The 557,716-nt window shown below is 47.8% G+C and overlaps 22 protein-coding genes, 1 long non-coding RNA gene, 11 other non-coding genes and 4 pseudogenes across 68 annotated transcripts; 13 read left to right on the plus strand and 25 right to left on the minus strand.

Annotated features, from left to right (window-relative positions):
* Nucleotides 1-12,829: 12,829 nt before the first annotated feature.
* Nucleotides 12,830-12,939, minus strand: LOC135271773 (U6 spliceosomal RNA). The gene has a single exon (XR_010339901.1). It is a non-coding gene; the product is annotated as a U6 spliceosomal RNA (small nuclear RNA).
* A 13,084-nt stretch (nt 12,940-26,023) lies between these two features.
* Nucleotides 26,024-27,949, minus strand: ARL4D (ADP ribosylation factor like GTPase 4D). Its single transcript, XM_064369745.1, has 2 exons — nt 27,862-27,949; nt 26,024-27,299 (listed from the first exon to the last, which is right to left on the minus strand). The coding sequence occupies exon 2, from the start codon at nt 27,226-27,228 to the stop codon at nt 26,623-26,625; it is 606 nt and encodes a 201-aa protein (XP_064225815.1). The 5' UTR covers nt 27,229-27,299; nt 27,862-27,949; the 3' UTR covers nt 26,024-26,622.
* A 2,752-nt stretch (nt 27,950-30,701) lies between these two features.
* On the plus strand, nt 30,702-30,801 carry LOC135271774 (U6 spliceosomal RNA; annotated as a pseudogene).
* A 6,126-nt stretch (nt 30,802-36,927) lies between these two features.
* Nucleotides 36,928-38,364, minus strand: LOC135271713 (uncharacterized). Its single transcript, XR_010339851.1, has 2 exons — nt 37,777-38,364; nt 36,928-37,643 (listed from the first exon to the last, which is right to left on the minus strand). It is a non-coding gene; the product is annotated as an uncharacterized LOC135271713 (long non-coding RNA).
* On the plus strand, nt 38,232-38,422 carry LOC135271747 (U2 spliceosomal RNA). The gene has a single exon (XR_010339881.1). It is a non-coding gene; the product is annotated as a U2 spliceosomal RNA (small nuclear RNA).
* Nucleotides 38,423-51,245: 12,823 nt separating this feature from the next.
* On the plus strand, nt 51,246-51,436 carry LOC135271748 (U2 spliceosomal RNA). The gene has a single exon (XR_010339882.1). It is a non-coding gene; the product is annotated as a U2 spliceosomal RNA (small nuclear RNA).
* Nucleotides 51,437-64,221: 12,785 nt separating this feature from the next.
* Nucleotides 64,222-64,412, plus strand: LOC135271749 (U2 spliceosomal RNA). Its single transcript, XR_010339883.1, has one exon. It is a non-coding gene; the product is annotated as a U2 spliceosomal RNA (small nuclear RNA).
* A 12,767-nt stretch (nt 64,413-77,179) lies between these two features.
* Nucleotides 77,180-77,370, plus strand: LOC135271750 (U2 spliceosomal RNA). The gene has a single exon (XR_010339884.1). It is a non-coding gene; the product is annotated as a U2 spliceosomal RNA (small nuclear RNA).
* A 13,465-nt stretch (nt 77,371-90,835) lies between these two features.
* On the minus strand, nt 90,836-91,026 carry LOC135271751 (U2 spliceosomal RNA). The gene has a single exon (XR_010339885.1). It is a non-coding gene; the product is annotated as a U2 spliceosomal RNA (small nuclear RNA).
* A 12,782-nt stretch (nt 91,027-103,808) lies between these two features.
* On the minus strand, nt 103,809-103,999 carry LOC135271753 (U2 spliceosomal RNA). Its single transcript, XR_010339886.1, has one exon. It is a non-coding gene; the product is annotated as a U2 spliceosomal RNA (small nuclear RNA).
* A 12,807-nt stretch (nt 104,000-116,806) lies between these two features.
* LOC135271754 (U2 spliceosomal RNA) lies at nt 116,807-116,997 on the minus strand. The gene has a single exon (XR_010339887.1). It is a non-coding gene; the product is annotated as a U2 spliceosomal RNA (small nuclear RNA).
* A 12,806-nt stretch (nt 116,998-129,803) lies between these two features.
* On the minus strand, nt 129,804-129,994 carry LOC135271755 (U2 spliceosomal RNA). Its single transcript, XR_010339888.1, has one exon. It is a non-coding gene; the product is annotated as a U2 spliceosomal RNA (small nuclear RNA).
* A 12,395-nt stretch (nt 129,995-142,389) lies between these two features.
* On the minus strand, nt 142,390-143,431 carry LOC105711235 (high mobility group protein B3-like; annotated as a pseudogene).
* Nucleotides 143,432-147,752: 4,321 nt separating this feature from the next.
* On the plus strand, nt 147,753-156,175 carry CCDC200 (coiled-coil domain containing 200). The gene is made up of 4 exons (XM_064369442.1): nt 147,753-147,942; nt 152,233-152,554; nt 153,169-153,227; nt 154,668-156,175. Exons 1-4 carry the CDS (start codon nt 147,838-147,840, stop codon nt 154,692-154,694), a joined length of 513 nt encoding a protein of 170 aa, XP_064225512.1. The 5' UTR covers nt 147,753-147,837; the 3' UTR covers nt 154,695-156,175.
* On the minus strand, nt 149,050-166,745 carry TMEM106A (transmembrane protein 106A). 8 transcript variants are annotated; one of them, XM_064369436.1, is made up of 10 exons: nt 166,663-166,745; nt 166,218-166,366; nt 163,173-163,407; nt 162,533-162,596; nt 160,621-160,774; nt 159,992-160,132; nt 159,840-159,883; nt 159,286-159,339; nt 152,152-152,247; nt 149,050-151,118 (listed from the first exon to the last, which is right to left on the minus strand). In XM_064369436.1, exons 3-10 carry the CDS (start codon nt 163,381-163,383, stop codon nt 150,986-150,988), a joined length of 897 nt encoding a protein of 298 aa, XP_064225506.1. In that variant the 5' UTR covers nt 163,384-163,407; nt 166,218-166,366; nt 166,663-166,745; the 3' UTR covers nt 149,050-150,985. The 8 variants fall into 8 exon arrangements, with proteins under 8 accessions (XP_064225506.1, XP_064225504.1, XP_064225508.1 ...); XM_064369434.1 differs by having other exon boundaries at nt 163,173-163,985; XM_064369440.1 differs by lacking the exon at nt 149,050-151,118 and adding an exon at nt 158,760-158,919 and having other exon boundaries at nt 152,158-152,247; nt 163,173-163,985.
* A 469-nt stretch (nt 166,746-167,214) lies between these two features.
* Nucleotides 167,215-203,134, minus strand: NBR1 (NBR1 autophagy cargo receptor). Of its 2 annotated transcripts, XM_064369467.1 has the most exons (22): nt 203,001-203,134; nt 202,175-202,447; nt 198,746-198,856; nt 196,365-196,427; nt 194,839-194,857; nt 193,546-193,568; nt 188,814-189,008; nt 186,599-186,676; nt 185,996-186,210; nt 184,986-185,153; nt 184,207-184,416; nt 183,151-183,310; nt 182,766-183,056; nt 181,910-182,059; nt 181,368-181,443; nt 180,154-180,264; nt 179,730-179,894; nt 177,669-178,101; nt 176,027-176,121; nt 175,414-175,471; nt 174,333-174,438; nt 167,215-168,750 (listed from the first exon to the last, which is right to left on the minus strand). In XM_064369467.1, the coding sequence occupies exons 3-22, from the start codon at nt 198,845-198,847 to the stop codon at nt 168,577-168,579; spliced, it is 2,892 nt and encodes a 963-aa protein (XP_064225537.1). In that variant the 5' UTR covers nt 198,848-198,856; nt 202,175-202,447; nt 203,001-203,134; the 3' UTR covers nt 167,215-168,576. The 2 variants fall into 2 exon arrangements, with proteins under 2 accessions (XP_064225537.1, XP_064225538.1); XM_064369468.1 differs by lacking the exon at nt 202,175-202,447.
* On the minus strand, nt 176,505-176,620 carry LOC135271767 (U5 spliceosomal RNA). The gene has a single exon (XR_010339895.1). It is a non-coding gene; the product is annotated as a U5 spliceosomal RNA (small nuclear RNA).
* Nucleotides 203,135-204,123: 989 nt separating the features above from the next.
* BRCA1 (BRCA1 DNA repair associated) lies at nt 204,124-282,762 on the plus strand. 9 transcript variants are annotated; one of them, XM_021673673.2, is made up of 24 exons: nt 204,124-204,208; nt 205,427-205,525; nt 211,633-211,686; nt 216,371-216,448; nt 217,928-218,016; nt 218,884-219,011; nt 219,699-219,804; nt 221,952-221,997; nt 224,252-224,328; nt 225,275-228,712; nt 229,124-229,212; nt 239,228-239,399; nt 245,742-245,874; nt 248,776-248,963; nt 251,351-251,658; nt 254,309-254,396; nt 256,497-256,574; nt 257,065-257,105; nt 263,004-263,087; nt 268,902-268,956; nt 269,641-269,714; nt 271,134-271,194; nt 272,491-272,631; nt 282,701-282,762. In XM_021673673.2, the coding sequence occupies exons 2-23, from the start codon at nt 205,446-205,448 to the stop codon at nt 272,613-272,615; spliced, it is 5,592 nt and encodes a 1,863-aa protein (XP_021529348.2). In that variant the 5' UTR covers nt 204,124-204,208; nt 205,427-205,445; the 3' UTR covers nt 272,616-272,631; nt 282,701-282,762. The 9 variants fall into 9 exon arrangements, with proteins under 9 accessions (XP_021529348.2, XP_021529347.2, XP_012299289.2 ...); XM_021673672.2 differs by lacking the exon at nt 282,701-282,762 and having other exon boundaries at nt 272,491-273,012; XM_012443866.3 differs by lacking the exon at nt 282,701-282,762 and having other exon boundaries at nt 219,702-219,804; nt 272,491-273,012.
* Nucleotides 282,763-288,362: 5,600 nt separating this feature from the next.
* On the minus strand, nt 288,363-293,485 carry RND2 (Rho family GTPase 2). Its single transcript, XM_012443865.3, has 5 exons — nt 293,362-293,485; nt 292,776-292,863; nt 291,579-291,688; nt 290,675-290,809; nt 288,363-290,443 (listed from the first exon to the last, which is right to left on the minus strand). The coding sequence occupies exons 1-5, from the start codon at nt 293,461-293,463 to the stop codon at nt 290,195-290,197; spliced, it is 684 nt and encodes a 227-aa protein (XP_012299288.1). The 5' UTR covers nt 293,464-293,485; the 3' UTR covers nt 288,363-290,194.
* Nucleotides 293,486-296,329: 2,844 nt separating this feature from the next.
* On the plus strand, nt 296,330-305,882 carry VAT1 (vesicle amine transport 1). The gene is made up of 6 exons (XM_012443860.2): nt 296,330-296,740; nt 300,917-301,124; nt 301,480-301,650; nt 301,743-301,832; nt 303,958-304,199; nt 304,360-305,882. The coding sequence occupies exons 1-6, from the start codon at nt 296,330-296,332 to the stop codon at nt 304,441-304,443; spliced, it is 1,206 nt and encodes a 401-aa protein (XP_012299283.1). The 3' UTR covers nt 304,444-305,882.
* Nucleotides 305,883-306,036: 154 nt separating this feature from the next.
* IFI35 (interferon induced protein 35) lies at nt 306,037-315,903 on the minus strand. Of its 2 annotated transcripts, none has more exons than XM_012443862.2 (7): nt 315,704-315,903; nt 308,405-308,503; nt 307,300-307,447; nt 307,120-307,226; nt 306,831-307,017; nt 306,608-306,714; nt 306,037-306,380 (listed from the first exon to the last, which is right to left on the minus strand). In XM_012443862.2, exons 1-7 carry the CDS (start codon nt 315,722-315,724, stop codon nt 306,189-306,191), a joined length of 861 nt encoding a protein of 286 aa, XP_012299285.2. In that variant the 5' UTR covers nt 315,725-315,903; the 3' UTR covers nt 306,037-306,188. The 2 variants fall into 2 exon arrangements, with proteins under 2 accessions (XP_012299285.2, XP_012299284.2); XM_012443861.3 differs by having other exon boundaries at nt 308,405-308,506.
* Nucleotides 315,904-320,081: 4,178 nt separating this feature from the next.
* RPL27 (ribosomal protein L27) lies at nt 320,082-323,444 on the minus strand. Of its 2 annotated transcripts, none has more exons than XM_012443863.3 (5): nt 323,342-323,444; nt 322,982-323,064; nt 321,405-321,574; nt 320,258-320,368; nt 320,082-320,174 (listed from the first exon to the last, which is right to left on the minus strand). In XM_012443863.3, exons 2-5 carry the CDS (start codon nt 323,060-323,062, stop codon nt 320,126-320,128), a joined length of 411 nt encoding a protein of 136 aa, XP_012299286.1. In that variant the 5' UTR covers nt 323,063-323,064; nt 323,342-323,444; the 3' UTR covers nt 320,082-320,125. The 2 variants fall into 2 exon arrangements, with proteins under 2 accessions (XP_012299286.1, XP_012299287.1); XM_012443864.2 differs by lacking the exon at nt 323,342-323,444 and adding an exon at nt 323,265-323,283.
* Nucleotides 323,445-328,573: 5,129 nt separating this feature from the next.
* On the minus strand, nt 328,574-342,387 carry RUNDC1 (RUN domain containing 1). Its single transcript, XM_012443859.3, has 5 exons — nt 341,857-342,387; nt 335,953-336,111; nt 333,862-334,060; nt 332,375-332,494; nt 328,574-331,953 (listed from the first exon to the last, which is right to left on the minus strand). Exons 1-5 carry the CDS (start codon nt 342,352-342,354, stop codon nt 331,088-331,090), a joined length of 1,842 nt encoding a protein of 613 aa, XP_012299282.3. The 5' UTR covers nt 342,355-342,387; the 3' UTR covers nt 328,574-331,087.
* An 86-nt stretch (nt 342,388-342,473) lies between these two features.
* Nucleotides 342,474-370,536, plus strand: LOC105711178 (alanyl-tRNA editing protein Aarsd1). Of its 7 annotated transcripts, XR_010339784.1 has the most exons (20): nt 342,485-342,885; nt 343,608-343,721; nt 343,828-343,894; nt 344,004-344,102; nt 347,569-347,658; nt 349,740-349,793; nt 350,908-350,935; nt 355,131-355,207; nt 355,361-355,492; nt 357,689-357,848; nt 360,273-360,330; nt 360,597-360,753; nt 360,847-360,963; nt 361,155-361,285; nt 361,578-361,644; nt 361,834-361,925; nt 362,713-362,767; nt 364,584-364,678; nt 368,234-368,343; nt 369,494-370,536. XR_010339784.1 is itself a non-coding variant. In XM_064369294.1 (19 exons), exons 1-19 carry the CDS (start codon nt 342,878-342,880, stop codon nt 368,238-368,240), a joined length of 1,608 nt encoding a protein of 535 aa, XP_064225364.1. In that variant the 5' UTR covers nt 342,485-342,877; the 3' UTR covers nt 368,241-368,878. The 7 variants fall into 7 exon arrangements, 4 of the variants coding, with proteins under 4 accessions (XP_064225365.1, XP_064225364.1, XP_064225363.1 ...); XM_064369294.1 differs by lacking the exon at nt 369,494-370,536 and having other exon boundaries at nt 368,234-368,878; XM_064369293.1 differs by lacking the exons at nt 368,234-368,343; nt 369,494-370,536 and adding an exon at nt 365,894-366,096 and having other exon boundaries at nt 342,486-342,885; nt 360,597-360,744.
* A 4,348-nt stretch (nt 370,537-374,884) lies between these two features.
* LOC105711177 (hsc70-interacting protein-like) lies at nt 374,885-376,616 on the plus strand (annotated as a pseudogene).
* Nucleotides 376,617-397,246: 20,630 nt separating this feature from the next.
* On the minus strand, nt 397,247-411,552 carry G6PC1 (glucose-6-phosphatase catalytic subunit 1). 2 transcript variants are annotated; one of them, XM_064369191.1, is made up of 5 exons: nt 411,231-411,551; nt 406,707-406,816; nt 403,174-403,279; nt 401,771-401,886; nt 397,247-399,605 (listed from the first exon to the last, which is right to left on the minus strand). In XM_064369191.1, the coding sequence occupies exons 1-5, from the start codon at nt 411,464-411,466 to the stop codon at nt 399,094-399,096; spliced, it is 1,080 nt and encodes a 359-aa protein (XP_064225261.1). In that variant the 5' UTR covers nt 411,467-411,551; the 3' UTR covers nt 397,247-399,093. The 2 variants fall into 2 exon arrangements, with proteins under 2 accessions (XP_064225261.1, XP_064225262.1); XM_064369192.1 differs by having other exon boundaries at nt 399,464-399,605; nt 403,174-403,196; nt 406,701-406,816; nt 411,231-411,552.
* An 11,153-nt stretch (nt 411,553-422,705) lies between these two features.
* LOC135271782 (U6 spliceosomal RNA) lies at nt 422,706-422,813 on the plus strand. The gene has a single exon (XR_010339908.1). It is a non-coding gene; the product is annotated as a U6 spliceosomal RNA (small nuclear RNA).
* Nucleotides 422,814-429,689: 6,876 nt separating this feature from the next.
* LOC135271662 (thioredoxin-like) lies at nt 429,690-430,276 on the minus strand (annotated as a pseudogene).
* A 7,971-nt stretch (nt 430,277-438,247) lies between these two features.
* Nucleotides 438,248-446,413, minus strand: LOC110568892 (amine oxidase [copper-containing] 3-like). The gene is made up of 4 exons (XM_021673671.2): nt 444,673-446,413; nt 440,871-441,156; nt 439,728-439,857; nt 438,248-438,785 (listed from the first exon to the last, which is right to left on the minus strand). The coding sequence occupies exons 1-4, from the start codon at nt 446,267-446,269 to the stop codon at nt 438,510-438,512; spliced, it is 2,289 nt and encodes a 762-aa protein (XP_021529346.2). The 5' UTR covers nt 446,270-446,413; the 3' UTR covers nt 438,248-438,509.
* Nucleotides 446,414-450,972: 4,559 nt separating this feature from the next.
* On the minus strand, nt 450,973-463,111 carry LOC105711271 (amine oxidase copper containing 3). Of its 3 annotated transcripts, XM_012443929.3 has the most exons (5): nt 461,364-461,482; nt 460,938-461,235; nt 459,162-459,447; nt 458,303-458,432; nt 450,973-457,548 (listed from the first exon to the last, which is right to left on the minus strand). In XM_012443929.3, the coding sequence occupies exons 1-5, from the start codon at nt 461,385-461,387 to the stop codon at nt 457,273-457,275; spliced, it is 1,014 nt and encodes a 337-aa protein (XP_012299352.1). In that variant the 5' UTR covers nt 461,388-461,482; the 3' UTR covers nt 450,973-457,272. The 3 variants fall into 3 exon arrangements, with proteins under 3 accessions (XP_012299352.1, XP_064225432.1, XP_012299355.1); XM_064369362.1 differs by having other exon boundaries at nt 460,938-463,111; XM_012443932.3 differs by lacking the exons at nt 460,938-461,235; nt 461,364-461,482 and adding an exon at nt 460,518-460,917.
* An 89-nt stretch (nt 463,112-463,200) lies between these two features.
* AOC2 (amine oxidase copper containing 2) lies at nt 463,201-470,034 on the minus strand. Its single transcript, XM_012443933.3, has 4 exons — nt 467,668-470,034; nt 464,538-464,823; nt 464,173-464,302; nt 463,201-463,825 (listed from the first exon to the last, which is right to left on the minus strand). The coding sequence occupies exons 1-4, from the start codon at nt 469,253-469,255 to the stop codon at nt 463,559-463,561; spliced, it is 2,271 nt and encodes a 756-aa protein (XP_012299356.1). The 5' UTR covers nt 469,256-470,034; the 3' UTR covers nt 463,201-463,558.
* A 104-nt stretch (nt 470,035-470,138) lies between these two features.
* PSME3 (proteasome activator subunit 3) lies at nt 470,139-478,871 on the minus strand. Of its 2 annotated transcripts, none has more exons than XM_012443935.2 (11): nt 478,591-478,871; nt 477,899-477,931; nt 477,714-477,776; nt 477,413-477,517; nt 475,246-475,294; nt 474,736-474,848; nt 474,116-474,184; nt 473,916-473,983; nt 473,762-473,816; nt 473,548-473,634; nt 470,139-472,351 (listed from the first exon to the last, which is right to left on the minus strand). In XM_012443935.2, the coding sequence occupies exons 1-11, from the start codon at nt 478,630-478,632 to the stop codon at nt 472,271-472,273; spliced, it is 765 nt and encodes a 254-aa protein (XP_012299358.1). In that variant the 5' UTR covers nt 478,633-478,871; the 3' UTR covers nt 470,139-472,270. The 2 variants fall into 2 exon arrangements, with proteins under 2 accessions (XP_012299358.1, XP_012299357.1); XM_012443934.2 differs by lacking the exon at nt 478,591-478,871 and adding an exon at nt 478,020-478,173 and having other exon boundaries at nt 470,636-472,351.
* A 9,559-nt stretch (nt 478,872-488,430) lies between these two features.
* On the plus strand, nt 488,431-500,765 carry BECN1 (beclin 1). 3 transcript variants are annotated; one of them, XM_012443924.3, is made up of 12 exons: nt 488,431-488,560; nt 488,838-488,969; nt 491,300-491,367; nt 492,861-492,922; nt 493,618-493,708; nt 493,815-493,951; nt 494,072-494,266; nt 495,766-495,912; nt 497,148-497,297; nt 497,809-497,869; nt 499,102-499,244; nt 499,974-500,765. In XM_012443924.3, exons 2-12 carry the CDS (start codon nt 488,840-488,842, stop codon nt 500,140-500,142), a joined length of 1,353 nt encoding a protein of 450 aa, XP_012299347.1. In that variant the 5' UTR covers nt 488,431-488,560; nt 488,838-488,839; the 3' UTR covers nt 500,143-500,765. The 3 variants fall into 3 exon arrangements, with proteins under 3 accessions (XP_012299347.1, XP_064225709.1, XP_064225710.1); XM_064369639.1 differs by lacking the exons at nt 499,102-499,244; nt 499,974-500,765 and adding an exon at nt 499,245-499,949; XM_064369640.1 differs by lacking the exons at nt 488,431-488,560; nt 488,838-488,969 and adding an exon at nt 488,994-489,012.
* CNTD1 (cyclin N-terminal domain containing 1) lies at nt 500,350-511,845 on the minus strand. Its single transcript, XM_012443926.2, has 7 exons — nt 511,677-511,845; nt 507,251-507,326; nt 506,538-506,709; nt 504,994-505,156; nt 503,773-503,917; nt 503,031-503,127; nt 500,350-501,512 (listed from the first exon to the last, which is right to left on the minus strand). Exons 1-7 carry the CDS (start codon nt 511,843-511,845, stop codon nt 501,342-501,344), a joined length of 993 nt encoding a protein of 330 aa, XP_012299349.1. The 3' UTR covers nt 500,350-501,341.
* A 362-nt stretch (nt 511,846-512,207) lies between these two features.
* On the plus strand, nt 512,208-513,242 carry LOC105711270 (cytochrome c oxidase assembly factor 3 homolog, mitochondrial). The gene is made up of 2 exons (XM_012443927.2): nt 512,208-512,444; nt 512,754-513,242. The coding sequence occupies exons 1-2, from the start codon at nt 512,231-512,233 to the stop codon at nt 512,858-512,860; spliced, it is 321 nt and encodes a 106-aa protein (XP_012299350.1). The 5' UTR covers nt 512,208-512,230; the 3' UTR covers nt 512,861-513,242.
* Nucleotides 513,243-513,810: 568 nt separating this feature from the next.
* On the minus strand, nt 513,811-529,251 carry WNK4 (WNK lysine deficient protein kinase 4). Of its 5 annotated transcripts, none has more exons than XM_021673666.2 (20): nt 528,555-528,785; nt 527,349-527,600; nt 526,976-527,148; nt 525,728-525,948; nt 525,316-525,473; nt 524,745-524,833; nt 524,448-524,664; nt 521,925-522,189; nt 521,571-521,692; nt 521,280-521,338; nt 521,061-521,178; nt 520,670-520,786; nt 516,789-516,926; nt 516,171-516,225; nt 515,492-516,066; nt 515,356-515,416; nt 514,840-515,248; nt 514,551-514,750; nt 514,294-514,391; nt 513,811-514,186 (listed from the first exon to the last, which is right to left on the minus strand). In XM_021673666.2, the coding sequence occupies exons 1-20, from the start codon at nt 528,693-528,695 to the stop codon at nt 514,184-514,186; spliced, it is 3,471 nt and encodes a 1,156-aa protein (XP_021529341.1). In that variant the 5' UTR covers nt 528,696-528,785; the 3' UTR covers nt 513,811-514,183. The 5 variants fall into 5 exon arrangements, with proteins under 5 accessions (XP_021529341.1, XP_021529342.1, XP_012299345.1 ...); XM_021673667.2 differs by having other exon boundaries at nt 514,336-514,391; nt 515,492-516,069; XM_012443922.3 differs by having other exon boundaries at nt 515,492-516,069.
* A 1,061-nt stretch (nt 529,252-530,312) lies between these two features.
* Nucleotides 530,313-537,171, minus strand: VPS25 (vacuolar protein sorting 25 homolog). Its single transcript, XM_012444130.2, has 6 exons — nt 537,092-537,171; nt 536,742-536,887; nt 535,908-535,961; nt 535,082-535,170; nt 534,227-534,302; nt 530,313-530,948 (listed from the first exon to the last, which is right to left on the minus strand). The coding sequence occupies exons 1-6, from the start codon at nt 537,142-537,144 to the stop codon at nt 530,836-530,838; spliced, it is 531 nt and encodes a 176-aa protein (XP_012299553.1). The 5' UTR covers nt 537,145-537,171; the 3' UTR covers nt 530,313-530,835.
* A 10,689-nt stretch (nt 537,172-547,860) lies between these two features.
* On the minus strand, nt 547,861-549,634 carry RAMP2 (receptor activity modifying protein 2). Its single transcript, XM_021673665.1, has 4 exons — nt 549,538-549,634; nt 549,005-549,070; nt 548,440-548,548; nt 547,861-548,306 (listed from the first exon to the last, which is right to left on the minus strand). Exons 1-4 carry the CDS (start codon nt 549,632-549,634, stop codon nt 548,051-548,053), a joined length of 528 nt encoding a protein of 175 aa, XP_021529340.1. The 3' UTR covers nt 547,861-548,050.
* Nucleotides 549,635-557,716: the final 8,082 nt, after the last annotated feature.

The following is a 557,716-nucleotide window of genomic DNA, read 5'->3' on the forward strand; positions in this document are numbered from 1 at the left end:
CAGCACTTTGGGAGGCTCAGGTGAGAGGATCACTTGAGGCCAGGAGTCGAGACCAGCTTAGGCAACATAATGAGATGCTGTCTCTACAAAAAAAAAAACGTAAATAAAAAGTTATCTGTGCATGGTGCCATGCGCCTGTGGTCCCAGCTACTCCGTAGGCTGAGATGGGAGGACTGCTTGAGCCCGGGAGGTAGAGGCTGCAGTGAGCCATGATGGCACCACTGCACTGTAGACTGAGCACCAGAGTCAGAATCTGTCTCAAAAAGAAAAAAAAAGAAATGCCAGATATAGGTGATGGGGAGGAAGGCAGCAAATCACACTGCCATGTGTGTACCTATGCAACAATCTTGCATGTTCTTCACATGTACCCCAAAACCTAAAATGCAATAAAAAAAATACAAAGTTTTTAACACCTTAAAAAAAAAAAAAGAAGAAAGAGAAGGGAAAGGAAAGGAAGAAAGAATAAACCTCTTTTTAAAAAATGACATTTAATAGAGTTGAAGGATGAAAAGGAGCCAGCAAAGTACAACAGCGGGAAGCATTCAGGTAGACAGAAGATCATGCACAAAGTCACAGAGCACGAATACACTGAGGATATTCAGCGAACAGAAATGAGTCCTATTTAGCTAGGCGACTTCAATTCAGAAGGAGGGAGTTTTTTCATTTTTTGGGTTTTTTTTAAGCAACAAAGTGCCACTCTGTTGTCTAGGCTAGAGTGCGGTGACGCCATCACGGCTCGCTGCCTTGACCTCCTGAGCTCAAGTAATGACAGCCTCCCAAGTAGCTGGGACTACAGGTGCATGCCACCATTCCTGGCATAATTTTTTTTGGTATTTTTTGTAGAGACGCATGGTCACCATGTTGCCCAGGCTGGTCTGGAATTCCTAGGCTCAAGCGCTCTGTCTGCCTTGGCATCCCAAAGTGCTGGGATTACAGGCATGATCTGGGATTACAGAACCCGGCAAACAGGGCAATTCTAAATGAGGCTGGCAAAATAGGCAGGAGCCAGGAGCACCCCTAGGCCAGAATAAGGAGGTTGAAGTTCATACTGAAAGTGATCGGAAGCCAATAGAGAGGTTTCAGCAGGGGGAATACCAGGATCTGGTTTATTTATAGTTAGTCACTGTTGCTACGTGAAGAAATAAATTATAGGGTGGTAAGAGTGAAAGCTATAAAAAATAGCAGCTCAGATCAGGGAAAGAGGCAGATACAGCAGAAAGTTAAGACATGGAATTGTTGGGATTTCATCTTGAATCAGAGGTTTCTGGTTTGGACAACTAAATGGATGACAGTGTCAGAATTGTAGAACCCCAGCTCCCTGCTTTCCTGGGATTGAGGAGCGTACAGAGAAGACTGAAGCCTAGGTAACAAAATGTCAATGTATTTATTTATTTATTTTTGAGACAGAGTCTCACTCTGTTGCCCAGGCTGGAGTGCAGTGGTCCAATCTTGGCTCACTGCAACCTCTGTCTCCAGGTTCAAGCGATCCTCCTACCTTAGCCTCCCAAGTAGCTAGGACTACATATGTGTGCCACCACACCCAGCCAATTTTTGTATTTTTAGTAGAGACGGGGTTTCACTGTGTTGGCCAGGCTGGTCTCCAACTCCTGGCCTCAAGTGGTCCGCCTGCCTTAGCCTCCCAAAGTGCTCAGATTACAGATGTGAGCCACTGTGCCTGGCCATAATGTCGCTTTAATAGCTAATGATAACTACTAAGAATGCCTCAAAGTTCAGCTTAGATCTCAATATATGACCAGATTTGCTATTCTGCTGCAGCCTCATCCTTGGCCTTTGAATGATTAAACTGCAAAATATCTATTTCAGTGGCATTTCAGAACTTGTACAAAATGAGTAATTGTGTGGCTGTATATTTGGCCGCCATGTTTTGCAGCTGTTAAGAATGTAGTTAATCCAAACAGGGCATGTAATTTCTATTTATTGGTATATGTGAATATTCCATTTCAATTCAATGTAGGTAAGCATTCCCAATGTAAATAAAAGTGAAAAATCTCCTTGTGTTCTGTATATATAGAAATGATTGTCTCAAGATTTAAAATGTTCTAATATTTAATGATGATCTATGTACAAAAACAATTTGGAACTTTCAAATGATGATATAAAAAATAGGTAGACAAGCCAAGAGCGTTGGCTCACACCTGTAATTCTAGGACTTTGGGAGACCAAGGCGGGAGGATCACAAGGTCAGGAGATCAAGACCATCCTGGCCAACATGGTGAAACTCCGTCTCTACTAAAAATACAAAAATTAGCTGGGCGTGGTGGCACACGCCTGTAGTCCCAGCTACTCAGGAGGCTGAGGCAGGAGAATCACTTGAACCCAGGAGGTGGAGATTGCAGTGAGCTGAGATCGTGCCACTGCATTCCAGCCTGGCAACAGAGCGAGACTCTCTCTCAAAAAAAAAAAAAAAAAAAAAAAATAGATGGACAACTATGTGATTATCTTGAGTGTGTCTTGGCTAGATCAGTGCTTCTCGAACTTAGGGACAATCAGAATCATTGGAGAGCTGATTAAAATACAGATTCCAAGAACTTGTCTTCCAAATGTTCTCATTCAGTGGGTCTCTGGACTGGCCCAAGAATTTGCCTTTCTAACAAACATCAATGTTTTGGTGATGCTGCAAGTCCGAGGACCTACACAGAATGACTCTGAGCTAGAAACCTTAGGGAAAATATGACAGCCTTTTTAGGCTGTGAAACATTTATGAAAATTTAAATGATAATATAAGGCAAACTAATAGTTACCATATCATAATTCTAGTCTTAGTCAAACGGTTTGGTGAACTAACATTTATAACCTTAAGCAAAATAAACTTTGAGTGTTATAATCCTTACTTATTTAGTCCATGAGTCTTTTAAAAAAGACTACTTGAGAATTTCCATATCTTGTGAAGTTTTGCACCAAAAGCAAATGTCAACTTTGTCTCTTCAATATTTCAGGAAGAGACAATATACACCACATCCATAACGTGTTTCATTCAATCCAATCACAATAAAGGAAATAAAGAAGAAAATGTCAGAGATAAATGAGGTATCCAAAAAATGTTTTGACCCTCCATTAACCCCAGATGAAAGTGAACTTCTACTTATCAGCCAGGCACGGTGGCCAATGCCTGTAATCCCAGCACAATGGGAGGTCAAGGTGGGCAGATCACTTGAGGTCAGAAGTTCAAGACCAGCCTGGCCAACATGGCAAAACCCTGTCTCTACAAAAAAAATACAAAAATTAGCCAGGCGTGGAGGCTGAGTCAGGAGAATCTCTTGAACCCAGAAGGTGAAGGTTGCAGTGAGCTGAGATTGTGCCACTATACTCTGGTCTGGGTGACAAAGCAAGACTCCATCTCAAAAACTAATAAAAGAATAATAATAATAGAAAGAATAGAAAGTGAAGTCCGGGCGCGGTGGCTCACGCCTGTAATCCCAGCACTTTGGGAGGCTGAGGCAGGTGGATCACGAGGTCAAGAGATTGAGACTATCCTGGCCAACATGGTGAAACCCAGTCTTTACTAAAAATACAAAAATTAGCTGGGCGTGGTGGCATGCGCCTGTAGTCCCAGCTATTTGGGAGGCTGAGGCAGGAGAATTGCTTGAACCTGGGAGGTAGAGGTTGCTGTAAGCCGAGATCACGCCACTGCACTCCAGCCTGGTGACAGAGCGAGACTCTGTCTCAAAAATAAATAAATAAATAAATAATAATAATAATAATAGAAAGTGAGCTTCTACTTGTAACCTAAATGTGCCAAGTAGTGACCAAAGAAACAGTTCAGGTGCTCAGTGTGCTGAGAAAGTATTATTTCTGCATTGAGACAAACTTTAGAAATATGGCTAATAAATTTTTTAAATAATAAACTTGCAGCAGTAACTAAATCTTTTTTTTTTTTTTTAAATAGAGACGGGGTTTCACCATGTTGGTCAGTATGGTCTCGATCTGTTTTTGTTTTTTTGTTTTTTTTTGAGACGGAGTTTCGCTCTTGTTACGCAGGCTGGAGTGCAATGGCGCGATCTCAGCTCACTGCAGCCTCCGCCTCCTGGGTTCAAGCAATTCTCCTGCCTCAGCCTCCCGAGTAGCTGGGACTACAGGCACGTACCACCATGTCCAGCTAATTTTTGTATTTTTAGTAGAGACGAGGTTTCACCATGTTGACCAGGATGGTCTCGATCTCTTGACCTCGTGATCTGCCTGCCTCGGCCTCCCAAAGTGCTGGGATTACAGGCATGAGCCACCATGCCTGGTCAGTTCTACAGTTTTCTATACTGCAGACAAGGAAGTGGATTAACTCTGTCGCTCAATTTTAATGAGTATCTGGGGAAGGTAAGGAAAGAGATTAAAGAAAGAAGAGGAGGAACTGGGATAGTCACAGTGTGGGAGGAGGGGCCCTTATTTTAGAGTAGCAGCTTTATTTAAAGCTCCAAATCTGCCGCGTCTTAGCTTTGTGACTTCAGGCAATTCACTTAAATTCTCTAAACTTCAGTATCTACATTGCCCAAATGGCAAAACTCCTATAATAATAGCTAGCATACATAGTGTATACTATGTGCCTGGCATTGTTCTAGCCTCTTATTCATTCATTGCACAAATATTTATTGCGAACCTCCCTGTGTCAGGCAGTGTCCTAAAAAACAAAGATCCCTCTTTACTATGGCTTTTGCTCTAATACAGGGAGACAGACAATAAACAGATTTAAAAACTATTAACTTTATAAAAACTGTACTATCAGTATCTCCATTTTATTTATTTCCTTCTTCTTATTTTTTTGAGATGGAGTCTCACTCTGTCACCCAGGCTGGAGTATAGTGGCACGATCTCAGCTCACTGCAACCTCTGCCTCCCAGGTTCAATCAATTCTGCCTTAGCCTCCCCGAGTAGCTGGGATTACAGGCACACATCACCACGCCCAGCTAATTTTTTGTATTTTTAGTAGAGACAAGGTTTCACCATGTTGGCCAGGCTGGTCTTGAACTCCTAACTTCAGGTGATCCAGCTGCCTTGGCCTCCCAAATTGTTGGGATTACAGGCATGCGCCACCGTGCTCAGCCAGTACCTCCATTTTGAAAATGAGAAAATTGGGCTGGACGAGGTGGCTCATGCCTGTAACCCCAGCACTTTGGGAGGCCGAGGCACTGAGTCATCTGAAGTCAGGAACAGCCTGGCCAAGATGGTGAAACCCCATCTCTACTAAAAACACAAAAATTAGCCAGGTGCGGCGGTGGGTGCCTGTAATCCCAGCTACTAGGGAAGCTGAGGCAGGAGAATTGCTTGAATCCAGGAGGTGGAGGTTGCAGTGAGCCGAGATCGCACCACTGCACTGTAGCCTGGGTAACAGAGTGAGACTCTGTCTCAAAAAAAAAAAAGAAGAAGAAAAAACTGAGGCATAAAGAGGCTAAGGGAGCTGGGCGTGGTGGGTCACACCTGTAATCCCCGCATTTTGGGAGGCTGAGGCAGCAGGATGGCTTGAGGCCAAAAGTTTAAGACCAGCCTGGGCAATGTAGTGAGACCCCATCTCTACAAAAATTACTAATGCATTTTTTTTTTAGATGGAGTCTTGTTCTGTTGCCCAGGCTGGAGTGCAATGATGTGATCTCTGGTCACCACAACCTCTGCCTCCTGGGTTCAAGTGATTCTCCTGCCTCAGTGTCCAGAGTAGCTGGGATTACAGGTGTGCACCACCATGCCCGGCTAATCTTTTGTATTTTTAGTAAAGACTGGGTTTCACCATGTTGGCCAGGCTGGTCTTGAACCCTTGACCTCGCAATCCACCCACCTCAGCCCCCAAAGTGCTGGGATTACAGGTGTGAGCCACCGCTCCCAGCCTGTTGATGAATTTTTTAAAAAGAAGCTAAGGGATTTGCTCAGACTCCCACAGCCAGTAGGCAACAAAAACAGATTCAAAAGCAGGCAGGTTTGGCTCCAGAAGCCATGCACTGGACCCCCAGGTTATTCTGCCTCCCAGTTTTCATGAGCATCAAATAAGAGAAAGTGTATGAAAGTACTTTGTAAGTTACAAAGCACTGTGCACAAGTTGGAGCTGGTAATGTGGCTGGACAGGACCTGCTGAGATAGTGACTTCGAGGAAAGCCACCTTCAGTCTCCCACCCTCACCACCAAGCCAGGTGTCCCTCTCTCTGCTGCCCCCCAGCTCTGAGGTTACCCAAGCTCCTAATGTGAGTGTTGGGGGCTGGGAGAAGTACAAAATAGTGCATTCAGCTCCCTTCCTGGTGGCTCAGACACCTTTCAGAGGCAGCCTGGAATGCTAACTCACTCTTCAGCCGTATTTTTATTTTGGGTCCGTCATCTGGTAGGGAAGAGAAGCCCCTTAGGCAGAGTGGTGACTCAAGCTGGTGATTCACAGGCCCTGCCAGCCTCCTCTGTGCAGCAGCATCCCTCAGCAGGGAGACTGCAGAACGTGTCCCTGCCCGCCTGCACTGGGGACGAGGGCTGGGGGCTGGGGAAGCTAGGACTTCCCTTCAGACAGAGCAGATGGTTGCCGCTTAAGGAAGGCGTGCTACGGTCACACACAGCAACCCCCCCCACACACACACATACACACACTCACATGCATGAAACAGGCTCCTGTCTCGAAAAGGGTTTTGTCAGGCTCTTAGAAGAGGGCACTTGATAGTTACTTGTTGACTGAATCATTGGATAAATGGAAGGGTAATTAGCAGCTGGTATTTGCACAGCACTTTCCAGTTTACAAAGCATTGTCACATATATCAGCTCATGTAATCCTCCCAACAGAATGGTGAGGTGAGTGTCACCACTATCCCAGTTATACAGATGACAAAACAGGCTCAGAGAACTGATGTCAGTTGTTCACAGTGGATCCAGGCATTTACTGAATGAATGAATGAAAGAATGAATGAATGAAGTGGTAAGCCAGGATCTGAAATCACATTATCTTCTCCAAATTCCATACTCTCTACCATGGCTGCTGCTGCTGTCTTCACAAAGAGTTAAACAGAGGCCAGGCATGGTGGCTTATGCCTGTAATCCCAGCACTTTGGGAGGCCGAGGCAGGCGGATCACCTGAGGTCAAGAGTTCAAGACCAGCCTGGCCGACATGATGAAACCTCATCTCTACTAAAAAAAATACAAAAATTAGCTGAGCTCGGTGGCAGGCACCTGTAATCCCAGCTACTTGGGAGGCTGAGGCAGGAGAATCACTTGAAACTGGGAAAAGGAGGTTGCAGTGAGCCGAGATTGCACCATTGCACTTCAGCCCAGGAGACAGAGCAAGACTCTGTCTCAAAAAAAAAAAAAAAGAGTTAAACAGAGTCTCCTCTGAGGAACTGATGTTGGAGGCTGATGTTGGAGTACAAGGCTGTACAGAAATCACTCCCAGAGGCCCATCATCCCCTTCGTAGCTGGTGCCTTTCCATGGACGGAGTGTCCTCTTCTCCTCTAAGCCTGCCAAGCCCTTCCTCTCACAACCATCCCAGCCCACTTGTAACTTGTATCCTTATAAGCCCATACCCCTTACACTGTGAGCCCCAGGAGGAGCACTGGGCCTTATTCATCTATGTCTCCAGTGTCTGCCATCACCCAGATACTGAATGAATGAATGAATGAATGAGGTACGTGGCAAATTCTCTTTTCCTATGTTCTCCAAAACAAGGAAACAGCAATAGCCTGACCCACAAGACTCTGCCCAGTGGCTTGGTATCAAGGGAATGTAGTGGGCCAGTTTTGAAAATCCATAATCGCTTCCTCTGTCATTCCCTATCCCTCTCAGAAGGCTTGCCAATGCTCAAGAGGAAGCTAAATATCGATAGGGTGATCCCAGCCCCCAAAGTGCAAAAGGGGTCAAGTACATCCCAGCTGCTCTGCCCCAAGCAGCCCCAAAGAGCTAAATTTTCTTTCTCCCTCTAAAGGGCCACAGAGCAATGCTTCCACACCCATCTTGGCTCTCCCGCACTCTGCTTTTCTGCCTCCCTGCAGACAGCCTGCTCTGCCACACTCCCACCCAGCCCTCTGCTATCAGAGCTCTGAACACCCAAAAAGGAAAAACGATTTGTGCTGAGCGCGAAGACAGAGCCAGGGAGGAAGGGAAGGGCTGCTCGCTGCCAGCTGACGTTCTGCAGACTGAGCTGCCTATGTCTGTGCCAAGGGTGTGGCCACCGGCGAATTCTGAGAGAGATGGGGGAAGGAGAGAGAAAATGTACTGATTTCCACATCACATCCTGAGTCCTATCTTAAATTGTACTGAATTGGCTTCCCCATGAGAGAAAATGAGATCAAAGGCCCATAGATGATAGAGAACTACCAGTCATACATTCACTCAACAAACATTTATGGGGCACACTACGTGCCAGGCAACACAGGCAACACCAAGAATGCAGGCGTTAGAGACAGCCTACCTGTCCTGGAGTATCTCACATTTGAGTGGGAGAGACAGATGAGGAAACAGGTAACTGTAGTATGTGTAATCAGCACTAAAGAAGAGAAAAGCACTGGACACAGTAAGAGGCCACAGGATGGGGAGCTCACTCAGAATCAGGAGCAAGGAGCAGTCAGAGAGTCTGCCTGGAGGAGGTGACACCCAACACACTGAATGGTGAAGAACGAGGAGAAATTATATTGGTATAAATGGGAAGAAAGGCATTCCTAGGCAGCAGGAATAGCTTGTGCAAAGGCATGGGAATGAAAGAGCATAGGCCAGCAAGTACTGGGATCTGGTGCAGCACAGTGAGGGGTTAAGAGGAGGAGTGGTTAGAGTATGAAGGCTCTTGTCGCAGAAGCTAAGGATTTTGGATGTTATTTTAAAAACAGCTAGAGAATCATCAAAAGGCTTGGAGGGTGTGTGACTGATCAGATTTGCATTTTGGAAAGATGAGTCTGGCAACCAAGTGAAGAATGGATTCCCAGAACACGGGATGGGGGAGAAGAGGAGCACAGGCAAGCTAGGGAAGTAGCCCAGTGAGAATGGCAAGAACCTGAATTTAGGGCAGCTCCCAAGGGAAGGAAAAGGAAAACAGAGGCATTTAGGAAGTAGAATTACTAGACATGGTGACCCGCATGGGGGGCCTAGGCAGGGAGAAGGAGCTGATGCCCATGTTCTGGCTTGGGTATTGAGTGGGTCAAGTGAGAGACCCCCAAATTAATCTAGAATGAATTCATACTCTGATTGTTGACTCTGTTAGGTTTTTTTTGGAACTTTTTTTTTTTTGAGACATGGTCTTGCTCTGTCGCCCAGGCTGCAGTGGCGTGACCATGGTCACTGGAGACCCGACCTCCCAGTCTCAAGGATTCAGAGACTAGAGGACTTCCCAAGCTCCTAGGACTACAGGAGTGCGCCACCACACCCAGCTTATTTTTTAATTTTTTTGTAGAGATAGGGTCTCGCTATATTGTCAGGGCTGGTCTCAAACTACTGGGCTCAAGCAATCCCCTTGCCTTGTGCCATGAGTAGAGATGGGAAATCTGGGCAGAGGAGAAGGTTTGGTGGGGAAACAGATGAAACCTGTGTGGAGTTTCTTGAGTTGGAGGCACCTGCAGACATCTAGGGGGAGAGAGTCAGCAGCGGGGTAGAGTAAGCTGTGGGACTAGAGGAGATTTGGACCAGAGATGGAACACTTGACAATCAAAGTAGCTACTGTGGTTAAAAGCATGGGTGTGGAGGAGATCGCCCAAGAAAAATGTGCACATCAAGAGTGTGTGAACTCCATCTTCCTGTCCCTAGGCATGATGGGCTGAGATAATATAAGTGAAAGTACTTAGCCCGATGTATGGGTCAGAATGGTTGCTCAATAAATGTTAGTTGAGTGAGTAGTAGGTCAAGAATCATAAATAGGCCAGGCACAGTGGCTCACACCTGTAATCTTAGCACTTTGGGAGGCCGAGGTGGGTGGATCACCTCCTGAGGTCAGGAGTTCAAGACCAGCCTGGCCATTATGGTGAAATCCCATCTTTAAAAAAAAAAAAAAAGATTCATGAATAGGCTGGGTGCATTGGCTCATGCCTGTAATACCAGCACCTTAGGAGACCAAGGCAGTAGGATCACTTGAGCTCAGGAGCTCAAGACCAGCCTGAGCAATATAGCAAGAACTCATGTCTACTAAAAAATTCTTTTAAATAGCTGGGCATGGTGGCGTGTGCCTGTAGTCCCAGCTACTCAGGAGGCTGAGGTGAGAGGATCACTTGAGCCTAGGCGATCAAGGCTGCTATAATCACAGCCCTGGACTCCAGCATAGGCAACGTAGTGAGACTCTGTCTCAAAAAAAATTTTTTTTTTATTTGAAGCTGTCAGTTTCAAAAAAAAAAAAAAAAAAAAAAATTTTTTTTTGAGACGGAGTTTCACTCTTCTTGTTCAGGTTGGAGTGCAATGGCTCCATCTCAGCTTACCGTAACCTCCACCTCCCAGGTTCAAACGATTCTCCTGCCTGAGCCTCACAAGTAGCTGATATCACAGGCATATGCCACCACACCCAGCTTATTTTGTATTTTTAGTAGAGACGGGGTTTTTCCATGTTGGTCAGGCTGGACTCAAATTCCCGACCTTAGGTGATCCGCCCACCTCGCCCTCCCAAAGTGCTGGGATTACAGGCGTGAGCCACTGCGCCTGGCCAAAAATAAAATTTAATAAAATCATGAATAATCTAGGCCGGGCGCGGTGGCTCACGCCTGTAATCCAAGCACTTTGGAGGCCAAGGCGGGCAGATCATCTGAGGTCGGGAGTTCAAGACCAGCCTGACCAACATGGTGAAACCCCATCTTTAAAAAAAAAATCACGAATAATCATTTAGTCTAATGTTTTGCTACCAAACATAATTGGGAAGTCCTTCTAATGTGTGTCTTCAATCCTGCTATCATGATTCCGTCCTTTCCAGTCCTCAAGTCCTGATTATCTTGCTCACTATGTGCACCAATGGTTTACTCTCTCTCCCTGCCTCCTACACTCTCCACTGTCAGATAGTTTCAAGCTGTTTTATTTTCAGACAGACTTCGTCATTGCCATCAGCTGCCTATTTGAGGCATTTTTATCAAATACTGTATTTGTGTAGCTAAACCATAGCGTTCTGTAGAGGAAAGCAATGGCACAGGTAATCCAAAAATGACACATTGAAATGACCTCTAATTGGCTTGGGAAATTGTTTTTGGTCCTTGCGTCTGAACATAGGTGCATTAGATGTTCCAAAAATCGAATTCAGGGAAAATGGTCATAGTAGGGGGGAACTGATCCAAGAAGAACTTGCCTAGAAACTTCCAAATCGTTTCATTCTACTGTCTTCAGCAAGGCACCAAGGCTTCTCTTCATCCCTCATTTTCTCCACTCATCCATTCCATCTATCCATTCTCCAGTCCATCCATTCATCTATCCATCATCTCTTCATCCACCCATCCTCCAAGTCCATCCATCTGTTCACCTGTCCGTCCATCCATCTATCTAAAAACATCTTTGAGTGCCTACTGAATGCCAGACACTGCACTAGGTGCTGAGGGATACAAAAACAAATGGGACTTGGAACCAAGAAACTTCCAGTCTAAATGGAAAGACCCAAGATTAAAAATAACTATTTGGTTTTATAAGGAGTTTGGCCGGGCGCCGTGGCTCACGCCTCTAATCCTAGCACTTTGGGAGGCCGAGGTGGGTGGATCACCTGAGGTCAGGAGTTCAAGATCAGCCTGGCCATCATGGTGAAACCAAACCCCATCTTAAAAAAAAAAAAAAAGGAGTTTCAAGAGAAAAGAAAAAAAAAAGAAAGAAAAATAACTCTACCTGATAAGTACTCTAAAAGAATAATTAGGAGAAAAAGGAAAAAAAAAAATTAGGAGAGAGAATACAACTCTTTCTAGAGAAACCAAGGCAGGCTTCATAAAAGGGGGGTCTTTTTTTTTTTTTTTTTTTGAGACGGAGTTTCACTCTTGTTGCCAGGCTGGAATGCAATGGCGTGATCTTGGCTCACCACAACCTCTGCCTACCGGGTTCAAGCAATTCTCCTGCCTCAGCCTACCAAGTAGCTGTGATTACAGGCATGCGCCACCACGCCTGGCTAATTTTGTATTTTTAGTAGAGACAGGGTTTCTCCGTTGCTTTATTTCTCTCTCTCTCTTTTCCATCATTCTGATTTTTTTTTCCTTTATCTGGTAAGAGGGTGAAGGGACTATAAGATAGAAATTAAGATTTTTAGCTCAAAAGTCTTCTTTCCTATAGAATTTTCAGAAGCTCTAAAACAAATAAGTAAATACTAAACACAAAATGTGGTCAAGTTTTAAATCCACAGCATCCAGACCACCCTGCAGGAGGACCTTTCTCACTCTCCACGTGTTCTAAAATTATATCACTGTCTGTAAGTGGGGGGACAACTAACTGGCCTCAAGAACCTCTTCTTGTTTTGGGATGCAGCAGAGTGCTGAGAGCCGACAGGGAGAAGGAGTTGGAAACAATGTCCCAGCTCCCCTCCCACCCTCGATCCCTCTGGCGGCTCTAATTGAGGCCTGTCACAGGGAGAGCAGGCAGCTGCAAATTGCATTCATCAACAAATTACAGCCAATTACAGCCCAGCCCCAGCCTACTGGGGGTGACATGAGGCCAGCCAGGTAATCCCTTCTCCTGATTCAGCAATGCCAAAGGTTTTGGGCTGCCAGGGTCACTTTCTGCAATCCAGAACCTGACCTTTATCCTGGGCCTGCACCCTCCCCTCCGACAATCCCTCAGGGAAGACAGGGCTTCCCCCAACCCTCGAGAAGTCTCTAGGGCACTTCTCTCAGCCATCACTGAAGTTCACCCAGTAATCTAGGCCCAATCTCTGTTTTTTTTGTTAAGTTATAGACATGTTGGTTTTATTCGAAAGAATAAAATCTTGACAAACTGAAAAATATGGAAGGCTTCATCAATTTGTGTTATCATCCTTAAGCAAGGGCCCTGCTAATCCTCTCTATATCATTTCAATTTTAGTACATGTGTTGCTGGATCCAGTACACTACCGCTGTGCTTTAAGCTGAGTTTTCTCCAGATTTGTTCCTTGGGGGGACTGATTTGTTGGCACTTCAAGGGCCTGTAGAGAACTCTTTGCCTGTTGGCTTTGGGCCAGCTTAACTCTGCCATCTTTCTGCCCCTCCTTATAACATTGGGCCAAAGCTAGGGTGAGGTTAACATGAAACCTGTGGAGGTGTAATGGAAGTGTCACCTCCCAGAAGGACAGGTATGTGGCCACCCACACCTGTCCACAGCTCCTTCTTCACTCCCCTCCCTGGAGCCAGCAGCTCTGGTTTCAACAGTGCGAGGGTGTGTGTCTGTGTGTGTGCGTGTGTGTTTGCATGCACGTGCGTTTATGAGACATACCACAGGACATCCACATGCTAGGGACAGAAGGATGGGGAGGGCATGATGCTGGCCCTTCTCTGTTTGATCTTGACTGTAAAATTGCAGCCAAATGCTCTCAAATAATGTTCTTTTTCTCCCTCTCTTGCTTTTCCCCTCAGGACTTTGGCACTTCTACAAATAGGGCTGTGCCAGAAGAAAAGGAAGTTTCAGTCCATCCACGCCCCCCACCGCCTGAAACAATAATCTCTTCCTCTCTCCCAGTCCCTGTTTGAATTAGGGAATGGGTAGGGAAAGGAGGCGTCTTTCTGTCCTGATATTTCTGAGGAAGCCAGTCTGTATGTACCCTTCCTCTTCCAGGGAATGTATCCTGTGATGTTTAAGTAGGAATCAAGCTTAAGAATGAATTTCTCTTGAACTGTCCTTCTCCACCACAGGAAGTGGGATGGGTATACCCAGTAAAGGGGAAAGAGCAAGAGATGGGGTTAGGTTGCATGTCCCCAAAGATACCAAAGCTTTCTGCCTAGGGGAGCAGTGGGGCTCAGATCACCCATAGGCAAGGAAAGAGGTCAACAGGAATGACTCAGTAGCCCCAGCCTCCTGGAAACTCTTGAAGAAACTCAAGGTTTCAACCTGATAAACCTTCTCAAGACAGACAAGGCAGGATCAGAGGTAGGAATCCTGAGCAACTAGTGAGACCCCGTCTCTACAAAACATGGTCGGGCATGGTGGTATGCTTCTGTGATCCCAGCTGAGGTGGGAGGATCGCTTGAGCCCAAGAGTTCGAGGCTGCAGTGAGCCATGATCATGCTACTGCACTCCAGTCTGGGTGACAGAGTGAGACGCTGTCTCAAAAAAAAAAAAAAGAAAGAAAGAAAAGAAAAAGAAATAGAGGGGCAGCAAATCACACTGCCATGTGTGTACCTATGCAACAATCTTGCATGTTCTTCACGTGTACACCATAACCTAAAATGTAATAAAAAAAAAAAAAAAGAAAGAAAGAAAAAGAAACAGAGGGAGAAACAAGGCGAGACAAGGGCAGATAAGAGTTGAGGCCAGGCCGAGAGTGAGAGTAGAGGAGGACTGGGTTGCCAAACGTGGACAACAATCAGGGCCGTGCTTGCCCGGGTCAGCTCGCTCTTCTCATCTCAGGCCACACCCTGAGTGGATGCCTTGATGCTCCACCCAGATTCCCGGTACTGACTGTGAGTTTTGGCTGCCGATGGCTCGCCATCTCTGGACTTGCCCTTGGCCTAGAGGGCAGCCAATTAACTGACTGACAGGGGCATAAAAGAACAGCCTCCCTGCTTCAGGTGGGATCCTTTCTGTCATGCAGTTGTCCACCCAGAGCTTCCCACAGGATCAAGCCAAAACTAGACTCAGCTGTGAAGCACATTCTTGCTTCCCCACTCCCTGCCCCATCCTGCTTCCCTTCCTCCTTTCTCCTAAGAGTTTGCTCTGCTATAAATCACGTGCCCCCCTAAATCCCCATCTCAGTCTCCACATCAAGGGAATCAGATCTAAGACACTTCTCTGAGTACAAATTGCACCTTAGCTCCAGTGCCTGGGATGCTGTGTCAGCCCCTAATCAGCCTTCAGTACACAATAATGAGTTTTTTTTTTTTTTTTTTTTTTTTTTTTTTTGAGACGGAGTTTCGCTCTCGTTACCCGGGCTGGAGTGCAATGGCGCGATCTCGGCTCACCGCAACCTCCGCCTCCTGGGTTCAGGCAATTCTCCTGCCTCAGCCTCCTGAGTAGCTGGGATTACAGGCACGCGCCACTATGCCCAGCTAATTTTTGTATATTTAGTAGAGACGGGGTTTCACCTTGTTGACCAGGATGGTCTCGATCTCTTGACCTCGTGATCCACCCGCCTCGGCCTCCCAAAGTGCTGGGATTACAGGCTTGAGCCACCGCGCCCGGCCAATAATGAGTTTTTAAAAATTTTTCGGCCCAGCGTGGTGGCTCACTTCTGTAATCCCAGAACTTTGGGAGGCCGAGGTGGGCAGATCACCTGAGACCAGAAGTTCGAGACCAGTCTGGCCAACATGAAGAAACCCTGTTTCTACTAAAAATACAAAAATTGGCCGGGCGCGGTGGCTCACGCCTGTAATCCCAGCACTTTGGGAGGCCGAAGCAGGTGGATCACGAGGTCAAGAGATCGAGACCATCCTGGTCAACATGGTGAAACTCCGTCTCTACTAATACAAAAAATTAGCTGGGCATGGTGGTGCGTGCCTGTAATCCCAGCTACTCAGGAGGCTGAGGCAGGAGAATTGCCTGAACCCAGGAGGCGGAGGTTGCAGTGAGCTGAGATCGCGCCATTGCACTCCAGCCTGGGTAACAAGAGCGAAACTCCGTCTCAAAAAAAAAATACAAAAATTAGCCAGGCCTGGTGGCGTGCACCTGTAATCCCAGCTGCTAGGGAGGCTAAGGCAGAAGAATCGCTTGAACTCGGGAGGCGGAGGTTGTAGTGAGCCAAGATTGTGCCAATGCACTCCAGCCTGGGTGACAGAAATATTCATAGTATATGTGGTTAATTGAAAGAAAGAGTGATTGGTTGACTTAATCTCTAGATGGGTGATAAGTAGGTGGGGGAATTTATTGTAGGATCGCTCCCATCACACACACACACACACACACACACACACACACACACACACACACCAGATTTCCATGGCTCATCCCAGTACCTCCTGTCTACATATAAGCCACCTGCTTATGTCTACGCAAAGTCAAAGACAGATAATCCAGTTTGTGGATTATCCAGATCCCCAGCTGGCATGTTCCTCCTCAGTATAGCCGACCCGAACCCTCCCTCTGCTCCAGCACCTTCCTGGGATTAGGGGGTGGGCAGAGTCAGGCAGCAGGGGACGGCTGGATGATGAAACCTCAGTCTGTCAACACTGTTGCTGCTGCCTCAGCAGTCTGATGAAAGATCAGAAACTACTGGGTAAAATCATGTTAGGAATTCTCTGTGGATTCCAGGTATCTGGGCTTATCATCAAGCAGGACAAGGGCAGATAAGGGTTGAAGGTTGCGGTTAACAAGTAGAAGATTAAGAGCTTTTGTATGGTGAAAACACCTTGAACAAGGCCAGGAAAATCACCTGCTAAGTAACCAGGTTTGGATCACTGAGAATCATAGTATGATAAGATGATACTTAAAATGATATAAGATATGCAAAGTCCTCTCCTATTCTGAAAGCTTTCCAGGAAAAGAAGTATGTGGATTTTTCAGGTTTTTCAGTCATTCCTATCAAGGAGTTCCTACAGTTTATCCTCCTTCCAGACTGTTGCAGTTCTGATCTGTTTATCTCCTCGTCCTTTTTTTTTTTTTTTTAAACAGGGTCTCACTTTGTCACTGAGGCTGGAGTGCAGTGATTTGAACACAGTGACCGCAGCCTCAACCTCCTGGGCTCAAGCAATCTTCCCTCAGCCTCCTGAGTAGCTGGGACCACAGGTGCCACCATGTCTGGCTAATTTTTCTCTTTTTTAACAAGACAGGGTCTTGTTTAGTGACCCAGGCTGGTCTTGAACTCTGAGCTCAAGCAATCCTCCCGCTTCAGCCTCCCAAAGCACTGAGATTACAGATGTGAACCACTGCACCCGGCCCTGTTTTTCTTCTGATTTCAGACAAAAATAGAACAGCAAATCTTTCTTTTTTTTGAGACGGAGTTTCGCTCTTGTTACCCAGGCTGGAGTGCAATGGCGCGATCTCGGCTCACTGCAGCCTCCGCCTCCTGGGTTCAGGCAATTCTCCTGCCTCAGCCTCCTGAGTAGCTGGGATTACAGGCACGAGCCACCATGCCCAGCTAATTTTTTGTATTTTTAGTAGAGACGGTGTTTCACCATGTTGACCAGGATGGTCTTGATCTCTTGACCTCGTGACCTCGTGATCCACCCGCCTCAGCCTCCCAAAGTGCTGGGATTACAGGCGTGAGCCACCACGCCCGGCATCTTTTTTCATATTAAGGCTCTGAATCTGTTGTGTATTTTACACTTACAGCACATCTCAGTTGAGACCAGCCACACTGCCCATGTTCAATCACCAAGTGTGGCTCATGGCTGCCATATTGGACACCCCAGGTCTAGAGCTTGGGAGTCCCTTCCCTGACACCTGCCCTACAACCTACTCCTCTGGGGTAGGAGGCAGAGAATGTGGATCTAGATACAGCATACCCTCAGATGACAGTGGGAGGAGTTTGGGGAGAGGAGTGGTGGACAGAGTCTGGGAGTGTCCCAGGCCAGGTAATTACAGGGAAGGGAGGAAGAAAACTGTGTCTATTAAACCTCAAACTTCCTCCTGAGCAGTAGGTGGAGCCAGGAAAGTGCTCCGAAGCCCACAATGCTCCAAGTCCCTCATTAATCAGAATACTTAATTCTGGCTCCAAGTTGAGTTCTTTTCCTTATCTCCTCCAGGAAGCCTTCCCAGATAAACTCTCCAATCTTAACTGATAGATACCTTGTCTCTAAAAAAATAAAATAATTAGGCCGGGCGTGGTGGCTCACGCCTGTAATCCCAGCACTTTAGGAGGCCAAGGCAGGTGGATCACAAGGTCAAGAGATCGAGACCATCCTGGTCAACATGGTGAAACCCCGTCTCTATTAAAAATACAAAAATTAGCTGGGCATGGTGGTGCGCGCCTGTAGTCCCAGTTACTCGGGAGGCTGAGGCAGGAGAATTGCTTGAACCCAGGAGGCAGAGGTTACGGTGAGCCGAGATCGCGCCATTGCACTCCAGCCTGGGTAACAAGAGCGAAAGTCCATCTCAAAAAATAAAAAAATAATAATTAGCTGGGTATGGTGGCACATGCTGGTAGTTCCAGCTACTTGGGAGGCTGAGATGGGAGAATCTCTTGAAACTGGGAGGTCAAGGCTGCAGTGAGTCAGGATTGCTTTACTTTGCTCCAGCCTGGATGACAGAGCAAAACTCTGTCTCGGGAAAAAAAAAAAGAGATGAAGAGAGAAAGACTTTGAAAGAGCTTCCCATGCCCACCTTGTACTGAGAACCATAGAAAGTGAACTAGGAAAGATCTGATATTGCCTACTTAGTCCCCTCACTTTACAGATGAGTAAACTGTGGCCAGGAGACTAGGAATGACTTGGTCAAGGTCGCAGAAGTTGGTGGCAGAGCCAAGTCTTAACCCGTATGTTGCCTTGTGGGCTACTGTTTGGGGTGCTGCATAGTCAGACTGGTGCCTCTGTTCCTACCCCGTCAGGCTGGGAGAGTTCCAGAGAGTGAGTAAGCAATTCTGTCTTCTCTCCCCTTAAGGATAAGAGAGGCATCTGGAATGGAAAGCATGGTAATCTTATAAAAACAAACACAATCAAAAGCACAGAACCACATTCAACAACAAGCTTTTGAAACCCAGCTGTCCCCCCACCTTCCTCCAAGGCATTTCTCATGAGATTTAACAAATTTAATAGGAGGAAGTGGGGAATGCTAAAGAGATGAGCCCTCCAGCCTCCCCACCTCCCCTCCACCCCACTCCACTAAGGTGGGGCATAGACCCAGGATTATCCCAGGAGCCTGAGTGGCCCAAGCAGAAGCCAAGCCCTAAACACTCCAGAGTGACCAAGATATCTGCTACTTCAGGCTTCTGCTTCCTTTTCCAAGAGTCCTTGAGCTATAGCATTTGGTGGTAGTCCCTACACGGTGGTGGGGTGTCTGTCTGGGGGAGGTCCAGGGCTCTGCTGCTGCCCAATTCTTTTGGGCTACAGTTTCCTCCTCTGTGTTCCCTTCAGAACATACACTCTTGGTCGCAGCCTTACTTCTTCCCTAAGCCAAGTCCCGGGAATCTATTTCAGGACTTGTTTCGCCCACTCTGCCTGACGTCTGTGACAAGCTGGGTGCTAGGGAGTCCTCACCATCTGCCTACCTCCGCCACCAGCCAGGCAGTCCCAGGTGGCGCTCAATCCTTAGCCCCAGAAAGTGAGCCCAAGCTCACTCACTGTCTCTGCAAATCCTCTGCTGAGTTGTTGGTGATTTTATTCCTTGCCACCCAAAAAACAAGGGCAACTTTACTGGCAGTTCTGGTGAAAAAAAAAATGGCCAGATGCAGTGGCTCACACCTGTAATCCCAGCACTTCGAGAGGCCGAGGTGGGCAGATCACAAGGTCAGGAATTCGAGACCAGCATGGCCAACATGGTGAAACCCCATCTCTACTAAAAAATGCAAAAATTAGCTGGGTGTGGTGGCGTGCGCCTGTAGACCCAGCGACTCAGGAGGCTGAGGCAGGAGAATCACTGTAACCCGGGAGGCAGAGGTTACAGTAAACCGAGATCATGCCACTGCACTCCAGCCTGGGAGAGAGAGCAAGACTCTGTCTCAATCAATCAATCAATCAAGAAGAAGAAGAAAAGCAACAGCACTGCAATGTCTCTCCTACCATATACACACACCTCAACTTGAAGGAGCCTGGAAATCTGGGGATGGAGGAAGAGGAAGCTGGATTAAATTTCCCTCCCACCCAAACCTCTGCACAAACACATAAACTTTGGCAGTATCTATGACAACTTTAAATACATATGCCCGGCCGGGCACGGTTGCTCACGCCTGTAATCCCAGCACTTTGGGAGGCCAAGGTGGGCGGATCATCGGAGGTCAGGAGTCCGAGACCAGCCTGACCAGCATGGAGAAACCCTGTCTCTATTAAAAATACAAAAAATTAGCCGAGCGTGGTGGCGCATGCCTGTAATCCCAGCAACTTGGGAGGCTGAGGCAGGGGAATGGTTTGAACCTGGGAGGCGGAGGTTGTGGTGAGCTGAGATTGCATCATTATACTCCAGACTGGGCAACAAAAGAGAAACTCTGTCTCAAAAAAAATACATATACCCTTTGACACAACAATTGCACCTCTAAGAATATATCTTATAGGAAATCTTCCCCAAGTGTACCAAAAAATACATATGCAAGGAGGACCAAGGCTGTGTGCAGACATGAGATTTAATTAATGATGGTACATTCATACAATGGAATCTCATGTGGTCATCAAAAAGAATGAGAAAAATCCAGATAGCAGCCTTCCCTTCTGAAGCCCCTCCTCATGAGGGCAAAGATGGCAGTGGTATCATGGAATAATGGAATGCATGGAATAATGTCCAAGATATAAATAAGAAAAGCAAAACTATTTGCTGCATATAATCCCATGTAGGTTCTATAGACATACCTCTTTTGTACATACAGAGAAAAAAATATCCAGAAGAATACATAAAAACCTGTTAACACCAGGTGAGGTGTCTCACGCCTGTAATCCCAGCACTTTGGGAGGCCGAGGCGGGCGGATCACCTGAGGTCAGGAGTTCAAGAACAGCCTGACCAACATGGAGAAACCCTGCCTATATATATATATATATATATATATTTTTTTTTTTTTATAAAGATGGGTTTTCACCATGATGGCCAGGCTGGTCTTGAACTCCTGACCTCAGGTGATCTGCCCGCCTCGGCCTCCCAAAGTGCTGGGATTACAGGTGTGAGCCACCACGCCCGGCCTGCCTTTATATATTTTTTAAAAATAAATAAATAAACCTATTCACAACGGTTAGCTCTAAAGTTGAGATTATAAAGTGTCTTTTCTTTTCTTTTTTTTTGAGACAGAATCTCACTTTGTCCCCCAGGCTAGAGTGCAGTGGCACAATCTCAGCTCACAGCATCCTTGACCTCCCAGGTTCAAGAGATGCTCCTGCCTCAGCCTCCCAAGTAGCAGGAACTACAGGCATGTGCCACCATGTATGGCTAATTTTTGTATTTTTTGTAGAGATAGGGTTTCGATATGTTGCCCAGGCTGGTCTTGAACTCTTGAGCTCAAGGAATCCACCCGCCTCAGCCTCCCAAAGTGCTAGGACTACAGGCATGAGCCACTGTGCAGAGCCAGTCTCTTCATTTTCTTTTTTTTGAATTTTTCATTAAATAAGTTGCGAGTTTAGATTTCTTCATTCTCTAAATATAGATTTCTTCCACATAGAGATCTATAAGATCTATTACTTTTGCAATGATGGGGAGAAATTTTTTCTTTTTAAAAAGAAGGAATGGCTGGGCACGGTGGCTCACGCCTGTAATCCCAACACTCTGGGAGGCTGAGGAGGGTGGATCACCTGAGGTCAGGAGTTAGAGACCAGCCTGACCAACATGGTGAAACCCATCTCTACTAAAAATACAAAAAAAAAAAAAAAATTAGCTGGGCATGGTAGCAGGTGCCTGTAATCCCAGCTACTTGGGAGGCTGAGTCAGGAGAATTGCTTGAACCTGGGAGGCAGAGGTTGCAGTGAGCCAAGATCACACCATTGCACTCCAGCCTGGGCAGCAAAACAAGAGCAAAACTCCGTCTCAAAAGGAGGCAGAGGGGGAAGGGGAGGGGGAAGAGGACGGGGGAGGAGAGGGAGAGGGGGATGGGGAGGAACTGGCTGGGTACAGTGGCTCACGCCTGTAATTCCAACACTTTGGGAGGCCAAGGAGAGTGGATCACATGAGGTCAGGAGTTCAAGACCAGCCTGGTCAACATGGAGAAACCTCATCTATACCAAAAGTACAAAAAAATTAGCTGGACATGGTGGTGCATGCCTGTAATCCCAGCTACTCAGGGGGCTGAGGCAGGAGAATCGCTTTAACCCAGGAGGTGAAGGTTTCCGAGAGCCAAGATCATACCACTGTACTCCAGCCTGGCTGACAGAGTGAGAGCTGGTCTCAAAAAAAAAAAAAAAAAAAAAGGTAAAGTAAAAATTTAAAGAAAACAAAGCCGGGCGCAGTGGCTCACGCCTGTAATCCCAGTACATTGGGAGACCAAGGCGGGCAGATCATGAGGTCAAGAGATTGAGACCATCCTGGCCAACATGATGAAACCCCGTCTCTACTAAAATACAAAAATTAGCTGGGTGTGGTTGCGCACGCCTGTAGTCCCAGCTACTCGGGAAGGCTGAGGCAGAAGAAATGCTTGAACCTGGGAGGTGGAGGTTGCAGTGAGCCGAGAGTGCGCCACTGCACTCCAGCCTGGCGCCTGGCGACAGAGCAAGACTCTGCTTCAAAAAAAAAAAAAGGAACATAGAACATTACTGGGTGTGGTGATTGGTGGCTCATATTGGTAATCCCAGTGCTTTGGGAGGCCAAGGTGGGAGGATCACTTGAGGTCAGAGGTTCGAGACCACCCTAGGCAAGAGGGTAGACCCCGTCTCTACAAAAATAAAAAATAAAAAGAGTAGAAACATCTAACATGTTCAATTTTTATTTATTTTTTTATTATTATTTTTTTGAGACGGAGTTTCGCTCTTGTTACCCAGGTTGGAGTGCAATGGCGTGATCTTGGCTCACTGCAACCTCCGCCTCCTGGTTCAGGCAATTCTCCTGCCTCAGCCTCCTGAGTAGCTGGGATTACAGGCACGCACCACCATGCCCAGCTAATTTTTTGTATTTTTAGTAGAGACGGGGTTTCTCCATGTTGACCAGGATGGTCTCGATCTCTTGACCTTGTGATCCACCCACTTCGGCCTCCCAAAGTGCTGGGATTACAGGGGTGAGCCACCGCACCTGGCCCTCAATTTTTTTTTTTAAGGGAACAGCAAATACCCTCTTCTGGCTCATCCAGGGGAGGAGGTCCCATGCATCCACCCACAAACTCCCCAACAGATGGCTTTGGAAATGAAGTGCAGCCACACTGCCCACCCCTTCCAGCTGAATGCTGGCCTGGGCCTCCCTTGCATCCCTTACTCCCTCCCTTTCCTCTACCCTTTGGCCCCATTCAAAACAAGCTTGTGTTAGAGAACATGCTATCCTGTGTGCTCCTAGCACTTGGGTAGAACTCAGCACTTCCCAGGCCGTGGTGGAGGTGTCCATCTCAAGAAAGACTTGCAATGACACGTGGTCAGGATGAAAGGGGGATGGGAACTTCTGGCCAGATTGGAGACCAGACCTCTGCAGGGCTTAGGAGATAAAGCTCTCATTCCCCAGGAAGGGGAGTGGGAAAGCGGAAAGCTGGTCCTTAATTTAATCAAGGAGAGGGAGGACGGAGGGGGAATCAGAGCTCTGAGATGCTGTCCTGGCTCCCTGGCTCCTACCTCCTGTCCCCTGCCCTGGCAATAAAAAGAGCTGGCCTGGGAGGAAGGAGTTGGATGCACTGCTAAGTAGCTGTGTATCTGTGGGCAAGTCATTGCCCACTCTGGGCCTTAGGGACTTCTTTCCTTCCTCCTTCCTTTGTCTTCCTTGAGCCCTTGCAGCATGGAGAGGACTGGAAAGGGCATGGGAAAGTGGGGGACCCCTGGCGTCTTTGCCCTCATCATGAGGAGCTCCAGGAAGGGAAGGCTTCCATCTGGATTTTACATTCCAATCTATGCAAGAAGGGGTCGCTGGAGGGGGAAGGGCGGCTCAGAAGAAAGCCCAAACTCTGGGGCTGGGCGCAGTGGCTCACGCCTATAATCCCAGCACTTTGAGAGGCCGAGGCAGGCAGATCACTTGAAGTCAGGAGTTCGGGACCAGCCTGGCCAGCGTGGCGAAACCCCATCCCTACTAAAAATACAGAAATTAGCCATGCATGGTGGTCCATGCCTGTAATTCCAGCTACTCGGGAGGCTGAAGCATGAGAATCACTTGAACCTGGGAGGTGGAGGTTGCAGTGAGCCCAGATCGCACCATTGCACTCCAGCCTGGGTGACAGAGCAAGACTCTGTCTGAAAAAAAAAAAAAAAGCCTTAACTCTAGAACTCTGGGTCTACAGGTTTCCTTCAACTTCACAGGCATCCAGCCTCAGCCACTACTCTGGGCCCCTAGGGAAGCTCTCCTTGGCACCCATGCCAGGGTCTCAAAGAAATCGTACTTAATAGAGAAGCCAGTCCAGGGGAAGTACAACCTCACCCTCCACCCTGACAACACCCTCATTCCTTGCCCTTGCCCTGAGTTCAAAATGCAGAATCCCTGGGCAGGACTGTCGAGTGGGAGGTTCTCTCTCCCTCTTTCATCCCCCTGCAGACAGGGAGGGTTCTAACCAGCTAGGGAAGGAGTGTGGTTGGAAGAGCCAAAATCAGGAGCTGACACCTTGGAGGCCCCTCTGCTGGAGATGGGGGACACTTCTGCACCTCTTCCCCCAAATCTGGAGACCTAAGCCCACCAAGTGACAAGAAATGAAAATATATCCCTTAAGATTTGAAGACAGAACAGCAGAATTTGGGTGGGGCGGGGCGGGGCGGGGTGGAGTGGGGCGGGGAAGAGAGCACTCCTGGCGAGACAGAGGGTCAGTTCTGGCCAGTTCCTTTCCAGCCTGGCCTGGGGCCTCAACCTGTCCCTGGGCTATAGGACTCTGCCCAAAAGACTGGGCGAGAAGTCACAGGTGTGCCTGGGGGAGGGGCCTGTAGCACGTGTTCCCAGCAGAACCAGCCCAGCAGTTCTGTCAAGTAGGCCCCAGCACTGACGCACACTTGGGCACCCTTCCGCATCAATACACACCCACCCCCATCCTGCCAGCCACAGGGATGGGGAGGGGAACAAATCTGAGTTTCTGGCAGCGACTGGTAGGAAGAAGTAAGTTCCTTAGGAAACCTTCTGCATAAGTGGGGGTTGCCGGCACCTTCTCTTTCTCCCCAGGTCCTTTCATCTGATTCCAGAGAAGAGGAGGCAAAGTGGCGGGGGAAGCAGGGTGTGAAGAACGATGAACCTGCTCTGGGGAGTCTGCCTTTGCACAAAGGGTGGCAAGGGTTAACTGGAGGGCTGGGCAACTGCAAAGAATTGTGCTTGTTTTTTTTCTTTTTTAGAGATATGGTCTCCCTATGTTGCCTAGGCTGGCCTTGAACTCCTGGGCCCAAGCCATACTCCTGCCTCAGCCTCCCAAAGTGCTGGGATTACAGGCGTGAGCCACCACGCCCAGCCCTGTGCTTGGTTTTTACTCACTGCTCCCACTAGAAGACTAAGAGGATCTAATTGCTCTGCATTATCAGACATAGCTGGCCCTGGTGCTGCTGAGTAGGGGCACTCAAGCCCTTGAGATGTTAGCATTTTATTCTTACAGTCACCGCAAACATTGGGGACTTATGTCTTCCCCCTTCTATCTTGGAGGGTGTATGTTCGGCAGTCCTCACCGCCACCAACCACAGACAGCTACTACTTCTCCCTCTCCCGTGGGAAGGGCTACCGTTCCAAAGCTGGAAAACTCATGGTTTAGTCACCAGGGCCAAGCTGGCTCAATCCAGCCCAGGCCTCCCCAGCACCAGCCACTGCCATCATGCCACCGAGCCAGTCAGCAGGACTGAGTACAGAGAGGTGACTTAAGGCCAGGGAGGAATTACTTTCCATTCTCACCACATCCTATAAGGAGGGAAAAAAACCAACCTGAGACTGGAGAAGTGGGCAGGATAGGAACAGAATGGCTCTTTCAGGACTTACTTATATAGACTTAGGTGCCCCCAAGGCCAAGAACTTAGGAGCAGCTCAGACGAGCAAAATTTGAAGTTAAATCTGCAAGGAGCAGTTGATATAAGGGACAAGTAAGACCCAGAGGATAAGGGGAAGGGTGTTAAATCAGAGAAAAAGGAAGTGACCCCACCCAAAAGGCTACAGAGATCAGGCAATAGCTTGAGGGGTTTTCAACTCCCTCCATCACTTTCACTAGCCATCCATAGCACACAAGCTGATTTTTCTAAGTGCTTGCTTTGCAAATTCAGCTTCAAGAGAAATCTCCCTCCTCCCCTCCCCCCAACGCCACATAGAAATCTTGGACTATCTCTGAGGCAAGATAAGGAGAGGAAAATGCCAGACCAAAGTAAGAGCTACAGAGTTATCAGTCTTTAATAACTTACAGACAAGTGCTAAAAAACAGTTAATACAGAGGACACACGTGGCTTATAAAAAGGGTCATGGATCTACAAATGTGGGGGAGGGGTTCTTGGCACTTTCACAGACACAAAAATAAAAACTATGTGACTGGTATCCCTAGAAAAGCAGCCTGGGGAGACTCCCCAGTTGGGGGGACAGAGGACGGGGAGACCGTTTTTTCATCCCAAACACATTCTCCAAGCCACTTTCCATCCCCTCCAAAACACATCCAATTAAAAAGCCAGAGAAGAAAAACGAGGAACAGGGTCGAGGTAGAGTCACAGTTTACATTTACGCCTCCACGTTCCTGCAGCCCCCACTTCTCCAGAGAGGATGAGGGAGAGATGTGCAAAGGCATCCCATCTCCCACCCCCAACCCAATGTGGCACCAAACAGGACACCCCCTCCATGCTCCTCTATCCTTCATAGAGGTGGACGGGTCCTGCACCCAGGCTGACTGAGAAGTCACAGGCTGGCCACACACACCTTGCTGTCCAAGTGTGCAGATCCCTACTAGGTGGGGGGCAAGGGAGGTGGAGGGCTGGGGTCACCGTCTCTTCTTGCTGCCCCGAGCCGCCTTCTTCCTCTTGAGGATCATCTCGTAGAGGCGCTCCAGGCCCTGCTGCAGGCCCAGACCGTCCACAGCGCTGCAGCCTTGCACATGGGTGAGAGTGGCAGCTGCTAGCTCTCGGACTGCCAGCCTCTTCTCCACCTCAGCAGCGCTCAGTGCCCCGGGCTGGTCCTGCTTGTTGGCCAGCACCAGCACCGGCACACCCTGGTTGTCCGAGGCCCGGCTGATTCGGTGCAACTCCACCTTGGCCTCCTCCAGCCGCTCGGCTTCCGCAGCGTCCACCACAAACACCAGCCCGTCTGTCCGGCGGGTGTAGGAGCGCCAGAGTGGTCTCAGCTTCTCCTGCCCCCCAACGTCCCACACTTGGAAGGTGATGCCACGCGACCCCCCGAGGGGCACCCGGATCTTCTCGGTGTTGAAGCCTTTGGTGGGGACACTCTGGACAAACTCCTTGAACTTGAGGCGGTAAAGGAGGGAAGTCTTTCCAGCAGAGTCCAGCCCAATGACCACAACATGCAGGGCTTGGAAGTGGGGCAAGAAGGAGGAGGCGGTGGGTGCCATCTCAGTCAAGTGGTTCCCCATAGTGAACTAAGGCGCCTAGTAGAGGCAGGGAGGAGGCCTTGAAATTGCAGGTTTCAGGGAGCACTCCTGGCCTATCCGAACCAAGAAAAAGTCATGGGAGAAAAAGGAGACGTTTAATAACACACACAAGATTTGCAACTTCTTGATCCCTTTCTAAATCAGCTGCCTTTTAAAAATTCCTTGCCTTTTATTTTTAAGCTGCAGGTGTAACAGAGGTGCTCCCCAACTCTCTGGGGGGTCGTGAGGAGGCCGATGGGACCTAGAGAGACCCCCAGGTCCTGGACCACTCAAGCTGGGAGTGAGGGCTCGATCCGTGGACGGTGGGCTTCTAGAGCCTCTTCTCAGAGCTTATGGCGCCATCCCCCAGGCAAGATCCCCGCGAGAAGTGGGAAGTCAACAGTGTCCCCAAACTAAGAGTTGGGGTGCAGACGCTGAGGCCGGAGATCGAATCTGGCTCCCACCGGCCCTCCGCACCCCAAGTTGTTGACACGGTGCCCTTCCTTACTCCGCGACCCCCGCCCCACCGCCCCGCGACACTCCCCCGCCCGCCCTCCCTCCCTCCTCCGATCGCCAACACTAGCCCCAGCGGCCCCCACCAGGACCGCCTCAGCACGGTCTGGAGTGTCCGCTTACCTCTTGTGAGCCACGCTGTCCTCGCTCCTTTCCCGGCCAAACACCGCATCCGCTCCGCGAGACCCCCGCAGGCACCCAGCGCGCCTCCACCGCCGCCTCTGAGGAGCCAGCCTAGGGCTCGGCCTTAAAAACCCGCGTGTGACGTCACGAGGAGCGGACCAATCAGCGGGGCGGGGCGGAGCGGGGCGCTACTGGCGCTGCAGCCCCCGCCACAAGCGAAAAGACGCTTGTCCAATTTGTGGCCGCTGTATTTGATTTTTTTCAATCGCATTCTAATATTTGGAATTAAACCTGGAATTAATCTGGAATGAAGGGTGGGAGGGGCAAAAGGAACGTGCCTGCAGCGTTTGACTCAGGAGGAAATATATGAATACCCTAATATTTGCACTACCACCGCATCCCCTCCCCCAGGCAGAAATACCACCCTATATAGAGGCTGACAAGTCTTTCTCCTTTATCCTTCATAATTCAATTGTCAAACCTGTGTGAACCTGGAACCCCACAAAGCAGCTGCTTCACAGTGCTAAGCCCATTACTCACAAGAGCCTGTTAGGGACTGTCTGCCTTTTACAGATAAACAAAGCCATGAAGGGTTAAATGACTTATCAAAGGTTACACATAGCTAGTAAGTGGCTGAGCAAGGATGTCTGAGTCCAGAGCCTGGGCCCCTCACCACTTGGCTTTCCCTCCTCTCTTACCAGGGAAGCCGTAAGGCTAAGCATCCTCAATAGAAATCCCTCAATTGCTAGCTGAGTTTAGTCCAGCAGCAGACCCCTCAAAGGCCTTCCTTGTTAAAATAGATTGACAAAGACAGAATTATTTATCACTCCACAGTGTGTTTAGGTGCAGTAGCTCACACTTGTAATCCCAGTACTTTGGGAGGCCTAGGCAGGCAGATCACATGAGCTCAGGAGTTCGAGACCAGCCTGGACAACAGGGTGAAACCTTGTCTCTACTAAAAAGACAAAAATTAGCCGGTCATGGTGGTACATGCCTGTAATCCCAGCTACTCAGGAGGCTGAGGCAGGAGAATCGCTTGAACCCAGAGGTGGAGATTGCAGTGATCTAAGATCGCACCACTGTACTCTAGCCTGGGCGACAAGAGCGAGACTCTGTCTCAAGAAAACAAACAAAAAACCAGTATGTTTACTGATCTCATTCATACTGTGTGATCTGAATAAGACAGACAGACCGTGGAGAAACAGAGGATGTCTCAGCTGTAGAACCAGGCCTCAGAGGGCTTAAGACTGATCACCAGCAGTGACAGAATGAGACAGCACATGTATTGCGTCTTTGTAAATCATGAGATAGCACTTGTAGGATTTCAGAGGAGAGAGAATATGTCAACTGGAAGCTTCTGGAAAGGTTTATAGAAGTTCTTTAGCCCTGTGTAGTACTGGTTAGGAGGGGCACAGGAACGAGTGGAGTCTCCCCAGTCATTGCAGCCTGCTACAGTCTCGGCAGCCCTGAAAGGAAGGAGATGTCACAAAGGGGCACTGTGACCTAAAGGACAACAGTAATTAGGTGGAATTGCGGGGAGTGGGGCAGGGGGTAGGGCAAATCAGAGAAGAATGAAGTTGTACATTGTAACTTTAATATTCCCATTTTTGCCTGGAGGTTGGATTCATTTATTTATTGCATAATTCAATATTAACCTTTTTAAAGGCTATGTGTGAGAGAGATTGAAAAAAGGAGAGGGGAAGTCACTGCCAGACAGCAGGGCCCAGCCTTTTCCTGCCCACCCGTCTCAATCAAGTGCTGATAATAAGCTTCCCATCTGTCTGTCACCAGCATGCCTTGCCACCTCCTTCTTCCCCCTTGCACTACAAAACCAGCCACCTGGTATCCCCAGCAATGCAGGGAGCCTCCCCAAATCCCTAAAGACCTTAGGAAATTAGTCTAAGAATAAGACCTTAGGAAATTAGTTTGTTACACCCCAAGTTGGAGCGTGACAGATTGCCGCAGCAGCTAATGTACCAGAGATAGAGCTGAGCATGGTGAAGTTAGGAGAGGGGAAGACGGAGCAGGCCCAGGGGTTAAGAACCACTGCATTGCCGAGTAGCCACTGGGTGCTAGGCTCTGGTCTAGGAACTTTGCTTACTTTTCCTTTTTTAATACACAAGTCCGCCAGGCATGGTGGCTCACGCCTGTAATCCCAGCACTTTCAGGGGCCAAGGCAGGCAGATCACCTGAGGTCGGGAGTTCGAGACAAGCCTGACCAACATGGAGAAACCCCGTCTCTACTAAAAATACAAAAAATTAGCCGGGCATGATGGTGCATGCCTGTAATCCCAGCTACTTGGGAGACTGAGGCAGGAGAATCGCTTGAACCTGGGAAGTAGAAGTCATGGTGAGCCAAGATCACGCCGTTGCACTCCAGCCTGAGCAACAAGAGCAAAACTCCATCTTAAAAAAAAATACACAAGTCAACCCCATGAAGTAAGTATGATTAGTCTAAAAAGAAGAAACAGAAAGATTAGGTAATTTGTTGAAGGTCATCCAGCTATAAACTGATGTTATAATGTCTATGAGACTGAAAACACACAGAAACCGAAAACACACAAGTTGCCTTGTTTCGGCCACAATCTTTGAAGCTTCTTTAACATGGCTCCTATAATATATCTTGGGACTCACACCCAAGATAGAAATTGTCACTTATCTGATAAAGGAAATGAAACTGACAATCCCACCCCACCCTTCTGTCTTTCATGTTTTCCAGAGAAGGTGTTAATGAACAAATGGGAAGCAGAAGGTGGGGCTGGGGAGGGGTAAAGAAAGGGACCCGGCTTGTCCAGGTAGCATTAAGCTATAAGCCTATACTGCTGAGACCATCTGAACATTTGTACATTAAGCAATCTTTCTTTTTTTGGAATGATACAGAGATTAGCATGGCCCCTGCACAAGGGTGACATGCAAATTTGTGAAGCATTCCATATTTTTTCAAAATTAAAATAAAAATTATTATTATTATTTTTTACAGACAAGATCTCGCTCCGTCGCCCAGGCTGGAGTGCAGTGGCGAGATCACAGATGACGGCAGCCTTGAGCTCCTGGGTTCAAGAGATCCTCCACCTCAGACTCCTGAGGAGCTGGGACTGCAAGCACGTGCCACCACACGTGGCTAGAGAACTACCTCAGATTGGAGGAAGAGTGTACCGGAGAACCTTTCAAAGAGGGGACACTGAGCCAAGGTTTAAGTGACACCAAGTCAGATAAGCAACATTCTTCCTCTGTCTCCTCCACCAGACTAAGCCATCAAGGGCAGCAGCTGGTTCTGATCTGTAGCTCCACCATGCCCAGCACCATGCCTGGCACACACAGGCAGTCAGAAAATCTTGTGTGAATAAATGAATGCATGATGGAGTAAATGTCCTCAGAGGGCTCCCTAAGTATGAGAACCAAACCTCCACCCTTAGCTTGGGAGTTTCCCAGCCTGAGGTCCTTGGGCCCTTGGGGTTCTGTTGATACTGGGTTGGCCAATAATTCCTACCATCCCTGCATTTCTAGGCAGTGCCTGAGTAGTATAGAACTCTTAGGCCTTACTGGAGAGGAGGAACTTAAAGGAGAAAAACAGGGCCAAAGATGGGGATGACCCTGGACAGAGAGGTTGCCCTCAGGGCATGCTGGAACCTGGGCTGAGAGCGAGTGAGTCCCATCATTCCATCCCTCACTAGTAGAGTGGCTTGAAAAAGTAAAAAGCCACTTCCGGCTGGGCATGGTGGCTCATGCCTGTAATTCCAGCACTTTGGGAGGCCGAGGTGGGTGGATCACCTGAGATCAGGAGTTCAAGATCAGCCTGGCTAACATGATGAAACCCCCATCGCTACTAAAAAAAAAAAAAAAAAAATTAGCAGGGCAGGCTGGGCTCGGTAGCTCATGCCTGTAATCCCAGCACTTTGGGAGGCCTAGGTGGGCAGATCACCTAAGGTCAGGAGTTCAAGACCAGCCTGGCTAACATGGTGAAACCTTGTTTCTACTAAAAATATAAAAAATTAGCCGGGCGTGGTGGCACTTGCCTATAATCCCAGCTACTCAGCAGGCTGAGGCAGGAGAATCACTTAAACCCGGGAGGCAGAGGTTGCACTGAGCCAAGATCACGCCATTGCACTCCAGCTCGGGCAACCAGAGTGAAACTCCATCTCAAAAAAAAAAAGGCCAGGCTCAGTAGCTCACGCCTGTAATCCTAGCACTTTGGGAGGCCGAGGTGGGTGGATCACCTGAGGTCAGGAGTTCAAGACCAGCCTGGCCATCATGGTGAAACATCATCTTTATTTAAAAATAAATAAATAAATAAATAAATAAGCAGGACATGGAGGCACATGCTTGCAGTCCCAGCTACTTGGGAGGCTGAAACAGGAGAATAGCTGGAACCAGGGAGGCAGAGGTTGCAGTAAGCTGAGATCATGCCACTGCACTCCAGCCTGGGTGACAGAGGGAGACTTCATCTCAAAAAAAAAAAAAGTCACTTCCCCTCCTGGAAGCCTCGGTTTCCTCAGCATGTAATGATGTAATGAGGGGCTTAGATGTTCCCAGGTCCTTTCCCCCGAAACAGTCCATGCTCTGGAGTAACGGAGGGTAGAAGGATGAGTGGAGCTCGCCTAGGAAGTGGCTGCTTGTTTCTGCAGTATCTGAAGTACGTGTCTTCGTGAACAAACGAGGGAAAGAGGAGTCTGCAGGAGTAGGGGGTGGGGCGGGGTAATGACGTCAAGGAGCAGTTATCAGCTCGGGAATAACGAAGACCAATTTTTCAAATCCCAGTTCTGTTTCTTCATGAACAAAATGGAGAAAACCCAACCTATCTCTGAGTGTGCGGGGGAAATGTGTGAAAGGGCCCCAAAGATACTCCTCCCCAACCAAGAGCTCTTTCCCTGGCAACCATCCCCAAATCAAGTCCCAGGGTGGAGCCAAGGGCTAGAAATAAGCAGATGCTGCCCCCTGGTGGATATATTTGTCACTGCCTGATTGGTGAAGAACAGCTGAGTCGCTGAGGGTGAAGTTAATTCAGAATCCTTTGTCGGCTTCCGAAGTCTTCCTTTCAGACAGGGCCTTTCCTGCAGTTTCAGGTTGGATATTAAAACATGCACCACCCGAGCGCGGTGGCTAACGCCTGTAATCCCAGCACTTTGGGAGGCTGAGGTGGGTGGATCACGAGATCGGGAGTTCAAGACCAGCCGGGCCAAGCTAATGAAACCCTGTCTCTACTAAAAATACAAAAATTAGCCTGGCATGGTGCCGTGTGCCTGTAATCCCAGCTACTCGGAAGGCTAAGGCAGAGAATTGCTTGAACCTGGGAGGTGGAAATTGCAGTGAGCTAAGATCGTGCCACACTGCACTCCAGCTTGGGCAACAGAGTGGGACTCCGTCTCAAAAAAAAGAATAAAAGAATAAAGAAAAAGAAAGTGCATCCTCTTCAGGCCGGGCTCGGTGGTTTACGCCTGTAATACCAGCACTTTGGGAGACTGAGGCAGGCGGATCATGAGGTCAGCAGTTTGAGACCAGCCTGGCCAACATGGTGAAACCCTGTCTCTACTAAAAATACAAAAAATTATCTGGGCGTGGTGGCGGGCGCCTGTAATCCCAGCTACTCGGGAGGCTGAGGCACAAGAATGGTTTGAACCTGAGAGACTGAGGTTGCAGTGAGCCGACATCACCAATGCAGTCCAGCCTGGGCAACAGGGCAAGGCTTGGTCTCAAAAAACAAAACAAAACAAAAACAAACAAAAAACACCCTCTTCAAGTTTTTAGTGTGTGAGTGATACCAAATTAAAATGAACATTATTTGAGCAGAAACTCTACTTTTGATGACATTTTCCATGAATTTACATAGAGTCTAATAATAGGTCCAGGGAACACTGACTGAGGCAGGCAGGAGATGGCTGCAGGGTGAGGAAGCTTTTTTTCTCTTTTTTTTTTTTTTTTTGAGACAGGGTCTCATTCTATGGCTCAGGCTGCAGAGCAGTGGTGTGATCTCAGCTCACTGTAACCTCCACATCCTGGGCTTCAGTGATCCTCCCACGTCAGCCTCGCGAGTAACTGGGACTACAGGTGCGCACCACCATGCCTGGCTAATTTTTTTTTTTTAATTTTCTATTTTTTAGATGGAGTCTTGCTCTGTCACCCAACCTGAATTGCAGTGGCATGATATCAACTCACTGCAACTTCTGCCCCCAAAGTAAACAGGCATGTGCCACCACACATGGCTAATTTTTGTATTTTTACTATAGGCGGGCTGTCACCGTGTTCCTCAGGCTGCTCTTGAACTTCCGGGCTCAAGCCATCTACCCGCCTCAGCCTCTCAAAGCGCTGGGATTACAGGCGAGAGCCACCATGCCAGCCTCGGGAAGGTTTTCAAGAGCTCAGTTGCAGCCACGGTGTGATGATGTCTGCAGGCTATCCACGTGGGGACGGATGTCCAGAGTGCATTTGCTCAGGAGCCCGGAGCTCAGGGGAGGCCTTTGTCGGAGGGGTGGACTCGGGTGGTCAGTGAGAAACAGACCCACGAGCCCTGAGATGGGTGGGATTCCCCAGGGAGCAATGGGGTGAGAGGAGGAAAGTGGCCCATGGCACTGTCATGAGCATCTCTACATTCAAGGCAGGGAAATCAAGTGAAGGATGGAGAAGCAGCATCTGGAGAGGCAGAAGGAAAACCGTGGGACTTTAAAAGGCCACAAAACTGCAAGTGCCTGAAGCCAAGCAAAGTAAGGACTTGAGGAAGGGAACGGGAGCGGCCCTCAGCATCCAGGGACTGAGAGGCCAGAAGGAATTCAGACAGCCTGGAGAGGCGGGCTCCCAAGAGGTATTTCTAGGGGTGGCTAGAGAAGGGGACTGGAGATTTGGAGGACAGTTATCTCGACAGAGGGTGACAGTGCCAAGAAGGGTTCTCTCCAGAAAACGTAGACTTGAACAAGGACTGAGACGGCATTGGAGAACTTGCAGGAGACCAAGGGAGCCATCAGGAAAGCAACAAGAGGTGGCGGTCAGGTCCTCCTGTGACCTTGCGGACAGGCAGCCATAGACCACCCAGGATTAGCCCTTATTGGACACAAAAGGAAACTCCCAGGCTCTTAGGTGTGGGTAAAAGGAGGTTACCTCAGTCTCAGCAAGTATGTCTGTCTCAGAACCAGATTTCATGGCCCGGGTGCCAGGACTTCCTGAGGGGCAGAATGAGGGTCTTGATGGTAGCAAGAGGCGTTATGGGCCGCTGGGACTTGGTGTGTGAAAGGCAAGAAGCGCACAGTTGTCGGGGAGGGGGTCCTCTGCCTCCCCGTAGGTTCTTGAGGCCACCGAAAACCAGCTGCATCCCCCCCCGACCACATCCTTTCAGCATGCGCCACCCTTGGGGAAAGCCCCCTGTGAACTGTCAGGATGGTTGTTCTCATTTCCCCCGAAATTTGGAGGCCACTCTGAGGTCTAGTACAGCTCAGAGGTCTAGGGTAGCCAACTCCCCCTGATTGCCTGGGACTTTGCCAGTTTTAGTTCTGAAAGTCCCATATTCCAGGAAACCCCTCATCCCCTAGCAAACTGGGATGACTGGTTACCCCACTGGGAGCTCAGACCTCCTTCTTCACTAGTGAGTTTTGAGGTCACAGGGACCATCCTAAGTTGTGAGACGGAGGGCCTCCGGGCTCCTGCAAGAGTCTGCACTCTCCTACCTGCATCCTGTGCCCGAGGAGTGCAACATAAAATAGAAAGTGAAAAACACCATCTTGGCTATTGTAAATAATGATTTTATGAAAAAAAAAAAAAGAAAGAAAGAAAGAAAAAGAGAAAAACACTGTGACAAGTGGAGAGAGAGGGAAGAAGAAAGAAAAAAGCTTCATATTTTACTGCATTTTTTCCCTTTCAACAGTGATGGTATCTCACTACGTTGCTCAGGCTGGTCTCAACCTCCCGGGCTGAGCTGATGCTCCCGCCTCAGCCTGCCTGAGTAGCTAGAACCACAGGTACACACCACCATGCCTGGCTAATTTTTAACTTATTGTTATTGTTACTACTATTATTTTTGTATAGTATCCCTATATTGTTCAGGCTGGTCTTGAATTGCTGGGCTCAGGTGATCTTCCCACCTTGCCCTCCCAAAGTGTTGGGATTGCAGGCATGAGCCGCCATCCCCAGCCTCCTCTATACGTCTTTTTGGTCCACTTTTTTTTTTTTTTTTTAACAATATTTATTATTTTTTTTTAAACTTATTTGTAGAGACGCGGGCATGCTATATTGCCTAAGCTGGTCTCAAACTCTTGGACTCAAGCACTCCGCCCACCTTGGCCTCCAAAAGTGCTGGAATTACAGGCATGAAACACCGTGCCTGGCCCTTATATACTTTCATAGTTCCATTTTTTTCACTTTGAAATCTTGGACCCGCTTGGCATTTATCTTGATGTACTGTGAATGAGCCATGATTGTAACACCGCACTCCAACCTGGACAACAGAGGGAAACCTTATCTCAAAAGAAAGATGGATAGATAGATAGATAGATAGATAGATAGATAGATAGATACATACATACATACATACATACATACATACATGGGCCAGGCACAGTGGCTCACGTGGGAGGCTGAGATGGGTGTCTGCCATATTGTACTTTGCAGGATCATAGAATGGAGATGACAATGACAGGGTGGAGACTGGGATAAAGTGAAATGAGGGAAACCCTTGCTGAGATGGAAAAAAAAAAAAAAAAAAGTAAGGGAGCACCAAAAGATTCAGCACTCCAGATAAATGTCTTGATTATCTAATAATTGCGATAAGATATATTGCATTGAACTATTATTTACTTTGATTACTGAAGGGTTCAGGAGAAACACCTTCTGAAATTCAGCCCTGGAGGACTGGCCTCACCCTAATCCTGGCTGTGGCTAATAATAATGCCCACCTCTTAAGGCTGTTGAGTGAATTAGAGCCCCTCAGCCCGAGGCTGGCATTGGGATGGGCACAGTTTATGTTTTTTGACCTGGTTGTTTGTTCAACAGGCATCCTGCAGGGGGAGCATGACTAGCTGAGTGTCACTCTCGGATCTATGATACCTTCTTGCTCTTCTGAAATCAAATAAAAGAGACATAAACTCCCAACTCCACTGTCGTGTTAGGAAGGAGGACGGGAAAGGTAAATGCAGAAGCTACAGACGGCAGTCTGTGTCTCAGAGAGACTTACCCAGCTTTGCTGGGGGCCTTGACGCCCGTCTTCCCCCGGAGCACCCGGCGGACACTCCAGTCCTCTGGTGCCCGGCCGCCCCGAGCCCGATCTTTCCCCTTCACGCCTGCCAGGGCCAATAGCCTCCGTCATTTCTTCGCTCCACAAAAGTTTATTGAGCGTCTTCAAATCTCCAGGCACCAGACTAGCGCGGGGAAACCGGGATAAGTGTTGATGAGGGTCTCAGCCCTCAGTGATGGGATTTCAGAAGGGGAGATAAAGGACTGCCCAGAAGGGTGGTGAGTGGAGTAGTTGATGGGAATAACGGGGTACGATGAACTACGTAGGAGGGCTGCCAGTCACATATGGAGGCGGGGAGTGCGGAGGGCCCTTAATGAAGGGAGGCTTCCCGGACGGGTGACACCCAAGCGGAGTCCTGACAACCTGCGTCAGGAATAGCCAGGCGAGGAGGAGGAGGAGGAGGAGGAGGAGGAGGAGGAGGAGGAGGAGGTGAGAGGAAATTCGCGTCCCAAGAAAAGAGGCAGCTTTCCCTACACGGCACAGGACACGGTCCGTGCATAGATGCCACGGGAGGCGCAGGCGCTGGGGAGAATCCTTGCCGGGCCCTCGCCGTCCACGCGCCGCCTCCCTACAACCGGTATCTGATGGTCAGCCTCCTGCCTGGCAGAGGGGAATGAGCCCCTCGTCCAGCAGGTACGAGGCTGGTCTCCCCACCCGATGGTGACGAACTAAAGACCCAGCGCCGCCTGGTCTCCTCTTACGATGATGCCTTGCGACCTCGTCTTTGTCCAGGAAAACGTGGCCCGCTCTCCGCCGACAGGTCTTTTCCACAGACCCATCTCGCCTTCGCGCCCCCGGTCTCTTTCGGTTCTGTCTTTTGGCTGGATTGACACAAACAAGGGAGTCGCCCCCAGCGGAGCCCCGGCCCCTGACGCGGAGGCGGCCGGGGGCGGAGTCAAACGAGGTGATCACGCCTCCTGGGGGACAGGGCGGGGCATGCAAATTCGAAAGGAAAGCCCGGAAACGCGGGAATAGCGAGGGTATAAGATTTCTCTTTTAAAACGTGGAGAATAAAAAATGAGCCCGAGTGTGTAATGGCGTGAACAGCGATGTGGATGAGACAAAGAGAATGAGGCAAGGAGCGAGGCTGGGGCTCTCACCGCGACTGCAATGTGGATGACGGTGGGACGGTGACGGCGGGGACGGAGGCGACAGCATCGCTTCTCGGCCTTTTGGCTAAGATCAAGTGTAGTATCTGTTCTTATCAGTTTAATATCTGATACGTCCTCTATCCGAGGACAATATATTAAATGGATTTTTGGAGCAGGGAGATGGAATAGGAGCTTGCTCCGTCCACTCCACGCATCGACCTGGTATTGCAGTACTTCCAGGAACGGTGCACCCCCCTCGGGGGACATAACGCGTTTGCAAGATCAGAATAAACGTAGTGTCTTGAGGAACTGGTGACTCTGGTTCTTCCCGTCGCTTCGCTGATGATAGAGGTCTGTGACTGGTAGGAAGCATACTGCCATACGGACAGGGCCTTTGGGCTTTTCAACTTCAGTGCTTATTACAGTGGGTTTGGAAAGTTACGAACTGGCCTAAGGAAATGGTGTGCCAGTGGTGTTGCCCTGGCTGGGCTCAAGCCCAAAGTCTTTTTTTTTCCTTCTTCTTTTTGAGATGGATTTCTGCTCTTCTCGCCCAGGCTGGAGTGCAAAGATGCGATCTAGGCTCGCTGCAACCTCTGCTTCCCAGCTTCAAGCGATTATCCTGCCTCAGCCCCCCTCGTAGCTGGGATTACAGTCACGCCCGGCTGGCTAACTTGTGTATTCTTTGTAGAGGTATCGGGTTTCACCATGTCGGCCAGGCTGGTCTCGAACTCCCGACCTCAGGAGATCCACCCGCCTGGGCCTCCTAAAGTGCTGGGATTACAGGCGTCAGCCTGGACCCCCTCCCAAACTTCAGCCCCTGGAGTAGTTGGCACTTTAAGGCAGGCACCAACGTACCAGCTACAAACTTTCTTTTTGGCCCAGGAAAAACCGAGGCACCGCCAGTTTATTTATCGAGGAACACACAGGAGCAGAACTCGAGTTCAAACATTGTGCGCACATGTGCAATGACGGCCTTGACACCTATCTTCCCCCAGAGCACCTGGCAGACACCCTTGCCCTTTGGTGTCCTCCCACCCCAAGCCCGATCTTCCCCCTTCACCCCTGGCCCATAACTGCGTCCTCTCTGATTGACTCTGTTGTGCTCATCACGGCCTATCCGTCATTTCTTCCCTCCACAGAGGTTTACCGAGTGCCTTCAACTCGCCAGGCACCAGACTAGTGTGGGGAAAAGGGGATAAGTGTTGATGAGGGTCCCAGCCCTCAGTGATGGGATTTCAGAGCCGGAGATAAAGGATTGCCCAGGAGGGTAGTAAGTGGAGTAGTTGATAGAAATAACGGAGTGCGGCTGGGCGTGGTGGCTCACGCCGGTAATCCAAGCACTTTGGAGGCCAAGGTGGGCGGATCACCTGAGGTCGGGAGTTCAAGACCAGCCTGACCAAGATGGTGAATCTTTCTCCCGTCTTTAAGAAAGAAAGAAAGGAAGAAAAAGAAAGGAGTGCCATAAAATACACAGGAGGGCTGCTAGTCACATACGGGGCATGAAGTAGCACTTCATGCTACCGATGCGTCTTCAGGCTCTATTCTAGGTATGTATGTCCTTTTAAGGATCAGCCACCAGCAGCTGCCTTGCAACCATGATGACAAATCTCTCCCGACTCTTTTGGGTCTCATCCTTGTGTCTATAAATTGCATCCCAACATGATAAGTGGAATTGTTCCCTTTGCTGACCCAATCTGTCACCCCTTCCAAACTCCAGGAATCTTGTCTGTCCTCAGCAAAACTCCCCCCTGCTTCTTTCTCTAAAGGCTGTCTTCAGGCCAGACGCAGTGGCTCATGCGTGTAATCCCAGCACTTTGGGAGTCCCAGCTGGGAGGATGGCTTGAGCCCAGGAGGCCACAGTGAGGCGAGATCACACCATTCCACTCCAGCCTAGGTGACAGAGCTGGAGCCCTGTCTGAACACAAAGCACAAAAGAAACAGACTAGGCAATGTAGTGGAACCCTGTTCATGGTGACAAATATCTGTACACCAGCTACTTCAGAGGCTGAGGCAGGAGGATCAGTGGAGCCTGGGAGGTGGATGCTGCAGCAAGCCCTGCACTGCACCTCCAGCCTTGGTGACAGAACCAGACCCCATCTCGAATAAATAAAAATAAAAGAACCAAAGGGTGGAAGCACAAGTGGGTCCCATTGAACTTCAAGCCTTCAAGCTACAGCCATAACTGGGCAGGTTGGACCAGCAGGCAGGAGCAGTTGCCATCTTGGCAGGGATTAATGACCCCGATCCATCCTCAGGAGGGGGTGGTGCTCGTATGCAGGGAGGGCAGGTGGAACATGCGTGGACTCTGGTGATCTGTTTGGGTGACACGTGTTACTCCCAGGTCTACCTGTGAAATGAATGGACAAGTGCAGGAACCCTGACCTGAGAAGGGTGTGGCCTCGAGGGGTACAGGCCCCTCAGGAATGAGAGTTTAGTTCACGGTACCAGGGAAACCACCAGGATCAGCAGAGGTGATAGCTGAGGGCCATGGGGGATTTGGAGGGGAGAGGACAGGAGACACAGGATGAGTACCAGGGCAGCCGTGTGACCAACTGCAAAAGAGGGACTGTCGTTATACCCACTCACTTTCTGTAGCTCTGTGCAGTACAACAGGGCAGGAGACAGAAGTAAATGGCAAGTAAAAGGGAGCCAGAAAATAACTGGAACAAACCCACACTTTCCTGATTGACATTGACAGTAATATACAGGCACAGGCAGGCACAGGCATCTTCTCTTCACCCGGTTTTGAAATCAGTCTCTCTGTTAGAGTACAAGGCCGTCTGAAGGTACACAGTGACCATCAACATTTACCAAGCTTTGGGCAAAGGTTACGTGTCACCGTTGTTGCTTTAATCCGATACTGTTCTCTATTACATAATGTGCACAACCAATTTCCGGATTTTTATTAAAAGAGCATCTTCTGTGCTACATGCAAATATATGATTCGAGAAATTCTGACCCCTGGCTGTTAAAGTTTAAAAAGGGTTTCTTGGCCGGGCGCGGTGGCCCACGCCTGTAATCCCAGCACTTTGGGAGGCCGAGGCGGGTGGATCACGAGGTCAAGAGATCGAGACCATCCTGGTCAACATGGTGAAACCCCGTCTCTACTAAAAATACAAAAAATTAGCTGGGCATGGTGGCGCATGCCTGTAATCACAGCTACTCAGGAGGCTGAGGCAGGAGAATTGCCTGAACCCAGGAGGCGGAGGTTGCGGTGAGCCGAGATCGCGCCATTGCACTCCAGCCTGGGTAACAAGAGTGAAACTCCGTCTCAAAAAAAAAAAAATTATATATATATGTGGGATACACACACACACACACACACACACACACGCACGCACACACACACACACACACAAATATACAATGACACCAGATACCAAGAAATCAGTAACAGGTTTGATTATATGCAATGGCTACCCTCAACCCCTGCAACTTCCTGTCGAGTCAAGCTCCCTCTGACCTGCTTTCTGCATCTGCCTCTCCAGAAACAGGGCAGACACAGGATTGCCATATGTGTTTGCTTCCACTGTCTGCCCCTAATGGCACCAAGGACTCTGTTCCCAATAAGGACCCCACCGCCATGGGTCCCTACTACTTCTCCCTGGCACTGGCTCCACTTCTCTGTAGCTTGGACATGAGCATAACTTGTTGTCCATGAGGCACAGGAGGAGTAGCAGAGGCAGCCCTGCGACCAACTGCAGCAAGAAAGGCTGTCATTTGAGTCACTACCCTTTATGCAGCTCCATGCAGTACAAAAGAGCAGGAGAGAAGATCGGCAAGTCGAAGGAGAGGCAGAAAATTACCAGAACAAATGCACATATGTGACCATGGCCTTGGGTTTTCATTTCCTTATGAGCGCTCCTGTGTCATGTAAAATTTACATTGAGTGACCAGGGGCGGTGGGTCACGCCTATAATCCCAGCACTTTGGGAGGCTGAGGCAGGCAGATCACCTTAAGTCAGGAGTTCGAGACCAGCCTGGCCAACATGGAGACACCCCATCTCTACTAAAAATACAAAAAATTAGCCGGAGTTGGTGGTGCATGCCTGTAATTCCAGCTACTCAGGAGGCTGAGGCAGGAGAATTGCTTGAACCCAGGAGGCAGAGGTTGCAGTGAGCCGAGATCGTGCCATTGCACTCCAGCCTGGGCAACAAGAGTGAAACTCCATCAAAAACAAACAAATAAACAAAACAAACAAACAAAAAAACACCTGACACATTGAGCATCTATGCTTTCCTCCTGCTAACTATCTGATGTCAGTTTGATTCTCAGGCCCAGCAGGGACCCCCAAGAGGACAGAGGTAACGTTTTCCCTCCCTACAAAGTCATTGCCCACTCCCACCCTCACCTTCCGTCAACCACTGATCAGTATGTCTACAGAGTTCCCTTTCCTGGCATTTCACATAAAGGGAATCACACAGTCTGTGGTCTTTTGCACCTGACTGACGTCTTTCTCTGAGCATGTTTCCTGAGGTTCTTCCGTTGTGGCGTGTGTCATTCCTGAATGTCACGTTCTGTTTATCCGTTCACCCACTGATGGATGTTTGAGTAGATTTCAGTTCAGAGCTGCTCTAACCATTTGCCTCTAAGTCGTTATAAAAACATACATATGTTGTCCCTTCTCTCGGCCTGCCTGCTCATTACACACTGGCATTCCAGGGATTCTGAAATATGAACTCCTCTTCTCTTACACAAAATATTAACCTTGCACCATGTCTCCCAGTCTATGGGGACCACCTGTATACCTCACCCCTGATCACAGAAACAGAAGGCCTCGAGTTTTTTCTTTTTTTTCTTTTCTTTTGTTTTTTTTTAAAAGACAGGGTCTCCCTCTGTGGCCCATGGTGGAGTGCAGTGGCTTGACCATGGCTCACTGGAACCTCAACCTCCCGGGCTCAGGCGACCCTTCACCTCAGCCTTCTGAGGTGCTGGGACTACAGGTGCATGCCACCATCCCCGGTCTCAACTCCTTAGCGTCAGCCTTGCTCACATACATTGGCCATCTCCCTTCAGGCCCTTCTGCCTCAACTTGCTGATTCTGTATTGTATAACCTCAGAAAGTGTTCTAAAATCCACTCCGCCACCAGCGTAGACATCTGGAGTTATAACTATATCACTTGTTATCCGAATCCATGTGGTCCCCAAGTTTCAGATATTGGTAGTGAGAGTCGAGATCTCAAAAAATATTTGCTTCTTCTCCCTCCCTCATTTCCCCTCCTTCTGTCATCAAGTCCCAGAGCAGAACGCTTCTCAAACTCTAATCTGCATGTGCATTCTAGGGAACCTTGTTAACATGCAGATTCTGATGCAATAGGTCTGGAGCCAGTGATTCCACACTTCTAACCCACTCCCAGATGATGTCAATGGTGCTGGTCTGGGGACCACACCGTGAGCAGCAAGACTGTAGCAAGATGCTCCATCTCTACCAAATACCTTTTATAAAAAGAGGCATGCTGGGCACAGTGGATCCTGCCTGTAATCCCAACACTTTGGGAGGCCAAGGTGGGCGGATCACCTGAGGTCAAGAGTTCAAGACCACCTTGACCAATATGGTGAAACCCCTGTCTGTCCTAAAAATACTAACATTAGCCAGGTGTGGTGGCAGGCGCCTGTAGTCACAGCTACTCAGGAGGCTGAGACAGGAGAATTGCTTGAACCCAGGAGGTGGAGGTCGCAGTGAGCCAAAATTGCGACAGAGCAAGACTCCATCTTTTCAAAAGAGAAAGAGAGAGAGAGAGAGAGAGAGGGAGAAAAATGAAAGAAAGAAGGAAGGAAGGAAAGAAGAAAGAAGAAGCATATGGGACTGGCGCAGTGGCTCACGCCTGCAATCTCAGCAGTTTGGAAGGCTGAGGCGGGCGGATCACTTGAGGTCAGGAGTTCAAGACTAGCCTGGCCAACATGGTGAACCCCGTCTCTACTAAAACCACAAAAATTGGCCGAACGTGGTAGCACATGCCTGTAGTCCCAGCTACTCAGGAGGTTGAGGCAGAACTGCTTGAACCCGAGCGGCGCAGGTTGCAGTGAGCCAAGATCACGCCACTGGACTCTAGCCAAGATGACGGAGCAAAACTTCGTGTCCAAAAAAAAAAAAAAAAAAAAAAAAAAGTTAGCCGGTCATGGTGATGCGCGCCTGTAGTCTCAGCTAATGGGGAGGCTGAGGCAGAAGGATCGCCTCCTTGACTTTGGAGCGCCCCGGGGCTCATTCCTGGGCGTCCTGCCTGTGGGCGAACACTCTTTATCCTTCGAAGGCGCTCCTCCAGACCCACGGTCTCCAAAGAGTCCCAGCCTGGAGTCCACAATGGCACATCCAGCGGCCTGGCTGACACCTCTGCTTGGCCGTCTGGCTTGCCGCCTCTCTAGCTCGTCCTCTCCAAAACCGATCAGGACATCCCGCGCCCTCCCCCACTCCCTACCCCCAACCCCCAATCCCCCAGCCCCCCAACCCCGAACCGACAAACCTAGTCCTCGCCCAACTCTGAATGCGGCAGTCGCTCTGGCCTACACCCTTGGAGTCACCCTCCACTCCTTTCTCTCACCCCCATCCCAGGTCTCCGCAAAGGCCGTCAGCTCTGCTTTCAAAGTACAGCCAGAATCTGGCCACCTCTCAGCCCCCGCAGTGCCCTACCCGGGCCCAGGCCCTCGCTGCCTTCCCGTTTCTCTACCCAGGCCCCGGTAACTGGTCCGAACTCTCGCGTTCCCAGGGAGGTGGTGGTCGCGCTCGGGGCGCCACCGCCCACCCTCAGCGCGCCCCCTCTGAGGGTGGGTGGTGGTCGCTCTCGGGGCGCCACCGCCCACCCTCAGCGCGCCCCCTCTGAGGGAGGGGAGCCCACGAGGCCCCGCCAGATCCGACGCCCTCCGGGGTCACCTCCCGGACCCCTGCCCCTCCCGCCCAGCCCCCCGTCCCGCGCCGCCCCAGCCACTCGGTCCTCCGGGCGCACCCCGGGGCTTCGGAACCGGCGGTTCCCTCTGCGTTCCAGGCCCCTCGCCCCCTTCCCGGGCAGAAGCGGCTTCGCAGCGCCACACACGAAGCGGAGGGGCCCGTTTCCCAGGGCTCCGCCCAGGCCTCGAACCTGTGGGGGCGAGCGCTTCCTCCCCCCGGCTGCGCCGTCGCCTGTTCGATTCGAAAACTCGCCGGGCCAGACGGTCGAGAAACGGCGAGGGGGGCGGAGACGTAAGTAACTGTCTCCTTGCGCTCAGCGACACAAAAGATGTCATCACATGTCTGTAACACATAGAACGAAGCAAGTCCAGCAAGGTGACGTCGGGGGGTGGCAACACGGGTGCTCACCCAACAATTCTTTCAACGTTATGTGTGGGGAAAAAAAATGTGTAAAGAAATGTTGGAAGCCAGCTAGGTCAGGACTGAAAAAGAGGAGGGAGGGAGGGAGGGAGGGGGAGAGAGAGAGAGAAACAAGAGGAGGAGGGGAGGGGAGGGGAGAAAGAGGAGAGAAAGAGAGAGATGTTGGAAAGAAAAGCCTCCTAGAACTCTTCTTGTCTTTTTCGTTCTGGGCTTTTCCTATTGAAGGGCCTAGAAGCGGAAGGAGCTTTCCCACGATCCCAGGGATTATTAACAAGCGCTTTCCGGTTCCCTGGCAGGCGAGCCGGCGGGGAGAAAGGAGCTCGGCGCCTGTGGGGCGGGGCATGCAAATTTAAAATGGCTGTTTCGCCCGGGAGCTATGGGAGCAAAAAGAGAAAGTAAATATCCCCCGAAACTTGTAACGCTATTACTTACACGATGTTGCAAATTGTCACAAGGAGTACCGTGTGAAGGTAGGGAAGAGAGGGTTTCTTTTACTTGACGATGACTTTTCTTACCGTGAGCTGAGGGTGAGTGGACCAATGTGTCCTGTGGCCTGCGCGCCGGCCGCGCGCGTGACGTGTCGGCCTTTACGGCTGAGCGCTCTGCGTAGTGTCTGTTCTTGTCATTGTCTCGTCATAGAGGTATGCGTGGTGGCTGTTCTTGTCGTTGTCGGGGTGACAGCTGATACCCGTCCTCCGCCGGAGGACGGGCTGTCAGAGTCAGTCGATTTTTGGAGCCGGGTGAAGGAACGGGAGCTTCCTCCGTCCGCTCCGCGCATCGGCTTGGTATTGCGGTCCGTCCAGGGACGGTGTATCCCCTCGGGGAAAAGTGCGCTGTGCCTAACAACAGACGGTGAAAGTTGGCTTGGCTCGCGGAGCTGCCTTCGGTGCTTTTCCTGTGGTCTTTTCTGCTGTCTCGTTAGCGGACGCTGCTGTGCTTGTGCCTCGCTCTGCTTGGCGGTCAGCGAGCCTCTCCAGGGGAAGGGCTGCTGTGTTGTCCTGTTTGAGGCTTCAACCACGTATTGCTTGCTGGGAACCTGACACACCGAGAGAAGCTTCGGGGCGTGTTGCTAAGTTTCAAGACTCCCGCAGTTAAAACGTGAAGAAAGCCAAACAGTAACGTAGCAAGCAATTTGGTTTGGTCTTCACCGTTATCTGCGGTTACGGTTACTTCTGTTCTTGGGTGTTTTCCTCGCTCTCCTTTTTCTTCCAGACAAGTCTCGCTTTGTTGCCCGGGCTGGAGTGGAGGTGGCGCCATCTCCGCTCATTCTAACTTCCGGTTCCCGGGTTCAAGGCCATTCTCCCGCCTCAGCCTCCCCAGTACTTGGGACTACAGGCATGCACCACCACCACGACCGGCTAACTTTTCTATTTTTCGCTGTTTATTTTTTTTGAGGGAGAATCTCGCTCTCTCCCCGAAGCTGGAGTCCAGTGTGGTGTCATCTTGGGTCACTGCAACCTCCACCTCCCGGGTTCAAGCTATTCTCCCGCCTCAGCCTCCCTAGTAGCTGGGACTGTACTCCTGCCTCAGCCTCCCTTAGTAGCTGGGACTATATTAGTAGCTGGCTAATTTTTGTGTTTTTACTACAGGCTGGGTGTCACCGTGTTCCTCAGGCTGCTCTTGAACTTCCGGGCTCAAGCCATCTACCCGCCTCAGCCTCTCAAAGCGCTGGGATTACAGGCGAGAGCCACCATGCCAGCCTCGGGAAGGTTTTCAAGAGCTCAGTTGCAGCCACGGTGTGATGATGTCTGCAGGCTATCCACGTGGGGACGGATGTCCAGAGTGCATTTGCTCAGGAGCCCGGAGCTCAGGGGAGGCCTTTGTCGGAGGGGTGGACTCGGGTGGTCAGTGAGAAACAGACCCACGAGCCCTGAGATGGGTGGGATTCCCCAGGGAGCAATGGGGTGAGAGGAGGAAAGTGGCCCATGGCACTGTCATGAGCATCTCTACATTCAAGGCAGGGAAATCAAGTGAAGGATGGAGAAGCAGCATCTGGAGAGGCAGAAGGAAAACCGTGGGACTTTAAAAGGCCACAAAACTGCAAGTGCCTGAAGCCAAGCAAAGTAAGGACTTGAGGAAGGGAACGGGAGCGGCCCTCAGCATCCAGGGACTGAGAGGCCAGAAGGAATTCAGACAGCCTGGAGAGGCGGGCTCCCAAGAGGTATTTCTAGGGGTGGCTAGAGAAGGGGACTGGAGATTTGGAGGACAGTTATCTCGACAGAGGGTGACAGTGCCAAGAAGGGTTCTCTCCAGAAAACGTAGACTTGAACAAGGACTGAGACGGCATTGGAGAACTTGCAGGAGACCAAGGGAGCCATCAGGAAAGCAACAAGAGGTGGCGGTCAGGTCCTCCTGTGACCTTGCGGACAGGCAGCCATAGACCACCCAGGATTAGCCCTTATTGGACACAAAAGGAAACTCCCAGGCTCTTAGGTGTGGGTAAAAGGAGGTTACCTCAGTCTCAGCAAGTATGTCTGTCTCAGAACCAGATTTCATGGCCCGGGTGCCAGGACTTCCTGAGGAGCGGAGTGAGGGTCTTGATGGTAGCAAGAGGCGTTATGGGCCGCTGGGACTTGGTGTGTGAAAGGCAAGAAGCGCACAGTTGTCGGGGAGGGGGTCCTCTGCCTCCCCGTAGGTTCTTGAGGCCACCGAAAACCAGCTGCATCCCCCCCCGACCACATCCTTTCAGCATGCGCCACCCTTGGGGAAAGCCCCCTGTGAACTGTCAGGATGGTTGTTCTCATTTCCCCCGAAATTTGGAGGCCACTCTGAGGTCTAGTACAGCTCAGAGGTCTAGGGTAGCCAACTCCCCCTGATTGCCTGGGACTTTGCCAGTTTTAGTTCTGAAAGTCCCATATTCCAGGAAACCCCTCATCCCCTAGCAAACTGGGATGACTGGTTACCCCACTGGGAGCTCAGACCTCCTCCTTCACTAGTGAGTTTTGAGGTCACAGGGACCATCCTAAGTTGTGAGACGGAGGGCCTCCGGGCTCCTGCAAGAGTCTGCACTCTCCTACCTGCATCCTGTGCCCGAGGAGTGCAACATAAAATAGAAAGTGAAAAACACCATCTTGGCTATTGTAAATAATGATTTTATGAAGAAAAAAAAAGAAAGAAAGAAAGAAAAAGAGAAAAACACTGTGACAAGTGGAGAGAGAGGGAAGAAGAAAGAAAAAAGCTTCATATTTTACTGCATTTTTTCCCTTTCAACAGTGATGGTATCTCACTACGTTGCTCAGGCTGGTCTCAACCTCCCGGGCTGAGCTGATGCTCCCGCCTCAGCCTGCCTGAGTAGCTAGAACCACAGGTACACACCACCATGCCTGGCTAATTTTTAACTTATTGTTATTGTTACTACTATTATTTTTGTATAGTATCCCTATATTGTTCAGGCTGGTCTTGAATTGCTGGGCTCAGGTGATCTTCCCACCTTGCCCTCCCAAAGTGTTGGGATTGCAGGCATGAGCCGCCATCCCCAGCCTCCTCTATACGTCTTTTTGGTCCACTTTTTTTTTTTTTTTTTTAACAATATTTATTATTATTTTTTTAAACTTATTTGTAGAGACGCGGGCATGCTATATTGCCTAAGCTGGTCTCAAACTCTTGGACTCAAGCACTCCGCCCACCTTGGCCTCCAAAAGTGCTGGAATTACAGGCATGAAACACCGTGCCTGGCCCTTATATACTTTCATAGTTCCATTTTTTTCACTTTGAAATCTTGGACCCGCTTGGCATTTATCTTGATGTACTGTGAATGAGCCATGATTGTAACACCGCACTCCAACCTGGACAACAGAGGGAAACCTTATCTCAAAAGAAAGATGGATAGATAGATAGATAGATAGATACATACATACATACATACATACATACATACATACATACATACATACATGGGCCAGGCACAGTGGCTCACGTGGGAGGCTGAGATGGGTGTCTGCCATATTGTACTTTGCAGGATAATAGAATGGAGATGACAATGACAGGGTGGAGACTGGGATAAAGTGAAATGAGGGAAACCCTTGCTGAGATGGAAAAAAAAAAAAAAAAAAAAAGTAAGGGAGCACCAAAAGATTCAGCACTCCAGATAAATGTCTTGATTATCTAATAATTGCGATAAGATATATTGCATTGAACTATTATTTACTTTGATTACTGAAGGGTTCAGGAGAAACACCTTCTGAAATTCAGCCCTGGAGGACTGGCCTCACCCTAATCCTGGCTGTGGCTAATAATAATGCCCACCTCTTAAGGCTGTTGAGTGAATTAGAGCCCCTCAGCCCGAGGCTGGCATTGGGATGGGCACAGTTTATATTTTTTGACCTGGTTGTTTGTTCAACAGGCATCCTGCAGGGGGAGCATGACTAGCTGAGTGTCACTCTCGGATCTATGATACCTTCTTGCTCTTCTGAAATCAAATAAAAGAGACATAAACTCCCAACTCCACTGTCGTGTTAGGAAGGAGGACGGGAAAGGTAAATGCAGAAGCTACAGACGGCAGTCTGTGTCTCAGAGAGACTTACCCAGCTTTGCTGGGGGCCTTGACGCCCGTCTTCCCCCGGAGCACCCGGCGGACACTCCAGTCCTCTGGTGCCCGGCCGCCCCGAGCCCGATCTTTCCCCTTCACGCCTGCCAGGGCCAATAGCCTCCGTCATTTCTTCGCTCCACAAAAGTTTATTGAGCGTCTTCAAATCTCCAGGCACCAGACTAGCGCGGGGAAACCGGGATAAGTGTTGATGAGGGTCTCAGCCCTCAGTGATGGGATTTCAGAAGGGGAGATAAAGGACTGCCCAGAAGGGTGGTGAGTGGAGTAGTTGATGGGAATAACGGGGTACGATGAACTACGTAGGAGGGCTGCCAGTCACATATGGAGGCGGGGAGTGCGGAGGGCCCTTAATGAAGGGAGGCTTCCCGGACGGGTGACACCCAAGCGGAGTCCTGACAACCTGCGTCAGGAATAGCCAGGCGAGGAGGAGGAGGAGGAGGAGGAGGAGGAGGAGGAGGAGGAGGAGGAGGAGGAGGAGGAGGAGGAGGAGGAGGAGGAGGAGGTGAGAGGAAATTCGCGTCCCAAGAAAAGAGGCAGCTTTCCCTACACGGCACAGGACACGGTCCGTGCATAGATGCCACGGGAGGCGCAGGCGCTGGGGAGAATCCTTGCCGGGCCCTCGCCGTCCACGCGCCGCCTCCCTACAACCGGTATCTGATGGTCAGCCTCCTGCCTGGCAGAGGGGAATGAGCCCCTCGTCCAGCAGGTACGAGGCTGGTCTCCCCACCCGATGGTGACGAACTAAAGACCCAGCGCCGCCTGGTCTCCTCTTACGATGATGCCTTGCGACCTCGTCTTTGTCCAGGAAAACGTGGCCCGCTCTCCGCCGACAGGTCTTTTCCACAGACCCATCTCGCCTTCGCGCCCCCGGTCTCTTTCGGTTCTGTCTTTTGGCTGGATTGACACAAACAAGGGAGTCGCCCCCAGCGGAGCCCCGGCCCCTGACGCGGAGGCGGCCGGGGGCGGAGTCAAACGAGGTGATCACGCCTCCTGGGGGACAGGGCGGGGCATGCAAATTCGAAAGGAAAGCCCGGAAACGCGGGAATAGCGAGGGTATAAGATTTCTCTTTTAAAACGTGGAGAATAAAAAATGAGCCCGAGTGTGTAATGGCGTGAACAGCGATGTGGATGAGACAAAGAGAATGAGGCAAGGAGCGAGGCTGGGGCTCTCACCGCGACTGCAATGTGGATGACGGTGGGACGGTGACGGCGGGGACGGAGGCGACAGCATCGCTTCTCGGCCTTTTGGCTAAGATCAAGTGTAGTATCTGTTCTTATCAGTTTAATATCTGATACGTCCTCTATCCGAGGACAATATATTAAATGGATTTTTGGAGCAGGGAGATGGAATAGGAGCTTGCTCCGTCCACTCCACGCATCGACCTGGTATTGCAGTACTTCCAGGAACGGTGCACCCCCCTCGGGGGACATAACGCGTTTGCAAGATCAGAATAAACGTAGTGTCTTGAGGAACTGGTGACTCTGGTTCTTCCCGTCGCTTCGCTGATGATAGAGGTCTGTGACTGGTAGGAAGCATGCTGCCATACGGACAGGGCCTTTGGGCTTTTCAACTTCAGTGCTTATTACAGTGGGTTTGGAAAGTTACGAACTGGCCTAAGGAAATGGTGTGCCAGTGGTGTTGCCCTGGCTGGGCTCAAGCCCAAAGTCTTTTTTTTTTCTTCTTCTTTTTGAGATGGATTTCTGCTCTTCTCGCCCAGGCTGGAGTGCAAAGATGCGATCTAGGCTCGCTGCAACCTCTGCTTCCCAGCTTCAAGCGATTATCCTGCCTCAGCCCCCCTCGTAGCTGGGATTACAGTCACGCCCGGCTGGCTAACTTGTGTATTCTTTGTAGAGGTATCGGGTTTCACCATGTCGGCCAGGCTGGTCTCGAACTCCCGACCTCAGGAGATCCACCCGCCTGGGCCTCCTAAAGTGCTGGGATTACAGGCGTCAGCCTGGACCCCCTCCCAAACTTCAGCCCCTGGAGTAGTTGGCACTTTAAGGCAGGCACCAACGTACCAGCTACAAACTTTCTTTTTGGCCCAGGAAAAACCGAGGCACCGCCAGTTTATTTATCGAGGAACACACAGGAGCAGAACTCGAGTTCAAACATTGTGCGCACATGTGCAATGACGGCCTTGACACCTATCTTCCCCCAGAGCACCTGGCAGACACCCTTGCCCTTTGGTGTCCTCCCACCCCAAGCCCGATCTTCCCCCTTCACCCCTGGCCCATAACTGCGTCCTCTCTGATTGACTCTGTTGTGCTCATCACGGCCTATCCGTCATTTCTTCCCTCCACAGAGGTTTACCGAGTGCCTTCAACTCGCCAGGCACCAGACTAGTGTGGGGAAAAGGGGATAAGTGTTGATGAGGGTCCCAGCCCTCAGTGATGGGATTTCAGAGCCGGAGATAAAGGATTGCCCAGGAGGGTAGTAAGTGGAGTAGTTGATAGAAATAACGGAGTGCGGCTGGGCGTGGTGGCTCACGCCGGTAATCCAAGCACTTTGGAGGCCAAGGTGGGCGGATCACCTGAGGTCGGGAGTTCAAGACCAGCCTGACCAAGATGGTGAATCTTTCTCCCGTCTTTAAGAAAGAAAGAAAGGAAGAAAAAGAAAGGAGTGCCATAAAATACACAGGAGGGCTGCTAGTCACATACGGGGCATGAAGTAGCACTTCATGCTACCGATGCGTCTTCAGGCTCTATTCTAGGTATGTATGTCCTTTTAAGGATCAGCCACCAGCAGCTGCCTTGCAACCATGATGACAAATCTCTCCCGACTCTTTTGGGTCTCATCCTTGTGTCTATAAATTGCATCCCAACATGATAAGTGGAATTGTTCCCTTTGCTGACCCAATCTGTCACCCCTTCCAAACTCCAGGAATCTTGTCTGTCCTCAGCAAAACTCCCCCCTGCTTCTTTCTCTAAAGGCTGTCTTCAGGCCAGACGCAGTGGCTCATGCGTGTAATCCCAGCACTTTGGGAGTCCCAGCTGGGAGGATGGCTTGAGCCCAGGAGGCCACAGTGAGGCGAGATCACACCATTCCACTCCAGCCTAGGTGACAGAGCTGGAGCCCTGTCTGAACACAAAGCACAAAAGAAACAGACTAGGCAATGTAGTGGAACCCTGTTCATGGTGACAAATATCTGTACACCAGCTACTTCAGAGGCTGAGGCAGGAGGATCAGTGGAGCCTGGGAGGTGGATGCTGCAGCAAGCCCTGCACTGCACCTCCAGCCTTGGTGACAGAACCAGACCCCATCTCGAATAAATAAAAATAAAAGAACCAAAGGGTGGAAGCACAAGTGGGTCCCATTGAACTTCAAGCCTTCAAGCTACAGCCATAACTGGGCAGGTTGGACCAGCAGGCAGGAGCAGTTGCCATCTTGGCAGGGATTAATGACCCCGATCCATCCTCAGGAGGGGGTGGTGCTCGTATGCAGGGAGGGCAGGTGGAACATGCGTGGACTCTGGTGATCTGTTTGGGTGACACGTGTTACTCCCAGGTCTACCTGTGAAATGAATGGACAAGTGCAGGAACCCTGACCTGAGAAGGGTGTGGCCTCGAGGGGTACAGGCCCCTCAGGAATGAGAGTTTAGTTCACGGTACCAGGGAAACCACCAGGATCAGCAGAGGTGATAGCTGAGGGCCATGGGGGATTTGGAGGGGAGAGGACAGGAGACACAGGATGAGTACCAGGGCAGCCGTGTGACCAACTGCAAAAGAGGGACTGTCGTTATACCCACTCACTTTCTGTAGCTCTGTGCAGTACAACAGGGCAGGAGACAGAAGTAAATGGCAAGTAAAAGGGAGCCAGAAAATAACTGGAACAAACCCACACTTTCCTGATTGACATTGACAGTAATATACAGGCACAGGCAGGCACAGGCATCTTCTCTTCACCCGGTTTTGAAATCAGTCTCTCTGTTAGAGTACAAGGCCGTCTGAAGGTACACAGTGACCATCAACATTTACCAAGCTTTGGGCAAAGGTTACGTGTCACCGTTGTTGCTTTAATCCGATACTGTTCTCTATTACATAATGTGCACAACCAATTTCCGGATTTTTATTAAAAGAGCATCTTCTGTGCTACATGCAAATATATGATTCGAGAAATTCTGACCCCTGGCTGTTAAAGTTTAAAAAGGGTTTCTTGGCCGGGCGCGGTGGCCCACGCCTGTAATCCCAGCACTTTGGGAGGCCGAGGCGGGTGGATCACGAGGTCAAGAGATCGAGACCATCCTGGTCAACATGGTGAAACCCCGTCTCTACTAAAAATACAAAAAATTAGCTGGGCATGGTGGCGCATGCCTGTAATCACAGCTACTCAGGAGGCTGAGGCAGGAGAATTGCCTGAACCCAGGAGGCGGAGGTTGCGGTGAGCCGAGATCGCGCCATTGCACTCCAGCCTGGGTAACAAGAGTGAAACTCCGTCTCAAAAAAAAAAAAATTATATATATATGTGGGATACACACACACACACACACACACACACGCACGCACACACACACACACACACACACAAATATACAATGACACCAGATACCAAGAAATCAGTAACAGGTTTGATTATATGCAATGGCTACCCTCAACCCCTGCAACTTCCTGTCGAGTCAAGCTCCCTCTGACCTGCTTTCTGCATCTGCCTCTCCAGAAACAGGGCAGACACAGGATTGCCATATGTGTTTGCTTCCACTGTCTGCCCCTAATGGCACCAAGGACTCTGTTCCCAATAAGGACCCCACCGCCATGGGTCCCTACTACTTCTCCCTGGCACTGGCTCCACTTCTCTGTAGCTTGGACATGAGCATAACTTGTTGTCCATGAGGCACAGGAGGAGTAGCAGAGGCAGCCCTGCGACCAACTGCAGCAAGAAAGGCTGTCATTTGAGTCACTACCCTTTATGCAGCTCCATGCAGTACAAAAGAGCAGGAGAGAAGATCGGCAAGTCGAAGGAGAGGCAGAAAATTACCAGAACAAATGCACATATGTGACCATGGCCTTGGGTTTTCATTTCCTTATGAGCGCTCCTGTGTCATGTAAAATTTACATTGAGTGACCAGGGGCGGTGGGTCACGCCTATAATCCCAGCACTTTGGGAGGCTGAGGCAGGCAGATCACCTTAAGTCAGGAGTTCGAGACCAGCCTGGCCAACATGGAGACACCCCATCTCTACTAAAAATACAAAAAATTAGCCGGAGTTGGTGGTGCATGCCTGTAATTCCAGCTACTCAGGAGGCTGAGGCAGGAGAATTGCTTGAACCCAGGAGGCAGAGGTTGCAGTGAGCCGAGATCGTGCCATTGCACTCCAGCCTGGGCAACAAGAGTGAAACTCCATCAAAAACAAACAAATAAACAAAACAAACAAACAAAAAAACACCTGACACATTGAGCATCTATGCTTTCCTCCTGCTAACTATCTGATGTCAGTTTGATTCTCAGGCCCAGCAGGGACCCCCAAGAGGACAGAGGTAACGTTTTCCCTCCCTACAAAGTCATTGCCCACTCCCACCCTCACCTTCCGTCAACCACTGATCAGTATGTCTACAGAGTTCCCTTTCCTGGCATTTCACATAAAGGGAATCACACAGTCTGTGGTCTTTTGCACCTGACTGACGTCTTTCTCTGAGCATGTTTCCTGAGGTTCTTCCGTTGTGGCGTGTGTCATTCCTGAATGTCACGTTCTGTTTATCCGTTCACCCACTGATGGATGTTTGAGTAGATTTCAGTTCAGAGCTGCTCTAACCATTTGCCTCTAAGTCGTTATAAAAACATACATATGTTGTCCCTTCTCTCGGCCTGCCTGCTCATTACACACTGGCATTCCAGGGATTCTGAAATATGAACTCCTCTTCTCTTACACAAAATATTAACCTTGCACCATGTCTCCCAGTCTATGGGGACCACCTGTATACCTCACCCCTGATCACAGAAACAGAAGGCCTCGAGTTTTTTCTTTTTTTTTCTTTTCTTTTGTTTTTTTTTAAAAGACAGGGTCTCCCTCTGTGGCCCATGGTGGAGTGCAGTGGCTTGACCATGGCTCACTGGAACCTCAACCTCCCGGGCTCAGGCGACCCTTCACCTCAGCCTTCTGAGGTGCTGGGACTACAGGTGCATGCCACCATCCCCGGTCTCAACTCCTTAGCGTCAGCCTTGCTCACATACATTGGCCATCTCCCTTCAGGCCCTTCTGCCTCAACTTGCTGATTCTGTATTGTATAACCTCAGAAAGTGTTCTAAAATCCACTCCGCCACCAGCGTAGACATCTGGAGTTATAACTATATCACTTGTTATCCGAATCCATGTGGTCCCCAAGTTTCAGATATTGGTAGTGAGAGTCGAGATCTCAAAAAATATTTGCTTCTTCTCCCTCCCTCATTTCCCCTCCTTCTGTCATCAAGTCCCAGAGCAGAACGCTTCTCAAACTCTAATCTGCATGTGCATTCTAGGGAACCTTGTTAACATGCAGATTCTGATGCAATAGGTCTGGAGCCAGTGATTCCACACTTCTAACCCACTCCCAGATGATGTCAATGGTGCTGGTCTGGGGACCACACCGTGAGCAGCAAGACTGTAGCAAGATGCTCCATCTCTACCAAATACCTTTTATAAAAAGAGGCATGCTGGGCACAGTGGATCCTGCCTGTAATCCCAACACTTTGGGAGGCCAAGGTGGGCGGATCACCTGAGGTCAAGAGTTCAAGACCACCTTGACCAATATGGTGAAACCCCTGTCTGTCCTAAAAATACTAACATTAGCCAGGTGTGGTGGCAGGCGCCTGTAGTCACAGCTACTCAGGAGGCTGAGACAGGAGAATTGCTTGAACCCAGGAGGTGGAGGTCGCAGTGAGCCAAAATTGCGACAGAGCAAGACTCCATCTTTTCAAAAGAGAAAGAGAGAGAGAGAGAGAGAGAGGGAGAAAAATGAAAGAAAGAAGGAAGGAAGGAAAGAAGAAAGAAGAAGCATATGGGACTGGCGCAGTGGCTCACGCCTGCAATCTCAGCAGTTTGGAAGGCTGAGGCGGGCGGATCACTTGAGGTCAGGAGTTCAAGACTAGCCTGGCCAACATGGTGAACCCCGTCTCTACTAAAACCACAAAAATTGGCCGAACGTGGTAGCACATGCCTGTAGTCCCAGCTACTCAGGAGGTTGAGGCAGAACTGCTTGAACCCGAGCGGCGCAGGTTGCAGTGAGCCAAGATCACGCCACTGGACTCTAGCCAAGATGACGGAGCAAAACTTCGTGTCCAAAAAAAAAAAAAAAAAAAAAAAAAAAGTTAGCCGGTCATGGTGATGCGCGCCTGTAGTCTCAGCTCATGGGGAGGCTGAGGCAGAAGGATCGCCTCCTTGACTTTGGAGCGCCCCGGGGCTCATTCCTGGGCGTCCTGCCTGTGGGCGAACACTCTTTATCCTTCGAAGGCGCTCCTCCAGACCCACGGTCTCCAAAGAGTCCCAGCCTGGAGTCCACAATGGCACATCCAGCGGCCTGGCTGACACCTCTGCTTGGCCGTCTGGCTTGCCGCCTCTCTAGCTCGTCCTCTCCAAAACCGATCAGGACATCCCGCGCCCTCCCCCACTCCCTACCCCCAACCCCCAATCCCCCAGCCCCCCAACCCCGAACCGACAAACCTAGTCCTCGCCCAACTCTGAATGCGGCAGTCGCTCTGGCCTACACCCTTGGAGTCACCCTCCACTCCTTTCTCTCACCCCCATCCCAGGTCTCCGCAAAGGCCGTCAGCTCTGCTTTCAAAGTACAGCCAGAATCTGGCCACCTCTCAGCCCCCGCAGTGCCCTACCCGGGCCCAGGCCCTCGCTGCCTTCCCGTTTCTCTACCCAGGCCCCGGTAACTGGTCCGAACTCTCGCGTTCCCAGGGAGGTGGTGGTCGCGCTCGGGGCGCCACCGCCCACCCTCAGCGCGCCCCCTCTGAGGGTGGGTGGTGGTCGCTCTCGGGGCGCCACCGCCCACCCTCAGCGCGCCCCCTCTGAGGGAGGGGAGCCCACGAGGCCCCGCCAGATCCGACGCCCTCCGGGGTCACCTCCCGGACCCCTGCCCCTCCCGCCCAGCCCCCCGTCCCGCGCCGCCCCAGCCACTCGGTCCTCCGGGCGCACCCCGGGGCTTCGGAACCGGCGGTTCCCTCTGCGTTCCAGGCCCCTCGCCCCCTTCCCGGGCAGAAGCGGCTTCGCAGCGCCACACACGAAGCGGAGGGGCCCGTTTCCCAGGGCTCCGCCCAGGCCTCGAACCTGTGGGGGCGAGCGCTTCCTCCCCCCGGCTGCGCCGTCGCCTGTTCGATTCGAAAACTCGCCGGGCCAGACGGTCGAGAAACGGCGAGGGGGGCGGAGACGTAAGTAACTGTCTCCTTGCGCTCAGCGACACAAAAGATGTCATCACATGTCTGTAACACATAGAACGAAGCAAGTCCAGCAAGGTGACGTCGGGGGGTGGCAACACGGGTGCTCACCCAACAATTCTTTCAACGTTATGTGTGGGGAAAAAAAATGTGTAAAGAAATGTTGGAAGCCAGCTAGGTCAGGACTGAAAAAGAGGAGGGAGGGAGGGAGGGAGGGGGAGAGAGAGAGAGAAACAAGAGGAGGAGGGGAGGGGAGGGGAGAAAGAGGAGAGAAAGAGAGAGATGTTGGAAAGAAAAGCCTCCTAGAACTCTTCTTGTCTTTTTCGTTCTGGGCTTTTCCTATTGAAGGGCCTAGAAGCGGAAGGAGCTTTCCCACGATCCCAGGGATTATTAACAAGCGCTTTCCGGTTCCCTGGCAGGCGAGCCGGCGGGGAGAAAGGAGCTCGGCGCCTGTGGGGCGGGGCATGCAAATTTAAAATGGCTGTTTCGCCCGGGAGCTATGGGAGCAAAAAGAGAAAGTAAATATCCCCCGAAACTTGTAACGCTATTACTTACACGATGTTGCAAATTGTCACAAGGAGTACCGTGTGAAGGTAGGGAAGAGAGGGTTTCTTTTACTTGACGATGACTTTTCTTACCGTGAGCTGAGGGTGAGTGGACCAATGTGTCCTGTGGCCTGCGCGCCGGCCGCGCGCGTGACGTGTCGGCCTTTACGGCTGAGCGCTCTGCGTAGTGTCTGTTCTTGTCATTGTCTCGTCATAGAGGTATGCGTGGTGGCTGTTCTTGTCGTTGTCGGGGTGACAGCTGATACCCGTCCTCCGCCGGAGGACGGGCTGTCAGAGTCAGTCGATTTTTGGAGCCGGGTGAAGGAACGGGAGCTTCCTCCGTCCGCTCCGCGCATCGGCTTGGTATTGCGGTCCGTCCAGGGACGGTGTATCCCCTCGGGGAAAAGTGCGCTGTGCCTAACAACAGACGGTGAAAGTTGGCTTGGCTCGCGGAGCTGCCTTCGGTGCTTTTCCTGTGGTCTTTTCTGCTGTCTCGTTAGCGGACGCTGCTGTGCTTGTGCCTCGCTCTGCTTGGCGGTCAGCGAGCCTCTCCAGGGGAAGGGCTGCTGTGTTGTCCTGTTTGAGGCTTCAACCACGTATTGCTTGCTGGGAACCTGACACACCGAGAGAAGCTTCGGGGCGTGTTGCTAAGTTTCAAGACTCCCGCAGTTAAAACGTGAAGAAAGCCAAACAGTAACGTAGCAAGCAATTTGGTTTGGTCTTCACCGTTATCTGCGGTTACGGTTACTTCTGTTCTTGGGTGTTTTCCTCGCTCTCCTTTTTCTTCCAGACAAGTCTCGCTTTGTTGCCCGGGCTGGAGTGGAGGTGGCGCCATCTCCGCTCATTCTAACTTCCGGTTCCCGGGTTCAAGGCCATTCTCCCGCCTCAGCCTCCCCAGTACTTGGGACTACAGGCATGCACCACCACCACGCCCGGCTAACTTTTCTATTTTTCGCTGTTTATTTTTTTTGAGGGAGAATCTCGCTCTCTCCCCGAAGCTGGAGTCCAGTGTGGTGTCATCTTGGGTCACTGCAACCTCCACCTCCCGGGTTCAAGCTATTCTCCCGCCTCAGCCTCCCTAGTAGCTGGGACTGTACTCCTGCCTCAGCCTCCCTTAGTAGCTGGGACTATATTAGTAGCTGGCTAATTTTTGTGTTTTTACTACAGGCTGGGTGTCACCGTGTTCCTCAGGCTGCTCTTGAACTTCCGGGCTCAAGCCATCTACCCGCCTCAGCCTCTCAAAGCGCTGGGATTACAGGCGAGAGCCACCATGCCAGCCTCGGGAAGGTTTTCAAGAGCTCAGTTGCAGCCACGGTGTGATGATGTCTGCAGGCTATCCACGTGGGGACGGATGTCCAGAGTGCATTTGCTCAGGAGCCCGGAGCTCAGGGGAGGCCTTTGTCGGAGGGGTGGACTCGGGTGGTCAGTGAGAAACAGACCCACGAGCCCTGAGATGGGTGGGATTCCCCAGGGAGCAATGGGGTGAGAGGAGGAAAGTGGCCCATGGCACTGTCATGAGCATCTCTACATTCAAGGCAGGGAAATCAAGTGAAGGATGGAGAAGCAGCATCTGGAGAGGCAGAAGGAAAACCGTGGGACTTTAAAAGGCCACAAAACTGCAAGTGCCTGAAGCCAAGCAAAGTAAGGACTTGAGGAAGGGAACGGGAGCGGCCCTCAGCATCCAGGGACTGAGAGGCCAGAAGGAATTCAGACAGCCTGGAGAGGCGGGCTCCCAAGAGGTATTTCTAGGGGTGGCTAGAGAAGGGGACTGGAGATTTGGAGGACAGTTATCTCGACAGAGGGTGACAGTGCCAAGAAGGGTTCTCTCCAGAAAACGTAGACTTGAACAAGGACTGAGACGGCATTGGAGAACTTGCAGGAGACCAAGGGAGCCATCAGGAAAGCAACAAGAGGTGGCGGTCAGGTCCTCCTGTGACCTTGCGGACAGGCAGCCATAGACCACCCAGGATTAGCCCTTATTGGACACAAAAGGAAACTCCCAGGCTCTTAGGTGTGGGTAAAAGGAGGTTACCTCAGTCTCAGCAAGTATGTCTGTCTCAGAACCAGATTTCATGGCCCGGGTGCCAGGACTTCCTGAGGAGCGGAGTGAGGGTCTTGATGGTAGCAAGAGGCGTTATGGGCCGCTGGGACTTGGTGTGTGAAAGGCAAGAAGCGCACAGTTGTCGGGGAGGGGGTCCTCTGCCTCCCCGTAGGTTCTTGAGGCCACCGAAAACCAGCTGCATCCCCCCCCGACCACATCCTTTCAGCATGCGCCACCCTTGGGGAAAGCCCCCTGTGAACTGTCAGGATGGTTGTTCTCATTTCCCCCGAAATTTGGAGGCCACTCTGAGGTCTAGTACAGCTCAGAGGTCTAGGGTAGCCAACTCCCCCTGATTGCCTGGGACTTTGCCAGTTTTAGTTCTGAAAGTCCCATATTCCAGGAAACCCCTCATCCCCTAGCAAACTGGGATGACTGGTTACCCCACTGGGAGCTCAGACCTCCTCCTTCACTAGTGAGTTTTGAGGTCACAGGGACCATCCTAAGTTGTGAGACGGAGGGCCTCCGGGCTCCTGCAAGAGTCTGCACTCTCCTACCTGCATCCTGTGCCCGAGGAGTGCAACATAAAATAGAAAGTGAAAAACACCATCTTGGCTATTGTAAATAATGATTTTATGAAGAAAAAAAAAGAAAGAAAGAAAGAAAAAGAGAAAAACACTGTGACAAGTGGAGAGAGAGGGAAGAAGAAAGAAAAAAGCTTCATATTTTACTGCATTTTTTCCCTTTCAACAGTGATGGTATCTCACTACGTTGCTCAGGCTGGTCTCAACCTCCCGGGCTGAGCTGATGCTCCCGCCTCAGCCTGCCTGAGTAGCTAGAACCACAGGTACACACCACCATGCCTGGCTAATTTTTAACTTATTGTTATTGTTACTACTATTATTTTTGTATAGTATCCCTATATTGTTCAGGCTGGTCTTGAATTGCTGGGCTCAGGTGATCTTCCCACCTTGCCCTCCCAAAGTGTTGGGATTGCAGGCATGAGCCGCCATCCCCAGCCTCCTCTATACGTCTTTTTGGTCCACTTTTTTTTTTTTTTTTTTTAACAATATTTATTATTATTTTTTTAAACTTATTTGTAGAGACGCGGGCATGCTATATTGCCTAAGCTGGTCTCAAACTCTTGGACTCAAGCACTCCGCCCACCTTGGCCTCCAAAAGTGCTGGAATTACAGGCATGAAACACCGTGCCTGGCCCTTATATACTTTCATAGTTCCATTTTTTTCACTTTGAAATCTTGGACCCGCTTGGCATTTATCTTGATGTACTGTGAATGAGCCATGATTGTAACACCGCACTCCAACCTGGACAACAGAGGGAAACCTTATCTCAAAAGAAAGATGGATAGATAGATAGATAGATAGATACATACATACATACATACATACATACATACATACATACATACATACATGGGCCAGGCACAGTGGCTCACGTGGGAGGCTGAGATGGGTGTCTGCCATATTGTACTTTGCAGGATAATAGAATGGAGATGACAATGACAGGGTGGAGACTGGGATAAAGTGAAATGAGGGAAACCCTTGCTGAGATGGAAAAAAAAAAAAAAAAAAAAGTAAGGGAGCACCAAAAGATTCAGCACTCCAGATAAATGTCTTGATTATCTAATAATTGCGATAAGATATATTGCATTGAACTATTATTTACTTTGATTACTGAAGGGTTCAGGAGAAACACCTTCTGAAATTCAGCCCTGGAGGACTGGCCTCACCCTAATCCTGGCTGTGGCTAATAATAATGCCCACCTCTTAAGGCTGTTGAGTGAATTAGAGCCCCTCAGCCCGAGGCTGGCATTGGGATGGGCACAGTTTATATTTTTTGACCTGGTTGTTTGTTCAACAGGCATCCTGCAGGGGGAGCATGACTAGCTGAGTGTCACTCTCGGATCTATGATACCTTCTTGCTCTTCTGAAATCAAATAAAAGAGACATAAACTCCCAACTCCACTGTCGTGTTAGGAAGGAGGACGGGAAAGGTAAATGCAGAAGCTACAGACGGCAGTCTGTGTCTCAGAGAGACTTACCCAGCTTTGCTGGGGGCCTTGACGCCCGTCTTCCCCCGGAGCACCCGGCGGACACTCCAGTCCTCTGGTGCCCGGCCGCCCCGAGCCCGATCTTTCCCCTTCACGCCTGCCAGGGCCAATAGCCTCCATCATTTCTTCGCTCCACAAAAGTTTATTGAGCGTCTTCAAATCTCCAGGCACCAGACTAGCGCGGGGAAACCGGGATAAGTGTTGATGAGGGTCTCAGCCCTCAGTGATGGGATTTCAGAAGGGGAGATAAAGGACTGCCCAGAAGGGTGGTGAGTGGAGTAGTTGATGGGAATAACGGGGTACGATGAACTACGTAGGAGGGCTGCCAGTCACATATGGAGGCGGGGAGTGCGGAGGGCCCTTAATGAAGGGAGGCTTCCCGGACGGGTGACACCCAAGCGGAGTCCTGACAACCTGCGTCAGGAATAGCCAGGCGAGGAGGAGGAGGAGGAGGAGGAGGAGGAGGAGGAGGAGGTGAGAGGAAATTCGCGTCCCAAGAAAAGAGGCAGCTTTCCCTACACGGCACAGGACACGGTCCGTGCATAGATGCCACGGGAGGCGCAGGCGCTGGGGAGAATCCTTGCCGGGCCCTCGCCGTCCACGCGCCGCCTCCCTACAACCGGTATCTGATGGTCAGCCTCCTGCCTGGCAGAGGGGAATGAGCCCCTCGTCCAGCAGGTACGAGGCTGGTCTCCCCACCCGATGGTGACGAACTAAAGACCCAGCGCCGCCTGGTCTCCTCTTACGATGATGCCTTGCGACCTCGTCTTTGTCCAGGAAAACGTGGCCCGCTCTCCGCCGACAGGTCTTTTCCACAGACCCATCTCGCCTTCGCGCCCCCGGTCTCTTTCGGTTCTGTCTTTTGGCTGGATTGACACAAACAAGGGAGTCGCCCCCAGCGGAGCCCCGGCCCCTGACGCGGAGGCGGCCGGGGGCGGAGTCAAACGAGGTGATCACGCCTCCTGGGGGACAGGGCGGGGCATGCAAATTCGAAAGGAAAGCCCGGAAACGCGGGAATAGCGAGGGTATAAGATTTCTCTTTTAAAACGTGGAGAATAAAAAATGAGCCCGAGTGTGTAATGGCGTGAACAGCGATGTGGATGAGACAAAGAGAATGAGGCAAGGAGCGAGGCTGGGGCTCTCACCGCGACTGCAATGTGGATGACGGTGGGACGGTGACGGCGGGGACGGAGGCGACAGCATCGCTTCTCGGCCTTTTGGCTAAGATCAAGTGTAGTATCTGTTCTTATCAGTTTAATATCTGATACGTCCTCTATCCGAGGACAATATATTAAATGGATTTTTGGAGCAGGGAGATGGAATAGGAGCTTGCTCCGTCCACTCCACGCATCGACCTGGTATTGCAGTACTTCCAGGAACGGTGCACCCCCCTCGGGGGACATAACGCGTTTGCAAGATCAGAATAAACGTAGTGTCTTGAGGAACTGGTGACTCTGGTTCTTCCCGTCGCTTCGCTGATGATAGAGGTCTGTGACTGGTAGGAAGCATGCTGCCATACGGACAGGGCCTTTGGGCTTTTCAACTTCAGTGCTTATTACAGTGGGTTTGGAAAGTTACGAACTGGCCTAAGGAAATGGTGTGCCAGTGGTGTTGCCCTGGCTGGGCTCAAGCCCAAAGTCTTTTTTTTTTCTTCTTCTTTTTGAGATGGATTTCTGCTCTTCTCGCCCAGGCTGGAGTGCAAAGATGCGATCTAGGCTCGCTGCAACCTCTGCTTCCCAGCTTCAAGCGATTATCCTGCCTCAGCCCCCCTCGTAGCTGGGATTACAGTCACGCCCGGCTGGCTAACTTGTGTATTCTTTGTAGAGGTATCGGGTTTCACCATGTCGGCCAGGCTGGTCTCGAACTCCCGACCTCAGGAGATCCACCCGCCTGGGCCTCCTAAAGTGCTGGGATTACAGGCGTCAGCCTGGACCCCCTCCCAAACTTCAGCCCCTGGAGTAGTTGGCACTTTAAGGCAGGCACCAACGTACCAGCTACAAACTTTCTTTTTGGCCCAGGAAAAACCGAGGCACCGCCAGTTTATTTATCGAGGAACACACAGGAGCAGAACTCGAGTTCAAACATTGTGCGCACATGTGCAATGACGGCCTTGACACCTATCTTCCCCCAGAGCACCTGGCAGACACCCTTGCCCTTTGGTGTCCTCCCACCCCAAGCCCGATCTTCCCCCTTCACCCCTGGCCCATAACTGCGTCCTCTCTGATTGACTCTGTTGTGCTCATCACGGCCTATCCGTCATTTCTTCCCTCCACAGAGGTTTACCGAGTGCCTTCAACTCGCCAGGCACCAGACTAGTGTGGGGAAAGGGGATAAGTGTTGATGAGGGTCCCAGCCCTCAGTGATGGGATTTCAGAGCCGGAGATAAAGGATTGCCCAGGAGGGTAGTAAGTGGAGTAGTTGATAGAAATAACGGAGTGCGGCTGGGCGTGGTGGCTCACGCCGGTAATCCAAGCACTTTGGAGGCCAAGGTGGGCGGATCACCTGAGGTCGGGAGTTCAAGACCAGCCTGACCAAGATGGTGAATCTTTCTCCCGTCTTTAAGAAAGAAAGAAAGGAAGAAAAAGAAAGGAGTGCCATAAAATACACAGGAGGGCTGCTAGTCACATACGGGGCATGAAGTAGCACTTCATGCTACCGATGCGTCTTCAGGCTCTATTCTAGGTATGTATGTCCTTTTAAGGATCAGCCACCAGCAGCTGCCTTGCAACCATGATGACAAATCTCTCCCGACTCTTTTGGGTCTCATCCTTGTGTCTATAAATTGCATCCCAACATGATAAGTGGAATTGTTCCCTTTGCTGACCCAATCTGTCACCCCTTCCAAACTCCAGGAATCTTGTCTGTCCTCAGCAAAACTCCCCCCTGCTTCTTTCTCTAAAGGCTGTCTTCAGGCCAGACGCAGTGGCTCATGCGTGTAATCCCAGCACTTTGGGAGTCCCAGCTGGGAGGATGGCTTGAGCCCAGGAGGCCACAGTGAGGCGAGATCACACCATTCCACTCCAGCCTAGGTGACAGAGCTGGAGCCCTGTCTGAACACAAAGCACAAAAGAAACAGACTAGGCAATGTAGTGGAACCCTGTTCATGGTGACAAATATCTGTACACCAGCTACTTCAGAGGCTGAGGCAGGAGGATCAGTGGAGCCTGGGAGGTGGATGCTGCAGCAAGCCCTGCACTGCACCTCCAGCCTTGGTGACAGAACCAGACCCCATCTCGAATAAATAAAAATAAAAGAACCAAAGGGTGGAAGCACAAGTGGGTCCCATTGAACTTCAAGCCTTCAAGCTACAGCCATAACTGGGCAGGTTGGACCAGCAGGCAGGAGCAGTTGCCATCTTGGCAGGGATTAATGACCCCGATCCATCCTCAGGAGGGGGTGGTGCTCGTATGCAGGGAGGGCAGGTGGAACATGCGTGGACTCTGGTGATCTGTTTGGGTGACACGTGTTACTCCCAGGTCTACCTGTGAAATGAATGGACAAGTGCAGGAACCCTGACCTGAGAAGGGTGTGGCCTCGAGGGGTACAGGCCCCTCAGGAATGAGAGTTTAGTTCACGGTACCAGGGAAACCACCAGGATCAGCAGAGGTGATAGCTGAGGGCCATGGGGGATTTGGAGGGGAGAGGACAGGAGACACAGGATGAGTACCAGGGCAGCCGTGTGACCAACTGCAAAAGAGGGACTGTCGTTATACCCACTCACTTTCTGTAGCTCTGTGCAGTACAACAGGGCAGGAGACAGAAGTAAATGGCAAGTAAAAGGGAGCCAGAAAATAACTGGAACAAACCCACACTTTCCTGATTGACATTGACAGTAATATACAGGCACAGGCAGGCACAGGCATCTTCTCTTCACCCGGTTTTGAAATCAGTCTCTCTGTTAGAGTACAAGGCCGTCTGAAGGTACACAGTGACCATCAACATTTACCAAGCTTTGGGCAAAGGTTACGTGTCACCGTTGTTGCTTTAATCCGATACTGTTCTCTATTACATAATGTGCACAACCAATTTCCGGATTTTTATTAAAAGAGCATCTTCTGTGCTACATGCAAATATATGATTCGAGAAATTCTGACCCCTGGCTGTTAAAGTTTAAAAAGGGTTTCTTGGCCGGGCGCGGTGGCCCACGCCTGTAATCCCAGCACTTTGGGAGGCCGAGGCGGGTGGATCACGAGGTCAAGAGATCGAGACCATCCTGGTCAACATGGTGAAACCCCGTCTCTACTAAAAATACAAAAAATTAGCTGGGCATGGTGGCGCATGCCTGTAATCACAGCTACTCAGGAGGCTGAGGCAGGAGAATTGCCTGAACCCAGGAGGCGGAGGTTGCGGTGAGCCGAGATCGCGCCATTGCACTCCAGCCTGGGTAACAAGAGTGAAACTCCGTCTCAAAAAAAAAAAAATTATATATATATGTGGGATACACACACACACACACACACACACACGCACGCACACACACACACACACACACACAAATATACAATGACACCAGATACCAAGAAATCAGTAACAGGTTTGATTATATGCAATGGCTACCCTCAACCCCTGCAACTTCCTGTCGAGTCAAGCTCCCTCTGACCTGCTTTCTGCATCTGCCTCTCCAGAAACAGGGCAGACACAGGATTGCCATATGTGTTTGCTTCCACTGTCTGCCCCTAATGGCACCAAGGACTCTGTTCCCAATAAGGACCCCACCGCCATGGGTCCCTACTACTTCTCCCTGGCACTGGCTCCACTTCTCTGTAGCTTGGACATGAGCATAACTTGTTGTCCATGAGGCACAGGAGGAGTAGCAGAGGCAGCCCTGCGACCAACTGCAGCAAGAAAGGCTGTCATTTGAGTCACTACCCTTTATGCAGCTCCATGCAGTACAAAAGAGCAGGAGAGAAGATCGGCAAGTCGAAGGAGAGGCAGAAAATTACCAGAACAAATGCACATATGTGACCATGGCCTTGGGTTTTCATTTCCTTATGAGCGCTCCTGTGTCATGTAAAATTTACATTGAGTGACCAGGGGCGGTGGGTCACGCCTATAATCCCAGCACTTTGGGAGGCTGAGGCAGGCAGATCACCTTAAGTCAGGAGTTCGAGACCAGCCTGGCCAACATGGAGACACCCCATCTCTACTAAAAATACAAAAAATTAGCCGGAGTTGGTGGTGCATGCCTGTAATTCCAGCTACTCAGGAGGCTGAGGCAGGAGAATTGCTTGAACCCAGGAGGCAGAGGTTGCAGTGAGCCGAGATCGTGCCATTGCACTCCAGCCTGGGCAACAAGAGTGAAACTCCATCAAAAACAAACAAATAAACAAAACAAACAAACAAAAAAACACCTGACACATTGAGCATCTATGCTTTCCTCCTGCTAACTATCTGATGTCAGTTTGATTCTCAGGCCCAGCAGGGACCCCCAAGAGGACAGAGGTAACGTTTTCCCTCCCTACAAAGTCATTGCCCACTCCCACCCTCACCTTCCGTCAACCACTGATCAGTATGTCTACAGAGTTCCCTTTCCTGGCATTTCACATAAAGGGAATCACACAGTCTGTGGTCTTTTGCACCTGACTGACGTCTTTCTCTGAGCATGTTTCCTGAGGTTCTTCCGTTGTGGCGTGTGTCATTCCTGAATGTCACGTTCTGTTTATCCGTTCACCCACTGATGGATGTTTGAGTAGATTTCAGTTCAGAGCTGCTCTAACCATTTGCCTCTAAGTCGTTATAAAAACATACATATGTTGTCCCTTCTCTCGGCCTGCCTGCTCATTACACACTGGCATTCCAGGGATTCTGAAATATGAACTCCTCTTCTCTTACACAAAATATTAACCTTGCACCATGTCTCCCAGTCTATGGGGACCACCTGTATACCTCACCCCTGATCACAGAAACAGAAGGCCTCGAGTTTTTTCTTTTTTTTTCTTTTCTTTTGTTTTTTTTTAAAAGACAGGGTCTCCCTCTGTGGCCCATGGTGGAGTGCAGTGGCTTGACCATGGCTCACTGGAACCTCAACCTCCCGGGCTCAGGCGACCCTTCACCTCAGCCTTCTGAGGTGCTGGGACTACAGGTGCATGCCACCATCCCCGGTCTCAACTCCTTAGCGTCAGCCTTGCTCACATACATTGGCCATCTCCCTTCAGGCCCTTCTGCCTCAACTTGCTGATTCTGTATTGTATAACCTCAGAAAGTGTTCTAAAATCCACTCCGCCACCAGCGTAGACATCTGGAGTTATAACTATATCACTTGTTATCCGAATCCATGTGGTCCCCAAGTTTCAGATATTGGTAGTGAGAGTCGAGATCTCAAAAAATATTTGCTTCTTCTCCCTCCCTCATTTCCCCTCCTTCTGTCATCAAGTCCCAGAGCAGAACGCTTCTCAAACTCTAATCTGCATGTGCATTCTAGGGAACCTTGTTAACATGCAGATTCTGATGCAATAGGTCTGGAGCCAGTGATTCCACACTTCTAACCCACTCCCAGATGATGTCAATGGTGCTGGTCTGGGGACCACACCGTGAGCAGCAAGACTGTAGCAAGATGCTCCATCTCTACCAAATACCTTTTATAAAAAGAGGCATGCTGGGCACAGTGGATCCTGCCTGTAATCCCAACACTTTGGGAGGCCAAGGTGGGCGGATCACCTGAGGTCAAGAGTTCAAGACCACCTTGACCAATATGGTGAAACCCCTGTCTGTCCTAAAAATACTAACATTAGCCAGGTGTGGTGGCAGGCGCCTGTAGTCACAGCTACTCAGGAGGCTGAGACAGGAGAATTGCTTGAACCCAGGAGGTGGAGGTCGCAGTGAGCCAAAATTGCGACAGAGCAAGACTCCATCTTTTCAAAAGAGAAAGAGAGAGAGAGAGAGAGAGAGGGAGAAAAATGAAAGAAAGAAGGAAGGAAGGAAAGAAGAAAGAAGAAGCATATGGGACTGGCGCAGTGGCTCACGCCTGCAATCTCAGCAGTTTGGAAGGCTGAGGCGGGCGGATCACTTGAGGTCAGGAGTTCAAGACTAGCCTGGCCAACATGGTGAACCCCGTCTCTACTAAAACCACAAAAATTGGCCGAACGTGGTAGCACATGCCTGTAGTCCCAGCTACTCAGGAGGTTGAGGCAGAACTGCTTGAACCCGAGCGGCGCAGGTTGCAGTGAGCCAAGATCACGCCACTGGACTCTAGCCAAGATGACGGAGCAAAACTTCGTGTCCAAAAAAAAAAAAAAAAAAAAAAAAAAAGTTAGCCGGTCATGGTGATGCGCGCCTGTAGTCTCAGCTCATGGGGAGGCTGAGGCAGAAGGATCGCCTCCTTGACTTTGGAGCGCCCCGGGGCTCATTCCTGGGCGTCCTGCCTGTGGGCGAACACTCTTTATCCTTCGAAGGCGCTCCTCCAGACCCACGGTCTCCAAAGAGTCCCAGCCTGGAGTCCACAATGGCACATCCAGCGGCCTGGCTGACACCTCTGCTTGGCCGTCTGGCTTGCCGCCTCTCTAGCTCGTCCTCTCCAAAACCGATCAGGACATCCCGCGCCCTCCCCCACTCCCTACCCCCAACCCCCAATCCCCCAGCCCCCCAACCCCGAACCGACAAACCTAGTCCTCGCCCAACTCTGAATGCGGCAGTCGCTCTGGCCTACACCCTTGGAGTCACCCTCCACTCCTTTCTCTCACCCCCATCCCAGGTCTCCGCAAAGGCCGTCAGCTCTGCTTTCAAAGTACAGCCAGAATCTGGCCACCTCTCAGCCCCCGCAGTGCCCTACCCGGGCCCAGGCCCTCGCTGCCTTCCCGTTTCTCTACCCAGGCCCCGGTAACTGGTCCGAACTCTCGCGTTCCCAGGGAGGTGGTGGTCGCGCTCGGGGCGCCACCGCCCACCCTCAGCGCGCCCCCTCTGAGGGTGGGTGGTGGTCGCTCTCGGGGCGCCACCGCCCACCCTCAGCGCGCCCCCTCTGAGGGAGGGGAGCCCACGAGGCCCCGCCAGATCCGACGCCCTCCGGGGTCACCTCCCGGACCCCTGCCCCTCCCGCCCAGCCCCCCGTCCCGCGCCGCCCCAGCCACTCGGTCCTCCGGGCGCACCCCGGGGCTTCGGAACCGGCGGTTCCCTCTGCGTTCCAGGCCCCTCGCCCCCTTCCCGGGCAGAAGCGGCTTCGCAGCGCCACACACGAAGCGGAGGGGCCCGTTTCCCAGGGCTCCGCCCAGGCCTCGAACCTGTGGGGGCGAGCGCTTCCTCCCCCCGGCTGCGCCGTCGCCTGTTCGATTCGAAAACTCGCCGGGCCAGACGGTCGAGAAACGGCGAGGGGGGCGGAGACGTAAGTAACTGTCTCCTTGCGCTCAGCGACACAAAAGATGTCATCACATGTCTGTAACACATAGAACGAAGCAAGTCCAGCAAGGTGACGTCGGGGGGTGGCAACACGGGTGCTCACCCAACAATTCTTTCAACGTTATGTGTGGGGAAAAAAAATGTGTAAAGAAATGTTGGAAGCCAGCTAGGTCAGGACTGAAAAAGAGGAGGGAGGGAGGGAGGGAGGGGGAGAGAGAGAGAGAAACAAGAGGAGGAGGGGAGGGGAGGGGAGAAAGAGGAGAGAAAGAGAGAGATGTTGGAAAGAAAAGCCTCCTAGAACTCTTCTTGTCTTTTTCGTTCTGGGCTTTTCCTATTGAAGGGCCTAGAAGCGGAAGGAGCTTTCCCACGATCCCAGGGATTATTAACAAGCGCTTTCCGGTTCCCTGGCAGGCGAGCCGGCGGGGAGAAAGGAGCTCGGCGCCTGTGGGGCGGGGCATGCAAATTTAAAATGGCTGTTTCGCCCGGGAGCTATGGGAGCAAAAAGAGAAAGTAAATATCCCCCGAAACTTGTAACGCTATTACTTACACGATGTTGCAAATTGTCACAAGGAGTACCGTGTGAAGGTAGGGAAGAGAGGGTTTCTTTTACTTGACGATGACTTTTCTTACCGTGAGCTGAGGGTGAGTGGACCAATGTGTCCTGTGGCCTGCGCGCCGGCCGCGCGCGTGACGTGTCGGCCTTTACGGCTGAGCGCTCTGCGTAGTGTCTGTTCTTGTCATTGTCTCGTCATAGAGGTATGCGTGGTGGCTGTTCTTGTCGTTGTCGGGGTGACAGCTGATACCCGTCCTCCGCCGGAGGACGGGCTGTCAGAGTCAGTCGATTTTTGGAGCCGGGTGAAGGAACGGGAGCTTCCTCCGTCCGCTCCGCGCATCGGCTTGGTATTGCGGTCCGTCCAGGGACGGTGTATCCCCTCGGGGAAAAGTGCGCTGTGCCTAACAACAGACGGTGAAAGTTGGCTTGGCTCGCGGAGCTGCCTTCGGTGCTTTTCCTGTGGTCTTTTCTGCTGTCTCGTTAGCGGACGCTGCTGTGCTTGTGCCTCGCTCTGCTTGGCGGTCAGCGAGCCTCTCCAGGGGAAGGGCTGCTGTGTTGTCCTGTTTGAGGCTTCAACCACGTATTGCTTGCTGGGAACCTGACACACCGAGAGAAGCTTCGGGGCGTGTTGCTAAGTTTCAAGACTCCCGCAGTTAAAACGTGAAGAAAGCCAAACAGTAACGTAGCAAGCAATTTGGTTTGGTCTTCACCGTTATCTGCGGTTACGGTTACTTCTGTTCTTGGGTGTTTTCCTCGCTCTCCTTTTTCTTCCAGACAAGTCTCGCTTTGTTGCCCGGGCTGGAGTGGAGGTGGCGCCATCTCCGCTCATTCTAACTTCCGGTTCCCGGGTTCAAGGCCATTCTCCCGCCTCAGCCTCCCCAGTACTTGGGACTACAGGCATGCACCACCACCACGCCCGGCTAACTTTTCTATTTTTCGCTGTTTATTTTTTTTGAGGGAGAATCTCGCTCTCTCCCCGAAGCTGGAGTCCAGTGTGGTGTCATCTTGGGTCACTGCAACCTCCACCTCCCGGGTTCAAGCTATTCTCCCGCCTCAGCCTCCCTAGTAGCTGGGACTGTACTCCTGCCTCAGCCTCCCTTAGTAGCTGGGACTATATTAGTAGCTGGCTAATTTTTGTGTTTTTACTACAGGCTGGGTGTCACCGTGTTCCTCAGGCTGCTCTTGAACTTCCGGGCTCAAGCCATCTACCCGCCTCAGCCTCTCAAAGCGCTGGGATTACAGGCGAGAGCCACCATGCCAGCCTCGGGAAGGTTTTCAAGAGCTCAGTTGCAGCCACGGTGTGATGATGTCTGCAGGCTATCCACGTGGGGACGGATGTCCAGAGTGCATTTGCTCAGGAGCCCGGAGCTCAGGGGAGGCCTTTGTCGGAGGGGTGGACTCGGGTGGTCAGTGAGAAACAGACCCACGAGCCCTGAGATGGGTGGGATTCCCCAGGGAGCAATGGGGTGAGAGGAGGAAAGTGGCCCATGGCACTGTCATGAGCATCTCTACATTCAAGGCAGGGAAATCAAGTGAAGGATGGAGAAGCAGCATCTGGAGAGGCAGAAGGAAAACCGTGGGACTTTAAAAGGCCACAAAACTGCAAGTGCCTGAAGCCAAGCAAAGTAAGGACTTGAGGAAGGGAACGGGAGCGGCCCTCAGCATCCAGGGACTGAGAGGCCAGAAGGAATTCAGACAGCCTGGAGAGGCGGGCTCCCAAGAGGTATTTCTAGGGGTGGCTAGAGAAGGGGACTGGAGATTTGGAGGACAGTTATCTCGACAGAGGGTGACAGTGCCAAGAAGGGTTCTCTCCAGAAAACGTAGACTTGAACAAGGACTGAGACGGCATTGGAGAACTTGCAGGAGACCAAGGGAGCCATCAGGAAAGCAACAAGAGGTGGCGGTCAGGTCCTCCTGTGACCTTGCGGACAGGCAGCCATAGACCACCCAGGATTAGCCCTTATTGGACACAAAAGGAAACTCCCAGGCTCTTAGGTGTGGGTAAAAGGAGGTTACCTCAGTCTCAGCAAGTATGTCTGTCTCAGAACCAGATTTCATGGCCCGGGTGCCAGGACTTCCTGAGGAGCGGAGTGAGGGTCTTGATGGTAGCAAGAGGCGTTATGGGCCGCTGGGACTTGGTGTGTGAAAGGCAAGAAGCGCACAGTTGTCGGGGAGGGGGTCCTCTGCCTCCCCGTAGGTTCTTGAGGCCACCGAAAACCAGCTGCATCCCCCCCCGACCACATCCTTTCAGCATGCGCCACCCTTGGGGAAAGCCCCCTGTGAACTGTCAGGATGGTTGTTCTCATTTCCCCCGAAATTTGGAGGCCACTCTGAGGTCTAGTACAGCTCAGAGGTCTAGGGTAGCCAACTCCCCCTGATTGCCTGGGACTTTGCCAGTTTTAGTTCTGAAAGTCCCATATTCCAGGAAACCCCTCATCCCCTAGCAAACTGGGATGACTGGTTACCCCACTGGGAGCTCAGACCTCCTCCTTCACTAGTGAGTTTTGAGGTCACAGGGACCATCCTAAGTTGTGAGACGGAGGGCCTCCGGGCTCCTGCAAGAGTCTGCACTCTCCTACCTGCATCCTGTGCCCGAGGAGTGCAACATAAAATAGAAAGTGAAAAACACCATCTTGGCTATTGTAAATAATGATTTTATGAAGAAAAAAAAAGAAAGAAAGAAAGAAAAAGAGAAAAACACTGTGACAAGTGGAGAGAGAGGGAAGAAGAAAGAAAAAAGCTTCATATTTTACTGCATTTTTTCCCTTTCAACAGTGATGGTATCTCACTACGTTGCTCAGGCTGGTCTCAACCTCCCGGGCTGAGCTGATGCTCCCGCCTCAGCCTGCCTGAGTAGCTAGAACCACAGGTACACACCACCATGCCTGGCTAATTTTTAACTTATTGTTATTGTTACTACTATTATTTTTGTATAGTATCCCTATATTGTTCAGGCTGGTCTTGAATTGCTGGGCTCAGGTGATCTTCCCACCTTGCCCTCCCAAAGTGTTGGGATTGCAGGCATGAGCCGCCATCCCCAGCCTCCTCTATACGTCTTTTTGGTCCACTTTTTTTTTTTTTTTTTTTAACAATATTTATTATTATTTTTTTAAACTTATTTGTAGAGACGCGGGCATGCTATATTGCCTAAGCTGGTCTCAAACTCTTGGACTCAAGCACTCCGCCCACCTTGGCCTCCAAAAGTGCTGGAATTACAGGCATGAAACACCGTGCCTGGCCCTTATATACTTTCATAGTTCCATTTTTTTCACTTTGAAATCTTGGACCCGCTTGGCATTTATCTTGATGTACTGTGAATGAGCCATGATTGTAACACCGCACTCCAACCTGGACAACAGAGGGAAACCTTATCTCAAAAGAAAGATGGATAGATAGATAGATAGATAGATAGATACATACATACATACATACATACATACATACATACATGGGCCAGGCACAGTGGCTCACGTGGGAGGCTGAGATGGGTGTCTGCCATATTGTACTTTGCAGGATAATAGAATGGAGATGACAATGACAGGGTGGAGACTGGGATAAAGTGAAATGAGGGAAACCCTTGCTGAGATGGAAAAAAAAAAAAAAAAAAAAGTAAGGGAGCACCAAAAGATTCAGCACTCCAGATAAATGTCTTGATTATCTAATAATTGCGATAAGATATATTGCATTGAACTATTATTTACTTTGATTACTGAAGGGTTCAGGAGAAACACCTTCTGAAATTCAGCCCTGGAGGACTGGCCTCACCCTAATCCTGGCTGTGGCTAATAATAATGCCCACCTCTTAAGGCTGTTGAGTGAATTAGAGCCCCTCAGCCCGAGGCTGGCATTGGGATGGGCACAGTTTATATTTTTTGACCTGGTTGTTTGTTCAACAGGCATCCTGCAGGGGGAGCATGACTAGCTGAGTGTCACTCTCGGATCTATGATACCTTCTTGCTCTTCTGAAATCAAATAAAAGAGACATAAACTCCCAACTCCACTGTCGTGTTAGGAAGGAGGACGGGAAAGGTAAATGCAGAAGCTACAGACGGCAGTCTGTGTCTCAGAGAGACTTACCCAGCTTTGCTGGGGGCCTTGACGCCCGTCTTCCCCCGGAGCACCCGGCGGACACTCCAGTCCTCTGGTGCCCGGCCGCCCCGAGCCCGATCTTTCCCCTTCACGCCTGCCAGGGCCAATAGCCTCCATCATTTCTTCGCTCCACAAAAGTTTATTGAGCGTCTTCAAATCTCCAGGCACCAGACTAGCGCGGGGAAACCGGGATAAGTGTTGATGAGGGTCTCAGCCCTCAGTGATGGGATTTCAGAAGGGGAGATAAAGGACTGCCCAGAAGGGTGGTGAGTGGAGTAGTTGATGGGAATAACGGGGTACGATGAACTACGTAGGAGGGCTGCCAGTCACATATGGAGGCGGGGAGTGCGGAGGGCCCTTAATGAAGGGAGGCTTCCCGGACGGGTGACACCCAAGCGGAGTCCTGACAACCTGCGTCAGGAATAGCCAGGCGAGGAGGAGGAGGAGGAGGAGGAGGAGGAGGTGAGAGGAAATTCGCGTCCCAAGAAAAGAGGCAGCTTTCCCTACACGGCACAGGACACGGTCCGTGCATAGATGCCACGGGAGGCGCAGGCGCTGGGGAGAATCCTTGCCGGGCCCTCGCCGTCCACGCGCCGCCTCCCTACAACCGGTATCTGATGGTCAGCCTCCTGCCTGGCAGAGGGGAATGAGCCCCTCGTCCAGCAGGTACGAGGCTGGTCTCCCCACCCGATGGTGACGAACTAAAGACCCAGCGCCGCCTGGTCTCCTCTTACGATGATGCCTTGCGACCTCGTCTTTGTCCAGGAAAACGTGGCCCGCTCTCCGCCGACAGGTCTTTTCCACAGACCCATCTCGCCTTCGCGCCCCCGGTCTCTTTCGGTTCTGTCTTTTGGCTGGATTGACACAAACAAGGGAGTCGCCCCCAGCGGAGCCCCGGCCCCTGACGCGGAGGCGGCCGGGGGCGGAGTCAAACGAGGTGATCACGCCTCCTGGGGGACAGGGCGGGGCATGCAAATTCGAAAGGAAAGCCCGGAAACGCGGGAATAGCGAGGGTATAAGATTTCTCTTTTAAAACGTGGAGAATAAAAAATGAGCCCGAGTGTGTAATGGCGTGAACAGCGATGTGGATGAGACAAAGAGAATGAGGCAAGGAGCGAGGCTGGGGCTCTCACCGCGACTGCAATGTGGATGACGGTGGGACGGTGACGGCGGGGACGGAGGCGACAGCATCGCTTCTCGGCCTTTTGGCTAAGATCAAGTGTAGTATCTGTTCTTATCAGTTTAATATCTGATACGTCCTCTATCCGAGGACAATATATTAAATGGATTTTTGGAGCAGGGAGATGGAATAGGAGCTTGCTCCGTCCACTCCACGCATCGACCTGGTATTGCAGTACTTCCAGGAACGGTGCACCCCCCTCGGGGGACATAACGCGTTTGCAAGATCAGAATAAACGTAGTGTCTTGAGGAACTGGTGACTCTGGTTCTTCCCGTCGCTTCGCTGATGATAGAGGTCTGTGACTGGTAGGAAGCATGCTGCCATACGGACAGGGCCTTTGGGCTTTTCAACTTCAGTGCTTATTACAGTGGGTTTGGAAAGTTACGAACTGGCCTAAGGAAATGGTGTGCCAGTGGTGTTGCCCTGGCTGGGCTCAAGCCCAAAGTCTTTTTTTTTTCTTCTTCTTTTTGAGATGGATTTCTGCTCTTCTCGCCCAGGCTGGAGTGCAAAGATGCGATCTAGGCTCGCTGCAACCTCTGCTTCCCAGCTTCAAGCGATTATCCTGCCTCAGCCCCCCTCGTAGCTGGGATTACAGTCACGCCCGGCTGGCTAACTTGTGTATTCTTTGTAGAGGTATCGGGTTTCACCATGTCGGCCAGGCTGGTCTCGAACTCCCGACCTCAGGAGATCCACCCGCCTGGGCCTCCTAAAGTGCTGGGATTACAGGCGTCAGCCTGGACCCCCTCCCAAACTTCAGCCCCTGGAGTAGTTGGCACTTTAAGGCAGGCACCAACGTACCAGCTACAAACTTTCTTTTTGGCCCAGGAAAAACCGAGGCACCGCCAGTTTATTTATCGAGGAACACACAGGAGCAGAACTCGAGTTCAAACATTGTGCGCACATGTGCAATGACGGCCTTGACACCTATCTTCCCCCAGAGCACCTGGCAGACACCCTTGCCCTTTGGTGTCCTCCCACCCCAAGCCCGATCTTCCCCCTTCACCCCTGGCCCATAACTGCGTCCTCTCTGATTGACTCTGTTGTGCTCATCACGGCCTATCCGTCATTTCTTCCCTCCACAGAGGTTTACCGAGTGCCTTCAACTCGCCAGGCACCAGACTAGTGTGGGGAAAAGGGGATAAGTGTTGATGAGGGTCCCAGCCCTCAGTGATGGGATTTCAGAGCCGGAGATAAAGGATTGCCCAGGAGGGTAGTAAGTGGAGTAGTTGATAGAAATAACGGAGTGCGGCTGGGCGTGGTGGCTCACGCCGGTAATCCAAGCACTTTGGAGGCCAAGGTGGGCGGATCACCTGAGGTCGGGAGTTCAAGACCAGCCTGACCAAGATGGTGAATCTTTCTCCCGTCTTTAAGAAAGAAAGAAAGGAAGAAAAAGAAAGGAGTGCCATAAAATACACAGGAGGGCTGCTAGTCACATACGGGGCATGAAGTAGCACTTCATGCTACCGATGCGTCTTCAGGCTCTATTCTAGGTATGTATGTCCTTTTAAGGATCAGCCACCAGCAGCTGCCTTGCAACCATGATGACAAATCTCTCCCGACTCTTTTGGGTCTCATCCTTGTGTCTATAAATTGCATCCCAACATGATAAGTGGAATTGTTCCCTTTGCTGACCCAATCTGTCACCCCTTCCAAACTCCAGGAATCTTGTCTGTCCTCAGCAAAACTCCCCCCTGCTTCTTTCTCTAAAGGCTGTCTTCAGGCCAGACGCAGTGGCTCATGCGTGTAATCCCAGCACTTTGGGAGTCCCAGCTGGGAGGATGGCTTGAGCCCAGGAGGCCACAGTGAGGCGAGATCACACCATTCCACTCCAGCCTAGGTGACAGAGCTGGAGCCCTGTCTGAACACAAAGCACAAAAGAAACAGACTAGGCAATGTAGTGGAACCCTGTTCATGGTGACAAATATCTGTACACCAGCTACTTCAGAGGCTGAGGCAGGAGGATCAGTGGAGCCTGGGAGGTGGATGCTGCAGCAAGCCCTGCACTGCACCTCCAGCCTTGGTGACAGAACCAGACCCCATCTCGAATAAATAAAAATAAAAGAACCAAAGGGTGGAAGCACAAGTGGGTCCCATTGAACTTCAAGCCTTCAAGCTACAGCCATAACTGGGCAGGTTGGACCAGCAGGCAGGAGCAGTTGCCATCTTGGCAGGGATTAATGACCCCGATCCATCCTCAGGAGGGGGTGGTGCTCGTATGCAGGGAGGGCAGGTGGAACATGCGTGGACTCTGGTGATCTGTTTGGGTGACACGTGTTACTCCCAGGTCTACCTGTGAAATGAATGGACAAGTGCAGGAACCCTGACCTGAGAAGGGTGTGGCCTCGAGGGGTACAGGCCCCTCAGGAATGAGAGTTTAGTTCACGGTACCAGGGAAACCACCAGGATCAGCAGAGGTGATAGCTGAGGGCCATGGGGGATTTGGAGGGGAGAGGACAGGAGACACAGGATGAGTACCAGGGCAGCCGTGTGACCAACTGCAAAAGAGGGACTGTCGTTATACCCACTCACTTTCTGTAGCTCTGTGCAGTACAACAGGGCAGGAGACAGAAGTAAATGGCAAGTAAAAGGGAGCCAGAAAATAACTGGAACAAACCCACACTTTCCTGATTGACATTGACAGTAATATACAGGCACAGGCAGGCACAGGCATCTTCTCTTCACCCGGTTTTGAAATCAGTCTCTCTGTTAGAGTACAAGGCCGTCTGAAGGTACACAGTGACCATCAACATTTACCAAGCTTTGGGCAAAGGTTACGTGTCACCGTTGTTGCTTTAATCCGATACTGTTCTCTATTACATAATGTGCACAACCAATTTCCGGATTTTTATTAAAAGAGCATCTTCTGTGCTACATGCAAATATATGATTCGAGAAATTCTGACCCCTGGCTGTTAAAGTTTAAAAAGGGTTTCTTGGCCGGGCGCGGTGGCCCACGCCTGTAATCCCAGCACTTTGGGAGGCCGAGGCGGGTGGATCACGAGGTCAAGAGATCGAGACCATCCTGGTCAACATGGTGAAACCCCGTCTCTACTAAAAATACAAAAAATTAGCTGGGCATGGTGGCGCATGCCTGTAATCACAGCTACTCAGGAGGCTGAGGCAGGAGAATTGCCTGAACCCAGGAGGCGGAGGTTGCGGTGAGCCGAGATCGCGCCATTGCACTCCAGCCTGGGTAACAAGAGTGAAACTCCGTCTCAAAAAAAAAAAAATTATATATATATGTGGGATACACACACACACACACACACACACACGCACGCACACACACACACACACACACACAAATATACAATGACACCAGATACCAAGAAATCAGTAACAGGTTTGATTATATGCAATGGCTACCCTCAACCCCTGCAACTTCCTGTCGAGTCAAGCTCCCTCTGACCTGCTTTCTGCATCTGCCTCTCCAGAAACAGGGCAGACACAGGATTGCCATATGTGTTTGCTTCCACTGTCTGCCCCTAATGGCACCAAGGACTCTGTTCCCAATAAGGACCCCACCGCCATGGGTCCCTACTACTTCTCCCTGGCACTGGCTCCACTTCTCTGTAGCTTGGACATGAGCATAACTTGTTGTCCATGAGGCACAGGAGGAGTAGCAGAGGCAGCCCTGCGACCAACTGCAGCAAGAAAGGCTGTCATTTGAGTCACTACCCTTTATGCAGCTCCATGCAGTACAAAAGAGCAGGAGAGAAGATCGGCAAGTCGAAGGAGAGGCAGAAAATTACCAGAACAAATGCACATATGTGACCATGGCCTTGGGTTTTCATTTCCTTATGAGCGCTCCTGTGTCATGTAAAATTTACATTGAGTGACCAGGGGCGGTGGGTCACGCCTATAATCCCAGCACTTTGGGAGGCTGAGGCAGGCAGATCACCTTAAGTCAGGAGTTCGAGACCAGCCTGGCCAACATGGAGACACCCCATCTCTACTAAAAATACAAAAAATTAGCCGGAGTTGGTGGTGCATGCCTGTAATTCCAGCTACTCAGGAGGCTGAGGCAGGAGAATTGCTTGAACCCAGGAGGCAGAGGTTGCAGTGAGCCGAGATCGTGCCATTGCACTCCAGCCTGGGCAACAAGAGTGAAACTCCATCAAAAACAAACAAATAAACAAAACAAACAAACAAAAAAACACCTGACACATTGAGCATCTATGCTTTCCTCCTGCTAACTATCTGATGTCAGTTTGATTCTCAGGCCCAGCAGGGACCCCCAAGAGGACAGAGGTAACGTTTTCCCTCCCTACAAAGTCATTGCCCACTCCCACCCTCACCTTCCGTCAACCACTGATCAGTATGTCTACAGAGTTCCCTTTCCTGGCATTTCACATAAAGGGAATCACACAGTCTGTGGTCTTTTGCACCTGACTGACGTCTTTCTCTGAGCATGTTTCCTGAGGTTCTTCCGTTGTGGCGTGTGTCATTCCTGAATGTCACGTTCTGTTTATCCGTTCACCCACTGATGGATGTTTGAGTAGATTTCAGTTCAGAGCTGCTCTAACCATTTGCCTCTAAGTCGTTATAAAAACATACATATGTTGTCCCTTCTCTCGGCCTGCCTGCTCATTACACACTGGCATTCCAGGGATTCTGAAATATGAACTCCTCTTCTCTTACACAAAATATTAACCTTGCACCATGTCTCCCAGTCTATGGGGACCACCTGTATACCTCACCCCTGATCACAGAAACAGAAGGCCTCGAGTTTTTTCTTTTTTTTTCTTTTCTTTTGTTTTTTTTTAAAAGACAGGGTCTCCCTCTGTGGCCCATGGTGGAGTGCAGTGGCTTGACCATGGCTCACTGGAACCTCAACCTCCCGGGCTCAGGCGACCCTTCACCTCAGCCTTCTGAGGTGCTGGGACTACAGGTGCATGCCACCATCCCCGGTCTCAACTCCTTAGCGTCAGCCTTGCTCACATACATTGGCCATCTCCCTTCAGGCCCTTCTGCCTCAACTTGCTGATTCTGTATTGTATAACCTCAGAAAGTGTTCTAAAATCCACTCCGCCACCAGCGTAGACATCTGGAGTTATAACTATATCACTTGTTATCCGAATCCATGTGGTCCCCAAGTTTCAGATATTGGTAGTGAGAGTCGAGATCTCAAAAAATATTTGCTTCTTCTCCCTCCCTCATTTCCCCTCCTTCTGTCATCAAGTCCCAGAGCAGAACGCTTCTCAAACTCTAATCTGCATGTGCATTCTAGGGAACCTTGTTAACATGCAGATTCTGATGCAATAGGTCTGGAGCCAGTGATTCCACACTTCTAACCCACTCCCAGATGATGTCAATGGTGCTGGTCTGGGGACCACACCGTGAGCAGCAAGACTGTAGCAAGATGCTCCATCTCTACCAAATACCTTTTATAAAAAGAGGCATGCTGGGCACAGTGGATCCTGCCTGTAATCCCAACACTTTGGGAGGCCAAGGTGGGCGGATCACCTGAGGTCAAGAGTTCAAGACCACCTTGACCAATATGGTGAAACCCCTGTCTGTCCTAAAAATACTAACATTAGCCAGGTGTGGTGGCAGGCGCCTGTAGTCACAGCTACTCAGGAGGCTGAGACAGGAGAATTGCTTGAACCCAGGAGGTGGAGGTCGCAGTGAGCCAAAATTGCGACAGAGCAAGACTCCATCTTTTCAAAAGAGAAAGAGAGAGAGAGAGAGAGAGAGGGAGAAAAATGAAAGAAAGAAGGAAGGAAGGAAAGAAGAAAGAAGAAGCATATGGGACTGGCGCAGTGGCTCACGCCTGCAATCTCAGCAGTTTGGAAGGCTGAGGCGGGCGGATCACTTGAGGTCAGGAGTTCAAGACTAGCCTGGCCAACATGGTGAACCCCGTCTCTACTAAAACCACAAAAATTGGCCGAACGTGGTAGCACATGCCTGTAGTCCCAGCTACTCAGGAGGTTGAGGCAGAACTGCTTGAACCCGAGCGGCGCAGGTTGCAGTGAGCCAAGATCACGCCACTGGACTCTAGCCAAGATGACGGAGCAAAACTTCGTGTCCAAAAAAAAAAAAAAAAAAAAAAAAAAAGTTAGCCGGTCATGGTGATGCGCGCCTGTAGTCTCAGCTCATGGGGAGGCTGAGGCAGAAGGATCGCCTCCTTGACTTTGGAGCGCCCCGGGGCTCATTCCTGGGCGTCCTGCCTGTGGGCGAACACTCTTTATCCTTCGAAGGCGCTCCTCCAGACCCACGGTCTCCAAAGAGTCCCAGCCTGGAGTCCACAATGGCACATCCAGCGGCCTGGCTGACACCTCTGCTTGGCCGTCTGGCTTGCCGCCTCTCTAGCTCGTCCTCTCCAAAACCGATCAGGACATCCCGCGCCCTCCCCCACTCCCTACCCCCAACCCCCAATCCCCCAGCCCCCCAACCCCGAACCGACAAACCTAGTCCTCGCCCAACTCTGAATGCGGCAGTCGCTCTGGCCTACACCCTTGGAGTCACCCTCCACTCCTTTCTCTCACCCCCATCCCAGGTCTCCGCAAAGGCCGTCAGCTCTGCTTTCAAAGTACAGCCAGAATCTGGCCACCTCTCAGCCCCCGCAGTGCCCTACCCGGGCCCAGGCCCTCGCTGCCTTCCCGTTTCTCTACCCAGGCCCCGGTAACTGGTCCGAACTCTCGCGTTCCCAGGGAGGTGGTGGTCGCGCTCGGGGCGCCACCGCCCACCCTCAGCGCGCCCCCTCTGAGGGTGGGTGGTGGTCGCTCTCGGGGCGCCACCGCCCACCCTCAGCGCGCCCCCTCTGAGGGAGGGGAGCCCACGAGGCCCCGCCAGATCCGACGCCCTCCGGGGTCACCTCCCGGACCCCTGCCCCTCCCGCCCAGCCCCCCGTCCCGCGCCGCCCCAGCCACTCGGTCCTCCGGGCGCACCCCGGGGCTTCGGAACCGGCGGTTCCCTCTGCGTTCCAGGCCCCTCGCCCCCTTCCCGGGCAGAAGCGGCTTCGCAGCGCCACACACGAAGCGGAGGGGCCCGTTTCCCAGGGCTCCGCCCAGGCCTCGAACCTGTGGGGGCGAGCGCTTCCTCCCCCCGGCTGCGCCGTCGCCTGTTCGATTCGAAAACTCGCCGGGCCAGACGGTCGAGAAACGGCGAGGGGGGCGGAGACGTAAGTAACTGTCTCCTTGCGCTCAGCGACACAAAAGATGTCATCACATGTCTGTAACACATAGAACGAAGCAAGTCCAGCAAGGTGACGTCGGGGGGTGGCAACACGGGTGCTCACCCAACAATTCTTTCAACGTTATGTGTGGGGAAAAAAAATGTGTAAAGAAATGTTGGAAGCCAGCTAGGTCAGGACTGAAAAAGAGGAGGGAGGGAGGGAGGGAGGGGGAGAGAGAGAGAGAAACAAGAGGAGGAGGGGAGGGGAGGGGAGAAAGAGGAGAGAAAGAGAGAGATGTTGGAAAGAAAAGCCTCCTAGAACTCTTCTTGTCTTTTTCGTTCTGGGCTTTTCCTATTGAAGGGCCTAGAAGCGGAAGGAGCTTTCCCACGATCCCAGGGATTATTAACAAGCGCTTTCCGGTTCCCTGGCAGGCGAGCCGGCGGGGAGAAAGGAGCTCGGCGCCTGTGGGGCGGGGCATGCAAATTTAAAATGGCTGTTTCGCCCGGGAGCTATGGGAGCAAAAAGAGAAAGTAAATATCCCCCGAAACTTGTAACGCTATTACTTACACGATGTTGCAAATTGTCACAAGGAGTACCGTGTGAAGGTAGGGAAGAGAGGGTTTCTTTTACTTGACGATGACTTTTCTTACCGTGAGCTGAGGGTGAGTGGACCAATGTGTCCTGTGGCCTGCGCGCCGGCCGCGCGCGTGACGTGTCGGCCTTTACGGCTGAGCGCTCTGCGTAGTGTCTGTTCTTGTCATTGTCTCGTCATAGAGGTATGCGTGGTGGCTGTTCTTGTCGTTGTCGGGGTGACAGCTGATACCCGTCCTCCGCCGGAGGACGGGCTGTCAGAGTCAGTCGATTTTTGGAGCCGGGTGAAGGAACGGGAGCTTCCTCCGTCCGCTCCGCGCATCGGCTTGGTATTGCGGTCCGTCCAGGGACGGTGTATCCCCTCGGGGAAAAGTGCGCTGTGCCTAACAACAGACGGTGAAAGTTGGCTTGGCTCGCGGAGCTGCCTTCGGTGCTTTTCCTGTGGTCTTTTCTGCTGTCTCGTTAGCGGACGCTGCTGTGCTTGTGCCTCGCTCTGCTTGGCGGTCAGCGAGCCTCTCCAGGGGAAGGGCTGCTGTGTTGTCCTGTTTGAGGCTTCAACCACGTATTGCTTGCTGGGAACCTGACACACCGAGAGAAGCTTCGGGGCGTGTTGCTAAGTTTCAAGACTCCCGCAGTTAAAACGTGAAGAAAGCCAAACAGTAACGTAGCAAGCAATTTGGTTTGGTCTTCACCGTTATCTGCGGTTACGGTTACTTCTGTTCTTGGGTGTTTTCCTCGCTCTCCTTTTTCTTCCAGACAAGTCTCGCTTTGTTGCCCGGGCTGGAGTGGAGGTGGCGCCATCTCCGCTCATTCTAACTTCCGGTTCCCGGGTTCAAGGCCATTCTCCCGCCTCAGCCTCCCCAGTACTTGGGACTACAGGCATGCACCACCACCACGCCCGGCTAACTTTTCTATTTTTCGCTGTTTATTTTTTTTGAGGGAGAATCTCGCTCTCTCCCCGAAGCTGGAGTCCAGTGTGGTGTCATCTTGGGTCACTGCAACCTCCACCTCCCGGGTTCAAGCTATTCTCCCGCCTCAGCCTCCCTAGTAGCTGGGACTGTACTCCTGCCTCAGCCTCCCTTAGTAGCTGGGACTATATTAGTAGCTGGCTAATTTTTGTGTTTTTACTACAGGCTGGGTGTCACCGTGTTCCTCAGGCTGCTCTTGAACTTCCGGGCTCAAGCCATCTACCCGCCTCAGCCTCTCAAAGCGCTGGGATTACAGGCGAGAGCCACCATGCCAGCCTCGGGAAGGTTTTCAAGAGCTCAGTTGCAGCCACGGTGTGATGATGTCTGCAGGCTATCCACGTGGGGACGGATGTCCAGAGTGCATTTGCTCAGGAGCCCGGAGCTCAGGGGAGGCCTTTGTCGGAGGGGTGGACTCGGGTGGTCAGTGAGAAACAGACCCACGAGCCCTGAGATGGGTGGGATTCCCCAGGGAGCAATGGGGTGAGAGGAGGAAAGTGGCCCATGGCACTGTCATGAGCATCTCTACATTCAAGGCAGGGAAATCAAGTGAAGGATGGAGAAGCAGCATCTGGAGAGGCAGAAGGAAAACCGTGGGACTTTAAAAGGCCACAAAACTGCAAGTGCCTGAAGCCAAGCAAAGTAAGGACTTGAGGAAGGGAACGGGAGCGGCCCTCAGCATCCAGGGACTGAGAGGCCAGAAGGAATTCAGACAGCCTGGAGAGGCGGGCTCCCAAGAGGTATTTCTAGGGGTGGCTAGAGAAGGGGACTGGAGATTTGGAGGACAGTTATCTCGACAGAGGGTGACAGTGCCAAGAAGGGTTCTCTCCAGAAAACGTAGACTTGAACAAGGACTGAGACGGCATTGGAGAACTTGCAGGAGACCAAGGGAGCCATCAGGAAAGCAACAAGAGGTGGCGGTCAGGTCCTCCTGTGACCTTGCGGACAGGCAGCCATAGACCACCCAGGATTAGCCCTTATTGGACACAAAAGGAAACTCCCAGGCTCTTAGGTGTGGGTAAAAGGAGGTTACCTCAGTCTCAGCAAGTATGTCTGTCTCAGAACCAGATTTCATGGCCCGGGTGCCAGGACTTCCTGAGGAGCGGAGTGAGGGTCTTGATGGTAGCAAGAGGCGTTATGGGCCGCTGGGACTTGGTGTGTGAAAGGCAAGAAGCGCACAGTTGTCGGGGAGGGGGTCCTCTGCCTCCCCGTAGGTTCTTGAGGCCACCGAAAACCAGCTGCATCCCCCCCCGACCACATCCTTTCAGCATGCGCCACCCTTGGGGAAAGCCCCCTGTGAACTGTCAGGATGGTTGTTCTCATTTCCCCCGAAATTTGGAGGCCACTCTGAGGTCTAGTACAGCTCAGAGGTCTAGGGTAGCCAACTCCCCCTGATTGCCTGGGACTTTGCCAGTTTTAGTTCTGAAAGTCCCATATTCCAGGAAACCCCTCATCCCCTAGCAAACTGGGATGACTGGTTACCCCACTGGGAGCTCAGACCTCCTCCTTCACTAGTGAGTTTTGAGGTCACAGGGACCATCCTAAGTTGTGAGACGGAGGGCCTCCGGGCTCCTGCAAGAGTCTGCACTCTCCTACCTGCATCCTGTGCCCGAGGAGTGCAACATAAAATAGAAAGTGAAAAACACCATCTTGGCTATTGTAAATAATGATTTTATGAAAAAAAAAAAAAAAAAGAAAGAAAGAAAGAAAGAAAGAAAGAAAGTGAAAAACACTGTGACAAGTGGAGAGAGAGGGAAGAAGAAAGAAAAAAGCTTCATATTTTACTGCATTTTTTCCCTTTCAACAGTGATGGTATCTCACTATGTTGCTCAGGCTGGTCTCAACCTCCCGGGCTGAGCTGATGCTCCCGCCTCAGCCTGCCTGAGTAGCTAGAACCACAGGTACACACCACCATGCCTGGCTAATTTTTAATTTATTGTTATTGTTACTACTATTATTTTTGTATAGTATCCCTATATTGTTCAGGCTGGTCTTGAATTGCTGGACTCAGGTGATCTTCCCACCTTGCCCTCCCAAAGTGTTGGGATTGCAGGCATGAGCCGCCATCCCCAGCCTGCTCTATACGTCTTTTTGGTCCACTTTTTTTTTTTTTTTTTACAATATTTATTATTATTTTTTTAAACTTATTTGTAGAGACGCAGGCATGCTATATTGCCTAAGCTGGTCTCAAACTCTTGGACTCAAGCAATCCGCCCACCTTGGCCTCCAAAAGTGCTGGAATTACAGGCATGAAACACCGTGCCTGGCCCTTATATACTTTCGTAGTTCCATTTTCTTCACTTTGAAATCTTGGACCCGCTTGGCATTTATCTTGATGTACTGTGAATGAGCCATGATTGTAACACCGCACTCCAACCTGGACAACAGAGGGAAACCTTATCTCAAAAGAAAGATGGATAGATAGATAGATAGATAGATAGATAGATAGATACATACATACATACATACATACATGGGCCAGGCACAGTGGCTCACGTGGGAGGCTGAGATAGGTGTCTGCCATATTGTACTTTGCAGGATAATATATTACTGTCAATGTCAATCAGGAAAGTGTGGGTTTGTTCCAGTTATTTTCTGGCTCCCTTTTACTTGCCATTTACTTCTGTCTCCTGCCCTGTTGTACTGCACAGAGCTACAGAAAGTGAGTGGGTATAACGACAGTCCCTCTTTTGCAGTTGGTCACACGGCTGCCCTGGTACTCATCCTGTGTCTCCTGTCCTCTCCCCTCCAAATCCCCCATGGCCCTCAGCTATCACCTCTGCTGATCCTGGTGGTTTCCCTGGTACCGTGAACTAAACTCTCATTCCTGAGGGGCCTGTACCCCTCGAGGCCACACCCTTCTCAGGTCAGGGTTCCTGCACTTGTCCATTCATTTCACAGGTAGACCTGGGAGTAACACGTGTCACCCAAACAGATCACCAGAGTCCACGCATGTTCCACCTGCCCTCCCTGCATACGAGCACCACCCCCTCCTGAGGATGGATCGGGGTCATTAATCCCTGCCAAGATGGCAACTGCTCCTGCCTGCTGGTCCAACCTGCCCAGTTATGGCTGTAGCTTGAAGGCTTGAAGTTCAATGGGACCCACTTGTGCTTCCACCCTTTGGTTCTTTTATTTTTATTTATTCGAGATGGGGTCTGGTTCTGTCACCAAGGCTGGAGGTGCAGTGCAGGGCTTGCTGCAGCATCCACCTCCCAGGCTCCACTGATCCTCCTGCCTCAGCCTCTGAAGTAGCTGGTGTACAGATATTTGTCACCATGAACAGGGTTCCACTACATTGCCTAGTCTGTTTCTTTTGTGCTTTGTGTTCAGACAGGGCTCCAGCTCTGTCACCTAGGCTGGAGTGGAATGGTGTGATCTCGCCTCACTGTGGCCTCCTGGGCTCAAGCCATCCTCCCAGCTGGGACTCCCAAAGTGCTGGGATTACACGCATGAGCCACTGCGTCTGGCCTGAAGACAGCCTTTAGAGAAAGAAGCAGGGGGGAGTTTTGCTGAGGACAGACAAGATTCCTGGAGTTTGGAAGGGGTGACAGATTGGGTCAGCAAAGGGAACAATTCCACTTATCATGTTGGGATGCAATTTATAGACACAAGGATGAGACCCAAAAGAGTCGGGAGAGATTTGTCATCATGGTTGCAAGGCAGCTGCTGGTGGCTGATCCTTAAAAGGACATACATACCTAGAATAGAGCCTGAAGACGCATCGGTAGCATGAAGTGCTACTTCATGCCCCGTATGTGACTAGCAGCCCTCCTGTGTATTTTATGGCACTCCTTTCTTTTTCTTCCTTTCTTTCTTTCTTAAAGACGGGAGAAAGATTCACCATCTTGGTCAGGCTGGTCTTGAACTCCCGACCTCAGGTGATCCGCCCACCTTGGCCTCCAAAGTGCTTGGATTACCGGCGTGAGCCACCACGCCCAGCCGCACTCCGTTATTTCTATCAACTACTCCACTTACTACCCTCCTGGGCAATCCTTTATCTCCGGCTCTGAAATCCCATCACTGAGGGCTGGGACCCTCATCAACACTTATCCCCTTTTCCCCACACTAGTCTGGTGCCTGGCGAGTTGAAGGCACTCGGTAAACCTCTGTGGAGGGAAGAAATGACGGATAGGCCGTGATGAGCACAACAGAGTCAATCAGAGAGGACGCAGTTATGGGCCAGGGGTGAAGGGGGAAGATCGGGCTTGGGGTGGGAGGACACCAAAGGGCAAGGGTGTCTGCCAGGTGCTCTGGGGGAAGATAGGTGTCAAGGCCGTCATTGCACATGTGCGCACAATGTTTGAACTCGAGTTCTGCTCCTGTGTGTTCCTCGATAAATAAACTGGCGGTGCCTCGGTTTTTCCTGGGCCAAAAAGAAAGTTTGTAGCTGGTACGTTGGTGCCTGCCTTAAAGTGCCAACTACTCCAGGGGCTGAAGTTTGGGAGGGGGTCCAGGCTGACGCCTGTAATCCCAGCACTTTAGGAGGCCCAGGCGGGTGGATCTCCTGAGGTCGGGAGTTCGAGACCAGCCTGGCCGACATGGTGAAACCCGATACCTCTACAAAGAATACACAAGTTAGCCAGCCGGGCGTGACTGTAATCCCAGCTACGAGGGGGGCTGAGGCAGGATAATCGCTTGAAGCTGGGAAGCAGAGGTTGCAGCGAGCCTAGATCGCATCTTTGCACTCCAGCCTGGGCGAGAAGAGCAGAAATCCATCTCAAAAAGAAGAAGAAAAAAAAAAGACTTTGGGCTTGAGCCCAGCCAGGGCAACACCACTGGCACACCATTTCCTTAGGCCAGTTCGTAACTTTCCAAACCCACTGTAATAAGCACTGAAGTTGAAAAGCCCAAAGGCCCTGTCCGTATGGCAGTATGCTTCCTACCAGTCACAGACCTCTATCATCAGCGAAGCGACGGGAAGAACCAGAGTCACCAGTTCCTCAAGACACTACGTTTATTCTGATCTTGCAAACGCGTTATGTCCCCCGAGGGGGGTGCACCGTTCCTGGAAGTACTGCAATACCAGGTCGATGCGTGGAGTGGACGGAGCAAGCTCCTATTCCATCTCCCTGCTCCAAAAATCCATTTAATATATTGTCCTCGGATAGAGGACGTATCAGATATTAAACTGATAAGAACAGATACTACACTTGATCTTAGCCAAAAGGCCGAGAAGCGATGCTGTCGCCTCCGTCCCCGCCGTCACCGTCCCACCGTCATCCACATTGCAGTCGCGGTGAGAGCCCCAGCCTCGCTCCTTGCCTCATTCTCTTTGTCTCATCCACATCGCTGTTCACGCCATTACACACTCGGGCTCATTTTTTATTCTCCACGTTTTAAAAGAGAAATCTTATACCCTCGCTATTCCCGCGTTTCCGGGCTTTCCTTTCGAATTTGCATGCCCCGCCCTGTCCCCCAGGAGGCGTGATCACCTCGTTTGACTCCGCCCCCGGCCGCCTCCGCGTCAGGGGCCGGGGCTCCGCTGGGGGCGACTCCCTTGTTTGTGTCAATCCAGCCAAAAGACAGAACCGAAAGAGACCGGGGGCGCGAAGGCGAGATGGGTCTGTGGAAAAGACCTGTCGGCGGAGAGCGGGCCACGTTTTCCTGGACAAAGACGAGGTCGCAAGGCATCATCGTAAGAGGAGACCAGGCGGCGCTGGGTCTTTAGTTCGTCACCATCGGGTGGGGAGACCAGCCTCGTACCTGCTGGACGAGGGGCTCATTCCCCTCTGCCAGGCAGGAGGCTGACCATCAGATACCGGTTGTAGGGAGGCGGCGCGTGGACGGCGAGGGCCCGGCAAGGATTCTCCCCAGCGCCTGCGCCTCCCGTGGCATCTATGCACGGACCGTGTCCTGTGCCGTGTAGGGAAAGCTGCCTCTTTTCTTGGGACGCGAATTTCCTCTCACCTCCTCCTCCTCCTCCTCCTCCTCCTCCTCCTCCTCCTCGCCTGGCTATTCCTGACGCAGGTTGTCAGGACTCCGCTTGGGTGTCACCCGTCCGGGAAGCCTCCCTTCATTAAGGGCCCTCCGCACTCCCCGCCTCCATATGTGACTGGCAGCCCTCCTACGTAGTTCATCGTACCCCGTTATTCCCATCAACTACTCCACTCACCACCCTTCTGGGCAGTCCTTTATCTCCCCTTCTGAAATCCCATCACTGAGGGCTGAGACCCTCATCAACACTTATCCCGGTTTCCCCGCGCTAGTCTGGTGCCTGGAGATTTGAAGACGCTCAATAAACTTTTGTGGAGCGAAGAAATGACGGAGGCTATTGGCCCTGGCAGGCGTGAAGGGGAAAGATCGGGCTCGGGGCGGCCGGGCACCAGAGGACTGGAGTGTCCGCCGGGTGCTCCGGGGGAAGACGGGCGTCAAGGCCCCCAGCAAAGCTGGGTAAGTCTCTCTGAGACACAGACTGCCGTCTGTAGCTTCTGCATTTACCTTTCCCGTCCTCCTTCCTAACACGACAGTGGAGTTGGGAGTTTATGTCTCTTTTATTTGATTTCAGAAGAGCAAGAAGGTATCATAGATCCGAGAGTGACACTCAGCTAGTCATGCTCCCCCTGCAGGATGCCTGTTGAACAAACAACCAGGTCAAAAAACATAAACTGTGCCCATCCCAATGCCAGCCTCGGGCTGAGGGGCTCTAATTCACTCAACAGCCTTAAGAGGTGGGCATTATTATTAGCCACAGCCAGGATTAGGGTGAGGCCAGTCCTCCAGGGCTGAATTTCAGAAGGTGTTTCTCCTGAACCCTTCAGTAATCAAAGTAAATAATAGTTCAATGCAATATATCTTATCGCAATTATTAGATAATCAAGACATTTATCTGGAGTGCTGAATCTTTTGGTGCTCCCTTACTTTTTTTTTTTTTTTTTTTTTCCATCTCAGCAAGGGTTTCCCTCATTTCACTTTATCCCAGTCTCCACCCTGTCATTGTCATCTCCATTCTATTATCCTGCAAAGTACAATATGGCAGACACCCATCTCAGCCTCCCACGTGAGCCACTGTGCCTGGCCCATGTATGTATGTATGTATGTATGTATGTATGTATGTATGTATGTATGTATCTATCTATCTATCTATCTATCCATCTTTCTTTTGAGATAAGGTTTCCCTCTGTTGTCCAGGTTGGAGTGCGGTGTTACAATCATGGCTCATTCACAGTACATCAAGATAAATGCCAAGCGGGTCCAAGATTTCAAAGTGAAAAAAATGGAACTATGAAAGTATATAAGGGCCAGGCACGGTGTTTCATGCCTGTAATTCCAGCACTTTTGGAGGCCAAGGTGGGCGGAGTGCTTGAGTCCAAGAGTTTGAGACCAGCTTAGGCAATATAGCATGCCCGCGTCTCTACAAATAAGTTTAAAAAAATAATAATAAATATTGTTAAAAAAAAAAAAAAAAAAGTGGACCAAAAAGACGTATAGAGGAGGCTGGGGATGGCGGCTCATGCCTGCAATCCCAACACTTTGGGAGGGCAAGGTGGGAAGATCACCTGAGCCCAGCAATTCAAGACCAGCCTGAACAATATAGGGATACTATACAAAAATAATAGTAGTAACAATAACAATAAGTTAAAAATTAGCCAGGCATGGTGGTGTGTACCTGTGGTTCTAGCTACTCAGGCAGGCTGAGGCGGGAGCATCAGCTCAGCCCGGGAGGTTGAGACCAGCCTGAGCAACGTAGTGAGATACCATCACTGTTGAAAGGGAAAAAATGCAGTAAAATATGAAGCTTTTTTCTTTCTTCTTCCCTCTCTCTCCACTTGTCACAGTGTTTTTCTCTTTTTCTTTCTTTCTTTCTTTTTTTTTCTTCATAAAATCATTATTTACAATAGCCAAGATGGTGTTTTTCACTTTCTATTTTATGTTGCACTCCTCGGGCACAGGATGCAGGTAGGAGAGTGCAGACTCTTGCAGGAGCCCGGAGGCCCTCCGTCTCACAACTTAGGATGGTCCCTGTGACCTCAAAACTCACTAGTGAAGGAGGAGGTCTGAGCTCCCAGTGGGGTAACCAGTCATCCCAGTTTGCTAGGGGATGAGGGGTTTCCTGGAATATGGGACTTTCAGAACTAAAACTGGCAAAGTCCCAGGCAATCAGGGGGAGTTGGCTACCCTAGACCTCTGAGCTGTACTAGACCTCAGAGTGGCCTCCAAATTTCGGGGGAAATGAGAACAACCATCCTGACAGTTCACAGGGGGCTTTCCCCAAGGGTGGCGCATGCTGAAAGGATGTGGTCGGGGGGGGATGCAGCTGGTTTTCGGTGGCCTCAAGAACCTACGGGGAGGCAGAGGACCCCCTCCCCGACAACTGTGCGCTTCTTGCCTTTCACACACCAAGTCCCAGCGGCCCATAACGCCTCTTGCTACCATCAAGACCCTCACTCCGCTCCTCAGGAAGTCCTGGCACCCGGGCCATGAAATCTGGTTCTGAGACAGACATACTTGCTGAGACTGAGGTAACCTCCTTTTACCCACACCTAAGAGCCTGGGAGTTTCCTTTTGTGTCCAATAAGGGCTAATCCTGGGTGGTCTATGGCTGCCTGTCCGCAAGGTCACAGGAGGACCTGACCGCCACCTCTTGTTGCTTTCCTGATGGCTCCCTTGGTCTCCTGCAAGTTCTCCAATGCCGTCTCAGTCCTTGTTCAAGTCTACGTTTTCTGGAGAGAACCCTTCTTGGCACTGTCACCCTCTGTCGAGATAACTGTCCTCCAAATCTCCAGTCCCCTTCTCTAGCCACCCCTAGAAATACCTCTTGGGAGCCCGCCTCTCCAGGCTGTCTGAATTCCTTCTGGCCTCTCAGTCCCTGGATGCTGAGGGCCGCTCCCGTTCCCTTCCTCAAGTCCTTACTTTGCTTGGCTTCAGGCACTTGCAGTTTTGTGGCCTTTTAAAGTCCCACGGTTTTCCTTCTGCCTCTCCAGATGCTGCTTCTCCATCCTTCACTTGATTTCCCTGCCTTGAATGTAGAGATGCTCATGACAGTGCCATGGGCCACTTTCCTCCTCTCACCCCATTGCTCCCTGGGGAATCCCACCCATCTCAGGGCTCGTGGGTCTGTTTCTCACTGACCACCCGAGTCCACCCCTCCGACAAAGGCCTCCCCTGAGCTCCGGGCTCCTGAGCAAATGCACTCTGGACATCCGTCCCCACGTGGATAGCCTGCAGACATCATCACACCGTGGCTGCAACTGAGCTCTTGAAAACCTTCCCGAGGCTGGCATGGTGGCTCTCGCCTGTAATCCCAGCGCTTTGAGAGGCTGAGGCGGGTAGATGGCTTGAGCCCGGAAGTTCAAGAGCAGCCTGAGGAACACGGTGACACCCAGCCTGTAGTAAAAACACAAAAATTAGCCAGCTACTAATATAGTCCCAGCTACTAAGGGAGGCTGAGGCAGGAGTACAGTCCCAGCTACTAGGGAGGCTGAGGCGGGAGAATAGCTTGAACCCGGGAGGTGGAGGTTGCAGTGACCCAAGATGACACCACACTGGACTCCAGCTTCGGGGAGAGAGCGAGATTCTCCCTCAAAAAAAATAAACAGCGAAAAATAGAAAAGTTAGCCGGGCGTGGTGGTGGTGCATGCCTGTAGTCCCAAGTACTGGGGAGGCTGAGGCGGGAGAATGGCCTTGAACCCGGGAACCGGAAGTTAGAATGAGCGGAGATGGCGCCACCTCCACTCCAGCCCGGGCAACAAAGCGAGACTTGTCTGGAAGAAAAAGGAGAGCGAGGAAAACACCCAAGAACAGAAGTAACCGTAACCGCAGATAACGGTGAAGACCAAACCAAATTGCTTGCTACGTTACTGTTTGGCTTTCTTCACGTTTTAACTGCGGGAGTCTTGAAACTTAGCAACACGCCCCGAAGCTTCTCTCGGTGTGTCAGGTTCCCAGCAAGCAATACGTGGTTGAAGCCTCAAACAGGACAACACAGCAGCCCTTCCCCTGGAGAGGCTCGCTGACCGCCAAGCAGAGCGAGGCACAAGCACAGCAGCGTCCGCTAACGAGACAGCAGAAAAGACCACAGGAAAAGCACCGAAGGCAGCTCCGCGAGCCAAGCCAACTTTCACCGTCTGTTGTTAGGCACAGCGCACTTTTCCCCGAGGGGATACACCGTCCCTGGACGGACCGCAATACCAAGCCGATGCGCGGAGCGGACGGAGGAAGCTCCCGTTCCTTCACCCGGCTCCAAAAATCGACTGACTCTGACAGCCCGTCCTCCGGCGGAGGACGGGTATCAGCTGTCACCCCGACAACGACAAGAACAGCCACCACGCATACCTCTATGACGAGACAATGACAAGAACAGACACTACGCAGAGCGCTCAGCCGTAAAGGCCGACACGTCACGCGCGCGGCCGGCGCGCAGGCCACAGGACACATTGGTCCACTCACCCTCAGCTCACGGTAAGAAAAGTCATCGTCAAGTAAAAGAAACCCTCTCTTCCCTACCTTCACACGGTACTCCTTGTGACAATTTGCAACATCGTGTAAGTAATAGCGTTACAAGTTTCGGGGGATATTTACTTTCTCTTTTTGCTCCCATAGCTCCCGGGCGAAACAGCCATTTTAAATTTGCATGCCCCGCCCCACAGGCGCCGAGCTCCTTTCTCCCCGCCGGCTCGCCTGCCAGGGAACCGGAAAGCGCTTGTTAATAATCCCTGGGATCGTGGGAAAGCTCCTTCCGCTTCTAGGCCCTTCAATAGGAAAAGCCCAGAACGAAAAAGACAAGAAGAGTTCTAGGAGGCTTTTCTTTCCAACATCTCTCTCTTTCTCTCCTCTTTCTCCCCTCCCCTCCCCTCCTCCTCTTGTTTCTCTCTCTCTCTCCCCCTCCCTCCCTCCCTCCCTCCTCTTTTTCAGTCCTGACCTAGCTGGCTTCCAACATTTCTTTACACATTTTTTTTCCCCACACATAACGTTGAAAGAATTGTTGGGTGAGCACCCGTGTTGCCACCCCCCGACGTCACCTTGCTGGACTTGCTTCGTTCTATGTGTTACAGACATGTGATGACATCTTTTGTGTCGCTGAGCGCAAGGAGACAGTTACTTACGTCTCCGCCCCCCTCGCCGTTTCTCGACCGTCTGGCCCGGCGAGTTTTCGAATCGAACAGGCGACGGCGCAGCCGGGGGGAGGAAGCGCTCGCCCCCACAGGTTCGAGGCCTGGGCGGAGCCCTGGGAAACGGGCCCCTCCGCTTCGTGTGTGGCGCTGCGAAGCCGCTTCTGCCCGGGAAGGGGGCGAGGGGCCTGGAACGCAGAGGGAACCGCCGGTTCCGAAGCCCCGGGGTGCGCCCGGAGGACCGAGTGGCTGGGGCGGCGCGGGACGGGGGGCTGGGCGGGAGGGGCAGGGGTCCGGGAGGTGACCCCGGAGGGCGTCGGATCTGGCGGGGCCTCGTGGGCTCCCCTCCCTCAGAGGGGGCGCGCTGAGGGTGGGCGGTGGCGCCCCGAGAGCGACCACCACCCACCCTCAGAGGGGGCGCGCTGAGGGTGGGCGGTGGCGCCCCGAGCGCGACCACCACCTCCCTGGGAACGCGAGAGTTCGGACCAGTTACCGGGGCCTGGGTAGAGAAACGGGAAGGCAGCGAGGGCCTGGGCCCGGGTAGGGCACTGCGGGGGCTGAGAGGTGGCCAGATTCTGGCTGTACTTTGAAAGCAGAGCTGACGGCCTTTGCGGAGACCTGGGATGGGGGTGAGAGAAAGGAGTGGAGGGTGACTCCAAGGGTGTAGGCCAGAGCGACTGCCGCATTCAGAGTTGGGCGAGGACTAGGTTTGTCGGTTCGGGGTTGGGGGGCTGGGGGATTGGGGGTTGGGGGTAGGGAGTGGGGGAGGGCGCGGGATGTCCTGATCGGTTTTGGAGAGGACGAGCTAGAGAGGCGGCAAGCCAGACGGCCAAGCAGAGGTGTCAGCCAGGCCGCTGGATGTGCCATTGTGGACTCCAGGCTGGGACTCTTTGGAGACCGTGGGTCTGGAGGAGCGCCTTCGAAGGATAAAGAGTGTTCGCCCACAGGCAGGACGCCCAGGAATGAGCCCCGGGGCGCTCCAAAGTCAAGGAGGCGATCCTTCTGCCTCAGCCTCCCCATGAGCTGAGACTACAGGCGCGCATCACCATGACCGGCTAACTTTTTTTTTTTTTTTTTTTTTTTTTTTGGACACGAAGTTTTGCTCCGTCATCTTGGCTAGAGTCCAGTGGCGTGATCTTGGCTCACTGCAACCTGCGCCGCTCGGGTTCAAGCAGTTCTGCCTCAACCTCCTGAGTAGCTGGGACTACAGGCATGTGCTACCACGTTCGGCCAATTTTTGTGGTTTTAGTAGAGACGGGGTTCACCATGTTGGCCAGGCTAGTCTTGAACTCCTGACCTCAAGTGATCCGCCCGCCTCAGCCTTCCAAACTGCTGAGATTGCAGGCGTGAGCCACTGCGCCAGTCCCATATGCTTCTTCTTTCTTCTTTCCTTCCTTCCTTCTTTCTTTCATTTTTCTCCCTCTCTCTCTCTCTCTCTCTCTCTTTCTCTTTTGAAAAGATGGAGTCTTGCTCTGTCGCAATTTTGGCTCACTGCGACCTCCACCTCCTGGGTTCAAGCAATTCTCCTGTCTCAGCCTCCTGAGTAGCTGTGACTACAGGCGCCTGCCACCACACCTGGCTAATGTTAGTATTTTTAGGACAGACAGGGGTTTCACCATATTGGTCAAGGTGGTCTTGAACTCTTGACCTCAGGTGATCCGCCCACCTTGGCCTCCCAAAGTGTTGGGATTACAGGCAGGATCCACTGTGCCCAGCATGCCTCTTTTTATAAAAGGTATTTGGTAGAGATGGAGCATCTTGCTACAGTCTTGCTGCTCACGGTGTGGTCCCCAGACCAGCACCATTGACATCATCTGGGAGTGGGTTAGAAGTGTGGAATCACTGGCTCCAGACCTATTGCATCAGAATCTGCATGTTAACAAGGTTCCCTAGAATGCACATGCAGATTAGAGTTTGAGAAGCGTTCTGCTCTGGGACTTGATGACAGAAGGAGGGGAAATGAGGGAGGGAGAAGAAGCAAATATTTTTTGAGATCTCGACTCTCACTACCAATATCTGAAACTTGGGGACCACATGGATTCGGATAACAAGTGATATAGTTATAACTCCAGATGTCTACGCTGGTGGCGGAGTGGATTTTAGAACACTTTCTGAGGTTATACAATACAGAATCAGCAAGTTGAGGCAGAAGGGCCTGAAGGGAGATGGCCAATGTATGTGAGCAAGGCTGACGCTAAGGAGTTGAGACCGGGGATGGTGGCATGCACCTGTAGTCCCAGCACCTCAGAAGGCTGAGGTGAAGGGTCGCCTGAGCCCGGGAGGTTGAGGTTCCAGTGAGCCATGGTCAAGCCACTGCACTCCACCATGGGCCACAGAGGGAGACCCTGTCTTTTAAAAAAAAACAAAAGAAAAGAAAAAAAAGAAAAAACTCGAGGCCTTCTGTTTCTGTGATCAGGGGTGAGGTATACAGGTGGTCCCCATAGACTGGGAGACATGGTGCAAGGTTAATATTTTGTGTAAGAGAAGAGGAGTTCATATTTCAGAATCCCTGGAATGCCAGTGTGTAATGAGCAGGCAGGCCGAGAGAAGGGACAACATATGTATGTTTTTATAACGACTTAGAGGCAAATGGTTAGAGCAGCTCTGAACTGAAATCTACTCAAACATCCATCAGTGGGTGAACGGATAAACAGAACGTGACATTCAGGAATGACACACGCCACAACGGAAGAACCTCAGGAAACATGCTCAGAGAAAGACGTCAGTCAGGTGCAAAAGACCACAGACTGTGTGATTCCCTTTATGTGAAATGCCAGGAAAGGGAACTCTGTAGACATACTGATCAGTGGTTGACGGAAGGTGAGGGTGGGAGTGGGCAATGACTTTGTAGGGAGGGAAAACGTTACCTCTGTCCTCTTGGGGGTCCCTGCTGGGCCTGAGAATCAAACTGACATCAGATAGTTAGCAGGAGGAAAGCATAGATGCTCAATGTGTCAGGTGTTTTTTTGTTTGTTTGTTTTGTTTATTTGTTTGTTTTTGATGGAGTTTCACTCTTGTTGCCCAGGCTGGAGTGCAATGGCACGATCTCGGCTCACTGCAACCTCTGCCTCCTGGGTTCAAGCAATTCTCCTGCCTCAGCCTCCTGAGTAGCTGGAATTACAGGCATGCACCACCAACTCCGGCTAATTTTTTGTATTTTTAGTAGAGATGGGGTGTCTCCATGTTGGCCAGGCTGGTCTCGAACTCCTGACTTAAGGTGATCTGCCTGCCTCAGCCTCCCAAAGTGCTGGGATTATAGGCGTGACCCACCGCCCCTGGTCACTCAATGTAAATTTTACATGACACAGGAGCGCTCATAAGGAAATGAAAACCCAAGGCCATGGTCACATATGTGCATTTGTTCTGGTAATTTTCTGCCTCTCCTTCGACTTGCCGATCTTCTCTCCTGCTCTTTTGTACTGCATGGAGCTGCATAAAGGGTAGTGACTCAAATGACAGCCTTTCTTGCTGCAGTTGGTCGCAGGGCTGCCTCTGCTACTCCTCCTGTGCCTCATGGACAACAAGTTATGCTCATGTCCAAGCTACAGAGAAGTGGAGCCAGTGCCAGGGAGAAGTAGTAGGGACCCATGGCGGTGGGGTCCTTATTGGGAACAGAGTCCTTGGTGCCATTAGGGGCAGACAGTGGAAGCAAACACATATGGCAATCCTGTGTCTGCCCTGTTTCTGGAGAGGCAGATGCAGAAAGCAGGTCAGAGGGAGCTTGACTCGACAGGAAGTTGCAGGGGTTGAGGGTAGCCATTGCATATAATCAAACCTGTTACTGATTTCTTGGTATCTGGTGTCATTGTATATTTGTGTGTGTGTGTGTGTGTGCGTGCGTGTGTGTGTGTGTGTGTGTGTGTGTATCCCACATATATATATAATTTTTTTTTTTTTGAGACGGAGTTTCACTCTTGTTACCCAGGCTGGAGTGCAATGGCGCGATCTCGGCTCACCGCAACCTCCGCCTCCTGGGTTCAGGCAATTCTCCTGCCTCAGCCTCCTGAGTAGCTGTGATTACAGGCATGCGCCACCATGCCCAGCTAATTTTTTGTATTTTTAGTAGAGACGGGGTTTCACCATGTTGACCAGGATGGTCTCGATCTCTTGACCTCGTGATCCACCCGCCTCGGCCTCCCAAAGTGCTGGGATTACAGGCGTGGGCCACCGCGCCCGGCCAAGAAACCCTTTTTAAACTTTAACAGCCAGGGGTCAGAATTTCTCGAATCATATATTTGCATGTAGCACAGAAGATGCTCTTTTAATAAAAATCCGGAAATTGGTTGTGCACATTATGTAATAGAGAACAGTATCGGATTAAAGCAACAACGGTGACACGTAACCTTTGCCCAAAGCTTGGTAAATGTTGATGGTCACTGTGTACCTTCAGACGGCCTTGTACTCTAACAGAGAGACTGATTTCAAAACCGGGTGAAGAGAAGATGCCTGTGCCTGCCTGTGCCTGTATATTACTGTCAATGTCAATCAGGAAAGTGTGGGTTTGTTCCAGTTATTTTCTGGCTCCCTTTTACTTGCCATTTACTTCTGTCTCCTGCCCTGTTGTACTGCACAGAGCTACAGAAAGTGAGTGGGTATAACGACAGTCCCTCTTTTGCAGTTGGTCACACGGCTGCCCTGGTACTCATCCTGTGTCTCCTGTCCTCTCCCCTCCAAATCCCCCATGGCCCTCAGCTATCACCTCTGCTGATCCTGGTGGTTTCCCTGGTACCGTGAACTAAACTCTCATTCCTGAGGGGCCTGTACCCCTCGAGGCCACACCCTTCTCAGGTCAGGGTTCCTGCACTTGTCCATTCATTTCACAGGTAGACCTGGGAGTAACACGTGTCACCCAAACAGATCACCAGAGTCCACGCATGTTCCACCTGCCCTCCCTGCATACGAGCACCACCCCCTCCTGAGGATGGATCGGGGTCATTAATCCCTGCCAAGATGGCAACTGCTCCTGCCTGCTGGTCCAACCTGCCCAGTTATGGCTGTAGCTTGAAGGCTTGAAGTTCAATGGGACCCACTTGTGCTTCCACCCTTTGGTTCTTTTATTTTTATTTATTCGAGATGGGGTCTGGTTCTGTCACCAAGGCTGGAGGTGCAGTGCAGGGCTTGCTGCAGCATCCACCTCCCAGGCTCCACTGATCCTCCTGCCTCAGCCTCTGAAGTAGCTGGTGTACAGATATTTGTCACCATGAACAGGGTTCCACTACATTGCCTAGTCTGTTTCTTTTGTGCTTTGTGTTCAGACAGGGCTCCAGCTCTGTCACCTAGGCTGGAGTGGAATGGTGTGATCTCGCCTCACTGTGGCCTCCTGGGCTCAAGCCATCCTCCCAGCTGGGACTCCCAAAGTGCTGGGATTACACGCATGAGCCACTGCGTCTGGCCTGAAGACAGCCTTTAGAGAAAGAAGCAGGGGGGAGTTTTGCTGAGGACAGACAAGATTCCTGGAGTTTGGAAGGGGTGACAGATTGGGTCAGCAAAGGGAACAATTCCACTTATCATGTTGGGATGCAATTTATAGACACAAGGATGAGACCCAAAAGAGTCGGGAGAGATTTGTCATCATGGTTGCAAGGCAGCTGCTGGTGGCTGATCCTTAAAAGGACATACATACCTAGAATAGAGCCTGAAGACGCATCGGTAGCATGAAGTGCTACTTCATGCCCCGTATGTGACTAGCAGCCCTCCTGTGTATTTTATGGCACTCCTTTCTTTTTCTTCCTTTCTTTCTTTCTTAAAGACGGGAGAAAGATTCACCATCTTGGTCAGGCTGGTCTTGAACTCCCGACCTCAGGTGATCCGCCCACCTTGGCCTCCAAAGTGCTTGGATTACCGGCGTGAGCCACCACGCCCAGCCGCACTCCGTTATTTCTATCAACTACTCCACTTACTACCCTCCTGGGCAATCCTTTATCTCCGGCTCTGAAATCCCATCACTGAGGGCTGGGACCCTCATCAACACTTATCCCCTTTTCCCCACACTAGTCTGGTGCCTGGCGAGTTGAAGGCACTCGGTAAACCTCTGTGGAGGGAAGAAATGACGGATAGGCCGTGATGAGCACAACAGAGTCAATCAGAGAGGACGCAGTTATGGGCCAGGGGTGAAGGGGGAAGATCGGGCTTGGGGTGGGAGGACACCAAAGGGCAAGGGTGTCTGCCAGGTGCTCTGGGGGAAGATAGGTGTCAAGGCCGTCATTGCACATGTGCGCACAATGTTTGAACTCGAGTTCTGCTCCTGTGTGTTCCTCGATAAATAAACTGGCGGTGCCTCGGTTTTTCCTGGGCCAAAAAGAAAGTTTGTAGCTGGTACGTTGGTGCCTGCCTTAAAGTGCCAACTACTCCAGGGGCTGAAGTTTGGGAGGGGGTCCAGGCTGACGCCTGTAATCCCAGCACTTTAGGAGGCCCAGGCGGGTGGATCTCCTGAGGTCGGGAGTTCGAGACCAGCCTGGCCGACATGGTGAAACCCGATACCTCTACAAAGAATACACAAGTTAGCCAGCCGGGCGTGACTGTAATCCCAGCTACGAGGGGGGCTGAGGCAGGATAATCGCTTGAAGCTGGGAAGCAGAGGTTGCAGCGAGCCTAGATCGCATCTTTGCACTCCAGCCTGGGCGAGAAGAGCAGAAATCCATCTCAAAAAGAAGAAGAAAAAAAAAAGACTTTGGGCTTGAGCCCAGCCAGGGCAACACCACTGGCACACCATTTCCTTAGGCCAGTTCGTAACTTTCCAAACCCACTGTAATAAGCGCTGAAGTTGAAAAGCCCAAAGGCCCTGTCCGTATGGCAGTATGCTTCCTACCAGTCACAGACCTCTATCATCAGCGAAGCGACGGGAAGAACCAGAGTCACCAGTTCCTCAAGACACTACGTTTATTCTGATCTTGCAAACGCGTTATGTCCCCCGAGGGGGGTGCACCGTTCCTGGAAGTACTGCAATACCAGGTCGATGCGTGGAGTGGACGGAGCAAGCTCCTATTCCATCTCCCTGCTCCAAAAATCCATTTAATATATTGTCCTCGGATAGAGGACGTATCAGATATTAAACTGATAAGAACAGATACTACACTTGATCTTAGCCAAAAGGCCGAGAAGCGATGCTGTCGCCTCCGTCCCCGCCGTCACCGTCCCACCGTCATCCACATTGCAGTCGCGGTGAGAGCCCCAGCCTCGCTCCTTGCCTCATTCTCTTTGTCTCATCCACATCGCTGTTCACGCCATTACACACTCGGGCTCATTTTTTATTCTCCACGTTTTAAAAGAGAAATCTTATACCCTCGCTATTCCCGCGTTTCCGGGCTTTCCTTTCGAATTTGCATGCCCCGCCCTGTCCCCCAGGAGGCGTGATCACCTCGTTTGACTCCGCCCCCGGCCGCCTCCGCGTCAGGGGCCGGGGCTCCGCTGGGGGCGACTCCCTTGTTTGTGTCAATCCAGCCAAAAGACAGAACCGAAAGAGACCGGGGGCGCGAAGGCGAGATGGGTCTGTGGAAAAGACCTGTCGGCGGAGAGCGGGCCACGTTTTCCTGGACAAAGACGAGGTCGCAAGGCATCATCGTAAGAGGAGACCAGGCGGCGCTGGGTCTTTAGTTCGTCACCATCGGGTGGGGAGACCAGCCTCGTACCTGCTGGACGAGGGGCTCATTCCCCTCTGCCAGGCAGGAGGCTGACCATCAGATACCGGTTGTAGGGAGGCGGCGCGTGGACGGCGAGGGCCCGGCAAGGATTCTCCCCAGCGCCTGCGCCTCCCGTGGCATCTATGCACGGACCGTGTCCTGTGCCGTGTAGGGAAAGCTGCCTCTTTTCTTGGGACGCGAATTTCCTCTCACCTCCTCCTCCTCCTCCTCCTCCTCCTCCTCCTCCTCCTCCTCCTCCTCCTCCTCCTCCTCCTCCTCCTCGCCTGGCTATTCCTGACGCAGGTTGTCAGGACTCCGCTTGGGTGTCACCCGTCCGGGAAGCCTCCCTTCATTAAGGGCCCTCCGCACTCCCCGCCTCCATATGTGACTGGCAGCCCTCCTACGTAGTTCATCGTACCCCGTTATTCCCATCAACTACTCCACTCACCACCCTTCTGGGCAGTCCTTTATCTCCCCTTCTGAAATCCCATCACTGAGGGCTGAGACCCTCATCAACACTTATCCCGGTTTCCCCGCGCTAGTCTGGTGCCTGGAGATTTGAAGACGCTCAATAAACTTTTGTGGAGCGAAGAAATGACGGAGGCTATTGGCCCTGGCAGGCGTGAAGGGGAAAGATCGGGCTCGGGGCGGCCGGGCACCAGAGGACTGGAGTGTCCGCCGGGTGCTCCGGGGGAAGACGGGCGTCAAGGCCCCCAGCAAAGCTGGGTAAGTCTCTCTGAGACACAGACTGCCGTCTGTAGCTTCTGCATTTACCTTTCCCGTCCTCCTTCCTAACACGACAGTGGAGTTGGGAGTTTATGTCTCTTTTATTTGATTTCAGAAGAGCAAGAAGGTATCATAGATCCGAGAGTGACACTCAGCTAGTCATGCTCCCCCTGCAGGATGCCTGTTGAACAAACAACCAGGTCAAAAAACATAAACTGTGCCCATCCCAATGCCAGCCTCGGGCTGAGGGGCTCTAATTCACTCAACAGCCTTAAGAGGTGGGCATTATTATTAGCCACAGCCAGGATTAGGGTGAGGCCAGTCCTCCAGGGCTGAATTTCAGAAGGTGTTTCTCCTGAACCCTTCAGTAATCAAAGTAAATAATAGTTCAATGCAATATATCTTATCGCAATTATTAGATAATCAAGACATTTATCTGGAGTGCTGAATCTTTTGGTGCTCCCTTACTTTTTTTTTTTTTTTTTTTTTCCATCTCAGCAAGGGTTTCCCTCATTTCACTTTATCCCAGTCTCCACCCTGTCATTGTCATCTCCATTCTATTATCCTGCAAAGTACAATATGGCAGACACCCATCTCAGCCTCCCACGTGAGCCACTGTGCCTGGCCCATGTATGTATGTATGTATGTATGTATGTATGTATGTATGTATGTATCTATCTATCTATCTATCTATCCATCTTTCTTTTGAGATAAGGTTTCCCTCTGTTGTCCAGGTTGGAGTGCGGTGTTACAATCATGGCTCATTCACAGTACATCAAGATAAATGCCAAGCGGGTCCAAGATTTCAAAGTGAAAAAAATGGAACTATGAAAGTATATAAGGGCCAGGCACGGTGTTTCATGCCTGTAATTCCAGCACTTTTGGAGGCCAAGGTGGGCGGAGTGCTTGAGTCCAAGAGTTTGAGACCAGCTTAGGCAATATAGCATGCCCGCGTCTCTACAAATAAGTTTAAAAAAATAATAATAAATATTGTTAAAAAAAAAAAAAAAAAAGTGGACCAAAAAGACGTATAGAGGAGGCTGGGGATGGCGGCTCATGCCTGCAATCCCAACACTTTGGGAGGGCAAGGTGGGAAGATCACCTGAGCCCAGCAATTCAAGACCAGCCTGAACAATATAGGGATACTATACAAAAATAATAGTAGTAACAATAACAATAAGTTAAAAATTAGCCAGGCATGGTGGTGTGTACCTGTGGTTCTAGCTACTCAGGCAGGCTGAGGCGGGAGCATCAGCTCAGCCCGGGAGGTTGAGACCAGCCTGAGCAACGTAGTGAGATACCATCACTGTTGAAAGGGAAAAAATGCAGTAAAATATGAAGCTTTTTTCTTTCTTCTTCCCTCTCTCTCCACTTGTCACAGTGTTTTTCTCTTTTTCTTTCTTTCTTTCTTTTTTTTTCTTCATAAAATCATTATTTACAATAGCCAAGATGGTGTTTTTCACTTTCTATTTTATGTTGCACTCCTCGGGCACAGGATGCAGGTAGGAGAGTGCAGACTCTTGCAGGAGCCCGGAGGCCCTCCGTCTCACAACTTAGGATGGTCCCTGTGACCTCAAAACTCACTAGTGAAGGAGGAGGTCTGAGCTCCCAGTGGGGTAACCAGTCATCCCAGTTTGCTAGGGGATGAGGGGTTTCCTGGAATATGGGACTTTCAGAACTAAAACTGGCAAAGTCCCAGGCAATCAGGGGGAGTTGGCTACCCTAGACCTCTGAGCTGTACTAGACCTCAGAGTGGCCTCCAAATTTCGGGGGAAATGAGAACAACCATCCTGACAGTTCACAGGGGGCTTTCCCCAAGGGTGGCGCATGCTGAAAGGATGTGGTCGGGGGGGGTGCAGCTGGTTTTCGGTGGCCTCAAGAACCTACGGGGAGGCAGAGGACCCCCTCCCCGACAACTGTGCGCTTCTTGCCTTTCACACACCAAGTCCCAGCGGCCCATAACGCCTCTTGCTACCATCAAGACCCTCACTCCGCTCCTCAGGAAGTCCTGGCACCCGGGCCATGAAATCTGGTTCTGAGACAGACATACTTGCTGAGACTGAGGTAACCTCCTTTTACCCACACCTAAGAGCCTGGGAGTTTCCTTTTGTGTCCAATAAGGGCTAATCCTGGGTGGTCTATGGCTGCCTGTCCGCAAGGTCACAGGAGGACCTGACCGCCACCTCTTGTTGCTTTCCTGATGGCTCCCTTGGTCTCCTGCAAGTTCTCCAATGCCGTCTCAGTCCTTGTTCAAGTCTACGTTTTCTGGAGAGAACCCTTCTTGGCACTGTCACCCTCTGTCGAGATAACTGTCCTCCAAATCTCCAGTCCCCTTCTCTAGCCACCCCTAGAAATACCTCTTGGGAGCCCGCCTCTCCAGGCTGTCTGAATTCCTTCTGGCCTCTCAGTCCCTGGATGCTGAGGGCCGCTCCCGTTCCCTTCCTCAAGTCCTTACTTTGCTTGGCTTCAGGCACTTGCAGTTTTGTGGCCTTTTAAAGTCCCACGGTTTTCCTTCTGCCTCTCCAGATGCTGCTTCTCCATCCTTCACTTGATTTCCCTGCCTTGAATGTAGAGATGCTCATGACAGTGCCATGGGCCACTTTCCTCCTCTCACCCCATTGCTCCCTGGGGAATCCCACCCATCTCAGGGCTCGTGGGTCTGTTTCTCACTGACCACCCGAGTCCACCCCTCCGACAAAGGCCTCCCCTGAGCTCCGGGCTCCTGAGCAAATGCACTCTGGACATCCGTCCCCACGTGGATAGCCTGCAGACATCATCACACCGTGGCTGCAACTGAGCTCTTGAAAACCTTCCCGAGGCTGGCATGGTGGCTCTCGCCTGTAATCCCAGCGCTTTGAGAGGCTGAGGCGGGTAGATGGCTTGAGCCCGGAAGTTCAAGAGCAGCCTGAGGAACACGGTGACACCCAGCCTGTAGTAAAAACACAAAAATTAGCCAGCTACTAATATAGTCCCAGCTACTAAGGGAGGCTGAGGCAGGAGTACAGTCCCAGCTACTAGGGAGGCTGAGGCGGGAGAATAGCTTGAACCCGGGAGGTGGAGGTTGCAGTGACCCAAGATGACACCACACTGGACTCCAGCTTCGGGGAGAGAGCGAGATTCTCCCTCAAAAAAAATAAACAGCGAAAAATAGAAAAGTTAGCCGGGCGTGGTGGTGGTGCATGCCTGTAGTCCCAAGTACTGGGGAGGCTGAGGCGGGAGAATGGCCTTGAACCCGGGAACCGGAAGTTAGAATGAGCGGAGATGGCGCCACCTCCACTCCAGCCCGGGCAACAAAGCGAGACTTGTCTGGAAGAAAAAGGAGAGCGAGGAAAACACCCAAGAACAGAAGTAACCGTAACCGCAGATAACGGTGAAGACCAAACCAAATTGCTTGCTACGTTACTGTTTGGCTTTCTTCACGTTTTAACTGCGGGAGTCTTGAAACTTAGCAACACGCCCCGAAGCTTCTCTCGGTGTGTCAGGTTCCCAGCAAGCAATACGTGGTTGAAGCCTCAAACAGGACAACACAGCAGCCCTTCCCCTGGAGAGGCTCGCTGACCGCCAAGCAGAGCGAGGCACAAGCACAGCAGCGTCCGCTAACGAGACAGCAGAAAAGACCACAGGAAAAGCACCGAAGGCAGCTCCGCGAGCCAAGCCAACTTTCACCGTCTGTTGTTAGGCACAGCGCACTTTTCCCCGAGGGGATACACCGTCCCTGGACGGACCGCAATACCAAGCCGATGCGCGGAGCGGACGGAGGAAGCTCCCGTTCCTTCACCCGGCTCCAAAAATCGACTGACTCTGACAGCCCGTCCTCCGGCGGAGGACGGGTATCAGCTGTCACCCCGACAACGACAAGAACAGCCACCACGCATACCTCTATGACGAGACAATGACAAGAACAGACACTACGCAGAGCGCTCAGCCGTAAAGGCCGACACGTCACGCGCGCGGCCGGCGCGCAGGCCACAGGACACATTGGTCCACTCACCCTCAGCTCACGGTAAGAAAAGTCATCGTCAAGTAAAAGAAACCCTCTCTTCCCTACCTTCACACGGTACTCCTTGTGACAATTTGCAACATCGTGTAAGTAATAGCGTTACAAGTTTCGGGGGATATTTACTTTCTCTTTTTGCTCCCATAGCTCCCGGGCGAAACAGCCATTTTAAATTTGCATGCCCCGCCCCACAGGCGCCGAGCTCCTTTCTCCCCGCCGGCTCGCCTGCCAGGGAACCGGAAAGCGCTTGTTAATAATCCCTGGGATCGTGGGAAAGCTCCTTCCGCTTCTAGGCCCTTCAATAGGAAAAGCCCAGAACGAAAAAGACAAGAAGAGTTCTAGGAGGCTTTTCTTTCCAACATCTCTCTCTTTCTCTCCTCTTTCTCCCCTCCCCTCCCCTCCTCCTCTTGTTTCTCTCTCTCTCTCCCCCTCCCTCCCTCCCTCCCTCCTCTTTTTCAGTCCTGACCTAGCTGGCTTCCAACATTTCTTTACACATTTTTTTTCCCCACACATAACGTTGAAAGAATTGTTGGGTGAGCACCCGTGTTGCCACCCCCCGACGTCACCTTGCTGGACTTGCTTCGTTCTATGTGTTACAGACATGTGATGACATCTTTTGTGTCGCTGAGCGCAAGGAGACAGTTACTTACGTCTCCGCCCCCCTCGCCGTTTCTCGACCGTCTGGCCCGGCGAGTTTTCGAATCGAACAGGCGACGGCGCAGCCGGGGGGAGGAAGCGCTCGCCCCCACAGGTTCGAGGCCTGGGCGGAGCCCTGGGAAACGGGCCCCTCCGCTTCGTGTGTGGCGCTGCGAAGCCGCTTCTGCCCGGGAAGGGGGCGAGGGGCCTGGAACGCAGAGGGAACCGCCGGTTCCGAAGCCCCGGGGTGCGCCCGGAGGACCGAGTGGCTGGGGCGGCGCGGGACGGGGGGCTGGGCGGGAGGGGCAGGGGTCCGGGAGGTGACCCCGGAGGGCGTCGGATCTGGCGGGGCCTCGTGGGCTCCCCTCCCTCAGAGGGGGCGCGCTGAGGGTGGGCGGTGGCGCCCCGAGAGCGACCACCACCCACCCTCAGAGGGGGCGCGCTGAGGGTGGGCGGTGGCGCCCCGAGCGCGACCACCACCTCCCTGGGAACGCGAGAGTTCGGACCAGTTACCGGGGCCTGGGTAGAGAAACGGGAAGGCAGCGAGGGCCTGGGCCCGGGTAGGGCACTGCGGGGGCTGAGAGGTGGCCAGATTCTGGCTGTACTTTGAAAGCAGAGCTGACGGCCTTTGCGGAGACCTGGGATGGGGGTGAGAGAAAGGAGTGGAGGGTGACTCCAAGGGTGTAGGCCAGAGCGACTGCCGCATTCAGAGTTGGGCGAGGACTAGGTTTGTCGGTTCGGGGTTGGGGGGCTGGGGGATTGGGGGTTGGGGGTAGGGAGTGGGGGAGGGCGCGGGATGTCCTGATCGGTTTTGGAGAGGACGAGCTAGAGAGGCGGCAAGCCAGACGGCCAAGCAGAGGTGTCAGCCAGGCCGCTGGATGTGCCATTGTGGACTCCAGGCTGGGACTCTTTGGAGACCGTGGGTCTGGAGGAGCGCCTTCGAAGGATAAAGAGTGTTCGCCCACAGGCAGGACGCCCAGGAATGAGCCCCGGGGCGCTCCAAAGTCAAGGAGGCGATCCTTCTGCCTCAGCCTCCCCATGAGCTGAGACTACAGGCGCGCATCACCATGACCGGCTAACTTTTTTTTTTTTTTTTTTTTTTTTTTTGGACACGAAGTTTTGCTCCGTCATCTTGGCTAGAGTCCAGTGGCGTGATCTTGGCTCACTGCAACCTGCGCCGCTCGGGTTCAAGCAGTTCTGCCTCAACCTCCTGAGTAGCTGGGACTACAGGCATGTGCTACCACGTTCGGCCAATTTTTGTGGTTTTAGTAGAGACGGGGTTCACCATGTTGGCCAGGCTAGTCTTGAACTCCTGACCTCAAGTGATCCGCCCGCCTCAGCCTTCCAAACTGCTGAGATTGCAGGCGTGAGCCACTGCGCCAGTCCCATATGCTTCTTCTTTCTTCTTTCCTTCCTTCCTTCTTTCTTTCATTTTTCTCCCTCTCTCTCTCTCTCTCTCTCTTTCTCTTTTGAAAAGATGGAGTCTTGCTCTGTCGCAATTTTGGCTCACTGCGACCTCCACCTCCTGGGTTCAAGCAATTCTCCTGTCTCAGCCTCCTGAGTAGCTGTGACTACAGGCGCCTGCCACCACACCTGGCTAATGTTAGTATTTTTAGGACAGACAGGGGTTTCACCATATTGGTCAAGGTGGTCTTGAACTCTTGACCTCAGGTGATCCGCCCACCTTGGCCTCCCAAAGTGTTGGGATTACAGGCAGGATCCACTGTGCCCAGCATGCCTCTTTTTATAAAAGGTATTTGGTAGAGATGGAGCATCTTGCTACAGTCTTGCTGCTCACGGTGTGGTCCCCAGACCAGCACCATTGACATCATCTGGGAGTGGGTTAGAAGTGTGGAATCACTGGCTCCAGACCTATTGCATCAGAATCTGCATGTTAACAAGGTTCCCTAGAATGCACATGCAGATTAGAGTTTGAGAAGCGTTCTGCTCTGGGACTTGATGACAGAAGGAGGGGAAATGAGGGAGGGAGAAGAAGCAAATATTTTTTGAGATCTCGACTCTCACTACCAATATCTGAAACTTGGGGACCACATGGATTCGGATAACAAGTGATATAGTTATAACTCCAGATGTCTACGCTGGTGGCGGAGTGGATTTTAGAACACTTTCTGAGGTTATACAATACAGAATCAGCAAGTTGAGGCAGAAGGGCCTGAAGGGAGATGGCCAATGTATGTGAGCAAGGCTGACGCTAAGGAGTTGAGACCGGGGATGGTGGCATGCACCTGTAGTCCCAGCACCTCAGAAGGCTGAGGTGAAGGGTCGCCTGAGCCCGGGAGGTTGAGGTTCCAGTGAGCCATGGTCAAGCCACTGCACTCCACCATGGGCCACAGAGGGAGACCCTGTCTTTTAAAAAAAAACAAAAGAAAAGAAAAAAAAGAAAAAACTCGAGGCCTTCTGTTTCTGTGATCAGGGGTGAGGTATACAGGTGGTCCCCATAGACTGGGAGACATGGTGCAAGGTTAATATTTTGTGTAAGAGAAGAGGAGTTCATATTTCAGAATCCCTGGAATGCCAGTGTGTAATGAGCAGGCAGGCCGAGAGAAGGGACAACATATGTATGTTTTTATAACGACTTAGAGGCAAATGGTTAGAGCAGCTCTGAACTGAAATCTACTCAAACATCCATCAGTGGGTGAACGGATAAACAGAACGTGACATTCAGGAATGACACACGCCACAACGGAAGAACCTCAGGAAACATGCTCAGAGAAAGACGTCAGTCAGGTGCAAAAGACCACAGACTGTGTGATTCCCTTTATGTGAAATGCCAGGAAAGGGAACTCTGTAGACATACTGATCAGTGGTTGACGGAAGGTGAGGGTGGGAGTGGGCAATGACTTTGTAGGGAGGGAAAACGTTACCTCTGTCCTCTTGGGGGTCCCTGCTGGGCCTGAGAATCAAACTGACATCAGATAGTTAGCAGGAGGAAAGCATAGATGCTCAATGTGTCAGGTGTTTTTTTGTTTGTTTGTTTTGTTTATTTGTTTGTTTTTGATGGAGTTTCACTCTTGTTGCCCAGGCTGGAGTGCAATGGCACGATCTCGGCTCACTGCAACCTCTGCCTCCTGGGTTCAAGCAATTCTCCTGCCTCAGCCTCCTGAGTAGCTGGAATTACAGGCATGCACCACCAACTCCGGCTAATTTTTTGTATTTTTAGTAGAGATGGGGTGTCTCCATGTTGGCCAGGCTGGTCTCGAACTCCTGACTTAAGGTGATCTGCCTGCCTCAGCCTCCCAAAGTGCTGGGATTATAGGCGTGACCCACCGCCCCTGGTCACTCAATGTAAATTTTACATGACACAGGAGCGCTCATAAGGAAATGAAAACCCAAGGCCATGGTCACATATGTGCATTTGTTCTGGTAATTTTCTGCCTCTCCTTCGACTTGCCGATCTTCTCTCCTGCTCTTTTGTACTGCATGGAGCTGCATAAAGGGTAGTGACTCAAATGACAGCCTTTCTTGCTGCAGTTGGTCGCAGGGCTGCCTCTGCTACTCCTCCTGTGCCTCATGGACAACAAGTTATGCTCATGTCCAAGCTACAGAGAAGTGGAGCCAGTGCCAGGGAGAAGTAGTAGGGACCCATGGCGGTGGGGTCCTTATTGGGAACAGAGTCCTTGGTGCCATTAGGGGCAGACAGTGGAAGCAAACACATATGGCAATCCTGTGTCTGCCCTGTTTCTGGAGAGGCAGATGCAGAAAGCAGGTCAGAGGGAGCTTGACTCGACAGGAAGTTGCAGGGGTTGAGGGTAGCCATTGCATATAATCAAACCTGTTACTGATTTCTTGGTATCTGGTGTCATTGTATATTTGTGTGTGTGTGTGTGTGTGCGTGCGTGTGTGTGTGTGTGTGTGTGTGTGTGTATCCCACATATATATATAATTTTTTTTTTTTTGAGACGGAGTTTCACTCTTGTTACCCAGGCTGGAGTGCAATGGCGCGATCTCGGCTCACCGCAACCTCCGCCTCCTGGGTTCAGGCAATTCTCCTGCCTCAGCCTCCTGAGTAGCTGTGATTACAGGCATGCGCCACCATGCCCAGCTAATTTTTTGTATTTTTAGTAGAGACGGGGTTTCACCATGTTGACCAGGATGGTCTCGATCTCTTGACCTCGTGATCCACCCGCCTCGGCCTCCCAAAGTGCTGGGATTACAGGCGTGGGCCACCGCGCCCGGCCAAGAAACCCTTTTTAAACTTTAACAGCCAGGGGTCAGAATTTCTCGAATCATATATTTGCATGTAGCACAGAAGATGCTCTTTTAATAAAAATCCGGAAATTGGTTGTGCACATTATGTAATAGAGAACAGTATCGGATTAAAGCAACAACGGTGACACGTAACCTTTGCCCAAAGCTTGGTAAATGTTGATGGTCACTGTGTACCTTCAGACGGCCTTGTACTCTAACAGAGAGACTGATTTCAAAACCGGGTGAAGAGAAGATGCCTGTGCCTGCCTGTGCCTGTATATTACTGTCAATGTCAATCAGGAAAGTGTGGGTTTGTTCCAGTTATTTTCTGGCTCCCTTTTACTTGCCATTTACTTCTGTCTCCTGCCCTGTTGTACTGCACAGAGCTACAGAAAGTGAGTGGGTATAACGACAGTCCCTCTTTTGCAGTTGGTCACACGGCTGCCCTGGTACTCATCCTGTGTCTCCTGTCCTCTCCCCTCCAAATCCCCCATGGCCCTCAGCTATCACCTCTGCTGATCCTGGTGGTTTCCCTGGTACCGTGAACTAAACTCTCATTCCTGAGGGGCCTGTACCCCTCGAGGCCACACCCTTCTCAGGTCAGGGTTCCTGCACTTGTCCATTCATTTCACAGGTAGACCTGGGAGTAACACGTGTCACCCAAACAGATCACCAGAGTCCACGCATGTTCCACCTGCCCTCCCTGCATACGAGCACCACCCCCTCCTGAGGATGGATCGGGGTCATTAATCCCTGCCAAGATGGCAACTGCTCCTGCCTGCTGGTCCAACCTGCCCAGTTATGGCTGTAGCTTGAAGGCTTGAAGTTCAATGGGACCCACTTGTGCTTCCACCCTTTGGTTCTTTTATTTTTATTTATTCGAGATGGGGTCTGGTTCTGTCACCAAGGCTGGAGGTGCAGTGCAGGGCTTGCTGCAGCATCCACCTCCCAGGCTCCACTGATCCTCCTGCCTCAGCCTCTGAAGTAGCTGGTGTACAGATATTTGTCACCATGAACAGGGTTCCACTACATTGCCTAGTCTGTTTCTTTTGTGCTTTGTGTTCAGACAGGGCTCCAGCTCTGTCACCTAGGCTGGAGTGGAATGGTGTGATCTCGCCTCACTGTGGCCTCCTGGGCTCAAGCCATCCTCCCAGCTGGGACTCCCAAAGTGCTGGGATTACACGCATGAGCCACTGCGTCTGGCCTGAAGACAGCCTTTAGAGAAAGAAGCAGGGGGGAGTTTTGCTGAGGACAGACAAGATTCCTGGAGTTTGGAAGGGGTGACAGATTGGGTCAGCAAAGGGAACAATTCCACTTATCATGTTGGGATGCAATTTATAGACACAAGGATGAGACCCAAAAGAGTCGGGAGAGATTTGTCATCATGGTTGCAAGGCAGCTGCTGGTGGCTGATCCTTAAAAGGACATACATACCTAGAATAGAGCCTGAAGACGCATCGGTAGCATGAAGTGCTACTTCATGCCCCGTATGTGACTAGCAGCCCTCCTGTGTATTTTATGGCACTCCTTTCTTTTTCTTCCTTTCTTTCTTTCTTAAAGACGGGAGAAAGATTCACCATCTTGGTCAGGCTGGTCTTGAACTCCCGACCTCAGGTGATCCGCCCACCTTGGCCTCCAAAGTGCTTGGATTACCGGCGTGAGCCACCACGCCCAGCCGCACTCCGTTATTTCTATCAACTACTCCACTTACTACCCTCCTGGGCAATCCTTTATCTCCGGCTCTGAAATCCCATCACTGAGGGCTGGGACCCTCATCAACACTTATCCCCTTTTCCCCACACTAGTCTGGTGCCTGGCGAGTTGAAGGCACTCGGTAAACCTCTGTGGAGGGAAGAAATGACGGATAGGCCGTGATGAGCACAACAGAGTCAATCAGAGAGGACGCAGTTATGGGCCAGGGGTGAAGGGGGAAGATCGGGCTTGGGGTGGGAGGACACCAAAGGGCAAGGGTGTCTGCCAGGTGCTCTGGGGGAAGATAGGTGTCAAGGCCGTCATTGCACATGTGCGCACAATGTTTGAACTCGAGTTCTGCTCCTGTGTGTTCCTCGATAAATAAACTGGCGGTGCCTCGGTTTTTCCTGGGCCAAAAAGAAAGTTTGTAGCTGGTACGTTGGTGCCTGCCTTAAAGTGCCAACTACTCCAGGGGCTGAAGTTTGGGAGGGGGTCCAGGCTGACGCCTGTAATCCCAGCACTTTAGGAGGCCCAGGCGGGTGGATCTCCTGAGGTCGGGAGTTCGAGACCAGCCTGGCCGACATGGTGAAACCCGATACCTCTACAAAGAATACACAAGTTAGCCAGCCGGGCGTGACTGTAATCCCAGCTACGAGGGGGGCTGAGGCAGGATAATCGCTTGAAGCTGGGAAGCAGAGGTTGCAGCGAGCCTAGATCGCATCTTTGCACTCCAGCCTGGGCGAGAAGAGCAGAAATCCATCTCAAAAAGAAGAAGAAAAAAAAAAGACTTTGGGCTTGAGCCCAGCCAGGGCAACACCACTGGCACACCATTTCCTTAGGCCAGTTCGTAACTTTCCAAACCCACTGTAATAAGCGCTGAAGTTGAAAAGCCCAAAGGCCCTGTCCGTATGGCAGTATGCTTCCTACCAGTCACAGACCTCTATCATCAGCGAAGCGACGGGAAGAACCAGAGTCACCAGTTCCTCAAGACACTACGTTTATTCTGATCTTGCAAACGCGTTATGTCCCCCGAGGGGGGTGCACCGTTCCTGGAAGTACTGCAATACCAGGTCGATGCGTGGAGTGGACGGAGCAAGCTCCTATTCCATCTCCCTGCTCCAAAAATCCATTTAATATATTGTCCTCGGATAGAGAACGTATCAGATATTAAACTGATAAGAACAGATACTACACTTGATCTTAGCCAAAAGGCCGAGAAGCGATGCTGTCGCCTCCGTCCCCGCCGTCACCGTCCCACCGTCATCCACATTGCAGTCGCGGTGAGAGCCCCAGCCTCGCTCCTTGCCTCATTCTCTTTGTCTCATCCACATCGCTGTTCACGCCATTACACACTCGGGCTCATTTTTTATTCTCCACGTTTTAAAAGAGAAATCTTATACCCTCGCTATTCCCGCGTTTCCGGGCTTTCCTTTCGAATTTGCATGCCCCGCCCTGTCCCCCAGGAGGCGTGATCACCTCGTTTGACTCCGCCCCCGGCCGCCTCCGCGTCAGGGGCCGGGGCTCCGCTGGGGGCGACTCCCTTGTTTGTGTCAATCCAGCCAAAAGACAGAACCGAAAGAGACCGGGGGCGCGAAGGCGAGATGGGTCTGTGGAAAAGACCTGTCGGCGGAGAGCGGGCCACGTTTTCCTGGACAAAGACGAGGTCGCAAGGCATCATCGTAAGAGGAGACCAGGCGGCGCTGGGTCTTTAGTTCGTCACCATCGGGTGGGGAGACCAGCCTCGTACCTGCTGGACGAGGGGCTCATTCCCCTCTGCCAGGCAGGAGGCTGACCATCAGATACCGGTTGTAGGGAGGCGGCGCGTGGACGGCGAGGGCCCGGCAAGGATTCTCCCCAGCGCCTGCGCCTCCCGTGGCATCTATGCACGGACCGTGTCCTGTGCCGTGTAGGGAAAGCTGCCTCTTTTCTTGGGACGCGAATTTCCTCTCACCTCCTCCTCCTCCTCCTCCTCCTCCTCCTCCTCCTCCTCCTCCTCCTCCTCCTCCTCCTCCTCCTCGCCTGGCTATTCCTGACGCAGGTTGTCAGGACTCCGCTTGGGTGTCACCCGTCCGGGAAGCCTCCCTTCATTAAGGGCCCTCCGCACTCCCCGCCTCCATATGTGACTGGCAGCCCTCCTACGTAGTTCATCGTACCCCGTTATTCCCATCAACTACTCCACTCACCACCCTTCTGGGCAGTCCTTTATCTCCCCTTCTGAAATCCCATCACTGAGGGCTGAGACCCTCATCAACACTTATCCCGGTTTCCCCGCGCTAGTCTGGTGCCTGGAGATTTGAAGACGCTCAATAAACTTTTGTGGAGCGAAGAAATGACGGAGGCTATTGGCCCTGGCAGGCGTGAAGGGGAAAGATCGGGCTCGGGGCGGCCGGGCACCAGAGGACTGGAGTGTCCGCCGGGTGCTCCGGGGGAAGACGGGCGTCAAGGCCCCCAGCAAAGCTGGGTAAGTCTCTCTGAGACACAGACTGCCGTCTGTAGCTTCTGCATTTACCTTTCCCGTCCTCCTTCCTAACACGACAGTGGAGTTGGGAGTTTATGTCTCTTTTATTTGATTTCAGAAGAGCAAGAAGGTATCATAGATCCGAGAGTGACACTCAGCTAGTCATGCTCCCCCTGCAGGATGCCTGTTGAACAAACAACCAGGTCAAAAAACATAAACTGTGCCCATCCCAATGCCAGCCTCGGGCTGAGGGGCTCTAATTCACTCAACAGCCTTAAGAGGTGGGCATTATTATTAGCCACAGCCAGGATTAGGGTGAGGCCAGTCCTCCAGGGCTGAATTTCAGAAGGTGTTTCTCCTGAACCCTTCAGTAATCAAAGTAAATAATAGTTCAATGCAATATATCTTATCGCAATTATTAGATAATCAAGACATTTATCTGGAGTGCTGAATCTTTTGGTGCTCCCTTACTTTTTTTTTTTTTTTTTTTTCCATCTCAGCAAGGGTTTCCCTCATTTCACTTTATCCCAGTCTCCACCCTGTCATTGTCATCTCCATTCTATGATCCTGCAAAGTACAATATGGCAGACACCCATCTCAGCCTCCCACGTGAGCCACTGTGCCTGGCCCATGTATGTATGTATGTATGTATGTATGTATGTATGTATGTATGTATGTATCTATCTATCTATCTATCTATCCATCTTTCTTTTGAGATAAGGTTTCCCTCTGTTGTCCAGGTTGGAGTGCGGTGTTACAATCATGGCTCATTCACAGTACATCAAGATAAATGCCAAGCGGGTCCAAGATTTCAAAGTGAAAAAAATGGAACTATGAAAGTATATAAGGGCCAGGCACGGTGTTTCATGCCTGTAATTCCAGCACTTTTGGAGGCCAAGGTGGGCGGAGTGCTTGAGTCCAAGAGTTTGAGACCAGCTTAGGCAATATAGCATGCCCGCGTCTCTACAAATAAGTTTAAAAAAATAATAATAAATATTGTTAAAAAAAAAAAAAAAAGTGGACCAAAAAGACGTATAGAGGAGGCTGGGGATGGCGGCTCATGCCTGCAATCCCAACACTTTGGGAGGGCAAGGTGGGAAGATCACCTGAGCCCAGCAATTCAAGACCAGCCTGAACAATATAGGGATACTATACAAAAATAATAGTAGTAACAATAACAATAAGTTAAAAATTAGCCAGGCATGGTGGTGTGTACCTGTGGTTCTAGCTACTCAGGCAGGCTGAGGCGGGAGCATCAGCTCAGCCCGGGAGGTTGAGACCAGCCTGAGCAACGTAGTGAGATACCATCACTGTTGAAAGGGAAAAAATGCAGTAAAATATGAAGCTTTTTTCTTTCTTCTTCCCTCTCTCTCCACTTGTCACAGTGTTTTTCTCTTTTTCTTTCTTTCTTTCTTTTTTTTTCTTCATAAAATCATTATTTACAATAGCCAAGATGGTGTTTTTCACTTTCTATTTTATGTTGCACTCCTCGGGCACAGGATGCAGGTAGGAGAGTGCAGACTCTTGCAGGAGCCCGGAGGCCCTCCGTCTCACAACTTAGGATGGTCCCTGTGACCTCAAAACTCACTAGTGAAGGAGGAGGTCTGAGCTCCCAGTGGGGTAACCAGTCATCCCAGTTTGCTAGGGGATGAGGGGTTTCCTGGAATATGGGACTTTCAGAACTAAAACTGGCAAAGTCCCAGGCAATCAGGGGGAGTTGGCTACCCTAGACCTCTGAGCTGTACTAGACCTCAGAGTGGCCTCCAAATTTCGGGGGAAATGAGAACAACCATCCTGACAGTTCACAGGGGGCTTTCCCCAAGGGTGGCGCATGCTGAAAGGATGTGGTCGGGGGGGGTGCAGCTGGTTTTCGGTGGCCTCAAGAACCTACGGGGAGGCAGAGGACCCCCTCCCCGACAACTGTGCGCTTCTTGCCTTTCACACACCAAGTCCCAGCGGCCCATAACGCCTCTTGCTACCATCAAGACCCTCACTCCGCTCCTCAGGAAGTCCTGGCACCCGGGCCATGAAATCTGGTTCTGAGACAGACATACTTGCTGAGACTGAGGTAACCTCCTTTTACCCACACCTAAGAGCCTGGGAGTTTCCTTTTGTGTCCAATAAGGGCTAATCCTGGGTGGTCTATGGCTGCCTGTCCGCAAGGTCACAGGAGGACCTGACCGCCACCTCTTGTTGCTTTCCTGATGGCTCCCTTGGTCTCCTGCAAGTTCTCCAATGCCGTCTCAGTCCTTGTTCAAGTCTACGTTTTCTGGAGAGAACCCTTCTTGGCACTGTCACCCTCTGTCGAGATAACTGTCCTCCAAATCTCCAGTCCCCTTCTCTAGCCACCCCTAGAAATACCTCTTGGGAGCCCGCCTCTCCAGGCTGTCTGAATTCCTTCTGGCCTCTCAGTCCCTGGATGCTGAGGGCCGCTCCCGTTCCCTTCCTCAAGTCCTTACTTTGCTTGGCTTCAGGCACTTGCAGTTTTGTGGCCTTTTAAAGTCCCACGGTTTTCCTTCTGCCTCTCCAGATGCTGCTTCTCCATCCTTCACTTGATTTCCCTGCCTTGAATGTAGAGATGCTCATGACAGTGCCATGGGCCACTTTCCTCCTCTCACCCCATTGCTCCCTGGGGAATCCCACCCATCTCAGGGCTCGTGGGTCTGTTTCTCACTGACCACCCGAGTCCACCCCTCCGACAAAGGCCTCCCCTGAGCTCCGGGCTCCTGAGCAAATGCACTCTGGACATCCGTCCCCACGTGGATAGCCTGCAGACATCATCACACCGTGGCTGCAACTGAGCTCTTGAAAACCTTCCCGAGGCTGGCATGGTGGCTCTCGCCTGTAATCCCAGCGCTTTGAGAGGCTGAGGCGGGTAGATGGCTTGAGCCCGGAAGTTCAAGAGCAGCCTGAGGAACACGGTGACACCCAGCCTGTAGTAAAAACACAAAAATTAGCCAGCTACTAATATAGTCCCAGCTACTAAGGGAGGCTGAGGCAGGAGTACAGTCCCAGCTACTAGGGAGGCTGAGGCGGGAGAATAGCTTGAACCCGGGAGGTGGAGGTTGCAGTGACCCAAGATGACACCACACTGGACTCCAGCTTCGGGGAGAGAGCGAGATTCTCCCTCAAAAAAAATAAACAGCGAAAAATAGAAAAGTTAGCCGGGCGTGGTGGTGGTGCATGCCTGTAGTCCCAAGTACTGGGGAGGCTGAGGCGGGAGAATGGCCTTGAACCCGGGAACCGGAAGTTAGAATGAGCGGAGATGGCGCCACCTCCACTCCAGCCCGGGCAACAAAGCGAGACTTGTCTGGAAGAAAAAGGAGAGCGAGGAAAACACCCAAGAACAGAAGTAACCGTAACCGCAGATAACGGTGAAGACCAAACCAAATTGCTTGCTACGTTACTGTTTGGCTTTCTTCACGTTTTAACTGCGGGAGTCTTGAAACTTAGCAACACGCCCCGAAGCTTCTCTCGGTGTGTCAGGTTCCCAGCAAGCAATACGTGGTTGAAGCCTCAAACAGGACAACACAGCAGCCCTTCCCCTGGAGAGGCTCGCTGACCGCCAAGCAGAGCGAGGCACAAGCACAGCAGCGTCCGCTAACGAGACAGCAGAAAAGACCACAGGAAAAGCACCGAAGGCAGCTCCGCGAGCCAAGCCAACTTTCACCGTCTGTTGTTAGGCACAGCGCACTTTTCCCCGAGGGGATACACCGTCCCTGGACGGACCGCAATACCAAGCCGATGCGCGGAGCGGACGGAGGAAGCTCCCGTTCCTTCACCCGGCTCCAAAAATCGACTGACTCTGACAGCCCGTCCTCCGGCGGAGGACGGGTATCAGCTGTCACCCCGACAACGACAAGAACAGCCACCACGCATACCTCTATGACGAGACAATGACAAGAACAGACACTACGCAGAGCGCTCAGCCGTAAAGGCCGACACGTCACGCGCGCGGCCGGCGCGCAGGCCACAGGACACATTGGTCCACTCACCCTCAGCTCACGGTAAGAAAAGTCATCGTCAAGTAAAAGAAACCCTCTCTTCCCTACCTTCACACGGTACTCCTTGTGACAATTTGCAACATCGTGTAAGTAATAGCGTTACAAGTTTCGGGGGATATTTACTTTCTCTTTTTGCTCCCATAGCTCCCGGGCGAAACAGCCATTTTAAATTTGCATGCCCCGCCCCACAGGCGCCGAGCTCCTTTCTCCCCGCCGGCTCGCCTGCCAGGGAACCGGAAAGCGCTTGTTAATAATCCCTGGGATCGTGGGAAAGCTCCTTCCGCTTCTAGGCCCTTCAATAGGAAAAGCCCAGAACGAAAAAGACAAGAAGAGTTCTAGGAGGCTTTTCTTTCCAACATCTCTCTCTTTCTCTCCTCTTTCTCCCCTCCCCTCCCCTCCTCCTCTTGTTTCTCTCTCTCTCTCCCCCTCCCTCCCTCCCTCCCTCCTCTTTTTCAGTCCTGACCTAGCTGGCTTCCAACATTTCTTTACACATTTTTTTTCCCCACACATAACGTTGAAAGAATTGTTGGGTGAGCACCCGTGTTGCCACCCCCCGACGTCACCTTGCTGGACTTGCTTCGTTCTATGTGTTACAGACATGTGATGACATCTTTTGTGTCGCTGAGCGCAAGGAGACAGTTACTTACGTCTCCGCCCCCCTCGCCGTTTCTCGACCGTCTGGCCCGGCGAGTTTTCGAATCGAACAGGCGACGGCGCAGCCGGGGGGAGGAAGCGCTCGCCCCCACAGGTTCGAGGCCTGGGCGGAGCCCTGGGAAACGGGCCCCTCCGCTTCGTGTGTGGCGCTGCGAAGCCGCTTCTGCCCGGGAAGGGGGCGAGGGGCCTGGAACGCAGAGGGAACCGCCGGTTCCGAAGCCCCGGGGTGCGCCCGGAGGACCGAGTGGCTGGGGCGGCGCGGGACGGGGGGCTGGGCGGGAGGGGCAGGGGTCCGGGAGGTGACCCCGGAGGGCGTCGGATCTGGCGGGGCCTCGTGGGCTCCCCTCCCTCAGAGGGGGCGCGCTGAGGGTGGGCGGTGGCGCCCCGAGAGCGACCACCACCCACCCTCAGAGGGGGCGCGCTGAGGGTGGGCGGTGGCGCCCCGAGCGCGACCACCACCTCCCTGGGAACGCGAGAGTTCGGACCAGTTACCGGGGCCTGGGTAGAGAAACGGGAAGGCAGCGAGGGCCTGGGCCCGGGTAGGGCACTGCGGGGGCTGAGAGGTGGCCAGATTCTGGCTGTACTTTGAAAGCAGAGCTGACGGCCTTTGCGGAGACCTGGGATGGGGGTGAGAGAAAGGAGTGGAGGGTGACTCCAAGGGTGTAGGCCAGAGCGACTGCCGCATTCAGAGTTGGGCGAGGACTAGGTTTGTCGGTTCGGGGTTGGGGGGCTGGGGGATTGGGGGTTGGGGGTAGGGAGTGGGGGAGGGCGCGGGATGTCCTGATCGGTTTTGGAGAGGACGAGCTAGAGAGGCGGCAAGCCAGACGGCCAAGCAGAGGTGTCAGCCAGGCCGCTGGATGTGCCATTGTGGACTCCAGGCTGGGACTCTTTGGAGACCGTGGGTCTGGAGGAGCGCCTTCGAAGGATAAAGAGTGTTCGCCCACAGGCAGGACGCCCAGGAATGAGCCCCGGGGCGCTCCAAAGTCAAGGAGGCGATCCTTCTGCCTCAGCCTCCCCATGAGCTGAGACTACAGGCGCGCATCACCATGACCGGCTAACTTTTTTTTTTTTTTTTTTTTTTTTTTTTTGGACACGAAGTTTTGCTCCGTCATCTTGGCTAGAGTCCAGTGGCGTGATCTTGGCTCACTGCAACCTGCGCCGCTCGGGTTCAAGCAGTTCTGCCTCAACCTCCTGAGTAGCTGGGACTACAGGCATGTGCTACCACGTTCGGCCAATTTTTGTGGTTTTAGTAGAGACGGGGTTCACCATGTTGGCCAGGCTAGTCTTGAACTCCTGACCTCAAGTGATCCGCCCGCCTCAGCCTTCCAAACTGCTGAGATTGCAGGCGTGAGCCACTGCGCCAGTCCCATATGCTTCTTCTTTCTTCTTTCCTTCCTTCCTTCTTTCTTTCATTTTTCTCCCTCTCTCTCTCTCTCTCTCTCTTTCTCTTTTGAAAAGATGGAGTCTTGCTCTGTCGCAATTTTGGCTCACTGCGACCTCCACCTCCTGGGTTCAAGCAATTCTCCTGTCTCAGCCTCCTGAGTAGCTGTGACTACAGGCGCCTGCCACCACACCTGGCTAATGTTAGTATTTTTAGGACAGACAGGGGTTTCACCATATTGGTCAAGGTGGTCTTGAACTCTTGACCTCAGGTGATCCGCCCACCTTGGCCTCCCAAAGTGTTGGGATTACAGGCAGGATCCACTGTGCCCAGCATGCCTCTTTTTATAAAAGGTATTTGGTAGAGATGGAGCATCTTGCTACAGTCTTGCTGCTCACGGTGTGGTCCCCAGACCAGCACCATTGACATCATCTGGGAGTGGGTTAGAAGTGTGGAATCACTGGCTCCAGACCTATTGCATCAGAATCTGCATGTTAACAAGGTTCCCTAGAATGCACATGCAGATTAGAGTTTGAGAAGCGTTCTGCTCTGGGACTTGATGACAGAAGGAGGGGAAATGAGGGAGGGAGAAGAAGCAAATATTTTTTGAGATCTCGACTCTCACTACCAATATCTGAAACTTGGGGACCACATGGATTCGGATAACAAGTGATATAGTTATAACTCCAGATGTCTACGCTGGTGGCGGAGTGGATTTTAGAACACTTTCTGAGGTTATACAATACAGAATCAGCAAGTTGAGGCAGAAGGGCCTGAAGGGAGATGGCCAATGTATGTGAGCAAGGCTGACGCTAAGGAGTTGAGACCGGGGATGGTGGCATGCACCTGTAGTCCCAGCACCTCAGAAGGCTGAGGTGAAGGGTCGCCTGAGCCCGGGAGGTTGAGGTTCCAGTGAGCCATGGTCAAGCCACTGCACTCCACCATGGGCCACAGAGGGAGACCCTGTCTTTTAAAAAAAAACAAAAGAAAAGAAAAAAAAGAAAAAACTCGAGGCCTTCTGTTTCTGTGATCAGGGGTGAGGTATACAGGTGGTCCCCATAGACTGGGAGACATGGTGCAAGGTTAATATTTTGTGTAAGAGAAGAGGAGTTCATATTTCAGAATCCCTGGAATGCCAGTGTGTAATGAGCAGGCAGGCCGAGAGAAGGGACAACATATGTATGTTTTTATAACGACTTAGAGGCAAATGGTTAGAGCAGCTCTGAACTGAAATCTACTCAAACATCCATCAGTGGGTGAACGGATAAACAGAACGTGACATTCAGGAATGACACACGCCACAACGGAAGAACCTCAGGAAACATGCTCAGAGAAAGACGTCAGTCAGGTGCAAAAGACCACAGACTGTGTGATTCCCTTTATGTGAAATGCCAGGAAAGGGAACTCTGTAGACATACTGATCAGTGGTTGACGGAAGGTGAGGGTGGGAGTGGGCAATGACTTTGTAGGGAGGGAAAACGTTACCTCTGTCCTCTTGGGGGTCCCTGCTGGGCCTGAGAATCAAACTGACATCAGATAGTTAGCAGGAGGAAAGCATAGATGCTCAATGTGTCAGGTGTTTTTTTGTTTGTTTGTTTTGTTTATTTGTTTGTTTTTGATGGAGTTTCACTCTTGTTGCCCAGGCTGGAGTGCAATGGCACGATCTCGGCTCACTGCAACCTCTGCCTCCTGGGTTCAAGCAATTCTCCTGCCTCAGCCTCCTGAGTAGCTGGAATTACAGGCATGCACCACCAACTCCGGCTAATTTTTTGTATTTTTAGTAGAGATGGGGTGTCTCCATGTTGGCCAGGCTGGTCTCGAACTCCTGACTTAAGGTGATCTGCCTGCCTCAGCCTCCCAAAGTGCTGGGATTATAGGCGTGACCCACCGCCCCTGGTCACTCAATGTAAATTTTACATGACACAGGAGCGCTCATAAGGAAATGAAAACCCAAGGCCATGGTCACATATGTGCATTTGTTCTGGTAATTTTCTGCCTCTCCTTCGACTTGCCGATCTTCTCTCCTGCTCTTTTGTACTGCATGGAGCTGCATAAAGGGTAGTGACTCAAATGACAGCCTTTCTTGCTGCAGTTGGTCGCAGGGCTGCCTCTGCTACTCCTCCTGTGCCTCATGGACAACAAGTTATGCTCATGTCCAAGCTACAGAGAAGTGGAGCCAGTGCCAGGGAGAAGTAGTAGGGACCCATGGCGGTGGGGTCCTTATTGGGAACAGAGTCCTTGGTGCCATTAGGGGCAGACAGTGGAAGCAAACACATATGGCAATCCTGTGTCTGCCCTGTTTCTGGAGAGGCAGATGCAGAAAGCAGGTCAGAGGGAGCTTGACTCGACAGGAAGTTGCAGGGGTTGAGGGTAGCCATTGCATATAATCAAACCTGTTACTGATTTCTTGGTATCTGGTGTCATTGTATATTTGTGTGTGTGTGTGTGTGTGCGTGCGTGTGTGTGTGTGTGTGTGTGTGTGTGTATCCCACATATATATATAATTTTTTTTTTTTTGAGACGGAGTTTCACTCTTGTTACCCAGGCTGGAGTGCAATGGCGCGATCTCGGCTCACCGCAACCTCCGCCTCCTGGGTTCAGGCAATTCTCCTGCCTCAGCCTCCTGAGTAGCTGTGATTACAGGCATGCGCCACCATGCCCAGCTAATTTTTTGTATTTTTAGTAGAGACGGGGTTTCACCATGTTGACCAGGATGGTCTCGATCTCTTGACCTCGTGATCCACCCGCCTCGGCCTCCCAAAGTGCTGGGATTACAGGCGTGGGCCACCGCGCCCGGCCAAGAAACCCTTTTTAAACTTTAACAGCCAGGGGTCAGAATTTCTCGAATCATATATTTGCATGTAGCACAGAAGATGCTCTTTTAATAAAAATCCGGAAATTGGTTGTGCACATTATGTAATAGAGAACAGTATCGGATTAAAGCAACAACGGTGACACGTAACCTTTGCCCAAAGCTTGGTAAATGTTGATGGTCACTGTGCACCTTCAGACGGCCTTGTACTCTAACAGAGAGACTGATTTCAAAACCGGGTGAAGAGAAGATGCCTGTGCCTGCCTGTGCCTGTATATTACTGTCAATGTCAATCAGGAAAGTGTGGGTTTGTTCCAGTTATTTTCTGGCTCCCTTTTACTTGCCATTTACTTCTGTCTCCTGCCCTGTTGTACTGCACAGAGCTACAGAAAGTGAGTGGGTATAACGACAGTCCCTCTTTTGCAGTTGGTCACACGGCTGCCCTGGTACTCATCCTGTGTCTCCTGTCCTCTCCCCTCCAAATCCCCCATGGCCCTCAGCTATCACCTCTGCTGATCCTGGTGGTTTCCCTGGTACCGTGAACTAAACTCTCATTCCTGAGGGGCCTGTACCCCTCGAGGCCACACCCTTCTCAGGTCAGGGTTCCTGCACTTGTCCATTCATTTCACAGGTAGACCTGGGAGTAACACGTGTCACCCAAACAGATCACCAGAGTCCACGCATGTTCCACCTGCCCTCCCTGCATACGAGCACCACCCCCTCCTGAGGATGGATCGGGGTCATTAATCCCTGCCAAGATGGCAACTGCTCCTGCCTGCTGGTCCAACCTGCCCAGTTATGGCTGTAGCTTGAAGGCTTGAAGTTCAATGGGACCCACTTGTGCTTCCACCCTTTGGTTCTTTTATTTTTATTTATTCGAGATGGGGTCTGGTTCTGTCACCAAGGCTGGAGGTGCAGTGCAGGGCTTGCTGCAGCATCCACCTCCCAGGCTCCACTGATCCTCCTGCCTCAGCCTCTGAAGTAGCTGGTGTACAGATATTTGTCACCATGAACAGGGTTCCACTACATTGCCTAGTCTGTTTCTTTTGTGCTTTGTGTTCAGACAGGGCTCCAGCTCTGTCACCTAGGCTGGAGTGGAATGGTGTGATCTCGCCTCACTGTGGCCTCCTGGGCTCAAGCCATCCTCCCAGCTGGGACTCCCAAAGTGCTGGGATTACACGCATGAGCCACTGCGTCTGGCCTGAAGACAGCCTTTAGAGAAAGAAGCAGGGGGGAGTTTTGCTGAGGACAGACAAGATTCCTGGAGTTTGGAAGGGGTGACAGATTGGGTCAGCAAAGGGAACAATTCCACTTATCATGTTGGGATGCAATTTATAGACACAAGGATGAGACCCAAAAGAGTCGGGAGAGATTTGTCATCATGGTTGCAAGGCAGCTGCTGGTGGCTGATCCTTAAAAGGACATACATACCTAGAATAGAGCCTGAAGACGCATCGGTAGCATGAAGTGCTACTTCATGCCCCGTATGTGACTAGCAGCCCTCCTGTGTATTTTATGGCACTCCTTTCTTTTTCTTCCTTTCTTTCTTTCTTAAAGACGGGAGAAAGATTCACCATCTTGGTCAGGCTGGTCTTGAACTCCCGACCTCAGGTGATCCGCCCACCTTGGCCTCCAAAGTGCTTGGATTACCGGCGTGAGCCACCACGCCCAGCCGCACTCCGTTATTTCTATCAACTACTCCACTTACTACCCTCCTGGGCAATCCTTTATCTCCGGCTCTGAAATCCCATCACTGAGGGCTGGGACCCTCATCAACACTTATCCCCTTTCCCCACACTAGTCTGGTGCCTGGCGAGTTGAAGGCACTCGGTAAACCTCTGTGGAGGGAAGAAATGACGGATAGGCCGTGATGAGCACAACAGAGTCAATCAGAGAGGACGCAGTTATGGGCCAGGGGTGAAGGGGGAAGATCGGGCTTGGGGTGGGAGGACACCAAAGGGCAAGGGTGTCTGCCAGGTGCTCTGGGGGAAGATAGGTGTCAAGGCCGTCATTGCACATGTGCGCACAATGTTTGAACTCGAGTTCTGCTCCTGTGTGTTCCTCGATAAATAAACTGGCGGTGCCTCGGTTTTTCCTGGGCCAAAAAGAAAGTTTGTAGCTGGTACGTTGGTGCCTGCCTTAAAGTGCCAACTACTCCAGGGGCTGAAGTTTGGGAGGGGGTCCAGGCTGACGCCTGTAATCCCAGCACTTTAGGAGGCCCAGGCGGGTGGATCTCCTGAGGTCGGGAGTTCGAGACCAGCCTGGCCGACATGGTGAAACCCGATACCTCTACAAAGAATACACAAGTTAGCCAGCCGGGCGTGACTGTAATCCCAGCTACGAGGGGGGCTGAGGCAGGATAATCGCTTGAAGCTGGGAAGCAGAGGTTGCAGCGAGCCTAGATCGCATCTTTGCACTCCAGCCTGGGCGAGAAGAGCAGAAATCCATCTCAAAAAGAAGAAGAAAAAAAAAAGACTTTGGGCTTGAGCCCAGCCAGGGCAACACCACTGGCACACCATTTCCTTAGGCCAGTTCGTAACTTTCCAAACCCACTGTAATAAGCACTGAAGTTGAAAAGCCCAAAGGCCCTGTCCGTATGGCAGTATGCTTCCTACCAGTCACAGACCTCTATCATCAGCGAAGCGACGGGAAGAACCAGAGTCACCAGTTCCTCAAGACACTACGTTTATTCTGATCTTGCAAACGCGTTATGTCCCCCGAGGGGGGTGCACCGTTCCTGGAAGTACTGCAATACCAGGTCGATGCGTGGAGTGGACGGAGCAAGCTCCTATTCCATCTCCCTGCTCCAAAAATCCATTTAATATATTGTCCTCGGATAGAGAACGTATCAGATATTAAACTGATAAGAACAGATACTACACTTGATCTTAGCCAAAAGGCCGAGAAGCGATGCTGTCGCCTCCGTCCCCGCCGTCACCGTCCCACCGTCATCCACATTGCAGTCGCGGTGAGAGCCCCAGCCTCGCTCCTTGCCTCATTCTCTTTGTCTCATCCACATCGCTGTTCACGCCATTACACACTCGGGCTCATTTTTTATTCTCCACGTTTTAAAAGAGAAATCTTATACCCTCGCTATTCCCGCGTTTCCGGGCTTTCCTTTCGAATTTGCATGCCCCGCCCTGTCCCCCAGGAGGCGTGATCACCTCGTTTGACTCCGCCCCCGGCCGCCTCCGCGTCAGGGGCCGGGGCTCCGCTGGGGGCGACTCCCTTGTTTGTGTCAATCCAGCCAAAAGACAGAACCGAAAGAGACCGGGGGCGCGAAGGCGAGATGGGTCTGTGGAAAAGACCTGTCGGCGGAGAGCGGGCCACGTTTTCCTGGACAAAGACGAGGTCGCAAGGCATCATCGTAAGAGGAGACCAGGCGGCGCTGGGTCTTTAGTTCGTCACCATCGGGTGGGGAGACCAGCCTCGTACCTGCTGGACGAGGGGCTCATTCCCCTCTGCCAGGCAGGAGGCTGACCATCAGATACCGGTTGTAGGGAGGCGGCGCGTGGACGGCGAGGGCCCGGCAAGGATTCTCCCCAGCGCCTGCGCCTCCCGTGGCATCTATGCACGGACCGTGTCCTGTGCCGTGTAGGGAAAGCTGCCTCTTTTCTTGGGACGCGAATTTCCTCTCTCCTCCTCCTCCTCCTCCTCCTCCTCCTCCTCCTCCTCCTCCTCCTCCTCCTCCTCGCCTGGCTATTCCTGACGCAGGTTGTCAGGACTCCGCTTGGGTGTCACCCGTCCGGGAAGCCTCCCTTCATTAAGGGCCCTCCGCACTCCCCGCCTCCATATGTGACTGGCAGCCCTCCTACGTAGTTCATCGTACCCCGTTATTCCCATCAACTACTCCACTCACCACCCTTCTGGGCAGTCCTTTATCTCCCCTTCTGAAATCCCATCACTGAGGGCTGAGACCCTCATCAACACTTATCCCGGTTTCCCCGCGCTAGTCTGGTGCCTGGAGATTTGAAGACGCTCAATAAACTTTTGTGGAGCGAAGAAATGACGGAGGCTATTGGCCCTGGCAGGCGTGAAGGGGAAAGATCGGGCTCGGGGCGGCCGGGCACCAGAGGACTGGAGTGTCCGCCGGGTGCTCCGGGGGAAGACGGGCGTCAAGGCCCCCAGCAAAGCTGGGTAAGTCTCTCTGAGACACAGACTGCCGTCTGTAGCTTCTGCATTTACCTTTCCCGTCCTCCTTCCTAACACGACAGTGGAGTTGGGAGTTTATGTCTCTTTTATTTGATTTCAGAAGAGCAAGAAGGTATCATAGATCCGAGAGTGACACTCAGCTAGTCATGCTCCCCCTGCAGGATGCCTGTTGAACAAACAACCAGGTCAAAAAACATAAACTGTGCCCATCCCAATGCCAGCCTCGGGCTGAGGGGCTCTAATTCACTCAACAGCCTTAAGAGGTGGGCATTATTATTAGCCACAGCCAGGATTAGGGTGAGGCCAGTCCTCCAGGGCTGAATTTCAGAAGGTGTTTCTCCTGAACCCTTCAGTAATCAAAGTAAATAATAGTTCAATGCAATATATCTTATCGCAATTATTAGATAATCAAGACATTTATCTGGAGTGCTGAATCTTTTGGTGCTCCCTTACTTTTTTTTTTTTTTTTTTTCCATCTCAGCAAGGGTTTCCCTCATTTCACTTTATCCCAGTCTCCACCCTGTCATTGTCATCTCCATTCTATGATCCTGCAAAGTACAATATGGCAGACACCCATCTCAGCCTCCCACGTGAGCCACTGTGCCTGGCCCATGTATGTATGTATGTATGTATGTATGTATGTATGTATGTATGTATCTATCTATCTATCTATCTATCTATCCATCTTTCTTTTGAGATAAGGTTTCCCTCTGTTGTCCAGGTTGGAGTGCGGTGTTACAATCATGGCTCATTCACAGTACATCAAGATAAATGCCAAGCGGGTCCAAGATTTCAAAGTGAAAAAAATGGAACTATGAAAGTATATAAGGGCCAGGCACGGTGTTTCATGCCTGTAATTCCAGCACTTTTGGAGGCCAAGGTGGGCGGAGTGCTTGAGTCCAAGAGTTTGAGACCAGCTTAGGCAATATAGCATGCCCGCGTCTCTACAAATAAGTTTAAAAAAATAATAATAAATATTGTTAAAAAAAAAAAAAAAGTGGACCAAAAAGACGTATAGAGGAGGCTGGGGATGGCGGCTCATGCCTGCAATCCCAACACTTTGGGAGGGCAAGGTGGGAAGATCACCTGAGCCCAGCAATTCAAGACCAGCCTGAACAATATAGGGATACTATACAAAAATAATAGTAGTAACAATAACAATAAGTTAAAAATTAGCCAGGCATGGTGGTGTGTACCTGTGGTTCTAGCTACTCAGGCAGGCTGAGGCGGGAGCATCAGCTCAGCCCGGGAGGTTGAGACCAGCCTGAGCAACGTAGTGAGATACCATCACTGTTGAAAGGGAAAAAATGCAGTAAAATATGAAGCTTTTTTCTTTCTTCTTCCCTCTCTCTCCACTTGTCACAGTGTTTTTCTCTTTTTCTTTCTTTCTTTCTTTTTTTTTCTTCATAAAATCATTATTTACAATAGCCAAGATGGTGTTTTTCACTTTCTATTTTATGTTGCACTCCTCGGGCACAGGATGCAGGTAGGAGAGTGCAGACTCTTGCAGGAGCCCGGAGGCCCTCCGTCTCACAACTTAGGATGGTCCCTGTGACCTCAAAACTCACTAGTGAAGGAGGAGGTCTGAGCTCCCAGTGGGGTAACCAGTCATCCCAGTTTGCTAGGGGATGAGGGGTTTCCTGGAATATGGGACTTTCAGAACTAAAACTGGCAAAGTCCCAGGCAATCAGGGGGAGTTGGCTACCCTAGACCTCTGAGCTGTACTAGACCTCAGAGTGGCCTCCAAATTTCGGGGGAAATGAGAACAACCATCCTGACAGTTCACAGGGGGCTTTCCCCAAGGGTGGCGCATGCTGAAAGGATGTGGTCGGGGGGGGTGCAGCTGGTTTTCGGTGGCCTCAAGAACCTACGGGGAGGCAGAGGACCCCCTCCCCGACAACTGTGCGCTTCTTGCCTTTCACACACCAAGTCCCAGCGGCCCATAACGCCTCTTGCTACCATCAAGACCCTCACTCCGCTCCTCAGGAAGTCCTGGCACCCGGGCCATGAAATCTGGTTCTGAGACAGACATACTTGCTGAGACTGAGGTAACCTCCTTTTACCCACACCTAAGAGCCTGGGAGTTTCCTTTTGTGTCCAATAAGGGCTAATCCTGGGTGGTCTATGGCTGCCTGTCCGCAAGGTCACAGGAGGACCTGACCGCCACCTCTTGTTGCTTTCCTGATGGCTCCCTTGGTCTCCTGCAAGTTCTCCAATGCCGTCTCAGTCCTTGTTCAAGTCTACGTTTTCTGGAGAGAACCCTTCTTGGCACTGTCACCCTCTGTCGAGATAACTGTCCTCCAAATCTCCAGTCCCCTTCTCTAGCCACCCCTAGAAATACCTCTTGGGAGCCCGCCTCTCCAGGCTGTCTGAATTCCTTCTGGCCTCTCAGTCCCTGGATGCTGAGGGCCGCTCCCGTTCCCTTCCTCAAGTCCTTACTTTGCTTGGCTTCAGGCACTTGCAGTTTTGTGGCCTTTTAAAGTCCCACGGTTTTCCTTCTGCCTCTCCAGATGCTGCTTCTCCATCCTTCACTTGATTTCCCTGCCTTGAATGTAGAGATGCTCATGACAGTGCCATGGGCCACTTTCCTCCTCTCACCCCATTGCTCCCTGGGGAATCCCACCCATCTCAGGGCTCGTGGGTCTGTTTCTCACTGACCACCCGAGTCCACCCCTCCGACAAAGGCCTCCCCTGAGCTCCGGGCTCCTGAGCAAATGCACTCTGGACATCCGTCCCCACGTGGATAGCCTGCAGACATCATCACACCGTGGCTGCAACTGAGCTCTTGAAAACCTTCCCGAGGCTGGCATGGTGGCTCTCGCCTGTAATCCCAGCGCTTTGAGAGGCTGAGGCGGGTAGATGGCTTGAGCCCGGAAGTTCAAGAGCAGCCTGAGGAACACGGTGACACCCAGCCTGTAGTAAAAACACAAAAATTAGCCAGCTACTAATATAGTCCCAGCTACTAAGGGAGGCTGAGGCAGGAGTACAGTCCCAGCTACTAGGGAGGCTGAGGCGGGAGAATAGCTTGAACCCGGGAGGTGGAGGTTGCAGTGACCCAAGATGACACCACACTGGACTCCAGCTTCGGGGAGAGAGCGAGATTCTCCCTCAAAAAAAATAAACAGCGAAAAATAGAAAAGTTAGCCGGGCGTGGTGGTGGTGCATGCCTGTAGTCCCAAGTACTGGGGAGGCTGAGGCGGGAGAATGGCCTTGAACCCGGGAACCGGAAGTTAGAATGAGCGGAGATGGCGCCACCTCCACTCCAGCCCGGGCAACAAAGCGAGACTTGTCTGGAAGAAAAAGGAGAGCGAGGAAAACACCCAAGAACAGAAGTAACCGTAACCGCAGATAACGGTGAAGACCAAACCAAATTGCTTGCTACGTTACTGTTTGGCTTTCTTCACGTTTTAACTGCGGGAGTCTTGAAACTTAGCAACACGCCCCGAAGCTTCTCTCGGTGTGTCAGGTTCCCAGCAAGCAATACGTGGTTGAAGCCTCAAACAGGACAACACAGCAGCCCTTCCCCTGGAGAGGCTCGCTGACCGCCAAGCAGAGCGAGGCACAAGCACAGCAGCGTCCGCTAACGAGACAGCAGAAAAGACCACAGGAAAAGCACCGAAGGCAGCTCCGCGAGCCAAGCCAACTTTCACCGTCTGTTGTTAGGCACAGCGCACTTTTCCCCGAGGGGATACACCGTCCCTGGACGGACCGCAATACCAAGCCGATGCGCGGAGCGGACGGAGGAAGCTCCCGTTCCTTCACCCGGCTCCAAAAATCGACTGACTCTGACAGCCCGTCCTCCGGCGGAGGACGGGTATCAGCTGTCACCCCGACAACGACAAGAACAGCCACCACGCATACCTCTATGACGAGACAATGACAAGAACAGACACTACGCAGAGCGCTCAGCCGTAAAGGCCGACACGTCACGCGCGCGGCCGGCGCGCAGGCCACAGGACACATTGGTCCACTCACCCTCAGCTCACGGTAAGAAAAGTCATCGTCAAGTAAAAGAAACCCTCTCTTCCCTACCTTCACACGGTACTCCTTGTGACAATTTGCAACATCGTGTAAGTAATAGCGTTACAAGTTTCGGGGGATATTTACTTTCTCTTTTTGCTCCCATAGCTCCCGGGCGAAACAGCCATTTTAAATTTGCATGCCCCGCCCCACAGGCGCCGAGCTCCTTTCTTCCCGCCGGCTCGCCTGCCAGGGAACCGGAAAGCGCTTGTTAATAATCCCTGGGATCGTGGGAAAGCTCCTTCCGCTTCTAGGCCCTTCAATAGGAAAAGCCCAGAACGAAAAAGACAAGAAGAGTTCTAGGAGGCTTTTCTTTCCAACATCTCTCTCTTTCTCTCCTCTTTCTCCCCTCCCCTCCCCTCCTCCTCTTGTTTCTCTCTCTCTCTCCCCCTCCCTCCCTCCCTCCCTCCTCTTTTTCAGTCCTGACCTAGCTGGCTTCCAACATTTCTTTACACATTTTTTTTCCCCACACATAACGTTGAAAGAATTGTTGGGTGAGCACCCGTGTTGCCACCCCCCGACGTCACCTTGCTGGACTTGCTTCGTTCTATGTGTTACAGACATGTGATGACATCTTTTGTGTCGCTGAGCGCAAGGAGACAGTTACTTACGTCTCCGCCCCCCTCGCCGTTTCTCGACCGTCTGGCCCGGCGAGTTTTCGAATCGAACAGGCGACGGCGCAGCCGGGGGGAGGAAGCGCTCGCCCCCACAGGTTCGAGGCCTGGGCGGAGCCCTGGGAAACGGGCCCCTCCGCTTCGTGTGTGGCGCTGCGAAGCCGCTTCTGCCCGGGAAGGGGGCGAGGGGCCTGGAACGCAGAGGGAACCGCCGGTTCCGAAGCCCCGGGGTGCGCCCGGAGGACCGAGTGGCTGGGGCGGCGCGGGACGGGGGGCTGGGCGGGAGGGGCAGGGGTCCGGGAGGTGACCCCGGAGGGCGTCGGATCTGTTGGGGCCTTGTGAAATAGATTTGTTAGGGCTGTGAGGGTAGCACCTGCATTTTTTTTTTTTTTTAAATAGAGATGGGGTTTCACCATTTTGGCCTGGCTGGTCTTGAACTCCTGACCTCGTGATCCACCCATCTTGCCTCCCAGAGTGCTGGGATTACAGGCGTGAGCCACCGCGTCGAGCCTCAGCACCTGCATTTTTTAAGAGCCCTGTAATTGCTCTTCTCTGTTTGTCAAATCTAACAGTGGGAGGTGCAGTCACTCAACTACACAACTTAAATACAATGGGAACAATTGAATCCAGAGGTAGTAGGGGCTAAGGGGCAGCACTCAACCGTCAAAGGCAAGGTGGGTGTAGTTACAGTAAGTGGCAGAAAAAGCAAAGTGGCAATCAGAATAGTCGATTGGTATAGAGCTCTGGCATTGGCTAATCATAGTGTTCCTAGAAGTGAAATTGATAGGAAGCCACTGCATTCCTACTTAATTTATACAAACAGAAAGCTTCTAAGTCAAATGGACAAGGACTAATTTTAATTATAAAAACAAAGAATCACGGCCTCTCAATCAGTTTCCAGACTTGAGAGCCAGTTTAAAGACCGAGAAATCCTTGAATGAAGGGGAGGCCAGATCCCCTTGAGGAAGGACCCTACTACATTACCGACGATTAATTGATTGATTGAGGTGGAGTCTCTCTTTTTCACCAGGCTGGAGTGCAGTAACACGATCTTGACTCACTGCAACCTCCTCCTCCTGGGTTCAAGTAATTCTCCTGCTTCTGCCTCCCAAGTAGCTGGGACTACAGGTGCGCACCACCATGCCCAGCTAATTTTTGTATTTTTAGTAGAGATGGGGTTTCACCATGTTGACCAGGATTGTCTCCATCCCTTGACCTCGTGATCTGCCCACCCCAGCCTCCCAAAGTGTTGGGATTATAGGCGTGAACTACAGTGCCGAACTGTTTACCAACAATTTATCCAGTGAATCTTTCTCCCATTCTTCCATAAGAAGACCTCCAGCATTTTACCAGGGTAACTGTGCCCTGGGTAAAGAGAAATGATCAGACATTTCAGGGACTACTGGACACTGGCTCTGAGCTGATGTTGATTACAGGGGATCTAAAACATCATTGTGGTCCTCCAGTGAAAGTACGGCTTATGGAGGTCAGGTAATTGATGGAGTTTTAGCTCACGTCCAACTTACAGTGGGTCCAGTGGGTCCCCAGACTCATCCTGTGGTCATTTCCCCAGTACCAGAATGCATAATTGGCATAGGCATACTTAGCAGCTGGCAGAACCCCCACATTGGCTCCCTGACTGGTAGGGTGAGGGCTATTATGGTGGGAAAGGCCAAATGGAAGCCATTAGAGCTGCCTCTTTCTAGAAAAATACTAAATCAAAAACAATATCACATCCCTGGAGGGATTGCAGAGATTAGTGCCACCATCAAGGACTTGAAAGACGCACCTCATCCCCGTTCAACTCTCCCATTTGGCCTGTGCAGAAGACAGATGGATCCTGGAGAATGACAGTGTATTATCATAAGCTTAACCAAGTGGTGACTCCAATTGCAGCTGCTGTACCAGATGTGGTTTCATTGCTTGAGCAAATTAACACATTTCTGGTATCTGGTATGCAGCCATTGACTTGGCAAATGTGTTTTTCTCCATTCCTGTCCATAATAAGGCCCGCTAGAAGCAATTTGCTTTCAGCTGGCAAGGCCAGCAATATACCTTTACTGTCCTACCTGAGGGATATATCAACTCTCCAGCTGTGTCATAATATTATTTGAAGACACCGTGATCACTTTTCGCTTCTGCAAGATATCACACTGGTCATTACATTGATGACATCATGCTTATTGGATCCAGTGAGCAAGAAGTGGCAAACACACTGGACTTATTGGTGAGAACTTTGCATGTCACAGGATGGGAATTAAGTCTGAAACTCAGAGACTTTCTACCTCAGTAAAATTTATTTTTATTTATTTATTTATTTTTGACACAGGGTCTCCCTCTGTCGCCAGGCTGGAGTGCAGTGGCGCAATCTCTGCTCACTGCAACTTCCACCTCCTGGGTTCAAGTGATTCTCCTGCCTCAGCTTCCCAGATAGCTGGGGCTACAGGTGTATGCCACCATGCCCAGCTAATTTTTTCTTTCTTTTTTTCTTTTTTTTTTTTTTGTATTTTAGTAGACACAGGGTTTCACCATGTTGGCCAGAATGGTGTCTATCTCTTGAGCCTGTGATCCACCCACCTCAGCCTCTCAAAGTGCTGAGATTATAGGTGTGAGCCACTTCACCCGGCCTACCTCAGTAAAATTTCTAGGGGTCCAGTGGTGTGGGGCCTTGGGAGATATTCCTTCTAAGGTAAAGAATAAGTTGCTTAATTTGGCCCCTCCTACAACCAAGAAAGAAGCACAACACCTAGTGGGCCTTATTTGGATTTTGGAGGCAACTGATTCCTCATTTGGGTGTGTTACTCTAGCTTATTTATTGAGTGACCTGAAAGGCTGCCAGTTTCAAGTGGGGTCCAGAACAGGAGAAGGCTCTGCAACAGGTCCAGGCTGCTATGCAAGCTGCTCTGCCACTGGGCTGTGTGACCCGGCAGATCCAATGGTGCTTGAGGTGTCAGTGGCAGAGAGGGATGCTGTGTGGAGCCTTTGGCAGGCCCCCATAAGTGAATCACAGCAGAGGCCTCTAGGATTTTGGAGGAAGGCCCCACCATCTTCTGCAGATAACTACTCCACTTTTGAGAAACAGCTTTTTGCCTGCTACTGGGCTTTGGTGGAAACTGCACATTTAACTATGCGTCAAGAAATCACCATGTGACCTTAACTGCTTATCATGAACTGGGTGCTTTCTGACCCATCTAGCCATAAAGTGGATTGTGCACAGCAGCATTCCATCATCAAATGGAAGTGGTATATACATGATCAGGCTCAAGCTGGTCCTGAAGGCACAAGTAAGTTACATGAGGAAGTGGCTCAAATGCTCCTGGTCTTTACTCTTGCCACCCTGCCTTCTCTACCCAAACCTGCACCGATGGCCTCCTGGGGAGTTCCCTATGATCAGTTGACAGAGGAAGAGAAGACTAGGGCCTGATTCACAGATAGTTCTGCGAGATATGCAGGCACCACCCAAAAGTGGACAGCTGTAGCACCACAGCCCATTTCTAGGACATCCCTGAAGGACAATGGTAAAGGGAAATCTTAGTGGGCAGAACTTTGAGCGGTGTACCTGACTGTGCACTTTGCAGGGAAGGAGAAATGGCTAGATGTGCGATTATATACTGATTCATGGGCTGTAGCCAATGGTTGACTGGATGGTCAGGGACTTGGAAGAAGCATGATTGGAAAATTGGTCACAAAGAAATTTGGGAAAGAGGTATGTGGATGGACCTCTCTGAGTGGCCAAAAACCGTGAAGATATTTGTATCCCATGTGAGTGCTCACCAATGTGTGACCTCAGCAGAGGAGGAGTTTAATAATCAAGTTGATAGCATGACCCGTTCTGTGGACATCACTCAGTATCTTTCTCCAGCCACCTCTGTCATCGTCCAATGGGCCCATGAACAAAGTGGCCATGGTGGCAGGGAAGGAGGTTACACATGGGCTCAGCAACATGGACTTCCACTCACCAAGGCTGACCTGGCTATGGCTGCTGCTGAGTGCCCAATTTTCCAGCAGCAGAGACCAACACTGAGCCCTCAATATGACACCATTCCTTGGGGTGATCAGCCAGCTACCAGGTGGCAGGTTGATTATATTTGACCTCTTCCATCATAGAAAGGGCAGAGGTTTGTCCTCACTGGAATGGACATTTACTCCAGATATGAGTTTGCCTATCTTGCACCCAATGCTTCTGCCAAGACCCCCATCTGTGGACTCACGGAATACCTTATCCACCATCATGGTATACCACACAGCATTGTCTCTGACCAATGCACCCACTTTATGTCTAAAGAAGTGCGACAGTGGACTCATGCTCATGGAATTCACTGGTCTTACCATATTCCTCATCATCCTGAAGCAGATAGATTGATAGAATGGTGGAATGGCCTTTTGAAGTCACAATTACAACACCAACTAGGGGACAATACTTTGCAGGGCTGGAGCAAAGTTCTCCAGCAGGCTGTGTATGCCCTGAATCAGCATCCAACATATGGTACTGTTTTTCCCATAGCCAGGATTCATGAGTCCAGGGATAAAGGGTGGAAGTGGGAGTGGCACCACTCACCATCACCCCTAGTGATCTACTAGCAAAATTTTTGCTTCCTTTTCCCCAAAAAATTATGTTCTGCTGGCCTAGAGGTCTTAGTTCCAGAGGGAGAAATGCTGCCACCAACAGACACAATGATTCCATTAAACTAGAAGTTAAGATGCCACCTGGACACTTTGGGCTCCTCCTACCTTTAAGTCAACAGGCTAAGAAGGGAGTCCCAGTGTTGGCTGGGGTGATTGGCCTGGAGTATCAAGATAAAATCAACTTACTACTCCATAATAGAGGTAAGGAAGAGTATGCATGGAATACAGGAGAACCATCAGGGCATCTCTTAGAATTACCATGCCCTGTGGTTAAGGTCAATGGGAAACTACAACAGCCCCATCCAGGCAGGACCACAAATGGTCCAGACCCTTCAGGAATGAAGGTTTGTGTCACTCCACCAGGAAAAAAAAAACACAACCTGCTGAGGTGCTTGCTGAAGGCAAAGGGAATACAGAATGGGTAGGAGAAGAAGGTAGTCATCAGTACTAGATATAACCACATGACCAGCTGCAGAAATGAGGAATGTAATTGTCATGAGTATTTCCTCCTTTTGTTAAAAACATGTTTGTGCGTGTATACACTTGTACTAAGAAAATATCCTCATTTTATTTCCTTTATCATGTGACATAAGATTTATTGACTTCATATCAGCATTTAAGCATTGTTAACTTTATGTAATAGTATTTGGGCTGGGATTGGTGCATTTCCAGTTGTACAAAGGATAGTTGCACTATTAGGCATAATTATGACCTCATTATTGTCTTTATTTGAAGATTATGTATGATCTCAGAAGATGTGCATGGGTTCAAGTTGACAAGAGGTGGACTTGTGATGGTTAATACTGAATGTCAACTTGATTGGATTGAGGGATACAAAGTATTAATTCTGGGTGTGTCTGTGTGGGTGTTAGCAAAAGAGATTAATATTTGAGTCAGTGGGCTGGGGAAGGCAGATCCACCCTTAATCTGGTAAGCAAAATCAAATCAGCTTCCAGGGAATATAAAGCAGGCAGAAAAATGTGAAAAGGAGAGATGGGCCTAGCTTCCCATCCTACATCTTTCTCCCATGCTGGATGCTTCATGCCCTGAAACATTACACTCCAAGTTCTTCAGTTTTGGGACATGAACTGGCTCTCCTTGCTCCTCAGCTTGCAGACAGCTTATCGTGGAACCTTGTGATCATATAAATTAATACTTAATGAACTCCCCTCCCTTTTTTTTTCTTTTATTTTCACAGACCATGTTGAAGTTGTTCCGTGAAGCCCCCCTTTTTTTTTTTTTTGAGATGGAGCCTCGATTTGTCACCAGGCAGGAGTGCAGTGGCTCAATCTCTGCTCACTGCAACCTTTGACTCCTGGGTTCAAGTGATTCTCCTGCCTCAGCCTCCCAAGTAGCTGGGACTACAGGTGTTCGCCACCATGCCCAGCTAATTTTTGTATTTTTTTTTTTTGAGACAGAGTTTCGCTCTTGTTACCCAGGCTGGAGTGCAATGGAACGATCTCGGCTCACTGCAACCTCCGCCTCCTGGGTTCAGGCAATTCTCCTGCCTCAGCCTCCCGAGTAGCTGGGATTACAGGCACGCACCACCACGCCCAGCTAATTTTTTGTATTTTTAGTAGAGATGGGGTTTCACCATGTTGACCAGGATGGTCTCGATCTCTTGACCTTGTGATTCACCCGCCTTGGCCTCCCAAAGTGCTGGGATTACAGGCTTGAGCCACCGCGCCCGGCCATATATATATTTTTTAATACAAAAATTAACTCAAGAATTTTGTATTTTTAGTAGAGACAGAGTTTCACCATGTTGGCCAGAATGGTCTTGATCTCTTGCCCTCATGAGCCGCCCACCTCAGGCTCCCAAAGTGCTAGGATTACAGGCATCAGCCACCGCACCTGGCCTGAATGGGGATCTTATGACCAACAGTCAAACAAAGTAGGTCAGGTAATTTCTTTATGGCCAGTTTTTACAGATAGGACAGAGGGAAAATTAGAGTAATATTTTTAGGCTTGTCAGCTGGCTTTGGGGAAAAGGGCTTCTGGTTTCTATGACCTGCTTCAGGGCAGAGGGATTCTAGTGTCTGTGGCCAGCCTCAAGGGAGAATGGGACTGAGAGACAGGAGGAGAGAGTCACAGAAAACTTTTTTTTTTTAACAGATAAACAGTTTTTTTATTCATCCTCCTCCTCCTCCTTCTCCTCCTCTTCCTCTTCCTCCTCGTCTTCTTCATCTTCCTCTTCCACTTTTTTCCGGGCAACTTTAGCGGGACCCTTTGTACCATCAAACTTTCCTTTTGACTTAGAGTCAGCAACATCCTTCTCATACTTCTCCTTCAGCTTTGCTGCCTTAGTGATGTAAGGCTGCTTTTCGCTGTCATTTAGGTTATTCCACATCTCACCCAGCTTTTTTGCCATGTCTCCAATAGAGATGCCAGGGTTTGTGGATTTGATCTTGGGGCAGAATTCTGAGCAGAACAGGAAGAAGCCAGACGGTGGCCTTTTGGAGGCATTAGGATCCTTCTTCTTGCCTCCCTTAGCTGGTCCATAATCCTTCATTTCCATATCATAGCGCACTTTATCCACCTTTGCCATTTCATCAAATTTAGATTTCTCTTTCCCGGACATTGTCTTCCACCTCTCAGAGCATTTCTTGGAAAATTCTGCAAAAATTGACAGAGACCTCTGGGTTTTTCTTCTTATGCTCTCTGCACGTCTGCACAAAGAAGTCATAAGCAGACATCTTGCCCTTTGGTTTCTTGGGGTCACCTTTAGCCATCCTGACTGTATTGTTTGTTAGTCTCACAGAAAACTTTTTACTGCTGAGGCTGAGGCTGAGGCTGCTGCTGAGAACTTCTTTTTTTTTTTTTTTTTTTTTGAGATGAAGTCTCACTCTTGTCCCCCAGGAGGCTGGAGTGCAATGGTGTGATCTCAGCTCACTGCAACCTCTGCCTCCCGGGTTCAAGCCATTCTCCTGCTTCAACCTTCCGAGGAGCTGGTATTACAGACACCTGCCACCACGCCCTGCTAATTTTTGCATTTTTAGTAGAGACAGGGTTTCACCATGTTGGCCAGGCTGGTCTTGAACTCTTGACCTCAGGTGATTTGCCCCCCTTGGCCTCCCAAAGTGCTGGGATTTCAGTTGTGAGCCACCACGCTTGGCCAAGACCTTCATTTTAGGGTATTGTTTTCTGAGCCCACTGTGCGCCACTGAGTATCTAGGTTCTCTTTTCGGCCTTTCAACAATCTGAAATGCAACCAGGTACAGTGGCTTACACTTGTAATCCCAGCACTTTGGGAGGCCAAGGTGGGAGGATCACTTGAGTCTAGGAGTTTGAGACCAGGTTGGGCTGAACGTAGTGAGATCTCATATCTACAAATAATAATAATAATAATGCCAGGTACAGTGGCTCACACCTGTAATCCTAGCACTTTGGGAGGCCAAGTCAGGAGGATCACTTAAGCTCAGGAGTTCAAGACCAGCCTGGGCAAGTGAGACTTCATCTCTATTAAAAATAATAACAATAAATAAAATAAAAATTGCCGGGTGTGGTGGCTCACACCTGTAATCTCAGCACTTTGGGAGGCTGAAGTGGGCAGATGACCTGAGGTCAGGAGTTCGAGACCAGCCTGGCCAACATGGTGAAACGCTTTTATAAAAAATAAAAATAAAAATTAGCTGGGCATCGTAGTGCACGCCTGTGGTGCCAGCAACTTGGGAAGCTGAGGCAAGAGTATCACCTGAGCCCAGGAGGTCAAGGCTGCCGTCAGCCATGATTGGACCAGCGCACTCCAGGTTGGGTGACCGAGAAAAAAAAAATCCCAAATGCAACATGTTATTTATCCTATTTTATACTTGATGAAATTGAGGCTGCCAAGACTGACTTCCCAACATCCTCAGCCTTCTTCCTCTTCCTCCTCCCAGAGTATAAAGGGGACCCCCCATTCTTGGGTGGCAATTTTATATCTTTATTGTCAGTGGATTTTTTTTTTTTTTTTTTTGAGATGGAGTTTCGCTCTTGTTACCCAGGCTGGAGTGCAATGGCGGGATCTCGGCTCACCGCAACCTCCGCCTCCTGGGTTCAAGCAATTCTGCCTCAGCCTCCCGAGTAGCTGGGACTACAGGCACGCACCACCATGCCCAGCTAATTTTTTGCATTTTTAGTAGAGGCAGGTTTCACCTTGTTGCCCAGGCTGGTTTTGAACTCCTAAACTCAGGCAATCCACCCACCTCAGTTTCCCAAACTGCTGGATTACAGGCATGAACCAATGCACCTGGCCCAGGCTTTACTTTAAAATGCAAATGTGCATCTGGGCACGGTGGCTCATGCCTGTAATCGCAGCACTTTGGGAAACTGAGGCAGGCGGATCATGAGGTCAAAAGATTGAGACCATCCTGGCCAACATGGTGAAACCCTGTCTCTACTAAAAATACAAAAATTAGTCAGGTGTGGTGGTGTGGGCCTGTAGTCCCAGCTACTCCAAAGGCTGAGGTAAGATAATTGCTTGAACCCAGGAGGCAGAGGTTGCAGTGAGCTGAGATTGCGCCACTGCGCTCCAGGATGGCGACAGAGCGAGACTCCATCTCAAGACAAAAAAAAAGCAAATGTGCAAATAGTTAAAATTAGTGACAGCATGGGGCACTGAGGTACAAGACGAGTTAAAATCTAGATTTTAAGGGAGGGTAGAATGTGGAGCAGACTCCTAGAGGTGGAGCTGGGAGAAGCAGTGTGCACATGGGAGGTAGGACTCAGAAAGGGAGATGAGGCCGGATGTGATGGCTCTTGCCTGTAATTCCAGCATTTCAGGAGGCCAATGTGGGAGGATCAATCGTTTGAGCCCAGGAGTTTGGACCACCTTGAGCAACATGGTGAGAACCTGTCTCTACAAACAAAAAGGGCGTAGACTTGTTTTCTCTTATTGTTTGCTATCTAAACATTTTTAGAATTAATTTACAATAAGATAAATATTCTGTGAAGATAAATGTCTAGTGACAAGCCTCGAAGACATATTTTGCATCTGGAAATCCTCCTGTACCTACTCTTGCAGATGACATCTCTGTGCTGGAAGAAAGAACTGGCACTCCTTTTCGTAAGAGCAAGAGAGCCAGCAAACCTTAGTGCCCCCAGCAGCAGAGCCGGGACGTCCCTACCACCTGGTCATAGCTGGAGGCCCCACTGTGGGTCTTCTGACAACCTGAACAAGGAGAGAGGGCTTGGAGACACTGAGTGACAGACTGACCTGTCCAAGTACCCCCAGCTGGTAGGCATGCAGGGTCCTCCAGTTCCTCCTGCTTTCTTTCTGTGTCCTGACCAAAAAGCAGAATGCTTTGCCTGCTTTGTGATTCAGCCCACTGCAAGTTTTCCTCAAAAGGCTTGAATCCAAACCAGGGCCTGGAACAGGCACTGACAAAGATATACAGGTTTAAGATGGAAAAAACACCAGGCGCGGTGGCTCACATCTGTAATCCCAGCACTTTGGGAGGCCGAGGCAGGTGGATGACAAGGTCAGCTGCACTCCAGTATGGCGACAGAGCAAGACTCCATCTCAAAAAAAAAGGAAAAAAAGTCCTTAGCCTAATTCTCTAAACCTTTATATACACTTCATACCCTGACCCCTTCACTGCTGACACACCTAGGCAGGACATCACTTTTCTCTCACCATCCATCTGGAGGGTTGCTGCAGCACACTGTCTATAGGAAAGTTCCCCTAATAAGTGCTTTGGACCGATTGCTTCGGTGTTTAGTACTTTCTTTGGAATCCCATCTCAGGACGGTTTGGGGCACTCCTTTGTGGGAACTCCCCTGCTGCTGCTTTTGGGGCAACTCTGGCTGCAGGTTTGGCAGGATGAAACAAGTGACACAGCCAGAATTGAGCCTGAGTCTGTTTGACTCCAAAGCCCAAGCTGACTCTACTATACTGGCTGCTAGAATTGACAGACTCTCCTGGAACCTGTTGTTTTGTTTTATTTTCAAATCTCAGTAGAATCAAATCATTAGACCTGTTCTGATTCAAGGGTTGCTCCCCACCCCAATCCCCACCACACTAGAGGCTGGATTTGAAGCATCCTTTTCACCTACACCCTTCCCCTGCCCCCAGCCCTGAAGCTGGACTCGGGCTCACTGCTTTCAGAAAGATTTATATCTATGGGTAAAAGTGTGTGTATATATAAGAGATAGGTCAATGGCCTACTTGGGGTGATCTTTTTTTTTTTTTTTTTTTTTTTGAGATGGAGTCTCCCTTTATTGCCCAGGCTGGAGTGCAGTGGTGCAATCTCAGCTCACTGCAACCTCTGCCTCCTAGGCTCAAGCAATTCTCCTGCCTCCGCCTCCCGAGTAGCGGGGACTAAAGGCACGTGCCACCTTGCCCAGCTAATTGTTTTGTATTTCTAGTAGAGACAGGGTTTCACAGTGTTAGGATGGTCTTGATCTTCTGACCTCATGATCCACCCGCCTTGGCCTCCCAAAGTGCTGGGATTACAGCTGTGAACCACCTTGCCCGGCCACTTGGGGTAATCTTAAATGCACGGTCCCTATTCCCAAAAGCCTTCCTAGGCTTCAGAGAATAATCCTCTCACCTGCTTACTCCACCTGCTGGGGACACAGTCCCTGGAAGGGTCAGGTAGGATGATAATTCCAACCTGTAGCTAACAATTTTATACCTTATCTTTTATTTCCCATCCATTATTCTCTTTGATCCTTATACCAGCCATGTGAAAGAAGGTAACAAGTTATCACTTATTCCACAGGCAAGGAAACTGATGCCCAGACGGGTTAGGTAGGGTCTCCAGGATTATAGGAAGAGGTAGACGCTAGGCTTGAGTCCAGCATTAGAAATCTCCAGAGCTAGGGTGTTTTCTAAGCCCCTTTGTTAGACCTGTTCTGGGGGCTGAGAACTCAGTGAGGCTTAGGATTTTGTATTTTCTTTCATTCTGATTCAGTGCATTTAGAGGGGAGATGGGAGTGGACAGATTAAGAAGAAAAAGGTAATTCCAGAAACCTAAGTGGGGAGGGATCAGCAGAGGAAAGGCCAGATGATGATGCTGGCAGCCTCTGAGGAAGAGTGGGGGAAAGAAGCCAGAGAGAAAAGACTACTGCTGAATTGTCCGTGGGGCCCACTGAGACTCAAAGCTAAGGTGGGAAGGGCTTCTATCTGCTCAGGACCCAGGAGAGAAAGGTACTTTGCAGATGTTCCCTAGGAGCCTTGGGAAAAATGCCTCGCTCCCTCAACAAAGCAGGCGGGGCCTGCTCAGTTGCCCTGGTAATCACCACATTATGAGGTGGTTCCAGTTACAGGCAGAGCGGTCCAAGTGGGAAGAGACAGAGGTGGTGGGAGCAGTGGGCTCTGCCTGTCCCCACCCCAACCTGGGGCCTCACACCATCCCACAATCATGAGTAGTGCCTACCACTGGGAGGCCCGGCGCCGGCAGATGGCTTTGGACCGAAGGAGGTGGCTGATGGCCCAGCAGCAGCAGGAGCTGCAGCAGAAAGAACAGGTGCATGAGATAGGCTGGGTTCTTCAGGGTCCTTTCTGGAGCAGGAAGGGAATGGAGAAGAGACAGAGCCCTAGGTAGCTACTATTTGGTGAATGTTGTTGAGTGGGAGGAAAGCAAGGTCATTTGGCGTTCTCTCAGATAGACCATCTGTGTTGGGGGGAACACTATCACCTGACTCAATTTCCCTGTTATATTATTCTGGGGGAGGGCAAGGGGTCTAGGCCTGGGAGGTTTAAAGGTGTTCTGTCCAACAGGGTAACCACCAACCTGTGTGCTATATTGATCCTTGAAGTGTGACTGAGGAACTAAATTTCAAGTTTTATATAAATTTAGTTTTCAAAAATTTTATTTGGGTCAAGCACGGTCACTCACACCTATAATCCAGCACTTTGGGAGGCTGAGGCGGGTGGATCACTTGAGGTCAGGAGTTCGAGCCTGGCCAACATGGTGAAACCCTAAAACTAGCTTGGCATGGTGGCACATGCCTGTAATTTCTGCTACTTGGGGAGGCTGAGGCAGGAGAATCACTTGAACCAGGGAGGCGAAGGTAGCAGTGAGTTGAGATGGTGCCACTGCACTCCAGTCTGGGCGACAGATTGAGATTCTGTCTCAAAAAAAAAAAAATTTAAAAATGTATTTTATTATTGTAATAGAGACAGGGTCTCACTGTGTTGCCCAGGCTGGTCTGGAACTCCTAGACTCAAGCAATCTTCCCACCTTGACCTCCCAAAGTGCTGGGATTATGGGTGTAAACCACCGTGCCTGGCCTTTAATTAATTAATTATTTATTTATATATTTATATTTTGAAATGATGTCTTGCTCCAGTCTTGAACCTCCTGTGTTCAAGTGATTCTCCTGCCTCAGCCTCCGGAGTAGCTGGGACTACAGGCACATGCCACCACGTCCAGCTAATTTTTGTGTACATATATATATTATATATATTGTGTTTTAGGTTTTGGGGTACATGTGAAGAGCATGCAAGATTGTTGCATAGGTACATACATGGCAATGTGGTTTGCTGCCTTCCTCCCCATCACCTATATCTGACATTTCTTCCCATGTTATCCCTCCCCAACTCCCCACCCACCGCTGTCCCTCCCCTAGTTCCCCCCGACAGACCCCAGTGTGTGATGCTCCCCTCCCTGTGTCCATGTGTTCTCATTGTTCAACACCCGCCTATGAGTGAGAACATGCAGGGTTTGATTTTTCTGTTCTTGTGTCAGTTTGCTGAGAATGATGGTTTCCAGGTTCATCCATGTCCCTACAAAGGACACGAACTCATCATTTTTTATGGCTGCATAGTATTCCATGGTGTATATGTGCCACATTTTACCTGTCCAGTCTATCACTGATGGGCATTTGGGTTTGTTCCAAGTCTTTGCTATTGTAAACAGTGCTACAATGAACAGTCATGTGCATGTGTCCTTATAATAGAACGATGTATAATCCTTTGGATATATACCCAGTAATGGGATTGCTGGGTCAAATGGAATTTCTTTTCTTTTTTTTTTTTTTAAAGATGGGGTTTCACCCTGATGGCCACGCTGGTTTTGAACTCCTGACCTCAGGTGATCCACCCACCTTGGCCTCCCAAAGTGCTAGGATTACAGGCATGAGCCACCATACCCGGCTCAAATGGAATTTCTATTTCTAGGTCCTTGAGGAATCACCACACTGTCTTCCACAATGGTTGAACTAATTTACACTCCCTCCAACAGTGTAAAAGTGTTCCTATTTCTCCACATCCCCTCCAGCATCTGTTGTCTCCAGATTTTTTAATGATCGTCATTCTAACTGGCGTGAGATGGCACCTCAATGTAGTTTTGATTTGCATTTTTTTTTTTTTTTTTGAGACAGTGTTTCATCATATTGGTCAGGCTGGTCTCGAACTTCTGACCTCAGGTGATCCACCCGCCTCAGCCTCCCAAAGTGCTAGGATTACAGGCGTGAGCCACCGCGCCCGGCTGATTTGCATTTCTCTAATGACCAGTGATGATGAGTATGTTTTCATATGTTTTTTGGCCTCATAAACATCTTCTTTTGTAAAGTGTCTGTTCATATACTTCACCCACTTTTGAATGGGCTTGTTTTTTTCTTGTAAATCTGTTTTAGTTCTTTGTAGATTCTGGATATTAGCCTTTTGTCAGATAGGTAGATTGCAAAAAATTTTTCCCATTCTGTTGGTTGTCGATTCACTCTAATGATTGTTTCTTTTGCTGTGAAGAAGTTCTGGAGTTTAATTAGGTCCCATTTGTCTATTTTGGCTTTTGTTGCCAATGCTTTTGGTGTTTTAGTCATGAAGTCCTTGCCTATGTCTATATCCTGAATGGTTTTGCCAAGGTTTTCTTCTAGGGTTTTTATGGTGTTAGGTCTTATGTTAAGTCTTTAATCCAACTGGAGTTAATTTTAGTGTAAGGTGTCTGGAAGGGGTCCAGTTTCTGCTTTCTGCACATGGCTAGCCAGTTTTCCCAACACCATTTATTAAACAGGGACTCCTTTCCCCATTGCTTGTTTTTGTTATGGTTGTCAAAGATCAGATGGTTGTAGATGTGTGGCGTTGCCTCCAAGGCCTCTGTTCTGTTCCATTGGTCTATCTCTCTGTTTTGGTACCAGTACCATGCTGTTTTGATTACTGTAACCTTGTAGTATAGTTTGAAGTCAGGTAGTGTGATGCCTCCGGCTTTGTTCTTTTTGCTTAGAATTGACTTGGCTATGCGGGCTCTCTTTTGGTTCCATGTGAAGTTTAAGGTGCTTTTTTCCAGTTCTGTGAAGAAGGTCATTGGTAGCTTGATGGGGATAGCCTTGAATCTATAAATTACTTTGGGCAGTATGGCCATTTTCATGATATTGATTCTTCCTAACCATGAGCATGGAATGTTTCTCCATCTGTTTGTGTCCTCTCTTATTTCGTTGAGCAGTAGTTTGTAGTTCTCCTTGAAGAGGTCCTTTACATTCTTTGTTAGTTGTATTGCTAGGTATTTTATTCTCTTTGTAGCAATTGTGAATGGCAGTTTGTTCTTGATTTGGCTCTCCTTAAGTCTGTTATTGGTGTATAGGAATGCTTGTGATTTTTGCACATTGATTTTGTATCCTGAGACTTTGCTGAAGTTGCTTATCAGTTTCAGGAGATTTTGGGCTGAGACGATGGGGTCTTCTAAATATACAATCATGTTGTCTGCAAAGAGAGACAATTTGACTTCCTCCTTTCCTAACTGAATACCCTTTATTTCTTTTTCTTGCCCGATTGCTCTTGCTAATTTTTGTATTTTTAGTAGAGACAGGTTTTCACCATGTTGGCCAGAATGGTCTCCATCTCTTGACCTTGTGATCTGCCTGCCTCAGCCTCCCAAAGTGCTGGGATTACAGGCATGAGCCACCTCACCTGGCCCCTATTTCTTCTTTTATGTGGCTATTAGAAAATTTAAAATTATACATGTGTCATGCATTATATTTTTATTTGACACTGCTATTTCAAAGCACTTATAAAGTTTAGAAGCACCCTTGGGTTATTAAAAAAAAAAACACTTTGGGAGGCTGAGGTTGGAGAATCGCTTGAGGCTAGGAGTTTGAAACCAACCTAGGCAACATAGGGAGACCCTGTCTCTACAAAAAATTTAAAAATTAGCTATGCATGATGGTCCATGCATGTGGTCTAAGCTACTCAGGAGGCTGAGGTGGAAGGGTAACTTGGGCCTGGGAGGTCGAGGCAGCAGTGAGCCAAGATTGCACCACTTACTGCACTCCAGCCTGGGCAACATGAGACCCTGTCTCTATTTAAAAAAAAAAAAATTAACCAGGCATGGTGGTGTGCACCTGTAGTCCTAGCTATGTGTGAAGCTGAGGCAGGAGAATCACTTGAGCCCAGTAATTCCAGATTACAGTGAGCCATAATCGTGCCACTGCACTGCAGCCTGGGTCCCAGAGTGGGAACCTGTCTCTAAAAAAACAAAACAAAAAACAAGGCATTTTCAGGGAATTATTCTTTATCCTCTGGCACTAAACACTGCTTTCAGTGCTGAGCTCTCAAGGGAGGAAGCAGGTGCTCAGAGACAGTGCTATTTCCTGGGCTGGGGCTGTGCCATGGGTGCTGTCACCCAGAAATAGTTATTGGGTGTTGCAGTAGGTGAGGGAGACAGCCAAGGCCCAATTTCAGCCTCCAGCTCTAGGGAACAGAGATCACCACCACCTATACCTCCTTATTCACTTGCCTTGTTCCTGGAAGTTTCTCTGGCAGATGGGTGATTGGGTGGGGAGAGGAGGACGCCACTTGCCTGGGGGCTTCTTGCCAGGAACTGAAGAAACACCTGGAGGAAGAACAACAATCAGAGAAAAAAATCCAGCCACCTAAGAAGTTAAATGTGCCGCAACCACCAGAGGTGAAATTGTGGGCACCACGGGAGCCACCACAGCCACCACAGTCGCAGCTATCAGTGCAGCCACCATCGCAGCCACCACCACAGCCGTCATCATTGCCACAGGCACAGGCTCAGGCGCAGTCACGGCCACAGCAACCACAAACACAGCCACCACCTCAGCCAACACAACCTGCTCAAGCCCCTCGTACTCAGCCCACCCCCAAATGCAATCTCCAGAATGATTCCCAAAGGCCAGGTCACCAGCCTACTTCAGTGGGGACTCATTAAGCTGGAGGGCAATCTCTTTGTATGCACAACAGATTCCAAAGGGGGCAGAAAATCCTCACCGACTGTGGGCTGGAGCCTGGGAGTGGGAGGCAGGGAGGAGAGGAGCCCTTTGCTTCCATCCCACCCCTGTAGTCCAGAATCCATATCTACCACCCTACCCTCTCTGACTCTCCCAAGTATCTTCAGCCTTTAATGCCTTGCTGGTCAACTCCCTTTGGGTGGGTTAATGCCAACCTATGGCTCCTTCCAACTTCTGCAGGGAGTGGCTGAGAAGCTGTTGGCCCCTCTTCCAGGATGAGAGTGACAGACGGGGTGGAGTGATCAGAGGGTGAGACATGAGTTGTAGGCTTATTAACAGATATATTGAGCCCCATGAAGTCTGGAACAGGGAAGCACAGCATAGCTTCCTAGTTGAGAATCTTCAGGAAGAGCTCAGTCTGTGCCTTGCCCCAGGTAGGAGCTTGTCCTCACCACCACCCCCACCGTCACCTGGGTCACCAGACACATAAGGAATCCAGCCCTGTAGTGTTCCATCCTTGGAAAATTGCTGGATGAGTAACCTGTACTTTGTTTCATCATCAGGTCTCATGAACCCATGCCAATCTAGCCCCACCAAAAACACTGGATATTCACAACTCAAGGTGAGATAGAGATGCAGACTCTGAAAGACAGACTCTGGGTGGATGAGAATATGTGTATGTTTATGGGTATATGTGTGTGTGTGTGTGTGACTGAGAATGTGTGTGTGTATATGTGTGTGTGTATGTGTGTGTGTGTGTGTGTGTGTGTGTGTGTAGTCCAGAGAAACCTCCTTAGCAGGAGAAAGAGGAAGAGACTAGAATTATTTCAAATTACTTCTGGATGGTCTATTTCTCTATTATTCCTCTATTCCTTGCCCCATTAAAAATGTTTGGGTAGGAAGCTGGGTGCAGTAGTCCTGGCTTCTTGGGAAGCTAAGGCAGCAGTATTGCTTGAGCCCAGGAGTTCAAGTTCAGACTGCACAACATAGTGAGAGCCCATCTCAAAAAAAAGAAAAAACAAAAGAAAGTCAGGTGTGTGGTGGCTCATGCATGTAATCCGAGCACTTTGGGAGATGAAGGTGAGAGGATCACTTGAATCCAGGAGTTTGAGACCAGCCTGGGCAGCAGAGTGAGAGACTGTCTCAACAACAAAAAATTTTAAAAACCAGCTGGGTGGCAGGGCACAGTGGCTCATGCCTATAATCCCAGCACTTTGGGAAGTCAAGGCAGGTGGATCACGAGGTCAAGAGATTGAGACCATCCTGGCCAACATGGTGAAACCCCGTCTCTACTAAAAATAAAAAAAATTCACTGGGTGTGGTGGCACGCACCTGTAGTCCCAGCTACTCAGGAGGCTGAGGCAAGAGAATCACTTGAACCCTGGAGGTGGGGAATGCAGTGAGCCAGGATCACACCACTGCACTCCAGCCTAGGCAAAAGAGCAAGAATAAATAAATAACAAATAAATAAAAATATTAATAAAGGAAAAAGCATTAAAAGCACTTACCTTAGAGTCCAGCTCATTGTAGGCCATCGAACTCAGGATGGCAACTCTTTTTTTTTTTTTTTTTTTGAGTCTAACTCTGTCACCCAGACTGGAGTGCAGTGTCGCAATCTCAGCTGCACTCCACCTGCAACCTCCACCTCCTGGGTTCAAACAATTCTCCTGCCTCAGCCTCCCGAGTAGCTGGGATTACAGGCATGTACCACCATGCCCAGCTAATTTTTGTATTTTTAGTAGAGATGGGGTTTTGCCATGTTGGCCAGCCTGGTCTCAAGTGATATACCAGTCTCAGCCTCCCAAAGTGCTGGGATTATAGGTGTGCGCTACCATGCCCGGCCTGGATGGCAACTCTTAACAAGAATATGTAATTGTGCAAGCATTGGAAAGGTGTCTCTGACAGAGGTGCAAAGGATGAAAGAACTTGAGGCTAGCACTTCTAGGATGAGGACTGGCTGCTGCATTTCACTTTGATTCCTCTGGCCTTAAGGGGTTTCACACAATGTTCTGAAACCAGAAGCCGCTGACTTGCATTGTTTCCTGTCTCTCCCTCTTCTCAGTCTACTGACTACATACAGCAGTGGTGATCCAGAGATTGAACACAAGACCTCAGTGGCCATCCCCAAAAAGCAGATGAGCGACCACATCTTCTCAGCATCCAGCAACATCTCCACTCCAAAAGCCACCCACTCGAAGAGGAGGCTGCCAGGAATAAAATGTAATTTTTTTTCCTGGAAGGAATCATGGGACTGGTCACCTTTTGAGAAGGGATGAGGGGAGAGGGCAGGAGGACTCACGAAGGGGATGGAGCGGGTGGAAAGAGAGCGGAAGGCAAGTCTATCCTCCAGGCAAAACTAATGGGAAAACTGGGTTTTGGGTTCCCCCAAGTATGCAACTCCTACTACTATCACTACCTGCCCTTATTCGGCAGTGATAAGTCTGTTGGGGGCTTCAGCTTATGATTGTCACTAGAGCCATCACCCATTCACCCAAGCCCATGTTTACTGAGAGATAGACTGGGGAAGGAGGAGCCGCATCACATCAGAGCAGGCCTGCAGAAACAGAAAGTGGTGGCAGGCAGTGATGCTCCCCACCTCCAAGCCCAGTGCAATGTCTGGCCCACAGTGGGCACTCAGCTGTCAAATGCATGATGGGGGCAGAGATGGAAAGAGCTTGGAGGAAAGGGGGGCTGCAGCCTCAGAAACATGACACCTGACCCTTGGAAGGGGAGGGGGGCTTGCCTTCTAAAATCCACAGGCCTCTCCCTTCCTGGCTCTCAGCCTCTCTGTCTATCAGGGACAACCTGGAGGTTCTAAAGACCCCAGGCATCCCCCTCACCAGCCCAAGGTGAAGGAGCGGGTAGGGCTGGGTGTCAGGAAGGTACAAGCCCTGGGAAGGCCTTTATTTATCCAGGCTGAGAAAGGCTGCCTCAGTCACCTCAATTACAAGCCCCGCCCGAGGTATCAGCCGGGTATTTCATTGTAGCCCACATAGCATTGCCTTTGGTTTGCCTGAAGGGGCCGTTTCAGTGCAACCCAGGGACATTTAACCCAGGGACATTTTCTGGGAGCAGCTGGGGAAGATAACAGGATGCTGGTGGCACAGAAGAGGAATAGTAAAATTGGAAGAGACTTCAGAGATACACAATGGGAGAAAGAGGGAGAGAGGGAGCTCCTGTGAGCAATCTCAAGGAAAACAGAAGAGCAGGACATGTCATCAAGGGCTCAGAGGCCTGGGGAAGAGACTTTGCTGCCCACTGGAACATTAAGAAAACAGTTTCTGCCAGGCATAGTGGCTCAGGCCTGTAATCCCAGCACTCTGGGAGGCCGAGATGGGCGGATCACTTGAGGCCTGGAGTTTGAGATCAGCCTGGCCAACATGGTGAAATCCTGTCTCTACTAAAAATACAAAAATTAGCTGGGTGTGGTGGTGCATGTAACCCAGCTACTTAGGGAGTCTGAGGCATGACAATCACTTGAACACAGGAGGTTGCACTGAGCCGAGATTGCGCCACTGCACTCCAGACTGGGTGACAGAGCGAAACTGTCTCAAAAAAAAAGAGAAAAGTTTGTGAAATAGGGAGTATCCTAGGGAGTATTCACCAGCTCCCTTCTTACTCCCAGGAGACTTTTTTGAACACTCTTTAAGTATAGTTTATTCTATACAATATAAATACTTTACATTTGGCAGGCTATACACAGTAGCTCCAGCCTGACTTCCCTGGACTTCTGCGAGCTTACCAGCACCACCTTGAGCTCAGCTTGGAGACAGCACGGCCTCCTTCCTTCCCCTCATTCCCCTAGTCAGCTAGTTACACAGTTCTGTCATCACTTTTTCCTCTCCATGCATCCTACTTCAAATTTAGCTTTCCCCACCCACCTATGCTCATCTTTCTGTCTGAATGATAAAACGCCAGCCATCTTTTTTTTTTTTTTTTTTTTTGAGATGGAGTCACTCTGTCACCCAGGATGGAGTGCAGTGGCATGATCTCAGCTCACTGCAACTTCCGCCTCCTGGGTTCAAATGATTCTCCTGCCTCAGCCTCCTGACTAGCTGTGATTACAGGTGTGTACCACCATGCCTGGCTTTTTTTTTTTTTTTTTTAAACGAAGTCTTGCTGATGTTGCTCATGTTAAACTTGAACTCCTGGGCTCCAGAGATCCTCCCACCTCATTTTCCTCTTCCTGAGTAGCTAGGACTACAGGTGCGTACTACTGCACCCGGCTGTAAAACCAAGCCACCTTTAATGAGCAAATATCCTTCCTGTTCTGCTAAAGTACAGAAACCATTTCCACTAGGAGTCAGTGGGAACCTATGGGTTATCTGGGGCTTAGCCCTGGCTGAGTGACAGGAAAAAGAGGGTCTAGACCAGTCCCTGCAGATGTGCTGCTCCACACTGTCAAAGCCTGAGGACAGATGAGGCCTCTGGGACCAGAGTGGGCCGTGGTGCTAAGGTGGTGGTGGAACAGAACCTAGCAACCTCAGCTGGATACTGATAGCTTCATCTCCTGCAGGCTTTCAGATGAGAGCAGCTGGGCCCACCGTTTGACCTGCGTGTGTCCACTCACATGGGCTTAGGGTATGGACTTAGAGACTCCAGTTTTTTTTTTTTTAAGATGGAGTTTCACTCTTGTTGCCCAGGCTGGAGTGCAATGGCACGATCTCGGCTCACCACAATCTCTGCCTCCCGGGTTCAAGCGATTCTCCTGCCACAGCCTCCTGAGTAGCTGGGATTACAAGCAGGCACCACCACGCCCGGCTTATTTTGTATATTTAGTAGAGACAGAGTTTCTCCATATTGGTCAGGTTGGTCTCAAACTTCTGACGTCAGGTGATCCGCCCACCTCAGCCTCCCAAAGTGCTGGGATTACAGACATGAGCCACCATAATCGGCCGAGACACTCCTTTAATAAATATCTTATACAATGATTCTGCCTTTGGCTCTGTTTTTCCTGTGTAGGCCTAGGGAGTGCCAGGTGCCTCCCTCCCCTCCTGTACTATTTTGGCTCCTGCTATGAAGGGAATAGTAAAACTGCTTTATAGAGAGGAGAAGCTTTAGCTGGAGAACAGCTCTGTCTTCCTAGGAACCAGGGACAGTCAATAACCAGGAAGGACAGAGGGCCAAAGGACCCTTGCTAATCTTACTATCAGATGGGTGGCGGAGAAGTTAGCAGAGAGAAGGCCATCACCATCACTTTTTCACATGGTCAAAGTAGATAAGCAAAGGAAAGCATCTATGATCTCCTGAAAGTCCTTGGAGATGGCACTGGATGTCCCCAAAGTCATTTTCTTATCAGTGGGTAGAAAACTTGAAAAAGGTCCATTTTTTTTTTCTTTTTTTTGAGATGAAGTTTCCCTCTTTTGCCCAGGCTGGAGTGCAGTGGCGTGATCTTGGCTTACTGCAAACTCTGCCTTCTGGTTTCAAATGATTCTCCTGCCTCAGCCTCCCAAGTAGCTGGGATTACAGGCATGCACCACCACACCCAGCTAATTTTTATATTTTTAGTAGAGATGGAGTTTCACCATGTTGGCCAGGCTGGTCACAAACTCCTGACCTCAGATGATCCACTCGCCTCAGTCTCCCAGAGTGCTGGGATTACAGGTGTGAGCTACTGCGCCCGGCCAGCGGGTCCATGTTTTAAAAGCCAGATAAAACTACAGCTTTCTCTATATTCAGACAGTAGAATGAGCCCCGATGGAGTTGGGGTGAAGTGGCCCCTTCAGACTGACCAGGTGCTCAGTACTTGAAAGGGCAGGTGCCATTTCTGGGAATGTAAAGTGCCTCAAGAAAATGCCAGGTCAGATTTTCCTCAAGAAAGACCAGCCAGGCACAGTGACTCACATCTGTAATCCAAGTGCTTTGGGAGGCCAAGAAGGAAGGATTGCTTGAGCCCAGGAGTTCAAGACCAGCCTGGGCCAACAGTGAAACTCTCTGTCTCTACCAAAAAAAGACTAACCAAGGGCAGAATCTGAAAGATTCTGAAGCCCCTGAAAGAATCTGGGTGACTCAGAGGATGTGAGTGTGTGTGTATGAAGTTAACTTCAAAGCAAGCTCCCCGTGCTGAGGAGGGAATGAGCGTGATGAAGCAGGGCTTCTCCTTTGGCAAAGCCTCTAGTCCTTTAGTCACCAGGGAGTTGTGGGAGATACAGACCAGGGTTACAGGTGCCTGGAGTACAGGGACAGCAAGCAGGTCATGGTGGGTGAGGGGTCAGCTGGTGGGGCACTGATGGTTTCCTCGGCAGTCCACATATTCATAGCTCTGGAAGACCAGCTGCTCAGAATGGCTCAGGTAGGAACAGGTGAGGGTGCCCCTGGAGAGGAAACAGGCCTTGCTGCCATGGCTGGGAGGAAAAGGAAAGCTCTGGCCCTGTTATTCTGTCTGGGGGTGGGGAGGAGGGGCTCCCTCATTTTCACTTCCCTCTGGCTCCCACTCTGCCAAGGTAGCTGGGACAGCTGCCCCACCTGTGTTCCAGCAGCTTCCAGACAGCCCTATGCCTGTTGCCCCTAATAGCTTATAGGCAAGGTGAGACTTAGAAAAGGGGCCAGACTTGCTATTCCCAAGAGCCAACAAAGACTCCTGGGGTCAACTTGGATGACTCTCTGCCCATGAGGAGGAGCTGAGTGAGACTGAAGTCAGAAGTGATGGCAGGGATACCAGAGCTCCAGGCTCTACTTACTGGATGTGCAAAAGCACATGGTGGACTTTGATTTTCGGCCAGGTACAGATTTTGCTGAGAGAAAAAGAGAACGTGGGACCATGTGTCACATGGAGCAGCCTGTCAGCTCAGAGGATGCCTGCAGGTCCCAGTTTTCTTATCCCATAGACCCGTTTCCCTCCATTAGGTGCCCCCAAAATGCCACTCCCACCCCTCAGGTGACTGTGGCAGCTGCACTATCACTCTGACCTCCACTCACTTGGCCCAGGCACATGCTGGACCCCCCCACTCAGTAGAAAACAAAACATTCATCTTCCTCAGCAATGTAGGCTGAAGAGCTCAAGGTCACATATTGTAAAGATTAACCAAATTCCAGCCTGTTTTTCATTCTAATCAAGGTCCAAACAGGCAGAGGCTGGGGACCCTGAACCCTTGCTTATTACATTCTTGTCCATGGGAGGGCAGGCCAGATGCTGGCTGCAGAATTTGCTAAGCAATCAGGAAAGCTGGTGGGTATTAAGTGGGTTCCTAAGGCAGGCAAGCAGCTAGGGGAGAAGAGATCAAGGGGTACTCACTATGTGTTTTCATCCTGTATCCTGGTGGCAACTGCATAAAACATCTGTCAAACAAATGGGCACAGGGTTAGCCCCAACTCCAGCTGACCCTTTCTCACCACCACCACATCCACACTCCGGTGGGCAGGGCTGGCCGGGGAGAGGAGAGTCACCTGTTCACTAGCCAGAGGGCCGATGTGTAGGAGAAGGTTGTTGGAAACCTGCCCTACCACGAGGGACAGGTGCAGAACCTCAAGAGTCAGCTGTGTCACCCTGATGGGGTAGTAGTTGCCATTGAAGATGTTTAAGACATTCTGGGGATGAAGACAAAGGAAGGGAGGAGTGAAGATGGCCCATCCTCAGGAGAAGCCAAACAATTGCAGAAACCTGGCTGACTGGCCTGAGCCCCATGACAAGCTTCAGGTGCAGAGGACCAGTACCAGGAGCCCTTGGGAGGGGCTCTGAATGGTGAAGAAGTTAAGCTAGCGCAGGATCCAGGCTCGCCCTATATGGCTTCTTTCCATTCAGTCCTGTCCATCCAGGGAGTCTCAGGCACTGTCACCCCATTCCACCCCTATGATTTACTTATCTGGCCCTGATTCTGACCCCTTACTGTGTAGAGTCCCAATCCTTGCCATCTGTCATGGAGCTCATGGTTGCTCCTACCTCTCTTCAGGCTCCCAACACCCTCTGTGTGCCATAAGATCCCTGGCTTCCCATGCCCAGGGTCACAAAAGTGGACAAAGATTACAGTGAAGTATTGCTGGGAAGGGGGAGATGGAGCCCAAGGGCACCCACCCACCGTTATGTTGAGGTGGATATCAGACTCGCCAAAGGCCATCGTGGAGGAGTTGAGGCCTGCAGGCTGCACAGGGATGGACCGGGGAAACAGGAAAAAGATGACGAAGGAGGAAGTCACCAGGCAGATGAGCACCGCCAGGAACACAAAGAGCTTCCTGTGGGAAAGCAGGACCCAGGATGGAGGAATGGAAAAGTCTGAACACCAAGGAAACTTGGGGAGGGGGTTCAGACACTCCTTTCCATATACAAGGTTTTCCCCTGCACACCACCCCAACATTTAGCTCCCCAGATGTGGCCCAGAGTGAGAAGACGCACAGAACAGGGAGGCAGGCAGCCTGGTTTCCACTCCCAGCTCTCTGTTCCCATTGACCCAATAACATGGAGCAGCCCACTTACCTCCTTAAGTCTCAGTTGGTAAAAGGCAAATAATTGTACTGACCTCACAGAATTTGTTATCGGCTAATATATGAAAAAATACTAATCACAGGTCCTTGCACATGGCAAAAGCACAATGAATGCTAATTATCGCTAGAAGAAATAAGTCCATATTGGAAAGTTCTGAATTTTAATATTCAGAACAGGACACCATCCATTCAATTCAAAATTCAGATATGCATTAGAGAGACAGTGCTTTGTTAGTATCTTATGATGGGCACTGCTAATTTCTTATTTTTTTTTTTTTGCCCTGTCAGCCAGGCTGGAGTGCAATGGCACGATCTCAGCTCATTGCAACCTCCACCTCCCGGATTCAAGCAATTCTCCTGCCTCAGCTTCCAGAGTAGCTGGGATTACAGGTACCTGCCACCACGCCTGGCTAATTTTTGTAAAAAACAGGGTTTCACCATGCTGGCAGGGCTGGTAATTACTTTTTTTTTTTTTTTTTTGGAAATGAGGCCTTACTATGTTACCCAGGCTGGAGTGCAGTGGTGTGATCTTGGCTCACTGCAGCCTCCACCTCCCAGGTTCAAATGATTCTCCTGCCTCAGCCTCCCAAGTAGCTGGGATTACAGATGTCTGCCACCATGCCCAGCTAAGTTTTGTATTTTTAGTAGAGACAGGGTTTCACTGTGTTGGCTGGGCTGGTCTTGAACTCCTAACCTCAGGTGATCCACCTGCCTTAGTCTCAAACTGCTGGGATTACAGGCATGAGCCACTGCGCCCAGACTAATTTCTAATTCTGGTACAGTGGGGTGGTTGAGAGGGTTTGGCTTGGTGGGGACTCCCAGGTTGACACCAGGCCCTTGGGAGGAGGCTGTGGGAGTTCCATGTCAGATGGACTCAGATCACAAACATGGTGGGTCCCAGGACTGCCTGAGGTTCTGAAATGTCCCAGAATAGGGAGCAATAGGTTTTTCATCTCTACTGGGAGAAAAACAAGCAAGTCTGAAGTGCCTCAGCCAGGGAAGTTCTTTAGAAAATGTTTTCAAATCAATTGCAGCCAGGGCCACATGCTTGTTCCCTCCTTCCTGGGAGGACTTGCAGTGCTACTAGATCCTTTCTGTCTCAGAGAGGGGGTCATGCTTCCTGGAAGCAGTGATGCTTAAGGAAGGCTACCAAGTGGCTTCATGTGACATCTGCTGTGCCCACAGCTGTTGTTTCTTTTTTTTGGTAAAGATGGGGTTTCACCATGTTTCCCAGGCTGGTCTTGAACTTCTGAGCTCAAGTGATCCACCTGCCTCAGCCTCCCAAAGTGCTGGGATTACAGGCATGAGCCACCACACCTGGCCCTGGAGCTTCCTAAATCAGGAAAAATCCTTGGACATAAGGAGCTGGTACCTCTGAGCCCAGTGAGGTTCAGGCTTTCTATAGAAGAACTAATAGGAAAAAATTAAGGGGGATCAAAGTAGAAGAGACAAAGGGAGCAGCCCCCAGGGGAGATGGCTTGTGGAGCTGGGGGAGGAAGGGGAACTTACGTGTGCTTGGGCTTCAGCCTCTGGTCCCCATAGGGGATGAGAGCCACCAACTGCTTCTCCAGCTCTAGAGAGGGAGGGAGGGTGAGAGGGAGGGCCAAGATGCAATTGTGACAAATATTTCCTGTGCCAGCCTCCCAGAAGCACCCCTCCACCCACATCATAGAACAATGTTAGAAGCATGCCACCTCTGCCCCAGAGCAGGACTGGAAGCACTGGACTCTGCTACCAAAGTTGGCAGCTCAGCTTTACCATCCCTAGAATGGAAGTAGGATTTCCACTAATAGGTATGAAGAATCTCTGAAAGTCACCAGCAAATCAGAGGTTCCCAGCATTTTTGGAAAGGTAATTTGAAACTTCTTGAACTGAACGAATCCTAAGACACACAGTGTTGCTCAGGAGCACAGTGGCTAGAACCCCTCTTTCCCACAAGGGGCTGGGGAATACAACTAGGGCAGGAGGGCAGGTTTTTGCAGGGAGCCCAAGGATAGTAAGTATCTCCCTAGCCAGCCTGAGACTGGGAGGTCAAGAGCTGGGAGCAGATCTAACCCTATCCAAGGAGATTCAGAGGGGCTGCCCCAGACCAACAGGCTAAGAACTTTCCCTGGATTCCAGGCTATTTCCAGAGCCTTGGGCCACTCACCTTGGGGAATCCTGCCACTGCCTTGGCAGGTGGGACAAGTCACAAAGCTGGCACCAGCAGTTCCTTCACAAGGCACATGGGAACAAAAAGACTTGCTGCTACTGGTACTGGAGTAGCTGGCAGCCTTGCTGCCAATGGTTGGATTGGAGGATAGGATTGACTTGTTCTCATCCTCCTGCCAAGAGCCCAGCTGGGAAAACGTCTTACCCATTCTTCGGGGTGGGGTGGGGGTTCACTAATGAGAAAAGACCAAAGTTCAGTCCTGATTAAGCCTGTTAGCATTGAAGCCAGATGTAATTTCGGTTTGAGGTTCTCAAGATTTGCAAGGAACCCCACCACAGTTTAAGAAAGCTCAAGCCTAAGGAAGATAGGGTGTGAAAAATCAGGTGGTTACATGGGATTCTCAGAGTCTCAATGCATTTCAACTCCTTTCATTATTGTTAAAGAGACCACTCTGCCTCAAAAGGGAAAAGAAAAGCAGAAGTTATTGCAAGATGGCTGATCACTAGCAGCTCGGACTCGTAGCTCCCAGTGAAAGCGCAGAGAACGAGAGGACGCCACACTTTCAGACGAATTTTTATTGCTCACGGACCAAGAGATTCCCAGCGGAGGAGCCCCATGGGTCGCCAGGGCGACTCTTGTGGCCGGCGCGGTGGTTTTGCTGGCGCCTCAGCGCGGCAGTTCTTGGTGCAGAGTCCGGAGACTCCCGGGCAGAAAAGCACCATCAATCTTAACACTGCTGTTTTGGCCAGCGCAGTGGATTGCTCAGATTTCGGCGCTGGGAATCAACAAGTTGGACGTCCGCTCAGAGACCTAGTTAGGAAGTCAGTAATTACAAAGACGACAGAGGGATAAATATATAATGAAGGGAAGAAACCAGCCTAAAAAGGCAGAGAATACTCAAAATCAGAATGCCTCTCCCTCTACAGGGGATCGCAATTCCTCATCAGTAATGGAACAAGGCTTAATGGAGAACGAGTGTTTTCCATTAACAGAAGCAGGTTTCAAAAAGTGGGTGATAAGAAACTTCTGTGAATTAAAAGAACTTGTTCTAACCCAATGCAAAGAAACTAAGAACCTTGAAAAACGGTTTGACGAAATGTTAACGAGAATGGACAATTTAGAGAGGAATATAAGTCAATTGATGGAGCTGAAAAACACAACACGAGAACTTCACGAAGTATGCACAAGTTTAAACAGTCGAATTGATCAAGTAGAAGAAAGGATATCAGATGTCGAGGACCATATCAGCTTAGTGAAATGAAACGAGAAGACAAGATTGGAGAAAAAAGGATAAAAAGGAATGAGCAAAGTCTCCAGGAAATATGGGACTATGTGAAAAGACCTAGGTGTACCTGAATGTGATGAAGAGAATAAATCCAAGTTGGAAAATACTCTTCAGGATATCATTCAGGAAAACTTTCCCAACCTAGCAAGGCAGGGTAATATTCAACTCCAGGTAATACAGAGAACACCACAAAGATATTCTTCAAGACGACCAACCCCAAGGCACATAATCGCCAGATTTATTAGGGTTGAAATGAAGGAGAAAATACTAAGGGCAGCCAGAGAGAAAGGTCAGGTTACCCATAAAGGGAAACCTATCAGACTTACAGCAGATCTCTCAGCAGAAACCCTACAAGCCAGAAAAGAGTGGGGACCAATATTTAACATCCTTAAAGAAAAGAACTTTCAACCCAGAATTTCATATCTAGCCAAACTAAGCTTTACAAGCGAAGGAAAAATTAAATCTTTTGCGAACAAACAAGTACTTAGAGACTTCACCACCACCAGGCCTGCTTTACAAGAGCTTCTGAAAGAAGCACTATACATATAAAGGAACAACCAATATCAGCCTTTCCAAAAATATATCAAAAAGCAAAGAGCATCAACACAATGAAAAATTTACACAAACTAATGGGCAAAACAGCCAGCTAGCATCAAATGGCAGTATTAAACTTATATATATTCTAATTGGATAAAAAGTCAAAACCCATCGGTATGCTGCACCCAGACCCATCTCACATGCAACGATACACAAAGACTCAAAACAAAGAGGAGGAAGATTTACCAACCAAACAGAGAGTAAAAATAAACAAATAAATAAAAAGCAGGAGATGCAATTCTCGCCTCTGATAAAGTAGACTTTAAAGCAACAAAGATCAAAAGAGGCAAAGAAGGACATTACATAATGGCAAAAGGATCAATGTAACAAGAAGAGCTAACGATTTTATAGATCAACGAGACAGAAAATTAACAAGGACATCCAGGACTTGAACTCAGACCCGGAACAAGTAAACTTAATAAACATTTATAGACCTCTCCACTTCAAATACACAAAACATACATTACCACCTCACACCTATTCCAAAAGTGACTACATAATTGGAAGTAAATCACTCCTCAGTAATCGCATAGCATTTCATAGGTTTAAATGAAATATTGGTTGGCTGCTTGTTTGTTATTTTCTTCCCTTACTCCTTCCTGTCTACATTATTAAGTATAATTATTGGTATAAAAGAGGTTTTCAATACCCATTACTAAACTGCATTCTAGCCTGGGCAAGAAAGCAATACTCCCATTCTCTCTCTCTTTCTCTTCCTTTTTCTTCCTCTTCTTCATTTTTTTCTTTCTTCCAAAAAAAAAAAATTGGATGCTAATTCTAATAAAAAAAAAAGAAAAGCAGAAGTTATTTCACTTTAAGGAACTTCTGTAAGTGAATGGCAGAGGATTTAGTTTTTCTCTGGAAAAGTTGCTGAGCTATCATTCACTTCAAGGGAAGGAAGTTGGACGGGGCAGAAAAGAGATTCCTTGAAACAAGGAGAAAGGAGGCCAGACTGGTCACAGGTGTGGTTAAGACCCCTAAGGAAGCCCTGGTAGAAAGCAGACGCCTCACTGCTTTCTGAGGCGGGGTAAGAAACCCTGAGGAGAAATCAGGGTCTTTCACTAGGAAAAGTCAAGGCTAAATCTGGACTCTGTGTGGCACAAGGAGGCCGGCAAGTGAGCCACACAGATCTTTCTGGGCTAAAATATAGGGAGACTCACCTGGTTCAGTTCTGGGATCCCAGGCTCCTTAGCTGCACAAGGGCGACACTTCAGGAGTGTGTCTTTGGGGAGAAGGGCCTCTAAGGGCAGAGTGGGCTGGGCTGGGCGGTGGTGGGGAGGAGAAGCGCCGCCTGCCGCCTTCAGGAGTCCTAGGGGAGCGAATGTGTCGCAGTGGAGAGTGGGGATAGTAAGGACCCTGACCTCCCCGGAGGGCCAAACTGATTCCGCGCTACATGGCGGCTCTGTCATGGTTCGACAGGGTGTGCACGGACGGAGATGGTGTGACTTCATTGAGGGAGGATTTCAAGTCCCACCAGACATCCCGAGAGGCCGTTAGTCAAGTTCGGTACCCGGGCAGGGGGCGCCTGTGTGTTGGGCGAGGCGGTGGCATAGGAGGTCTCTTGACCTCCGAAAGGGAACACAAAGAGTCTGAGGAGGGTCTTACCAGCGGACCACTGCAGCGACAGAAACGGCAGCAAGCGGAATCGAAAGTGCGGGAGCGGACACTCGTCTCAAGCTTTGACTCAGTGCCCAGGGAAGTCCCGCCCCAGCCCCTCCGGGCCCACCCCCTCGTCCCCGGGCCCGCCCCTTCGCCACGCAGCGGCCTGAGACGCTCTCAGCTCTCCGAACGTCACCCGAGGCCCCGGACGCTGCTTCCGCAAGGACTAGCCAGTCCAAGTAGGAATTTCCAAGAACATTTATTTCACCATTCTTTTTTTTTTTTTTTTTTAAGCCGGAGTTTCGCTCTTGTTACCCAGGCTGGAGTGCAATGGCGCGATCTCCGCTCACCGCAACCTCCGCCTCCTGGGTTCAGGCAATTCTCCGGCCTCAGCCTCCTGAATAGGTGGGATTACAGGCACGCGCCACCATGCCCAGCTAATTTTTTGTATTTTTAGTAGAGATGGGGTTTCACCATGTTGACCAGGATGGTCTCGATCTCTTGACCTCGTGTTTCACCCGCCTCGGCCTCCCAAAGTGCTGGGATTACAGGCGTGAGCAGTTTTAATCCTGGTTTATTTAAGTAGCATTCAGGAGTTATACTGTAAATAAACATCATTATGGCTAATGACTAATTAAAATCACCATTCATTACAAATACCAACCAGGTTAGATAATACTATTTTAATTATCTTTCCCGCCTTCGGTCTGGGGTTGATTCTTCCTTTTCTGGAAGTCATTTTCATGGATAAAATGTTTAGCATTTTTTGTTACCTCCTCCTTCACCAACTCCCTTCTGTAAACAGAGTGAGAACTTGGGACCCTGGACAAGCTCTGTCCCACTTATCTTGGGGTTAAACCAAAACTTTTTCAGCAACTTTGCCCCCGTCTAAGTTCTGCAGAACACCAGCTGCCTCTTCCTGTTCTAGGCTTTCTAGGGCTAGATACCTCTGAGTGGACTTCATGCATTAAAGAAGTCATCAGCATTTCCTATACCTCATACACACTCATTTGCCCACCCTGAACTTTACTGACATTAATTTAGGAGCCTGCCTTTTGCTTTTCACGTTTCTATTTCTCCCACTGTACTGTAAAATAAGATCTGCCCTGACATTAAGAAAAAAGGTAACTGTTACATTTATTTTTCCCTTTAAATAATAGGATTTTTTTCCTTTTCTATAAGGTTAGCAAAATATTTCACACTACCTAAATTTTCTTCCCTTAAATAAAACTGTATGCAGAATTACTATAATAGACATTGCTCAATAGGTGCTGGTGGGTTAATCAGCACACTCTTCCTCCTCTCACTGAAATGCAGAGATCCCTGAAAGTTGGATACTCTTGAATGCACCATGGAGTCTTTTAGCAATAGTGCCAGTTATTAAGTCTTGCAGGAAAATTACTTTCTCCTTGAGAAAGGAAGAGTAACAACATTTCTATTATGCTCTGGGTGTTATTTCAATGCCAAATAACTATGAAGCTTGGGGTGGATTACAGAAATTATGAGAATAATTCTTGAAAACAATTTCCAAGGTTAATTTCTTTCAAAACCTGACAATTAACAGTTACTCCCATAAAAAATCCACATTAACCAAAGAAAAATACCCAACTTCAATAAAAGCAGAAAGAAAAATGGTTCTATACGAACTTGAAGTTACACTTGTCGATGCACTAAAATAAAGGTGTTTTATCCAAATCAAAACTGTCTTCCTACTATTCTATTCATCCGATGTCTAAAGTAAAAATTTAAGTTCTGGTCTTTGATTTGCTCCCCCAAATACTGTAACACGTATTGTCTTGGTAACTCGATGATGTGCTCTGTACAGACTCATCAGATGAAAAATAAGCAAGGGCTTAACCTCAATGACAGAATAAAGATTATCTCTGAGCAGCAGGCAATTATTTAATTCAAGGTCACTCCTCAATAACGCTGGCTGTACCAGTCATTGTTGTTGATCTGAAGAAGTTCTGTCACAACCTGCAGGATGTTGTAATTATGTTTCTTCAGCAGCCGTAGGTTCAGCTGCCTGTCACAGAATCCCATTTCAAAGAGATGGGCCATCAGGGCTGCTGTCTGATCTTCAGAAACTAATGGCTGTGCAGAGACAAGAAAAGCAAAAGAAAAAAAAATTCTGTATAATTTAAATGTTTATTTTAAACATTTTTATCATCTTGTAAGCATACTAGTCTTTCCAGATTTATTCAAAGTGTTAGGTAATTAGATGCAAGGCTGTGGCACTCCTGTGTACTTGACACCAACGGTTCGGACTAGGAAGGCCCTGTCTTAGATTACGTATGTGTGTACTTGAAGGAGGAGAAAAGGGAAACTGGGGAGCTAATAAACTGTAGTTAGTACTAGGAGAATGCTTCATGGGGGACTTTCAGGAAGAAGCATTTTTTGGCCAAATGAAGGAATGACAGCAAGGCCCGGAGACCTTGTGAACATAAAGGTAATTGTGATGATGAGGAAAGTATGAGCAAAATGAGTGTTACTGAAAGATGGTATGGGAAATTTTGTCATACATGCAGAGGAGCTGGACAAAAAAAAAAAAAGCTTGGGAAATTACAAACTGGGACTTTGAGTTTTTCTCCTCCAAAAGAATAGGTAAGAGGAAGTTAACATTCATTCAAGCCCTGTAGTAGAAGCATTACCTTCCTAAATCCTCCTAACAATGCTTTTTTTGTTTGTTTTTTGAGACCAGGTTTCAAAAAACCTTTGTTCCCCAGGCTAGAGTGCAGAGCTGTTAACACAGTTCACTGCAGCCTCAGCCTCCTGGGCTCAAGTGATCCTCCTACCTGAACCTTCTGACTAGCTGGGACCACTGGTCTGCCTTATCACACCCGGATAATTTTTAAATTTTTACTAGAGATGAGGTCTCACTATGTTGCCCAGGCTGGTCTTAAACTTCTGGGCTCAAGTGATCCTCGAACTCTGGCCTCCCCAAATGCTGGGATAGATGTGAGTCACCTCACCTGGCTTCTGTTCTGTTATTGTCCCAATTTCACAGACTGGGGATGATGAAGCTGTGCAGCAGAAAGATTATTTAAACTTTGGAGGCAGACATGCTTAGACTCAAACCCTAATATATCATTTACTTACCAACTGTGCTATCGATTCCTTTATGAACTGAAGATATATCAAACCTCCTACTTTGCAGTGTTGTTGAGAAAGTATGTAAAGATGAGAAGAGTATGCAAACATGTTGAGCACGGTCTGGTGTTTCCCTCACACCTGATTCCACTGTTCCCTTCTACCTTCTTATTTTAGAATAGATTATCCATCCTCTTTTCCAGGTTAATAGAATGTACCTTGCTTTGTATCTTATTACCTCTCACTATTTCAGAAATCTTCCTTTCATCTCCAATCTGTCTCTCATCTTTATTATTAACCTCTTTCACTACTGGCTTGCCCATCTCTAAAGTCTCACTCATCTTTAAAAATGTTTCCTCTTGTCTTATGTATACTAGCTTCTGCCTGTTGTAGCCTAGCTATTTGAAAGTGTGGCATACTTGCACACTCAAATTCCTCACCACCTGTTCACATCTCTCTGTAGCCATGTCCCCCTTATTAAAACACCCTTCCCTAAGTTCCAGCATAGAACTCTCTCTTCATTTTCCTCCTAGTTCTCAGTTTTCTTCCAGAGTATTTTTTTCCTGATCCTTAAAGGTTGCTTCTTGCTTTCCCCATTATTCCTGGATCACCTCATCCCATCAGATGGTTCCTGCTATAATCTCTAGACAAGTGACTCTTTTTTTTTTTTTTTTTTTTTGACAGAGTTTCACTCTTATTACCCAGGCTGGAGTGCAATGGCGCGATCTCGGCTCACCGCAACCTCCGCCTCCTGGGTTCAGGCAATTCTCCTGCCTCAGCCTCCTGAGTAGCTGGGATTACAGGCATGCGCCACCATGCCCAGCTAATTTTTTGTATTTTCAGTAGAGACAGGGTTTCACCATGTTGACCAGGATGGTCTCGATCTCTTGACCTCGTGATCCGCCCGCCTCGGCCTCCCAAAGTGCTGGCATTACAGGCGTGAGCCACTGCGCCCGGCCGACAAGTGACTCTTTAAGCTTCTATCACCAGGCCAAATCCCTCCCTTATAATCTGGATGGATACAGTTGGCCTGCCATATCTGTGGGTTCCTTATCTATGGACCAATCAACTAAGGGTTGAAAATATTTGGGGAAAAAAAGGAACATGTACAGACTTTTTTGTCATTATTCCCTGAACAATACAGTATTGACAAACAATTCTTTACATAGCATTTACATTGCATTGGGTACTGTAAGTAATGTAGAGGTGATCTGAAGCATGAGAGATGCACTGGATGTAGTGGCTCAAGCCTGTAATCCTAGCACTTTGGAGGCTGAAGTGGGAGGACTGCTTGAGGCCAGGAATTAGTTGCCCTTGGGCAACATAGTGAAACCCCATCTCTTCAACAGTATTTTATTTTATTTTTTTTGGTGCCATGACTCGGATTAAAATATTAAAAAAAAAAAAAAAAAGAAACTAGCCAGGTGGATGGGTGCAGTGGCTCATGCCTGTAATCCCAGCAATCTGGGAGGCTGAGACAGGCAGATCTCCTGAAGTTGAGAGTTCGAGACCAGCCTGGCCAACACGGAGAAACCCTGTCTCTACTGAAAATACAAAAAATTAGTTGGGCGTGGTGGTGCATGCCTGTAATCCCAGCTACTTGGGAGGCTGAGGCAGGAGAATTGCTTGAAGCCAGGAGGTGGAGGTTGCAGTGAGCCGAGATCATGCCATTGTACTCCAGCCTGGGTAACAAGAGTGAAACTCTGTCTCAAAAAAAATAAAACCAACCAACCAACTAAACAAACACACAAAAAACTTGCCAGGCATGGTGCTGCCCACCTGTAGTCACTGCTACTCAAGAGGCTGAGGTGAGAGGATTGCTTGAACCCAAGAGTTCTAGGCTACAGTGAGCTACAATCTAGTTACTGCACTCCAGCATGGATGACAGAGTAAGACCCTGTCTCTAAAGATGTGCTAGGTTACATGCAAGTACTATCCTGGTTTTATAAGGGACTTAAGCATCTATGGATATAGGGGTCCTGGAGCCAATCCCTCATAGATACTAAGGGACAACTGTATATCCAACTGCACTCTGGACATCTTTACCTTTACCTGGATATGCTGCAAACTCAACAGTATTCAACAAAACTAACCTAATTCTCTTCTTTTGCTCAAATACATCCTTTCCAGCATATCCTATCTTAATGAGTAGTACTAAGCCAGAATGGTATTTAAACATTGCCTAAGCCAGAAACTTGGAATTTATCCTTGATTTCCCACCCCACCGAAGACCGTGTCTGGCTTGGTTACCCAGGTTGGAGTGCAGTGGCATGATCTTAGCTCACTGCAACCTCTGCCTCTGGGGCACAAGCTATTTTCCCACCTAAGCCTCCCAAGTAGCTGGGACTACAGGTGTGCACCACCATGTCTGGCTAATTTTTTGGTATTTTTTGTAGAGATAGGGTTTCACTATGTTGCCCAGGCTGGTCTCAAACTCCTGAGCTCAATGATCTGCCTACCTTGGCCTCCCAAAGTGCTGAAATTATAGACGTGAGCCACTGTGCCTGGCCTATCCTTGACTTCTTTTTAGTCATTTAATTATTATCTCAAAGTTATGTCATTTCCATCTCTTAATTATCTTTTCTACCCTTCTTTCCGCCAATACAAGGATTTCCCTTTTTTTTCCTTAGAGACAGAGTCTTGCTCTGTCTCTGTCACCCAGGCTGGAGTGCAGTGGGGCAATCTCAGCTCACTGCAACTTCTGCCTCCCGGGTTCAAGCAATTCTTCTCTGCCTCAGCCTCCTGAGTAGCTGGGATCACAGGCATGCACCACCACGCCAGGCTAATTTTTGTATTTTTAGTAGAGATGGGGTTTCACCATATTGGCCAAACTGGTCTCAAACTCCTGACCTTGTGATCCACCAGTCTCGACCTCCCAAAGTGCTGGGATTACAGGCGTGACCCACTGCGCTCGGCTGCATTTCTTTACTGCCTCTACCAGCCTCCACAATGTAGCAGATGATCTTACTAAGAACCAATCTAATCATGTTAATCACTACCTTGAAACCTTTCCATCGCTCCTATTAGCCTTAAAATAAAATCCAAACCTCATAACACAACATCCTGCCTACCTATTTGGTCTTTTTTTCTTTTTCTTTTTTTTGAGACAGGGTCTCACTCTGTCGCCTATACTGGAGTTCAGTGGTTTGATCTCGGCTCATTGCAACCTCTGCCTCCCGGGCTAGAGCGATTCTACCTCCTTGGCTGCCTGAGAAGCTGGGAGCACAGGCATACACCACCATACCTAGCTAATATTTTGTATTTTAGTAGAGACTGGGTTTTGCCCTGTTGCCAAAACTGGTCTTGAACTCCTGGATGCAAATAATCCACCCACCTTGGCCTCTCAATATGCTGGGATTATAGGTGTGAGCCACCCAGCCCAGCTAGTCTTTTTTCTTCTTCCTTTTCTCCTCAGACCAGATTCACACTCCATGCTCACATTTCCAAGTCGTTTTTACTGGCTACTCTGTCTACAATGCCCTTTCTAGCCCTCTTTACTGATGAACACTTACTCTGTCCTTTAGGACTCAGTTCAGGCATCAGCTACCAGAAAGCCTTACTTGGGCACACCGGGCTGAAGTGTCACATCTGTCTAATGGCACTGGCATAGTATCTTACTATGTACTTTAAGTATCTGTGCATCTTACTTGTTTCCCATAGTTTTTGGGCAAGATTTAGTGTCTTTTTTGTTTTTTGAGACAGGGTCTTGCTCTGTCACCCAAGCTGGAGTGCAGTGGCTCCATCATGGCTCACTACAGCCTCAATCTCCTGGGCTCAAGGGATCCTCCCACCTTAGCTTCCCAAGTAGCTGGGACTATAGGTGCATGCCATCATACTTACCTAATTTTTAAATTTTTTTTTTTTTTTTTTTGATACAGAGTCTTGCTCTGTTGCCAAGCTGGAGTGTAGTGGCGTGATCTTTGCTCACTGCAACCTCTGCCCCCTAGGTTCAAGCAATTTTCCTGCCTCAGCCTCCTGAGTAGCTGGGACTACAGGCGCGCGCCACCACATCCAACTAATTTTTTTGTACTTTCAGTGGAGATGGGGTTTCACCGAGTTGGCCAGGATGGTCTCAATCTCTTGACCTCATGATCCACCTGCCTTGGCCTCCCAAAGTGCTGGGATTACAGGCGTGAGCCACTGTGCCCAGCCTAATTTTTAAATTTTTTGTAGAGACAAGGGTCTCACTATGTTGCCCAGACTGGTCTCAAACTCCTGGGCTCAAGCAATCCTCCCACCTTGGCCTCCCAAAGTGCCAGGATTACAGGTGAGAACCACCATAACTGGCCAAGAACCAGTGTTTTATTCATGCTATGGTGCCAACACCTGGAATAGCTTCTCTCTATAGAAAATATTAATAGATGATCAACAATAGGTTCTTCTCTTTTCTTCCCTTAAGTAACATGGCTAGAGTTGTATAGTTAGAAAGTGGCAGAGTTGTGTTGTGTGTTAACTAAAGACTAAATCTAAAGCCTATGCCCTTTCCACAATGCCATGTTACTCTTCAACCCAGACAGATGCCACCACTTTCACTGGTGACCTGGAGTTGAGATTCAGGAAAATAAAACACACACACACACACTGACCTGTGCAGTGACTGGTGGCCCAGCAAATAGGGCCTTGTATGCAGAGGCAGCAACAGACAAAGCCCCCTTCACCAGTCCTCCAGCAATGCTGCTCCCATGGTGATGCCTGTAGAAGAAACCAATTATCCCCCCAAATAAACACAAATCATTACCTTTTTACAAGATAATCTGGGCTGTAATCCTCAGAAGAAAATAAGATTTCCTCAAAAGAAAAAAATCAGATGTAAAAAGAGAACATGATTGCTTTCCTATCACCTTTATAGCTACAGATCGTGGTTTGATGGAGGGCCCAGCTCTACTGGTGCAAGATATGGGCACTGTAGGAAACATAACACTCTGGTAACCATGACGGCTCTCACTCCTAGCTGAAAATTAATGTGATCAAGGGCACTCCAGGATATCTGCAGTTTGCTCAATTATTCTCTCAGAGAAAACACCTTGCAAAGGAAATGTGATTTTTCTGGACACTTCTAATGTGAGTGGGAGCAGAGAAGCAGGTATGTCTAAGAAAAAATTACTAGATGTATACTGGGTGTAACCTTTCTGTCTTCTCCCCTGGTGCTAAGGGTGAGGTAAATTTGGGGGCATTCCTTTCTTGTCTGGAACACAGAACACTCTTTTTTCTTTTTTTTTTGAGATGGAGTTTCGCTCGTTGGCCAGGCTGGAGTGCAATGGCATGATCTTGGCTCACTGCAACCTCCGCTTCCTGGGTTCAAGCAATTCTCCCACCTCAGCCTCCCAAGTAGCTGGGATTACAGGCGCCTGCCACCACGCCCAGCTAATTTTTGCATTTTTAGTAGAGATGGGTGTTGCTGTGTTGACCAGGCTAGTCTCGAACTCCTGACCTCAGGTGATCCACCCGCCTCAGCCTCCCAAATAGAACACTCTTAAACATCAGCTTTAGCCCTTTGTTCAGTGTTGCTCAAAGGGTTTAGAAGAAATAAGAACAAGAAGGAATGAGATGAGGGCTCCCCTTCTCTGCTCTCTGAAGATGGGTACATGCTGTGAGAGGCTCTTTTAAGCAGAAGCAATACTGGGATATCCACCTGCTTCTGAAAAAGAGACTGCACAAGGTTGTTACCTTGAGTGGTCATAGCTCTTCTGTCTGCTGTTTATAAGTCCTGATGAGCCTCTGGGCTCTAAAAGCAAAAGAGCTGTTGGTTAGATGCAGCATCCATAAGCACCTAGTGTTTCCTAACTCACAGCAAGGCTCTGATTGAGGCAGGTGGCAATCTGATCACAGTGTTTGAAGTCTTTTTTTTTTTTAAGTATTTGGGAAGTTTTAAGGGTAGCTTAAGTGATAAGGAGAAACTGTCCAGAATTGTAATGCAAGATGACTGTTAATTCAATCAGAAAAATTAACTCTGTAATCCTAACAAACTGATATATTTTGTAGTAAGGAAACAGACTCACAGCCATTATAAACCTGCTGAACTGCTAGTCAGGAAAAGTGGAGATGGAGCTGGAACCTAGATTGGTATGGCTCCAAAGCCTGTGTTCTTTCCACTACCTCTAAGAGATCTAACAATATAGTCAGCCAGAGAATAGAAGTAAAGGTATGCAGGAGGAGCATGGAGAGAGTGAAAGGCAAGTTTCTAAAAACCGCCAAGAATCAGGAAGAGAGAGAGCCTATTTATACCTGGTTTCCATTAGACAGGAGCAGAGAAAAAGAAAAAGCTCAGGCTGATCATTACCTCCTCTGATCTGATCAGGGACTGAAGAAGCTTCTGGTATGGTAACAGGTAAATCCATTCCTGGGGAACCATGATGATGTACACAGGGAGGGCTCCTTTCAGAAAGACACAATATGGAAAGTAAATTGAAAAGGCACTTATGGCAACAGTGGAGAAATAGTAAACACAGCACAGCAGTGCCAAATTCTCTAGAGGCTTCATATTTCTGATCCAGATCACATGTCTGGATTTAGGGTTCCATTGTTAAGAGCTACATTCTACCCCATTTTCCTATGCAGCCACAGCCAAGCTGGAAATGTTGGCTTCAGTCTGGTCATGTCTCCACCTACATCAATTGGTGACAATAATGGAAATGTCTAGCTTTTGGGGAGACAGTTTATGTTTAGTCAAGGCTTCAGCATTTTCCCTACTATTAGGAGACAAGAATGATTCAGAGAGATTCACCAAAGAATTAAAAATAATTTTTTTTTTTTTAATCAGCCCCATAGAAATAGGGCCTCAAAAAATTGGATTAAGACTCAGAATTTTTCCTCTCTACAGAAATATTTAGTAAAAGGCAAAAGATTTATACAATTTGAAGAGAAACCAGAGTACTGTTTGGTTTTTTAGTGTTTTTTCCCATAATGGATTTAACTTCCTAATTATGGCTGTTTTTTTGCAGTGGAGTTTTGCTCCATCTCAAAAACTCGGTTGAGTTTCTGCTGCCTTTACTGAAGAGACAATAAAACGAGGGAAGGTACAGGGATGTTTGTGTTTAAAAACTGGCTCTTCGGGCCAGGTGTGGTGGCTCACACCTGTAATCCAAGCACTTTGGAAGGCCGAGGCGGGTGGATCACCTGAGATTAGGAGTTCAAAACCAACCCGGCCAACATGGTGAAACCTTGTCTCTATTAAAATACAAAAAATTAGCCAGGTGTGGTGGTCAGGAGGCTGAGGCAGGAGAATCACTTGAACCTGGGAGGCGGAGGTTGCAGTGAGCTGAGATCATGTCATCGCACTCCAGCCTGGGTGACCATGTGAGACAAAAAAAAAAAACAAAACCAAAAAAAAAAAAAACACTGGCTCTCAGCCAGGCATGGTGGCTCACACCTATAATCCCAGCATTCTGGGAGACTCAGGTGGGTGGACTGCTTGAGGCCAGGAGTTCAAGACCAGCCTGGGCAATATGGCAAAACCCCACTTCTATGATAAATACAAAAATTAGCTGGGTGTGGTAGCCCGTGCCTTTAGTCTCAGCTACTCAGGAGGCTGGGATGGGAGGACTGCTTGAGCCTCAGAGGCAGAGATTACAGTAAACCAAGATTGTGCCATTGCACTCCAGCCTGGGCAACAGAGTGCACTCCAACCTGGGCAACACCCTGTCTCAAAAAAAAAAAAAATACAGCCAGCTCTCAGTAATCAAAATATAAGTAGACAGACTATACTCAGATAATTTAAGGCCAACTAAAATGAATATTTCTTTAAATCCAGAATCCACAAATACTGGGAAATAGGACTTTTATTCATCTAAATTCAGACTTTACTATGGAAAACAGTCTCTTCCCATACTGAAGAAAAAACAGGTTTTGAGATCAGGTTGGTTCCTCTCACTCTTTATTTCACCTCTGAAGAACACCCCAGCTGAGGGGGATGTGAGTGGTACCTGGGCAGTGGTGGTGGAAGCTCCACTACCTCTGGCATTAGGGTCACTGTTTCCAGAGTCTGTGAGGTCATGAGGATGTCATTTATGCTGTGCTCCTGTGGCTCGTTCTCCCCTCCAGGGAGTCTCTCCCCAGCCTCAGCTGGTTCCTGCCCAGCCTCAACCCCAGGCTCGCCTTCAGCACCTCGCTCCAGGCCTGGCTGTGAGAGCGCAGAGCTGTACATGGAATCCCCCAGGGGGCGGCTGGTATCAAAGCACTCAGGCAGGATGATGATGTAATCCTCTGAGGAAGCAGAGGATTGACTCTGAACTTCATCTTTGAGCTCATCCTCCTCCTCTTCCTCCTCCTCCTCCACCACGACTTCTTCCTCAGCGATATGGACAATCTCCTCCCTCTCATTTCCAAGTGGTCCTTCTTCAGGCAAGGCAAATTTCACTAAAGGATGAAAGTAACCAATTTTCAGGTAGAAGCTAAAAGCAGCCCTAAGTACTATCCTTACTTGGTAAAGCCCGGTGGAGCATAAGCTAGAATCATGAAAGCCAGAGGAAAGGGAAGAACTAGAGGGAAGGCCTGATGCTGGAACCATGACCATATTCTAAGTTTGAAGGCTATGCGAAATGAATTAGAATCAAAGCTCACAGAAAGAAGGTAGGCAGAAACACCCAGGCTTCCAAGAAGCTCTATGAATCTTAAAAGGAGGCGGCTCCATCCCTCCCCTTTTCCTTTTCATGTGATGGTTAATATACTGAGGTAGAGTTTAAACCAAAACTGATATACTAGCTAACAGTGCTATAAAAAGAGAAAAAGTTAGGAGGTGAGTATTGTAGGATTATATTATTATTCTCCTCCTCTTCTTTACAAAGATGATGTAGTCATGGGAGAAACTGGCAAATCATGGTTGAGAGGGTAAAAAAGGATATAAAAAAGCTACCCAGGCCAGGTGTGGTGCCTTAACACCTATAATCCCAGCACTCTGGGAGGCCAAGGCGGGCAAACTGCTTAAGCTCAGGAGTTTAGGACCAGCTTGGGCAACATGGCAAAATCCCATCCCTACCAACAACAAAAAGTTAGCTCAGTGTGATGGCATGTGCCTGTGGTCCCAGCTACTTGGGAGACTGAGGTGGGGGGATCACTTCAGTGAGGTTGTGGCTGCAATGAGCCGTAATCTTGCCACTTGCACTTCAGCCTGGGCATGAGAATGAGACCTTATCTTAAAAAAAAAACAAAAAAAAAAACACCCTATGAATCCTATCAGAATAATAGCTGTGAACATATTGGTATTGTCTTTCCAGACCTTTCTGTTATGTACTTGTACACATGTGGAAAAAATATATAAGATATACATATATACTTTAAGCAAAAGTGAGGCACCACACCTGGCCTGGGTAGCTTTTTTATATCCTTTTTTACCCTCTCAACCATGATTTGCCAGTTTCTCCCATGACTACATCATCTTTGTAAAGAATAAAGATAATATTTAAAGATATAGTCAAATTTCATTATAATAAAGAGATTCTCCATTATTATTTTGATGTACTACATTTGAATTTGTTGATACTTCTTAAAATATATGCTTTGGTTTATCTATCTCTTATCTACAAGTTTCTGTTTTAAAGTTATTTACAGCAGAATTTAACCTTGAGAAACTGTTTGGTACTCCTGCATCTTTCTACCCACTGTTTCTTCGACTGCTGCCCTTGGAGAAAGCAGACAACTCACCTACCCATAGGGGCCTCTGCTAAGGAGCTCTGTCAGATTACAGGAAGATTCCTTACTGCAGAATCCAGGCAGCACAACTGGCTGCTGTTCCACTGTGGAATCCAGCTGTAATTCTGCCCCTGAGAAAATGGAGAAATGAGTATGGTGGCTTCTTTGCTCCTGATGTTCTAATTAGAACAGTCAGGTAGCATATGTAGAGTCTAAAGATACAAACAAATCAGAATTTCTGACAAAGATCACTCTCCCTTCACTCTCAGTGAAGAAGAGCACATCTAACTAGTCAAGTCTGGCAGTCACAACTTAGGTGGCAACCAGCTAGGTGGGGGAAATGCAAGGACACTCACTCTGCAAGGACTTCTGTCTGTAAGGAGGGTTGTGATCTGGTGCAGCATCCAAGGTAAGGGATCGGATTACTGTCTCACACACAAACTGGGTCCCACTCAGGTCTTCTTCTGCTTCCTCCACAGAAACAATGTTCTCAGCCTTCCTCTTTACTGACACCACAGAATCTGAAAGACACATAAACCTTGTCTGCATTTGATGTTTAAGGTGCTGAGGAACATTCACCAGTCATTACCCATGCTAAAACTAAACCAAGGAATAGCTGCTATCTGTACCATGTGAAGGTGAGGAGACTTCAAAACATGAGATGCTACAGAAAGAAAGCCCATTTACATGCTAAGGTAAAGTTAGTAGGGAATAGCTGTAAAATAGAGTATGGCATGGAAAGGGAGGATGCAAATACTTTACAAATATTTAATCCCTTACCAGGAAGTGCTTTAAATCCTGCCCCTTCATTCTCTTCCTGTATCTGCCCCAAGCCTGGCTTCTCAATTAAAGGACTGTCATGTGGCAGAGGAGACATGCAGGGAGTCATATCTGGAGAATGAAGACAGGAGAGCCATCAATCGAGAGAAAGCATCATATCATCAATAGTCAGTGTCCAGAAGTAGCAGTTTGTAGGCTTCTTGCCTCCTGCAGGGCTAAAATAAACCCAGATATGCTTTGAGGTCTGTCAAAAAAAATTTCCAGACCAATAGGTATCCAAGTATCTCAGATCAATCAATGCAGGACAGTTATCTGGCCTGGAAAGCTGTGGCCAAGACACAAAACCATGAATATAAAGGAACAAAAGAACACAAATATCTACAGAAAAAAAAGAGGATCCCTTTATGGTGGAAAAGCCTTGCACAGACTTGTATTATTGCTTTTTTTTTTTTTTTTTTTGAGATGGGGTTTCACTCTGTCGTCTAGGCTGGAGAGCAGTGGTGCAATCTTGGCTCACTGCAACCTCTGTCTCCTGGGCTCAAGTGATCCTCCCACTTCAATCTCCCCGGTAGCTGAGACCACAGGAGCAGGCCACCATGCCCAGCTAATTTTTTTTTTTTTTTGAGATGGAGGTTTGCTCTTGTTGCCCAGGCTGGAATGCAATGGCATGATCCTGGCTCACAGCAACCTCCGCCTTCCAGGTTCAATCCCGAATAGTTGGGATTACAGGCATGTACCACCATGCCTGGCTAATTTTGTATTTTTAGTAGACACAGGGTTTTTCCATGTTGGTCAGGCTGGTTTCGAACTCCCGACCTCAGATGATCCACCCGCTTTGGCCTCCCAAAGTGCTGGGATTACAGGCGTGAGCCACTGTGGCTGGCCATGCCCAGCTAATTTTTAAAAATAATTTTTGTAGAGATGGGGGTTTCACCATGTTGCCCAGGCTGGTCTCAAACCCTGGCCTCAAGTGATCCTCCCACCTTGGCCTCCCAAAGTGCTGAGATTATAGGGACGAGCCACTGTGCCTAGCATATTGTTGCTTTTGACAAAGGACAGGAAAGAAGGAACACAGATCCATGATTGCTGCTTTACTGTCTTACTGTGGGAGAAATCCTTTCCATGTCTTCAGAATAAAACACTACCAGTGTCTAGGCTATGGTACTTTTGTGCTATCAGTAAGATGAACAAGATGAAATGAGTGACATTCTTACCCACAGGGGTGTTGTGGGGCACTCTCTCCAACTCTTGAACAATGTTTATATCCAACAGCTCAAAGGATAGCAGGTCCTATAAAAAAAGACAGGCAATGTTAGGCTGTTTGCAGTGCAGCTGGAGCCATGTCTAGATGGGACCTATAGACCGTTTCCACATCGTCTGGGATTTAACTTTGTTCAAATTCATGCCTCTCCTCAGTCAAATGAAAACAAGAAGAGTTAAATAGGAATTAGACATTGAAATAACCAAATGGCAGGAAAGAGAATATGCAGCAGGTGTGAAGGAGAATCAGGCTGAAGTGAAGAGGAAATTAAAGGGAGTTTTTGGGGAAGTACAGGATTGAGTTCCCAATTTGAAGAGGAAACATCTAGTTTACAAACTTGGTTCCATGGGTCATCTCCTTTCCATTAAATACATCTGACTGGATCACAGTGGGCATATCTCTGATTTCCTCATTACCACCTATGACTCTACCACCTTCTCCTCTCCTGTGCTCTCTCCCTCTGTCCCTTGCCCTTCAAAGTGCTGAATCTTCCACCTGGGCAGTCAGAAGATCCACAGATGGGATGTAGAGTTCCCTCTCACTGGCAACATTTTTTGCCTTCTGTGGGATGCAGGCTGCTGTCCCTTCTGTCTGCTCAGTCACTTCACCAAGCTGTATTTCTTCTTTAGCCAGAAGAAAAGCTTCCTATAGAGACAAACCATTGAGACAAATTTTAGGCCTTCAACAAAACTGAAGAGGCAGGCTGACAATGCCCCCAAATATAAAAATGCTGCTGTACCTCTATATTTAAAAAAACTTTAGAAATGTTTTTGATATAATTTTACAGTTATAGAAAAGTTGCAAAAACAGCAGAGAGAATTCACATTCACCCAGCCTCCCCTAATGACAACTTACATTAACTATAATTAGTGAAAACCAGAACATTAAAATTGGGTAACTTTAAGCAGTAAACACTCTGCCCCACTAGTACAGAGAAATTGCATTAAAAACCTGTGCACTAAGTAGCAACCAGACCAAGACTTCATTAGTATTTAGGGAACACATACAGGGTATTTTAGGAGACATGGATGTTAAGGAGTAAAGCTATCAGTTCAGCAGCTCCACAGGCCAGGCCAGCCACCCCTCTTTCTCTTGTGCAGCCGACAGGGTGACCATGCAGCATTACAAAGAGGTACAAAAGTATTCAGGGACTGCCTGCAGCAAGATCCTAAACACACTAAAACACCCTAAAGAAGAGGCCAAATAACAGCATAGACATGTGTTGGGGGGAGGGGAGAAGCTAATCTTTCATGGTTTCTAGAACTACCAGCTATGAGTGGGTTCTTTTAGTTTTAGCCACCTCCTCTCTATGATTGGGATACTGGGCCAAAGACTGCCAATCAATACTCACCTCTTGCTGGCAGGTGAGATCATCCGCTTTGCTTGAGCTGATCATGCTCTTTTCAGTGTTATCAGGGCTGTCTTCGGAGGGGAAAGGATCCACTATGATACTGCACCAGATCCGAGGCCCAAATTGCTGGCCTTTGTGAGAAAGACGCCAATGGGAAGTATACGTTCCCTCCAAGGCTGGGGCAATGAACTCCACAGATACAACTCCCACATGGCCAGCCTTGAGGCAGGGAACCAAAACATCCTTCTTTTCTGTGGAAGCCAAAGTCAGGTTTCCCCACATGAACTTGAGCTAAAAAGAACAGTGAGAAGAGAAAGCAAGCTTGTCAGCTGAGCACTCTGCCACTTCAAATCACTTCATCTTCACATTTTGTGGGAAAAATTACCTTTGTGTCTGCACTCCACTTTACATTTCCTGTATTTTTCATCCTCCAGTGTTTGATAAACTTGGTTCCTGGCTGAAGGTGAGTCCCATCAGGCAAATTCTCATCTACAAATGCTGCACTGAGCATTGGCATAACTGGGGTACAGGGCTGCAAAGGGAGCCTGAATAGAAATTCAGATGCTTAATCACTTGCCACTGGGTGCGAAGGCTTCTGAATATCCCACACTGCCTTGAGAGTCTGACTATGACTCTTGAAAATGTACTAACCCATTTGCCCTAAAAATAATACTAATATTAGTATAGGATCATGTATTAGAAACAATAAATTTTCTGACAAATTTAAAATAATAAAACAAAACAGAGGATAGGTCCGACTCCTGAGCTTAAAAAGTCATGGCAAGTATAATTAAAAGGGCCTATAAATACAACACCTAGAGACTAAGGCTTTTTTTTTTTTTTTGAGCCCGAGTCTTACTCTGTTGCCTAGGCTGGAGTGCAGTGGTGCAATCTCAGCTCACTGCAACCTCTATTACCCAGGTTGAAGAGATTCCCCAGGTTCATGAGATTCCCCAGGTTCAAGAGATTCCCAAGTAGCTGAGATTACAGGTGCAAGGCACCAAGCCTGGCTAATTTTTGTATTTTTAGTAGAGATGGGGTTTCAGCACCTTGGCCAGGCTGGTCTTGAACTCCTGACCTCATGATCCACCCATCTCAGCCTCCCAAAGTACTGGGATTACAGGCGTGAGCCACCGCGCCCGGCGAGAGTCAGGTTTTAAAACACTTGTTCCTTTTGCTTCAATTCCAGATTGCCTCCAATGAAGAGAGGGACCCCACCATTCTGAAATTTAGTGGTTTCTATCTTTCTGAAGAAGGAAACAAAACAAGTGTCAAAAATAACTACCGAACCACCCTTTAATAATACTAAGACCAGAGAATTGGAAGTTTTAAGGATTTGAGTGTTACGGGGCTGCCAATGAATAAGACAGAAGTTGGCTGAAGTTCCAGTTTCAGAGAGCTGGGCCTAAAGTTTTGGCTCCCACCCCAGCCCTGGGCTTACATCAGGGTATTAGACTGGAGCAAGCTTTCAGGTCGGCCTAAAGGAGACTTGGGGCTCTGGAGTCCATGGATTGAATTCCATAGGTGAATTTTCCTATGGAGCTTAAGCTGCTTTTTAAGTTCCTTGACCTCTGCTTTACGTTGTTTCTTCTCAGCTCGCAACCTTTGCTTTTCTGCTTTAAGAAAGTTCTTGTCAACCTGTTTCTGGAGCCTGTGAGATAATAAAAGCAAGTCTTAAAAGAAAGTCACAAATAAATTCTGAAGCTTTGTGGAGCCAATTACAATCTCCACTAGTGTCAGCTTTTAGTTTCTTTTATTGTTTTAGAGTCAGGGTCTCACTCAGTCATGCAGGCTAGTATGAAGTGGTATAATTATGGTTCCCTTCCACCTCATATTCCTGGGCTCAAGTGATCTGCTCACCTCAGCCTCCCAAGTAGCTGAAACTATAGGGATGCACCACCATGCCTGGCTAATTTTTAAAATTTTTTTTAGAGGGGGAATCTTGCTATATTGCCTAGGCTGGTCTCAAATATTTGGCTTCAAGCAATCTCCCACCCTAGCCCCTCAACTTGTTGAGATAACAGTTATGGGACATTGTGCCCAACCTACTTTAGTTTCTTAATTTCTATTTCATTAACTTTGGATAACTGTCTTCATTTCTGCACATCAACTGAAAATGAGTGCAACTAAGGAGATTATCTATAGTTTTGTGATCCACACCTTGTCACCAGAATCAAGAAGTTAATCAGAAAATAAGCATCTCCATGTATAGGGTTTTACCTGACTTGTTCCAGAGCAGCAGGAAGACGAGGAGTAGAGTACTTTGAGTGACAGAATGGTTCAGAGGAACTCACAACAGGTTTCCGTAACTTCAGCAGGACGTGGTTAGTGTCATGGCCATATGGCCCTGCTTCACAATCTTCACAGATATTGTAGGATGGGCATAGGCTGTGGGGAAAGAATGGCACAGTACACAGTGGCATAATAGGAAGTACCCAGGGTAGGGAGATATAAGACCAGACTTCTACATTTGCTCCAGTACCAACTAGCTGATAACCTGAACACGTCATTTAACTATGCCATGCCTCAATTTTCTTCATTAATAAAATGAGGATAATAACACTTAACTCATACCCATTTTAAAGGAAAACCTAAGGGAGGAAGGTAAGATATGAAAGTATATGGGGCCAGGCACAGTGGCTCATGCCTGTAATCCCAGCACTTTGGGAGGCTCTGGAGATGAGGATCACTTGAGTCCAGGAGTTTGAAACCAGCCTGGGCAACATAGGGAGACCCCATCTCTAAAAAAATAATTAAAAAAAATATTAGGCAGGCATGGTAGCCTATGCCTGTGGTCCCAGCTACTTGGGAGGCTGAAGTGGGAGGACTGTCCGAGCCTGGGAGGGTGAGGCTGCAGTGAACGGTGATTGCACTCTGTACTCCAGCCTGGGTGACTGAGTGAGACCCTGTCACCAAACAAATAAAAACAAACAAAAAAAGGCATTTGGAACAACCGAGCAACTACCCTTAGTGATCTAATTGTGTCTGTTCAGGGGAACAGAATTTTGCCTGGCTTTGCTAATTCAAATGCACATCTGAATTCAACAATCTGAATGGTTACAACCCACAAAGCATGTGGGTGAAGATAAGCTTGTGCTTCCAACTCACAGCTATGACATCTAATGCTCAGAAACAGGGTACAACCAATATCCCTTAACCTAATCAGAAAGCCAGGAAGGTAAATGCTCTTAGGTCTAACACTAGCTAGCTACTTCCAAGCAACTGCTTACCTACACTGGTAGCGGACACCAACAATCCTTCTTTGGCAGTTGTTGCAAGCAATATGCCAGCTGAACTGGTTTTCTGGTAAAAACAATGTTTCCTCTGAAGTAGGAATTGAGACTTCTGAAGGACAAGAACCCAAGGATGGGTTCTGGAGGACAAGCTTCTCATGTAATTTCTGTTCAAGCTTCTCAACCGTTTCTTTAACCACTTGTTCTCTGAACTAGAATATGGAGCAAAAGGTGATAATACAAAAACACAATAAACAACTGCTACTGAATAGACACGAAACATAGCAAAGGGTCTGTTCCTTCCACAGCTAAAATGGTTCAAAGAAAATATCAAAAATCCTTTTGATAAGTAAATTTCTAACTTCTTCTCAAGCAGAAATTTGTTCCTCTCCCTTACATGCTTAGAATTAGACTCCCTCTTTTTCTGACACTTCATTGCAAAGGTTACAGCTTTCTTGACTGGAACTGCTGTAAGTTTGGAAATTATAAGCTACCGACCTGTACCAGAGGCAGCAGCCATCTGGGTTCGGTTTTCTATTTCTTCCACATTCCACCTGTCCCAACACTGCAGTTAAAACCCAAGCCAGAGAGAACACTCACTGTCTCCAGGTAGCTTGTGAACCAGTCTGGGGGCTTGTCTTGAGGCTGGTCTGTGTCATGTGAAGCAGGTGGAAACGACTGGGAGGAAACACAAGCCGAAATGTTGGAGGTTACTTTTTCTATTTAAAATACTTTTTTTTTTTGAGACAGAGTCTCGTTCTGTCACCAGGCTGCAGTGCAATGGTGCAATCTCGGCTCACTGCAACCTCCGCCTCTCGTGTTCAAGTGATTCTCCTGCCTCAGCCTCCCAAGTAGCTGGTACTACAGGTGCATGCCACCACGTGCAGCTAATTTTTGTATATTTAGTAAAGACGGGGTTTCACCATGTTGGCCAGGATGTCTTGATCTCTCAACCTTGTGATCCACCCACCTTAGCCTCCCAAGGTGCTAGGATTACAAGCATGAGCCACCGTACCTGGCCTTAAAATACTTTTCCTGGAGTATATTATTTTGAGGTTTCTTTTGTGAAATCATCCAAACATATAGTTTAAAAAAAAAGTCACAGTATGAAGGTGTACTAAAGGAAAACACAGTCTCTAGCCCACCCTGCTCCCCCTTCTCCAAAAGTAAACTACTGTTACCAGTTTTAAAAGTAGGAGACAGAGAGGAACACAGTAATTCCCAAATCTCTGATAAACATGCAAAATCTCACGACAAAGACAATGAGAAATAAATTTAGAAACTGGATAGCCTGAAACAAGCAATGGGGAAAGGATTCCCTATTTAACAAGTGGTGTTGGGAAAACTGGCTAACCATATGCAGAAAAGTGAAATGACCCCTTCCTCACACCTTACACAACAATTAACTCAAGATGGATTAAAAACTTAAACATAAGACCTAAAATCATTAAAAACTCTAGAAGAAAACCTAAGCAATGCCATTCAGGACATAGGCATCTGGCAAAGACTTCATGACTAAAACACCAAAAGCAATGGCAACAAAAACCAAAATTGACAAATAGGATCTAATTAAACTAAAGAGCTTCTGTACACCAAAAGAAACTATCAGAGTGAACAGGCAACCTACAGAATGGGAGAAAATTTTTGCAATCTATCTGACAAAGGGCTAATATCCAGAATCTACAAGAAACTTAAACAAATTTACAAGAAAAAAACAACCCCATCAAACAGTGGGTGAAGATATGAACACTTTTCAAAAGAAGACATTTATGCGGCCAAAAAACGTATGAAAAAAAGCTCATCATCACTGGACATTACAGAAATGCAAATCAAAACCACAGTGAGATACCATCTCACCCCAGTTAGAATGGTGATCATTAAAAAGTCAGGAAACAGGCCAGGCATGGTGGCTCACGCCTGTAATCCCAACACTTTGGGAGGCTGGGGCAGGAGGATCACTTGAGGTTGGTAGTTCGAGATCAGCCTGACCAACATGGAGAAACCTCGTCTCTACTAAAAATACAAAAATTATCCAGGCATGGTGGCACATGCCTGTAATCCCAGCTACTTGGGAGTCTGAGGCAGGAGAATTGCTTGAACCCAGGAGGTGGAAGTTGCAGTGAATGGAGGTTGTGCCATTGAACTCCAGCCTGAGCAAGAAGAAGAGCAAAACTTCGTCTCAAAAAAAAAAAAAAAAAGTCAGGAATTCCTCAAGGATCTAGAACCAGAAATACCATATGAGCCAGCAATGCCATTACTGGGTTTATACTCAAAGGATTATAAATCATTCTACTATGAAGACACATGCACATATATGTTTGCTGCAGCACTATTCACAATAGCAAAGGCTTGGAACCAATCCAAACGCCCATCAATGATAGACTAGATAAAGAAAATGTGGCACATATACACCATGGAATACTATGCAGCCATAAAAAAAGACTTCACATCCTTTGTGGGGACATGGATGAATCTGGAAACCATCATTCTCAGCCAACTAACACAGGAAACCAAACACCGCATGTTGTCACTCATAAGTGGGAGTTGAACAATGAGAACATATGGACACAGGGAGAGGAACATCACACACTGAGGCCTACCAGGGGGTGGGGATCTAGGGGAGGGATAGCATTAGGAGAAATATTTAATGTAGATGATGGGTTGACAGGTGCAGCAAACCACCATGGCACGTGTAAGTAACAAATCTGCACGTTCTGCACATGTATCCCAGAAAAGTATAATGATAATAATAATAACAACTTGTTTAGCTTTATTAAAAAAAAAAATTGGATAGACTGGGCCATAACCTTCATACCTGCATTGCAGGCTCCTCTGGGGTCTTCATGTCCGATCCCAAGACTCTCACCAGTGAAGAGTAATGTGCAAGTGGCTTCTTCCCTGCCCTGGCAGCTAGTCGTTTTGCTCCTACAACTGGGGTTGGGGCTTCATCAACAACATGGTGCCCTTCGTGGACTTGCATCTGCAGCTGGTTTCCCTGTTTAACTGCCATCTAAGAGCATACATTATGAAACAAAAACATAAGATGCCATTCTTCTTTCCCAGATAAAATTTCAAAGACATCAAAACAGAAGGTTGTGGTAAATTATGCTAGAAAATATTAGGATTTGTGTTTGCCTTATTAAATCCAACAACAAATAGAATATATTTTTTTGTTTGGTTTTTTTTAAGACAGGGTTTCACCATGTTGGCCAGGCTGGTCTTGAACTCCTGACCTCAGGTGATCCACCTGCCTCGGCCTCCCAAAGTTCTGAGATTACAGGCGTCAGCCACCATGCCCGGCCAACAATTAGAATATTTACACTCAACTTACTATTTATTTGCCAAGAATGTTAACTAGAAATTTATTTATTTATTTAATTTTGAGATGGAGTTTCACTCGTTGCCCAGGATGGAGTGCAATGATGTAGTGTTGGCTCACTGCAACCTCACCTCCCGGGTTCAAATGATTCTCCTGCCTCAGCCTCTCAAGTAGCTGGGATTACAGATGCCTGCTACCATGCCTGGATAATTTTTGTATTTTTAGTAGAGATGGGGTTTCACTGTGTTGGCCAGGCTGCTTGAGAATTCCTGACCTCAGGTGATCCACCCACCTTTGCTTCCCAAAGTGCTAGGATTACAGGCATAAGCCACTGTGCCAGGCCTAGAAATTTATTTTTATTTTGGGTTTTTGAGACAGCATTTTGCTCCATCACGCACATTGGAATGCAATGCATGGCTCACTGCAGCCTATCTGTCTCTTGGGCTCAAGCGATCTTCCCACCTCAGCCTCCTGAGTAGCTGGGATTACAGATGCACACCACCACGCCTGGCTAAGGTTTTTGTTTTTGTTTGGAGAAAGGAGTCTCACTGTGTTGCCCAGACTGGTCTTGGATGCCTGAGCTTAAATTATCCTCCCACCTCAGCTTCCTGAGTAACTAGGTCTACAGGTATGTACCACCACACCTGGCTAATTTTTGTATTTTTGTAGGGGTGGGGTTTTATGATGTTGCCCAGGCTAGTCTTGAACTCCTGGGCTCAAGCAATCTACCCACCTCAGCCTCTCAAAGTGCTGAGATTACAGGTATGAATCACTATGCCTGTTGGCTAATTTTAAAATTTTTTTATCATATGTTACCCAGGCCTGTCATAAACTTGGTTTTGTTATTAAAACCACAAAAGCATTGTGTTGCTTTACTCCACACACACAAAAAAAAACCCCATAAAAGTAGGCTGTAAGATAGCAAATTAGGTAAGATTTTCCTTAACTGGGTTACTATTTTTGTTTTGTTGTTGTTGTTTTTTGAGACAGAGTCTAGCTCTGTCGTCAGGCTGGAGTGCAGTGGCGTGATCTAGGCTCACCACCTAGGTGAAATCCCCACCTCCCGGGTTCAAGTGATTCTTCTGCCTCAGCCTCCTGAGTAGCTCAGACTATAGGTGCGCACCACCACACCCAACTAATTTTTGTATTTTTAGTAGAGACAGGGATTCGCCATGTTAGCCAGGATAGTCTGAATCTCTTGACCTCATGATCCGCCCGTCTCGGTCTCCCAAAGTGCTGGGATTACAGGTGTAAGCCACTGTGCCTGCCCTAACTGGTTTTTATATAAGACTACATCTATGGAATCTTAAGTCAGGGTTCCAAAAAAGTCAATTCTAGACTAACAAAACTTAAGAAACAAAGCTATGTCCTATAATTAAGCATTTAGTTTTCCAATAAGAACAGTATTTTGGGGCCAGGCGCAGTGGCTCACACTTGTAATCCCAGTTTGGGATTTCTTCCACATTCTCCCACTTTGGGAGGCCAAGGTGGGCAGATCACAAGTTCGAGACCAGCCTGTCCAACACGGTGAAACACTATCTCTACTGAAAATACAAAAATTAGTCAGGCGTGGTGGAGTACGCCTGTAATCCCAGCTACTTGGGAAGCTGAGACAGGAGAATTGCTTGAACTCAGGAGGCGGAAGTTGCAATAAGCCAAGATGGTGCCACTGCACTCCAGCCTGGGTGACAAAGTGAGACTCTGTCTCCAAAAAAAAGAAGTATTTTGGGGCTGTGTGAGGTGGCTCATGCCTGTAATCCCAGCACTTTGGGAGGCAGAGGCAGATAACTTGGGTCCAGGAGTTCAACAAGCCTGGGCAACACAGCAAGACCGTGTCTCTACAAAAAAAAAGTGTAAAAATCATCAGGACATGGTGATGTGTGCCTGTAGTCTCAGCTACAGAGAAGTCTGAGGTAGGAAGGCCTCTTGAGCCCAGGAGGTCAAGGCTGCAGTCATGCCACTACACTCCAGCTGTGTGAGCTGTGATCATACCACTGCACTCCAGCCTGGGTGACAGTGAAATCCTACCTCAAAAAAAAAAAAAAATGATTTTTTTAAACAAGTGCTATCAGTGGGAAAAAAGCTTTTTAAAAATAAAAATAGCCAGGTGTGGTAGCTGGGCACAGTGGCTCACACCTGTAATACCAGCACTTTGGGAGGCTGAGGCAGGCAGATCATTTGAGGCTAGGAGATTAAGACCAGACTGGCCAAAATAGCGAAGCCCCATCTCTACTAAAAAGAAAAAAAAACAGTTGGGTGTGGTAGCACATGCCTGTAATCCCAGCTATTTGGGTGGCTGAGGTGTGAGAACTGCTTGAAAGCCAGGAGATGAAGGCTGCAGTGAGCTGAGATTGTGCCACTGCACTCCAGCCTGGGTGACAGAGGAAGATTCAAACAAAACAAAAAACAAAACAAAACGAGCCAGGGGTGGTGATGTGCATCTGTGGTCTCAACTACTCAGGAGGATGAAGTGGGAAAATTACTTGAGCCTGGGAGGTTGAGGGGGTAGTAAGCCATGATTGCGCCACTGCACTCCAGCCTCTATGACAGGATGAGACATATGTTAAAGAAAAAAAGACTGGGTGCAATGGCTCACACCTCTAATCCTAGTACTTTGGGAGGCTGAGGTGGGTGGGTTGCTTGAGCCTAAAAGTTCAAGACCAGTATGGGTAACATGGTAAAACCCATGTCAAAAAAAAAAAAAAAGGCAGGGCTCAGTGGCTCACGCCTTTAATCCCAGCACTTTGGGAGGCCAAGGTGGGGGGCGGATCACCTGAGGTCAGGAGTTTGAGACCAGCCTGGCCAAAACAGTGAAATCCCATCTCTACTAAAACTACAAAAATTAGGTGGGCACCGTGGCAGACACCTGTAATCCCAGCTACTAGGGAGGCTGAGGCATGAGAATCGCTTGAACCCCAGAAGTGGAGGTGGCAGTGAGCCAAGATCGTGTCACTGCACTCCAGCCTGGGCGAGACTGTGTCTCCAAAAAAAAAAAAAAAAAAAAGGGAGAGAACAGAGTGAGGAAAAGAAGTGAAAAATGTGAACCAGAAAGCACAGTTCTAGAGCAGGCATGGTGATGCATGCCTATAATCTCAGCTACTTGGAAGGTTGAGGCAGCAGGATCACTTGAGCCCAGGAGGTAATATAGCGTGTGTGTGTGTGTGTGTGTCATAGCAAGACCCAGTCTCTTTGGGTGGGTGGGGTGGGGTGTGTGTGTGTGTGTGTGTGTGTGTTTGAGACAGACTTTCCCTCTTGTTGCCCAGGCTGGAGTGCAATGGCGTGATCTCAGCTCACTGCAACCTCCACCTCCCAGGTCCAAGCGATTCTCCTGCCTCGGCCTCCCAAGTAGCTGGGATTATAGGCATGCACCACCATGCCCGGCTAGTTTTTTGTATTTAGTAGAGATGGGGTTTCACCATGTTGATCAGGCTCGTCTTCAACTCCTGACTTCAGGTGATCCGCCCGCCTCAGCCTCCCAAAGTGCTGGGATTACAGGTGTGAGCCACTGCGCCAGGCTGAGTTATTTGTATTTGTATTATTTTTATTTTTTATTTTTTTAAGATGAGGTTTCACCATGTTGGTCAGGCTGGTCTTGAACTCCCAACCTCAGGTGATCCACCCACCTTGGCCTCCAAAGTGCTTAGATTACAGGTGTGAGCCACCACGCCTGGCCTATTTGTATTTTTAAATACTAGAACAGCAGCACCAAGACCAGCAATGAAATGGGACAATAACTGAGAAGGACCTTTTTATTATGAATTGCCTTTTGCTGAGTGTCACGCCCATTCATCACTTTCCCTAAAAACAGGTTTCACTGTGTTTATACTTATTAGTCTCTCCCCACAACTAATGGAATTCAGGTTTCAGTTTCACTCAATAAATATTTTAGGCTGGGTATAGTGGCTCCTACCTAATAATCCCAGACTTTGGGAGGCCAAGGCCGACAGATTGTTTGAGTACAAGGGTTCCAGATCAGCCTGGAAAACATGGCAAAACCCTGTGTCTACAAAAAAATACAAAAAGCCAAGCGTGGTGGCATGTGTCTGTAGTCCCAGCTACTCAGGAGGCTGAGGTGGGAGGATCACTTAAGCCTGGGAGGTGGAGGTGCAGCAACCCGAGACTGTGCCACTGCACACCAGCCTGGATGACAGAGCACAACCCTGCCTCAAAAAAGAAAATAATAATAATATTTTTGAAATTATTTGAAATGAGATTAAATAATCATTACCTTAAGTGCTTCTTCATATTCTCCTAAAAGGACAAAAAATATACACTGTGATACTTCTTCACCTACCCCAAAAGATTCTATTATTTTAAAATTATTATTTTGTATACATCCATTTATTCAAGAACCAAAGAGTCTTCTGAAGATGAACTCTCAGGAAAAAAAAAAAAAAGAAGCGAAGAGTCTATATATTAAGTATAGCCAATCCTAAAGATGGAATGTACAACATGAAGAATATAGTTAAATAATCGTACATTACATTCATGATTTTTGCTAAATGAGTAGATTATGGCTGCTTTCTGGAGAGAGCTCAGGGCACCAATGAACTGCTATAATGAGATGATGGATATGTTAATTTGTTTCACTATTGTAACCATCACTACATAACATTTCAACCATATACCTGATGGTGATCCTGTAAGATTATAATGCCACATTTTTACTGTACCTTTTCTATGTTTAGATATGCAAATACCATCGTGTTCCAAAAGTCTATAGTATCCAGTACAGTAACCTGCTCTACAGGTTTGTAGCCTAGGAGCAATAGGTTATACCATATATCCTAGGTGTGTAGTAGGCTATACCATCTAGGTTTGTGTAAATACACTCTATGATGTCCATCTAGTGACAAAATCACCTAATTGATGCATTTCTCAGAATGTATCCCTGTCATTAAGCGATGCATTACTGTTTATGTATTTCATAATATCATGTTGTATACCTGCAATATATACAAGAAAAATTTTCAAAACATACAGTCAATCCTGACTTTAAAGAATTCTTAGCTTATTATATATGAACAGCAACTATCTTTTGCTGACAAACTCCATCTTGTTGCAAATGGAATCTACTGTAGATCAGTTCTTCCCTTTAAATCCCTCTTTCATCACTATTGGAGAGTTGCAGTTACAAAATCCCAACCTAGGTCCCTCACATTAGGCATTATGATGCTCAGGACTCAAGAGAGTTCATGGACAGTGTTAATACTGTCATTTCACCTGATTAAAATTTTAGGGGCTACCTTGGGAAACTAACTTTCAACTATAACATGGTTCCTATGCGAAAATGGACTCCAGGCTCTCAACATCTAATAAACTTTTGGAATATCACTTGTTTATAAGTTGATATTAACACATATACCAAGTCAGAAACAAATGCAACACCATGGGAATACTTATATGTGTTGAACTGGGAGGCATATTAATTTCAGAGGACTGGTATCCTCTAAATAGAAATGCCTCAATGAGCAGATTAAGGCTTTTAAATAAGGCTAAACAGACTCTGTCAGGGACTCACCTTGACTGTTGATGGATACCTATAAAAGGAAAAAAACAACAGTGAATTCTAAGTGTCTCATCAATTGAGCATTTCTGTTACTAGGACAAGCCCCTTAGAACAGACAAAAACTCAGGCCCAGGGTTCAGATTTTCCATATCACTTGCTAGTCATGAATAATATTTAAGAAATTTTATTGCTCATCTACTGTGCCCTCCTTTATTTCAGGTACATTAAGAGGCAGTACAATATAATGGTTAGGAGCTTGAGTTCTATAGCCATAGGGTATGGACTAGATCCTTACTTTATTACTTCCAAGTTTTTGTGCTTTTGGCAAGTAATTTCACCTCTCTGTGCATCATTTTCCTCATGGATAAAATAGAGATGATAATAATGTACTTAAAACATGGTATTGCTGCTAGTCTGACACGTTGTAACCATTCAATAAAGCTTAGCCATTAGGCTGGGCAACAAAGTGAGACCCCATCCCTCCAAAGAATTAAAAAAATTGCCGGGTGCAGAGCATATCCTAGCTACCCGGGAGGCTGAGATGGGAGGACTCCTTGAGCCCAGGAGATCTAGATTGTAGTGAGCTATGATCACGCCACTGCACTCCAGCCTTTAAAAAAAAAAAAAAAAAAAGCTTAGCCATTATATTTGTATTATTATAAACTAAACAGCAGCTTGTGCTATATGTGAACTTAATGTTACTATCTAATTATAAAAGTTACCTTGGCCAAGTGGTAGCTCACACCTGTAATCCCAGCACTTTGGGAGGCTGAGGCAGGCAGACCACTTGAGACCAGCTTGGGCAACACAGTGAAACCCCGTCTCTACTAAAAATACAAAAATTTGGCTGGGTGTGGCGGCTCATGCCTGTAGTCCCAGCACTTTGGGAGGCTGAGGTGGGTAGATCACAAGGTTGGGAGTTCGAGACCAGCCTAACCAACACGGTGAAACCCCGTCACTACTAAAAATATATAAAAAAAAAATTAGCCGAGCGTGGTAGCACATGCCTGTAATCCCAGCTCCTCAGGAGGCTAAGGCAGGAGAATCTTTTGAACCCAGGAGGTGGAGGTTACAGTTAGCCGAGATCATGCTGCTGCACTCCAGCCTGGATGACAGAGTGAGACTCTGTCTCAAAAAAAAAAAAAAAAAAAAAATTAGACAGGCTCTGTCTCAAAAAAAAAAAAAGTTATTTAAGGTCAGACATGGTGTCTCACACCTGTAATCTTGGCACTTTGGGAGGCTGAGGTGGGAGGACTGCTTGAGCCCAGGAATTCTGGCCTGAGCAACATAGTGAAACCCTGTTTCTGTTTTTTTTAAAAAAGTGAAAGTTATCTCTGAGATATTCTTCAATGCTGCTTCTCCATTTCTCAATTCCATCTCAGATGCTGCAAGTCTTCTTAGAATATTCAATTATCAAATACATTTAAACCACCACACAAATGAAATAAACACTATTTTGAATTATTAAAGCCCATATCACTGGAGAAATAAGATTTCTATTCTGAATACCTAGCAATAAGTACCATAATATATTTTACCTCTTCATTTTCTTCATCCAGGTATTTTATTTGAATAGTATTCAGATCAAATGAAACTTTTACCTACAAAAGAAATACACATTTTTTAAAGGCAAGTTATAATGTACACAGAAGTCAAAGGATGAGTTGGGCTTATTTCATTACATAAATGTTAAATATTTTATACAGTTAAAAAACCCACAAAATCAAAAGACAAACAATGAACAACCATAACAACCCATAACAAAGGGTTAATATCTGCAACACACCCAAAGCATCCGCAAAACTGCTAAAGATACAATTAACAACACAGGTAAAAATATACATAAAATTCATAGAAGAGGAAATTAGAACACCTAACAAATACATCAGAAGACTTTCAAACTTTCTGGTGCTTAGAAAATTGCAAATGGAAGCAATGAGATGCTATCTTATCAGAACAGCAAATTTTGTGTGTTTTTCTTTGTAGGGGCATGGGGTAGGGAACAGCAAATGTTTTTTAAAGCCATAACATACAGCGTTGGCAAAAATTCAGGACACTGTCATATATTTCTGGGTGCTGCAACAATTGTTCCGCAAAGCATTTGGCAGAATCTATTAAAATTTCAAATAAAATGTTTTGTGACCCATTAATCTCACATTTGTATAGGACAGTTTATCTTGTAGAACAGCATATAAGTTATCTTCTGTAATTTCACAAGAAGAAAAAAACTGAAAACCATCTTTTTTTTTTTTTTTGAGACAGAGTCTCGGTCCGTCACTTGGCACCAGGCTGGAGTACAGTGGCACAATCTTGGCTCACTGCAACCTCCGCCTCCCGGGTTCAAGCAATTCTCCTGCCTCAGCCTCCCAAGTAGCTGGGACTACAGGCGCATGCCACCACGCTCAGCTAATTTTTGTATTTTTAGTAGAGTCGGGGTTTCACCATGTTGGCCCAGATGGTCTCATCTCTTGACCCTGTGATCTGCCCGCCTCAGCCCCCCAAAGTGCTGGGATTACAGGCGTGAGCCACCGCACCCAGCCTCCTTTTTTTTTTTTTGAGGCGGGTCTCACTCTGTCACTCAGGCTGGAGTGCAGTGGCTCGATCTTGGCTCACTGCAGCCTTAAGCTCCCGCACTCAAGCAATCTGCCCACCTCAGTGTGTGTGTATGTGTGTGTGTCTGTGCGTATTTTTTTTTTTTTTTTTTTAGAGATGAGGTTTTACCATGTTGCCCAGGCTGGTCTCAAACTCCTGAGCTCAAGTGGACCACCTGCCTCAGCATCCCAAAGTGCTGGGATTCCAGGTGTGTGCCACTGCACCCAGCCAAATAATGTTTATAGTATGATCCTAGTATGATATCTGAATGAACATGGAAAATAGAATGAACACGGAAGAAGTACATACAGGGCTGTTAATACTGGTTACCCAAAACAGGTGGGAATAAAAGATGAGGGGAGGGAGAGTAGAAGTATATTAACTGCTTGAGATTGTTTCTCTTCTTAAAATGGGCATGTATTACACTTTTACAATTTAAAATTTACAATGAAGAAAAAAGGGAAGTTGTCAGCTCATTTAACTATTAAGACCAAAAAGATAACTGTTATTTTCACATCTTTTGACAAACAAGATCCAACTCCTTTCTGAATCCAGTCTTTTTTTTTTTTTCTTTTTTCTTTTTTGGGATGGGTCTCACTGTCACTGTCAGGACAGTATAAACGGGTATTTGCTGGAAGGCAGACAACTACATTAGATCATCTTTTAAGGTCTTTCTACCATTTCTTTTCCTTTTTAGTTACCATCAGATATAACCAGGTTAAGGCAGATTTTTACCAAAGGGTTTCAGTAGAGAAACACAGTCAACAGAGGAAGTAAAACATTCACCACTGCAAACTGAACAAAAACAGAAAAGTACAAAGGGCAAACCAAGAGGAGGAAAAGCATTAGCAAAAAAACGGAACAGATAACTGCTGTTCAAGCAGGTATGGAAATTTTTCCTGTTCAACTTTGAGATACTCAACCTCTGACCCAGCAATAAAAACAATCAATAGTCTCTCGCAAAGCACAAGTCATATCCTCACGCAAGAGAACATTTTCTTGGGACCTGGTTGGGGTGGAGCCCACACCAATTCATTCCTCACACAGTTTCTAAAATTAATAGGTTTTCTAAATCCTATCTCACTGAAAACGATTTTTACCTTCCCTTTCTAAAATCTTCAAAAGGAAGCTTATTTGTTTATTCCCTTTATCAGGGCACATCTCATATATGATTACTGAACCCCTGTCAAAAGCAGTTTTCCAAAAGGCCCAGAAATGGTAACTATGACAGACTTTACAGCTATGAAACAACACTGCTAAAAATAGCTATCTTTGGAAAAAATAACCACGCTTAAATCGTGGAGAAACAAAATAAAGTAACACTCACCATAGCTTCTATATCGGCCCAAGTTGTATTTTCTGGATCAGAAACCAGAAAACTTTGAATTTCATTTTTAAAAGTCACGTTTAGAGTAACCTGTGGTTCCATGCTGCAGGCCTAGGGTTGAGAAGGTTAGCAGGAGAGAGAGAAAAAACACATTAGAAAGGGTTCTATAAGCTGAATTAAAAGTTCAGTAAGCAAATACTTGTGAGGATCCAATATGGTCTAGGCTTGGGAGACATAACGATGAATAAGAGAAACACTGTCCTGGCTCTTATGGAACTTACCATCACTGTAAAATAAGAATTGTTTCAAAAAAGAAAGGCTAAAACCATGCCATAAAGACTTGTACTTAAGTCACAAAAATTACTCTTAAAGTTATTAGGAACTTCCACGTTAGAAATAATAGTATGCAATTAGGCGGGCGTGGTAATGTCCACCTGGAATCCCAGCTACTCCGGAGGCTAAGGAAGGAGAATTGCTTGAACCTGGGAGGTGGAGGTTGCAGTGAGCCGAGATCGCACCACTGCACTCCAGCCTGGGTAACAGGGCAAGACTCTGTCTCAAAAAAAAAAAAAAAAAAAAGAAAAAAAAAAGTATGCTGAGAGTATTAAAATTTTGACCATATTCTCAGAAATGATCTAGCATTTGTAAAATCCTTAAATATTTACCGGTACTTTATGATGACTGCTTGATTAAACAAATACTTACTAGTAGCAGAAGATATCAAGATGGGTAAGAGATGCCCTCAGGGAACTTGTATTCTTGTTTGACTTGACAGTGACGTTCTACATTTTTCTTGCAGGAGACTTTTCCTAACTTGAGAACCTAGGTTTTCTATCAGTTTTAACAACTTATAGACCAAAATTCTAGCCAAGAAACTACACAGAGGTAGCATTCAAAATCTTCCAAACAAGTTACTATGTATTTTTTTTTTTTTGGACGGAATCTTGCTCTGCCGTCAGGCTGGAGTGCAGTGGCACAATCTCAGCTCACTGCAACCTCCGTCTCCCAGGGTCAAGCGATTCCCCTGCCTCAGCCTCTTGAGTAGCTGAGATTACAGATGAGTGCCACCACACCCAGCTAATTTTTTTGTATTTTAGTAGAGATGGGGTTTCACCATGGCCAGGATGGTCTCAATCTCCTGACCTCTTACCTGCCTGCCTTGGCCTCCCAAAAGTGCTGGATTACAGGAGTGAGCCACCGTGCCCGGCCCAAGTTACTATGTTTTTTTACAATCTACTGATTTTTTTAAATGGGAGGTTTCAAACATATATAAAAGTGGAGAGTAATAAACACCTAGTTAAACCAATAATTAACTCAGGGCTATCCTCATTTCATAAATACCCCTGCATCTGCCACTTTTGCTCCCAACACTGAATTGACCATAATGAACTAATGTTTTTACCAAACTATAATAATCTAATTATTTTATGTTATTTAATTAATTAATTATTTTTTTTGAGACAGAATCTCACTCTGTCACCCAGGCTGGAGTACAGTGGTGTGATCTCGGCTCACTGCAACCTCCACCTTCTGGGTTCAAGCAATTCTCCTGCCTAAGCCTCTAGAGTAGCTGGGACTACAGGTGCATGCCACCACAACTAATTTTTGTACTTTTAGTACAGACAGGGTTTCACCGTGTTGGCCAGGCTGGTCTCAAATTCCTAACTTCAAGTGATTCACCCCTCTTGGCTTCCCAAAGTGCTGGGATTACAGAGGTGAGCCACCATACCCAGGCTATTTTAAAAAATATTTTTATGAGAAAATTTAAACCTATACAAAAGTAGAGAGAATAATATAATGAATCCCTATGGACCCATAAGCTAGCTTCTTCCATAATTACCAACTCAGGGTTACAGCAATACTCTTTCCTTACTAGATTATTTTGACAGACATCCAACCTTTTATCCATTAATAATTGAGTATGCACCTCTAAAAGATAAGAATTTTAAAAAAACAGTCTAGATACCATTAGCATGCCTAAGACATTAACAATTCTTTTTTTTTGAGACTGAGTTTCACTCGTTGCCCAGACTCGACTACAATGGCATGATCTTGGCTCACCGTAACCTCCGCCCCCCGAGTTCCAGCGAGTCTCCTGTCTCAGCCTCCAAATTCGCTGGGATTACAGGCATGTGCCACCACGCCCGGCTAACTGTATTTTTTTTAAATAAAGACGGGGTTTCTCCATGTTGGTCAGGCTGGTCTCGAACTCCTGACTCAGGTAATCCGCGGCACAGTGGCTCATGCCTTTAATCCCAGCACTCTGGGAAGCAGAGGCAGGCAGATCGCTTGAATCCAGCAGTTCGAGACCAGCCTAGCCAACGTGGTGAAACCCTGTCTCTACTAAAAATGCAAAAATTAGGTGGGTAGGTTGCACAGGCCTGTAATCCCAGCTACTCAGGAGGCTGAGGCATGAGAATTGTTTGAACCTGGGAGGCAAGGTTGTAGTGACCCTAGATCATGCCACTGCACTCCCACCTGGGTGACAGAGCAAGACACTGTTTCAAAAATAAAAATAAAAATGAAAATGAAAAAAAAAAAAGAAAAAATTGGCCGGGTGTAGTGGCTCCTGCCTGTAATCCTAGCACTTTGGGAGGCTGAGGCAGGAGGATCATGAGCCTAGGAGTTCAAGACCAGCTTGGGAAACGAAGCCAGACCCCATTTCCTTAAAAAATTAAATTAAAAAAAATTTTTAAATAATAAACCAATCTGTAGAACCATAAACCTGTACTGTTTTCCACAATGTAATGCATTGCCCTGTAAAACACTACAATTAAGACTGTCATTTTAAGGACTCTGAACTCTGAAGATCAGGCACTTTTCTGAAACCCTAAGACGATTATCCTTCAATTTTCTACATTCTTTGTTTCTACCTAGAATCAAGTTCACCACCAAAATAATACTATCGTGTTAACAACAATCCTGCTGACATCTAGTATTCATTCATGTGAAATGTAATTCTTGGGGTCCTTAAGATTTGGGCAGAATTTTTGTCAATTCCCCAGGACCTTAGGCAAAAAATCAGGGAACTGAAGTGACTGACTCAGTCTGCCAAAAGTGGATATTCTGAAATATCACTTTCTAACTTCAAGAAACACACTTAAGGAAATGAATCTTCCTCTTTCTCAAATTACACAATTGGAAATTAATTTAGATACTCTGGAGCTCCTCCAGCTGGTCGGCCAACTAAGAGAAAACAGGAAGTGGGAGATTCTAGTTTAGCTGGACCATATCCAGGTCTTCATAAGGAACTATCTTTGGCTGACATGTAAAAAGATTCTTTCAGAAGGACATTAATACTGAACTTCTGTAAATACCAAAGCTATAGTTAACCCCATCTGCCCCTTAGGTCTAAAGCCAGTAAGACAGATAGCTGGGTCCTAGACCTTTCATAACTGGCATTATTCTAAGTCCATGCCACTGACTCACCTTTGCTTGACACAAGTTAGCTTTTCCTCTACGTCGTTTTTTTTTCTTCCAGCTTCAACAAAATTCCTTTAATGAAACAGACCTGGAAACCTGAGCTTTGATTACTGTCTCCACCAGAGGCCTGTACAAGCCAAGTTATCCAAGCTTTAAAATGTGTGACCTGAGGTTAGGAGCGGTGGTTCACGCCTGTAATACCAGCACTTTCGGAGGTCGAGGCAGGAGGATTGCTTGAGCTCAGGAGTTCAAGACCAGCATGGGCAACACTGCGAGCCTCTGTCTCAAAAAAATAAAAAATAAAATAAAAAAAGCGTGTCCTGAAAGCTGGGTGTTTGACAAAAAGGATAAACAGTGCCTTTGCAAAACCGAAGGTCCCTAACCAAAGGGATCGCTTTAAGAGGGTCTCGAAAAAAGAAGGATGGGATGAGAAGAATGTGTGGGTAGTGTCATATTTTTACTTGCAGACTTCATCCTAGTCTTCCAGTTATCGTTTCCTAGCACTCCATGTTCCCAAGACGGTGTAGTCCACCACCCCGAGGACTCCCTCTCAATTTCTTTGCCTAGGCCCTCTTTCTACTGGGGAGTCGTGGCCTTCCACCAGTTGAAGCCGGATGTTCTGAACCACAGACCCTCCAATTCGCCGGCGCTTTTCGCCCACTCGGTCCCTCTGAACAAGAAAGGCTCTCTCATGCAATTACTAAAAAGATTAGGTGTCCCGAGACACGGAAAAAGTGCCCCGTCTTCTTTGCAGGATTCCTCCCTTGAACTTCCCCAAACCCTCTTAGTGTGACGTGACCCCACCCCTAGGTAACCGCAGCTGCTTCCTTACCAGCTTCCCGCCCCCGGGGGGCGCCTGCCAGAGGCCAATGCAAGGAGCGTCCGCAGCCAGCTCTGCCGCTATCCCTGTGGCGGTGAATCTAACATGGCGGATAAAGACAGTAACTAGTCCCCTGTTTCTCTGAGTTTCCGCCAAGATGATTGGCTCTTGCCATTTGTCCCTCAAAACGACCACCCCATTGATTGGTGGAGATTGTGTCGACGGGGGCGGAGCAGAAGCAACCTGTATCCGTACAACAATAACAAACACTGGGGCCGAGGGGCGGAACTACGAGTGCGCAGACGTGTATCAGAGCGGATTTCCCCGTCCCCAGGCAAATTCGGTAGCCCCTGCGTTCCCACAGGCCACTAACTTTAGAGGACTCGTGGGGCTGAATGGGAATTGTAGTCTTCCTAGGAGTTATAGGTATCTTTTTTTGGCCTAGTCTCCGCTCTCAAGATACAAAAGCATACCAACACTCCAATCCATAACTGTTGACATGTATAAGCGGTCGGAGGTCTCCAGTTTATTCAGTGGATTTCCGTGAGAATTGTGCCCGCTTCGGTATTGGATGGTCCGCTCCATAAGACTACAGTTTTCAAGGAACACTGTGGCGAAGGCCTTTCATTCCACAATGCATGGTGGAAATCGTAGTTCTTCTCTTCCACCACCGTCCCCCCACCACAATCCTTTTATTTACCTAAACAGGAGACCTCCATTGGAGCGGAAAGAGTGGGGGAATGGAACCTCTTACGACTGCTTTGAACACTATCTTGCGCTCACATTCAGGTCTCTGGTAGCGATTCTGGCCTTCGTACAGCAATTACTGTGACGTAATAAGCCGCAAGCCTTAGCGTAGAGGAGAGAGGGCGGGAGCTTTCTGGCAAACCTAGGTAGAATGCTTCCTCTTCCGTCTCTTTCTTTTTACGCCATTCGGGGGAAGACTGGGTGGCCAATCCAGAGCCTCGAGAGATGCTTGGCTCTTTCTGTCTCGCCCTTCCTCTGATGCGTCTTGAATTCTGAGAGGCTGTTGGTCAATGGTAGCCCGCTGGTTTCCGTGGCAACGGAAAAGCGCGGGAATTACAGATAAATTAAAACTGCGACTGCGCGGCGTGAGCTCGCTGAGACTCTGAACGGTGGACGGGGAGTGAGGTTTCTCAGATAACTGGGCCCCTGGTCCCAAGAGGCCCCGAAGCCTGTACGCTCTGCTCTGAGTAAAGGTAATAGAACCCCGGGAAAGGGACAGGGTCCCAAGGGATGCTCCGGTGGACTGACAGGCGAGAGTGAATTTCCGAAGCAGAACAGATAGGTATTCTTTAGGCTGGGGGTGGGGGAACGGTGGAACCTAAGATGCGTAAGGCGTTGTGAACCCTGGGGAAGGGGGCAGTTTGTAGATCGCTAGGGAAGCACTGAGGATAAGGAAGGGGGCACGGTGTGTCCGAGGGGGAATCCTAGTTATAGGAACTGGAATGTGCCTCGAGGGGAACAACATGTCCATAAGAACACCGGCTGGTGACCGGGGGCAGTGCCTCACGCCTGTAATCCCAGCACTTTGGGAGGTTGAGTGGGCGGATCACGGAGTTCGAGACCAGCCTGACCAACATGGTGAAACCCCGTCTCTACTAAAAATACAAAAATTAGCCAGGTATCGTGGTGCACGCCTGTAATCCCAGCTACTTAGGAGGTTCAGGCAGAGAACCGCTTGAACCCCGGAGGCAGAGGTTGCGGTGAGCCGAGATCGCGCCATTGCACTCCAGCTTGGGCGACAGAGCCAGACTGTCTCAAAAAAAAAAAAAAAAAAAAAAAAAACACCACTGGCTGGTATATATGAGGATGGGAACTTGCAGAAGAAGAGGTGGCAGGAACACATCTGGGAAAGGGAGGAGACAGGATTTTGTGGGAGGGAGAACCCTTAAGAACTGGATCCATTTGTGATATTGATAAAGCGCAAGAGGGAAGTAGAGGAGCGTCAGTAGTAACAGATGCTGCAGGGATGTGCTTAAGGCAAATCCTGAGATGAGATCAGGTTACTGGGAAAGGTTAGGTACGGGGAGGCGTTGAGTGGTGTTGGTTTTGTCGTTGTTGGTTTCAGTTTTATGCAAGAAGAAGAAAACAGCCAGAAGCATTGGAGAAAGCTATGGCTGCCACCACCTACCCGGCCAGTCACTCCCCTGTGGCTTTCTCTTTCTTGGAGAAAGGAAAAGACCCAAGGGGTTAGAAGCGATATGTGAAAAGATACAGAATTTATGTTGTCTAATTACAAAAAGCAACTTCTAGAATCTTTAAAAATAAGGGCTTTTGTTATTAGCGCTATGGTTTATATTATTCTAAAACCTTCCAAATCTTAAATTTACCTTATTTTTAAATGAAAAGATGAAGTTGTCATTTTATAAGTTTTTTAAAAATATAAATACATATGTTTTTCTAATGTGTTAAAGTTTATTGGAACAGAAAGAAATGGATTTATCTGCTGTTCGTGTTGAAGAAGTACAAAATGTCCTTAATGCTATGCAGAAAATCTTAGAGTGTCCAATCTGGTAAGTCAACACATGAGGTTATTAATTTGGAATTCCTGTATGATCACCTCCAATGCAAATGAACAAAATTGACCTTACATAGTAGTGAGGAAAAGACCTGCCTAGTAAGATCAGGCTATTGGAATTGCTGATTTTCTTAATTGAAGAACTTTAAAAATATAGAAAATGACTCCTTGTTCTTAATTCACTCTGCCGCTCCCACTCCTCTCCTGTTCAACACAAATCCTGTGGTCCAGGAAAGACAGGGACCCTGTCTTGATTGGTTCTGCACTGGGGCAGGAATCTAGTTTAGATTAAGAGGCATTTTGGCTTTCTTCTAGCTCTAAAACCACCTCCGTCACTTGAAATGGCAAAATGGATGAGGCTGGGCGCGGGTGGTTCACGCCTGTAATCCCAGCACTTTGGGAGGCCAAGGCAGGCAGGTCACCTGAGGCTGGTAGTTCGAGACCAGGCCGACCAACATGGAGAAACCCCATCTCTACTAAAAATACAAAATTAGCCAATGTGGTGACATACGCCTGTAATCCCAGCTACTTGGGAGGTTGAGGCAGGAGAATCTCTTGAACCTGGGAGACAGGTTGTGGTGAGCCAAGATTGCCACATTGCACTCCAGGGTAATGAGTGAAACTCCATCTCAAAAGAATAAATAAATAAATAAAATCAGAGGAAAACAAGATTTATAATTTATCAATTTATTGAAAATCAGAGCCAGAGAAGCAGGAAATGACATTGTAGGAAAAAACTGCTTTTGAAAAAGCGCAAAACTTATTCATGACAACCATAGTGATCAAAAAAATCCTCACTAGTGTGGCATTTGGATCCATTTATGTTTACATTTCCATGGGACAGAGTCATAAAAATAGCATGTTCTTTCTCGTTCTGGCTAATTAAACCATTGAGTAAAAACTCAGATACACAAAAATTAAAGATTTAAGAATGAAAGTTAATGCTAAATTTTTATTTTCAGTCAACTATTGTCTGTAGTCTAGTTTTTCTTTGCTTTTTTCCTGTTTTCTGTTAGATTAATTTTTTTTTTTTTTTTTGAGACAGAGTCTTGCTGCATTGCCCAGGCTGGAGTGCAATGGCACGATCTCTGCTCACTGCAACCTCCGCCTCCTGGGTTCAAGCGATTCTTCTGCCTCAGCCCCCTGAGTGTCTGGTATTACTGGCATGTGCCACCATGCCCGGCTAATTTTTGTATTTTTAGTAGAGATGTGGTTTCACCATGTTGGTGAGACTGGTCTCGAACTCCTGACCTCGTGATCTGCCCGCCTCAGCATTCCAAAGTACTGGGATTATAGGCATGAGCCTCCACGCCCGGCCTACATTAATTTTTCATGGTTTTTTAGACTCATTTTATGGAAAATTCTAAGATGGAGATCGTATTTCACTTTTAATACAGTACCCAGGATAGTGCAGTTTGCAGTTATGTCTTAATATGCGATTCCTGATCATGGCTGGAAACAGTATTATTTGTGGTAGATATAGGGCAGGTTTTCAGCCTCTTTAGTTTTCTCAAACTAAAATTCTTTCTGCTGGTCTCTAAGTCACTACTGGCAGCTATTTCTGGTAGTTCTTTGTAACTTTTTACATTAAGACTGTCACATTTTTGATTTTCAGAATAATTTGCTAAAATGTGTACCCCAGTGAGTTATTTTTCAACCTAAACCTAGCTGCTTTTTCCAGTCACTTACCCGTATTGGAAGCTTAAAATGCAAATGTACAGTAGGCCTAAAATATTGCCTGGTTTGAAAAGTGTTTAAAATATTTGAATCATTTTTATAGTAAACATTTACTCTCATCAGGACCTAGAAGAGGAACATTTTAATTTTTTTCCGATTCCCTTTTTACACTCTTCCTTCAACATTCATTACCTTTTTACATATTGAAGTTTTCATCTGTTCAAAGTTTGTGTTTACAGTGTGTTTATATAGCTTGGATATAATTACCATACTGAAATATAATTATTTCAGAATTGAGTCAGTGGCGAGAATGAAAGCCATCTGGTATCATAACTAAATCCAATTTTTCTTTTACGGAGAATTTCTTTGAAATGTAGTTTAGCTCAGCTCAGAAAATAGTGATTTAGTAACAAGGTAGAATTTTCTTTGTCAAGGTTATTTTTCTTTTTAAAGTCACGTTTGGTCCCAGTAATAGTACCGACATTGGTACAAGTCATCTCAGGTTGCGAAGCATTTTCCCAAGAAGACTGGCAGGGTGAATGACACAGAAGAAAACTGAGGTTCAGGTAGAGTGGTTAACCCGAGGTGGCTCTGCTTATATACACAACTGCTTAATCCAGCCTTCTGACTTAGTTCAGTGTTTTTCTTTCCACTGCTCTGTGCTCCATCAGGAACCCCATGATTTCAAGAGTTGTATTATCAAACCCTTCACAATAAGGTTACTGTCTTCGAGCTTTTCTTGTAACCTTGGTTTTTTGTTTTTTGTCTTTTTTTGAGATGGAAACTCACTCTGTCACCCAGGCTGGCTGGAGTGCAGTGGTGTGATCTCAGCTCACTGCAATGTCTGCCTCCGAGGTTCAAGTGATTCTCCTGCCTGAGCCTCCTGAGTAGCCAGGACTACAGGCGTGTGCCACCATGCCTGGCTAATTTTTGTAGTTTTAGTAGAGACAGGGTTTCTTCATGTTGGCCAGGCTGTTCTCGAATTCCTGACCTCAGGTGATCCTCCCACCTTGGCCTCCCACAGTGCTAGCATTACAGGTGTCAGCCACTGCACCTGGCCCTTTTTATCCTTTTCTAAAAAGTTAAATATTTGATGAAGGGAACCACGTTCTTGTCACACTACCAGGTTACTTGTTCTTTGATGTCCTGCCTGGACTTTTACCAAAAAAAAATCTGTTTCAAAAGTTCACATTTAGGGTCAGGTGTAATGGCTTACACTTGTAATCCAAGCCAAAGTGGGTAGATCACTTGAAGTCAGGAGTTCAAGACCAGTCTGGGCAACATGGCAAAACCCCTTCCCTTCCAAAAATACAAAAAAATTAGCTGAGTATAGCAGCATGCGCCTATAGTCCCAGCTACTCAGAAGGCTGAGGCACAAGAATCACTTCAACCCGAGAGACAGAGGTTGCAGTGAACCAAGATTACACCACTGCACTCCAGCCTGAGCAGCCAAGTGAACCCAAGAAAAAGTTCTTCTCTAGAGGGACAGAACTAATAAAGAAAAAGGGGTTGGGGTTCAGCTGGACTCGGTGGCTCATGCCTGTAATCCCAGCGCTTTGGGAGGCTGAGGCAGGTGGATCACCTGAGGGCAGGAGTTCGAGACCAGCCTGGCCAACATGGAAACCCCATCTCTACTAAAAAAAAAAAAAAAAAAAAAAAATTAGCTGGGCGTGAAGGCAAGTGCCTGTAATTCCAGCTACTCTGGAGGCTGGGGCACTAAAATCACTTGAACCCAGGAGGCGGAGGTTGCAGTAAGTCAAGATCACACCACTGCACTCCAGCCTGGGGGACAGAGCAAGACTCCAGCCCCTCAAAAAAAGTTCACATTCAGAAGAAAGCAAAACGCCAGCTGAGTATGGTAGCTCATACCTGTAAGCCCAATACTTTGGGAAGCCGAAGCAGGAAGATTGCTTGAGGCCAGGCATTCAAGACCAGCATGGGCAACATTGTGAGATCCTGTCTCTACAAAAATTAATATTACAAATTAAAAAGACAGCCAGGCATGGTGGCTTACACCTGTAATCCCAGCACTTTTGGAGGCTGAGGCAGGAGAATTGCTTGAACCCAGGAGGCAGGGGTTACAGTGAGCCAAGATAGTGCCACTGCACTCCAGCCTGGGCGGCAGAGTAAGACTATCAAAAAAAAAAAAAAAAAATTGAAAAGACCAAAATAAAGCTAAAGACTTTAAAATAACCTGCAGGTTCCTACCAGAAGTTACCAGCTACCTATCTGATAGTCTTTTCCTACAATACCCCCCTGGGTTATTATATTTTAGCACCTTGACCTGTCTGATGTCCTGCATACACAGGCATAGTCCTGCTCAGGGTTTGCCTTCTCTGCTCCCTGTTTGCTGGAATGCTCTTCCCCCAGTTGATGTGTTTCTTTACATTATTAAGCTGTTTTCCAGTCTCACCTCAATGAAGCCTTTCCTAACTTACCCTGTGTACATCTCATCTCACCCCCACATACACATTGTATTCCCTGCTTCCCATTACCCTGCTTGCTTTTTCTCTCTGATATACTTATTCCCATATATTCTTTAATTCTGCATCAACTGTCTACCACACTAGAATGTGAGCACTATGAGAGCAGGCTTTATTTTGTAAACTGCTACATTTCCATCTCCTAGAATAGTACTTGAATATAGTAATAGATATTTAATAAATACTTGTTATATTAGTATAATAAATGCATTAATCTCAGGAAGGCCTTGGTTTTGTAGATAGGTAGGGATAGGAACTTGGGTGATGTATTTTCTCAAGTTGTTTTTATTTTTTTTAAGCTTATTTTCTTTTGAGACAGTCTTCCTCTGTCACCTAGGCTGGAGTGCAGTGGTATGATCTGAGCTCACTCTGCAACCTCTACCTTCAGGGTTCAAGTGATCCTTCCACCTTAGCCCCCTAAGTAGCTGGGACCACAGGCATGCACCAGCACACCTGGCTAATTTTTGTATTTTTAGTAGAGACAGGGTCTCACCTTGTTGGCCAGGATGATCTGGAACTCCTGAGCTCAGGTGATCTGCCCACCTCAGCCTCCCAAAGTGCTAATATTATAGGCATGAGGCACCATGCCCAGCCTTAAGCTTATTATTTTCTAAATTTCCTTTAGTGAGTACTTATTTCACTGTATTTACGAAGTAATCTCATACCAAACATCATGCCCCTTCTGGAGTACACAGTATCATCTGTAAAGTGTTCTTGCCAACCTGAATTTGATTAAGCCTGTAAGTCTACAGGAAATAAGGCTAGAGGAACACGTTAAACCTCACTATGGGGTTATACAATCCGCAAAATCCAGAATTCAGGAAGCTCTACAGTTCAAACGACTTAATTTTTAAAATAAATGGCAAGAAAGAATTTGGGGCTGGGCGTGGTGGCTTACGCCTGTAATCCCAGCACTTTGGGAGGTCGAGGCAGGCAGATCACCTGAGGTCAGGAGTTTGAGACCAGCCTGGCCAACATGGTGAAACTCCATCTCTACTAAAAATACAAAAAATTAGCCAGATATGGTGGCACGTGCCTGTAGTTCCAACTACTCGGGAGGCTGAGGCAGGAGAATCGCTTGAACCCAGGAGGCAGAGGTTGCAATGAGGCAAGATTGCCCCATTGTACTCCGGCCTGGGCTACAAAAGTGAAACTCCATCTCAAAAAAAAAAAACAAAAACCCTTGGTTCCGGTATGATGGCTTATGCCTGTAATCCCAGTGCTGGGAGGATCACTTGAGCCCAGGAGTTCAAGGCTGCAGTATGCTATGTTCGCACCACTGCACTCCAGTCTAGGCGACACAGCGAGACCTCATCTTAAAAGTAATAATAATTAAAATAATCTGGGGTAGGAGTGGATATGGATGAAACAGATTGGCCATGAGTTGCTGGTTGTTGAAGCAGGGTGATGGTCCATAGAGGTCATTTCATTATTTTATTTACTTGAAATTTTTAAATACTTGAAATTTTTCATGTTAAGTTAAAAAGGCATTTACACTCAAAAAAAAAAAAAAAGAAAAATGCTAGGAAGGAATTCAAAAGAAATATAAGCAAAAAATTTTGTCTTTATGGAGCTTAAAGTTAAGATATTAGATGTGTACTCACAGTGATAGTGCAGAAAAATACATTACTGGAAATGAATTATTATGAACTATTATCAACTAATTTTTTCAATGCTGATGATCCATATAGAGTATCGAAGGGATCAATATAGTTCTGTTTTGATGTTTGAAAGCTCACTGAAGGTAAGGATTGTATTCTCTGCTGTATTCTTAGTTCCTGGCACAGCAGACATTTAATACATATTTACTGAATGAATGTGAAGCCTTATGTTGATTCAGTTATAACAGCTCAAAGTTGAACTTCTTTACTAAGAATATCTTTGTTTTTAAATAAATTATTGAGCCTCATTTATTTTCCTTTTTCCCCCGCTACCCTACTAGTCTGGAGTTGATCAAGGAACCTGTCTCCACAAAGTGTGACCACATATTTTGCAAGTAAGTTGAATGTATTATGTGGCTCCATTATTAGCTTTTGTGTTTGTCCTTCAGAACCCAGGAAACACCTAACTTTATAAAAACTTTAGTTTCTTCAATTAAGTGAGAAAGAAAATTCCAACTCTATTTCATTCTTTCTCAGAGAGTATACAGTCATCACAAGTTGGTTGTAATCATAGTTCCTAATCAAGTTTTGACATATTATCCCCCAATTAGGATGTAAAATCACTTTGAACAGTATTTTGTATTTTTTATGTCCACCAGTAAAGGCAAACTGCAAGCAGTTGTGAAATAAGCAAACTGTGTTTCAGCCTTCCCAGTTTCTCCTTTCTGTTCATTTCTGCATATCCTTCTGCATTTCCCCTTCTAAGGTTCAGTGTTTGCCTGCTTCAAAATCTTGTGAAGACAGGAAAGGACCTGATAACAGTTTCTATTTAGGCTGAAATTCATTCATAGCAGTGATTCAAGTTATATTTACATATTTGATGATCTTGCCCTTTGAAATGATAATGTTTGTTTCTTAATGAAAGAATTTCAGAAAAAGTAGAGTAGGTAATTTAGTAGAACAAGTGGCCTTTCTCCTTTCCTTTATGTTAAGCTATGATCACATCTTACTTTAAATGTCAACTAATTTGTTTTTAGTATTTATGTACCTGGTATATAACCTGGTACCAGGTACAAACTATGTACTTGGTAAAAAGTTTATTGACACAAAAGGGTGTTTGATGCAAAGTATATTTTCCTCTTACCCTACAACCCCTTCCTCCTTGTTCCCTCCCCAGACAACCACAATGATCAATTTCTTTTGTATCCTTTCAGGAATTTTTAAATTCCAGAATGCTTTTTTTTTTTGAGACAGAGTTTTGCTCTTATTGCCCAGGCTGGAGTGCAATGGTGCGATCTCAGCTCACCACATCTCCACCTCTGTCACCCAAACTGGAGTGCAGTGGCACAGTCTCGGCTGACTGCAACCTCCGTCTCCCAGGTTCAAGCGATTCTCCTGCCTCAGCCTCCCGAGTAGCTGGGACTAAAGGCACGCACCACCACGCCCCAGCTAATTGTATTTTCAGTAGAGATGGGTTTTCACCATGTTGGCCGGGCTGGTCTCGAACTCCTGACCTCAGGTGATCCATCCACCTTGGCCTCCCAAAGTGCTGGGATTACAGGCCTGAGCCACTGCATCTGGCCTTATTTTTTGAAAGTACTGGTCTGTGAAGAAATTGGTCTATACCATAGGCAGTTTGAGAAGTACTGCTCTAGAGGCCACAGTTATTAAACTAAAAATTATTGAAGTAGAGAGATAAAGTTGTGTTGTCTTGGCACATGTCCGGGGAGCAGGGGCTGAGGAATCAGATGGAAACTGCTGGGAACAGATCTAGGCCAGTGGGGTGACATGGGACAGGGAAAAGACAGTAGAAATGAGCTTCTGAATTCTTACTGGGAAAGAAGAATGGGAGGAAAAAGAATTCAGAGGTAGGCACCAGCCAGCTGGCAGACTTGTGTTCAGGGGGTATCTCTGTCTCAAAAAAAGGAAAAGTTAAAAAGTCCCAGTATTGGCCAGGCACAGTAGCTCAGGCCTGTAATCCCAGGAATTTGGGAGGCCGAGGAGGGCAGATCACTTGAGGTCAGGAGTTCGAGACCAGCGTGGCCAACATGGTGAAACCCCGTCTCTACTAAAAAGACAAATTAGCTGGGTGTGGTGGCGCATGCCTGTAGTCGCAACTACTCAGGAGGCTGAGGCAGGAGAATTGCTCGAACCCTGGAAGTGGAGGTTGCAGTGAGCCAAGATCCCGCCACTGCATTCCAGCCTGGGTGACAAGAGTGAGACTCAAAGTTCCAGTATTTATTACAGATAGCTGAAGGTAACCTTTTAAGTGCTGGAGCTTTCAGTTTCTCTGGATGAGAATCTTTCTGGAATGAACTGTATGTTTATTTAGAACTGTATGTTTTCCCATCACCTTGAGTAACAAATGCTGAACATACTATACGATTACAGTGATTTACAAAAAGATTAAGGACCTGATGTGGTAGCTCCTGCCCATAACCCCAGCACTTTGGGAGGCCAAGGCAGGAGGATCACTTAAGGGCAGAAGTTCAAAGCTGCAGTGAGCTTGGCTTACTGCAGCCTCCACCTCCCAGGTTCAAGTGATTCTCCTGCCTCAACCTCCTGAGTAGCCAGGACTACAGGTGCACGCCACCACACCCAGCTAATTTTTTTTGTATTTTTAATAGAGATGGAGCTTCACCTAGTTGGCCAGGATGGTCTCGGTCTCTTGATCTCATGATCCATTCGCCTCGGCCTCCCAGAGTGCTGGGATTACAGGTGTGAGCCACTGTCTGGCCTCTATATATGTGTGTGTGTGTGTGTGTGTATTTTTTTTTTTTTTTTGAGACAGAGTCTCACTTTGTTGCCCAGGCTGGAATACAGTGGCATGATCTTGGCTCACTGCAACCTCCACCTTCCCGGGATCCAACGATTCTCATGCCTCAGCCTCCCAAGTAGCTGGGATTACAGGCATGTGCCACGACACCCAGCTAATTTTTTTGTATTTTTAGTAGAGACAGGGTTTCACCACATTAGCCAGGCTGGTCTCAAACTCCTGTCCTCGGGTAATCTGCCTCGGCCTCCAGGGATTGCAGGCATGAGCCACTGCACCTGGCCAATAGAGGGTAATAAATGTTAAATTACCTGGCTAGTAAAAAGTATTTTCTAAGTGTCTTATCTCACCATTCCCAATGCCTTTTTTTTTCCTTTGAGACAGAGTCTTAATCTGTCACCTAGGCTGGAGTGCAGTGGTGCGATATTGGCTCACTGTAACCTCCTCCTCCCAGGTTCAAACAGTTCTCCTGCCTCAGCCTTCCGAGTAGCTGGGACTACAGGTGTACCACCATAGTGGTGCTCAGCTAATTTTTGGACAAGGATTTACCATGTTGGCCAGGCTGGTCTTGAACTTCTGGCCGCAATTGATCCACCCACCTCCCAAAGTTCTGGGATTACAGGCATGAACCACCATGTGCAGCCCCAGTGACTTTTTTTAAGCCCCTTTAATCTTTTCTTTCCTGGCTCTCTTCATTGTCAGTGTCTGCTATTTACTCCCCACCTCATCACCCCCTTCACCAGAATATTATGTCCTTTATGTTTTATTTTGCAGGATCTTATTTTTCTTTTCGCGTTTTGGATGTAGTCTCACTCTGTTCCCCAGGCTGGAGTGCAGAGGCACGATCTTGGCTCACCGTGACATCCACCTCCTGGGTTCAAGCAGTTCTCCTGCCTCAGCCTCCTGAGTAGCTGGGACTACAGGCATGTGCCACCACTCCTGGCTAATTTTTTGTGTTTTTTGTAGAGATGGGGTTTCTCCATGTTGGTCAGGGTGGTCTCGATCTCCTGACATCATGTTCCACCCACTTTGGCCTCCCAAAGTGTTGGGATTACAGGTGTGAGCCACGGTGTCCGGCTATGATCCACTTTGAATTTACTTTTGTTATTTGGAGTGAGATATGAGTATAACGTCATTCTTTTACATGTGGGTATACTCTTGTCCCAACATTTTGTTATAAAAACCAAAAACTGTTATTTTCCCATTCAGTCATCTTGGGGCTGGGAGCAGTGGCTCACAGCACTCTGGGAGGCCAAGGCAGGTGGATCATGGTGAAACTAAAAATACAAAAAATTAGCTTGGCGTGGTGATGCATGTCTGTAATCCTAGCTACTTGGGAGGCTGAGGCAAAAGAATTGCTTGAGCCTAGGAGGTGGAGGTTGTAGTGGGCCAAGATTGTGTCACCGCCCTCCAGCCTCAGTGACAGAGCGATACTCTGTCTTAAATAATAATAATAATAATTTAAAAATAAAATAAAAATTAGCTGGGCACAGTGGCTCATGCCTGTAATCTCAGCACTTTGGGAGGCCAAGGCAGGTGAACCACTTGATGTCAGGAGTTCAAACAGCCTGGTCAACATGGTGAAACCTTGTCTCTACTAAAAATACAAAAAATTAGCTAGACATGGTGGCACACACCTGTAATCTCAGCTACTCGGGAGACTGAGACAGGAGAATTGCTCGAACCAGGGAGATGGAGTTTGCATTGAGCCGAAATTGTACCACTGCACTCCAGCCTGCGCAACAGAGCGAAACTCCGTCTCAAAACAAACAAACAAACAAAAATTGTCTTGATATTTATTATTGTTGAAAATCACTTGATCATAGATATATGTATGAGTTTATTTCTATACTCTCAATTTTGTTTTATTGATGTATATGTCTATTATGCTATTACCACACTGTCTTGAATACTATAGCTTTGTGTTGAGGTGTTGAGATTTTAAACTAATTATAGTCATCTTACATGAACTACTTACCATTTATATTTGATTATGCAGCATGAAGTAATTATGAATATATCATTAAATATGCCATGTTAACTTTTAATAAGTTTTATGTGATCATAACAGTAAGCCATATGCATGTAAGTTCAGTTTTCATAGATCATTGCTTATGTAGTTTAGGTTTTTGCTTATGCAGCATCTAAAAACAATTGAGAAACTATTGGTTATAATTCACATGCCATTACTTTTTAAATGGCTCTTAAGGGCAGTTGTGAGATTATCTTTTCATGGCTGTTTGCCTTTTGAGTATTCTCTCTACAAAAGGAAGTAACTTGGATTGTTCTTTCTTTATAATTTATAGATTTTGCATGCTGAAACTTCTTAACCAGAAGAAAGGGCCTTCACAGTGTCCTTTGTGTAAGAATGATATAACCAAAAGGTACATAATTTGGGTAATTACGGCAGGTTGAAAGCAACAACAGTAGGAAAAAGTAGAAATTATTTAATAACATAGCTTGTGTTCCTACAAAACCATTCATCAGTAGACAAATTTATAAATGAGTTTTTAGCAGACAGTGAATTATTTCCAGAGTTATTTTCCTGAAAATTTTATGGGACATCTGCCTTATACAGGTATTAGAAACTTACTGCCTTTCTCTAATGCTTCTAAATAGTGTTAAGAACTTGCAGACTTATGTAAAGTAGGGCTCTATCGCCCTGCCCCAATTGTCTGCTCATCTTTTTATTTTTTTTCACTGTGTTTCTTTTTATTTCTTTATTTTTTTAAGACAAGGTCCTGCTCTGTTGCCCAGGCTGGAGTGCAGTGGTGTGATCTCAGCTCACTGCAGCCTCTATCTCCTGGACTCCTCCTGTGTTAGCCTCCCAAGTAGCTGGGACTACAGGCGCACACTACCATGCCCAGCCAGTTTTTGTATTTTTTTATAGATATGAAGTCTCACCACATTGCCCAGGCTGGTAACTCCTGAGCTCAGGTGATTTGCCTGCCTGGGCCTTCCAAAGCGCTGGGATTAAAGGTTTGTGTTTCTATCTAATAATTTAGACAAACAAAATGTATTTATATATTGTGTATCTCTTCTGCCACAAGATAAATTCTATTAGAGTAGTAACTTTGTCTTAATTAACACTTTCTCTGAAGTTTGGTACATAGTAGGCACTCAGATGCTTAAAGGAATGAATGAATTATGTTTTAATTCCACTTTACTAAACCCAAGTCTTCCTTTGGACATTGTTATCTATTTGTGTTTTCAAAGAAATATAATCATAGTTTGACAGAAACCCTTGAGAGGCAGAACTAACAGTGAGGGATTGGGTGGGGTTCAGATGTTAAGAACAGTAAACTCAGCAGGGTGTGATGGCTCTTGCCTAAAACCCTAGCACACTGGGAGACTGAGGTGGGATTATCACTTGAAGCCAGGAGTTTGGGATCAGTCTGGGCACTGTAGTACATGGTGGCATATCCCCATAGTCCTAGCTACTTGGAAGGCTGTAGGGGGAGGATAGCTTGAGTGCAGAAGTTTGAGGCTGCAGTGGGCTATGATCGTGGCACTACATGCTAGCCTACACAACAGAGCAAGATCCTGTCTCTAAATTTTAAAGAAATAAGTTCTCTAGTTTTCTAAAGTTCTCTAGTTTTCTATTCAGTGGATTTATATCTGCTATGGATTTAGGGCAGTATTATATCGGATAATTTGAGGCATTTGGTAGACTTCAATGAATGACAAAACGTTACTAAAACAGTCAGTACTGTCACATGGTTTATTTGGATGTCAATGATATATTGATTATAGAGGTGTTCTCCTGTTGCTGCATCTTATTTTTGTTTACATGTCTTATTTTCGTGTCTTTAAAAAGTTGATAATTACTTGCTGAGGGTGTTTCTCAAACAATTTAATTTCAGAAGCCTACAGGAAAGTACAAGATTTAGTCAACTTGTTGAAGAACTATTGAAAATCGTTCACGCTTTTGAGCTTGACACAGGTTTGCAGTGTAAGTATTGAATAGCCCAAGACTGACGCTCAAGTGCTGTCTATGAAAACTCAGGAAGTGTGCACAATTATTTTCTATGATGTGGTGATAAGACCTTTTAGTCTAGGTTAATTTTAGTTCTGTATCTATAATCTTTTTTTTTTTTTTGAGATGGAGTCTTGCTCTGTCACCCAGGCGCGATCTGCAACCTCCTCCTCCCAGGTTCAAGCAATTCTTCTGGCTCAGCCTTCTGAGTATCTAGGATTACAGGCGCGTACCACCATACCTGGCTAATTTTTTGTATTTTTAGTAGAGATGGGGTTTCACCATGTTAGCCAGGGTGGTCTCGATCTCCTGACCTCGTGATCTGCCCGCCTCTGCCTCCCAAAGTGCTGAGATTACAGGTGTGAGCCACCGTGCCTGGCTCTATAATCTGTTTTTTAAAAATTACTCCCACTGGTCTCACACCCTATGTTATTAATCCTAAGGTGCACGTTTTTCACAACATCTCTGAAATTGGGAGCATTTTACTATTGATGATGTGTCACTTGTTTAATTTGTGTGCTTTCTTTCTTAGTAATACAGGAAATAATAGTGCAACTGACATTGTTGGTGTCTTAGCTTTAATGAAATACGGTATTGATAGACAAATTTGTTAGTGTTAAGGTAGAAAACAAGGACTCTAAATAACTTTGATGGTCTGTGTATTTGTTTTTGTTTGTTTCCTAGGAGTAGAATTACCACTTGATTTTTTAAAAAATCATAGGTTACCTTAATGCATTGTCTTAACACAACAAAGAGCATATATAGGGTTTCTCTTGGTTTCTTTGATTATAATTCATACATTTTTCTCTAACTGCAAATAATGTTTTCCCTTGCAATTTACAGTTGCAAACAGTTATAATTTTGCAAAAAAGGAAAATAACTCTCCTGAACATCTAAAAGATGAATTTTCTATCATCCAAAGTATGGGCTACAGAAATCGTGCCAAAAGACTTCGACAGAGTCCTACCTTGGTAAAACCATTTTCTTTCTATTTCTATCCCATCTCTACAAAAAATATAAAAATTAGCCAGGCATGGTGGCAGGACCTGTAATCCCAACTACTTGGGAGGCTGAGGCAGGAAAATCATTTGAACCCTGGAGGCAGAGGTTGCAGTGAGCTGAGATTGTGCCACTGCACTCAAGCCTGGGTGACAGCAAGACTCTGTCCACCCTCCCAGAAAAAAAAAGTTATCAGATGTGATTGGAATGTATATCAAGTATCAGCTTCAGAATATGCTATATTAACACTTCAAAAAATCACATAAGTAATACATAATCAGTTTTGAAAAAAACAACAGAAAGAAAAAATATTGACATCACACGTATTCCAGACATTTTATTGTTACTATTATTTACTACTACTATTATTTTTTAGATACTGGGTCTCACTCTGTTCCTTAGTCTGGTCTTGCACTTCTGACCTCAAGCAATCATCCTGCCCCAGCCTCCCAAAGCACTGGGATTATAGGCATGAACTACTGCTCCCAGCCCCAGACATTTTAGTGTGTAATTTTCTGGGCATTTTTTCCAGGCGTCATACATGTTAGCTGACTGATGATAGTCAATTTATTTTGTCCATGGTGTCAAGTTTCTCTTCAGTAGGAAAAGCACAGACACTGGCCAACAATTGCTTGACTGTTCTTAACATACTTGTTTAGCAGGAAACCAGTCTCAGTGTCCAGCTCTCTAACCCTGGAATTGTGAGATCTCTGAGGACAAAGCAGTGGATACAACCTCAAAATAAGTCTGTCTACATTGATTTGGGTAAAGGTCTCAGATTTTTTAAGTATTTAATAATTGTTGGATTGCTTTTCTTAATAGTTTTGCTAAAAATCTTGGTCATAATTTATATTTGTGGTAGGCAGCTTTGGGAAGTGAATTTTATGAGCCCTATGATAAGTTATAAATAATGTAAAAGATGCAGTTCCCACCTTGAAGAATCTTACTTTAAAAGGGGAGCAAGAGGCTGGGTGTGGTGGCTCACACATGTAATCCCAGCACTTAGGGAGGCCAAGTTGGGTGAATCACGAGGTCAGGAGATCCAGACCATCCTGGCCAGGACGGTGAAACCCCGTCTCTACTAAAAATACAAAAATTAGCTGGGTGTGGTGGCACGTGCCTGTAATCCCAGCTACTCAGGAGGCTGAGGCAAGAGAATCACTTGAACCAGGGAGTCAGAGGTTACGGTGAGCCAAGATCGCGCCACTGCACTCCAGCCTGGCGACAGAGCGAGACTCCATCTCAAAAAAAAAAGGCTGGTGGGGTGGCGAGCAAGAGAAAGAATATCTGGTTTTAAATATGTTTTGGAAAGATGGAGAGTAGCAGTAAGAAAAAACATGATGAATTGCTACAGTATTTAACGAGATCCAAGATAAATTGTACTAGATGAGGAAGCCTTTTAAGAAGAGCTGAATATTGGCCGGACAGGGCAGCTCATGCCCGTAATCCTAACACTTTGGAAGTCCAAGGCAGAAGGATTGCTTGAATCCCGGAGTTTAAGACCAGCCTGGCCAACATAGGGAGACCCTGTCTCTATTTTATTTTATTTTTTTTCTGAGATGGAGTTTTGCTTTATTGTCCAGGCTGGAGTGCAATGGCGCAATCTTGGTTCACTGCAATCTCTGCCTCCTGGGTTCAAGCAATTCTCCTGCCTCAGCCTTCTGAGTAGCTAGGACTATAGGCACGCACCACCATGCCCGGCTAATTTTTGTATTTTTAGTAGAGGCAGGGTTTCACTGTGTTGGCCAGGATGGTCTCGATCTCCTGAACTTGTGATCCATCCTCCTCAGCCTCCCAAAGTGCTGGTATTACAGGCTTGAGCCACCGCGCCTGGCCTCTATTTTTTAAATAATAATAAATTTTTGGCCAGATGCAGTGGCTCATGCCTGTAATCCCAGCACTTTGGGAGGCTGAGGCAGGTAGATCACCTGAGGTCAGGAGTTTGAGACCAGCCTGGGCAACGTAACAAGACTTCATCTCTACAAAAAAAATTTTTTTTTTAATTAGCTGGGTGTGGTAGTGTGCATCTGTAGTCCTAGCTACTCAGGAGGCTGAGGTGAGAGGATAGATTGAGCCCAGGGGTCTGAGGCTGCAGTGAGCTATAAATCATCCCACTGCACTCCAACCTGGGTGACAGAGCAAGACCCCATCTCCAAAAAAAAGAGCTAAGCTCAGAATTCAAACTGGGTTCTCTAATTGGGTTATTTTTTAGAATATATTTTTAATTTAAAAGGGTAGCCATCTTTTGACATCCCAGGCACACCACCATCTTAACACTTAACTGTTTTCCACCCTTACGATCATAAATTCCTAGACAACAGGTACTGTAAAAATAGTGATACTCGTGATATTTATGAGCACTTCACTAGATTCCAGGCACTATTGTGCTTTTCTTGTATAACTCATTTAGATGCTTGTCAGACCTCTGAGATTGTTACTATTATACTTACTTTACAGATGAGGAAATTAAGGCACAGGGAGGTTCTGAAACATTTCCAACATAGTAAAACTAGTAAATGGCTGAGCCATGATTGATTCAGACCTAGGAAATTAGGTATCAGAGCCTGTGCTTTTTTTTTTTTGTTTGTGTTTGTTTTTGTTTTTTATTTCAGTAGAGAGGGCATCTCACCCCGTTGGCCAGGCTGGTCTGGAACTCCTAACCTCAAATGATCCACCCATCTTGGCCTCCTAAATTGCTAGGATTACAGGCGAGAGCCACTGTGCCTGGCCGAGCCTGTGCTTTTAACCACTTCTCTATTACATACTGGCTTAACTAGCATTGTGCCTACCACATAGTAGATGCTCAGTAAATATTTATAGATGAATATCTGTTTTTCAACAAGTACATTTTTTGTTTAACCCTTTTAATTAAGAAACCTTTTATCGATTTTTTTTGGGGGGAAATTTTTTAGGATCTGATTCTTCTGAAGATACAATTAATAAGAAAACTTACTGCAGGTGAGTCAAAGAGAACCTTTTTCCATGAAGCTGGTATTTTCCTATTTAGTTAATATTAAGGATTGATGTCTCTCTTTTTAAAAATATTTTAACTTTTGTTTTCGATTCAGGGATACATGTGTAGGATTGTTATATAGCTAAACACACAACTTGGGATTGGGTGTACAGATTTTTTTCATCACTCAGTGCTAAGCATACCCCACAGTTTCTTTGTTTGTTTTCTTTCTTTCTGAATTTCTCCCTTCTCCCACCTTCCTCCCTCAAGTAGGCTGGTGTTTCTCTAGATAGAATCATGGTATTAGAAGAAACCTTAGAGATCATCTAGTTTAGTCCTCCCACTTTATAGTGGAGAAAATACCCTTTTTGTTTGTTTGATTTAGGTATTAGCACTGTCCAAAGGAATTTAGGACAACAGTAGAACTTTGCACATACTTGCTTCTAGTAGATTGTTGTTCTCTAAGTTCCTCATGTACAGTAATGTTGACACAGTGGTAATTGTGACTGATGAAAATGTTCCAGGACTTCATTTTCAACTCTTTCTGTTCCTTATTTCCACTTATCTTTCAAGCTTTGTCTATATAACTTATATAACAATCTACAAGCAGCCCCCAACTATGTTATCTATCTTCCTTAGGAATTACTGCTTGACCCTAAGTTGTTTTTTTGTGTTTTGGTTTTCTTAAGACAAAGTCTTGCTCTGTTACCCAGGCTGGAGTGCAATGGCATGATCTTGGCTCACTGCAACCTCTGCCTCCCAGGTTCAAGTCATTGTCCTGCCTCAGCCTCCTGAATAGCTGGGATTACAGGCTCATGCCACCATGCCTGGCTAATTTTTGTATATTTAGTAGAGACAGAGTTTCACCATGTTGGTCAGGCTGGTCTAGAACTCCTGACCTCGTGATCCACTTGCCTCAGTCTCTCAAAGTCCTGGGATTACAGGAGTGAGCCACTGTGCCTGGCCCAAGATTTTTTTTTTTTTTTTGAGATGGAGTCTGACTGTGTCACCCAGGCTGGAGTGCAATGGCACAATCTTGGCTCACTGCAGCCCCTGCCTCCCTGGTTCACGCGATTCTCCTGCCTCAGCCTTCAGAGCAGCTGGGATTACAGGTATGCACCACCATGCCCAGCTAATTTTTGTATTTTTAGTAGATACCGGGTTCACCATATTGGCCAGCCTGTTCTCAATCTCCTGAGCTCAAGTGATTCACCCGCCTTGGCCTCCCAAAGTGCTGGGATTACAGGCGTGATATTGTCAGTTTTAGTTTGCAAACGACTTCTCTAATCTCATAATTAGAAGCTAGTGATTTTTAGACTGAAAAAGCACAGAAAGTAATGTAGCAAAGTGGTGGTTTGCATTCTGTTTGGGTTCTCTGCAATCCTAGTGTTCCCTTTGTTTAGATATCCTTGCTTCTGCCTGTCATTAAGATACACTTTTAAGTGTTTTTAAAAACTATCTTTTGGTTGTCATTTAAATTTTGGCTTTTATTTGCATGTCCATAAATCAATGTTCTACGCTACTGTTCTGATTTTTGTGACTGTGCGTCCTCAGTCTTTGACCATTCTATTTCTTTTTTTTTTCTTTCTTTTTATTTAGACGGTGTCTCACTCTGTCACCCCAGGCTGGAGTGCAGTGGCGCAATCTCAGTTCATTGCAACCTCCGCCTCCCAGGTTCAAGTGATTCTCCTGTCACAGCCTCCCAAGTAGCTGGGACTACAGGCACACGCCACCACACCCGGCTAATTAGCCATTCCATTTCTTTCTTTTTCTTTTTCTTTTTCTTTGCTTTTTTTTTTTGTTTGAGATGGAGTTTTGCTCTTGTTACCCAGGCTGGAGTGCAATGGCGTGATCTCGGCTCACCGCAACCTCCGCCTCCTGGGTTCAAGCAATTCTCCTGCCTCAGCCTCCGGAGTAGCTGGGATTACAGGCACGCACCACCATGCCCAGCTAATTTTTTGTATTTTTAGTAGAGACGGAGTTTCACCATGTTGACCAGGATGATCTCGATCTCTTGACCTCGTGATCTACCCGCCTCGGCCTCCCAAAGTGCTAGGGTTATGGGCGTGAGCCACCACACCCGGAAACCATTCCATTTCAACTAGAATTTTATAAAGGAGAGAGTAGCTTTCAATAAGTGAATAAGATTGGTTGGCTTTCTGCAACTGAAAGAGCTAAAATATTTGATCTTGATCATTTTACAGTTCTGCATGCATATTACTAATGTTTCTCATTAGGACTTCTGTCTTTTCCCTATAGTGTGGGAGATCAAGAATTGTTACAAATCACCCCTCAAGGAACCAGGGATGAAACCAGTTTGGGTTCTGCAAAAAAGGGTAATGGCAAGGTTTCCCAACTTAACAGGCACTGAAGAGAGTAGGTAGATACTGTACTGTAATTAGATTATTCTTAAGACCATTTGGGACCTTTACAATCCACAAAATCTCTTGGCAGAGTTAGAGTATCATTCTTTGTCAAGTGTCATGGTATGGCCTGTTAAATTTCAATGGTACTACACTAATGTAGCTCTAATAAGACCTTCCATAACTGATTGTTGCCCTTTAGTTTTTTTTTGAGACAGCGTCTCACTCTGTTGCCCAGGCTGGAGTGTAGTGATGCAGTCTCGGCTCACTGCAACCTCCACCTCCCAGGCTCAAACTATCTTCCCACCTCAGCCTCCTGAATAGCTGGGACTACAGGCGCATGCCACCACACCTGGCTAATTTTTTGTGGTTTTATAGAGACAGGTCTCTATAAAAGCTGATCTCAAATTCCTAGACTCAAGCAGTCTGCTCACCTTGGCCTCCCAAAGTACTGCAGTTACAGGCATGAGCCACTGTGCCTGGCCTGCCCTTTACTTTTAATTGATGTATTTGTATTTCATCTTTTACCTACTGGTTTTTAAATACAGGGAGTGATACGTCTGTAGGTAGAACAGAGTATTAAGTAGACCAGTGATCTTTAGAGTACATCAGAACCAGTTTTCTGATGACTAGACTGCTTTTAATTCACTCTTAGATATTAGAGAAATAGGAGTTGTGGTTTTTGTATTGGGAAAATACTGAATTTAAAAATTTAATAGACCTTAAGTGGAAATAATCTAGGTAAATAGGAATTAAATGAAAAGTATGAGCTACATCCTCGGTATACTTGGTAGTTCATGAGGTTAGTTTCTCTAAATATAGCCGGTTGGTTGATTTCCACCTCCAAGTTGTATTAAGTATGTATTTTTTTAATGGCAGTTCAATTTTTGAGTACTTTGTTATTTTTGTATATTTTCAGCTCCTTGTGAGTTTTCTGAGAAGGATATAACAAATACTGAACATCATCAATCCAGTAATAACAATTTGAACACCACTGAGAAGCATGCAACTGAGAGGCATCCAGAAAAGTATCAGGGTAGTTCTGTTTCAAACTTGCAAGTGGAGCCATGTGGCACAAATACTCATGCCAGCTCATTACAGCATGAGAACAGCAGTTTATTACTCACTAAAGACAGACTGAATGTAGAAAAGGCTGAATTCTGTAATAAAAGCAAACAGCCTGGCTTAGCAAGGAGCCAACATAACAGATGGGCCAAAAGTGAGGAAACATGTAATGATAGGCAGACTCCCAGCACAGAGAAAAAGGTAGATCTGGATGCTGATCCCCTGCATGGGAGAAAAGAATGGAATGAGCAGAAACCTCCATGCTCTGAGAATCCTAGGGATGATACTGAAGATGTTGCTTGGATAACACTAAATAGCAGCATTCAGAAAGTTAATGAGTGGTTTTCCAGAAGTGATGAACTGTTAACTTCTGATGACTCACATGACAAGGGGTCTGAATCAAATGCCAAAGTAGCTGAAGCATTGGAAGTTCTAAATGAGGTAGATGGATATTCTAGTTCTTCAGAGAAAATAGACTTACTGGCCAGTGATCCTCATGATGCTTTAATATGTAAAAGTGAAAGAGTTCACTGCAAATCGGTAGAGAGTAGTATTGAAGATAAAATATTTGGGAAAACCTATCGGAGGAAGGCAAGCCTCCCTAACTTGAGCCATGTAACTGAAAATCTAATTATAGGAGCCTTTGTTACTGAGCCACAGATAGCACAAGAGCATCCCCTCACAAATAAATTAAAGCGTAAAAGGAGAGTTACATCAGGACTTCATCCTGAGGATTTTATCAAGAAAGCAGATTTGGCAATTCAAAAGACTCCTGAAAAGATAAATCAAGGAACTAACCAAATGGAGCAGAATGATCAAGTGATGAATATTACTAACAGTGGTCATGAGAATAAAACAAAAGGTGATTCTATTCAGAATGAGAACAATCCTAACCCAGTAGAATCACTGGAAAAAGAATCTTTCAGAAGTAAAGCTGAACCTATAAGTAGTAGTATAAGCAACATGGAACTAGAATTAAATATCCACAATTCCAAAGCATCTAAAAAGAATAGGCTGAGGAGGAAGTCTTCTACCAGGCATATTCATGAGCTTGAATTAGTAGTCAGTAGAAATCTAAGCCCACCTAATTATACTGAAGTACAAATTGATAGTTGTTCTAGCAGTGAAGAGATAAAGAAAAAAAATTACAATCAAATGCCAGTCAGGCACAGTAGAAAGCTACAACTCATGGAAGATAAAGAACGTTCAACTGGAGCCAAAAAGAGTAGCAAGCCAAATGAACAAACAAGTAAAATACATGCCAGTGATACTTTCCCAGAACTGAGGTTAACAAACATACCTGATTCTTTTACTAACTGTTCAAATACTAATGAACTTAAAGAATTTGTCAATCCTAGCCTTCCAAGAGAAGAAAAAGAAGAGAAACTAGAAACAGTTAAACTGTCTAATGATGCCAAAGACCCCAAAGATCTCCTGTTAAGTGGAGAAAGTGTTTTGCAAGTTGAAAGATCTGTAGAGAGTAGCAGTATTTCATTGATACCTGGTACTGATTATGGCACTCAGGAAAGTGTCTCATTACTGGAAGTTAGCACTCTAGGGAAGGCAAAAACAGAACCAAATAAATGTGTGAGTCAGTGTGCAGCATTTGAAAACCCCAAGGAACGAATTCATGGTTGTTCTAAAGATACTAGAAATGGCACAGAAGACTTTAAGTATCCGTTGGGACCTGAAGTTAACTACAGTCAGGAAACAAGCATAGATATGGAAGAAAGTGAACTTGATACTCAATATTTGCAGAATACATTCAAGGTTTCAAAGCGCCAGTCATTTGCTCTGTTTTCAAATCCAGGAAATCCAGAAAAGGAATGTGCAACATTCTCTGCCCACTCTAGGTCCTTAAAGAAACAAAGTCCAAAGGTCACTCTTGAATGTGAACAAAAGGAAGAAAATCAAGGAGAGAAAGAGTCTAATATTGAGCCTGTAGAGACAGTTAATATCACTGCAGGCTTTCCTATGGTTTGTCAGAAAGATAAGCCTGTTGATTATGCCAAATGTATTGAAGGAGGCTCTAGGCTTTGTCTATCATCTCAGTTCAGAGGCAACGAAACTGGACTAATTATTCCAAATAAACACGGACTTTTACAAAACCCATATCATATACCACCACTTATTCCCAACAGGTCATTTGTTAAAACTAAATGTAAGAAAAACCTGCTAGAGGAAAACTCTGAGGAACATTCAGTGTCACCTGAAAGAGCAATGGGAAACAAGAACATCATTCCAAGTACAGTGAGCACAATTAGCCATAATAACAGAGAAAATGCTTTTAAAGAAACCAGCTCAAGCAGTATTAATGAAGTAGGTTCCAATACTAATGAAGTAGGTTCTAGTACTAATGAAGTAGGCTCCAGTACTAATGAAGTAGGTTCCAGTGATGAAAACATTCAAGCAGAGATAGGTAGAAACAGAAGGCCAAAATTGAATGCTATGCTTAGATTAGAGCTTTTGCAACCTGAGATTTATAAGCAAAGTCTTCCTATAAGTAATTGTAAACATCCTGAAATTAAACAGCAAGAACATGAAGAAGTAGTTCAGACTGTTAATACAGACCTCTCTCCATGTCTGATTTCGGATAACCTAGAACAGCATATGGGAAGCAGTCATACATCTCAGGTTTGTTCTGAGACACCTGAGGACCTGTTAGATGATGGTGAAATAAAGGAAGATACTAGTTTTGCTGAATATGGCATTAAGGAGACTTCTGCTGTTTTTAGCAAAAGTGTCCAGAGAGAACTCAGCAGGAGCCCTAGCCCTTTCACCCATACACATTTGGCTCAGGTTTACCAAAGAGGGGCCAAGAAATTAGAGTCCTCGGAAGAGAACTTATCTAGTGAGGAAGAAGAGCTTCCCTGCTTCCAACACTTGTTATTTGGTAAAGTAAGCAATACACCTCAGTCTACCAGGCATAGCACTGTTGCTACTGAGTGTCTGTCTAAGAACACAGAGAAGAATTTATTATCATTGAAGAGTAGCTTAAATGACTGCAGTAACCAGGTAATATTGGCAGAGGCATCCCAGGAACATCACCTTAATGAGGAAACAAAATGTTCTGGTAGCTTGTTTTCTTCACAGTGTAGTGAACTGGAAGACTTGACTACAAATACAAACACCCAGGATCCTTTCTTGATTGATTCTTCCAAACAAATGAGGCATCAGTCTGAAAGCCAGGGAATTGGTCTGAGTGACAAGGAATTGGTTTCAGATGATGAAGAAAAGGGAACAGACTTGGAAGAAGATAATCAAGAAGAGCAAAGTATGGATTCAAACTTAGGTATTGGAACCAGGTTTTTGTGTTTGCCCCAGTCTGTTTATAGAAATGAGCTAAATGTTTATGCCTTTTGGGGAGCACATTTTACAAATTTCCAAGTATAGTTAAAGGAACTGCTTCTTAAACATGAAACGTGTTCCTCCTAAGGTGCTTTTCCTAAAAAGTCAAAAGTTATTCACCCAGTTAGAGTGTCATCTTTGATTGAATGAGATTTACCATCCTAATTATTGGTGGACTTAACTTGTGGTTTCATTTTCTAAAAGGAAATCCCGGTGTCCCAAAGCAAGGAATTTAATCATTTTGTGTGACATAAAAGTAAATCCAGTCCTGCCAGTGAGAAAAAAAAGATACCGCAAGTTGCAGTGTTTATAGTGTGCTTTTACATCTGAACCTCTGTTTTTATTGTTACTTAAGGTGAAGCAGCATTTGGGTATGAGAGTGAAACAAGCATCACTGAAGACTGCTCAGGGCTATCCTCTCAGAGCGATATTTTAACCACTCAGGTAAAAAGCGTGTGTTTGTATGTGTGTGGTGTCCTTTGTATCAGTAGTATGTATCCCACATTCTTAGGTTTGCTGACATCATCTCTGAATTAATGGCATAACAGGTGTTTTGTGGTTCATTGTCTCCTTAAAGTGTAAGCACCTTGATGGAACTCATACCACCTTTTATTTCACACACACACACACACACACACACACACACACACACACACTGCCTAGCTCATTATAGCATACTAAATACTGAATTTCATGAATAAGCTAAACCTTCAAAACCCATTTGCTAATCCCAGCACTTTGGGATGCCAGGTGGGCAGATGACCTGAGGTCAGAAGTTTGAGACCAGTCTGGCCAACATGGTGAAACCTTGTATCTACTAAAAATACAAAAATTAGCTGGGTGTGGTGGCCAACGCCTGTAATCCCAGCTACTCTGGAGGCTAAGACAGGAGAATTGCTTGAACCCAGGAGACAGGTGGCAGTGAGCTGGGATTGTACCACTGCACTCCAGCCTGGGTAGCAGAGTGAGACTCCATCTCAAAAACAAAAAACATCATTTGGCCTATAGCAAAAACATGACAGCACTATTGTATCAAGAGAGGTGAGAAACACAAGCCACAGCAGGATGATTAAAAGGGATCTGGATATCTTCATTTTGAGAATATGCCTACTGCAGATCAGAGAATGTAAGCAAACTGCCTAAGGCCACACAGCCAGGTACAGAACTCTCACTAATATTATTGCCAGCAATTGCAATTTTGGTGTTTAATCTTGGTACCAAGTTGGAGCCTATAGGGTTGTCTTCATGTTAGAGACCATCTAGCCTTTCACTGTTGTGTGGATACTTCTTTCTGTTCTTTATTTTTTTCCTTTTAAAATCTAGTTTGTTTGTTGTTTTGGTTTCTTTGAGACAGGGTCTTACTCTGTCACCCAGGCTGGAATGCAGTGGTGCAGTCATGGCTCACTGTAGCTTTGACTTCCTGGGCTCAAGCGATCCTCTTACCTCAGCTTCCCTAGTAGCTGGGACCAAGGTACCCACCATCACACCCAGCTAATTTTTAAATTTTTACTAGAGACAACATCTCACTATGTTGCCCAGGCTGATCTCCTGGGCTGAAGTGATCCTCCTATTTCGGCCTCCCAAAATGCTGGGATTACAGGCATAAGCAACCACACCTGGCCTATTTGTTGTTGTTGTTTGTTTTTCTTTTTTCCTTTTTTTTTTTTTTTTTTTTTGAGACAGAGTCCCACACTCTTGCCCAGGCTGGAGTGCAGTGGCACAATCTCGACTCGCTGCAACCTCTGCCTCCCAGGTGGTTCAAGCAATTCTCTGCCTCAGCCTCCTGAGTAGCTGGGATTATAGGCACATGCCACCATGCCTGGCTAATTTTTGTATTTTTAGTAGTTTTTTAAAAATTGCTCATAAATCATCTTTTTTCTTTAAAAAAAAATGATTTTTTTAACCAAGGACAGTTTGTCTTGACAGAGGACAAAAAGAATTAAAAAAAAAAAAGAACAATATGAGAGGCTGAAGCAGGAGAATCACTTGAACCTGGGAGGCAGAGGTTGCAATGAGTTGACATCATGCTGCTGCACTCCAGCCTGGGCAACAAGAGTGAAACTCCATCTCAAAAAGAGAAAGTACACAATTTTACTTTCTGGACCTAATGCTCAAGGCCAATAGTTTGATCACTTATGAAATAAATAAAAGCTTTACTTTTTTTTTTTTTTTTTTTGAGACAGAATCTTGTTCTTGTCATCCAGGCTGGAGTGCAATGGCACAATCTTGGCTCACTGCAACCTCTGCCTCCCAGATTCAAGTGATTCTCCTGCCTTAGCCTCCCAAGTAGCTGGGATTACAGGCACACACCACTGTGCCTGGCTAATTTTTGTATTTTTAGTAGAGATGGGGGTTTCACCATGTTGGCCAGGCTGGTCTCAAACTCCTGACCTTGTGATCTGCCTGCCTCCCAATGTGCTGGCATTACAGGTGTGAGCCACTGTGCCCAGCCAGCTTTACCATATATGTGACCATTTGGTAATGTGAAATGTCCCTGTACAAAAGGCAGAATAGTCTAGAAAAAACATTCTCTATCACAGCATCTGAAAATTAGCATCATCTTCATCATAGAACAAGGCTCTGTCTCCTAATTTTTTTTTTTTAAGATGGAGTTTCGCTCTGTCACCCAGGCTGGAGTGCAGTGGCACAATCTTGGCTCACTGCGACCTTTACCTCCCAGGTTCAGGTGATTCTCGTGCCTCAACCTCCAAAGTAGCTGGGATTACAGGTGACGTCTACCACATCTGGCTCATTTTTTTGTATTTTTTTAGGAGAGACAAGGTTTCACCATGTTGGCCAGGCTCGTCTTGAACTCCTGACCTCAAATGATCTGCCCACCACAGCCTCCCAGAGTACTGGGATTATAAGTGTGAGCCACCATGCCTGGCCTCCTAATTTTTATTTGTAGAAGTGGCACCAAAATTTTCCAAGTCCTCATGCAAAAATTCAGGCTCATCTCAGTTTATTTTTTTCATTTATTTATCTCCCATTAGATTGACAACTTCTAATAGTTAGGATGGTTATTTGTACTCCTAGCACAGGGTTCTGTGCAGAATACACACACAACAATTGCTGGAAATAATATTGGTGAGAGTTCTTTACTGGGCTATGTGATCTTAGACAGTTTGCCTACGTTCTCTGACCTGCTGTAGGCACATTCTTAAAGTGGAGCTGTCCAGACCCCCTTGAATCATCCTGCTATGGCTTCTTTTTCTCACCTAAGTCTTAAATACCCTTTTAGCTGCTAGTAAGTGAATGATGTTTTTTTTGTGAACTTTCTGAAGTCAGATTAGGTGAAGTTGAGAAAAGCCTGATATTCTTGTAAAGTTATATATGTGCATCATAGAAAACTTAGAAAATACAGATAAATGGAAATCATCCATGGATGAACCTTGAAGACATCATGTTAACTGAAATAAACTGGACACCAAAGGACACATGTTATATGCTTCCACTTATATGAAATACCTAGAATAGTTAAATTTGGTTACTCTGGGCACACTGCCTGTGGGTTAGCCTTGCTCCACCAGGAGCAGTTAAAAACAAACAAAACTAAATTCATGGAGACAGAATGTAGAATAGTGGTTACTAGGGACTTGGAGAGGGGGAAATGGAGTTATTGTTTGATGAGTACAGATTTCAGTTTGGTATGAAAACGTTCTGGAGATGGATAGTGGCAATGGTAACACAACAATGTGAAAATACTTAATGCCCTGAACTGTACACTTAAAATGATTAAAATGGTAAGTTAATTGCAATTTGTGTTATCCAGAAATGTTACCAATTTATTGGTGTATATTCTTTCAGTATTCCTGTGTGTGCACAGGGGTGCTTGTATATAGTTTAGCTTTAAAATATATCCAGTAGGCCAGGCACATGGCTCACATCTGTAATCCTACCACTTTGGGAGGCTAAGGCAGGAGGATTGCTTGAGCCCCAGAGTTCAGGGCTGCAGTGAGTCGTGATTTCACCACTGTACTCTGGTCTGGGCAACCTCTATCTGCAGAAAACAAATTAGTGGGGCTTAGTGGTGCACATCTATAGTCTCAGCTACTTGAGTGGCTGGGGTAGGATTGCTTGATCTCAGCAAGTTGAGCTGTGGTAAACTGTGATGGTGCCACCGTACTCCAGCCTGGATAATATGGTGAGACCCTGTCTCAAAAAAAAGAGAAATCCAGATAACACTATACATTGTATCTAGCTTTTACTGGGTCATTAAAATTCTATTTTTTTTTTTTTTTTTTTCTGAGACAGTCTTGCTCAGGCACCAGGCTGGACAATCTCAGCTCACTGCAACCTCTTCCTCCCGGGTTCAAGCAATTCTCCTGCCTCAGCCTCCCGAGTAGCTGGGACTGCAGGCGTGCACCACCATGCCCAGCTGATATTTGTATGTTTTTTTTTTTAGTAGAGACGGGGTTTCATTATGTTGGCCAGGATGGTCTTGATCTCTTGACCTCGTGATCCACCTGCCTCGGCCTCCCAAAGTGCTGGGATTACAGGTGTGAGCCACTGCACCTGGCATTTTTTTTTTTTTTTGAGACTGAATGTCGCTCTGTCTCCCAGTCTGGAGTATAATGGCGCAATCTCAGCTCACTGCAACCTCCACCTCCCAGGTTCAAACGATTCTCCTGCCTCAGCCTCCCAAGTAGCTGGGACTACAGGCACCTGGGACTACATGTCCGGCTAATTTTTGTATTTTTGATAGAGACGGGGTTTCATCATGTTGCCCAGGATGGTCTCGATCTCTTGATCTCATGATCTGCCCTCCTCGACCTCTCAAAGTGCTAGGACAGGTGTGAGCCACTGTGCCCCACCAGGTCATTAAAATTCTTAAGTGACTTCATTTTTAATTATTATATGGCATTCTGTCCTTCTAGTATATCATGATTTATTTGACCTGTTGCTGAGTGTTGACGGTTTCAGGGTAAGAGGCATAGTTTGCTATTACGTACCTCACTATAGTGGCATCCTGGTAGCTAAATACTTGCCCACATCCCTGAATATTTCCTTAGTATAAATTCCTAGGACTAGGATTTTGGTGTTTGATACATGCTGCTAAATTGTTCTTTAGACTGAACCAGTTTGTGCTCTTCCAGCCCCTGTGGTATATGATAGTTCCCATTTTCCTGTACCTTGCCAACACTGGGTGATATCCTGTTTTAAAATCTTAATCTTGCATTGCTATGAGAACTACAGTTAGAGAGGGCTTATCTTCTACTGCCCATTCTGCATACAGAGCAAATCCCTCTAGGCCTGAAGCCCCTTGGAGTTGGCAAGAAACCTTTGAGATGACTGCCCACTCTGTATCTGAGTTGTCACGAGTATTCGCCACTTCTGCAGGATTGCCATGGCAACTAAACTGATAAAAAGATTTAGGAGGCCTTTTCTCTGTTTGCAATTCTTATGATCCTTTTTGGATGTGGATTTGGGACTTTGTCAATATACCCATCATCTAATTCTGTCCATTGTGTTTTAAAGTTTAAGGTTGCAATTTCTGATTACATCTGCCTTAGCCATACTGTATTATATTTGACATTCGATATACTACATCCTTGGTTTTCTGTATTTCTGATCTTATTCCCAGAGATGTGTCTATTTGTTCAGAATTCATTTTGCAAAGTGTTTTTACTAAGCTTCTACCCAAAACAGCTGAAGTCAGATTTCAGGCTATCTTACATCTAGAGTAGCACAGGCAGGAAAAATTATTAAAGTGGAATTTTATCCCCGTTTGTACTGAACCAAAAAAAGGTATATAGATCAGGGAGAATTCCTAATTCGGTATCATTGGTATCTGGGGTTTTGTTTGTTTTTACAGAAGACTGATTAACTATACTTATTCATTAATTTATTTTCTCATTAAACTCTTGCTGAGTGCTTACTGTCTGCTAGGCATTAGGGAGACAAAAATGATTAAGGAAAGATTTCTTCCATCTAGGTCATGTGTTCCATTTGGGTATGCTAATGCATTAGCAATGTAAATCAAGTAGCAAGAGATTGTCTGTTCCCAATAGGAGATGGATTATTGGTGGGGACTTTTTTTTGTAGGAGGGGATGGGGAATAAAGTAAATACAGGAAATGTTAATTATAGATTCTAAGTAGTAGATATACAAACATTCACTGTAAAGTTCCTTCAAGTTTTCTCTATATTTGAAAATAGTCACACCATGTCAACAAAACTACCATGATAAAGTCACTATTTGTGCTAAGACTTCAGCTTGTATTTGGATTAGGCTTATTATGTAGTAGTAGAAACAACAGAAATAGTTTTAACTCATTAAATACACTTATGTTTATGGGAAGGTTATATATATATTTGTATCTAGTGAATATGAACCAACAAGGGTCAGATATACACTCTGCTTCCCTCCAGACCAGTTCCAGCTGCTGTGCTGCACATTTTAGGAGTCTTATTAGAATTAGCCACATTATCCCCACTTGCCCTTCTCAAATTTCACAACTCCTCCTGGTGGGGACTTCTGAAGGAGACATTTGAGCTAGGCCTTTGAAAGATGAGAAGAATTTTTCCAAGTGGCAGCAGGTAATGTGAAGGTACAGAGTCATGGAATGCCCAGAAAACATAAAGTTGTCCTGTGTTACGGGGAAACAACTCGTGTGAGGTGTGTTGGGAGAAATGAGAGATAACACCAGGATGTAAAGGACCTTTTAAATGCTACGTTTAGAAATTTGGACTTTATCCTAACGGCAGTAATGGCTAACAGTTATATAGTGTTCAAAAAGTATAACTTATCTGAGCAGTAAGTTCTTTTTTTTTTTTTTTTTTTGAGGAAGAATCTTGCTCTGTTGCCCAGGCCGGAGTGCCCTGGCCCGATCTTGGCTCACTGCAACCTCCACCTCCCAGGTTCGAGTGATTGTCCTGCCTCAGCCATGGTTTCACCATGATGGCCAGGCTGGAGCACTAAGGTCTTTATGGAAGGAAAAGACATGATAAACAGGGCTTTTATGGAACTTCTATAGTAATGTAGCTGTATTAAAAGTAGGGGCTAGAGCAACATAGTAGAATTAGAATAGAAGGCCAGGTGCGGTGGCTTACACCTGTAGTCTCAGCACTTTGGGAGGCTGAGGTGGGTGGACCAGGAGGTCAGGAGATCAAGACCGGCCTGGGCAACATGGTGAAACCCTGTCTCTACTAAAAATACAAAAATTAGCCAAGCGTGGTGGCGCATGCCTGTAATCCCAGCTACTCAGGAGCCTGAGGCAAGAGAATCACTTGAACCCGGGAGGTGGAGGTTGCAGTGACCTGAGATCATGGCACTGCACTCCAGCCTGCAAGACTGTCTCAATAGAAGAAAAAAAAAAGAAAGAAAAGAAAGAAATAGAAGACTAGAGCTCATTGAAAGAGCACTTCAGAATTAGAATTAAGAAGTCTTGGTAACCTATTGGTTTTATTCTCCCTAATGTATTTGGTCACTTGCCTGCTGGGGAGTTTGTCTAAGTTATAAAAAATAATTCCTTTGGGAAAGCCAAAGAAAACTTATCTATTAATAATTACCTCGCTACTATTTTTTCTGATTTATGTATTGGCCACACAGAGGTTAGATGTGATGGTTGTGACAGTAGTACTAATACAGCCTGTGAAGGGTTTTTGCCACACATCTGTGTGCTTTCCTTCCAGATTTACTGAGGCAAGACCTTGGCTAGGGTTTGATCAGTGATGTAACTACTCATGAGTACCACGTGGTGGCAATGGCGTTGCTGTAGACATTGGCAGCAAAGCAATGTCAGGGTAGCAGTGGAAACCTTTGTGAAGCTAGGAATACATTTTCTGGTCATAAAAACCTCCTGGAAACTATTAATTCATTGTAGCAGGAGAAAGAAAGATGGCTTGTTTTTAGTAGAGGGCAAAATTGCTTTCAAGGATCAGAAGAAGAAGAAATGGAGAGTGAAACAACGTGTTCTTACCCCACCCTTGCCCCCGACCCACTGGACTTTTTGGCAACCATTGATGTTCTTTCTAAAAGTGATTTTTTAAAATGTAGATTTTAAGGCCAGGCACGGTGGCTCACAGCTGTAATCCCAGCACTTTGGGAGGCCGAGGCAGACAGATCACCTTAAATCAGGAGTTCTAGACCAGCCTGACCGACATGGCGAAACCCAGTCTCTACTAAAAATATAAAAATTAGCCGGGTGTGATAACAGGCACCTGTAATCCCAGCTACTTGGGAGGCTGAGGCAAGGAGAACCCAGGAGACAGAGGTTGCAGTGAGCCAAGATTGCGCTAATGCACTCCAGCCTGGGCAACAGAGTGAGACTCCGTCTCAAAAAAATAAAATAAAAAATGTTTTTTAAAAAGTATATTTTGGGCCAGGCACGGTGGCTCACTCCTGTAATCTCAGCACTTTGGGGGGGCCAAGGCGGACCAATCACCTGGGGTCATGAATCTGAGACCAGTCTGGCCAACATGGTAAAATCCCATCTCTACTAAAAATACAAAAATTAGCTGGATGTGGTGACATGTGCCTGTAATCCTAGCTACTGGGGAGGCTGAGGCAGGATAATCGCTTGTACCCGGGAGGCGGAGGTTGCAGTGAGCCAAGATCATGCCTGGGTGACAGAACAAGACTCCATCTCAAAAAAATAGTATATTTTGGACAACTCCTTATATACCTAATTCTTTGTTTATCAAATACTTGGACTTAGTACATTCTTCATTGAAATGGAGCAATAAACAACAGGAGCTCACAAGTAAGAAGAACCCATTATTTTAAAAAACAGTTAACTATTAGCTGGGCATGGTGGCTCATGCCTGTAATCCCAGCACTTTGTAAGGCTGAGATGGGTAGATCACCTGAGGTTGGGAGTTTGAGACCAGCCTGACCAACATGGAGAAACCCCGTCTCTACTAAAAATACAAAATTAGATGGGCGTGGTGGCACATGCCTTGTAATCCCAGCTATTCAGGAGGCTAAGGCAGGAGAATTGCTTGAATCCAGGAGGCGAAGGTTGCGGTGAGCCAAGATCATGCCATTGCACTCCGGACTGGGCAACAAGAGCAAAACTCCATCTCAAAAACAAAACAGTAACTATCCTTATAGGCTTTCTTAGGCCCCTTTCTGTTGGATCCTTCCCTCTTACAGGTCCTTGCTAATGATCTCTAGGTAGACACATTCTAGACAAGATGTCCCTGTCTAGAATGGCAGCACCATTAGGGCTATATCCCTGGTACTAGGACAGTGCCTGGTGCTTAATAGATGGTAAATAATTGTCTAATTAACTGAGCAGATAGATTCATGAATTAGCTTTTTGCTTTTTCTGTTAGAAACTAAAGGTTTGGGTCAGGCGCAGTGGCTCACGCCTGTAATCCTAACGCTTTGGGAGGCTGAGGTATGAGGATCACTTGAGATCAGGAGTTCAGCACCAGCCTGGCCAACATGATAAAACCCCGCCTCTATTAAAAATACAAAAATTAGCTGGGCATCATGGCTAGCCCCTGTAATCCCAGCTACTTGGGAGATTGAGGTAGGAGAATCGCTTGAACCTGGGAGGTAGACGTTGCAGTGAGCCAGGGTGGCGCCAGCCGGGGTGATAGAGGGAGACTCCAAAAAAAAAAAGAAAACAAACTAAAGTTTCAAAGAATCCTAGAAAAGGACGAGTCTTCCCAAGCCAGTAATCTAGGCAGGACTACTGATAGTATTTTTATATTTGTTGTATTTTTATAAAATGCCATACATAGGGGGCTTTTTTCCCCATTACATCAGTCTAAAAATCACACATTTTTATATGAACTAACCTAAATATCTGATGACTCTCACAACACCAAATCTTTGAAATGTGCCTGTATAAATAAAATGTTAACAGATTCATGATAATTTTAAATACCAATGTGTTTAAATACCTTAATTATTTTTTCACTCCCTAGCTTTAAAAGAAAATAACCAGCTTCGGCTGGGCATGGTGGCTCACGTCTGTAATCCCAGCACTTTGAGAGGCTGAGTCGGGCAGATCACCTGAGGTTGGGAGTTTGAGACCAGCCTGACCAACATGGATAAACCCCAACTCTATTAAAAATACAAAATTAGCCGGGCATGGTGGTATGTGCCTGTAATTCCAGCTACTCCGGGAGGCTGAGGCAGGAGAATCTCTTGAACCCGGGAGGTGGAGGTTGTGGTGAGCTGAGATCATTCCATTGCACTCCAGCCTGGCAACAAGAGCAAAATTCTGTCTCAAAAAAAAAAAAAACTTCAAAAGGACATCACAATAAGTCAAGTCTATTTGGGGTAGTTTAAGGATTCTTCCCTCACTAACATCATTTGGAAATAATTTCATGGGCATTAACTGCATGAATGTGGTTGGATTAAAAGGTGTTCAGCCAGAATTTATAGCTCCATACTAGATGACTTCAATTCCTGTACTAAAATTAATTTGTATGACATATTTTCATTTAGTGGAAAGCTTCTCAAAAGTATTTCATTTTCTTGGTGCCATTTATCGTTTTTGCAGCAGAGGGATACCATGCAAGATAATCTGATAAAGCTCCAGCAGGAAATGGCTGAACTAGAAGCTGTGTTAGAACAGGATGGGAGCCAGCCTTCTCACAGCTCCCCTTCCATCATAACTGACTCTTCTGCCCTTGAGGACCTTCGAAATCCAGAACAAAGCACATCAGAAAAAGGTGTGTAATATTGGCCAAACATTCATATCTTAAGCAAAATTTTTTTTCCTCCCCTTTATCTCCTGAAAAGTAAGGGCCTAGCTCCAACATTTTATGATCCTTGCTCAACACATGAGTAATTATGGAGCCTTGGTTCTTGTCCCTGCTCACAACTAATTTACCAGTCAGAGGGACCCAAGGCAGTCATTCATGTTGTCATCTGAGTACCTACAATAAGTAGATGCTATGGAGAGCCCGTGGAAGATCGATGGTATACAACATAGCTCTTGCTCTATTGGAAGCTAAGTGGAATGTGAGAAATTGGTGACAGGCAACCCCATAATTTCAGAAAACTATGAAAAAATATTCAAGCATATTCCTTATAACACTGGTATCACATGACAATGACTTATTTAATGTGCTTCTGATTTATAGGAAGAGACATCCTATACTTCAGGAACTGCATTTTGATCCACAGAAAGCCTAGTTATGCAGAACGCCTGTTAGTTCAAAAGAAAAAGAAAAGAACAACACAGAAAGCCTAATTATGCAGCAGAGTCAAGTGCTTTATAACAATGTTGTAGTTATCAAAAGAATCCAGGTGGACCTCTGAGAGGATGCCATTGGAGTCACCAGGCAGGTGTAGTTGATCAGAGCTGACTTCCTATAAGAAGTGAGCACTGAGCTGCGGAATCATGGCATAAATGAAGGACAGTAAGATGAAAATCTGAGTTTTTAATTGGAAAGACAACACATCAGCCAGGGGCAATCACATAGACACATAGGAGAGGCTAGGCATGGGGTCCCCGCCAGGATGCTACTTGGAAACAGGCAGGGGTGGTGACTCCTCCCAAAGTACACTTCATTCCTATCTCAGTGATTCCTATCTGAATCTTAAAGTTTCTTCCCCAGCACCCTGTTCCACAGTCCACCTGGGGACCTTAAGGCCTTCCTTTGAATCTTTTCTAGGAACCCAAGTCTGTTACTTACACAGAACAGTGGCCTTGGTCCCCAGTTGTGCCTTGCAGTATTTGTGTTCAGGAAGAAACAGTAGCTCATGCATAAAAAGCTAGCTGGAAACTCTGTTGCTATAGCAGTGCTTCAAAATGTATTTCCTTAAATGCTTTCTTTGTAACTATCTTCATTTAGTTCATCTCTCAGATAATGAGAGTTCAGAGTCCCATCCCCAGTATAATACTCTTCTTTGGGGTACTTGCACCGTCTTCATTCTAAAAACAAACTAGACTTTCAATTCTAATGTGTAAGAGATAAAATGTTATTATTGTCTGATTTTGAATATCTATATAAATCTATCTCCTCTTTGGTGTATATGTTTGTTTATTTTTTCATGGAGATCTGTAAGAGAAATGCTTCATCTCTGAAACGTTTTAGATATCACAACTTAATACCAACTTAAGTTTTGAGCCTTTTTCTTCCTAAATCTGGTGTGAATCTAACTGAAATTCAGATGAACTTTTTTTTTTGAGTTTTGCTCTGTCGCCAGGCTGGAGTGCAGTGGTGCAATCTCGGCTCACTGTAACCTCCGCCTCCTGGGTTCAAGCGATTCTTCCGCCTCAGCCTCCCAACTAACTGGGACTACAGGCGTGTGCCACCACGTCCAGCTAATTTTTGTATTTTTAGTAGAGACAGGGTTTCACCATGTTGGCCAGGATGGTCTCTATCTCTTGACCTCGTGCTCTGCCCACCTCGGCCTCCCAAAGTGCTGGGATTACAGGCGTGAGCCACTGCGCCCGGCTGAACTTTTTAAAAATAATTTTTTCTTTAATTTTTTTTTTTTTGGGAGACGGAGTTTCGCTCTTGTTACCCAGGCTGGAGTGCAATGGCGCGATCTTGGCTCACTGCAACCTCCGCCTCTTGGGTTCAGGCAATTCTCCTGCCTCAGCCTCCCGAGTAGCTGGGATTACAGGCGTGCGCCACCACACCCAGCTAATTTTTTGTATTTTTAGTAGAGACGGGGTTTCACCATGTTAACCAGGATGGTCTCGATCTCTTGACCTCGTGATCCACCCGCCTCGGCCTCCCAAAGTGCTGGGATTACAGGCTTGAGCTACCGTGCCCGGCCTTTTTTTGTTTTGTTTTGTTTTGTTTTGTTTTGTTTTTTTGAGACGGAGTTTCGCTGTTGTTACCCAGGCTGGAGTGCAATGGTGTGATCTCGGCTCACTGCAACCTCCGCCTCCTGGGTTCAAGCAATTCTCCTGCCTCAGCCTCCCGAGTAGCTGGGATTACAGGCACACGCCCAGCTAATTTTTTTATATTTTTAGTAGAGACGGGGTTTCACCATGTTGACCAGGATGGTCTCGATCTCTTGACCTCGTGATCCACCCGCCTCAGCCTCCCAAAGTGCTGGGATTATAGGCGTGAGCCACCGCGCCCGGCTAATTTTTTTAAGTAGAGACAGGGACTTGATGTTAATTAGGCTGATCTTGAACTCCTGGTTTTGAGCAATCCTCCCACACCTCAGCCTCACATTTTTAGACAGGGTCTTGCTTTGTTCCCCAAGCTGGAGGGCAGCGGCATAACCACAGCTCACTGTAGTCTCAATCTCCTCAAGCGATCCTCGTATCTTAACCTCCCAAGTAGCTGGGACTATAGGCATGCACCACCACAGCCAGCTAATTTTTAAAATTTTTTGTGGTGACAAGGTCTCCCTGTTTCCCAAGTTGGTCTCAAACTCGTGGACTCGAGCAGTCTTCTCACCTCAGACTCCCAAAGTGCTGGGGTTGCAAGTGTAAGCCATGGCACCTGGCTAGAACATCTAATAAAAAGAGTATTGTTGGCTGGGCATGGTGGCTCCTGTAATCCCAGCACTTTGGGAGGCCGAGGTGGGTAGATCACGAGGTCATTAGTTCCAGACCAGTCTGACCAACATGGTGAAAACCCATCTCTACTAAAAATACAAAAATTAGCCAGGCATGGTGATGCATGCCTGTAATCCCAGCTACTTGAAAGGCTGAGGCAGGAGAATCTCTTGAACCTGGAAAGCAGAGGTTTCAGTGAGCTGAGATCAAGCCACTGCACTCCAGCCTAGGTGATAGAGAGAGACTCCATCTAAAAAAAAAAAAAAAAAAAAAAATATTGTGCTATTTTCCTTCTGCTATACTCATGGCTTTCTGGGCTGGAATACAGTGGCCTGATCACAGCTCACTGCAGCCTGGAGCTCCTAGGCTCAAGCGTCCTCCTGCCTCAGTCTCCTGAGTAGCTGGGACTACAGGTGTGCACTTCTATATCCAGCTAATTTTGTTTATTTTTGGTAGAGATGGAGTCTTATTATGTTGCCCAAGCTTGCTTTTTTTTTTTGAAAAAACTTTTTATTTTTTAATAGATTTATGGAAAAGTTGAAATTATGGCACAGAGAATTCCTGCATGTTTTAGTTTCTTCCTTTTCTTTACAGTCTTTACATCAGTGTCCTACCCTTCAGCATAGATTTGTCCTATTGTTTATCTAAGGTTGCTTCCCAAGCCTGCATAATATTTGGGTACAAATGTGTATACTTACCCATTATAAATTATATGAACCTGTCCCCGCAGATAAAGCTATTTCATATTAGACACTTTGTTTTATTTTCTCCTGGATTTCATGTCATTCAAAAAGCAAATATGGCCGGGCACGGTGGCTCACACCTGTAATCCTAGCACTTAGGGAGGCCAAGGCGGCAGATAACGAGGTAAAGACATCAAGACCATCCTGGCCAACATGGTGAAACCCTGTCTCTACTAAAACACAAAAAAATAGCCAGGTGTGGTGGCAGGCACCTGTAGTCCCAGCTGCTCAGGAGGCTGAGGCAGGAGAATCGCATGAACCCAGGAGGGAGAGGTTGCAGTCAGCCGAGATCTCGCCACTGAACTCCAGCCTGGCAACAGACTGAGACTCTGTCTCAAAGAAAAACAAATAACAAAAAAATAGGTGTGTTTGTATCTGAGCCTTCCCTCTGCCTTTCACTGTTTTTTGTTTGTTTGTTTGTTTGTTTTTGAGACAGAGTTTCACTTTTGTTGCCCAGGCTGGAGTGCAGTGGCACTGTCTCGGCTCACTGTATCCTCTGCCTCCCTGGATCAAACAATTATCTCACCTCGTCCCCCCAGGTAGCTAGGATTATAGGCGCTCACCACCATGTCCAGCTATTTTTTGTATTTTTAGTAGAGAAAGAGTTTCACCATGTTGGCCAGGCTGGTCTTAAACTCCTGATCTCAGGTGATCTTCCCCCTACTTCAGCCTCCCAAAGTGCTGGGATATCAGGCGTGAGCCACCATGCCCGGCCACTTTTTTTTTTTTTTAACTTGTTCCGGTGGTTCATTTCGTTTGATATGATTTCTTGAAACCCGCACATTACTCTTTTATCAATTATCACCCTGTATTGGGGTTGGGGAGGATGATACCTCTCTTCATAGTTAGATCCTGCTTACTTTCAACAGCTGGTAGCTTCAGGCAGAGTTCTTACGATCCAAGAAACTCACAGGTCCAGAAAAGGCAAGCATAAAGGAAAGTATAAATAATGCATTTGGAAACTAACTCAGGAAATCAATGATTATTTCCCCCCAGTCTACTCAGTGTCTTAAAAAACAGTTTAATTAATATAATCTTTTGTTTCAATTTTCTACCTAAGTTTATGACCTTTAGCTTTTCTAATAAAAGCTCAAAATGAATTACAATCATCAGGGACTTTTTAATGAATAGAAGACATTTGCAACTTTTAACTATTTGTTTTTACTTATTAAATATTTCTGCCTTGGCCAGTCATGGTGACTCACACCTGTAATCCCAGCACTGTGAGAGGCCAAGGCAGGAGGATCACTTGAGCTCAAGAGTTTGAGACCGGGGTAGGTGTGGTGGCTCATGCCTATAATCCCAGCACTTTGGGAGGCCAAGGCTGGTGGATCAGCTGAGGTCAGGAGTTCAAGACCAACCTGCAACATGGTGAAACCCTGTCTCTACAAAAAAAAATAAAAAAATTAGCAGAGAGTGGTGGCAGGCACCTATTATCCCAGCTTCTCTGGAGGCTACAGCAGGAGAATTGCTTGAACCTGGAGGTGGAGGTTGCAGTAAACCGAGATCACACCACTGTACTCCAGCCTGGGTGACAGAGCAAGACTTCGTCTCAAGAAAAAAAGAGTTTGAGACCACCCTGGTCAACATAGCAAGACCCCCATCTCTTAAAAAAATAAAATAATAAATACTTCTGCCTTTAAGATACTTCCTAGAGGCAATGACACAGTGATACATTTGGAGGAATTCATATATATATATATATATATATATATATACATATATATATATATATATAAAATGAACTAGGCTGGGTGAGGTGACTCACATCTATAATCCCAGCACTTTGGGAGGCTGAAGCAGGTTGATCACCTGAAATCAGGAGTTTGAGACCAGCCTGACCAACATGGTGAAACCCCATCTCTACTAAAAATACAAAGCAAAATTAGCTGGACATGGTAGTGGGCACCTGTAATCCCAGTTAGTAAGGAGGGTGAGGCAGGAGAATCACTTGAACCTGGGAGGCAGAGGTTGCAGTGAATTGAGATTGCACCATTGCACTCCAGCTTGGGTGACAGAGTGAGAATTCGTCTCAAAAAAAAAAAAAAAAGAATGAAGTAACATGCCAGAATTTTGCTTTCAGTATGTTTTGTGTTTTTTCCCTTCTCGTGCCATTTCATCTTTAGTTCCATGTATTACTTAAGATTTCTTATCAACCAGCACCTTGGGTTTTTTTTGTGTATGTGTTTGTTTGGGGTTTATTTATTTGGTTTTCTTTTTCCTTTTTTTCCAGTAATTGAAAATGTGAAGTAAAAATGTCACCTGTTTTTTCTTTCTCGTCTGACACTCTTGTCTTGTTTACCCCCAACATGCAGAAGCTGAAACCTCATTTCACAGTCTTTGATGTGGAGGCAGTGGGGATATAGAAAAGAATATACTTTGTGCTTTCCAGTACTCTTTCTTTCCTATTGTCTCAGGGGATTTGAGTATAATTATTTTGCTACAGAGATAAAAATTTCATATATATATATATATATATATATATATATATATATATATATATATATAATTCAGGGCCAAGGAATACAAATTTTTTTTCAGTCTTGTCTCAGCTAGGTGTCTTTATTTGCCCTGTCTTAAAGTTTTCCTTTTATTATCATTATTATTTTTTAATCATTGAGTTCCATTTGGTGCTAGCATCTGTCTGTTGCATTACTTGTGTTTATAAAATTCTGCCTGATATATTTGTTTAAAAACCAGTTTGTGTATCATAGATTGATGCTTTAGAAAAAATCATAATTCTAACCTGAATTAACACTACCAGGACAAAGCAGTAAAGTAGATTTGTTTTCTCATTCCAGTTAAAGCAGTATTAACTTCACAGAAAAGTAGTGAATATCCTATAAGCCAGAATCCAGAAGGCCTTTCTGCTGACAAGTTTGAGGTGTCTCCAGATAGTTCTACCAGTAAAAATAAAGAACCAGGAGTGGAAAGGTAAGAAACATCAGTGCAAAGATGTTGTGATATCTGACATCTTTATTTATATTGAACTCTTATTGTTAATTTTTTTCACCATACTTTCTCCAGTTTTTTGTATACAGACATTTATAACCTTTCATTGCTCTAGGATACTTCTTTTGTCTAATTGTATGTAGGCTTTTTGGACCTATAACATAAGCTACAACATAAGAAATGTGTAGATAGATATGTCCCTTCTGAAGGTCAGAAAAAAATATAATGGAACTAAAACCTGAACAAGCTTGGAAGTTGATGGTAGACTTCTTCAAGGCAGCCCTTGCCCTAATTGAAATTCTTTCTAGAAAAAGTCTAGCTGTTGATTTATCACAGAAAATAATAATTATTATTTTTTGAGACAGGGTCTTTATCTGTCACCTAGGTTGGGGTGTAGTGGTGCAATCATGGCTCACTGCATCCTCTGTTTTTCAGGCTTAAGCAATCCTCCCACCCTGGGTCCACAAGCATGCGCCACCACGCCCAGCTGAGTTTTTGTATTTTTGGTAGAGATAGAGTTTTACCTTGTTGCCCAGGCTGGTCTCAAATTCCTGGACTCACGTAGTCTGCCTGCCTTGGCCTCCCAAAGCCAGAAAACATTTAGAATATCTTTCAGAGATGTGTATTTATACCACTATTGATACAAGTCTGTATAGCAATAGCACTTTATTTTAGTTTAGTTCACTTTTTTCTTTTTTTCTTTTGTAGAGATGGGGTCTTGCTGTGTTGACCAGACTAGTCTCAAACTCCTGGCCTCAAGTGAGCCTCCCATGTAAGATGGGTTCTTGCTATGTTGACCAGACTGGTCTTAAAAGTGCTGGGATTACGGGCATGAGCTACCATGCCTGGCCAGCACTTTATATTTTTTAAAATACTTTATCTACTTCCTCCTATGATCTTTTTAATAAGATTGATATTAAAAGGACAAGTTCAAGACTATTATTAATTCTGTTTGGTAATTCAGAAAAGAGAGACATGGAGCTATTAGAGTCACACATTTTACCATTCTAGTAAGGTAAAGAAACTCATGTTTCTTAGCTGGGCGGGGTGGTTCACGCCTGTAATCCCAGCACTTTGGGAGGCGGAGGCGGGCGGATCACCTGAGGTCGGGAGTTCGAGATCAGCCTGACTAACATGGAGAAACCACATCTGTACAAAAATACAAAATTAACCAGGCGTGGTGGCACATGCCTGTAATCCCAGCTACTTGGGAGGCTGAGGCAGGAGAATCACTTGAACCCAGGAGGCGGAGGTTGCGGTGAGCCAAGATCATGCCTTTGCACTCCAGCCTGGGCAACAAGAGTGAAACTCTCTCCAGAAAAAAAAAGAGAAACTCGTGTTCTCATATTTCTTCTTGAGTCCCTACTACATATATATATTTTTCTACTTATCTTTTTGGGAATGGTGGCAGGTTGTCAATAATATCATCATACCATCTTTTTCAAGCCCCTTGGACTTGACTAAGAATATATTTTTGAGGCTTGGGTACTGTGGCTGTGACAGAGAATGAAAAGTCCTGGCTTCAGTGGTCACTAAAGCCATGTGCAGAGATAATGACCTTATTGGCATGCTTTTACCAAATAAGCTACTTCTCCATTTAATATTCAGACCAAATATTCCTGCTCTTCCTCATTCTAGAGATACTCTACAGAGATTTCTGTTATACAAATGCATTGATCAAACTTCCTCCCTCTATTAGATTACTTGAGAGCAGTAATTCAGGTCTCGCTCATCTTCAATCTACAGGGCCTAGCCTTAGTATTTGACCCATAGTAAGCACCTAATATTGTTTAAATTAATTAATTAACCTCTGAGGCCCTTTAAATCTATTGATAAGTATCTTATTTTGCAAAGTGCTAAACACTTGAAAGAGTACACTTACTGGGTATGTATGCTTTTCTAACAACATGGCTTTTGTTTTTAGAATGAATTTGGGGCTGGGCGCGTTGGCTTACGCTTGTAATCCCGGCACTTTGGGAGGCCGAGGCGAGTGGATCAAAGGTCAAGAGTTCGAGACCAGCCTGGCCAACACAATGAAACCCCATCTCTACTGATTAGCTGGGCATGGTGGTAGGCACCTATAATCCCAGCTACTAGGGAGGCTGAGGCAGGAGAATCGCTTGAACCTGGGAGGCAGAAGTTGCAGTGACCCGAGATAGTGTCACTGCACTCTAGCCTGGGCAACAGAGCTAGACTGCATCTCAAAAAAAAAAAAAAGAATGAATTTGAACATTGAAAAGTCAGGGAATAGGGATGATTCTATGAATTCTTCTAAAACTGAGTAGAAAGAATGAGTGTAGAGATGTCAACATTGATCAGCTTTCTATGTTCATAAGAGATATGATTCTAACATCCATTTAGACTCAAGTAGAATATTCTGTATAGAGTGAGTGGCAGTGAGTAATTTGGTAAAAATTTGCTGACTTGCTTTTATTCTTTCTCTTTCTCTTTTCTTTTTCTTTTTTGGTGGCTGTGGGGAGCAGAGTCTGGCTCTGTTGCCCAAGAGGGAGTGCAGTGGTGCAATCTCAGCTCACTGCAACCTCCGCCTCCCAGGTTCAAGCATTTCTCCTGCTTCAGCCTCCCGAGTAGCTGGGATTACAGGCACAAACCACCACACCCAGCAACTGACCTGCTTTTAAACAGCTAGGAGATACAGTGCCTCAGACCAACCCAACCCCTAGGGGAGATGTTACATGTCAACTGTGACATATTGGCAGGCAACATGAATCCAGACTTCTAGGCTGTCATGTGGGCTCTTTTTTGCCAGTCATTTCTGATCTCTCTGACACGAGCCATTTCATTTATGCTTTGGCTGCCCAGGAAGTATGATTTGTCCTTTCACAATTGGTGGTGATGGTTTTCTCCTTCCATTCATCTTTCTAGGTCATCCCCTTCTAAATGCCAGTCATTAGATGATAGGTGGTGCGTGCACAGTTGCTCTGGGAGTCTTCAGAATGGAAACTACCCATCTCAAGAGGAGCTCGTTAAGGTTGATGTGGAGGAGCAACAACTGGAAAAGTCTGGGCCACAAGATTTAATGGAACCATCTTACTTGCCAAGGCAAGATCTAGGTAATATTTCATCTGCTCTAGTGGAACAAACACTTTGATTTTACTCTGAATCCTACATAAAGATATTCTAGTTAACCAACTTTTAGATGTACTAGTCAATCATGGATACTTTTGTTATACTTAAGCCCATTTTAGAAAAATAACTCAAGTGTTAATCCAGTTTTACTTGAAAATTATTGGAGCTGTTAATCCATCTGTATTTTAATTAATGGTTTAACTAATAATTTTGAGGACGAAGGAGTCTTGGTGTGCTCTAAATATTTCAGGTAAGGTGGGTGGATCACTTGAGGTCAGGATTTCAATACCAGCCTCGCCAACATGGTGAAACCCTGTCTCTACTAAAAATACAAAATAATTAACTGGGTGTGGTAGTGTATGCCTGTAATCCTAGCCACTTGGGAGACTGAGGCAGGAGAATCACTTGAACCTCGGAGGCGGAGGTTGTGGTGAGCCAAGATCAACCACTGCACTCCAGTCTGGGCGACAGAGTAAGACTCCGTCTCAAAAATATATATATATTTTTTATTTCGACTGCTAGACAAGAGTCCTAAGGCCATAGAATAAAGTTTTAGGCTGGTCCTTTATTGGAAAATGAGTCAAATCCCAAAGCAGTCTCTTCTTTGAGTTAATGAATATAAATGACTATATATTTTATGCCTTATAAATCACTTTTAATGAATGGTGTTTTATAGCTTGTAAATCAAAGTTTTAATCAGTAAAGAAAGTTTTTAATTAATCCTCAAAAACACATTATCATAAAAGGCACTGTTTGACATCAAATGTGGTATTTGGCCATGCTCATTAGGGTGATTTTAGGAATCTCATACATTGTACTTAGCTTAATTCCTGATAGCATGACATTTTCTGAAATGTTTCAAGGTCTCTGCTGTTCTTAATTTGGTAATTATATCTGTTGATTTATTAAGTGAAAAAAGTAATGGTGTTGTTACCTTGGATGAAGAAACAAAAATAAAGCATTTGCCACATTATTCAACTTTTTTTTTCCTTTCTTACAAAATTACTATATGCTCATTGCCCCCAAATTGGACAATATAGGAAATACAGAAGATAATTTGGGGTGGAGATTAGAGATGGGGTCTTGCTGTGTTGCCCAGGCTGGTCTCTAACTGCTGGCCTCATGCGGTCTTCCTGCCTCAGCCTCCCAAAGTGCTGGGATTATAGGCATAAGCCACTTTACCAAGCTAAGATGCTACCTCTTAAAAGATAAAATAAGGCCAGGTGCAGTGGCTCATGCCTGTAAGGGAGGCCAAGGTGGGAGGACTGCTCAAGGCCAAGAGTTTAAGACCAGCCTAGGCAATGAAACGAGACCTGATCTCTACAGAAAGTTAAAAAATTAAGCCAGGCACAGTGGCTCACGCCTGTAATACCAACACTTTGGGAGGCTGAGGCAGGTGGATCACGAGGTCAGGATATCGAGACCATCCTGGCTAACACGGTGAAATCCTGTCCCTATTAAAAATGTAAAAAAATTAACTGGGCATGTTGGCAGGTGCCTGTAGTCCCAGCTACTCAGGAGGCTGAGACAGGAGAATCGCTGGAACCAGGGAGGCAGAGGTTGCAGTGAGCCAAGATTGCTCCACTGCAGTCCAGCCTGGGCAACAGAACGAGAATCTGTCTTTTTTTTAAAAAAAAAAAAAGTTAAAATTAGCTGGAAGGCAGACACCTGTGGTTCTAGCTACTCAGGAGGCTGAGGCAGGAAGATCACTTGAGTTCAGGAGTTCAAGGCTGCAGGTGAGCCATATTTGTGCCCCTGCACTCTAGCCTGGGTGACAGACCAAGACTCTGTCTCAAAAAAATAAAATAAAATTACCTGTACTCTTATTCTTTCATAATAAAATATCGATGTGTTTCTTCAGTCATTTTACATAAACTTTTATTTTTAAAATAATGTCATGATAAATAATATTGCTTTGGTATCTTCTTTAATAGTAACATTTCTGTTTTATTGTATATCAACTTTTATATTCAAACTAATGGGTGAAGAGTACTCCATTGGACTAGATATATCATAATTTCATGTCCTATTGTACATTCAGATTGTTTCTAAAATTTATACTATTATAAGCGGTGTTATAGTAAACATTCCTATGACTACACCTTTGCGCACATCTTTTCTCTCCCTGGGATATATTTCTAAAACTAGCATTGTTGTCTGGCAGTGCAATCACATGTTAAGATTTTTGCTACATAATGCCATATTTCCTTTTTAGGAAATGAAGCTACTTTGCATTTCAACCAACACTTATTCATGTACCCATTTTTCTCTTAATCTAACTTAATTGGTCTTTTTAATTCTTAGCAGAGAGTAGAACTTTGTAATTCAACATTCATTGTTGTGTAAATTAAACTTTTCCCATTCCTTTCAGAGGGAACCCCTTACCTAGAATCTGGAATCAGACTCTTCTCTGATGACCCTGAATCTGATCCTTCTGAAGACAGAGCCCCAGAATCATCTCATGCTGGCAGCATACCATCTTCAGCCTCTACATCGAAAGTACCCCAGTTTCAAGTTGCAGAATCTGCTAAGAGTCTAGCTGCTGCTCATACTAATACTGCTGGGTGTAATGCAGTGGAAGAAAGTGTGAGCAGGAAGAAGCCAGAACTGGCAGCTTCAACAGAAAGGGTCAACAAAAGAATGTCCATGGTAGTGTCAGGCTTGACCCCAGAAGAATTTGTGAGTATATCCATATGTATTATTAAATATTAGCGGAAAAGCTATACTTTGGGTATGATATAGGACTTTTGAATTTGAATTTTCATTTTTATCTATAAAAGCAAGTAGGTATAGCTTCATTCCCCAGAAGGCATCTTTTTTTCCCCCTTGACTCACATCTGAGTGAACTTACCAGCATGTTTAACTAAATTCAGACTGGTTCCAAACGTACTGCCAGACAGTAGCATTTCTCTAGTATTTGTTTTTATCTTGGCTTGTAAGACAGTTATTCAATAGCCTGCCCTGTCACTTCTGCTCTGCAACACCCCTTGCTATTAGGATTTTGGCATCACCATCAGCCCTTAATGCCAGAAGTGGGAATTACTTCACAATGTGAAAAAATACTCGTTAAAATATTAAGACCAATAACACCGGCCGGGCGCGGTAGCTCATGCCTGTAATCCCAGCACTTTGGGAGGCTGAGGCGGGTGGATCACTAGGTCAAGAGATCAAGACCACCCTGGCCAACATAGTGACATCCCGTCTCTACTAAAATACAAAAATTAGCTGGGCATGGTGGCGTGTGCCTGTAGTCCCAGCTATTCGGGAGGCTGAGGCAGGAGAATTGCTTGAAGCCAGGAGGTGGAGGTTGCAGTGAGCCGAGATCATACCACTGCACTCCAGCCTGGCGCCTGGCAAAAGAGCAAAGAGCGAGACTCTGTCTCAAAAAAAAAAAAAACAAAACCAGTAACACCTCATTTCTGCTTGGGCTCTTTGTAGATTTCAGACATCCTGAGAAGTTTACCACTATTAATTGTCATTGGCATCACTTCATAACAAAAATAATTGCATGAATATTTCTTTAAAACTATGGTGAGTTAACATATCAGAGTGTCAAATGGATTCAGTAGTGGGTGCCATTTATTGCACACTGAGAGATGACCAAGTCATTCTGAAATATCTTTCTTAATATATCCTTCCTAGGATTCTTCATTCTAACTTCTTCGTAGGTAGTGACTTAGCATAACATCTCTGTGGCCAGTTGTATCCCACTACTAAAAGGGCAAAGCAAGCTGTGGCTGCCCTGGTAGATACAACAAGTAAGTACACAGTGATGGCTATAAATGTTTTCATCTCATAGTCCCATGTCCAGACCAACAACTTTCTCTGAAAGCTCTTACCTGTGTCTGTTTTAGTGGCTCTTGATCACTTACAGAATTCTATATTTATTCATTGAAAATTAGCATTCTTTATCCCTTTGTTTTGCAAGCTCAGCTTTTGAGAGATGTCTGAAATGGTCTAATCTTTTTTACCAAGGGCAATTCTGAGCTGCAGATTAGACTGCAAGTGGCTTGGGTACATGTTGTCTTTAAACAAGCAAAGAGGAAAACTTTGAGCTCTATTCAGACTTAGTGAAGTGTGGTAAATTTATGATGAAAGCTACTGACTGTATTACACATGATTAATTCTGAAGCCCATATTAAGATGATCTTTCAGCGTTCAGCATTGCTTTTCTAACTGAACACTGTTTCAAGGCTGAGATTTCAGCAATTAATCAGGTCAGAATTGCTAATGATCCTGGCAGAGGGTGGTGGCAAAAGAGGAGGATGTCATTATCTTCTCTAGCCTGCATTATTTCAGTGCCCTGTAGCAGTATGGAGTGAGACAACATGAAAGAAAGATGACCTGACCTTCATGGCAGTATTGTGCAGCACGTAAACACTGGTGTGGGTGGCTGTGGCTAGTAAATGATTGTCCTTGGTAAACAAAGTTATTTATCAGACAATACCTACCAGTTAGGTCACTGTGCCCATAATGGATCTGGTTAATTTTTTTTTTGCTGCCTATTGATTTTTATTTGGTTGATAGATAATAGCTAGAGGACTCTAAATTTCTTTTGGGAAGAATGTGAACCCCTTCTAAGCCTTCTCCTTACGAGAGAATGATAGCTTTTGCACTGACTTTTAGTAACATCTTGATTTCAGTGTTTTGTAACTGTCAGAGGGTTGAGTCTTGGTTTTAAGCCATATGTGTCTGTAGCATAACTTTTTGTGTAGGCTATTTACCTCTTAGCTTATAAAGTGTAAGCTAATACATTTATAGTACAGTAGAGTGTCACTATGCAAAGAAACTGTCTTAGGGAATCAAATGATATTTGCTATTAAAGAAAAATTAATACATATTTTTTCTTTTTACTTTTTTTTTTTTAAACATGAGATCTCTATTGCCCAGGCTGAGCTTGGTCTCAAACTCCTGGGCTCAAGCAGTCCTCCCACCTCAGCTTCCCAAAGTGCTGGGATTACAGGCATGAGCCACCATGTCCGGCTCAATATATATTTTTTTGTTTTAAGTTTTTTGGTACATAGTAGGTGTATAATATTATTTTGAATACTTAGCTGTAATTCCACATCTGCTGATGTGTACATAATTTTTATTAAACTATTTAAGACTTCAAGCATCTTAGAATTTTTTAAATGTACCGTTTCTGAGAAAAATGGAGACTAAAAGCTAGGATAATTAGTGTTTTTTTTTTTACTTTAAGTTCCGGGATATATGTGCCGAATGTGCAGGTTTATTACGTAGGTAAACATGTGCTATGGTAGGATGATGAGTATTCTAAGCTGTGTACTAGAGGTAACTTATAATAAAGGAATATTTGATTTAATTTCAGGTGCTCGTGTACAAGTTTGCCAGAAAACACCACATCACTTTAACTAATCAAATTACTGAAGAGACTACTCATGTTGTTATGAAAACAGGTATACCAAGAACTATAACAGAATACTTTGTATCTGCTGCATAAAACCACATGAAAAAATTAGAATAGTTGTTAAGCATAGCATGGATGATAGTCTTCTAATAGTCAATCAATTACTTTATGAAAGACAAATAATAGTTTTGCTGTTTCCTTAACCCTTTTTTGTTTTGGGTTAAGATTTGGAGGGTAGGCTGGGCGCAGTGGCTCACCCATGTAATCCCAGCACTTTGGGAGGCCAAGGCAGGTAGATCATGAGGTCAGGAATTCAAGATCAGCCTGATCAATATGGTGAAACTGTGTCTCTATTAAAAATACAAAAATTAGCCAGATGTGGTGGCATAGGACTATAACCCCAGCTAGTCAAGAGGCTGAGGCAGGAGAATTGCTTGAACCTGGGAGGCAGATGTCGCAGTGAGCCGAGATCGCACCACTGCACTCCAACCTGGGTGAAAGAAAAAAAAAATAGAGGCAAGGCATGGTGGCTCACGCCTATAATCCCAGCACTTTGGGAGGCTGAGGCGGGCAGATTACAAGGTCGTGAGATCGAGACTATCCTGGTTAACCCCGTCTCTACTAAAAATACAAAAAATTAGTCAAGCGTGATGGCATGCACCTGTACTCCAAGCTACTCAGGAGTACTACTCAGGAGGCTGAGGCAGGAGAAACGCTTGAAGCCGGGAGGCAGAGGTTGCAGTTAGCCGAGATTGTGCCATTGCACTCCAGCTTGGGCGACAGAGCAAGACTCCATCTCAAAAAAGAAAACTTTAAAATGCAAACTAAATCTAAAGTAGTTCAATCTTTAAACTCAAAGGCAATATAACATTTGCTACTTTTGAACTAAAAATGAGCTAAATTTTTAAGTTTAATATATATTGCTGGGTGCGGTGGCTCACGTCTGTAACCCCAGCACTTTGGGAGGCCGAGGTGAGCAGATCACGAGGTCAGAAGATTGAGACCATCCTGGCCAACATTATGAAATGCCATCTCTACTAAAAATACAAAAAATGAACCGGGAATAGTGGCACGTGCCTGTAGTCCCAGCTACTTAGGAAGCTGAGGCAGGAGTATCACTTGAACTCAGGAGGCGGAGGTTGCAGTGAGCCAAAATGGCGACAGAGCGAGACTCCGTCTTAAAATATATATATACACACACACACACACACACACATATACACACACACACACACATATATATATACACACATATTATTAAATCGGATTTTATAGCAGTTAAACAAAAAAAACTTCAAAAATTGTAAGGAATTCTGTGAGGGAGAATGGCTGCTGCTACTGCTTGCAGATAGCCTACTGTGTTTAGGATTGAGTTAAGTACATTTCTCCCGTTTAAAATTAAATGGTCTTTCCTTAGTTTGCTTAGTTCTTCAGAAGGGCCTTTAAAACACTGGGAAATAAACAAGTGATTCTTTAGCTACTGCTTTCTGAAATACTTTTACAGAAGCTCTGAAAACTCTGTATTCTCCTATCCCTCTCAGGGGAATATTAGAGGGTTAGGACTCCCCAGATTGGACATTCTAGGGGTAAAAATTTGTCATTACATTGATATTTCAGCTTTAGGTTTTCAACAATACTGTTTTCTTCTCCTTTTACATATTACCATCTAGTAATACAGATGTTCTCCATCCACATTAATCAAAACTGTTGACATGGATAATTCCTAATTCCTTGAACACTACAATGGAGATCTATAGCTAGCCTTAGCATCTAGAAGATGGGTGTTGGGGAGAGGGTGTTGACAGACGTTTCCTCTGGTCTTCATATCAGCCTCTCCTAGGCTTCCAAAGATCCACACCTGCTGGTTATAATTAGTGGTGTTTTCAGTGTCTGATTCTGTCACCAGGATTTTAGAATCATAAATCCAGATTGATCTTGGGAGTGTAAGAAGCTGAGGCACTTTAGCTTCTTTTTTTTTTTTTCAAAGACAGGGTTTCACCATGTTGGTCGGGCTGGTCTTGAACTCCCGACCTCAGGTGATCTGCCCGCCTTGGCCTCCAAAGTGCTTGGAGGCACTTTAGCTTCTTAGGACAACACTTCCTGAATGTGTTTTCAACTTTTAATCCTTTGGATGTTTTTCATTCTGCAGATGCTGAGTTTGTGTGTGAACGGACACTGAAATATTTTCTGGGAATTGCAGGAGGAAAATGGGTAGTTAGCTATTTCTGTAAGTACAATACTATTTCTCCCCTCCTCCCTTTAACACCTAAGAATTGCATTTTTACACCTAACATTTTAACACCTAAGGTTTTTGCTGATGCTGAGACTGAATTACCAAAAGGTCTTTAATGGTAACACAAAACTACCTTTATCTTTAGTACATATCACTTTGTTCAGAAAAGCTGGTGATGCTGGGAAAATGGGTCCCTTTTATAACTAATAGGACCTAATCTGCTCCTAGCAATGTTAGCATAGGAACTAGGGATTTATTTAATAGTCGGCAGGAATCCATGTGCAGCAGCCAAACTGATGATGTTTAAATTAAACATCAACTGTGTCTCCAGAAGGAAACTGCTGCTAGAAGCCTTATTAAAGGCTGTGGCTTTCGAAGGAAAGGACCTCTCTGTTATTCTTTTGTGAATCGCTGACCTCCCATCTCCATGAAAAGAGCACATTCTTCTGCTGTATGTAACCTGTGTTTTCTATGATCTCCTTAGGGGTGACCCAGTCTATTAAAGAAAGAAAAATGCTGAATGAGGTAAGTACTTGATGTTACAAACTAATCAGAGACATGGTGTCATTGAGTCACATAGTTAAAAATGTATTTGCTTCCTTCCATCAATGCACCACTTTCTTTGATAATGCACAAATTTTCTTTGATTATGGGGATCATCAATTATTATTCGGAGCAAACCAGGATATTCTGTGTTCTCATTTGTTCTAGATTTCAAAAGAAACAGTTCTTTCTTTGGGGAAAAGAGAAGGGAAAAAAAAGATTCATAAGGACAAGACGTGGGCCCACTTACATATACCTTTGTAGAAAACAGACCATTCACTGTTGAAGAAAAATACTTCATATTAATATGCAGTCCAGGTGCAGTGCCTCACACTTACACTGGCACTTTAGGAGGATTGCTTGAGGCCAGGAGTTTGGAACCAGCCTGGGCAACAGAGTGAGACTCTGTCTACACACACAAAATATTTTTTTAATTAGCCAGGTATGGAAGTGTGCACCTGTAGTCTTAGCTACTGAGGAAGCTAAGCTGGGAGAATCACTTGAGCCCAGGAGTTCAAGGCTGCAGTGAGCTATGATCATGCCACTGCACTCTAGCCTGGGTGACAGAGCAAGACCCTATCTCTTTTAAAAAAAAAAAAAAAGGTGTGCTTGTGTGTGCACATATGCATATATACATATATATACATGCAAACGTATCTGTTTAGAATTCTGATTACTTCGAAAAGATGTTGCACTTTATGATACTGAGAACAGTGAGAGGTAAATAAGATAGAGTGTAGGAGGAAGGATAATTTTAGAACAGCCATCTGAGAGCTTCTCTAACAACAGATCAGGCAAAATAAAATGTGAAAATAATTTTATAAACTATTATACACAATTCAATATATTCATAATTAATTAAATGATATTTGTGTTGGTTTTAACTTTTATTCAGTGGCTATTTATGTGAGCCTACTATGTGCTGGGCACTAGGAATACAGCAGTAAACAAGACTAACCAAGTCCCTGGCAGGATTCAGGTTCTATTGAGGGGAGATACACAATAAAGATGAATTAAGATAGCAATAAAGGTTGTTGATTACTTTCGTTTAAGGAGGCCAGGGAAGGCCTTTCTGAAAAGATTGAGCTGAGACCTAAATAACAAGAAAGAATGGTCCTTGAAAACTGGAGGGAATGTATGTTATAGGCAGAGGAATAGCAAACATAAAGGTCTTGTGATAATAAGGAGCTTGGTTTTTTGATTTTTGCTTTTTTGGGTTTTTTTTTTTGAGACGGAGTCTCACTGTATACCCCAAGCTGGAGTGCAGTGGCACAATCTTGGCTCACTGCAAACTCCACCTCCTGGTTCAAGCGATTCTCCTGCCTTGGTCTCCGAGTGGCTGGGATTACAGGCACGTGCCACCATGCCCAGCTAGTTTTTTATATTTTTGGTAGAGATGGGGTTTTACCCTATTGGCCAGGCTGGTCTGAAACTCCTGACCTCAAGTGATCCACCTGCCTCAGCCTCCCAAAGTCCTGGGATTACAGGCATGAGCCACTGCCACGCCCGGCCAGAGCTTGATTTATTTTTAAAAGATAGGCCAGTGTTGGCCAGGCATGGTAGCTCATGCTACCACCTCTACCAAAAATATAAAAAACTAAGCCAGGTGCGGTGGCTCATGCCTGTAATCCCAGCACTTTGGGAGGCCAAGGTGGGCAGATCACAAGGTCAGGAGATCAAGATCATCCTGGCTAACACGGTAAAACCCTGTCTCTACTAAAAATACAAAAAATTAGCCAGGTGTGGTGGCACGAGCCTGTAGTCCCAGTTACTTGGGAGGCCGAGGCAAGAGAATCACTTGAACCCAGGAGGCAGAGGCTAGAGTGAGCTGAGATCATGCCACTGCACTCCAGCCTGGGTGACAGAGCAAGACTGTCTCAAAAAAAAAAAAAAAAAACTAGCCAGGCATAGTGACATGTGGCTGTTATCCCAGCTACTCCAGAGGCCAAGGCAGGAGAATTGCTTGAACCTGGGAGGGGGAGGCTCCAGTGATCCAGGATTGCACTGCACTCCAGCCTGGGTGACAGAGCAAGACTCTCATCTCAAATAATAATAAAAGGACCGGGCATGGTGGCTCATGCCTGTAATCCCAGCACTCTGGGAGGCTGAGGCAGGCGGATCACCTGAGGTCAGGAGCTCAAGACTAGCCTGGCCAACATAGCAAAACCCCATCTCTTTCTAAAAATGCAAAAATTGGCCGGGCACGGTGGCTCACGCCTGTAATCCTAGCACTTTGGGAGTCCGAGGCGAGCAGATCACGAGGTTAAGTGATTGAGACCATCCTGGCCAGGATGAAACCCCGTTTCATCCTAGAGACGAGTGAAACCTCGTCTCTACTAAAAATACAAAAAATTAGCTGGGCACGGTGGTGCATGCCTGTAATCCCAGCTACTTGGGAGGCTGAGGCAGGAGAATTGCCTGAACCCAGGAGGCAGAGGTTGCGGTGAGCCGAGATTGCGCCATTGCACTCCAGCCTGGGCAACACGAGCGAAACTCCGTCTCAAAATATATATATATACACAAAAATTACCAGGTGCGGTGGCATGCGTCTGTAATCCCAGCTACTCAGGAGGCTGAGTCAGGAGAATTGCTTGAACCCAGGAGGTGGAGGTTACAGTGAGCTGAGATCATGCCACTGCACTCCAGCCTGGCACCTGGCAACAGAGCGAGACTCTGTCTCAAAAAAAAAAAAAAAAGCAAAAATTAGGCCTGGCATTGGCTCACGCCTGTAATCCTAACACTTTGGGAGGCCGAGGCAGGCAGATCACAAAGTCAGGAATTTGAGACCAACCTGGCCAATATGGTGAAACCTCATGTCTACTAAAAATAGAAAAATTAGCCAGGCATGGTGGGCATCTGTAGTCCCAGCTACTTGGGAGGCTGAGGCAGGAGAACTGCTTGAACCTGGGAGGCAGAGGTTGTAAAGAGCTATCATGCCACTGCACTCCAACCTGGGCGACAGAGTGAGACTCCGTCTCAAAAAAAAAAAAAATGCAAGTATTAGCTGGGGGTGGTGGCACGAGCCTGTAATCCCAGCTACTTGGGCAGCTAAAGCAGGAGAATCACTTGAACCCGGGAGGTAGATTATAGTGAGCCAAGATGGCACTACTGCACTCCATCCAGCCTGGGTGACAGAGCAAGACTCCGTCTCAAAAAATAATAATAATTATAATAGATAGGCCAGTGAATTGGCCAATTATGTATGGAGGCAGAGATCAGTCAAGGAATGGGAGAAGATCATAGATGATGGCCAAATCACATAGTATTTAGTGTGAGCCATGGTAAGGAATTCAGATTTTATCCTTGTGGTAATTGGTGGTGGGGAGAAGGTTTTTTAAAAAGCAGGTTGGTTTGGGATATGTCTGAAGATAGGACTTGCTAATGGATTAAATTTGGACAATAAGGTGAAGAGAAATTGAAGGGGTGACATTTGAGTTTTGGCCTGATCTTGTTAGTAATGTTAAATTAGATAAGGAAGACATGGTAGGGAATTTGGGGGAGTGGGAAGGGCAGGAAGCAGGAGTGGAATCAGGAACTCTGTTTTAGATGCGTGAATTTTTATTTTGTCTTTTTTTTTTCTTGGAGATGAAGTCTCGTTCTGTTACCCAGGCTAGAGTGCATGGAGTACAGTGATGCAATCTCCACTTACTGCAGCCTCTGCCTCCCAGGTTCGAGCAGTTCTGCCTCAGCCTCTCAAGTAGCTGGGATTACAGGCACCCACCACAACACCTGGCTAATATTTATATTTTTAGTAGAGAAGGGGTTTCACCGTATTAGTCAGGCTGGTCTCAAACTCCTGACCTTGAGTGATCAACCCACCTTGGTCTCCCAAAGTGTTTGGATTACAGGCATGAGCCACTGTGCCCAGCCAGATGCGTGAATTTTGAGATATATACTAGACATCTGGATAGAGAGGTTAAATAGGCAGTTGGACACATTGTATGAAGCAGATACAATTAGAACTATAAACATGGGAGTCTTCAAATAAATGACAGATTTATCACTAGACTCCTCATTCAAGTAACTAGGAAACATCAGGTATTCTTCCCCTAGTAATAGCTGGTGGTTATACTCTTGCCTTTATTTTTCTTCACAAAACTCTTGGCAACACATGTGGCCTTCCCTACAATCTAAGTTTCGGTCAGAATTGTTTCTAAGCATTCTTCCTCAAATTTCTCCCCAGTCTCATTATTCTTCATTCTCATGTCCATGACCTGTCATAATAGTGATTATGAAAAACCTCTAACTTTCTTCAGTATATTAAATGTATATTTTATCATTTTGGTTCCATTAACTGTGTAAATCTCTCAGTGGAAATTTAAAAAGGCTTTATTTCTTTAAATGATAATATTACAATTGCTATAGAAGATAGGGAATTTATCTGTTATCTTTATAACAGCGCTGTGTTAGCAGTTAATCTAAATGCTAAGTGAATGTTTTGAGAGGAGATAGATGTTGAAAATTAAAATACGTTAAGTCCCAGTGAGGTGAAAAGCCAATTGTTAATTTCCGCACACAAAGATATGCTTCAGTGAATGATTTCAACAACTGAGATCCTGGTCATTTCACCTGGTCTACCATATAGAATGATTTTACTTGCTTTTGGTCAAATCTCTGCCCAGCAAATTCTTTTTCTTTTTTTTTTGAGATGGAGTTTCTCACTCTTGTCACCCAGGGCATTTTCTCAGCTTACTGCAACCTCCACCTCTTGAGTTCAAGTGATTCTCCTGCCTCAGCCTCCCGAGTAGCTGGGATTACAGGCGCCCGCCACCAGGCCTGGATAATTTTTAGTAGAGTCAGGGTTTCACCATGTTGGGCAGACTGGTCTCGAACTTCTGACCTCAGGTGATCTGCCTGCCTCGGCCTCCCAAAGTGCTGGGATTATAGGATTGAGCCACCACACCCAGCCCTCTCTCTTCCTCTCTTCCTTTCTTTCTTCTTTTCTTTTCTTTCTTTCCTTTTTTTTTTTTTTAAAGCAGGGTCTCACTTTGTTACCCAGTTGGGAGTGAGGTGGTGTGATCATAGTTCACTGCAGCCTCCAACTCTTGGGCCCAAGTGATCCTCCAGCCTCAGCTTCCCAAGAAATTGGGACTACAGGCACACGCAACTGTGCCTGGTTGAGGTTCTATATATCTTTTGTAGAGAAGGGGTCTCACTGTGTTGCCCAGATGGGTCTCAAGCTATCCTCCTGCCTCAGCTTCCCAAGTAGATGGGATTACAGGCACGTGCTACAATGCCCAGATAATTTTTGTATTTTTAGTAGAGACGGGGTTTCACCATGTCGGCCAGACTGGTCTTGAACCCCTGACCTTGTGATCTGCCCACCTCACCCTCCCAAAGTGCCTTACCCAGCCTAATTTATTTATTTTTTTGAGACGGAGTCTCACTCTGTCACCCAGGCTGCAGTGCAGTGGAGAGATCTCGGCTCATTGCCACCTCTGCCTCCCAGGTTCAAGCGATTCTCCTGCCTCAGCCTTCCGAGTAGCTGGGATTACAGACACCCACCACCACGCCCAGCTAATTTTTTGTATTTTAGTAGAGACACGTTTTCACCATGTTGGCCAGGCTGGTCTTGAACTCCTGACCTCAAATGATCCACCTGCCTCAGCCTTCCAAAGTGCTAGGATTACAGGTGTGAGCCACCGCACCCAGCCTGTATTTTTTTTTAGTAGAGATGGGGTTTCACCATGTTGGCTAGGTTGGTCTCAAACACCTGACCTCTAGTGACCCACCCACCTCGGCCTCACAAAGTGCTAGGACTACAGGTCATGAGCCACCACACCCAGCTTGAATACCTTGAATATGACGAGTCTGCTCCACTTCCATTGAAGGAAGCTTCTCTTTCTCTGATCCTGATGGTTTGTGTTTGTTTTCTTTCAGCATGATTTTGAAGTCAGAGGAGATGTGGTCAATGGAAGAAACCACCAAGGTCCAAGGCGAGCAAGAGAATCCCAGGGCAGAAAGGTAAAGCTCCCTCCCTCAAGTTGACAAAAATCTCATCCTACCACTCTGTATTCCAATCCTCTTTCTTGAGATGGTTCGCTTCATCTTGTAAGGCTTGTTACATACATACACACTGCTAGGTACTTTTGCACAGGTTATTTTTTCACTTTTCCAACCCAACCACATAAATAAGTATTGTCTCTACTTTATGAATGATAGAACTAAGAGATTTAGAGAGGCTGTGTAATTTGGATTCCTATCTGGGGTTCAGATCTCAGCTGATAAGTAGAAGAGCTGGGACTTTAAGCCGATGTGAATCTAAAGCCTTTGCTCTTTTCACTTCATCAGGGTATCTTTCTCTTTTTTTTTCCCCCGAGATGGAGTCTCACTCTGTCACCCAGGCTGGAGTGCAGCGGCATGATCTCAGCTCACTGAAAACTCCACTTCCCAGGTTCAAGCAATTCTCCTGCCTCAACCTCTTGAGTAGCTGGGATTACAGGCACATACCACCACACTGGGCTAATTTTTCATATTTTTAGTAGAGACAGGGTTTCACTGTGTTGGCCAGGCTGGTCTTGAACTCCTGACCTCAGGTGATCCCACACCTCGGCCTCCCTAAGTGCTAGGATTACAGGCGTGAGCCACCATGCCCGGCCCGGGATGTCTTTCTCTAAAACAGTATGGTAAATGCTGTGAGCAGGGCATGCACAGTGCTCTCTGTGGAAACAAAGAAGAGGAAGTGATTAATAATAGCTAAAACTAAAATTTATATAATGTTCACTAGGCCTGGCACAGTGGCTCATTCCTGTAATCCCAGCACTTTGGGAGGCTGAGATAGGAAGATCGTTTGAGCCAAGGAGTTCAATACCAGCCTGGGCAACATGGCAAAACCCCATCTCTGCCAAAAAAAAATATACAAAAATTAACTGGGCATGGTGGCATGTACCTGTAGTTCCAGCTACTTAGAAGGCTGAGTTGGGAGGATCTCTTGAGCTCAAGAGGTGGGGGTTGCAGTGAACCGAGACTGTATCGCTATACTCTAGCCTGGATAACAGAGAGAAGGTCTCAAAAAAAAAAAAAAGATCACTGTATGCCAGGGACTGCTCTGAAGGTTCAGCCATGTTTTAACTAATTAACAGTTTTACGACAACTCTGTGAGGTATGTACTATAATTATGCCTATATTACGGATGAGAAAATTGAGGCTCAGAGAGGTTGAATAAGTTGCCCAAAGTCACACAGCTAGTAAATGATGGAAGTAGAAGTTGAACTCAGGAAGTCTAGCTCCAAGTCTAAACTCTTTGTTAATTTATTTTTTGAGACAGAGTGTTGCTCTGTCACCCATACTGGAGTGAAGTGACACTATCTCTACCCATTGCAACCTCTACCTCCCAAGTTCAAGTAATTCTCGTGCCTTGGCCTGCCAAGTAGCTAGGATTACAGGCATGTACCACCACACCTAGCTAATTTTTTGTCTCATTCTGTTGCCCAGTCTGGAGTGCAGTGGCACAATCTCAGCTCATTGCAGCCTCTGCTTCCTGGGTTCAAGCAATTCTTGTGCCTCAGCCTCCCAAGTAGCTGGGATTACAGGTGTGTCCCACCACACCCAGATAATTTTTTGGTAATTTTAGTAGAGACAGGGTTTCACCACGTTGGCCAGGCTGGTCTTGAATTCCTGACCTCAGACGATCCACCTGCCTCAGCCTCCCAAAGTGCTGGGATAGCAGGGGTGAGCCACCACGCCCGGCCTTAATTTTTATATTTTTATTAGGGGGTTTTGCCCTGTCGGCCAGGCTGATCTTGAACTCCTAGTCTCAAGTGATCCACTTGCCTTGGCCTCCCAAAGTGCATCAGCCACCGCACCCAGCCTCCAAGTCTAAACTCTTAATGATAATACCATAGTTTCTTGAAAAGTTGTTGAAGGGCTTCACAGAAGAAAAAAAATAGAACATTCTAATCACTTTGGAAATGAGACCCAAGAAGACTCAATACTTTCTCCAGATCATAGTGTAGCAGATGATGTAGGCAGAACTATGACTTCCTCTCAGGGAGAATTCTGTGCAAGATTTCACACCTACCTGTCAGGCCTGAGCTGGCTACTTTCTCAGCTCACTGACTAGGTGCTATGTTCCCAGTCTGCTTTTCTTCCTTTTTCACGTGTGCACTACCAGGCATTTCAGAACATCCCAACTGGGTGCAGTGGCTCACGCCTATAATCCCAGCACTTTGGGAGGCCAAGACAGGAGGATCCCTTGAGCCCAGGAGTTCAAGACTAGCCTGGGTACCATAGTGAGACCTTGTCTCTACAAAAAAATTTAAAAATTAGCTGGATGTTGCGGCACATTCCTGTGTTCCCAGCTACTCAGGAGGCTAAGGTGAGAAGAATGCTTGAGTCTGGGAGGTCGAGGCTGTAATGAGCCACGATTGTGCTACCGCACTCCAGCCTGGGCAACATTGTGAGACCTTGTCTCAAAACAAAACGAAACATCTTTCCACCAAGCACTTTCTGTCCCTTCATAGAAACTTAAGAGGGAACCAGTAGAGGTAATTTCTAAAGAAAACTGCTTTGGCAATGATCACAAATAAGCCTGGCGTTTTTAACTCTTGAGGTCAGAGGTCAGCCTGTTCTTATCTTCTGAGCCTATCAAGTAATTGTTCCAGATGCCAAGAAAAGCTGCTGGCCTTATTACTGCTTCTCGTTTACCACAGGGGAGTTCCATGTGAGCCAGTCCTCTGTTTTTACTCCACTGTATGCTACGCAGTATTAGCACCAGATTCTTCCCTTCTTTTTTTTTTTTTTTTTTGAGACAGAGTTTCACTCTTGTTACCCAGGCTGGAGTGCAATGGCGCGATCTCAGCTCACTGCAACCTCTGCCTCCTGGATTCAAGCAATTCTCCTGCCTCGGCCTCCCGAGTAGCTGGGCCTACAGGCATGTGCCACCATGCCCAGCTAATTTTTGTATTTTTAGTAGAGACAGGGTTTCACCCTGTTGATGAGGATGGTCTCGATCTCTTGACCTTGTGATCCACCTGCCTCGGCCTCCCAAAGTGCTGGGATTATAGGCATGAGCCACCACGCCTGGCCTCTTCCCTTCTTTAAAAAGAAAATCTAGTGCTTTGGATTTTTTCCTCCATGCAGAATATCAAAAATGGAAAGTATGTGGTCAAAGTAATGACATTCTGAAGATACGGAATGTCACCATAGTATTTTCCTGTGGAAGAGAAACATATATGTAGAGGTGAAACTTCAAATTTCTTATCTCATCACTAGACATCCTCATCACTGAGTGTTAGCATGGATACATTCCTAATCTTTTGTACCTTTTTTTTTTTTTTTTTTTTTGAGACAAAGTCTCACTTTGTCACCAGGCTGGAGTGCAGTGGTGTGATCTCGGCTCACTGCAACCTCTGCCTCCTGGGTTCAAGTGATTCTCCTGCCTCAGCCTCCTGAGTTGCTGAGATTACAGGCGTGTGCCCCCATGCCCAGCTAATTTTTGTATTTTTAGTAGAGACGGGGTTTCACCATGTTGGTCAAGATGGTCCCTATCTTTTGACCTCGTGATTCGCCTGCTTCAGCCTACCAATGTGCTGGGATTACAGGTGTGAGCTACTGCGCCCAGCCTCTTTTGTACTTTTCATGTCACCATTTGGCTCCAGCTAGCTGCCAAGGGAGAACTTCTAGCATTAGGAGCATGCAGGTCCTGTCCACAGTTTAGGGGTACAGTTTATTCATACAGGTAGTAAGAGTGGCACAGATGGATGCTGTCCTTTAAAACAAACAGATTTGTCCTGCTCTCCTTTCTTTTCCCTCTGGCTGTAAAGTAAGTGTGTGTGTGTGTGTGTGTGTGTGTGTGTGTGTCAGTGGGGAGGGTGACCACTTTCTAAGAAGCCATCCGTGTATTTTTTTTACCTTCCTGATTTTTCTCTATCGCAGTCTCTTTGAGGCCAGCTGAATTTTAGGCCTTGGCAATTTTCTTTTTATTGAAATGGAAAGTAGGAAGAGGGTCAAGAGACTGAGAGTTACCCAAAACATATCCATCCAAATGGTACAAATATCGGGTTTATTGGGGTTTTTTTGTTTTTTGTTTTTGTTTTGTTTTTGAGACGGAGTTTCATTCTTGTTGCCCAGGCTAGAGGGCAATGGCGTGAAATCGTCTCACCCCAACCTCTGCCTCCTGGGTTCAAGCAATTCTTCTGCCTCAGCCTCCCCAGTAGCTGGGATTACAAGCATGTGTCACCACGCCTGGCTAAATTTGTGTTTTTTTTGTTTTGTTTTGTTTTGTTTTTTTTTTTTTTGTTTGAGACGGAGTTTCGCTCTTGATACCCAGGCTGGAGCGCAATGGCGCGATCTCGGCTCACCGCAATCTCCGCCTCCTGGGTTCAGGCAATTCTCCTGCCTCAGCCTCCTGAGTAGCTGGGATTACAGGCACGCGCCACTGTGCCCAGCTAATTTTTTGTATTAGTAGAGACGGGGTTTCACCATGTTGACCAGGATGGTCTCGATCTCTTGACCTCGTGATCCGCCCGCCTCGGCCTCCCAAAGTGCTGGGATTACAGGCTTGAGCCACCGCGCCCGGCCTAATTTTGTGTTTTTAGTAGAGACGAGGTTTCTCCATATTGGTCAGGCTGGTCTTGAAATTCTGACCTCAGGTCATCTGTCTGCCTTGGCCTCCCAAAGTGCTGGGATTACAGATGTGGGCCACCATACCCAGCAGGGTTTATTTTTAAGTGATACCCAAGTTCTTTGCTAAGAACTTATCCCAATGTATATATGAGAATTTGCACTGTCCCACACTATTGCCACCAGCCACATGGGACTGTAAATTTAAATTTTTACAAATCAGCCAGTCGCAGTGGTATGCACCTGTAGTCCCAGGTACTTAGGAGGCTGAGGTGGGAGGATTACTTGGGCTCAGGAGTTCGGTGCTGTAGCAATCTATAGTCATACCACTGTACTCCAGCCTGAGTGACAGAATGAGACCTCATCTTGTCAAAGAAAAGAACTAAAATATGAAGTTTAGTTCCTCGTTCACCCTTACCACATTTCCAGTGCTCAATAACTGTATGTGACTCATGGCTACCTTATTAGCACAGATACAGAACATTTTGACTATCCCAGAAAGTTCTTTTGAACAGTGTTGCCAAGCCCTGTAAGTGGAAAAGGAGCTGTGATGTGATCTGTGTCTTCAGGAAACCAGGCAGTCAGACCAGTTCAATGAGGAGAGGCAGAACCTGGCTTCACTTCTAGTTTAAAAACTGCTTAGGTGGCCTAAAGATGCAATGGCCATTCTCAGAGTAGTGTGAAGAACAGGTGTTTGGGGAGCTAGAAGAAAGTCAGGAGACAAGGAGCATGTACATCTAAAATCAACAGACTCCTCTGCTGATGGGGTCATGGAGGTACTAAGTCTGGATAAACATCAAACTTCAGCCACTAGCTTTGAATTTCTAGCCATCCAAGCCTTTTATTAAACATACAGAAGGACCATATTCTTCCTTTGCATCTAACAAGTAAAAGCACCTGCAGAGATCATTAGGGAGGAGCCTGGGTCTGATTGGTGACTAAGTGAGATGCTCAGTCCTTGAATGACAAAGAATGCTGATAGAGTGCAGGTCAACTACGTATGCACTTCAAAAAGGTCTTCTGAAATCCCTTAGTGTTCTGGACATTGGCCTGCTTGTCCCTGGGAAGTAACAGCAGAAATCATCAGGTGGTGAACAAAAGAAAAAGAAAAGCTCTTCCTCTTTGAAAGTCTGTTTTTTGAATAATAGCCAATTCTTTTATAACTAAATTTTCTTTCTCTCCATTCCCCTGTCCCTCTCTCTTCCTCTCTTCCAGATCTTCAGGGGCCTAGAAATCTGTTGCTATGGGCCCTTTACCAACATGCCCACAGGTAAGAGCCTGGGAGGACTGCAGAGTTCCAGCACTAGCCTTTGTCTTACATAGTGGAGTGTTACAAGCAAGATCCTCCAATGGGGGTTCCTCAGATTGGTGGAATCTCCACAGTCTCTTCTGATTTCTATTCCCCTGAGTATATGGATTCCAGCTCAGCATGTAACCTTTCCCTGCTGAGTCTCTAACCAGGATGATGTGTATTTTTTTTGACTGGATGAATTATCTTCCCATCTCTTGACATTTACAGTAATTATCGCCAAGTATGATATTTTCAGTGGCCGTGATTATCAATTACCAACACAGAATTAGGATGCAGGGAGGAAGGGAGGAAAAGAAGGTGGGTGGTTTTTCACAGTGTCTTAGCCAGCAATTTAGCAAATTAATGGAAATTAGATCTTCAATCTTTTTTTTTCTTTCAAGCATTTTATTTGAGAGACTATCAAACCTTATCTACCAAGTGGCCTTATGGAGACTGATAACCAGAGTATGCAGCATATCAGTGGCAAATTGACTTAAAATTCATACCCCTACTATTTTAAGACTGTAGTCCTTTGGAGCAGAGAGACAGACTCTCCCACTGAGAGGTCTTGCTATAAGCCTTCATCCAGAGAGTGTAGGGCAGAGGGCCTGGGTTAAGTACACAGATTACTGTGGTGATTTTACATCTAAATGTCCTGTTCAGATCAACTGGAGTGGATGGTGCAGCTGTGTGGGGCTTCTGTGGTGAAGGAGCTTTCATCATTCACCCTTGGCACAGTAAGTACTGGGTGCCCTGTCAGAGAGGGAGGACACAATGTTCTCTCCTGTGATTGAGCAAGACTGGTACCTGTCAGTCCCTATGGATGCCCCTACTGTAGCCTCAGAAGCCTTCTCTCCCCATGTACCTGTGCCAGAAGTATATTTAATATGTGCAGTTCTCAAGTCTGTAAGGCATGCCTACAGACTTGAGAACTGCACATACTAAATATACTGAGGGAAGGCCCTTTCCCTCTAACTCTTTTTGCCATATCCCCCTCCTGCTTCTCTCTGTACTCCCCCAGCATACCATGTTTCAACAAATCATGAAGAAATGATGGGCTGGAGGCCGGGCATGGTGGCTCATGCCTGTAATCCCAGCACTTTGGGAGGCCAAGGCAGGTGGATCACTTGAGGTCAGGAGTTTTAGACCAGCCTTGCCAACATGGTGAAACCCTGTCTCTACTAAAAAAATACAAAAATTAGCTGGGTCTGGTGGGGCATGCCTGTAATCCCAGCTACTTGGGAGGCAGAGGCATGAGAATTGCTTGAACCTGGAAGACAGAGGTTGCAGTGAGCCAAGATTGCACCACTGCACTCCAGCCTGGGTGACGGAGTGAGACTTCATCTAAAAAAAGAGAGAGGAAAAAAATGATGGGCTGGACTCAGTGCCTCACACCTATAATCCCAACACTTTGGGAGGCCAAGGTGGGAGAATCACTTGAGCCTAGGAGCTCAAGACCAGCCTGGGCAACATGGCGAAACCCCGTCTCTACCAAAAATACAGAAAAATTGCTGAGTGCTGTGGCTCACGCCTGTAATCCCAGCACTTTGGGAGGCTGAGGCAGGTGGATCACAAGGTCAGGAGATCAAGACCATCCTGGCCAACATGGTGAAACCCCGTCTCTAAAAAAATAAAATAAAATAAAATTAGCCAGGAGTAGTGGCGCGTACCTGTAGTCCCAGCTACTTGGGAGGCTGAGGTAGAAGGATCGCTTAAGCCCAGGAGGCAGAGGTTGCAGCGAGCTGATGATCATACCACTGCACTCCAGCCTGGACAACAGAGCAAGACCCTGTCTCAAAAAAAACGATGAAGGCCGGGCGCGGTGGCTCACGCCTGTAATCCCAGCACTTTGGGAGGCCGAGGCGGGTGGATCACGAGGTCAAGAGATCGAGACCATCCTGGTCAACACGGTGAAACCCTGTCTCTACTAAAAATACAAAAAAAATTAGCTGGGCACGGTGGCGCGTGCCTGTAATCCCAGCTACTCAGGAGGCTGAGGCAGGAGAATTGCCTGAACCCAGGAGGCGGAGGTTGCGGTGAGCCAGCCTGGGTAACAAGAGCGAAACTCCGTCTCAAAAAAAAAAAAAAACGATGAAGTGATAGTTCCAATAGTCCTGCTCTGACACTTCAATGCTGTTTCCTTCCTGGGGATGCAGGGTATCCACGCAGTTGTTGTTGTGCAGCCAGATGCCTGGACAGAGGACAATGGCTTCCATGGTAAGGTGCTTGCATGTACCTGTGTTATATGGGGTCCTTTTGCATGGGTTTGGTTTGCCACTCATTACCTGGTGCTTGAATAGCACAGTTCTTGGCACATTTTAAATATTTGTCTAATGAACAGCTAAAATGTCTTGTTGGCATTTTTATTGTTGTTTGCTTTATATTATAAAAGTAATACATGAACTGTTTCCATGGGGTGGGGGTTTGATATGAATGTTCATCACAGAAAATATAAATCAAGGCCAGGCATGGTAGATCACACCTATAATCCCAGCATTTTGGGAGGCCAATGTGGAGGCCAAGGAGCCTAGGAGTTCAGGACCAGCTTGGGCAACATAGAGAGACTTCATTTCTACAAAAAATTTAAAAACTAGCTGGGTGTGATGGTACATGCCTATAGTTTCAGCTACTTGGGAAGCTGAGGTGGGAGGATCCCTTGAGCCCAAGAGGCCAGTGCTGCAGTGAGCCATGATCACACCACTACACTCCAGCCTGGGCGACAGAGTGAGACCGTGTCTCAGAAAGAAAAAAGAAAGTATAAATTTGCACGAAAATGATAAAATAATACCAGTAATTCCACCACTTAGAGATGATCACCATAAAATTCTGCCAGGTATATGTGCGTATATATATATACATGTGTATTTTATAAAATGTGATAATTACACTGTTTTGTTTTTTTCCTTAAGATATTACATATATTTTTCCACATCATTAAATTACATTGCTGTTTTCCTGGCGGCTTTCCTTTAATAGATTGAAGTTCATGTTAATACAGTTGCCAGAGGCTGTGGGCTTTCACCAGCAGTCACTCCTTGGGCTTCAGAGTCTCACTCTGTTACCCAGGCTGGAGTAATCTGGCTCACTGCAACCTCTGCCTTCTGGGTTCAGTGGATTCTCCTGCCTCAGCCTCAGGGTGGATCACCTGAGGTCAGGAGTTTGAGACCAGCCTGGCTAACATGGCAAAACCCCATCTCTACTAAAAAATACCAAAAAAAAAAAAAAATTAGCCAGGCATGGTGGCCGGTGCCTGTAATCCCCGCTACTTGGGAAGCTGAGGCAGGAGAATTGCTTGAACCCAGGAGGTGGAGGTTGCAGTGAGCCAAAATTGCACCATTGCACTCCAGGCTGAGTGACAAGAGAGAGACTCCATCTCAAAAAAAAAAAAAGATTGGTTTCTACCTCATGAATCCTAAGAAATCATACAACCAGGACCCTGGAGTAGATTGATTAGAGCCTGGTCCAGAAGAATGTGAATTGACACTAATCTTTGCTTGTGTTCTCTGTCCCCAGCAATTGGGCAGATGTGTGAGGCACCTGTGGTGACTCGAGAGTGGGTGTTGGACAGTGTAGCACTCTACCAGTGCCAGGAGCTGGACGCCTACCTGATACCCCAGATCCCCCACAGCCACTACTGATTGCAGCCAATCACAGGTACAGAGCCACAGGGCCCCAAGAATGAGCTTACAAAGTGGCCTCTCCAGGCCATGGGAGCACTTCTCACTCTTCAGTCCTTCCACTGTTTTGGCTACTAAATATTTTATGTACATCAGCCTGAAAAGGGCTTCTGGCTGTGCAATGTTCCCTTCAAGATTTTCTGCCTCAAGTCTCCCTTTGAAATCTGCCATGAGCACAAAATTATGGTGATTTTTCACCTGAGAAAATTTTTAAACCATTTAACCACCACCAATTGAGCAAGATGCTGATTCATTATTTATCAACCGTATTCTTTCTATTAGGGCTGTTGGCTTAGGGCTGGAGGCACAGAGTGGCTTGAGAGAATAGCTGGTTTCCCTAAGTTTGCTTCTCTTAAACCCTGTGGGCCGGGCGCGGTGGCTCAAGCCTGTAATCCCAGCACTTTGGGAGGCCGAGGCGGGTGGATCACGAGGTCAAGAGATCGAGACCATCTTGGTCAACATGGTGAAACCCCGTCTCTACTAATACAAAAAATTAGCTGGGCACGGTGGCGCGTGCCTGTAATCCCAGCTACTCAGGAGGCTGAGGCAGGAGAATTGCCTGAACCCAGGAGGCGGAGATTGCGGTGAGCCGAGATCGCGCCATTGCGCTCCAGCCTGGGTATCAAGAGCGAAACTCCGTCTCAAAAAAAAAAAAAAAAAAAAAAAAACCCTGTGTTCACAAAGGCAGGGAGTCAGACCCTTCAATGGAAGGAGAGAACCTGGGATCAAATATGTGACCTAAAATCAGAATTGTCCTTGGGCAGTTCTCAAATGTTGGAGTGGAGCACTGGGGAGGGAGTTCGGAGGCAGGTATTAGATAAGAAAATGAAACTTGAGGGCCAGCCATGGTGGCTCACGCCTGTAATCCCAGCACTTTGGGAGGCCGAGGCAGGCAGATCACTGGAGGTCAGGAGTTTGAAACCAGCCTGGGCAACAGAGATGGTGAAACCCCATCTCTATTAAAAATACAAAAATTAGCCAGGTGTGGTTTTGGACGCCTGTAATCCCAGCTACTTGAGAGGCTGAGGCAGGAGAATCACTTGAGCCCAGGAGGCAGAGGTTGCAGTGAGCCGAGATGATGCCACTACATTCCAGCCTGGGCAACAGAGTAAGACTGTGACTCAAAAAAAAAAAAAAAAAAGAAAAGTAAATGAAACTTGAGGGTTAAATAGAAGAGATTTCTAAAAGTGTGAGGTATATTTGCTAGATTTCTAAAGAATGTGTTCTAAAACAGCTGAAGATTTTCAAGAACCAGTTTTCAAAGATAGTCTTCTAATTCCTCATTAGTAATAAATAAAATGTTTATTGTTGTAGCTCTGGTATATAACCCATTCCTCTTAAAATATAAGATCTCTGTAGCGTGTACCTCATACAGGAAAAAAAGAAAAAGAAAAATATATAAGATCTCTGGCATGAATATTTCATGTCTGTAAAATGACAGATCCCACCAGGAAAGGAGCTGTTGCTTTCTTTGAGGTATTTTTTTTCCCTTTGCTCTCTATTGCTGAACCATACAGCTTCATAAATAATTTTGCTTGCTGAAGGAAGAAAAAGTGTTTTTCAGAAACTCATTATCCAGTACTGCTTATAGCTGTTGGAAGGACTGTGTCTTCCCTAGCCCCCCGGTGTGCAAGGGCAGTGAAGACTTGATTGTACAAAATACATTTTGTAAATGTTGTGCTGTTAACACTGCAAATAAACTTGGTAGCAAACACTTCCGCCATAAATGACTGTTCTTGAAACAGGCCAGCAGACCTTCTCAGAGCCTGTTCACTGTGCCTCAGTCTCCTCCTCTGTAAAATGGGGGTAATGATAGTATCTACCTCCTAGGGTTTATTGAGGCAGCTTAAATACCTTTTGTATTTCCTACTGCTGCCAAAACAAATTGTCACAAGGTCAGAAGTCTGAGGTGGCTCACCTGTTTCTTTGTTTCAGTTTCATAAGGCCAAAATAAATGTGTTGGCAGGGTGGTACTCCCTTCTAGAGGCTCTGGGGATAAACATTCATGTTGTTGGCTGAATTGTTCTTGGAATTTTAGGACTAAGATTCCTGTTTCCCACCGCTGTTGGCCAGGCGTCATTCTCAGCTTCTTGAGGCTCCTAACATTCCTAGGTTTCTGGCCCGTCTGCCTCCATCTTCAAAACCAGCAATGAGAGGTCAAGTTTTTCTTCACATTGAATCTTTCTGACTGCTGCATCTTTCTAACTCCTGCCAGAGACATTTCTGTTTCTAAGGGCTCAAATGATTAGATTGCACCCACCAGGTAATCCAAAGTGATCTCCATATCTTAAGGTCCATAGCCTTAATTATAGCTGCAAAGTCCCTTCAGAGCAGTACCTAGATTAGTGTTGAATTGAATAACCAGAAGATAGCAATCAAGGGAGGATGTCTTTAGAAATCTGCCTACCACTTCTATTTAACATCCTTTTTTTTTTAAGATGAGGTTTCTCCGTGATGGCCAGGCTGGTCTTGAACTCCTGACCTCAGGTGATCCACCCACCTCGGCCTCCCAAAGTGCTAGGATTACAGGTGTGAGCCACCGCATCCGGCCTAACATCCTTTTTTTTCCCCTTTTTTCTCAAGATAGAGTCTCACTCTGTCACCCAGGCTGGAGTGCAGTGGTGCGATCTCGACTCTCTGCAACCTCCACCTCCCGGGTTCAAGCAATTCTCTGCCTCAGCCTCGCAAGTAGCTGGGATTACAGGTGCCCGCCACCACACCCAGCTAATTTTTGCATTTTTAGTAGAGATGGGGTTTCACCATCTTGGCCAGGCTGGTCTTGAACTCCTGACCTTGTGATCCACCTGCCTTGGCCTCCCAAAGTGCTGGGATTACAGGCGTGAGTCACTGCGCCAGGCTATTTAGCATACTTAATCTACAGATGATACTCTGTACCATTATTTCCTGGTCCTCACACTGCTCAGGGATTGGAATCCTTTTTGACCAGAGAATGAAGTCATCACACAATTCAGTACTGCTGTATTTGGTGGGGACAGTGAAGGAAGATAGAGAAAATGGAGCTAACTGCCATTATTAGATTTTATATCAGTTAGTCTTCATCATAGCTCTATGAAGTGGGTATTTGTTACCTCATTTGAAAAATTGGAGTTGAATCTCAAGTTCCTTATAAGATTTTACTCAGAATTGCACAGCTAATAAGTGACTACATGGAGATCCAAAGCCACCTTTCTATTCCCATCATCAGTTTTCCATCTGCTTCTGTCACTGACCTCAGGATGGAAGGTTCAAGCCTTAAGGGAATTTTGGGAGAGAAGTAGATTGTGAGGGGAACTAGCACTCACTTCCTTTTTGGGGCCATGGTAGGAGACAGTAAAAGCAGCCTCATGTCAGACAAAGGATCTTGCAGGAGTGGATCATGGCTACTATTTCCACTTCTCTCTGGCCTCCCAGCTTATGACTGTGTATCTTAGTTGTCAAAGCCTTCCAGTTCATCCTCATCTACAGCTTGACTTCCCTAGGGCCCATGCCAGCTCCCTGTCTACCTGCCAGTGAGTTGATGGGTCTCAGTGTTAGCAGTAAAGGCAGGCAGGAAGCAAGCAGAAGTGCTACTGGGCCTTGCGGATGAGCCAGGCCTCAGCCTGCCGCCCCCATCACTGATGGGTTAATAGCAAAAGCAGTATCTATCTAGTACAGCCTGCCTTTTCAAGAATAGTGAGTGAAAGCAAAGATGACTAAAACACATTAAATTTTCTATAATTGTCTCTAAGGTCTTCCAACAAATACACACAACATCTGTTTCAAGCGCTACATAACCTTTCCCGGAAGTCAAGTTCAGTCCCTGGCCTCATGATACCTGACCCAGGTTAAGAGTCAAAGGAACCTCATGATACCTGACCCAGGTTAAGGTCTGACTGTAGGATGTCCTCCCACTTTTCCACCCCACAATCTCTAGCCCTCTCTGGGCACAGCAGCACTTGGGAACTAGTTCCTGTACTGCCTTTATCTTATTTTACAAAACAAACTTCTACAAAGAAACTGGAAAGGAAGGAGGAGAAAAGATTATCAGGCAGGCACAGGGAGGGGGCCTAGAGAAGAGCTCTGGCAGATTATCTCCCTCCTAAAAAATGCAACCAGAATCATCAACAAAGTATTGCCTCAAAAACATGCAGGAGAAAAAGAAAGGAATCTGTGTTGGGGTGGTCAGAGCGGAAGGAGCCAAGATGCCCAGAACGTGTCCCCTGAAGGCTGTGAGGAGCAGATAAGGTCAGCCCCAGAGGCAGACGGCATACAGAGAATGTCAGGATGAGGGGGAGCTGCAATCTACCCAAAGAAGCCCTAGAGAATGGGGCCTGCTGCCCAGGGAATGTGGGGGCTCACTTATCAAAGACTACTGGAAAATGGCTGAGCCGGTAGCCCCCTCCACCGTACTTCAGTGAGGCCTAGTTCCCTTGAACAGCCTTTAACTCGCTGCCTGTAACAAGGAGAAAATTAAAGAAACAAATCTGGCCAAATAGAAAATGAAGGGAAACTAGAAACAGCTCCTATGTTGAGCAGGGATTGGGGAGGTATAGCAGGAGCTGATCCTGAATGTCTGGAGGATCAAGAAAATGTAAGCAGTTATTTAAGGGACTGATCTAGATCTGGAGCTACTTCCCCCCAACTCTGGTGGCTGGGGAATATGAACTCTGGAGACCTGGTTTCAAGGACCCAAACTGATATGACAGCTTAACATTACAGTTCAGTGCAGAGGTTCTCAAAGCATGATCCCCTGGTGGGAGTGTGAGGTGGCAACAGCATCACCTAGGAATTTGTTATTTATGCAAATTCCCAGACCCACTGAATCCCAAACTTAGGTGGGGCCAGCAACCTGTGATTCTGCAACAGGCTCAAGTTTGAGAACCAATGGTTTAGTGTAAGGGGCTGCTAATTGGTAGAAAATGTTACCTGTGGTCTATTTTGTAAGGGCTTGTTCAGGATATATAAGGTTTGCAGGCGGGTAAGTGGTTCTTAGCTACAAGGTTGCAACAGCTGGCTTCAGTTAACTTCAAAAAGGCCCTTTAAGCAAAGGCTGTAGTCCCCCAACTTATCCGTGGTTTCTATTTTAGTTGCCTATGGTCACCATGGTCCAAATATATTAAAAGGAAAATTCCAGAAACAAACCAGTCATACGTTTTAAATTGTACACCATTTTGAGTATTGTTCTACTTGTTCTATTTTACTATTAGTTATTGTTGTTAATCTCTTACCGTGCCTAATTTATGAATTAAATTTTATCATGGGTATGTATGTATGGGGTAAAACATAGTTATATATAGGGTTTGGTACTATCCGAGGTTTCAGGCATCCATTTGTGGTCTTGGAACATGTCCCCCACAGATAAGGGGGGACTGCTGAACAATGCAAAGGACAAAGATTAAATTATATTAGCAATCTAGGAGCAGAAGGGCCAGACTGCTTTTTTAAAAAACAGCTAAAGGTTTAGGAGGTTTTATTAATATTTAAATTGTATTGAAACCACAGCTGCAGCCTTTGACTCCAGCATAGAGATATGCAAATGTGGCTTTCAAGAGAAAGGCAATTTCAGACAGCCCTCAAGGTAACAAGAACAAATAAAACAAATGATTTTGTAATTTATCTTTATTGACTGATGGTGCGCAAGGCACAGACAACCCATACCCTGTGAGAGTCAGCAACAGCAGAGCTCTCTGAGGAGAGAAGAGAAAGACAGCCTGGAGGGAGACAAGCAGGCATACCCAGAGACTGGTGACAGGAAAGACACAGAGAGGACAAAACAGAGCAGGCAGGTGGGAGGAGAAGACAACTAAATTAAAAGAGAAGGAAAATGAAAACCCAGCCCTGGGTCCTGTCGACCATCTGATCTTGCCAGCTCTCAGCAGCAACAACAATCACCATTAATGACTATCATTTGCCACACTCCTACTAAGTGCCAGGCACTATTCCCCACATACAAATGAGGAAAATGAAGTTTTGAGAGGTCAAGCCACTTTTGCAAGGTCACACAACAAAAGGAAGGGGCAGAGCCTAGATTCAAAGATTTGTGTGGTGAGGCTAAAGCCCTGTGCTCTTTCCAGTGCATTATGCTGAGAACCAGTCCTGGGAGGTGGTGAGTAACAAGGTTAATGATTGAGGGCACACTTTGTGCCCAGTTCTGTTGTGTTGTGTCTTGGCGTGTATGTGTCTATATGTGCGTGTATGTGTGTAGCTGTGGGAAAGAGGGTGAAAAACTCCATTTCTAGCCTTCAGGTTGGTTACTATTCAATGGTCGAGGCAAGAAAAGAAAGCCAGAGAAGGCCGGGCGCAGCGGCTCACACCTGTAATCCCACCACTTTGGGAAGCCAAGGTGGGTAGATCACCTGAGGTGAGGAGTTCAAGACCAGCCTGGCCAGCTGGTGAAACCCCATCTCTACTAAAAATACAAAAATTAGCTGGGCATGGTGGCGCATGCCTGTAGTCCCAGCTACTCAGGAGGCTGAGGCAGGAGAATAGCTTAAACACGGGAGGCGGAGGTTGCAATGAGCTGAGACTGTGCCACTGCACTCCAGTTTGGGTGACAGAGTGGGACTCCATCTCAAAAAACAAAAAGTGAAAGAAAATTTGCAGAATTCTGGTACAAAAGTTTTTTTGGGGGCTGTGTGGTGGGGCCAGGCCCTGCCTGTTGCGGGAGACTTCTGGCAGAGGCATCTGAACTGGGCCTTGGGTCTTGGGTAAGATTTAGCCAGATGAAAAGGAAACCTGAAGATCACAGGCCCAGGTGAGAGCCTCCAGCTAGAATTGGAAGAAGGAGCACTGATCGAAAGGGATAAGACGAGAGTCCTGAAAGGATAAATATTTCTGACCCTTTGTCCCTACCCAGTCTCCCCAGACCTTCCATCCTAAGCCCAAACCCAACCTCTCCAATTCCTTATCTGCTGTTCTTTTCAGGCACCCTGGCCATCAAATATGGGAACCCATAAATTTTGCTCATACTCTTATGTTCTGCTAGGCAAGTCCTGATCTGCCATCTCCACAAGCCTTAATCCTGCCCCCTCGCCCCTACAGAACCTTCCCCAGGTTTTCTAGGCCAGAATCTCTCCCCATGTAGAATACTCCAGATGTTTTGCTTTATTTGTGACACTTTATTCAGTTGAAGTTATTTGTGTGCATATTTTATCCTCTTTATTTGACCAGAGGTCCTTATAATCCCTTACGACCATAATTATTTTATCTTGGGTATAACCCAGCTCTATAACTAGCAGATACTTTGTTAGGCACCCAATGAGTTTTTCCTAAATGAATGAAGTAAAGGATGAATGAATGGACTCAGTGCATTGAAGGGCTTATCCAACTACTGGTTCTACTCTTTTTTTTTTTTTTTTTTTTTTTTGAGACGGTGTTTCAGTCTTGTTACCCAGGCTGAAGTGCAATGGCGCAATCTCGGCTCACCACAACCTCCGCCTCCTGGGTTCAGGCAATTCTGCCTCAGCCTCCTGAGTAGCTGGGATTACAGGCACGTACCACCATGCCCAGCTAATTTTTTGTATTTTTAGTAGAGACAGGGTTTCACCATGTTGACCAGGATGGTCTCGATCTCTTGACCTCGTGATCCACCCGCCTCAGCCTCCCAAAGTGCTGGGATTATAGGCGTGAGCCACCGCGCCCGGCCCATGGTTCCACTCTTAAGAACTTTGGGAAACTAGCCATGTTCTGGAATGCTAATTCTCTTCAATGCCTTTCACACGTTTTTCTATGATCCAGATTTATTCCAAAAACAATATAAGGGATCTAGGTGTCCAAGAATGACTCCTAAACCCACGCGTAAGGATTGTCTCTTTGGTTCTCTTTTTTTTTTTTGAGACGCGTTTTGGGGTTTTGCTCTTTTTGCTCAGGCTGTAGTGCAATGGTGCGATCTTGGCTCACTGCAGTCTCCACCTCCTGGGTTCAAGTGATTTTCCTGCCTCAGCCTCCCAAGTAGCTGAGATTACAGGCGCCTGCTACCATGCCTGGCTAATTTTTGTATTTTTAGTAGAGACAGGGTTTCACCATGTTGGCCAGGCTGTTCTCAAACTCCTGACCTCAGGTGATTCACCCACCTCGGCCTCCCAAAGTGCTAGGATTACAGGAATAAGCCACCACACCTGGCCTCTTTGATTCTCTTTTGCCTATCATGAAGACTACTGCTTTGTAATTAATCAGACCAACGTCCACCCACACAGAATAACATTTTCCCCTATCCATCAGCGAGCTTTTCTCCATGCTGGCCATTCAAGGCAGACAGAGAGACTGCTGCTGCCATCACTAGGGAAGTAATTATGGTGTTCATGATGATTTCTTTGCAAGTACAAAGCACTAGCCCAGCCATTATCTCTCCCACTTCACTAAGATAAAGATTGCTAACCCTACTTTATAGGTGCTAAAACAGGTCCAGGGCCTTGTCAAAGGTCACTCAGTGAGCTGGTGGCAGACCTGGAAATAAGTAGCCCAGGAGCCCCTATTCATTAGGCCACAGATGGAAATGCCTTCATTATGTTTTCTGGGATATGTCTAGGAAAGAGTCAACTACCTGGACTCCAGCTGAATGGAGATAAGCACTGGGGAAGATAAGAGAAAGTGTGTGACTGTAGAGTTTTTTTTCTCTGCAGTGCTGCAGCAGTTGGCACTGGTTAATTCCAGAGGGGGTGTGTGTGTGTGTGTACAAAATCGCATGTCCTAGATGAGGGAAGAGAGGGTGAATCCAAGGTAACACAGACACAGGTAAGCAGATGTTGCCATCTTCTCTTGAAAGTCATCTCAAACCAAATGGTAGCAGGAGAAACTCAACTTAGGAGGTTCTTCCCAGCTGTTATGCTATACGACTCTGGAATAAGCTAGTACAAATTAGGTAGAAAGTCTTCCCTTGGTAAACCCTGTTCCTGGAGCTTGGTGGAGGGAGGTCTTTCCTGGAGGTAAAGGGCTGTAGAGCTGTCTCAGGGCCTTCTGCAGCTGTTAAAGTGAGAAAACTGCTAACGGGATCATCTCCAAGCCCACAGAAGCTCTGAAAGCTATGGAAACCAAGATCTGTACAGAAGCCACTTCTGGTTTCTAATGCCTGAGAAATTAAGATGAAAAAGAAAATCCCCATGGAAATTCAAGAATGTTCTGAGGCCAGGCATGGTGGCTTATGCCTGTAATCCCAGCACTTTGGGAGGCTGAGATGGGCAGCTCATGTAAGGTCAGGAGTTCAAGACCAGCCTGGTCAACATGGTGAAACTGTCTCTACTAAAAATACAAAATTAGCTGGACGTGGTGGTGTGCACTTGTAACCCCAGCTACTCAGGAGGCTGAGACAGGAGAATCACTTGAATCTGGGAGGCAAAGGTTGCAGTGAACTGAGATCGCACCATTGCACTCCAGCCCTGGCAACAAGAGCAAAACTCTGTCTCAAAAAAAAAAAAAAAAAAAGAATGTTCTGTGACGTGGCCATAGGTCTGTGCTGGCTAGGGCAGTGATATCCCCTTCCCATCTAAGCCCAAACCTTCTAGCACCATCCTAAAGTGTGGGGATCACCTCTTCACCGCAGGCCAGCTCTGGGCTGTTCTCAGCCTATACACCAGCCTCTATTAGTCTTCAACTCTGCTGAGGCCTCAGCAGCTTCCCAGTCCCACTGACCGCTGTGGGCCATAGAATGAGCAGGGGGCAAAAAACCTGAGTCCAGAGAGGTGGTGGTTGCACAACATTGTGAATGCACTAAATGCCCTAAATTGTACACTTTAAAATGGCTAATTGTGTGTTATGTGAATTTCAATCCATTTAAAAAAAAAAAAAAAAACGAGCCACCTTTGAGGGTGGGGAGAGGAGCTGGGCCATGAGGATTGGAACTCCTTACAGGGAGTGGCAGTGAACAATGGGGAGAGCAGTCTGGCAGTCTGGGCCTCCCCATTCCTCCTCCAGGACCAGATGGGAACTGGGGCTAGGAAGAAAGGCCCAACTGGGGCGGCGCCACGCCGGGCTCTGGGTAGAAGAGAAGCACTCAGTGAATGTGAGGAGGCTGCAGCCGTCAGCTCATTTGCATCATAAGTGATTGGTTTTCCCTGCTCGTCCCTCATTAGGACACAATGGACAGTTGTTTGCTGGCGCAGCAGATCCATTTACCAAGGCAGAGAGAAGACAGAGCACAAGTGACCGATGGGTAATAGTGTCGAAGGGTGGGCAGCCGCCTCCCCTCCCCTGTGCTCCGAGGCCACTGGGACTCTTGTTCTCACACAATGAGAAAGGACCTTAGAGAGAAAATCACCCCTTCACTTCACAGAAGAAGAGACTGAGGTGCTCAGAGGGGGTGAGACTTGCTGTGGGCAACAGAGAGAACATGGTAAAACGAAGCGTTTTAGACTAATCTCTGGATCCTTTTTCTTTTGAGACAAGGACTGGCTCTGTCACCCAGGTTGGAGTAGTACAGTGGCACAATCTCAGCTCACTGCAACCTCTCCCTTCCAGGCTCAAGTGATCCACCTCAACCTTCTGTTGGCCACCACACCCGGTTAATATTTTGTAGATACAAGGTCTCACTGTGTTGCCCATGTTGGTCTCGAACTTGTGGGCTCAAGTGATCTTCCAGCCTTGGCCTCCCAAAGTGCTAGTATTGCAGGTGTTGGCCCCAGCACGGGCCCTTTTTTTTTTTTTTTTTTGAGATAGGGTTCTACTCTCTCACCCAGGCTGGAGTGCAGTGGTGTGATTGCTGCTCACTACAGCCTCGAACTCCTGGTTCAAGTGATCCTCCCACCTCAGCCTCCTGAGTAACTAGGACTATAAGCACATGCCACCATACTTAGCTAATTTTTATTTCTTTTTTTTTTTTTTTTTTTTAATTATTTTGTAGAGACGGGGTTTTACTATGTTGGTCAGGTTGGTCTCGAACTCCTGACCTTGTGGTCCACCCACCTTGGCCTCTCAAAGTGCTGAGATTACAGGCACCCAGCCTTCTTTTTGTTTGTTTGAGATGGAGTTTCACTCTTGTTGCCCAGGCTAGAGTGCAATTGCAAGATCTCAGGTCACACGGCAACCTCCACGTAACTCCGCCTCCCAGGTTCAAGCTATTCTCTTGCCTCAGCCTCCCTAGTAGCTGGAATTACAGGCGTGTGCACCACCACATCAGCTAATTTTGTATTTTTAGTAAAGACGAGGTTTCTCTATGTTTGTCAGGCTGGTCTAAAACTCCCAACCTGAGGTGATCTGCCTGCCTCAGCCTTCCAAAGTGCTGGGATTACATACAGGCTTGAGCCACCGCACCAGCCTCTCTTTTATTTTTGTCTATAAACAGTGTCTCCCTATGTTGCCCAGGCTGGTTTCAAACTCCTGAGTTCAAGTGATTCTCCCACCTTAGCCTCCAGAGTAGCTGAGATTACAGGTATGAGCCTGCACCGGGCCTGGATTCTAAACTGCCTTTGGAAGGCTCACTTTGTTCCCCACAATACCTTCTCCATGCCCCGATTCCCATGTGTGTGGTCTCTCTCCTGTCCTGGAGCCTTCGTTTCCATCATTCTGTCTCCTGTGTCTATTTCTTTTTCTCTGTTTCTGTTCCCCTCTATCTTTTCCTCTTGGTTTCCAGGCAGCTAGTATAATTACTAGACTTGTAATTAACCCCTGCCCTAACAAAGATGGATCTGGCAGGAGAGGCAGCAATTTAGTAAGTGTCTTGGTTTGTTCTGGGAATAGGTGGGGAGAGAAAAATATGTGTTGGGGCCTATTATAAACCAGGCACTAAGATGCATGACAGATTTCATCCTTTCAATGTTGCAAGGTAGGTGTTCTTAGAGACAAAAAGGGTGAGGCTCAGAGAGGTTAAGTAACTTGTGCAAGGGCACCCAGCTAACAAATTGTGATTACCTGACTCTGAAACCTCTGTTCTTCCACCTCACACCCTGGTCTAACACAAGGTAAGGGGCTCATTGATTCCAGACTCAAGTGAGGCACAGCATTGCTGAAGGAGGCCACTGTTTTGTTGCTCTCCTCTAGGCAGTGGCTGCTTCCCCTCAGAACCCCCTCCTCTCCTGGGCCCCTTCTGCAGGTGTCGAAATCTCACAAATGCAAGCTTTCACTCTGAGGAGATGGGAAGGCAGTGATCAAGAGAGAAACCTGACAAACCCAGACCAACCATGGGGTCTCCCTCCTGCTAACACCCCCTCGGTGGTTCCCTGTCTGCCCCTCCCCTTTGTGGGTCAAGCCTGCCAGCGTCTGTGTCTGTTTCATTGTGCTGTGGGGGAAGGGGAGAGTCAGGGGTGAGTGGGTGTCTGTGCATGAACATAAGGCCTCCGGGTTCATTCTGACACTGAATGAAAAACTCACCAATTATTCGTCCAATCTCATTAATATGCAGACAGACATCTGTTATTTAGAAATCAACAACAAAGGCATTTTCTTGTGGGGAGGGGCACTAGTGTACATGGCTCTTGTCTCTTGGCTGCTGGAGAGTAGCTACTCCAGACCTGCAGCCTCCCCTCTCTCTGACCCTCACTCGCAGCCTTGAGGAGAGCAAGTAAGGGACTGACCAGAGATGGCTGGAGATCCGGGAACCCAGCTGGAAGGAAGGAAGCTGGAGAGGAGCTGCGTTGTGTAGAAGAAACAGAACAAAACGCTAAACCCTTTCCTGGGGAAGACAATGTGGACTGGGGGGAGAGAGCTGTGCCAGGATTGCCTGACCCACTGGGAATATCAGGAACATGACCCCTCCCCTGCACCTTCCCAGCCTGCGAGAAGAGTCTGAGTGCATCTGAAGCAGGGAGAGGGTCACTATGGCAACATGAAGTCCTCACCCAGAGACTGCAGAAAAAGTAATGAGTTCAGAAAAATGGAGACCAAGGGACCCCAATCTTTGGAGGAGTCACTAAAGGCCTTCAGGCCCCAGGATAGGTGTGGGAACAAGACATAACCACCTCCTGCTTCCTGTCTTCTGTCTTCCTCCAGCCTTCCAGTCCCAGCACAAAATACTCCTCCAAGAAGCCTTTCCTGATTCCCTCAGGCCCAGCTTACAAGCACTTAAGCCTTGGTGTGGTAGTTGTAAAGAACAAAGATTGGCATCAGCTCAGCAACACAATGAGGTAGATGTGGTGATCAGATCAGCCCCCTTTTCTTTCCTTTTGTTTTTTTTTTTTTCCTGAGACGGAGTCTTGCTCTGTCACCCAGGCTACAGTGCAGTGGGACAATCTCAGTTCACAGCATCCTCTTGAACCTGGGTTCAAGCAATTCCCCTGCCTGCCTCAGCCTCCTGAGTAGCTGGGGTTTCACCATGTTGGCCAGGATGGTCTAGATCTGCTGACCTCGTGATCTGCCCACCTCGGCCTCCTAAAGTGCTGGGATTACAGGCATGAGCCACCGTGCCCGGCTGATCGGCCCCCTTTTCTAGGTGCAAAAACAGGTTCAGAGAGGTGCTGGGCCTCACCAGAGGCTCCCCAGGGAAGAAGCAGTGGAGCTCAACCCAGGCTCTGGGACTTCTGCCTCCCAATCTGAAGCTCTTCCCATGACTGTCCCTCCTGGGAGGGCCAGAGTCACAAGGGGAGGACCTTTGTCAGCTGAAGGGTTTCTGGGGTTCAACTGAGTCCTCTGTTCCCATTTACCCTGTCCTTCCCCCTCCTCCCTCCTAGGCAGGCTGATTGGCTAGGTTAAGAAACACTAGCCTGGGCGTGGTAGCTCACATCTGTAATCCCAGAATTTTGAGAGGCTGAGGTGTATGGATCACCTGAGGGCAGGAGTTCGAGACCAGTCTGGCCAACATGATGAAACCCCGTCTCTACTAAAAATACAAAAATTAGGCCAGGCATCCTGGCTCATACCTGTAATCCCAGCACTTTAGGAGGCCAAGGCAGGCAAATCACGAAGTCAAGAGATGGAGACCATCCTGGCCAACAACATGGTGAAACTCCATTTCTACTAAAAATACAAAAATTAGCTGGGCAAGGTGGCACGTGCCTATAGTCCCAGCTACTCAGGAGGCTGAGGCAGGAGAATGGCTTGAACCTGGGAGGCAGAAGTTGCAGTGAGCCAAGATCATGCCACTGCACTCCAGCCTGGTGACATCTCAAAAGAAAAATTAGCTGGGTGTGGTAGCACGCGCCAGTAATCCCAGCTACATGAGAGGCTGAGGCAGGAGAATGGCTTGAACCCGGGAGGCGGAGGTTATGGTGAGCTGAGATCACACCACTGTACTCCAGCCTGAATGGCAGAGCAGCAAGACTCCGTCTCAAAAAAAAAAAAAACCCAGAAACACTGGCATCACAGTGTGATTAGTTGTTTATTTCATTAAATGATTAACGAGGCTACATTGTTTCCCAAACCAATGTCTAATTTGTGAGAGAAATAGCTGTGGAGAAGGAAGCTGGGTGACTCCTGCATCTGTGGTAGGGGAGGGAGTAAGGTCCCCTCCCTCCAGCCTACAGAGGCCTTTGGGGGTCAGGAACAGTCCCATTTCCTCCTCCCACCCACTGAGCTCCTCAGCCCAGAACCCTCCTTCCCAGAAATAAAACATCTGGCAACCGAGACCTGCAGAACGGGACCAAAAATCCATTCCTGGTGGTATTGAAAATGTATTAAACTTTGGGGGTTCCTCCAGCTGATTGATCTTTCTAATTATGTTTGCTTTAGGGGGATATTGAAATGCATTTACATTCCCTGAGCTCACATGGCAGGAGATGGAGGTTGGAGGAAAGAGGGGACACAAACTCTCCACTCTCTACACTTTGGTGGTTGCAGGCTTGAACCTGCTATGCACTGAGAAGCCCAAAGTGGAAAAGAGAAGCCACTCAGCTAAAAACCGCAAGTCGGTTTTTATGGCAGGTCCTGGTAGGGAAAGGGTCAGTCCTTAGAGACAGATGGAGATCCACCTTGCTGGGCCTGGAGCCCTGCCCTCTCCTGTACCTTTAGCCCAGGACTCGGGGTCCTCGAGTCAGTCCCTAACCAGGTCTCAGTTTGAAGCGGTGGTTATCCAAGAGCACTTAATTTCAAATGTCATTGAAGTTTCCTAGACTTTCAGACTGCCTGAGATGAACCAGTCCCATAAGAGAGGTTGGGATAGGGGTATCTGATGAGCCAGGGAGTGGTGGGTAGGGATTTCCTTTTCTCTCAAGACTAGAACCTGGCATAAGAGAAAGGAGAAGCTATTTTTTATTTTTATTTTTTTTTGAGACGGAGTTTAGCTCTTGTTACCCAGGCTGGAGTGCAATGGCGCGATCTCGGCTCACCGCAACCTCCGCCTCCTGGGTTCAGGCAATTCTCCTGCCTCAGCCTCCAGAGTAGCTGGGACTACAGGCACGCCCCACCATGCTCAGCTAATTTTTTGTATGTTTAGTAGAGACGGGGTTTCACCATGTTGACCAGGATGGTCTTGATCTCTTGACCTCGTGATCCACCCTCCTCAGCCTCCCAAACTGCTGGGATTACAGGCGTGAGCCACCGCACCCGGCCCTATTTTTTATTTTTTTATTTTTTTTAGAGACAGGGCCTCACTCTGACACTCAGGCTGGAAGACAATGGCATGATCATAGCTCACTGCAGCCTCGAACTCCTGGCCTCAAGCCATCCTCCCAGCTTGGCCTCCCAAAGTGCTGGGATTATAGGTGTGAGCCACCACTGAGACGCTATTTTAAATGGCACATCTCACAGCCAAATCTCCCAGCCCCAATACCTCATCCAGATAACCATCTATCCAAAAAACAAATCTGATCACTTCACTCTCTGCCTGAAATTCCTGGTGGCTCCTCACATCCTCAGAATGAAACCTTCTCAGAATGAAACCCTGGTTCCTCTTCCCAGCCTTATCTTCTACTCTCCCTGCCATGGGAGCCCCAACAGTGCCATGCTCGTTCTCATCTCCACGTGTTTACACATGCTGTACCCTCTGCCCAGAGTGCCTTTCCTACCTCTTCCCCACCTGGCAAACTCCTCTTCAACCCTCAGGCCCTGGCTCACAGGACTGGCTTCTCAGGCTACAAAAGAGCTTCCATAGCACCCCATACATGTACAAATATCCCTTAGCCTCCATACCCAGAGCTGTTAAACAAAATTTAAATTAAAAAAAAAAAATCCCTCAGCCATGGCACCTTCACACCTGAGGTACCACTCTTCCACACTGGACTGGCCTCCAGAAGCTAAGAGACTGGTCCTTGCAATCTCCCAAGCCAGTGTGTGACACACAGTTGGTGTTCAGTACATATTTGCTGAATGAAGGAGGAATGGGCTATAAATTTGGGTGGGATCCCACAGATAGTCCCATAAGATCAGTGTTCTCTTCAGTGTCTGGAAGAACTGGCTGGGGCTGGGGCAGGGGGTGGAGCTGGGGGAGGGAAGGGCCAGGGATGGTTCCTGGGGGAGAATGTCACCGAAAAGAGGCCAGTGGGACCAGAGCCAGGGAGGGAATACAGGACAATCTGAAACCAGACTCCAGAGAAAACAGACCAGCACTGTCTTTCCTGACAACAGGCGCTCGGCAGTCCCCTCCACCATCTTTCCTTTAAGAGACAGGGTAAGGGTGACTCTAACTCACAGCTGATGCTCCCCTGAAAGTCATTAAGGAACTCAGCATGGAAGGAGAGAAAGGTCCCTGGCCTGAGCCCCTAAGGAGACCCTAGAATCAAACTACTGACCCCTTGGGAAACTGCAAGTTGTACAGGGTTAGCTTCTGTGACATGGAGGCTTTTGATGCCTCCCTACCCCTGCAACCCCCAGGGCACCAGCAGGCTCCAAGCCAGGGGTACTGATGGTGAACAGGACCCCTCCCACTAGCAGCAGGCCTGGCTGGGCTGAGAAATGCTGACTAATTGCATGTCAGCTGCTCTAAAACCCCCTAATGGCCTGAGAATTGCCCACTTCATTAACTGGGATGAACAGTCCCAGGATGTCTCCTTCTCCCAATTCTGGCTCCTAAAAGGACACTAATGATCCAACCTATGGCTTTGTCCTCTGCTCCACCTGTGGACATGGACAGGAAAGTTCCCCTGCTGAGGTCTAACTTTCCCTCCTACTGCTAAAGATTGGTAGATTGATTTTTAAGAAAGCAACGAAACTAAAGCCACAGCCGTTTTCCATGGACGTGGGCTTTATTGGGTGACTATTGGGGCAAGGGAGGTTCTAAGGCTGGTGGACTGATGGAGGGGCTTTGCCTTGCTTTTGAATTTAGTGCATGTTGCCTAGAGGTTAAGATGTGTGAGAACAGCTGCACAAGTGAGAGGAGAGGAAAAGAGAAGGTCACAGAATGGACATTATCCAGGCCAGAACCAGGATATGGAGGGTGGGGGTGGAGAGGGAGGGTACCCTTCACATAGGAGACTCCACTGAGGTCACTGTTTGATACCAGCTTCCCTAACCCCCACCTGCCCCATCCCAGTTCATGCCCCAGATGCCAGCCGTTAGCTCCCTCAACATCCACTGGAGAAGAGGAGGGAGGAGGATATAAGAAATGATACCCTTCTGCCCTCCAGCTCCCCTGCCAGAAGGATTGCTTGCTCTGCCTGCCCAGACTTCCCAGACAGGCTCAGGAGGTCAGGAAGCCTGGGCACAGGCAGGGAAACAATTGTGTCCCTCACCACCCGCTTCACACCCTGCCCCCTCCTAGCCCCTCACATGAGGTTGCAGCTCTTGGCTCGATCCTTATGGATCTCGCCCTCATTCCCTCGGTCTGGCCGTCCTGACAGCTGAGTGGATCGCTGCATTCCCCGGCGTGAGTCAGTTCGGCGCAGCTGCCTATGGCCACGGCCAAGGGAGGCCACTGTGGCCACATGGAAGACATCCCTGACGCTGCGCTCAGAGGACCGGGAGGAGCACTCCACGTAGGACACAGCCCCCACCTGCTTGGCCAGCACAGTGCCCTGGAAAAGGAGCGCATGGGAGAAAGTTATACGTCTTAGCCTGAAGCTTAGAAAGGGACATGGAGGCTGAGGGCTGGGGTTGAAGGTCACGGCTGGGGGCGGTCAAGGGATCAGGTCAGAGGTCACAGGCCAGGACAAGGGATGAGCCAGGTAGGGTGTTTTCAAATCAGAGACTGAAGGGGTAGAGGTGACAGGTCTAGGCTGTCAGAGGTCAGAGGTCAAGGGTCCCACCTGCTCATGTGTGACAGGGATAAGCCTCTGCTTGGACAGCTCCCTCAGTGTGGCCAGGTCAGTCCGCATGTCCAGTTTACAGCCAACCAGCACAACCTTGGCATTGGGGCAAAACTCTTGAGTCTCTCCTTGCCACTATGTAGGAGAAGAAAAGAGAATTGTGGAGGGGTGGAGGGAGGCACAGGGTGAGCCCCTGCTCCATGCCAGCAGTGTGCCCTTTCTTCCTTACAGCAGGCAGAAACCATGTATCCCTCTGGACTCTCCACATGAGGAAGGAGGTGAGAATGCTAGGCATGGGTTGAGAGCAGGATGGGGTGAGAGGGAAGCGGGGGGAGGAGAGGGCTGGTGTGGGCCTGCAGACTCTTCTCCCACAGTGGCTATGAAGGGTCTGCCAGCCTGGAACCTTCCCATTCCCACTCGCCTTTCCCATACTCTCTTTCCTGGGAACAAACTTATCCTACCCTCCCCTCCCCCACCTGGGAACTGGGGCTGCCCTAGCTGACTTCTGTTCATTCACCACCAGCTTTTCTCATGGAAATAGGGGCCTAGAGAGGAGGCCACAGGGCTTTCCTGAGCTCCAGGATCAGCATTCCCATCCCATCCCCTCCATCTAGGGCTCCCAACCCCAAGGAGTTGAGAAGAGCAGAGGAGGAATCCTGTGAGTGCTTCTCCCTTCACTCCCCCACCTCCCTTAGCTGCTGTATCCAGCTCTGAGGACTTTCAGAAAGGGGGTGGCTGGGAGAGATGGGGGCTGGAGGGAGGGGTGGCAGGGATGAGAACTTCACCTGCTAACCAGCTGATGGCCATACCCCAGCCATCACTCCCTCCTCCTGGCCCATAGTGTGTCAGGACCATGGTGTCTGGTCCCCCTTGGTCTAGCTGCCGTATTTCCCCAGGCTCCCACCTTCTTGAGAACACTGTCCAGTGTTTCTGGTCGGCTAATGTCGAAGCAGATGAGCACAGCATCAGAATCAGGATAGGCCAGAGGCCGGACGTTATCATAGTAAGAGGAACCTGAAGGAAGACAGGGCATGAGGGGCCTGAGTGGGTGGGAGGCCTGGAAGGGAATGGTAGACCTTAGAGAGCCTGGTCAAGGGATGCCGGGAGCAGAGAATGGAAAAGAGCAATCACTGATATTCATCATAGAGTCTGTGTTTCCCAAGCGAGGGAGCAGGCAGAAGGGAGGTGAGATGGTGGGAAATGGCTCTCTGCCTCCCTAGGAGTTTAAAAAGTAAGAATTTTTAATCTTGACTGAGGTTTGGACCCCTTTGAGAAGCTCAGGAAATCTACAGACATTCTCATCAAATGTTGCATGTGCTTTCTGGGCTTTGGCAACCTAAGCCCTGAAGGGAACTCTTGTAAAAATAAAAACCCTCCCTGCACCAGGTGGAGAAAAAGCAGTGGCAGGGAGAGCACTCCCATCCTCCTGGGACTTGACCTCAGATTTCTAGTTCAGTTAAGAGAAATAGTCCCCCTGCCTGCCCTTCACTCAAGACATTCTAAATGTCTTCTCTTTTTTTTTTTTTTTTTTTTTGAGACAGTCTCACTCTGTCACCCAGCCTGGAGTGCAGTGGCTGGATCTTGGCTCACTGCAGCCTCCACCTCCCAGGTTCCAATGATTCTCCTGACTCAGCCTCCTGAGTAGCTGAGATTACAAGTGCACACCATACTCCTGGCTAATTTTTGTAGGTTTCACCATGTTGGCCAGTCTTGAACTCCTGACCTCAGGTAATCTGCCCACCTTGGCCTCCCAAAGTGCTAGGATTACAGGTGTGAGCCACCGCTAAATGTCTTTTCTAAATCCAGTCTTATCTCCTAAGAAACATGTTCCAAATTAAAAGCCACTCCTTCCCAACTTTCCCAGGTAGGCAGAACCCAGTTGAGGGGCTCAGATCCTATGCTTTCTCCTTCAGGACATGGTTTCTGTCATGCTTGGCAAGTTCTGCCTCAGTTTCCCTGGCTTTAAGCAGAAAATTGACTTTTCCTTCCTGCTGGAATTGGATGGATGGGCTGGGCTGACCTGGAACCTAAGGATCTAGCCAAGGGAGGGGACAGAGTGGGCCACCTTGGAAGTCAGGGTGACCCCCAGGGACTTGGCTACCTGAAGTGTCCCACATGTTGAGCTCAATGCGGCGCTTGTCGATCTCAAAGCTCGCGGTGTAGTTCTCAAACACGGTGGGGACATAACTCTGCAGACACGGATGGATCCAGATGAGATCCTCTCTCCAAGTCCTCACCACAGACAAATGCCCTCCTCACTCCCACACTCTGTCCAGCCCTGCCCCTGGATACAAGTTGGTCTGGGATTGGGCAAAGGGGAGATCCCAGGAGTTCCTGCCCCCACGCAGAATCTCTGCTAGGCTCCCAGACCTCCTCCTGGTCCTTTCTCGTCCCTTCAGCCCCCTAGTTCTTCCCCTCTCCATTGCCCAGGACCTCCGACATTCCCCTTGCCCTCCCTCCCGGATGCTCTGGTTCTCCCAAACCCCAACCATCTCACCCTGCTCCCTAATTCCTCCCACCCCAATCCTCTGCAGTCCTTCTTGAGCCCCCAACGTCTCCCCCTCGTCCTTCGAGGCCCCGTCTCTTGTCCCTGGTTACCCGAGTACCCGTTCCCATCCGTCCCCAGGGCTCCTGTCACCCACCTCCAGCAGCCTTAGCGCCCCCCTCCCAAGACACCGGTCCCTCACCCCGGGATAGGCGTCCTTGGCGAACACCTGCAGCAGCGCCGTCTTGCCGCACTCCGCGTCTCCCACCACCACGATCTTGCAGCGGCCGCTCTGCCCCTCCATGGTCCCGGCTACGCGCCGGTCCCCCACGCCACCCCCCTCCCGCGCCTCGCCGCCGCCTCCGCCGCCGCCTCCCCCGCCGCTGCAGCTGCAGCCGCTCGGGCAGCCGACACCGGCATCTCGCGGGCTCGCGCCGAGCCCCCGCCCCGGGACTGCGGCCCCCCTCCGCCCCGCCCCCAGCCCGGCGGCCGCGCCCCCCGGCCCCGCCTCCCACCCGCGCAGCCAGGGGGCGGGGCCCAGCAGATCTGGGCGGAGCCCTAGGAACAGAGGCCTCAGAGCCGGGGGTCCAGCGCGCCAGCGTGATCTGAGGGGCCCCTGCCGGTTTGGGATCTGCCGAACAGGGCTTATAGGACTTCCTCGGAGATAAGGGCAGGGCAGAGTTCAGGCGAAGTTCTTAGGGTTAGAATGTGAGCGGCACACGCGCGAAGCTGGGGCCTGCTGTATACCCATGCGTGCACGCAGGTGTGCCGGTGCGGACAGCGCGGCAACAGCCATCCACTTCCTGAACACGGGGGGAGAAAGATGCTAGGGGAAGAAGGGAGCCTTTTTGGTTTTCTCTCCCGCCTCCGCTCATGTCCCGGCAGGAGGTCTTGGGGAAATGGGAGCGTGAACCCCAGCACACCCACCCAGACGGTGGTGACGTCATAGCTTTCCGTCCCCATGGCAACGGGCAGCCGGGTCTCGGGTTTCGTTGACTTAACCGCGGGCCTAGACCAGCAGAGAAGCATGGACTGAGTTCCTCCAGCCAAGAACTGGGTGCAAAGTTTTGGGGGCGCTGCGTCCTCTGGTGGATGCCTGGGGAGAAGGAGATGAAGAGGAAGAGAAATAACCGCCACAGTGACAGCCCTGCTCTGCTGAAGCCTCTAGAGCTAAGCCCAAAAGTCAGGCTGGATTCAGAGTCTAACAATAATCAAACCACTGATACGCATTTGCATGGCATTTTTTACCTTTTGTTTTACTTATTTGTTTATTTATTTTGAGACGAGTCTCGCTCTGTTGCCCAGGCAACCTCCGACTGCCGAGTTCAAGCAATTCTCCTGCCTCAGCCTCCCGAGTAGCTGGGACTACAGACGCGTGCCACCATGCCCTGCTAATTTTTGTAGTCTTTACCTTTTAAAACTGCTTTTGGCCGGGCGTGGTGGCTTACACCTGTAATCCCAGCACTTTGGGAGGCCAAGGTGGATGGATCACGAGGTCAGGAGTTCGAGACCAGCCTGGCCACTATGGTGAAAAATACAAAATTACAATACGGTGAAAAACACAAAAATTAGCTGGGCGTGGTGGCACGCGCCTGTAGTCCCAGCTACGTGAGACTGAGGCAGAAGAATTGCTCGAACCTGGGATGTGGAGGCTGCAGTGAGCCGAGATCGCACCACTCACTGCACTCTAGCCAGGCACCTGGCGACACTTCTCTGTCGCCAAAAAAAAAAAAAAAAAAAAAAAAAGTGCTTTTTTGGCCGGATGCGGTGGCTCATGCCTGTAATCCCAGCACTTTGGGAGGCCGAGACAGGAGGAATACGAGGTCAGGAGTTCGAGACCAGCCTGGCCAACATAGTGAAACCTCGTCTCTACTAAAAGTACAAAAATTAGCCAGGCATGATGGCGCGTGCCTGGCTACCGGGGAGGCTGAGGCAATAACTAGAAGCCAGACGCGGTGGCTCATGCCTGTAATCTCAGCATTTTGGGAGGCGCGCTTACGTGCAGGAGTTCAAGACCGTCCTGGGCAACCTAGTGAGACCCTGTCTCTAGAAAAAATAAATTAAAAATTATCCAGGTTTGACCACTCTAGGCACACTGCCTATGGGGTAGCCCTGCTCTGCATAGAGTAATAAAAAATAAAATTAGCCGGGCATGGCAGCACACGCCTATGGTCCCAGCTATTCAGGAGGCTGAGTTGGGAAGATTGCTTGAGCCCGGGAGTTTCACGCTGCAGGGAGCCGTGATCAAACCACCTCGTCAGCCTGGGTGACAGAGTGAGACCCTGTATTAAAAAAAAATAAAAAATAAAAACATAACCAGAGCACATGGCATCATCACTATTTTACGGAAGGGAAACTGAGGAACAGAACATTAACACCAAAGTCAGAAAGTTTTAAAGGTTTTGTCTCCATGCTCCTACTTTGCCTCTTCAAGACCAGAATGAATGAAGTCTCATCCCTACCTGGGTTACATAAAGGTAGAGTCAAAGCCTGAGACACAATTTAGTAGGGCTCCAGTCCACAGGTGGCTGACTCGCCAGATATGAAACCTGATGTAAGTTCAAGTTTTGGGACTGCCCCTTAACTGTTTTCTTGAGACAGAATCTCACTCTATCGCCCAGACTGAAGTGCAGTGGTGCAATCTCTGCTCACAGTAACCTCCGCCTCCCAGGCTCAAGCGATTCTCCTGCCTCAGCCTCCCGAGTAGCTGGGATTACAGGCACGCGCCACTACTGCCCGGCTAATTTTTGTATTTTTAGTAAAGATGGGAGTTTCACCATGCTGGCCAGGCTGGTCTTGAACTCCTGACCTCAAATGATCCACCCGCCTTAGCCTCCCAAAATGCTGGGATTACAAGCGTGAGCCACCGTGCCCGGCCTATCCCTTAACATAGTTTTTAATTTGAGTAAGGTTGAATATTAGTAAATAAATCGCGGCCTGCTTGATCCCAAGACCACCGACTTTCCTTGTTCCCCTTTTCGTGCTCTCCCAGCTCGCGCCGCTGTAGCCCTGGCCCTTTAAGTGTGCGCGCGAGGCTCCGCCCCCTCCCAGCGCCCCCCCCAGCCCCGCCCCTCCCGCTGGAGCTCGCAGCCGCGGCTCTTCTCGACGCGCCCCGCCCTCCCCAGCTGTGCAGTCTGTCCAGCTGTGCGCTCTCGTCGGGAGTCCCAGCCATGTCCGCCGAGAGAGAAGCAGCCGAGGCGGCCACCGTGGTGGCGGCGGCCGAGGCAGGGGCCGGGGAAGACGCCTCTTCGCCGCCCCCGAAAGCCGAGGCAGCGAGCGACCCCCAGCAGCCCGCAGCCTCTGAAGAGGCCGCCGCCGCAGCCTCGCCGCCACCGCTGCGCTGCCTGGTGCTCACGGGCTTTGGAGGCTACGACAAGGTGAAGCTGCAGAGCCGGCCGGCCGCGCCCCCGGCCCCTGGGCCCGGCCAGCTGACCCTGCGCGTGCGGGCCTGCGGGCTCAACTTCGCAGACCTCATGGCCAGGCAGGGGCTGTACGACCGGCTCCCGCCGCTGCCCGTCACTCCGGGCATGGAGGGCGCGGGCGTCGTGATCGCCGTGGGCGAGGGAGTCAGCGACCGCAAGGTAAGCGGGCTGCGCAGGGCAGGGCTTCGGAGGCCACGGGGCAGTGGGGCACCAGTGGGCGGGCGCTGGGGGTGTGGCAGGGCGGGAAGACTGGCGTGGACCTGGGTGCACGAGCGTGGAAAGCGTAGGAAAGGAACGTGTGTTTTGGGGCTCCTGGAGAACCGTATTTATGTGGGGAGGGGAGACGGAATTATCGCCCCCTCCCCAACCATTTGTAGTTGTGGCCGCCGCCCATAAGCGGTGCTAGTTGGGGGGGGGGAACAATAAGGCGCCCTTGCGCGTGCGCACAACGACTCTACCGTCCCCACTGCCCCCCGCCCCCATTAAAACCATACCTGTACCCCTGCCCACCAAACACTCACCCCCTGGGTAATTGCAGTCTGTGACTGTGAGTGACGGTTAGTGCCACCTTTCCCCGAGGGAGCTTAAGGGGCTCTCCCGTTGGGGTTGGGCGGGGGCACCGCGGCCGTGCCAGAGCCCTGGTCACATGCAGCCCCGTGGTCTGTGGGGGTGTGAGGCGGCCCCTCCCAGAGCAAGGCCAAAGAGACGAGACACGCCCATCATGGAGGAGAGAGAGCCTTGCTCCCCCACCGCCACCAGCCTCACACCGCCGATCTGGTTTTGGGGTGGGGTAGGCGGGATTGGGCCACCCGATCTTTGTCGGGCTCTGTGTCTCTCGTGACCGCAGTATCTCCTCCTCCTCTGACTCAGCCATCGGGCCACGACCAGGGGCTGCCCTTGGGAACGCCCGGTGCAGGGAGTGGGGGTGGGGCCCCCCTCTGCCTTCCCCCTGCGGAGGACCCCCACTTCAGAAACCCCAGTGCCAAGGGTTTGGACTGGAACGGAGAGGTGTGGCTCCTTGAACAGGTTGGCCAAGTCTGCAGGCCTGTTTCTCCTTCTCATTTATCATTAATCTTGGCCACAACCTTGGACACCGGAGAACTCAAAATGATCAGCTTTTTGAGAGACCTAGGATGAGGCCTCAGCATGCCATTTGTTTAGGGGTGTGTGTGTGTGTGTGTGTGTGTGTGTTTGAGACAGAGTTTTGCTCTTGTTGCCCAGGCTGGAGTGCAATGGCATGATCTCTGGCTCACTGCAACTTCCGACTCCCTGGTTCAAGTGATTCTCCTGCCTCAGCCTCCTGAGTAGCTGGGATTACAGGCATGAGCCATCATGCCCGGCTAATTTTATATTTTTTAGTAGAGACAGGGTTTCTCCATGTTGGTCAGGCTGGTCTCAAACTCCTGACTTCAGGTGATCCACATGCCTCAGCCTCCCAAAGTGCTGGAATTGACTACAGGCATGAGCACCGTGCCCGGCCAGGAGTTTCTTTTCAAAGCAGACCCTGCCAAGAGAGGCCCCTCAGATGCAGCCTGTTTGCAGACCGGCCAGCCCCAGATAATCAGAGCCAGGTTTGTTGGATTCATCCTGGATGCAAACAGCTTCTTAAAGGCTTCCCTCTGAATTCAGCTCTGGCCCCACCCTCAAACTGACTTCTAAATGATCCCACACTTGAGAAGGTGCTACGAGGAATGTTTTTTAGGGGTAGTTGTAGTTCATGTTACTGCTGAAGGCCACCCACCTCACCTCCCCTCCCCACACTTTCTGCCTGGTAAATACAGGATATCCTGTCCAGGGCAAGAATCTGATGTAAGAGCCTGGATTCTGCAGGGAGGGCCCTTCCCTCTCTCTCTCTCCCTCCTCCTCCTCCCTCCCCCTCCCTCCTCCTCCCTCCTCCTCCCCCTCCCTCCTCCTCCTCCCTCCCCCTCACTCCTCCTCCCTCCTCCTCCCTCTTCCTCCCTCCTCCTCCCTCCTCCTCCCTCCTGGTGTCTGGGCTGGGGAGGGTCATAGCCCTGATCTAGATGGGCTGAGGGTTAGCATGAGACAGGGTGAGACTTGTTCTGGGCCAAATCTGGGACTGGCCACGACCCCAAATGAGCAGTGCACTCCTCAAAGCTCTCCTGGTTGTTCTGTGTCTGCTAGTCCTGAGTCCATGGGTGGAGGACTTCCATTGTTCTCGTTCTCCAGACCTCATCTCAGGCCAGAACTTGGAAGGAAAGACCCCAGCATCCCTCAGTTCTCCTCTTCAGTGCAGTGTGGGGGCTTGAGAACATAAAAAAGGGCATATGTGACCAGGCGCAGTGGCTCACACCTTTAATCCCAGCACTTTGGGAGGCCAAGGCAGGTGGATCACGAGGTCAGGAGTTCAAGACCAGCCTGGCCAAGATGGTGAAACCCAGTCTTTACCAAAAAATACAAAAATCAGCCTGGCACAGCGGCAGGAGCCTGTAATCCCAGCTACTCAGGAGGCTGAGGCAAGAGAATCCCTTGAACCCGGGAGGCAGAGGTTGCAGTGAGCCAACATCACGCCATTGCACTCTAACCTGGGTGACAGAGCAAGACTCCGACTCAAAAAAACAAAAATTGCTTATGTGGGAGTCCCATCCCCCTTTCCCATGGACCCTAACTCTTGTTAATATACAGAATTGCCATCATTCCTCCAAGGGATCAAGACAGACCCGGATTGTCCCAGAACAGCACCCACACCTCCCTCTCTATGCTCTTCAGAGAGCACAGAGAGGTCTTTTCTCCTGACACTCCCTCCTTTTCCCTGCCCTTCCCTTGACTTCACTTGCTAAGCTGGAGGGACAGGTTCTGTTATCTTTGCCCCCTTTCCCTCCTGCACAGAGGCTCTGGTGGGGGGAAAAAGCCTTTTACTGCTGCGCAGGCCTGTGTAGCCCTCCTTGTCTGTCACCCCTCCTGCACCATCTCTGAGTGGACATGTTTTCTGTGCTCCCAGTGCTGGCTCAAACGCACTTCTCCTGAGGTGATCACACCCTGCTATAAGTGCTCAGAGAACTTTATCTGCACTTTGGTAGCAGATGAAGCTCACCATACCACCTGACCATAAAGTGCCGTCTTATTTGGTTGTTTGTGTGACTTCCTTGCTATTATATTATTATTATTATTATTATTATTATTATTGGCTAACATTACTAACTGCTTATGTGCCAGACGTTGTGCTGAAAATGGTTGTTTTTTTCCATTCGGTCCTTATAACTGTTCTAAATGACAGATAAGAAAACTGGAGCTCGGCCGGGCATGGTGGCTCACCCCTGTAATCCCAGCACTTTGGGATGCCGAGGCGGGCAGATCATGAGGTCAAGAGATGGAGACCATCCTGGCCAACATGGTGAAACCCCATCTCTACTAAAAATACAAAAAAAATTAACCGGGCATGGTGGTGCGTACCTCTAGTCCCAGTTACTCGGGAGGCTGAGGCAGGAGAATTGCTTCAAACCAGAAAACGGAAGTTGCAGTGAGCCAGGATCGCGCCACTGCATTCTAGCCTGGCGATAGAGCCAGACTCTGTCTCAAAAAAAAAAAAAACAAAAAAAAACTGGAGCTCAAAAAGATTAAGTAATTTTTATTCGTTCAAAGTCACACAGTCAGTAAACAGTGGAGACCACTTTTGTAACCACAGCAGTTTGATCTCTTCCACAATACTTCATGCTGCCCTAACTGTAAGCTTCTTGCATTTGGGGATCTTACACAATAGTGACGTCTAAGCTCTGTAAAAAGGTGATAAGGATAGTATCTACCTCAAAGAGCTGATGCAAGGATTAATTGAGCATTTTATATAAAGCACTTGAAATTGGGCTTGGCCCTCAGTCAGCACTCAGTAAAGGTGAGTTGTTTTTTTCCTTTTTTTTTTTTTTTTTTTTTTTTAACTCGGAGTCTCGCTCTGTCACCCAGGCTTGAGTGCAGTGGCATGATCTCAGCTCACTGCAACCTCTGCCTCCGATTCTCCTGCGTCAGCCTCCTGGGATTATAGGTGTGTGCCACCATGCCTGGCTAATTTTTGTATTTTTAGTAGAGATGAGGTTTCACCATGTTGGTCAGGCTGGTCTCGAACTCCTGACCTCATGATTCACCTGCCTCACCCCACCAAAGTGCTGGGATTACAGGTGTGAGCCACCGTGCCCGGCCAAAGGTGAGTTGTTATTGTTGTTGGTGATCAGGTTATTATTATTATTATTATTACCATGACTACTTTGCTGCTTCTCCTGCTACTTCATCTGGAAGAAGGTGGCCTTGTACCTAGGGGAAAATCAGTAAATATCCTGGGGGTGAATGAACGAGTGACTGAATAATGCTCTTCTTCTCTTCTTCGAGGTAGGAGACCGGGTGATGGTGTTGAACCGATCAGGGATGTGGCAGGAGGAGGTGACTGTGCCCTCGATCCATACCTTCCTGATGCCTGAGGCCATGACCTTTGAGGAAGCCGCTGCCTTGCTCGTCAATTACATTACAGCCTATATGGTCCTCTTTGACTTCGGCAACCTACGGCCTGGCCACAGCGTCTTGGTACACATGGCTGCAGGTGACAGGGGGCCTCCCTTTATCACTCCTTACCCTACCCAGATTTCCTTCCAGGCCCCTTCCCTGCAGTCTGTCTGGATTGTTGTCATGGCAACACCTCTGCAGTAGAGTTGCCGTGGTCACATTCAGGCACCAGGTCTAGTCTGGTGTGTTATCCTTAGCAACGTGCCCTCACCCCGCACCACCACCTCTCTAGCCATCCTCTCCACCACTTCTCAGTCATGGAAATTGGACATAAACCCTAAAATGAGCCTAGGCAAAGCGAAGGTGATGGGCTGAGTCCTTGGGAGGCTACAATGGAGTGGTTGGTGGCCAGGGCAACTTCATATCCCCTGCTTACGAGTATCTTGCTGCAGGGGGTGTGGGTATGGCTGCTGTGCAGCTGTGCCGTACAGTGGAGAATGTGACAGTGTTCGGAACAGCCTCGGCCAGCAAGCATGAGGCACTGAAGGAGAATGGGGTCACACATCCCATCGACTATCACACGACTGACTACGTGGATGAGATCAAGAAGATTTCCCCTAAAGGTTGGGGGCAGAACATGGCAGGGGTTAGGGAGGGACAGGACAGGGAGGATCTGTGGATCCTAATGTTCTTGGGTTCCCCTTTTCTATGACAGGAGTGGACATTGTCATGGACCCTCTGGGTGGGTCAGATACTGCCAAGGGCTACAACCTCCTCAAACCCATGGGCAAAGTCATCACCTATGGTGAGTTAGTGGGTCATGGATGGAGACAGCATGTTAGGGCAGGAAGGAGGATCTAAAGGGTGGGACATAGGGGTCCAGGGCTTTGGAATGAAGGGGTAGGGACTCAGGTGCTCTATAGACGATCAGGGTTAAGAATGGTCCTGTATGTTGCATTCAGATTGCTGATTCCTGGGTGCCAGCTCTTTTCATTCTCTGTCACAACTTACCACGTGAGTCATAGTAAATTCTACATTCTTTGAGATGGAGTTTTGCTTGTGTTGCTTGGCTCACTGCAACCTCTGCCTCCTGGGTTCAAGTGATTCTCCTGTCTCAGCCTCCTGAGTAGCTGGGATTACAGGCATGCATGCGCCACTACACCTGGCTAATTTTTTTTTTTTTAGTAGAGATGGGGTTTCTCCATGTTGGTCAGGCTGTTCTCAAACTCCTGACCTCAGGTGATCTGCCCACCTTGGCCTCCCCAAGTGCTGGGATTACAGGTGTGAGCCACTGTGCCCGGCCTTACATTCTGTTTTTTGAGACAGAGTTTTGCTTTTGTCACCAGGTTAGAGTGCAATGGCACGATCTCAGCTCATTGCAGCCTCCACCTCTTGGGTTCAAGTGATTCTCCTGCCTCACCCTCCCGAGTAGCTGGGATTACAGGTGCCCACCACCATGCCCAGCTAATTTATTTTTAGTAGAGGTGTGGTTTCACCATGTTGGCCTGGCTTGAACTTCTGACTTCAGGTAATCCAGCTGCCTCAGCCTCCCAAAGTGCTGGGATTACAGTTGTGAGCCACCGTGCCTGGCCCAATTCTACATTCTTGTTTGGGGATTATTCTTGAACAACCAGCCTGCCTTCTTTCTGTCCTACCTCCCTGAGTTGTGTTAGGCAAGATGCATTTTCATTTATTATTATTTTGTATTTATTTATTTATTTATTTATTTATTTATTTTTATTTTTTTTTGAGACGGAGTTTCGCTCTTGTTACCCAGGCTGGAGTGCAATGGCGCGATCTTGGCTCACTGCAACCTCCGCCTCCTGGGTTCAGGCAATTCTCCTGCCTCAGCCTCCTGAGTAGCTGGGATTACAGGCATGTGCCACCATGCCCAGCTAATTTTTGGTATTTTTAGTAGAGACAGGGTTTCACCATGTTGACCAGGATGGTCTCGATCTCTTGACCTCGTGATTCACCCGCCTCGGCCTCCCAAAGTGCTGGGATTACAGGCATGAGCCACCGCGCCCGGCCGCATTTTCATTTAAAAAAGTATTTCACACAACAAAATAAGCCAGGCATGGTGGCTTATGCCTGTAGTCCCAGCACTTTGGGAGGCCAGGGCAGGTGGAGCACTTGAGCCTAGGAGTTTAAGACCAGCCTGGGCAACATGATGCAACCTCATCTCTACAAAAAATACGAAAATTAGCCGGGCATGGTAGCACTGTACTCCTGCCCGGGCAACAGAGTGAGACCCTGACTCAAACAAACAAACAAATACAAAAAGATTAGAGCTTTTTTTTTTTTTGAGAGAGAGAGGGTTTCAGTCTGTCACCCATCCTGGAGCACAGTGGCGTGATCTCGGCTCACTGCAACATCCACCTCCCTGGTTCAAGCAATTCTGCCTCAGCCTCCTGAATAGCTGGGATTACAGGCGCCCGTCTCCATGCCTGGCTAATTTTTTTTTTAAGACCAAGTCTCACTTTGTCACCCAGGCTGGAGTGCAATGGCACAATCTCAGCTCACTGCATCCTCTACCTCCTGGGTTCAAGCAATTCTTCTGCCTCAGCCTCCCGAGTAGCTGGGACTACAGGCACGTGCCATCATACCCGGCTAATTTTAGAATTTTTAGTAGAAACAAGGTTTCACCATGTTGGCCAGGCTGGTCTTGAACTCCTGACCTCAAGTGATCCTCTTGCCTCGGCCTCCCAAACTGCTGGGATTACAGGTGTGAGTCACAGTGCCTGGCCCCTAGAGCAATTTTAAGTCAGCCAGGGTTGGTTTGGGCCTGGTAACCAGCAGTTTGAGAATTAGCCTATCACTCCCTGGCGCTGGTACGGAGAATCACAAGGGGATGACAGGGAACACAGAGTCAGGCGCACAGGGATGTGCCTGGCACCTCAGTTCACAGGCCATGTCACCTTGTCCCTCAGGAATGGCCAACCTGCTGACGGGCCCCAAACGGAACCTGATGGCCCTGGCCCGCACATGGTGGAATCAGTTCAGCGTGACAGCTCTGCAGCTGCTACAGGCCAACCGGGCTGTGTGTGGCTTCCACCTGGGCTACCTGGAGGGTGAGGTGGAGCTGCTCAGTGGCGTGGTGGCCCGCCTCCTGGCTCTGTACAACCAGGGCCACATCAAGCCCTGCATTGACTCGGTCTGGCCCTTCGAGAAGGTGAATTGTGAGGACTTTGCCGGGAGGGCTCGGGTAGGGCTCATGAAGGCTGGGGTCCCAAGGGGCTGATTCTTGGGGAAGAGGGCTGCCTGCATCGCATTGGCTCTTGTTGCCCCGGGGCTGGATAGCACTGGGAGCCGCAGCTTTCCTTCCTCCCCAGGTGGCTGATGCCATGAAGCAGATGCAAGAGAAGAAGAATGTGGGCAAGGTCCTCCTGGTTCCAGGGCCAGAGAAGGAGAACTAGTAGGAGGGGCTGTGAGACCCTCGAGACCAGTGAAGGGAGAAGTCGGGAAACTGCATTCTGCTGACCACCAGACTTGCATTTCAGCCTCTCATAGTGCTCTGCCCTCCCTCCCCCGAAGGTCTCTGTGGTGACGACTGTGCTCCCCTGCCCCTCCCTGCTTCCTGACCTCTGAAGAGGTTGGGAAGTGACCATTTGGTTGTCTGGGCCCTGCCAAGGGGACAGGGAGGGTCAGAGGGAGGCTGGCTGCTTCCTGCCCCCACCCTTTCCCCGGGCCTGCTGTGCTGCTTTTGTGCCAAGGTTCACCAGTCCCCACTGTTGTGTTCTGTGAGCTTCCACCTCTGCCTCGTCTTCCCTCCCACCCTGCCCCACCACCTCCCCAAAGAATAGAAATGTCAGCTCAGGATATGGGGCCAATCTCTGTGAGTCCAGCATGTACCTGTCTCTCCCTAGTGTCCCTTCAGCCTGGGCCAACCAGCGCCCACCTCTGGGCTTGACCAGTCCCCACCTTGTCCTCTGTTCCCAACTTCTTAAGCACAATTGGGCTTCTTCCATCTCCAGGTTTTCTGCCATTCTTAACCAAGGCTGCCTCTTACAACAGGGCGGGAATCCGACCTACTCCCCTAGGTCACAACTCTAGGAAGGATACAGAGCCCCCACCCTTCACTGAGTTCTCTGGATTTGTTCTCAGTGCCTTAGCAATGAAAACCTGTGCTTGTGTGTGTGTGGTGGGGCGGAGGGAGGACCCTGTCTCCCACCACCTTCACCCCTGTTCTCCCCAGTGCCTTCCTTGTTCTGGTGGAGCTGGGGTTTCACTCCTCCCCAGTCCCACAACACTGCCAAAAATCTGTGTGCCATTGGTTGGGGGCAGCCCCGAGCCTCCTGGGGAGCAGGACAGGAACAGGTGCCCTCATCGAGGTCTGTGTCATGTCCTGTCTGCGAGGTGGTTGAGGAGAAAGGCGGGGAAGCTTCCTCAGCCTTGCAGATATGTGTGGCATTTACCAGCCAGAGGTCTGAAAGGCAGTGCTGTCTGTTTCTTGTTCTGGGACCAAAGTAAAAATCCAAGCACATTCCCCTTGCAGTTAGGGGAGGCCCCACTGCCTTCTCAAAGCAGAGAGGCAGCTTATCAAACTCAGCCCAAAACTTTTGTTTACATGGGTGGGGAGATGGAGCAAGGGAGTAGAAAGGGGGATGGTCAGGACCTGGGCCACTGTGACCAAAATGGGGACTTCCTGGGTAGGGAAGTCACTCCCTCTGCTCACTGAGCTAGGATTAGGGAGGGTTATCGCCCCAACCATTGCAATGGGAGGTGGAGGGACAGGCTCAGCCTCCTCATTGTGTAAATGAGGACTAAATGTGTGAAGTGTGATTTTTGCTTTTGTGTACACCACCCCATTACCACAGCTGCCTTTGTGTGTGTGTCAATAAAAAGCCAAACCCTGGCTCCTGCTGTTTGCCTCTGAGAGTGGAGGGGAAGGTGAGCTCCTGGAAGGCCAGCGCTGCTGGTGGAAGATCTGGGCTTCTTCCCATCCCCCTGCCTCCTTCCATGCCCAAACCAGATTTCCTTTCATGAGTGAAATGAGGAAGAACGTCATGCCATGCTGGCTCTTTTTACTGTTCTCGGCAGTGTTTCGCAATGTGGAATCCCTCCCCACTGTTGGGGAACGTAAAGACCTCCTACATGGGCACCCAAGTCCAGCCCGGCATGAGAACCTTGGGAGGGGGCAGGGAGGATGAGAAGGGAGGCCCTAGCCTGACTCTGAAGTGAAGACTGCTAGGCCCTGCTGTCCTTGGGGTATGACTGTCAGGGCTTCTACCTCCCCGCCCCCCCGCGTGGGCTTCTGGAAGTGGATCTCCAGGACATCATGCAGCTCCGGGCCATCCAGGACATCAGGAATGTTGAGCACCAGCACAGAGCGGGACACTGGCTGCGACTTGATCTGGAAAAGTAGCCAAGAGATGGCAAAGGCTCTTGGGAGTAAGGCACGGGGGGTAGGGGGCAGGGCAGGGCATGCAGTGCCCCATGGGGGTATGGGGTCGGGAGGCCTGGAGAGGCTGGTGGTGGGTAGGTCAGTGGGGTTTGGGGTCTCTGATCCTTCATTGGGCAAGTTCCTGACAGGCAGGCAGGTTACCCAGCCCAGCCCCTGTTTGCCACCTTCCTACTTACCTCAGCCTTCTGGATCTCCCCATTCATGCAGGGAGAGACTCTCAGAGGGACCTCCTGCCCACCCAATGGCACTCTGAAGTGGCCAATCTGGCATAGGTGCTGGGCCACTGTGGGGAACAAGGAGGGGTGGACCTTTAGCATCAAGCTCTCTCCGCTCCCTGAACCCTCATCTTCTGCACCCTGTATCCTCATCTCCCCTGCAGGAGGTCTGCATGACCCTCACCTCCATCCTTAGCAAAGCCCAGCATGACACTCCCTTGCAGCAGCTCCCGAACCTCCACATCGCCACCCCCGTTCTTAGTCTTGCCAAAGAAGATCTCCAGCTTGTCCAACAGCTCCTCCTCACTCAGACTGAGGCTGGCAGGAAATCCACTGACCAACACCCTCTGGTTCCTCATCTGGCTGGACACCTAGTGGGAGACAGCAAGGGGTAGTCCCAGACACAGCTCCACTTCCCCAGCCCCAGGTGCATGGCACCCTTTGCATGTCCCAGGATGCTGCCATTCTGTGACCTGGATGGTGGTGACCATGGGCAGCTCCAAGGGCTGGACCTGCACCCGCAGCCGGCACTCCTCCATGTCGACCGTGTGCTCCTTTTGTTGCAGCACCTGCTCAGCCACTGGGTGGGGGGGAAACAGGGTCAGTACTGGGAATCCTCCCCACCTCTCTCCTGACACTCCCCAAGAGCTCACCTTTGGGGTCATCAAAGGTGACCAGGGCAGAGCCTGCAGGCAGAGGGCAGCGGATCCTCAAATTGGAAACTAAAGACTTAGGCATTTCCCCGTTCTGCTGGGTGTGTCCTCGGAATACCAAGGGGATCTTCGGCACTGAAAATAAGACCTGGAAGTGGGGAGGGGAGTAGGAGTGTTTCTCATTCCCACCTAGGAGGAAGGCATCCCCAATTCCATTCCATTGATACTGAGTGCTGGGGATAAATACATTTACTGAAAGAAAAGCCGGATAAATGAGTGGATGAGGCCCAGGCAGGGTGGCTCACCTCTGTAATCCCAGTACTTTGGAGGCCGAGGCGGGAGGATCACCTGAGAGTGAACCTCCTTGAACTCCTCTGGGAGTTCAAGACTAGCCAGACCAACATGATGAAACTGCATCTCTACTAAAAACACAAAATTAGCCAGGCATGGTGGCACACGCCTGTAATCTCAGCTAGCCTGGAGCTGAGGCAGGAAATTCACTTGAACCTGAGATGCAGAGGTTGCAATAAGCCAAGATCACACCATTGCACTCCAGCCTAGGCAACAAGAGTGAAACTGTCTTTCAAAAAAAAAAAAAAAAGGAGTGGATGAAGATAGGTCTGGTCCATACCGGGCAATTTACATGCAACATCTTAATTTGTCCTGGGAGGCTCGTGCCTATAATCCCAACACTTTGGGAGGCCAAGGCAGGCGGATCACCTGAGGTCGAAAGTTCGAGACCAGTCTGACCAACGTGGAGAAACCCTGTCTCTACTAAAAAAAAAAAATACCACTCAGGAGGGAGGAGGAGGGAAAAAAAATACAACTCGGGGTTTCAAACTCCCAACCTCAGGTGATCTGCCCACATTGGCCTCCCAAAGTGCTGGGATTATAGGCGTGAGCCACTGCACCCGGCCTAATTGTTGTATTTTTAGTAGAGACAGGGTTTTACCATGTTGGTCAGGCTGGTCTCAAACTCCTAACCTCAAGTGATCAGCCCACCATGGCCTACCAAAGTGCTGGGATTACAGGTTACAGGTGTGAGCCATCATGCCCAGCCTCACTAGCTCTTTTTTACCAGACAACACCAGGTCTCCCACCTTACCTCGTCTTTGGGGGAGTCCCCGAGCTCCTTTCTCTGCTGCTGCAGCTCCTGCAGCCTCATCTTGAGTCTGGCCTGCTCTTGCAGAAGGGCATGGAGGGCCTGCTGGAACAGAAGGAACAACCAGACTTCTACCTGCCCTTCCAGAGGAGACTCCACAAGCCCAGGGGAATGGGGGCCTATCCCCGACTCTCCAGACGCAAAGTTGATGCGAAGCTCCAGAGCAACCCAACCCCCTTACGCTGCCCTGGGCTGGTCCTGGCCCCCTCCACTCAGGGCTCAGCTGGCATCATCTCAGCTGTTCTTGAAAGGGCAGGAGCCTTTGCAGCAGCCATGACTTGTTCCTGATCACAGATCTAGAGTTGAACAAACACTGAGCTCCTGCTAGGAAGTGCTGGGCACTGACAGGGCAGTGGAAGATAAGGGTACATAGCCCTCAGGCCTGCCAAACAGTGCTCAAGGTAGTCGACAATCACATGCCTGATTGTGAAGGGCAGCCAGAGTTTGGAGGAGGGACAATCCAAAGGGGTTAACCCAATTAGGGACACCTCCAAGAGGAGCAGAGACTAGTTGCAAAATGTCATACACTAATACTGTTAACATTTGCTAACTACTTACTATATGCCAGGCACTGTGCTAAACCCTCTGATGAATTATTTCATTCAATTCTCACGACAGGGTATCTATCTTATTTTATTTATTTATCTATTTATATATATATATATTTATTTTTTTAAACGGAGTCTCACTCGGTCGCCCAGGCTGGAGTGCAATGGTGCGATCTCGGCTCACTGGAACCTCCACCTCCTGGGTTCAAGTGATTCTCCTGACTCAGCTTTCTGAGTAGCTGTGATTACAGGCATGCACCACGACACTCAGCTAAGTTTTGTATTTTTAGTAGGGACGGGGTTTCCCCATGTTGGGCAGGCTGGTCTCGAACTCCTGACTTTGTGATCCACCTGCCTGGGCCTCCCAAAGTGCTGGGATTACAGGCATAAGCCACCGTGCCCAGCCTTTTTTTTTTTTTTTTTTTTTTTTTGAGATGGAGTCTTGCTTTGTCTCCCAGGCTGCAGTGCAGTAGCATGATCTTGGCTCCCTGCAGCCTCCACCTCCTGGGTTCAAGCAAATCTCGTGCCTCAGCCTCCCAAGTAGTTGGGATTACAGGCACCCACCACCATGCCTGGCTAATTTTTGTATTTTTAGTAGAAGCAGGTTTTCACTAAAACCTGTTGGCCAGGCTGGTCTCAAACTCCTGACCTCAGATGATCCACCTGCCTCGGTCTCCTAAAGGGCTGGGATTACAGATGTAAGCCACCACACCCGACCAATCCTTATTTTATAGATGAGGAAATTAAAACTGAGAGAGGTTAAATGATTTGCCCAAAGTCATATGGTCCTAGGCTATCTGACTCCAGAGCCCACCCTGCTGACCTGTGCTTTACAGTAAAGACATGAAGCCCAGGGTGGGGAGGTAGCTTACTCATCTTCTAGTTTGTCCCTTGACTGCCCCACTTTCCACTGTACACCAAGCAGTCCTTTAGGCTGGGTGTGATCTGGAGTGGGTCCAGAGAGAGCTGACATCATAGGCAGGGAAGTGACACCAGGGATACCAATAAATGAACCTTTGTTTGTGATATGGAGCAGAGCTCACCCTGTGGTTAGGAATCCTGATAAATAAGGTCAGCTCAGAGAAGCAAGAGGTCCTTGGAAAGACAGGACTCTGTCATGATCATCTCTGTATTCCCAGTGTCCAGCAAGGTCACTGACACAAAAGATGTCTCCAGTACAAGTGCGTCGAATGAATAAATGAAGTGAATGAATGACAGTAAAGGAGCACGTTACAGAGGGCATCAAAGAAATTCAGTGTGAGTTTGTTCTATTTTTAGCAGAGGAAAACTAGAGCTTGACCAAATTATGCTGGTTTATGAAGACCCTTAGTTATTCGTATTTCTATAAATCAGAGAGTGCCAACACAGTGCCTTTAAGGGTCAGTTAGATGACATCAATGAGTTAATAGAGCCACGTAGGAGGACAGAGAGTGGTGGGGACTCTGATGCACTGGGGAGACCAGGTCCCTGCTAAAGTAAATCTCTCCTGGCCGGGTATGATAGCTCACGCCTGTAATCCCAGCACTTTGGGAGGCCGAGGCGGGCTGATCACCTGAGGTCGGGAGTTTGAGACCAGCCTGACTAACATGAAGAAACTCTGCCTCTACGAAAAATAAACTTGCATGTTGTTGCTCGAAAAAAACAAAAAGAGGCCGGGCGTGGTGGCTCACGCCTGTAATCCAAGCACTTTGGAGGCCAAGGTGGGCAGATCACCTGAGGTCGGGAGTTCAGGACCAGCCTGACCAACATGGTGAAACCCAGTCTTTAAAAAAAAAAAAAAAAAAATACAAAATTAGCCGGGCATGGTGGTGCGTGCCTGTAGTCCCAGCTACTCGGGAGGCTGAGGCAGGAGAATCGCTTGAACTCTGGAGGCGGAGGTTGCAGTGAGCTGAGACTGCGCCACTGCACTCCAGCCTGGGCAACAAGAGCAGAACTCCATCTCAAAAAAAGAAAAAAGTTTTGCCCCATGCAAATCTACCCATGTTTTTGTTTTGTTTCATTTTTTAAGACAAAGTCTCTCGGCCGGGCGCGGTGGCTCAAGCCTGTAATCCCAGCACTTTGGGAGGCCGAGGCGGGTGGATCACGAGGTCAAGAGATCGAGACCATCCTGGTCAACATGGTGAAACCCCGTCTCTACTAATACAAAAAATTAGCTGGGCACGGTGGCGCGTGCCTGTAATCCCAGCTACTCAGGAGGCTGAGGCAGGAGAATTGCCTGAACCCAGGAGGCGGAGATTGCGGTGAGCCGAGATCGCGCCATTGCGCTCCAGCCTGGGTATCAAGAGCGAAACTCCGTCTCAAAAAAAAAAAAAAAAAAAAAAAAAAAAAAAAAAGACAAAGTCTCAATGTCACCCAGACTGGAGTAGTTACTTGATCATGACTCACTGCAGCCTCAACTTCCTGGAATCAATCGATCCTCTCATCTATCTCAGCCTCCCAAGTAGCTAACAGGCATGTGCCATCATGCCGGCTTTTTTTTTTTTTTTCCTTTTCTAAGATGGAGTCTCCCCCTGTTGCTCAGGCTGGAGTGCAGTGGCATGATCTTGGTTCACTGCAACCTCCGCCTCCTGGGTTCAAGATTCTCCTGCCTCAGCCTCCCAAGTAGCTGGGATTACAGGCACCTGTCACCATGCCTGGCCTTTTTTTTTTTTTTTGAGACAGGGTCTCACTCTGTTGCCAGACTGGAGTGCAGTGGCGTGATCTCGGCTCACTGCAACCTCTGCCTCCCAGGTTCAAGCAATTCTCCTGCCTCAGCCTCCCATTCACTTTGCTCGGCCTTTCAAAGTGCTGGGATCACAGGCATGAGTTACTGTGCCCAGGTCTTTTTTTTCTTTTTCTTTTTTTTTTTTTTTTTTTTTGGTTTGAGATAGAGTCTTGCTCTGTTGCTCAGGCTGGAGTGCAGTGGCACGATCTCGGCTCACTGCAACCTCTGACTCCCGGGTTCAAGTGATTCTGCTGCCTCAGCCTCCCAAGTAGCTGGGACTATAGGCACATGCCACCACACCTGGCTAATTTTTGTATTTTTACTAGAGACAATGTTTCACCATATTGGCCAGGCTTTTCTCAAACTCCTTATCTTTTGATTCAACCACCTTGGCTTCCCAAAGTGCTGGGATTACAGGCATGAGCCACTGTGTCTGTTTTTTTTTTTTTTTTTTTTTTTTTTTTTGAGATGAATTCTCACTCTGTTGCCCAAGCTAGAGTGCAGTGGCAGGATCTCTGCTCACCGCAACCTCTACCTCCCAGGTTCAAGCAATTCTCCTGCTTCAGCCTCCCAAGTAGTTGGGACTACAAGCACATGCCACCATTTCTTGGCTAATTTTTGTATTTTTAGTAGAGATAGGATTTCACTATGTTGGCCAGACTGGTCGTGAACTCCTGACCTCGTGATCTGCCCGCCCCAGCCTCCCAAAGTGCTGGGATTACAGGCGTGATCCACTGTGCCTGGCTATTTTGTGCAATTTTTTTAGAAAAATACAGGCTTCTTTCCTTCATTTCTCCCTTCCTTTTGATATACAAAGGCCATTTAAGAGGGCATGTATGTAATCCCAGCACTTTGGGAAGCAAAGCAGGAGGATCACTTGAGGTCAAGAGTTTTTTTTTTTTTTTTTTTTTTTAGACGGAGTTTCGCTCTTGTTACCCAGGCTGGAGTGCAATGGCGCGATCTCGGCTCACCGCAACCTCTGCCTCCTGGGTTCAGGCAATTCTCCTGCCTCAGCCTCCTGAGTAGCTGGGATTACAGGCTCGCGTCACCATGCCCAGCTAATTTTTTGTATTTTTAGTAGAGACGGGGTTTCACCACGTTGACTGGGATGGTCTCGGTCTCTTGACCTTGTGATCCACCCGCCTCGGCATCCCAAAGTGCTGGGATTACAGGCGTGAGCCACTGCGCCCAGCGAGGTCAAGAGTTTAAGACCAGCCTGGGCAACATATTGAAGCACCATCTCTACAAAGAAAATTTTAATAACATTGGCCAGGCATGGTGGTCCCTGCCTATAGTCTTAGCTACTTGAAAGGCTGAGTTGGGAGGATCTCTTGAACGCTGGAGTTCAAGATTGCACTGTACTCCAGTCTGGAAGAATGAGAATCCAACAACAACAACAACAACAAAAAAAAAAACAGCAGTTTTAGCAGAGAGGTAGGAGTGTGTGGGTGAATTAAGATTGTCCTTAGGGGCCAGGCTTGGTGGCTTATGCCTGAAATCCCAGCACTTCGGGAGGCCAAGGTGGGTGCATCACGAGGTCAGAAGTTGGAGAACAGCCTGACCAACATGGTGAAACCCCACCTCTACTAAAAATACAAAAATTAGCTGGGTGTGGTGGCGCACACCTGTAATCCCAGCTACTCAGGAGGCTGAGGCAGGAGAATCGCTTGAAGCCGGGAGGCAGAGGTTGTGGTGAGCTGAGATCAAGCCACTGCCCTCCAGCCTGGGCAACAGAGCAAGACTTCGTCTCAAAAAAAAAAAAAAAAGATTGTCCTTGGGGAATTGGAGTTCTGAAAAAGTTGACAATAATATTAACAATAAGAAACACATATTGAAGGCTCAGTAGGTGTTAAACAGTGCAATGAGTTTTTAACTGTGTTAATCTATGGATTATCTAGCTTGATTCTTGAAGTATAATTCCTTTTTTTTTTTTTTCTTTTTGAGATGGAGTTTCGTTCTCGTTGCCCAGGCTGGAGTGCAGTGGCATGATCTCAGCTCACTGCAACCTCTGCCTCCTGGGGTCAAGCGATTCTCCTGCCTCAGCCTCCCGAGTAGCTGGGATTATTCCTGTTGTGCCTGCCACCACGCCCAGCTAATTTTTTGTATTTTTATTTATTTATTTTCTTTTTTTTTGAGACACAGTTTTGTTCTTGTTGCCCAGGCTGGAGGGAAATGGCACAGTCTCGGCTCACCGCCACCTCCGCATCTTGGGTTCAAGCAATTCTCCTGCCTCAGCCTCCTGAGTAGCTAGGATTACAGGCATGCACCACCATGACCAGCAAAGTTGTTGTATTTTTAGTTATTTCTTTTCTTTTTTTCTTTTTGAGACAGAGTTTCGCTCTTGTTGCCCAGGCTAGAGTGCAATGGCATGATTTTGGCTCACTGCAACCTCCGCCTTCCAGGTTCAAGCGATTCAGCCTCCTGAGTAGCTGGGATTATAGGTGTGTGCCACCAGGCCTGGCTAATTTTTGTATTTTTAGTAGAGATGGGGTCTCCCCATGTTGGCCAGGCTGGTCTCAAACTCCTGACCTCAAGTGACCCATCCACCTTGGCCTCCCAAAGTGCTGGCTGGGATTACAGGTGTGAGCCACCTCACCTAGCCTAATTCCTCTAGTTTAATTCTTGCAGGTAGGTATTCCTGTGAGAGGAAATGGAGCTTAGACTGTAAATTTTAGAAAGGCTAATGATTTCCCTGGACCACACAATGGAATAAAGCAGGATTTGAAAAGAGGCAGGATGGCTCCTTTTTTCTCTTTTGTCTTAGAGACGGGAGCAGGGGAGGTGTCTTGCTGTCACCCAGGCTGGAGTGCAGTGGTGTGAACATGGCTCACTGCAGCCTCGACCTCCTGGGTACAAGCTATTCTCCTGCCTCAGCCCCCTAAGTAGCTGGGACTACAAGTGCGCTCAGGCAATCTGCCTACCTCGGCCTCCCAAGGTGCTGGGATTACAGGTGTGAGCCACCACACCTAGCTCTGGGATCTTATTATACTTGAGGGGCAAATGAAACATTTCCAGGTGAGGGATCTGTGTGTTTGTGACAGATGGCGTGGTATCAGGGAGGGATAGGCTGAAGAAAGTGGAGAGAGGATGAGATTCATTTATTCAACAGTGTTTACTGAATGCCTGCTGCACACCAGGAAACACGCAGGGTCTACATGCCAGGCACTGTGCTGGGCACTGGGGATGAGTGATGAGCAGGGTAGACAGGGCACCAGTCCTCCTGGAGCTTAGTCTAGCACAGGAAGGGGCATTTATGTCAGGAAAGGGTGGACCAGGGGAGAGGGAAGCTTAGCTCCCAGAGGGGGAAAACTTCTTCCTGAACCTGGAGAGGGCCCAAGGTTAAGATGAGATGGAATTATCAGGAGGAGGAGAATTTTGGTAGACGGGAGACCTCAGGAGGGGATAAGGATGTGTTAGTTACTAGAACAATTCTTTTTTTTTTTTTTTTTGAGATGGAGTCTCACTCTGTCACCCAGGCTGGAGTGCCGTGGTGCAATCTGGGCTCACTGCAACCTCCACCTCCCAGGTTCAAGCAATTCTCCTGTCTCAGCCTCCCAAGTAGCCAGAATTACAGAAGCATGCCGCCATGCCCAGCTAATTTTTTGTATTTTAGTAGAGACAGGGTTTCACTGTGTTGCCCAGGCATCCCAAAGTGCTAGGATTACAGGCGTGAGCCACCAAGCCCTGCCTAGAACAATTTTTATTTGGGTCACAGAACCCTTTGAGTATCTGATGGAAACTACAATTCTCTCTCTAGAGAAGTGCACACAGACACAGGATTTAATGAGCTCCTGCTGTCTGAGGCAATAGGTTAGGGAACCAACTGCATAGTGGGGAGGTCATCCCAGCCTTGCGTTTCTCCCCAGCTGTTCAGCCAGTCTCAGATGGGCAGGGAGAGGCTTGGCTGCCAGGACCTGAGATACTTGCAGGTTCCTAGCCAAGAGGATTGCTCTTGTTTCCCCACCTCCCAACTCCCTTCTCCTCACTTACGCCATCCCGCGGGGCTGACATGGGTCTCCGGTCTGTTCGGCAAGAGCTGCGGCTTCAGAGCTGGGCACAGGGGCAGAATCCACCACAGCTGAACCCCTGTTTGTACCTTCTGAAGGGCTTTGGTCTCTCTCAGCCCCAGCAGGACCTGAAATGGTTTTGCTCGCAGGCTGTTTGCTTCCACTTTCGTTTCGGTGAAATCCCTGCCCTCTGGTGCTCACATGCCGTCCCCTGCCGAGGTTTCCCCACCCCTGGGAGGAGCATTCTTGGTCATCAAAGTCGATTTCACTCAGCCATGCTCCCTCAAGGGAAGCCACCTCATAGCAACTGCAAACTGGTCCCAATCAACCATTCCCAGGCAATCAATCTCCAAGAAGCACATTGGTAGACCCTGCTTTGTCAATAGATTATTTCTGTAGAGCCTAGAATAATGCTGGGCACATCCCACATTGGTAAAGTAATTGCTGAATGAGCTGGAGCGGTGGCTCACACCTGTAATCCCAGCACTTCGGGAGGCCCAGGCGGGCAGATCACCTGATGTCAGGAGTTAGAGACCAGCCTGGGTAACATGGTGAAATCCGGTCTCTACTGAAAAAATACAAACATTATCCGGACATGGTGGTGCATTCCTGTAATCCCAGCTACTTGGGAGGCTGAGGCAGAAGAATAGCTGGAACCCGGGAGGCAAAGGTTGCAGTGAGCTAAGATCACGTCATGGCACTCCAGTCTGGGCAACAGTGCAAGACTCTATTTCAAAATAATAATAATAATTGCTGAATGAATGAGAAACACAGTCAGGACAGATAAAGCCCATAGTTCAAATTCACAAAACTGTAACAGTGGCTAGCACAGAGAGCTATTATGTGCCCAACAACCTTCTGTTTTATATAAATTAACTCTTCAAAACAATGTTATGGCCGAGTGCGGTGGCTCACGCCTGTAATCCCAGCACATTGGGAGGCCGAGTCGGGCAGAACATGAGGTCAGGAGGTTGAGACCAGCCTGGCCAATATGGTGAAACCCTATCTCTACTAAAAATACAAAAATTAGCCGGGCATGATGGCACACACCTGTAGTCCCAGCTGCTGGTGAGGCTGAGGCAGAAGAATTGCTTGAACTTGGGAGGCCAAGGTTGCGGTGAGCCAGGATTGTGCCCCTGCACTACAGCCTGGGCGACAGTGCAAGACTCTGTCTCAAAAAAAAAAAAAAAAAAAGCCATGAAGTAGGTTCTATTTTCCTCACTTTACAGATGAGAAAATTGAGGCACAGAGAATTTAAAACTTGCCCAAGGTCATAGGGCTAGGAATCAGAGAAGCATGGATCCAAAGCTGGTAGGAATAGTATTTGAACTTGGGCTTTGAGGTACAGTGGAGAAAACTTGCTGTATTTTTAGTCAAGTGTTTTAAATTCAGCCCCATTTCTGTGACCCTGAGTAGGCAAGCTACTTAATAGGAGTCTGTCTCAATAAAGATGCCTTAATACTTCGGTGTGAGAAGATTCTTTCTTTTTGTTTATTTATTTATTTATTTATTGAGAAGATTCAAGTTAAAAAGTTTCCTGGCTGGGTGTGGTGGCTCATGCCTGTAATCCCAGCACTTTGGGAGGCCAAGACGGGCAGATCACGAGGTCAAGAAATGGAGACCATCCTGGCCAACATGGTGAAACCGTCTCTACTAAAAATACAAAAATTAGCTGGGCGTGGTGGCACGCACCTGTAGTCCCAGCTACTCCGGAGGCTGAGGCAGGAGAATTGCCTGAACCAGGGAGGCGGAGGTTGCAGTGAGCCGAGATCGTGCCACTGCACTCAAACCTGGTGCCTGGCGATGGAGTGAGACTGTCTCAAAAAAAAAAAAAAGTTTCCTAATGAGGCCAGGTGTGGTGGCTCACACCTGTAATACCAGCACTTTGGGAGGCCGAGGCAGGTGGATCATGAGGTCAGGAGTTCAAGACCAGCCTGGCTAAGCTGGTGAAACCACGTTTCTACTAAAAAAAAAAAAGAAAAATTAGCCAGGCGCCTGTAATCACAGCTACTCGGGAGGCTGAGGCAGAAGAATTGCTTGAACACAGGAGGCAGAGGTTGCAGTGAGCCGAGATCATGCCACTGCACTCCAGCCTGGGCAATAAATAAAAAAAGCCAGGCGCAGTGGCTCATGACTGTAATCCTAGCACTATGGGAGGCTGAGGCGGGCAGATCATGAGGTCAGGAGTTTGGGACCATCCTAACCAACATGATGAAACCCCATCTCTACTAAAAACATAAAAATAGCTAGGTGTGGTGCCGTGTACCCGTAATCCCAGCTACTCAGGAGGCTGAGGCAGGAGAATCACTTGAACCCAGGAGGCAGAGGTTGCAGTGAGCCGAGATCGTGCCACTGCACTCCAGCCTGGGTGACAGAGCAAGACTCCATCTCAAAAAATAGTAACAATAAATATAAAGCTGGGTGCAGTGGCTCAGGCCTGTAATCCCAGCACTTTGGGAGGTCGAGGCGGGTAGATCACGAGGTCAGGAGATCAAGACTATCCTGGCCAACATGGTGAAGCCCTGTCTCTACTAATGTGCAAAAAATTAGCTGGGTGTGGTGGCATGCGCCTGTAGTCCCAGTTGCTTGGGAGGCTGAGGCAGGGGAATCATTTGAACCCAGGAGGTGAAGATTGCAGTGAGCCAAGATTGCACCACTTCACTCCAGCCTGGCAACAGAGCGAGACTCCATCTAAAAAAAAACAAATGAAAAAAACCAACAGTGTCCTAATGGCCAGGCATGGTGGCTCACGCCTGTAATCCTAGCAGTTTGGGAGACCAAGGTAGGCAGATTACCTGAGGTCAGGAGTTCAAGACCAGCCTGACCAGCATGGTGAAAACCCATCTGTAGTAAAAATACAAATTAGGCCAGGCGCGGTGGCTCACGCCTGTAATCCCAGCATTTTGGAAGGCCAAGGCAGGTAGACCACAAGGTCAAGAGATCGAGAACATCCTAACATGGTGAAACCTCGTCTCTACTAAAACTACAAAAAAATTAGCCGGGCATGGTGGTGGGTGCCTATAGTCCCAGCTAACTCAGGAGGTTGAGACAGAATTGCTTGAAACCAAACGGGAAGTTGCAGAGAGCCAGGATCACTCTACTGCACTCCAGCCTGGCGACAGAGCAAGACTGTCTCAAAAAAATTAAAAATACAAATTAGCCAGGCACCTATAATCCCAGCTACTTGGGAGGCTTGTTAGGAAAGTCACTTGAACCCTGGGGCGGAGGTGAGCAGAGATTGTGCCACTTCACTCCAGACTGCGTGGGCAAAAGAACAAAATTCTCATCTCAGAAAAGCTTCCTGGCCAGGCTCAGTGGCTCACACCTGTAATCCCAGCACTTTGGGAGGCTGAATCTGGTGGATCATGAGGTCAGGAGTTCACAACTAGCCTCTCTACTAAAAATGCAAAAATTAGTTGGGTGTGGTGACAGCACCTGTAATCCCAGCTACCTGGGAGGCTGAGGCAGAAAATTGGCCAAGATCACACCACGGCACTCCAGCCTGGACAACAGAGCAAGACTCTGTCTTAAAAAAAAAAACTTTCTTAATAACCTAGTCCAAGGTATTTTCTTCACCCACCAATCCTACTTTTGGCCCCTTCCAGCCACTCCTGATCCCTCCAGTTCCCAAATGGCAAGTGTGGTACCCAACAGATTTGGCAAACTGGCCTGTTTGAATCTTAGTTCTCCCTAGTGACAGAACCAGTTCAGATGGGGCACCAATTTCATCCATACAGCTACCGATGCATTGAGGTAAAATGCCAAATCCTAAGGGCCAAATGTCTCTACTAAGTAATGGCACAACCCAATGCCCAAGCCCCTTTGATCACTTTCTTTCAAGTCTCTGGCTAGTTGAGGAGCGCTCCTTTGTCCTATTCAACAGCTGCTCTAGGCTCAGGGCTTCACCACTGGCATCCGTGGTCCCCATCTCGAACCTGCACTAGTACCAGAGTCACCTGAAAACTTGCTAGAAACACTCAGACCTACTGGATCAGTCTGAGGGCAGAATTTCGGCATCTGTGGTTTAATGAACCATCCAGGTGATCTCTATCTGTGCGAAGGTTTGAGAATTCGGGGTTAGTGGTTCTCAATCAAAAATAGCCAATGGCCACCACTCAGGGGTTTTTTGTTGTCACAAGGGGCAGAGTGTGGCAGAGGTTCTCCTGGCGTGCAATGGGTAGAAGCCAGGCACGCTACACAATACTTCACAGGGATTATCAGGCTAAGGACAAAGGCAGTATAAATCTCATTAAGGCAGATTTAACTTTTGTATTTTCCCATCCCCTCATCCATCACCCAGTGCCTCTTATTCAATAATGTTCTCCTTTTTCCAGTCTGGTAATACACATAACAGGCAGACACAGGCTTTTTTTCTTTTTATTTTTTAATGACCAAAACAAAGCATCTAAAACCGCAGCTTCTGGAAGAACCACTTGTTCTTGCCTGTCTTGTATCTAGAAGGGAAAAAAAGGACATGAATGAGAGGAATGGAAATAGTGAAACCATACTCAACCATTCACTGCCAAAGCCTACTTACCTCTCCTCAAACTTGACCTTGGCCTCTCGTCGGGCCTTGCGTTTAAGGGCAGGATCTCTGAAGACATCCTTATTGACGACAGTTTTGTCCAAGGGGATGTCCACAGAGTACCTGGGGACAAAGGTGGAGAGGAGAGGGAGGACTGGCTCACACACAGCCCAAATCTTTGTGGGACATTAGGGAAGCAGGGTCTGCCTCCTGAGGAGCAATCATCAAGTCATGTCCTGATGACATTATTTGGAAATCTACACTTTTAACATCTACTGGATTCAAGTCAACAAAATGTAAAATCTAATGTTTCATTCTCAATTCCCACTACTTTACTTTTCTAGCTAAGAATCATCAAATCAGGCCTTTTTGACTTTCATTACGGCAATCGGCTAACTTTCTACTTGAAACCATTTCCTTATTGTTCAAGTTCTGCCAATGCAGTCACTCTCGTGACCGCACAAAAACTAGCTGCCTCAACCTCACCACATCCCAGCACCCAAGAAACAGCCCTTTCTGCCCTTTTATGTTTTGAGATGGACTCTTACTCTGTCACCCAAGCTGAAGTGCAATGAATGGTACAATCTCTCACTGCAGCCTCTGCCTCCCAAGCTCAAGCGAGTCTCCCACCTCAGCCTCCAGAATAGCTGGGATTACAGTTGTCAGCCTCAGCACTTTGGAAGGCCAAGGTGGACAAATCACCCAAAGTCAGGAGTTAGAAACCAGCCTGGCCATCATGGCAAAACCTGCCTCTACTAAAAATACAAAAACTAGCCAGGTGCAGTGGTGGGCGCCTGTAATCCCAGCTACTTGGGAGGCTGAGGCACAGAATTACTTGAACCCAGGAGGCAGGGGTTGCAGGTTGCAGTCAGCCACAATCACATCACTGCACTCCAGCCTAGGTGATAGAGTGAGACTCTGTCTCAAAACAGCCTGGGTGACAGGGTAAGTCTGTCCCCCCACCCCCCCCCCCAAAAAAAAGAGGGAAAAGAAGATGGATGAAAGGCAAAACTGGAAACCATGGCCACTTTATGAGTTGAGGATGAAGAATTTGAAAATGATGTCAGTTCCTGGTGTTAGAATGGCTGCAAGGTTTGTCTCCTCATTCAACAGAGCGAGAGGAATAAATTTAAAAAATTCTAGTTCTTGAAATGCTCACCTTGTGGGCATCAGGTGATTGTAGTTATAAACTTTCACAAAAGACTTGATCTTTGACCTCTTGGCGATCTTCTTCTTGCCCATGGCAGCTGTCACTTTGCGGGGATAGCGGTCAATTCCAGCCACCAAAGCGTGGCTGTAGGGGCGATCTGAGGTGCCATCATCAATGTTCTAAATGAACAAGAATTACATTTGTTATTCACTGAGGGTCTATTTAGACCCTGTGCTAGAGGTAGGGCAGTGTCAAAAAGATATTCCCACCCGCAGGTCTTCAAGACCCATCATTATAAAAAGAAAAATCACAGAAAGCTATGCAAAACGGCTAAAGAGAAAACAGTTTATTCCACTAGGAAGCATCTGGAAAGGCTTATTAGAAGTAAGAGATTTAAAAGTAACAATAGTTGGCCGGGCGCGGTGGCTCACGCCTGTAATCCCAGCACTTTGTGAGGCCGAGGCCAGTGGATCACGAGGTCAAGAGATCGAGACCATCCTGGTCAACATGGTGAAACCCCGTCTCTACTAAAAATACATAAATTAGCTGGGCGTGGTGGCGCGTGCCTGTAATCCCAGCTACTCAGGAGGCTGAGGCAGGAGAATTGCCTGAACCCAGGAGGCGGAGGTTGCGGTGAGCCAAGATCGCGCCATTGCACTCCAGCCTGGGTAACAAGAGCAAAACTCCATCTCAAAAAAAAAAAAAAAAGTAACAATAGTTAACATTTAAGAAGTACTGGCTATATGCCAAGCACTGCTCACAGAACTTGATGTCTATTCACTTCCTCCACTGCTAGTAAAGTGTACAGCCAAGGCTAAGACACCAGAGCCTCACTTCAGAGGCCAGTCTCGGATAGACGGGAGAGGGGAAACCAGGGGTACTCCAGTGTTCCCACAACAGCAAAACGCAGTGGTGTTTTGCCAGAGCCGACGGAAACCTCTCAAGAAGCCATAAAAACATGGGTAGGAGGAAAACAGCAATGGGCTACAACACCCTACGTGACCGTTCTGACTAAAGGCAACTTCCTCCTCCTCTTACAGATTCCCAGCTGCAGCACCTCAGGTAAACAGAACACCACTAAACCTTAGCAACAGGAAGGAACCCCCTATAGATGGGCATGGTGGCACGCGCCTGTAGTCCCAGATACTTGGGAGGCTGAGATGGGAGGTCGAGGCTGCAGTGATCGCGCCACTGGACTCCAGCCTGGACAGACCCCATCTCAAAAAAAAAATATATATATATATCCTCTATGATTATTTCAAGGATTACACATGACAATACCTGAAAGGCAGTGGGAGCACCTAACAAGCATGCAATAAATGTCAGACACTATTACTCCGTATTTAAAGCTTCTGGTGGAGAAGGCATTATGCGTTAGGAACCCAGTTCACCTCACATTTGCTTTTACTGGCATTTGCTTTTGCTGTGCTCTTCCTCTCTCAAAAGCTTTCCTTCATTCACCATTCCCCCCACCGTGCTCAGCGGCTACTGCCCCAGAAGCAGGCCTTGAACTCCAAGTCTGTCCGCCCCGCCGCAGCCGGCCTGGAAGCGGGATGCAAGGACGCAGAGACCCGCGAGGCTGATACCTTCACGATGACGGCTTTGCGTCCAGAGTAGCGTCCAGCCAGCACAAGCACCACCTTCCCAGGTTTCATGAACTTGCCCATTTCTGCAGAGAGTAAGGAGAAAGGGCCGTTTAAAAATCCGTAAAGCCAAAGACGCCCAGAGCCGACTCCTGCCAGCAAGCCCAGGTCTTGGGCCAGAACTTCAGACTGTGTTCACTGTTGCCTTGGCCCAGGCCGCCCGCGGGCCCTCCTCGCAGGACAGTATCGGCTACGCGGCCGCCAGTGACCTAGGAAAAGAACGCACCCGGCGCCGCCCCGGCCCTCGACCCCCAAGCCGCGGATGGCGGCAGATTGAAATATTCAACACAAGCTTCTACTCACTGGCAGCACCCACTCGGGCCTACGGCAAAAAGGAAAGAAGAACACTTCCGCTAACCTTTCACCCCGGGGAGGAGTGACCTCACTTCCTGTCCCGCCCTTCAGGCCTTGCCACGGTACTTGCGTGGTGCTGTCTCGTGTTGCGGGCGGAAGAAGCTCATGAGGGGAACGCAGGGCCGGGTAAGTCATGTATTTGAATCAAGCTTTATTAGTAGCTACAGCAGTAGATTAAGAGCAAAGAAGACTCGTCCCGGAGGACGGAAGAGCTGGGAGGGTGAATGTGCGCGCGCTCTCTGGACTCAGCGGCGAGGCTTTGTTGTAATTCCTTTCTCTGCCGCCAGGAAGGGGAACACAATCTGAAATTTACTTTTTCTCTTGGGATACACAGGGGAAAAAAATAGGGCATTTATTGGTGCCTGCGGTGCGCACTGTTACCTAAAGAGGGAGAGACAAAGATCAGACAAAGGTGGCTGGTCCGATGGTAGTGGGTTATCAGAACGTATCAACGTTAGGTGTTGAGAAATGCTGAGTGTATGATTGTTTGCTAAGAAGAACGATGGCAAGGAAAACCTAGGCGCCGCTACCACCGCCCCTGCCATTCTAAAGTAGCAAAACAGTGTATCATACACCAGTTAAAACAATTCTTAAAGCGTGGGATATGTGAACTGCCCCCGCGGCTCCCTCGTGGAGAATAATACATTCTAGTCTGTCCTTGATCAGTGGTAAGCAGGCATCAGCTGCCTACCTAGTTTATTTTTGTTCCATGAGAAAACACTGAACACCTGTTTGTTAACAATAATCACCTGTTCAGAGAGAATAAATACGTGGGTCAGAGTCGGCTCGAGACCTGTAGCCCTGAATGCTGTCCGTCCCTCTGAGGCTCTCAGCGCCGAAGGCTGCTGGAGCTGGCCTCGGTAGTTAGGGTCACTATTATACAACCCCCTACACTGCTAAATTTGCCTTTAAAAACAAGCAAACAAACAAACAAAAAGGATATTTGCCCCTAACAGAGTCTAGTGGTGTCACTGACATTACCAACTAGAATAAGCATGAGGAAGGTAGAGGAGGAGGTATAGAAGGAGGAGGATGGCAGCTGCTTACCCCGTGCCAGGCCAGGTTAATCTACTTATGCACATAATCTGATTTGGTCCTCATAACACTAGGAGATAGGTGCCATTATTATCTCCATTCTAGACTCCAGGAAACTGGCTTAGACAGATTTGCCCAAAGTCTATAGTAAGTGGTGGAGCTAGGGCTGTCTCAAGCAGTTCAGCTCCTGAGCCCATACTGTTCACCATTTTACCATCGCGAGCACCAGTTCCCTCCCAGGCAAGATGTGAGCATTTTATATAAGCCGGCAGCCTGTTTAGTCCTCACAATTCTGCATCTTGGGGATTCTTCCATTTAGCCATGAGGAAATTGCAATTCGGAGAGGATAAATTGCCTGAGGTTAATCCTAATCAGTGGCATAGATGGGATTCAAATCTAGTTCTGAATCTAGATCTAGTTGGCTCTCAAATGGAATTATTTCCCATCACTCACCGGAAGTGTTTTCAGATGGTACCTTATGTGCTGAGGGAAAGAAACGATCTCACAGTTTTTGCTTATCTGAATCTATAGGATTTGTCCTGGGCAAGATGTTAGAACAATCAAGATTTCATCAGTTGTCTTCCAAGGCTGTCCAGTGAGATACAGTTTTCCCTGAATCTCTCAGGATCCCTTTCCAATGCCTTTTTTTTTTTTTTGGAGACAGGGTCTCGCTCTGTCGCCCAGGTGCAGCACAATCATGGCTCGCAGCCTCAACCTCCTGGGCTCAGGTGATCCTCCCACCTCAGCCTCCTGAGGAGTAGGACTTCAGATATATGCCATCATGAACATGTAATTTTCAAAAAAATTTAAAAAACCTTATTTATTTTTAAATTTGCTTGTTTTGGTAGAGTTGAGGTCTCACCATATTGCTGAGGCTGGGCTCAAGTGATCTTCCTATCTGATTCTCCCAGTGTTGGGATTACAGGTGAGCCATTGTGCCTGGCCCCATTACAATTTTTTTTTTTTTTTTGCAGATGGAGTCTCACTCTGTCACCCAGGCTGGAGTACACTGGCACAATCTTGGCTCACTGCAACCTCCGCTTCCTGGGTTCAAGCGATTCTCCTGCCTCAGCCACCTGAGTAGCTGGGACCATAGGCTCCCGCTACCACACCTGGCTAATTTTTGTATTTTTTGTAGAGATGGGTTTCTGCCATGTTGGCCAGGCTGCTCGCAAACTCCTGGCCTCAAGTCATCTGCCCGCCTCAAACTGGCATGAGCCACCACGGCTGGCCTCCAGTGGTTTTTAAAATGTCTTTTTCTTCTATATTTCATTTTTTAAGGGGATGAGGTCTTGCTATATTGCTGGGCTTGAACGTAGTGGCTATTGACAGGTGTGATGCAGCTTGAAACTCCTAGCCTCAAGCGATCCTCCTGTTTCAGCTTCCCAAATAGCTGGGACTGAGCCACCTTACCCTCCAAATCAAATTAGTAACTAAATCCTATGAATTTCGATGTATTTTATTTTTTGAGACGGAGTCTTGCTCTGTCACCCAGGCTGGAGTGCAGTGGTGCGATCTGGGCTTACTGCAACCTCTGCCCTCCAAGCTCAAGCAATTCTCCTGCCTCAGCCTCCCGAGTAACTGGGACTACAGGTGCCCACCACCACACCCGGGTAATTTTTGTATTTTTAGTAGAGACAGGGAGGGTTTCACCATGTTGGCCAGGCTGGTCTCAAACTCCTGACCTCAGGTGATCTGCCCACCTCGGCCTCCCAAAGTGCTGGGATTACAGGCGTTGAGCCACCTTGCCTGGCTGGGATGCTTATTAAGGAAGTGTCTTCAACCTCAGAGACTGTAATTCTGGTCTGGAGTGGAGACGTGATCTATAGATCTTATTTTGAGCAACAGCTCTAACAACTTTTTCTTGACAAGTCCTTCACTTTTCTTAAAATAGATTGTTGGCTGTTTATTCAATAATGTGAACTTTCACTCCTTTCCTTCCTTACTACCCTACCTGCAACATAAATTCCTGACTCCCCCAACCTTCACATACTCCCTGGGCTGTTCCTTGTGTCTTCTCCAAGTAGCCAGGCAAAATCCTATTCATATTCTATCCATCCTTCAAGGTTATTCCAGAATTCTCCCAGGCAGAATTAATCTCTCCTTTCTCTGGGCTCTCTCAGCAATCCAATCTGTACTTGCCTTTATTACAGAACATATCTTAGTTTGGACGTAAGTAGTTCCCAGAGAACCACATGTAAGTGTGGTTCCCAGAGTTGCAGTATCACCAAAACCTAGGCACTTGTTAGAAACCAAATTCTCAGGCTGCACCCCAGAACAACTGAATGAAAAACTCTGGGGATGGGACCCAGCAATCTGTATTTTAACAATCTCCGCTGGGCACGGTGGCTCATGCCTGTAATCCCTGCATTTTGGAAGGCTGATGTGGGTGGATCACGAGGTCAGGAGATTGAGACTATCTTGGCTAACATGGTGAAAACCTATCTCTCTACTAAAAATACCAAAAAAAATAAATAAAAATAAAAAATTGCCGGGCATGGTGACACGCACCTGTAGTCCCAGATACTCAGGAGGCTGAGGCAGGAGAATCTCTTGAACTCCAGATGTGGAGGTTGCAGTGAGCCTGGATTGTGCCACTGCACTCCAGCCTGGCAACAGAGTGAGACTCTGTTTTTTTGTTTTTTTTTTTAAAAAAACAATCTCCCCAAATCCCCAATGGGTTGGTATCTCCTTTGCTAGACTGTGTGTTTGTTGAGGGCACAGGGTAGGTTTTACTTATCTCTTTCCTTAGATCTAGCCTGGGGCAAACAGTTGGTAAGTGATCAATAGTGAATGAATGATTGGAGAGCACCTTAGACATTTTTAACAATTCTTTGCAGATCATACTTGTACAACAGACCCTACACTTTCACTGCATACATATCCACGGCTCTTTTCCCTTCCATTCTTGCATAACCTTGGATCTGGGTTGACTGGCTTGCCTCTCCTCCCTTGTCCTGTCTCACCTACGCCAAGGACAGAGCTCTGTTCTCAGAAATGACAGATGATATCAGAGATTAGCAGATATCCGAGTGCAGGGATGCTGATGGGATTGCTGGGATTGTCTCGGTTGATACACACATTTAGATTTCAAGAACTTGGCCATGAAAGCCATGGCTGCCTGCCTGTCTCCCTGCAGCCTCGTCCTTTGGCAGCTGAAATTTCTGGCAGTTGTGTGGAAAAATACCTTCTCCTCCCCAAAGTAAGGGTAGGAGTGAGGGGGGGTAGATAAAGGAGAAAGAGGAACAAAAGATCTAGAAACCATGATACAATGAGGTAACATGATAGACTATGGGCTTTGGATTCAGGAAACTTGACTCCAAATCTCAGGTCTTCCATCATCATGTAAACTGTGACAAAATATTTAACCTCTCTGCAGTTCAGTTTCCTTAGCTGTAAAGTAGGGATAATACTGTCCCACCTTGTTAAATAGTAAGAATTTTTTTTTTTTTTTTTTTTTTTTTGAGACGGAGTTTCGCTCTTATTAACCCAGTCTGGAGTGCAATGGCACGATCTCGGCTCACCGCAACCTCCGCCTCCTGGGTTCAGGCAATTCTCCTGCCTCAGCTTCCTGAGTAGCTGGGATTACAGGCACGCGCCACCATGCCCAGGTAATTTTTTGTATTTTTAGTAGAGACGGGGTTTCACCTTGTTGACCAGGATGGTCTCGATCTCTTGACCTCGTGATCCACCGGCCTCGGCCTCCCAGAGTGCTGGGATTACAGGCGTGAGCCACCGCGCCCGGCCCAAATAGTAAGAATTAAATTAGAATGAGACAAACGAAAATGCTTCCTGTAATGCTAGCACAAAGCCTCAATGCGAATTTGTTTTTGTATTTGAAAAAGACAATACTAGGCCTGGGCGCAGTGGCTCATGCCTGTAATCCCAGCACTTTGGGAGGCTGAGGCGGGCGGATCACGAGGTGAAGAGATCGAGACCATCCTGGCCATGGTGAAACCCCGTCTCTACTAAAAATATAAAAATTAGCCAGGCGTAGTGGCAAGAGCCTGTGGTCCCAGCTACTCGGGAGGCTGAGGTGGAAGAATTGCTTGAACCCAGGAAGCGGAGGTTGCAGTGAGCCGAGATTGTGCCACTGCACTCCAGCCTGGCGACAGAGCAAGACTCCGTCTCAAAAGAAAAAGAAAAAGACAATACTGGCTGATCGCTGGACTATGCCATATGGCTATACCAGTTACCACTCACCCTAAGTGATATCCAGACAAGTAGACTTTAAAAGTGCCAATCCTGAGCAGGGCGTGGTGGCTCACATCTGCAATCTCAGCACTCTGGGAGGCTGAAGCAGGTGGATCATGAGGTCAGGAGATGGAGACCATCCTGGCTATCATGGTGAAACCCCATGTCTACTAAAAATACAAAAAATTAGCTGGGTGTGGTGGCACGTGCCTGTAGTCCCAGCTACTCTGGAGGTTGAGGCAAGAGAATCACTTGAATCTAGGAGATGGAGGTTGCAGTGAGCCAAGATTGCACCACTATACTCCAGCCTGGGCGACAGAGTGAGTCTGTCTCAAAAAAAAAGGGCGAATCCTGGCAGGGCACGGTGGCTCATGCCTGTAATCCCAGCATTCTGGAAGGCTGAGGCGGGTGGATCACCTGAGCTCGGGAGTTTGAGACCAGCCTAACCAGCATGGAGAAACCCTGTCTCTACAAAAAATGCAAAATTAGCCAGGTGTGGTGGTGCATGCCTGTAATCCCAGCTACTAAGGCAGGAGAATCGCTTAAACCCAGGAGGCAGAGGTTGCAGTGAGCCGAGATTGGGCCATTGCACTCCAGCTTGGGCACTCTCCATCTCAAATAAAATAAAAAAAAAAAAAAGTGCCAATTCCAAAAGCAGCATGTGTGATGAAATCTGTTGTGGGGAGGGACTGTAGGCCTGGGCAAGAGGGGATGGTCATGCCAAGGACACTTTTTAGTGCATTTTTTAAGGCAAAAAACCCCTACCACCACTACCACCACCATCACCAAAGCTGGGTTGATCCAAGGCAGGCAGAGGACAGAGGATGCAGGCAGTTTTCAAAAAAATATTGATCTGGATCAGATGGGCTGATAATGCCAAAACACTTATAAACCAAAGCTGCAGGTCTCTAAGGTCTTCAGAGAAGCTACACAAAATACTATGATTTCATTAGCAACCACATATGTATCATTTTCCACAACATTTTACATTTATCTTGTTTCACAGGGAAGGCGAACTAATTCTAATAAAATATCAACAATGTATCTTAAGTAACATGTTGCTGGAAAAAAAAATTAAGTTAAAATGCACTACATAATAGTGCAGAAACAAAGTGCAGATGGCAATTTAAGACATGAAGACAATGCTGAATCAGTAGTGTCTGGAGTGATACATTTTGCCCATCTTTGGCCAGTCCTAGAGCAGTACTCACCACAAGCTGTAGGACAAATGTGACTAATGAGGCTAAAATACTGAAGACCAAATAAAACACTCTAGAGTCTATTTCACAATGAAATGCTCCTCCCCCTGGTCTGGAAACAGTGATCTGCTGTAGCTCCCATCCTGCTGTGGCATCTATCCCTGCTGCAGGACCTATGACCAGATCAGATGTCCTCTATCATCCAGCCTCCAGGACAAGTGGCGCTCAGTGAGTCACAACCTGAGGTACAGCTGCTGGTTACCGATTTGTACTTGACTTGGGTGGCTAGGACTTTCTCATTTATCTTGAATATATTTACTTCTAAAAAGACTGTGTTAGTCTTGCTGGGAGGTGAGCAGGGAAATGTGAGTTGCTATAGAACATAGTAACAAACATGGGTTCTTGCTCTTCATAAACAGAAAGCCCATTGTCGGTGCCATGAGAAGAGGCCTACCTTATCAGGAAGATCTCACTTCTTACCTCTACAAGAGAAAGGCCTCATAGTAAAATCAACCTGTGGTTGCCTCCCTTAGAAATGTTGTTTTCAGATATTCCTATTCCTAGTCTTAAAGGCAGCCATGGAATATAATCTCCTCTGACCTTGGGGTCAGGAAGAAAGGAAATCTATTCATAAAAGGAATTTAAATTCTGGCCTTGGCCTCTCAAACCTGCTTCAAGTGAAAGAAGATTGCTCAACCAACAGGAGCCTTGAGTTGAATATCTTTTTTTTTTTTGAGATGGAGTCTCTGTGTCACCCAAGTTGGAGTACAGTGGCATGATCTCGGCTCACTCCAATCTCCACCTCCCAGGCTCAAGGGATTCTCCTGCCTCAGCCTCCCAAGTAGCTGGGTAGGCATGCAACACCACACCCGGCTAATTTTAGCATTTGTAGTGGAGAGAGGGTTTCACCATGTTGGCCAGGCTGGTCTTGAACTCCTGATCTCAGGTGATCTCACCTTGGCCTCCCAGTGCTGAGATTACAAATGTGAGCCACCATGCCCAACCTGATTCCTTTAATACAGGCTCAAGCACATGTGCCCTCACATATACTGGGAGAGAACCTTCTTAACAAGAGGGTCTCAAGCACATCTTTCCAAGATGCTAAGTTGGTGGGGAAAACAGACTTTGCACTCACTTGGCTGACTGCCTGAGCAGGGTCTGGGAAAAATGCCTTTAACCCCACCTTTGATTCCTCCCTCCTATGCTAGAAGACTAACACATCTATCCCTAGTGAACAAGGAGCTGGACTGGGATCAGGGCATTCTCATCAAAAGGCATCTTTGATGTTTTTGAGCTGGCGCACAGCCAGATCTACAGGGAGGCTAAACTTGAGGCTGCTGAGGCGACTGAGCAGGTTGAGGGCACTCTCGAAGCCTGTGTGTGCCATGTAGCTCCAGGGCTGGTAGTGAGGCTCGATGAGTGACCCAGACTTGCAGATGAGGTTCACCCAGGACACCAGACGCTGCTCATTCAGTGCCATGCACACCAAGGCCTTCAATTCTGAGTCTGCGCTGCGCTTAAAAGGGTCGTGCTCTGTCAGCACCACGTGAATGGCTGTCAGTAGGCTCTGTTTGGGGGTCACAACAGTGCCTCCCGTAACAGGAAGGGCGAAGGACTGAGAGAGCTTCCGGGCTGGGGATTCCACATAAGCACGGCCGTTCTTGGCATGGTAGTACTTTACAAAGAGCTCCCAGGGGTGCATGGCCTCAGGGGCTGAGGAGAAGGCTGGCAGTAAGCAAGCAATAGGAGCCATGACAAGGCTCATCCCTGGGGAGGAGGCATACAGTCCGTGGGCCAGCAGGTCCCTCACAGCCACCGTCAGCTCCTTCCGCACAGCCGTGGTCAGCTCATCCTTGCCTCCCAGAGAGAGGTCCTGGAGGTTGGCAGAGGTGATGACATGGTCGTGTGGCTGGTGCCTCAAAGCTAGCTGCTTCACTCTGTCCACTGACACCTCCAGCCTCTTCAGCAAGGGAGAGTAGTCCCTGTCAGCCTGGCCCCTCTGCCACAGGGTTGGAGGGATCTGGCCTGTGGCACAACCAAATTGGCTAACGGCAAAGATCTGGAGCACTGCCAGCGCTCGCCGCATCAGGTGCAGCCCTGTCTCCTGGACTTTCTTGACATCTTCTGCCTTTGCTGCTTAGAAAAGACAATAGGTCATCAGTGAGAGGCCATGATAGCACAGAGCTACACTCAACAAATCACAGGCTGAGATCAGTCTTGCTTCTGAGCCAAATTATGGGTCTTACATGAAGGCAAAAGCCACCCAGGATGTAGCTGGACTTCCTTTTTTTGGTTAATAATAGCTGTACTGAGATATAATTTACAGACCATATGATTGACCCATTTAAGGTGTTTAACTCAGTGGTTTTTAGTATATTCAGATTTGTGTAACTGTCACTGCAATCAATCTGAGAATATTTTATCATCCCCAAAAGCAACCCCATACCATCAGCATTTCTCATTCCCCACTTCTCCTAAACACACTGAAGCCCTAGGCAACCACTAATGTATTTTCTGTCTCTATAGATTTGCCTGTTCTGGAAACTGCACTTACTTTTGGGGTTTCCTGGAGGTGGTCTGTTGCTGCCTGTTCTGGTGCAGCCATTGCCTGCCTTCCCACCGGCCTTGCACTCACAGTGTCCACCCCCTGTCTGCAAGGGGCTTCCCACTTCATCTGGAATCAGAAATTATAGAAGAGACACTTATTAGTCCCTTTATGGCAGATCATGAAGGGAAAAATAATATTTAATGGTGTCTATTACATGCAAGAATTCCACAAAATCTTGTCCTATTTAACTGTGTAAAATGATGACTGGCATACAGTAGTTGGCTCAATAAATATTTGCTAAGTGAATGAACCATGAATCATCATTTTATGGATGAGAAGAGTTAGACTGAAGAGGTTGGTAACATGCTGAAGGACCTAAAGCCAATGAGTACCAGAGTGGGGATTTTAACTATCTGATTCTGAAACCCATGTTCTTTCTCCTCTGCCATGCTGCCTCCCCTACTAAGTAATCAAGCCTCTTAAATAGTACATCAAGAATTGGCACCTTTTGGTGCCTGTAATTTCAGCACTTTGGGAGGCTGAGGCGGGCGGATCACTTGAGGTCAGGAGTATGAGATGAGCCTGGCCAACATGCCAAAACCCCATCTCTAATGAAAATATAAACATTAGCCAGGCATGGTGGCAGATGCCTGTAATTCCAGATTCTTGGGAGGCTGAAGTTGGGAAGATCCGTTGAATCTGGGAGGCGGAGGTTGCAGTAGGCCAAGATCATGCCACTGCATTCCAGCCTAGGTGACAGAGCAAGACTTGGTCTCAGAAAAAAAAAAAAAAAAAAAAAAAAGGGCCGGGCGTGGTGGCTCACACCTATAATCCTAGCACTTTGGGAGGCCGGGGCGGGTGGATCACGAGGTCAAGAGATGGAGACCATCCTGGTCAACATGGTGAAACCCCGTCTCTACTAAAGATACAAAAAATTAGCTGGGCATGGTGGCGCGTGCCTGTAATCCCAGCTACTCAAGAGGCTGAGGCAGGAGAATTGCCTGAACCCAGGAGGTGGAGGTTGCGGTGAGCCGAGATCGTGCGCCATTGCCCTCCAGCCTGGGTAACAAGAGCCAAACTTCGTCTCAAAAAAAAAAAAAAGAATTGGCACCTTTTTACTAGTACTCAGAATAAATTTAATTATTATGATGGCTGGGCGTGGTGGTTCATGCCTGTAATCCCAGCACTTTGAAAGGAGGCTGAGGCGGGCGGATCACGAGGTCAGGGATTCGATACCAGACTGGCCAACATGGTAAAACCCTATCTCTACTAAACAACAAAAATTAGCTGGGTGTGGTAGTGCACGCCTGTAATCCCAGCTACTCAGGAGGCTGAGGCAGGAGAATTGCTTGAACCCGGGAGGCAGAGGTTGCAGTGAGCTGAGACCATGCCACTGCACTCCAGCCTGGGTGACAGAGCGAGAGACTGTCTCAAAAAAAAAAAAAATTATTATGACACTTGTCCACCCTTTTCATCCCATCCCCTCCTCTAACCTTGGATGAAGTTGATGAACATCTCGAGGTCTCGGATTTGAGTTTTCAGTTGCTCAACCAATTGTTCTTTGACTCGGGCTGGGTTCACAATCTGAGCCACTGCTGCATCTACACGTTGACGAAGCTCTTCAGTGGACAGGGAACTGATGTCTTCATTCAGATTCATGTCCAATTTCTTTATTAACTCATCTATGATCACCTATCAAGATCACAAGCAATGAGCACACCCTTTGAAATTTTTAGGGAGAGGGTAGGGAGAATCTAAATATGTCTTCTGCCCATAAATGGAAATAAAAAACAGACCGCTAAATTTGTGAAAGAAAATGACTTAACTGCTGATTGAACAATGTGAGGACATAGACTCTCTACTTTTAAAGTGAAAAGAACCCTCAGTTCTCTGATAAAAATGGCTCCTCCCACGCACTGTAAATTTTCTACCAGGCCAGTCCAATTTTACTCAGGAGAACAGTATGAAAAGTCCAAAGTAGTTGATGATCCAACAAGCCTCATATGTAGTTGTTCTAAAGACTTCAAGGAGAGTATGTGCTGATTTTTCTTTTTCTTTAAGAGACAGGGTCTTGCTCTGTCACCCAGGCTAGGGTCCAGTAGTGTGATCCTAGCTCACTGTAACCTCAGACTCCTATGCTCCAGCAATCCTCCTGCCTCAGTTTCCCCAACAGCTGGGACTATAGACACATGCGACCACCTGGTTAATTTTTAAATTTTCTGTAGAGATAGGGTCTCGTTATGTTGCCCAGGCTGGTCTCAAACTCCTGGCCTCAAGGGATCCTCTCACCTCAGCCTCCCAAAGAATTGGGATTACAGGCATGAGCCACTGCACCTGGCCTTATTTTTCCTAATTTCTAATCCTTCTTATCCCTTCTTGCCCTATTGTAGGCAACTAAAGAAAAATCTCTGCTGGGCACGGTGGCTCATGCCTGTAATCCCAGCACTTAGGTAGGCTGAGGCGGGTGGATCACGAGGTCCAGAGCTCAAGACCAGCCTAACCAACATGGTGAAACTGCATCTCAAAAAAATTAGCCGAGTGTGCTGGTGCATGCCTGTAATCCCAGCTACTTGGGAGACTGAGGCAGGAAATCGCTTGAACCTGGGAGGTAGAGGTTGCAGTGAGCCAACATCATGTCATTGCACTCCAGCCTGGCCAACAAAAGCAAAATTCTGTCTAAAAAAAAAAAAAAAGAAAAGAAAAATCTCTATAAAATATCAAGGTGTCTTATAGTCAAAATATCCTAGTGACATTATTAGGAACAATTTAAAATTCTGATAACAGGCCAGGTACAGTGGCTCACACCTGTAATCCCAGCACTTTGGGAGGCCAAGACAAGCAGATTATTTTGAGGTCAGGAGCTCAAGACCAGCCTGGCCAACATGGTGAAACCCCGTCTCTACTAAAAATACAAAAATTAGCCAGGCATGGTGGTAGGTGCCTGTAATCCCAGCTACTTGTGAGGCTGAGGCAGGAGAATCGCTTGAACCTGAGGTGGAGGTTGCAGTGAGCCAAGATTGCACCAGCCTGGGCGACAAAGCAAGACTTTGTCTCAAAAAAAAAAAAAAATAACATAAACTCCAGCTCAGCTAGAAAAACAGCCACAGCACAGGGCTAGAGAAACATGCAGAGGAGACTGTAACTGTACTGTAACTCTCTCTACCAGCAGATATTTACCTGTCTACCCAGGTCTTACATAAACACAGTATTAAAATTAGTCTGGATTCCTGACATATTTATCAAAAGGTGATGAGATGTAGGGAAAAAACTAGATTACACTGTATGATGGGCCCAAGTAGAATGTTTTCCAGTGCTCAAATGAAGAAATTATTGTTATATTCTTACTTCTATTATTAATTACAACCAGCAAAAAGAAAGAGCTCAATTATTGTATCACAAAACTTTGGAACCTGTCTTTTCCATGTATGAGAAAAGAATGGCTCCTTATAGTAGTTCTCTTTTATTTGGGCCAGCAGAGGGATTCTCAGTAAGGCCAAAGGTGAAGTGAGAAAGATGCCTTGTGAATGCTGTAAGGGACAAGTTAACCTTGGGCAGTGGTGGAGGTGCCCCTGGGCTCTGCTCACCCGCTGCCTTTCCAACACCACGGACTGTGGCAGGGAGTCGTAACTGCCCTCTTGATAGGCAAACGTTTCCAGGTCATCTAGCTGGGTCTTGAGTTGCAGTATCAGTTCTTTCTGCTTCTCCCTTTGGGTTTCCAGACGCTCTTGTTTTTCCTGCTCACTCTAAAGCAAGAAGATAGCTGGGTCTATTACACAGAAAAAGAAGAACTCAGGGCACATTAAGAAGCTGCTTGAGCCAGTAATGACCAATAAAATATAAGATGTTTCCAATAATCCAAATGAAATACACAATTCATATGATAGGTTCAAAAGAAGAATAATTATTTCATCCTTGGCAATTTGTTAAATGGGTGTTTTCTTTAAGAAACTATCTGCCCCTCACTGGAAATAGGATATGAATATAATGAGGCTTTTTGTTAAGACTGCCTTTTTTTCCCCCCAAAGGTCTAGTAAGGGTAGAGACAACCTATTTCAGCCAAGATAGCCTCTTAGGCATTAAGACACGCCATCCTCTGCAGCCAGTTACCATAACACAACTCCTGATTACTTTGTGCAGCCAAATTTTGCAGAAGAATCTGGGATAAGGGTGTGGAGAGAGGCTTTAAAACTCACAATCAGCTTTCCTAATGTTCACTGAAGCCCCTATGATGGATGATAGACCACTTCTGCAAAATCAAAAGTATCAAACGCACCAGGAGTGGTGTCTCACGCCTGTAATCGCAGCACTCTGGGAGGCCAAGGCAAGAGGATTCCTTGAGCCCAGGAGTTTGAGACCACCCTGGGCAACACAGTAAGACCTCATCTCCACATTTTTTTTTTTTTTTTTTTTTTTTTTGAGACGGAGCCTTGCACTGTCACCTGGGCCGGAGTGCAGTTTCGCGATCTCGGCTCACTGCAACCTCTACCTCCCAGGTTCAAGCGATTCTCCTGCCTCAGCCTTCCGAGTAGCTGGGATTACAGGCACCTGCCATCACGCCCTACCACCTGGTGAGATGGGGTTTCACCAGGTTAGCCAGGCTGGTTTTGAACGCCTGACCTCGTGATTTGCCCTCCTTTGCCTCCCAAAGTGCTGTGATTATAGGTGTGAGCCACCAGGCCCAGCTCCACAAAAAAATTTTAAAAATTAGCTGGGCATTTGGGAAATAGGATTTGAGGAAGGACAGTAAAAAAAAAAAAAAAAAATTAGCTGGGCATGGTGTTGCATGCCTGTATTCCTAGCTACTTGGCTGAGGTGGGAGGATTGCTTAAGCCTAAGAGGTCAAGGCTTCGAAAGACCCTGTCTCAAAAAAAAAAAAAAAAAAAAAAAATTAACCCGGCGTGGTGGCATGTGCTTGTGGTTCCAGCCACAAAAGCAACTGGGAAAAGATGATCACTTGAGTCTAGGAGGTTGTTTTCACCACTGCACTCCAGCCTTGGCAATACAGCAAGACTCTATCTCAAAAAACCAAAACCAAAAACAAAACAATAAAAGGCAAGTGCCTGGGGCAGTGAAAAAAACCCAAAAGCCACATAACTGGGGTGGGAAGGTAACAATGTTTTTTAAAAAAGTATCTGGGCTGGGTGTAGTGGCTCACGCCTGTAGTCCCAGCACTTGGGAGGCTGAGGCGGGCGGATCATGAGGTCAAGTGATTGAGACCATCCTGGCCAACATGGTGAAAACCCATCTCTACTAAAAAATACAAAAATTAGCTGGCAGAACTGCTGGACTCCGGGAGGCGGAGGTTGCAGTGAGCCAAGATCGCACCACTGTACTCCAGCCTGGTGCCTGGCAACAGAGTGAGACGCTGTCTCAAAAAAAAAAAAAGTATCTGTAAGTTTCCCTGACTAGTGACTCCTTTTCCAACTGTTGGTCACCAGTAGTTTCTGCATTTAAATTAATGAAAACACTTCAGGTTGGTAAAGTCTTGCCAACATATTCTCAAACACTGGTTCTTCCTTGTCTTTCTTGAGTCTCAAAAACGAAAAGCAAAACCAGCAAATCATTTGTAGGGGTAAGGCTTCGTCTTAAACTAGAAGTCTACAGGGTATTACATTTAACCTTGAAAACAGTACTTACCAAGCCCTCCAGAAATAATGAGAGAGAAGAAATGAGGAAAAAAAAAAAAAAGAGACAACAACAAATTAACTTTTCATTTAAGTATTTAAAAACAATCCACTTGCTTTTAGCTTTGTTCAACCTGAAAGCAACCCTTTTCTCAGGATAGTCCCTCCGTAATCCTTTCAAAGCGCTGCTGCATTTTGTTAGAACCCTGTCCCCCTTCCCCATTCGGCGAAGGCCTAGTTTTCCTTTAAGAGGTTTCCTGATTTCCCCAGATCATTTCCTCTAGAGTTTGTACACACTTCTATTCTAGCTCTTACCACGTTGTTTAGGATTCTGTCTCTTCTAGTCTACGAACTTCTTAAGGACAAAGGTTTTGACTTCGAACCACAAATGCCAGGCACAGTGTCTGGCACAAGATAAGCTCTCAACGTGCATCTGTTCTGTGTTTGTTACCGAACTGAATTAAGAAAAGTATGGCCGGCACAATGGCTTATGCCTGTAATCCCAGCACTTTGGGAGGTCAAGGCAGGCGGATCACGGGGTCAGGAATTCAAGACCAGCCTGACCAACATGGTGAAACCCTGTCTCACTAAAAACACAAAAATTAGCTACCAGGTGTGGTGGCGCACACCTATAATCCCAGCTACTCAAGAGGCTGAGGCAGGAGAATCACTTGAACCCAGGAGGCAGAGGTTGCAGTGAACCAAGATCACGCTACCGCACTCCAGCCTGGAAGACAGAGCGAGACTCCATCTCAAAAAAGAAAAAAAGAAAAAAAAAGGAAAAGTATGGCTGAGCACCGTGGCTCATGCCTGTAATCCCAGCACTTTGGGAGGCTGAGGCAGGTGTCACCTGAGGTCAGGAGTTTAAGACCACCCTGGCCAACACAGCGAAACCCTCCCTGTCTTTACTAAAAATACAAAAATTAGCTGGGCATGGTGGCAAGCGCTCATATTCCCAGTTGCTTGGGAGGGTGAGGCAGGAGAATCACTTGAACCCAGGAGGCGGAGGTTGCAGTGAGTCAAGAGTTAAGATGCTACTGCACTCCAGCCTGGGTGACAGAGTGAGACTCTCAAAAATAAAAAAAAATAAAAAAAAGGCTGGTTACAGTGGTTCATGCCTGTAAGTGGTACATGCCTGTAATCCAGTACTTTAAGTGGCCAAGGTAGGTGGACTGCTTGAGCCCAGGAGTTCAAGACCATCTTGGGGAATATGGTGAAACCCCATCTCTAGAAAAAATACCAAAACTAGCTGAGCGTGGTGGTGCTCACCTGTGGTCCCAATGACTTGAGACACTGAGGTAGGAGGATCTACTGAGCCTGGGAGTCAAGGCTGCAGTGAGCCCTGATCATACCAGTGCACTCTAGCCTGGGCAACAGAGTGAGACCCTGTCTCAAAAAATAAATAAAAATAAAAAAAGAGAAAAAAACAGTAAGTGGTAAGAAGTAAATCATTCAGTTCAAAGATATCCCGTACTCTGGTCCTACCTGTTTGCCTGTCAATCTATAAATATAAGATTACAACTTGTAGGTAGATTGAGTGCTTTTTTTGTTGTTGTTGTTGTTGTTTTAAGGTGGTACAATGTTTCTTTTTTCCTTTTTTTTGAGACCCCCAAACACAGCCTACTGACAGCCATCCACATGGTGCTGACAGAGCATGACCCTTTTAAGCGCAGTGCAGACTCAGAACTGAAGGCCTTGGTGTGCATGGCACTGGTCTTGCTCTGTCACTCAGGCTGGAGTGCAGTGGTATGATCATAGCTCACTGCAGCCTTGAACTCCCGGGCTCAAGTGATCCTCGTCTAGCGTTCGCCTCCCAAAGTGTTGGGATTACAGTCATAAGCCACTGCAGGCAGTCTACTTTTTTAAATTTTAGTTTTTAATTTTTATGGGTACATAGTATGCGTGTATATTTGAAAGGTATATGAGATGTTGCTATAGGCATGCAATGTGTGATTATGACACACTGCATGCCTGTAATCACACAGCATGGAAAATGGGGTTGGCCTACTGTTTCTGAAGGTGAAAATGAACAGAAAGAGTTTCTTATCACATAGAACCTTTAGTGCTATTTACTCCTTTCTAGCCCTTAAATCTGCTGGTTTGAGGTGCTGCTCCTTGTGTAAGGAGTTGTGAGTGTGTGGAGAAGGGTGGAACAGTAAACATAGGATTGTACTGGGAACAGTTCAGATTAAAATAAACAAATCATTATCGGCTGCTGAGAAATCCTCTTGGCTAAAATCAACATAAGTGGGAAGAAAGCCACATGTGGGATGTAGTTTGAAGAATAAAAAGGTGAAAAGGGACCGGGCATGGTAGCTTACACCTATAATCCCAGCACTTTGGTAGGCTGAGGAGGGCAGATTGTTTGAGCTCAGGAGTTTGAGACCAGCCTGGGCAACATGGTGAAACCCCATCTCTACAAAAAATAAACAAAATTAACTGGCCATGGTGGCACACATCTGTAGTCTCAGATACTGGGGAGGCTGAGGCAGGAGGACTGCTTGAGCCCAGGAGACAGAGGTTGCAGTAAGCCAAAATTGTGCCACTGCACTCTGGCCTAGGTCTCAACACTTCCAATAAAGCTTGCAGTTTGTGCACTTCCAGAGATGCAAAGCTTGTAAGGAAACGTTCATCTGGGTCTTATACACAGTTTCACTACTTTTGGGGTAGGCACACTGAATCGACCTTGTCACAGTTACCAGAGGACCTCATTCAGAATACCTAATGATTAAGCAGGATGGAGGAAGAGTTTAAAAATACCAACATTACAGCCTGCACGGTGGCGCACGCCTGTAGTCCTGCAGCTAAGGAGGGAGGATGGCTTGAGACCAGGAGTCCAAGACCAGCCTGGGCAACATAGTGAGATCCCGTCTCTTAAAAATGAAAAATTCCGCCGGGTGCGGTGGCTCACGTCTGTAATCCCAGCACTTTGGGAGGCTGAGGCGGGCGGATCACGAGGTCAAGAGATCGAGACCATCCTGGCCAACATGGTGAAACCCCGTCTCTACTAAAAATGCAAAAATTAGCTGGGCGTGGTGGCACGCGCCTGTAGTTCCAGCTACTCGGGAGGCTGAGGCAGGAGACTTGCGTGAACCCGGGAGGCGGAGGTTGCAGTGAGCCGAGGTCTCGCCTCTGCATTCCAGCCTGGCTCCCGGCGACGGAGCAAGACTCTGTCTCAAAAAAAAAAAAAAAAGAAAGAAAGAAAGAAAGGAAAAAGAAAAAGAAAAATTCCTCATTAAAAAAAAAAAAAAACTTCTTGGAGACTTTGTTCATTAAAAAAAAACTAAAAATTCCAGTATTAGGAAATTTATATAATCAAGAGTTGTGTTTCTTTCAATTACTAATAGATTCTGCTGTTAACCAAAACTCTCACCCAGAGAAGTGTAGTTTTTGCTTAGATTTTAGGAAAGCAGGGAGAGGGAGTTAACCTAAATTTCCACGGATTCCAATTCGCTTTTCTTTCATTTGCCAATTTTCCCAATCTCCAGAGTCGGGGTCCTCTAGCAGCAAAAGTGCTCAAGACTTAGGTACGTGAGGGAAAGGTGAGTGGGAGCAGCACTGCTCTGGTTGCTGTGCGGCCCTCTAAATTACTTACTTCGCTCACCGCTCCTCTGCCCCTCCCGTCATCACACACTGACATCTCTCCACGTCTTCCGCGCACACGGCTCACCCTCAGGTTCCCAAGCCTCTGTCCTCTTGCCCTTCAGCCGGCCCCGCAATTCAGTCTCCTCGTCTCCGACCCACTTACTCACCCGACAGAGTTGGGGAGGTTTCTCCTCCTCATGCACCATCATCAGGGTCTGCATCGCCACCCACACGACCCCCTATTCCCATATCCCTCGCGGCCCGGCTCCAGCCACTCACCTGGTCCTCGCCCCGCAACCGTCGCCGGTCCCCTGGCAGCCCATCGCCTTCATCGCTAGCGGGGTCCCCGGGCGCCTCGTAACCCAGGACGTGAGGGCAGCCACGGAAGGCGAAGTCTTCGAGCTCCCGCAGAAGGCGCTGCTGCTCCGCCGGCGCCCCGCGCACCACCTGGCGCAAACGGAACTGCACCTGCGCGAAGTGAGAGGACAGCGCCAGCAGTGCCGAGTCCAGCCGCCGCCGCTCGGCCCGCAGCCGTCGCAGCGTCCGGCCCGGCGAATCCGGCGGGGAGCCGGGGGTCGCGCAAGGCTCCTCGGCCGCCGCCTCTTCCAGAAACGCAGTTGCCCCAGGCCGGGCCTCCGCCACAGCCCCCACTGGGGCCCAGCGCACCGCCTCGCACGGTGGCAGCGGCTCCTCTTCCTCCTCCTCTTCGTCTTTCGCCTTTGACTCAACAGCCGCCACCACCATTACCCGCTCTGCAGCCGCTTCGACAGCCGCCATCTTCCCGGAAACGCCGCTGCACGTCAGCCGCGCCCCCCCCGCTGCCATGGCAACGGTGCGGTGGCCTGGAACCCCGGAACAGCGGCGGGCGGGGCCTGAAGTTCCGAAGTTCCTGGGGCGCGGCTTCCTTGGGGATTTAATTCAGGCCAATAATGTTTTGTTGAGCGCCTATTGTGAATCAGGCACTGAGCGCTAAGCCTGGGAGAAACAGGTGAACGTAACTGGGGAAAAGTCATTCCCAGTGTGTAGCGTCTAGGGCAGCCTTTGCCCTGGTTCCAGCAGGTGGGTTGTCTGTTCCTAGTCTGTGCATTTCTGAAGACCCCAGGGTGAAGGGCTGCAAGGATTAAGCTCTCCCAGAATATCTCCAGAATGCAGATCCCTTGGTTGTCAGGTCACTTTCTCCCTTCCTCTCAGCTGTTCTCTCGACCATATAAGGAGAGGCAGCTGCTGGGGGCGTCCCTAGGATCTAAAGATAGCAGCTCTTGCTCAGAACTCTAAATGCCACCCTGGAGCGGGAGCCGCAATGGCACGGTAAGTGTTTCCGGCTCCGGTGCTCCCCCTGGCCCTTTTCCCTGGATAGTCCCTGCTCCAGGTCTTCTCCTGGGCGCTCCAGGTTCTGTGAGGCTCTATGGGAACCCCAGACCCCTGGTCTCTGTAACTGTGGGGTGAGGGGAGGTGTGACCTGAATGTTCTCCCTGACGCCCTACTTCCCTAGTCTTGCACTTTATATTCTTCCCAGGTTCACATTCACCACACCCACCCACTCTGGTCTTTCCCTTCCCTCCCCGCCCCGCACCTTATTTAGCTCTACTTTGAAAAAACTGTGGCATCCCCGGGCGCGGTGGCGCGTCCCTGTAGTCCCAGTTACTCGGGAGGCTGAGGTAGGAGGATCGCTTGAGCCCAGGAGTTCTGGGCTGTAGTACGCTATGCCGATCGGGTGTCCCACTAAGTTCGGCATCAATATGGTGACCTCCCGGGAGCGAGGGACCACCAGGTTGCCTAAGGAGGAGTGAACCGGCCCAGGTCGGAAACGGAGCAGGTCAAAACTCCCGTGCTGATCATTAGTGGGATCGTGCCTGTGAATAGCCACTGCACTCCAGCCTGGGCAACATAGCAAGACCCCGTCTCTTAAAAAATAAATAGTTTAATTTTAAAAAAAGAAAAAACTGGCATCAAACGTCCCTGGGTAGTCTCCTCCCTCCATCTTTCCCAAATGCCCTCAGTCTTCCCTCTCCACCTCAACGTCTTTTCAGGCAGCATGCCCGGACCCTGTGGTATGACAGGCCCAAGTATGTGTTCATGGAGTTTTGTGTTGAGGACAGCACAGATGTCCACGTGCTTATTGAGGATCACCGCATTGTGTTCAGGTAGTGGCCCTCCCCTCTGAGGGCCTGCCTTCCCGGGAACCTCCCTCTTCTCCTGATGCCCCTACACAGAGTATTCTGCATCTCCTCAGCTTCATTGTCTCCTCAGCTGCAAGAATGCCGATGGAGTGGAATTGTACAATGAGATTGAGTTCTATGCCAAAGTGAACTCCAAGGTAAGGGTGAGAAGGGACAGTACGATCTGAATGGAAACTGAGCTGCCCAGGGAAACTGGAGATTAATGCTAAACCTCAGACCCTAAGAATGAGGCTCTTTATCTGGCAGGACTCCCAGGATAAGCACTCTTCCCGCTCTATTACCTGCTTTGTGAGGAAATGGAAGGAAAAGGTGGCCTGGCCCCGGCTTACCAAGGAGGATATCAAGGTGGGTGTGGAAAGTGGCCTGCTCCTTCTCTCTGTGTACCCAGGTTAGAGCTGGGATTGGCCTTTTCTTCTTGCCTCCTTTCCAGCCAACATTCAGTCATTCACCAAGTCCTGCCTAAATGTTCTTTTAATTTTTTTCTGACTGTATTAGTCTCTCTTATTTTTATTTATATTCATTTATTTATTTATTTTTTGAGTAGGAGTTTCACTCTTGTTGCCCAAGCTGGAGTGCAATGGCGTGATCTCAGCTCATTGCAACCTCCACCTCCCTGGTTCAAGCGATTCTCCTGCCTCAGCTTCCCGAGTAGCTGGGATTACAGGCATGTGCCACCACGCCTGGCTAATTTTGTATTTTTAGTAGAGACGGGGTTTCTCCATGTTGGTCAGGCTGATCTTGAACTCCTTACCTCAGGTGATCCACCAGCCTTGGCCTCCCAAGGTGCTGGGATTATGGGCATTAGCCACTGAACCTGACTTATTTTTTTACTTTAAATTCTGGGATACATGTGCAGAGTGTGCAGGTTCAGGTTTGTTACATAGGTATACATGTGCCACAGTGGTTTGCTGCATTTATCAACCTGTCACCTAGGTTTTAACCCCTGCATATATTAGCTATTTGTCCTGAGTCTCTTTTTATTTTCTTGGTAATCTCTCCCAGTTAACTGCTTCCGTTGTAGGTGCTTAAATGGGTAAGACTTCACTTCAGACGTTGGCACTGCTATGAACATGGTCTTTCCCTTTACTGTAACTCACAATCAAAACCTTTGGTTCTTGGTTGTTTTTGAGATGGAGTCTCACTACTGTGGCACAGGCTGGAGTGCAGTGGTGAGATCTCGGCTCACTGCAACCTCCACCTCTCAGGTTGAAGTAATTCTCCTTCCTCAGTCTCCCAAATAGCTGGGATTACAGGTGTGTACCACCACACCCAGCTAATTTTTGTATTTTTAGTAGAGACAGGGTTTCGCCATGTTGGCCAGGCTGGTCTTGAACTCCTGACCTCAGGTGATCCATCCACCTCAGCCTCCCAAAGTGTTAGGATTACAGGCGTGAGCCACCGTACCTGGCCGATTCTTGTTTTGTTGTTGTTGTTGTTGTTGTTGTTTGAGACAGAGTCTCGCTCTGTTGCCCAGGCTACAATGCAGTGGCATGACCTCGGCTCACTGCAACCTCCGCCTCCTGGGTTCTGGCGATTCTCCTGCCTTAGACTCCCGAGTAGCTGGGATTACAGGTGTGTGCCGCCACACACAGCTAATTTTTGCATTTTTAGTAGAGACAGGGTTTCACCATATTGACCAGGCTGGTCTTGAACTCCTGACCTCATGATCCACCGAACTCTGCCTCCCAAAGTGCTGGGATTACAAGCATGAGCCACCACGCCTGGCCCCTGATTCTTGTTTTTTTATATCGCAGTCCCAGAAGTAGTTTCCACTATAGAAGTTAATTGATGAGTCTTATTCTTTCTTTCTTATTTATTTATTTTAAGATGGGGTTTCACCATATTGGTTAGGCTGGTTTCAAACTCCTGACCTCAGGTGATCCACCTGCCTCAGCCTCCCAAAGTGCTGGGATTACAGGCGTGTATTTATTTAAAAATTTTTTTATAGATGGAGTCTTGCTCTATCACCAGGCTGGAGTGCAGTGGCGGGATCCCAGCTCACTGAAACTTCTGTTTTCCAGTTTCAAGCAATTCTCCTGCCTTAGCCTCCCGAGTAGTTGGGATTACAGGCACGTACCACCATACCTGGCTAATTTTTGTATTTTTAGTAGAGATGAGGTTTCACCATGTTGGCCCAGATGGTCTTGATCCTTGACCTCATGATCTGCCCACCTCGGCCTCCCAAAGTGCTTTGATTACAGGCATGAACCACTGGGCCTGGCCCGATGAGTCTTATTCTTTCTTTTGTTTTTTGAGACCGAGTTTCTCTCTTGTTGCTCAGGCTGGAGTGCAATGCTGCAATCTCAGCTCACTGCAGCCTCCACCTCCCAGGTTCAAGTGGTTCTCCTGATTCTCCAGGTTCAAGTGGTTCTCAGCCTCCCAAATGCTTAGGATTACAGGTGCCCACCACCATGCCTGGCTAATTTTTTGTATTTTTAGTAGAGACAGGGTTTCGCCATGTTGACCAGGCTGGTCTCAAACTTCAGACTTCAAGTGATGATCTTCCTGCCTTAGCCTCCCAGAGTGCTGGGATTACAGGCATGGGCCATTGTATCCAGCCCTTTTGAATCCTATTGTTTTTCATAGTGACTTACAACCAGGATTTACTGATCTCCTAAATATTATTGAATTCACTACTTAATTTCTTCCTTGTTCAAACCTTACCCATCATAGGGTGAGAAGTTTGTTGCTTATTTTCAGCCCCATTTTCAATCCATCCTCTGCATTGCCCCCAGCATAGGCTGTGTAAAACACACATTTGACCCTGACACTCTCCCACGCAAGGCCCACCAATGGCTCCTTCCATAAAGGTTGAAAACTGACTGCCTGATGGCTGGATCTGGCTCTCAGATTTTTTTTTTTTTTTGAGGCAGAGTCTAGTTCTATTGCCCAGGCTGGAGTGTAGTGGTGTGATCTCAGCTCACTGCAACTTCCACCTGCAGAGTTCAAGCTATTCTCCTGCCTCAGTCTCCCAAGCAGCTGGGATTACAGGCATGCGCCACCATGCCCACCTAATTTTGTATTTTTAGTAGAGATAGAGTTTTACCATGTTGGCCAGTCTGGTCTTGAACTCCTGACCTCAGGTGATCCACTTGCCTTGGCCTCCCAAAGTGCTGGGATTACAGGTGTGAGCCGCTATGCCCAGCCACAGCTTGTCTGTCTTGTTGGTTGACTCCTATGTTGCTTTATGATACAGTTATCTTTCCAGATGTGTTGTCTCCTCAGTAAGTCTGCTCCTGGAAGGTAGACCTTTTTTTTTTTTTTTTTTTGTGAGATAGAGTCTTGCTCTGTCGCCCAGGCTGGAGTGCAGTGGCACAATCTTGGCTCACTGCAACTTCTGCCTCCCCTGGTTCAACGGATTCCCATGTCTCAGCCCTCCGAGTAGCTGGGACTACAGGCACCTGCCACCAGGCCCTGCTAATTTTTGTATTTTTAGTAGAGATGGGGTTTCACCATATTGGCCAGGCTGGTCTTGACTCCTGACCTCATTATCTGCCTGCCTCAGCCTCCCAAAGTGCTGGGATTACAGGCATGAGCCACTGCTCCCGGCAGGAGGGTAGGACTTCTGAGATTTTCAGACCCTATGATGCCTAGCATCATGTGTAGATTAGCAGGTTCCTGGTAAATCTTTGTGGGTGATGATGATAACATGGCAGCCTGGAGGGGGCTGGTCAAAGGGGTGCAGTTGAGAGGACTTTGCACTTACTGACCCTCTTTTCCCCATGCATGCTTGCATGCATATGCCCACACTCTCCCACACCCTCCTGCTCCTGCCCTCCTGGCCTGTGACTCTTGGTGCTTCTTCCTGCAGCCAGTGTGGCTGTCTGTGGACTTTGATAACTGGAGAGACTGGGAAGGGGATGAAGAGGTGGAGCTGGCTCATGTGGAACATTATGCAGAGGTGAGAGAGAGACAACACCTGCTGTGTTCTGCACATTTGCTTATTCTTTGTGTTTCTCTGCACACATGTCTCCGCACACATGTCACTGGGGCCAGGCAGAGATATGCAAGCTCTCTAGGTAGGTTACTAATTGATGCTGATATTCTTTATGTATTTCGTGCAATGTTTATTTAATAGGGATGAGAGGAAAGACTATTATTGAAATTATATACATAGATTCACTTACTATTCACAGTGTACAGCCTGTGTTTTTTTTTTTTTTGAGATGGAGTCTTGCTCTGTCACTCAGGCTGGAGTGAGGTGGCGTGACCAATCTCAGCTCACTTCAACCTCTCCCTCCTGGGTTCAAGTGATTCTCCTGCCTCAGCTTCCCAAGCAGCTGGAACTACAGGCACATGCCACCATGCCAGGCTAATTTTTTGTATTTTCAGCAGAGACAGTGTTTCACCTTGTTAGCCAGGATGGTCTCAGTCTCCTGACCTCGTGATCTGCCTGCCTTGGCCTCCCAAAGTGCTGAGATTACAGGCATGAGCCACTGTGCCCAGCCTAGAGCCTCTATTCTGAAGACATTTGACAAAACCTTTTCCACTTTTCTGTAATACTTGTTCTCCGATTTTCTCTCTCTCTCTCTCTCTCTCTGTCTCTGTGTGTGTGTGTGTGGTTTTCTTTTTTTTTTTGAAGACAAAGTTTCACGCTTGTTGCTCAGGATGGAGTGCAATTGCGTTATCTCAGCTCACTGCAACCTCCACCTCCGGGTTCAAGTGATTCTCCTGACTCAGCCTCCTGAGTAGCTGGGATTACAGACACCTGCCACCATGTCTGGCTACTTTTTTTTTTGAGACAGAGTTTTGCTCTTGTGGCCCAGCTGGAGTGCAATAAAGCGATCTCGGCTCATCGCCACCTCTACCTCCTTGGGTTTTAAGCGATTCTCCTGCCTCAGCCTCCTGAGTAGCTGGAATCACAGCCATGCACCACCGTGCCCGGCTAATTTTTTGTATTTTCAGTAGAGATGGGGTTTCTCCATGTTGGTCATGCTGGTCTCGGACTCCTGACCTTAGGTGATCTGCCTGCCTCGGCCTTCCAAAGTGCTGGGATTACAGGCGTGAGCTACCACGCCCGGCCGATTCTTGTTTTTTTGTTTTTTTTTTGAGATGGAATCTCGCTCTGTTGCCCAGGCTGGAGTGCAGTGGCATGATCTCAGCTCACTGCAACCTCCACCTCCCAGGTTCAAGTGATTCTCCTGCCTCAGACTCCTGAGTAGCTGGGATTACAGGAACGTGCCACTACTCCCGCTTAATTTTTTGTATTTTAGTAGAGAAGAGGTTTCTACATGTTGGTCAGGCTGGTCTCAAACACCTGACCTCAGGTGATCTGCCTGTATCGGCCTCCCAAAGTGTTGAGATTACAGGCATGAGCCATTGTGCCTGGCCTGTGTATGTGGTTTTCTTTTTGAGACAGTCTTGCTCTGTCTCCTAAGCTAGAGTGCCGTGGCTCACTGCAACCTCTACTTCCCAGGTTCAAGCAATTCTTATGCCTCAGCCACCCAAGTAGCTGGGATTACATGCCACCCCTATGGCTAATTTTTTTGTATTTTTGGTAGAGATGGGGTTTCATCATATTGGCCAGGCTAGTCTTGAACTCCTGGCCTCAAGTGATCTGTCTGTCTCAGCTTCCTAAGTGCTGAGATAATGTGAGCCACCACACCCGGCCTGTTTGTGTGTGTGTGTGTTTGTTTCTTGAGCCAGACAATTTCATGGGAAGTTAAAACTAGCAGTATAAAAATTCACATTATAAATCATTGGCTCCCAATAAATCGCATCCTGTTGTTATATTATTGGGTTTCAGTTATAAAAACACTAACAGATTCCAATCTGGATTTGTAAGGAGAATGCTCTGTGTTTACATTTTCTTTTAAAAAGAGGATCAATTTACTTTTCTCAAATTAATTCCAGTGATGTTTTAAAGATGGGAGCAATTGCCTAACCGGTTCTGGCTGGGACCATTCTTCTATGGCCCATCAATGTGCAGATTGCTCTTCCCTCACTCCCTTCTCTCTTATGATTATTTTTTCTTCCCACTAGCTTTTGAAGAAGGTCAGCACCAAGAGGCCTCCACCTGCCATGGATGACCTGGATGTAAGTACAGCCTTCCCCTCAACCCTTCAGTTTCTTTGTAGCCCTTAAAAATAACCTACTAGAAAGCTCCTATCCCAGTTCCTAGCACAGAGTAGTTCTCAGTGCATGTTAACCAAATTTGAATTTGACCCAAGAGGGCTAATATTCTTTTTTTTGGTGGGGGGAGAGTTTCACTCTTTCACCTAGGCTAGAGTGCAGTGGCGTGATCTTGGCTCACTGCAACCTCCGCCTCCCCAGTTCAAGTGATTCTCCTGCCTCAGCCTTCTGAGTAGCTGGAATTATAGTTGCCCGCCACCATGCCTGGCTAATTTTATATTTTTAGTAGAGACAGGGTTTCGCCATGTTGGCCAGGCTGGTCTCTAACTCATGACCTCAGGTGATCCACCCACCTCAGCCTTTCAAAGTGCTAGGATTACAAGCGTGAGCCACCGCGCCCAGCCCAAGAGGGCTAATATTTTTCTCCAGGCTTTAGAAAACCCTAGCAAGACCCTCCTGCTTTCCATTTCCCCCTCTGTTTCTCCATCCTAGAGCAGACCTGGCCCTGCCGAGTGTCTTTACAGCTGTAATGAATAATATCACTAATTAAAATTCTAAAGCTAGGCCAGGTGTGGTGGCTCACGCCTGTAATCCCAGCACTTGGGAGGCCGAGGCAGGTGGATTGCTTGTGCTCAGCAGTTTGAGACCAGCCTGGGCAACAGGACAAAACCCTGTCTCTACCAAAAACACAAAAATTAGCCAGGCATGGTAGCCTATAATCCCAGCTACTCAAGAGGCTGAGGTGGCAGGATGGCTTGAGACTGTGAGGCACAGGTTGCAGTGAGCTGAGATTATGCCACTGCACTGCAGCCTGGGTGATGAAGCAAGACCCTGTCTCAAAACCACCATCACCACAACAAACAACAAAAATCCTGAAACTAATGATGTATGACAAAGTAGCATTTTTTAACTTATTATCCAAAGTAAGTTAAAACCTTTCCATATTGGCCCCCTAAGTTGGGTGGTTTAGGAAATCACAAAAAGAAACTAGGAGAGCAGGAGGGAGGGAGCAGTATTTGTGAACACAATGTTTCTGCTTTGCAGAGTCTACAGGTGCTTTGTCTTTTTTTTTCCCTAGGATGATTCTGACAGTGCGGATGCAACAAGTAATTAACTTTCTGTGACAGCAAAGCTGGAAGGTGGCTGTAGCTATCTTCCAGTTGTTCCAGAAAGCTAGCGCCTAGGCCTTTGTCAGCGCTTTGGCTGTGCACCAAGTTCCTCCGGGATCTCTCAACTTTCCTAGAAGCTCTTCATTAAGGTTCTTCTTTCATGCTTGTCTTCCTCCTAGGCGCTTGACTGTGACTCCAAATCAGATAGGGTCAGGGAGGAGTAGACTAGTAGGGCTTCTGATTTCTTACTGATTGATTTCTAACCTCTCTATTTAGGCCACTTGATTATTTGAGTATGTGTGTATGTGGTGAAACAAAAGCCAAAGAAGAAGCATGCAGATTACAGAAATCTCTAGTTTGTGTGCAATGGGGCAAAGCAAACAGCCAAAGAAGAAACATAGATTATATAATAAATCTCTAGGAACTGTTCTGTCTGTTTCCCTCTTGTACTTCTTCCTTCTGGTGGCAAGCCTCTTCTCCCTTTAGTAAGCAAGCTGAGGTGCTTCCTCTTGTGCAGATTGGTGCTCTGATTTGTCACAGCCAATTCTGTCATCCCTAGAACTAGCCACTTCAGCTTCCTGCACACTCCAGAAACCTCTTTATACTTTTTTTTTTGAGATGGAGTCTCACTCTGTCACCCAGGCTGGAGTGCAGTGGCATGATCTTGGCTCACTGCAACCTCTGCCTCCCAGGTTCAAGCAATTCTCCTGCCTCAGCCTTCCAAGTATCTGGGACTGCAGACATGCACCACCACGCCCAGCTAATTTTTGTATTTTTAGCAGAGATGGGGTTTTACCATGTTGGCTGGTCTCGAACTCCTGACCTCAAGCGATCCACCCACCTCAACCTCCCAAAATGCTAGAATTACATGTGTGAGCCACCACACCCGGCCCTCTTCATACTTTTAAAACTAACCGTTACTCTAGTTAATATCTATGTTTACTTGTCCATTCAACGGCTATTCCATTTGTCCATAAGTATTTTTTGAGTTCCTAATAGGTACAAATGACTGTAACTTAAAATAAATGCATTGCCCACAGGCTTTGCTCTTGAACTCATGGCAAACTATTAGGATTTACTTAAAAAGTAAACTTTATTTATTTATTTATTTATTTTTGCGATTGAGTCTTGCTCTGTTGCCCAGGCTGGAATACAGTGGGGCATTCATTGTTCACCTCAGCCTTGACTTTCTGGGCTCAAGTAATCCTCCTGCCTCAGCCTCCTGGGTAGCTAGGACTACACCACACCTGACTAAGTGAAAACATATTTTTGTAAAGACAGGGTCTTTCTATGTTGCCCAGGCTGGTCTCAAACTCCTGGCCTTAAGCCTCCTGCCCAGCCTCCCAAAGTGCTGGGATTACAGGCCTGAGCCACCATCCCTGGCCCCATACTGCATTATAAATACTATAATACCTATAATTTATTTTATACTATGTAGTTGTAAGGTATAATTACATAATATACAAAACAATACATAACATGGAACATAAACATACATAGTATGCATCGTTTATATGCAGTATATTAAAATTTAATCATAATTATCAGCAAATGTGATGTGCGTGTGTACACAACTGGAATCATACCATGCAAACCTTGCACTGTGCCCTTTTTCACTTTATATATTGGAGATCTTTACAAGTCAGCACATATCGATCTAACTCATTTTTTTTTTCATGGCTACCTGGTATTCCATTGAATGTATTTTTCATAATTTCACAGGTTCTTTATTGAAGGACAGTTAGGTCATCAGTCTTTTACCATTTTCAAACAATGTTGCAATCAACATTTTAAAATGTGGATTAAAAAAAATCCTAAATCTTTTGGGTAGTAAAAATAAATAAATAAATTCATTAAATAAATAAAAATGTGGATCTTTTATGAAAACAGACTAATACAGTTAATTGGAAGAGAAGAGAAAAAAGAAAAAAAATGTGAATCTTTACATATGTTTGCCAGAATATCTGTAGGGTACATTTCTAGAAGTGGAATTGCTAGGTCAGAGAGTAGATAAAATACATTTAAATATTTTGATAGCCTTTACCAAGTTGCTCTTTGATGAAATTGTACCAATTCTCACTCCTACCAACAATGAGAGTGTTACATTCTCTAAAACTTTTCAGATATTTGACAAGATAAAAATTAGTAACTGGTTTAATTTGCTTTTATTTGTTTATTTATTTGTTTGGGAGGGAGTCTTGCTCTGTCACCCAGGCTGGAGTATGGTAGTGGGATCTCAGCTCACAGCAAGCTCCACCTCCCAGGTTCAAGTGATTCTCCTGCTTTAGCCTCCCAAGTAGCTGGGACCATTGGCACTTGCCACCACACCCAGCTAATTTTTGTATTTTTAGTACAGACAAGGTTTTGCCATGTTGGTCAGGCTGGTCTCGAACTCCTGGCCTCAACTGATCCAGGGACCTTGGCCTAACAAACTGCTGGGATTGCAGGTATGAGCCACTGCGCCCAGCCCAAACTGGTTTTCTTTCTTTTTGAGACAGAGTCTCACTCTGTCACCCAGGCTGGAGTGCATTGGCGTGATCTTGGCTGACTGCAGCCTCCTCCTGGGTTCAAGTGATTCTCCTGCTTCAGCCTTCCGAATAGCTGGGATTACAAGTGTGTGCCATCACGCCCGACTAATGTTTTTGTATGTTTAGAGACAGGATTTCACCATGTTGGGCAGGCTGGCCAAATTGTTTACTTTAAAAATAATTAATTTGATTAATTACTTAATTTATTTTTTATGTAGTTTTGTTCTTGTTGCCCAGGCTGGAGTGCAATGGCATGATCTCAGCTCACTGCAACCTCTGCCTCCTGGATTCAAGTTATTCTCCTGCCTCAGCCTCCCAAGTAGCTGGGATTACAGGCATGTGCCACCATGCCTCAATAAATGTTTTGTATTTTTAGTAGAGACAGAGTTTCTCCATGTTGGTCAGGCTGGTCTTGAACTCCCGATCTCAGGTGATCTGCCCACCTTGGCCTCCCAAAGTGCTGGGATTACAGGCGTGAGCCACCATGCCCAGCCAGTCTTCTTTTTTAAAATTTTTATTTATTTTTGGTGACAGGGGTCTTACTCTATCACCCAGGCTGGAATGCAGTGGCAGGATCTTGGCTCACTGCAACCTCTGCCTGCTGGGCTCAAGCCATCCTTCTGCTTCAGCCTCCTGAGTAGCTGGGACTACAGGCATGCTCCACCACGCCTCGCTAATCTTTGCATTTTTTGCAGAGAGGGAGTTTCACCATGTTGCTCAAGCTGGTCTAACTCTTGAACTCATGTGATCTGCCCGTCTTGGCTTCCCAAAGTGCTGAGAATTGTAGGCGTGAGCCACGGGACCCAGAAGCTCCCAGCGGTCTGAAAACTTTTTTTAAAAAACTGATAGTACGAAGCTATATTACTATCATGTTTTACAACTTACTAGGTATTTATATATGATTTCATGAAAAAATGAAAGTAGGTCTTTTCTTCATAGGTGATGAAACAGGTCATAATAAATGGCAGAGTTGAAACTTGAACCTTTATAGCACATATCTCTTTATCTACAATTCTGAAAAACAAAAGTTTTTTTTTTTTTAGACGGAGTTTTATTTTTGTTGCCCAGGCTAGAGTGCAATGGTGGGGTCTTGGCTCACTGCAACATCCCGGGTTCAAGCGATTCTCCTGCTTCAGCCTCCCGAGTAGCTGGGATTACAGGCGCCCATCACCACGCCCGGCTAATTTTTGTATTTTTAGTAGAGATGTAGTTTCGCTATGTTGGCCAGGCTGGTCTCGAACTCCTGGCCTCAGGTGATCCACCCGCCTCGGCCTCCTAAAATGCTGGGATTAAAGGCGTCAGCCACCGCCCCCAGCCGCTTGCATTCTGTTTTTACTGGGCAGCGCTGCTCAGTAACCATGCCAGCTAGTCCCTCTAAGCAGCTGGATTCCGCAGCCAGAATACTTACATCCCTGGGGCCCAAAGGGGCTCACTAAACCACGTGCCTTGTCCAGGCTGCGTTTTTTTTGTAATTTTGTATTTTTTTGTCTCCTGGTCTTGTCCTTTGTAAAGCCTCAGAACAGTCGCTAAACAACCCAGCAAATCGGCAATTTGTGTTTTCAGTAAATTTACCCAAATGGCATTCCATTCTTTACCCTCCTGCTTCTGCGCAGACATGCGCCCTTAATGACGTTTGTCCCAAGTCGCTCTCCGTTCGCCCACAGGCTTCTTTGCGCGTGCGCTTCCCTATTCGCCTGCAGCAATGGCGTTCCGGTGTCAGCGAGACAGTTATGCCCGAGAGGTGCGGTGTCCTGGGCGAGGCACTTGAGGCTGTTGGGCCGACAAGGCGATTTGGGGAAGAGGGCGCCATGTAGAGGGAGTGTCAACATGGGATTCAGTCCCGGCGTGGAGAGGGCTGGGATCGGGGCTTATTCTCTCATCCCTCTCTGTTCAGTTCACCACCACCGTGGTCTCCTGCCATCCCGCGGAGCTGCAGACTGAAGGGAGCAACGGCAAGAAGGAAGTGCTGAGTGGTTTCCATGTGGTGCTGGAAGACACACTGCTTTTCCCTGAGGGCGGGGGACAGGTACAAGCCGCTCTCTTCCCAGGAAGCCCCCAAATTTCTTTGTGCTCAGGCAGAAAATGCTCTCCTGCCCCCTTTTTCTCAGCCATAACGAATTCAGATGAGCTTTAGTTTAATTCATTTTGTTATTCACTTAATAAGTATCTAAATGCTTATCTAAACATAACATATGCTAGATTATTATTCCAGGCTGTAAGGATAACAGGTGAACAACGCCGTGCCTTTATATACGTGGAATATTTATTGAAGACAACTGTGTGTGCTAGGTATAACAAGTAATAAAAACCGAGTAAAGGGAAAGACCGATGGGATGCTTGTCTAGATGAAGGGTAAGTTATTTCAGTAGAGACCTAAATGAAGTGAAGCGGTGAATCTTTGCAATTATCTAATAGTGCTGGCGGCAGGCGGTGTATTCAGGCAGATCGAATAGCGCATACAAAGGCTCCGAATTAGTTTCGGATATTTGTTAGGGACTGAAAAAGATGTTACTGAAGGAGTTCAGATGAGATAGATGGGTTAGCAGAGAGGATACTAATCAGTGCTTTGATGAGGACTAGGTACAACATGAGTGCAAATGAGGTACATTGTGAACATGGAAGAAGAGGATAATAACACCAAAGGTAGACTTTATGAGAAAGACTTTTCTTTCTTTCTTTCTTTTTTTTTTTTTTTAAAGACGGGGTTTCACCATGTTGGTCAGGCTGGTCTTGAACTCCTGACCTCAGGTGATCCGCCCACCTTGGCCTCCAAAGTGCTTGGATTACAGGCGTGAGCCACCACGCCCGGCCTCTTTTTTATTTTTAAGAGACAGGATCTTGCTATGTCACCCAAGCTAGAGTGCAGTAGCATGGTCCTAGCTTGCTGCAGTCTTGAACTCCTAGGCTCAAGCAATCCTCCTGTTTTAGCCTCTCCAGTAGTCAGGACTACAGGCGCACACCACCATGCTTGGCTGATTTTTTGAAGAGATGAGGTCTCGCTTTGTTGCCCAGGCTGATCTTGAACTCCTGGCCTCAAACAGTCCTCCCACCTTGGCCTCCCAAAGTGCTGGGCTTACAGGTGTGAGCCACTGCCCTGGCCTCCACGCAGGTTCTTAAGCAAAGAAGTGATAAGAGAGAAGATGTTCAGTAGACTTGGTACAGAGAAAGTTCTGATTGCATATCAGTCATTGTTACAGTGATTCTCCCAACATGAAGATTTCTGTGATCTGCAGAAGGAAAACCTGTGACCTCAAGTATCCATAGAAGGTCTCATTTTAGACATCATTTCTTTCAGGAAGTCTTTTCTGATTCCCCAAGACTATTAGGTCTCTTTCTTTTCAGGTTCTCTAGCATCATATACTTTTTCATATTATGGCATGTTTTAGGTCAATTGCAATTGCCTGTTTTCCAGCCTGTGTTCTCTAGACTCTTAAGTTCCATGAGGCACCATGTCTTGTTTATATTGTGTTCTTGAGGTGGCACAATGTCTTGTAAGCAGTTGGCACTTTAAACTTTTTAAAATGAATAAATAAACTTTTTTTTTTTTTTTTTAAGGGACAGTGTCTCACTCTGTCACCCAGGCTGGAGTGCAGTGGTGCAGTCATAGCTCACTGAAGTCTCAACCTTTTGGGCTCAAGTGATTCTCCCACCTCAGCCTCCCAAGTAGCAGGAAGTATCATGGCCTGCTAATTTTTTATTTTTACCTAGAGGCGGGCTCTCACTATGTTGTCCAGTCTGGTCTCAAGGGATCCTCTTGCCTTGGCCTTCCAAAGTGGTGGGATTACAGGAATAAGCCACCTTGTCCAGCCTAAATGAACATTTTTGAATCTAATTCTAGTAGCAGTGCAAGAGGATGGAGTAGAGGGAGGGAGGAAAATTCAGATCATTTTAGAGACTACTAAAGATAAGAATCTAGACTAAGGCAATGAGCATTGAGGATTAAGGTTCTTTGGGTTTTACTAAAATTTTTGTTGCTATAGTTACAATCTCTTTTTGTTTTAATTCTGATATTATGAAGATCACAACACATAGATGTTTAGAATGAAAAGGACTGAGAATCCTCTCATGGAACAAAGTGGACTCATCTCAGTTGGCATTGCCTTCTCCCACTCCCTTAGGGAGCCCAAATTCTGGGTCTGTCTCTCATCCTAGAGGGTCTCTGTACCTAGGAGTTAGGATGAGCCCTGCTTTGCCATTGATTACCTTTACTTATTTCCACCAGCCTGATGACCGTGGTACAATCAATGACATCCCTGTGCTGAGAGTGACTCGCCGTGGGGAACAGGCTGATCATTTCACACAGACACCACTGGATCCAGGAAGCCAGGTTCTGGTCCAGGTAGACTGGGAGCGGAGGTTTGACCACATGCAGCAGCATTCAGGTAAGGGCTGGGATGGGGGACATAACACCGGGGCAGTTGCCATGTATGGGGATGCCGTGATAACTGAGATGTGGTTTGGGTTCTCTAGGAGTTAACCATTTAAAAGAGACAGACCGTTCAGAATCAGCTGTGATTCAGAAAGGATATGGTAAATGTTATAACAGCAACATGAACAACTGAAGTGAAAAAAGGTATTAGAATAACTGCTGGATTTAGGTATTGTCAACTGGATCTAGGTTGATAAAATTAGGTATTATCAACAATTATCACTTGATAGCTCCATCTGGATGTCTCACAGCCTTTTCACACTCAAAATGTCCAGAATGAAATGAAAAGCCTTCCCCTCCCTCCTGGTCTTTCATTAGCATCCTGTGTGTTCATGGCAGGGTATCAGCATACACCCCGTCACTCAAGTTCTGGAAGGCATTCCAGATACCTCTTCAGGCAGAGATAGCCAGCCAGTCGCTGAGTCCTGTTGGTTTGTTTTCTAAGTATTTGTTCACTTCTTTCCACTGTCACTGTCATCCTAGTCCCAGCTCCCAGCTGTCTTTCTTCTGGACCTCTCTAACAGTTTCCTAGTTGATTGCCCCACATTCAGTCTTGCTCCTCTGTAGCCCATTCTCCACATAGCACCAGAACAATCTTTTTTTTTTGTTTTTGAGACAGAGTCTTGCTCTGTTGCCCAGGCTGGAGTGCAATGGCACGATCTTGGCTCACTGTAACCTTGCCTCCCAGGTTCAAGTGATTCTCCTGCCTCAGCCTCTTGAGTAGCTGGTATTACAGGAGTGTGCCACCACGCCCACCTAATTTTTGTATTTTTAGTAGAGACAAGGTTTCACCACGTTGGCCAGGCTGGTCTTGAACTCCTGACCTCATATCCGTCCACCTCAGCCTCCCAATGTGCTGGGATTACAGGTGTGAGCTACCGCACCCAGCTGAAGAATCTTAAAAATGAAAATATGGCTGGGTACTGTGGCTCACTGCTGTAATCCTAGCACTTTAGGAGGCTGAGACGAAGGATCACTTGAGGCTAGGAATTCTACACCAACCTGGACAAGATAGTGAGACCCTGTCTCAAAAAATAAATATAGGCCTGGTGCAGTGGCTCATGCCTGTAATCCCAGCATTTTTGGAGGCTGAGGTGGGCAGATCACTTGAAGTCAGGAGTCGAGACCAGCCTGGTTAACATGGTGAAACCCCATCTCTAAAAATACAAAAATTAGCTGGGTGTGGTGGTACGCATCTGTATTGCCAGCTATTCTGGAGGCGGAGGCAGGAGAATCACTTGAACCCAGGAGCTGGAGGTGGCAGTGAGCTGAGATGGCACCACTGCATGCCAGCCTCGGCAACAGAGCAAGACTGTCTCAAAAAACAAAACAAAACATAAAGTAGAAATGTCAACAAGAAAAATAAAAACAAAAAAATAAATAATATTTAAAATGAAATAAATTTTAAAAAGTGAAAATATTATGTCACTCCTCTGCTTAAAGCTCTTCAGAGGCTTCCTGTAGGTCCTTGTGTAAAGCCAGACTTTTTACCGTGGTGTACAAGCTGTATCTGGGTAGCTCTTGTCTACTGCTCTAGCCTTATCCAGTGCCCCTTCACCTCTTGCTGGCTGCATCCTGGCCGTGCTGGCCTTGTCTGGATTCCTTTGACATACTCTGTTTCTTTCTTCCTTGAGGCCTTTGGCTGTCTTGTTTCCTCTTCCTTGATAGTCAGTTCCTCTTCTTTCTCCTTTTCCTCCTCCTCTTGTTCTTTCTCCTCATCATCACTCTTGTCAATCAGGGATGCTGCTGTATCTCTGATGTCAGGCCTTGTGCCTTGCATGTGGTAGGTACTCTAAATACTTGTTGAAAGAATGAATGCTGCATATTGGAACTTAAGTTTGGCCAGGTGTGGTGGCTCACACCTGTAATCCCAGCACTTTGGGAGGCCAGAGAATGTGGATCACTTGATGTGATCCAAGTCCAAGACCAGCCTGACCAACTTGGTGAAACTCCGTCTCTACTAAAAGTACAAAAATTAGCTGGGCGTGGTGGTGCATGTCTGTAATCTCAGCTACTTGGGAGGCTGAGGCATGAGAATTGATTGATCCTGAGAGATGGAGGCTGCATTGAGCCACTGCACTCCAGCCTGAGCGACAGAATGAGACTCTGTCTCAAAAAAAAAAAAAAGGAACTTAAGTTCAAGTCCAGCCTCTTAAAAGTTATTTGATCTCTCTAGGCTTTAGTTTCCTCATCTGTGAAATGGTATCATAAGGCCTCTTGTGGAATTCTCATTGTGATTTTTAATAAAGTATCTAAAGTGCCTAGCAGCTCTTCAACAAGGAGAATTTCTGTGCTTTTATCATTGTGGCTCTATTTTATCACTGTGAGAGTATGTAGGCTTCTCACTTTTCTCCTGCCTCTTGCTCTCTTTGCTTAGGGCAGCATCTCATCACAGCGGTTGCTGACCATCTATTTAAGCTGAAGACAACATCATGGTGAGTGAGAGGCACAAGACTAACTGTAGGCAGGCCCATCCCAGCACTGGGAGGGAGGCTGTGGTGGGAGGATCTCTTGAGCCTGGGAGGTCAAGGCTGTGGTGAGCTGTGATTGCCACCAAATTGCAGCGTTGGTGACAGAGCGAGCCTGACTCAAAAAAAAAAAAAAAAGTGGTGAAAGGGTATGCTTGTTCCAAATTTTAGAGGAAAAGCTTTCAGCCTCTTGTTCAGTAAGATGTTATCTGTGGCCACTCTACTTCTGATAGGGAGTTAGGGAGATTTCGGAGTGTGATTGAGCTGGACAGCCCCTCTGTGACTGCAGAGCAAGTAGCTGCCATTGAGCAGAGCGTCAATGAAAAAATCAGAGATCAGCTGCCCGTGAATGTCCAAGAACTGAGCCTGGATGATCCTGAGGTGGAGCAGGTCAGGGTAGAGCCGGGGGGTGGATTCTGCAGAATGGCTCTCCAAGGGCTCCTCATCAGATTCAGACAGCCCCTCCCCTCTCGTTGAGTCCAGGTAAGAGGCCGGGGTTTGCCGGATGATCATGCTGGGCCCATTCGGGTTGTTACCATCAAGGGCATTGATTCCAACATGTGCTGTGGGACCCATGTGAGCAATCTCAGTGACCTTCAGGTAAGTGAGGAAGGGCTGTGGAGTGCTTGAGAAGAGGGATTGGGGGAGAGGGGATCACATGGGGCTGGGAGTGGCAGAGAGCGATAATTGAGGACTCCTAAGTGATAGGTTTCTCCTGCCCTCAGGTTGTAGGATCCACTGTGGTTTATGTATGCACATGTGTATGTGTGTTACCCCCTTACCTCTTGTAGGTCATTAAGATGCTGGGCACTGAGAAGGGGAAAAAGAACAAAACCAACCTGATATTTCTGGCTGGGAACCGGGTGCTGAAGTGGATGGGGAGAAGTCATGGAACTGAGAAAGCACTGACTGCTCTGCTGAAGTATGCCTCTTCCAGCCCCTTCAACTGCCTCCCATTTCTGAGATTTGGGACATAATCTCTTACCTCTGGGAGACAAGATGCAATTATAAATGATAAAGTGCTTTGGATAGTAAATCAGAACCACAAAAAATGGTTGATTTCTTTGTATCTTTTCTCCCAGTTGCCTGAATGGCCTCCTCAGAATATCTCCTGCAGGGAAGCACCCTAGCAAGAAGGGAATTATTGATTTATGCCCCCAACATCAGAAACAACTGGGAGGCAGGGCAGGTTTCCGCTGACCTTTCTCTTGCAGGTGTGGAGCAGAGGATCATGTGGAAGCAGTGAAAAAGCTCCAGAACTCCACCAAGCTCCTGCAGAAGGTGATTTATTTCATGGAGGGTGGAGAGGGCATGGGCTCTGGCTAGAATAGGCTCTACAGACTTGGTCTTCTGCCTAAGCAGATGTGTAGTTTGTCAAAGTGGGAGTGAGGGGATAATGAGGTGGAGGGAAGCTGATACTCTCTATTGTTATCCTTTCAACTTACCTACTGAGTTATCAATCTATTTTAGAATAACCTGAGTCTGCTCAGAGACCTGGCTGTGCACATTGCCCATAGCCTCAGGAACAGCCCAGACTGGGGAGGTGTGGTTGTATTACACAGGTGAGCAATTAGGGGCTGGAGACAAGGAAGGGTGGCTGTGTTGGGCTTAGGGCTCAGTGTCTTCTCTATATGCAGTGTACAGTGGGAGGTGGGTATCTCACTGGTATTCTTAAGGTTGAGTAGATCCTAAGAAATATGTTACCTCCCAGGTCTCCTGGGTTTGATTTGATATTAACATCTTTACTGTAACTCTGTATCTTTCTTCCTTTACTGTAACTCTTGTTTCTTTCTTTTTTTTTTTTGAGATGGAGTCTTACTGTGTCTGGAGTGCAGTGTCATGATCTCAGCTCACTGTAACCTCTGCCTCCTTGGTTCAAGCAATTCTCATGTTTCAGCCTCTCGAGTAGCTGGGATCACAAGCATGTGCCACCACTCATGGCTAACTTTTGTATTTTTAGTAGAGATGGGGGTTTTGCTGTGTTGGCCAGGTTGGTCTCGAACTCCTGACCTCAAGCAATCCACCTGCCTCAGCTTCCCAAAGTGCTGGGATTACAAGTGTGAGCCACCGTGCTCAGCCTGTATCTTTCTTTAGCACTAATCCTTAACTCCTTTACTCGCTAACAGATTTCTGCTTATCCTGGTGAATCCTATTTAAGGGAGATGGAAACAAACCCAGAGGTCGATTACAAACTGCTGAGAGCCAGCAAGCTGCCCTCTTAGCCAATACTCTCTCTTGGCTATGTGCACAAATAGCAGCAAGGCCAGCCTCAGAAGGAGGGGCCAGGCTTCCTGCAGTTTCACAGCCACCACTCCAACCTGGGTCTAATGTCTGTGTCCTTTGTTGTAGGAAGGAGGGTGATTCAGAGTTCATGAATATCATTGCCAATGAGATTGGGTCAGAGGTAAGAGGAGCATGAGATTCTCTACCCCGGCCTGGGTAGGGACCTAGGGAGACATATGTGAGGGGCGCGGGTTTAGCTGAAGTCCTTCCACATGAACACATAAGGAGTAGGGAATAGCAATTCATTCAATACTGTTTTCTTAGCACTAGGTGTGTGCTAAGCTCTCTTTTAGGTGTTGAGCTAGATTTATGCTATTGCTCTTTCTAGGGGTGTGATGTTTATCAGCTTCTGAGCTCCCTTTATCAGAGCTCTAGCTCCTCAAAGCCATTCAGGTTTATGTGTGCTGAGGATCCAATATTAGAAATACAGCAGTGGGCTGGGTGTAGTGGCTCACGCCTGTAATCCCAGCACTTTGGGAGGCCAAGGCGGGTAGATCACTTGAGGTCAGGAGTTCAAGACCAGCCTGGCCAACATGGTGAAACCCCATCTCTACTAAAAATACAAAAATTAGGTTGGGCATGGTGGCTTATGCCTATAATCCCAGCACTCTGGGAGGCCAAAGTGGGTGAATTGCCTGAGTCAGGAGTTTGAGACCACCCTGGGGCAACATGGTGAAACCCCATCTCTACTAAAATACAAAAAATTAGCCAGGTGTGGTGGCATGCACCTGTAGTCCCAGCTACTCGGGAGGCTGAGGCATGAGATCTCTTGACCCCAGTAGGTGGAGGTTGCGGTGAGCCGAGATTGCTCCACAGCACTCCAGCTTGGCCTACAGAGTGAGACTCTGTCTCAAAACAAAATGAAACAAAAATTAGCCAGGTGTTGTGGTGAGCACCTGTAGTCCCAGCTACTCGGGAGATTGCGGCAGAAGAATTGCTTGAACCCAGGAGGCTGAGGTTGCAGTGAGCCGAGATTGCACCACTGCGCTTCAGCCTGGGTGACACAGATTCTGTTTCAAAAAAAAAAAAAAAAGGAAATACAGGACTGGGCAAGCCTCTTTGAAAGCCGTCCCTTACATTTTCCTCTTCCTCTGGCTTTACTTACTCTTCCTGCTCCTAATAGTCTCTAGCCTAGAGATTTCCAGGTCTCTCTTGTTTTGTTTTTTTGTTTTTTAGAGACAGAGTCTTGTTCTGTTGCCCAGGCTGCAGTACAGTGGTGTGATTATGGCTCACTGCAGTCTCGAACTCCTGGGCTCAAGCAGTCCTCCTGCTTCAGCCTCCTGAGTAGTTGGGACTACAAGCATGAGCCACAGTGCCCCAGTATCTCTTTTGTATTTACTCCAGAATCCTTCTTTGGAATGCCTACTGTGGGTAAAGCATTGTGCATCTCTCTTTCATAATTCTTTTGTATAGACAGAACTGATTCTCAAAGAGCTCATGTTGTAGTCTGGGAGACAAATATGTGTGTTGACGTTTATAATTTAGAGTGATAGAGTGATGCTAGAAGTGGAGGAGCATATTACCTGAAGGATAGGGAGGTTTCAGGGGAGGGGGCCTTAAAGACTGCTTAGAGGTCATCCAGACAAGGGGCAGAGGCAGCTAGGCAGAGGGAAACCTGGTGGTTTAGGCAGTGGCAGGCATAGGATGCGTGGTGGGGAAAAGTTTGCAAGAGTGAAACCATGAAAGGCATTTCATGCTTAGCCAGGACCAGCAGTCTTCTGCCGCCTTCTTAGTGTCTCAAGTTCCCGTAGTTGCTTTCAAAAAGTTTCTTGGCCCAGGTGGGCCAGAGTGGAGGGGCTGTATCATCATTCATCAGGAGCGTCACTTCGTGGTTTGGGGGAGATATCTGTTCTTAAGATTGAAGAGTGTGCAGGGTTTAGAGGGGTTGACTCTACATCCTTAATTATCAGGGTTTACCTCCTTGTTTTACCTCCTAGGAGACCCTCCTGTTCTTAACCGTGGGCGATGAGAAAGGTGCTGGACTCTTCTTACTGGCAGGGCCACCTGTGGCTGTGGAGACCCTGGGGCCTAGGTAATCCTGTGTGGATTCTCTTGCACATGTGGTAGAGCCTGTATCATACAAATACATTCCTTTACTGATTCAAAGGACCATCACATCTGCGATCTCATTTAATTCACATAATGGGCATGTGAATTAAATGAGATTGCAGATGTGATGGTCCTTTGGGTTTCAGCAATTTTCCTGCCTCAGCCACTCAAGTGCATACCACCACACCCAGCCAATTTTTTGTATTTTTAGTACAGATGGGGTTTCACCATGTTGGCCAGGCTGGTCTCGAACTCCTGACCTCAAGTGATCCACCTGCCTTGGCCTCCCAAAATGCTGGGATTACAGGTGCTCACCCTGCTCCCTGGAGATTAACATAGTTTAGCCCAATTCATAGACACTGATGTTGTTTCCAGTTATTCACTCTTTTTTTGTTTTTTTGTTTTGTTTTTTGTTTTTTTGAGACAGAGTTTCGCTCTTGTTACCCAGGCTGGAGTGCAATGGCGCAATCTCGGCTCACCGCAACCTCCGCCTCCTGGGTTCAGGCAATTCTCCTGCCTCAGCCTCCTGAGTAGCTGGGATTACAGGCACGCACCACCATGCCCAGCTAATTTTTGTATTTTTAGTAGAGACGGGGTTTCACCATGTTGGCCAGAATGGTCTCGATCTCTTGACCTCGTGATCCACCCACCTCGGCCTCCCAAAGTGCTGGGATTACAGGCGTGAGCCACCGTGCCCAGCTCAGTTATTCACTCTTATGTGATCATGGTACATCTTTGTGCACATGGGCAAGTGTTTTTTTTTTTTTGAGATGGAGTTTCGCTCTTGTTGCCCCGGCTAGAGTACAGAGGTGCTATCTCGGCTCCCTGCAACCTCTGCCTCCAGGGTTCAAGCGATTATCCTGTCTCAGCCTCCAGAGTAGCTGGGATTACAGGTGCATGTAACCACGCCCGGCTAATTTTTATATTTTTAGTAGAGACAGGATTTCATCATATTGGTCAGGCTGGTCTTGAACTCCTGACCTCAGGTGATCCGCCTGCCTTGGCCTTCCAAAGTGCTGGGATTACAGGCAAGAGCCACCAAGCCTGGCCTATGACCAAGTGTTTTTAAGAAAGATTTCTAGAAGTCATCTACTCTTCTTATCCCTCCTCCAGTCCCTGGAAAAAGACTCAGGGCTGTCCTTGGGGTTTTTGGTGACTTTTCCCTCAAAGTCTCCCTGACTACACCTCTGTTCTCCAGGGTGGCTGAGGTCCTGGAAGGCAAAGGAGCAGGCAAGAAAGGCCGTTTTCAGGGCAAGGCCACGAAGATGAGCCGGCGGCCCGAGGCACAAGCGCTTCTCCAGGACTACATCAGCACGCAGAGTACTAAGGAGTGAGGACTTAGGGCATTCACCTCCTGTCTCCACGGGAATCTTTTGTTCAATAAAATCGTTTGACTCAGAATGGTTGTGATACCGCTTATATTTATATGATTAATTCATACAGTATACTCTAGTGTGCTTGTGTGGTTACTTTCTGTTTGTAAAAAGGTAATTTTCTAATTTAGTTCCTGCTGGACATAGCCTACATGAGGAGTGGGCATTATGTTGACGAAATATAGTCATTTATCTAAACTCAGCTGAAACATTTCTTCAGTTGCCTAAGGAGAGTGCAGTTTAGTCCGGAGTCTTGACCTAGGTAGGGATCAGCCTATTCAAATCTCCTTGTTTTCTTCTTTTTTTTTCCCGTTTTTTTTTTTACCAGTCTTGTTTTTCAATGACTTTGTAAATAGGTCAGGAAGCCACAAAAGTATATGGTAGAAAGATGCCGGCTGGGTATGGTGGCTCACGCCTGTAATCTCAGTACTTCGGGAGCCTGGGTTGGGTGGATCACCTGAGGTCAGGGGTTCAAGACTAGCCTGACCAACATGGTGAAACCTTGTCTCTACTAAAAATACAAAAATTAGCCAGGCATGGTGGTGCACACCTGTAATCCTAGCTGCTCGGGAGGCTGAGGTAGGAGAATTGCTTGAACCCAGAAGGCAGAGGTTGTAGTGAGCTGAGATTGCGCCACTGCACTCCAGCCTGGGTGGCAAAGTGAAACTCTGTCTCAAAAAGAAAAAAAAAAGAAAGATGCCCAAGTCTGAAACAGTCAAAGGATGGAAAAGATAAACTACGTTGGTCTCAAGCTCCTGACCTTGTGATCTGCCTGCCACCCTCCCAAACAAAGCTGCTGTGGTAATCTTAATAATATCAGACAAATTGGACCTTAACCCTTTTCCCGCTTGAAAAAATAGGGCATTCATTTAATTTTACATGAACACACTATTCGAGGTTGAAGTAAATCTGACTGATTTTCAATGTGAAAATAAAATATAAAAACTGTTCTTGGAGTTATTTCTAAACGGAACTAATCCTAATGTAACAGAAATGTTTATGATGATCAGTACCTAATAATTTTTTCCCATGTGGTAAATTTCAAAGCATGGAATGACACAAAGTGGAACATCACATTCTGCACAAAAATACTGCATTTCGGCCGGGCGCGGTGACTCATGCCTGTAATCCTAGCACTTTGGGAGGCCAGGCGGGTGGGTCACAAGGTCAAGAGATCGAGACCATCCTGGCCAACATGGTGAAACCATGTCTCTACTAAAAATACAAAAAAATTAGCCAGGCATGGTGGTGCGTGCCTTTAATCCCAGCTACTGGGGAGGCTGAGGCAGGAGAATCGCTTGAACCTGGAAGGCAAAGTTTACAGTGAGCTAAGATCATGCCACTGGATTCCAGTCTGGGTGACAGAGTGAGACTCTGTCTCAAAATTTTTAAAAAAGTATGTTTAAAAAGTTTCCTTCAACCCTGCCACTTAGTTTACCCAATTTCTCTCTCTAGAGCCAATCAATTATTTTTTATTTTTTGAGACATAGTCTCACTCTGGTGCCCAGGCTCTAGTACAGTAACACAATCATGGCTCACTACAGCCTCAACCTCCCAGGCACAGGTGATCCTCCCACCTTAGCCCTCCGAGTAGCTGGGACTAGAGGTGTGTACCACCACACCAGGCTAATTTTTTGTATTGTTTGTGGAGACAGTGCTTTGCCATGTTGCCCACACTGGTCTTGAACTCCTGGGCTCTAGCAGTTTGTCTACCTCGGCTTCCCAAAGTGCTGGGATTACAGGTGTGAGCCAGCAGCCTTTTATCAATTTTTTATATATCCTTCCGGTAGTATTTAAAAAAATAATAGAGGTATATAAATCTTCCCTCTTTTGAAACGTAAATGATAGCACACTGTATATTCTTCTGCATCTTGCTTTTCTCAGAGTGCTATGTTTTAGTTAAAACCATAGTATAAGATTCATACTATATAAAATGGGCCCATTAGTGGGAGAAAGGGAAATATTTGCTTCACAGAAGCTTCCTTACTTTTGTAGAAGGACTCAGGCAGGATTCCCTTGAACAGAGACTCCTCAGGTGAATTTCTCTCTCTCTGTGTGTGAAATCTCTGTCTTTGTTTCATTAGGGTGTGCCTTAGTCTGATCTGACTGCTATAAGAAAATGACAAAACCTAGGTAGCTTATAAACAACAATGTATTTCTCACAGTTCTTGAGGCTGGGAAGTCCAAGATCAAGGAGCTGGCAAATTCGGTGTCTGGTGTGAAGGTTCAAATACTGGTTCATGGACAGCCATCTTTTCCTCACGTAGTGAAAAGGGTAAGGAGTCTTTCTTCGGCCTCTTTTATAATGCACTGATCTCATTCATGAAGACTCTGCCCCCGTGACCTAATCACCTCCCAAAGGGCCCACCTCCTAGTATCACTTAGGGGGTTAGGATTTCAACATATGAATTTTTAGGGGTACACAAACATTCAGAACACAGCAGGGTGCAACAAAAACTACAGTGAGCTGGGAGGCCACGCTTGCTCGCCACCACTCAGGTGGGTTCTAGTCACTTAGACCTAGACTGACCATATAATTTTACTATCCAGAGCAGGCAAACCTCCTGCCAGAACACCAGTCATAAACTCAGACTGTGTTAGGGTAGCCTGGATGTTTGGTCTCCCTGCTGAGACTCTCTGAGCTTCAGTTTCTTGACCTGAAAATGAGGATGTGAGCTGGGTGTCCTAAGAAAGAAGGAGCCTTGTGAAATAACTAATCTTATAAGAAAAGGCATAAACACTTGAGCCAATTATGTGAAAACAGTAATTGGTTGTATAAAGAAAGGGAAAATAAAACAGCAGTTTTTGAACTGGTGATGTCATTCTTGCCTGTCACTGAGGCCCTAATTCAGTGCCCCAGGGAGATGGGGAGAAGAACAACTTGTGTTCAGGGGAAGGGGTGGATTTTCTTGTATGAGGTTCACCAGGAGATAAAATGAGTTCATTGACTGGAGTAATAGAGTTTTAGGTACACACACACAGGTTATATATTCGGAATATTGCTATAACCTACTTTATGGCATAGAAATAGTAAGAGTGACTCCTTGGCTTCTAAGGAAATTTTTTTACACATGTACCCATAAATTGCTGAAGACACAGCTGCTGTGGGTTCCACTAAGGTGACGCATGTAGGTACTGGAACAGATGTTAGTATGAAAGATGAAAGGTGTCAGGTGGAAGAGACCCAGAGCAGTAGACAGACTGAATTCAGGAAGGCATTGTGCCATGTCCCGTGCTCCACCCTGCCCTGGAGTCCTGAGTGGAAACCAGTGAGTCGGCCAAGCTATGCTAGAATGCCAGGTCTTTCCCTGAATGAGAACTTAAATAAACTCCAGGGCCCCACCTGGTACCAGTGGGAAAACAGTGTTTGCTCTAATGAAAAATATCTTTTTCAGAAAGCGTCTGTGTCTCCCATTCCTTTCCAGAATTTGATCCAAACTATGACTAAAGTGTTCTCAACAGAGGGCAAGCAGGGATGTTTGGGAACGAGTGATGGCAGAGTTTCCTTCTTTCTCTGGAAAGGTCTGTAGCTTCTGTGCAGAATACTGCAGGCAGAGTGCCAGGCTCCAAACTAAGGAACAAGCAGGACTTAGTTAACTGACCTGGGGTTGTATCTGGAGCAGAAGAGGCTCTCACAGGGACAGCTTTCTCTCTCTTTTGCTGAGCCATAAACTCCCTGCAGAAGTGACCTGTGGCAGAGGCCTGTTAGTAAATATCCCTGTTCATTTTAAAACACCAACCTCAAAGCCAAGAGTTTGGAGGAGGGAGAGGGATTGAGGAGTTGTTGGTCAAAGGATACACATTTTCAGTCAGGAGGAATAAGGTTTCTTTTTTTATTGTTGTTTTTTGTCTGCTTATGGTCTTATTCTGTTTCCCGGGCTGGAGTGGAACAATCTTGGCTCACTGCAGCCTCAACTTTCCTGGGCTCAAGCAATCCTCCCACTTCAGCCTCCTGAGTAACTGGGACTACAGGTGTACACCACCACACCTGGCTACTCTTCCTATTTTTTGTGGAGACAGGATCTTGCCATGTTGTGCAGGCTGGTCTTGAACTCTGAGTTCAAGTGATCTTCCTGCCTTGGCCTCCCCAAGTTCTGGGATTACAGGCATGAGCCACCTTGGTTGGCCAAGATAGGAGAAATAAATTTAAGAGAACTGTATTAGTACACAATGACTGTAGGTGTTTAATAACAGTGTATTAGGCCAGGTGTGGTGACTCATGCCTGTAATCCCAGCACAGTCTCACAAAAAAGAATGACCCTAATCCCTGCCTTTTCCTACACAAAAGATGACATCCGACAGGGTTAGTGATGATGCCTCTGTGATCTAGGACCAGAGGTACTCTGACACCCAAATCTTGCTGTGATTCTGCTTTCATGTAGTCTTAGCAAGTCTGATGGAATTTTGCACATACGGAACCTCTACCCTTGTACATAAGCAGGGGTCTGATACACTGCCAGAGCCTGCTCCTAGGCCTGAGGCCTCAATCCATAGTCCTCAGATTTCTGAATAAAATTAATTAATTAATTAATTAATTAATTTAGAGATGGAGTTTCACTCTTGTTGCCTAGGCTGGAGTGTAATGGTGCCATCTCAGCTCACTGCAACCTCCACCTTCCGGGTTCAAGGGATTCTCCTGCCTCAGCCTCCTGAGTAGCTGGGATTACAGGCATGTGCCACCATGCCCAGTTAATTTTTCTGTTTTTAGTAGAGATGGGGTTTCATCATGTTGACCCGGCTGGTCTCGAACTCCTGACTTTGTGATCTGCTCGCCGCAGCCTCCCAAGGTGCTGAGATTACAGGCATAAGCCACCACGTCCTGCCTTGACTCCAGCTCTTTAGAGGATCTAAAGTGACCCTGATGGACCGTGGAAGAAATCACAACACAAATGGAATTCCTTGAATAAAAATTGATTGACTTAAAAAAAAAAACAGCACATAAATGATACATGGCTGATAGCTGTTTATAAACTGGATCTCTCAGGGTTAAATAAGTCATTTTAGGACTTGGGGCATTTAAGGAGATTGAGGCTGTCTTGCGCTTTTGGTAAGGAAAAATACCCAAATAAGCAAGTTATAAATAGAAGTGAAAACCTTCCACTGTAATGTTGTCAGGTCCGCTAGTTTTACCTCTGTTAGGGCAGGTAGGCGTATTGAAACGCTGGAACTGAAAAGCTAGAGGTGTATTCTTTATGGGGTCTGAAAGCTATGCCCCTAACCCCCTACGTTTAATTCTAAGCCTGTTTGTCTCCTCGTTTTTGTCACTCAGGGCTGATTTCGATGGAGACAGTATTGCATGAGTTTCACTAACACTGCTAGAAAGTGTGTTTTTCCTGTTTTTGGAACCTCTGCGTGGGTGAATTAGGGATTTCCACTCCGCTTGGAAAAGGCTGAAAGTCTGCCTTGGTGAAAAAGTTTAGCTGCATAATTTTTCTTTGCTTTATCATTGCTATCTGTCATCAGCAAAATTAACCTATCCTGAAGTTGTGCATGAAAACCATTTTTAAAAAATTAATCAATTAAGAACATTAATTTTTTTTTAATATGAGGTCTTGTCTGTCACCCAGGCTGGAGTGCAGTGACACAATCATAGCTCACTGTAACCTTGAACTCCTGGGCTCAGTCTATCCTCCTGCCTCAGCCCCCAGAGTAGCTGAAACTATAGGTTCACATCACTATGTCCAGCTAATTTAAAAATTTTTTTTTGTGTGGAGACAAGGTCTCTCTTTGTTGCCCAGGTTGGTCTCAAACTCCTGGCCTCGAGCAGTCTTCCTACCTCAGCCTCCCAAGGTGCTGGGATTACAGGCATAAGCCACTACACCCAGCCCCATATTTTTTTTAGAGACGGGGTCTGCTATGTTGCCCAGGCTGGCCTCAAACTCCTGGGCTCAAGTGATCCTCCCACCTTAGCCCCTTGAGTAGCCAGGACTGTCATTGGGTGCCACCACACCTGGCTCTTTATTTACTTACTTATTTAGAGGCATTAAAACAATTTTGATTATCTTCTGCTCATGTAATTTGCTTCCTGCCCCAGACAATGTGTCTCAAAACCCAGGCACCATTCTTTGCAATTTAACAGCAGAGGGTGCTGTGAGCCTGTGGCTGCCATGGCCTTAGCCAGAAGAAAGAAAAAGGTGAAAGAGCCCCTCATGCAGCCAGCCTGAAAGGAGGCTTCTGGTTGTCCTGTTCCCTTGTGGCTTCTGATGACCTTGCCCATGGGATGTGGAGTGTGGCGTTCCCCAAAATGCAATCAGGGAATCAAAGGACAAACTGTGGCCTTTTGGAAATTATTTATCATCTCTGTTTTTGACGAGTTTCAATTCTTCTCCAATTAAATTGATGCTTGATATTTTGTGTATTTAACGCCATCATTCTAGCCGAACCAGATATTCCTTTTTTTTTTTTTTCCCTGAGACAGGGTCTTGCTCTGTCACCTAGTCTGGAATGCAGTGGTGTGATCTTGATTCACTGCAACCTTCGCCTCCCGGGTTCAAACAATTCTCAGTCTCCTGAGTAGCTGGGATTACAGGGTGTCCACCACCATGCCTGGCTAATTTTTGTATTTTTTATGCGGCACCTTTTATGTGGCAGCTAAAAGGAGACAAAGAATCAGAGTGACATGAAACTTGACAGGAGACGGGAATTCACCATGTTGGCCAGGCTGGTGTCGAGCTCCTGACTTCAAGGGATCCGCCTGCCTCAGGCTCCCAAAGTGCTGGGATTACAGGTGTGAGCCACCACGCCCGGCCTTTTTTTTTTTTTTTTTTTAGATAGGGTCTCACTCTGTCACCCAGGCTGGAGTGCAGTGGCATGATCTTGGCTCACTGCAATCTCTGCCTCCTGGGCTCAAGCGATCCTCCCATATCAGCCTCCAGAGTAGCTGGGACCACAGGTGTGAACCATCATGCTCTGCTAATTTTTGTATTTTTTGGTGGAGATGGGTTTTGTCTGGGCTCAATCTAACCTCCTGCCATAGCCCCTGGAGTAGCTGAAACTATAGGCTCACATCACTATGTCCAGCTAATTTTAAAATTAGCTGGGTGTGGTGGCATGCATCTATAGTCCCAGGTACTCTGGAAGCTGAGATGGGAGGATCACTTGAGCCTAGACTGCAGTGAGCAGTGATTGCACCACCACACTCCAGCCTGAACGACAGAGTGAGACCCCCAAGAAAGGGTGAAAATAAAAAAAAAAAAGTGCCAGGCACAGTGGCTCATGCCTGTAATCTCAGCACATTTGGGAGGGTGAGGTGGGCAGATCACCTGAGGTAAGGAGTTTGAGACTAGCCTGGATGACAGCATGGTGAAACCCCATCTCTACTGAAAATACAAAAATTAGCAAGGCATGGTGGCAGGTGCCCGTAATCCCAGTTACTCGAGAGGCTGAGGAAGGAGAATTGCTTGAACCTGGAGGGGAGGTTGCAGTAAGCCAAGATCATGCCATTGCACTGCAGCCAGGGCAATAAGAGCAAAACTCCATTGAAGGAAAGAAAAAGAGAAAGAAGAAAGGGAAAGAAGGGAAGAAAGAAAGGAAGGAGAGAGAGAAGGAAGGAAGGAAGGAAGAGAGGGAGGGAGTGAGGCAGGGAGGGAGGGGGATGGGGGAAGGGAGAAGGAGAGGGGAGGGAAAGGAGGGGAGGGAAAAGAGGGAAGGGGAGGGGAGGGAAGGAAAGGGGAGGGAAGGAAAGGGGAGGGAACTGAGAAATGAGCAAAGACTTGCTAGAGATGAGGGCATCAGGCAAGCAGGTATCTGGGGGTAGAGCAATGGAAGGTTGGGCAATGCCAAGGCCCTATGCCTGGAGGGTACTTGGCCTGCTCCAGGGATCTCAGGGGCTGGAGGGGCTGAATGGGGGCTGCAGGGAAGTGGGAGGAGATGCAATTAGAGAGAAAAGGGTCTTGTGGGTCCCTGTAAGGTTACAACTCTTACTCTGAGTGAGATCCCACCCATAAAGGGTTTTAAGCACAGGGCGAGTGTCTGACATTCATTTTAAAGTAATCAGCATGGCTGCTGTGTTGAGAGACTGTAGGGGGAGGTACAGGAGGGGGTAGAGGAGGGGGCGTCTGTTTGGAGGCTGATACTGTGATCCTGGTGAGAGGATATGGAGACTCAGATCTTGGGGAGGAGTGGGTTTGGACATACTTGATGATTGGATGGGGGAGGGAGGGAAAGGGGGTGAAGGATGCTCTGCTGGGGTGGGAACAAGGATCTGGGGGTGCCTTGCTGGGCCCTTCATTGCTGTGGCAGTGTCAGGGGATGGGGAGGTGCTGTAAGCAGACAGGGAGGGTCTCCAGGGATTATAGGGGTTTAGTCAACTTGAGCAATCAGCCTGTTTTCCAGCCTCCTGCCCTGCAGCCTGTTTTCCCCTAAACCCTATGTGGAATGTGGACCCTTTGTTGTTTGGAACCAGCCCCTGACAGACCCCAACTCATAGATGAACCAGAGTGAACGTTCCTCAGAACTGTGCTAGAGTCTGCACCCCAGCAGGAGCACTGGCTTCGTGACCATCACGTGTGACCTATGGGATGGCACAAGGCCTCACTGCATCTGGACAATTGGGACCCCTCCTCCACCAGCGATGACACACCCTCTCCCATTTCCATCACCCTGGAAAACCCTCCTGTCACTTTCCTTGGGGAGACATTACTTTGGAGAACACGCCCAGCGTCCTCCTCACTTGTGCGGAGTAAAACTCCTATTGATCAAAACCTGCATTCTCTGGCGGTGGCTCACACCTGTAATCCCAGCACTTCAGGAGCCCGAGGCAGGTGGATCACCTGAGGTCAGGAGTTCAAGACCAGCCTGGCCAACATAGTGAAACCCCATCTCTATTAAAAATACAAAAAATTAGCCGGGTTTGGCGGCATGTGTCTGTAATTTCAGTTACTAAGGAGGATGAGGCAGGAGAATCGCTGGAACCTGGGAGGTAGAGGTTGCAGTGAGTCAAGATTGTGCCACTGCACTCCAGCCTGGGTGACAGAGTGAGACTGTCTTAAAAAAAAAAAAACAGAAAACAAACAACAACAACAATAAAACCCTGTGTCTCATGGCAAGCCATTTGTTACTTACCAGGAGAACCAACCCTGTTCTTCTGGGGGAAAGTGCTGGCAGCAGGGGCCCTGGAGGAGCTGAGGAGCCCGTGTCTCTGTTCTGGTGCTTGGGGACTGAGTACAGCTCTGGACGTTGTGATTATAGCTCAGTCTTTACTTATTCATTTCTCTTAAAAAAAAAAAAAAGAAAGGTTTTTTGCCCCTTCTGTGAGGTCACGCCGAGCCATCGCCTGGGCCTGGAAGCGGGCTGCAGACCCTCAGCTCCACCCACTGCCTCCTGACCATGGACCCCCGCAAAGTGAACGAGGTTTGGGCCTTTGTGAAGATGTGTAAGCAGGATCCAAGCGTTCTGCACACCGAGGAAATGCACTTCCTGAGGGAGTGGGTGGAGAATATGGGTGGGGGTAAAATACCACCTGCTACTCAGAAAGCTAAATCGGAAGAAAATACCAAGGAAGAAAAACCTGATGGTGAGAAGGTAGAGGAAGACTTAAAGGCAGACAAACCATCAAGTGAGGAAAGTGATCTAGAAACTGATAATGAAGGTGTGATTGAACCAGACACTGACGCCCCTCAAGAAACAGGGGATGAGAATGCAGAGATAACAGAGGAGATGATGGATCAGGCAATCAATAAGAAAGTGGCTGCTATTGAAGCCCTAAATGATAGTGAAGTGCAGAAAGCCACTGACTTATATTCACAGATGCCATCAAGCTGAATCCTCGCTTGACCATTTTGTATGCCAAGAGGGCCAGTGTCTTTGTCAAATTACAGAAGCCAAATGCTGCCATCCGACACTGTGACAGAGCCATTGAAACAAGTCCTGATTCAGCTCAGCCTTACAAGTGGCGAGGGAAAGCACAGACTTCTAAGGCCTCTGGGAGGAAGCAGCCCATGATCTTGCCCTTGCCTGTAAATTGGATTATGATGAAGATGCGAGTGCAATGCTGAAAAAAGTTCAACCTAGGGCACAGAAAGTTGCAGAACGTCGGAGAAAGTATAAGCAAAAACGTGAAGAGCAAGAGATCAAAGAAAGACTAGAAAGAGCATGAGAGAGCCCAGAGAGGGGAAGAAGCCAGAGGACAGCCAGGAAGGAGCTCGGTTAGGCTCTTTTCCAGGTGGTTTTCCCGGAGGAATGCCTGGAATGGGAGGGGGAATGCCTGGAATGGCCAAAATGCCTGGACTCAATGAAATTCTTAGTGATCCAGAGGTTCTTGCAGCCATGCAGGATCCAGAAGTTATGGTGGCCTTCCAGGATATGGTTCAGAACCCAGCAAATATGTCAAAATATCAGAGCAACCCAAAGGTTATGAATCTTATCAGCAAATTGTTAGCCAAATTTGGAGGTCAAATGTAATGCCCTTCTGATAAATAAAAACTTTGCCGAAGGAAAAGCAACCTAGATCACCTTATGGATGTCGCAATAATACAAACCAGTGTACCTCTGACCTTCTCATCAAGAGAGCTGAGTGCTTTGAAGATAATCCCTGCTCCTCTCCCCAAATGCAGCTGAAGCATTTTACAGTGGTTTGCCATGAGGATATTCATCCAGATAATGTTTTCCTACTCAGAATTACAAACTTTAAACACTTTTTGACCTTAAAAATATTTAAAACAAATTTAAAGCATTGTTAATTCTTATATTTTTCTTTTTTTTTGAGACGGAGTTTCACTCTTGTTACCCAGGCTGGAGTGCAATGGCACAATCTTGGCTCACCGCAACCTCTGCCTCCTGGGTTCAAGTAATTCTCCTGCCTCAGCCTCCCGAGTAGCTGGGACTACAGGTGTATGCCACCATGCCCTGGTAATTTTTTCTTTGTATTTTTAGTAGAGACGGGGTTTCACCATGTTGACCAGGATGGTCTCAATCTCTTGACCTCGTGATTCACCCACCTCGGCCTCCCAAAGTGCTGGGATTATAGACATGAGCCACTGCGCCCAGCCATATTTTTCTTTACTAATTATTTTGGATTTTTTTCTTTGAATTATTGGGCAGCGAAGATAATGTATAGAAGATTTTTGCTCTATTTTGAGTGAAATAAAAGTTTATTATATATAATATAATTCATTTGAGGATAAAGTCTGTGTTGAATATGTGGTTCCTGAAGCATTTTGACTTGTCTTTTTAAATGCTTTATCTTTTTCTTTAAAGGTTTATTTCAATAAAACTAATCGGGATGACCAGTATTTCAGTAGGGCCTGGGTAGGGACTGGAAGTGCTTGGCAGGGTGGCAGCAATCTTGCTGTGTTTTATACAACATGCACCCTTGGGCAGGTTGCCCTTAAATCTTACATTGTGGTGAAGGGATGATTTTTTTGTAATGCTGCAGTAGAGTTGGAGTACTTAGTTCTGTTCTTGTCTAGTATATCTAATAAATGTATCATATTATTTCCACATAGGGGAAATAAGGGAGTACTTTTCTTTTTATATTTCTATGCTTAAAATTCTCTTTCCTAGTCAAAAAATTCCCAACTCTGTGTCTGCTTTCTCCATGTTACATTTTTCTCCCTGACTTTTCTTGGGCTAAAGACAGGCTTTTCCCACCAATATCATTACTGCTATCATTATTAACAGGATAATTATACAAGCATATTTAATGCTGAGTTTAATTTAATATGTAATACATATGGTAATTGTAGGGTAATACCCACAACAACTGTAGTTTCTTACTTGGCCATGAGAATGCTTATTTAAGTTACACTCTGGCAAAATCTTATCATAGCGAAAGACACTAGAAAGAAGGATTCCTTTTGGTGTCTGGTCTTCTACATAGAAAATACCTATTGCATATTTGCAAAGGTATATGCCACAACTGAGAAAATAAAAGAAAATCCTGTGATTTTTGTGTAGAAAAAATATTTTTTTAATTAAAAAAAGGGAAAAAAAAATAAAAGAAAGAAAATACCTATTGTAGTTAGAGTTTATCTTGTAGTATTCATCTTTGTATTTTGAAGATAATAAGGTTTGAATTAAATGGATATGCACAGAGGGGAACCAATTTTTTTTTATCCAATGTAAATTATAAATGAGATAATCCACAGTTATTCATTGTGGCGTTGTTGAGATTATGAAAGACTCATTGTCTTTGTATTCAGCTCTTCCTTAAATAGTGCAACCATACCCCCACCCCTGCTTGCTTTCGTTCCCTTCCCTCCAATGATAAAGAAAATGATAATTTTCTGTTGTGCATTCAATTCTTATTTTAAATAAGACTAAGTAGAAGCATTGTACCTGACATTGCTACGTTTCTACCAATGTTTCAACTTAAAGTGCTAGTGTTTAAAAACATTTTCAAGGGTTAAGACCTTCCGTACTTTGCTTATTTGAAGAATCAGTGGTAGGAGCAGTGAAGTCAATTCTGTGGAGCACATTTCTAAAATAGCACATTTCTGAAATCATAAATGAGTTGATTCAGTTTCTAGCCCTTTGCCATACACAAGCAGACAGAAATGCATCTGTTACATAAATGAGAAAAAGCTATTATGCTGATGGAGCATGCTTTTAAAATCCTTTAAAAACACCATATAAACTTGCGTTTGAGCTTGGAAAAAAAAGGTTTTTTGATTGTTTAGTTAGGCAGCAGTGGGTCTTCTGATTTTTATGGGGTGGTTGGCTAAGTTTAACCACCCAGAAACAAATGTTTCTCATTAAGAAACATTAAGCTGGTCTGATGGTAGTGGGTTATCAGAACTTATTAACATTAGTGTCGCTAAATTTAGCCCCCCACTGCTAAATTTCACTGGCTTAAGAAAAAAAGAAATGTTAGTTAAAAATAAAACAAAACATAGTTACCCCCCCAAAAAAGAAAAAACAAATTAGGGAAAGCATGAGCTTTGGAGCCCACAGTTTTTACCCTGCCATTTTGATTATAAGGGTGTTTTAACTTAAGTGACATTTTCTTGTAAATATACTGAAATCAGAATTCTACCAACACTGATGACTTTTTATTAAAACTCTGTAAATTGTGGATTAAAATGGAAAACCGGCCAGGTGCATTGGCTCATGCCTGTAATCCCAGCACTTTGGGAGGCTGAGGCGGGCGGATCATGAGGTCGGGAGATCAAGACCATTCTGGCCAACATGGTGAGACCCCGTCTCTACTAAAAATACAAAAATTAGCTGAGTGTGGTGGTATGTGTCCGTAATCCCAGCTACTCGGGAGGCTGAGGCAGAAGAATTGCTTGTAGTGAGCGGGAGATTACCACTGCACTCCAGCCTGGGGACGGAGAGAGACTCCATCTCAAAAAACAAATGAACAAACAAAACACAAAACCACAAAGCTGAATAGTACAACTGACTACTTTTTTTAAAAACAGAGTCTCGTTATCCTGTTGCCCAGGCTGGAGTGCAGTAGCGCTATTGTAACCTCCAACTTCTGGGTTCAAGGGGTCCTTCTGCCTCAGCCTCCCAAGTAGCTGGGATTGTAGGTGCAAGCCACCACACCCAGCCATTGACTCTTATTATTTCTCACATTTTTTTAACCTTTAGAAAAATCTCTGATGTATCTGATGAAATATTTGTCTGAAGTTCAGTAGCTCTTTCAGTTTCATGTTGATTTTTGATACTCTTTTCAAGAGGCATTGATGGATCTAGGATTTAAAAAATGTTTCTCATATTCTCAGTAATTCTTTTTTCCCAATGTTAACTTCAGTTATTTCTGTTTCTTTTGTATTTTTTTATTTTAGCTTTTTGTAGAGATGGAGTCTCCGTATATTGCCCAGGCAGGTCTTGAGTTCCTGGGCTTGAGTGATTCTCCTGCCTCAGCCTCCCAGAGTGAGCCACTGAGACTTGGCCCTCAGTTATTTCTCAGTGATGAGATTGGAGTGATTTTTATTTTCATCTTTATACTTTTCAGTAGTTTCCAACATTTCTGAAAGAATTGGTCTTCTTTGTAATTCCTTTGTATGATACTTTTCTTTTCTTTTTTTTTTTTTTTAGACGGAGTTTCGCTCTTGTTACCCAGGCTGGAGTGCAATGGCGCGATCTCGGCTCACCGCAACCTCCGCCTCCTGGGTTCAGGCAATTCTCCTGCCTCAGCCTCTTGAGTAGCTGGGATTACAGGCACGCGCCACCGTGCCGAGCTAATTTTTGTATTTTTAGTAGAGACGGGGTTTCACCATGTTGACCAGGATGGTCTTGATCTCTTGACCTCGTGATCCACCCGCCTCGGCCTCCCAAAGTGCTGGGATTACAGGCTTGAGCCACCGCGCCCGGCCTGTATGATACTTTTCTAATCACAAAAAGCAGGATAAAGAGCCAGGTGTGGGGATATGCACCTGTATAATCCTAGATGCTCAGGAGGCTGCAGCAGGAGGATCGCTCAAGCTCAGGAGTTTGAGAGCAGCCTGAGTAGCATAGCAAGGCTCTGCCTCAACAACAACAACAACAAAAAGTTAAAATACTCTGTCAGAGCAATAAAGACCTTAAACTTCCGAATGTCAACTCAGTAAAACACAAACAACAAGTTCCCTGAAACTCTCTCAATTATGATTTTACTACCAAAGCAGTCACTGTCTTGGAAGGATGACTGGCTCTCAGGAGGCTGCCTCAAACGATGTGTGAAATTCACGTGGGCTTCTGATGTGTGGTATATGTGTGTTTTGAGATTGTGTTTCCTGCTGTTTATAACAGGAGGATAGACCAGGTGGGGTGGCTCCTGCTTATAATCCCGGCACTTTGGAGGGCCGAAATGGGCGGATCACCTGAAGTTGGAAGTTCAAGACCAGCCTGACCAACATGAAGAAACCCCATCTCTACTAAAACTACAAAATTAGTTGGGCGTGGTGGCACGTGCCTGCAATCCCAGCTGCTCAGGAGGCTGAGGCAGGAGAATCGCTTGAACCCGGGAGGCGGAGGTTGTGGTGAGCCAAGATCGCACCATTGCACTCCAGCCTGGGCCAAAAGAGCGGAAACTCCATCTAAAAAAAAAAACACAAAAAACAGGAGGATAGTCTGGTCAACCGCAACAAGGAGACCGAGCCAACTGCCATCATCAGCAAAGGGATGGAATAATGGCGGTTGGCAAAGCAATTACAATGAGGGCGATGATTAAATCTCTATGCAGGAATATTGCAGATAAAATCAATGCTGCTTCTTTTCTCTTTTATAGAGATGGGGCTATACTATGTTGCCCAGGCTGGTCTTGAACTCTGGGCCTCAAGCAATTCTCCTGTCTTGCCTCCTAGTGTTGGGATTACAGGCATGAGCCACCGGGCCTGTCCTGAAAATATTTTGTATTGAAAAAGTTACAACATAGAGTTGAATTGGAAACATTATTGTGAACTCATAACCTTTAAGATAAATACAATTTCCTGGCTTTGACTCTAAAATACAGTTCATTAACAGTATTTCTTTTCTGTCTCTTTTTTTTTTGAGATGGAATCTCTCTCTGTTGCCCAGGCTAGACTGCAGTGGCAGGCACAACCTTGGCTCACTGTAACCTCCACCTCCCGAGTTCAAGTGATTCTCCTGCCTCAGCCCTGGAGTAACTGGGACTACTGGCATGCACCACTGTGCCTAATTTTTGTATTTTTAGTAGAGATGGGGTTTCACCATGTTGGCCAGGCTGGTCACAAACTCCTGACCTCAGGTGATCCACCTGCCTTGGCCTCCCGAAGTGCTGGGATTACAGGCATGAGCCACCACGTCTGGTTCATCAATAGCATTTCTTCCACCAACTCCCACTCTCATGCACCCGTCAAAAGGAAATGAGACCTCTTAGTGGGTGGCTGATTCTGTGTTTTGGAACAAGGAAAATTTAGAAAGGGCCTAGAACATAAGGATTTTAGGCCAGTAATGGTAGAAGGGTAAGAAAGCCACTGACCAAATTGTAGCAATTTGACATCGAAAAAGGAACATAGTAATTATGTTTATTTATAACTAACAATTATGATTAAAATAAGTTCAGGGTGTGAAAGACCTCAAAACAAAAAATTGACATATGATTTTCTGATAATATAAATGATTTTTCTCTGCTTTTGTGATACTTGAAGCACCATAAAGGGGACAGGGAGCTGGAGTGTCACAGGGGCTGAGGCAATGTAATTGGTTAAGTCACCAGCAGCGTGTTTGATCACCAACAAAAAGAAAAAGTCCTATCCTGAAGGCCCATGGGGCTGAAGCAGGATTTGGTTCCCTCTAGAACTTCTGAGAGTCAGTCTGTATCTTGACACACAGCAGCAGAGCTTAGTCATGTCTTTCCAGTCATTGGCTGCTCAGAGAATTTGTTCCCCACCTCCTGGGGAGAACTTTCCTGGGAAGAGGCCAATGTTTCTATCAAAGCCTGACCCGTCCTGTGAATTTCCAACCTTCTTCTCATTTCAAGTTGGGAGTGCCTACGAACATTTTTTTTGTTAAGTCATTTGTGGAGCTCTATAAGTGTTGAATCTATCATTTGTTTTCCAAGTTGGGAGCAAACAGTAATATATTGCTTCATTTATTACTCAACCAAGATTGCTGGAGGCCTCCTCGTGTGTCAGGCCAGGGCTAGGCACAGGGCGAGCAAAGCAGGCACGAGGCTGCCCTCATGGGGCCAAGTCTAGTGGGGAAGATGGACCTGATTCAAATTATCACAAAGTGACGCTTGGTAGAGAGCAAAGTAAAAGGGGTGCTTTGGCGGGCCCAGAAGAACTTGATCATGACTCAGGGTGGGTGGGCAGGGAGGCTTCCTAGAGAAAGTGGTATCGATGTGGAGAGTGAATTATGTGAAGAGGTAGGAGAGTGTTCTGAGAAGAGGGGTATGTGAAACCTTCAGCTTGGAGGAGGGCTGGAGTGTGTTGCATTGGGGAACCAAGAGGACATTGGCTGTGCTTTGTGGAATGAGGTGAAGGTGGCCAGGTCAGGTGTGGTAGACAAGGTCCAGTTGGAGTAGGCTTTGGAGGCTATATAAAGGTTTTGTTTTGTTTTGTTTTGGTAAGAGCATTATTGAGATATAATTCACACACCACAAAATTCATCCATTTAAAATGTACAGTTTGGTAGCTGGTTGAGGTGGTTCATGCCTGTAATCCCAGTATTTTGGGAGGCAGAGGCAGGTGGATCACTTGAGGCCAGGAGTTCGAGACCAGCCTGGTCAACATAGTGAAACCTTATCTCTATTAAAAATACAAACGATTAGCTGGGCGTGGTGTCAGGCACCTGTAATCCTAGATACTCAGGAGGCTGAGGGAAGAGAATTGCTTGAATCCAGCAGGTAGAGATCGCAGTAAGCTGAGATCCCGCCACTGCACTCCAGCCTGGGTGATGGAGCAAGACTCCATCTCAAAAAACAAACAGGCAGGGCACAGTAGCTCATGCCTATAATCACAGCACTTTGGGAGGCTGAGGTGGGTGGACCACCTGAGGTCGGGAGTTCACAACCAGCCTGACCAACATGGAGAAACCCCGTCTCTACTAAAAGTGTAAAATTAGCCAGGCGTGGTGGCTCATGCCTGTAATCCCAGCACTTTGGGAGGCCAAGGTGGGAGGATTACTTGAGGCCAGGAGTTTGAGACCAGCCTGGGCAACATAGTGCAACTTCATCTCTACAAAAAAAAAAAAAAACTAGCCAGGCATGGTGGTATGTGCCTGTATTCCCTGCCACTCTGGAAGCTAAGTTGGGAGGATCTCTTGAGCCCAGGAGGTTGAGGCTGCAGTGAGCTATGATCATGCCACTGTACTCCAGCCTGGGCGACAGAGTGAGACCCTGTCTCAAAAAAAAAAAAAATTCATGTTGTAAAAACAAAAACGAAATAAAAAAGAAAAAATACAATTCGTTGGTTTTTAGTATATTCACAGAGTTGTACAGTAACCAGAGTCAATTTTAGAATATTTTCATCACCCTAAAAAGAAACCCTGCAGCCTTCAGCAGTCATTCTCCATTTCCCCCAGACATCTAGCCTTAGGCACCCACCAATCTACTTTCTGTCGCTATGGATGTGCCTGTGCTGGATGCTTTTATAAAGGGAATTATATGGTATGCGATCTTTTGTGCCTTGCTTCTTTCATTTAGTATAATGTTTTCAAGGTTCATCCATACTCTAGCAGGTATTCGTACTTCATTCCTTCCGTGGCCAAATAATACTGCACTGTATGGCTAGAGTATATTTTGTTTATCATCGGTTGATGGACATTCAGGTTGTTTCTGCTTTTTAGCTATTATGAATAGTCCTGCTCTGAATATTCATGTACAAGTTTTTCTTTCCTTTTTAAAATTTATATATATATATATATATAAATTAAAAAATGGATATGGGTAGAAAATAAAAAACTAAAGAAACAAAAACAAAAAAAAGAAGAAGATACAAAAAGAAATGAGGCCAGGCACAGTGGCTCACACCTGCAATCCCAGTACTTTGGGAGGCTGAGGCAGGTGGATCACTTGAGGTCAGGCGTTGGAGACCAGCCTGACCAACATGGTGAAACCCCATCTCTACTAAAAATATAAAAAATTAGCCAGGTGTGGTGGTGTGCACCTGTAATCCCAGCTGCTCAGGAGGCTGAGGTAGAAGAATTTCTTGAACCCAGGAGGCAGAGGTTGCAGGGAGTCGAGATTGAGACACTGCACTCCATCTAGGGCAACAGAGCAAGACTCCATCTTAAAAAAAAAAACAAAAAACAGAAATGAAATAACACACGAAAAAGAAAAAAAATAAAGACAGGTTCTCACTATGTTGCCCAGGCTGGTCTTAAACTCCTGGACTCAAGCAATCCTACATCTTCGGCCTCCAAAATGCTAGAATTACAGGCATGACCCACAGTGCCTGGCCAAGTGTTTCATAATAAAGATTTACATCCTGTAAACAGTAATATCCATTAAAAAGTTTCAGGCAAGAGTGTGATACCAGATTTTGGGTTTAAAAAGATCACTGTCAGTCTTCTGGTGAATGGATATGAAAAGGGGGAGAGTGAATGCGGGGAGCAGTTAGAAGGCCATTGCAGGCCATTGCCATTGATGGTGGTGACTTTGACCTGGGGTATGCAGCACCAGATATGGCAAGAAATGGCAGATTTTAGAGATATTTAAGGGGTAAAAGTAAGAGGATTTGATGGATTGGGAAGGAGGAAGACAGCAGGTGGATGGATGGACTTACTGTTCACTGAGACACAGAATTCTAGAGATGACCAGGTTTGAGGTAAAATATTAAGAACCTAAACTGGGCTTATGCCTGGAATCCTAGCACTTTGGGAAGCTGAGGCATGAGGATCATTTGAGTCTAGGTGTTTGAGACCAGCCTGGGCAACATAGAGAGACCTTGTCTTTTTTTTGAGATGGAGTCTTGCTCTGTCATCAGCATGGAGTGCAGTGGCGTGATCTCAGCTCACTGCAACCTCTGCCTCCTGGGTTCAAGTGATTCTCCTGCTTCAGCCTCTCAGTAGCTGGGACTACAGGTGCGCACCACCATGCCTGGCTAATTTTTGTATTTTTAGTAGAGTTGGGTTTCGCCATTTTGGCCAGGATGGTTTCAATCTCTTGATCTTGTGATCTGCCCACCTCAGCCTCCCAAAGTGCTGGGATTACAGGTGTGAGCCACCACGCCCAGCTTCTTCCCTTCTCTGAAAGTGAACAAGTTGACTAAAACACTTAGATTACTGTCAATTTAAAGTTAACATCTTTATTTAGGCAGAGATAGAGGGAGGCAGAGGTTGCAGCGAGCAGAGATTGTGTCATTGCACTCCAGCCTGGGCAACAGAGTGAGACGTCTACTCAAAAAAAAAAAAACAGAGAAGGAAGGAAATGAAATGCATAGATTAGCACTAAGACATCCAAAGCTCTAGCAGGAAGCTGAGGCTCAGCAGAGCCAAGGAGTCACGGGTTTTCTGGAAGGTTCCCCAGCAGGGATGGGCCACAGCTTTCGGGTGTGGATGAGCAGCAGGCAGGGCAGGTAAGCTTCAGTGAGCAAGGAGGTCTTTGAACTCAGAGTGCAAAGTATTGAAACAGAAAATACTTAATTTGCCTCAGTTTATTTTTAATTTTTTGTTCTTCTTAAACTATGGTTTTTTGAAACTGAGGTTCCTTTATTGTGGCTATGTAAGAAAACATCCTTGCTGGCCAGGCACGGTGGCTCATGCCCATAATCCCAGCATTTTGGGACACTGAGGCAGCAGATCATGAAGTCAAGAAACCAAGACAATCCTGGCCAACATGGTGAAACCCTGTCTCTACTAAAAATACAAAAATTAGCTGGGCGTGGTGGCGCACGTCTGTAATCCCAGCTACTTGGGAGGCTGAGGCATGAGAATCGCTTGATCCTGGGAGGTGGAGGCTGCATTGAGCCACTGCACTCCAGCCTGAGCGACAGCTCCATCGCTTATTTGGCTGTATCAGACTTTGTGCGGCAGGGCGCAGTGGCTCACAGCTCAATCACAGCACTTTGGGAGGCCGAGGCGAGTGGATAACCCGAGGTGAGGGGTTCAAGACCAGCGTGGCCAATGTGGTGAAACCCTGTCTCTACTAAAAATACAAAAAATTACCCAGGCGCAGTGGCGCATGCCTATAATCTCAGCTACTCGGGAGGCTGAGGCAGGAGAATTGTTTGAACCCGAGAGGCGGAGGTTACAGTGAGCCAAGATCATGCCACTGCACTCCAGCCTGGGGGACAAGAGCAAGACTCTGTCTCAAAAAAAAAAAAAAGGCAAGAAAGCGTTCTTGCTTTTGGGAGACACGTGAAGTTATTTAGAAGTAAAGGGGCTAATAAAGTAACAAAAGAAAAAAAGGAAAAAAAAAGTAAAGGGGCTATGATGACTGTAAATTTTGCTGAAACAAATGATCAAAAGCCAAGAATAGGTACAATATATGGAGAGAGAGTGACAGAGCAATGTGGCCAAATGCGGATCCTGTAGTTGGTGATTTACATGAAGAATATACAGACATTAATTGCTTTTTTGTTGTTGTCGTTTTGAAACAGTGTCTCACTCTGTTGCCCATACTGGAGTGCAGTAGAATGATCTCCGCTCACTGCAACCTCTGCCTCCCTGGTTCAAGTGATTCTCCTGCCTCAGCCAATGGAGTAGCTGGGATTACAGGCCCAGCTAATTTTTTGTATTTTAAGTAGAGATGGGGTTTCGCTATGTTGCCCAGGCTGATTGCAAACCATTGCAATTTTTAAATTTGATTTTTTTTTTTCAAAATTACAAGTAGAAGCTGGGCGTGGTGGCTCACACCTGTAAACCCAGCACTTTAGGAGGCTGAGGCGGGCACATTGCCTGAGCTCAGGAGTTTGAGACCAGCCTGGGCAACATGGTGAAACCCCATCTCTACTAAAATACAAAAAATTAGCTGGGCGTGGAGGCGTGTGCCTGTAGTCCCAGCTATCCCGGAGGCTGAGGCAGGAGAATTGCTTGAATCCGGGAGGCAGAGGTTGCAGTGAGTTGAGATCGTGTCACTGCACTCCAGCCTGGGAGACAGAGCGAGACTCCATCTCAAAAACAAACAAACAAACAAAAAACCCCAGTATGGTGGCACGTGCATGTGGTGCCAGCTACTTGGGAGGTTAAGGGGGGAGGAACCCTTGAGCCCAGGAGGTGGAGGCTGCAGTAAGCCATGATTGCACCACTGCACTCCAGCCTGGGTGACAGAGTAAGACCCTATCTCAATAAAATAAAACAAAAACCAAAAAGCCTTTCAGTTCTTAAGCCAAGGAGAACAAGGTCTGCAAGCATTCACAATCCTTAGAAGTCACCTACAGAAAATGGATAACCTGAATCTGAAAGGCATGGACACTTTATTTTTCTCTCTGCTGGGGACATTACATTAGGGTAGCTGAGCAAAGAGAATACAGCCTTTCTTATTGTTTTCAGCTTCCCTCCTCACTCTTCTTAAGTTTTCCTGATCATTTGCCACTGGTAGGGTTTAAATTCTCCCTAAAATGATCTCAGTCTCAGATCCTCATCAGCTGACATTACAATCAAACTAGCCTAAAAGGGCTCCTCTCTGGCTACAGAAAGAGCTTTTTCATCTTTGTTTTTATTTTGTTTTGAAATTTTGCAATTCCTTCCCTCGTGAAGATTATGGAAGAATCAGAAAAGATGATGGGTAATATTATTTTATATTGTGGGAAACCTCCTTAAACATTTGAAATGCTCAAATATGCCACAATCTGCCTGGGGAACATTCTGGCAGTGGGTAAAAAGAGCTATGAAACTTTTCAAACCTTTGACCCAGCAATACCAGTTTTGGGAATATACCCCAAGGAAATAACCCAAAAGGGAAAAAATGTAATTTGTGCAAAGATGTTCATGTGCTGCTATTTATAAGAGTGAAGAATTGGAAATAATCCAAATACCAAATAAGGAAGTGGCTCAGCAAATTATGGTATAGTGACATAAGGAAAACACCAGCAAATGATTTTAAATGACAGGATGTATCCTCTGCTCGTTCTGGGGAATGTGTAGATTAGATTATTTTAAGTGACAAAAAACCCAGAAACAAAATAAAACACCAAATGGAAAAGTTACAACTATGAAAAATGTGTGTTGTGAAAGAAAGTTTAGAAGTGACTCTTGAGGAAAGGAAAACATAGTTTAGAGTCAGGTTTGGGTACTTCGTCTGTAAAGTTGCTTGTGAATCGCAATATCTACTGCAGTAGATATTGCAATTTTGATCCTAAACACAGTAGGTATTGCAATTTTGATCCTAAACACAGCTATTTTAGTATATAAACTAGATAGCAGTTACAAGGTAGACCAGCCAATGGGTTTTTGTTTGGCAGCAAAAAGTCTTTGTCGTTTTGTCCCCATGCACAGGAAAATGTGAATGCTAGCAGCATCAGAATTTGCTGTGGAGTCTGGAGACTCTGAGGACTGGAAAGCTGCAAAGACACACGGGTGCTAAAACCTTCCTGGAATCGGTCCACTGTCTGCTGGAAGATCAATCTCCAGACATTGCTCAGGGCTCACCACAACGAACCAAGTGGAAGGAACCTGCTTTTTCAGAGGAGAGAGAGGAAGAAATTAAATTTCAGAAGCCAAATAAATCAGAGATGCCCAAGAAACATTTACAGAAAAGTAACACTGACTCAAATTACTAATACAGAGTCAGGCCTACAGAAGACTCATACTTTTTTTTAATATGGAACACAAGAATTCAGAATACGAAACTGAACAGTCAGATCAAGAAACTAAGAGGATATTGAATCAAGGAACTTTAAGAAATAGGAAGGAGTGGATAGATATTTGTAGCAAGCTTTAGGGGTATATAGTATTTTTAAAATAATATATCCTGGATGTAAATTAATATTTAACAACCAGTAAGCAAGAAAACACACAATGGAATGAACTATTATTAAAGTTTACACATTATTTAAAATTCACTTTTCTAGTGAATTCTTACCTTAACAACCTCATCAGAGGCCAGGCGCGGTGGCTCACTCCTGTAATCCCAGCACTTTAGGAGGCTGAGGCGGGCAGATCACCTGAGGTTAGAAGTTCGAGACCAGCCTGGCCAATCTGGTGAAACCCCGTTTCTACTAAAAATACAAAAATTATCCAGGCTGTGTGGTGGGTGCTTGTAATCCCAGCTACGTGGGAGGCTGGGGTGAGAGAATCACTTGAACCTGGGAGGCAGAGGTTGCAGTGAGCTAAGATTGCGCCACTGCACTCCAGCCTGGGCAAGAGAGCGAGACTCCCTGCTCTCAAAAAAAGAAACACTTAAATCAGGATCTTTTTTATTAGTAACGAACAGAAATTAAAATGGGAGTATGTACCAACAGTATTGGACATGAATTTTACAGCAATGAGACAACAGAGAAGTATGTCATCTCTTCCACCTTCTCCAAAGAAGTCGAATCCAAGCGGCATTCAGCACCAAGTTAGCCAGAGTTTGTCTTAACTATGTTCTTTGTTCATCTGAGAATGTGTTTTGTTCTACTCTTTCCTCTCCCTGGTGATTTAACAACAATGTGAAGTACACCCAGAGCCTTTCTTAGGGAGAGCAGTTTATTTACCAAACTTACAATAGGTGGCTCTCTGCCAGCCCTGCCCATTTCCCCCTCACTCTTTGGCTAAGACTCTCAATCTGGCTCCACATTTTATCCTGTATTTAGCGACGTGCACATCTGTGGGTACCTAGTAACATATTCAGCTCAAGGTCTCTACAAGAGGCCTGGAGCCAAGAGTCATTTTACTTATGTGAACTCATGTGACAACTCCAGTTGTTTTAAAAAGTAGACCTGATGGTAGGGAAAGATTTTGGAATTTAGAGTGACAAATCTACGTAAGATAGACCTGAGCTGGGTGCAGTGGCTCATGCCTGTAATCCCAGCGTTTTGGGAGGCTGAGGTGGGAGGATTGCTTGAGCCCAGGAGTTTGAGACCAAATTGGGCAACAGAAGGAAACCTTATTTTTACAAATACATACAAAAAAACCTTCAAAATTAGCTGGGCATGGTGGCCTGCACCTGTAGTCCCAGCTACTCAGGAGGCTGAAGTGGGAGGATCACGTGAGCTTGGGAGGTTGAGGCTGCAGCGAGCCGTGATTGGGCCACTGCACTCCAGCCTGGGCAAGAGAGTGAGACCCCCGTCTCAACCAACAGCAACAAAACGGGTTGAATTCAGCTGTCTCCTAACTAGAGCATAAATTAACTCACCCGTTGATGAAATCATTATGTTTGGGATCATTTACACTTTGGAAGTTCCTAGAAGCATATCTCACATCTGTGTAGAGCACTGAAGGTGAAAAATGGGAGAGGGCAGAGTTCTGGAGATAACAGTTGTCGGCCACTGTAGCTGGCGAGCCTGCTGACAAAGCTCAGAGAGCCGATCAAAGACCAAGGCTGCTGTGTCAGCTTCTCCCCGATCAGTTTCTACCCATCAGGAGTCAGGGCCTCACCTAAGGCTCCTACACTAAGGAACCCTTTGGAGACTTTGGTGCAGGGGTGTCCATAGTGGTCTCACAACAGTCTGTAAGGAGAGACGACGCCCCTGTCATTCCATTGCAGTCACTGTGGAGGGAAAAAATGGACTGCAGGAAAGACTTTGGTAGCTTAAAGATCTAAGTAAAGAAACTGACTTATGCCACCCACCTTATTAAATCAATTAAGCCAAATTACATCTCTCAAAAGGCTCATTTGAGTTAATGGCCAGGGTGGATCAAGCAGGGATCAGTGGCAGCGTTGCCAATCGGCTGGAGTAGGAGATTAGAATGAAAGATGGAGTTGAAAAGATGACATTCCTGCCCTCAAAGGTGACACGCCTCTGTCAAGAATCCCAAAACAGTTCACAATGGAGGGAAAGAAGTTTGATTTTCATTCTTTTTTTTCCACAAATTTCTTTCTTTTTTTTTTTTTTTGTCTGAGATGTCTGCGTGACATCTCAGAATTTTTTTTTTTAAGACAGATTCTCACTCTGCCTCCCAGGCTGGACTGCAGTGGTACAGTCTCAGCTCACTGCAACCTGCATCTCCTGGGTTCAAGCAATTCTCCTGCCTCAGCCTCTTGAGTAGCTGGGATTACAGGCATGTGCTGCCACACCCGGCTAATTTTTGTATTTTTGGTAGAGATGGGGTTTTGCCATGTTGGCCAGGCTGGTCTTGAACTCCTCACCTCAAGTGATCCATCTGCCTTGGCCTACCGAAGTGTCAGGATTACAGGCATGAGCCACTGTGTCTGGCCCCAATTTTCATTCTTTTTGCCTCTGGAGAGAGAGGAAGGAGCACAGAATAATAAAAGATTAGAATCTCCAGTTCTGTGATGGAGCAGAATGATACCATTCCAATGTTGAAGTTGAGCTGAATTGATGTGAGGGCAATGACTACGGAATGGGAAGAGCAGAATAAGAAAGAGGGAAGGTAGCAGAAAGGGAAGTATTGAAAATTTGCTGGCTGGAAAACCAGCTTCTTGCTAAAAAAACCCCAAACTCCATAAAAACACCCAGCTGTTCCTGCTTGTAGTTAGTTATTATTCTTGTATCCTGGGGAGATTTACGAAAGTAAAAGAAGAGAGAAACCCATAATATAATTAGGAGAAGGCCATTTCAAACACAATTATTCTAGCTGTGCCTTTAATTTGGTTAACAAGCCCTCAGTCTGGCTCCAATAATCTGGCTCTACTGTTTACAGATGTCTTTTACTTCTGTTTCAACAGCTGCGCGTTGACACAGCAGCCAAATATGCGCAGGAGACTGGCAGAGAGGAGATGGCTCTTTGCTAAGAATCAGGAGACCTGTGGACACGTTAGTTACGTGACTTAGATGCACCATTTCACCTCTCTCGGCCTTCATTTCTATATCCATGAAATGAAAAAAATTTTTGAGTAGAATTTATAGTAAGCAACTTTCTTTTTTGAAATAAAGGCCAACTCAGGAGAAGCAAAAAATATTTACAGATTTCTTTCTTTTATTGAGAAAGGCAGCCCAGATGCAGCTTTATTTTTATTTATTTATTTTTTTAGAGGCAGGGTCTTGCTCTGTCACCCAGGCTGGAGTGCAGTGGCACAATCATGGCTCACTGCAGCTTCACCCTCCCAGGCTCAAGCAATCTTCCCATCTCTGCCTTCGGAGTAGCTGGGACTACAGGTGCACACCATAATGCCTGGCTAATTTTATTTAAAAAATTTTTTTTGTAGAGATAGGGTCTTGCCATGTTGCCCAGGCTGGTCTTGAACTCCTGGCTTCAAGCAATCCTCCTGCGTGGGCCTCCCAAAGTCCTGGGATTACAGGCATGAGCCACCATGCCAAGTCCAGATGCAGCTTTGTATTTTAAAATTTTTATTTATTTTTAATTATTATTATTTTAGATTGAGTCTCACTCTGTTGCCAGGCTGGAGTGCAGTGGCGCCATCTCAGCTCACTGCAACTTCCCGGGTTCAAGTGATTCTTCTGCCTCAGCCTCCTAAGTAGCTGGAACTACAGACATGTGCCACCACACCTGGTTAATTTTTGTATTTTTAGTAGAGACTGGGTTTCACCATGTTGGCCAGACTTGTCTCAAACTCCAGGCCTCAGGTGATCCTCTCGCTTCAGCCTCCCAAAATGCTGGGATTACAGGTGTCAGCCACCATGCCTGACTGAATGCATCTTTTTAATCATTCTCCCTGAAATTAGACTTTGGGCTTTGAGCTTTCCCTCTGGATTAATGAAGGTCTTGGTTCTCTGATGGAAGTGACTTTTGTTGTCTGCTTCTTCATGCCACTTCTAGTCAATTATTTCCTTAACCACATAACCAGAAGGCTATTTAGTCAGAGTGTTTTCTATTCTCAAGAGGCTCTTGAAAAACTCTTGCATACAAATGATATAGTCCTATCTTATTTACACATACAGGCCTTAAAACCTAGTTCAGCAGTTACTACGGAGTGAAGTCAATAAATATTAGTAATTCAGCAGCTGCAGTCATGGTTTTCAGAAAACAAGTCAGCAAATTTTGACAGGTTGCAAACAATGAGTAATTGATTAGGGCTGGAATTTCAGATATACAGACACGTCTTCAAATGAACTGTTCCCGGAATGCCTGTCGGAACAACAAAGTCACTGGCAACAAAAGTGGAGGAGCGCACTGATAGTTCGTCACGTAAAATCTGACCACCTGGCCACCGTCACGTAAAATCTGACCACCTGGCCACCGTCACGTAAAATCTCACACTTGAAATCCCTGCTCTTTGGGAGGCTAAGGTGAGAGGATCGCTTGAGCCCAGGAACTGGAGACCAGCCTGGGCAGCATAGTGAGACCTCGTCTCTAAAAAAAAAAAATAGCCAGGTGTGGTGGTTCTTCCAGCTACACGGGAGTCTGAGGCAGGAGGATCGCTTCAGCCTGGGGGGTCAAGGCTGCAGTGAGCAGTAATGGTACCACCACACTCCAGTCTGGGCAACAGAGAGAGACTCTGTCTATAAAAAAAAGAAAAGAAAAGAAAAATCTGACCACCTAATTGGTCTTGCTTTAAAATCCTTCCAAACCATAGAAGTAGACAAAGTTATGATAAAGGGTATAATCCTAGGAAATCAAAAGAGACAACAAAACCAAAAATACTGTGAAACTTTTCCTAACTAAGCCTTCAGGAAAATAGTCTGGCAATTCCTAAAAAGGTTAAATATAGAGTTCCCACATCTCCCAGCAATTCCACTCCTAGGAATGTACCCAAGAGAAATGAAACCAGACATCCACACGATAACTTGCACACAAATGTTCGTAGCACTGTTATTCATAATAGCCAAAAAGTGGAAACAATCCAGTTATCCATCAACTGATTAACAAACATTTATTTATTTATTCATTCACCCATTAGTTCATTATTTGGAGACAGAGTTTCGCTCTGTTGCCCAGGCTGGAGTGCAGTGGCTTACTGCAGCCTCCATCTCCCAGGCTCAAGGCATCCTCCTACCCGAGTAGCTGAGACTACAGGCCTGTGCCACCATGCTCAGCTAATCTTTCATTATTTGTAGACACAGTATCTCCCTGTGTTGCCAGGCTGGTTTTGAACTCCTAGGCTCAAGTAATCGTCCTGCCTCAGCCTCCCAAAGTGCTGGGATTACAGATGTGAGTCACCATGCCTGACCTGATGAACAGATAAACAAAATATGATATATTCATATGATGAAATATATATATATATATATATTTTTTTTTTTTGAGACGGAGTCTTGCTCTGTAGCCCAGGCTGGAGTGCGACCTGGCTCGGCTCACTGTAACCTTTGCCTCCTGGGTCCTGGTTCAAGCAATTCTCCTGCCTCAGCCTCCTGAGTAGCTGGGATTGCAGGGATGCACCATCATGCCCAGCTAATTTTTGTATTTTTTTTTAGTAGAGACAGGGTTTCACCATGTTGGCTAGGCTGGTCTTGAACTCTTGATCTTGTGATCCACCCACCTCAGACTCCCAAAGGGCTGGGATTACAGGTGTGAGCCACCGTGCCCAGCCTGTTATACTTTTTTTTTTTTGAGACGGAGTCTTGCCCTGTCGCCAGGCTGGAGTGCAGTGGCACAATCTTGGCTCACTGCAACCTCCACCTCCCGGGTTCAAGCGATTCTTCTGCCTCAGCGTCCCGAGTAGCTGGGACCACAGGCACGTGCCACCACGCCTGGCTATTTTTTGTATTTTTAGTAGAGACAGGGTTTCACCATGTTGGCCAGGATGGTCTCGACCTCTTGACCTCATGATCCACCCACCTCGGCCTCCCAAAGTTCTGGGATTACAGGCGTGAGCCACCGCACCCGGCTATACACTTTTTTTAAAGGTGTTATAATTTTATTAAAAATCAAAAACATGGCTAGGTATGGTGGCTTATGCCTGTAATCCCAGCACTTTGGGAGGCTAAGGCAGGAGGGGTGTGTGTGTGTGTGTGTGTGTGTGTGTGTGTGTGTGTGTGTGATCCTCAAGCCTGCCACCTGAAAACTGATACACTACTAGAGCATTCTACCAAATTATGCTATTACATGACATGGATCTTGCTTTAAAACTGTCATTGGTTACTTAAACCTGCCTCACAAGCCATTTCTAAACTGGACATTAATCTACAACTTGGGGAACAGATGAGTGATCAAAATGTTCTGTCTAATAAGCTAGCTATATTACAAAATGATCATTTTGTATCATTTTGTATCTGGGATTACAGGCTTGAGCCACAGTGCCCAGCCCAGACTGCCTTTTTTTTTTTCTCTCTGAGACAGGGTCTCACTCTGTCTCCCTGTCACCCAGGCTGGAGTGCAGTGGCATAATCTCGGCTCACTGCAACCTCTGCCTCTTGAACTCAAGGGATCCTTCTACCTCAGTCTCCTGAGTAGTTGGGCCACAGGCATGCACCACCACGCTCCGCTAATGTTTTGTATTTTTGATAGAGATGGAGTCTCACCATGTTGCCCAGGCTGGTCTTGAACTCCTGAGCTCAGGAGATCTGCCACCTTGGCCTCCCAAAGTGCTGGGATTACAGGTGGGAGCCACCATGCCCAGCCCAGACTGCCTGGTCCTTAACCTGGTTCCACATTCTGGACAAGATGCCTAACCCCTCCAGCCTATTTGCATGTAATATGAGGATAAATGACGGTAGCCAACTCACAGAGATGTTGGGAGAACTAAGTGAGTTAGTTGTGTAAATAAAGTACATAGAACAGAGCCTGGCATAAAGTTAGCACTCAATAAACTTTATCTGTTATTATGTTTCCTTATCAATCTCATAAACTTCAGGGAGTGGGGACACTATTTACTTTCTGCCAGATCTCTCTCATAAGGATCTCGGACTTGGTCCCTGGGAGCAAATAAATCATAAAGGATGGGGCTGTGCCTAAGCAGTGGGGTTCAATTCAGACAGATCAAAACCATTTCTGGCCAAGTGCAGTGGCTCACACTGTACTCCCGGCACTTTAGGAGGCTGAGGCAGGAGGATCACTTGAACCCAGGTGCTCAAGGCCAGCCTGGGCAACATAGTGAGATCCCCATCTCTATTTAAAAAAAAAAAAAAAAAAAAAGATGATTTCCTTTCTCCCTGTGTGGGACCATTTGATTTTGCAAGGGGCCTAGTTCCCCCAACACCCTCTACGAGCCCAAATCCAGTAGGAGAATGCAATCTTCCCTGAATATACAGACTCCAGAGTTGTGGTGTGAAATAGCAGATCTCACCCTTAGGAAATCAGGGATATGGTGATGAGTTGAGGCCTTTGGAGGTAGAACTCTGCACCCAGGATGAAATAAATCTCTTAGCAGAGAAATCTGCAATAGCTTCCTTGAGCATTCCTTGGTGCTGTGATTGGCTCTGGTTAGACTTTCTTGAACTATAACCCAAAATCTTGCTGACATTGAGTTATTGGATTCCAGAGCTGGCCTAGTCTTGTTGGGTAACTGCAACTTGTGTGCCCTGATTGCTTAGCTTGATAGTGACCCTGCCTGTCTGTTACAAGCTGCAATTTGATGCCATAGAGCAACTCATGCTGACTTATGGTCTAGTAGCAATGTTCTGTCTTGGCCAACTCTGGATCGTTCTGGTTCTATGCTGATTTTGTGCCTCCGTTACGTGCTCAACTCTGCCTGTGCCCCTGTGGATGCATTATAAGTCTCCCTATCCCTGATGGGACTCTTGGTCAACTCAAGACAGAGTGCTTTCCTTCTCCGCAGGGAAAATGCAGGCACAGAGAAACCAAATTATTTGTTTAGAGAAACAGAGAGCTAGAAATTCAGTTGGGCCAGAATTAGAAACTTCCGATCACACTGCATCTAAAATATAGTAATTAACAAGACTTCATTCTTAAATAAAATGTTGCTTTAATAAAATACTGCACATATGTATTTTTCTTTTCAAAGATGTTATGAGCAAGATGGTTGTTTTGAATGATAATGTATGGTATACTATATAATTAGTAGCAAAAACAAGGACTTTCAAATAAATAGGCTTCCGCTTTTTTTTTTTTTTTTTGAGGATAGTCTGTAAATCAGCTGAGATTGAAAAACAGGCAAGGAGGGCCGGGTGCAGCGGCTCATTCCTATAATCCTAGCACCTTGAGGGGCCCGAGGCGGGCGGATCACTTGAGGTCAGGAGTTTGAGACCAGCCTGGCCAACATGACAAAATCCTCTCCCTGCTAAAAACATAAAAATTAGCCTGGCATGGTGGTGTACACTGGTAGTCCCAGCTACTGAGGAGGCTGAGGCATAAGAATTGCTTGAACTGGGAGGAAGAGGTCGCCTTGAGCCAAGATCGTGCCACTGCACTCCAGCCTGGGTGATAGAGTGAGACTCCCTCTCAAAAAAAGGAAAGAAAAGAAAAATAGGCAAGAAGGAGTTGGCTAGCTAGGCACAGTGGCTTGCATCCGTAGTCCCAGCTACACGGGAGGCTACGGTATGGTGGGAGGATCGCCTGACCCCAGGAGTTCAGAGCAGCCTGAGCAACATAGTGAGACCCTGTCTCAAAAAAAAAAGAGAGAAGGCGTTGACTTTTCCTCCAAGAATGTGCTCTTGGTTGGCTTGGGATAGAGAAAGGAGTCGTATTTACCCTCTACACTGGAGTGACCTTCTGAGAGAGGAATCCCGGCACTCTCCTTGTCATTTTGCCCAAGATTTCAGAGTTGAATCGAAACATACAAAAGCACCACCAGAGTTGCCCTCTAGCCATCCGAAGATCCAGCGGGGTGGATGTGGAGCCAGTAGAAAAATCTGGGAAAAGCAGGGCTGGGCTTACGAGGAGGAAGATGTGATGTGATAGAGGAGAGGTCAGCTATACCTGAATGTTCTGACCTAGTACAGTGTCTGGGTCACTCCAGCCATTCAGAAATCCAGGGAAATACGATGACCATGTATACACAGTAAAAAAATACTAGAAGCAGAACGACCTCACCAACCACCTATTAATTATACTTCAGCTGCACCCCGTTACTGAGAGTGCATTATTATATAATTAAAGCCATTTAGACATGGCTTAGCATAGCATTTGCCTGATACACCACACACTAAAAACTCCTCCTTATGCGTCTTCTTTTCCTATCAGCTTCAGTGCTCCTTTCTGCTCTTCTTGGTAAAAATGAGCACAGGTAGAAAATTCTCATTTAGGATCTCCAGCCTGGGCTTGTGAGCTGGCCCTACCTGGAAGTCTTGCTTTTGTATATCTGACAAAAGAACAAGGGAAAATCCAGAACAATCCAACTTCCAGCATCAAGTCTTTCTCAATAGCTTCATTAGCTTTTCAACACCAATATGATTAGGATGGTAAAAGGGGGAGAGGACCACATGAGCTGATAGCACCTCTGGCCTCAACATGGGCTGGCAGAAGACCTTTCAAAGATAAAATGGGCTGTTCCAGTGGGAGTGAGCTCCCCATCTCTGAGAATATTCAAGTAGAGAGGGGAGGACCCCTGGCGGGAAACTTGCATGTGGTGGGAGGGTGTATGTGATATGGCACTTCCATCTGAAAGAGGCTGGAGTCACACATGGGAATAAGCCAGGCGACCCTCCAATCTGCCATCTGTGATTTAATTCCACAATGGCAGAATGGATGGCATGTCACTTGCTCCAAATACTGGTGGCCATTGCTTCAGATACTAGTTCCCCTCAATCCCTGGCACAGTTGTTGACTTTAAATACTGAAGACTCCACATCCCTTACAAAGACTTCTTGTGCGGCTGGCCCAGGACCTGGGCGAGGCAGTAGGGGATGACACTGACGGATGCCAGGGGCACTGCCGCACTCTTGCAGAAGGACAAGATGTAGAAGACCAGCTCAACTTGGGCGGGGGGTTTGAAGGAGTCAAAGAGGTGCAGGAAGACCAGCGAGGCTACAATGCAGCTGAGGCGGAATGGGAGCCACTTGCTGAGTTTGCCCTTGCAACTCTCCCTGTACATGCTGGAGTTGAGAGCCAGCCCCAGGCCAAAGAGCGTGCCCACGTTCTTGAGGAGGCTGGCAAAGGGCGTGGTGTCGATGTGGATCCATTCTGGCCGCTCACACCACCTCTGGGCTTTCTCCATAGTCCACAGGAGGTCTACACCCAGCCCCTTGAGCAGCAGATAAAATCCGACGGCGAAGCTCAACAGGAAGAAGGTAATGAGGAAATATTTCTTGAGGCTGGCATTATAGATGCCATGGATGTGGCTGAAAGTTTCTGCAACAGCAATTCCTGAGTGGAAGAAATAATGACTGTGAGAGACAGGAAGGATCTGGGACCTTTGCTAAAGGCGGGTTTGGAGCAATGGGTGACATGCCATCCATTTGTGGAATTAAATGTCTGTGACTGTGAAATTAAATCACAGGTGACAGATTGGAGGGTCGCCTGGCTTATTCCCATGTGTGACTCCAGCCTGCCCTCAGTATAGACTCTTTCAGATGGAAGTGTCATATCACACACATCCTCACACCATAGGCAGGTTTCCTACTAGGAGGTCCTCCTATCTCTGCTTGAATATTCTCAGAGGTAGGGAGCTCACTCCCGCTAGAATAGTCCATTTTATCTTTGAATGGCAATGATTGCTGACTGGTTCTTCCTTGTGCTGTGTGAAATTGGTCCCCCTCTAATACTATCTATTTTTCTCAGTTCTTTCTGCAGGAATTAGTAAGTGGTGAATCTAGTCTCTCTGTTACACGTTTGAACACAGTTATTCTCTTCAACCTAAACATTCCCAGGTTTTTCATGTGATATGGCTTCCAGGTTCTTCCTCAAACATGGAACCCAGGGCTAAATGCTGTGTTACTTTTGTGATTACCATGAAACCATTATCTCCCTTGTTCTCAGCATTCTTCTTTGAATGCTGCTGTGTTCTGCTCTTTCAAATCTCCAGGGAAGAAATGCCACAATTTTGTTAAGGTCTTTTTGTTGTTGTTGAGACGGAGTTTTGGTCTTGTCACCCAGGCTGGAGTGCAATGGCACAATCTCAGCTCACCACAACCTCCACATCCCGGGTTCAAGAGATTCTTCTGCCTCAGTCTCCTGAGTAGCTAGGATTGCAGGCATGTGCCACCATGCCCAGTTAATTTTGTATTTTTGTTTCACCATGTCGGTCAGGCCGGTCTCGAACTCCCAACCTCCGGTGATCTTCCCACTTTGGCCTCCCACAGTACTGGGATTACAAGTGTGAGCCACCGCACCTGGCTTGTTAAAGTCGGTCTTATAGTCCAGTGCCTCCCACAAAGTCTATCCTTCCTTCCCTCCTTCCCTCCCTCCCTCCTTTGCTTCCTTCCTTCCTTTTCTTTCTTTCTTTCTGAGATGGAGTCTTGCTCTGTCACCAGGGCTGGAGTGCAGTGGCGTGATCTGGGCTCACTGCAACCTCAGCCTCCCAGGTTCAAGCAATTCTCCTGCCTCAGCCTCCCCAGTAGCTGGTACTGCAGGCACATACCACCATGCCTGGCTAATTTTTGTAATTTTAGTAGAGACAGGGTTTCACTGTGTTAGCCAGGATGGTCTTAATCTCCTGACTTTGTGATCCCCCCACCTCAGCCTCCCAAAGTGCTGGAATTACAGGCGTGAGCCACCGCTCCTGGCCAAAATCTTTCTTATGTTTAACCTAAATCTTGTCTTATCCTTGTTAACTGGATCTAAGAAAACACAGATATTTAAGAACTCTATGAAAGAGATCAACTGCAGATACCTATATGGTTTGCAAATGAATGCACTGAAATAAAGAGCTTTCCTAGGACACTGTGTTAATTTGTTAAATTTGGCAGATTCCCTGAAAAGTAAATTAGGGCCTGTTGAAGATCAGTAAGAAATAAGGATTGTAAGCCAGGCGCGGTGGCTCACGCCTGTAATCCCAGCACTTTGGAAGTCTGAGGCGGGTGGATCACGAGGTCAAGAGATCGAGACCATCCTGGTCAACGTGGTGAAACCCTGTCTCTACTAAAAATACAAAAAATTAGCTGGGCATGGTGGCGCGTGCCTGTAATCCCAGCTACTCAGGAGGCTGAGGCAGGAGAATTGCCTGAACCCAGGAGGCGGAGGTTGCGGTGAGCCGAGATCGCACCATTGCACTCCAGCCTGGGTAACAAGAGTGAAACTCCATCTCGGAAAAAAAAAAAAAAGATTGTAAAAAGCTCTGACACGTCAAGCTAATTCAACTTGGTGAGTTAATCTGTTGTATGGTAACTTCTGCATAATTCATTCTGTAGATCTGGGCACTCCTCTAGAAATTAATCATTTCAAGTTGCTTATCCTTGACTTTCAACCCGCAGAAATGCTAACAGTACTGATTAAACACAGGACGTGGCTGGAATGCTGGGATTTTGTCCTGATTAGGGAGAGAAATGGACTAGGGTTGGGGGGAGGAGGAAGGGAGTCAGATCAGCTGATACCTGACAGGACTCCGGCGACAACTTGATGAGGAAAATGAGCAGCAAGGTAGATTCGTGACAGACAGACGTTCAGCTGCACGGCCCAGAATCCCAACCACAAAATGAAATTCAGGCACCTGCAGTGGAAGAGGCGACCGTAACAAAGGCAAGTGCAGCTCCTTCAGCAAAGAAAACAGCCCCGGCAGGAATGTTGGAGCCTGGGAAACTTATGTGCTCTCAGTGGAATTTTTGTAAATTGAAGCCGGTACTCAAAAGCCCAAAGACGCCTGCTGGGGGCTGGGTGCAGTGGCTCAGGCCTGTAATCCCAATACATTGGGAGGCCGAGGTGAGAGGATCACTTGAAGCCAGGAGTTCAAGACCAGTCTGGGCAACGTAGCAAGACCCCCATCTCATTAAAATTGGCTGGGCACAGTGGCTCATGCTTGTAATTCCAGCACTTTGGGAGGCTGAGGCGGGTAGCTCACTTGAAGTCAGGAGTTTGAGACCAGCCTGATCAACAGGTGAAACCCTGTCTCTAGTAAAAAAAAAAAAAAATACAAAATTAGCCAGATCCCAGCTACTTGGGAGGCTGAGGCAGGAGAATTGCTTGAACCCAGGAGGTCACAGTAAGCTGAGAGCTCGCTATTGCACTCCAGCCTCGGCAACAAGAGCGAAACTTCGTCTCAACAACAACAAAAACATTAGAATTAAAAAAAGATAAAATAAAAACAAAATAAGGCTGGGTGCAGTGGCTCACGCCTGTAATCCCAGCACTTTGGGAGTCCGAGATGGGCCAATCGCGAGGTCGGGAGTTCAAGACCAGCATGGCCAACGTGATGAAACCTCATCTCTACAAAAGATACAAAAATTAGCCGGGCTTGGTGGCACATGCCTATAATCTCAGCTAGTTGAGAGGCTGAGGCAGGAGAATCACTTGAACCTGGGAGTTGGAGGTTGTGCCATTACACTCCAGCCTGGGCAACAAGAGCAAAACTCCATCTCAAAAAAAAAAAAAAAAAAAATATGGTTTGCACTGTGGCTGCACATCGAATTCCCTGTAGCAGGAATGTCTTCTGTTTCTCTGGTTATTTTAACCTGGATGGGCGACCCTATGATTGGTGCAGACATGGGTTTTTATTTCAGCCCTGCTGCTACCTCACTACCTGATCTTTTAACTCCCTTCATGGTGTCGGGCCTTGTTTCCTTATCTGTAAAACAAGGGATTGCACTACCGGATCCCTTTCAGCCCAAACATTCCGTGACTCTGAGGCTTACCCTTAACCAAACTGCCACAACTCTAATCGGTGCCTGCCCAAGGAGTGGGAGCGGGCTAGGGGAGTATGAGGAAGATCACATGGTGTGCCAGCTACAGAGAGAGCCGTCTCCTGCCCTCCACCACCTACACCCCAGTGCTGAGTTCTCACCGAAATCTGTAGGTCGGCTTTTTCTTTCCCCGGAAGATGGAGAGAATAGATGTGACCATCACGTAGTATACACCTGCTGTACCCATGGCATGCCCAGAGGGGCTCCCTAAAGGTCAGGAAAGAGAATAAAGGTGAAAAGGCCTTCATCTGGGAGACTGCCAGGGGGCATCATCTACCCAGCCACCCAGCCATCCACCCATCTCTCCATTCATCCATCCATTCACCCCCCATCTTACCATTCATTCATTATCCATAACTCATTTATTTAACAAATATCCATCTACTATGCACCGAGCATTGTGCAAGGCTCTGAGAATACAATGGTGAGCAAAGCGAGAGAGGGTCCCTGTTCTTGCAGTTAAATACAGTCTGGAGATTACACAAAGAGTCAGCATACTGGGTGTACGGTGCCCTCCACATCTCTTCCTTCTCTCCTTGCACACTCTGTTCTAGCTATGCTGGCCTCATTGCTTTCCTTTAAACACACCAAATACCTTCCCACCTCAGGGCTTCTGCACTGTGATCCTCTCTGGGCAGATGGCTCTTCGCAGCTCTTCTGCCAGAAACTTACTTCCTCATATTCTTTAAGACTTGACTCAGATCTCACTTTCTCAGTGAGTCCTTCTCTGCTATTTAACCCTGCATGCAACTGGTTCCTTCTTTTTTTTTTTTTCTTTTAAGAGAGGGGGTCTTGCTCTGTCTCCCAGGCTGCAATGATCATAGTGGCATGAACAAAGCTCACTGTAGCCTCTACCACCTGGGCTCAAGCAATCCTCCCGCCTCTGCCTCCTGAGTAGCTGGGACCATAGGTGCACACCATCAAACCCAGCAAATTTTTACTTTTTATTTTTTTGCCAGGCTGGTTTTGAACTCCTAGGCTCAAGCAATTCTCCCACCCTTGGCCTCCCAAAGTGTTGGGATTATAGGCATGAGCCACCATGCCCAGCCTGGTTCCCATCCCATTCTTAATTCCTCTACCCTGAGAGACAGAGGGTCCTGAGATGTGCCCCCCAGACCTCCCTCCTGAACTGCAGGACTTATTTCGTAGCTGTTGAGAGTGTGATGGCAGATGACTCTCTGCTGTCAGCCTTCTCCGGGCATTGCTCTGGGCTAAAGAGAGTCACCTTGATCAAGGTTATGCTCTCCCTGGGGTCTGATTCCCTTGACCCAACTCTGAAGAGCCATCCCAACTTAAGAGCTCCCTGTGGGGTTGGATGAGGCAGACTCACAACTGACCTCTCCTGCCACGTTGGTTCCTGTTCCTTCTCTTCTACAAGTATAGTTCCCCAGAGTATCGAAACTCCAGCAGGTGAATCTCCATTTCAGCCTGCTTTCCAGGGAACCCCATAGATAAATAAAGGCTTTCTTCCCTCCCTGCCTCCCAGCCTCCCTCATTTCCTCCCTTCCTCCCTTTCTTCTTTCTTTCCTTCCTTCCTCCCTCCTTCCCTCCCTTTCTTCCTCCCTCCCTTCCTTCCTCCCTCCCTCCCTCCCTCCCTCCCTTTCTCCCTCCCTTTTTCCCTTGAACACTAATTATATACTTTGGGTAATTCATTTAAACTTTCTGGACCTTAACTACTCCACCTAAGGAGCAGAGATAGTAATTTGCTTTCGTAAAGACAGAAGACTAAATCAACCTCTTAAAGCCCCTTTCACCTTTCCAGTTTGTGCCTCTGTTAATTTCAGGGAGAAATTCATCCTTCATAACAAGCTATTATGATGAAAGCAAACATCTTTCTACCAAAGATGTTTGGTCCTTCTTTCCTTCTCCTTTCTTTTTCTTTTTGCATATAAACAATCATTTTCTAATATCCTACATATATTTTTCTTTCTTTCTTTCTTTTTTTCATATGGAGTCTCACTCTGTTGCCCAGGCTGGAGTACAATGGTGTGATCTTGGCTCACTGCCTCCGGACTCAAGTGATTCTCCTGCCTCAGTCTCCTGAGTAGCTGGGATTACAGGCATGTGCCAGGATGCCCGGCTAATTTTTGTATTTTTAGTAGAGACAGGGTTTTGCCATGTTGGCCAGGCTGGTCTCGAACTCCTGAACTCAGGCGATCCACATGTCTTGGCCTCCCAAAGTGCTGGGATTACAGGCATGAGCCACTGCACCTGGCCTATCCTATATATTAATAGTTTACTTTTTTATTTTTGAAACAGTCTCATTCTGGCCGGGCGCGGTGGCTCAAGCCTGTAATCCCAGCACTTTGGGAGGCCGAGGCGGGTGGATCACGAGGTCAAGAGATCGAGACCATCCTGGTCAACATTGTGAAACCCCGTCTCTACTAATACAAAAAAATTAGCTGGGCACGGTGGCGCGTGCCTGTAATCCCAGCTACTTAGGAGGCTGAGGCAGGAGAATTGCCTGAACCCAGGAGGCGGAGGTTGCAGTGAGCCGAGATCGCGCCATTGCACTCCAGCCTGGGTAACAAGAGCGAGACTCCGTCTCAAAAAAAAAAAAAAAAAAAAAAAAGAAACAGTCTCATTCTGTCACTCAGGCTGGAGTGCAGTGGCACAATCTCGGCTTACTGCAACCTCTGACTCCCAGGTTCAAGCGATTCTCCTGCCTCAGCCTCCAGAGTAGCTGAGACTACAGCTATGCACTACCACGCCCGGCCAATTTTTGTATTTTCGGTAGAGAAAGAATTTCTCCATGTTGGCCAGGCGGGTCTTGAACTCCCAACCTCAGGTGATCTACCCGCCTTGGCTTCCCAAAGTGCTGGGATTACAGGCGTGAGACACTGCGTCTGGCCTAGTTCACTTATTTATTATGATTTTTGTATATTTCACCTCCTCTATTCAGATTTCAGCTCCACAAGGGCAGGGATCTTTGTGTCTGTGTTGTTCACTGACAGAGGCATCCCTAGCACATAGAACAGGGTATAGCTCCCAGTAGGTGCTTGATAAGTAACAGCTGAATGAGTGAATATGCTCTGAGGTGAATGAGTGGTCTGTGAGAGCAAATAACTAAGGGATCTTCCCTAGTTTTGAGGCAGGGAAAGGGTCTCTGAGGAAGGGATGCTAGTACCTTAGAGGATACTAGTTTTAGAGGGCAGCTTAGACCTTAGGGCGAGGGAGGGGGCTTCCTATTACACACTGAAAATGAAATCTATCATTTGATTTGACAGTACCCATCTGGCTGTAACTAATAAAATGTAGGCATGGCGAGGGATTGGATGGTCAGCTCAGGAGGGCACATCCAGTGGGCCAGGCCATTGGGAAGGACCCCCCAGGACTCAGGCTTCTGCCTTCTCCTTTCTCAGGACACAGGGCTGCAGGGCGGTGACTCTCATAAGCTCTGCCTCTGGGTGCCTGTGCCTCTCCAGACTCCATCCAGGTTCTGTAACAGGCAGATTTCCAATACCATTGTGCTATTCAGGAAAACATTGCTGTAGTGAATTAATTTGTGCAAATTGTAAAGCATGATAAAAATACAAAGGAATGGCCCTCATCATGTCCCCTCAAGGTCAGTTTCACCATAACAGATGAAAGAGGTCCACCCAGCCTCCGTCTCTGCAGGGGCTGGGACGCTCACCTGGTCCAGTCTCACAGGTGATAGGGAACTGCTTTATCAGCGGCACGGAGGTGTTGCTGTAGTAGTCAGTGTCCAAAACCCACCAGTATGGACGCTGACCGAAGAGAATCCTGTGGAAAAACAGAACCAGTTTCTGGGGTTACTGAATGAATGCTTTGGCCCAAAGCCCACACCTTCAAGAAAAGTGTAGCTTGAGAAGGATTTCACATGTTGCCCGTAGAAGGGAGAACTGGGTGGCTGGGGAGAAGTGTGAGAGGGAGATGTTTTATGACACATATTTATGTATGTAACTTTTGCATTTAGAACTGTTTGAATGTATTATCTTTTTTTTTTTTTTTTTGAGACAGGATTTGGCTTTGTAACCCAGCCTGGAGTGCAGTGGCACAATCTCAGCTCATTGCAACCTCTACTTCCTGGGCTCCTACCACCTCAGCCTCCTGAGTAGCTGGGACTATAGGTGCATGTCACCACATCCAGCTAATTTTCATATTTTTAGTAGAGACGGGGTTTCACCATGTTGCCCAAGCTGGTCTCAATCTCCTGAGCTCAGGCAGTCCTCCCACTTTGGCCTCCCAAAGTGCTGGGATTACAGGCATGAGCCACCTCGCCTGGCCGTATGATTTATTTAAACACAAATAATGAAGCCCAAGATTCTGAACTCTGGCCAGGCGTGGTGGCTCACACCTGTAATCCCAGCACTTTGGGAGGCCAAGGTGGGAGGATTGTCTGAGCTCAGGAGATTGAGACCAGCCAGGGCAACATGGTGAAACCCCATCTCTACCAAAAATATAAAGAATTAACCAGGTGTGGTGGCACATAATTGTAATCCCAGCTACTTAGGAGGCTAAGGCAGGAGAATCGCTTGAACCTGAGAGGTGGAGGTTGCGGTGAGCCAAGATGGTACCACTGCACTCCAGGCTGGGAGACAGAGCAAGACTCTGTCAAAAAAAAAAAAAAGAGAGAGAGAAAAGAAAAGAAGAAAAATCCTGAAATCCATATAATGGCAGACTTTTTTTTTCTTTACCTCCAGAAGTATTTGCCCTGGAACTACAATTTTCAACTTGGACGTGCATATACCATGGGTTCCCTCTTCTTTCTTCAGGCCTCAGGGAATCTCGCATTTCCTCTGACATCAAACAATGCTCTCTATCCCCTAGACAAGCCCCTCCAGGAAACATGGCCTGCATTTCCATCAGAATTGCTCTCTGTAAGGATGTATATAGTTTCAGATGCTTATTCTGTATCCTCTTTGCTTTGAAACAGAGTATCTTAGACAAACCACTTTCCCTTTAAACTTACTAGATACATTTTTCACTGTGGAAACAGATGTCAAGTGTCAGTCAGGATGCTTTTTTCCCTTGTGATGGAGGAATAGTGATTTCTCACCTAAATCAGCGAGAGTGACCCCTACCAACCCAGAGAGATTGCATGGTTCTTCAATGGAGATCAGATGTTGGAATACCACTTCATCTTTTCTTTCTTTCTTTTTTTTTTTTGAGATGGGAGTCTCGCTCTGTCGCCAGGCTGGAGTGCAGTGGCACAATCTTGGCTCACTGCAACCTCCAACTCCCTGGTTCAAGCTATTCTCCTGCCTCATCCTCCCAAGCAGCTGGGATTACAGGCACATGCCACCAGACCCAGTTAATTTTTGTATTTCTTTGTTTCTTTTTTTAGTAGAGATGGGGTTTCACCATGTTGGCCAGGATGGTCTCTATCTCCTGACCTCATGATCTGCCCGCCTCGGCCTCCCAAAGTGCTGGGATTACAGGCAAGAGCCACCGTGCCTGGCCAACACTTCATCTTTTTATTTTTTAGAATCATGCTGCTGAAGGAGACACTGAAAACAAAATTTAGTAGCTTTTTCAACAGTGGTTTCAGGAATCTCATCAATCTGCCTGGGGCTCCAGAAACTAATATATTTTGTTCCCCTAAGCTAAAGGACTTTAATTGTTATAGCAAAAGAATATTAGAGCTAGAAGAGATCTTAAGAATCGCCTGATCAGAGGTTGCAGTGAGCGGAAATCATGCCATTGCACTCCAGCCTGGGCAACAAGAGTGAAACTCCGCCCCTCCCCTCCCAGAAAAAAAGATAGGCGTGGTAGCTCACATCTCTAATCCCAGCACTTTCGGAGGCTGAGGCAGGCAGATCAACTGAGGTCAGGAGTTCGAGACCAGCTTGGCCAACATGGTGAGACCTTGTCTGTACTAAAAATACAAAAATTAGCTGGGCATGATAGCAGGTGCCTGTAATCTCAGCTATTTGGGAGGCTGAGATGTAAGAATTGCTGGAACCTGGGAGGCGGAGGTTGCAGTGAGCCAAGATCACACCACTGCACTCCAACCTGGGTGACAGAGCAAGACTCTGTCTCAATAAATAAATAAATAAATAAAAATTACCTGATGACCAGCCTGGGCAACATAGTGAGACCCTGTGTCTCAAGAAAAAAAAAAAATTAGCTGAGCAGACTGGGCGCAGTGGCTCATGCCTGTAATCCCAGCACTTTGGGAGGCCGAGGCAGGCAAATAACGAGGTCAGGAAATCGAGACCATTCTGGCTAACATAGTGAAACCCCATCTCTACTAAAAATACAAAAAATTAGCCAGGCTTGGTGGCACGTGCCTGTAGTCCCAACTACTCAGGAGGCTGAGGCAGGAGAATCACTTGAACCTGGTAGAACGAGACTCCATCTCAAAAAAAAAAAAAAAAGAATTAGCTAGGCATGGTGGTGCGCACCTGCAGTCCTAGCTACTTGGAAGGCTGAGGAGGGAGGATAGCTTGAGCCCTGGTGTTTGAGGCTGCAGTGAGCTAAGATTATGCCTGCTACTGTATTCCAGCTTGGGTGACAGAGCAATACCTCGTCTTGAACGATCAAACAAAAAAGAATCAGCCGGTGGTAGGTAGTTTTGAGGATGGTAAAAATCTTAGAGGACAGCTAACCCCTTCATTTTCTAGATGAGGACATAGAGGCCAAACCAGTAGTGTGCTAGAGTCCTCTGGAGCTGGTCAAGAAGAGTCAATGATTAAATATTCAGGAATTTCGCAAGCAGGAACAAACTGTAGCTTGAAAGTGGCCATAATACAAAAATTAGCCAGGCGTGGTGGCAGGCATCTGTAATCCCAGCTACTCCGGAGGCTGAGGCAGAAGAATTGCTTGAACCTGGGAGGTGGAGGTTGCAGTGAGCCAATTCACGCCATTGCACTCCAGCCTGGGGGACAGAGTGAGACTCCGTCTCAAACAAACAAGCAAAAAGAAAGTGGCCATAATGGGAATGTTTGCATGGTAGAAACTGGCAAATCAGCACTGGATGTAACATAATTCTCCTCCTTCTTCTTCTTTTTTTTTTTTGTCTCGCTCTGTTGCCAGGATGGAGTGCAGTAGCGCGATCTCAGCTCACTGCAACCTCTGCCTCCTGGGTTCAAGCGATTCCCCTGCCTCAGCCTCCCAAGTAGCTGAGATAACAGGCGTGCACCGCCACACCCTCCCTATAACATAGTTCTTAAGAACATTGCCTCAGAAGCCAGCCTGCCAGCCTGGGCTTCCATCCTGGCTCAGCGTATACTAACCATGTTGCCCTAGTCATTTAACTCAGCACCTTGTTCTCTGCATCTACTATTTCTGTAAATAGTAACAACTCTCTCACAGAAAAGCACATAGCACATGGCCTGGCACACACTAAGTGTTTAATAAATGTTAACCCTGATTATTATTAAGCTGCCAGAGATAACCTATTTATAGATTATAAAACAGAAACTCAGAGAATTGATGACTTGCCAAGGACATGTAGTTGGTGGGTGGCAGAACGAGGGCTGGAGCCCCGTTCCCAGGCTGACTTTTCATTACCCCACAAAACAGGCTTTTGAATCATCTGTGTGTTTCCTTTTTTCATACAGCAAACATCATCTATCTTTTTTTTTTTTTTTTTTTTGCAACAGGGTCTTACTCTGTTGCCCAGGCTGGAGTGCAGTGGCACAATCTCAGCTCACTGCAACCTCCTCTGCCTCTCACCTCAGCCTCCTGAGTAGCTGGGACTACAGGTGCATGCCATCATGCCCAGCTATTTTTCCTAATGTTTTTGTAGAGATGGAGTTTCGCCATGTTGCCCAGGCTGGTCTTGAACTCCTGAGCTGACAGGATTTTCCCACTTCAGCTTTCCAAAGTGCTGGAATTACAGGCTTGAGCCACCATGCCTGGCCCTATACATCTATCTTTATTTTACCTATTCTGCTTCATAGTAATAAAAGTCTTTGCTCAAAGTCTATATAACTCAGACTTATCAGGAAATTCAACTGTCCTACCCTTTAACCCATATGAAATTGGCTTTCCTGTATTTTCAACTCACTGGTAGGATTTTTTTCTGTCTTCATTTTTTATGTAGATGATCCAAAATCAGAGAGAGGGGTTGGGAGTATGAGTAGCCCGTGGCTTCCTAAATAGCCTGGGAAAAGCAACTTCTGATGGACAGACATTTCCAGAGTGAATGCCAGCCTCTTTCCTTGCCGATCTCCTCTTTATAGGTTCTTACCACTTAAAGACGAGGTTGAGCCAGTCTCCAATCACAGCTACCCAGAGGAGTTTAATGCCCACAGCTTCTTGAAGATGGAACCAGATGGGGAAGATGACGTAGAAGGCATTCCTGAGGTCTGCGATCACAGACACCAGGATGAACCAGTCCTGGGAGTCTTGGTAATTCACCTGGAGGTAGCGTGTTGACTGGATCCCAAAGTCATGGAGAACATTCATTCCTTCCTCCATCCTCATCTCCTTGGCACCTCAGGAAGCTGTCAGCAGAGCCCTTGCACTTCTTCCAGGCCTGGTGGTGATTGCTCTGCTATCGGTCTGTGCCTTGCCCCTGTTTTATATGCCCTGTATCCAGTATTCAGGTCAACCCAGCCCTGATCTTTGGACTCAAAAACCACTTTTGTCTAAAATATATTGATCAAAGGTGCATCACCAGTAGGTTGATGCAAACGTGTTCAGGATGATTTACGTAAAATAGAAAACAGGCACACAAAAACAGCCTGATCGGCCATGTACTCAGCAGGGCAAATGATTAACTTTGGCATGCTTCTTGGCAGTGCAAGGGGCTGCCCTCCTGGTCCCCGAAACCAGGCCAGAGACAGGACAGAGTCTACCTCCACCATGATTCTTGCAAAGATGTCAGATTTTCTATGTCTGCAACAGTACTTATTTGGGGACAAAGAAAAATCTTGGTGCTCCAGCTACTTAAGTTTTAAGTTCCTAATTTTAAAATTAGTAAGTTCTGGCTGGTTGTGGTGGCTCACACCCATTATCCCAGCAATTTGGGAGGCTGAGGTAGGAGGGTCCCTTGAAGCCAGGAGTTGGAGCCCAGCCTGGGCAACAAAGCAAAACCCTCATCTCTACGCAAAAATTAAAAAAAAATTTTTGGGCTGGGTGTGGTGGCTTACACCTGTAATCCCAACACTTTGGGAGGCTGAGGTGGGCAGATCATGAGGCCAGGAGTTCAAGACCAGCCTGGCCAACATGGTGAAACCCTGTCTCTACTAAAAATACAAAAATTACCTGGGCGTGGTGGTGTGCTTCCGTAGTCCCAGCTACTCAGGAGGCTGCGGCAGGAGTATTGCTTGAACCCAGGAAGCGGAGGTTGCAGTGAGCTGAGATTGCACCACTGCACTCCAGCCTGGGCGACACAGCACGACTCCATCTCAAAAAAAAAAAAAAAATGTTGGCGTGTGTGGTAGTGTACACTTGTAGTCCCAGCTATTCAGGAAGCTGAGGCAGGAGGATTGCTTGAGCCCATGAGTTAAAGGCTGAAGTGAGGTATTGTCCCGCCACTGCACTCCAGCCTGGGCAACTGAGCAAGACCCCTGTCTCTAAAAAAACAAAACAAAAGAAAAACAACAAATCAAATATAGTAACTTCTATTGTATTAGGGACTGCCACCTTCTGGCGTATCCTTAACTGTATTAGAGTCTCCTGTCTGCCTCTGGTTTGGGAGATCAACCTCCTTCCTGGTATTGGCTTCACATCTCTTAGGGCCAGAAAGTAATCATCTTTGAATGCAGTGATTAATTCATTTAATGACCTTAAAGTTACAGCCCTTGGTGGTGGTGGTGTTGTTTTTGAGACAGTCTTGCTCTGTTGCCAGGCGCCAGGCTGGAGTGCAGTGGTGCAGTATTGACTCACTGCAATCTCCGCCTCCTGGGTTCAAGCTATTCTCCTGCCTCAGCCTCCCGAGTATCTGGGACTACAGGCGCGTGCCACCACGCCCAATTAATTTTTGTATTTTTTAGTAGAGATGAGGTTTCACCATGTTGGCTAGGATGGTCTCAATCTCTTGAGCTTGTGATCCGCCCACCTCAGCCTCCCAAAGTACTGGGATCACAGGTGTGAACCACCATGCCCGGCCTGTTTTTTTTTTTTTTTTTTAATTTTCTGTCTTTTTTTTGAGACAGGGTCTCTCTGTGTCACCCAGGCTGGAGTGCAGTGGCATAATCAAGGCTCACTGCAGCCTCAACCCCCTGGGCCCACATGATCCTCCCACTTCAGCCTCCTGAGTATCTAGGACCACAGGCACATGCCATCATGCCTGGCTAATGTTTGTATCTTTTGTAGAGATAGGATTTTGCCATGTTGCCCAAGCTGGTCTTGAACTCCTGAGCTCAAGCTATCTGCCAGCCTTGGCTTCTCAAAGCTCTGGGATTACAGGTGTGAACCTGTAATCCTTGGCCATGTGTTTTAACTCATAAGTTTAAGCAATAGAATGAATATATAGTCATATTGTACACCAATATGATGAATATATGGTTCTAAATAAGCATACCAGCAAATTGGTTACTAAAGACTTGAAAGAGTTTGAAACTTTCAGTTAATATTGAAAAAGGGCTTCTGTATCTTGAGCTTTCTTGTATATATTGTATATGTACAAAAGAAAGCTCAAGATACATTATGTGTGTATGTGTGTGTATGTGTGCATACTATATATCGGCCTGCAAATAGTAGAGCGACCAAAACCCTCACACTTGGGTCACGGAGGACTGTGAAAGGAATCAGGGAATGAATTAGGTAATGAATTCATGTATTTTAAAAAATAGGGCTATTTAATCATGCTTCATATCACTATTATTTATTATTTATTTATTTGTTTATTTTTCTAGAGACAGGGTCTCACCATGCTGCCCAGACTGGTCTCAGATTCCTGGCTTCAAGTGATCCTCCCACCTCAACTTCACAAACTGTTGGGATTACAGGCAGGAGCCACTGCCTCCAAATTCACTCATTTTTGAGAATAAGAGCTAGGGAGAATAATGTGTTTAAAAACCTGCCTGAATTTTCCATCATGAAGTCTATATTGACATGTAAGGGGTAGCTCAGGACAGAGAAAAGAAACTCAGACCTAATGAATCTGTGGCAAAGGTTAACAGCATTCCATGCTGGAAATGATTAAAACATCCTCCAGGAGGTATGACCTGGAGTCTCCTCCCCACCCCACCAAGGGCTCCCACCCAGCTCATGCTGACTCCAATTGCCCTTGACCGCGTGGTTTCTGCTGGTCCAAGCAATATTCTCCTGCCACATCTAACCTCGGAGAGCAGGTAATATGGTGGTGATTGTGGGAGGGTGCAAAGAAAGCCCATGTGTGGCAGTGTTGGAGCATGGGGTGTATGTGATTTGCACTGTCAGGACGGCCGAGCCACAGGTAGGGAGCCTCTCTCTACCCAGATAAGCCTCTATTGTGGAGTGACTATTGCAGTGACCTCTGGGATTAGAGTCTCTATGGTCTGAGGTGAGGCAAGGTGAGTCTAAAAAAATATCCAAAGTCTGGGTCATGGCAGGGCAGCTAGGAGCCAGGGTCTCTGAGTCAGGAGGGGTTCTATTATGTGCTCAGCATACGGGGAGCCAATGGAGGGCCCTATTTTCTGAGGATCCTCAGAGAGAATGCCCCTGCGGATAAGGAGTTCATAAGTGACAGAGCTGGCATCCCACTCTGGGCATCCAGGGGCAGTGGGAGTCTTCCTGGCAGCTGCCTGCCAGGCAGGGGGACCCTCTGGGTCAGAGCAACCTCATAGTCACGAGATGATGCGCAAGTCCTCACCTGTCTACCTTCCAGCCCCTTTCTGCTTCCTCCAGCATGTTTTTATCTGTGGGAAAACAGGTGAGGCCCCAAATGACCTGAGCTTGTTAGAAAGCTGACTGCATCGAGACGCTGTGGATTCTCAAAGGTCCTGTGGCTATAGGAGGTAAGTGGCTAGAAGTTTTGCTGAGAATCCACTCATTAATCTGTTTATTTATTTGAGATGGGGGTCTCACTCTGTTGCCCAGGCTGGAGTGCAGTGGCACCATCACAGCTCACTGCAGCCTCAATCTCCCAGGCTTAAGGGATCCTCTTGCCTCAGCCTCTGGGTAGCTGGGACTACAGGCACATACCACCAAACCCAGCTAATTTTTTATTTTTTGTGGAGATGGAGGTCTCACTATGTTGCCCAAACTGGTCTTGAACTCCAGGCCTCAGATGATCCTCCTGCCTTGGCCTCCCAAAATGCTGGGATTACAGGTATGAGCAACAGTGCCCTGCAGAATCCACTCATATAAAGAACTATCTTCAGATAGGGCTTCCGGCCATCTCTCTCTAACTCTTATTATTTTCCCTTTTCAAGATTGCTCTAGTTTAATTCAACCAACACTTCCTGAGCAAAGCACCATGCCTGGCTCTCTGAGGAATTAAAAGTTAAATCCCAGGCCAGGCATGGTGGCTCACACCTGTAAACCCAGCACTTTGGGAAGCTGCAGTGGGCAGATCACCTGCGGTCAAGAGTTCAAGACCAGCCTGGCCAACAAGGCAAAACCTCGTTTCTACTAAAAATATGAAAATTAGCTGGGTGTGGTGGTAGCCACCTGCAGTCCCAGCTACTCAGGAGACTGAGGCAGGAGAATCACTTAAACCCGGGAGGCAGAGTTTGCAGTGAGTAGAGATCACACCACTGCACTCCAACCTCAGTGACAGAGAAAGACTCCGTCTCAAAAAAAAAAGTTAAATCCCAGCTATCCTCCAGGACCTTGGCAGTCTAGTGGGACAGGGTGGCCTGACATTTACAAAACTATGTAAACTGGAGGATTCTTATGTGGGTGACAAGGTACAAGTTTGCTGAAAAATCACTGACATAAGGCAGATTGATTAATAGGAGAAAAGGCATACAAGTGTATTTAATGTGTACATGGGAGGCTTCAGAATGAAGATCCAACTTCCCAATGAGGTATGGAAGCTTATCTACCATCTTGAGGTTACAGAAAGAACGGGGACTTGGATTCTCACAAAAACAGGTTATGGGAGTGGGGGAGAAAAAGAATTCTATCGAAGGGCAGAGGGAGAATGATTGAATCCAGGAACAGAAGTTAACTTGTAAATAGTTCTCCCTGGATTTTAAATGATCCTCAGAGACAGTCATCTTGAAAAAGGGTCTGTTGAGACCCGTTTTATGGTTAGATTTTTGGTCTTCTTTCCTGTAATGGATAATGGGATAAAGGAAGAAGAAGAAAAGTTGTTTTTGTGTGTCAGTCCTATTTTTTTTTTTTTTTGAGATGGAGTTTAGAGTTTTGCTGTTGTTGCCCAGGCTGGAGTGCAGTGGAACAATTTTGGCTCACTGCAACCTCTGCCTCCTGGGTTCAAGCAATTCTCCTGCCTCAGCCTCCCCAGTAGCTGGGATTACAGACACATGCCACCACATCCAGCTAATTTTTTTATTTTTAGTAGAGATAGGGGTTTCACCATGTTGGCCAGACTGGTCTTGAACTTCTGACTTCAGGTGATCCACCTGCCTTGGCCTCCCAAAGTGCTGGGATTATAGGCGTGAGCCACCATGCCCAGCCAGTCCTATTGTTTTTCTTTTTTTTTTGAGGCAGAGTCTCACTCTGTCACCAGGTGCCAGGCTGGAGTGCAGTGGTGCGATCTTGGCTCACTGCAACCTCCACCTCCCGGGTTCAAGCAATTCTTCTGCCTCAGTCTCCTGAGTAGCTGGGACTACAGGCGCACACTACCATGCCCAGCTAATTTTTGTATTTTAGTGGAGACGGGGTTTCACTATGTTGTCCAGGATGGTCTTGATCTCTTGACCTCGTGATCTGCCCGCGTCAGCCTCCCAAAGTGCTGGGATTACAGGCGTGAGCCACCACACCCGGCTAGTCCTATCTTTATAGGTCAAAGATAGGGAAAACATCTCTTCTAGTCTCCCAAGGGTAAAAAAAATACCTCCCAAGGGTCTTTTATTTAATATAGTCATGGCTTACAATCATGCCTTTGCACTCCAGATGACTCACACCTGTAAACCCAGCACTTTGGGAGGCTGAGGTGTGCAGAACACTTGAGCTTAGGAGTTTGAGACCAGCCTGGCCAACTGGTGAAACCCCGTCTCATAAAAAAATATGAAAATTAGCCCGGTGCGGTGGCAGGAGCCTATAATCCCAGCTACTCAGGAGGCTGAGGTGGGAGGATCACTTGAACCGGGAGGTACAGTGAGCCATGATCGGGCCACTGCACTCCTGCCAGAGCAACAGAGCGAGGTCCTGTCACAAACAAACAAAGTCCTTATTGTACTGGGGAGCCACAGTTTGGGGTGAAATATTTTGATTTCCTTTGTAGAAATATCAGTAAGTTCCCTATTATTTTATCCTCAGTGGAGAGATGGTTAATCCCCTCTGGGAAAATGGCCAGCCGAGTTGGGGAAGGAATGAGGATGGAAAATCATTCGGGCTCGCTTTGGTAGGTGCCCAAGCAAGCCACTCCTCAGGCATTTTCCCCACAACTAGAAATCCAGAGGCTTTGAATCTGGAGAACATGAAGGAAAGGTGCCAGGGAGTACAGTCTGGTTGGCTGATAAATAAGGGCAGCTGGGTCCAGGGCCCTGGCACCTTCTCCCAGGCCAAGCTTGACTCATTCACTCAAACAAGTTTATTTGCAGACGAGAATGCAAAGAGGAAAAAGGAGCTGTAACTTACCACACACCTCATCCAAAAATTGCATTTACTCCCAAAAAGAAAGTCTGATTTTGCCTGAAGCCGAATCTTCTGTTCTGGGTAGGGGCTCTGGATTCTGTTGAGAAGGAGCCACCTTTCCTTTACTCAGTTATCATCCTACAATGGTTCTTTTTTTTTGAGACAGGGTCTCATGCTGTTGCCCAGGCTGGAGTGCAGTGGTCCCATAATGGCTCACTGCAGTCTCAACCTCCTGGGTCTCAAGTGATCCTCCCAGCTCAGCCTCTCCAGTAGCTGAGACTACAGGCCCACGTCACCATGCCTGGCTAATTTTTTGTAGAAACAGGGTTTCACTTTGTTGCCCAGGCTTTTCTGTAACTCCTGCGCTCAAGCGTCCTCTCATGTCAGCCTCCCAAAGTGTTGGGATTATAGGCATGAGCCCCTGCGCCTGGCCTAGAATCGATGTTGTCTACATACTATAGATGGTATTCAAAACCTAGCTCCAGCTGGGTGCGGTGGCGCGTGCCTGTAGTCCCAGCTACTCGGGAGGCTGAGGTGGGAGGATCGCTTGAGCCCAGGAGTTCTGGGCTGTAGTGTGCTATGCCGATCGGGTGTCTGCACTAAGTTCGGCATCAATATGGTGACCTCCTGGGAGCAGGGACCACCAGGTTGCCTAAGGAGGGATGAACTGGCCCAGGTCGGAAATGGAGCAGGTCAAAACTCCCGTGCTGATCAGTAGTGGGATCGCGCCTGTGAACATCCACTGCACTCCAGCCTGGGCAACATAGCCAGACCCTGTCTCCTTGAAATAAACTATAACCACCCCCCCCAAAAAAAAACCTAACTCTAGTCTACAGCTTAATCTGAGCAGCAGGGTAGATTTCTCTGAAGGGTTACAGCCCAAACTGCAAAATGTACAGTTTTATAATTTTTTAATTACTTTTCTTTTTTATTTTTTTTTTCACCTACCAAGTGATCAGTGGAGGAAGTGTTTCACGGTGGACTTGGGAAACTGGCCAGATCAACACTCACCTTCTAAGTGAGTGACCCAGTTTATGTTTTAGAAAAACATATTGAGAAAAACAGGTGGAGGGAGAGGTGGGTTAATTATTGTTTGCCAGTGCAAAGGGCTAGCTTCTCTCTGGCACAGTGAGAAAGTTCAGCTTCAGGACCTTGAACTGTGCCTCTGCTGACCAGGTAGGGGAAGCATGCAGCATGTCTCAGGATGGCTGCACATTTTGTCCACAGAAGAAAACCTGAAGGCATTTGCTGCATTGTAAACAGTTCAGAACAACCCACTCGATACCTTCCCACTGCGATCATCCCAGGGCCTGCCTTCTTCCAGTCACATGAGTCACCAGAACCTTTAAGGGAAGCACGGCCTGCCCTTCCTCTCCTTCTCCTCCCTCTTCCTTAGCCCCCTTTCCCAAAAGAAGCTGTTGTTCCCTCCAGGAAGTAACCTGTTTCCACAAACATTCAACCAGTTCTCTCACAAACAGATGGTAGACTCTTCTTCTGTTCATTTTTTTTTTTGAGACAGAGTCTTGCTCTGTCACCCAGGCTGCAGTGCAGTGGTACGATCTCAGCTCACTGCGACCTCCGCCTTTCAGGCTCCAGCAATTGTCCTGCCTCAGCCTGTAATTGAAGAACCTGTAACTGAAATTACAGGCTCACACCACCATACCCGGATAATTTTTTGTATTTTTAGCAGAGACTGGGGTTTCACCATGTTGGCCAGGCTGGTCTCAAACTCCTGACCTCAAGTGATCCAGCCGCCTCAGCCTCCCAAAGTGCTAGGATTACAGGCATGAGTCACCATGCCCAACCTCTTCTTCCATTCTCTTTTTTTTTTTTTTTTTTTGAGATGGAGTCTCGCACTGTCACCCAGGCTGTAGTGCAGTGGTGTGATCTTGGCTCACTGCAATCTCTGCCTCCTGGGTTCAAGCAATTCTCCTTTCTCAGCCTCCCGAGTAGCTGGTACTACAGGCATGCGCCACCATATCCAGCTAATTTTTTTTGTATAGAGACGGGGTTTCACCATGTTGGCTAGGATGGTCTCCATCTCCTGACCTCGTGATCTGCCCGCCTCAGCCTCCCAAAGTGCTGGGATTACAGGCATAAGCCACTGTGCCCGGCCTTCTCTCCCATTCTTAATCAACCCTTTGCAGTGCTAAACCACCTTTGCAGTTAGAAAACATTTTTGTTGGCCAGGTGCAGTGGTTCATGCCTGTAATCCCAGCACTTTGGGAGGCCGAGGCGGGTGGATCACAAGGTCAAGAGATCGAGACCATCCTGGTCAACATGGTGAAACCCCGTCTCTACTAAAAATACAAAAAATTAGCTGGACATGGTGGCACGTGCCTGTGATCCCAGCTACTCAGGAGGCTGAGGCAGGAGAATTGCCTGAACCCAGGAGGCGGAAGTTGCGGTGAGCCGAGATCGTGCCATTGCACTCCAGCCTGGGTGATGAGAGCAAAACTCCGTCTCAAAAAAAAAAAAAAAAAAAAAGCAAGCATTTTTTGCCGTCAAATTTCATCCTTTCTGCCAGGAGTTAAACTTTGTTGATGGCGCACTACAGAGGCAGAGGCAAGGGAAGGAAGCCTGCAAAAGTGTGGTCAGGACTATTTTTAAAAGGCTGACTTTCCCCTTGGTCCTGGTCTGTATCCCAGAGGGAAAGAAGGGCTATTTGAGGAGAGAAGGGAAGTGTGACTTGACTTAAGCCCAAACTGCTGTCCTTCCTTGCTTCAATCCAAGGATTCTGTGGAAGCATTGAGACCAACTAAAAAAGGAGGGAAGAAAAACCAGGTCATCAATTGCACATCCCCTGCTCAGGCTGGATGTAGATGGGAGAGAGGTTCGGACTAGTGGGTAGGAGGTGGGCAGGGGACAGAAGGTGCTTCTTCTTTTTCCTTAGAAGACAAGCAGAAACACTCTCGGGCTGGGCGCAGTGGCTCCCACCAGTAATCCCAGCACTTTGGGAGGCCGAGGCAGACGGATCACCTGAGGTTGGGAGTTTGAGAACAGTCTGACCAACATGGAGAAATCCCCGTCTCTACTAAAAATACAAAATTAGCCAGGCGTGGTGGTGCATGCCTGTAATCCCAGCTATTCGGGAGGCTGAGGCAGGAGATTCACTTGAACCCAGGAGGCAGAGGTTGTGGTGAGCAGAGATTGTGCCATTGTACTCCAGCCTGGGCAACAGAGTGAAACTGTCTCAAAAAAAAAAAAAAAAGAAAGAAAAGAAAAGAAACACTCTCAAGGATCCCACAGGCAGCGCAGAAAACCATCCCTCCCTCATGGCCATCACCAGGGTTTTAAAACTAAATAAAATTAAAGAGTGGAGCAACCTTGGCCAAGTCACTGGAGTCTCTGGGTTTTGCTTTTGGCAACTGTAAAATAAGACCCAGGGACTCTCACCCTCCGTTCAGCTTTGATATTCTGAGTGGCTGCAGTCCTTTGAACGAAGCTCCAATGAAGGGATGCCTGGCTTTGAATTATCTAACAGAAGTAAAAGATTAATGATTCCCAGAAAAAAAATATAAATGTGGTCATATTTTAAAAATTAAAATATTTTCTTTCTTTTCTTTTTTTTGAGACAGGGTCTCTCTCTGTTGCCCAGGCTTGAGTGCAGTGGCGAGATCTTGGCTCACTGCAACCTCTGCCTCCTGGGTTCAAGCAACTCTCCTGCCTCAGCCTCCCGAGTAGTTGGGATTACAGGCACGTGCCACCATGCTCAGCTAATTTTTTGTATTTTTAGTAGAGATAGGGTTTTACCATGTTGCCCAGGCTGGTCTCGAACTCCTGAGCTTAGATGATCCACCCACCTTGGCCTCCCAAAGTGCTGAGATTACAGGCGTGAGCCACTGTGCCTGGCCTCCTTATTTATTTACTTATTTATTTTGAGTCAGGGTCTTGCTCTGTCACCCAGGCTGAAGTGCAGTGGCACGATCTCAGCTGACTGCAACCTCCTCCTCCCTGGTTCAAGCAATTCTTGTGCCTCAGCCACTTAAGTAGCTGGGATTACAGGCATATGCCACCATGGCCCGACTAATTTTTGAATTTTTTTTAGTAGAGACAGGGTTTCACCATTTTGGCTAGGCTGATCTCGAACTCCCGACTTCAGGTGATCTACCTGCCTCAGCCTCCCAAAGTTCTGGGATTACAGGTGTGAACCTAAAATATTTTCAAAAGTAACTCACATTGTTAAAAAAATTGGAGTTTGAAAGAGTATTCTGTGAAGCCAGTCTTCCTCCTATCCCTGATTCATTTTAAACACCAGGGCAGCCAGAACCCAGCCTGACCTGAGAAGCACCATGAGTCAGAGAAGCCCCCAGCATTCTCCAGTGAAAGCTCCCCACTCAGAACCTGCTGCAATCCAGACTGGAGTCTTCCCTTCTACACTCTTTCATTCCCTTGTTTTCTTCCCTCCACCACCCGCCCTAGCCATGCATTACTTCAATCAACTCTTTCTTTACAAGCTGGGGAAATTCCGTCCCACTCGAAACGCCGGTGTTGCACAGTCAGTTGTTAGTCCTCCCCTCTTCCCGAGCCAGCTGGGAGAGATAATTAGGAAATTAGTAGTCTTGGCCCCTTGAACCCACACCATACCCCCTCTGAGAGTTCTCAGATGAGGACCTTGACTCAGAGAAGGGAAGGGGTGAGGCCCAGAATTATCATGAAAACAAACAGTGAGGCTCCTAGGTCCCCGGGCCTGGGGGTGGCTATGGAGCTATTCTGGGCTGTGAAAACACAGCAGTGCTCTGCTAGCAAGTAAACAGCCGCCTGTCCCGACAGCATCTGTCTCCCTGACGGTGCCTGATCTCCAGCCAGCAGGCCAGAGAGACAGGGAGAGGGGCAGGGAGAGTCTAGCGTGCCTCCCTCCTTTAGGGTGGAAGGGAACAGCAGTGTTTGTTTTATTTTTAACATTTCATTCACTCTAGTGGGTGGAAAGACAGGCCAGCACCCGGGTCATGTAAGTCCAGGGGATCTCTCCAGCCTTGCATCCCAGAGAGCAGAATGCCTGTTGCTCCCTCTTCAAAGCCTGGGGACTGCAGTGATCGCTTCGGCAGCAGAGACTAAAACTGCAGAGGCACAGGGAGGATGAGCATGGGCCCTGCACAAGGATGACATGGAAATTCGTGAAGCATTCCAATAAAAATTAAATCAGAAATAATAAATTATCAAAAATAAAGCTTGGAGGGCCAGGCACGGTGGCTCACGCCTGTAATCCCAGCACTTTGGGAGGCCAAGGCTGGTGGATCACCTGAGGTCATGAGTTTGAGACCAGCCTGACCAATATGGTGAAACCCCGTCTTTAAAAAAACAAAACAAAACAAAAAAAACTCGTCTCTACTAATAATACAAAAAATTAGCCAGGCGTGGTGGCGGGCGCCTGTAATCCCAGCTACTCGGGAGGCTGAGGCAGGAGAATCACTTGAACCTGGGAGGTGAAGTTTGCAGTGAGCCGAGATCGCGCCACCGCACTCCAGCCTGGGCAACAAGAGGGAAACTCCGTCTCAAAAAAAAAATAATAAATAAAAATAAAGCTTGGACCAGCCTGGGTTACATAGTGAAACCCCATCTCTACAATAAATAAATAAAACCCACAAAAATTAAACCCACAACTCCCCCTCAAAAAATTAGCTGGGTTTGGTTGTATGTGGCTGTAGTCCCAGCTACTTGAGAGGCTGAGGTGGGAGGATCCATTGAGCCAGGAGGCAGAGGTTGCAATAAGCTGAGATTCCCACCACTGCGCTCCAGCCTGGATGACAGAGTGAGATGAACAAACAAACAAATAAATAAATAAAGCCTGGAGGCCACGTGTGGTGGCTCGCCCCTGTAATCCCAGCACTTTGGGAAGCTGAGGTGGGTGGATCATGAGGCCAGGAGATGGAGACCATCTTGGCCAACATGATGAAACCTCGTCTCTACTAAAATTACAAAAATTAGCTGGGCGTGGTGGTGTGCACCTATAGTCCCAGCTACATGGGAGGCTGAGGCAGGAGAATCATTTGAATCCGGGAGGCAGAAGTTGCAGTGAGCCGAGATCGCACCACTACATTTTAGCCTGGGGACAGAGCGAGACTCTGTCTCAAATAAAATAAAATAAAGCCTGGGACTTCAGCCTCCTTTGCTCTCCTAGGAAGTCACCTGTGACCTTTTCATTGTCAAATCAGCTGGCTGGCCTCTACTCATCTTTCTTCTTCCTTAATCATTTGGCCACATCTGACACTTGCTGTCAACCGCCTTGAAACGCTGTGTGCAAGGTTGCTCTGACAAAGTCTTCTCTCCTTTCTCTTCTTCCTCCTTCCTTAGCATGATGTTGGACCTTGGTTGGACACCACCTGGATGTCCCAGACACTCCTCACATCCACAAGTTCTTTTCACACCTGTTCTTGCTCAGACTCCCCTGCTTTGTAACCGAATCTCCTCTTCTCTGCCATCCTCTGGGTCGTGAGCCTGGCAACTTCAGAGCCAACCTTGACACCTCTTCATGCCCCATTTGCAGTCACCGTCGGGATCCGTTCAGATACTTTCTACTTGTGCTACCCCTGGCCAACCCCATTGCCTAGACCCCCCAGTCCCTTCATTACCTGTGGTCACCTCTCGTTCTTGCTCCGCACCCCAAGCCATCCTATAGAATACAAGCAAAGGAGTCTCTTTACTACAGTTCTTTTCACTTGTCCCTGAAAAATATTCAGTGGCTCCCCATTGCCTACAGAATGAAGTTCAAACACAAGCTCACCCACATCGGAGCCCAGCTTATCTTTCTAGTTTTCTGCCCTGCAGTCCCCCCTTATTTCTCCACACTCCAGATATACTAGGTAAGTTTGGATTTCCCAAACATGCCTTGGTTTTTCCAGCTTTGCTCTTCCCTCCACCTGGAATATCATTTTCCCCATCTCCGCACGTCTAGATTCTCACCACACTTCAAGGCCAAGCAAATTAAGCCTTCTCGACCCATTGACCTCCACCCCTCATTAGCTGCAAAAGATCTGTCTGATTTGAACTCCTATGTTGGGGCACTTATCACATTCAGACCTTGCATTATAATGGTTTTTCATGTGTCTTAACCTGCTAGCCTGAGCCCTGAGGGTAAAGAAAGCATTCTTTCCAGCCTCCAGAACTGAGCTCCGCTTACACATCTGGTGCCCAGTATAGCAGACTGTTCACACGGCTGTGAAAGTGCTCCCATCCCCGACGTGTGTTCCTTTGCATTGTGACTTTGCCTCTCTTCCCATCAAGATATAAAGTTTATGTCTGCTTCCTTTGAAGCTGAGCTTGAATTTGTGACTTGCCTTTGCTAATGGGACATTAACAAATGTGGTATAAGTAGGCCAGGCGTGGTGGCTCACACCCGTAATCCCAGTACTTTGGGAGGCTGAGGTGGGTGGATCACTCGAGGTTAGGAGTTCAAGAAAAGCCTGACCAACATGGTGAAACCCCATCTCTCATAAAAATATGAAAATTAGCCAGGTGTGGTGGCGGGCATCTGCAGTCCCAGCTACTTGGGAGGCTGAGGGAGGAGAATTGCTTGAACCTGGGAGGCGGAGGTTGCAGTGGGCTGAGACCGCGCCACTGCACTCCAGCCTGGGTGACAGAGTGAGATTGACTCAGAAAAACAAACAATAAACAACTGTGATCTAAGTAAAGGCTTGAAAAGCATTTGCTTGCCAGGGCTTACCCTCTTTGGGCTATGATTGGAACCCTGGCTCACAAAGGAGAGAAGTCCAGGCAGCCTCCTGGAGACAGGTTGCTACAACATGGGGCCTGTCTGACAGCCACCCCCAGCCACCAGACCTGAGAGTGAGGCCGTCTTAGACCAGCCAGTCCCAGTTCACATGGGTGATCCATGGAGTGATCCCAGGGGAATTCGGCATAACTGCCCACAGAGCCTGGGCCAGATTGCTGAACTACAGAATTGTGAGCAAGGCACTGGTTTATTGTTTTAAGCCTACTGTGTTTTATGGTGGTTTCCTTTTCCTTTTCTTTCTTTCTTTTTTTTTTTTTAAGACAGTGTTTTGCTCTGCCGCTCAGGTCAGAATGCAGTGGTGCAATCCGTCATAGCTTACTGCAGCCCTGAACTCCTGGGCTCAAGGAATCTTCCTGCCTCAGCCTCCCAAGTAGCTAGAACTATGAGTGCTTTCTATCACACCTGACTAACTTAAAAAAAAATTTTTTTTTTTTTTTTTTTGAGACAGAAACTCCCTCTGTCACCAGGCTGGAGTGCAGAGGTGAGATCTCGGCTCATTGCAACCTCCAACTCCCTGATTCAAGCAATTTTCCTGCCTCAGCCTCCAGAGTAGCTGGGATTTACAGGCACGTGCCACCATGCCCAGCTATTTTTTGTATTTTTTTTTAGTAGAGACATGGTTTCACCATGTTTGCCAGGATGGTCTCGAGCTCTTGACCTTGTGATCCAACCGCCTCAGCCTCCCAAAGTGTTGGGATTACAGGCGTGAGCCACAGCATCCGGCTAACAATTTTTTTTTTTTTTTTTAGAAACAGGGTCTTGCTGTAGTGCCCAGGCTGGTCTTGAACTCCTGGGCTCTAGGGATCCTCCTGTGTCAGCCTCCCAAAGTATGGGCATTACAGATGTGAGCCACGTGGTTTCCTTACACAGTCACTGAAACACCTCATAGATGCTAGTTAATAAAATATTAAATAATAGCTCACATTCACTGAGCATTTACTATAAGCCAGGGACTTCTTTTGAAAAATTACATGGATTTACTAATTTAATTTTCATAAAAATCCTGAGGTAGATTTTATTACTCTTCCCCTTTTACAAGTGAGGAAAGTAAAATATGGAGAAGTTAAATAACTCTTTTTTTTTTTTTTTGCAGGCCCAGGGCAAGGGGCCCACCACCCGGGGGCTAAATACCTCTTTCAAGGTTGGCGGGGCATGGTGTCACACACTTGTAATCCCAGCACTTTCGGAGGCCGAGGTGGGAGGATCACCTGAGGTCGGGAGTTTGAGACCAGCCTGGCCAATATGAAGAAACCCCATCTCTACTAAAAATTCAAAATTAACTGGGTGTGGTGGTGTGTGCCCGTAATCTCAGCTACTTGGGAGGCTGAGGCAGGAGAATCGCTTGAACCCCAGAGGCAGAGGTTGCAGTGAGCTGAGACTGCGCCATTGTACTCCAGCCTGAGCTACAAGAGCAAAACTCCATTTCAAAAAAAAAAAGAAACAACTTGTTCAAGGTTACATGTGCTGAATCCAAACCCCGGGAATCTAGTTCCAGAAGCCACACTGTAAACCACTATACTGCATTGCCTCTGCTTACCCAGATTGAGGAAAACATTAATTTATTGATTTGCAGCCTCCAAAACACCCCTCTCTACCCACATGTCAAATTCTATATTTGTGGTCCAATTTCTAGCCTATGCTTCTAATCTTCCCACACCCTGTCCTCTCGGGTCTACCTCCAGGCTCTGGGCTACTCCCGGGCTGTTTCAGTGACAGCCCGGTGTGGGGAATTGATTTATAGATCTGCCAGCTACCACCTGCCCAGAAGCCCTCTGGCCCCGTCTCCTGCTTCCTGCTGCCTCTGCTGTGTTGCTGGTCCAGGCGGTCAGGTGTCATCTGGAAAGTAGACACCTGGGCTCAGCGTGTTGCTGCTGCCCTTTGGCCCTGTGTCCTGGCCCGACCCATGCAGCCAGGGTGATTTTTCACTTAGGATCTTTGGATGTCCTTAGATCTTCTCTTCTGAAGTAGTCCAATGAGAAAATGGATACGTGGCTTTTTTTTTTTTTTTTTTTTTTTTTGAGACGGAATCTTGCTCTGTCACCCAGTCTGGAGTGCAATGTCGTGATCTCCACTCACCACAACCTCCATTTCCTGGGTTCAAAAGATTGTCCTGCCTCAGCCTTAGAGTAGCTGGGATTACAGGCGTGCGCCATTGTGCCCGGCTAATTTTTTTGTTGTTGTATTTTTAGTAGAGATGGGGTTTCACCATGTTGGCCAGGCTGGTCTCGAACTCCTGACCTCATGATCCACCTGCCTCGGCCTCCCAAAGTGCTGGGATTACAGGTGTGAGCCACCGTGCCCAGCCATGATGTGGCTTTTAAAGAGAAAAAATGACTCCTATGTAACAATGTTTGCTGTTTATTCAAATTTCCAAGATGTATTTAAGCACCCACACGTGGGTGAGACACCACGCTGGGCACCAGGCCACCAAAGCCAGGTTCAGTGTGGGGAGTGAGGGGAGGACACACGTGGTCAAGGAAGTAGAGTTCAGTGTGTGAACCTCCGTGGCAGAGTTCTGTCCGAAGTACTGTGGGAGCAGAGAGAACAAAGTAAATAATGCTGTTCAGGGAAAGGTAGAGAGAGTGGTATTCAAGTTGGGTTTTAGAGGATGAATAAGCTGTCACTAGATGAAGAAGGAAGAGGAAAGAAAGGAAGCAGAGGAAGGAAGGGAGCGCGGAATCAGAGCACATGGGCAGAGGCTTAGTGGGTGGGAGCGGCCTGTTTGAAGGAGGAGGCACGGTCTGGGGTGTCTGGGATGTGAGCATCAGGATGACTGCAGTGCAGGGACTGAACCCAGGTATGTAAATGACCTAATATTCCCTGCAGAGAGTGAGAAGCTTTGCAGATTTATAAGAGGGATGTTGGCCAGGGAAAAACTATAGGAGGGGGCCAGGCAAGTGGCTCACATCTATTAATCGTAGTGCTTTGGGAGGCCAAGGTAGGAAGATCCATTAAGCTCAAGGTTCAAGACCAGTCTGGGCAACATAGAGAGACTCTGTCTCTACAAAAAATTTAAAAATTAGCTGGTTATGGTGGTATACACTTGTAATCCCAGCTACTCAGAAGGCTGAGGCAGGAGGACTGCTTGGGCCTGGGAGGCCGTGGCTGTAGTGAACTGTAATTGCACCACTGTACTCCAGCCTGAGTGACAGAGCAAGACCCTGTCTCAAAAAAAGAGAAAAACAAATTAGCCGGTGGTAGTGGCGTGTGCCTATAGTCCCAGCTACTCAGGAGGCTGAGTTGGGAGGATCACTTGAGCCCAAGAGGTTTAGGCTGCATTTTTTAAAGAGAAAAAATGACTCCTATGTAACAATGTTCGCTGTTTATCCAAATTTCAAAGATGTATTTCAGCACCCACACATGGGCGAGACACCACGCTGGACACCAGGCCACCAAAGCCAGGTTCAGTGTGGGGAATGAGAGGAGGACACACGTGGTCAAGGAAATAGAGTTCAGTGTGTGAGCCAAGATCGAGCCACTGCACTCCAGCCTGGGTGACAGAGCAAGACCTCATCTCAGAAAACAAACAAACATTACAAAAAGCCAGAACTATAGGAGAGGAGGGAAGGGGGCGAGGAATTTGCTTACATGGAGTTTCTGCTCTGAAAGTTGGATGTGAAGTCCATGGCTAGGCTGGTTGAGTCAGACGAGGCTGGCTGTCATCTCCTGGCTAATTTTTTTTTTTTTTGGTATTTTTGTAGAGACAGGGTTTTGCTATGTTGCCCAGGCTGGTCTCCTGAACTCAAGTAATCTGCCCACCTCAGCCTCCCGAAGTGCTGGGATTATAGGTGTGAGACACTGTGCCTGGCCCCTTTCTGTGCCTTCTGATGGACACAGTCTTTATGTCTCAGACTCTCTAGTCAGCCTTCTCTTGGGAGGCTTGGAACTGAACTACTATCTCCAGAGTTCTCCCAACCTTGGCTACACAGTGGAATCAGAATCACCTGGGGAAAGTTTGTTGTTTTTTTTTTTTGAGACAGAGTTTTGCTCTTGTTGCCCAGGCTGGAGTGCAGTGGTGTGATCTCGGCTCATTGCAACCTCCACCACCTGGGTTCAAGCAATTCTCCTGCCTCAGTCTCCTGAGTAGTGGGATTTCAGGCAGGTGCCACCACACCCAACTAATTTTGTATTTTTAGTAGAGACGGCAGTTCTCCATGTTGGCTGGGCTGGTCTTGAACTCTCAACCTCAGGTGATCCACCTGCCTCAGCCTCTCAAAGTGCTGGGATTACAGGCACGAGCCATCGTACCCAGCCTCACCTGGGGAAATTTAAAAGCCAGTCATGTCTGAGTTTTGCCCCCAGGGGCTCTGATCTTATTAGGCTGAGGTGCAGTCTGAGTATGTTGAGTTTTACAAGCTTCCCAGGTGATTTCAATGTGCAGTCAAGGTTGAGCGCCTTTGTGAAAAGCAACTGTGCATATTTTTTTAAGTGTTAGAATTAATGATTTATTGTCACTCAGATGGCAATTGGATTTATAGTCTTTATATTTTTGTAAATTAAAAAAGACAAGTTTTAAATAGCCAATGCTGGTTTTATTTTCAGAAAACATGCTTAGACTAATTCATTAATGGTAGCTTCAAGCTTTTCCTTGTTGGCTCCAGAAAATTCACCCACCTTTTGTCCCTTCTTAAAAAACTGGAATGTTGGCATGCGTTTGACTTCACACTCTGAAGCGACATCCTGACGGTCACCCACATCTACTTCAAGGAATACCACGTTGGATGCTCTTCAGAGGGGGAATGAAGACAAGGCTTGATCATTTTGCAAGGCCCACACCACCTGGCTGAGAAGTCAACTACTACAAGTTTATTGCCGGCGGTGTCCAGGGCTTCCTGAAAAGCAACCTTGCTGTCGATCTGCTTTACCATCTTGGCTGCTAGGGTCTGACCAGCAGCTGTAAGGACCGATGGAAACGGATCCAAAGCGCAAGAGCGAGCTTGGAGAAGACTCACCGCTGGCTCTCCCTTTATAGGCGGGCACGCCCGGCGTGCCCTGTGCATGTTTCTGCCCTTGCCCTTTGAGTGTTGACTTTGCTCTGAGAGGGTCACTTAACATGGATCACGTGCCGAGGGCTTCTCAAGCATTACCTTGTTTCATTCTTTTGTTTTCCTTTCTTACGATATTCAGACCAGTCTGATACCTTGTTTAATTCTTCAAACAGGCCTACCAGGCAGTGAAAAAGAGCCATGGCCCAGGAAAGGCAGTGATGTGTAATTCTGCAAAGATCTGGGTTCATTCCCAGCCCTACCTTTTACCAGCCAGGTGATTTGGGCACGCTTCCTAATCTCTCTGAATTGTAGTTTCTGCATCTGTGAAATGGGTGTAATTAACATTTGCCTTTCAAGGTTGTTCTGAGGATTAAGTGAAGCAAAGATGGAAATCATCTGGCTCAGAGCAGTCTGTCCTGTACTGGCTTCTCCTTCTCAATGGGAGAATTGGGAGCGACTGAGACATCACATTCCTTGGAGGTCTTCAAGAAAGGAGAGTTCCCAATCACATTCTGACCCTGAGATATAAAGCTAAGGGGCATAAGGGGCCGGGCACTGTGGCTCACACCTGTAATCCCAGCACTTTGGGAAGCCGAGGCAGGCAGATCACGAGGTCAGGAGACCGAGACCATCCTGGCCAACATGGTGAAACCTCATGTCTACTAAAAATACAAAAAAAATTAGATGGGTGTGGTGGCACATGCCTGTAGTCCCAGCTACTCAGGAGGCTGAAGCAGGAGAACAGCTGGAACCTGGGAGGTGGAGGTTGCAGTGAGCCTAGATTGTGCCACTGCACTCCAGCCTGGGCGACAGAGTGAGACTCCGTTCCCCCCTACAAAAAAAAAAGAGGCATAAGGGGCTGGGCACTGTGGCTCATGCCTGTAATCCTAGCACTTTGGGAGGCCAAGGCAGATGGGATGCCTGAGCTCAGGAGTTCGAGACCAGCCTGGGCAACATGGTGAAACCCCATCTCTACTAAAACTACAAAAATTAGCTGGGCAAGGTGGTGCATGCCTGTAGTCCCAGCAACTTGGGAGGCTGAGGCTTGAGAATCGCTTAAACCCGGGAAGCAGAGGTTGTAATGAGCTGAGATGGTGGTATTGTACTCCAGCCTGGGCAACAGAGCAAGACTCCGTCTCACAAAAAAAAAAAAAAAAAAAGGTAGAAGAGACATGCAGCAGGGAGGTGTCTGAGACCCGGGCCCTACTGAGAATGCTACATTCTCTTTCCCTTCATATGACGAGGTCTCTGTGGCAGCTACGGGGAAGATGGGGCCAGATAGTCTGGATGAAGAACAGCAGCCTCTGGGAGGAGATGAGGGGCAGATGGAGGGCCAGGGGCCAGCTCCCACTTTCAAGAATCATCAGAGAGGTTTTCTTGTTCCAGCAGCATCTCCCCTGGGCCAAGCCAGTCAGTGGGCCATGTCTGTCTGTCTGGGACCCACTAACCCCCCTGCCAGCACCTAGCACAGTACCTAGTAGACAAATTCTTTTTTTTTTTTTTGAGATGGAGGTTTGCTCTTGTTGCCCAGGCTGGAATACGATGGTGCAATCTTGGCTCACTGCAATTTCTACCTCCTGCGTTGAAGCGATTCTCTTGCCTCAGCCTCCCGAGTAGCTGGGATTATAGGCACCCGCCACTATACCCAGCTAATTTTTTGTATTTTTAGTAGATACGGGTTTCATCATGTTGGCTAGGCTGGTCTCAAACTCCTCATCTCAGGTGATCCACCCACCTCAGCCTCGAAAAGTGCTGGGATTACAGGGGTGAGCCATCGCGCCTGGCCCCTAGTGGACAAATTCTACCACTGATGTCAAAGAAAATTGAGTTGCAGCCAGCCCCGAGTGTTTCCTCTTGAGCCTTCAGAGTGCATCTGCCCCAGATCCTCCTACCTCAAGCTTCCCAAGTCGCTAAAACTACAGGCATGTGCCACCATGCTCGGCTAATTTTTTATTTTTATTTTTTGAGATGGAGTCTCGCTCTGTCGCCCAGGCTGGAGTATGTTGGCTCAATCTCGGCTCACTACAACCTTCGCCCCTGGGTTCAAGCAATTCTCCTGCCTCAGCCTCCCGAGTAGCTGGGACTACTGGCACATGGCACCATACCCGGCTAATTTTTTGTATTTTTAGTAGAGATGGGGTTTCACCGTGTTAGCCAGCATGCTCCAATCTCCTGACCTCATGATCTGCCTGCCTTGGCCTCCCAAAGTGCTGGGATTACAGGCGTGAGCCACTGTGCCTGGCCAGCTCAGCTAATTTTAAACATTTTTTATATAGACAGAATCTTGCTCTGTTGCTCAGGCTGGTCTCAAACTCCTGGCCTCAAGCAATCCTCCTGCCCCAGCCTCCCAAAGTGCTGGGATTACAGGCATGAGTCACCCTACCTGGCCAAGACCCCAGTGTCTAGAAATAGTTCCTTTGATACATAGCAGGTAGGCTGTGGATGGACCTTCCAGTGTCAGAGAAATCTACCAAGGCCTAAAAAGCTTTTGAGTGATTTAAATACATTATCATTTTCCAGATAAAGAAATGGGTTCAGATGGGGTGCTTACTCACGACCACAGAAGCTCTAAGGATGAACCCAGATGACCCCTGAGTCCCTTTTAGCTCTGAGCCTGTGAGCAGGCCATGTAAAGGCCATTGTCCAAAGCCAAGATCCATTTGGGTCATTCCTCTTGACAGCAAACTGGAACCAACCCAATTGCCCAATGGGAAATGATTTGTTTACCATCAACTTGATAGAATACCTCTTATCCTTTAAAAACTATCCATTTGGCCGGAAGCAGTGGGTCATGCCTGTAATCCTAGCAATTGGAGAGGCCAAGGCAGGTGGATCGCCTGAGGTCAGGAGTTTGAAACCAGCCTGGACAACATGGTAAAACCCCGTCTCTACTAAAAATGCAAAAATTAGCCAGGCACGATGGTGGGCACCCGTAATCCCAGCTACTTGGGAGGCTGAGGCAGGAGAATCACGTGAACCCAGGAGGTGGAGGTTGCAGTGAGCCGAGATTGCACCACTGCACTCCAGCCTGGGTGACAGCAAAATTTCCTCTCGGAAAAAAAAAAAATATATATATATATATATCCACTGGGTGAAGTGGATCACTGCGGCACTTTGGGAGGTCAAGGCAGGCAGATCAGAGGTCAGGAGTTCGAGACCAGCCTTGCCAACATAGTGAAAGCCCGTCTCTACTAAAAATACAAAAATTAGCCGGGCTTGGTGGTGGGCGCCTGTAATCCCAGCTACTCAGGAGGCTGAGGCAGGAGAATCACTTGAACCCAGGAGGTGGAGGTTGCAGTGAGCTGAGATCGTGCCACTGCACTCCAGCCTAGGCGACAGAGCGAGACTTCGTCTCGAAAAAAAAAACCCATTTGAGTACTACATGACAACCTATAAAAATGCTTCTGATTAATATTAAACGGAAAAAGTAGAATACAAAAGTGTCTTTAGACTATATTTACCTAACTGGGTGAATGCATGAGTGCTAGAGACAAGAGCTGCAGTTTAAATTACATGAATGACAATGGGACGTTGGAGGGAGATTTGGGTGTTTTAAAATTATTGTCACATTGTTATTCATGCAGCTTAAAGGTCTGGATCATCATTGCTTACAGATAAAGTACAGACTGCCTTGCATGGCCTCCAAGGCTCTGCTCACCCAGCCCCAATCAGCCTTTGCCATTCTGCCACCCTCACCCCACACTCCAGCCATGGGGCATTCACGGAACCACGAGCCTTTGTGCCTGTGTCACTGCCAGAACTCTGTGTTTGAGGTCTACTACTTGACTAAATTCAGCTCATTCACCACTCCAAATGTCACTTCTGACTCCCAACGAAAAAGACACAGAAGAAACTGACTGCATTACTTGATTTCAGGGAGGGACTAGAATCAGATTTGGGATGGAGACACAAACCCTTTTCTAAAACACAATTTTATTGAGCTATAAGTCACATACTGTATCATTCTCCCACTTAAAGTGCTTAATTCAATGGTTTCCATGGTTTTTGGTATATTCACAGAATTGTGCAACCATCACCAGACACAAGTTCTTTTGTGCCTTTAGGATTTTGAACATGTGAATGTATCACTAATTGAAATAAATCAATGAATACAATTAAACACACATAACCATCACGTCCTCTCTGAAGTCCTCCCAGACTCCCACCAGTGATAGATGGCTCCTCTTTCTGTGCTCCACTTGTCTGTCATAGCTATTATGTCAGTGTTTTTATTTTCGTTGTTGTTTGTTTGTTTGTTTTGAGAGAGAGTTGTGCTCTGTCGCCCAGGCTGGAGTCCAGTGGTGCAATCTTGGCTCATTGCAACCTCTGCCTCTGGGGTTCAAGTGATTCTCCTGCCTCAGTCTCCCAAGTAGCTGGGACTACAGGTATGCACCACCACGCCTGAATAATTTTCGTATTTTTAGTAGAGATGAGTTTCACTATGTTGGCCAGGCTGCTCTCAAACTCCTGACCTCATGAGATCCACCTGCCTTGGCCTCCCAAAGTGCTGGGATTACAGGTGTGAGCCACCACGCCCAGCTAGTGCTTTTGTTTATAAAAAGACCTCTCCGCAGCCCAGACTGTGAACTCTTTGAAGGCAAGTATGGAGAGAGTCATTTTTCTGTACCGATAGAAGTCTGGCATTCAGGAAGAGTCCCAGAAACATTCGATGAGTGAATGAAGTTTTCTTTGCATCTGTGTAGATGGGCATGGTAGGAGAGGCCAGAGGATGACCCAGCCTTCCTCACTTTCATCCTCATCTTCACTCCAACTCCACCTTCCCCCTTTCTCATCTTGTTCCTTATCCTGTCGCCTCCCCATCACTGACCTGCCCCCCACCCCCTCTCACTTCCATCCTACTCTGTCCCCACCCCCACTCTGTTCTCCAAATCCATTTCCATTTTGACCTCCATCCATCCTTATTTCTTGACTAGACCCAGTTTTCTGAAATGCAAAGACATATTGATAGCCTCTTAGAAACAGCATTTCTAAGGGGCTGGGTGTGGTGGCTCATGCTTGTAATACCAGCACTTTGGGAGGCTAAGGTAGGTGGATCACCTGAGGCCAGGAGTTCGAGACCAGCCTGGCCAACATGGTGAAACCCTATCTTTATTAAAAATACAAAAATTATTAATTCCAAGTTCTCTTAGGGGTTCTGGAAAGAAAAAGAAAAAATAAAAACAAAAACAAAATAAAAATATATATATACAAAAATTAGCCAGGACCCCTCTCTCTTCTTGATCTTACTCCCAGGAAAAGACACTGATGAAGCAGAGGTGTGGATGCGATATACTGCGTAAGTTTCTCTGGCCTTGACACACCTCAGAAAGCTTGATGTTCGAACCCTACTTCCTCCCCACTTTACTCCCGCCCCCAAATCTCTTCCTGGAAATTGTCCCAGTTCTTTTTTTTTTTTTTTTTTGAGACGAAGTTTTGGTCTTGTTGCCCACGCTGGAGTGCAGTGGTGTGATCTTGGCTCACCACAACCTCTGCCTCCTGGGTTCAAGCAATTCTCCTGCCTCAGTCTCCCAAGTAGCTGGAATTACAGGTGCCTGATACCACACCCAGCTAATTTTTGTATTTTTAGTAGAGACAGGGTTTCTCCATGTTGATCAGGCTGGTCTTGAACTCCTGACCTCAGGTGATCAGCCCGCCTCAGCCTCCCCAAGTGCTGGGATTACAGACATGAGCCACTGTGCCTGGCGTTCTGGTTCTCATTTATGCTCATCCAAAGTCCACAGCCCACGAGGGCCAGCCCTGGAGGCTGTTGCCCTGACTTGGCCTCCAGCCCCTGCTGGGAAGCACCTGGCTCATTTACATGCCCTCTCCTGATTGGCCAGCTCCCCACCCAGCTGCCTGAGCTCCTGAGGCTTTTTAGTGCCTACCCTTGGTGACATTCTGGCCACCTACGCTGGCTGCTGCAAGTAACAGAGGCTACTGTCACCAGGGCCCAGAGACCAGATGACCCTCCATCTTTTTCATCCTTCCACCCACAAACCCCTAGGCTGCTGCTGACACTTGACCATCCTTCCCCCCTCACACATGCATACTCCGCATGGCCTGTGTAAATGCAGGAACTCGTAAGAGGATTATTTGTCAGTGTAAGCAGATGACAGGATGACAGGAGGAACATTTTTGATGACAATGAAAGGCAGATAGACAAGACGAAGAAAGCTGTTCAGAGACATAGGTCTCCCACAAGGAGATAACCAAGCGTTGTCCTTCTTCAAACAAGACAGTCCCTGCAAATCCAAGGCTTCCCCAGCCCAGGGGCAGAGGAGGCCACCAGAACTGAAGAGTGCAGGAAGGAAACACAAGACCTGAGGCAGCAGGGACACTCCCACATGACCTCCGCTAGAAACAGCAGGAAACAGGCTGGGCAGTGGCTCGATCTTGTAATCCCAGCACTTTGGGAGGCCAAGGCAGGTGGATCACTTAAGGTCAGGAGTTTGAGACTAGCCTGGCCAAATGGTGAAACCCCATCTCTACAAAAAAATACAAAAATTAGCCGAGTGTGGTGATGCGCTCCTGTAGTCTCAGCTACTCTGGAGGCTGAGGCAGGAGAATCACTTGAACCTGGGAGGTGGAGGTTGCGGTGAGCCGAGATCACACCACTGCACTTCAGCCTAGGACTCCATCTCAAACCAAAACCAAAAACCAGCAGGGAATGGAAGCTGAAGTAGCAGGAAGACCAGGAAGAGGATGACTTCATTAGCCTAAGAGGGAACAGACAGAGAGAAGGACCAGCTGTCCAAGGTCTGAAACTGAGATGTGCCTCCACTGGGGAACCTGCCCTGAGGCTTTAGGAGAACAGTCTGGTCTCTAGAGGCTCCCTATTCACCTTTAAGATCCAGGGCAGGCTGGGCGTGGTGGCTCACACCTATAATCCCAGCACTTTGGGAGGCCTAGGCGGGTGGATCACCTGACATCAAGAGTTTGAGACCAGCCTGGTCAACATGGCCAAATCCCGTCTCTACTAAAAATACAAAAAAAAATTAGCTGGGCTACTAAAAATACAAAAAAAATTAGCTGGGCATGGTGGTGCAAGCCTGTAATCCCAGCACTTTGAGAGGCCAAGGCAGGTGGATCACTTAAGTTCAGGAGTTTGAGACCAGCCTGGCCAACAGGATGAAACCCTGACTCCACTAAAAATACAAAAATTAGCCAGGTGTGGTGGCAGGCACCTGTAATCCCAGCCACCTAGGAGGCTAAGGCAGGAGAATCAGCTGAACCCGGGAGGCAGAGGTTGCAGTCAGCAGAGATCCTGCCATTGCACTTCAGCCTGGGTGACAGAGCGAGATTCCACCTCAAGAGAAAAAAAAACAGGTACAGGGTTTCCTTCTGGAGTGATAAAAATGTTCTCGAATTAGTGGCAATGGCTGCAAAACTTTGTGAATATACTAAAAAACATGAAATTGAGCCTGGCGCGGTGACTCACACCTGTAATCTCAGCACTTTGGGAGGCCCAGTCGGGTAGATCACCTGAGGTCAGGAGTTCGAGACCAGCTTGGCCAACATGGGAAAAGCCTGTCTTTACAAAAAATACAACAACAACAACAAAAAATTAGCCAGACATGGTGGCTGGCACCTGTAATCTCAGCTACTCCAGAGGCTGAGGCAGGAGAATCAGTTGAACCCCCGAAGCAGAGGTTGCAGTGAGCTGAGATCACACCATTGCACTCCAGCCTGGGCAACAAAGTGAAACCCTGTCTCAAAAAACAAAACAAAACATGAAATTGTACGCTTTAAAGGGATGAATTTTATGGTATGTCAATTATGTCTCATTAAAAAAAAAAAAAAAAACTGTTAAGAAAACCAGGAGTGGTCTAGGGAAACGCTTGGCCAAGGCTCCAGGCTCCAGGCTGGGCCATGCCTCGCCTCTCTGGATGGGAACTCAGCACAGCTGGCATCCACAAGGCTGAGTGTCCCCTGTGTCAGCCACCACAGGCTCAGGAGGCTCCTGGCATAGAGGGGGATGCGACAGAGGGCAGTAGAAGAAAGAGTCCTGGTGCAGGGGAGAGGAAACCAGGCTGCCGGCCCAGTGCCCAGCTGCTCCCCATCCCTCACGCCCTGACCCTGGAGCCTTGGCCACATGCCCCATCCCAGGGACTGCCTAGTTGTGAGAGAAGCCTCCGTGGGAGAAGGCAGGGAGGTCGGGGGCACAGGCAGCAGCCTGGGGCAGGCAAGCCAGGGGATTGACCTCACAGGCCCCGGCATCCTGGTCCTCTCGGAAGTAGATGGAGTCGGCAGAGTAGAAGGAGGGGTCTTCGTCAAAGAAGTTGTAGGGTCGGAGGAAGAAGCCCACGCCGTTCCCCACGGTCACCGTGTTAGGAATGTCCTCTGCATGTGGGATGTGCAGAAAACCAGCTGTCACCCAGGCCACCAAGTCCTAGCAGGGGAGAAGGAAGAGGATCACGAGGTCTGGCTTTGCTGAGGATGTGCCCTGCCTCCCACAGTGACCTTGCAGACAGGGAGTCAGCTCACCTACCTACATGTTCTTAGTTCGTCAGGAAAAATGTGAAATCATAAAATTTTTCTTTCTTTTTTTTTTCTTTTTTTCCTTTCTTTTCTTTTCTTTTTTGACAGAGTCTCACTCTGTCACCCAGTCTGGGGTACAGTGGTGCAATCTCAACTCACTGCAATTACCACCTCCGGGGTTCAAGCCTCAGCCACCCGAATAGCTGGAATTACAGGTGTGCCCCAACACACCCTGCTAGGTTTTGTTTGCTTGTTTGTTTTGAGACGGAGTTTAGATCATACCATTGTCCAGGCTGGAGTGCAATGGCACGATCTGGGCTCACCGGAACCTCCACCTCCTGAGTTCAAGCAATTCTCCAGCCTCAGCCTCCTGAGTAGCTGGGATTACAGGCATGTGCCACGATGCACAGCTAATTTTTGTATTTTTAGTAGAGACGGGGTTTCTCCATGTTGGTCAGGCTGGTCTCGAACCCCCAACCTCAGGTGATCCGTCCACCTCAGCCTCCCAAAGTGTTGGGATTATAGGTGTGAGCCACCATGCTCGGCTTTGTTTTTGTATTTTTAGTAGAGATGGGGTTTCATCACCATGTTAGTCAGGCTGGTCTCGAATTCCTGACCTCAAGAAATCCACCTGCCTCAGCCTTCTAAAGAGCTGGGGGTCCACCTGCCTCAGCCTCCTAAAGCGCTGGGATTACAGGCATAAGCCACTGCACCTGGTCAAAGTTTCATTCTTGGTGGATTCTGAAGATCCCTGAGGAATCTGGCTCCGGAGGCAGTGAAGGGGCTCATCTGGTCCTCCTGACTCCTCCCCTCCCCCAGCCCAACTCCCTGCTCACCACTGCATGCAACTGACCTGCCCTGCAATGGTCTCATTGTTGATGAAGTCAGTGAAGTCCACAGTGGGTGTCCAAGGGTCATTCAAATTGTAGATGCTGGTGCTACTGGGCTCCTCCTCCTTCCTCTGGGTTACCACTATCTGGTACCTACAGGAGTTTTTATTAGAGCTACAAGGTCATCAACTGTGCCACTGCCTGAAGCTGCACCGAAGAGGGAACACAAGTGGGAAATGAGCCCCAAAGTCTTGGAGTCTTGAGCCTCTGGATTATTCTCTGCCCAGTTCTCACTGCCTGTCTCTGTCTTTGTCTCTCTCTCTCCTCTGTAGAGTTTCCCCATTTGTCCTCTTTCCTGTACCTTAAACATCAACTGGCCCAGCAGACTTCAGGCAGGAATGTTGCTCATCGGTCCATCTGGATCAGAGCATGATGTTGAGCCTTGGCCTTGGAAACATACATATGGACATGGCCTGTTTCCCATCCTAGGTCAAGTTCAGTATCTCAAATGCCTCTATTTTAGGGAATCCTCCTCCAATCTGTGTTCCTAGCTCAGTGTTTTTCCTCCAACCTTTCATGTGAACGTTTTTGTTTGTTTTTTTGGAGATGGAGTTTCACTCTTGTTGCCCAGGCTGGAGTGAAATGGCACAATCTCGGCTCACCATAACCTCCGCCTTCCGGGTTCAAGCGATTCTCCTGCCTCAGCCCCCCAAGTAGCTGGGATTACAGATATGCGCCACCATGCCTGGCTAATTTTTGTATTTTTAGTAGAGACGGGGTGTCTCCATGTTGGTCAGGCTGGTCTTGAACTCCCAATCTCAGGTGATCCACCTGCCTCGGCCTCCCAAAGTGTTGGGATTACAGGCGTGAGCCACCGCACCCGGCCCAGTGAACATTTTAAACATACAGAAAAGTTGGAAGAATTGTATGGTGAACATGCACAGACTCACAGTCTAGAGTCTACCGTTAATATTTTCCTAGATTTCCTTCAATGCCTCGTATCTCAGCATTCCTCCACCCACCCATTAGGCTTTGTTTTGAGTGGCTACAGATTGTGGTCACAGGAATGTGTGTATGTGTTTGTGTGTACCTGTAGGAGGTGGAGCAGTGCGGAGCCCTTCATCCAGTGTGCCTGCCCCACTCCCTCCTGACTGCCGACCACTCACCTCTCCCAGCTGAAGCCTCTCTCCATGGAGCTGTTCTGCGGCAGCGGCTCCCCAGAAAAGCTGATCATCTGGATGCGGTAGCCCCGAGGGTGACCCCACTTGTTGCTGTGGTTGCTGGCCAGGTACAGGTAGCGAGGGGTGGCACCTCCCACGGGGAAGGCGGCCTGCTCCTCCGTCTCCAGCAGCTTCCGGGTCACCTGCAGCCTCTGCATCTGGTGCTCAGGGCTCCAGGGCACAGCCATGGGGACAAAGGCCATATCCTCGGCCCAGACCCAGTTCTCCAGTCCTGCTCGGGGTAGGATGGGGGAGGGCCTGTCATGCAACTGCCCTTGCCCCTCTGGACTCTGCCCCCACCTGGCTTCAGAGTGGGGGCCAAAGAGCAGTCCAGAACTGAGTGTGCCCTGCTTCTCTTCCCTTTCCCTGAGATAGCCCCAGTCCAGGGATTTGAAGGAGGTGTTTCTCCCAAGTGTCTTCTCGTAATAATTCCAGATGCCTCGCACCTGGGCCTCCAGCAGCCTCCTCCCTCTGACGGGCCACAAGGGAGGGTGTTTACCTGAGGTTAGAACAACCTCGTGGGCAATGGGCAGGGTGGCATTCCCTCTGACCTGAAGCCTTCCCCTCACACCTGAAGCTCTGTGACATCGCCAGGACTACCTTATCATGAAAATAAGTCTCACATTGACTGAGCCTGATGGAGCTGTGCAGGCAGCATGCAGAGTGCCTTCTGTGTGTTAATGCTTTCACTTCTACAACAATCTCATAAAGGAGGAACTACAATCATCTTCATTTTACAGATGGGACAACTGAGGCTGAGAGAATTCAATAATGTACCTTGGTTGGTCAACAAGGAGACACGGTTAATACCATGGCAGTGCTGGAGAACTGGGTCTTAGTCTGGCGTTACACTGCCCACACATCAGCACATAGAGGAAGACTGCATAGAGAGACCCCACAACGCAGGAATAGTAGACATGGGGACCAAAGGGAAGGAAAACCAGCACTGGGCCTGATGCTGCTGGGGCTTGGAGGGAGCTTTTGCAGTTTGAAACTAGGCAGGGAGCTGGGAGCAGGGCTTAAGACACAATCTGTTCCCTGAACTTTTGGAGTCTGAATGATTTTGAGCCTAACTAGGTCCTATATTAGGAGTCAAGTTAAGTGAGCTGAGACAAGGAACAATAAATCAAACCCTGCTGGTAGCTCCCTCTGCACCTTACAAGGACCAGGAGGGAGGAGAGACTGATTCAGCAAATGCTTAGTTTCCTTTTGTAGATTTATTGCCCCTAATCCATATCCCAGTGTTTCCACCCTTAGGTGAGAATTGCAGACTAAGAGTTTTTGTTTTTTTTTTTGAGATGAAGTTTCTCTCCTGTTGCCCAGGCTGCAGTAGAGTGGCATGATCTCGGCTCACTGCAATTTCTGCCTCCTGGGTTCAAGCGATTCTCCTGGGTTCAAGCGATTCTCCTGGGTTCAAGCCTCAGCCTCCAGAGTAGCTGGGATTACAGGCACACACCACCACGCCCAGCTGATTTTTGTATTTTAAGTAGAGACAGGGTTTTGCCATGTTGGACAGGCAGGTCTTGAACTCCTGACCTCAGGTGATTCACCCGCCTCGGCCTCTCAAAGTGCTGGGATTACAGGTGTAAGCCACTGCGCCTGGCCACAGACTGAGAGTTCTTTATGGTCCGTGCACACAAGTAGGCTCATGTGGCTAATCACAACAATAGCTCTTATTTCTCAAGGGCCCACTATGTGTCAGGGACTGTTACAAGTGCTTTAAAAGTTGTCATTTAGATACAGAGATAAAGATAGATGTGTGTGTATGGGTTGGTTAGATATATGCTTAAATTTTCTAGCTAAGTCCACTGAGAGGGCCTAAAAGCAATGACATTCCAGTAACAATGAGCAAACTTGATGCCCAGATCCTGGTTTCTAAATACCATTCACCAATAAAATGAACCTGATCTCCTTGGAGACAAGGTTAATTCTACGATAGGAGGAGGGAAAATGTCAGATGAAATTGAAATGTTTTTGGGTGCCAGAAAGCAAGGAAGTGCTCTATAAAAAAATTTTTTTTTAATTAGCCAAGCAACAGGCTGGGCGCAGTGGCTCATGCCTGTAACCTCAGCACTTTGGGAGGCTGACTCAGGCAGATCATGAGGTCAGGAGTTTAAGACCAGCCTGGCCAAGACAGTGAAAACCTGTCTCTACTGAAAATACAAGAATTAGTTGGGTGTGGTGGCATGCGCCTGTAGTCCCAGCTACTCAGGAAGCTGAGGTGGAAGAATCACTTGAATCTGGGAGGCAGAGGTTGCAGTGAGCCAAGACTGCACCACTGCACTCCAGCCTGGGTGACAGAGTGAGACTCTGTCTCAAAAAAAAAAAAAAAAAAAAAATTAGTCAAGCATGGTGGCATGTACCCACAGTCCCCACTACTTAGGAGGCTGAAGTGGGAGGATTGCTTGAGGCCAGGAAGTTGAGGCTGCAGTGAGCCATAATCACGCCACTGCACTCCAGCCTGCGTGAGAGAGTGAGATCGTGTTTCAAACAACAACAAAAACCCCAAAGAGATCTATTGTGCAGTATGGCGATTATAGTTAATAACAATGTATTATATTCTTGAAAATTGCTAAGAGTAGATTTTAAGTGCTCTCACCACCAAAAAATGATAAGGGTGGTTATCATTTTGGTGATTCACACCCATAATCCCAGAATTTTGGGAGATTGAGGTGGGAGGATCACATGAGCCTAGGAGTTGGAGGTTGAAATGAGCTATAATCGCACTACTGCATTCCAGCTTGGGTGGTAGAGTAAGACCCTGTCTCAAAAAAGAAAAAGGGAAAAGAAAGGAATGTAAACCACTTGAGAGCAACAGTGTTGTTTTTTTTGTTAACTTGCATAGTGGGGTGCTTGGTGCAAGTGTGCATTCATACATTTGCGTTGCTTGCTTGAATGATGTTGTTATGTGAAAAAACAGAAGTGGCAAAATGTAGGTACATTATGATAACATTTTAGTAACAGAAATCTAAATACTTATATCAGTATATCATATTTGTACATAGTATACAACTATACATTGTATAGTATACAATATAATAAATTCTATAAGAGCAGAGGTAATTTTTATTTTTGAGATGGAGTCTCACTTCGTCACCCAGGCTGGAGTGCAGTGGCACAATCTCGGCTCACTGCAATCTCCGCCTCCTGGGTTCAAGTGATTCTCCTGCCTCAGCCTCCCAAGTAGCTGGGATTACAGGCATGTGCCACTGCGTCCTGCTAATTTTTGTATTTTTAGTAGAGATGGGGTTTCACCATGTTGGCCAGGCTAGTCTCAAACTACTGACCCAGCCTCCCAGAGTGCTGGGATTACAGGCGTGAGCCACCATGGCTGGCCTCAAAGAGGTAATATTTTTAAAGTATTTAAGACTTTTTTTTTTTTTTGCAACAAAGTCTGGCTCTGTCACGCGGGATAGAGTGCAGTGGCGCGATCTCAGCTCAATGCAACCTGTGACTCCCAGGTTCAAGTGTTTCTCCTGCCTCAGCCTCCTGAGTAGCTAGGATTGTAATTGTGCCCATGCCCAGCTAATTTTTTTATTTTTAGTAGAGACAGGATTTCTCCACGTTGGCCAGGCTGGTTTCGAACTTCTGACCTCAAGTGATCTGCCCGCCTTGGCTTCCCAAAGTGCTGGGATTATAGGCATGAGCCACTGCACCCAGCCCAGTGAAAACTTTTAAAGCTAGTCATGGAGACTTCAGCTCACCCTTCTCACCCCCCAGCACCTTTGCCTCTGCTAGAATGCCTTACCTGCTACATCCAGATCCACCTTGAAGTGGGCGCTATGGGTGTGGACCGTGCCCAGGGTGTGCTGCGAAACTTTGTTCCCATACCTCTGGGCAGCACCAAAGGGAAATGCTGAGCTGATGTAGCCGGTGGCGTGGAGTCTGATTTCTATGGCTCCATTAGGGTGGAAGACCATATCCCACACATAGTCATAGTTGAGCATAGTGGACACAGATCTGACGACCAGCACCGTTTCCGCAAGGCCCCCAAAGTAGTGAGAGTAGAGATCTGAGTGGTGTCGCCGCAGGGGGAGGCCCTGGTTCTGCTCAAACACACAAAAGGCATCGTGTATTGTCCTGGGGGCCTGGGACTCGAAAAGGAAGTGCCAGTCCACGTAGGTGGCCAGGTAGGGGCAGTCCACCCCACGGGTCAGGGGCGTGGAGAAGTGGCCCAAGCCAAAGCCACTGTCTATGTACCGGCTTCGTACAGCAGAAGGAGAATTGCCTCCATAGATGGCCAAGGCCTCCTGGACGCTGACTTCATAGGCCACCCTCTCTCCTTGGAAGCGAACGTCAAAGATCCTTGGGCCGCTGAATGCTCCGAGGCCAAAGGAGAAAGTCCACAGTGAGGAGGTCACTCGACTTCCCTGGACACTGAAGCGGGGACCCTGGGGATAGAACTGCAGAGAGGGAGCCGGACCCGGGGGCACAGGGGACTTCAGGGACCAGGACCCACCTGTGCCGTTGTCTGGGATCAGCACCACGTTCACCAGGCCGGCCTCAAACTGGGCCTCCAGCTGGGCCAGGCTGTCATAGTAGCGGCCTTGATAGAACACCTTCTGGATGCTCCAGCGGGCAGGGTCCAGGGCCTTGTGGTCCACCAGCAGCTCCAAACCCACGGGCTGCAGGAAGATCCCAGCTCCTGAGATGTTGTAGTAGAGGCCAAACCAGGTGGCCCGGTCCCCTGACTGTAGACCACGGGGAGCCGTGGTCATTGTCACCAGGTTCCGTCCCCGGTGCTTGTAGAAACAACAGTGGTGGAGAAGCCCAGAAGCCTGGGGCAGCTCTCTGTCGAAGATCATCTGGTCTATGTCCAGGTACTCTCGGAATAGCATGGGGCGGCGGTGATAGGGCAGGGGGCCTCCATGACGCTCCACAGTCACATCCCGCATGTAGGAGGGGTGAGGCAGCGGCCCCACCACCAGCTCACTCACGTTGGGCTGGGGTTGTCCACCAAAGAGCACGATGGCCAGGGCCTCCCGGGCAGGTGGGGGGCTCCCCCTGTCCAGGTGGGCCAGGGCTGCCGCCTTGGGAGGCAGCTGCAGCTCCACTGAGAAGACACAGTTGTCCGAGGGCCGGGCCTGGGCTGCATCCACCAGCCCTGGCCCCAGCCGCTGGGTCAGAAAGCGCATCACAGCTGTCAGCTCCTCTCGGCTCAGGTCTGCAAACAGCTGGCTCTGACCAGGGTGTGTCCAAGGCTGGGCACTGGGAGATATGGAGGGACAGCGGGGAAGCTGGTTCAGCTGACATTCCCTCTCACCTCCTTTCTCACTCCCAGCCCCACCTTCACTCATGCCTGTCACCAGAACACTAAATAGAGAAAAAATAATGAAGACAGCCATAGCTAAAGCTCCTGGGTCGTCTTCAGGCTCTTGGTTCTGAAGGCAGAGTGCAAATAGACAGAACAATAAACAGACAGAGAGGACCTGGGTGCGGGATGTTTCTCTCAGCCTCTGGAGGGTCCTGGTCTCTGTGTGGTGCTGCTGGTAAAGAGGAATGATGGATATTGTGAAAAACCCCAAGGGCAGAGGGGTCGGGGGTGGAGCTAGAGGGCACTAGGAATCAGGCCAGGTTCAGGAGGTGGGGCAGAGTTAGAAACTTTGACTTTAAAAGGCCCACGTAAGCCTCTGTCCTCCTGTTCCAAATCAAACCACTCACTCTGGGTCAGGGTGAATGAACCAAGTGGGCGGAGAGGTGGGTTTGGAGATCAGAGCTGGGAAGGCGTAAGAGGAAGGCAAAGTGACTGTCCTTAGCTCTCCTTTCTCTTCCCTGCAGATGGAACTTTTCTCCCGGCTGCAAGACTGCAAGGGAAACTCACCTGGCCATCCCCCACAGCCAGATTCCCTCCTTCCCTCTTCTAGTTTTTATTTTATTTTGTTTTTGAGATGGAGTCCAGCTCTGTCGCCTAGGCTGGAGTGCAGTGGCACGATCTTGGCTCACAGCAACCTCCACCTCCCGGGTTCAAGCAATTCTCCTGCCTCAGTCTCCCAAGTAGCTGGGATTATAGGCGTGTACCACCATGCCCAATTAATTTTTGTATTTTTATTTTTTTTATTTTTTTATTTTATTTTATTTTATTTTTTTTTTGCATTAGAACTTTTTTTTTTTTTTTTTTTTTTTTAGAGAAAGAGAGAGAGAGAATAGGAAGGAAGAGAAAGAGAGAGAGAGAATGGGGAGGAGGGAGAAGGAAAAGAAAGAGGTAGAGAGAATGGGAGTATTGCTTTCTTGCCCAGGCTAGAATGCAATTTAGTAATGGGTATTGAAAACCTCTTTTATACTGATAATTATACTTAATGATGTAGTCAGGAAGGAATAAGGGAAGAAGATAACAAACAAACAGCCAACCAATATTTAATTTAAACCTATGAAATGCTATGTGATTACTGAGGAGTGATTTACTTCCAATTATATAGTCACCTTTGGAATAGGTGTGAGGTGGTAATGTATGTTTTGTGTATTTGAAGTGGAGAGTACTATAAATATTTATTAAGTTTACTTGTTCCGGGTCTGAGTTCAAGTTCTGAATATCCTTGTTAATTTTCTATCTCGTTGATCTATAGAATCGTTAGCTCTTCTTGTTGCATTGATCCTTTTGCCATTATGTAATGTCATTCCTCGCCTCTTTTGATCTTTGTTGCTTTAAAGTCTACTTTATCAGAGGTGAGAATTGCATCTCCTGCTTTTTGTTTATTAGTTTATTTTTACTCTCTGTTCAATTGGTAAATCTTCCTCCTTCTCTCTGAGTCTTTGTGTATTGTTTCATGTAAGATGGGCCCGGAAGCAGCATACCGATGGGTTTTGGCTTTTTATCCAATTAAAATATATATAAGTTTAATACCAGCATTTGATGCTAGCTGGCTGTTTTGCCCATTAGTTGATGTGAATTTTTTATTGTGTTAAAGTTCTTTGCTTTTTGATATATTTTTGGAAAGGCTGATATTGGTTGTTCCTTTATATGTATAGTGCTTCTTTCAGAAGCTCTTGTAAAGCAGGCCTGGTGGTGGTGAACTCTCTAAGTACTTGTTTGTTCGCAAAAGATTTAATTTTTCCTTCGCACATAAAGCTTAGTTTGGCTGGATAGGAAATTCTGGGTTGAAAGTTCTTTTCTTTAAGGATGTTAAATATTGGTCCCCACTCTTTTCTGGCTTGTAGGGTTTCTGCTGAGAGATCTGCTGTAAGTCTGATAGGTTTCCCTTTATGGGTAACCTGAACTTTCTCTCTAGCTGCCCTTAGTATTTTCTCCTTCATTTCAACCCTAATAAATCTGGCAATTATGTGCCTTGGGGTTGGTCTTCTTGAAGAATATCTTTGTGGTGTTCTCTGTATTACCTGGAGTTGAATATTACCCTGCCTTGCCAGGTTGGGAAAATTTTCCTGAATGATATCCTGAAGAGTATTTTCCAACTTGGATTCATTCTCTTCATCACATTCAGGTACACCTATCAAACGTAAATTAGGTCTTTTCACATAGTCCCATATTTCCTGGAGACTTTGCTCATTCCTTTTCATCCTTTTTTCTGCATTCTTGTCTTCTCGTTTCATTTCACTGAGCTGGTCCTCGACTTCTGATATCCTTCCTTCTGCTTGATCAATTCGACTGTTTAAACTTGTGCATGCTTCGCGAAGTTCTCGTGTTGTGTTTTTCAGCTCCATCAATTCACTTATATTCTTCTCTAAATTGTCCATTCTCATTAACATTTCGTCAAACCTTTTTTCAAGGTTCTTAGTTTCTTTGCGTTGGGTTAGAATAAGTTCTTTTAATTCACAGAAGTTTCTTATCACCCACGTTTGGAAACCTGCTTCTGTTATTGGAACACCCGTGTAATCTATTAAGCCTTGTTCCGTTACTGATGAGGAATTGCAATCCCCTGTAGAGGGAGAGGCATTCTGATTTTGAGTATTCTCTACCTTTTTACGCTGGTTTCTTCCCTTCATTATATATTTGTCCGTCTGTCGTCTTTATAATTACCGACTTTCTAACTGGGTCTCTGACGTCCAACTTGTTGATTCCCTGCGCCGAAATCTGAGCAATCCACTGAGCCGGCCAAAACAGCGGTGTTAAGATTGATGGTGCTTTTCTGCCCGGGAATCTCCGGACTCTGCACCAAGAACTGGCGTGCTAAGGCACCAGCAAAACCGCCACGCCGGACACAAGAGTCGCCCTGGCGACCCGTGGAGCTCCTCCACTGGGAATCTCGTGGTCCGTGAGCAACTAATATTCGTCTGAAAGTGTGGCGTCCTCTCGTTCTTTGCGCTTTCACTGGGAGGTACGTGCCCGAGCTGCTAATCATCAGCCATCTTGGATCTCTCTCAATTTTTGTATTTTTAGCAGAGACGGGTTTTCACTGTGTTGGCCAGGCTGGTCTCAAAAACCTGACCTTGTGATCTGCCCACTTCGGCTTCCCAAAGTGCTGGGATTACAGGTGTGAGCCATGGCTCCCAGCTTTTTTTTTTTTTTTTTGAGATGGAGTCTCACTCTTGTTGCCCAGGCTGGAATGGAATGGCATGATCTTGGCTTACCAAAACCTCTGCCTCCTGGATTCAAGTGATTCTCCTGCCTCAGCCTCCCAGTTAGCTGGGATTACAGGTGCATGCCACCACACCTGGCTAATTTTTGTGTTTTTTTAGTAGAGATGTGGTTTCTCCATGTTGGTTAGGCTGGTCTCAAACTTCCGACCTAATGTGATCCACCTGCCTCGGCCTCCCAAAGTGCTGGGATTACAGGTGTGAGACACCGCCCTCAGCCCCTCTAGTTTTTGATGTCCTCCAGGCTCTGCCCCATCACTCTCTCCCTACCCCATCCATCAACCAGAATCCTAGCAACAGCCTGAGAGAAGCCTGAGAGTAAGATGAGAAGGCAAAGCAACTGATGGGGAGCTGATGGCTGAAGGGCTGAGCCAGGTCAGCTTTGTGGAGGCCCCAAGCACCCTAAGTCACTGCAGGGGACGTGCAGGGTGCAGAACAAGCCAGAAGCTACCTGGCTTATTGGGGTTGGGGTGAGTGTGGGGGCAGGATGCAGAGTATAACCGAGACCTTCATGTGTCCCCTTGCACTGCACTGATCATTAGGTCAGGGGAGAGGTCAGGTGTGGCTGGGAAACATGGCTTTGGAGTTATCCCAGGCCTGAACATCCTTTTCCAAAATGGTGCCTGTAAGGGTTCTTGGGTTCTTGCCGAGTTTAAAATGAAGAAACTGAGGCCAGCACAAGAAGATCCAATGCGAATTTATTCAGCTCCCAGGCGAGGTTCTGCAGTCCGACAGGAGGGGCCGGAGAAGTTGCATGGACTCCTCTCAGATGTGGGGTTTTATAGGGAGTGGAGGCATTTGATTGGTTGTGGGAGAGCAGGGCGTGGGCGGGGCAAGCTTGCTATTGGCAGGTAGTCAGGGTTTGAATGCTATTGGGTAGATTTACAAGACTCGACTGCTATTGGGTAGCTTTACAAGACTCGAATGCTATTGCGTAGATTTACAAGACTCAACTGCTATTGGGTAGATTTACAAGACTTCTTTTGCATTTTGGTGGGGTTCTTCAACGGCTGGCTAGGTGCCAAGTGCAGAGCCTAGTGTTGAGTGCAGAAGTGGGTGTGGAGTAATGGCGTGGTTTCCAGGCGTGGATGGGGCATGTCTGGGCTCCCAGAGAGGGAGGGGGTGTGGGTGTGTCCGAGCTCTGGGGGTGGGAGTGTGTGTGTTCGAGCTCCTGGCGAGGCGACCGGCCTTACAGTGCCAACATGGAGAGTGAAGCTGCCTGTGTGCTTCACAGCCAATGGCTGGGCAGATTCTTTTCCAGGTGACAAACATGTGGAAAGCCACTGTCAGCTGCACAGCCAGGTCCCGAGGGGAAATGGAAGAGACTGAGGGTTCCAGAAGGGGGATGTGCTTCCCTCATGTACCTGGGGAAGAATCCTCTCCAAACTGGACACATCTAGGGAGACTTCTCAGGAAGAGATGCTTCAGCCTGTGGGGTCCAGCCCTGCAGGGGTCTGTGAGCCTCTCTGCTGGTGTGGAGAGGAGAAACTGTAGAAATAAAAGACACAAGACACAGAGATAGAGAAAAGAGAGTTTGGGCCCAGGGGTTCACTGCCAACCAAAGCGCGGAGTCCAGCAGTGGCCCCGAGTGTCCGCACACTCTGACTTTTATTGAGTACAAAGCCGGGGGCAGGGTAGGTAGGGTGTGGCATTGGTGGTCAGTGATAGTGTCAAATACGTCACGTGTCATTTAGGTAGGGGCCTAAGACTTTCTAGTAGCCCGAGATGAGGTGAGGAGCATAATGTGTCAGCTCTTTTCCTTACTTGTCAAGAAAGAACAAAGACATTAAGATTTATATTACTCTTACTGATTATCTCTTCTAAGAAAAAAGGAACCAGGTGCGGAAGCAGAACATGAGAGTGGACATGGAATGTGACCACTGAAGCACAGCATCACATAGAGACAGTTAAGCCCCCAGATATCTGTGGGTCTCCCCGACAGCTGTCAGGCCTAAGGCAAGAGCTCGGAGAATTGGAGTTTTCTCCTAACTCCCCTGAGGAAGGAGATGTCTTGGCCATCTTGGATGTCACCTTCCCCAGCTAGCTAAACCGCAGGCGCTTGCCCAGCACTGGAACTGCCACACAGCCAAGGCGCCCTCCAGCAGCCCTTGCACAGGTGTGACAGGGCTTAAAGCGTCTTGCCTTAGGGTCATTTCTTTCACAATGTCACCCCAGGTTCACACTTCCCACCTGAGAGGCCATAGTAAAGGAATTAGCATCACCTATGAATAACTAAGATCTCCTATGAATAACTACTATGGTTATGTTTCTAGTTATTTTCTTCTTCATTATATGGAAATAGGCTGAGGCTTCTGGCTCCTGCCTCACCACTTATGGGGTCTCCCCACTACACGAGCCGACCTTGAAGATGATGCATTCACCTGACAGAGAAGGGGAAGGGGATGTTCCAGCAAAGACACAGGAACCTGACAGCTCAGCACAGGCGGGGAGCAGCCAAGGATCAGCTTCTTTGGTGGGAGTTGGGGATGAGGATGGGAGTGAGCAGAGGAGGTAAGATCATCAAGTCTTGTGTGGCACATGTTTTCAGCAAGGTTGTGGTTGCAGGAAGGCAGTGAGACAGACACCTGGAAACCTGGAGCGTTTAACCAGATAAATCAACACCAGAAGGGTCAGGCTATCCAGAAATGTTTATGCCGTTGGATGTATTCTGATAAAGAAACTTGGATGTATTTTGATAAGGAAACTTGCCTGGTTTTTCTGTCTCTTGTTCTCTTTCTTTTTTAGTTCTTCTTTCTTTTTCTTTCTTTATTTACTCTTTCTTTCTCTCTTTTATTTTTTCAAGACAGTTTTACTCTGTTGCCCAGGCTGGAGTGCAGTGGTACAATCTCGGCTCACTGCAACCTCCACCTCCCGGGTTCAAGCAATTCTCCTGCCTTAGCCTTCAGAGTAGCCGGGACTACAGGTGCATGCCACCATATCCTAGGCTAATTTTTGTATTTTTAGTAGAGACGGGGTTTCACCATGTTGGCCAGGCTGGTCTCCTGACCTTGTAATTACAGCCTCCAGCCTCGGCCTCCCAAAATGCTGAGATTACAGTCGTGACCCACTGCGCCCAGCCTCTTTCTATTATTCTTTAAAGCTGTAGAAGTAGTGGGGCTCATTTCAAGGCTGTGAGAAAAGTAGGGTTCCCCTTGCCCCCAGGATGGAATTTCAACATAATAACTCCCCTCTCCAGTCAGGCGAGCCCTTCTTGTCCTCAGGGAAACCAAGAACCACATTTTCTTTTGCTGAGCTGGTTTTCATGTTCTGTAGAAGCTCTTCATGAAAAAGCTATTTTAAAAAGACTTTTTTTTTGAGACACGGTCTTGCCCAGGCTAGAGTGCATGGAGTGCAGTGGTGTCATCACACAGCTCACAGCAGTCTCAAATTCCTGGGCTCTTGTGCTGCAGCCTCCTTAAATGCTTGGATTACAGATGACAGCTCCCCAGATCAAGAAGCAGAAAGGTTTTTGAGAGGTACCCTACAGAGGGCAGGTCTTTGGGGAGTTTTGTGAGATTTACAAGTAGGGGGAGAGAGAGAGAGGGGAGAGAGAGAGAGAGAGAGAGCGAGAGAGAGAGAGAGAGAGAGAGAGAGAGAGAGAGAGAGAAGGAGGGCGGAGAGGGGGGAGGGAGAGGGGGGAGGGAGGGGGAGAGAGAGAGAGAGAGAGAGTTTTGAGGGAAAAAGGCTAGAGCCCACTCTCCTACCCAAGCAAGGCCCTAGGGAAGTGACAGTCTCAGAGAGGAACTCATGCCCAGGCCCCTCCTCTGTCTTCACCTTGGCAAGGCTTGGCAAGGGCAGCGCAAAGTGAGTTTAACAGCAGTGATCATTGTCCACTGAAGACTAGTGGAGAGTCCCGGAAAGTCCCAGATTCCAGAGTCTGACCTAACCCTAAAGATGAGCACCCTCAACAAACATGCCTGGAGTTTAATTTCTAAGGTCACAGAGCTGGCTATCTAATACAAAAAATAAAAAATAAAGCCAGGCAAGGAGGCTCATGCCTGTAATCTCAGCACTTTGGGAGGCCGAGGCAGGTGGATCACCTGAGGTCGGGGGTTCGAGACCAGCCCGACCAACATGGTGAAACTCCGTCTCTACAAAAGATACAAAAATTAGATGGGCATGGTGGTGTATGTCTGTAATCCCAGCTACTTGGGAGGCTGAGACACAAGAATCGCTTGAACCTGGGAGGCAGAGGTTGCAGTGAGCCAAGATTGTGCCAGTACACTCCAGTCTGTGTGACAGAGCAAGACTCCATCTCAGAAAAAAAAGTAAGAAGAAGGAAGAAAAGAAGAAAGGAAGGAAGGGAGGGAGGGAGGGAAGGAAAGGGAAGGGCAGGGAAGGAAGGAAGAGAGAGAAAGAAGGAAAAGAAAGAAAGGAAGGTAACTGGGCACGGTGGCTCATGTCTGTAATCCCAGCACTTTGGGATGCTGAGGCAGGAGGATTGCTTGAGCCCAGAAGTTCGAGATCAGCCTGGGCAACATAGTGAGACCCACATCTCCATAAAAAAGTGAAAAAAAAATTAGCTGCTATTACACTTCAGCCTGGGGAACAGAGCAACATACTATCTCTGAAAAATAAACAAAAAGAAAAGTGGGCCAGGCGCGGTGGCTCAGGCCTGTAATCCCAGCACTTTGGGAGGCAGAGGTGGGCAGATTGTCTGAGCTCAGGAGTTCAAGACCAGCCTGACCAACATGGAGAAACCCTGTGTCAACTAAAAATACAAAATTAGCTGGGTGTGGTGGCAGGTGTCTCTAATCCCAGCTACTTGGAAGGCTGAGGCAGGAGACTTGCTTGAACCTGGGAAACGGAGGTTGCAGTGAGCCGAGATCGTGCTACTGTACTTCAGCCTGGGAGACAAGAGTGAAACTCCATCCCAAAAACAAAAGAGGTGAGGAAAGTGGCCACATCTCCTGTCCTCACAGGGGGTTGCCATGTCCACATTCCTGGAGAAGTTCTAGTCATGCCCTGTGACCCAAGCCTCAGGGATTCCCTTGTCGAACTCCTTCATCTCAGGCCACTGGGTCCCAGGTCCTAAAGATCTGAGCCTTGGTGGCACCAGTTCCTTCAGAACCTGCCATCCTCAGCCAGTAATCACTCCTAGACAATTGACCACAAGTCTGAGGCCAAGACTCCAGACAAATTCTGTAGTCTAAGGAAGAGACTGAATTGGGGCATGGGGCTGGGGGTTCACCTTGCGGTCCTCCTGACTCAAGCTGAACTGATGCTCTAAGAATCTAGATGTCCATTCTGCCTCCCCTCATCTGGGGCCTGGAGCAGGTGGCATCATCACCATGCTGAGACATAAGGAGGCAGACACAACAGGTCACATTTTCATATAAAAGTGTGTGACAGTTGACACACAATTACACACACACCACATACACTCATGATCTTTGGTCTGGAGATGCGTTTCAGGGCAACTAAATTCAAGTGAACAAGATGCTAAGTGGGTGGGGGTGGATATCTGAATTTCTTTGCTCCCCCTCCCCCAGCACTGACGATGATGCAAGTAGCCATTAGAAGGAGCTGTAAGGAGGTGGGGACAAGTATATGCATTGAAAGGAGAAGTTCAGCCCGGGCATGGTGGCTCACACCTGTAATCCCAATACTTTGGGAGGCCGAGGCCAGTGGATCACCTGAGGTCAGGAGTTCAAGACCAACCTGGCCAACCTAGTGAAACCCCATCTCTACTAAAAATACAAAATTAGCTGGGCATGGTGGTACATGCCTGTAATCCCACCTACTCAGGAGGTTGAGGCAAGAGAATTGCTTGAATCTGGGAGGCAGAGGTTGCAGTGAGCTGAGATTGCGCCATTGCACTCCAGCCTGGGCAACAGAGCGAGACTCTGTCTCAGAAAAAAAAAGAAAAAGATGTACAAGGATGAGAAGGCAAAAAGAGTTACTAGAGGCCACACCTGCTTCTCTGGCTCTCAGGAACTTGAGAAAATTTCATCCCTGGTCCCATTCCTTAACCCACTTTACCCTACCCGCAAAGTGCTTCAAAAAAAAAAAAAGTAATTAAAAAAAAGTCTTGGGAGGCCGAGGCAGGTGGATCATGAGGTCAAGAGATCGAGACCATCCTGGTCAACATGGTGAAACCCTGTCTCTACTAAAAATACAAAAATTAGTTGGGCATGATGGCGCACACCTGTAATCCCAGCTACTCGGGAGGCTGAGGCAGGAGAATTGCTTGAACCCAGGAGGTGGAGGTTGTGGTGAGCTGAGATCGCGCCATTGCACTCCGGCCTGGGTAACAAGAGCGAAACTCTGTCTCAAAAAAAAAAAATGTCAGTTCCTGTTTGGGCCCATTTATTGTTTATTTTGAATAGATAATACAGTCACATGTTTCAAAATTCAAAATGTACAAAAGGGCATAAGTGCTAAGAGCCTTCCGTCCCCTGTCCTCAACCTCCTGGTTCCCCTCCAAGAAGTAATCAGTGTTATCCACTTCTTCTGAATGAACAGACATACATAAGCAAACATGTATTTATATTCTCCCCCTTTCTAAAACACAAATGGGAAGTGTGCTATACACATTTCTGTGTCTTGCTTTTTTCACTTGAAGATTATTACATATTAGTATATAAAGACATACAATTATTTTTTAGCTGCATCGTATTTAAGGCTGCATCAGAATTGATTTAACCAATCCTTTAGGAAAAACGTTTCTGTTGTTTCTCAACTCTTCCTATTTCTTTGTCCCCATCCCCAATCCAGACCTCAGGAGGGACAGCAGTGATGGGGGGGAGCCCAAGCCTGGACCAGGCCAGGCCCCTCCCCCTGCCACCCGGGCCCAGCTCATTTGCATGTCTGAATGTGACTGGACAGCCCCTGGCTGGGTGGCTGGAGTTCTAGGGGCTTTGGCTTCTCACCTTTGATGCCCACCCTTGGTTTCCACTCCAGCCTCCCAAACAGGCTGTTGCAGAATACAGAGCCCGGGCACAAAATGACTATTCTTCATTATCATTGAACCCACAAAACCACTTGAAATGCTAACTTGAGCTGCTTCTGTCATGATGACCATCCTCCTCTAGAGAGCGCAAGGTAGACAGACACAAATGTGCAGAGGGAGCTGTCCTGAAGCACGCCCTGCCCCAGGACAGAGGTGGGAGCAAATCCTACTTCCAATAAGCAACAGACACAAGGGACACACAAGGATTGGCCACTCCAATTAGGTGTCCCATTGCATCTTTGAGACTTCCACAGGGCTGGAGAGGAGACCGAAGTTGATTAAGAACTGAGGGCTGGGGGAGCACCAGGGGCTGGGACGTAGGGACATCCTGTCAGGCTTCAGGAGAAATTACAGGATGGAAGAGAAGGCAGGAACAGGAGGAGGAGGAAGTAGGTAAGAGGGAGGAAGAGAAGGAACCTGGATGAGAGGGAATGTGAGCAGAAGTATCCCTTCCAGGTCAGCTATGGACTTGCAGGACTGGTAACCCTACCATGGGGTCTCCAGGGAATCATCGCCTTTTAGAGTCCTTGGAAATGGCCTAAAAAGATTTGGGAAAGCCAGACAGCAAAAAAGGGAACCATCTAGGGAAGCCCTCGGCCACAGCTCCAGGCTCCAGGCTGGGCCATGCCTCGCCTCTCTGGATGGGAACTCAGCACAGCTGGCATCCACAAGGCTGAGTGCCCCCTGTGTCAGCCATCACAGGCTTAGGAGGCTCCTGGCATAGAGGGGGATGCGACAGAGGGCAGTAGAAGAAAGAGTCCGGGTGCAGGGGAGAGGAAACCAGGCTGCCGGCCCAGTGCCCAGCTGCTCCCCATCCCTCACGCCCTGACCCTGGAGCCTTGGCCACATGCCCCATCCCAGGGCTGCCTAGTTGTGAGAGAAGCCCCCGTGGGAAAAGGCAGGGAGGTTGGGGGCACAGGCAGCAGCCTGGGGCAGGCAAGCCAGGGGGTTGACCTCACAGGCCCCGGCATCCTGGTCCTCTCGGAAGTAGATGGAGTCGGCAGAGTAGAAGGAGGGGTCTTCGTCAAAGAAGTTGTAGGGTCGGAGGAAGAAGCCCACGCCGTTCCCCACAGTCACCGTGTTAGGAATGTCCTCTGCATGTGGGATGTGCAGAAAACCAGCTGTCACCCAGGCCACCAAGTCCTAGCAGGGGAGAAGGAAGAGGATTACAAGGTCTGGCTTTTCTGAGGACATTTCCTGGTAGGGATTCAGCTACCAAGGAATCTTGAGCCTTTAAACACTTTTTTCCTACTGGATAGAAGTCAAAGCATAGGCAGTCCATTTCATATTAGGAACATCTGCCTTCTTGTCCCTGGCCTGCAGCCTCCATCTCTGACATTTCCCATTATATTGCCCTCTGCCTACCTACCCCCAGAGGGTGAAACCCACAGGCTACTTCAGCTCCTCTTCCCCTAACTCTTAGAGAGTTAGAGAGAGAGAGAGAAGGAGGGCGCAACTCGGCCACAACTGAGGGAAGAAGGGTGGAGGAGTGAGAACCATGGCTGGGAAGCAGAAACAGGCCAACATTGTGAAATTCATCAAGTCAGGAATGAGAGAAGCTTCAGATATAGGAGATGTCATTTTCCCTGGTAACTTCCATCCCTCCTTGAGTCCTGGAGCCTGGAAAGGATTCAGTCCATGAAACTGGAACTACAAGGGCTCTAGGACCTCAAGGCCTCAGGATCTCAGGATCTCTAGGATCTCAGGCTCAGGGCCTCACTCAGTGTCTGCATATGGACACCCAGCTCAGAAAGATTCCCTCAAAGGATAATAATCAGATCCCCTGAAGTGCAGAAGGCAGGAGACAGCACCACCACTGAGGACAGCAGGTGGTTTTCAGGGACCCTCCCAAGAGAAAGTAAGGCTCCTCCCGTGCCCCCCACCCCCGCAAGCTGACCTTTCCAGCAATGGTCTCATTGTTGATGAAGTCATTGAAATCCACAGTGGGGGTCCAAGGGTCATTCTGATTGAAGATGCTGCTGCTACTGGGCTCCTCCTCCTTCCGCTGGGTCACGGCCAGCTGGTACCTAGGGAGGCACTGGTCAGGCCTCCATGGCCATTGACCCCATCCTGCCGTCTGATTATGATGAAAGGGAGCTGAGTGCTCAGAGCTCAGCTTCCCCAGTTGCATTCACACAACTGACTCGGTGCTACAGAATCCCTGACGACACCCTAAGAGGGTGCCATTTCACAGCACAACGCCTCTCACATCCAAAACAGAAGAGTTCTCACTCCTGGGCATTAGCCTTCAAGGGGAAAACGTGCCCACCATGGTGCCTTTGGATAACTAGAAAAGCCTTTGGCCAAGTGCAGTGGCTCACACCTGTAATCTCAGCACTTTGGGAGGCTGAGGAGAGTGGATCATGAGTTCAGGAGTTCAAGACCAGCCTGGCACACCACCATGCCTGGCTAACTTTTGTGTTTTTAGTAAAAACTGGTGAAACCCTTTAGTAAAGACCAGTGAAACCCCGACTTTACTAAAAATACAAAAATTAGCCAGGCGTGGTGGTGTGCGCCTGTAATCCCAGCTACTAGGGAAGCTGAGGAAGGAGAATCGCTTGAACCTGGGAGGCGAAGGTTGCAGTAAGACTGTACCACTGCACTACAGCCTGGGCAACAGTCTCAAAAAAAAAAAAAAAAAAAGGAAAAGCCTTCCTGAGAGATCTCTCCCTTCACATACAGTGTGAGCTGAGTGTCCTCCAATGCTCCTTTCCCACTCTGATCGCCCTCCTCCTTTCTGACTGCCGACCACTCACCTCCCCCAGCTGAAGCCTCTCTCCATGGAGCTGTTCTGCGGCAGCGGCTCCCCAGAAAAGCTGATCATCTGGATGCGGTAGCCCCGAGGGTGACCCCACTTGTTGCTGTGGTTGCTGGCCAGGTACAGGTAGCGAGGGGTGGCACCTCCCACGGGGAAGGCCGCCTGCTCCTCCGTCTCCAGCAGCTTCCGGGTCACCTGCAGCCTCTGCATCTGGTGCTCAGGGCTCCAGGGCACAGCCATGGGGACAAAGGCCATATCCTCGGCCCAGACCCAGTTCTCCAGTCCTGCTCAGGGTAGGATGGGGGAGGGCCTGTCATGTAACTGCCCTTGCCCCTCTGGACTCTGCCCCCACCTGGCTTCAGAGTGAGGGCCAAAGAGCAGCTCAGAAATGCGTGTGCTCCTGCTTCTCTTCCCTCTCCCCAAGATACCTGCAATCCTTCAGCCAAAGCTGTTGACCTATAAATTAAAATATTTCATCAGGGATTTCATTCAATTTCACTCATTCATTCTTTCAGCATTAATTAGCAGAGAGGACTGTACTCGCCCCTGGACACAGAGATGAATGAGCATCATCCTTACCCTCTCGCTTTCCACGCAGACAGACAAACCACTGACTGGCCTGTCCTGTGAGAGGAGCATGGCCTAGGCAGCTTCCGGGTCACAGGAATACAGGTGCAGGCAGGAAAAGGGGGCCCTTCTGGGCCACTTTTCATCCTGGCCTTCAAGGACATTACCAAAAGAGATGACATGGAAGGACATTCTAAGGAGAAACAAAGCATAAGCAAAAACGAGGATGCCTGACTGTAACGTGTGAATCACGTGTCCAGGGACGTGGAGTATCGGGGTGCAGCTGTGCGGAGCATGGCCAGGCAGGTTGGAGCTGCACTGTGGAGGAAAGAGTGTTGAGGGAGTTCTGTGGACAGGATCTCACAGGCAATGAGGAAAGTGAGAGCTGAGTGAAGGGCAGGCTGGTGTGCATGGGAGGCCCTCTGGGTGTAGACTGGCTCTTGGATCTGAGAGCAGTTAAGAGTGGAAACAGCAGAGAGAGGGCATGCAGGGCATGGCAGTGTGACCCGGCGAGATATTGCAGGTGCAAAACGGAGAAAAAAAAACACCTGATGATGGACTCAATGTGGGGAAGGACAGTGAAAAGACCTAAAGATGAAGACTCCAAGCCATCATGTAGCCTTGTCTCTCTCTGTGACCAGACTCCAGGATCTATCTGGAATGTTCCACAGGATCCATGCGACCCCTCACACTTAAATGAATTGTGCCCGGAGAAAGAAGGAAAATCAGAGAGGAGGAGGGTCCATCCCCAAAGGAAATGTATAACCTGGAATGTTCCGTGTCTGACCTGCACATGCCAGGGACTTGGTAGAACGCAAAGAGATCCTCCAACACACCAGCACCACAGGCCAGACACAGAAATGAGCTGAGAAGCGGAGGGCTGCCTCCCAGCAGCGGAGCCCAGATCAGTACAAGAGAGGGAAGAGGGCAATGGGGACCCTGTTAGCCCAGATCCTGCCTCCTCCCTCAGCTTGGCCATTTCCCAAGATCTTCTGATGAGGTCACGTGAAAGAAGGCTGCAGCTTTGCACCCAGCCAGTGAGCTAAGATCCAAACAAAACTTAGCAGCCAACTCTCTCATCCAGCAAAAGGGGAAGCACAAAAATCGGTATCTTCCTTTCTGGGATAATATATATAAAACCCAGAGCAAATGGAAACAACTTTCCAGCCCTTCTTCCAGAAGCCTTCTCCCCACCAAAATGTCTTACCTGCTACATCCAGATCCACCTTGAAGTGGGCGCTATGGGTGTGGACCGTGCCCAGGGTGTGCTCTGCAACTTGGTTCCCGTACTTCCCGGTAGCACCAAAGAGGAATGCTGAGCTGATGTAGCCTGTGGCGTAGAATCTGATTTCTATGGCCCCACTGGGGTGGAAGACCATATCCCACACATAGTCATAGTTGAGCAAGGTGGACATAGATCTGATGACCAGCACCGTTTCCGCAAGGCCCCCAAAGTAGTGAGAGTAGAGATCTGAGTGGTGCCGCCGCAGGGGGAGACCCTGGTTCTGCTCAAACACACAAAAGGCATCGCGTATTGTCTTGGGGGCCTGGGACTCCAAAAGGCAGTGCCAGTCCACATAGGTGGCCAGGTAGGGGCAGTCCACCCCACGGGTCAGGGGCGTGGAGTACTTGCCCATGCCAAAGCTTCCATCCACATAGCGGGTCACGATTGCTGCTGGGGAATTTCCACCATAGATGGCCAAGGCCTCTTGGAGGCTGATCTCATAAGCTAGTCGTTCTCCCTGGAAGCGAACGTCAAAGATCCTTGGGCCGCTGTATGCTCCGAGGCCAAAGGAGAAAGTCCACAGTGAGGAGGTCACTCGACTTCCCTGGACACTGAAGCGGGGACCCTGGGGATAGAACTGCAGAGGGGGAGCCGGACCCGGGGGCACAGGGGACTTCAGGGACCAGGACCCACCTGTGCCGTTGTCTGGGATCAGCACCACGTTCACCAGGCCGGCCTCAAACTGGGCCTCCAGCTGGGCCAGGCTGTCATAGTAGCGGCCTTGATAGAACACCTTCTGGATGCTCCAGCGGGCAGGGTCCAGGGCCTTGTGGTCCACCAGCAGCTCCAAGCCCACATGGTGGAGGAAGATCCCAGCTCCTGAGATGTTGTAGTAGAGGCCAAACCAGGTGGCCCGGTCCCCTGACTGTAGACCACGGGGAGCCGTGGTCATTGTCACCAGGTTCCGTCCCCGGTGCTTGTAGAAGCAACAGTGGTGGAGAAGCCCAGAAGCCTGGGGCAGCTCTCTGTCGAAGATCATCTGGTCTATGTCCAGGTACTCTTGGATCAGCACAGGGCGGCGGTAATAGGGCAGGGGGCCTCCATGACGCTCCACAGTCACATCCCGCATGTAGGAGGGGTGAGGCAGCGGCCCCACCACCAGCTCACTCACGTTGGGCTGGGGTTGTCCACCAAAGAGCACGATGGCCAGGGCCTCCCGGGCAGGTGGGGGGCTCCCCCTGTCCAGGTGGGCCAGGGCTGCCGCCTTGGGAGGCAGCTGCAGCTCCACTGAGAAGACACAGTTGTCCGAGGGCCGGGCCTGGGCTGCATCCACCAGTCCTGGCCCCAGTTGCTGGGTCAGAAAGCGCATCACAGCTGTCAGCTCCTCTCGGCTCAGGTCTGCAAACAGCTGGCTCTGGCCAAGGTGTGTCCAAGGCTGGGCACTGGGAGATATGGAGGGGCAGCGGAGAAGCTGGCTGGATTCACCCCCATCTCCACCCCTGCCCACTAGCAGGACACAAACCAAAGCAAAGATGGTGATGACAGCCAGAGCAAGGAGCGCCAGGATGGTCTTCTGGTTCATTTTCCCATGAAGAGGGATAGCAGATTCAACCAAAGGAGAGCAATGTATTCTCAGGCCAGCAAGATGGGGGCTCTGATGGTGGCGGGGGACGCTCCTGGACTCTGGCTGAGGTTCCCGGTAGTCAGATGCCTGGGACTAAGGGTGGGAAGGACACAGGGAGGCTGGGGCAAGGGGGTGGGGTGGCCAGAGCTGGAGGCGGGTCTGAGCAGCTGTGATTTCCACAGACCTTACATGGTTTTGTCTTCCACGCTCCAAATCAGACTCTACGTTCTGGGTCAGGGTTGGAGTTGGGGAGAGTTGAGGCTAGGGGGAAGGGGAAGGAAAACTTCAAGATAATGCAGTCAGCCAGCCTGAGCATGAAAATGCAGCTCATCCCGGGAAGGGAGGGGATCTGTGCAGAGTGGCCTCGCTTGCCCTCAGCCCAGCTTCTTCCCCAACCCCCGACTTAGTCAGGGCCAGATGTTCTTTCCTGTAAATTCACACTATTGTTCTCCTTCCAAAGACCCCCACCCCCTGCCCCTTTCGCTTTCCAAACAAGATTCCTTGGCCAGGTCTATCCCCCTTACCCTCAGTCTTCCGTCGCTAAGTTCCCTGGCCAGAGTCCTTAGTGTTCTCCGGGGAACTCTAGATACTTAAAATGTCAAACAATAAATTCAAGTAAAATTCCTCTCATATTTTTTATTATAAATTACATATAACATGTTTTCCAAAATTCTATCTGCTCTTCTTTTTGAATGCACATGTATAAAGAAATGTCTACTATAATATGAACACCAGCTCTTTCTTAGTAGTAAGATTTGTGGTATTTTTGCCTGAATATTTTAAAATCATTTTTATAATTTAACATTTTAGAAATGAACAGGAAGTAAGAATTAACCAAAGGGACGAATGGGGGTTTAGTGTGAGAGGAGCATTGAGAGGGTGGGAATCTGGGCAGCAGGTGTGGTAAAAGCACATGGAACAGAAAGTGGAAACAGAAAGGTACCTGTGCCTAACCATGGCCCCCACCACACTCTCAGGATTAGAAGCCATGGTAGGAGAAAGGGGGCAAGTCTGGGACACAGGCTGCCAGGTCGGGGAGGCAGGCCACGGGATTGACGCTGCAGAGCCCAGAGTCCTGGCCCTTCTCAAAGTAGACGCTGCCAGGGGAGAAGATGGAGGGGTCCTCATCAAAGAAGTTATAGGGTCGGAGCAAGAAGCCAACTCTGTTCCCCAGAGTCACTGTGTTGGGGATGTCCTCAGCATGGGGAATGTGCAGGAAGCTGGCTGTGACCCAAGCCACCAGATCCTGCAGGAAGAGGGAGGAGCTGGAGGACTATGGAAGCAAGACCCAAAGAACCACCCTTCAGCCACAATCCCAGCCTCCAGCCTCAGCCTGGCTTCCACTCCGCCCAGGCTTGTGCCTATACAAGAGGAGCAATCAACGTAAGCAGCTGTGCGGGGAGACAGGGAGCCAGTGCCCCAGAGCTAATCTCACCCCAGGAGGGATGACCTGTGTTGGTCATCAGAAAACTGCATGGCCTCTGAAACTGTGAACTGGAAATCAGCCATTCCCCCTAACCTATAGCCAGAGGCTGGATAGCCAAGATGCCATGCACACAGGTGTCCCTTTCCTCCATCCCTAGGGCAACCAACCTCTCCTAAGAGGGTTTCATTGTTGATGAAGTCAGCAAAGGCAACTGTGGGTGTCCAGATGTCATTCTGGTGATAGATGCTACTGCTCTGTGACTCCTCCTCCTTTCTCTGGGTCACCACAAGCTGGTATCTGACCAGGAATCATTGTTAAGAAGGTGGTGTTGGAAAATGCCAAGTGCCTTTACTGGCCCAGAAGTCCCTTACATCAGATTCTGTGTGAGACCACTTCCCACTGTGTATCTAACTTGGGTGTGAGGGGAGGTACAGGGATGAATGGTAGCCGTAGGCAGGGAGTTGGAGTCTCCAAGGGCTGGGGTGGGGGAGGGACAGTCCTTCCCTTCCACCCAGTCCAGGGCCCTCCTCACCTCCCCCAGCTGAGGGCCCTCTCCATGTCACTCTCCAGGGGCATGTGTATGCCAAGGGGGCTGTGGATCTGGATTCGGTACCCACGCTGGTGACTCCAGGCATTAGTCTGGTTGCTAGCCAGGTAGAGGTAGCGGGGTAGGGGACTTCCCAAGGAAAAAGCTGCCAGGTCCTCCTTTCCCAGGACCTGCCGAGTCAGCTGTGGGCGCTGTAGCCGGTGCTCTGGGTTCCAGGGGGCGGCCACAGGTTTAAACACCACGTCTTCAGCTACCACCCAGTTTTTCAGCCCTGCCAGGGTGAGGGAAGGAAGATGAGTTCCATACCAGGTAAGGTCTCTGGGCCAGATCCCTGTCTTTTCCATGATACCCACTGCACTGGTGTGACAAAAGGCAGAGAGCATCAGAGCACACCGTGCTGGAAGCCAGGAGGTCTGGGCAAGCGAAAACTCCTATCTTCTTCCCACTTGCCCTGTCCAGTAGGGTAGCCACTAGCCATATGTGGCTATGAAAATTAAAATTCAGGGCCAGGTGAGGTGGCTCATACCCACAATCCCAGCACTTTGGGAGGCTGAGGCAGGTGGATCATGTGAGCCCAGGAGTTTGAGACCAGCCTGTGCAATGTGGTGAAACCCTGACTCTACAAACAACAAACAAATCAGCCAGGCATGGAGGTGCATGCCTGTGGTCCCAGCCACTTGGGAAGCTGGAATGGGAGGATCACTTGAGCCCAGGAGGTTGTAGCTACAGTGAGCTGAGTTCACATCACTGCACTCCAGCCTGGGCAACAGAGCAAGACCTTGTCTCAAAAAAATAAAATAAAATCAGTCCCTGACACTAGCCACATTAAAAATACCCAGTTGCCACATATGGATAGTGGCTGTTGTTTAGAGTCACAGCACAAATATAGGACATTTCTATCCCTGCAGAAAGTTCTATTAGTAATGGACTACCAAACAGTCCCTAGACTAATTTGCTTCGCAGATTCATTTTCTGAATCCCTAAACTGGGCATAATTAAAGCTGTTCTATGGCTGTCCCCAATAAACAGAAAAGCACATGCAGTTGACTGGTGACATTCTTTTAACTATGGGATAACGATATTTGTCTTGGACAAGCTAGCTGAAAAACTGACTCCCGAGCCGGGTGTGGGGGCTTGTGACTAGGGAGGCTGGTGGCAGAGTGGTGCAGATCCTTCGAGCCCAGGTGCTGGAGACCAGCTGGGATAACAGAATGAAACATTGCCTTAAAAATAATAATAATAAATAAATAAAAAAGGCTGGGCATGGTAGCTCATAGTACTTTGGGAGGCTGAGGTGAGTGGATCACTTGAGACCAGAAGTTCAAGACCAGCCTGGCCAACATGGTGAAACCCCGTGTCTACTACTGCTACTAAAAAAAATTAGCTGGGGGTGGTGCATGCCTGTAATCCCAGCTATTCTGGAGTCTGAGGCACAAGAATCGCTTTACCTAGAAGGTGGAGGTTGTGGTGAGCTGAGATTGTGCCACTGCACTCCAGCCTGTGTGACAGAGTTAGACTGTCTCCAAAAAAAAAAAACAAAAAAAAACGCTGGGCGTGGTGGTGTGTGCCTGTTGTCCCAGCTACTCAGGAGGTTGAGGCAGGAGGATTGCTTTAGCCCAGGAGGTTGGGGCCGCAGTGAGCTGTGATAGCACCACTGCACTCCAGCCTGGGTGACAGTAAGACTCTCTCAAAAAAAGAAAAGAAAACCCAATCCTTTCCCACGGTCCCCCACATACTCCTCCCCGCTCTGAGACTTCACTTTTGATCTGAGCAAGGTAAGAAGTACTGTCAGTCTTTTTCGGAAGCCAGCACATTCACACCTTTGTCTGGGAGCTCCTTAGAATTCTACAGCATCCATAACCTCCATGGCCTAACTCAGCACTTGACCACATACTTTCTGCGTCTGGACTGTTAGTTCCTTTAAATGAGACCTATATGAAGGCACCTGGCACAGAAGACACTGTGCTGATGCTGGTGCCTCTGAACCATCCTGTGCACTGGTACCTGACACAGCCTCTCTGGCCCACAGCAGTAGCCCATGCTGCACATGCTAAGGATCCAATAAATGTTACTTCCCAAAACAAGGCTCTTTAATGCCAAAGATGCTGAAGAAAAACTTCCAATCAGAAGACAGTCAAAATCCAAGTATGTCAAAGAATAATCTAGTTAATATGATCATTTCAATCATGCTATTAGTCCTCCCTGCCCTCCACCCCACTGCGACCACAGTGCAAGTGTATGCACACAGACACACGCAGGCACGCACATGCCATGAGGATGAGGAAACATTGCACAAGAAATACAAGTTTAGTTTACGTTGTATTATACTTGGGCAGTCACTTCCTGTCCCATCTCCCCCCACCTCCCTTAGTTTCCCTTAAAATAGAGAGGGTCCAGTGAGTTTAATTTTCTTTGTGGATCTAAACATCTGTGATTCTGAAGTTTTTCTGTCCTTGACAAAGTCTGTCAGGAACAGCAAGTCCTCTGTGCTTTGAGCCCTTTGTGCTAGAAAAATCCCTTTCCATACCTGCACCAAGCTGTCTGCCATGTCACCAGAGTCAAGAGATGACAGGAATGAGATGGCCCTCCCAACAAGTGGCCCTATCCTGGGGAACAACCCCAGCTACAGTACCCTCCCCTTCCCAAGCCCCCAGGTCCACCCCTACCCTGAAGACTCTGGATAGACTGCTTCCAAACTCAGCTCAGATCCCTGCTCTCCCCATCCCCACTGGCCCTCAGAATTAGGAAGAAGCAAAGTGCTCCAACTCCAGCCCCATTGGGCCTCTGATAGCACCAGTTCACCTACCCAGTGTCCCTTGAGGCTAAGGCAATCATGCCCAGTATTACATTTAAACTAGTTTCACAATCACAGCAAGTCCGAAGGGCTGGGCGGGGGAACACCTTTCACCTTTTGCCAGATATCCAGTAGCCCAGTAACAGGCTGACTGCACTGAATATGCTCACAGTCCCTGCTCTGTTGCCACTAGAGCTGTGGTGCTGGAACACCTCACTCTTGCCACTTGAGATCTCAGCTTGACCTGGGAGATTCCCTTCCTTTCCCTCCACCCATCCCATCCCACCCCCAAACCTCCATCCTCATCCACTCACCACTCACCTGCCACATCCAGGTCCAGCTTGAAGTGGAAGGCATGTGTGTGCACCGCTCCCAGCACTTGCTCCCCCACACGGTTCCCAAACAGGAGGCCCTGCTCTCCCCCTCTCAGTAAAGCGGTGTTGATATAGCCCGTAGCATGGACCCGCCCTTCAAGTGCCCCATTTGGGTAGAACGCAAAGTCCCAAATGTAGTCATAGTTGCCCACAGACGAAACAGACCTAACCACAAGGGCTGAGCTGGCCAAACCACCGTAGAAATGATTTTCAAGGTAATTGTGGTGCCTTCGAAGGGGCAGTCCCTGGGCTTCCTCAAATACACACACAGCCCCCGGGAGCAGCTGGACTGTCCCTTTGCCCACTAATATATGGATGTCCACCATTGTGGCTTGATAGGGGCAGTCCACTCCCCGTACCAAGCCTCGGCTGTTACGGCCAAGTCCATAGCTGCTATCCAGATAGCGAGTCACCATTGTCTTGGGTGAATCAGCACCATAGATAGACACGCACTCCTGGACACTGACCTCATAGGCCACTCGCTCACCCTGGAATCGAACATCAAAAACCCTCAGGCCGCTGAACACCCCATGGCCAAAGGTAAATGACCAGAGGGAAGATACCACCAGATTTCCTTGCACACTGTATTGGGAACCCTGGGGCGAGAACTGAAGAGGGGGAAGAGGACCTGGGGAATTCCGAGGTCTCAGGGATGAAGCCCCATTTGGTGGAGGTAGAGGGACTCTAACCACTTCCAACCGGCCAGACTTAAACTCCTGTTCCAACTGGCCCAAGTCTGCATAGTAGCGCCCAAGGTAGAAGACCCGCTGGACAGCCCAGTGGGCAGGGTCCAGGGCCCCGTGGTCCAGTAGTAGCTCCAGCCCCACAGGGTGAAGGAAAATACCAACACCTGAGATGTTATGGTAGAGGGCTATCCAGGTAGCTCGGTCCCCCGAGCGCAAGCCCCGAGGGGTGGCATGCAGAACTGCCAAGGTAGAGCCATTGTAGTTGAAGGTGGAAGCCAGGAAGATGGGTGCCTTGGGTAGCTCCACCTCTTTCAGATGTGTCCACATCTGCGTATACTCAGCTCTCAGCAGTGGGCGACGGTGATAAGGCAGGGGCCCACCGTGACGCTCCACAGTCACATCCCGCATGTAGGAGGGGTGAGGCAGCGGCCCCACCACCAGCTCACTCACGTTGGGCTGGGGTTGTCCACCAAAGAGCACGATGGCCAGGGCCTCCCGGGCAGGTGGGGGGCTCCCCCTGTCCAGGTGGGCCAGGGCTGCCGCCTTGGGAGGCAGCTGCAGCTCCACTGAGAAGACACAGTTGTCCGAGGGCCGGGCCTGGGCTGCATCCACCAGCCCTGGCCCCAGTCGCTGGGTCAGAAAGCGCATCACAGCTGTCAGCTCCTCTCGGCTCAGGTCTGCAAACAGCTGGCTCTGGCCAGGGTGTGGCCAGGGCTCGACCCTGTGGGATACAGAGGGGCAGCGGGGAGGCTGGCTGGAACCACCCGGGCTGGTCAGCAAAACATAGGCCAGGGCAAAGATGGTAATGAGGGACAGTGCCAGGAACGCCAGGACTATCTTGAGATGCATGGCGGATGCTGAGAGCTGAAATCAGAGTTCTAACAGCTGCTCCTTCCAGTTACTGACATCAAGTCCAGGTTTATATTCACTAGGATGGAGAGAAATGGAGAAAACTCCACCCCATGGGTTGGACAGGAAATTTCTAACCTTGTTTTATGTAATTCTGTTCCAATTTTCTGTCCTGTGGTTTGGCCCAGGCACTACTTCCACATGCACAGCCTCTTCCTCGTCCCTGAACTCCCGCTGGTAGCAACTACTGATTTCAGTACCAACTACTGATTTCCATCATTTAGACCAGATGAGAGGGAATCAGAGTTAACAATGCTGACCTCCAGTTTCCACCCGGAATGGGTCTCAGGAAGAGTACAAACCTCAGATGCCCAATTAAGTTCTGCAGCCTGCTTGCGAGCACTAAGCTGTTCATTTTCCTACCTCCTGGCAGGAGCTGCATCCCAAAGCTCCAGGATTCACTGCCTCGTTCAGCAGTAAGCACTGAATTCTGCCTGTGGCCTAATGGCAAGCCCTTACTTTGTAGTCTCAGGCCTTTTCCATCCAGTGGAGTGGCTGAGGGCCTGGGCTTAGTAATCAGGTTTGTCCACCAATCCCAGTTCCCTAAGCTGTGTAACCTTAGCGGAAATACTAATCCTGAGTCTCAGTGTCCTCATCTGTAACAAATGGATACAACTACTCTACAGATTCCTTAAGATTAAATGTCATCATGCACATCAGGTACTTTACAGCCTGGGCCAGGGGAGGCACTCACAAACTGCTGGCTTTTGGTAGTCATCTCTGAAACACAACATAGCAGCTGCCTTTCCACTGCTCAAGACCTTAGACTCTTTTTACAGAGACCATGAGGGGATCACTGGAAACCAGAAGGCTACTTGCAAGGTGGAAGTTGAGGAAACTTTATTTCAGAGGGAGACAGATTCCTAGGCAGCCCTCCAAGTAATGTGAAAACCAAAACTAGGAGTCTCCTCAAGAAACTTAAGACATTATTCAGGGAGGATTCGTATAAGGTAAAGAAAATGACTGGGTAGGACATGCCTTGAACCAGTTCATTCCCTACACACGGAACTACAGCAGCCTCTACTGGCAGTTCATGGGTATCACTGGGGAAGGAACAAGGATATGAAAGTAGGGAGAGAAGGCAGCTTAGGTCTGGGAAGAACTAACGTTCCAGTAATTCAGACTGAACACAAATGAAGGACCCACCCTTGCTTGGTAGGCAGAAGCCTGAGTCTTTCCACTATACTGGGGAAAAGATTCGGCTTGACTGGCATCAGGACACACGACAGGATGGCTAGGTGTCCATGGAGGTGGGTGTCCGAATGTGCACACATGTGAGCATGAGTATGTCCTGAACCACCAGAGCATTGCACCAGGGTCTGCAGCTTTAGAAAGAGGTCAAAGTACCTGTATTTTTAATAATTTCTTGACATGGTAAAAGAATTTTACATTATGATCCAAGGGTGGTAGGGTGAGGAGGGGCGGTAGCAGAACAATCCAACAAACAGAAAGGGAAACTGAGGAACACATGGTGGGAGGAGGGAAGGGTTTCAGCTGGAAGGGATCTGGAGGGTGGGCGGGGGCACTGCCCAACTAAAATGCAATTGGTTTGTTACTGAGTACTATTCGTGGGAAGACAGCATCCTGACTCCTTCTCTACAGAATATTGGGAGTAAAAAAAGCCAGGTGGAAATATTGGGGGTTGGAAGACAGAGACAGGAAGAATAAAAGTCAGAAACAGACACTGAGAGTCACTGGCAAGCTGACTGCAGATATCAACTCTCCAGCAGTGGTGGAATAAAAGAGCTGGGGGCTGATGGGGATTAACACAAATGCTGTTAACAGTTAAATGGTATCTCTGGAAGATTCAAGAGACAGGAGGCAACTCTTCTATAGTTTTCACTTGCCTAGTGCATTTCCACATACACAAACATGTATATGCATGTGTGTGCGTACATACACACCAATGACTGCTTTCCCTGGAGGCCCGACACTATATATAAGAGAAATATTTCCCAAAAGGAAAGCCCAACATGAGCAGCAGCATCTGGACCTCACACTTGCAGACACCTTCACCCCAACTGACAACTGCCTGGGAAAAGGCAACCAGGAGTCAAGAGGACCAGATTTTGCAATAATGCCAAAAACGGTTGAGTCAGAGAGGGACAGGCCTTCTCCTAGTCCTCTGCTTCTCATCTCTCTGTTCTCCACCAAATCACTCTGGGTACCAAGAGGCTACAGTATCAGGAGGGAAGACAGGCCCAAGACGTTTGTCTGGGTAGATGACAACTAAGACAACCATCACCTCCTGAAAGGTAAGTGACAGGGATCATGGAAAGAGAGGGTATGTTAGGTAATGGAGTAGGAGGGTGTGTGTGCATGTCTGTATGGGTCTATACATGCATACACATATGAGCATGTGAAAACCCCCATTATAAAAACATTGAAGGAGCTTGGGAATTGACAGAAGGCCTAAGGTGTTTCTCGTCATGATCAAGATTCAAGGTGGGATGTACACAGATGTGAAGCCCTAAGTCATCACCAGGGCAACTTGGGAGGAAAGAGACAGTAACCTCATGTGAGGAAGAGTTGGTCCCTCACCACCACCCCAGTTCCTAAAAAACACCTGGCACTTTCCCTCCAATTCCCTCAGCTTTTAACCAACTAATCATCAAAAGGAAGAAAACATAAAGCCCAAGACACAGGAGGGAGAGGAGAGTGGAAACACAAGTATTTTTGTGCCAACATCCTGCACACACAAACCTGGAGTTCTCCAGAAATTAGGACAGGTTGGGTGTGGGGTATTAGGGAAGGAAATAGAAGAGTTCCTGAGGCCTGAAAAAAGAGGTAAACACATCACAAAACTAGATGAGAGTTTCATTAGACGCTAACTAAAAACAGAGAGGTGTGATTACTATTTCCAGCCAGTTTCCCCATCACGATAGTCATGTAACAAACCAAGGCAATGTCGGTCTTGAGCCAGACTCACAGAGTCCCCTGGCCCTGGCCCTGGCCTCAGTACAGAGTCTCTGCATTGCTGCTCCGGGGCCGTTTGATCTTCTCGATATTTTTCAGGATCATGTCATGTAGAGTGACCTGGGACAAGAGGAATCAGGGGAATCACACATCTGTACAACCTTACCTCACCAAGAAAATGAGAGACCCCTCCACAAATCCCCAAGCAATCATTTGCATACAGTAAGTCCTTAATGTCATCAATAAGTTCTTAGCAACTTCGACTTTAAGCAAATCAAAGTACAGCAGGTAAACAAACCAAATACAGAAAGTCCCCAAATAACATGGTTTCCAATAACATCACTTTGTTCAATGTCATTTTGTTACAATTCTAATGAAAAAAATCTTGGTTTTGATATACATCATTTTTAAAGTCTCAGTTTCTAAGAACCTATGGATAATGTTAAGTGAGGACTTACTGTAATTCTAATCTCACTTGAGCCTGCATTCAGGGTGGCAGTACCACCTCTCTTACACTACAACTGGGTGTAAATGGGTATTTCCAAGGCCCCAAGTGTCTAATAACAACTAGCATGTATTGTGCACTTAACATAGTTAGAATTGCACCAAGTCCTTTAATGCGTTATCTCACTTGTTTAAAAAAACAAAACAAAACAATTTTGTGCAGTAGGTACTCTTCAGTTCCCCCGCCACACCCCTTTTGTAAAATTGGAGTTTCAGTATTGTTGCCCAGGCTGGAGTGCAGTGGTGCGATCTTGGTTCACTGCAACCTCTGCCTCCTGGGTTCAAGCGATTTTCCTGCCTCAGCCTCTGGAGTAGCTGAGATTACAGGCGTCTGCCACCACGCCTGGCTAATTTTTTTGTATTTTTAGTAGAGACAGGGTTTCACCATGTTGGCCAGGCTGGTCTTGAACTCCTAACCTTGTGATCCGCCCACATCGGCCTCCCAAAGTCTGAGATTACAGGTGTGAGCCACTGCGCCTGGCCTCTTCAGTCCCATTTTAAAGAAGAAATTGAAGTTTGAGCTTGAACAATTTGCTCCAGGTCACACAATACAGGTAGACCTGGTTGCAAACCTAAGTCTGTCTGACTCTGACACCCACATCTTAACCATACTATATTGCACACTCCTCCACTCAGGCAGAAAGAAGCGAGATCCCCTGCTAGATGACTTCATGGTTCTCAACACTGAGTTGATGAACAGAATTTGGTCTACTCATTTTACCTCAGACCCTCATTTTAGCCCTTCAGAGAATTTCAATATTCTCAACTAAGAGAAACCACAGCAACTATGGACAAGGATTGAGGTTACTCACATATTGATTCCTCAGCTCTGATATGATAAGCCTAAGGCTGATATATTCTTTCTCATCGATCTCCGTCACGGTGCGGCGATAGTCCTCCTGCAAGGAGGGTAGAGGAAAAAGCTAGTCCTCGAAGCCCAGCTGCTCCCAGACAGCTCCTTTCCAGTAGCAGTCACTCTTCACTATGCTGCCACCTCCACCCTCAGGCCACAAACCCCTTACTTACCACATGGGGATATTTAGCTATTTTAGAAACCAATTTGGCTCTTGTAATATAATATCTGGAAGGAGAGAGAAGAGGAGGAAGCTGCAGGAGACCCTTGATGATGCCCACCACCTCATCAGCCCCCAGTGCCTGGGCCAAGCCCAAGCAGCCCTACCTAGAAATCTGGTCCAGATAAGATGCAGCTTCACTCTCAACAGTTCTTAGTTCTGCAACTGTTTCCTCCTAAAACAAACAAAGTGCATCAAAAGCCATGTCATCCACAGCCCCAAAGAGAAAGGGAAGAAAGATAAGGCAGGAGAGATGAGAGTATCTGTCCCAAACCTCTCTTCCTAGTTCGTGATGCAGGTACATTACCTGAATGGACACCCCAAAGTTGTTTCCATCTTCTATCCTGGGAATCAGGAGCTGTACCCACATTTTGACCTGGATGCCAAAACATATATGAGGACCTTTGCCTGAAGGCTGAAGCCATGAAGTACATAATTCAGACTGCTGGGGCCGGATGCCAGGAACAGAGAAGTCAAAATACCTAGTTTGGCCAGGCATGGTGGCTCATGCCGGTAATCCCAACAAATTGGGAGGCCAAGGCAGGTGGATCACCTGAGGTCAAGAGTTTCAGACTAGCTCGGCCCACCATGGTAAAACCCCGTCTCTACTAAAAATACAGAAATTAGCTGGTTGTGTTGGCAGGTGCCTGTAACCCCAGCTACTCGGGAGGCTGAGGTGGGAGAATCCCTTGAACCCAGAAGGCAGAGGTTGCAGTGAGCCAAGATGGCAACACTGTACTCCAACCTGGGTGATGGAGCAAGACTCCATCTCAAAACACACACACACACACACACACACACACACACACACACACACACACACAAAACCTAGCCTGTCAATTCCCATACCACCCCTACACCCACTGTTTTTTGTACTTCAAGTGGGGTACTTGGGGCTGGCCCATAGGTCACTAGTCTGTGCCTCACCGTGTTACATTTTTCAATCAGCAGCCGGATCTCAGGTTTCACTTTCTCAATAATGTCCACCAGCTGCTGGTTGCTTTTCAGCATCCCATTGGGCATGACAAACACCTTGGTTCCTGGCAGAGATATAAAGGTCAAATGATCAGGGAAGAGGAAAGGACACAGTATCCCCTACTTTTCTCTCATTTTCCCTATACCTATCACATGCTATGACCTCTGCCTTCCATTTGTCACAATCTTACCATGACACCACTAGAATCAACAAGAATGGATGGAACAAAAGAACAACAGATGAGCATCTAAAATATGACAAAAGCCTTAAACTCTCTGTTTATTGGAAAACCAGGTTTAGAGCACTAAATAATGAACACGTTTGGAGGAGCTGGGAATGCTACTTCTGGGAAGTAAGATTAGATCTTGCTTCCTGGTCAGGAGAACACTAGATCCATCCTGCTTCTCAGGGCTGCAAGTCAGGGGTGGGGTGAGGGGAGAGGAGGTAAGGGTGGCTCTTACCTTGGAAGGCTTCTTCACACTCATCCAACCTTCGCTTCTTATAAGTGGGCTACAGATACAAAGAGGCAGGGATGAGCTTTTGACACCCACATCTTCATCACAAGATACCCTTCAAACAAGTTTAATCCCTTCCTCAGCCTCATAGCTTGTGTTATTAATTTCTGTACAATTTCCTAAGTACATATAAAGCTTTAAGAAAAGGTTCTTGGAGGCTGGGCGCAGTGGCTCACACATGTAAACCCAGCTCCTTGAGAGGCCCAGGTGGGTGGATGACCTGAGGTAAAGAGTTTGAGACCAGCCTGGTCAACATGGTGAAATCCCATCTCTACTAAAAATACAAAAAATTAGCCGGGCGTGGTGGCAGGCACCTGTAATCCCAGCTACTTGGGAGGCAGAGGTTGCAGTGAGCTGAGATCACACCACTGCCCTCCAGCCTGGGTGACAAGAGCAAAACTCTTCTCAAAAAAAAAAAAAAAAAAGAAAGAAAAAGAAAAGATTCTTGGGCTGGGAGACGTGGCTTATGCCTGTAATCCCAGCACTTTGGGAGGCTGAGGCATGCGGATGGCTTAAGACAAGCCCAGGCAATGTAGGGAAACCCCATCTCCACAAAAAATACAAAAACTAGCTGGACATGATGACACATGTGCCTACAGTCCCAGCTACCTGAGAGGCTGAGGTAGGAGAATGGCTTGAGCCCAAGAGTTTGAGGCTGCAGTGAGCCGAGATTGTGTCACTGCACTCCAGCCTAGGTGACAGAGTGAGACCTCTCAAAAAAAGAAAGAAAAGGTTCTTGCCACCAAGCAAATTATGCTCTAGTTGGGAAGACCAATCTTTCCAGAAATACAATACATTAAGTATTATAAAGAATAGGAAAAAAGAACCAATCAAAGCAGGGAAGATAATTAAGGGAATATGTACAAATCTGCTGGTTCCACAAAGGAGCACATTATTCGGTCAACAAGCATGTATTTAGCAACTGCCATAGACCAGGATCAACACTAGGTGCTGGGAATACAAAGATTAAGATAGTTCCTTCCAGGTGGCTCATGCCTGTAATCCCAGCACTTTGGGAGGCCAAGGTGGGCAGATCACTTGAGGTCAGGAGTTCGAGACCAGTCTGGCCAACATGGTGAAACCCTGTCACCACTAAAAATAAAAAAATTAGCCAGGCGTGTTGGTGTATACCCATAATCCCACCTACGCAGGAGGCTGAGGCGGGAGAATCACTTGAACCTGGGAGGCAGAGGTTGCAGTGGGTCAAGATCGTACTACTGCACTCTAGCCTAGGCAACAGAGTAAGACTCTGTCTCAAAAAAAAAAAAAAAAAAAAAAAGGAAGATAGATCCTGCTTTCCAGATACACAAGTTCCATCAGTGAGGCAGTACTACAGAGAATAATACAGTATCATCAGTGTTCTAACAGCATGTGGACACATGACTGATAAGAACTAGGTGTTAAAAATGCAGAGCAAAGACTGCGATTGCAGTTATACAGCAAGAACAAATTTGTATCCCATAATACTACTCAGGACATAGAAAAAAGGTAAGTAAAGTCTTCTTTAGAGCCATGGGAAAATCCATGTAACCTGATGAAGCTAGTTTTATTTGAAACTCACTCTAACACTGAGAGTAGCATTAGCATATTGACTTCATGTCATAAATGAAACTCAGCATCTAAAAGTAATATACTAGAGGCCCCATGCAGTGGTTCACGCCTGTAATCCCAACTCTGGGAAGCCAAGGTGGGCTGATTGCTTGAGCTTAGGAGTTGAGACCAGCCTGGGCATCATGGTGAAACCCCATCTCTACAAAAAATACAAAAATCAGCTGGGCATGGTGGCACACTCCTGTAGTCCCAGCTACTTGAGGGGCTGAGGAGAGAAAATCGCTTGAGTCCGGGAGGTCAAGGCTGCAGTGAGCAGTGCTTGAGCTGCCACACTCCAGTCCGGGAAAAAAAAAAAAAAAAAAAAAAAAAGCAACACTCTTTCTCAAAAATAAATAAATAAATAAGAAATAAAAGGAGTACACTAGAGTCATCGTGTCTATAACAGAGTCCTAGTTCCCAGGTCCAAATCCCACTGTTCCCTCTGTACATGTTAAACTGACAAGGAAACAGAGGACAGAGGACCTACTGCTCAAGAACACAAAGATAAACATAGGACACTTACACCATCCAGTCCATCATGGCTATTGGTGAGAAGAATGGGGTCAGGGACTGGGAGATTCATGTCAGAGTGGATCTGAGTTAGGTCATGGATGTTTAAGATTGGTTCCTGAAAGACACCCACCCCAAAACATTAATCTTTTCAAGTTGAACAAAGAAGTATTTGATTCGAAGGGCAAGAAATGAAAGTGCTTTCACAGTTTAAAAAAAATAAAAAGAAGAATCAACACACAATTTGTCCCACTTGACAGTAATACCAGGGCCAAAAAAATTGGGGAATTTGAGGAAAGAAAAGGGTCTCTCACCTTCAGAAAACTATCAAGTTCTAATAACTTCTTTGGGAAAAAATTTGCCACCAAGTCTTCTGCCTAAAGAGGAGGGAAAATACAGCTGAATTATTATCTGTGGGAAGGTCTCTCTCTATATAGATATCTCCTCTTTGGGAAACTCTCAATTAACCAACACCCATTTTTCTATTTATTTCACTCACCTCACTTGTGATCCGCTCCCTGAAAGAATCAACCTAAAATTAACAAAGAGAGCAATTGAGTACCTGGGGACAGAGGTAAGAGCAGGATAGAGAATCCCAAATCCAACTGTCTTTCCCTCACCTTGTAACTGTAATAAGAAGCTGAGAGGCCCCCAGACTGCAAATACTTTATTTTTTTGAGGACCCATTTTTCCATCTCAGGAGAAGGACGCAGGGCTTGAGGGCAGCACCTGCCTGTCTCCTCTCCTCTCCCTCCCTGTGTCTGAAGCTGTCTGAATTTCATAAGCAGACAAAAGACAGGTAGTTAGGGGAGATGTGAGCTCACAAATGTGCCAATCCCCACCCAGACCTGGCCTATGATACGAGGCAGACCAGCCACCAAGGGCAGGGGCAGTGCCCAGGGACGTTGCTGGGCTGGGGGATTTCCAGCTGTCACCGGCCTAAAGCCCTGAGTCCAACACGTGTCCGCGGAGGTGTCTCCCGGACTCTTCATCATCAGACGCGGTACAGAAAGCCATCCTATATTTTCTTCTCCCGCGAAGCCGACCCCGGGAGCTGGGGGCTGGGCTGAGCCGAGCGGAAGCTCAGAGCTGGTATCCCCAGGGAGACAAAGACGCCATGGGGAGTAGGAAGCCGGTCAGACTGCTGGGGAATCAAAGCGAGGGGCAAAAAGGCCGGACCCGTGCCGCTACCTTGAGCTTCACTTCCTGATCCACCTTCAGCAACGAGGCCATGGCCGGGCCGGGCCGTGTCCGATCTGCTGGACACCGGAGGCGCTGTGGACTCCGGGGAGGGGGCCAGAGGTACCTGCGGAATCTCGGCTGACCTCGGGACCCGGCCGCCCTCGCTGGCTCACTCACTGCTCGCTCGTTCCCTCCCTCCGTGCCGTCCGCCCGCCCGCCCGCCGGCAGCCTGCTGCCTGGTCGCACTCTCGCTCGCCCTCCCGGCTTTCGCCGCTCACGCCGGAAATTGCGTCACAGCCAATCGCCGACACTTCTGCGAGGTTGTGCACGTGCCCCGCGCAGCCGCGATGAGACTCGGCTTTGGACGCTCCAGGCGGGGTTCACAGGGTCCGGGGCAAGAATCGGCTGGGGTGAAGTAAAAGGGAGAGCGGTGGGCGATGGTACACTGAGAACTGAGCCTCCAAGAGACTCGGAAACGGTGTGACCCTCTGTTGGCCCGGAACTCGCCTTCACCGAATGGAATTTCTCAGCCGCTGCAGTCCCGAGGACAACGCCGTCGCGCCCCAGTGACGTAGGCTCGGGGAAGTAGGGGACCCGGGTACTGGGTTCTCGGGGTGTAGTCCCTGATTCCTGCTGCCTCCGCCGAGCCTCAAGTGTTTAGGCTAGAGCGGAAAAGACAAGTGCCGTTGTATCAAGCTTTCCTGGTACATTTCTCTTCCACTGATTCTCGTAAGCTTCCAGACCTCAAAGATACTATCTAATGGGCAGATTGACGGCCACAGTAGGGTAGGGCTTGTCCAAGGCGTTTCCAGTACATCCTGAGCCAGAACCCATATCTCCTAACTTCTACAGCAATGCTGTGTCTACTTTTCTAATGGAAGCTTGAGACTATACCTCTTCATTCACCCATTCATTCGACCTCTGGACATTGGATATTTCGTTCAATAAAATGGGCCAGGGCACTGTCTCAGAACCTAGAAATATGTGAGTCACATATGTAGGCTGGAATCTTCTAGCAGCCACGATTAAAAAGTAAAAGAAACAACTGAACATTTTAGTTATGTATTTAACCCAATTTATCCAAGTATTTCAACAAGTAATCAACATGAAAAAAAATCCAGATCTTATGCGTTCTTTTCTCATACAAAGTCTTCAAAATCCAGTGCATATTTTATACGTAACTGCACATCACAATAAGGCAACACCATATTTGCTGTCAGTGGTCAGTAGCCACATGTGGTTGGTGGCTTCTGTATTGAACAGCACAGCTCTGGGAAATCAAAGGCAAACAAGACTCAAGGTGGCTGGTTCCATGGGGCATAATATTGGAAAAACACCAGAAAGTAAACCGACAAGGTAACTGCAAAATTTGATAAATGTTAGGAAGCAAGTGGCAGACATGGAAAATACCAGAGATCTATTTTAGATAGAATGGCCAAGGAAGGCCTCTTTGAACAAGTGACAAGCTGTGATCTAAAGGATATAAAGAGGTTAGCAGGGGAAGAGTGAGAAGAAACCTGAGAGGTCTAAGTGCAGCTCAGGTAAATGCTCTAGGGAAGGAAAGAGATTGTCTTATTGTCTTGAAGACAAAGACCAGTGAGCTGGGGGTGAGGAGAGTTGTTAGTAGACAATCTAGATTAAGTGCAAAAGAAGGTCATCAGATTTATATTTTGGGGTTGCTCTTGCTGTTGAACATTTATCCTAGTCTGCCCACTCTACTGTGCTATCCCCTGTCTTGAAATGAGGGAAATACACAATTACATGGAGTGAAGCACAGAACACTGACTATGGCCTTTGGAATCAGAGACCTGGGCTTCAAATCCCACCTCAGCACCTCACTAACTGGAATCTTGGGCAAATTATTGAAATGCTGAGTCTCAATTCCCTAATCTGTAAAATGGAATTTTAATAATTAGTAATAAATAATAGTATGTAATTTTGTAGTGGTGTGAATATTAGAAATAATATATGTAAAACAATTAGCACAGTGCTTAGATACAAAATAAATAGCCACTGTCAGATGAGTAAGTGATCTGTTAGTGCTTGGCATAAAGAGGTTACTCCTTAAATATCAGTAATTATGGCCAGGCACGGTGGCTCACACCTGTTATCCCTGCACTTTAGGAGGCCGATGAGAGGCTGAGGCTGGTGGATCACCTGAAGTCAGGAGTTCGAGACCAACCTGGCCAACATGATGAAACCCCGTCTCTACTAAAAATACAAAAAATTAGCTGGGATGAGGGGCGGGTGCCTGTAATCCCAGCTACTTGAGAGGCCTGAGGCAGGAGAGTCACTTGAACCCAGGAGGCGGAGGTTGCAGTGAGCTGAGATTGTGCCACTGCACTCCAGCATGGGCAACAAGAGCAAAACTCCATCTCAAAAAAAAAAAATTAAGAGTAATTATCTTCATTCCTGCTTTCAAGCTCAAAGTCCTTTTCAGCTTACACAAGGCCACATGTAACATAGCCCATACTATCCATCTTGCTCATAAGCATCTAACAGTTTTCCCCCTTTTACCTCTGTTTTTTGTTAACACGTTTCCCTGGGAACTTTTGAGATCCGATTTGAAACTTAACTTTGGGAATTATTTCCCACATTAACTACATCCCATTTTAAGTATGCCACTATTCTCTATTTCTTTCAGAATTTATAACTTCAACTGGAAAACTTAATGTTTGTGCCTGTTAAAATATGCTTTGTTCTCAAATAATTATGTTTTGTCTCCTTCAAGTAGGTTATAAGACAGATACACATTCTTTATTTCCCTTCCTCCTCCCCATCCAAATGTTTTATATAATACTCTATTCATTCATTTGTTTATTCAGTGAACAACTGGAGAGTACCACTCCATTTAACAATAACTTTATTTCTTGGTGCTTACAAGTCACATGTGATCACTGATGACTGGTCTGATTTTAAATTCATGTCCCAAAATCTCAAATGAGTGCACAACACTGCCTGAGCTCCTACTATGTGGCTCCTGACACGTTTGCTCTCCCACCCTCCCAATGACTGTCATACTTTCTCATCTCCCTCAACCTCCAGTATTCCTTCTCTCCCACCTCCAATTTATGGTCTGAGCTCATTCTTTATTGAGAAACAGAAGCAAATGAGAGTTTCCTCATCATCTCACCACCAAATCTGCCAGTCTGCAAAATACTTTCTGCTTTTCCTCCTCTTTCATCGAAGGAAGCATACCTGTTCCCATCTCTTCCTTTTGTGCTTTGGATTCCATCTCCTTTCACTTTCTTAACGTCTGGGCCTATGATTAGCCCCTCTTTTTCCTACATCACATTTATCCTCTGCTGGGCCATTTCCAGACATGACCAATATCCCCTGTCTTGAGAAAAACCCTCCCCTGAACCCAGGTTCCTCTGTAGCTATCACTCCCTTTCTGTGCATTCCTTCCTGGCAAGACCTCGTGCCCCATTTACTCCATTCCACTCTAATCAGACTTCCCAACCCTACTTTTTCACTGATACAGTTTTTGTTAGGTTATCAGTGACTTCCATGTTGACAGCATCAGTGATCACTTCTCTTCTTATTTGAACCTCTCAGTAGTACTCAACACATTAGCCACTCCCCTTCTTAAAATACACACAGCAACCTGTTCTGAACTTTGTAAAACCTCAACAGAGATTTCCCCATTTCCTTTGCTGGGTCTTTCTCCTCTGCTCCACTTCTTTTTTTTTTTTTTTTTTTTTTTTTTTTTTGAGACAGAGTCTCGCGATGTTGCCCAGGCTGGAGTACAGTGGCGCAGTCTTGGCTCACTGCAATCTCTATCTCCTCCCAGGTTCAAGCAATTCTCCTGCCTCATGTGCCCAAGGAGCTGAAATTACAGGCGTGCGCCGCCACGCCCAGCTAATTTTTGTATTTTTAGTAGAGATGGGGTTTCACAATGTTGGTCAGGCTGTTCTCAAACACCTGACCTCGTGATCCACCCATCTCAGCTTCCCAAAGTGCAGGGATTACAGGTGTAAGCCACCACATCCAGCCCTCTGCTCCACTTCTTAATGGTGGCATGCTCCAGGAGACTTATGTCCTTTATTCTCTGCTTACACTTTCTCCCTAAGAGGCTCTATGCTTGTTCATAGCTTTAAATGTCATCTGTATGCTGATTTGAGAGCCCCAAATTAATATCTCCCATCCTGACATCTTCACTGAGTTCCAACCATCTATTTGATATTTCTACTTAGAAACATAATGAGCATATCAAACTTAACATGGCCAAACCAGAATTGATTCTCCCACACACCTGCGATTTTCCTATTCTTTTCCATCTCAGTAACTGACATAACTTTCCACCTGGTTGTTCAAACCAAAAACCTAACAGTCAGCCTTGATTCCTCTCTTTCCCTCATGTCTCCACATTCAACCCATCAGCAGGTCCTATCAGCCTTCCCTGTGTAATGCATCCTGTATGAGAGTGCTTTCCCCCATCTCTTCACTTGTTACCCTGGCCAAAGCCACGCCACTGCCATCCTTTGCTGGGACTATTACAATGGGCTCCTGTCTGGTCTCTCCACTCGTGCCACCCCACACCAACTATCCCATTCTATTCTTCACTCAGCACCCAAAATCTATCATTCATTGATTGACTGACTGTTGCCCAAGGTGGTCTCAAACTCCTGGGCTCAGGTGATCCACCCGCCTCAGCCTGCTCAGGAGCTAGGATTACAGGTGCACATCAGGTCAGCTTGAAATCATCTTTTAATATGTCAACCACAGATATGGTAGTATCTACTCAAGCTGAATATATATCTATATCTATTGATCTATATTCATAGATATATATTGATGTAACTTGTCAGACCTGTGTTTCTGTCCTTATCTACGGAGCTAAATCTTGCCCATATTCTATATCTAGATAGATACATAGATATTCCAGAAACCTCACTCTAGAGACCTACCTAAGAGAAATACATAAATATATTCACCAAAAGACATGAACAAGAATGTTCATAGCAACACTATTCACAATAGCCCCAACTGGAAACTACCCAGATACCTCTTAACAGCAAGAGAGATAACGATATTTTAATATAGTCACACAATGGAGTACTACAAAGCATTGAGAATGTATGAACTAAAACTACACGAGATGGGTGAATCTCATGATGAGTGAAAGAAAACAGAAACAAGAGTACGTCATGTATGATTCCATTTACATGGAATTCAAAAAACAGTTAAAACTGAATCTAGGGTGTTAGAATTGAGGATATTGTTTGCCCTTACAGTGGTTGTCAACTAGAAGGAGACATGGGTGAGGGAGTTGGGTACTGGTTACACTGATGTGTTCATTTTGTAAAAGTTCATCGAGGCCGGGTGTGGTGGTTTATGCCTATAATCCCAACACTTTGGGAGGCCAAGGTGGGTGGATCATGAGATCAGGAGATGGAGACTCTCCTGGCTAACACAATGAAACCCCTCTACCAAAAATACAAAAAATTAGCCAGGTGTGGTAGCATGTGCCTGTAGTCCCAGGTCCTCAGGATGGTAAGGCAGGAGAATTGCTTGAACCTGGGAGGTGGAGGTTGCAGTGAGCCAAGATTGTGCCACTGCACTCCAGCCTGGACAACAAAGCAAGACTCTACCAAAAAAAAAAAATTCATTGGAAATACACTTATGATTTCTGTCCTTTCCCCTATATATTCTATCCATATTCTATCTCCCAGTAAATAGTTTTTTTTTTTTTTTAAGTGAACCAGTCATGTCTCTTCCCTACTTATCACCCTCAATGGTTTCCAGATAACACAGGCCTTCCTGAATCCCCCAGTGGAAGTAGCTCCTCCCACCCTGCCCCAACTTATTCTCTATCACATCATCCTCTTACCTACTGTATTAGTTTTCTAGGGCTGCTGTAGCAAAGTACCACAAAGTGGGTGGCTTAGAACCAGAGAAATATATTGTCTCAGAGTTCTGGATGCTAGCAGTTCAACATTAAGGTGTCAGGGGAATGATGTTCCTTCTAAAGGAGTCAGAGAAGAATCTGTTTTAGACCTCTCTTCTGGCTTCTGATAGCCTCAGGTCTTCCTTGGCTTAGAGATGACCCTGTGTCTCTTTACATCATCTTCTGTCAGATGCAGTACATGTCTTTCTCTGTGTCCAGATTGCCCCTATTTATAAGGACACAGTCATATTGGTCTAGGGCTAACATTAAAGACCTCATCTGCAACAATCCTATTTCCAAAAAAGGTCACATTCACAGGCACTCATGCCCCATTTACTCCAGTCCATTCTAATCTGACTTCCCAACTTCAACATATTTTGGGGAGCACAATTCAACCCGTAGCATCTGCCATTATTTGAAATTATTAACCAAGTTATTAACCAAACATTGGTTACATGTTTATTGTCAAATTCTCTCCTCTAGAATGTAAACTATTAGACCAACTGACACATAATAGATCCTCAATAAACATCTGTTGAATTGATGATTTAGGATATGTTGTTGATTATTCACAATCCCTCAAGCACTACATGCAATGACTGTGTATACTTCCCAAGTGGGAGGGCACACCCAGTATTTACAACATGCCAGACATTGCCCTCTGTTCATTTATCACACTACACTTTTTTTTTTTTTGAGATGGAGTTTCGCTCTTTTTACCCAGGCTGGAGTGCAATGGCACGATCTCGGCTCACCGCAACCTCTGCCTCCTGGATTCAGGCAATTCTCCTGCCTCAGCCTCCTGAGTAGCTGGGATTACAGGCACGCACCACCATGCTCAGCTAATTTTTTGTATTTTTAGTAGAGGCGGGGTTTCACCATGTTGACCAGGATGGTCTCGATCTCTTGACCTCATGATCCACCCGCTTCGGCCTCCCAAAGTGCTGGGATTACAGGCGTGAGCCACTGCGCCCGGTCCTCACACTACACTTTATAATATATACTACTGTATACTATAATTCTCATTTTATAAATGAGAAAACAAAGCCCAGAACAGTTGAATACATTGCACAAGGTGACATGGTTAGTGTATGGTAAAGAGCGAGGTGGTCTCAACTTCCAAACCCTCAGTTGTAACACTACCTCTCTAGAAGCCCCTTACTTCTCTTTGCTTTTCTGAGATGGTGCTAGGGACAGCCAAACAGGAAGAAACGTAGGACTATGAAGCAGCCACACCACGACTAGGTGAGAATTCTCTGCGGATAATTCCAGTCACCACCCCACAGGGGCTTTCATGCTGAAAGAGCCAAGAGGAAGAAGGACTGTAAACACTATCTCTAACTAGTCACAAAACCAGGAGAAAAATCAATTAGTTCCACATATCACATGCAATACCAACTATAAGAAGACCACATATGTTTAAAAGAAAAGACACTTCTGGAAGTGGGAATAACTTTCTAAGTAATATACGTCAAGAAAAATAAGCAAATTTGACTTGAAAATTTAGAACTGTTTGAACATCTGGAAAAAATGTTAAAGCATACATGAAAAATTACTAAAAATATTGAGAAAAGCCGGGTGCGATGGCTCATGCCTGTAATCCCAGCACTTTGGGAAGCTGAGGCCGGTGGATCGCCTGAGGTCAGGAGTTCGAGACCAGCCTGGCCAACATAGTGAAACTCCATCTCTACTAAAAATACAAAAAAATTAGCCGGGCGCGGTGGTGGGCACTCTAGCCTGGGCAACAATAGCAAAACCTCGTCTCAAAAAAAAAATTGAGAAAAATACTAAGAATCCAATAGCTAAATAATCAAAGAAGGCAAACATAATTCATTAAAAAATAACTACTGCTTGAGCCCCGGAGGCAGGGGTTCCAGTGAGCCAAGACTGCACCACTGCACTCCAGCCTGAGTGACAGAGTGAGACCCTGTCTCTCTCTCTAAAAAAAAGTAACTACAATAAGCAAATATGAGGCAAAAAGTTCAGCCTTACCAGTAATCAATTATGCTAATTAAAATAACACGGGGGGCTGGATGCATTGGCTCACGCCTATAATCCCAGCACTTTGGGAGGCCGAGGCAGGCAGATCACCAGGTCAAGAGACTGAGACCATCCTGGCCAACATGGTGAAACCCTGTCACTACTAAAAATACACAAATTAGCTGGGTGTGGTGGCATGCGCCTATAGTCCCAGCTACTCAGGAGGCTGAGGCAGGAGAATCACTTGAACCCACGAGGCAGAGGTTGCAGGAAGCCGAGATTGCACCATTGCACTCCAGTATGGTAACGGAGTGAGACTCCGTCTCAAAAATAAAATAAAATAAAATAACAAGGAAGTGCCATTTTTTGCTTTTGTTCCCCAAGTATATGATACCCAATACTGGCCGAGGCATTATGAAACAGGCTTCCTCATACATTACTGGGGCCAGAATATGATTATGTGCAAACACTTGGAAAATAATTCCCAATGTTAAGCAACAGACATTAAATAGCTGACACACTCTTAATTCTGTAATCCCAGTTATAAGTAAGTAGCTCATCATTGCAGCAGCATTGTAATCACCCAAAGGGGAAACAGAATTTCCAGCAGTAAAAAAATACACTCAGGTAGTACATTTAGTGTAGTATAATGTAGCCATGATAACTAAAAAACAGTGTATCAACATAGAAAAATGTTAAATTTAAAAAGCAGAAGCCTGGGCAACAAAGTGAGACCACATCTCTGCAAAAAATGCAAAAATTAGCTGGGCATGGTGGCGACCACCTGTGGTCCCTGATGCATGGGAGGTTGAAGCAGGAGGATTGCTTGAGCCAGGAAGTCAAAGCTGCAGTGAACCCTGTTTGTTTATTCTGCTTCACTCCAGCCTGGGTGACAGAGTAAGACACTGTCTCAAAATAAAAATGAAATAGACAACGCTACATATGATTTTGGGTTAGGCAATGGTTTCTTTTATACCAAAAGCACAAACATTGGACTTTATTGCAATGAAACACTTTTGGCCGGGCACATTGGCTCACACCTGTAATCTCAGCACTTTGGGAGGCCAAAGTGGGGGACTGCAAGGGGAGATAGGAAATGTTCTAAAATTGGATTAGGGTGATAGTTGTGCAACTCTGTAAATGTACTAAAATTCATTGAACTGTACATTTTAAAAGTGCGAGTCTTATGGTATGTAAATTATACCCCATAAAGTTGTTTTTAAAAATGAAATAAGTCCCTGTGTTCAAAACCCAGTCATCTCATCTCATCTCATGGAGCTTCACAATCCCTATACCCTATACCCTTACCTCCCTCACCCTATTTTCTGTATCTCTTTTCCTTGCCCATCTCCTAGCCACACCAGTCTCTGCTAATCCCCAAACAGACACCCTCTGTGCTCTTGCTGTTCCCTAGGCCTAGAATAAGCTTCCTTCAGATGTATGCAAAAATTCCTTCCTCCCCTTCTTCAAGCCTTTATTTGAATAACATTTTCTTTTTTGTTTTTTGTTTGTTTGTTTGTTTTGAGATGGAGTCTTGCTCTGGCTGGAGTGCAGTGGCCAGATCTCGGCTCACCACAACTTCCGCCTCCTGGGTTTAAGCGATTCTCCTGCCCGAGTAGGTGCACACCACCACACCTGGCTAATTTTTAAATTTTTGGTAAAGACAGGGTTTCACTATGTTGGGCAGGCTGGTCTCGAACTCCTGACCTCAGTTGATCCACCCTCCTCGGCCTCCCAAAATTCTGGGATTACAAGCGTGAGCCACCGCGTCCGGCGCCCCTTGAATACAGAAAAATAGCGGAGCCTCCCTATTCTCTCCGGACTTGGCGCCTACACTTCTTTAGCAACCTTAGTCACCAGCTGAAGCCCACTGCTTTTCCCAGCCCGGCCTCTGGGGGCCGCTGGCGGGCCTGTGAGCCTGTGAACCAGGACTGCCTGCTGCAGCCGTGACGTCACGTCCGGTCTCGGGCGGAAGTTTTCTGCCGGCTGACCGGGAAGTCGCTGAAGATAGAGCGATGGCAGTTCTGGGGCCCTCGCTCCGGGGCCGACCCGAGGCTACAGTGCCCCCGCGGTAGACCGGACTTGGGTGACGGGCTCCGGGGTCTCGAGGTGAAGAGCATCGGGGGCTGAAGTGGGACCTTAGAAGGGAGTCTGGGAACCCTCACGGCTTTTATTGGAGTCCCTTCCCTGACCCTGGGCTCTAAACTGCCTGGAGCTCAGGCTGCCCCGGAAGCAGGTCCGCCTCGTATCATACCATTCCTAGAGGGAACGGCTCAGGCTGGGACTTCCCTTCCTTTACCATCGTCACCAAGGCAGGTGGTAACCCCGGGCCGGAAGTTCAGGGGCGTCGATTCTGCCTAATATTGCCTGTTTTCCACCGCCGCAGGGATGGAAGGGTCTAAGACGTCCAACAACAGCACCATGCAGGTGAGCTTCGTGTGCCAGCGCTGCAGCCAGCCCCTGAAACTGGACACGAGTTTCAAGATCCTGGATCGTGTCACCATCCAGGAACTCACAGGTCAGCGAGACCCTTGGAAAGAGGGTGGTCAAGAATGTGGAAGGTGGGCAGCTTTGGCATTACATTTCTGAATGGTGGCTGTGTAGTCTGCCACAAACTCATCGTGTGAACCTAGGAAAGACTTTATCTCTCTGGCTCCCTGTTTTCTCCTCGGGAATATAAAGCATTCTGACACTGTGGGCTTCTGAGAGCTTTCCGTAGCAAAAGAAACGTCTTTATTTTCTGCTCCTGCTGTTTCAGAGAAAAGGAATATGTATATGTAATAATGGTATTTGTTGAGGACTTACCATATACGAATACCAAGTGTTTTACGTATTTTACTTCATTTAGTCCCTGTAACAACCCCTATGGAGTATACCATCATTACATCATTTTACAGATGAAGAATTGAAGCACAGAGAGGTTAAGTGACTTACCTAAGGTCCAACAGCTGGTAAATGGAGGAGTAGAGTACTTAAAGTCTGAAGAATTTGCTGGGCGTGGTGGTTCATGCCTGTAATCTCAGTGCTTTCGGAGGCCGAGGCAGGAGGATTGCTTAAGCTCAGGAGTTCAAGACCAATCTGAGCAACCTAGCGAGAGCTTGTCTCTCAAATTTTCTTTTCTTTTTTTTTGAGACGGAGTTTCGCTCTTGTTACCCAGCCTGGAGTGCAATGGTGCGATCTCGGCTCACTGCAACCTCCGCCTCCTGGGTTCAGGCAATTCTCCTGCCTCAGCCTCCTGAGTAGCTGGGATTACAGGCATGCGCCACCATGCCCAGCTAATTTTTTGTATTTTTAGTAGAGACGGGGTTTCACCATGTTGACCAGGATGGTCTCGATCTCTTGACCTCGTGATCCACCCGCCTCGGCCTCCCAAAGTGCTGGGATTACAGGCGTGAGCCACCACGCCCGGCTAAAATTTTTTTTTAAAAAATTGCCAGGTGTGGTGGTGCACACCTGTAGTCCCAGCTACTCAGGAGTCTGAGGCAGGAGGATCACTTGAGCCCAGGAGGTCAAAACTGCAGTGAGCTATGATGATACTGCATGCACTGCAGCTTGGACCACAGAGGAAGACCCTGTCTCAAAAAAAAAAAAAAAAAAGGCCAGGGGCGGTGGTTCACACCTGTAATCCCAGCACTTTGGGAGGCTGAGGTGGGTGGATCCCTTGAGCCCAGGAGTTCAAGACCAGCCTGAGCAACACAATAAGACCCTGTCTCTATAATTTAAAAAATTAAAAAAAAACAAAACCCTAAACCCTGCAAAGTCAGAAGAATTCAAATTAAGTCAGGCAGTAAAAGAAAAGACTGAATAGGCAGCTTACATAAGCTTTTGGGCCTGTAGTCAGCACACTTGGGTTTAAATCCTGGCTGTCATTTACAAGCTGAACAACTTTTTGCAAGTTACTTCATATCTCCAAGCCTCGGTTTCTGATTTTTCTGTAAAATGTTAAACTGCCTCATAAAGAATTTATAAGATTCAAATATGACAAACCACAGAAACACTTAGGAATATGCTGGGCAAATAGTACGCAATAAACGTTAGCTGCTATTATTACCCAGTTTCTCTTTTTTGAGGGAAAATTAACTCTTAATAACAATTTTTGACTTTTATTATGGAAATATTTTATTATGGGCATATATAGTCAAGAGAATAGCATAATAGCCTCCCTTGTATCCATCACCCAGCTTCAACAATCATCCATTGCTGACCTGTTATCTACACTTCCACTCACCTCCCATCCCCTGCTCAATTATTATGGTTTTCACACTTTTTTAGAAAGGTAAATTGTCTTGCCTTGAAATCTTAGCTGTATATTTTTGACAAATGGATACACTCATGTAATCGGAATGATTGCAATTTAGCAATGTTCCACCTTCCCAGAGGGTTTCCTCATGTTCCCTCCCTGCTATTCTGGGAGAAACAGGATGTTAACTTTTGTGATGGAAAATTTTAGAGTATATCATTAACCTGTGTATACCATCACCTAGTTGCAACAATTATCAACACGTATTTAATCATGCTTTGTGTTTGGCCCCATCCATTTCTTCCCACCCTTCATTGTTTTGAAACAAATCCCAAACATAAATATTGTAAATATTTCTGTATTTTTGACAGATAAGGATTCTTTAAAATAATCATGTTACCATTATGCCTTAAAAAAATTGAACATTTCCCTAATCTCATTTAATGGTGGTGAGGAAGACCACAGATTGTTTTTTGTGTAAATGGTACTTTAAGAAAAATTGGAGGTGAGGGTGATGATGAGGATATTTCAGATTCTTTTCCTATACTTTTAGATGCCCTCCTGCTTTAATAAGACTGTTTCTGACCCACTATTTTCCTTTCCCTTAGCTCCATTACTTACCACAGCCCAGGCGAAACCAGGAGAGACCCAGGAGGAAGAGACTAACTCAGGAGAGGTAATAGAAGTGCCCTCTCCCCTATTCTCCTCATGTAGTAAACATTCCAAATGGGAGATTTGATATGAAAACACAGGAATGCAGTCTTGGTTTCTGCAGGCTACTTGGTGCTTGAAGAGACTGCAGACTTTTGGAGTCTCTGGGTAACGAGACATTCTACATGATCAGGCTGCTCTGCATTATTGGAGATACAGACCTGCACCTGAGGTCACAGGGTTACTGAATGAGCCATTTAAAAATATTGGCGGTGGCTCACGCCTGTAATCCCAGCACTTTGGGAGGCTGAGACGGATGGATCATGAGGTCAAGAGATTGAGACCATCCTGGTCAACGTGGTGAAACCCCGTCTCTACTAAAAATACAAAAATTAGCTGGGCATGGTGGCGCACGCCTGTAGTCCCAGCTACTCAGGAGGCTGAGGCAGGAGAATTGCCTGAACCCGGGAGACGGAGGTTGCGGTGAGCCGAGATCGCGCCATTGCACTCCAGCCTGGGTAATGAGCGAAACTCCATCTCAAAAAAAAGAAAAAATAAATAAATAAGAAAAAATAAAATAAAAAATGTTGGAAAGAGCTTTTTATTTGAAGCAGAATTATAAATTATTATAGGTTGGAGATGGGATGACCTGTGTGTCCAGGTCATCCCAGAGCATTGATTTGCATCTCTTGTTCTAGCTAGTTGTTAATATCGACTCCTCTCCATTTCAAAAGCATCCTGGTTAGGACAGCGACTTGTATATTACCCTGGACAGAAAGAATTGTCAGTGTTAGAGAAGATGTCATTTTAAACTGTGATAATATCAGTGATCCTGTGGAGCATCTGTGGAGCAACATCCTGTGAGATAGTGTTGAATACACACCTGAGATTTCTTCTCCTCAAGTAGCAAGGGAGCTGGAGTATTTATTTACCCGATGCTGCCAGTCACTGGGGGAGGGCTGATGTCAGGTTGAGTAGGGGTTATTCTGGCCGGTGTCCCCTGCAGGCAGTGAAGAGTCCAGGAGCCAGAGAAAGCCTTAAGCAAAGCAGCAAAGGGGTCTGGATTTGAAGTCAATAGATGTCGTAAAATTTTGATCACATACAAATAATCTCAAAATATTGAAAACATATGAATGATCTACTTTGTACTGTGACAGACTTCATTGCCATCTGATCTGGCTTTTTCCTTGTACTATGATTTAGGGCATTCTGTCTCCTACCCTTGACTGGTAAGTGTTGAGAAATGCAAGTGTAACCATAAATAGAGTAAAACATAGTTAGGAAATGCTGTTCCCCACAAAAATCAAATGGGACTTGAGGTTTGTCTGTATCATGGGTCCTTTCTTAGTCCACATATATAAGGATTGCCTCAATAATACCCATTTTTTAAGTCTGTTTGGTTTATCAAATCTTGTGGTTATCAATCAAAACTAAAGCTATATTGTTCTCAAGCTGTTTGGGAAATGAACTCTACTTCTAAGCTGCCAGAATTCTAACGCTCTCTTATTTCTTTCCCAGGAGCCATTTATTGAAACTCCTCGCCAGGATGGTGTCTCTCGCAGATTCATCCCCCCAGCCAGGTGCCTACTACTTCTCAGCCCCCTGTTCTTTTCCAAAGGCTAGTAGAATTTTAATTAAATGCAGGAATCAAGACCTGGAGCCAGGTGATGGAGATGCATCATCACCTAGCCTTTTGGCCTTTTCGGAAAAGATGTATTCCCTATGCCTGGCCCGTCACCCAGTCCAGTATGGATTTTTTCCTGTAGCCATTCACACAGTGGGAAAGATAGTAGCTCTAATGACAAAGTATTGAGAAAAATTGAGGGAGTGATTAATCACTAATAAAAGACATGGGCTCTTGAGAAGTTTCAAAATAGCAAGTGTTGTTAGATGTGCAAGTCCTAGTTCTTGTATCTGCAGGTAAAGAGGTTGCTGGCAAGGGGTTATTTTTAAGTAAGGGGTTAATATTTTTTAAAATGGCCTTTCCTGATTCTCCCTTCTTTTCCACTATAGTCATACACATACCAATTTATTTATGCCCCCTCTCCCTCCTTAGTCCATCCAGGCAAACCTTCGTGCTGAGTGTCCCTGTGGAAGACCAGCATGGCCTTCCTTTGGGAGAGAGGTACCCTTGGGAGGTCAGTCGGGCTAGGAGTGGGTGCGTGCCCTGAGGCCCCTCAGCTGGTGCTTGAGAGTCTCTGCCACTGGCATTGCAGTAGGTGGAGGAAGCCTCTCTGCTCCCTCACGTGGCCCGTGGGCGGGGGGCTATCTGCAGGATGATGTCCACAGAAAGCGCCAACAGCTTCACTCTGATTGGGGAGGCATCTGATGGCGGCACCATGGAGAACCTCAGCCGAAGACTGAAGGCAAGTCAGCCCCATTCCAGTGGCAAGCAGTAGGCCTGGCTACGAGAGTGGGTGATTGAGCAGGTAGCATGGGGGAGGCCCTACCCTGACTCTCCCACACTTCCAGGTCACTGGGGACCTTTTTGACATCATGTCGGGCCAGACAGATGTGGATCACCCACTCTGTGAGGAATGCACAGATACTCTTTTAGACCAGCTGGACACTCAGCTCAACGTCACTGAAAATGAATGTCAGAACTACAAGTGAGTGCCTCCAGAGCCAGGGCTCAGAGCTGTTACTGCTCTGGGACTGCTTGGCCCTTACCCAAGAGCTCTACTCCAAATGGAACTCTAGTAAGTATACTCTGCCTGTGTCTTTGGCAGACGCTGTTTGGAGATCTTAGAGCAAATGAATGAAGATGACAGTGAACAGCTACAGATGGAGCTAAAAGAGCTGGCACTAGAGGAGGAGAGGCTGATCCAGGAGCTGGAAGATGTGGAAAAGAACCGCAAGATGGTGGCAGAAAATCTCGAGAAGGTCCAGGCTGAGGCTGAGAGACTGGATCAGGAGGAAGCTCAGTGAGTGCTTACCCTGTTCTATCTTCTCACACTCAAGGCTCCAGGAGAGGAAATGGCTTCCAGCTGAATGTGTCTGATTAGTTTGTAAACTATAGTCAGTTGTCAGTCAACAGCATGTCTGCTCCAGATCCTGCATATTGCTTCCATGCCCTGTTTCTAGAGGTTTGTTGGGAGAGTTATGTATGAAGAGTCAGCATGATTAAGTGAAAAAAAGGACGTTGGTTAAATAGAGAGTGCAGAAACCAGAGCTCTGTCTTGGCTCTGTCCTGTAGGGAATGGGCTCATTTGGATGAATCAGCCACTTTCTAGCCATCCTTATCTGAAAAGATGAGCAAATTAGCCTACATTTGTTCCCTCCAAGCTTAAAAATTTCACAGGGGTGGGTGTGGTGGCTCACATCTGTAATTACAGCACTTTGGGAGGCTGAGGCAGGAGGATCACTTAAGGCCAGAAGTTTAAGACCATTTGGGGCAACATAGTGAGACCTCCATCTCTACAAAAATAAAAATTTTTAAAAAATTAGGCTGGTGTGGTGGACCTGTACTCCTAGCAACTACTCAGGAGGCTGAAGTGCAGGATCACTTGAGCCCTGGAGCTCAAGGTTACGGTGTGCTGTGATCATACCACTGCACTCCAGCTTGGGCAACAGAGTGAGACCCTGTCTCATAAAATAAATTATGGATGTTCTTGACCTGAGAGAACCCTCTGTCTAGTGGAGGAGACACAGCATCCATACTAACTAAAGTTGTGGAAATGAAGGACAGAGAAAAGTCTGTTTATGAATACAGTAGTATAACAAGTTTCACTGGAAGTGGGGTATACTAACTATTTAAAGGACAGTAAGTATATAGAAGTGAAACTTTAGAAGGCTAATTAAGAAGCCACTCTTTTTTTTTTTTTTAATAGAAAGAGTCTTAACTCTGTCATCCAGGCTGAGTACAGTTGTGTAGTCATGACTCACTGCAGCCTCGACCTCCTCCACTCAAGCAATACTCCTGCCTCAGCCTCCCAAGTGGCTGGAACTACAGGTGTGCACCACCCATACCTGGCTAATTTTTGTATTTTTTATAGAGACAGAGTTTCCCCATGTTGCCTGGGCTGGTCTTGAACTTGAGCTCAAGTGGTCCACCTGCCTCAGCCCCCCAAAGTCTTGTGATTACAGGCGGGAACCACCATGCCCAGCTGGAAGATGCCACTCTTAACCCATTCACCTCTCTTCTGAAAAAGATCAGAAGTAGCAAGAGGTTTTTTTGGCCTGGTTTGGGAGAATTATTTTTTCTTCCACCTTTTTGCATGTGGGCAGCTGGAATGTGAGACATTTCTGTTCCTCCCAGGCAACACAGCTAGGACACAGATGTTCCTCTGAGTGGAATCTATGCCAAATGTAAAAGATGCTAGAGCTAGATGTAACTGATTACTAAATAATTGTTCATAGTGTGGTGAGAGAAACTTCAGCCCCCAAACTAATAGCCTTCAGTGGTCCCGTTGGTTGCTCACAGGTATCAGAGAGAATACAGTGAATTTAAACGACAACAGCTGGAGCTGGATGATGAGCTGAAGAGTGTTGAAAACCAGATGCGTTATGCCCAGATGCAGCTGGACAAGCTGAAGAAAACCAACGTCTTTAATGCAACCTTCCACATCTGGTAATGAGATCTGGGGGATGAGGAGCACTGCACATATCTGGACCTTAACTGTTGATCACTAAAACTGGGTGCCTACTTCCTACAAAAGAGGGACCGTAGGTTATCTTCACCCAGCTAGGTTTCTTTCATTCATAGTGATGGGATAGGCACAGTAGGGATTGGAATTCTAGAGCTTGGTGACATCCACCCTTCTAAGGAAAGGAAAAGGCCTAAGGCCTTCAGCCACTTAAAAACCTGGTCCGCTGCCTGGTACTGATTTGTTCCCAGGGTATTTGATGTTTTATCAATTTAACTAAAAACTGTTGAGCATCTACTCTGCAATAGGCACTGTACTAAGTGCTAGGAGGACAACAGCAAAACAGTATGCAGTCAACCTTCTAGTTGGTTATAATCTGGTGGAAGGGATGGATAAATGACAAGCAGTTGTAATGCAGCGTGATGATGGTAAACCCAGGGTGCTGTGGGAACACTTAAGGGCACTTGATCCAGTTTGGGGAGGCCACATGGAGAGTTTCCCCATAGGAGACTCACGTTTAACTGAGAGATAAAGTAGAAGTCCGCAAAGAGGGGGTTGTTTCTAGCAGAGAGAACATCGTGTGCAAAGAAACAGGAAAGAGGGAGTGGTGAATTCAGAGAACTAAAAGGAGCTTATTGTGACTGAAGATTGAGTATAAAGGGGAGAGTGACCGAATATGAAACTGGAGAGTTACCAGTTCCTGAAGGGTCTCATAAGCCTTATTAAGAGGTTTGGAATTGATCCAAAAGGCAGTAGGAGACACTAAAGCATTTTAGTTAGAGAAGTGACATAATTTCACTTGTACTTGTGAATGATGGCTTTACCTGCAGCGTGGGGAATGACTTGGGATAAAGGGGTGGAATCTTTGGTAAGGATACTCGTCATTAGGAATCTAAGGGAAAAGAGCAGTAGCATTGAATTTGGAGAAGAGTGGACAGATCTAAGAGATTTAGCAGGTAGAATCAGGAGAGTTCGGCAGTTTTGCAGGGAAGGAGCTGAGAGAGCATTGAAGGATACCACCCAGCTTTCTGCTTTGGCGTATGAGCAGCAGGGGAAAAGATGATGACACAAGTTTTGGACATGTATTTAAAGTGCCAAGTACAGCTTGCATATATGAGCTTGAAGATAGATTTAAGCTGGGTTTGGGGTGAGAGTGGGCAATCTCAAAAGTTTGAAGTAATCCCTGTATATCTCCCCACCTTTCTGCCTTCCTCTGTAGGCACAGTGGACAGTTTGGCACAATCAATAACTTCAGGCTGGGTCGCCTGCCCAGTGTTCCCGTGGAATGGAATGAGATTAATGCTGCTTGGGGCCAAACTGTGTTGCTGCTCCATGCTCTGGCCAATAAGATGGGTCTGAAATTTCAGAGGTAGGAAGTGTAGCCCTTTCTTGGGGAGTGGTGTGTCTCTGATATAATCTGTATTTCCACTGGTACTGCTCTCCACTATGTCAGAACCCCTTGCTGCCCACAGACGGGGAGTTTTCTGTGGTTGGAGAGCTGTCAGCATCTGATTTTCCCCTGGTTTTCATCACAGGGCTCTTTCCACTGAAGACAGTCACTGAGTTGCATGACCATAGTGTAGTTCTCAGCCTACAGGCCCCAGAACCTTAGAGTTCCTCAGGATATTCAGATTTTGTTTCTTAAATCTAAACCAAAATATAACATTTGTCCATGGAAGGCCCCCCAGGCAATTATATAATAAATGTAGTTTGTTCATTAAACAAAATCTTTTAACCATGGATCCAGTGGGGAGGTGGGAGAGGGAGTTGAGAATAAAAGAAGCCCTTGGCTAGAATGAAGAGTGAAATCATTGGGCTATAACTTCCCAGTAATCTCTTTAGGAGTTCTGTATCCATCTCTGTCTGTATCTCTATTTTAGGTATCGACTTGTTCCTTATGGAAACCATTCATATCTGGAGTCTCTGACAGACAAATCTAAGGTACTCTGTGAAGTTCCATTTTCACTGGAATACAGAGTTCTTGTATCTGTTAACAAAGGTTTGCTTTGACGTTGGCATTCAGTTTCTTTTTTAGACTGAGATATATGAAAAGCCAGTGTATTGTTCAATATCTTGTCTAGTTCAGGTTTAGTTTTGGGAGTCTTGTAGAGGAAAATTAGGTTTTGATAGTCTGTTGAGAAGGGATATGGGCAGGTCAGAGGAGGTTGTGTAAACTAGCATAGGAAAAGAATCACCATGAGATGTTTACAGGGTAAGTATCCCTTGCTCAAAATGTTTGGGACCAGAAGTGTTTTAGATTTTGGATTTTTTCAGATTTTGGGATATTTGCATTATACATACAAAGATATCTTGGAAATGGGACCCAAGTCTGAACACAAAATTCATTTTTTCTTTTCTTTTTCTTTCTTTTTTTTTTTTTTGGAGACAGAGGCTTTCTCTGTTGCCCAGGCTGGAGTATAATGGCATGATCTTGGCTCACTGTAATCTCCGCCTCCCAGATTCAAGCAATTCTCCTGCCTCAGCCTCCTGAGTAGCTGGGACTACAGGCGCCCGCCACCACACCTGGTTAATTTTTGTATTTTTAGTAGAGACGGGGTTTTACCATGTTGGACCAGGCTGGTCTCGAATTCCTGACTTCAGGTGATCCACCCACCTCGGCCTCCCCAAGTGTTAGGATTACAGGCATGCACCACCGTGCCCGCCCTCTATGTTTTATATATACCTTATACATGTAGTCTGAAGGCAATTTCATACAATATTTTAAATAATTTTGTGCATGAAACAAAGCTTGTGTTTCGTGATACATTGAATCATCAGAAAGCAAAGGTGTCAGGTATGGAATTTTTGGAATTTTCCATTTGTGGCATCATATTGATGCTCAGAGAGTTTCAGGTTTTGTAGCATTTTTTATTTATTTATTTTTCTTTTCCCATCTGTTCTTCCTGGAAAGGTTTTGTAGCATTTTGGATTTTTGGATTAGAGATGCTCAACCTATGGTACATTTTCACTGACGGTGAGACAGTTCTAAGTGCATTGTTATTTGCCTAAGGTTATTGTAGTTGTTCAAATCTATGGAAGTTAAGAGTCTAGCCACAATATAAATTTCCAGTGGGATACAGACAGCACGACTTGAGAGGTTGATAGTATTGGGAACAATCTCTGGAAGCCTGTCTTGGTGCCATATGCATAGCCAGTTTTCTCTTCTTGGGCAGGAGCTGCCGTTATACTGTTCTGGGGGGTTGCGGTTTTTCTGGGACAACAAGTTTGACCATGCAATGGTGGCTTTCCTGGACTGTGTGCAGCAGTTCAAAGAAGAGGTTGAGAAAGGCGAGACACGTTTTTGTCTTCCCTACAGGTCAGTATACCCCAGTGCTGAGTGAACCTGTATAGGACCAAATTGAACAGAATTGAAGCAGCAGTAAGAATGGAGGCAAAACAGTATAAATGGTGGGAAAGCAAAAAATGGCACAGAATCACATGACCTTGATGGGCAAAGACTGATCCAATACTGCAAGCAGGACAGAATGTGACTACCTAGTCTCTGGAGTAGAAGGATGTTGCCTTAGCTGGTTTAGGGGGTTTTCTTGGCACACAGCTCAAGCCTGCTTTCCAGTTTCAAGAAGGTTTTTCCCTGAAGCCCTTGGAAATATACAGGAATGCTTCTTTTGGTCAAATTTTTTAGGATCCCAGTGATGGATGGAAACTCTAGTTTTTACCTAGAGTAAGGCTGCTTCTATCATCCCAAAACAAAGCATTTCTTTTCTTCTGCCTCCTTTCTTCCCTGCCAAGTTCAGGGATGCCTAGGAAAAAAGCAAGAAGTACTGTAACCCTCACACACCCCTGCTCCAGGCTTCTCTTCTGTTTGGGTGTGTGTCCTGTCCCTGTACTCCGCAATGACAATGAGGCTCTTGTGACAGTCTTCTTGATTTTTAGCTTCCAAGCAATTCCAAAATACACTACCATTCCTCACCAAGTGTTCTTTAATAGATAAAATGACGTGAATAGTCTCATGATCAAGTCCCTGCCCTGAACTGACTTAACTCAGATCTCAGTTACTAATGAGTTCTGCTGTGTCCATCTGCAGGATGGATGTGGAGAAAGGCAAGATTGAAGACACAGGAGGCAGCGGCGGCTCCTATTCCATCAAAACCCAGTTTAACTCTGAGGAGCAGTGGACAAAAGCTCTCAAGTTCATGCTGACGAATCTTAAGTGGGGTCTTGCTTGGGTATCCTCACAATTTTATAACAAATGACTTTTTTCCTTAGGGAGAGGTTTGCCTTAAAGGCTTTAAATTTTGTTTGCAAACATGTTTTAAATTAAATTCGGGTAATATTAAACAGCACATGTTTACAATACCAAAAAAGAAAAAATCCACAAAAGCCACTTTATTTTAAAATATCATGTGACAGATAGTTTCCAGACCTACAACATGCCATGTATAGCTGCCAGCCCTTGTCATAGTTTTGACTCTTAACGTCATGGACTCCTTTCCCCTTCTTCCCTGAAAACGACTAATTTAAATTTGCTTTTTTTAAAAAAACTGAGTTGAATTGAGATTGATGTGTTTTCACTGGATTTTATCTCTCTCAGCTTCCTGCACTTAACAATATGAAACAGAAACTTTTGTCTCTACTGAGACGAGGATATGTTTGAGATGCACAGTTGGATAATGTGGGAAAATGACATCCAAGCTTTAGCTGGTCACCATGTGATGTGATCAGATGCTTGAAATTGAACACTTCTCACTCAGTTCTCATACTGAATGCCGACTCTGCTCTGTGTTAGAGATATGAAATGGTGTTTGATACTGTTTGAGACATTATGGAGAGATTTAATTATTTGTAATAAAAGATTTGCTACAGTCTGAAAACTGCCCAGAGGTGCACTGTTGGGTTTTTCTTTAAAATAGAGTACTTTGTATTCTGGGAGAATTGAGTTCTAATGCAGGTATGTGGAATTTCTGTTTAAACATGCTTAGAGTTAGTTTTAGTTTTTAAAAACTCTAGTAAAAATAGATAGCTGTTGAGGAAGCCCTGTTTGTGTAGATCTCAATAATGGAACAGAGATGTTAAACTAATTTTAAGGGGAAATAAAGTCTACCTCCTTGATGCTTAGTCAAGGTCACCCAGATAATCTGTAAGCCCCTGATTAATACTAATCTCCATGCCTGATGTTCCTCTTAATGAAATTAAAAGTATAAATATCTTGTTAAACAAAAATGAACCAACTTTATTAATCTCTCTCCACCTAGCTTTTTATTTTCAGGCGGATAGGACAAAAAGGGCATGTTTGTCCGCCTTAACTCTCTGTGATAAAGAAAAAATAAGCATGAAATTGGCATAAAAATACAGTTGAAGAGACACTTGGAACTTTTGTACCCTGAGTATGAAAGTAAACAGAGGGAGGCATGAGTGCAGTGATGGAAGGCTGTTTATATTTGGTGGATTGGCTTCATGTGTTAGAGGAAGCAGCAGTCTTCAGAGCTCTGGCTGCCAGGTGGGGAGGAATAGACTGCTGTCGCCCTGGAGTGTTGGCTCCCACGCTGTGAGTCAGGATTGCATAAGAGAACTCAGCAATGCTTGCCAAGGCAATACCAGTGATGCTCTGCAAATGCTCCACAACCTTCAGAAATAGAGACAGATTTCTTATTAGTAAAAAATCTCAACATATTTTAGTGCACAAATACATTACTTGGGATGTTCTCTCAAGGCAATTGTAAATTTTCATTTTTCTAAAATCCGGATTCTAGTGTTTGCCAATGGCCGGATTACATTAGGATACCTTTGCCCTGATAATGTTAGCATGGAAACTTTCTGCTAGACATTTCCCTCTGCTGGAGATAAGTTTTGTGAAATATAAGACTGATATTTGGGCCTTGACATTTTCATTATTTGGAAGATACAGTTATTGGACTTTGTTTTGTTTTGAAACAGGGTCTCACTCTTGCCCAGGCTGCCAGGCTGCAGTGCAGAGGTGTGATTTTTGGCTCACTGCAACCTCTGCCTCCTGGGCTTAAATGATCCTCCCACTTCAGCCTCCTGAGTAGCTGGGACTACAGGCACAAGCCACTATGTCCAGCTAATTTTGTTTATTTTTTGTAGCGATGAGGTCTCACTATGTTGCCCAGGCTGGTCTCCAGCTCCTGGGCTGAAACAGTCCTCCTGCCTCAGCCTTCCAAAATGCTAGAGTTACAGGCGTGAACCACTCTGCCTGGCCTTTTTTTTTGAGATAGTTTCACTCTGTCACCCAGGCTGGAGTACAGTGGCACAATCATGGCTCAGTGCAGCCTCCAGCTCCTGGGCTCAAGTGATCCTCCCATCTCAGCCTCCCAAAGAGTCCAAGTAATTGGGACTAGAGGCATGTACCACCATGCCCTGCTAATTTTTTTTTTCAGCCTCCCAAAGAGTCCAAGTAATTGGGACTAGAGGCATGTACCACCATGCCCTGCTAATTTTTTTTTTTTTTTTTTTGAGACAGGGTCTCACTCTGTCACCCAGGTTGGAGTGCAATGGTGCAATCTTGGCTCACTGCAGCGTCCACCTCCCAGGCTCAAGTGATCCTTCTACCTCAGCCTCCTGAGTAGCTGGGACCACAGGTGTGTGCCACCACACACAGCTAATGTTTTAAAATTTTTTAAAGACTGAGTTCTGCCATGTTGCACAGGCTAGTCTCCAACTCTTGAGCTCAGGCGATCCACCTGCCTCAGCCTCCCAAAGTGCTGGGATATAGGCATGAGCCACTGCGCCCAGCCCTGACTAATTTTTAATTTTTGTAGTGACAAGGTCTTGCTATGTTGAACAGGCTGGTCTTGAACTCCTGGACTCAAACTCCTCCCACCTTGGCCTCCCAAAATGCTGGGATTACAGGCGTGAGCCACCATGCCCGGCCTGGACTTTAATATAATAGCAGGTTATCATTATAAAGAGAAATGAACAAGCCGAACTTGGGCCTCCATTTCTAGTTTTATAAAAGGAAAACAAGGAAACGTTTCAGTCCTATCCTAGATATTCCCCTCAAATCTTGCATACTCATCCTAATCCTGGGTCTTGGCACTTTAGGTTGTTTTTAGTTTAACTGATGGGTGAAATGCGTTCTGTTAAATGAATTCTCACCATGTTGATCCTGCTCAGTGGTCCCTACCTGGCTCCAACACTCATGGTTTTGGATGAAAGCGCTTGCTGCAATGATTCCTACTGCCAACAGCATGAAGTCTTCCTTCACTGAAATAAACTTTTCCCTGAGTGATGAAAACCACATTAATTTTAGAGCTAGAATGGAACTTGATTCTCCAAATCATAGATAGATAGGGTCATGGAACTTCAACTATGAATTATTTGTGTTGATCATCTTGGATTTTTTTAGACGTGGAAGGAAATGGTCAAGTAATAGCTCATTGACCTGCTCTCCCATTCTCTCCCAGTTTAACTGGGATTAACATGAGCCTCATGTCTGAATGGTTTATAGGCCTTTTGTAGTTCCATCTGTCTCTAGCAATTGTAACTCGGGCTTTTAACCAGTCTGGCTTTACAGTAATCAAACACTTTTACCTAAGTTGCAACCCTGTGACTTTTTTTTCTAAGTGACTGACCAAAGCAGTCCAGTAACCTTGAGTTATATGCAACTATAAAGGAAGAACTAGGAAAGAAAATATGTTAATTACTTGAAGTAATTTAAATTTAAAAGTAAAAGCCCTTGGGGTTTTCCTGATCCGGCTCAGTCATCTGCATCCAAGCAACATATTGGGAGCTAATGAGAACCAGGTAACCTCAGTAGGTTATCCAGGGACTAGATTCCTTGCTAGGTTAATTCCATTCCCCAAGTTCTTGTGGTCTGTCTCCCACTCTGTTCCTGGAAGGAGCCTACCCTATAGGAGTTGTCTTACCCTTGCAGCTGACTGGGAGTGGAGTTCTCAATTGAAGCCCTCAACAGGCTCTCATATATGGGTTCATGCAGAAGATAGACCAGGTCAAGCAGTGTCAGGCAGGTTGCATGCAGCCTCATGGCTGGAACCAAACAGCCATTGTATCCTAGATGGAATATGGGAATGATAGGAAGAATTTATGATCATATCTTCTCTTGATTGTAACCACAGTTGTGACAAAACTGTTGGGGTGCTAATGTACTTCCTGGTTGCTATATTCTACTACAAGAAACTTGTTTAGCTGGAGATCAATTTTAAAGGACAAAGGTGAGGTAAAGAAACCTCCATCTCTAGTATACATAGAATTAGCATGTAGTTGTCCCTCTCTTATCTTATGCCTGTCTATAAAATCAACTCTTTGATCCTGCAATAAGAGTGACTAGTGAGTCCAAACAGAAACCAGTCGCTAAGACCTCTGAGCTGCTTTCCCTGACAAGTGCCAGAGGAAACACCTTTTTCAGTCATCCAGAGACACCATCAAGCTTCCTACTATTCCTCATTGGCAGGTTTTGCCCACTGCTCCCAAACCTCTGTGCAAAATTTTTTTTTGAGATGGAGTCCACTCTGTCACTCAGGCTGGAGTGCAGTGGTACAATCTCAGTTCACTGCAACCTCCTCCTCCCAGGGCCTCCCAAGTAGCTGGGATTACAGGTGCCCACCACCACTCCCATCTAATTTCTTTTTGTTTGTTTGTTTTTTGAGATGGAGTCTTGCTCTGTCGCCCAGGCTAGAGTGCAGTGGTGCGATCTCAGCTCACTGCAACCTCTGCCTCTTGGGTTCAAGCAATTCTCCTGCCTCAGCCTCCTGAGTAGCTGGAATTACAGGTGCCTGCCACTGCACCTGGCTAATTTTTATATTTTTTGGTAGAGACGGGTTTTCACAATCTTGGCCAGGCCAGTCTCAAACTCCTGACCTCGTGATCCACCCACCTCAGCCTCCCAAAGTGCTGGGATTATAGGTGTGAGCCACTGTGCCTGGCCCTAATTTTTTTATTTTTAGTAGAGACGGGCTTTCACCAGGCTGATCTTGAACTCCTGGCCTGAAGTGATCCACATGCCTCGGCCTCCCAAAGGGCTGGGATTACAGGTGCGAGGCACTGCACCTGCCACCCACTTCCTGTGCACATTTTGTATTGCCTTCTATGGAAGTCTCCAACCCATATTCCCTGACACAATAAGATACCTAAAACCTCTAGGAGCATCTCCACATATGCCAAGGGAGTGGGCAGATTAATTTGGAAGTTCAGGGACTTCAAAACATCAAGCTCTGACTCCAGCAATTCTTCTTTAGTGTGTAAATAGCCTAGACTCTGGAGGAAATTCAAGACTGTAACATTGCTGATTATCTGAGCAAAGAAAAAACAGAGAGGGGGAAAGAAGAATGTTAGGATAAAGGTCATACATCTTGGCAGAGTGCACAAAGCCCTTCATAATCCAGCCCATTCCTTCATCTCCAGTCTTGTCTCTTGGTAATTCCCCTTCATACTCTGCTTGTCATTCAGAATTACTTGCAGTTCCCAAATCCCCATGCTGTCCCTCTCCAAGCTACTACGCATGCTGTTTTCTATACCTGGATCCCCCTTCCTTTCCTCCCTTCCTCTCACTGCTCTCCCTATCTCCTCTCCCTCTTCTCTTAGGATCCACCCATCTCCCACCCCACCCATTTCAACAAGTCATTTTCTCTAAATACACTTCCTTGACTCTCCAAGGCTGATGAGGTACATATATAGCCCTCTGTATTTACATTAATCAGAGCATTTTTTCACACTATTTGTATGTGTCTTTTCCCATTACATAATAGGTTCCTTGTGAGCATAGACAATATTTTTTTTACTGTTGTAGCCATGGCACCTAGTACACCATCTGGCCATAGAATAAACTCAGTAAGTATTTGTTGAATGAATGATATTTTACTGTATAGGCATTGGGTAGTGATGTGGAAACATTTTTTTTCCTTATAAATGTAATAGTTTGCCTTTACTGCTGATAGGTATGCTGGCAATTCAGGAACCTTATGTAAACTGCCCTTGAGTCCAAGGGGAGGAAAGGTGACCAGTATGAATGATGGCATCTGTCCCAATTATACTTTAGGAACAGAACTTCAGGCTATTTAACAACTGCCTCTGTGTGACTGAGGGGGTGGCGGGGGGGGTGGAGAGAGAGAGAGAAAGTGAGTGTGTATGTAGGAGGTATGCTTAGGAAGCATAATTACACTCTGGAATTTCCACGAGTTATATCACCTAGCCTAGGAGTAGGTTTCTCACAGCTACCTTGTTTTTTGTTGTTGGGTTTTTTCTTTTCTTTTTTTTTTTTTTTTGAGACAGAGTCGCTCTGTCACCCAGGCTGGAGTGCAATCGCCCGATCTCAGGTCACTGCAACCTCCGCCTCCCGGGTTCAAGCGATTCTCCAGCCTCGGCCTCCCGAGGAGCTGGGATTACAGGCATGCACCACCACACCTGGCTAATTTTTGTATTTTTAGTAGATATGGGGTTTTACCATGTTAGCCAGGCTGGTCTTGAACTCCCGACCTCAGGTGACCCACCCACCTTGGCCTCCCAAAGTGCTGGAATTACAGGCATAAGCCACCGCGCCCGGCCCGTTGTTGTTTTTAATTTGTAATTTATTTATTTTCTTCTTGTCGCTAACTTGAAGCTCATCACAGCCCGCTTTGTATAAGCTGGTTTCTTCCTAACACTCAGGTGCCCATGAGCAACCCCAGCTCCTTACTTTGTTTTGGAAGGAAAGTTTGCTGGCCAACTGAACACATGACACAAGACGGAGAGTAAACTTGTTGAAAAGCTGCTCTTTCAGAGCCCTCCAATTCTGAAACTCTCTCTTATTATCTCTCAGCTGGATTCTGGCTTGCCTGCAGATGTTCTCTGCCTGTTTTACCATAAACCTATAAGGAAGGGAAGGAGAGAGTAAACAATCCACACTCACACAAACTAAAGGGAGTTTAATTTGCTGGCTAAGAAATTTACATTTGAGGCTGAGCATGGTGGCTCGTACCTGTAATCCCAGCACTTTGGGAGGCCGAGGCAGACTGATCACTTGAGCCCAGGAGTTCAAGACCACCCTGGGCAACATGGCAAAAACCCGTCTCAAAAAAAAAAAAAAAAAAAAATTAGCCAAGTGTGGAGGCACATGCCTGTAGTCCCAGCTACTCAGGAAGCTGAGGTGGGAGGATTGCTTGAGCCCAGGAGGTCAAGGGTGCAGTGAGCCGAGATCCCACCACTGTACTCCAGCCTGGGTGACAGAGTGAGACCCTGTCTCAAAACAACAACAATAACAACAAAGAAATTTACATTTGCAAGTTAAAGAGAGAGGGTGTAAAGCCAGGTCTCAGGGTAAGGGGCAACTACTAGTACTTTATTAAAGATGTACGTACATTAGCCACTCTGAGAGGTGCGACTCACAAAGGCCTTATGCCAGGGCTTTACCTTTCTAGGATTTCTACAGCCTGGTAGCTCACAGATTTCTCCAGACACCATTGTTCAGACAGGAGAAAAACAAACTCTGCCAAAACAGGAAAAAAACAGCTTAATTCACAAGATGCAACCAAAACTACTCTGTGAACTCTTGGTGTTGTGTAAAAGCCATGATAGGGCCAAGGGAAGAGGGTCAGGAGGTGAGAAAGATGAGACTAAAACAACCAAAGCTGAGCTTAGTTTCCTTTGCTGCCAGTAGGCAGATCAGAGGCATGAAAAGGAGGCTGGCTGAGTGCCAAAGACAAAGGCTTACCAAGCCCCCTCAGTGACCCTTGAGCCTTCCTGTGGGTCTCAGCTGATAAAAGGCTTGGCCAGTTACACACAAACATACCAGCTGGTCTAGGTGACCTCTACACCATGCTGGGAACCCCCCAGCTTCAAGGAAGATTCTTGGATGGATAAGAACCTTAATCCCTATATTCTGTTTTCTGTGGAATGTTGGCAGGAACAGAAAGGTCCCTCCTGGAGCTTCAATATTCTTTATGACACTGTTTGTTTAGTAACCACCCTCTGGAGAACTCCCATTGCTTTACAAACACAAGCCACCTTACAGCTGGACACCATCTCTCCACCACCAGTTTGTTGGGTAAATCTGTGGTGGCTGAGCCTCTCCCCAGGAGCAAGTGTGTTACTGTGAAGTGGCTTGTTTTGAAGAAACATCCCCTAAATCAGGGAACATAACCCAGTTTGGGGGGAAGGAGTCACTGGGAAGGTGAGAAGGGTGAGATACCTTGGCAAGATTTTAGCCCGCCTCTGTTTCTCTTTGAAAGAATAGCTCCAGATAGAATTCTATTTAGCTTGCAATATCATTAGAGGGTGGAAACAAGGATAAATATCAGTTCTCAACAAAGAAAGCTCCTACAGACCAAGGACCTTTTAGTATTGATCAGTAGAGAATTACACATACAGTCAAATAATCATGTCTTCAGAAAAAATTTAACTTTCTTAGAAAATGAAGTCAAGCTAGCACAAGACACTTTAACAATCTACTCAACACACATTACACATAGATATATGTACAAAACCTCATCATTACAGAGGCTACAGTTGGCTAGCAATGTCCAATGCAGGACAGACTTAGTTGAAGCAACTCAGCAAAATACCCTAGAACACATAATTGTGTCTGTTATTAGTCATTTTATTTGCTGGACTTCAGGCTTTATTTCTTTGTTTTGTTCTTTCTGTATGTGTGCAGTTGTTTAGTTTTGGTTTGGTTTTGCTCTGAATTATCTGGGCATTTGTTTCTGTTTTCCATTTTAATTTGCCTAGAAAACTGAGCTTGGATTAGGTGGAATGGATGAGGGTTATGCCTCTCCCTTACTACTGGCCCCATCTCCTCGCTAACAAGCATACTCAGATCTGCATTAACTAAAAGACCCTCCCCTTCTAGCCTCTTAGGGGAGGGCTCCACCTCTCTCCTTCCCATCGCTGTTGAATTTTTAAAAAATAAACAAATAAATAATAAATAGATGGGATCTTGCTATATTGTCCAGGCTGGTCTCAAACTCCTGGGCTCAAGCAATACTCCCGTCTCAGCCTCGCTGTTGAATTACTTGAAAGACTGGCTTACACACCTACTGCTGCCACTTCATTCACTCCCTAATTTTCTACATTTTGGCTTCTACCTTTCCTAACTTGCTGAAATGATTCTCAGAGGATAATACCTATGTCCGAATTGTTAAATTTCATGGCTTTTTGAAATCTTTAGTTCTGTTGATATCCCTAAAGCATCTGAAACTGCTGACCATCATCCTTTGCAAAGTCTCCTTTTGGCTTCCAAAAGTCCCTTTTGTTCTGTTCCTATCTCCTCCTTTTCTTTCATAAGTCTTCTTACTCCAATCCCCCGAACACAGTGTTACCCAAGGAACTGTCCTTGACCTGCTTTTCTTTTCTCCTTCTAGGAGCTCATCCTCTGCCACAGTTTCAACAATATCATTGTGAAGATAACTTGAAAACTTTTATCTCCATTTCTGACCTCTCTTCTGACCTACTTTTTGAATAGTCTACAAGAACACTTCCTTTAGATGTTCTGCACACACCTTAAACTTAGCAGATCCCAAACCAAAGCTATTATATACATATTTGGAGACAGGATCTCACTCTGTGTCATCCAGGCAGGAGTGCAATGGCACGATCTTGGCTCACTGCAATCTCCACCACCTGGGTTCAAGCGATTCTTCTGACACTGTGCCTGGCTAATTTTTGCATTTTTAGTGGAGATGGGGTTTCACCATGTTGGCCAGACTCCAAAAAGCTATTATTATCTTTCCTGAACAACAGTCACTTTTCCTCCTGCTTTATTTGTGTAGTGTGTCTGTGTGTTTCTTTCTTTCTTTTTTTTTTTTTGAGACGGAGTTTCGCTCTTGTTACCCAGGCTGGAGTGCAATGGCGCGATCTCGGCTCACCGCAACCTCCGCCTCCTGGGTTCACGCAATTCTCCTGCTTCAGCCTCCTGAGTAGCTGGGATTACAGGCACACGCCACCATGCCCAGCTAATTTTTTTGTATTAGTAGAGACGGGGTTTCACAATGTTGACCAGGATGGTCTCGATCTCTTGACCTCGTGATCCACCTGCCTCGGCCTCCCAAAGTGCTGGGATTACAGGCTTGAGCCACCGCACCCGGCCCGTGTTTCTTTCTTTCTTTCTTTCTTTCTTTCCTTTTTGAGACAAGAGTCTCACTCTGTTGCCTAGGCTGGAGTGCAGTGGTGCAATCTTGGCTCACTGCAACCTCCACCTACCAGGTTCAAGCGATTCTCCTGCCTCAGCCTCTTGAGTAGCTGGAACTACAGGCGCCCGCCACCACGCTTGGCTAATTTTTGTATTTTTAATAGAGACACGGTTTCACCACGTTGGCCAGGCTGGTCTTGAACTCCTGACCTCAAGTGAGTCAACCGCCTTGGCCTTCCAAAGTGCTGGGATTACAGGCGTGAGCCACCGCACCCAGCCTATGTGTTTCTTTTAATAACCACTATACTGCCAGTCTCTTAGGTTCAACCGTTTGGCATAGTCACCTTTTCCTCCTTCATTTCTTAAATTTATCCAAGGCAGAACCCTAGACTTTGCCTCTGGAATGTTTTTAATCCACTCTCCCTTGTCATTCCCTCTGCCCTATCACCTAGCCTAAAGACATTGACTCTACATGTCTGCCTACTTCCCATCTCCCTCTGGTTGAATCCATCCTTTACCTCCTTTACATCACTGCCAAAATAATGCTTACTAAGGCAGGGTTACTGTCATATCACTCCCTTATTTAAAAACCTTCAATGTTTTGTTCGTTTCCTACTAAAGCAAGCATAAACTCTTCCCCTTGGCATTCAAACTTCCACATGGAATGTCTCCAAACTACTTTTCTGGTCTTAATTTCAACTACTCTTCCACACTGGCCGGCGTGGACTACACTGTACCCACATGCACCCTAAGCACCCCAAGCACCCCATTTCCATAGCTTTACTCATGCTACCTCTTTTTGGTAGAAACGCTGTCTCCTTCCTCCCCCTTCACCAACCCAATGTCCTCCTTCCTTCAAGGTCTGCCTGATCAGTTCCAATGCCTGGGCCATCTCCTGAATTCTTCCTGTCACCCCATTGCTCCTCTCAATCCCCATAAACACTTGTTTTTTTTTTTTCTCTCTCTCTCTCTCATGTCAGTTATCTAACATAGTACCTAGTCATTGCATATTTGTCCTAATATCTCCCCCAAATTGCACATGGTTTGAAGGCAAGGCCTCTATCTCTTATTCAACTTTCTTTTTTTTTTTTTTTTTTGAGACAGCGTTTTGCTCTTGTTGCCCAGGCTGAAGTGCAATGGCACGATCGTGGCTCACTGCAACCTCCGCCTCCTGGGTGCAAGTGATTCTCCTGTCTCAGCCTCCTGAGTAGAGGGGATTACAGGTGCACGCCACCACGCCCAGCTAATTTTTGTATTTTTTTTTTAAGTAGAGACGGGATTTCACCATATTGGCCAGGCTGGTCTTTAACTCCCGCCCTCAAGTGATCCACCTGCCTCAGCCTCCCTAAGTGCATGGCATTACATGTGTGGGCCACCACGCCCGGCCCTCTATTTCATCTTTCTATCCAGGAAGTGCCATTAGTAAGTACTCCGTACAAGTCAAAGAAATCAAGGGGAGGGCACTGTTGTGTCTTGTCCATCACTATATCTGGGGTTTCACCATGTTGGTCAGGCTGGTCTTGAACTCCCAACCTCAGGTGATCCACCCGCCTTGGCCTCCCAAAGTGCTGGGATTACAGGCGTGAGCCACCATGCCCAGCCACCAGACATTTTCTGAAGGAATAAAGTCAACGGAATCTTAATGTCAGTGCCTGAAAGACACATGCCCCAGTCTCCCATGAACCCAGCTCCCCGGCCCTGCAGCCACACCCACGATCCGGGGCTCCCTGAAGCTGCCCAGCTGCCCCGCGGCCTCCTGCACTGCTTGCTCATTCTGCTGGGCCAAGTGAAGCAGGGCGTCTTCAATCGTCTCTGTGGTGACAAGTCCAAACTGAAAGTCAACGAGGGAGGCCAATCTTGGCCTCATGGGTCCGTCCATATTCACGAGCTTCTTGGGGCACCTGGACGGTCCACTGGATCCATATACCGACCCTCTTAGCTTCTCTCCAGTCTTCCACCACACCCTGGATTCCTCGTCCCCTTCCAGTGAGTGTATCCTCGTCTCAAGTCTGAGGAAAACTCAATTCCCACCACAGCCTCAAACCCTCCACGGCTTTTTCCCGCCCCAACGGCCACGGACTCCTCAGCCAATCAAAAAGCACGTCCGCTTCTCACCTCTCGCGTCCATCCCCCGTGCCCGGGAACCTCGGCTCTGTCTGGGAAAGGGCACGCGGACTACAACTTCCAGCGTCCACTGCGGCGGCCAAGGACTAGCGTTCCCAGCGAGCCCCGCGCTGCGGCACCACAAAGGGAGGAGCGGCAACATGGCGGCTTCGGGCGGTGGTAACCCTCTGGATGCTAAGCGTGGAGAGGCCCAGTTCGCTCAGCGTATCGACCCGACTCGGGAGAAGCTGACACCTGAGCAACTGCATTTCATGCGGCAGGTGCAGCTTGCCCAGTGGCAGAAGGCCCTACCACAGCGGCGGACCCGGAACATCGTGACCGGCCTAGGCATCGGGGCCCTGGCGTTAGCTATTTGTATCCGCCCGTGTTGTAGACTCCAGGGGACCGTATATAGGGGCAGGGGCAGGGGAACAGAATGTGCAAGAAGGGCGAACCACCCGTTTAACTTTTGGGTAAAATGGGGTTAGTAGCTTCCCTTGTTATTCCTAAGGTACTCTTTTAATCTGATTTATTAATAATAACGGAATTGGAGTTTAGGGCTTAGAAAGAGCAGCGGGCGGGAAGCCGGAATCACTGATTTGGGAGAGTAACAAGAGTGGTAGAGCAAATCTAGGAAAGGGGAATGTACATATTCCAAGTGGTTTCCTGAACCTGCCTCCCCAGATGGTTACACCTTCTACTCGATTTCCCAGGAGCGTTTCCTAGATGAGCTAGAAGAAGAGGCCAAAGCTGCTCGAGCCCGAGCTCTGGCAAGGGCGTCAGGATCCTAATATGGATGGATATTGGACATCTCCAACCTGCTGGAACCCTTTCACGTGGTGAATGATGCCCCATGACCCTTACTAACCTTGGACCATGATTGAGCTCAAGGAAGCAGGGAGTTACGCATTTGGCCACTGTCAAATGAACAGAACTTTGCCCACAGCACATTTGCTGTGTACAGTGACTGAGCCCTTTCTTGTAGTTTGTTTCCTTGAGAAGTGTGCGTTTCACCTTGGCTTTTCCCAGAGTTTCTTTATGGTTTACCCCCTTCACCTTCCAGGGATGCAACTGTTAATGGGGTTAGGCGTGGCAGCTCTGTGCAGTGTTGGAGCCTACAGTGGGATAGATAGGGTCAAGTTTAGAATAATAAACTGAATCATCTCTCCTGGAGTCATGTGAGTGTGGAGGCTGTGAGGCAGCATATGGCACTTCATGCCAGAAAGCTTCACAGGTGGTAGCTGCAGTGGTGGCATTGCCCCAGGGAGCTGTAAATGTTTAACTAGAATTACTTTTTCCATGAGATCTTTCCACCTGATTTAAGGGAGAGATCACTTGGCTGTTTTGAGACTGAACCCATGTCTTAGGGGAAGGAAGGTCACTCTTCTGCCCTCTACCCACAAGAACATACTGTAACTCTACTGTTTTTCCCATCACCAGAGAGAGGGAGAGAGAGAGGTGGATGAATGGTGAAAGACAAGCAGCCTTCATTCTTTTAACTTTCCCTGGTACCTGCCTGTACAGGTCTACGGTGGGATCTGGAGGGGATACTAACTTGGTCAAGTGGATCACTGACCTTGCAGTTTCCTCATTAACTGATGGCAGGAAGCCAGAGGGCTGGGCAGCTTCCACCCCTGCCTCCCATTGTGAAAAGAGAGTCCCTTTTAAATCCTCCCCTGCCTCACCCCACAGGGCTGTGCCCCTCAATTCCTAAGGCATGGTATATGGATCCACAACGTCCTCGTTTCCAGCATTTTTATTGGCTGCTGCTAATGTGGTGTGAGCATATCCCCTGCACTCTCCCAGCTGGGAGTGGGACCCTTTAAAAGCATCTGGGATTGGGTGGGATTGCTTAGTGGTTGACTCTTGGCAGGGGAGGGGTATATGAAGATGGTAGGCTGCAGAACTGACACCTCCACACAGCAAACAGTTCACATATGTTTGGCTCTTCACTATAATGGAGCTGCAGTCTCCATGCCCCTCTGGCCTTCTACCCCCTCAGTGCTGGGATCTTCCTTGCTCAGTTGTGTTGGTCAGAAAAGCATCAGATTCTGAGAAGACAAGCTCCATGGTGGGCCCTGGTGTGAGGGAGATACATGGCTTCTGTTCTGAATTCACTGGAGGGAAAAGAAAAAGTGATGAAGAAACCTCCAAGGTGGGAAGAAGGCAAAGCTGCAGCCAGGTACCATTCCCTGGGCTCTCCCTCCCTTGGGCCCGCCCTCACCATCCTGCCAACATCCCCGGCGAATGTCACCCCCTTGCTTGCCCGCTGCTCCTGGGAGCCGGTGCTGCTGCCACTCAGGGAGTTCCTTCGCATGATGCCTGGGAGCAGGATGGGGGAGGGAGAGCACTAAGTGAGGAAAAGGGAGGTGGGGAGAGGGGGACTAGTCCCCCGGGGCAGACCCCCAGGGCCTGGAAAAAACTGAGTGGATAGGAAGGGGTCTCAGGGAAAAGATGGAAGCTGGGTGACTGCAGTCTCACCAGGGCCTGGGGGCTCAGAGCGCTGTAGGCTGTTGCGGCGGGAGGTGGGGAAGCTGCCCTTGGAGAGGCGGCGCTGGCGGCTGGACAGCATAGCAGCTGGGGCCACAATACCCGGTGGAGGCTGCTTCCCCAGTCGGCTGTACAAGTCTTCAATTTCCTTTTTCTGTAGTGTCTGTAGTGTTTCCACCTCTGATAAGTGCCTGAGGATGCATGGAAGGCATGAAAGGGCTAGCCACACCCCTCACTCTCTCAGGTTCACCTCTTGCTCCAACATCCTCCCCAGACTCACTTCTGTCGAAGACTCTGCAGCTCAGCCCAGAACTCTTCATCTTCCCCGCTGCTTTCTGACTCCTCGCTGCTCAGACACAGGCTGCTGTAGGAGTAGTTCATCCACACAGGGCTGGGATGGCTCAGGGGTGGGGGGCTGCCCCCACCTTGGGGTTCCTTCCCATCATCTCCTTCCTCCTCAGCTCCAGCCCCCAGACCCTCAGCTGCACGGTCGCTCTCAGCCAGAGCTTCCCTGGTGTCTGGTCCGCCTCCAGCACTGTCCTCTGTATCTGAGCTCTCTGAAGTGAGCTGCGGGGTTGAAGGTTTCGGAGAACCGGAGAGAGTGGGGGATGCTGGCTGCAAGGGAAGAGGCTCAGCCGGTTCCTTGGATGAAGTCACTTGGAAACGCCCAACAAGCTGTGGCTTTCCCTCTGTAGGGTGACGAGGAGGAAGGCATGAGGAAAGGAGAGCAGTCAGTGACAGGATAGACAGCAAGTAGGGATAATGGCGGGGGAAGGTCAGTGGTCAGAGGCCTCACCTTCAGAGATGGGTGCCAGCCTGGCTTCACCTGGGAGGGGCCGAGCAGGAGTTGGCAAGGCCTAGAAAGTGTGGGTCCATGAGAAGGGAAAAGTGTAGAATGGAGTCTCCCTAATCCCTCTTCGTTTTCTACTCACCTCACTCTCCACCTCAGCTGTGTGAGGTGAAGGGCTCTCCTGGCCACAGGGAGCAAGGGGAGGGGGAAGTGGCAGGCTAGGGAGGGGACTAGGAGGGGCTGGAGGAGACTGGGAAAGGAGCCCGGGAGAGGGAGACAGCAGGGACTGGGCCACAGTCATCACAGCCAGTGAGAAGGCACTAGCCAGAGAGAGGAGAGGGGCTGCTGTGGTGGAGGGGAGGGAAGAAGTGGAGGGGCACAGGGGAACAAAAGGGGGACTAAGAGTGACCTGAGAACAACTGGGAGAGAATGCAGGTGGAGAACTCGGGAGAGGACTCTGGGGAAACTGAGAGGGTGGGACTGGAAACTCGGGTGCACTGGAGAATGGAAGTGGAGAGTTGGTGGGGTGTGGAAAGGGATTTGAGACCTGGGAAGAAATGGGGGAGAATGGGGAGGGGCTGGAATGACATAGGGGAGAAATGATGGGGAAGATGGGACCTGGGGAAATGGGGGTTCCAGGAGACAAAGGAGTTCCAGATGAGGAGGTAGAGAAGCTTGCCCAGCTGCTGTGCTCCAGGGAGGTGCTGCTCTGGGGCTCTGCTGGGAAGGAGGGTATGTTGAGATGACAGTCCCACATGTCCTATGGCCTTCCCAGGAGCAACCCCAAGGGTTAGGATGAGCAAGGACACAACAGTACATACCATTGGATGAGTCTGGGAGGGGGACGGGCAGGGCAGGTAATGGTGCTGGCTCCTCCTGAGGCAGAGAAAGAAGTCCACAGTCACAGTCGGGAACAGCAGTCTGAGATGGAAGGTTTCAGACCAGGCTTCCTAAGCTAGGACCCATGAACCTCTAGGAGTCCATACATGAGTTTCAAGGGATTCAGCAGCATATGTGCTGAAATTTAGGGGTAAAAGGGCATAATGTCTGCTACTTACTCTCAAGTGGTTCAGAAAAATGTAATATGTGTGCACACATACAGAGAGGGGAGAGGAAGAGAGAATGATAATGCTAAGGTGGCAAAACACTAACAATTGGCAAATCTGGGCAAAGGGTATCCGGGGGTTCTTTGTACAATTCTTGCGACTTCTCTCCACAAGTCTGAAATTATTTCAAAATAATGAGTTAAAAGTATGCATTGAACAAGTTTTCTAGAACAAGAGTCCATGGCTTTCATCATATTCTCAAATGGGGTAAGGGCCACTGTTTTAGGGCCGAGAGATGAAGAGGAGTTAGATCCAAGGGGACTGCTGAAGGCAGAGAGTAATGAACCCTGGAGCAGAGTCCATTTCCCCTGGAAGTGTCCAGAGGGGTCTGACCTGGGTGCATAGGGTGTCTTCAGCAGCCTCCACGGGGCCAGTGTCTCTCTTCAACAGGGTCTCCACTCTCTGGATAATCTCCCGAATCCGTCTGAGAAATCCGTCTCGCTCCGAGGGCAGAATGAACTCATTATACACCTGGTGAGGGTCAATAGGATGTGGGGGTAGAGTTTGTTATCTCACTCATCCCTCTCCCCCTGCTTCTGATCTTAAAAAATCAGGCAAGGCCCAATGGCTCACAGCTGTAATCCTAGCACTTTGGGAGGCCGAGGCGGGAAGATCACCTGAGGTCAGGAGTTTTAGACCAGCCTGGCCAAGGTTTCTATTAAAGGCCAACCTTTAGTAGAAACCCTGTCTCTACTAAAATACAAAAATGAGCTGGTCATGATACCAGATGCCTGTAGTCCCAGTTACTCGGGGGGCTGAGGCAGGAGAATTTCTTGAACCTAGGAAGCAGAGGTTGCAGTGAACAGAGATCACATCACTCTAGCCTGGGCAGCTGAGTTAGATTTCATCTCAAAATAAATAAATAAATAAACTCTTTACTGCTTCTGCCAACGAGCAGCCTAAAACAAGCAAATACCTATTGTGTTCCAGGCACTGTGTGGTGTAAGGAGAAATACAGCCTAGAAGGAAAGGTTCTAACATTCTTAGGATGCATGTATATACCAGATACTTTGCATATATTATCACGTTTAACACCACCAACTTTCTGGGGTCTATATTAACATTGCTGTGGTGCTGGGCACTGTGGCTCATGCCTGCAATCCCAACTCTTCGGAAGGCAGAGGTGAGAGGATAGCTTGAGCCCAGGAGTTTGAGACTTGCCTGGGCATATAGCAAGACACCATTCTCCACAAAAAGGAGAAAAACAAAAAGACAAAAAAATATTGCTGTGGTAGAATTAAGACAACCAATGCTCAAAGGGGTTAAGTTCAGTCTGCCGAAGGTCACAGGATTTAAACCCACATCTACCTACATTTTTATATTTTTAGTAGAGAGAGGGCTTCACCATGTTGGCCAGGCTGGTCTTGAACTCCTGATCTCAAGTGATCCACCTGCCTCGGCCTCCCAAAGTGCTGGGATTATAAGCGTGAGCCCCCAAGCTTAGCCTATTCTTTTTTTTCCTTTTTTTTTTTTTTTGAGACAGAGTTTGACTCTGGTTGCCCAGGCTGGAGTACAATGGCACGATCTTGGCTCACCACAACCTCCGCCTCCCGAGTTCAAGTGATTCTCCTGCCTCAGCCTCCTGAGTAGCTAGGATTACAGGCATGCGCCACCACGCCCAGCTAATTTTGTATTTTTTACTAGAGACAGGGTTTCTCCATGTTGGTCAGGCTGGTCTCAAACTCCTGACCTCAGGTGATCTGCCTGACTCAGCCTCCCAAAGTGCCGGGATTACAGGCATGAGCCACCACACCTGGTACGGCCTATTCTTAACATAGTGAGGACACAAGTGTAGCTGAATGTGTTGTGAATTTTAAAGGCCATACTTTGGAATTTGGACCTTACTCTAGAACCACAAGTAGCCACTAAAGAATTTGGGGTGAAAAATCAACAGATCAGATCCAAGTCTCAGGAGAACTCTGCTGCAGAGGTGTGGAAGGTGGACTGGGTAAGGAGAGAAAAGAGGGGAAAGGACTCTGGGTGTATGGGGTGGGGTCACTTTGGCTGTGTGGGATCAGAAGGGACTTGAGGCCCAATACAGAAGGCTCTCAGGGTGAGAAACCCTTCAGCAGATAAAGGCAGAGGCAGGAACGCACCCAGCCTCTTCAGAGGACCATTCTGAAACCAGTATGGCTGGAGGGAAGACTCTGAAAGGGTCAAGTGGTTTGACAGGAGGTGACAAGCCTTGTGTGCCAGGTGAGATTGTGTCTTTGTCCTAGATACAAGGGGAATGACATGATGGAGGAGAAGCTTTAGAGAGGGTTCCTCATGCCTTTTGGGGGCTGGCATCCACCTCCCCTACTCCACTGAAACTGGTCTCCCACAAAGATCTCCTAACAAAAGCCAGTGTGGTCTTGCCTGAGGATTCACCTTAACACCACCTCCATGAAACTCTCCCCTCACTCAGTTTTTACTAACATCCTCCTACCTCTCTGGTTTCATCTCTGTGTCCTTCCGTGACCTATCCTCCGGCTTCTCGTTCCAGAATGGATGGTATGCACTGAGACACACTCTCCAGCCCTCTATGTCTCTGGCTTTGCAGGCTCGTCTCCCTTCACTCTCAACTCTGTACTGACCACTCCTTAATCCACCTCTCTCCAGCCCTGCTGACCCATTTCCCATGGCTTGGAAGGATCTTGGTCTTGGCTTTTCCTTCTTTACTGAAGCTCATCAAGGCCCCTTAAAAAAAAAACTTTCATTTCTAACTTCCTCTCTCTTTTGGTGGCCTACAAGTTGTCCTTGATATCCCTTCTCCCCAACTCCCTATCATATCAACTCAGCAAATATTTATTGAGCATCTACTGTGTACTAGGTACTACTGTATTACGTCAATAAGCTACTGGATTACAGAGTAACTTATTTTCCTGAAACAACCCTCAGATTCACCCTTTCTCCTCTTCCCTCCCATAAGCCACCCTTTTCTTTGTCCACATGTGGCTTCCTGGGCCTAGCTCCCAGTTATTTTCCCTTCCTCTAACCCCCTTCCACATCCCATGGCAGATGATCTTCACAAAGCCTACTGTCACCATGTTACACTCTGCCTAACTTTTTTTTTTTGATGCAAAGCCTCACTGTGTCTCCCAGACTGGAGTGCAGTGGTGTGATCACAGCTCACTGCAGCCTTGACCTCTCAGGCTTAAATGATCCTCCCAACTCAGCCTCCCAAGTAGTTGGGACTACAGACATGTGCCACCACACATGGCTAATTTTTAAAATTTTTTGTAGAGATAGGGTCTCACTATGTTTCCCAGGGTGGTCTTAAACTCCTGGGCTCAAGTGATCCTCCTACTTCATCCTCCCAGAGTGCTGGGATTACAGGTGTGAGCCACTGGACCCAGCCCACTTGGCCTAACTCTTAACACTGTCTATCCTGTAATCTGGGCCCATGCTACCTACCCAGCTTCACTTCTCACAGTTCTCCAATGATAGTGGTTTCCTCAAGAAGCCCTCCCAGCCCCATATTCCAAGTCGTTCTCTACTTGGAATGCCTTTGCTTATGCTGTCCCTACATAGGGATGCCCTTTACAGCCTTTCCACCCTTCATGGCCTTTCTCGCCCATCTGCCAAGATCCTGGGTAAGCCCACTGCCCCTGCTGCCCAGCCCATCCTTCCCTACAGCCACAGTATTGCACGTCTACCAGGCACTTACACATAGCACTTGTGTGCACCTGGTCAATGTGAGTCTCTAATTGCTCCAGCTGAGAAGCCAAACCTCACTGGATAAACAGAAATCTCCTAAAAACAAGGGCTGAGACGTCCTCAGTATCACTCTGTTAAGTGTCAACCAGTGCTTCGAAAACCCTTGCTGTCGCCGGGGGTGGTGGCTCATGCCTGTTATTCCAGCACTTTGGGAGGCTGAGGTGGGTGGATCATCTGAGGTCAGGAGTTCAATTCCAGCCTGACCAACATAGTGAAACCTCATCTCTACTGAAAAATACAAAAATTAGTTCTACGTGGTGGTGGGCGCCTGTAATCCCAGCTATTCGGGAGGCTGAGGCAGGAGAAGCGCTAGAACCCAGGATGCAGAGATTGCAGTGAGCCAAGATTGTGCCATTGCACTCCAGGCTGGGGGACATGGAGACTCCGTGTCAAAAAAAAAACAAAAAAAACAAAAAACCCTTGCTCTCGGATCAGTGAGTTTCAGCCCCAGCGGACATCAGGAGGGAGACTCTTGTTCCAGATCCAAACACTCTGTCCTCATCTCTCCCCCTCACCATGGCAGCTGCGATCTCTTCCGGGCTGTCCCCATCCAGATCAAATCGGAAGGTCACCATCTTGCTGTTGTGGGTCTGTAGCTGGCACTCAACCACTCTGTCATTCTGGTCTGAGACCTTCAGATTCAAAGTCAGCAGAGGGGAGGAGGTCAAGCCCTCTGTCATCATGCTGTGTCTCCACCCTACCCCAGCCAAGTGACAGTAGCCAGATTGGACTTGGAGATAAGCAGACCAAACCCCTAAAGTTTAGTATTAAAAACTAGATTGGCTGCCTCTTGAGTACCAGTCACACACTGCTTCTCCCCTTCTCTGGTTGAGCTCCCCCACACCCTGCTGACACTTCCCTCCTGGCCCTGTAGGTTACTCTCCATCTCCCATGCCCCTTCCTTACACTAGTGACCCGCAGCCGGGATCGGGGTCTGCGCCGGAGATTCCTCCCTGGGGGTCTCCTCGTTTGTCCCATCCCTTCTCCCACGTCGCTAAGACCTGATGCTGCATCTGAGGCATAGCTAGAAAAGGGAAAGGACATAGAATGAGTGTCAGAGCAGACACTGGGACCCGAGTGACCCATGTGTCTCATCTTGGCACCCCAAGTTACCCTAGAACATACCTGTCCCCAGGGGAAAAATCACTTCCAGGGCCAGAACGTGGAATGGATAGGGCAAAAGCCTGAAACAGGATGAGGGTTCATGAGGTCAGGAAGATAAGTGTTGGGATCTAGGGAGATGTCGCCAAGGATGCTGGGAGGATATTAGGGAATTAGATGGAATTAGGGAAGAGGAGGACAAGAGTGGTGGATTCCCAGGGACATAAGGCTGGATCATGAGATTGGGTTTCTCAAGGAGGGAAGTAGGTCATAGGCTTGGAATGGCTGGGAGCCCCCCATGTGACCCCCTCTCACCGAGGGCAGGCAGAGATGGGATTCAGCTGGGCTGGATGGCACCCCCCTAGGGGGCTGAAGGGCAGGGTCTGAGGCATCCAGGAAGCCGGAGGAGCTGAGGTAGCCGTCAGTCTCGCAATCCGCTGGTGAGGGAGGGGAGGGGATCAAAAAAAGGGGAGATAAAAGGGAGTAGGAGAAGAAGGGGCCTGCCTAAGCAAGGGGGGCCTGGAGCTGTGGGAGAGTTCCTTCCAGGAGGGAGCTTCATGGCTACAGGTGGAAGGCAGGGTAAGTGACTGCTGCAGGGGGTGAATTTCTGGGTTGGGGGCAGAGGCCAAGGTGTTTTGGGACCTATGTCTCAAGATCGGGGTGACTTACAGGTGGTAGATGAGTAGCTGGCATGGCGGAAAAGGAAGGGCTGGTGCTGGTCTGCCTCTGGCTCCTCAGGCTCAGCAGGGAAGACACTGTGGGGATGGGGAGCCATGGGCACAGTTGCTGGTGGAGGTCCTGGCTCCGGTGGGAGTGTCTCCAGTTCCCTAGCTTTACGCAGCTTCTCACGCTTTCGCTGGATGGCGGCAACCCGTTCTCGTACTGCACGGGCCACTGGCTGGTAATCAGCTTCACAGACCAAGCCCAGAGCCACCTGGAGTTGGGGTGGGGTGAGGAACACAGCTTGGGTCCCCCCGTCAAAGATCCATCAGATCACTTCTTGGGACCTCCAGAATATGAGAGGAAGGAAACCAACACTTCCTGTTTACCCACTATGTCTGCTAACTGGCAGCTCCTTACGTTATCATCACTAGATCCCACAACCTTGTGGGATAAATCTTACTATCCCATTTTAGAGATTAACGAAGTGGCTGGTTCATAGTCATATAGTAAGTCAGTGGTTTCCAATGGGGAGAAGAGACATTTGGCAATATCCAGACACATTTTTAGGTGTCACAACTGGAGGGTAGGTGTTACTGAATCTAGTGAGTAGAAGCTAGGGGTTCTTTTCAACATCCTACAATGCACAGGACAGTCCCTAAAACAAAGATGTCAACAGTGCCAAGGCCAAGAATCCCTTGTCAGCAATGGATCAGATTTGATCTCAGGTCAGGTTGGGCAGTGCTATGGAGACTTACTGTAAATTTCTAACACATTCTCAGGTTCTTGACCCACCAAAGGTAGTCTCCACCCTTGCAAGTGTCATTTCTGTATTAGAAATCCCATACTTGGGGCTGGGCACAGTGGCTCACACCTGTAATCCCAGCACTTTGGGAGGCTGAGGCAGGTAGATTACCTGAGGTCAAGAGTTCTCGAGACCAGCCTGGCCAACATGGTGAAACCCTGTCTCAAAAAAAAAAAAAAAAAATTCCATATTCGGATGGGCACAGTGGCTCACATCTGTAATCCCAGAACTTTGGGAGGCCAAGACAAGTGGATCACTTGAGGTCAGGAGTTTGAGACCAGCCTAGTCAACATGGTGAAACCCTGTCTCTACTAAAAATACAAAAATTAGCTTGGCATTGTGGCTTGTGCCTGTAATCCCAGCTACTCAGGAGGCTGAGGCAGGAGAATCACTTGAACCCAGGAGGCAGAGGTTGCCATGAGTTGAGATAGCGCCATTGCACTCCAGCCTGAGTGACAGCGAGACTCCATCACTCCCCCAAAAATCCGATACTCCCTTCAGGACTTCCTAAGCCACCCCCAAGCTTCTGCCCTTGCATCTTATGCCTCTTCTCTTCTCCCAGCTTCCATTCATCACCTCATTTCTTTAGCTTCCATTCATCACCTCCTCATTCCTTTTAGCCACAAGCTTTGATGAGTGAGTAAAGGAGATGGAGCAGGGTAACCTGATTTAAAATCTGAATCACTTCAGTTTCAATCCAGCTGTTCCACTTACTTACTTGAGGCTCTGGACAAGGTATTCAACCTCTCTGAATTTCCATTTCCTCATCAATAAGTTGACATAAAACTGCTCCGTATGCAGGATGGGTAGCAAAGCTCAAATGCATGTGAAAATGGTTGTTGTTGTTTTTTTAGATGGAGTTTTGCTCTTGTTGACCAGGCTGGAGTGCAGTGGCGTGATCTCGGCTCACTGCAGCCTCCACTTCCTAGGTTCAAGCAATTCTCCTGCCTCAGCCTCTGAGTAGCTAGGATTCCAGGTGCATGCCACCATGCCCAACTAATTTTTTGTACTTTTAGTACAGACAGGGTTTTATCATGTTGGCCAGGCTGGTCTCGAACTCCCGACCTCAGGTGATTCACCCGCCTCAGCCTCCCAAAGTGCAGGGATTACAGGCGTGGGCCACTGCCCGGCAAAAGTGCTTTAAGCCATGTACAGATATGGGCTATGAATGAGCTCTTACTATGTGCCAAGCATTGCCAGGGACAGAAGAATCAATAAAACACAGTCTCTGTCCTCAGGGAGTTTATAGTCTAGTGGACAAGAAAGATAGGAACTTATTCAGGTTTAAGACAGGACCCATGGTGATGAGTGCTGTAACCAAGAACCTGCTGAAGTGGAAAGGAGCATTTAAGTTGGACTCCAGAGGGGACGGCTTTCCAAAGTCGATGGTTCTGATCATGTTGGAAGAAAAAGAAAAATAACAAGGGGGAGGGAGGAAAGAGGGAAAAGATAAATTGGCAAGAAGGGCATTCCAGGAAGAATGGCTCAGCTGGAGGTAAAGCAGGGACACTGGAGGACCCAAGGCTCCCTCTTGTAAAGGAAAACTGGGTGTGCATGCGCGTGAGTTAGGGCTGGAGAGGCAGGGAGATGCTGCAGGAGATTTTGAGAGCTGGGAGGTGGCCTGCCCCCATCGCTGCCACCCCTCCTGCGCCCATCCCTGTCACACTATCCCCTCCGGTCCACGCCCTTTACACGCCCAGTGGCAGTACAGTCTGTCCTCCTCTCACCATCTCCTGTGCCACCTCCTCGGCCACGTCCCGGCCCAGCTGGAACAGGAACTCGATGGCCTGGTTGTCCCGTGGGCGCCCCCCGCGCCGCGAGTCCTCCATGCGAAGCCAGAGCTTGAGGCCCGGCTTCTCGCCATCGTCTTCCTCTGCTAGTTCCACATGCACACCGCGCTCCTCGCGGAAGAAGGCGTGGGCCAGGAGGTCCTGGATGGTGAACCTGAGGGTGAGGCGTGGGTGAGCAGAGCCCGCCGCGGTCCAGGCCCCTACTCTACCCACGCTATGCCCTTTCACCCCCACCTCTCGTTCTTATCCGTGCGTATGCATCCTTCAATGATCTCCTTCACCTCGGGTATCTTCACCTTGTAGAAGCTGTTCGGCTTTGTGCCCTGGGGGGAGGGGTTGCATGACACCTCCCATCCTCTGACCCCCAGCTCTTGGCTTCACACCCCCCACCCTTTACTCCACTCCTGTCTTAGGCAGCTGGACGTGCAGTTGCAAAAGCCTGACTGCTACTGCAAGATTTGATTTCAAATCCCAGTCCCCCCAACCAACCTAAGTATTTACAGTGTGACCTTGAGCAAGTCTCCCACTGTTTGCTCATCTGTAAATTGCAGGGAGGAACATTTGCCCTGCTCACCTCGCCGGGCAGCTGGAAGGATTGGATGTGAGACTGGATGCGAAATTGTGAACTCTTGGGAGCACCACACACATTATTCTAAATAGCGTGTACATCCTTCTGGGTTTACCAAGGCATCTCTGTGTCTAGCCTGTTTTCATGCAGGCAAAGGGCATTGACTGCGGGCTGGCCGGGCAGGAAAATGGGAAGTGGACCTGGAATTCCCATTCCTGCCAACCCCATCCCTCTCACCGAAGTGACCTTGCGGTAGATTTGTGCGGCATTCTGGCACTCGGAGTACGGGTACTCAGAGGTGGCCATCTCCAGCATGCACATGCCAAATGCGTACACGTCCACGGCCTCATCATACTTTTCCTCATACATCTCAGGCGCCATGAATTCCGGGGTCCCTGTAGGGTTCACACCAGGGATCAGGTTGCTGGGCACTCTGGCCTCGTCTGCCCCTTGGGCTAGGCAGCCCTGGGCAACCCTGCACATGCAAGTGACCCCAGCCCACAGTGGGGTTGAGGGGGGATGCCATAGATCTCTCCAGCTTCCCTGTGGTCTGGTAATTCTGTGGACCTTGAAGGGCCTTGCTGAGGGGAGGGAGTCCCCAGGTTCTCTTCTGAGGTGGGGGAGGAAGGATCTTCCTGGAGAGACCCACCGATGACACTCTTGGCAAAGGAGGCGCGCTTAAGCGTGGCCAGGCCCAGGTCCCCGATTTTGACAGAGCCAGTAGGGCCCGTGATAAAGACATTGTCGCACTTGAGGTCCCGGTGCAGGATGGGAGGAACCCGGGAGTGTAGGAAATGAAGCCCCCGAAGGATTTGGCGGCTCCAGCGCTGAAGGACTCTTGGCTTCATCTCCCGAAACCGCCTCAGGTACCTGGGGGAGGGAGCGTAGCCAGGGTTGGTGGGGGACGCGTCCTGGGGGAGGAGCCCTCCACTGGGAAGTTCCCCCCTGTGGCACCCTGCTGCCACCTCCTCATCTTCTGCCAGCATTTTCCTAGCCTATGTCTGCCCGGCCCCAGGGAGAAACTGACTCAGGGGATGTGGTGGATAGACATGATGTTACCAAACAGGTTGGGAGGTAAATTGATAGATAGGGCCTCAGCTGAGGTGCTGTGGGAGCGCAGGAAGAGATGACTAACTGCCCTGAGCATGAGGGAGGGCTTCAGGGAGGAAATACTTTTGTATTGCATCTTGAATGATGAGTAGAAGCTCAAAGGTGAAAGGGGGAAGGGATGGAGACTTTCCAGGCAGACAGGACACCATGCTCAAAGGCACGGAAAAAGCCAGGGCAGGGCAGAGTGGGAGGAGGTCCCAGAAATTCAGTGTGTCTAGAACTTAGGCTGAAAGTGGGGCTGTATCCTAAGCTTGGCAAAGGAGGCACGCTTGAGCGTGGCCAGTGTGAGCAGATGAGCCCGTGTGGGTTTTATCCCGAGGCCGTGAGAAAACCTGAAGGGGTTTTAAGGAGGGGAGTGACAGTTCAGATTTTCGACTGGGAAAGATCCTCCAGGCTGCAGGAAAATAGGATCACTTAGAGGGTGGCAGAGTTTGCGAAGACCCTTTAGGGGGCTGCTGCGGGGCTCCAGATCAGCAAGGTGGCATCGAGATGGTGGCATGGATGGAGCAGTGAAAGCCAGGTAGGGAGAAGTTAAGGAGAGACGTGGAGACAGACTGATGAGGGGGCAGAGTGGAGAGAGAGGAGTCTGGGGAGACACCCAAGTTTCTGACTGGAGTGCTGGGTGGACATAGGCACTCACCAAGGGAGGGACACAGGTTGGGTAAGGGGAGATGGTGAGCCTGGTTTTATACCTGGATATAGACAGTTTGAGGAGCCTGGGAGTTCAGGAAGCAGTGGGCACACATCCCAGCCTCCCTCTCCCCACCCACTCATGCACAGAGCTCACGTCTTGAGCGTGCCCGAGGTCATGAGTTCGGTGACCAGCACGATGCAAACCTGACCCCTCAGCACCGACTTCCACGAATCGTAGAAGCGGACGATGTTGGGGTGCTGCAGCCCCTTGAGCATCTCCACCTCCTCTGAGAAGCGCTGCCGCTCGGCTCTAGACAGTTTCCGAGTCTGTGGGACGGGGGATGGGTGTCATGTCAGGCCCAGGACCCCCATGGAAAGGAAGAGGGACACCTGGAGTGGGGTTGGGGAAGAGGTGAGGGTTGGTTCCCACAGATGGGGTGGGATTAGTGGGATCACTTGCCCAATGGGCTGCAGACCCAGAACTCTCCAACAGTACCCATGTAAGCTGCTCCAAGGACACAACCAACCTGGGCCTGGGGCAGCCCCCTAGACCCCCTGCTGGACACAAGCGCCTTTATGCAGCCCCATCCTGGAGCCCTGAGCTCAATAGTGCCTTTGTGGCTGCCCAGACCGGCCATGGGGCGGGAGGGGGCGCCCGGGGGATGGCAGAGAGCAGGCAGCAGGCAGGCAGCAGGAGACCGCTGGCAGGGAATTGGGGCCGGCAAGGGGGTTGGCCCCAGAAACCAGGAACTGCTAGATCCAGACTGAAGGTGGGAGGGCTGTGGAGGGAGGTACAGAGAAAGAAAGAAAAGATCCAGGACTAGGCGCCAGGAAGCCACCCCCCCCATAGTTGTCCCGCCCCGACTCCTCTCCCTCCCCTCACCCCCCCGTTTGGCTGCCTCTCCTGGCCTGGCCTAGAGCCTGGGGCGCGGCACTGGCAGGCACAAGGGGCAAGCCCTGTGCCAGGGCCAGAGAGGGACCCTTCCCTTAGGCTTTGTCCCCCGATCTGAATCCGAAGCTTCGGGCCCCAAGTTGACTGGGTTCTCCTGATCCACATGTAGCATGGGAGCGATGGGAGGAAGGTCCTCCTGAAGCCTATGGGCTTAGTGCCTTTAGGTCTGGGAAGGGAGAGCACAGGTAGGCAGTGGGATGAGGATCAGAACTGCACTTATTCGAGAGCTGGGGCTCCCTATGTCTGCCTCCTCGCAGCTGTGGAGAAGTCCAGAAGTCTGACTGCTCCAGAAGGGACTATGGGACCCCATTCTGCTACAACTTCCCTAAATCTTCTGGAGTTGGAAAGGACCCTTGCCCAGCTCCTGGCTTCCTGTCTCCCAGCCTCCTGGTCTGCAAATCAAGAGGACCAGGGTTATAACTGAGGATCTCAGGACTTAGGGGAGAGGAAGGGATTGTGGATACCCACCAGCAGGAAACTGACCTGAATTGGCTCCCCAACCCAACTTCCTATCCTATTTTCCACCTCTCAGGGTTGAGTATGGAGACTTTAAAGTGAGAATGTTCATGCCCATGGGAGAGTCACCAGACACCATCTGCCTCAGTTTCCCCTGCAGTCAGAGTCAGCCAGATCATTCAGGGCAAAGACAGCAGAGGTATCTGGACATTTGATTGGAAAAATACATCCTTCCCTTGATGCTGTCTCCCCCACCCTCTGTCTCTCATCCTAAGACCTCCAGAGTCCCATCCCAAGGTGCCACCGAGGGGGCGCCCAGCCGCACCTGCAGCTCGCACCAGGCCACCTCCACTGTGGTGTCGGTGTCTAGCCCTCGATACACGGTCTTGAAGGAGCCACGTCCAATCTCGATGTCAAACTTGAGGTATCGGCCGTCGGGGGACGTTGCCACAGCCTGGGTCTCCATGTCCTCCTTTTCTTCCTGCTCCCGCCGCCGTTCTAGGGCCACAGCTTCAGGGACCCTCAGCGGCTCCCTGGACCCCGGGCCCACTGCAGAGTCTGGGAGCTCGGGATGCGCGGATTCTGCAACAGGGGCTCCCTTGGCCCACGTGCCCTCGGGGGGTTCTTTGGAGCTAGGCGGTGGGCTCCTCGCGGGGCCAAGACCATCGGAGTCCGGAGGATCGGGGGGTTCCGGAGAGGGTGAGGCTGGCAGGGACCAAGAGCTCAGCAGCCCCAAGTCGACTGAGCTACGGCGGCTGACACGAGAAGAGCGCGGCCGGGGCTCTGCCTTCCCGGAGAAGCGCCGCGCTCGGCGAGGATGGGGCCCGGGGCGGGGCGGCCCCGCGGAGGCAAGAGGCTGCGGGGGCCGCAGGGCCAGGTCGGCCTCAGTCTGGGACATGGGGACGGCGGTCTCCGTGGCCGGGGGTGCCAACATGAGGAAAGGCAGAGCGCCGAAGGGCGGAAAGCCAGACGGTCGGAGAGGAGGCGGCCTGACAGGCGGACCCGCTGGGTGCGCAGCGCTCTGGCTGAGCGGCTGGGGCCCCAGCCCCTGGCTTGGCCCGGCCCCGCCCCCGCCCCGCCCCATGGCCCGCCCTTGCCCCCCAGGGCCACCCCTCCGAGCGGCTCGGGCAGTGTGGATGAGCAGCCCCTCACCTTAGTCGCCGCCCCACCCAGCAGTTTCCCCTTATCTCCCGAGCCTTCCCGGCCCCCGGCCGCAGCCTCACTCCGAGGCCAGAACTGAGTGCGAGACCGAGCTGTGTCCTCCCGCACTAAGAGTGCGCAAACCTGTTTGTGCGCGGGGGTGGGGAGCAGGGGGAGTTGAGGGGGGAGACGACACCCAGACGAGAGAAGAAACGTGCCTGCGGCTCCCGGGCTCTAGTGGGGGGTTACTTAGAGGGAGACTACCACCGGCCTGCACACTCCAGATAAGGCAGCACCACCCACTCCGAACCGTCCGGAGTAGCCCCAGGCCGACCATACAGAGGTCAGTGGAAAGGTCCGACGTTGTCCCTCTGGTCTGCATAAGGATGGGTGTGTGCTCCCCGGGATAAGTCCCTCCCCCAAACCAAGAGCCCGGTCGGTCATCCATCCCCACCAGGCCACCTTGGCCGCAGCCTGGCCCTGGCCAGAGTGGCTGTTTTTGCTATGTGGGCTCTCCTTCCTCCCCTTCTGTTTGCCAAAGTCTCCAATAAACCAAAGTCCACATCCGGCTTACCCCCCCAGCTCCCCTTGGCCACAGTGACCCCACCCAGACCAGATGGGTGGAGGGAGGGGCTTCAGAGTAGTTCAGGACTTACATGGGGGAGATGGTGAGGGAAGGAGGAGCCCTTAAGTGACTCCAATTCAGAGAGAAAGCAGTCTGTCCCCAAACTGTGTTCCATCAGCACTCCTCCACACAGCCCACCCAGCAGATGTAAAACCACAGGCTCACTGGAGCCTGCAGGGCCCTGGAGGACCTTTTCTTCTACAAAAGCCATAGGCTTTCTTCTCTCTCTTCTCCTTGGCTGGGATTTACTCGGATGGTAACACTTCACAGCCCACCCCATCCCCATTCCAGTACTGTAGTAATTTAAGAGGCAGGCAGTGGGAGCTGAGATTTTAATATCAGAAATCAGTGTTGGGCCACACCTCTCACTGCCAGGCCCATGGGTCTCCTATCTTCATAATGCCTGGAAGGCTGCCTGCAGCCAGGGCTTCCCCCATCCCCTAGGAAGGATCCAGCACCTGCCTGAGAAGGGAGGCAACAGCAGCTAAAGGGGTGGAAGGAGGAGGGGACAGAAGCATGTGCTGCAGGCTCATGTGTGTATGTACTTACATGTGTGAACAAATATAAAGTGTTAGGTTTACAGACCCTGGCTCAGGGACAGGCTAGGATGGGAGAGGAGGTAGGGCAAGAAGAAGCACATCTTTTCTCCCTGGTGCTTCGGCCTCACCCTATCCGAGGGATAGGGGTGTGAGAAACCCATCCCCAGGTCCCAGCCTTCAGGACTGGAGCCCTTTTGAGTCTGGTGGAGTCACAGATCCAGTCTTTAGGGCACACTGGGTCTGTCTCCTTTTGAAAGCCCTGGAAAGGTGGGAGGTAAGAAGTAAAGGGAGATAGATCTCTGCTAGAAGAACTTGACACCTCGGCCATCGCTGACGGTGATGATCTCGGCCTTGTGCTCCTGCTGTAGGGCCTGCAGAGCCCGAAGTAGAGTTGCCTCATCCAGTCCATGGAACTCTGGACAGAGAAAGATGGGCAGTCAGGGACAATCAGCTCCTTGGGGCCCAAGGCCTCTGAGGAGAGTGGTCTGGCTGGAAGCTGAGACCTCCCAGAGACAGTGTATGCATATGCCATCTATACTGCTGCAGCTGCCACCCACACTTCCCAGGCACTCCTTAGGAGTAAGGGGTGGAAGAAAGCCTGAGTCAGCATGAAATGAGTTTGTGCTTATTTCCCCCTTCCTGTTTCTCCTCTCAGACTCAACCTGCCCTACACCTCCCATGTGTGTCTGATGCACATGAATGACACCATCTGCTTTCGGGCCACAAAGGAGCCCTGGAAATCAGACCTAGGGAGGTCAGAGCCATTGTCACTAGACACTGACCCTAGATATTCATCTGTACGAATGGGAGGATCTATCGTAACACAAAGAGTATAGCCAGTATTGCTGGCCAGGAGACTGTTAAACTCTAGCACTAACTGATATCTGCCTGTTTCTAGTTAAAAGGTGGGAGCCCAGAACAGGCACAGTGGCTCACACCTGCAATTCCAGAACTTTGGGAGGCCAAGGCAGGCAGATCACTTGAGATCAGGAGTTCCAGATCAGCCTGGCTAACATGGCGAAACCCTGTCTCTAATAAAAATACAAAAAATTAGCTGGGCATGGTGGCGCATGCCTGTAATCCCAGCTACTCGGAAGGTTAAGGCAGGATAATTACTTGAACGCGTTGCAGTGGAGGTTGCAGTAAGCCGAGATCGCGCAATTGCACTCCAGACTGGGCGACAGAGCAAGACTCCATCTCAAAAAAAAAAAAAAAAAAAAAAAAAAGCTGGTAGCCGATGGCCAGTTGAGTATGTGGAGATATGCTAAGATACTGCAGGGAGATGTGGGAGGCAGCAGGCAAGCCCTAACAGGCTTGCTTACCTCACCCCCTGCGGGGGCTCAGCTAAGTCAGGGAGCTTGCTTTCTGAGGAAGCCTCCAACTTTGCCCAGCATCAGTGGTGGGCTGGGCAAGGCTACCGTGCTGAAATCATGGGGTGATGGTGGGAGTAGCAAGCAGAGACCTGCAGGACAGGAGGGGGAACAGCCAAGAGATGTAAACTCTGCTAGGGCAGCCAGAAAGAGGAGACACCCCCTGCTATCCCAGCTAAGATCGAAACTTGTGGTGATCCAGAGGATCAGAACATGGAGTCACAGAAAAAAGAACTAAGAGTGTTTACACTATGTAAAAATCCAACACTATACAAATCCTTGCCTGGCCAGGAACCAACGTATTTAAATGGGCTGGGGGTGTTGGCCCAATCTCTTCAGCTGACACACACAAATCTTGAGCCTTCTATAAGAATAAAGGGTGAAAGAGAGCCTGAGTCAGCAAGGAATGAGATTTTAAGCTTAATCCCTTGCCCTTGTTCCTCATTTGGAATCTACAACAGATGCTGAATAAAGAAAGTTTATTTATAATATTTTAATATATTATTTTCTGAGACAGAGTCTCACTCTGTCATCCAGGATGAAGCACTGTGGTGTGATCTCAGCTACTGCAACCTCTGTCTCCTGAATTCAAGTGATCCTCCTGCTGCAGCCTCCCAAGTAGCTGGGATTACAAGCATGTGCCACCACGCCCGGCTAATTTTTGTATTTTTAGTAGAGACGAGGTTTCACCATGTTGGCCAGGCTGGTTTGGAACACCTGACCTCAAGTGATCCACCCACCTCAGCATCCCAAAGTGCTGGGATTACAGGCTGAGTCACTGTGCCCAGCCTATTGTTATTTTTTGAGACAGTCTCACTCTGTCACCCAGGCTGGAGTGCAGTGGCATGATCATAGCTCACTGTACCTTGACCTCCTGGGCTCAAGCAATCCTCCCACCTAAATCTTCTGAGTAGCTGGGATTACTGGTGTACACAACCATGCCTAGCTGATTTTTAAATTTTTTGTAGAGACAGATCTCCCTATGTTGCCCAGGCTGGTCTCAAACTCCCAGCCTCAAGCAATCCTCCCGCCTTAGCCTCCCAAAGTGCTAGGATTACAGTCATGAGCCACTGTGCCCAGCTGAAAGTGAAATTCTTAACTTTTCATGGGTCACAGATGTCCTTGGAAATCTCGTAATATCTATCTATCCCTAGAAAAATGCACATGCACCCACAAAAATAAAATCTGGAGTTTTTTGCATGTGAATTCAGGTGGCTTATAGAATCCTTTGACATGGGTTAAGAACTTTTATATTATAGTACTTGGAATTCAGAGACAGAGAAATGGGAAGTCTGAATATCAATTAAACCAAAATAGGAGAGAAGAGAATTCACTTGACAAAAGTAGGGGGTGGCCAGGCTCAGTGGTTCACACCTGTGATCCCAGCACTTTGGGAGGCCGAGTCAGGCAGAACATGAGGTCAGGAATTTGAGACGAGCCTGGCCAACATGGTAACCCCATCTCTACTCTACTAAAAATACAAAAATTAGCTGGGTATGGTGGGCGTGCCTGTCATCCCAGCTACTGGGGAGACTGAGGCATGAGAATCACTTGAACCCAAGAGGTGGAGGTTGCAGTGAGCCGAGATTGTGCCACTGCACTCCAGTCTGGTGACAGAGCAAGACTCCGTCTCAAAAAAAAAAGTAGGGGGTGGCCAGGTGCAGTGGCTCATGCCTGTAATCCCAGTACTTTGGGAAGCCAGGGCGGGTGGATCACCTGAGATCAAGAGTTCAAGACTAGCCTGGCCAACATGGTGAAATCATACCTCTACCAAAAAAAAGCAAAACTTAGCTGGCAATGGTAGTGTGCAACTATAATCTGAGCTACTTGGGGAGGCTGAGGCATAAGACTCACTTGAACCTGGGAGATGGAGGTTTTGCAGTTAGCAGAGATCGTGCCACTGCACTCCAGCCTGGGTGACAGAGTGAGTCTTTCTAAAAAAAAAAAAAAAAGAAAGAAAGAAAAAAATAGGCGGAGCATGGTGTTTCATGCCTGTAATCCCAACACTTTGGGAGGCTGAGGTGGGTGGATTATAAGGTCAGGAGTTTGAGACCAGCCTGGCCAACATGATGAAACCCCATCTCTACTATAAATACAGAAAATTAGTCGGGCATGCTGGTGTGCACCTGTAATCCTAGCTACTCAGAAAGCTGAGGCAGGAGAATTGCTTGAACCCAGGAGGCAGAGGTTGTAGTGAGCTGAGATCATGCCATTGCACTCCAGCCTGGGTGACAGAGCAAGACTCCATCTCAGAAAAACAAAAACTAAACTAAACTAAAAAACAAAACACAAACTGGAGGGGGAGGGTAGTGAAAGGCATTACCCTCATCCTCTGTGTCTTCCCCATTAGTCAGTTCATACAGGGTAAAGACGGAGTTGTTCTGGCCACTCCTGGAAACCTGTGAACACAGAAAATGAGGAGTGAATTAGAACCAAGAATCTCCTGGGAGACACTAAATTCATCAGCTCCACCCTTCCGATCCAGGAATGATAGCTATTCCCAAACCAGAGCTCACTGCCACCTCTGCAGAATGGCCTAAAAACCATAAACCCTACAGGTGCTATATTTATATGTGTACACACTCATTTGGAACCACTAAACCACAGGTCTTCACGTGTCTGAGGAGTGACCTCTCATTCTGGTTGTTTTCCTGTTCAGGAATGGGTGGTGTATATTTGTTATATTTAGAATATTGATGCTTCTTACCCTCTTCTCTTCCTTGGGAATGTTTGGGGCTGGTGGTGGCAAGGAATTTAGGGGGAAGACTATTCTGTCCCCACACTCACACTGGTTCAGAATATCTCATTCATATTGTGGACAGTCCCGTAAGGGTGCAGTGGGGGAGGGGCCCCAGGTTTTTTTTCCCTTCCTTTCCCCATTTATCTCCTGTGGCCAGAGGCTCCAGCCAACAATAGCACTCAGGGTTCCTAGTTCTGCATTCTCCAAACATGGCCTCACATAGCCCCTTGCCTCCTACAGGCAAAGAAAGGGAGGTTCTATGCAGCCAAAGACATTGAGTCACTGAAAGAGGTTTGCCTGGAAGGCGTACACTTCCTCTTTCTGCCCCCTCCCCATTTTGCTCAGTCTGGATCTGGGAACACCAGGTATCTGCTAGGCTAATATAATTATCCTTTGCCAGGGGCCACTGTTGAATACTTGGCAGCAGGATGATCTCACCCACTGATAGATGAGTTTCCCCCATTCTTCTGGCCTCCGCCACATGATCAGGAAGCTAGACTTGCTCTTATCCAACCACTCGAGGTTCCCTGTAAAACAGATACTTATGAAAGCATCACCAGGTGCAGTGGCTTACACAGTAATTGCAGCACTTTAGGAGGCCAAGACAGCAGGATCACTTGAACCCAGGAGTTCAAGACTAGTCTGGGTAACATGACAAGACCCTGTTTCTACAGAAAATACAAAAAATTAGCCAAAAAATTAGCGATGTGTGTCATGACGCACACCTGTGGTCTCAGCTACTCAGGAGGCCAAGGTGGGAAGATCACCTGAGCCCAAGAAGTCGAGGCTACAGTAAGACACGACTGAGCCATTGCACTCCAGCCTGGATGACAGAGTGAGACCCTATCTCCAAAAAAAAGCATCATCTAGAAAGAAACAAAGAGGCAAATACCAAAGAGGGACAGAGTGGAAGAGACTCAGCTTTCAGAAAGAGAGATTCAATATTTATTTTACTATTATTATCTACAAGGCACTCATTCTTCTTCCACTTCTCTTCAGGTTTAGGGCACAGACAGAGATTTCAATTTTGTATACAAAGAAGAAGAAAGGACTTGGGAATTGGGCTGCCTACCTTACAGAAAACTCTGACCTTCAAGCCAGGAGAGAGAAAAAAAGTTATTAAAAGGAAAAAGACTTATCCTAATTTGACCTTCAAGCCAGGAGAGAGAAAAAAGTTATTAAAGGGAAAAAAGACTTATCCTAATTTGCCCTCAAGGAAACCCAACTGGGAAGAAAAATAAGGAATCTGGGGAACTGAACCCACCTTTCTTCCTCAGTTCCTCTAATACAATCTGGATCGATTCCACAGGAAGTTTTCCTGGTTTAGGTTAAGGGAATGGCATACACATGAATTGGGTGGGATAAAAATTCTCAGAGCCAGTCCCATGTTGAGAACCATCTGCCCCTTCCTCTCCAACACATACGTGTGCAATTTCCCAACATGATGTACCTATCCTCCCTGGATATTTGAGGGAGGAAAGTAAAGAGAAACTCTTCCAATTAAAATTAGAAAGAACTTTACGTGATTGTACCACTGCATTCCAGCCTGAGCAAGAGAGCAAGACCCTGTCTCAAAAAAAAAAAAAAAAAAAAAAAAGTCGGGGGGAGCTTTAGAAAATGAAAGGTACTGTCATTTCTCACCCTCTGCCTGTTGCCTTCCTGCAGCCTTTCTCCACAGATATTTTAGGGATGAATCAGGCAGCAAAAGCAAATGACCCTTACTTCCTGGCAGGAGGGGGCGGAGAAAATAATTAAAGGTATTTACCCAAATCTGGGCCTCACACAGAAAAGGATGGGAGATACAAATAGTCAAAAGGGCTTAGGTTAAAAAGCTTGGAAATTGGCTTCAGGGCAGAAATTCTAAGATCTCAGTGACAGCCGAACCTTCATTACTGCCAAGAACAAGAGGGTCTGGTACTGCATTTTCAGGAGTAAAATGTCAGCTACACATTTTCACTCTTTAAGTCCAGTTTGGGTGGGAATCTGCCTACCATGGGTAAAGAGGGGTTGGGCGGGGCGGGGCGGGGGGGGGGCTGGGCATGTGGGAAAGCGCAGAAGTGCATGTGTGTAGGCTGTGGAAGAGCTTGAGGGAGGATACGCTGTAGCTTGACGTTGTTGAAGAGCGGGCTCTCCTGAGCTTCCATCACCGTCATGCTGGACTGTTTGTGCAAGCGGCAGAAGGACAGGACCAGCGAGCACCAGGCGGCCAGCTGCTTCTGCCGAGTGTCCACGTTCGGCTGTAACCTGCCGGGTGAAGGGAGTGGGGCGCAGAATTAGAGGGCTAGAGGCAGCACTTGCCAGGGACACGTTTCGGGGAGAAAGTAAGGGACTGAGGGTGTTAGCGCCCAGGTCTTTTCTCCCCCTCCCCATGTGAAGTATCAGGGCTGAGCCCAGGGTCCGGGGGATGGGAGGGAGGCACAGCGGGGCTTCTTGGGGTCTGAGCCTCACGTAAAGAAGGGTGGAAAGCGATACTGCCACGGCCACTCGAAACTCATCGCCATCGTAGTAGCCCAGGAAACCCGGAAGCTACCGGCTAAGGGCTTCCGGCCTACACTTCCGCACGGCGGGGCAGAAAGCAATGCAGAAAGGTTCCGGATGCCTCTCAGGCAAGAGGAAGACCGACAGGAGGAGTTCTCGTCATCAGCCAATCCCTAGCCGTTATCCCAAAAAACCTTATCTTTTTGGAGCAGGAAATGTCATGGGACGTCTTCTGGTTCAACCCAGAGAAAGATCGTGGCTTCCCCAAGGCGGCGAATTTTTGACGCTGAAGTAGAACGGCAAATAGAGCCCAGGTCTCCACATCCCAGCCTACGTTTGTTTCCGCTATACTAGGCTTCTTATATTAACATTTCTGTGAATTACCATTTAATTTGATCAACTCACAATTACCCAAACTCCTCAAGTCCAGTGTCCTTTGCTTTATTTTATTTATTTATTTATTCGTCTTTGAGACAAGGGCTCCCTTTGTTGCCCAGGCTGGAGTGCAGTGGCACAATAAAAGCTCACTGCAGCTCCTACCTCCCAAGCTCTAGCGATCGTCCGGCTTCAGTCTCAATAGTTGGGACTACAGGTGCACACTACTGCACCCAGCTATTAAATAAATGTTGTTGTTATTGTTGTTTTGGTACAGATGCGGGTCTCATGGGTTGCCCAGGCTGGTCTCGAACTCCTGGTCTCAAGTGATACTTCTGCCTCAAGCCTCCCAAAGTACTGGGGGACTACAGGCATGAGCTATTGCTCCCAGCAACCTGGCAAATATTTTCTAGAGATGGGCACTCACTTTGTTGGCCCAGGTTGGTCTCAAACTCCTGGGCTCAAGTGATCTCCAGACCTCAGCCTCCCAAAGGGATAACAGGTGACCAACTGGCCCTCCAGTTTCCTTTGACTCCACCATTCTTCAGCCTCCCGCAGCACCCATGGGAGCACACTGTGTAGCTTGTATCACTAGACACAGCTCTACTTCCACGATTCAGAGCTGCGGTCTTTGACCACAGCCACCTATCTCTCCCATCCGTCATGACCTCACCTTTCTCGTCTCAAGACCTAGGACCCCTTTTGGTTTTATCTGACTGCTTACTCAGCCTAAACTACTCAGTTCTGTCCCCTTACCTACCTACCTACTGATCAGTTCCCAAACCAATGATTGTCACTCCATGTCCCCCACCTCTTTTTTTTTTTTCCACTCCTGGGCTCTGGAGTATTGCTGGAAGAAAAATCACCAGAATGGAGGTTTCCTTCTTTCGGCTTTGGAGCCCCCCCTCCCTCCATCTCTGTACAGGGGAGCTTCTTCCTTCTCCCTTCCTTCTTGCCCATTAAACTCTCCATTCCTTAAAACAAAACAAAACAACAACAAAAAATTCACCAGAACATGTTTACCAAGCCCCAGATTCCCTGAATAGCCTCATACTGGGTTCTAAGGGCAGCCCCATGATCCTTTATTTGTCTTTTTTTTTTTTTTTAATTCTTTTTCTTCCCAGAACTTGGTGCCGACCTTTATTTGTCTTTTATTGACTCCCTGTCACCTTCAAGATAACTATTCAAACTTTTCCAGGTTCATCAAGCCACTCCAACTGTCCTCATCTCTCCACTCTCTACAGAATGCCTTTCCTTCCTCTTTTTTGAGATTGAGGCCATGGATGTGAACCCTTTAAGTTTTCCCTCTTGTCTGTCTCTATACTAGATTCATCACTCAAAAATTGTTTCCCACTTTTACTCCTTCTTTTTTTCTTTTTGAGACAAAGTCTTACTCTGTTGCCCAGGCTGGAGTGCCGTGGGGCGATCTTGGCTCACTGCAACCTCCACCTCCTGAGTTCAAGTGATTCTCCTGCCTCAGCCTCCCAAGTAGCTGGGATTACAGGCACGCGCCACCACGCCCAGTTAATTTTTGTATTTTTAGTAAAGATGGTATTTCACCATGTTGGTCAGACTCTTGAATTCCTGACCTCGTGATCTGCTCGGCTTGGCCTCCCAAAGTGCTGGGATTGCAGGCATGAGCCACGGCGCCCCGCCTACTCCTTCCTTTTGGACTCAGAAGAAGAAGTGTTGCACCCTTTGGTATATGTTCTTGCCTCTTTTTTTCAACTTCCTCCAGGACTTCTCTATCATCTTCCCTCTCTCCCTTGCCCTTGGCTGCTCTCCCTTATACTATAAACATGTGCAGGTCTTCCTTAATTAAAAATATTTACACCTCTTGGCATCACAGCAAGACTCCATCTTTTAAAAAAAAATTGTTTTTTTGAGACGAAGTCTCACTCTGTCACCCAGGCTGGAGTGCAGTGGTGCGATCTCAGCTCACCACAACCTCTGCCTCCCCGGTTCAGGTGATTCTCCTGCTTCAGCCTTCTGAGTAGCTGGGACTACAGGCTCGTGCTCCCATGCCTGGCTAATTTTTTTTGTATTTTTAGTAGAGATGGGGTTTCACCGTGTTAGCCAGGATGGTCTCGATCTCCTGACCTTGTGATTTGCCAGCCTTGGCTTCCCAACATGCTGAGATTACCTGTGTGAGCCGCCGTGCCTGGCCTATACAAAAACTTTTAAAAATTAGCCAGGCATGGTGACACACGCCTGTAGTCCCAACACTTTGGGAGGCTGAGACAGGAGAACTGCTTGAGGCCAGGAGTTTGAGGCTGCAGTGAGGTATGATCGAACCACTGCACTCCAGCCTAGATGACAGAACAAGATCCTTTCTCTTAAATAAAAAAAAAAGTATCGGCTGGGTGCAGTGGCTCACACCTGTAATCCCAGCACTTTGGAAAGCTGAGGTGGGTGGATCAGTTGAGGCCAGGAGTTTGAGAGCAGCTTGGGCAACATGGTGAAACCCTGTCTTTACTAAAAATACAAAAATTAGCTGGACATGGTGGTGCACACACCTGTAAACCCAGCTATACAGGAGGCTGAGGCATGAGAATTGCTTGAACCCAGGAGGTGGAGGTTGCAGTGAGCCTAGATCCCACCACTGCACTCCAGCCTGGGAGACAGAATGAGACTCTGTGTCAAATAATAATAATAATAATAATAATAATAATAATAATAATAAAAAGTACAACCCTTGACCCTGCCATCTCAATTTTCTGTCTGATTTCCAACCTTTCCCTCATCCAAATCTATCCTTCATGTGCACAGTTTCTATGGCCTTAGTCTATGGGTAAAAGAAAAAAAAGAAGAAATAAAAGGCCGGCTGCAGTGGCTCACGCCTGTAATCCCAGCACTTCGCGAGGCCCAGGTGGGCAGATCACTTGAGGTCAGTTCAAGACCAGCCTGGCCAACATGGTGAAACCTCATCTCTACTAAAAATACAAAAAATTAGCTGGGCATGGTGGTGCACACCTGTAATCCCAGCTACTTGGGAGGTTCAGGTGGGAGAATTGCTGGAACCCAGGAGGCTGAGGTTGCAGTGAGCTGAGATCGCGCCACTGTACTCCAGTCTGGGTGACAGAGCAAGACTCCATCTCAAAAATACAAAGAAATTTAAAAAAAAATTGCTTTGGAACAAAAACAAACAAACAAAAAAAACAGACAAAAAAACGGAGATTAAAAACACTGTGCCCTGTACTTGCTCCACAGAATGATCAACAAATATTTGTTAAATGAATGAATGAATGAACCATTTGGTTGATAATACCTTCTCAAAGCTCACCATTTCCTTTGCCGTTATGTGTCTTTCTCTGTAGCCCAGGCTGGAGTGCAGTGGTGCAATCTGGGCTCACTGCAACCTCTGCCTCCTGGGTTCAAGCAATTCTCCCTATCTCAGCCTCCCAAGTAGCTGGGATTACAGGTGCCTGCCACCACTCCTGGCTAATTTTTGTATTTTTTTAGTAGAGATGGAGTTTCACCATGTTGGCCAGGCTGGTCTTGAACTCCTGACCTCAGGTGTTCCGCCTGCCTCAACCTTCCGAAGTGCTGGGATTACAGGTATGAGCCACCACTGTTGGCTTTTGACAATCCTTTATTCTTGTTCTGCTGTTACATCTCTGATCTTCCCTCTGTCCCTCTCTCTTTTCTCATTATTTATTTATTTATTTGTTTGTTTTTTGAGACAAGATCTTACTCTCTTGCCCAGGCTGGAGAGTGCAGTGGTGTGATCTTGGTTCTGTGTAGCTTCGACCTCCCAGGCTCAAGCAATCCTTCAACCTCAGCCTTTTGAGTAGCTGGGACTACAGGCACACACCACCACGCCTGGCTAATTTTTAAATTTTTTGTAGAGATAGGTTTTTGCCATGTTGCTCAGGCTGGTTCAAACTCCTAAGCTCAAGCAATCCTCCTGCCTCAGCCTCCTAGTGCTAGGATTACAGGCGTGAACCACTGTACCCGGCCCTTTTCTCATTCTTTCTTTCTTTAATTATTTTTATTTATTTGTTTGTTTATTTATTTATTTATTCGGAGATGGAGTCTTGCTCTGTCGCCAGGCTGGAGTGCAGTTGCGCAATCTCCACTCACTGCAACCTCCACCTCCCGGGTTCAAGCTATTCTCCTGCCTTGGCCTCCCAAGTAGCTGGGATTACAGGTGTGTGCCACCACGCTCACTTAATTTTTGTATTTTTAGTAGAGATAGGGTTTTACCATGTTGGCCAGGCTGGTCTTGAATTCCTAACCTTGTGATACACCAGCCTCAGCCTCCCAAAGTGCTGGGATTACAGGCATGAGTCACCACGCCTAGCCAGCCTTCACGCCCATCCAGCCTTCCTCTTTTCAATGAACCATTCTGTCTTAGAGTTCTCATCCATCTAATGGCTTTATGGTGCACTTCTGTGCAGAAGACTCCCACACCTATATTACCAGACCCAACCTCTTTCCACTCCCATCACCCCCATTTCTAACTCTCTGTGGAACATAACACCTTGTTCCACTGTTACCTTATAATTGTACATTCTTTTCTTCAGGACGGTTCCTCCTCCTCAATGGCTCTTTTCTATTATTGTTGCCATCATTGTCCTAGTAACTCAAGTCCAAAGCCTGAGTCACCCCTAACCTCTCCTCTCCCTCAGCCCTGGCCTCTCCCTCCTGTTTTATCCAAGTCCTGCTAATTTCCTCCCTAGGAGAGAGAGAAGGAAGGGAGATGACTTAGAAAATTATTGCGATAATCCAGGCTTGAGAAAATGAGGACATGGAGCAAAGGAGTGTCGAACAGGGAAGTGGAAAATATTCCCTAAAAATATTTTGAGTTTTCACCTAAAATATAGGTTTGCTTTATTTCCATGAATGTGTCTGTCTTCCCTAAAGGCATATCTACTCCCTTCATGGCATGTGTTTGCCTTCCTGCATTTTATTTTATTTTATTTTTTTGAGACGGAGTTTCGCTCTTGTTACCCAGGCTGAGGTGCAATGGTGCGATCTTGGCTCACCGCAACCTCCGCCTCCTGGGTTCAGGCAATTCTCCTGCCTCAGCCTCCTGAGTAGCTGGGATTACAGGCATGCGCCACCATGTCCAGCTAATTTTTTGTATTTTTAGCAGAGACGGGGTTTCACCATGTTGACCAGTTGTATTTTTAGCAGAGACGGGGTTTCACCATGTTGACCAGGATGGTCCCGATCTGTTGACCTCGGGATCCACCCGCCTCGGCCTCTCAAAGTGCTGGGATTACAGGCGTGAGCCACTGCACCCGGCCGCCTTCCTGCATTTTATATACATGATATACATCAAGGGGCTGTTGGTATTTTATTTTATTTATTTGTTTATTTTTTTGAGATGGAGTTTCGCTCTTGTTGCCCAGGATGGAGTGCAATGGGGAGATCTCAGCTCACTGCAACCTCCACCTCCCAAATTCAAGCAATTCTCCTGCCTCAACCTCCCATGTAGCTGGGATTACAGGCATAGGCCACCATGCCCGGCTAATTTTATTTTGTTTTTTTTTTTAGTAGAGACAGGGTTTCTCCATGTTGGTCAGGCTGGTCTTGAACTCTCAACCTCAGGTGATCCACCCACCTCAGCCTCCCAAAGTGCTGGGATTACAGGAGTGAGCCACCATGCCCCGCCAGTATTTTATTTTTAATTTAATTTTATTTTTTTAGAGACAGGGTTGCCTGTGGTGGAGTGCAGTGGCCCAATCATACCTCACCATAACCTTGAACTCCTGATCCTCCCACCTCAGCCTCCCAAGTAGCTGGAACTACAGACGTGTGCCACTACACCCAGTTGAGTTTTTGTTTGTTTTTGAGACAGAGTCTCGCTCTGTCACCCAGGCTGGAGTGCAGTGGCGCGATCTTGGCTCATTGCAACCTCCACTTCCCAGGTTCAAGCAATTTTCCTGCCTCAGCCTCCAGAGTAGCTGGGACTACAAGCACGTGTCACCATACCCAGCTAGTTTTTGGTTTTTTTTGAGACTGAATTTTAGTCTGTTGCCCAGGATGAAGTGCAATGGTACAATCTTGGTTCACTGCAACCTCTGCCTCCCAGGTTCAAGTGATTCTCCTGCCTCAGCCTCCAGAGTAGCTGAGATTACAGGCATACGCCACCACACATGGCTAATTTTTGTATTTTTAGTAGAGACAGGGGTTCACCATGTTGACCAGGCTAGTCTCGAACTCCTGAGCTTAGGTGATATGCCCACCTTGGCCTCCCAAAGTGCTGAGATTAAAGGTGTGAGCCACTGCACCGGCCTAATTTTTGTATTTTTAGTAGAGACGGGGTTTTGGACTGGGCACAGTGGCTCATGCCTGTAATCCTAGCACTTTGGGAAGCTGAGGCAGGTGGATCACCTAAGTTCAGGAGTTCGAGACCAGCCTGGTCAACATCAACATGGTGAAATTCTGTCTCTACTACAAATATGAAAATTAGCCCAGCGTGGTGGCATGTGCCTGTAGTCTCAGCTATTTGGGAGGCTGAGGCATAAGAATCACTTGAACCCAGGATGCAGAGGTTGTGGTGAGCCAAAATTGCATCACTGTACTTCAGCCTGGGTGACAGAGCGACACTCTGTCTCAAAAAAAAGACAGAGATGGTGTTTGGTGTTTCACCACGTTGACCAAGCTGGTCTTGAACTCCTGAACTCAAGTGGTCCACCCACCTCGACTTCCCAAGGTGCTGGGGTTACAGGCATGAGCCACCGAGCCCGGCCTGTTTTTGGTAGAGACGTGGTCTCACTATGTTACCCTGACCAGTCTTAAATTTCTGGCCTCAAGTGATCCTCCCACCTCAGCCTCCCAAAGTGCTGGGATTACAAGTATGAGCCATCACACCTGGCCCTTCCCTCCTGTTTTAAATCATATCCTCTGCTTTATAGTTATTTTCCATTTCCCCATTCAACACTCCTTTTCTCCATGTCCTCATTTTCTTAGCCTGGATTATTGCAATAATTTTGTAATTTACCTCCCTTTCTACTCTCTCCCCTAGGCTAAGGCCTAGTCATCTACCAACTCTGCAATCACCTTCCTGTCATCACACCTCCTGGGATCTTCTTAGCCAGATGTGATCCCTTCTTCCTTTGCACTCAGTTAACATTTGGCTTGTATCCCTAGCATGATTCTCATCACACACTTCTTTTTTTTGTTTGTTTGTACACGTCAACTTCCTTACTAGATGAAAGCCACTGAGGGCAGAAAACCAGGCTCTCTAACCTATCTTTCTAACATAATACACCACACACAGTGTCTTATACCAGCAGGTTCTTGATGTATATTAATAAAATGCATGAAGGCAAATACATGCCACAAAGGGAGTAGATATATATACTTAGGAAGACAGATTCCTTCATGGAAATAAAGCAAACCTGTATTTCAGGTGAAAACTCAATTTTTTTTTTGAGACCGAGTCACACTCTGTCACCCAGGCTGGAGTGCAGTAATGCAATCTCAGCTCACTGCAACCTCCACCTCCCGGGTTCAAGCGATTCTCCTATTTCAGTCTCCCGAGTAGCTGGGACTACAGGCACATGCCCCCATGCCCAGCTAATTTTTGTGTTTTTATTAGACACAGGGTTTCACGATATTGGTCAGGCTGGTCTCAGACTCCGGACTTCAGGTGATCCACCTGCCTCAGCCTCCCGAAGTGCTGGGATTACAGGAGTGAGCCACTGCGCCAAGCCAACTCAAAATATTTTTAGGGAACATATGTGTGGCTAGAAAAACAGATGTGCCCGAGAGAAGTATGTCTCAGAGAATGATTAGGCATGTTCCAGGAAGCATACAAGCATATATAGAATAGGTAGGGATACCCCAAGAAATGGACATGTGTGTACTCAAGGTGGCAGATATTTCAACACAAGGAAAGTCCCTAAAGAGGCTCAGGGTGCCACAAGGAGTAAACAGGTGTATCCATGGAGGATAAAGTTGTTTTGTAGATGTTTTTGGAGACCTGGCAGTTGTGTCCGAGGGAGAGCTGGAGGTGTAGGTTACTAGGTGAGAACTGGGCCTCATTATCCAGGGAACATATAGGTGTGTTCATATACAACAATGGTGAGTTGCAGAGAGGGGCTGGGTATGACCCTAGAAAGTAGGAAGGTATCTTTTTTTTTTTGAGATGGAGTCTCGCACTGTTAACCAGACTGTAGTGCAATGGCATGATCTTGGCCACCACAACCTCTGCCTCCTGGGTTCAAGCAATTCTGTCTCACCCTCCCGAGAAGCTGGGATTACAGGCTTGCACCACTATGTCCAGCTAATTTTTGTATTTTTAGCAGAGATGGGGTTTCACCATGTTGGGCAGGCTGGTCTCGAGCTCCTGATCTTGTGATCCACCTGCCTCAGCCTCCCAAAGTGCTGAAATTACAGGTGTGAGCCACCACACCTGGCTAGGAAGTTATCTTAAGAGTATTGTTTGTCTCAAGAAGCTGATAGAAGGGTCCAGCTAAGAACTAGTGTTTGTTCAGGTGCAGCGGGCTCATGCCCTTAATCCCAGCACTTTGGGAGACTGACTGGGGAGGAACATTTGAGGCCAGGTGTTCAAGATCACCCTGGGCAACACAGTGAGACCCCATCTGTACAAAAAATCCTTTTTTTTTTTTTTTTTTTTTTGAGACGGAGTTTCGCTCGTTACCCATGCTGGAGTGCAATGGCGCGATCTCGGCTCACCGCAACCTCCGCCTCCTGGGTTCAGGCAATTCTCCTGCCTCAGCCTCCTGAGTAGCTGGGATTACAGGCACGCGCCACCATGCCCAGCTAGTTTTTTGTATTAGTAGAGACGGGGTTTCACCATGTTGACCAGGATGGTCTCGATCTCTTGACCTCGTGATCCACCCGCCTCGGCCTCCCAAAGTGCTGGGATTACAGGCTTGAGCCACCGCGCCCGGCCTTTTTTTTTTTTAAATAAGAGACGGAGTCTCGCTATGTTGCCCAGGCTGGAGTGCAGTGGATATTCACAGGCATGATCCCACTACTGATCAGGACCGGAGTTTTGACCTGCTCCATTTCCGACCTGGGCTGGTTCACCCCTCCTTAGGCAACCTGGTGGTCCCCTGCTCCCGGGAGGTCACCATATTGATGCTGAACTTAGTGCAGACACCCAGTTGGCATAGCGCACTACAGCCCAGAACTCCCAGGCTCAAGCCATCCTCCCACCTCAGCCTCCGGAGTAGCTGGGACTACAGGCACGCGCCACCGCACCCGGCACAAAAAAAACTTAAAAAAAAAATTAGCGGGCCGGGCGCGGTGGCTCACGCCTGTAATCCCAGCACTTTGGGAGGCCGAGGTGGGTGGATCACGAGGTCAAGAGATCGAGACCATCCTGGCCAACATAGTGAAACCCCATCTCTACTAAAAATACAAAAAATTAGCTGGGCATGGTGGCGCGTGCCTGTAATCTTAGCTACTCAGAAGGCTGAGACAGGAGAATTGCCTGAACCCAGGAGGCGGAGGTTGCGGTGAGCCGAGATCGCGCCATTGCACTCCAGCCTGGGTAACAAGAGCGAAACTCCGTCTCAAAAAAAAAAAAAAAAAAAAAAAAATTAGCCTAGCATGGTGGCACACGCCTGTAGTCCCAGCTTGGAAGTCTGAGTTGGGAGGATCTTTGCGCCCAGGAGGTCGAGGGCAGTGAGCCATGTTTGTGCCACTGCACTCCAGCCTGGGTGACAGAGCGAGACCTTGTTTCAAAAAAACAAAAACAAAGACAAGAAACTAGTGGTTGCTGTGGTGATGGCAGTTTTCTGACCCGGGGGTCCAGTGCTCCTCAGCCTTGAGCTTCTTCCAGATCACAGACATCTCTGGTTGCTAGCTTCAGTGGACACCAGGGGGCAGTGTGTTGCTGGGCTGCAGGCCACACCCAGTCCAGGACAAAGTAGGATGAGGGCTGAGGTCAGAGGGGAGTGGTGAACCTAGTAGAGGAAGCCCCCACTGCTTTTGCCCTCAATTGTGAGGTCCTTAGGAATGGATTCCTGTTGCTCAGTCAGGGTTCCTCTTCCCAGGCCCTGAGAGTAAACTGAGGCATGAAGAAGGGAACAGTCAGGGCCCCTTGGGCAGCCTCCTGCCCCTCTTGCAGGAGTCACAAGCAGAGATTCCTCCCTTGCCCCTTCCCCCACACCTCCCCAGTCGCAGGCCCCCAGCAGCTGTCCAGACCGGAAGGGAGTCTCTTCCTGCTTGTTTCCTGGAGCCGAGTTTGGATAAGGGCAGGAAAGGCCCGCCTGGGAGAAAAGAATATAGGGGTGTGACCTTCATGGAGGTCGGGAGCAGGGGGGCAGGTGAAATGAACAGAACAGTGAGCCATCCAGATTTTTCCACTTCTGCTACCCAGAGCTGAGAGTCTGTGGGAATGGCAGGGAACGACACAGGTCCCACTAAAATGGAGAGGACATTGTACAAAAAAAGTTTTATTTTGAAGATTACAGAACCTGTGCCATGATCCCACCCGGCTTCCATTTCCAACAATCCAGGGATCTGTGGTGGGAGCTCGAGTGAGAGAAGGGAGTAGGGAGGGGAGGAGGGAGGCCCGGTGGGGGTGGGGAAGCAGAGTCAGATGGTTGTTGAGAAGCTTGTGGCCCCCTAAGCCTGGGCCTCACTGTCTTTACTCCTCCATACTACAAGAGTGATGAGGAAGGGGATGAGGCAGATGGGGGCTATGATCATGGCCAGGAGTACATCCTCCGGGGGGTCTGAGAAAGTGGGTTGCACCAGGGAGCAATTGGCAAAGTGGATCTGGTGAGTCTCAAAGATGATCCTCTCTGCCAAAGGATTGGGGAAGCCCAGGTCAAACTCCTCCGCAGAGTGCTCCAAGCAGTCTCGCAGGGTGCTATAAGGCCTGGGGACAGGAGAGGACTTGAGTGAGTGAGGGGGTGCGCCCAGGGAGAGGAGTGCCCCACACTCACTCAAGGTCTACCTGCAATGAGCAGGCCCAACCCTGGGCCTGAGCCACCCTCCAGCACTGCCCCTACCTGCTAATCACGGCCCAGTCGCACCAATCCTTTTCGATAGAATCCATTTGATACTTATAATAATTCCAGCAAAGTTGGACAGCTGCCTCATAGTTCTCCACCGTCTTCACTGTAGGTACAGATGCTGCACAATGACCACAGCCCTGCCCCTCCCTCCAAACCCTCCTGCCCAGGTGCTTACAAGGTGAACCACCTGCCTTCAAACGGGGGAACCCTTCAGAAAGTTTCCCTAGCAAGAAGTTCTGGCTGAGGACAGAGTCCCAGCTCAGGAATCCTGTAATGACTTCCCTGTGCTAAGTACTTTCCATCCCAGCCTGATAAGAACGTCCACATACACCTTTTCCTGGGGTCTTCTGACCCACCTGTGAGGTGGGCCAGTTCAGAGCTGTGCAGGGACTTTGTGGGAAGACAGGGAGGAAGACCACAAGGAACCCCAAGAGAGAACAGAGGGGAGTTTACTGGGCCAGCAGTTGGGGTTGTGCGGGCCTTGTGGGAAAGGGACTCTCCCCACTGAATTTGCTCTCGTCCTTGCCCTAGGCCACCCTTCCACACCGTGGGTACCCACCTTCTGACCCCGGTGTGCTTGTGGTGGGAAGAGGCTGAGCCAGGGTCTCCTGGGGCTTCAGGACAGCTGTGGGGAGAAACAAGAGAGGAGGGTGGCATAGCGGGGACCCCAGAAGTGGGATCTGCGAGGGGGGGTTGGGGGACTGAGACACTCTGAAAGCAGGGCTACCATGGAAGAAAAAGAGGAATAATCTAGACCCCACGGACATCTCTGCTGGGGAGGGAGGGGCTGGCACCAGCTCCTTGTCACTCACACCCAGACCCAAAGCCCCCTCCCCTCTGGCCAGCTCCCGGCCTCCCAAGCCCTCTCTGCGGGGCCGGGGCCGGCACTCCAGCTTTCCCCAGCGGGAAGCAGCTCGAGCTATGCCCGCCCCGAGGTGAGGTCAGGGACCGTCCGAAGTCCAGTGCTGCTCTGTCCGTCAGTCCGCGCCCGAACCCCGGGGTCCGTTCCCGCCTCGCCCATCCAGCCCCTCTCCCATCTCCCCTCCGGGGCCTCCCGCGCCTCCCGCCCGGGCCTCGGGGCGCCGCGCTCACCGCCCAGCAGGAGGAGGAGGCGGAGCGCTGCCGGCCGCCCAGCGCGGGTCGTAGCGAGCCGGGGGTCGCCGGCGCGCTCCGCTCGGAGCGAGGCCATCGTGCAGCAAGGAGGCGAGGAGCTGCGGCGGCGCTGAGCTTGGCCCGGGTGTGGGGGCGCCTATATCCCCGGCCCGAGCCGCAGGAAGCCGCGCCGCTTCCTCGGAGGGGCTGGGACGGCGGCGGCCACGTGGGGGGCGGGGGCGACGCCCGGGGCCCGCGGCTGGAGGGGGAGTCGCCGCCGCACCCGCGCCTGGCGCCCGCGGCTCCCTCCGCCTCGCCGGCGTTGGCCCACCCTCTCTCGCAGCTCACCCCGCGGGGCTGGACAGCTCCCGGAACCCCGGAACCCCGGAACCGGGATCTATTTCGGGGGCTCGGCCGCGTGGCGCGCAGGACTCTCCGGGGTCTCCAAGGAGCCGCTCCCGGACTCGAGTCGCCCCCTCTCTTTCCGGGCTGGAGGGGTCGGCGAGCTGCTCTCCCAGACCCGGAGAAGAGAGAGGGACTGGGAACTCCAGCGGCTTCTCGACGCCGCTGCACCTAAGGGGCTGCCCTGGGCTGTGGGGGAAGGAGCTCCTGGAGCTGGGCCCGGCAGCTTAGGGTTCCTTATCCTATCCCTGGGAACACCCGCTGTTGTCAGCCCGCCAGTCACAACCAGCGAGAAGCGGGAGTCGGCCCTCCAGAGTCGGGAGAAGGTCTGGGGAGTAGGGTAGAGGGAAAACCGAAGTCCAGATACCCTCCCTTCAAGACACCTCCTGGGACCCAGCCCCACAAACCTGTTGGGAGGAGGCAAAATACGATGACTATATTCCTGGGAAGGAGGTGCCGCAGCTCCTCAGGACCAAGGTTGGGAGAAAGGAGGAAAGGGTTTAGAACCTTCAGTGTGGGACTTCATGTGCCGGGTGAGTGTATTACTATCACCATTTTACAGAAACAATAAAGCTCAGGGCCAACAGCCCGGGATTTGAATTCAGGAGCTCTGAGTTCTAATTCTGTCTTTCTCCTTCCCAGTTACAGAGCTTGCATGACGTGTTTACCTTCAGGACTTACGTAAAATAGGAACATTCCCCTCCTCACCAGTGAGGATGGCAGCTGAGAAAGGGCAGTGCACTCACTGAATGCTAGTTTCCTTTCCTCTTTTCCTGAGTGACTTGTCTAAGGTCACACTACTAAGGAAGCAGCAAGGCCGAGCCTGGACCTCCAGGGGCCCTGACTTCAGCCACACCACAGCTGCCTCTTGTGTCCTGGGCCAGAGGTTCATTAGCCTGAAGCAGCTGAGGAGTCCAGGAGCTGGTTTGGCCATGACGTTCAAGTCCCAGACACAGCTGTCAGCACCAAACTTTCCTAAATTACTCCCAGACACTGACCCTTGGACTCAGCTGCTGCTGTTGTCCCAGTTTACTGATTCCTGTCCACCACAAATTATCCGTCATGGTCTCTCTTGACGTCTTCATCTCAGGATCTCAGGCTGTTGGATCAAGAGCACGGATAACATGCTGTCCTCCTCTGTGGTCAAGAGGCTGCTTTTGTAAGGAATCCAGTGGGAGAGGGTCAATGGCCTGCTTGACGTGAACTCCAAAGTCCTCCTGGTAAGGATCATTTCTACAATGATGCAGAAGAGAGCCAGGCTGTCTGAATCTAGTCCTGCCTGCTTGCCCAGGATTGCTCTTATTCAAGAAGGAAGCATGGGAGATTTCTGGGTGAGAAGATGGGAGGAGGGAGCAAGGAGGTGCAGAGAGCAAAACAAGCCATTTTCACTGGGTTAGGGCTAGATTAAAGGAGCCCACTATGGATTAGGACTGGGTTTGGGGTCAAGATTAAAGGGGACAAAAGCAAATGTTGGATTTAAAATAGAGCCTGGGCAATATAGTGAAACCCTGTCTCTACCAAAAAAAAAAAAAAAAAAAAATTTAAAAATTAGCCTGACATAGTGGTGTGCACCTGTAGTGCCAGCTACTTGGGAGGCTGAGGCAGGAGGATCACTTGAGCCCCAGAGGTCAAGGCTGCAGAGAGCTGTGATTGTCTCCAAGAAAAAAAAAAAAAAAAGGACAGTATAGCATTTTATAATAGATAAAAGAAAAAAAAATTGATGCGGATTCTGCAGGTAAGTTCTGCCTCTATCTTACTGCACTTGGGCAGGATATTTCACATCACTGGAGCTCAACATTTTCATATATAAAATGACCTTAAGATCAAAAAAGAAAATATAGGTTATTTGGTAGGAAGTTCCTATTTATTTTATTTTTATCTTATTCTACTTTTTAGGAACAGGGGCTCACTCTGTTGCCCACACTGGAGTGCAGTGGAGGTATCATGTCACGCTGCAGTCTTGAGCTTCTGGGCTCAAGAGATACTCCTGCTTCAGTCTCCCCAGTAGCTACCACAGGCATATTTTTTATAGATATGGGGTCTTGTTTTATTGCCAAAGCTTGTCTCGAACTCCTGGCTTCAATCAATCATCCTGCATCAGTCTCTTAAAGTGTTGGGATTCCAGGTGTGAGCCCATTGCACCTGGCCCTCAGGAAGCTTTTTTTTGAGACGGAGTTTTGCTCTATCACCAGGCTGGAGTGCAGTGGCACGATCTCGGCTCACTGCAACCTCTGCATCCCGGGTTCAAGCGATTCTCCTACCCCAGCCTCCTGAGTAGTTGGGATTACAGGCATGTGCCACCACACCGGGCTAATTTTTTGTATTTATAGTAGAGACGGGATTTCGCCATGTTGGCCAGGATGGTCTCGATTGCCTGACCTCATGATCCGCCTGCCTCGGCCTCCCAAAGTGCTGGGATTACAGGCGTGAGCCACTGTGCCCGGACAGGAAGTTTTATTTTTAGCCTAGGGTTGGGGTTAAATTTGCATCGTGATGTTGAGACCTCCAAAGGAGAGCTTATTATAGTCATTCCTGAGCTTGGGTATCCAAACTGTCTAGTTGGAGAATCTGGGAATTTTCTCGTTTTGATTTTCCTCTTCCACTTTTCCATGTGAGTTGGATGTTTGAATGTTTTTATTGACCTCTGAGGGCATCCTGGTAACTGAGAGTTTACTTTAGGGGTCTTTGGAACCGAATAGGGACAGGAGAGCTCACCTTCCTTTTCCATGTAGCCATAGGAGATAGTCCCATGATCTGATGATCTATAGCAATGGGTGGAGGAAGGTCTGTATTATGAACAGAGGCTGGTTTTGTCATGGGAAGTCCCTTGTTTTCCACTCCTGAGGGCCCTCACTTTCCCTTTTTAAATCCCTTTGTGCTTTTGCTATTAAAAAATGCACTTTTTTGGACCAGGTTTGGTGGCTCACACTTGTAATCCCAGCTCTTTGGGAAGCCAAGGTGGGTGGTCAAGAGATCAAGACCACCTTGGCCAACATGGTGAAACCCCGTCTCCACTAAAAATACAAAAATTGGCTGGGCATGGTGTCGCTTGCCTGTAGTCCAAGCAACTCGGGAGGCTGAGGCAGGAGAATCGCTTGAACCTGGGAGGCAGAAGTTGCAGTGAGCTGAGATCATGCCACTGCATTCCAACCTGGGTGACAGAGGAGACTCCGTCTAAAAAAATATATATATGTATTACGTATATATGTATATATATATGTATGTGTATATATATATATACACACACATACACTTTTTGTCTGGGCGCTGTGGCTCACACCTGTAATCGCAGCACTTTGGGAGTCCAAGGTGGGTGGATCACCTGAGGTCAGGAGTTCAAGACCATCCAGCTTGATCAACATGATGAAACCCCATCTCTACTAAAGTTACAAAAATTATCTGGGTGTGGTGGCACATGCCTATAATCCCAGCTACTTGGGAGGCTGAGGCAGGAGAATTGCTTGTACCTGGGAGGTGGAGATTAAATCACAAGTATTAATAAGTATATACTAGTTGTGAAATATTTAACCCAGAAAACTGTATCCTCACTCCTAGCTCATTTCCCAAATATTTTGGATTTTTTTTTAAGCATAAATGTGATTTTATATCACTATTCAGTGACTTTTTTTCTTTTCTTGAGACAGAGTTTGGCTCTGTTGCCCTGGCTGGAGTACAGTGGAGCAATCTTGGCTCACTGCAACCTCCGCCTCCCAGGTGCAAGCGATTCTCCTGCCTCAACCTCCTGAGCAGCTGGGATTACAGGCACACACCACCACGCCCAGCTGATTTTTGTATTTTAGTAGAGACAGGGTTTCACCATGTTGGCCAGGCTGGCCTTGAACTCCTGACGTCAAGTGATCTGCCTGCCTCGGCCTCCCAAAGCACTGGGATTACAGGCATGAGCCACCACACCCGCCCTCAGTGACTTTTAAAAACCGTGATACTATTGCTGGGTACGCAGCTCATGCCTGTAATCCCAGTTACTTGGAACCTGAAGCAGGAACTTCAGCCCAGGAACTGGAGACTAGCCTGGTGATATAGCAAGACTCTGTCTAAAAAAATAATAATAACAACAAAAATAAAGAAGCCAGGCACAGTGGCTCACATCTGTAAACCCAACACTTTGGGAGACTAATGCAGGAGGATCACTTGAAGTCAGGAGTTCGAGAGCAGCCTGGGCAACATGGCAAGACCCTGTCTCTACAAAAAATAAAAATAAATTAGCCAGGCTTGGTGGTGCACATTTGTAGTCCCAGCTACTCAGCAAGCTGTGACAGGAGGATCCCTTGAGCCCAGAATTTCAATTGAGCCATAATCATTCCACTGTACTCCAGCATGGGCTACAGAGTGAGATCTTGTCTCAAAATAGAAAAAGAAGAAAGAAAGGGGAAGGAAAAGGAGGGGAAAGGAAGGAAGACTTAGTAACATGTCTTGGATATTTTTCCATGATACTACATATGTGTGTGTGTGTGTGTATATATATATATATATATATATGCCTCTTTCTTTTTAACTGTACATAGTATTGCCTTTAGTCTTTTTTTCCTTATATCCAGTGAAATCTAATTTTTTTGTTATTTATTTATTTACTTATTTATTTTTGAGACAGAGTCTTGCTGTCACACAGGGTGAAGCTCAGTGGTGTGATCTCAGCTCACTGCAACCTCTGCCTCCCAGGTTCAAACGATTCTCCTGCCTTAGCCTTAGCCTCCCAAGTAGCTGGGATTACAGGCGCCCCCCATAAGGCCCAACTAATTTTTGTATTTTCAGTAGAGGCGGGGTTTCACCATGTTGGCCAGGCTGGTATCAAACTGCTAACCTCAAGTGATCCCCCCACCTCGGCCTCCCAATGTTCTGGGATTACAGGCACGAGCCACCACACCTGGTCCAGAAATCTAGTTTGTTTTTTCGTTTTTTGTGTTTTTTTTTTTAGACAGAGTTTTGCTTTTGTTGCCCAAGCTGGAGTGCAATGGTGCTATCTTGGTTCACTGCAACCTCTGCCTCTCTGGTTCAGGTGATTCTCCTGCATCAGCCTCCCGAGTAGCTGGGACTACAGGTGCCCACCACCACGCCTGGCTAATTTTTATATTTGTAGTAGAAACAGGGTTTCACCATGTTGGTCAGTCTGGTCTTGAACTCCTGACCTCAAGTGATCCACTGGCCTCGGCCTCCCAAAGTGCTGGGATTACAGGCATGAGCCACTATGCCTGGCTGGAGATCTAGTTTTTAAGGTTCTTACACATTTCTTTATTCCTCTGCCCCCACCACCTAGTGCTTGGAAAGAGAAGGATCTGGTTCTTGTCCAGCTGGACATTGTCCTGAGACTTCTGGCCCTAACGTAGGTTAATTCCTCATGAGCAGGGATCCTACTACCATCCTACTTCCATTTCCCTTCTTGCTACAGGACCATCCTGCCTGGAGCAGGGCAAGAAGTGACTTGATCCTTCGAAAGAGTGGCATCTCTAATCTTGAACCTCCACCCCTACCACACACACAAATTCAGAGCCACCCAGGAGGAAGTAAAAAGTGCTAGGGCCTTTTACATTCTGAAGCTATACGTGGGGCATCCTGGAATAAGCATTTCTATAGTGCACCGAAATTCACACAGGCTGGTCTCTCCCCCAGCTGTCTGAAAAATGAAGAGCAGAGCACAAAAGAAGATGTGAGAAAGAGTCAGTGTCGGGGAAGCCAGAAGTCCTGGATAGTAGGGGCTGCTCCTTCCTAACTAGAGAGAAGAGACCAACTTCTTGAGAGGGAAAGGAAACAGCAGGGAGAAGTAGAGGAGCTATAGCCACGGAGCCAGCTAAGGGAGAGAAGACAAAGGATTGGAGACACAACTGCTCCATCTGTCCCCAGACTCCTAATCTTCAGAGCGATGGCACACCTGGGAGGAGCTTGACTACATTTCAAGGGGAAAAATGGTCACTGGGCCGGGAGTGGTGGCTCACGCCTGTCATCCCAGCACTTTGGGAGGCCCAGGCAGGCGAATCACCTGAGGTCAGGCATTCAAGACCAGCCAGACCAACATGATGAAACCCCATCTCTACTAAAAATACAAAAAATTTGCTGGGTGTGGTGGCTGTGCCTGCCTGTAATCCAGCTACTTGGGAGGCTGAGGCAGGAGAATCACTTGAACTCGGGAGGCAGAGGTTACAGTGAGCCGAGATTGTGCCATTGCACTCCAGCCCAGGCAACAAAAGTGAAAGTCTGTCAGAAAAAAAAGGCCATTGGAGAAAACAGGCTCTTTCCAGAGAAATTAATCAAGTCATATTACTCATCAACTGCTGGGGATCTGACAGTCACTACCATTTATTGAACATTTACTACAGGCTACACAGTGTGTCTGCTGACACATGTGCTGAAAGCTTTGCATATATCTCTTAAAGCCACACCACTATAACATCAGAATTATCTTCTCCATGTGTGAAATGGGGAAACTGGAGGAGAAAGTTTACTGTCCCAGAGCTAGTAATTGGCAGAGCCAGGGTTTAAACCCAGGATAGCTTGATGTTAAGGTTCATTTCTTAACCATTCTGATTTATTACCTCCTCTCACTCCAGATCAGAATACTAATTTCTTAGTGAGTCTGCAAAGGAGGAGAGAAGGATAGAGAGTTTCTCCCAGAACCAGATGGACTCCTCTACAAATAGGAAGATCCCCAGACTATGTGCACACACCCTCCTCCTCCTTCCTTCTCCAACCCTAGCTGGACCATGACATCACATGGTGGAGGCTGTTGAAAAAGAACCCAGGCCAGATTTACAAGAATGACGCTCAGGCAGCGTGACTGTCAAGGACCGTGGCCAAATGACCCACAGCACACACCCAGCAGTGCTGAGAACATGGCTAGTCCCTTGGCACATGGGGCTGACTCATGGTTGCTGTAGGACCCAATGCCAGATGCCAGGATTGCTTTCTTCCTCCATTTATTAGGGCTGTCCTGTGAAACCCTCCTCAGGAACCTTTCTACCCCATCCCAGGACCCCAGGAGCCTGGATACTGTATAGCACAGGGTACTTATGTTTTGTTTACCAAGCCTTGAAGATGACAAGCAATATGCTCATATGCTCAATGCATCAGAAAAATTGTTTTATTTAAAACTGAACTATGAAATTAAGTATTGGGCTGGGCACAGTGGCTTATGCCTGTAATCCCAGCACTTTGGGAGGCCAAGGAGGGTGGATCACGAGGTCAGGAGTTCGAGACCAGTCTGACCAAAATGGTAAAACCCCATCTGTACTAAAAACACAAAAATTAGCCAGGTGTGGTGGCAGGTGTCTGTAATCCCCCCTACTCAGGAGGCTGAGGCAGAGAATTGCTTAAACTTGGGAGGTGGAGGTTGCAGTGAGCCGAGATCGTGCCACTACACTCCAGCCTGGGCGATAGAGCAAGACTCAATCTAAAAAAAAAAAAATTATTATTATAGCAACTCACTTTACAGACAAGAAAACAGGCTCAAAGATTAAGTAAGGGCCAGGTTTGGTCGCTCACTCCTGTAATACCAGCAGTTTGGGAGGCTGAGGTGGAAGGAGGATTGCTTAAGCCCAGGAGCTTGAGACCAGACTAGGCAATATAGAAAGACCCCATCTCTACAAAAAATTATCTGGGCCCAGTGGTGTGTGCCTGTAGTCCCAGCCACTTGAGAGGCTGAGGTGGAAGGATTGCTCGAGCCCAGAAGTTGAGGCTGCAATGAGCATGATCATGCCATGGTACTCCAGCCTGGGCAGCAGAGCAAAACGTCACGTCAAAAACAAACAGGCCAGGTGTGGTGGCTCAC

Source organism: Aotus nancymaae, unplaced genomic scaffold (assembly GCF_030222135.1).
Source record: "Aotus nancymaae isolate 86718 unplaced genomic scaffold, 86718_ANA_hifiasm-v0.15.2.pri h1tg000089l, whole genome shotgun sequence".
NCBI lineage: Eukaryota > Metazoa > Chordata > Mammalia > Primates > Aotidae > Aotus > Aotus nancymaae.

Coding starts and splice junctions, on each gene's coding strand:
- ARL4D (XM_064369745.1), bottom strand. CDS start 27,228: ATGGGGAACCACTTGACTGAGATGGCACCCACCGCCTCCTCCTTCTTG.
- CCDC200 (XM_064369442.1), top strand. CDS start 147,838: ATGAGTAGTGCCTACCACTGGGAGGCCCGGCGCCGGCAGATGGCTTTG. Junction 147,943..152,232: donor AGCTGCAGCAGAAAGAACAG/GTGCATGAGATA, acceptor GCTTCTTGCCAG/GAACTGAAGAAACACCTGGA. Junction 152,555..153,168: donor GAATGATTCCCAAAGGCCAG/GTCACCAGCCTA, acceptor TTTCATCATCAG/GTCTCATGAACCCATGCCAA.
- TMEM106A (XM_064369436.1), bottom strand. CDS start 163,383: ATGGGTAAGACGTTTTCCCAGCTGGGCTCTTGGCAGGAGGATGAGAAC. Junction 159,340..159,839: donor ATACAGGATGAAAACACATA/GTGAGTACCCCT, acceptor TTTTTCTCTCAG/CAAAATCTGTACCTGGCCGA. Junction 151,119..152,151: donor GAGAAACTTCCAGGAACAAG/GCAAGTGAATAA, acceptor CTCTCTTTGCAG/ACAACATGATTGTATATTTA.
- NBR1 (XM_064369468.1), bottom strand. CDS start 198,847: ATGGAACCACAGGTTACTCTAAACGTGACTTTTAAAAATGAAATTCAA. Junction 184,417..184,985: donor GCTGCTCTGGAACAAGTCAG/GTAAAACCCTAT, acceptor ATTATCTCACAG/GCTCCAGAAACAGGTTGACA. Junction 180,265..181,367: donor GCCCCACAACACCCCTGTGG/GTAAGAATGTCA, acceptor TTCATTCTCCAG/ATATGACTCCCTGCATGTCT.
- BRCA1 (XM_021673673.2), top strand. CDS start 205,446: ATGGATTTATCTGCTGTTCGTGTTGAAGAAGTACAAAATGTCCTTAAT. Junction 218,017..218,883: donor GCTTGACACAGGTTTGCAGT/GTAAGTATTGAA, acceptor TGCAATTTACAG/TTGCAAACAGTTATAATTTT. Junction 219,012..219,698: donor TTCGACAGAGTCCTACCTTG/GTAAAACCATTT, acceptor ATACTTGTTTAG/CAGGAAACCAGTCTCAGTGT.
- RND2 (XM_012443865.3), bottom strand. CDS start 293,463: ATGGAGGGGCAGAGCGGCCGCTGCAAGATCGTGGTGGTGGGAGACGCG. Junction 290,810..291,578: donor TGGACAGTGTTCTCAAGAAG/GTGGGAGCCTGG, acceptor TCTCCTACATAG/TGGCAAGGAGAGACTCAAGA. Junction 290,444..290,674: donor TCCCTGTCACACATGAGCAG/GTGGGACCCTTG, acceptor CTCCTTTTCCAG/GGCACTGTGCTGGCCAAGCA.
- VAT1 (XM_012443860.2), top strand. CDS start 296,330: ATGTCCGCCGAGAGAGAAGCAGCCGAGGCGGCCACCGTGGTGGCGGCG. Junction 296,741..300,916: donor AGGGAGTCAGCGACCGCAAG/GTAAGCGGGCTG, acceptor CTCTTCTTCGAG/GTAGGAGACCGGGTGATGGT. Junction 304,200..304,359: donor CGGTCTGGCCCTTCGAGAAG/GTGAATTGTGAG, acceptor CTTCCTCCCCAG/GTGGCTGATGCCATGAAGCA.
- IFI35 (XM_012443861.3), bottom strand. CDS start 315,724: ATGTCAGCCCCGCGGGATGGC. Junction 308,507..315,703: donor TGTCAGCCCCGCGGGATGGC/GTAAGTGAGGAG, acceptor CTTCTGTTCCAG/CAGGCCCTCCATGCCCTTCT. Junction 306,381..306,607: donor GGGAGATCCAGAAGGCTGAG/GTAAGTAGGAAG, acceptor CTACTTTTCCAG/ATCAAGTCGCAGCCAGTGTC.
- RPL27 (XM_012443863.3), bottom strand. CDS start 323,062: ATGGGCAAGTTCATGAAACCTGGGAAGGTGGTGCTTGTGCTGGCTGGA. Junction 320,369..321,404: donor AATCACCTGATGCCCACAAG/GTGAGCATTTCA, acceptor CTTTGTCCCCAG/GTACTCTGTGGACATCCCCT. Junction 320,175..320,257: donor AAGGTCAAGTTTGAGGAGAG/GTAAGTAGGCTT, acceptor TTTCCCTTCTAG/ATACAAGACAGGCAAGAACA.
- RUNDC1 (XM_012443859.3), bottom strand. CDS start 342,354: ATGGCGGCTGTCGAAGCGGCTGCAGAGCGGGTAATGGTGGTGGCGGCT. Junction 334,061..335,952: donor TGGTGTTGGAAAGGCAGCGG/GTGAGCAGAGCC, acceptor TGATCTTGATAG/GTGATCATAGATGAGTTAAT. Junction 331,954..332,374: donor ACCTCCAGGAAACCCCAAAA/GTAAGTGCAGTT, acceptor TTTTCTAAGCAG/CAAAGGCAGAAGATGTCAAG.
- LOC105711178 (XM_021673763.2), top strand. Junction 361,645..361,833: donor CCACCAAGCTCCTGCAGAAG/GTGATTTATTTC, acceptor AATCTATTTTAG/AATAACCTGAGTCTGCTCAG. Junction 362,768..364,583: donor CCAATGAGATTGGGTCAGAG/GTAAGAGGAGCA, acceptor TTTACCTCCTAG/GAGACCCTCCTGTTCTTAAC.
- G6PC1 (XM_064369191.1), bottom strand. CDS start 411,466: ATGAGGATGGAGGAAGGAATGAATGTTCTCCATGACTTTGGGATCCAG. Junction 403,280..406,706: donor CACCTGTGAGACTGGACCAG/GTGAGCGTCCCA, acceptor CCTGACCTTTAG/GGAGCCCCTCTGGGCATGCC. Junction 399,606..401,770: donor TGTCGCCGGAGTCCTGTCAG/GTATCAGCTGAT, acceptor TCTTCCACTCAG/GAATTGCTGTTGCAGAAACT.
- LOC110568892 (XM_021673671.2), bottom strand. CDS start 446,269: ATGGCTGTCTTCATTATTTTTTCTCTATTTAGTGTTCTGGTGACAGGC. Junction 441,157..444,672: donor GGTGGATCTGGATGTAGCAG/GTAAGGCATTCT, acceptor TACCCCGAGCAG/GACTGGAGAACTGGGTCTGG. Junction 439,858..440,870: donor AGAGGCTTCAGCTGGGAGAG/GTGAGTGGTCGG, acceptor AAACTCCTGTAG/GTACCAGATAGTGGTAACCC.
- LOC105711271 (XM_064369362.1), bottom strand. CDS start 462,537: ATGAACCAGAAGACCATCCTGGCGCTCCTTGCTCTGGCTGTCATCACC. Junction 459,448..460,937: donor GGTGGATCTGGATGTAGCAG/GTAAGACATTTT, acceptor TACCCTGAGCAG/GACTGGAGAACTGGGTCTGG. Junction 458,433..459,161: donor AGAGGCTTCAGCTGGGGGAG/GTGAGTGGTCGG, acceptor GTGCCTCCCTAG/GTACCAGCTGGCCGTGACCC.
- AOC2 (XM_012443933.3), bottom strand. CDS start 469,255: ATGCATCTCAAGATAGTCCTGGCGTTCCTGGCACTGTCCCTCATTACC. Junction 464,303..464,537: donor AGGGCCCTCAGCTGGGGGAG/GTGAGGAGGGCC, acceptor ATTCCTGGTCAG/ATACCAGCTTGTGGTGACCC. Junction 463,826..464,172: donor ATGAAACCCTCTTAGGAGAG/GTTGGTTGCCCT, acceptor CTCTTCCTGCAG/GATCTGGTGGCTTGGGTCAC.
- PSME3 (XM_012443934.2), bottom strand. CDS start 478,094: ATGGAAAAATGGGTCCTCAAAAAAATAAAGTATTTGCAGTCTGGGGGC. Junction 474,849..475,245: donor GTGTGAAGAAGCCTTCCAAG/GTAAGAGCCACC, acceptor TATCTCTGCCAG/GAACCAAGGTGTTTGTCATG. Junction 473,984..474,115: donor ACTTTGGGGTGTCCATTCAG/GTAATGTACCTG, acceptor TGTTTGTTTTAG/GAGGAAACAGTTGCAGAACT.
- BECN1 (XM_012443924.3), top strand. CDS start 488,840: ATGGAAGGGTCTAAGACGTCCAACAACAGCACCATGCAGGTGAGCTTC. Junction 493,952..494,071: donor AATGAATGTCAGAACTACAA/GTGAGTGCCTCC, acceptor TGTCTTTGGCAG/ACGCTGTTTGGAGATCTTAG. Junction 495,913..497,147: donor AATGCAACCTTCCACATCTG/GTAATGAGATCT, acceptor CTTCCTCTGTAG/GCACAGTGGACAGTTTGGCA.
- CNTD1 (XM_012443926.2), bottom strand. CDS start 511,845: ATGGACGGACCCATGAGGCCAAGATTGGCCTCCCTCGTTGACTTTCAG. Junction 507,327..511,676: donor CAGGGAGCCCCGGATCGTGG/GTGTGGCTGCAG, acceptor CTGTTTTGGCAG/AGTTTGTTTTTCTCCTGTCT. Junction 506,710..507,250: donor GCTGTAGAAATCCTAGAAAG/GTAAAGCCCTGG, acceptor CCTTCCTTATAG/GTTTATGGTAAAACAGGCAG.
- LOC105711270 (XM_012443927.2), top strand. CDS start 512,231: ATGGCGGCTTCGGGCGGTGGTAACCCTCTGGATGCTAAGCGTGGAGAG. Junction 512,445..512,753: donor GGCCCTGGCGTTAGCTATTT/GTATCCGCCCGT, acceptor CTGCCTCCCCAG/ATGGTTACACCTTCTACTCG.
- WNK4 (XM_012443919.2), bottom strand. CDS start 529,163: ATGTTGGCACCCCCGGCCACGGAGACCGCCGTCCCCATGTCCCAGACT. Junction 525,949..526,975: donor ACCTCGGGCACGCTCAAGAC/GTGAGCTCTGTG, acceptor TCCCTCCCCCAG/GTACCTGAGGCGGTTTCGGG. Junction 514,751..514,839: donor CTGCAGAGTCTTCGACAGAA/GTGAGTCTGGGG, acceptor ATGCATCCTCAG/GCACTTATCAGAGGTGGAAA.
- VPS25 (XM_012444130.2), bottom strand. CDS start 537,144: ATGGCGATGAGTTTCGAGTGGCCGTGGCAGTATCGCTTTCCACCCTTC. Junction 535,962..536,741: donor CAACAACGTCAAGCTACAGC/GTATCCTCCCTC, acceptor AACCTAAACCAG/GAAAACTTCCTGTGGAATCG. Junction 530,949..534,226: donor GGAAGACACAGAGGATGAGG/GTAATGCCTTTC, acceptor TTCTCTGTCCAG/AGTTCCATGGACTGGATGAG.
- RAMP2 (XM_021673665.1), bottom strand. CDS start 549,634: ATGGCCTCGCTCCGAGCGGAGCGCGCCGGCGACCCCCGGCTCGCTACG. Junction 549,071..549,537: donor CCTCCTCCTCCTGCTGGGCG/GTGAGCGCGGCG, acceptor TTCTCCCCACAG/CTGTCCTGAAGCCCCAGGAG. Junction 548,549..549,004: donor AAGCACACCGGGGTCAGAAG/GTGGGTACCCAC, acceptor CTGTACCTACAG/TGAAGACGGTGGAGAACTAT.